This window comes from Lepisma saccharinum, chromosome 3 (assembly GCF_977018435.1).
Source record: "Lepisma saccharinum chromosome 3, izLepSacc3.1, whole genome shotgun sequence".
NCBI classification, from domain to species: Eukaryota; Metazoa; Arthropoda; class Insecta; order Zygentoma; family Lepismatidae; genus Lepisma; species Lepisma saccharinum.
The window spans coordinates 37628510-38057261 of record NC_139231.1 but is presented as its reverse complement, the minus strand read 5'-3'; the positions used below and the strand labels follow the sequence as shown (position 1 = coordinate 38057261).

General features: G+C 39.1%; 1 protein-coding gene across 8 annotated transcripts; it reads right to left on the bottom strand.

Annotated features, from left to right (window-relative positions):
• Nucleotides 1-19891: 19891 nt before the first annotated feature.
• Nucleotides 19892-402626, bottom strand: LOC145984983 (uncharacterized). Of its 8 annotated transcripts, none has more exons than XM_083118457.1 (11): nucleotides 402457-402626; nucleotides 387824-387968; nucleotides 300227-300319; nucleotides 100860-100997; nucleotides 67452-67618; nucleotides 45856-45959; nucleotides 42983-43189; nucleotides 36325-36475; nucleotides 28433-28649; nucleotides 26665-26770; nucleotides 19892-24267 (listed from the first exon to the last, which is right to left on the bottom strand). In XM_083118457.1, exons 1-11 carry the CDS (start codon nucleotides 402536-402538, stop codon nucleotides 24151-24153), a joined length of 1527 nt encoding a protein of 508 aa, XP_082974583.1. In that variant the 5' UTR covers nucleotides 402539-402626; the 3' UTR covers nucleotides 19892-24150. The 8 variants fall into 8 exon arrangements, with proteins under 8 accessions (XP_082974583.1, XP_082974581.1, XP_082974582.1 ...); XM_083118455.1 differs by having other exon boundaries at nucleotides 36235-36475; nucleotides 402457-402624; XM_083118456.1 differs by lacking the exon at nucleotides 402457-402626 and adding an exon at nucleotides 402308-402390 and having other exon boundaries at nucleotides 36235-36475.
• Between the last annotated feature and the right edge of the window lie 26126 nt (nucleotides 402627-428752).

Here is a 428752-nt window from a genome sequence, read left to right as displayed (position 1 = left end):
TCGGCTCCTTCCACCTGAAGTGTTTCCATCTTAAAGAAGAAAACTCTGAATGTGTAGGCAAGTTGTTTTCTATCATATTTATCTTATTTGTCCCATCATCTTTACTTCTAGCTTTCGTTTGGGGTCACCTCTACATTTATATTACACCCTCTTCATTAATCTAATAAACCTTGTAAAATATAAATAATGCAAAGAGAATGCCAAATGAATTCAAATTGAAACACACAGTGCAACACTGGAAGTGAGAAGAGCGTGGTTCACTCCAGCTCACTGGTGATCCTACGTGCGAACTGCGCATGTCCGTTTTGACGAGACTGCCTTCCTGGAGTATCCGACTGCATGTATTTTCGCCATATGTACGCGTCGAGCTTCTGCTAGCCGTCCCATGCTTTTAGCAGGGTAGGGGTTGCCTGGCGGAGGTTCAGCGGAGGCTTTGCACGAAACGGAACTAGAGGGGAGCTGAGTGACTCTGGCCCGCGGTTTCTCCTTCTCACTAAGAGAATTTGGCACTCTACGCTTATGAACATCTCACTTGTTGTTTATTTTGTATATAACTGGGGGTTCACTGAACATTTGCGCTATACAACCAACCGTGCCTGCCTTGTAGATAGGTTTTTCTGGGTTTCATGCAGGCCTCTGTTTGCAAGGGGTATCTTGGGACAAAAACTACTTTGACAAGAGCCACAGAATTTCATATGCAAGATATTTAAATCCTCCTCCGTAGTCGAGCGGGTTAAGGCGTTCACTCGTCTTGAGATCGTTCGCTGCGGGACGGCGTAGGTTCGAATCCGGCTCTGGTCGGAATTTATTCGGCCTACGTATAGGGCCGGTGGCAACCCACCATCGTGAGGAAATTGGGAAGCTCCGAGTGAGTGAGCGTAACCCGATCGAGAAGACCTGCAACGGCTGGGGGCTCGTCGGGCTGATCCCCCAACACTCCAATACTGGTCTAAGATCTCCACGCTACAACAGGTGACGGAGGAACAGTGTGGGAGGGAGACCAGCAGTCGGTAGGTAAGCCAAGGCCCTCACGGGCTGTAGAGCTATGGGTTATTGTTATTATTATTAAAATATATAAAATATAACTAATGTCTGATATATCTTGGCCTAAAAGTTATAAATGAAATTTTGTAAGATTCCTAATGGTTTATACTTGAATACAGTGCTCGAAGTGAGGGGTTATGCAGGGGAATGGTATCACCCTAGTTAGCAATATTTTTGCAATGCCCCCCCCCCCCGCCCCCAAACTGTTTCATTGTCACCATGTTATACCATAAGAGCTAACTCCAAGGCTCAATCAAACATCCTGCCCACCTAACATTTATCATTTCAAGCATTGCTTGAAAATATAATAAAATCATATATATTATAATTATATTATTTATATGATGATGTTAACCATGAGCCTCCACACGTGTAAATTAGAACCTGGGGATAAGAACATTGTGATGCTGCATACAGTTTCAGTATAAATTTTAGGTAAAATTATATCAGATGAATAGTTATAGTTTACCACATTTCAAAATCTATTTCTTTTCTCATTTTGTGGTTCTTTCCAAATGATTTTTACCCAGACAGGGTCCTTTTGCAACTTGAGGCCTGGAGCTGTAACCCCTCCCTTAATTTGAGCCTGTTTGCATTGTACAGTAGGATGCATAAGTATTACCATTACCAAGCAAATTGTCCATCTCCATGATTTACACAATGAGAGCTTAAAAAGTGAGAGAAAATGCCAAGCGAGGATGAGCAAGCCTATAGGGGGCCCTTGTCATGCCTTTTACATACCCAATTATGTGTACATAAAACAATAAATGTAGTAATTTGTCCAGCGCCGCAGAGCAAGTAAGAGAAGAACACCTAAATATTGCAAGGTGAAATGATTTGTTATTTATTTAAGTTGGCTAACATGCAATTGTTTGTGGGATAATAGCACTAATACACATATACATATACATACATACATACATACATACATACATATATATATATATATATATATATATATATATATATATATATATATATATATATATATATATATATATATATATATATGGATAAAAGCAAGGAGGGCCAAAAGGGCTAAGTAAAAATCAAATAAGGTAAAAGGAAACACTCACCGGACAGTAGGAAAATTCAAAATTTTCGCTAATTTATAGCATCATCGGTGTGAGAAGAAACAGAAGACGGAACCGGAAGTTGGGGTCCTGCAGAGTTGCCAGGTCCCCATTGAATATATATATATATACAGGGTGACTGGTAATTAGATGTATTCCCTGAAAGGGGTTAAAGTAGAGACAATTTGCAATAAATTTGACCATATGATACCCCGTCCGAAAATTAGTAGTTTTCGAGATAATCGAGTTTCTATTGTTTTTTCTAAAAATGACAATTTTCCACATAAAAAGATGAATTGAGAAAAAACTGCTCATTGCATGGAACATATTTCAGCGTTTTCTGATATCTAACAAATAAGTGGTTCATTGAAAGAAACGTTTTTTCCAAATAACAATCACATGTAAGTACCGGGTGGGTCTAAACTTACAAGTGATGATAAAAAATTGCACTCTTAGTTTACTTGGCAACGTATTAATAACAAAAATGGTATGACACAAACCGTACAAATTACTTAAATTACTTCCTTGAGTCATCAGCTATCCAACAAGGTACAAATGTTGCTAACATTTACATTTGTGTACAAGAAATAATACTTCATTCATCTTCATGTGTATGTAATCAATGAACAATACAATTAAAGAACATTACACGTCTTGCTCAAAGTGGGCACCTCCGTTACGAATGCAGGCACGTAAGTTTTTACGGACATTTGTTCTCTTAACTCGTGATGTGATGGTAAACTCGCAAGAAGAGCTCAGGGAGAGGATCTTAACAGCTGGTCAACGCGTCAAGGCCACCATCACATCACGAGTTAAGAGACCAAATGACCCGTAAAAACCTGCGTGCCTGCATTCGTAACGGAGGTGCCCACTTTGAGCAAGACGTGTAATGTTCTTTAATTGTATTGTTCATTGATTACATACACATGAAGATGAATGAAGTATTATTTCTTGTACACAAATGTAAATGTTAGCAACATTTGTACCTTGTTGGATAGCTGATGACTCAAGGAAGTAATTTAAGTAATTTGTACGGTTCGTGTCATACCATTTTTGTTATTAATACGTTGCCAAGTAAACTAAGAGTGCATTTTTTTATCATCACTTGTAAATTTAGACCCACCCGGTACTTACATGTGATTGTTATTTGGAAAAAACGTTTCTTTCAATGAACCACTTATTTGTTAGCTATCAGAAAACGCTGAAATATGTACCATGCATTGAGCAGTTTTTCTCAATTCATCTTTTTATGTGGAAAATTGTCATTTTTAGAAAAAAAACAATAGAAACTCGATTATCTCGAAAACTACTAATTTTCGGACGGGGTATCATATGGTCAAATTTATTGCAAATTGTCTCTACTTTAACCCCTTTCAGGGAATACATCTAATTACCAGTCACCCTGTATATATTGTCAGAGCTAGAGGATGCTGAAATCGTGTGAAAATGGACTTCATACCTCCATATGCCGACAAATAGTACTCATAAAGAAGATGCGGGCGGCATGATATCCCCAAAGAAAACACACCTGGGCTAGCGAATGATGCACAAATCGCGTGTGGAAAATGAATGCAGCAGGGATTCCCCACAAGAAGTGAGGGATTCCCGGGAATATGTCCGACATGGAACGCAGGTATCGAATGGGTGTACAAAGGGAAATGACGGAGGTCACAACACATGAAGAACATTTTGCCAGGATGTGTCCGAAAAGCAGGCTGCAGAAGGGGATTCCCCAGAGAAGATGGGACACAGACAACATGTGCAAGAGGTGTATGATGCAGTAGCGAAGCGTGGTCTTAAGAGGAAGGAAAGCAATGCAGTACTCCGAAAAATGGGGGGGGGGCTATAAATTATACAGCCCATTGCCCCAGTTTTTCTAGGAAAGAAAGGACATTTTAAATAATAATAATATATCCATGAACTCCTCTCTCAACGGCCATACTGCTAAGTTCAAAATTCTTGTCACGTTATTGATAATAAAATACTTGCTATTACTTACAGCTTCCCGTACGAAATTTGAAATATCCATGTTTGTTTTCGTAACTTCACAACACACCAAACAAAAGAGAACACTCACTTCAACCACTCGTTCTTCCCACACAAATGGAAAATATTCCGAAAAGCTCAGAAGCTAACAGAAAAGTGATGTCAACCTCGTTGTAAAAATTAATGTTCACGGGGGAGTAAAAGAACTGACTTGAAGCTTAAAATTAATTAAGCTTTCGAATAATAGGTCATTACAATAGGAAGAACATGCGCTGGTTCTTCTTTTTAATAATGTATTATATTAATGAAAATAATATTTCGAGTTGGATAGCATTTATGACTTAACGTTTTTGCTATTTGCAGGTCTCGGGATAGAGTTTCATTGCTTTTTTTTTGTTTTACATACGTTTTATCGAAAAAACATCAGTTTATTGTTTGTATGAAAACTTACGATAAATATAGTGTAAATTATATGGTAGTTGTCAACACTGGCGTGCGTTATAATTTGAGACAAGAGAAGTGTGAAGCGGACAACAGCCAGCTGCGTCGACATTATTGACACATTTTACAAATCTTGAAACTCAAAGTAATGCTTTAAAGTTTATCTACATGGAATTTGGAACAGTTATATTAATTTATTTCAATAATTCTGTGTTTATAATAAAGCAAATATACATCTTCGAGATCATGTTAACACTTATATGTTTTCTGATAGTAGTGTCTGCTTTCTGCTTGGCTCGGGTGTTTTCGAGAAGCCGAAAAGCTCCGAAAAGCAGAGCTTTTATTAGTGGTTTGGGGACCGTACCTTCACCAGCATCTACCCCATAGACAAACTACTAGGAGAGACTTGTTAACTCAATGTTAAAATTTGTGGTCTTAATACGTCACGGGCGAAACTAGCGACACCTATTGGCAGTGCACCCAACTACGTTGCCGATTTGCTTCTCTGTGGGCACGCTAGATGGCAGGCTGTGTAGAGGGGAGGAGGTTGTACCAACAAACATATTTCAAATATTTTCTAAGTTTCTCATTTTTACCTTTTAAATATTCTACTGTTAATATCATCTTCTCTTCAATGAAAGCATGAGCGAAATAACTAATTTTGCAGCTATAGGTTACAATAACAGTGCATTAAACTGCATCCACCCACTGCCGTTGCTAACGAGTCCAAAACAAAGCATCCTCCATACATCACGCTGCACCTTCGACCCTTGTCTATCCACGTCTATTGTCCAACTGGCGGTGACGGCCGTTTCAAATTCAAAGCTGTGCTCATAGACAAACTACTAGGAGAGACTTGTTAACTCAATGTTAAAATTTGTGGTCTTAATACGTCACGGGCGAAACTAGCGACACCTATTGGCAGTGCACCCAACTACGTTGCCGATTTGCTTCTCTGTGGGCACGCTAGATGGCAGGCTGTGTAGAGGGGAGGAGGTTGTACCAACAAACATATTTCAAATATTTTCTAAGTTTCTCATTTTTACCTTTTAAATATTCTACTGTTAATATCATCTTCTCTTCAATGAAAGCATGAGCGAAATAACTAATTTTGCAGCTATAGGTTACAATAACAGTGCATTAAACTGCATCCACCCACTGCCGTTGCTAACGAGTCCAAAACAAAGCATCCTCCATACATCACGCTGCACCTTCGACCCTTGTCTATCCACGTCTATTGTCCAACTGGCGGTGACGGCCGTTTCAAATTCAAAGCTGTGCTCGCGGGGGCTGGCGAACGTTGAATGAGTGTTGCCAACTCTACCCGCAGAAAATGAGCTGAGCACTGGATGACAGAAAAAAATGATTTGTGGAAATAAATATCAATGTGAAGCGCTGTGCAATATAAGCTTCATATTACAAGCAGCAAATACCAAGAATTAGATATAATTCATAATTAATACTAATTAATAAATAATTAGTTCTAAGATGTCGACAGTATTCTTTGGGATCTCAGGACCAGATTTCGAGTTTCTTATTCAAGCAAAGAAGTTCAACACTGTATTACATAATGCACGATGCATAAGACCATGTCGTATCCCGGATGACGTAAAGGTAACTTCGTTGACATGTAATCAAGGTGTGTCGGGTTCGATATTACACTGGTGGAGACTGGAGAGTGTGTTCGAATCTGAAGTTTTTAGATGAGGGAATGTTTGCTCGAGTCGTGAGTTCAGTTGTTGAATGCTCCTATGTTTTCAAATAATAAATTATAAAATAGGACATAGATATAGATATTTCTACCTTGGAGATACCCCGCACATCGTTGTTCATTTCAAGCATTTAATAGTGTGATCCATTTTAACCTGCTGGGCCAGTCCCAACTAGCCTATCTGTGCACAAAACAAACTTAAAATTCAAGACTTCTTCTGGAGATATTCCTGCGAGAACTTTCAAGTAGATGTCCTAAAAACGTTCAATGTAACTAGGATCAGTAAATGTATATTGTGTTTGGTTTCACTGTTAGTTGGCGATGGAGTGACATCTAGCGTAGAACTATGAAATACTTCGCGACTGAGAAGCGCATAACTTGGGTGCACTGCCAATAGATGTCGCTAACATCGCTGACGTCACGAAGACCACAGCTCGCGGCATTAGACTTTCACCCCCGTGATCTACCCTCGCCATATGATACTTGAGAAGCGTTGGTTTCCCTCACAGTGGCTGCAAGCAGAGAGGTTGCTGCTTGCCAACGGGCTGCGGAGAGAGTTTGCGGCCGTAAAATTTCGCGAAATCGAGTGCGATAGAAAATAAATAATGCACTCAACGTTAAGTACATTATATAATATTTTAATAGTGCAAGCAGTGCTTGCTTTGCTTGTACTATATCTTCGCCACTGGGACACACACGTACACAAGTAGTATTCTTTATTGGCTGTGGAAATGACATATGATACATATCACAGACGTTGTTGAAAATGTCCGCCAGCCACATCTACACACAGACGGCATCGGCTTAGCAGGGACGCTCTGGTATGCTCAAATACGTTGGGCATGTCAGTGATCATCCCAGCAGTGACGGTAACTCGAGCAACGAGGTCCTCCACACTTTCCACTGGGGTTTCGTAGACCAGCCTCTTCATTTCGGCCCACAAGAAGAAATCTAGCATTGTGAGGTCGGGTGACCGAGGTGGCCACAGAACAGGTCCACGCCTACCAATCCATCTATCACCGTATGTATTGTTGAGTACAGCTCTGGCTCGGCGGTCAAAATGGGCAGGGGCACCATCATATTGATACCATACATCTTGCCTAATTGCAAGGGGTACATTTTCCAACAGTTCAGGTAGAACTTCCCGTAGGAACACACAATAGTTCCCACCAGACAAAGTATTGGGCAACACGTACGGACCTATCAGGTTGTCCCCGACAATGCCACACCACACATTCACTGCGAACCGTTGCTGAAAATAACGCTCAATGATTGCATGCGGGTTTTGCACATCCCACACGTGACTATTATGGGTATTGAAGACGCCTTCTCTGGTGAATAGTGCCTCGTCGGTCCACAACACTGCATTTGGAAAATTGGGGTTTGCAAGGGTTTGTTGCAAATACCACTGACAAAAATCAAGGTGTAGGGGAAAGTCCGTCGGCTGCAGGTGTTGCACCCTCTGCACTTTGTATGGGTGTATACCCTCATCGTGCAGCACGCATAACACATTGGTATGGTGCGTGTGTCGCACATGGGCAATGGCACGGGTGCTGGTATCTCCCGTATCCTGTCCAACACTTCCTCCTCAAATTGGACACTGCGCACACTGCGCGGTCTGCCACGATCCCACACCTTAGGTCGTACTGATCCAGTTTCACGTAAACGAGCATCCACCTGTTGAAACAGGACATGTGATGTTAGGTGCCGATTTGGAAATCGTTCGCGATACACATGCCTTGCCTGATGGCTGTTTTGGTGTGTCTCACCGTAAACGAGTTGCATATTGGCAAGCTCGTTAGTGGTTTATGTCGCCATTGTCAGGCTCACAAAGGAGCACATGAATACGTACGAAACTAACTTGTGATGTACCGTTCACGACTACAGCACTGAACACTCCACACAGGTGTCCACCCCGTACAGACAACACAGATGGTATGCACTACGTACTTCCTAACGGTCACTTTAGCAATGTGCTCAATTTCACCACACGCCTCAGGATGAACATCTTGCGACAAAACGCGTAACTGACAGGCAGATCGCTAGTCGCATACACTGACGCGTTGTTTGTACGTACGTATACCAGCGATAGCAGGCTGTGACAGGTAGCATCCCGTTGAGCGCCTCTAACGGAGCTTTATGTACTACTACGTCTTCCGTCATAGTATTTGGAGCCGATATCAGTACGTGATGGCCGTGCTCTCACGTGTACGTACGTATTCCATTTCTACGTACAGCCTTGGATACTACTTGTGTACGTGTGTGTCATCATAGTACACCTCTTGCACATGTTGTCTGTGTCCCCTCTTCTCTGGGGAATCCCCTTCTGCAGCCTGCTTTTCTGACACTACCTGGCGAAATGTTCTTCATGTGCTGTGACCTCCGTCATTTCCCTTTGTACACCCATTCGATACCTGCATTCCATGTCGGACATATTCCATGGAATCCCTCAGTTCTTGTGGGGAATCCCTGCTGCATTTATTTTCGACACGCGATTTGTGGATCATTCGCTAGCCCAGGTGTGTTTTCTTTGGGGACATCTATCGTGCCGCATTTTCTTTATGAGTACTATTTGTCGGAGGTGTGAAGTCCATTTTCACAAGATTTCGGTATCCTCTAGCTCTGACACTGTGTGTCATTCGACAAAATTCCATTTACATTTTCGTCTTCATTTCACTTAGCGATTCACCTCCTCTGCGTTGTAAACGGAATTTTGCACCACCCTGTATATATCAGCTTCCGACTGCCCTAGAGGTGTGGAGATCCTCAACCGGTGATGGGGTGACGTGGGGCGATTTCCGAGACAGAGTTATGCTACTCACTCCTAGCTCCCCCAATTTCTTCACGATAGTGGGTTGCCACCAGTCCTATACACAGGCCGAGAATCCAGAGACTGAACCCAGGCACACTCGAACCCATGCAGTCTCGCAGTTTGAGTCCAAAGCACAGCACCTTAGACCGCACGACCACGGAGAAGGACTTACCATAACATATTGTTTCAAACCTATTACTTTTTATAGTAGATGTAGGATTTTATGTGTGGTGCCTCCACTTAATTTAGTTTCATTACCATAAGATAGTTAATTTAGTACTAATTTCATTTTCATTTTCTCATTAATTGTTTCTACAGGGTGTACCAAAAGTCCCAGTACCCCCTCTTTGAATTGTAGACAAACCTGCAAAATGTTATTTTAACAACATGCGTATGATGAGACCAATGGCCACCATTTACTCTGTGTGCACACCACCATTTTCATGGCACAGTATTATTCGCCTCCAGGTGCGACGTGAAATACTCCGTAACTTGGCTGGCGTGAAGGAAGCAAACACACTGCGAACAGCTTCTTGAAGTCCCTCAGTTGTCTGATAACGATTATGGGCGACTTTCTGTTTGATGTGCCCCCATTGCGCATTATCACAAGATGTCAGATTTGGACTTCCGTGTGGCCATTTTAAAGGCGCTGGTAAATTTGGCGATCCTCGTCCAATCCATGGTGGAATGACAAACAGGTGGATGCACGCGCATGGCTCTCAGCCATACGTGAGAGCTCTGACGTCAACATAGTGGCCACAGCCAGGAGAGGGGGTGCTTTTCAGAGGGTGACAAGTGGAGTTTCCGGGTTTGTTCTTTTCTGTAGACCATTGAACTGGGTGTTTCTTTTTTTGTTGTCTTCGTTTCACTTCTAGTGAGAAGAATCTAAGTGCATTGCGAAAGAAAATATGCCTAACTGTGCTATTTACGGCTGTAGCAATCATTACAAAAAGACGAAAGGAACGAATATCAAGTATTTTGGGTTTCCTGTTAAAGAAGAAGAATTTTGTTACGAATGGGCATTGGCTTGCAGGCGAAAGGACAAAATAAACAATTATATATATCTCTCTCTTTATATATATATATATATATATATTTATATATATATATACACACACACACACATATATAATATATATGTGCATGTATTATGTGCTTTCACGTATCACATTTTGCGTTGCTTTTCTGCCTATTTGGGCTGATTGCGGCGATAAAATTTGATCAAGGGACAAACACAAATACTCTTACCCAGTTCAGGATTCGAACCCGGGAACTTCCGTGGCAATATCGCGAGTCAGGAACCCGGCGCCCTCAGTCACCGAAGCGACTCACGTATATGTATATATGCAGTCTTAGGTGTGTATATATTTACGTATATGTATGTATACATTATGGACACATTTTTAAAAACAACTCACCAGAAGTTTTTATAATTTCGTATTACAGACTGAAGTAAAGCACCTTTAACACGATCAAATGAATCATGATCAAGTCCTTGAATTGAACGCTTAAAAGGAAATGATGTCAGAGACAATGCCATTTTTCTCTTGGATCCAAGGTTCGGTCAAAGAATTTCTATTTAGGAATGGTTCTAATTAACGCGCATTTATATCCTCAGTATATTCTAGAACGTTGCGCAGATAAATGATTTATAAATATTGCCAGTAGTTCGACTCCACTTATTGAAGAACATTCCCTCTCGCGCCTTCCAGAGATTAAAAATTACAACGAATCGCTCTACGTGTGGCGATACCTTTGCTGTGCAGCTTCCAAATGCTGACAAGTCTCTACATAGTGCTCAAGTTTGCTGCGACAATACTGAAAGCTCAAGAAAAGTTTACGTGCAATATTATCAACAACAGGGTTATAGAACATTCTCCGTCTTGCCTTGATAAGTATTTCTCCCCTTAAATTATCGTCACATTATTCAAAAAGCAAAAATCCTAGTTTTATCTAATGTAAACAGAAATATTTCCTGAAGGTGTTGGGGGGAGGGGCTCGAGCCCCCTGATTCCCACCTTAGATACGCGCTATTAACAATAACAGGGTTATAGAACATTCTTCGTCTTGCCTCGATAATTGAATCTCCTTAAATTACACTGGGGAACAGTGAAATTGCGGCACAGTGTTTGAGAGCTAATTTAGGGCAATTTCATGCTGCTGAATAATGATATAATAATATATTTCCTGAATTGGCTCTAATTTATGAAATAAATGCAACTAAACCAAAATGGCGGAAACATAAGACATACATATAAATGAACTTCCAACAACAATTTAATATTTCTTTTTGTGATTACAATCATTATTATAAAAATAAATGTATATAGGCCTATGATCATAATAATTAAGAAAATATGTACACAATGAAGTAACAAACTATGTAAAACGTTTTCTATACAATTTCCTGCTGTATTGCTTTTTAGGACAATCCCTCTGTAAGCTCCAACAGTGGTCAGCCATTATGTGGCGATCCCACCGTCCCTGGTACCTTTCTTCCATTATCCTTATATCCTGATGGAACCTTTTTCCCCGTTCTTCACTATAATCACCAAGGTTCTCAGGGAATCTGTCAATGTGGCTATGTAGAAAATGTATCTTCACACTCATATTAGCTCCCAATTTTTCAAAATTTTTCAACATATTTCCAACTATATCGGGGTACTTTTCTGCTCTGTGATTCCCCAAAAAGTTTTTGACGACGGACACAAAGCTCAGCCAGGCCTCAGATTCGATGTAAGACATGTAAGTTGTAAAATTGGCATCATTTATAAGTGTACGAATGTGTGGTGGTCCGTCAAAGATTCCTGCATTCAATTTTACAATACTTAGTCCTGGAAAAGTGTGGCATATATATTTGAAACAATCACCACTTGTATGTAAGGCCTTGACAAACTGTTTTATCAACCCAAGTTTAATATGCAGTTGCAGAAGGATGATTTTGTCCCTATCTATCAGCGGTTCATGAATGATATTATCTTTTCCCACTAATATTTTCCCTTGGGGGCCAAACTTTTATCGTCCAATGCTTTTCTCTAGCACGACTATCCCACAAACATAGGAAACAGGGATACTTTGTGTACCCACTTTGCTGTCCTAGTAAAAAAATCACCATCTTCAAATCCACACACACGAGCCACTTATGTTCAGCATATTCATTTTTTTTTTCTAAAACCATTTTTATGTTTTGGTATTCTTCCTTAAGCTTTGTTGAGTGTCCGATATATTGCCTAGCAATGCTTCATAAGTTGCCTAGCAACAATGTACAAGTAAATAAATAAGTTTCTTAATGGGAATTTCAGGCCATTATCAAATTTTGATATTACAGAGAAAAGCGTAGAGTAATTTTACCTCCTACATTTTCCATGGTGTGTTTATTTTTATAACTGGAGTCAATTCAACTGAACCAATCATACAATTGGCAATCACAGCTGTTTTGTGTGCTGAAACTGTTATTAAACTTTATGCCGCAAAATAAAATCTTTTTTTTGTTCCCCAGTGTTATCGTCACATTATTAAAGAAGACAAGAACCTAATTTTATTTAGTGTAAACTGAAAAATTTCCTTTCCTGGGGAGAGGGGGGGGTGGGGCTCGAGCCACCTGATCCCCACCTTGGATACGCGCTAGTAACAATAACAGGGTTATAGAACATTCTCCGTCTTTTCTCAATAATTATTTCTCTCAAATTATCATCACATTATTCAAGAAGCCTATATCCTAATTTTATGTAGTATAAACAGAAAAAATCCTAAAGGAGGGTCTTGAGCCCCCTGATTTCCACTATTAACAATAACAAGGATACAGAACATTCTCCTTATTGCCTCGATAATTATTTTTCTCCTTAAATTATCGTCACATTATCTTATTTCACACCACAAGAAACCAAAACCCTCATTTTATCTAGTGTAAACCGAAAACTTTCGGGGGGGGGGGGGGGGCTCGAGCTCACTAAGCCCCCTCCTTGGATACGTGCCTGGCTCAGTACACCATGGTTATGGTTATTCCGCGTGTTCTGAAGTTATATTGAGTCTGTAGTTGAAATTTGTTTCACGAAGAACGCTTCACTGTAAAGCGAATGGACTCCCTGTAGTCCTCTCCTGCAACGATGATGACGTCATGCGCCGGAAGGGAGAGTTTTCAGGATCGGCTTGCATCCACCTCTTTAGTCTTTACACCATGCGTCCAATCAGTTTGTCTCTGAACACATCATTGAGGAATTCTCTTAAAATGGCCACCCCGAAATCCAGATCTGACATCTTATGTTACGGAAGTGAAAATGGCGGTGTGCACACAGATCCTCTGGAGTAAATAGTGGTTATTGGTCTGATTTAATGGTGTACCATCCTCTCATCATACGCATGCTGTTAAAAATTGTAGTTTGATACGGGTTACATCTTATGGAGTGTAAATATCAATTTCAAATCTTATGAATCATTTTTCTATGGAAACGCATCAAATATGATAAGTAGAGCCCGGAAGTTCAGGCATTTATTTTCGTTAAAATAGGCAGGCAAAAAGGCATTTATAATGTGGTAAATAGGCACTAAAAATGAAAAAAAGGCAAAATAAACTGAAAAAAGGCACATTTAGAAGTCGCTTACTTTTATCTATAATTTCTGGTAAAATGTTAAAATCTAAATTGGGAAGAGCATTTCAATTTTCTCAGTCTTGATTGCACATAACTACAAGGTGCTTTTTAAGTTCTAAACATTCATAATAGAAAATGATCTTTCTACTTCGACAGAAGTTATTGGAGCATACATATAACAAGCTAATGTAGCTGGACTCATTTTGGTGAGAGCATTTTCACCTTTTAGAATATCACAAATTGTTTTCAATTGTTTCAAGTCCTCATTTGCACTCACTACCCGTTAGCACTTTTCCGCAACAGCTCACATTTTCTCCTGGCACTTCCATCATCTGCTGCATAGATTCCTCGAAGATTTTCATGGATGCTATAATTGTAATTGTCTCTGCCAATGCACCATAATGTGCAAAAGTAAACTTGAATAGCACAGGAGTTTTTTCACTTCACGAATTGAAGCCGCTTCATTTTCTGCAAGAGCATCGATCACCTCACTGATTTTTTGAAGGTTGTTAGCATAATATATAGCTGCTGATATCCAGGTTCCCTATCTCGTCAAGACTGGTTGCTGAGGTAAACTAAGCTCAATCGCAACTTCCTGAAATTTTCGGGTTCGGGAGGGAGATTTCAGAAATATTTTCTTTGTGTTCGAAATCAACCTGTCCACTTCAGCAGTCAATCATGCACAAGAAATGTTAACCGAAAGGCAATATCCTGACTCAGCATGAAATACTTTTTTCTCACACTTTTCTCCTTCAGCAATGTTGAAACATGCGTGAGTTCAATATTACTGAAATAAGGCGAAAATTATTTACATAATAAACGGAAGAAAAATAAATGCCAACAACGTTTTTTGGGAGAAAAATAATTTATATACACATTTTTTTTTAAAAAAACATGTCAAATTTCATTGAAAAAGGCAAAAAAGGCATTATAATTAAAAATAGGCAGTGGTGTCCCAAATAGGCAAAATAGGCAAAATGAAAAGGCTTCCAAAACATTCGAAACAACATAAGAAACGTATATCCGGAAAAAATTTATCAATATATGCAGTAGATAAAAAGAGGCATTTTGCCTAACTTCCGGGCTCTAATGATAAGCAACTGAGAAAAGTTGCTTGCCTTGATGTTCTGTACACACTGTGAAAGTTGTCGGTGTTATCAGGCGGCACTCTAAGAACATAGGTTCAAGAAAATGACAAGTAGAGAAAAGTGAAATGAATACGATTGAAAATCTCCCTATTATGTTCTATTTATTTTCTTATATTTATAATATTACATTGTCTCTGTAGCAGACATTGTCTGTTAAAGTACCTCAGGCACAACCTAATTTTTGACAACTCTTCTGCTATGGAGTGGATTATCCTAATTTTATTCATATATCTTAAGCCATTCTGTGACTGGCAGAAATCAGTATCAGCATAAAAGAAACTGATATTTGGGGTTTGTACGCTTCTGCTCAAAAAGTGGTGGCGATAAGTGGCCCAGAGACCTCGTGCTGCGGAAATGGAGTATGGCGAAGGATGGCCCTTATATCGTTCGGTTTCGTACCATAGTCATTAAAGAAGGTATTTTTCATAATGTAAGGATGATACAACATTTCCCTCTATAAAACTTGATATGAAATATTAATGATGACACTGTAATCCAAGAAGGGATCAAACACATGTATTTCAACAACACACTATTTTGCAAAATGGTTAATGTAACCAGTAGGCAAACATTGTCTGTAGTGATGCAAAAGTATTTCATTTGAAGCAAATAGAGTCCATGGTGGAGTAAGGGACCCATGTTTTAATGTTTTAGCAAGTAGGCCTGCAAAAAATGGATTACAAATTTTTACACAATTCATCAAAGTGTAGATAATATGTAACGATTATTATTTAATTAATTCGATTTTTCTTGCATAACACAACACAATGGTGTTGTTAGATTTTTGTTAGATTCCTTTGTGCGTAAAAATCTTGCATACTGGAAACTAGAGGGAAACATTATGAAGCATGATTTATAAAGGACTTCCTTAATCAGTTCTGCAGAGAATCCCAAAGCTGTTGGTACATATTAATCATCTATTAACATTATTGACCTGTAAATGTAAAGTAGATACAGTCCTGATTAGCGTATTTATGTTAAACTTTATCTTTGTATTATTTGGTAGTCTGAAAGGTCATTATCGAAATAATGTTATTAGATGTTGCTCGAACTTTTTTTGTTCGTTGGAGTTTCAAGATATCATCACTTTCCTGTTACTTATCACTTTTGGAGGATAAGTGCCCCTCTATACACTGCTATATCTGCCAATGCAACACAATATATTAAAAATGTGCCCCCTCTAGGATTGACTTCACCCCCCCCCCTACTAAGAATTCCTGGCTACGGGCCTGGTACTGCTATGTCTTTAGTGTACATGGCCCTTTGCATTTCATGATTAGTAGGGATATTAAAATGTATAGGTTAAAGAGTAATGGACCCAGAATTGAACCTTGAGGGACTCCTCATTCTACGTTTTTGGTTTATGAGAAGTTGTTACATGCAGATGTGTAGAATGACATTAAAAAACTTGTTACATCACATGCCGGCAACACAAAACAAATGAACAGAACAATAAATGACACTTTAAAAGGCCTGCTCGACCTTCGACTAAATTCCGGAGTGTCATCATCAGGGTTGGTCTAGAGCATAGGCGTAGCTTGAACTTTATATTTGGGTGTGCACAAAGAAAAAAAAATGAGGTCTTGTACCTTTTTAATAGCATATTTTGCAACACAATCACTTGGCTCTTTAACTGCACTGATGTTTGTAAAGGAATATAAATTCACTAAATGACAGTGTTGAAAATTTCTGAATATATGTAGTAGAAAAAATCAAATTGCATAGAAATTACACACACACAAAATGTTCATAAATGTTACAAACAAATTCATTAAAATACACGTCATCTATAACAAGAGACGTCTGTCAAAAGGTACAATGTTCTTAAGCTCATCAAAAACTTCATTTACATCAATAGACTAAGCTTTTTCCTGTTCCACAAATAGCAAGAGCAGGGCTTCCAATCTATCCTGCTTCTGAGTTCCTCTTAATTTAGTTTTAACTTGGGTAAGCTTGCAGAAAGCTCTCTCACACGTGCAGCTTGTGACGTGACAGGTATAGAAGAAAAGTGCTGTAGTACAGAGTAGAATGCAGTAAATATCTTCTTTCTCCAATGACATAAAAAATTGAAGAACTATAGACATTCATCTCATCTGCGATAATGCACACGTTTGTACTAACTAATGACATTTTCAACTTCTTACAAACTGCCACTTATTTTCTCTTATTGAAATATCTGTCTTTAATTCTCTTTGATAAAGCAGCCCATTAGGGTGTGCCTAGGCACACCCCGTAGCTACGCCTATGGTCTAGAGGCATAAAGGGAGAAGCAACCTAAGTTCCGATGTCACAAGCAGACACATGGAAACAGACCTTTGAAAGTGTCCTCTATTGTGTTGTTCATTTGTTTTGTGTGGTTTTAGGATATGCAGAACTTTCAATCTATGACAAATGATCAAACAATCATGTCATGTATACCCAACTGTAATCGATTATAACATCCAACAAAATTTTCTGAATTTCCAGTTATTATTGCAGGAACCTATACACTATTCGGATTGATACAATACACGTATGCTATTCATAAGGGATTACAAATGAATCCTCCTTATCATTGATGCTTAAAGTATCTTACAGGCACATTCAAGGAATCCACCAAGTATAGGTAACAGCAGTTCAGCTATGTTGAAGCACACAATATAAATAAAGCTAATAAACAAGTCGATATCTGTACCAAACATGCTAAGTGGATAGAAACTGCCACAGCGATAAGATTACATTACAGATATTTCCTATCTCATGTTGAAAACAAATAATCACTTCTGTTGCATCAATGATGCTTTGTTTGTTTGAGTTAGTGTTTTAAGTCCACTTTATGCACAGTAAGACTAATCGGGACTGGACTTACAGTTTAAAGTGGGATCTGAACCACTATCCCAAATAACCACCACCATTGGGCAAACGTCAGTTTTTACGTTGGAAAAATTGGCTTTATGTTGGTTGGCAAATTGATGCAAACGTTTGCCCAACCATGGAAACATGAGTCAAAATCAGTTTTACAAACAACTTTTTAATGCTAAGACAACTTTTAGGAGAATGCTGAAAATTCTAGTGTGTAAAATAAGTGACATGTAACAGTGTTTCTTTTAAAATATTTCAGTCACAGCGCATACTGGAAATATAATATATTTTTAATGAAAGTAGAAGCTATTTTTAACTTGCAGTCACTTTTCAGTCCTTTGTCAGCCACCATGGATGAAAGATGTGTTGGGAATTGCTTATTGTTTTTCTCTTTTGCTGAAGTAGAACAAGAAGGTGAAACATGGTTAAGAAGGTGGTTAGGCAATGTTATGTGCAGACTAAATTCCATGAAAGGTGGAAAACTAAGTAAATTCTAGAAGGATTTTTGAGCTACCACTTGAAGGTAAGTATGTTGGCCCAACGTTGTAAAACCATACGTTGGCCCAATGTTGTAAAACCATACATTGACCAACCATTTTCAGTATGGTTGGCCCATCATTAGACTATCCACTTTTGGTTACTTGGGATGTGCCTCTATCAGGTATCAAACTCGGGACCCCTTGATTTAGGTCCAGTCCCAATTAACCTTACTGTGCATAAAGTAGACTTAAAACACCAGTCAGTCTAGCATTCTTAAGGGGAAGAATGACAATTTCGCACCAGCAGTGCATTTATTTCAATATTGTCTGAATGGGCAATGCTACTGAAAAAAAATGCCGGTTTTGAAGAAATTATGAATTTCTCCACATGTTGCAAGTGAAAGTGTTTATTATAGTTGATTATTAAGCTAGATATGATGTTTGAAAAATATGATGAATAAGAAACCCATGAATTCCTTATGGGGAATCAACTTCAAGTTATGGCTAATCAAATGGAAGTTCAAGACTTTTCCGACTGTCAATTACTACTTCAGTCTGTCCTTTTCCCATTGATATCTTTTTCTATGCCATCGGAAATTTGATATTCCCAAGAGAACAAGTCAAATAATACTTCCATAAGCTCAATGCATTTCTCCTTGCCTCCTACCGCCAACCTGGCAGTGTTGCCAAACCTAATGCGTATAAAAGAGCTAATTTTCACCATAAATGGAGTAAAAACTTTCAACGAACTAGATTTACGAAACTGTATAAGTGCCTCCTAGGGTAATTTTAGGTGTCAAATGAGTGGGGGTGGAGGTCGGTGTTATTACAGTTATTTTTAAAGTGAGGGCAATTATTTTTAGTTTTTCACCATCTAGATCCAGCAACATCACCCATTTCAATAATCCACCAATGGTCATGATTCATGATGGTTGCGGTAAACGCGGTTTAAAATTACTTACGTGAAATTTAGAAAATTTCGCATTTCCGTGTTGCACAGTTTAATGGCTAAATCCTATTAATTTCAAAGATCCACTGCAAGTCCACTGGATCTTCGAAATTAATAGGATTTAACCATTAAACTGTACAACACGAAAGTGCAAAATTTTCTAAATTTCACGTAAGTAACCAACCACCAATGGTCGTATGAAATAAAACAAAGGATTCCTGGATAACAATATTATGTCCTCTTCACGTCAGTCAAGGCGCTATAAAAGAAAAGTAGCTGGGGTGAAGCAGCAAATATAACAATATCACGTGCAAAATGTATACTTATGGCAAAAATTGGTCTATGTACGCCGAAGCCAGTGATGGTACCACAGTGAGGCAGGGAGGCATGCACCTCAGTTCACAGCCAAACAAGTGCATGAAAGAGACAGACCTGGCTAAAAAAGAGCTTAAGTTGGCAACAGTACTCTAGCCACCACAGAGAGGACAGCCATGTGGAAATTATTCCCTCATGCCCTTAAACTTCAAGGTTTATGACTGCAGGAACACATCTGTCTGTCCCAATTCTGGGCAAGATAAATCCAGTCTTATCCATCCTTACAGATTTCCTTTAGGTCCATCTCAATGTTATTCCTCCATCTTTGTCTTGGCCTTCCTACAGGTCTCTTACCATCAGGTTTCCCAACAAGAATCCTGCAAACTCTTTTTTCCTCTATCATTCGTGCCACATGGCCTGCCAACCTGAATCCATGCCTGACCCGAATAAAGTATATGCTATATGAGGTGAGATCAATAAAAAAATACATTTTTATTCAGAAATTTTTAATATATTTTAAAGATTCAACATTTTTTGGATTGTACATTTTTTTTTTGCAGACTTGGTTCTAGGGTAATTTATTTATTTGATTCAGCCACAGTGTAAGATCCTGTAGGGGGAAAATAAATCTGCAGATATTATTTGCCGTTTAAGGATTTTTAAGACATACTGCTTCAGCTGCACAACCTTTTTCTTGTTTTTAAAAAATAAAGCAGGGTTTGATTTGTTGAACTTCTGTTTGAAAAAATCGCTTTTCCTTTTTTTAAACCATGCACACTGTCATAACACACCAGTTTAGTTTGTAACTCTCATTGGCAGTAATGCTCCAATGACAAATCAAACCCTGCGTAAATGGCACATAAACAGCTACGCTCATGACTTTCACCATATCCTGCATGCTTCGGCCAACAAATATAGCTCATAAGTCACTGATATATGGCAACTCCTTTCAAAACTTAGACGGGGCTAAGCAAGGATTGGTGATAAGGTTACCATAGTATTTACCCTTCCACTTCCCCATAATAAAGCACCATCTTTGTTTGATAACAAACCTCTGAAACAAAAGTAACATAAAATAAACTCTCAATTTTTTTTACAAACGTTACAAAATGAATATCCTACTTTGTACAAAGTGATCCTTTCATGAATCAAATTAATATGCCGTAAATTTACAGTTACAACCAAGCACCATAAGCAAAGTAATAAGAACATAGGAATGTATACTACTCCTTACATACGAGAGCTAATGCTCTTAACTAAGATGTAAATTGTATGGCAAACCTCAGTGACTACGAAGATATACTACACGGATGAAAAATGCTCCTACAATAACACTCTCCGGAAGTTAAGAATAAAACATCATAAAATGAATATGAGAAATGCCTAGATTTCAGTTCTGTCAATGATATTTGCAGAAATTTTAGAAGCATCAAGAATTGAAAGATTTGGAAATTTTCTTATAATATATTTTTATACTGTATAAGATGTGCTGGTAATGAACATCTGTAATCAAACTTGGAACAATTACAGGGAGAACCATATTTTCCATATAGTGCAGAAGATAATAATGTATATCAAATTTTGAAGCTTAGTTGTGTATGCTTTTGGAAAACAAAGAAGTAATAGTTTACAAGTTTTAGTCCAATATATACAATGAAATAATCGGATACGAGAGCCAAAAAATGATTTTATGTGTAGGATATGTACATCAAAATATCAACATCTATGTTACATTTCTCAAACTGCAGCAAGAATTCTAGACATTTCTCAAGCCCTTCGAACAAAATACATCACATCAACACAATCCCCTTTGACTTAATTTATTTGCTGTTTCGATATCTTAATCGGGCATGCCTGTTTACAAGAAATTGGCACAGATTTATCAAGCAATACTTGAAAAGGCACAATTTATGTTTGGCAATTTAACAGATTACACAGGTAGTATACAAGGTATATCTATTGAAAATTCTAATGTTGTCATTTGGTTTATGAATGAGGAAACCTTTCTTCAATATACACAAAAATTTACAGCAAATGCTGGCATTAAATTTTGGATATCGTAAAACATCACAGCTGTTATTCTGTTGAAATAACGAAGCTTTTACCAGTAAACACTATCCTATTGCTCATATTATTAAAAAGGGGATATAGCAGACTGCAGAATTTTTTTTATTTTTTATTTTACAAGTAGTCTTTAAATTTTTTGAAAAAAGTGGTTTTTAGAGGCCTCTTGTTCTACGTGCACAACTGGAATGGTTAGAAGTAAATAACACTTAAAAAAGCATTTTTTTAAAAAAAAATGAGTTCAGTTAGGTGTAAATATGCTTAACACGCTTAAATGAATAACTTGCAACATCTTTAGAAAGATATTTCAAAAATAAAATGAATGTGACACGTATGTTGCAAATAGATACATGCAGTTATTATCAAAATAGAAAGTTGACGATCTTGCATTTCAAAAAACACCTGAGAAAGGCAAAAAGGAAAAAATAACAGCTCATTAGAGGCCCAGTTGCTGCTGGTGTTCAGACTGTAGCAGTGAGCTGCAGTGTTCAGTTCAAAAAACAAGAACGGAAGGCGAATAGACTAACGTTAAAGGGACTGATCTTTTTAAATGTTATAAAATAACAATAGCTATTAAAGCTTAATTGATACATAGATCTAGGACAGGAGCTGATCCTAGAGTTTCATTCTCACAGAAAAGAGTGCTCTGGAAATCTAAACATTTCCACCATCACATGTTATTTCTCTTTTCTGTTTAAGAGGATAGGCAAGAGCTATTAGCATTTCGATTCTTATAATGTATTTCTTTCTATTACTAGTCAACATTCTTAATTCTTTTTATGCGGGCACAAATGGTCATTTTTCAAAAACTGGATATCATTGCAGTAAATTATCAGTGCATCCTGTATGTTATTCATTTATATTTTTGTGTGTGTCTGTGAACTTTATTTTTAACAAAAGGATTCATGCCAAGTAGCTACAAATATGTTTTTTTTACTCAATTTCTACTTTTTCACAAGTGAGTAGTTACACTTTTTATTTTCGTAAATATAGAAAACAGTAGTTGAATTATGACAAATCCAGTAATTTTTTATTCTCATTCTATTGTATTTCCCTCCTCTTTTCACAGAATAACTAAAAAATCTCAAATTTTAACATACTGATTCAGAAACATATTTCTCTTGTAATATAAGTGATGATATCGGACATATCTTGCTTCTACTTGTTAATTATTTAAGACCTTTTGTGCCCAGCGCAAACTGCAATTTGTGCAGTTTTCCTGATATGCAATTCAGTCAGATCATGTACTAAAATAGAGACAATTAGGGAAACATAATTCTGAGCCCTACATATATCTTCACTATTATGTATACTGAAAAAAACTACATAAATAATCTTCCTTTTACACTAGTACCACCATGATCTGAATTACAAAAAGAAACGTACAGAAAAATAAATAACTAACACACCAACAAAACAATTACCTCACACAAAAGTGAAAGAAGAACGAAGGAAATAGTTTTCATGACTCCATCATTCTGTATCTCACTAAACCTACCACTATGGGAGGAAAAGTAGAACATACAATTCGCGTAAAAATATAAAATATAAAATAGTCTCTACATATTAACTGCAACATATATGCAACCCCAAATATTACTACAACTACCTACACTGTGTAGAATTTGTCATGAAATAGTACACTATTTACAACTGCTTTGTATTATTTTTTCTTGTCCATGCCTGTATTCCCACCCGTTTTCCCGGTTTTCAAACCAACCCACCAAATGCTTTGGAACGATAAATTCCCAAACTTGACTTGTTTCTATCGTAGACCAAATGCTTATTAATGTCTTTACTCAGTAATAAAGTTGCCAGTTTCTTTCTTTGTTCCAAGAAATAAACATTTGGTAAATTTTACCCGAGAGGAACTGGTAAAAACGAAGAACTGACAATTAGGCAACTGCAAATTGACCATTTGTGGAGTGTAACTTGGTCCTTCATTTCTACCTGCATTCTCCAGTAAGTCTTACCCCAGCTTTGAAGGCAGTTAACATAACATTTTACAATAAAAAATGACAATATAGTGAACAAACACTTAAAAAATTCATTTGTGGACAAATTACAGTAATTAAAACCTGATCAACATATTATGCTTACTCAAAACACCAGTATTTCCAAACAAAAATTTGTACCTGAAAGTTAGTACCTTGTGAAGATTAAATTTGATGTTGAATTCTTTCTCCCCTTTTTTTAAACAGAACCCTGTTTGTATAGAACGACATGGACAATGCTGCAAACAAAACTTAACCATTTTTAAATATCACAGCCTCTAACTTCTTACTAGTTAAACATCACCTTTTATTTTTTTACATGATACTTCATGTTCAGCCATTGCACTAGACCATCTTTTTGCACTATCTTCCCTCTTAAATAACTGCGTGTAATACTTTGTTCCAAGAATGTTATAGATTACCCCCTGTTGAAGTTTTAACAGTTGAGATGAGATGAATAGGGGCACTCTTAATTTTTTTTTCTGTGAACTTCAAACACGACAGTGTTCCTTTCTTTCAATAATTTGTACTAATACTGCACCAATTTTTTTCTTCATTCCTGGTAGGTATCCAGCATTGCCGAGTAAATTATCAGTACTTCAGTACCCGTACTGGCACTAAAATTATGCTAAAGTTATTTTTTTTCTATGAGACTTTTCCCTCCTTGATGTTTCAGTTGTTTCTCCATAACTGGGTTCCTATCGTTAACTCGCTTTGTCTCTTGGGTGGACCGACTGATGATGATGCTGTTGATGATATCGGTTCGGTCCACCATCATCAGCAACTATGAGCAGGGAGAGTGCTTCCAAAGACTGCCGCACCTGTAAATACAAATATATCATTATGAACAACTAACCCCATAAATGGGAACATCAGTGTTTCATTCTGTGACATAAAAGTGTTTCTTCTCATGAGATTTTTCACCCATTTTTCACTCGGAACCTTAGTTTCATGTCTTAAGATGATGGACAGATGTTGTCTTTATTTAGCAGGCAGGCTTTTACAACCGATCCTTTTCACACATTTGAAAAAATCATAATAAAAATACTAAAATTAAAATATGGTTGGTTACGTAAGGAGTAAATAGACTAAAAAGTATACATACATACACTGGAAACCAAATCAGTAAAATTGTTAGACTTAAAACATGAGGAAATATACTGCACAAAATTTGAGACAAGAAGTGGCAAGGCATGATGACAACTAATATGACCTGTGTATTTTTTACAACACAACAGAAGAGACCAAGATGGAAGATGAATCATGTAATACACAAACAAAATCTCTTTAGTATAGAGAAAGTACAAATATCGCAAATATTGTTTGTTAATATTCTTTTCTTCTTAAAGACACTTCCAATCACTTTTATCTTGACATCAAATAATTTGCTCGCAATTAAATTTTTTTGAATTTTCCTTTTACCCTTTGTTTTAAGATACAATTTATTAAAATTCGTTGCCAATTATAACAGGTAAATGAGGCTCAGTGTAGAGTGTTCTAGAATGCTAAGAAATATTGGCAAAACATTAAACTTTTACTTTTAGTTAACTGGTAAAAAATACTAGCAATCCTCAAAACAATTAAACAGAGCATTAATCTGCCAAAGACATGATTCACTACGTAGATTATGAGTTCTTATTATCGGGCTACAAAATGATATTTTGTGAAACTCGAATTTTCACACTATATTTTGCACAATGAACAGAAAAGAGCCCATATCTGAATTAAAAGAAAATATACGGGATCCAGCAATTAGACCTGATGGTTTTTACTTACAAATAAAAACAAAACACTTTCGTGCAACAAAGTCAATTTAATACATGTTGTACTACATCTCAAAGCATTTTAGGAAAATTGCATGAGTGGCAGTTTCATGCAGTTTTTTGACAAGGACAGTTCAATTTTTGAATAGCACACCTGTGAAGTGCGGCAACTGAATCTGACGGTTTTTAAATGAACACTGAATGAAAGTTGCTCGAGGTAACGACATTCAGCTGTTTGTTATCTTGAAGCATGTCTGTCAGCATGGAACAGTGGATAAGACAACAAAGTGCTTTGTGGTTGAGACATTTTTCATAATGAATGTGTGGTGGCAACCATCAGATTCAGTTGCTGTGCCATAGAGGTGTGCAATTAAAAAATGAAGTGCTGTTGTCAAAAAACAGCATGAAACTGCCACTCATACTATTTTCCTAAAATGTTTTGAGAAGTAATACAACGTGTATTAAACTGACTTGGTTGCACGAAAGTGATTTGTTTCTATTTGTAATTAAAAACCATCAGGTTTAGTTGCTGGACCCTACTTTTGTATTTTCAAGTCGAAATAAAAAAAATAAACTTGAGCTGCAAAGATTTTGCTGCTATATCCCATGCTAATTTCTAAAGCAAAGGATACTTTAAACTATTGTTAAACCAGTATGGGAGAAAAGTTTTGCTACAGTTTGCTACTTTTGACTTATCTAGCTTATTTGTGCACGTGCTCTGCTGTTAATGTATGACCTTGTGGCAACTATAACCTGTACCGAACATGAACATGTGCGAAAAGGGACTCTTGCTGTCATCTGGCCTATAATGTCAATGGTTTAACAGCCTCCTCAGAAGGCTAGTGCAAAGGTAACTGGACTTATGAAATCACTTCATCCTCTGAGAGTACAAGCATCAGACAATGATCATAACTGAAGCAATGAATCTGACAAAGATGACATCAGCAAATCAGATTACTGGGTAAGCTGACATTTATTTACATTGAAAGTGATTTGTTTTCTTGGTATTAAAGCATCTAATGTACATAGATGCATTCTAATGGTAATTTTTCATATTATCATCATCATAATCATTAATTACCTGGAAATATATTCCAGGCTTCAAAGTATCTCGCTTAGCATTACTGTGCTACCAACAAGGATGCATTTAAGGAGGTTACCCCCTCCCTCAAAGACTTACGAAGTCCAAAATTAAATACGTAAAATACTTGTTTACAGTGGTGAGATTGGTTTCCAAAACTGGGGGGCAAGGTGTCAAAACTGGGAGGAGGGACAAGGGGCAAGGACAGTTTACGCTCCCTTGGTAGATAAAGTTTAGCATAGTGTGGGAGGTGTCTTGCAATTATTTCATAGTTATGCACACAGGTAACATAATTTCGGTACAAAATGACAATAAGAACCTTGTGATTACAATTATATTATTTGTAATACTACATTTTGTTAAGTAATTCTTACCTTGGCAATTTGATCTAAATTTGAATTCAGAAACTGTTGAACTTCCACCGCCGACTTGGAATGTAACTGTGTCTGCCATTTTAAGATTTCTTGGTATACTTCACCCCTGAAAGAAAAGGAAAGGGAACTGAGTATTTTGTTTCACAAAAATTTGCACTAATAAGAAAAATAGTTACTTTTACATTTTTACTACTCTCTACATTTAATCACAACAAAGAGGATGATTGGACAAACAATGAAACATTCATCTTCAAACTTTGTAATTTATAACCATATGCAAGGTCTACGAGTGTAAAAAAAGAGAAATGTTTAGTTAGTTTGCCACCAGATGGCTTTGATTTGGAAAAAAGGGCGTGGCTAAGAAATACCGGAGATCGGAGGAAAGCGAGCCTCATGTGGGAACTTCACTTCCCACTGATTAGCTGAGGTTAAAAGCATGTTAAGTTGAGTTCTTTTGAGTGTTAAAAAGGGTCATACTCGGAATGGAACAAAGTACAGGGAGTAGCAGTTTTTGTAGTGGTTTAGTATTTTAAGTTGTTTTATGTAGTGTATTTAGTTGGGTTATATTAGTTAAAACACAGCACTCTTTGTTCTATTCTGAGATATATATTTTGGAGGGAAAATGAATATTATAATTGGATATTAAATTGATATTACTAATTATAATCTCCTTTTGGTTAAATAAAGTATTAGGAAGTCTTAGTTATATAAAGATTTAATTGTATAATTTAATTGTTTCTTGATTATTTATTGAATTTAGATTGGGGTTTATATTCTTATTATTATCATTTATGTAGTCTCAAGCCCTTCAGGTATGATGTTGAATAAACCTCTTTACTATCAAGCCTTTACGTATAATTCCTTAAAACCTACAACTTTACAGCTTAAGCCTTCCACTGCCATTTTTGAGTTATATTTCTGCTAGGTTAATGTACTGGCTTTAGTTGTAAGCCTTGTGTCCTACATTAAAGGGCAATATTTCTTGTGTAAATTATTCTAAAGGACATGCAATAAGAAGCTGGTCATAAATTTTAAATATATTTCATTCAATTTCTGATCTGTATGTACATAACAAATTTAAGACTGACACAAAGACACCTTTACTACTGCTGTGCAAAAGTATACAAGCTTTTCTTCATTTTAGGCTAATCAAAATTTGAACTATCTGATATTCACTAGGGATGGACCATCAATCTGATATAAAATTGCAAATGTTTTTGAAGAACATGAAGAGTCCATTAACCTTTGTAATTATTGACTGGAATAGGTTTTGCCTTTGAAAAAGAAACTGCAAATTTACACATTTACTTTACAAAAATACGGCATATGAGCTACATGTTTATGTCCATAAAAATTTTAACAAAATGGCAGAATTTTGCATGGATCAATAAAATTATCAGTAAATTTACCGATACACTGATATGCCTATGGAGTACCTTAATCTGTCCCTGTATTTAAATCGGTATACAAATACAGAATGGAAATAAAGGGCCGCAAAGGGCTATCAACGTTTCCATGATAAGGTATCCCCCATCATCATCATGAAAGGTAAAAACATTCACTACAACTCAAGATGACTGAACTAATATGATCAATTCTTGCAGAGTTTTAGCGAGTACCTACTTAGCCTTGATAATACTTATGTATGATATCATCTTAATTTAGTATACTAGATTTATACACAAAGGCATATAACCACAATTTTATTGTGAATTAAACCTTGCACCTTAATGGTACGGTACTTATTCTGTTATTCTTGAGTACTCACCCTGAGGTAAGCATTGGATTATCCACCATCTGGTGTTGGATTCTGTTGATGCGATACAGCAGAACAGCAGCCGAGAGGAACAGCAACACAAGCAGAACTGTGGAAGTGAGCAGTAACAGTGTTGGACGTGGCAGATTCAACAAAAGGAGGTAGCCATTACGAATTCGACTGTGGAGACGTTTCATTGGGACGCGGCCATTCAGTTTATTTGTGCAATCTGCAAGAAACAACAAATGTTAAATTTTAATACAATTATCTTGTATACCTTTTCTCTTTTTTTCTTCCATCAATTTATTGTGTTTTGAAGGAAAGGTCCTTCATTTCAAATACAACTAAATGGAAGTGATAAGTTGTTCTTACCTCATTGTGCAAATACTATCTGCTTTTCTGAAGCCAAAAATTTGCAAAATATACACCCATTCTACGCACCTCAGTTTAAAGTGGAATCCAGATCACTAAAATGTTATTTCCCACCATGAATCAAACATAGGACCCTTTAATTACACAACTATCATGCTATCCAGTTAACCCTGTCCATTCACACCACACGATGAGCTACACAAATCATGTTCTTCTCTTCAAAATTCATTTCAATAATAATAGAATACAGAGTGGTCACAAATAATTGAGTATATCTCATATTAAGAAACTAAGGAACCTATCTAACTGTGTTATGTATAAAGTGATTGAACAGTTAAAATAACCGAAAACAATTAAATATGTGCTTTATTTGTGGCATGTGCAGTATGCAGTCAGTATTCATTTTCTCAATGTGCATGCCTTAACATTTTAGGGTTTATTACTTCAATGGCCAATACTATTCATCATTCAGATCCAACAATTAAAGACTACTTGAGTTGTTCTCAAAGATTTGATGTATAATACAATTGGATAATTAAGTTGGTTCTTTTATTATTCGTCACTAAGATTCATACAATCATTTATGACTACAGTGTGGTCACGGTACATGATATGACAAAAAAGACAAAGAGACAAGTTGTATCATGTACAGAAGAAGCAAATAAGTTGGTTGAATTCTAAAAAAACTATTTAACGCACAAATGAATAACCTCAGATTCACAACACTTTACACACGTTACACGTCACCAGATTACCATTGCAGTGTTGTTTCCATTATAAACGGAGTAATTTTTTAGCACTTCACAACTTTTTTGTGTTTTGCAAATATTTAATTTATTTACCTACGATATGACTGACGTTTATATGCATTCAGGTTGATAAAATTATATTTGTATCATTATGATTATTTGCACCTCATGTTGACACCTAGGAAGTAGTATTAAAATTTGGACATAACAATATGCAAGTTTGTTGCTGACATGTTCAAAGATTCCATCTTACATTCTCATAGGTCCACTCCATAGGGGGAACTTCTTGCAGTGGTGCAGTCTCAGGATGTGTATGACAATCTTGTAAGCCTGTTTTCCGAAGAGGAGGAGCAGGTGTCATCCATCCTTTGGCAGTTCTTTTGAGGTCACAAAAAAAATCTACCAGAGTTTTAGTCTTCCACAACCACATTTTAGGACTAAAGGAATAGACTTTGTCTCAAGTGCTGCTAGTGCACACCGACTCCAAGATTTGTTGGCCCAACACAAATTGTGTCCTTCCCTGTATGGAGTAGGCCTAAGAAGCCTGTTACATGTAATATTCCTGTTAGGTACTGTATGTTTCATGTAGGAGGTAAAAATATATAATTTGTCACATCACAACATATTTTTCTGTCAAAAATGCACCAGTTTCACTAACAAGAACATCAGCCAAGACATCAAAAGAAACAACACAAGAACCAGTCATGCAAGCTGTAAATGCAAATAGATATCACACACGCAAGACATTTTGTGACAGTGCATATCAAATTTACAATCTTGCCAACACAATTATATGAAGTTATGAAACAAATTCAGTACCATATATAAAAATGAGAAGTTTTAGCCATGGAATAAAATTTCTTAGCCTTCCAACAAAGTGTAATTTAACAAACAAAACAATTAACAACATATAAATAATATATATATATATACACACAGATATATATATATATATATATATATATATATATATATATATATATATATATATATATATAAAAGGTAAAAGGTGAAGTGTTCCCCTGTGCATAGCACCATGCCATGAAGGCGTATAGGGGGTGTGGGGGTAACGCCCCACACTTTCTTGATCCGGTCGTGAGTGGGGGTGATGTGATCAGCATCACGCCCCTGACCGCCTTTACCCCCCAGGGTTTCCCCCAGGTACCCATGTTATTCGACGCTGGGTGGGCACCGGGGCCGCTTCCACCGTTAGAAAAGTTCCCGGATTTGAACCGGATATATATATATATATATATATATATATATATCTCTTTGTCTGTTTTAGTGAGAGGATTTTGGCACAAGCAGCACACATGGTCAATTCTTTTTGAACTAAATGTGCAGAAACAAATATATTTTGACAAAACTTTCAGTAAACTGTAACAAGCAACATAGGAATTTATAATATTCAGTCAAAACTACTATGTAGTGAATTCAAAACCTCTATATTGTTACAATGCATAATATTGCTTTGTAGACAAGCTTGGACAATAAATTTAGTGATACATTAATGATTATCAATTTGAACCTGACAAATAAAACTGGTAAAAGTGTTCTCCCCAGTGAACCACGAATGGGGGAGGGGTAGCAAAAATACGTGTGTGTAAATCAATGTAGTGATATCCTACATTTTTATTTTTATTTCAATGTAACTCCCCCTCCAAAAAAAAGTAAAGGAGGAGGTTACAAAAAACAACAGCAGGTGCTGGAAAAAATCACAATAAAGAAGTCCTACTTTATTGAATTTATTAGAGAAAACACATACACAGTCACATTTCACAGTTCTGTTTGCCCTTTGTTGTGAATCAGGGACGACTTTCTTGAAAATGTCTCCAGTATCAGACATTAGGGATGGGGCAGATTAATAGAACTATCAATATTAACCAATATAGGCATGCCCATGTATCAGTAAAATAACAACAATGTTACCAATCCGATATAGCCTGTAATTTGTGCACAATTCATACAAAGGTCTACAAGTAAAAACTAAAACCCATTGCAGTCACCTAGTCAGTGCTTGAAGTGAGTGGGGATGCAGATGAATGGAATCCCCCAGCTGGGAAAATTACGCAAAGCATTTCCCAGATGTCCTGTTGTCCCCAGATAAACATACAGCCCCCATCCAGCTACTCTAAGATTCAAAGAAACATCCCCAACCTAGCAATTTCCACTTTGAACACTACCCCAGTTACAAACATTAATTATTAAGAAGGAGCATGGAACATTTGTAATTGTATATCAGACTGATACAACACTCATTATCTGCAATGGTAAACTTTATATTAGTACATTATGGGCATCAAAAAACCATATCGGTCCATCAGCTGCGTGCCCAGGATTTTCAAAAGGTTGGGGGGGGGGTACGGGGGGGTACGTAATTTTTCTTTAGTAGTCAGCTCTCATTTTGACATATTTTCCTGCCTTTGACGTCCTTGTTTTTACGAATGCTGGACCAAAGAGGGAAGGGGGGTCATAACCCTCACCCCCCTCATCATGCCACTGTGGTCCATCCCTACCAGAAACATTCTCACAACTGACACTGATCAATCCACATTGAGTGGAACACATGAAATCAAACACACAGACCCATTTTATTCCCAACCTGCGTATCATCTCTCACATTATGCATGCATTATTGTTTGCCTCTGCATCTTAACACAACAAACCACAATGCAAGCATTTAAGCAATGCAAAAATTAAATAAAAACAAGAACAATAACACTTATTTCAATCAACACATATCCCAATGTTACAAGAGAAAAGATGTTAAGTGCAGCAATCCACAAACTCCCATACAAAAATGCAAATTACTTGAAGAAATATTAAATCGTTGTGGCTGCACAGCTACTTATGCATGTTACATGAATTCTGTACTGCTAAGAAGAAAATTTTTTAAAAAATAAGGTCTGTAGACACAATCACATTCCTACTTTTGTCAATGAGTACTTCTATGTTATTGTAACTGACACTAATTTTGTATATTCAGCATGAATTGGTATTTTTCATAAACATATAAATTGTATAAACAAATAAGAATGGATTCTAAACAGGCACTTTAAAAAAGAACAAAAAACTTTGTAACACCATGAAACAAATTTGTGCCAATAGTAGTTTTGAAAGGAAACAAATTATTGTGTTAACAGAAATGTTTTGAAATGAAAAATGGAAGTAAGAATTTATAGGCAACTGGGATCATAAATCAAAGTTGAATGATGAGTGTACTATATTTAATATATATATATTTGCTTTTCTTACGATTTTTCAGTTAGGGGAAGGCAGGGCAAGCCAGGGTAGCGAGGTAAGATGGGGTACGCATTTTTTTTGCCGAATAAGTGGCGCTATTCAGCGGATGTTCTGGAAACTTCATCAACACATAATATGCTTTGTCTGGACAGTTGCTGGTGTCAGTTTGAAACAGTGTTCCAGTAAGAACGGAACCCTCTGTTGCAATAATTCAGCAAACATTTTGCTGCTGTAGGTTACAATGGGGTTGTTATTCTGAACGCATGCTACATTATCTGTCCAGTATGCTTGTCGGATATCGTAAAGCAGGTAATTTAATTATTTTGAATTCACACATTTCGAGTTACAATCGTGTAACCTGATAATGTGATGTGGGGGCATGATGGGGTGGGGCATAACAGGGTACTACCCCATCTTGCCCCATTCACTGTCTGTTGTAGGGACAAACAAGAAATACAATTATGAAACCCGACATTTGTTTTACAATTGTGTTTATTTGTAACACAATTAATATGAAATTTATAAAACAATAGCAATATAAATGCAGTTACTTGCAGGCTAATTATGAAAACCCTGAATCTTTTGCTTTCCTTTATTGCAGATGGTTCCCAAATACGAACGAAAGACAACCATACAAGAATGAGCAGCGATGTCAATGCAAGAGACTGTAGAAGCAGTTATAGAAGGATCTATGGGCTACTACGTACAAAGCTGCTCGTCAATTCGGTGTTCCTCCGACAACATTGGAGTGCCACATTGCTAAAAAGCGAAAGAATCCTTATTACGTTGTGAAGAAAGTGTTTGGACCTTATCAGTGTGTTTTCAATAAGGAGCAGGAGGCTGAACTAGTGCAATATTTAAAAAGAATGGAAGCGCAGTTATTTGGTCTAACAGTGAAGAACTTTGTGAATGTGCATTTTAATTAGCCGAGTGAAACATCAAGCATCCGTTCAATAAAGTAGACTATTCAGCTGGAAAAGACTGGGTCAAAGGATTTTTGACATGCAATCCTACCTTGTCTGTCAGAAAACCTGAAGCAACAGGAGCAGCACGAGCAATGGGATTTAATAAGGTTGCAGTACAGACATTCTTTGATCTCCTTTCTAAGCAAGTTGATGCTCATAAATTAACTGGTGATAGAATCTACAACATCGACGAAACCGGCATCACTGTAAATCCAAAGGGCCATACCAAAATCATGGCACAAAAGGGACATCGACAAGTTGGCACCGTGGTTTCAGCAGACAAAGGCAAAACCGTGACTGCTGTAATTTGTTCTTCTGCCGCTGGTTCTTACGTACCTCCTCTGCTGATCTTCCCTAGAAAACTAATGCAGCAGAGTTCCACACGGGGCTCCCTCCAGGTGCTACAGCAGAAGTGCATGAAACTGGGTGGATCAACAAGGGACTGACTCTTTATGAGTTGGTTCCGGAAGTTTGTGATATTCACTGGAGCATCAAAGGAAAAACCATTACTCCTCGTATTTGATGGTCATAGGACCCACACAAAGAATTTGGATTTAATAGATTTAGCTCGAGCACATGGAGTTGTTCTGCTGTGTTTACCACCACATTGTTCTCACCACCTTCAGCCTTTGGATGTGTCGTTCATGAAACCATTGAGTATTTATTATGAACATGAAGTTTGCAAATGGTTATGCACAAATACTGGGAGAGTTGTTACCTTGCACCAGATTGCCCCATTATTTGGTGCAGCATTCATCCAATCATTCCACAATGAGCATTGCAGTGAATGGGTTCAGAAAATCTGGACTGTGGTCAGTTGACAGTAATGTGTTTAGTGAAACAGACTTCTTGCCTTCTGCAACAACCGACATTCAGCTCCCTCCCGATGCCTCCACAACAGAAACAGCTGTTTGACTGACTTTGACTTTGACTTTGACATCTCAAGTGCCCGTGCCTGCTGAAGTACCAGCGTCATCCTCCTTTAAAGTTGCAAGTCCCGAAGTCATTGTGCCTATTCCACACATAGATCGAAGAACAAAAGAAGATCTTTAAAATGACGTGGAAAGACAGCTATCCTAACAGAATCACCATACAGAGCAGAACTGAGAGCAGAAGAAATCTATCAATTAACGAAAGCAGCACCTAAGCGGAAGTTAGTCTTTCCAAATCCAAGAAATACAAACAAGGCAGTAAAGATGACAAAGTCCCCATATTCAGCACAGAAAACGCCAAATATTCCTTCTTCATCTTCCTCTTCATGCCTCTACTGTCAGGATTTTTCTGATGAAGGTTGGATCAGGTGTTGCGTTTGTGCATGATAGGTGCATAATTCTTGTGCAGGTGTGTCAAGTGAAGATGAAGACGCTGTTCATGTTTGTGGTTTGTGTGAAACTTAATTGTTTGAGTAAATTTATACAATTTTACAATTAAAACTATGTTTCTATAATTATTCTAACTTAATAATGTTACAATTAAGTAGCATGTAGAGCACACAGTAATGGATGCGGGGTAAGATGGGGCAAAAGCTCCTTTTTTTCAAAATCACAATATATTCCAAATATTAGGCATATCTTTTTAGTTTTCACATTTTTTAAATACTAACAAAGAACCAATAAAACTATTTGTGGCAATAGAAATCATATCTGATTTTATTTTGTACTTCAAACATGTGGTCAAACATTAGTCAACCCATCTTGCCCTGCCTTCACCTATGTCAACGAACATGGACAATTGGGGAAGATAGTATGGACAAAAGTATAGTCGCAAACAGTAATGCCATACTATGATTTTTACAGGTATGGACATTTGTAGGTGTTTTCCAGGGAAATGGAAATAATAATTTTTTTCAAAACACAGCTTTTATTTGAAATTATAATGCTATTATGCTGAGCGCATACAACTACGGTAATTATTGGCACTTTATAATAATTAGCATGGAGATGTGATTCAGTTCAAAATTACTGCATTCCTACAACTGTCAATACCAATATTATTTGTCACTCATTTCATTATACCAATCTGTGACTGAAATGAAATTATATGTGTGAAATATATAATTTTAGGGTCATGTTTATTTCCATAAGGGAGGGGGGAGCATGGCATGATGCCCCTTCTTCTGAATGCCCATGAGTGCGCCAAACCTTTAAAATGATCCTTGTATATAATGAATACTTCAGAACTCTATCAACTCATCATTCAACTTGTATTTGAACTGAAAGAATAATTTTCGAATTTGGAAAATTCCAATTCTGGTACAAATACTTGAACTATCAACGCTTTTAGTATTCCCATATGTAAGGGCAGAATGAAACAAAGTTACCAAAAATATACATTTAAAACAACGTTTCAACATTATGACTTCATTGCACATCAAAAAGCCTTTAGAACAAGACAACACTATTTTCAATTCAGTGAGGTACATACTGACGCGTATGTCAAACTCCACTGTTACTCACACCTGTAACATGCATAAAGTTTAACTTACTTTGAAATATCTGAGCCTGTGCATTGTCTATGTGGTTGTGTACAAACTCAGCAGTAGAGGGCATGCATTGTGCCAGGGTGACATCCTTACTTTCTGAGTGGCTGATGTCCATCGGGGAGTCAATTGGCGTTGGAGGGAGGGAACGCTCGATGGCTGAGTCATTTCCACTGCCGGACATGCTGGAGTCTTCGTCATTCATATTTATATCCCCACTGGCTGAATCATTTTCATCCTTAATTACCTATTTGAAGGAATACAATAACCATACTATTATTATGTTCTTTATTTATGTAGTGTATGCATTTGTATAGTTTCTTTCTGTTAAATTCAGATTAACACACTTTTTGTTGTTACATTTCAGAAGAACATGCACTCACTTCATCACATTTGTTTGTATAAGCATAAATTTAGCAATTTTACAAAATTGTAATGTAATATAAATATATTAATAACTTACATTTTGCGAGTATCTATGTTGCTCCTGCAACGTTTCGGGACGCAACTGCTCCCTTATTCAGGCTGTTCACATTTAGGTAATATATAATTCATAACCATGTCGACCTCTCCATAGGTACAGGATATGGGATTGGTAAAAGGTGTGTGGTTAAATAAAATAAAAAAAAAATCTAAAACCCATTACAGGTGCACGTCATAGTACCATGCTGTCTCCCCGATTAGAAACTGCTCCTTGGAATGTTAAAAATTTAAAACTGTGAATAGCCACGGCCCACGTGTGCTACAATTGTGATACTCCAAAGTTTCCTCGTAGATCGAGGATTTTACCAATCACATATCCTGTACCTATGGAGAGGTCGACGTGGTTATGAATTATATATAACCTAAATGTGAACAGCCTGAAGAAGGGAGCAGTTGCGTCTCGAAACGTCACAGGAGCAACATATATACTCGCAAAACGTAAGTTATTAATACGGTGAGTCACAATTATTCGGACAGATAAGATTTCTGAATATTTACTGACATAGTCGTGATATAATACGATGGTAAATGTTTAATATTTATTTAACAAACAAAACACAATATGAGCACACTGTTAATTATCTTCAATTATGTTTAATATAATATATTAGTAAAATATTTTCATTAAACAAAACAAACATTTTTTGTGGGTTAAACAAAATTATTCGGACACATGGAAGGAGAAACAGGAAAACACGCTTGAAAAGCAACGAACAGAAATGTCAGTATCTGGTAGGCATCCCTTTTATTTTTAACACCTCAGATAAACGATTTGGCATACTTTCTACCAATTTTCTGGTGTACACTGGCGATATGTTGGCCCATTCATGTTGAAGTCTCTCCTTGAGGTCTGCCTTCGAGGTTATAGGTGTTTTCCTCACTTCTTTTTCCAACTTACACCAGACGTTCAAGTCTGGAGACTGCGGTAGAGGATGGAGCACTTTTGGGTAGTTGTACAATAACTATTCTTGTACTATGCGGGAAGTGTGCTTCGGGTCATTATCTTGATAAAACATAAAGTTACAAAGAATGCCCATCATTTCAGGACTAGTCTTTAGATTTGACTTCAGAATGTCAAGGTAACGGTACCTGTCCATTGTCTGTTCGATGAAAGCCAATTTACCAACGCCTTGGGCCGACATGTAGCCCCAAACCATTACGTGACCACCCCCGTGCTTCACTGTTGCTTGCAAATTTTTCCCTCGGAGCTACTCATTTGGTTTACACCACACTGTTACCCTCCCATCTGACTCACAAATATTGAATTTACTCTCATCAGTGAAAATTACCCGATTCCACCATGTCTGATCCTTTCCTAAGTGTTCCTTTCCGAACACCAGTCTTTTTGTCCTGTTTGGCTTACTTACAAATGGCTTTCTCCTGGCTACACGGCCATGATAGTTTGCCCTTCTGAGCACTCTTCGTATAGTTTCAGGATGACTATGCTTTCCACACTCCTCAGCTACCTCAGCACACACCATTGGAGCACTCATCTTTGGGTTTTTTAAAATTTTCCTCACGATTACTGTCTCTTCTCTGGGGGAAAAAAATCTTGGTCTCCCTGTATGACCGTGGGACTCGATCCTGTCTTCATCTTTAAATTGCTTAATAATATCTGCAACTGTACTTTTTTTCATTTCCAACATTGAGGCAATTGCACGGTAAGTTTTACCCTTAGTGTGGTGCCATATTACTAATTGACGTTGTTCAAATTAACTTTCTTTTCCTCTTCGCCAGTTTCTACATAGAAAATGTTCTTATATCACAACTTTGTTAAACAAAACGCGATCGTAATTGCTATAGAAACCTACAGGAAACCAGAGTTAATATATATGAACAGAGTATCAATCAATCCATAAATCGAAATTGTCACTGTATCGCAAACTTACTTTAACATTTACTATGTGTCCGAATAATTTTGTGGCACGGTTTTTGCAACGGTAGGGATTCATCCTTCGTTACATTGTTGCTGATGTTCGTTTTTTTAACTTTTTATCGTCCAATTTTGTGCTAAACATGACATTTTTTAAACGAAAATCAACTTCAATGCTGTACACAGATTTCACTCCCTTCCCGCTCTTAAACGTTAGAAATTTACTGTGTGTCCGAATAATTATGTGACTCACTGTATATTTATATTAAATTTGTGAGTACTTCGCACAGCTTTCATCATGAATAATTGTAATGTAAGAGATGAAAATTATTACTTTGGTTTAAACAATAAAATGCCAAATTATATATGCAAAACATCTACTGACAAGATTAATTGTGCAACTGCTTTCTAAAATATGTTTGAATTGTTAAATTTTACCTAATGTTATGACTGTAATCTTGGTAATGTTTAATGTCTTGACTATGTGAACCTGTGTTCTCCAAAAATGTAACAATAAAAAGTGTGTTACACTGAGTGGAATGTCAGCAAGAATCATGATACAAACTAAGTACAAGTACAAGGGTCGTTCAAGGTTGACCGGGACTTTTATTTCTGCAGAGGAAATAGGTAGCAGAAGAAACACTAAACTATGTCAGTTTTTCAAAGTATTCTCCGTGCGCGCCGAGGCACCGTTGCCATCGTTCTGGCAGCTCCTGAATTCCTTTGGCGTAGAAAGAACTTGGTTGTTGTCGTAGCCACTGGAGGACATCGCTCCGAAGTGCTTCGTCTGTCGTGAATTTCTTCCCTCCCAGATGGTCTTTAAGGGGTGCAAACAAATGATAATCACTGGGGGCTAACTCTGGACTGTAGGGGGGATGGGGCAGAACTTCCCAGCGCATGTCGGCCAGAGTTGTTGTTGTCACATTGGCCGTGTGAGGGCGGGCATTGTCATGGAGAAGAATGACATTTCCAGACAACATCCCAGGTCTTTTCTTGCGAATGGACTTTCGTACAGCACCACTCAACAATGTGGAGTAATACTGGGTATTAATCGTGCTCCCTTTGTCCAGAAAATCCACATGGATAACGCCCTTCATGTCCCAGAAGACACTTGCCATGATCTTTCCAGCGGACGGCTGCGTTTTGCTTTTCTTGGGGGGCGGGGAACCTTTATGCCGCCACTCCATGCTGCGTCTTTTGGTCTCTGGGGTTGAATTGTGCAACCATGTTTCATCACACGTGATGATGGATTGCAACAATTCATCACCTTCTGCTCGAAACCGATTCAGAAGCTGTTCACAGACCGTCCTGTGTGTCCACTTCTGATTGAATGTCAGCTGGCGGGGAACCCACCTTGCACAGATTTTGCGGAAGCGTAAGTGGTCGTGAATGATTGTCTCAACACTCTCGATACTGATATTCACCTTGGCAGCAATATCCCGCACTGTTACTCGCCGGTTCTCAAGAATCATTTGCTCAACACGTGCGATATTCACTGGTGTGACTGCAGTCGGGCGAATGTGTCCATGCGCTTCATTTGTCACCAGCTCCCATCCTTCGCGAAACTGCTCACACCATTCGTACACTCTCGTCCGCGACGTCGTTTGTTCACCATACTGTGCTTGCAATCGTCTGAAAATCTCAGCTGGTTTCACTTTCTCCTTCACGAGAAATTTGATTACACACCGCTGCTCCACAGCCACAGACACACTGCTTGCCGCCATGTTCGCTGCAACTGCTGCGCATGCGCGAAATACGTCATGCCGGGCGCTAGTTACTCGCGAAGGAATACATTACGTCACCCGCACGTTTCATCATGATCCGGCTATTCATCGATTTTTTACGTACGAAAATCCCGGTCAACCTTGAACGACCCTTGTATATGCACAATACTACTTGAAATTACTGTTAAGTTACTATAAAGGTGAATACAAATTCACCGATAAACTCCCAAGTATTGACTTACACCAAAATATTACATTTATAAACTCTATGTTCAGTTAGTGCCAATATATGGGGAATCATTTGAATGTTACAGTACAAAGATTGGTTGATTGATTTTTAAAAATTGAACTTCGTGTTTCTGCCAGTTTGGCAAATTGTGGAGATGAAGTAGATGAACGGACAATAACAAACACACATATGGACAGCACAAAACACATGTCCCATATAGGATTATACTGACCATGGGTTCAGACACCAGAGCCTTGTTAGTCTGCAAAATTAGTCCAGGGTGTACTACATGTACGTGAGGTTGACATTTTGGTACCTTTAGAAATGGAAACACCTTACACCCCACGGTACAAAGAACTGTTCCCTATACACAGACACCTCTTCGGTCAAATGGTCGATTCATGATCACACCATAGAAGGTCCCAGGTCTGAGTTGCGGCCGAGGCATAGATGTTTCTTTGAGTCTCCCTTCATAAATTTCAGATAAACATCATTCACCCTCATTGTAGCAATTATCCAAAAGTTTAAGAAAACTGGCACTAATAAGTTAATAAGAAATAAGAATGTTCCATATCTGCAGCTCAGACCTTGATGCAGTGCCACTAGCACCCAATGTGTAATTCCCTTGGATGAGGAAAACTCAATGGTATCAGGGCAGGGAAAGGGACCATTGGAACGCATGACTTTATGGTTTATCCTTTGTGCTGTTAAATCTTGAAAAATAATGTGATGAAGTGTTACTGTAACATTCATTATTGCTAATAATATTTGGAAATAGGGAAAAGCCCTACAGTGCTGGATATCATGCAGTAGTTGACAAAGCTATTTGTTGCTTCAATGATAAAAACCAGCATTTCACAGAAGTTAGTGCAAGGAGTATATATCATTTCGCTCCTTAATTTGGACATGCCAGTCTGTGTCGAGTGTCATGGGAACTGATTTTCAGACTGATATTTCTTGTTAGAGGTAAGTAGTTAATATAGATTGCAGATGTATGGCACATATAGTTAACAAAAGATTCATTGATTGATTGACTTACTTTATTTTACTTCACTTTTTGTGCAACTTTTGGCTAATTTGCGAAGATGGGGATGAGTGATGATATGATGAAATTGATGAATGGACACTCACAAATATCCATGTCCTGGCCAGGATTCCCCAGGACCCCTGGCATCATAGCGCGATGTGCTAACCACTCTGCCACGGAGGCCATCAAAAGATTCATGATAATATCTTAGGTGTTCAACCTACAAATCAGCATAAATCAGCAAACTAAGTGTAATTGGACAACAAACATGGATCAGGAGCCGAGTACATTAAGTGGTTGACTTTTGATCTCACAACCAAAGTTCCCAGGTTTGAGCCTGTCCTGGCCATGGGTTTTCTTAGCACATGTCTTTTTATCAATTTCATTCATCACTCATCCTCATGATCAGCCAAAAGTGGAACAAATACAAATACAGGTAGGCTACTGGACAATGATTTTTATTTTCTTATAAATCATCAGTGATAGGAAAGGCCAACCTATATAGAAATGAAACTAAGTGATATTGAAAAATTATTTGAGAGGAGGTACATTTGATACAATTTTCCAGCAATTGTTCACTGTTCTTCATAAATTACACAGCCCTGCATTTTTTAAAAAAAGAAAGAAAAATGGATGTTCTCAAATCAATAGGCGCTGGAAGTATTTTGAATACTGATCACGGGAAAGACATCAATTCTTTTCCATCATGTCAGGATTTTTCACAATTTCACAATCAAATTCTCATATTCGCCATTACATTACATCTATTACGTAATGCAACAAAAGAAATTTATTAGGGCTGAGATGAGGGATTTCGAAAATAAAACTTACATAATCAAAGTCCATACAATTTTCATGCCAATGTGTCTTGTGAAGGTAGAAAGTGGATTAAATGCTTACTATTCTATATGCATTTACAGTTCAGAATTGGAGGATTTGTATTGTAGAAAACCAACATTTTACCACCATCTAAACATCTATTGGGAAAATGATGGAACTACACATTTCATTGTGAAATTAAAGCAGTTAATATATTGCAGTTTCCATAAAAAAAACTAGATGTGATGGCTAAAAGTGGATTTCATTTTTGGAATCAGCATGCTGAAATTATTCAGACAACAGTCACCTGCAAGACATTCAAACCCATGCAGACTGATGTTATATATTGAAGTAACAGATTCTTCTGCCCAACTACTATTTCAATTAACTTCTTCTAATTGTAATAAAAAAAATAGTGTCTGGTATTCCCCTAACTGGTTCAGAGATTAGATTCTGACTAATTAGCCCTATTCGTGGTGATTAAAACATCTTTAACATAAACACCACAACTGGGCATACAATATAATCGTAAATCTTATTAGGTGAATTAATTATACACTAGCAGACAACAGTACAATGTTGACAGCTTCCCCCGATACCTTAGGTAATGCTAGAGAGTCTTGTAATGCTGGTCCCTTCAATGCACTTTTCCACACCTGGATCATCAGCCTGTATGTGGAGTCCCGTGACAGGAGAGAGCCGAACACATGCTTCTCTTCGTCAGTTGCTACACCCACAGCATTAGGAATGATCTTGGCAGTTTTTTCTTTGGTGACTTTAAGTACTGAGGTGGTTGGAATAAGTAACTGTAACAAATGAAGGATAAATATCAGTCAGTGCACAAATATATTAATGTTAGTTTTAGAAGGTCCTTATTTTTTCAAAAAGCAGCCAACTTGCAGTTCATCCATGCAACATATTCTGCGACTGTGAATTTAGCTTATATACACAATAAGTTGCTATAAAACTAAAGGAAGCACAGTAACCATTGCTCTTGGAGTTTCAGTAACATGTTACTAATGCAAGTACTGAAAAAGTAACACGTTATTTGAGTTACATTATTACCCAACTCTGGCTAAGAGCTACAAGCAAGGCAAACTGGACTGACATTATTATGGAGGCAAAGACCCTTTATTGGCTGAGAAGCCAGGAGCAGCAAAATTAACAATTTTCACTTAGCAGTACAAAGCATAATATTTTAAAAACAGTATTTTATAACTGATAGAGGGGGAAATAATGAGATTAATACAACTAGTGCTACTGCAACAATTTCCCGTATTGAAATCAAGCTACTGATAGCAGGCCCATAGCCATAATTTTATTTCGGGGCGTATCAGCATGGGCGTAGCCAGAAATATTTGTAGAGGGGGGTTGGGCCATAGACAAATAATAATGGCAACAATAATTATTGTTATTTTACAATAATAACTATTATAAGTTATTAAACAAATAACAATTTCAATCCAAACTTATTGTTAGTATTACATAAATGGAGAGCCCTTGCTACTCGATCCACCGTATTAGTGAATATCTAACACAATTGCTGTCCATTGTTTTTCTTATATTTTGTACAGTTAGTGTACTGAAAATCATAGATATTGTATTTTATTATTAACTTTTACACAATCGTTCAAAGGGTCTCCCCGATGGCGCAGTGGTAGCATCGTCACCTTGTAATCAAGGGATTCCATGTTCGATACCAGGTGGAGGCACATAGCGGTTCGGATTCCACTTTAAACTGTAGGTCCGGTCCCGATTAGCCTTACTGTGCATAAAGTAGACTTGAAACACCAAATCAACAAGAATCGTTCAAAAAAGGCTTTAAAAGTTAGTGGTAAATTTTACTCACACAGTTTATATTCTTTGACCTCTCACAAAGAAAACTAAGTTTTTTTTAAGATGTAGATTCATTTATTCTTTGGATTAAATTGTAGCATATAAAAATATAACTTGGTTCCTCTATTTATTTATTTATCGAACTCAACAGGTACATACCTAATTACAGAGCCCATGTGAAGGATACATAGTGAATACAATTACATATATTTCTGTAATATATATATATATATATATATATACACACACACACACCCACTTAAAATACATTAAAATTATTTCCTATATATATATATATATATATATACACACACACTTGATCACATATTATTTCATTAGGAAATTATGTGTTTAAGCTTAGGTTATTGTGTTAATAGTGGCTTTACTGAGGTCCCTTAGGTTCATAGAAAAGATGTCAATGGTGTTATTCTTGATTAGCAATTTATTGTAACTGGTGCACATTCTCCACAATGGAGATTTCTTTTTAATTTCCGATCTAGCCTTCTTTATAAGAAAAACTTCGTTCTTGAGTCTAGTTTCGACGACGGGATTCGAACATTTATCTGGCAGAGTAGATGTTCAGCATCTACCTCGTTATTTAACAACTTCCACAAGAATACTATTTCCTGTAACGTTCTTCTATGGCACAGCTTTGTAAACCGACTTTCATATATTAGGTTGTCGTAGTGTTCAAATGTGGGGTAAACTTTCTGAAATTTGTATTTTAAAAATCTTAGAAATCGTGATTGGACTCTTTCAATTGCTTCACTGTACTTTGCTGTGTCTGTATTCCATATAACAGATGCATATTCGAGTTTTGGTCTTACATACGAATAATACAAAACTTTTAGTGTCTCTATAGTCTTGAAATCCCTCCCCATTCTAAGAATGAACCCAAGGCTCTTGAACGCTTCACTAATTATTTGTTCTACGTGTTTATTAAAAGTAAGATTTGAATCAAAAATAACCCCTAAATCCTTGACTAAAAAATTTCTTGCTAGAGTATGGTTGTATATTTGATACTGAAATTCAACTGGGTTTTTCTTTCGAGTATATGATACAAAATGGCATTTATTGATATTTAGTGTTAAATCATTGTTTATTGTCCACGTTTCTAAATTTGTAATATCATTTTGAAGTTGAACACTATCATCTTGTTTGCTTATTTTCCTGTAGAATTTCAGGTCATCTGCGAAAAGCAATTTGTGTGAATTTTCAAATGAATCAGGCAAATCGTTAATAAGTAACATGAAAAGAAGTGGCCCAAGGTTAGACCCCTGGGGTACTCCAGAGGTGACTCTTATCTTTGAAGATGTGTGGCCTTTATACGTCACGTACTGAAACTCTTTTTGATGTAATGTAGTTTATACTGTGGATATAACTTTATCTCTAAAAAAAAGTTTCTAATGCACCTGCAATCAATTTAGAATCAAGGAACAAATCAAATTAGGAGATAATCATTTAAGCACATGCAAAGGCTACAAATTCCAGAAAAAACGGGCCAACAGATTACAAACATAACAAAGTTAATATAAATTATGTGTTTCTCATAAAAAATTATAATTAAACATTGCCAGTAGGAAATTCACATTATTGTGTAGTAAAGTTATACAAATCAATAATATATAATACTAACCTTTGTAACGTAACCAAAAACATTGGAATAAAATGCAAAGTAATTTTTGGTGATATAAAGATGTCCCTGAAGAAGAATGTCACCAACAAGGGCACATGAATAATCTGCAAAGAAAAGAAATATTTATGTTAATTTATAATAATTATAATAACACTGTTTCTTTTTCTAGTTTTATATTTATTAAATTGATCCTATATATGAGTCCTTTCTGGCATGGAGTTTACATTTGGTTTTATTGCATTTTGACCCTGATTAGTTGTAACTTTGGAGGGAGGGGAGGGACGAATGCGGTTTCCTCTATGGTTAGATGACAGAATAAGAACAAGATATCATGCACGTGCTTTCTGGGAATCGAATTAAGAGCCTTTGGAAAATTATATGGTTAATCGAACACTCACCGTGTTTGGACACCGACGTGATTGTCATAAAAGTGAATACAAGGATAAATGTATATCATTTTCCAGGACTTGGGTTCACAAGATCCTAGGTTCATATCAAGAACTCGCAGCAATTTTGTCTAAACAGCAGGCGCGGCTCGTGCATTATTTACCCGGGGGTTCACTGAAGTCATGTGACATATATTCAGTTTCCGCAAAATAAACTTCCTTCGCCTAACAAAAGGATGGGGGGCGGGCTTAAAAGATTTGTCCAGAATTTTTTTTATATGGGAGTATAAGGTTTTGTATTAGGGGTGTGCGAATAAATTTAGGGCTGAAACTACAATAAATTGTGCCTTTATGAAAAAAGTTGAGTTTTGTTGGAATGGACGTCCTCAAGTAGGGGCAAGTAATATATTTTTTCCTCAGGAGGAGCAAAAAACACTCCTTCAGTCTGAAGTTACTGCAACGCTTTTATAATAATTACCAAAAATTACTGTGACTGAAATTAAATTATATGCGTGTAATATATAATTTTTGGTTTACATTCAATTTCCATGGGGGGCTGCCCCCTTTTCCCCTTCCGGACGTCCATGCCGACTAATCAGAACTGGTCCTACATTTATTAAAGGGAAATGGCAACTAATGGCATGTGCATACTAGAAATCGAACCTGAGACCCTTTCATTGATACAAGATAGCTTTGTTCAAATTTGGGGCTGGTCGACCAGCACACGCTTTTTTTCAGTGGACAAGGAAGTTCGTTTACGTTCATTACGTGCATTTCTATCGGTCATTTCTTACCTGCGCGGACTGCAACGCCTACACTGCATCATGTGACATAACCTAGGTAAAGTCCATCCCTCGCTTCACTCGCAGCATCACTTAATACTTTCCAACAAGTATCCAAGCACTTCAAAAACTAACAAACTTGAGACGATTGACACCGCGCGACAGCGAGTCACGTCTTCGCGCCATTCTTTCTCTTTCGCGAACCCGAAGTGTTTCCACCTTTAAGGAAAAACCTCTGAATGCATGCACGAACTATTTTGGTAATGTATCTCCTTTATTTTAATTCATCGCATCTAATTCCAGCTTTTATTTGTTTCCACTCATCCATCTCTGCCACAATTTTGCATTTATTCCAAGAAGTTCAGTACAAAAATGATACAAAGAGAATATTGAATATGTAATGTGTGCGCTTCAAACTTGAACCGCACACAGCAACACTGGAAGGGAGGAAGCAGCGAGATCGGAGCCTTGTCCCGCGCCTTCTGCGAGAGAACGAACTGCGCATGACCGTTGGGTTGAACATAGGTTCTGCAAATCTCATCTTCCATGTATTTTGTCCTATACCCTCCTCGAGCTTCTGCTCCCGCACGAAGCTTTCACAATGGCAAGAGCTGTCCTGTGGGGGTTCAACTGAGGGTCTGTATCAGGGTGGCCGAATCGCGGTTTCTTCTTCTCAGCAAAAGAGTTCACCGTATTACGGGCACAAATACATGACTTATTGTGTAGAATTTTTAGCGAAATAATGTGAAAATGTAAAGACATTGTTTATTGTTCATTCTCGAGGTGATTATCGTATATTACTGGGGGTTCACTGATCCTGTGCGCTATAGGGCCAACCGCGCCTGGTAAACAGACAAATGTTATCGAACGAATCTTAACAAATAAACACAGTTTTATTTTAATCCTTCAATGAAGTTCGTTTGTACGATTAATTGAGTGTGTGGTAATGCAAGAATAAGTAACTACTACTTTCATTTGCAACAATACGCTTTCTCAATGAACTTCATTGATAATATCCGCTGAGAAAAAACGTGAATAATTAAAATAAATTAAAAAGACCAGACGTCCTTGGTACTATGGGTCAGCACCTCAGTGGCCTTGGAGGACGTGAAATTTTTCCAGGCGTTGTCAGCTTTAAGAAACCAGTTCTCAAATCAACAATGTGTTATCTTGTTGCAAATGGGATAGTTAAATCTTCGATGGCCAAGGTCAAGAAGCATAGCCGTTAAACGGACGCTGGTTCGTACAAGAGAAACAAGGGAAGACATGGGAAGGGTAAAATTAAGACTACTATCAATTTCATAACTATTAACCCCTGACTTCACGCTTCGATTTTCATGAAACTGAGCGCAGGTAATGTAGAGTCCCAGGCAATAAAAATGGGAAACCTTGATCCTGAAATTCCCGCTTTCATGCAAGATGATGTGTGTGTTGCCTAACTATACGGCGATGAGTCGGGACCTCCGAGATGAGTATACTTTGGCGAAATACACGTACAATATTTGAATGAGCGAGTTGTTCTAAAGAGAGTTCCTGTAAATGTATTTATTTCACAGTAAGAATAATAATTATTATCGCAAATTAAACATAGTTATGTCCTGATCAGTTACAAGTAAATGTATGCGTTTATATGTAATACAACATTTAATTACACGTTAGTAAAACGGCGCGAAATACATTTAAGACTTTGTGTATGGTAATATTAATTACACAGATGCCGAACTTGTAACTACTAATTAAAGGGCTCCGGTGTAAAACATGGTAAGTGACAAAATGCAGGTTTCGAGATATTGAAAGTTGATGTTTAAAAAAAAATCTGATTTACAAATTAAAATAAATTTCTAAATTATTTTCAGAAAATATGATTCACTTGTACGTTTACTATCATACAAATATGATATTTCATCCTAATTATCTTTTTCGGTGGTGCTACATACGATTTGTTTGAGGGTTGCTCAATGAATTGTTGTAGTTACCATGCTTTACATGCAACGATATTATCAAAATGAGTGATCAGATATCGCTTTATTCAAAATAACTTGTGATGTCAGTTCAATAATAATATTTCGACATTAGACTTTTTATAGCAACCATAACAATTTGTAAAAATGAAAGCATTTAATAATAATAATTTTATTCAATAAACAAAAATCTGAGCTACTTGTTGTAACAAGTTTTTGCTTTCCTATGTCTATGACTGAAATGAACACCATTACGAAAGCAGATTTCATCGTTTTATTACGTTAGTATTTAAAAAAAAATAAGTTCTGAATGTTTGTGATTAAAAATAACTTCCTTATATCTATATGGAGATCAATATTCGTAAAAAAAATGTTGATATATGAGCGGTTTTTCAGCTTCACAAGCCTCTCTTGATACAAAAGCTGTGTTACACAGACTATCCAAACTGCATACAATGGAAATATTAGATTTTTGTGATTCAATAAGCAATTTATAAATAAAATAAGGACGGCCTCTTTTTTTCGAAAAATTGAAAATCTAAAAATTATTTTTTTAAAATGAAAAGTGGAAGTACGGAAAATTTTTCGAAAAATGATTATTGTTTTCGAAAAAAGAAATCGTTTTCGATTTTTTTTCTTCGAAAAACCGAAAAACAAAAAATTTCATTTTCGAAAATCTAAAAACATTTTTGTTCGAAAAGGCCATCCCTAGTTTAAATCTCTATCTTCAAGATAACAATTACCGGCCCCCGTGGCGGAGTGGTTAGGAAATGGCGCTACGACGCCAGATGTCCCCGGTTCGAATCCCGGCCTGGATATGGATCTTTTTTTGAGTGCTTATTCATCAATTTCATCATATCATCACTCATCCCCATCTTTGCAAATAACCCAAAAGTGACACAAGACGCGAAGTAAAATAAAGCAAATCAATGAAGACGCAATTATGACCTTGTAACTTTCTGTTGAATTTTTCTTTAACTTGACATGTTTGTAAAGAATGATTTCAAATGTACACAGGGCTTAAGTTTTTAATAGTTTCCACTGATATTTAGCTCTTATAGATTAAAATAGTTATAATTTCGAACCAAGACGACGACATATTTGCAATATCAACAATAAAATAATTTGCTTTCATCAAAGTCACACATATCATAAATACGAAAGTTAATTAAATTACAAATACGTTATTAGGTCCATATTATATAACTTTATTATATTAATATAACTTTTAAAATGCACATTACAGATTTATGAAAGAAATATTTTATAAAAACTAAACTGTTCCAAATAATTGACATGATTCAGATCAAATTACATATTCCTCAAGTGTAATACATTTTGACGTTGCTTGTAAGGCATGGTATCTTAAAGCAGCCTTAAATGCGAATACCCAATTAAAAATCAAACGACTTTCTATGTGACTACAGTTATTTATATCTAGTAGAAGAAAAGTACATATGCGCTTCTCTACTATATAGCAGTTCACATCCAGGTACAAGAGTAAAATTTAATTCGAAACTGCCATAATGAGCACTGCTGCATGTAAACAATGGTATCTACGGTAGATACCACGTTTTACATGAAATAGAATGTACGTGGCCATGCACAGTTTTAATCGCATTTTTGATTGGCAACCTCTTCATTCTCCTCTTAGTCGGTGGTACATATTCCTGGTCATTATGGGAATCATATACACTTTCTAACTCGTTCTCATCGTTGCTGTAGCCTCAATACTCGCGAACTTTCTGAGACACGTTGCAATTCAGTAACAGTCGTTTCGACGCCATCTTTGCTACTTACCATACTTTACATGAAACAACTGGTAGATACCATAACTTCCAACACGTCTAGCTCTGTCATCTGTTGACGAAACGAAACACTTAGAGTCAGTGGCGTAGCACAGTTATATGCGGTCACCCCGCAAATAAAATATCGCCCCCCCCCCCCTCAGTGAAAAAAATTGTCGAGAGTACTATAATGTATATACCATGGAATATGTGCAAAAAGTAGCTACTCCCTCCCCCCTCCACCAACGTACACACAACTATAAGGTTGGATAGTTGAAGTATTTGTCACCTAATAATCTGAATAGGGGCGTAAAAGAAATTAGCTTTTGCCCCAAATACCCGGCGTTCAGTTTTAGTTATCGACTAATGTATCAGTGTGGTAGCTTTTCAATGCAGTGGCGCAGACAGGATCCTTTCTTGGAGTCTGAGAAGCGAATAAGGGAGCTTCATGTGGCCAAATATGTAGCGCATGATATTTTGTATTTTTCGCTTCACATTTGTTAAAAAGACAGATAGGTTAAATGTGTACATATACAGATATTTTTTTTTAAAAAATAATGTTTTGGGGAATTGTTCAAAGGATAGTAGACACTCCTCTTTGGACTTCGAAGTGGGTGGGGCTTTAGTCCCCGTGGTTGCGCTAGTTCAAGTTTTGGGTGTTGAACTAGACCTCTAGATTGTCGGTGTTGATCCAAGGTCCGTTGGAATCTAGATAAAAATTCTCTTGGACTCCCAAGTCTTGAGAGAAAGGTAATTGGGCGCCGATGGGAATGTGTTAATTGAAAATGCGTCACTCAATGAAAAGACGAGCGGAAGGACTTAAGTCCAAAAAGATTGTTGTAACGGAAGTTTAATGTTAAGGGACCTCGATATTATTTATCATAATGTTAAATGCAATTTTCGATATACCACTGAACATATATTTTTTAGACTTTCATATTAAACAACGTCTTTTTAAATAGATCATTACTGGGATGCAGGGAGGTTGTTGCTATACCCTCCCCCCTATTTAAGAAAATTTTCATAAAGCATTCCTTCAGCTAGGATAATTTGCATAAGCATCCCCCACCTACTGCAGTATGTTGATCCAAAAAACTATTCTCTCTCCTATCCCCAATCTCGATCAAGCATACTCTCAGCTAAAAAAAAATACACTTCGAGGACTGTAGATCGTTACAAAATCATATCAAACTGGAAAAGAAGAACTGATTAGACAGAAAATTTCAATGCAAAAGTAAAATGAACTTCACAAAATAGCAGCGGGGGCGGCTGCTACGCCACTGCTTCGAGTACGATTAGACTCCATTTACGATGCACATTGTAACTCCAAAATGTCACTTACCATGTTTTACACCCGACCCCTTCAATTATATTATTTTATTTAATACGAAAAATGTTGATAGATATTCATATATCCGTATTATTGCTCATAAGTTGTCTGAAATTGTGTAGTTCAAAGTTCAAAAGTCACGTCTTAAACATCTAATTTACTATCTAGCCACAGTAGAGGTAAAAAGGTAAAGTGCTCCCCTGTGCTTAGCACCACGCCATGAAGGCGTATAGGGGGTGTGGGGGTAACGCCCCACACTTTCTTGATCCGGTCATGAGTGGGGGTGATGTGATCAGCATCACGCCCCTGACCGCCTTTACCCCCCAGGGTTTCCCCCAGGTACCCATGTTATTCGACGCTGGGTGGGCGCCGGGGCCGCTTCCATCGTTAGAAAAGTTTCCGGATTTGAACCGGCCGGGGATCGAACCCGGGACCTTGAGCATGGTGGTCAGACGCGTTACCGACTGAGCCACCGCGGCCACTACTCCACAGTAGAGGAGTATTCACTTACTTCTTCAAGCTATGTTCCGGATTACAAAAAATTACTATCTTGATGATATACGTACATCACGTGAAAGAATTATAATGTTCGTACATCAATGGAATTTTACGACTACGTTCAATTCTAATAACCTATTTCACAAACACGTTGTGGATAATTTTGTACCTTTGTACTCAGTAATGGATGTTATATTTTCTCTTTGTCGATTATTTCTGTCAAAGAGAGGAAGAAATCTTTATGATTATTGCGATGTAGTTAGCGAACTGCAAAAAAAAGTATACTTGTGTTACCAGCTTTTAAGGTATAATTGGAAATGTAGAACGAAAATCTGTAGACAAGTTGCTAAAGTGAAAATTTACTAGTTTATAAAGAATCTGAATAACGATTCGTTTCGTACACTTGCACAGTCAGTCATTGTGATTTCATGTAACCTATTTGCTGTATTTAAATTTATACTCTGTATAAAAGTAGGAAAGCGAGATTTTATCTCAACCTGTTCTAAATATCCCAAGTACAAGGTGAAAATAAATATGAACTTATATGTCAGCATGGTACGATTTCAATACATGTCCAGGTACAGTTACAAGCAAATTGTCCTTGTTAGGGATGAATGAAATACACGCTGATATTCCTAAAACTTACGCCGTATCCTGAAAAACAACTTCTCTTGATTTTTACCATATCTAGCTTGTCTACCGAAAAGGGATATAATTATAAGGATTTTAGAATACGAATTTCTTCTAACAATATTCTCATGATAGATCATGAGGTTTATTGTGTTCTCCTGCTTTTTGCTTTGGACTTCTTAATTAAAGTAAGTAGCTTGCATTAATATTTCCATTTTCGTAAATCCATTTTCAAAGGCTTTAATTACTGTTAGATCATTTAAGGTTAGTGTTCTTAGCATCCAGGTATTTCGAATAGGTTAGGCTAGTACGTTTGCTGCATTAGTATGTGTACACTTTCTCTCTTTGCTTGATGTAAAATTTTTAATACGAAAAATGATTTCTTCAACCAAACCAGTCAAAAGTGTGCAGCCAAATATTAAAAATGTAGTCAAGTTACACACCGGACTTCAGTTTCCAAAGTTGGAAAGTTTATTTAATACCAAATTCCAATCTTACAAGCTCTTTCCTCAACCTAACTTTTACAAAATCATCTTGCATGCATAAGTTGAAGCGCAAGTGTTTATTCCACAGCAATTCAATAGCAATTATATATTAACGATGATAATTCTTTACGAATTTAGAGTGTCAATGTAATATCAAATTTCATCTCTATCGTATTTTTTGCCCTTGGCAATTTGAAAAATAAAGGTGCATTATGCAGAACGGTAAAGATTGGATTTTACTTTTATCAACATTATTCACGTATTTTGTAATGCCGTATAACATTTGAAATGTTCTTGATGTGAAAGCAACGTTCTGAATGAATACGAAAGGACGATTCAGTCAGAAAAATAAATATTATACTCTTATAATGCACTTTGTTAAATGCTATAAATTGACTATAGTTGACTAGTCCTGTGACGTCACGGAAGCTGGTGTGAGACCCGTATATAAGTATCTCGGAGGCCCCGGATGAGAGCATTTTAATAACAAATTTTCAATGAGAGAAATAGGAAACACACAATGTCTTTCAGAGAAGCGAGTATGTGAGGATGTAGGCGTCCCATTTTCATTTCCGGTGACTACATGTATTATACATTGTTGTAATAGTTATCTAAATGTTTTTCATGCTGATGTACGACGATTCCAATTTTCTCCGCTACAAAACAATAATCAAGTAAGTGGATATCAATTTGGTACTTCTGAAGAAGTCTGATGCAATGGGATCCATGAGTATTACCGTGCAAATTGTCCATCACCATGTTCGTGCGCTTTATTTGACCCAATAAGAGCTTCAAAAATTAAAAGAAATCTGAAAACAAGCTGTTGACAACTTCTGCACCAGCATACATAAAAATCCATCGCTTAAAAACACACAGGATGTAAGAGAAAAATGAATGAAAATAGTCATGGACAATTTGCAGGATAATACTCATGGATCCCACTGTACAGAACATTTAGTTCAGGTAAAATTTTCAAATATGATACCAAAGTATCGAACGAAACCGAGAGTCTCGAACACTAAGTCTCGGTCTCGCGTCGATGTCATTCCTATTCATCATCATCGTCGCGATTAACCAAAATGGTAGAAAAGCGACGTAAAATAGCCAACAATGGAAAAAAAGAATCATCAGTCAGCATAAAAATAAACGCGATTGCACCCATGGTGAGCGAACCCCAAGAGGGAAAGTCGTTAATTCGCCACTGCTATGCTGCTAAATATACAAAAGTTATGCAGGAATATGATTGGGTTTGAGAAAGTTATACTCTCTGACCTACTGCAAAGTCACTGACATTACCATAAAATAGTACTCCGGGGACGGAAGAAATTTCCTGGTAATGATTTCGTGCAACATGACTGCTGTACACGACCAGGTGAAAGAGAGAGCGGTCACATACTACAAAACGACACTTTTCTGCTCAGTTGAGTCGAGTTGTTTCTACTTCCTGTTCCGGGTGAGAGGAGAGGACTAATGATACGTGCCGTGAATATAGGCTACTCTGCTAATCTTAAAGGGTTTTAGCACCTACTGGTCAGTCAAGGCCAGGATTTTTATGACCTAAGAATCATAAAAATGTGTAAAACAAAATTCACAGGACAGCTAACGAAAATATTAATTCCTAATTAATAAATTAGATTTTCTCACATAGCTTATTGCATGAGTTAACTATTTTTTAAACTATTATAACCGAGTGAAAGTCAAAAAAATTGAAGCTACATGCCTATTTCCCTTATCCCAAAAAAGTGATGGCCCATTATCCATGGCCGTATAAGTAGATAGACAAAAAAAATAGCAACTATCATTAGCCCAAAGATATAGACATTCTATGGTAATCATTACTATGCAGATTACAGTTAAGTAATTAGTAGATATTTTCCTAAACATTCTGAATTTGTTTCACTCACGTTAATTCCGTTGTCCCCCAAAATACTATTTTAAAATTCAATTAGTACATAATCTGTTTTCCTTTCATTTTCAAATATGCAAGTTGCTAATATTTATGCACTCATTCCCGAAAAATAATAAGTTAATTATTGTACAGGTACATTTCACATATATCGCGTAACAGTTTACCTAACCGATAATAATTTATTAAAACATTAGATATTTACAAGACAACAAATGGTAGAACAGACAATACTACAATGAAATGAATATGTTTACATTATGAAAAAAGAACTGGAGATGAATAAAACATGTCCAGGTAAAATTTAAATTGTTTTAAGTTAGACATATTGAAACCAATGTCCAATTGAAGATGGTGAGGGTTGGGGGAGAGGGCAGCGACCCTTTCTGAATCTTCTATCCTAGGCTATCGAGAAAAGAAAACTCCTCCATTCTCTTATTTATGTATTATTATGTCTATTATCCACCCCATTTTTTCAGTATTAGAATAAGTTTAGCTACTCCGACATTGTGTGTGTGTGTGTGTGTGTGTGAAATTGTGAAAGAAAATTCTGAAGTTTCTCCTGGTACTAAGTTTTGCTTACAGATATTGGCTTGGTCGTGCTTTTTTTGAGGGAGGAGGGGGTGTTTCTGTTTCATTCACAAGTCTGTTGGCTATAATTATACAAACGGTATTGATGCAAAGTTTATCATAAGAACTACTGGAATATCATGAGACTTATATTTCTTTTGTTACGACAAAGGATTATTTGATGAATAGATTCTCTCGGGCTATCGACCCAGTGAGTTGTGGAAAATATTCCAAGCTTTCGAGAGCTAACGTCACTCTCATCTTCAGAAAATGAATGACGTGACCAGGTGAGTTGTGGAAAATATTCCAAGCTTTCGAGAGCTAACGTCACCCTCATCTTCAGGAAGAAGATGCTCGAAAGCTTGGAATATTTTCCACAACTCACCTGGTCGATAGCCCGAGAGAATCTATTCATCATTCGTCGCCAGGAAAGCTTCAAGTCTTACTTAAAGGATTATTTAATTCTCACTATGAAAAAAGTTCCGGAAAAAAATGGACTGGTGAGTGTACTCAAATTTTACACTTGGTTGATATTGTTATTGCAATGAAATTGTTTTAATGTACTTTCATTCGGTAATTCATAATTCTTTAAAATGTGAAGAAATACAGTTCGGAAGCTTCTCCCTCAACATTATCTGGAATTTGAACCCTAAAATCTCTCTTGAAATAAGATGAAAACAGGCATCAAGAAATAAACCAAAGACGCATTTTATTTTGGAAATGATTGGAATAAGCTCCCTTTCTCACTCAAGTTTCCATATTCACAAAGTTCACTCAGCACAATAAGATCTGGAAGTAGTAGTTTAGTCACCTTTCGCTCCATAGAAAAAGAGCAGGTTTTAAAATGAATAATCTCGTCGACGTTTTAACAACACAAAGTTCTTTCTTTTCTTTGTCACAAAGTTCTTTACATACTTCTTCACAATGAATGAAGTTAGTCTGAAAGGAACTTCTGAACAACTTTTAATTTGTTTCGTAAGCTATTTATCAGATCAAAGAAGCACAATGGAATTTCCTATTTACGACACTCTCATACCTTGTAATACCTTTTATAATTTCTAGTTCACAAGAAATTTTATTAAAGATTCAAATTCAGCGAATTGTATGAAACTTCTTATTCCCAATGAAAAAAGTTGTAAGGAAATTTCTCTGTCAGTCAGTCATAGAATTTACTGCGTCTCTGTGTGTAATTTCTTGCTTTGGAGATTTACAATTCTAAACTGATGTTTTATTTGCCATAATAGTCTTTAAACATTTTATTCACATTCGGTTTCCTAATGCAGTGAAGTATATGTCAATGTGTACATAACTATAATGTTCAAGGTTATTTCTAGCATCCAATCACTCAACAGCGCGAGCACACTTGTGTTATTGGCTACTGCTGTCATGTGCAGGAAAACATCCACAAATCGAGAATCACGTCTACTTCCGTCAAAATTCAATGTTTCAATAGTTCAGCCGGGTTTGGTTTTCCGTCATGCCGAAAGGGAAATTAAACGACATAGTTTGTGGTTCACGTTAAAAATACCACCCAGGCATTTGAACATCGGAAGACTAGGTTTAACCACATTATAATAATTTCCACCTTTGGTTACTTTCAACATTTTCAAATGTCAACTTAAGCCCTTAAGGAGGAATTTTAGAACATCGCCTGGGCTACAATTTGGTAATAATAACTTTAAAATGTAGTGAGGAAGAGGCTCTAAGGGATATAAATCGCCAATATTTTTATACCGCTACCTCCATAAATTGGCAGTTTTGGAAAAAAATTAAAGTACCTGGATACATTATAGGTATTACATTTAGGCGAAATCGGTCAAGTGTTTCATGATGGTGGACGAAATACAAATATTCTGTAAGCATTAATCTAATGGAATTCCAGAGCTTTGTAGAGTTAAAACATTATAGCAATTTTTGGGACTTTGGAGGACTGGTCTGGTATTGTATTTGAGACCCTGTTGAACAGATTGTTCATGCACGGTGTGACCAGTTTAAGGAAAATAACCATCAAATATTCTTAATACCCAATAAATTATTCCAATTTTAAGTTAGATTCGCTTCTACTAAAAACATGCACACATTTCAACGCTAAATTTTCAGAAACATCTGCAATTTAACATGCTGGTGAATAAAATAGCCATCTGATTTAAAAATAAAATGCAAATATCCATACCTTCACTCTACTTCAGCACATGTGTAGAAGAACGTTAACTGAGGAAACACAAGAAAGAGCAAATGCAGTTTTGAATCAGAAGGTGTGCTTGCCAGAGCAACTTTCTTATCACAGCTAATGCACGTACCCTTCAAAACTTATAGAGCATGCAATACGCGAGACGATGAATGCAAGTGTGTTCTTTAATTAAGATAAATCTTTTAAGATCGTTACTTTCTAGTTGTGAAAGTTCCTAACTAAAATTTTCATGTTCAATGTATAGCTAACGTGTTGAAGCATTAAGCAATTGTGATTTGCATCCTGCTGAATAAGTCTTCTTTTACTGCTATGATAATTCAGTTTGCAGAAAGGCGCTCGGACATCTTGCTCGTGCTTTGTAGTCTAGGAAGCTGGTATGTCTTTGGCTTGAATTTAACCTATTTAGATGGGAGTCTTGTATGCTCTGACGTCTATGGATAAAGAATCCAGTTTCGTGCAGTCCTACCTAAGCCAACTTAGAGAGTACAAAACTCGCAAAGAAGCCATGTTATAAACCTTGCATATATAAACAGGTTCCAACGAAGTTCAAGGCTGGGTGTCGCATGCCAGAAGAAAGTTTCATTTTCCACAAGGCATATATTTTTTCATACGCGTCTGTCGTTTATAGTTTTGGGATAACCGTTGCAAAAATCAACCTATTTGCACGCGATACCATCACGTTATTGTGACGTAACTGAGATTTGACAATCCAGTCTATATTGAGGAGGAATGCATAATGGAACTGTTCGTCTTGCTTTGTTCGTGCAATCTGCCGTTTCCTGACATCCTGAAGTGCTATTTTGAAGGACGGCATGACGGGAAGTTTAAAGAAAACTTTTATCAGAAATTTCTCAGGAATAAATCATTGAATGTTTCACAGATGGACTGGAATTATAAAAACAAGTTCATCGATTCATCTCCCACTCTTCTTTAGCCAGTTTTAATAAAATCTCCAATTTGCACCACTACAATTTATTCACTAATGATTTACTCAGGTTTTCAGATAGATCTGTACTGGTAATTTCCTCTCCAGTCATCCATACACTTCGTACTCTGCGTGTTATAGAACCTGTACGTTAGAATACAGCTCACTGATTTTATTTTAGGAAAGAGTCAGTATATCTCAGTTGCCATTTCTGGTGAGTGAGGTGGAGTAGAATTAATGTATTTCGTTAAAATAAAATTATTTATACCTAGGTAGTTGCATTTTAAGCAGAGGAATGATAGTGTAGCAAATTAATGGTTAGACCCTACTTAATTCAGTTATATCTGATGTAATCCATTTCGGGCTATTTTCTGAATGACAATTTCAACAAAAGGTTAACCATAGCAGACATTAAATGAAAGAATGAAACATGGAGAATCGATTGATTGATTGATTTGCTTCATTTTACTTCGCCTTTTGTGTCATTTTTGACTAATGAAACACGAAGAATCAAGAATCCAATTCTGGTGAATAAACCCCATTCATTAAACCAGGATAAAAAAACATCCATATTGAAATATTTGTTTCGAAGGAACTATTGCTGAACTAATTCCTAACGTTTCACATTGAGCACTAAAACATTCATAGTTTCGTCTTCAGTAACGCTCACATACGACCGCGAGGGGCTTTAATTCACGCTCAGATTCAGTAAGTTCTTTCCTTCCGACGTAACCACCACCTTTCCATCAATCGTGTAACACTCGTTATTGCCGAATGGCTATGTTACATCTAAGATTCGTGTTGCTTGTGTATGCACTATACCTATATTGCATTAGGCAAGTTCACACAAGACACTAATCAGCTCAAACAATAACCGCTAGATAGCACAGGTAATGGTTTTGTTTATTTAGTGGATAGGCTTGTTATGTGTGTGTGTGTGTGTGTGTGTGTGTGTGTGTGTGTGTGTGTGTGTGTGTGTGTGTGTGTGTGTGTGTGTATACAGAGGCTGACTGTAACGAAAATACACGTGATAAAAGATACATCGCATCCAAGACTGGGGCCCATACCTGATTACATGGTCCTTGAAAGCGTGGTGAATACTAGACCTCGGATTTTAGGATTTTTACCTATTTTTTCCTTTAAAGGTATATAAGAAATAATAAGTTATGTCAGCGTTTCGTTAAAATACGCAACAACTGATGAAGTTTTATAGTGCCTAAAAAACCTATTTTGCTTGTTAGAACCTATTTTAGGTTTATGTGCTAAATCAAGCCTATTTTGGTTTTCATATATTTTTAAAGTTTTACAGGATTTTTGTGTCACACAGACGGACGCATTTGCTTTATTTGGTAACGAAAAATTCAATGACGAATGTGTTTGAAACATACACTCTGTCGATTTCCCTTTCTCCAAGTCCATCGTGATTTTTCAAAGCTCTAAACAAAGCAAAATGTCTGGTGCCACTGTCACCTGTACAATCCAAAGTGGTCTGATCTGTGTGGTCTTGCTCACTTTCACGTCACTTCGGTGCTTTGTGGCATTCACGCCTTGCAAACTAACATTTCAGCATTGAAGTTTGCACCACTTACTATGTTTATGTTGAAAGATTATTTTCAGCATATAAGATGATCCTCACAGACAAAATTCCGGAATTTGACTGTGGATAACATGAAAAATTATTGTTGCCTAACTATGAGGTGAAGAGTGGATTTTAATAGCAAATTTCCAATGGTAAGTTCTGCCATCGCCGTACGGTTAGGCAACACACATAACGTTATGCAAGATAGTGCGTATTTCAGGATATAGGTGTCCCATTTTCATTGCCGGTGACTAAACCTAATAGGCATTTTTTCAGGAATTTTGAACTATTATAAGTTTTTTTAACCTACTTCAGGATTTTTCGAGCCTAACAAGATTTTTATGACCAATTTTAGTATATTTTTAGAACCTATTTTAGGGTATTCGAACCTATTTTAGGATTTTTAGAGCCTATTTTAGGAACCTAAAGCACACTTTTTAGAACCTAAAAATCCGAGGTCTAGTCATTACACGAAGATGGTTTCGCAGCGGAATCAATACAGGAGTTACATATGTTTGAAAAAGAGCCCTCTTTATGAGCAGAAACTAGTTGGTACTGGTTTACTTAGCATCCGACAGAATGTATGCCATCACAATTTGATTATGAAGCTATTAACACGTACTTTCATTGTTTCCGTAGTTTATACGTTGTCACATATCTCTGCGAAACAACAAAGTTTCATGTAAAGTTGAAGTTAATATGCCTAGGCATGCCTTTTGTTAAAATAATAACGGTAAAAAGCGAAAACTATGGTCAAGATTAATACATAAAAAATAACTACTTACTGATTGCTATACTTTAGAAGTCATCTCTCTTACGAATGACGGCGAAGCTGTTTTCACTTCAACATCTTCAATTCGGTAACTTTTCTTTGACTATTGATATTAATTTCATTAATAACCTTCTTTATACGGATTACATTCTTATGAATCTTTAAACGTCACTACGAGGGATGCTTTGATTGATTGATTTGGTTTATTTTACTTCGCTAATCTCGAAATCGCGAAGATAACATGCTGAAATTGATCAAGGGACACTCTCAAAGGACACCCATGCCCGGATCAGGATTCCAACCAGCGACCCCTGGCGTCGAAGCGCGATGTGCGTTGGTAGGAATGTGAAGGTGTAATTGTTCTCGGGGTTTGCGATTTGCACGTCAACAAACAATTGATCTGACCTGGCGAGAAGCACTCTCGTAACATTTCTCGCACTCGGTTGAATATGATTTTTCATTGTCTGGTGAGATTAGTGTTTTTCGCATAGTCGAAAGTGAGTTGTAAGTGTAACGTTTCGTTCAGAAACACTAAATCTCAAATACAAGATACTAATATTGGCACACCTAGATCCTAAAATACGCACTTTCCTCCATGATACCTAACTCTAAGAAGATGGCAGAACTTGCTTTCGAAAGATTCCTATTGAAGTTCGCCCATCGCCGTATAGTTAGGCAACACATAACATACCGGACGAAAGAGTATTTCAGGATCTACGTGCCTATTTTTTATTGCAGATGGCTGTACTGGATTCTAATTTTTACAATGAATAGCCAGCCATAGGCGGAGACACATTTATGTACACTTTGAGCAATATTACCGAACCTTCCCGTCATGGGGGCCAACAGAGAATTCCTCTGGAATAAGGAAAAATCTTTATTTATTCCTCATGTCTGTTTGTAACTCTCTTATATTTCTCTTTTCTTACATTAACTTTATACATTTCTCATTTATTTTTTCTCTTTTCTATTTTTATTTCTAGCTATGCACCTGATCCAAATGCACACTTTTCGGAAACAGTGTCGTTCTTGTTTCTGCACTACGTGTCTCTAAAAAACGCTCCGGCGTATAAAGCCCAAATCGTCAAGTGCACTTGGCCAAGGACATAAATTTGCACGGGTCAAAATCAGTTGCCCTTGTACATTTCTCAGCGGACCTTACCTGCGCTATATTCCCTAGGGAACATTCTCAAGTAATATCTTCAGGCCATAGTAACTTCTACGTTCCATTTTCATTTTCTTCCACGTTTACCATTAATTGGTAACCATACTAACAAATCCTGTGACATCAAAGCTGAATTTCTACGTCAGCGAAATGTGAATAAAATACAAACACCCAAACCTTCCATGGTTGAAAGAACACACACTTTCAAGATGTGTAGGAACGAACAAGTTTGGAAGCGAACGATTTTATGCTAGCTCGACCTTGTTCTGCATTGTGAACAGTAACAATTAAAGGAAGCAATTAGTAGCTTTTCCTCGTCATTATAGCCTCATTCAAACAATAAAAATAAGCACACTGTACAATACACAACATGTTCCAAGTTTTGAGAAATGCTCGCTCAAGCTTAACAAGTTTTGGAAACATTTGAAGTCTCGCATTTTTAAACACCGTATGAGCTTGTAAAACTGATAATGACGAACAGATAATCTTACGACGACATACCAATTCGTGTCTGTTCAGTTTCAGAACTTCCTTATGTAACACAACGCAATTACTTCTATAAACGTGGATAAAAGAAGAACTCAAAATCGAAACGAAAATTTGAGCTTTCAATCAGATCCAAGAATGCTCAATGTTATTAAATGTGTATTAAGTTTTAAAATGCTTTGTTAGATTCTGTCTTAAAAATCTAAATTATTCAAGTACGAGAACTTGGAACTAAAATTTACTTCTTCGTTGTCTACAAAACGATGCTGATTTTTCATTATGTTCATATATCTTTAATAAACAGTGTGACGGTTCTCAAGATGGGTATTGGTAACGCAGTCGCCTTGTAATCAAGGAGTTCCAAGTCCGATCCCGGTGGAGGCTCATAGTCGTTTTGATCCTGTTTTAATATGTAGGTCCAGTCCTGATTAGCCTATCTGTGCATAAAGTAGACTTAAGCTTTGAATTTTGCCTTTAAACAGCGTGAGGCAGCAGAAATCTGATTTGAATGCAAATATGATTATTATGAGGAGCAATGATGGTCTGGCATGCGAGAGGAATGGTTTCGATTCCCGTGATGTGCATTCTCAGCCAGAAATCCTCATATATGGGTGACCTTGGGAGAGGGGGGGTAAAGGCATCCGTGGCGTGGTACTGATCACACCACCTGCACTATGGCAAGATCGAGTACGTGTGGAGTCTTCCCTCCACACAGTTTTTTCTTATTTTACCTTGCTTTTCTGTCACAATTTCCTAATCACAATGATGAGAATGAAATGGGCGAAACTGATGAAGTGACGATACCCATGCTAAGGACAGGACTCTAACCCGGAACTTTCGGTGGGGAGATCCAAGGTAGACACACCGAGGCTGCAGAAACGGTGCCAGGTTAAGATTGTGTGATATACCAAGGAATAATATAGTGGAGAGGTCGTGAAATGATCGTGCAGATGTCTTACAGACTGTCTGTGCCTGTTCTGACACGCGATGCCCTATGCTCTAGGAAGACAGGGGAAAGACATCTGATGGCGGTGTGACATTTCAAGTCGCGGCCGACATTAAATATTTATGAGAGGAAAAGTACCGCGTAACATCATGAAGGCATAAGTTTCGGATTGAAATTGCAAATAGGGAACGGGCTGCATTTAGTCAAGTGACGGAAAAGTCACATCTCGTACAGGGTGTCTCAAAAGATGCCTCCAAAACCTGCGTTCTATGCCATGTTGGAATTGTAGTGAGAGATAAATATCGTCCAATTTTCTTTTCGGTTTACAAGGTAAGATTCTTGTGGCGTGAAACTTAGTTTTCCTAATTTCTTAAACGTTCATAGCAAATCTACCAAGAACACGCGGGATCTGTAATTCAGTTTTTAAAAATGTTATTCTGATCCTTAAGCGCCTCCCGGATGGCGCAGTGGTAACGTGGTCGCCTTGTTATCAAGGGGTCCAGGGGTTCGATACCCGGTGGAGGCACATAGTGGTTCGGATTCCACTTTAAACTGTAGGTCCAGTCCCGATTAGTCTTACTGTGCATAAAGTGGACTTAAACACCAAATCAATCTAATCCTTAAGCAGTTGATTTAAAGTAATGACGGAAGAGTAGCTGTCAGGATACAAGGTTTGTATTCTGTGGATGCTAAAGGCAATAAGTTTGTTTAAAAAAAATCAATCATGTTACGAGTATTGAGCAACTCGCTTGCGTTTGTGGACGCCAGAGACTGGACCTACAGTTTAAAGTGGGATCCGAACCACTATGTACCTCCACCGGGTATCGAACCCGGGACTTCAGTCCCCTTAGAATTCGAAGAGAACGACACATGAGCGTGTTCAGGTTCTAAACCAGGGCGAGGCGGAAGTCAGGTTAAATAAGTTTTATATGCCCCACCACACTAGTTCAAACAGCATAATGACTAAAGTTACGTTGAAATTAAGTACATCATCTTGTTTCTTGCGAAAGTCTAACCAATTTTGACATGCCACACGGCTACCTTCCATTTAAGAAAATGAAGTTGGGTCTAGCATGGTTAACTTTAAACTAAAAGCCATGTTGGTAATCTTGTTTCTTGCGAAAGTCTAACCAATTTTGACATGCCACACGGCTACCTTCCATTTAAGAAAATGAAGTTGGGTCTAGCATGGTTAACTTTAAACTAACCGCCATGTTGGTAACACACCTTAATAAGAATTCCTTTTTTCCTGCATCATGCATCACGAATGTTTGATTCGTGTTTCCCCATCCGTATTTGTTTCAAACGGGTGTTTCAACACTTATGGACCACCCTGTATTGCAACTCGGGGCATATACTCTGAACGAACAAAATATTTCAGCACATGATATTGATGTTTGAAATACACTAAACAAAGTTGAAGAATTTCACATTTCAAACTTTATACTATTTATTTGAGTATTACTTAACCTCACGGAGAAAACACAATTTATTGATTAGAAATTTACACTGTCGTTAGTCCATATATTTAGTATGTTTTAGTGTACATTTACGGAAATTTTGCATATTTTCATGTTTTTTTTAGGTCATAAAAATCAGATTTATTTAGCGATGAGATTACGGCGAATACATTATTCTGGATTCCTACATTCTGAACGCAATGACGCGACTGCAGTTGAAAAGATTCGTCACGTTACGGCATGGCAATGCACGTCGCAACACTCTCCGAGGCGTCCCCTTTAAAGCAGTTCATCCCTCGCATCTTAACTGCTCTGTGGGTTGCGGGACGCTCCGGGGACCAGACAGAGAACGTGAGGAGAAGGGTAGATGGGGGCGCTGCGATCGACCAGACATCCACTTCGAAGGAGGATCCGACCTCGCTTCGTGCGGTAAGCCTGGGCGATGGACTCGAGAAGAGGAGAACATGGAAAGCCAATTTGTTCTTTACATCTAACCAATTTTCACACGAGGAAGGTATTTTATGAGTTGTTACAGATATTTATCGTTCGTGTTACTTCTCGTGAATTGGAATTGTTGAAAGCTTTTGTTTAAATCTAAAACTGATATCTTCGTTACTTAATTTACTTTGCTTGTTTGAACGGCTAGAGCGAATGTAAATTATTTGACGACGCTGTTAAGTATATCTTCGTGCAAATCATTCCCCCTACGCTCATTTTCCCCTGTATGGAGTCAGTTTCTACAAACTTTCAGCCCGCTTCTCCCAACCTGGAGTCCTTTTCTCCCAACCTGCAGCCCGCTTCTCTCAACCTGGAGTCCTTTTCTCCCCATTTGCAGCCCGCTTCTCCCAACCTGGAGTCCTTTTCTCCCAACCCTGCAGCCAGTTTCTCCCAACATGTAGCCAGTTTTTCTCAACCTGGAGTCCTCTTCTCCCAACCTGGAGCTTATTCATCCACCTTGGGAGCCCATTTATCCCAGCTTGGGATACTTACCACAAAATTAGTGGGCATTTCCTCCAAACCTATTTCCACAGCTTGTAGCCCATTTCCCTTATTTTGCTGCATATTTCTTGCCATTTGGTGCAAATATTTTCCAACTTGGAACCAATTTCCCTCAACTTTGTGTTCATTTTCAACATTACCCTAACGTGGAACTTATTATTTCATCCCTTCAACTTAGCGCTCGTTTTGAGGTATTCTACAAAAGTTAAAACTTCGTGAACAGTTAAACAATACGAGCTGGAAAATGGTCATGTAAACATATGAGAACAAACTAAATTTGCAAGAACAACAAGTACACGCCAGTGCATGATTTGGGAATTCAGATTTTAATACTAACCAACTATAAAGCAAAATAATCTGCAATGCTCTGGAATTCGTCAGTAGGTGACTGGAGCAGCAAGTATCGTCATTCTAAATGTTAGTGACAATGGTTCTGCATAAAGCAATGTTAATTGGATATTATCCATTGTCTAGTGCACCTCTTCTCTCTCTCTCGAAACGTGGAGTCAGAATAAGTATAGATTAAAGCACTAGACAATGGATAATGTCAAACATTGCAGGCTAAGAATCGTCACGTGATCTCCAAGCACTCTCATTGGTCTGGAATCACCTGGCAGAGGTTCACGACCTATCCCAGTGCTTGGATGACACCTGATTCAGCAAACGACAAGCCCTGCCACCTGCGGACGGATTCAAGAACTTCTCTACAGAGTCAAGACCTTGTTGAATGGTACTTACAGTTGAGAACTCTCTCCTCAGCTGCAACCTGCTTGAAATGGCGGTGGAATTTCTTCTGTCTTGCCTTACTGGAACCCGGAGTCACCACGAGGTCAGGCTCTTTGGAGGACCGAACCGAGGCCTGTGTCATCACCGGGGTACTGCTGCTCAGTTGCTTCAACACTTGCCTGGGGAGGAAGGAGAGAAATACGTCAAACTCAGACACGTCTTGCACGCTACATGATCGACAACTCAGGACAAGATGGAAACATCCAAGTTAAAAAGTCTAGGTGCAAAATCTCCAATGAAAAATAAGCCCGATCGGTGGTCAATTTTAAATCTCGCCACCAAGTTCCCGGGTTCGAGTCCCTGGGAAGGTGTGAGTGTTGTTTGTGACTGTTCCTTCATCAATTCCATCTAATTATAACCACTCATCCTCATCGCCGTGATGGCCTAAAAGTGGCAGAAAATCGAGGCCAATTAAAAACTACAAACACACTAGAAAATGTCTAATCTTGCACAAGTTTAAAACAACTGAGGATATACCACCGGCTACCGCGTAGCCAAGTGGTTAGCGCTCTCGCCTTTGGTGCGAGCGGTCCCGGGTGCTATTCCCGGTGGTGGCCCGAAAATTTCGATGTTGACTCAATTTCGTGAGGAGACTTGGGAAGCTGCATGAAAAGAAATAGTGATTTCCGGTCACGAAAGTCAGAAGACAGTAAAGATGGTATCCGATGCGCTGACCACGCTCTGGCAGGCCCTGGGCCCTTCGAGGGCTGTTGCAACACGGAGTTTACTTTAGTTTAGGAAATACCACCTCAGTGAGGTTCTTTCAATACGATTACTATAAAATAAATACTTCAAATCTGGAATTAAAGCATGCTGTAGCAATTGTATTTTCTTTGGGTTATTTTAGTCTCCTTTTTTCTTGGCATAATCATAACGCTGAGGATAAATGATGAAGAGGGGAACAAAACGATACATCTTCGACTTTACCAAGGTTCGAACCAAGCCCTTGCTTTCGTAGTTCGTTACGCTGACCACATCATCACGGAGGCGGGCCCTAGTGAGAAGTATCAAAAGCAATGTTATTGTCTTGTTTGTGTATGTTAAGATCCCACGGTATAACTACACAAGGTTTCCATCCAAGGAATTGTAGAAGTGTGGAGTTTGTGCTCATAGCACTTGTGAGGAGACACACGGTTAAAAGCGACAACAAAACTCCATCCTAAGCAACATCTCTCTCCCACGCATCAACCGCGCCATGTGTAATTTCCAAAGATTCATTACTGTAGGCGTAAAGTCCATTACCCCGAGATGTATTGCCGGATTTAACATAAATGCAATATCAAACCAGTGTTTCAAAGTGTCTATATGCTATGAAAATTCCATCTCAGGCACTCCATTGTGTTACCCTTTGGGCTCCACCCCTCCTCAGTCACGCACAATTATCTCAAAGTTTTTATCAACAAACTGCAGCCTAATTGCTGCCCAAAACACTATTTCGAATTTCTTTTCTAAATATCCGTAAATGTAGTCAAGACAGTGGTTTGAAATTGAATTTGTAGAGCCTGCAACACAGTAAAAACTGATTCGTCTGCCATCTTAAAGTGAATTCACCGATGTCGACAAATGTTTTGCCAGATCACCGACGTGCTATAGGAATTTTAATTCGAAGGCTCTACATTTACGCCAGTTATCGCTGTCACAAAATTTGTGCTCATTTCCCCTCCATATCTCAAAGGCTTTATTACCAAATTGCAGTGCACGTAATTCCCTACATCTCCTACGAGTTTGGTTCCATAAGCTTCAAAAATGTAGTCCCAGAGAGTTTTGAAATTATCAAATATACGTGTTCTCCACCTCTTGATAACTACATATCATATGGCACGGGAATCAGATTCCATTACGAGGGTGACGCCAGGGTAATTTTCTTCAGAAAATACTCTTAAATATCACCCTCGAAAGTAATTTCTGAACAACCTTAACCATTCGAAGAACTCACCTCAACCGCTTTCGCATGATGGCAACCCGACGCTCAGTACCACCTTTTGGAAAACTTTCCAGCCTCGTTTAACTGTCGAAATATCCTGGAAGGGAGTTCGCAAAGGGCCTACCTCTCAGAACACAACGAACAATCTAAGTCAAAATGCTCGGTCTCCCACACTTTGTCTTCTGGCAAATCTATTTATGAATGCTGCACGTTCACATTCATGACAATTTGGTATTGATGTATGCGAGATTTAGGTAGACGATTTTCGACTTAGCAACAGTTAGTACAAACATATCGTCCATTTCAATAACCAAAAAATGGGAATTTTTAAGCTCTTTGGTTATGTAAGGATGAAATTTTACTAACCCCTGCCTCAAAATTGCTATCTTTAACTAAGTACTTAAAAAGTCCATATTTTTTCCTAAAAAACATCTCTATACGGTAAGTTCGGTGACTGAAATATTTTTCCGGCGTACAGTACAGCACTTAAGTCCAGATGGAAGCAAAATGAAACAAAACGTGAACATTTTCGCAAAAATTTCCAACCCTGGTGGAAGAGGTCACTCCGACTTGACACGACAACTCAGAATCGTGGACATGTCTCGTCCAGAAATTTAGATTTCGTATGATCAGAATCTGATCCCACATGTCGAGAGTTCATTCACCGGTCACGACACGAATCTTCAATTCGTGCACATTCGATCGAGGAAAACCTGATGCGAGGTTTTATTTTCTGTATGCGTTGAAGGACTATCTATACACTCACTTAGCCTACGAACGGTACAAACCAGAAATACGTCACCGAGTGAGCCTATTGCAAAAGGGCCATTCCAGGATAGACTGGGAAAACGTACACGTGCTGTCTGGGCTTCCGTGACGTATATCCGGGTACTATCATTCTTACTATTACAGCTGGTGTAGAAAAATGAAACAGGAACATGAACAAAGTCAATAACAATCTGTCTTTTCTGAAAAATAACTACTAGACCACTAATAGGTCTTTGAGCATGTATGAGCTTTAGTGGAATGGGTTTCCTTATAAGATCACCCTGCTTTCTGCCGGCTCGAAGTTCCCAGGTTCAAATCCCGGTGTGGGTGTTCATTGTGAGTGTCCCTTCATAAATTTCAGCGAATCATCATCGATCCTCGTCGCGATTAGCCAAAAATGACAAACGCGAAGATCGATAACAAATACAAATAAATACATTCTATTGTCTATCTTTCTTCCTCTATTTATGTCACTTTCGTCTTGTTTCTCTCTCTCTCCCTCTCTCTCACTCACTATTTCTTCTACTTCTCTACCTAACTCCTTATCTTTCTTCGTTTCTCTTTTTTATTCCTTCCTTTCTTTCTATTTTTCTCTATCTCGCTCACTGCTTCATATGCTTCTTTATCTCCTATCACATTTCTCTCTTTCTCTTCTTATTCTCTCTTTTTCTCTACATTTTCTGTTTCTTCCCTCCTCTCATTGGTCTGTGCGTGGCTTTTGCTCTAGTACACTCGCCTAACATAGTACTGCCATAATTCGCTTCTTTATACAGTCCAAAGTGCCATTCGAACGGCATTACTCGATTGTTTATTAGTAGAATTTCGATTACAAACATTTGTCCCGGGCTGCTTTACATGTTTTGTGTATGTATAAATTACTATTTTATACTGTGGATTGTTTGTTGTGAAAGATATGTGTATGTTCATTGTTTACTGTGCTTATATTATAAATTTACATCTTGAATTATCATCATGGTTGAGTGTAAGACAAGGCACTAGCCTTAATCTCCGCCATATAAAAAAGGAGCTAAATGAATCAATACATCGTGTAGTTATTCTTGAATTGTTCTTAGCGAAAGATAAAACTTTTCTTATTAATTTTACAAAACGTTAACACGCATGAAAATTATGCTGCATAAATTACACAGTACTACTGAATTAGTTGACTGTACAAATGATTCTAAGATTTCATCACCGATTATTTATGCGGGAAAGAGGACGGGGTGAGTTTATTTCACGGTGGATAGAGCGAACCCTCGACCACCCAGGGGGTATATTATATAATTTGCGTTTTTATATTGTTCGAAGAAGTTCCACGTCCTTGTAACTATTAAAAGAGTGACAAGTCTCGTCTCACATCACCTCTACCTGCAATCTAATGCTGTGAACGTGCAGACAAACTTTGACCTTGAAGAAAGAATATAATATAATAAGATATAGCGCCTGATGCCGTGTCCAAATGGCAAAAGAGGATAAGTGATGTAACAGGCCTTACTTCAGCCTCTTCCACTCGCAAAATACAGAAACAGCAGCAAAGATATTACGTAATCAATCTGCAATCAAATTCAATCCGGCCAACGAATACTTATATCGTGTTTCTCTTTCCAAGTTGAAAATGCATTTATAAGATTCCCTTTTTTTATCCAACAATGGGAATTTAGAGGAGGAAGGAAGCATGGGAAATTCCCTCCTCCCTTCTGCTGTCTAAATTGTCATGTTCTCTATTAAATCTTGCAATAAATTAATGGTTTGCAAGGAATTGTTTTGCTCCCTTCGTGCTTGAAAGTACTTTTGTTGACTTGTAATATTAATAATTAGAAAGAATATTGCTGTCAATTATTCTTCCTCTTAAAACCAATTCTGTTAGAAAAAAAATCTTCCTGGGGGTAGTGAGGAGGACTGAATCCTATTCTCATCCCCTGGCGTAGAAACTTGAGCACCGGCCCTGTTAATGTATAAATATGATTGATTCATCGTGCGATTTTAGTGTAACTAAAGCACCGCGTTATTTACATTTGCAGATGATGATATTATCATTATTATTATTAATAATAATAATTCACGTTTAATGTATCCTTTACTTTGAGCACCGTGAAATTTAAATAAATCTGAACATGTGTCCGAGATAAAGGATAATTTTGTGCTTTTTTGTAAAAAAAAAAAAAAAAAAAAAAAAAAGATGCAAGATTATATCCTTGCATCTTTTTTCAAGACGCCAGAGGTCCCGGGTTCGAATCCCGTCCTGGGCATGGGTGTTCTGCGAGCGTCCCTTCATCAATTACGACTCATCCTCATCGCGACTAGCCAAAAATTGCAGAAAAGCGACGCTATCATACCAATACCCTTACACGCTCTGAAAGTGGTCTGGGATATACTGTTCACGATACGTATAGTGCGATGCACAAGTATTCCCAATCAAATTGTCCATCACCATGTATATTCTCTTTCTTTTACGCAAGGAGAGGTTCAAGAATTGAAACAAAATGCCAAACAAGCTGCTGAAACTCTGCACCAGCATGCGTAAAAAAAAGTCCTTAAAAACACGTATGCAAGAGGAAAATCAATGATCATGGACAAATTACCTAGCAATACTTGTGCATTCCACTGTCCTTCAGGAAGCAAGCATTGTTTTTTTTTTATGTGGTAACAAAAATAACTCCTGAAGTTCCAGTCATGGACAAATCGATATGTCATATCTACAGAACTATTAGTGTCTGTGTGTGTTGCTCAGTTATCGCCTTGTTAGCTGCCTGAACCGCAATATTCTATCGTTAAGTGAAGTAAGAAGAGAAGATTCTTTTATTAATCGATTGTTTCTCTTTTCAAATAACAATCTGGCGAAGGTTCAACAAATGCGCAGTTTTACAACAGTGCATCAACACCTGTCGATTCTGTTATGGCGCATTCGACTATCGATCAAAGCCTAGCATGCTGCTACAGCTGAAAATTCAAGGAAAACATCGTGTGTTCCGATGGAAGATTCCAGGCAACATATCACGCGATAATAAATTATTACAGCCAACGTGGGTGTCCGAGAAAGCATATATTTTGGTAAGAAAATATGAAATGTCGAACGAGCGCTTCCGTGTGATAATTATGTGTTTACATAAGCTGGACTTTGTAGCCCTGCGTAACATAAACAACAGATAAGGTTACGGGTCAGCATGCTAAGGGCACATTAAGCGGTTGTGCCAAAACAGTAAAATTGGACATTCTCTGTGTAATGGAAACAGTGTTAATTATAGTGCAAACAAAATGTCTAAAGTGAACAAGCATTCTTCAATGGCGAATCCAGGTACGGATAGTACCGAGGTGACAGCGAGACTATACCTCCGGAGATTTGTCCAGCCGAGAAATACTAGTCTCGTTCGAGATTTAATTACAAAAGAGTGTAAAGTACAGTGGTATCCATGAACATTACCGTGCAAATTGTCCATGACTATTTTCATTGATTTTTCTCTTGCATCCTGTGTGTTTTTAAGCAATGGATGTTTATGTATGCTGGTGCAGAAGTTGTCAACAGCTTGTTTTGAGTTTTCTTTTAATTCTTGAAGCTCTTATTGGGTCAAATAAAGTGCACGAACATGGTGATGGACAATTTGCATGGTAATACTCATGGATCCCATTGTGCATACGCTGGCACAATTATTCGCACTTGAAGTGGAAATTAGGTGGGGGGAAATGTTTATTCGAGCCTTGGGGTAAGCTGGGGGGAATGCTCCTATGTTTAAATTGTTGTTTTAAGTCCACGTTATGCATAGGTAGGCTAATCGAAACTTAACCTATCCAGCTTGAAGTGGGATCCAAAGCACAGTGTAATGTGCTCCACCGGGTATAGAACCCAAGCGGGATGCTCCTATGGTTTAACATGGTGACAATGTTTATGGCTGCAGCAACACAAGCATTCCATCTGTCCCTATCCTGGGAAAGATAAATCCAATCTTTTCCATCCTTACCGATTCCCTTTAGGTCCATCTCAACGTTACCCCCTCCATCTTCGTCTTGGCCTTCCTACAGGTCTCTTACCATCAGGTTTCCCAACAAGAATCCCGTACGCTCTTCTTTTCTCTCCCATTCGTGCCACATAGCCTGCCCACCTAAGTCTCCTTGATTTAATTATTCTAATAATATCTGGACATGAATACTACATATTATGAAGTTCCAAATTATGTAACCTTCTCCACTCACCTGTCTCATCATCCATTTTAGGTCCAAATGTTTTTCTAATGATTTTATTTGCAAATACTCTTAATTTATGTTCCTCTTTAAATGCTAGTGACCAAGTTTTGCTTTGCAAAAAATTTGCTAGCTGGGGGACACCACCTTCCGCATCCCTGCCTCACTTTGAACACTGTTCCCAACATTTTTTTCCTATTTTAACGCGTGTATGATGTCCAAGAGCGTTTTCTCAAATAGAAGCAGCTGAGATTGTGAGATGGGTATAGAAATACAGTATATCTAAATTATGTCCTTCAAAATTTCGAAATAGAATCTAGAGCTGGAAAGGAGGGTTACAGCCTAGTAGAAAAGACAGTACGTCGGACAGGATCCAGAAGAAACAACCTGACATGGGTGAGGAATGGTATAATGGCACGCTGTTTGCGGATGGAATCCAGGGTTAACTTCCACAACAGTTTGGTTTAGAGACAGACTGATGGCACGGTGCAATGCACTCATATATTCAAGAAAAACTATTGTTTTTCAAATGGAATCATCCAAATATGCGTTATTATCCCTAAATTTCTGTAGTAATCAACAATTTCGAGAACGTATATACAACCTTGCCATGCACCAAAGCCTCGGGGTTCTCACGGAGGTCGTCTGTTACGCCTCTGTACTTTGTTGGCTCTCATATCCACAACAATATCAACTTTAAATGAAAACATATGCCACTTGCTGAGTTATACGAGACTTACGCGTATATTTTTTGACAGTTATTTGCACCCGCGCTCATCAGGGTCAACTCGTAAGATACCTTCTTTAGCAAACCCTCGCGTTAGGGGAGTACGTTTGGCAACATAGGATGACCTGCGAGCGACGTTCGGAACCTTGGGACACGAAAATAACCGATGATGGCCGATCGCTGATTCGTTGCTTTGTAGCCAGTTCAGTTCAGAAGGCGCATGCTATGGTTCATGTATCACGTATTTACGTACAGAAAAGATGATATTGTGGAGGCCCCTAAGACTTTCCAACTAAATAAAAATTTAATCGAAAACTAAATGACATTATCATCCCCTTACTTAATTTGTTAGTATAAAAATTACATTATCTTTACAAGATAAAAATTAACTCAATTTCGATAAATCACAAACGTACGGACTAGAAGGAGGAAAGAAAACCGCCTGTGGGTTTTTAAAGCGTACAGAGACTGGCATTGATGCGTTGCCGCAATAAGTAAGCAAAAGTCTTGTAACAATGTCTACTAGGATAAAAACAATGTAGATGCCTTGAGCACAACAATGCGTGAACTTAACAACATCTGATGCGTGCTGCCAAAGTTTGCGTGGACGACCAATCTTTACTATACTTTCTGGGAACGTGAACAATTACGCAATCCATATAGAGAAGAAACCTTCAAAAGCACGAGTTTTGACATACCATTTCCCACGCACTCTCCCGTCCGCACCCGAAGGTCAATACTAGGAAGTATACTGGAAACGCAATTAAATGTGCGGATTTACTTTATGAAACTGGAAGGCATGGAAAATATAATTACCTGTGAATGTAATCTCCCACAGTTAAAATACCTATATTTGTAGGAAGCAGACGTTCAATCAAACTACAGCGTACTATCAGAGCAGATAAACATAGGAAGCATCATAATTAACTAGTATATGATAGGTCATTTACTGAAATGTATCTTTCTATATATAGTAGTTCCTGAAACACCGTCTGGTTTCAGTTGACGTAAGAAGACAAATAGGCTAATTGTGAATATACAAGGTCTGCCCATAAAAAAACCGAAAGAAAACAAGAAATTGCCTTCAAATGACTTTATCACCTTCAGAATAATCACCAGAGGAGGCAATACACTTTGACCAGCGTTTGTACAGGTCTTGGAAACACTGTTGATAGTCATTGACATTAAGTGTTCGCAAAATACGCGTAACATTTAATTTAATGTCCGCGACGTCGTCAAATCTTCGCCCTTTCATAGCCATCTTAAGCTTCGGAAAAAGGAAAAAATCAGCATGGAGGGTGATTGATCACTGTCACTGAATGCTTAGCAAGGTATTGTTGTACAGACAATGCGGTATGAGGCTGAGCATTATCGTGTAACAGAAAACATTGGCCAGAATCACAGAGGCCCTTCCTAACCCGCTTCATCCTGTTTCTGAGTCGACAAAGCACTTCCTTGTAATACCACTGATTGATTGTTTGGTTTTCAGGGACAAATTCATGATGGACCAATCCTTGGGAATCAAAAAAATGCCATCAGCAGCACCTTTGTCTTCGATTTGGACACTCGTGCTTTTTTCTTTACGGACGAGAACTGTCCTTTCCACTGCGCACTCTGTCTTTTTGTTTCGGGGTCATATTGTAAACACCAGGTTTCATCTCCCCCCACGATACACTTTAGGAAGTTGTTGTCCTGGTCCGCAGTTGCCACCAAATTCTCACAGCACTCTTTCCTTTTGTATTTTTCTCGTTCTGTCAAAATGCGAGGCACAAAGCGAACACACACTATCCTCATTTGTAGGTCCGCAGTTAAAATTAACCTACAGCTTTCTTTGTAGATATGAAGCATGTCTGACAGTTGCTGCGTGGTTAAACGTCTATCACCTCTCACCAGTGCCCGAACTTTATCCACATTGTCGTCATTCCTTGACGTTGAAGGGCGTCCTGATCTTGGTTCATCCTCGACACTTTCACGTCCACCTTTGAAACGATTGTACCACTCATACACCTGGGTTCTTGATAATGTTGCATCAACATACACTGCCCATATTAACTGTAACGTCTCTATAAACGATTTACCCAATTTGTAACAAAACTTTATGTTGTAACGTTGTTCCATCTTGGTGCGCGTATTTTATACGCCGCCTGCACAAGACCAGCATCTGACGCACGCTTACCGCGATACCGACTGCCTGTAACAGGTGAAAACATGCACTGACGGGACGTTTCGATTAAGCTCTTTGCAGTGTTGCCAGAATATGGTACCTTTTTATTTGGTTTGGTTCTCTTTTCTTTGACAGTTCGGTTTCTTTATAGGCGGACCTTGTAGATCTCAAGAAGTTCGAAATTCATGCTTCTTTTTGTTCACAAATTTCATATTTGTAGCATGTATAGTTTTGCACATGTAGCAATATAAAAATTCAATGATTAACTTTGGACTATTTTATTGCCGTATGGAAATAATTTACACAATGTTAAACTAGTATTCGCTAGGTCTTCAAGTTCAGAAAATCTTTGGTCTTCACGTTTGTTGGTCTCCAGGATAACGACAGGTCACTTAAGATCGTGTAATGCCTCTCACGGCCAGACAGACGGACCGATGCAGTTTGGGCTATTGGACTATCGTTTGATAGATGTAACAGTCCACCAAATTTCAATTTTTTTATAACTATAATAGTTTCCGAAATATCAGCGCACGGATGAAGGGACATTAGTACCATAAAATTTGTTTTATTGCTTTCTCTACGCATTTAAAAAAATGTGTCACACACTGGTTCAGACTATCAACTGGACAGTTCTGCGATGTCTGAAAACTTGATATTATGCCTAGTCTGGGGCCTCGAGTCAGAGACGTCCAACCTATACTCTGCCCTTCGCTTCACCACGTGACAACACGACGATAAGTACACCAAACCAGATATACCTAACCAACATGCGTAAGTGTGTAATAGCAAGGGGTAATTTTAATATGACAAATAAAGATTGAGTAGGTTAGGCTGAAGTGAGGCCCCCGGAAAAGGCATAATATCAAGTTTTTGGTCAACGTCGACAGAATTGTCCACGATTTCGAAGAAAACCACAACGCACATTGAGCAAAAATATATACTGCAGAAGAGAGTTCCTTCCTAGAATATCCTTCACACTCATATCCACCCACAATTTCTCGCTAAACACATACGTTGTTCGACAAAAATAGAAGGGAGGGGGGTATTTCACGTTTCTCTTCCGGAAACGGCTTCGGTTTAAAAGATTGGATCGAGGGGAATTTCTGGCGAGGGTCCAAGGGTCCTGGGCCATATCCCTCTTCTCTGTCAGAGGGATTTGGACTGAATCCATGGCATTTTAATCCTGGTGTTCTTTAACGTCTGCAAAGCGAGGTGAGTGTTGATATTACATCGTTAAATATCGTGTCTATATTTCACACCAGATAAACGGCTTTAACTTATTACTCGAAACCTAAAACTTAAAGAGAGGGAATTTAGGAAAAAGTACAACAATGGGAAAAAGAGTTCAATGAATACTTCTTAAAATCGAAGTAAACTCAATTCATTGAAATTCTAGACAGTAAACAAATATTAATCGATGGTGTATTTCTTCAAAGTAATAATAATAATCAACACTTATGCAATAATGTGCAATTTTCTTGCTAACGAATCATAAAGTGTATTATGTTTATGCAGGTAATTACTGTTAACAGTGGCTCTGCTGTTACTGTATATCAGTATACTTACTTATTTTCTATGTCGGTTATTTTACGACGCTTTTCTATCTCTTCGGTTAACCGCGATCATGAAGATGAAATGGGTGAAGAGACAAACACAGTAATACAATGTTGCCTTTGACTAGGGTTCGTACCTGGGACCTAGAGCGTGACGCCTACCACTTCGCTGCGGAGGCCGGTGATGGCACAGGCGGTAATCAGGAATATTGTGGGGGTTGGGTCGAAGACATTACATTAATACAATCTTTAATAATTATTATACTAGGAAGTATTAAGAACTATTGTAATTATTATATCTTTGAGGAGACTGTTCTATTCGATCTACCAGTTGGGCGTACATTAACATAACTATCCTTCCTTTCAGATTTAAAATCATAAATACATTGAAATGTAAAATCATTCCAATTCTACGTTATAATTTTACATTCATGCACTGTGGAAAAGTCTCTTATGAATAGGCCGGACCCTGTGGCCGAGTGGTTAGTCGGCCCCTGTGGCGGAGTGGTTAGCACATCGCGCTACGACGCCAGAGTTCCCGAGTTCGAATCCTGGCTCGGACATGGATGTTTGTGTTTGTCTGTCCTGAAAAGTCCTGAAATTGAAATATGAATGAAAATATATGAGTGAATGAAGTGTGATGGGGGAAGGTTCCGCATAGGGGCTTTCCTTTATATTATATAGATATATAAAGTAGTTAGCACATCGCTCTGCGACGCCAAGGGTCCCTGGTTCGAATCCCGCTCGGGCTTGGTTGTTTCTGAATGTCCATTCATCCATTTCATCACTCATCCCCATCTTCACAAATTAGCCAAGAGGCACAACACGCGAAGTAAAATAAACTAAATCAATCAATCTCTTATGGATAAATTCATCATTTCGTTTTTCGAACTAAATAAATTTTCACTCAGTTATTCCCGTAGAATTCTATAAATGGAATGCATCTATCTTTTATCGACAATTGTTAGTATTAAATTATAAGTTGTAGTTGTGTTACATTTAAGGTCATAATTTTGTTTTTATATCTCAGCATAGAAAAAAGTGAATCGCAAGGGTAGAACACTTGTGCCCCCCCCCCTTGCCGATTTTTTTCTAAACACGTCTCTGATAGGACGCCATCAAAGCTATTTGTGAATCTCTCTATTGTTAAAAAAAAGTAAATCCACATCTGCAATAAAAATATTGCTCTGATTCAGTAATAATTTGTTTACTTCATCACAAATTAATTTGCAAAGACTGATTACACCGCCGACAGTGAATGTTTGCATTAGGAGGAGTTAACTTGTATTTCTCTCTTAAGAGAGTAAGTATGTGACACGGAGTGAAGATTTTTTTTAATTGAAAAAATACAAAATATTCACTCATTTTCTTCTATGATTTCGTGTAATGCAAATAATGATAAACCTTATCAATAGATTAATAGTATACAAGAGAAGTTTACAAAGCTATAAACCCCCAATTCGACTGTATAGCTTCGTAATCTGGGACGATTTAGCAATTACATTCTTGTGAGACCATTAACCAAGCATGGAAATAATCTTTATGACGTCCCTGTGACATTTTGGAGTGATTCTCGTGGGGATGCTTTGATTCGCTGAAGTTTGGCTTCAGTCATGATTGTTTCCCGTGAGTCTAAGACTAGTGGCGTCGTCAAAAATTTGTTCGGGGTTGGGAGCTCAAGCGTGAACGAAATATTTTCAGCTGAGGTATATTTTCGTGGCGACTAATGCTAAGATTCTCGCATGCCTCTTGCCCTTTCTTTCTTTCTGCCTGTTGCTCCATCTTCCTTTGTATCTTTCTTCTCCTGTTCCATCATCATTTCTTCTTCCTACATGTCCTTTCTTCTCCTGTTTCATCTATTCTTCTTCGTACATTTTCTTTCTACTTCTGGTTCACTGTCTTCTCCTCTCCCTACATGTTCTTTGTTCTACTGGTTCACTGTCTTTTTTTCTTATTTTCTCTCTACTAGTTTTTCACCATATTTTCTTCGAAATACATTTTCTTTCTTCTTCTGTTACACCATTTTTCTTCTTCCTTCATTTTCTTTCTTCTCCTGTTTCACCATCTTTCATCTTCATCCATTTTCTTTCTTCTTCTGTTTCACCATATTTTCTTCTTTCTACATTTTCTTTCTTCTGTTTCACTATTTTTCTTCTTGCTACATTTTTTCTACTCGTTCCACTATTTCTTCTTCCTACTCCTGTTTCGCTTTTCTATGTTTTCTTTTTTCTTTATTTTCCTCTCCTCTCAATCACTCTCATTTCCGATATTTCCTTTTGTTTCTCAATCCGCTTCACTATTATGTTTCCTTCTCCCTCTTCTTTTTGAGCCTTCTCGACGGCGCAGGGTGATCAGGGGTCCCGGGTTAGATACGCGGTGGATGCACATTTCGGTTCGGATCTCACTTCAAGATGTAGGCCCAGTCCTATCTGTGCATAAAGTGGAGTTAATTGCGCTACATCTGTGTCTCTCCAGTGGCACTGTTGCAGTCCTGTCGATTTGAATTCAAGAGGTTCTGGTGGAGGCACGTTCCACAGTGGTTCGTATTCCTTTTATCCTACTTTAAACTGTAACCCCAACGAAATTAACCTATCCGAGGATAAACTGGACTTCAGAACAAACTTTGACTAATTTTCTATTTAAATATAACCTATTTTGGAAGCTATTAGGGTGGGAAGAGAGCCGGTAGGGACGCCACTGACAAAGATTGACATCTCCGCGTTGCAATTTTTTGTAGCGAAAGAGCAGTCTGCCCGAGCCTTGAAGCGAGTGCCAGAAACGTCTGTCAAGCTCTTAAAAATAGTGCTTCTGGTTTCATTCGTCCTCGTTTCGTGTCGTCTCTGAACTTTTTTTCTAATTAGCTTGATAAGACACCGTTTCTTAATCTGGCATCCATGCCTGTTCTACGGCGCATTCTTCCTGCTTTTTGTTTCGAGTGCTGGTCCTGGACCGGGAATAGGGTGCAGGGCGCACGGTACACGATACAGCAATTCCTTCACATTCAGGAACACTTTTCGCAGAAGGTTATCTGCAGACTGTTCACAGACACAAACCCAAATTAGGTCACAAAAGAGAGATCCGAACCCCTGTGAAATGTTCCCCCATTAAGGATCGAACCAAGGAACCTTCATTAAAGCTCATAGAAGGTGAGAAGAGCCCCGGAAAAAGTCACGAACTAAAGTGGACCGTCATTTGTTTTCTCCTCTCGCTTACCCTTCCCTTGTGCCTGAGTGTCCCCGTGTTGCCACACTAACTCTTCTCCCTCGTTTCGTTGGGGAAAAAAAGCCTAAGGTGGTTGGAGAACAGTAGCAATGTTGATGTGTGAAAGCGTAGGTGCAGTGGAATGGAAAATTACGAACATCGTGCGGCCATTATACATTTTGTGAAAAACAAAGAAATGAATAATTCATATATCATATATTGCGAAACGGATTAGTTTCGTGCAAAAAAAAAAAAAAAATACAGAAGAGATTAACTCTGTGAATTTGTGCGGAAATGTGTAATTTATTATGTAGTTTTTCTTGCATTATGATATTTTGTTACAATTGTTAATAATAGCAATAAAGTAATCAGCGCTACGTGTATATCGTTTCTGGATTCAATGAACGGGCGGATTAAGGGGGAATACAGAGGGGCGATCGCCCCCCCCCCTCTCAGAGACACGCAAAACTAACGATAAATCGTGATAATCAAAATTAACAATAAATCGCTATTTAACAAAATAAAGAATAACAATCGCGCCTCACCCTTGTTAACATGGAAATATTAAGCCATTACTTCTGTAAATATCTTAAAACTAACAATAAACCTTCATGGAACGTAGTGGGCGAGAACTAAGAAGAAAAGATCACCCGTCCCCGCAAGATAAGGACGTTAATCCGCCATTGGTTCAAGGTCCGGCTGCGGCTTAGGGTCACGAGTTCGATTACTAATACAGCAACACAAGAACTGATATGGACATGGAAATGGCATTAGCACAGCTTGCTCTATCGAGTCTCTGTGAAGGACCTCAACGACAGTCTCTTGTAATCTGATACTGGCTGCCGGCTTCTAATTGACAAATGCTGAGCCATAAATTCAAATTTCCGCTCGGTTTCTCGTCCGTTCTTCTCATTTTGGAAAGAGGGAGAAGCGAGGAACGGGGAAAACACATAGGGAAACCCTGAAGTCCTTGAAAACGGATCATCCAAACTTAACCTTGAGCATAAAGGCTAAATCATTGTTACATGCGAAAGCAGCTCGGGCATTACGGAGAATTCTTAGGAAAGAGAAGACGGCAGGAGGAAATGCTCTGAAGTGTCCGCTTGGCAGACGCATGACTCTCATCTACAGTTTACAGCATCTCTCTCTGCTCAAGCACTACCTCCAAAACAGACAACAAAAAGTTGTTCTTTCCGGAATGTCTTCTTCTTATCAAGCTGTATCTTCTGGTGTACCTCAAGGCAGTGTTCTCGGACCTATTCTCTTCATCCTGTACCTTGATGATCTTCCAGAATATCTTTCCGATTCATGCAAGAACCTTCTCTTGTTCGCTGACGATTGCAAAATATATAGTAAAATCTCCAATTTCAGTGACATGACACTTCTGCAAAAGAATTTAGATTCTCTAATAAAGTGGTGTGAATTATGGAACTTAAAACTCAACCCTCAAAAATGTACCATGATGACCTTCTCCTTAAAGAAAAAACACATTCAATACTAAATATTTCATAAGAAATAATTGTGTTCAAAGAGTTGCCGCACAAAAGGACCTGGGCGTCATATTTGACGAGAAACATTCCTTTTCTGAGCACATCTCTACAGTCACAAGGGGTTCAATGCGTATGTTGGGTCTTCTCTATCGTTTCGCGGAAATAAACAACTTGACTGCCCTCGGCACCTTTTACAAATCTTTTGTGTCACCTAAAATTGAATACTGTTCTCCGATCTGGTCTATAGCATGCCCCTCAAATTCAGATAGACTAAATTCCGTCCTAAATTTCTTCCTGGCCATTGTTCGACACCGAATTCCGTCCACAAAACACTTGCAAAAGTCCATCCTCCTGCAAATGTTAAATATTCAAACTCCACAAGAGAGACATAGACAGGCTGACCATATATTTCTACATAAAATAGTGAATGGCAACATCAGAAGTGACCGCCTTCTTCAGGAAATTCACTTTCGTGTGCCTGCCCGCTCAACAAAGAAACACTCAACTTTTTGCTTCTCGGAAGCCGAGATTGTGCCTCATCCAGCGCTCTCTGTTCCATAGACTGCCCAGTGAATATAATAATCTAGGAAGCCAAATAGACATTTTTGAAAATCTGGACCGTTTTAGAAGAAAGTTAGCTAAAAATATGTAAGTCTCTTAACCACATGTATTTTTTTTATGTTATTATTTTTGATGTATTATGTTATTATTTTTTGTCCTTATGTTCTATAAAAACGTTCCAATGTAAAATGGCTAACGCTGTATTTGGAATCTTCTATTAAATAAATGAATAAATAAATAAAATAAAATAACTCCCGATTTTACGTGATCGGACTGTTGGATACTAAAAATGTACGAACTGCAGGCAAAAGTGCGGTGAAGATTTGACAGAAGCACGACAAGATGCACTACAAAAGTTATCAACTCTGAATACTGTGAATAACTGGAAGGATCCTGCAGAAAGCTTTCCTAAGAGGTTCAATGACGAAATGTTTACGTCATCATACATAAAGAAACGCTTTAGGGGAGAATATAAGTGTGAAAGAAGTTGCAGATAAGAAAAATATAAATTTAAGATGCGAGAGAGACAAAGAGAAAGAAAAGCAAAAAGAGAGGCAGACAGAGAAAGGGGGAAAATGCATAACATGAATAAAAGCAAGAGAGGGAGAGAGATATTGGAAGAAATATATATCAGGGAGACAGAAAGATAAGGAAGTGAGACAGAAAGGAAAAGAGATAAAGGAAGGAAGAAGTACAAACGACTGAGAAAATATAGAAACGAGACAGAGAAATTGAAAAGAAAGAGATGAAGATGTGAGGCAAGGGAAAGGTAAGATAAAGACGTAAGGGAGAGAAATGTAGAAGAGAGAGACATGGAAAAATAACAGAAAACCGATAGGATAAGACAAGAAGAGGATAGCGAAAACAAAAGGAAATTTTAGTCACAATTAAAAGAAGAGGAGGAGGAAGCACGAACGAAGATATACTAAGAATGAGAACAGAGGAAGGAAAGTTGGAAAGAGGATAAAGGAAAAGAAAACAAGAGAGAAACCAATAAAAGGGAGAAGGGAAGAATAAATAGACACCCCCCCCCCCTGTAATAGGGATGGTTATAATTGCCCTTGCCGACACGCGGAAGACTGCGAAACTTTGTATTAATGACAAAACATATTTGTACAGTGCTCGTTAGTTATCAAGAGAGACCATTCTCAAAAAAAACTAAGTGTGTCAATGTATAAAGTTCACTTCCTCATTAAATAAATTAACTATTCTGAACTTATTCTCTTGTTTGTTTGGATTTGTTTTCCCTTCGACAACTTTTAATGAATTTACGTGCTGATTGACCGAGGGACAGGCATTACACTGCAATCTCCGATCTTGTGCCTTCATATCAACGTAGGATCCAGTGAATATAACATATCTACGTATCAGCTGACATCTTCCTTCGAGCATACCAAGTTAATCATTTCTCATATACTCTGTCCGGGGAATCTCTGAAGTATGCGAATTAAAACAAGATTGCGTGGAGGGTTAAAACCAACTGCGGTTACCAGCCTTCGCACCAGCGTGTACTGCTTCGCTCTGCCCACTCGATCCAACCCTTCTCTTCCGTTATGCGCGGCCCTGCCCCACAGATTGCGGGGATAGAGTATAAATTTTCTATTCTCTATTATCTCATTCTTTCCTATTAGCTCTTCTAATTAAGAACCATCTGCCGCCGCTGACGAATACTGCAGCCATCGACATACTGGATAGCGGAGTGTTTAGCGTAACGCGCTACGAAATCCTAGGGTCGTATTATGTTTAAGATCTGATTGTCTCGCTGTGTTTGTTCAATTGTTTATTTTACCCTCCTTGCTCCAAAGATATCCGGGACAAAGTATATTGTACCCTTTCCATTCAGCAAGCAGTTCCTTGTTAGCCAGTATCCCCAATCAATCTCTTTTTATCCGCTTTATCAGTTCCGGCATTGCTCAGTTTTCGCGAACACTTTCAACCACTCGCCACACACATTATCGTCATTCTAAAGTATCACCACTTTCCTCTCTGCCTCTCCAAAGGTCACGTCGCCGCTAAGTCTTCTTCTTCCGTCGAGCAAGAGGGGCTACTATTTTGAAGCCCCTCCTCTGGCGCGCGTCCAGCAGGTTGAGTGACGCACGCGTGGCGTGGGTAATTGGGGAGGCCTTAGCAAGACGAAACTTTCGGGTCTTCAGATCAGAAACGTACGAGAAGTCGACACACATTCTCATTCAGAGAGAAAGTGTTATTCAGGTTCGGGACAGGAAATGTTTTCTCCTTCCGGTACCGAAATTTCGAGTTCCCATATCTCTAGTGATATAGACTTGAAATGTATGGGTACACTTTCTCCTTCACTAGCAGGTCAAAATCATAGTACGGGTCACTTAATTTATACGAAAGCTACGAGCTAAGTTTTATTCTTACATCTTTAGTAGGCATATAGTTTCAGATTTTCATCCCCAGCACGGCTGTCGGTACCCTCAGTTGTCTACGTAACAAATCTACTCCATCTGCCGACAAGAAATCGAGAACATTGGGAAAATGAATGCAAATTGTACTGTTACGAAGATATTTCGCGGGAAAGTTAGAACCCCAAATCCCTCCCTCTTGGTACTTTTTACTTTGGTAAAATTAACAAGAAATGGTCAATTAATACAAGACGATGTCTAAAATGATCACGATATGGTCAATTAAGACAGGACGATATCTAAAATTAACAAGAAATAGTCAATTAATACAAGATGTCTAAAAAGATCAAGAAATCGTAAATTAATACAGGACGATGTCAAAAATTAACAAGAAATGGTCAATTAAAAGAAGTAGTTTTCTAAAATGATCAAGAAATCGTCAATTAATACAGGACGATGTAAAAAACAAACAAAAAATCGGCATTTTTTTAAAAAAGAGACATATTCCGTCTTTGGTGTATAAAATAAAAGCGATATCTTAGATATATTTTTTAGAAATATCTCCAAACGATATTTGGGACAATATACCTATAATCAACGAAATGTTAACACGCCAAAACTTGTAACGTCCTATGCCGGCCCTCGTGGCTGAGTGGTTAGCACTTCGCGCTACGACGCACGGGGTCGCGGGTTCGAATCTCGGCTTGGGCATGGATGTTTGTGAGTGTCTATTCATCAATTTCATCATATCATCACTCATCCCCATCTTCGCAATTTAGCCAAAAGTGGCACAAAAAGTGAAGTAAAATAAAGAAAATCAATAAAAATAATTGTAACGTCCTGTGTTAAACAATCCAACAAATTATCAAATATTCAATCACAATCAATTAAACCTTAATATTTCACTGTAAGTTCGTCTATAAGAAAAATAATAATATTTAAGAAATCATGTTGATTGAATAAATTAAATTAGATTAACAATGTACAGTCATCCTAAACAAAAATACACACGTAGAGCCTGAAACTCGCTTCTCTGAATGGCGTTCTGTGTGAAGAAAGAGAAAACGTACACTGGGGATATGCCTTTCAGATTGGCAACACTGAACCCCTTGCACAATAGTGTTCAACTGTCGAAGTATACTTACGTTCTGTGAAAGTCGCACGCCCATTCTTATCGATAAAGTCCTACCAGTAACATCTACAAGTCTGTATCAGAACAGGTGTTGCGATAACTGGAACAAGCAAGTATTCTGTGCCAAAGTTTCCACTAACCAGCTCTACAAACAGACATGGCAAAGCACAACTGGACGGACAGGCAGTAGCGAAAGAGAGATAGGTTCCTTGAGTAAACAGCAGACTCGTTCGCTTACGTCGATGATTTACATATTTCCCTTCGTCAACACAAGCACGTGACCCTTCCACAACGTCTAATGATGCTAAATTCTCAACTCTTTTGCGCGAGGAAAAGGATTCTCAAAATTTTCTTGAAAGACGTGGGGGGAGGGGAGGAGACACACGTAAGCATAACGGTCTGCCTTTGTTATCGAAATTGTACATTGGCGAATGCTACCTCAAGGTCGAATTGCAGATGCAAATTGTTAGTACCGACTTGATAAAGACTTCCAGGATTGGATATTGTAGAAAGAAATATATTTCCACCGAGTTGTTGGAGGGGGCCATGTTGCATAACACATCAATATCTTACAAATATATTTTTATGGATTATTGTGGGGGCAATGTTGCTCCTTCCCTTCCCCTAAGTTCGCCAGTGTTTCCACAACACTTCTTCGCAAGAATTATAATTTTATTGTTTTACGTTGCTTTTCTGGGTAATCGCGACGATGGGGATAAAGTGGTGATTAACGGGATACACTCGAGAACCTCCCACACGGATGCAAGTCTAAAACGATTACTTTTTTTGTGTGTGGAAAAGTGTCGGCTTCAGTGGCGGAGTGGTTAGCGTAGGGTACGAATCCTTGACGTTTGTTTAATTTAATCGTGTTTGTTTTTTCATCTATTTCTCGTCATTCAACCGTATAATTACATCTTGACGGGTGGTTAAAAAAAAAACGTAAAGTACAAAAAAAAGTGCATATGAAGACTTTTGGAGGAAGTATACATAGTGTGCTGCCGTGCATCGCCGATAACTTTCATAGAACGAGCAACCTTTCTTAGGTTTTCTCACTGAGGCATCATTTGCAGGATACGAGTCCTCAAAAACAGCAACTTCTATCTTGTATATATGCAACCAAGCAGCACAGATTTATGGTTGCCATTGTCATTCGGTGCGGGTGGAGAGCCAATGCCCCTTATATGGTTGGTTTTGTATTGCAGTCATTGAGGAACCTTTCTTCCATAATGTTAAGAGTATAGAACATTCCCCTCTATTTTATTTATGTGAAACATTTGTGACCGAACCGAGGCGAAAAGGTCGGGACATGAATTAAAACGAATGAACTGTCCCGACTAAATCAGAACGTCTGATAGCCTTGTATCAATGGTTATAGAACTAAAATAGCCCAATATTGCAGACTGCAGACTTCTAGAGCCTGTCTTTGCCTAGAAACAACCTATTCATTTGTGCAAGGACAAAATAGAAATTCATGCAAAATTTGAAAAACCATCAACGTAATTTTTGTAGGTTTTTATACTTTCAAATTGAATTTTTTTATGGCTCGAGGGGGTGCCATGCCCCCCCCCCCCCTTGGGTACGGGCCTGTCTCAAGCCAATGCTTTATAGAGATATACTGCTCGCATTTCCAGCTGGTGTCTGGGAAACAACGAATCAGCGATCAGTTGAATTCTCTTCGACTTACATCGGGCATTTTCGTGTCACGAGGCACCTGAACGTTGCTGGCGGGAGCAAATAAGTGAGCGCCGGATACACTTCATGTTGCCAAACGTACTGTAAAACGGGGTAGAGAGAGATCAGCGTCGTTAGTAGATAAAAGTTGTACAATTGTACACAAAGCACGGGAAAATAGTACACAAAACACTGTACAAACAAGCTAAAACAACTGACAAAAACACACATACGCTTGGCAACGTGGGAACGGGAGAGTGATGTTACCCCTACAGCTTTACTTCGCAATTGAGGTTGTTGACACATATGGAGGCACACATCCCCGAAGACGATTGTTGGGCAGATGGAGCTATGCAGGTCAGTCGCCAGTAGGGGATGTGATCAGTACAGTAGGTTCGCTCGCTGGCCTGGTAGAAATAAACCAGGGACTTTATGAAAATAATTTAGCTCTACTTACCCCAACGTTAGAGCTTCATAATTTTGCTGCTTCAACCAACAATAGGTATCACATTTCTTTAAAGGTTTCTAAAAACGGTGCTAGGAAACCAATCATCTGAAGCATACTTAAGCTGACATAAGCATCTCGCACTTGATGCGAATGCACTTCAGAGTCAAGTTCGCGCACAAATAGGATATCACCTCAGCTTCGTTTCCGAGAAACCAACTCCGCCCGCCGGGAACTTTGGAAAAGCCACATCAAACAGAAACTAGCTGACATATCCGGCCGTTATCTGTCACGGCCAGGCAAACAGCGTTGTCAGCACTTGCTCCGAGCAGAGGAGGGGATGAGGTGACCTCTCCGACTTGAAAAAGTCCTACAAGAAACGCGCCAAGAGAGATAGAACACGAAATAGCCTCAATTCCTGTTATCTGCTGGGGACAAAAAAAAAAGTCAAAGTAGGGATACTTCTTCCTCGAGATTCTCGTTGCTAGCAAAACCAATAGCGGTGGTGGGTGCAACTACCTGAAGTAGTTCCTTGATAAGAACGATGCCCCTCCCTGCATCTAACCGCCAGTTATTGACATTCCTCGCGGAAGCCTTGTGTAAGTATGCCACAAAGGTCAAACAGGAGATTTACAACCAAGAGAAGAAGAGTAAGGTCCTGCATTTCAAGAGAACCTGACAACCTGAGGGCCTATAGTTAGGAAACCATTTTTTAACGGGAAACAAACCTGCTTATTAACCATCTCGTTTATCCGCTCGTCACAGGTGGCACAAACCATTCGCACCATCGTTTCGAACTACTAGTTTTTAAACATAAATTTCTCAATATTTCCCACAATTCCAGCACATAACCAACACGGGTCTCACTTATCGCACAACACTTGAGCAACCTTGTGTTCTGACGTCACGGGAGAAAACTTTTTAATTTTAGGCTAAATGCCTAAGTTGTTAGGTTAGGCTAGCTAGGTTTAGTTTTATTAGCATAAATAATAATTTTTCACAGTATTTATGCTAATAGAACCAAACCTAACCTCGTAGGCATTCCTCGTCTGACGTCAGAACACAAGGTTGCAAAAGTGTTGTGAAATAACGGAGACACTACCAACACTGACGAGACTAGACTTGGCAGTTTCTCGTCTCGATTTTCAGTCTTCTTCTTGTTTGAGTTTCGTTTGAAGTCCACTTTTATGCACCGTTAGGGTAATCGGGACTGGACCTACAGTTTAAAGTGGGATCCGAATCACTGTGTGCCTTCACCGGGTATCGAAGCCAGGACCCCTTGATTACAAGTCGACGACGTTACCATAACGCCACAGGGGATGCACTCTTCTTGTCTCGAAATCTACACATTATATTACAACCCGCATACACAGTGTGTCACTGCACACATGTACGCAATGTATAGGGTCATTGAGGCATTTATTTAACTTATTGTTTCGACGATACGAATTCTCTCAAAACGGAATTATCCTGAATACATGCAACCATCCAGCACAACTGCCACTAATGGACGGGCTTTCCCATTAATACGAGCAAGATGCGACTTCTCTATAAATAATCAGGTAGATATCCGCCTGGCATGCCTGGATAAATTACATAAAATTAAATTCTGTCTAGGCATCGTTTCAGTTTCACCGAGATAATTATCTCTCGTTCTCCCGTCTCCCTACTATTAAAAAAAAATTCGTGGTCTTGGGGATGGTCTGTCTCAAAACAAGTGGTTTCATAGAAATTCAGTACATTTTTTTTCCAGGGGAGATCCTCCTTCCTGCTCAAGAATAACAGCACTCACTCAATATTATAATGAGCTCTAAAAATTTTGTGACAGCCGTGGTGATCCGGCCGGTGGGTCATAGAGCGGCTCTGGGATTCACCAGGCCTCTTAATCAATGGGTACCTGTGGGATAAAGATGGCTGGAGCATTTTGAATGTGTGGGGGCCTGCCTCCCCCCCTCGCATATGTTTTTAACGGCATGTTGCAATGTGCAGGGGGTAGCTTTACGTACCTTACCGAAAACGTCTTGTATCTCCCTGTGATACACTATGGATGTTACAGCCATTTTCTGCCCACTATAAGACCGAAGTTAATGTTGCAAATTGCAACCGTGCCGGTACACTCACCGGCAATACAAATGGGATACCTAGATCCTGAAATACTCGCTTCCCTGCCTAAATCTACGGCGGTGGTACAAGTTGCCATTGAAAGTCTGTAGAGTTAGGCAACACACACAACATCTGCAAGGGAAGTGAGCATTTCAGGATCTAGGTGTCCCATTTTTATTGCCGGTGAGTGTACCTTTGGTACAAGGATATAGTTCATGGAATAAAGCAATACCACTCAACGTAGCTGTTATATTCAGGCTTAGCTACGTCCAATATATTCATGGGTAAAATACTGTCGTACCGAGAAGAGAAACACCGCGGCCAAGTCGCGAACTAAAGTGGACAGTCATTTGTTTACTTCTCTTGTAGTCACCGCGGACACATGTGCCCCTGTGTTACTCTCCCTCGCTTCGTTGTTGTAAATTTCACCAACGTTAAATATGCGTACGCGGGGTTTCCCCCTTCATGATAAGACAAACGCTTGGTGGCGACGATACGTTGAAGAACGCGACACATTTTGGCAACGCAGGGGCATGATTACACGGCAAGCAGCTAATTGCATCCTCCCGCTCTCTTAGGGTGGACAATTTGATGACAGCGCCAGAGGGTTATTCTCTTATTGGTAGAGCAACAACACCAGAACTACCGTTCACAAATTGCGTGGAGTTTGTTTTTTTAATTAACTTCGTGAAGATTAATCAGCACCGCTCGTTGTCCGAAAACTTCCGAACGTTCTCGACACCGCATTAAATAACCAATTGATTGATTGAATTGCTTTATTTTACTTCGCTTCTTGTGCCACTTTTGGCTAATTTGCGAAGATGAGGATGAGTGATGATATGATGAAATTGATGGACACTCACAAACATCCATGCCCAGGCCAGGATTCGAACCCGGGATCCCTTGCGTCGTAGCGCGATGTGCTAACCACTCTGCCACGGGGGCCGGTCATTAGATAACCAACAATAGCTTTCATGCCTTAATTGCTGGCACTCGATGGGATATGGAATTCGTGACGTATGTTGGACGTACTCTAGCCGGTGCTTAGAGGGAACGTGTTAATGAGGTAGGAAGCATCAAAATAACGAATGAAGAGAATTGGGAAGCATGCATAATTAACTTAGCGGTGAGACGATAACGAAAACATGGCAGTTACGACCATCAATTATAATGAACTTGTCTGTGACGTGCAAGGCGTTGGATAAACTGCACTGCGAATAAAGTCGACTGGTATCGTCCAAACCAAGTTAATTGAAACTCTTCACTCTAATATATTCCTAAGCGAGAGAGTTCAATCTACCATATTCCAAACTGAACCAATCGGAAAAGTTCGAGAATACAACATAATGAAATAATGGGAAAATTAGCCGTTAACACATTGACAAATATCTTGTAAATAAAATCTACATCAACAGATAGTCCTGAGAACGTACAATTGAATATCTGGCGTAAGAAATAACCCGAATTAGCAGCTGAACATCTACAGTAAAAAAACAATTGATCATAGCGTAAAAATTAAAGGGGAACAAACAGTAGGAACAAGAATAAACTGTCTGTTTGAATTATTGTTTGAATTGTGCACCACAGCACATCACATTTATGTTCGGATATTAAAAATATAGTCAATCTAGTGTGGGGGAAGATTGTTAACCAACTTGTATAATGTGTTTGGAATATAGTATAATGAAATAAACAATAGTAACATACGGATTATATAGGTGTTTATAAGTGCTAGAATAATTGTAAGACATCTGCAACGCAACGCAGCGATTCAACTGATCATTCCAGCACAAGATTATCGAAACCATTCGCTCCGATATATTTCAAGGTGAAGAGAATTCAGTGGTTCGACCTAGAAGCTTCTACCCGAAAAATTGAAAAATGTTCACTAGGCGAACATTTACATTGCACTTTACTGACACTGAATAGTAATAACGTGCACAAAAAAACTTAGTTCGAAACTACCACCTTGTTACTTTATTTTAATTTAAAAGTATAACCCTGTACCAGCTAACCGTAGACCAGGCGAACGAGAACAAGTCTCTGCGCAAGTAGTGACGCGAGACGGCTCCACCAATGAACAGTGAGAGAAATGGGATTGCGTAATGGACGACTGGAGTTACCCGCTTTTCCTGCTTTGCTCTGTCAGCGTTGCAAACTTTTGAAAAGGATAATACCGAACGAACATGGCAAACGGACCGTATCTTTGTCTCCAGGTCCGTACGCTTGGTTTAAGAACTTCTTAGGGAAATATTAGGGATAAAACAGCAAGTGATAATTTTGACAAGTACATTTAGCGTACGAACTAAGGTCTGGACCGTACGTCTGTTCATACCATGAAATTTCCGTACATTTATGATCAGGACCGTACGGTTGGCAACACTGCGCTTTCACCACTCGATTTTCCTCCTCCTCTTCTGACGCTTTGCGCGGCCCTGCTCCGCAGTTAGCTGGCGCAGGGTATAGTTAGCAATTTCAATTAGCTAATGCGTTGATATTCTATTACATACGGGCATCCTGTTACAATTTTAAGTTGTTTTAAGTAGTTAGTCTCATATGTATTAGTTGCGATATTGTTCGTGCTTTTTCTGTCTATATTACATCCTTTCTTTTATAATATACATTTAACTTATACGGGATTAGCATATATGTAGTATTATAGATAGGCATTGACGTATTATTTTTGCAATATATAGGACAAAATGTTCTGCAAATACATGTGTATTCTTGCGGCAAACAAGAAATAATATAAATAATAACAAAAACAATACGCCGAATTGCTGTGTATAAGATTTTTAAAATATAAATGGCTGTCTTTCTTTGATGAAATAAGCATTGCACCCCCTGCCCTCCTTCATTCCAGATCCTGGTACTTGCATAACATTAATGACGACCAAAGCTCTTCGTTGCCAACTGCGTTTATTTGAAAGATCCACAGTGACCTTCACTGTCCACACTGACTTAATTCTCTGGCTTCCAAGGGTAGAATAAACTTAGCCTACATTGTCTGCCTATCATTGACCTGTCCCTTTCATGCCGCACGCGAGTTCAGAATAAATATCCAAGACTCCTACAGATATGCAAAACAGACGGTTAAAACTTTTCGTCCTGAAGACGAGACCAACTTTAATTTCAAGTATGAATGCTTGGTCTTTACGACACGGATAGATGATACTAACACCAGATAGGAGACAAGAGGGCAAATATCGCCCGTGCAAGAAAAAGTGGTAATTAAGCATAGAATAAATGTGCTTTACAAAAAACTCGGGTGATACATACTCGTATAAATGTGACTACATCACTATAAAATATTTGTCCTCTTTCTTCCCCAAGTCCCGTAGAGGATTATACTAGGTTCAGAGGCCAGAACCTCGTTAGACTGCAAAATGCAGTCCAGGTGTAGTACGTGGAAGGGTTACACCCGTATGCAAATAACAAAATGAATTAATCTGAAAACAATTAATGTTTTTAATTGCATTAAGGTTTAAATGTTTGTTATCTTTAAATTATTTAATGCATATAATTTGCATATTTCACAAACAAAAAATATTAGCATCTATAGCCTATATGCTTCACAAACAAATAAAGTCAAACTTTGCTACATTTTTAAAGCGTCACACACGTAACACATTCTCGTTCATGCTTTTTATGCATCCAAGGTATGTCATCATATTCAATTCTATTTTCATTTGTTGGCATACAGCACAAAGTAACTTCATAATTCTATGAAATCAGTTCATTATGAATACTTTAATCCAATCTCATATCTCGAACCTTAGACTTTGTGAAATGTCACACGTAACGCTGGAATGCCCCATTAATTAATATCTGCTCTTGAAATTAAGTATTACTAAATAAATTATTGCGTAATCATAAATAATAGTTCGTTTATGTCTAGGCTTGTTGATACATAAAATATGTTTAAACTAGTTGTCAGCCACTGGATCTAATAAAGCCAGGGTTCGGTATTGGTTGGAGGACCGACATTTAGAAACATTGTCTAGACATCCTTCCTCTTTTAGAAAGAGTGGGATAACATAAGGAAACTATTTTCTGGTTGTCATTCTGCTATTTTTACATTGTACTGCTGTTTTTAACGACACAGGATGAGGATGAATAATGATTGACCGGAACAAGACATACGCAACTTAGCACTCGAATCCAAACCCTTCCGTGGTGAGATATCACTTGTGAGAAAATTATCCACTAAAATGAAACGCTTTCACAAAACAAATATATCCTTCCTTAAACAATTTCATGACTAAATGTCAATTGTATATGCATTACATATATAACTAAATGTAGTTAATCATCGAAATATATTGCCAACCTTCGTGGCGGAATAGCTAGCAAAGTGAAGTCCGACTCCAGGAGTTCCTGGTTTGGATTCCGGCCTGGCCATGGGTGTTCTTTTTGAGTGTCCCTTCATCAATTCCATCATAGCAGCAAGGGCGTCCCCAGAGGGGAACCAGGGAGTCTTCCTCGGATATCTGGAAAGGTTTCATATATTTCGAAGGGTGAAATTACAGCGTAAAAATATGGATGAGGGATGCCTTGAAAGACAACAGATTAAGAGCCTATGCAAATTATATTAGTGGTCGAGATTCTTTGAGAATTTTTTTAACCGTGGAAAAGCATCACTCCACGTTTTCTCCAATGTTGCCCCTCTGAGAAAAAAATTCTGCAGGGGCTTTCCATATCACCACTCATCCTCATCTTCGCGATGTGGCAGAAAAGCGAAGTAAAATAAATCAATCAATCAAATTATAATAATGTAACATTACTAGACTTACAGCTTTACATTTGGTTGCTTTTACCCAGCATACATGAATTAGCAAAGTTACTTCAATCAAATTGAGCTTAAAGCCTTGAAATTTGGAGTTTTCGGCTTATACCGCTTTGTAATATCAAAATCCCCACATTATACCACCCATCCTAACCTTCCAATTCAATCTTTGCACGGTATTTACAAATGATATCATCACTTCCCTCCAGTTTAGACCGTAATCTAGAATTACATAGAAAGACGCGTGAATGACGTCAATCATCGCTCCCATTTTTCCCTTGTGGGAAATGGAAGCAGTAGAATCGCTCATGATTGACGTCTCATTGGGAAATCATTGTGCAAACAGGAAAATTATGTGTGGTCGAGCTCTGGAGTATTGGCAGACTCACACTTCTTCGCAACAGGCCAGGAAACTTTCCACTGCTTGCAAGTGCAAGAGATAGTGATTCCGTGTAAGCAACATGGTAAATTTGCGCTGGTTAACCTTGGATATAAACTCTATTTAACATGCAGTGATGTGAGTGTCTTCCTGACACAAACACTACATTTCAAGTATCGGAACCTTTTCGGAACGAGGATTGACAACAGAGCACAATTAATAAAGAAAGTGGTCAAGTCCAATATTCAAATACGATGATTAGTTTTTAATATATATAATTGTTTTCGAAGGTACACGAGACGTTATTCACTTAATTTTAATTAGCTTGAGGTTTTAAAACCAAATCGAACTTGTTGTCAAACTTTGTTTTAAATCCCCTTTATCCTCAGTTGGGCTATTCTTGACCGGACCTACAGTTTAGTGTGGGATTCAGACCACTGTCCCTCCACCGGGGATCGACGCTGGAACCCCTTGGTTAGGAGGCAACAGCGTGACTACCCCATCGGTGAAGTGCTCGAACTGGTGCAGAATAAAAATTATTGGTTACGTCATAATGGTTACTGAGATATTAGTATACCACTACAAGTTTTCTTAGTAACGCTTTTTTCTGTTACGTGCCCTGTTTCGACAATATTAAACCTCTAAAAACTTAATTTTTATCTTGTATGTATGAAACAACGCTGCACATGATCACACACACACAGTTGCCATTGATGGAATAATTTTATGATTACAATAAATAAAAGATAAGGCCCAAGTATTAAATAATACGGGAGTTTAAGTAAATATTTCAATCATCATGTCAGTCTCGGTCTTGTATCAATCTTATAGAGGCCTGTTTCGTTCGAGTATCGACACGTCTTCAAATATTTCGCCTCGTTCTCACCTCGATTATTTAAACGACGTTTCATTCACGGTGTGTCTACATCTGTTCCCTACATTGAAGTCAATCCCCAGAATTAATTGCCACGAAAGCCTCATGATGGGGTAGTCTTTATTTGCAAGACCTTTGCAGACACCGAACATTACATAAAGCGAATCCGCAAACATTTATACACTGTCCCAGATATTGCAAGGACACTTACTCAGGAACCTGCAGCGTTTGAAGAGGATCGGGAAGGCAGACCTTGCAATGGAAACCACTTTATGCGCGGAGGTTGGTGGGAAACGTGCTCTACGATTGGACATGGTATATCATCCAATGACACGGCAAGTGGAACAAATTCCGATTCGTCCTTTTCAGTAAGGCTACCCCATTTCGTATCATTCTCAAATAAGTGACCTTGAACTCTTATGGGAACTGAGATGCGAAGGTCACGAGTTCGATCACTTATGAATTCACATATTTTTTCACTGTTGTACCAATGCCACAGAAACTATTGGAAAGGTACGCATTTTGTCACTTTTCTATTGATAGCGTCTTCCTGAGTACAGCAGTGAACATGCTCCGTCACCGAGGGCGAGGTAGCTTGAGTATGAACAAAAACTTGACTCCAGTCTAGAAGTTGGGAGTTCACAAAGTGTCATAACAATGAAACAATATCTAATTAGACTTGTCCATTGTCACAACAGAAAATTTTCCTCACGTCAACTCTTAGGAGCTCGCACTCCTTCAGCGCTCTCTTTTCCATGTGCTACCTAACCAGTATCAACAGCTCGAACCAATTAGCAATTTTCTTTATCTATCTTCCCTTTTCTGACAATTGGAATTAATTACAGGCAAATTAAGGGTAGAGGGGGCTATTGTCCTTCTAGACATCTAAAACAATATATTGAGAAGCAATAATAGTAATTTTTATTGGGTTTTTACTATATTGAAAATAGCGATTGACCCCCTTCGGTGTCTAAAATTAACCCATTATCTCTTTCTAAGACACCTAATAAACGGTAAAATGTAAAGTTATCCCTTGTTTTTTGAACCCTGCCAGGAAGGCAGAGTGGTATTTGGAAAATATCCAATAGGAGGGAAATTTCAGTAACTTCTTTCGAAGCTAAGGGAGTTTGTATATAGTATGGCTCCCCAGAGATTACAACTTGCAACGAGAAAAAGGGGGTGGCGGCATCCATTACAAATACCAGCCTGGAGGTAGGACCCCATACATTCTTGATCTGGCCATAGGAGGAAGGATGTGACCAGCCTCAATCTCCGGTCGTCTCCCTCCCTCCCCGCCGAGCTACAAGCAGGTACCCATTGCTGACGGCTGGGTGAGTCCCAGAGCCGCTTCATGAGGGGACATTCTCGGAAAAAAAATCCACCAGAGATCGACATAAGGCAATCGTCCTCTCGCTTGACGTCTTAAAGTAAGCCATCATTCTTCCCCTGACAAGTAAAATTAAGTGATTATCTGAAGATGGGGTCAAAACTAACAAGAAACTTTTGATAAACCTACACACACAGCTAAAAAAGGGAGGGCACCGAGCCCTCACGAGAGGAGTTTCTTGATCCGCCACTGAACAGAATGTAATTACATGACTTTTATCGGTACTGTTATCGCCATACATTCTCAACTTGTCTCGCCAGTTTGAAAATGGGTTGCGTAATTTTAATGATATCTTCGAAACTGAGTTTGCTACACTGCCGGAAGCGGACACACCGCTAGGTCAAGAGCGCGAAGAGTCTTACACGTGAATCCTACGGGTGAACAGGATTTTCGTACTTCGACGACGGAACTTAAACGAGAGTTGAACAGGAAGTGGCGAACGTGAACTTTCATTGAAAAGTAGGCACATACTACGAAGACGAACTTTCCGCCTTTCCACACGTCCAAACAAACACCTACCACCATGGATATTCCGGGCAGGGACCAAGAACCGCGTAAAGTTCCAACCTCTGGCAGTCATTCTAAGAAAATACACTAAAAAAAAGGCATAATGGATGCCAAAACACGTGAACATCCCTTTCATGCAGCGAAGCTGCTTCCTCAAGAAACCAGACCACGTTTTCGCGGAAGTTCTTAGTTACAGAACTTACGTAAAATAAGGTGGGGATAATGTGTTTGGAGTTACAGTCCTAATATATCTTGCACGAGATAGTCAACAAAAGCTTGACAGGAACTGACAAAAGAGCTTCAGGACAATGTAAGATGTCCTATCATCTATTCAAGAATGTCTAATAGCGTATAATCTTGTAGGCATAAAAATAAACTTCAGTTAATACAAGAGATGTGAACATTCACTAGCTTGCCCATGTATTTTGTTTCGTAGAAATTATTCTTTCGTCAGCCTTTTCATGTATTCAAGAGTTTCCTTTCTAGGAAAACTGAGGCAATGGGAGCATGTTAGTCTGAATATACTAAAAATGACATTTCCCGATAATTTGGATTGTATTCATGCTTCATAAAATTGAAGGAAATATAACAAGGTGTCAATATCTTCTGCAAAACAACTTCTGAATTCGCGATTAATACGGCAGAAAATGCCAGGAAGAGAAAAATGAAGGACTGTTGGTCACAAACTGAACGACGTTGAATCCGATTTAGCCACTATTGATCGGTTCGATAAACATGAATATATTAAACATAAATTGACAACAGTGAATGTTTTTAGCGTCGCTTTTCCGTCAGACTTGCTCGTTAGCATTAAAGCATTCCCGAAAGAAAATCACAGCTTCCGCCAAGCGCAAAACTGATGAAGGCTGCATCCAGAACGAGGCAACTGTTGATCCAGGGCTGATAAGATTCATTTTATAGGGAGAACACCATCGCTTACTACATTAACTGGAACAGATCGAAAGCTTATTACCTTATGTATTTGCCAACACAGTTGAGTCTCAAAAGCTGAGCAACACGTGAACCAACTGCAACTCAACCATTTTCCAACTGTTGGGTGTTCTGGATTCTACATCAAATATATATATATATATATATATATATACATATATATAAAGTAAGTGTAGATAGAAATGAAATGCTTACCTGTCATGTCGTGAGAAGACGTGGCTGGGGCTCTTGGGGACAGGTGACGTTGGTGGTGACGCTGCTATGAATGGACCGGCCAGCCGGTCGCCGTATGGAGTGGGGGGAGCAGACTTCGGGCTAAGGTTGCTCGACGACCTGTTGGAAGAATAAAAAAAAAATACATGAGTCCCAATATACAATATTATATACAGATTTACAAGTGTAAACATATTATCGAAAGGTAATTTATATTCTTATACTATCCCTTTAGTATGTAACACAAAATAAAGCGTATTAAAATATATCACTTATGTGTGAGTGCATAAAGGTTTTTTTTTTTTTTTCATTCCCGTTCAGTATGTGCCCTGTTTTTACAAACGACAGATAGCCAACTTCCGTGGCGGAGTGTGGGACTCCCCGATGGCGCAGTGGTAGCGTCGTCGCCTTGTAATCAAGGGGTTCCGGGTTCGATACTCGGTGGATGCACACGTGGTTCGAATCGCACTTTAAACTGTAGGTTCAGTCCCGATTAGCCTTACTGTGCATAAAGTGGACTTAAAGCATCAAATCAAACCAAACCAAATCGTGGCGGAGTGGTTTGCACAGCGCGCTACGAAGTCAGGTGTCTCGAGTTCGAATCTCGGTCTGGGCATGGATATTCTTTGTAAATGTTCCTTCATCATATCATCACTCATCCTCATCGTCGCGATTAGCCCAAAGTGACTGAAAAGCGACGCTAAATAATAATAATAATAATAAATCCAATGAAAGAACAAATATGGCAGACCTACTGTTAACAACGGAATCAATTACGTCATGAGTGACAAACCTTAAAACACTAAAAAGCAGTAACACCGAGTCAACTCCATATTTTGTTTAACAGAAATTCCCCACTTTTCTCAAACGCGGGCATTAAACAACGAGCACAACAACACTGTATTTTATTATGCTGTAAAGAGTGTGTTCCCGTTTGAAAGATGCACGCATTTGGGATAGCGGCATGGCGCTGGAATTACATAATTGTTACAAGGAAGGCAGGACAGAGAATTTCTTTTAAAGGCAACATTAGCGTAGGAAAAAGTTAAAACTTTACGATTCTTTCCATATCTGTGTTCTGATTTTGTAAAGTGTCTCTTAGGCATTTGTATTTTTGTTGCTTAGCGTCGCTCTTCTGCCACTTTTGGATAATCGCGACGATCAAACTGAGCGATGATTAGGTGAACTTGATTTAGGGACACACAAAAAGAACACGCATGCCCAGAGCAGGATTCGAATCCGGGAACTTCGGTGGCGAAATTGAAAGCCAACCACTTAACGCGCTTGGTTACCGAGCCGGCGGCGTATTGTTGAGTAGTATGAATAAATATTAACTGATAAATCGACAAGCCTCGTTCATACAGTGTGGCTTTCAAAATTTGACAAAAAATGCCAACGAAGCACAGTCACAAGCATGAACACCAGCGTCTGTACAATTCCATTCCTTAGAAATAAGACAATGTATTAATACAGCGATGGACAATTTGCCTGGTAATATTTATGCATCCAATTGTACTTTTATATTTATGTAATATCTCCAAAAATAGTAATGTTTGTTTTGAGACCGTTTTCTATTGCCTCGGTGGCCGAGTGGTCGACTCACCAAAGGTCCCTTGTTCTGCTCCTGCCCGAGCATGTTTTTTTTCTTTTGCGAGTATCTCTTCATTAATTTCAACTAATCATCGTTCATTCTCAACGTCGCGAAGCCTAAAATTACAGGAAACAGACGTAAAATGTAGTCTTGAGAAGCAGCTGTCAGACAAAGTTTTCGTAAAATATACATCGAATAATGAACATGAAATAAAGTTCTTGGTGCAACCATGTTGACATGCGAGTAGTTACAGTACTGGCCAAAAGAGTGTCAACTTCGTGTTTTTTTCGCATACCTCTTGCCAGTGTTATCCGATGAGGATGAACATCGCATGATATGTTGTTGAGGATGTTTCTGATGTTCAACGCATGTACTTTGGTCGAAGTGTACCATTTTCACCATAATATTAAGGAATTACAAAACCCGCCGAAAAATTACTATTGTACCTATCCATGCTGGTTAATGATTGTAACAATGTGTACCAGACATTTTCCAATTTGTGTTCATCATGACACATTTCTATGTTTTCCGAGTATGGGTACTCGCCGTGGATGAACCAATCTGTCTCCTAACATGCAGAGAGGCATTGCTAACGGACGCGCACAAGGGCGAACACTGCAGGAACTGGCAACACAGTTTAGAATCACTAGAAGTGCAGTATCGAAATTTCTGAAACGGTGGAAGCAACAGGGAGGTGTTGTGAAGGAATCCCATATAGGACGACCCAGGACCACGTCAAGACACGTCGACAGGACCATCCTCCGCATCAGCAGAAGCAACCCCAGACTGACGTCAGCCGACATTGCTCGGGAGCTATCATTCCCAACCACCCCGTCGCCATCTGGAAGGACCATCAGACGTTGTCTCCAAGCGGCCGGTCTCAATAGACGTCGGCCTGTAAGAAACCGCTGATTTCGGCGAAGAATAAGAAGGCCAAACTTGCATGGGCAAAAGCTCATCTGGCGTTGACCAGGAGAGAATGAAAAGTTTTGGTCTGGAGTGATGAATCAAAGTATTGCCTCTTTGGAACATATGGAATAGTGTGGATTAGACATTCTGTCGGCCAGAGATTTGATCCCAAGTTTCAACTTCCCACAGTCAAGCATGGAGGGGGATCTGTGATGGTGTGGGGGTGCATCACTGTCAATGGCGTCGACCCACTATGACGAATCAATGGTATGGTATTATGGACCGTTTCCAGTACGAGGACATACTGGAGAACACAATGAGACCATTTGCTCTCCGAACTCTTGGTCGTAACTTCACCCTCCAACAAGACAACGACCCAAAACACACCTCCAAGCACATCAGCAACTGGTTCCGCCGTCGTCGCGTTAATGTTCTCGAGTGGCCCAGCCAATCCCAATCCGATTGAGCACATGTGGAAGGAGTTGGAGCGTTGTCTGGCAGGGAAGAGAGCACGAAATGTTGATGAGAAGTTTGCTCAGTTGGAGGAGGAATGGAAGAAGATACCAGTCTCTCTTATCCACAACCTTATCGACTCCATGCAGCGTCGTTGCCAAGCCGTTATTGACGCCAAAGGCTTTGCCACAAAGTACTAGATGCTGTTTGTTAATTTTGTGTTGATCAACACCAGTTTTGACCTTTCCCGGTGAACTGAGGTGCAATATTTCTTTATGTTCGATGGTGTGTATTTTATTCTATTTACATAAATTTGTTCTTTTGTAGACCATTTCACAGTTTGCCGAACCACTCGGTTATCAGTCGAATGTAATCCATTTGAAGATGTTTTGGTGCAAATATTGTGTAATTCTCGCAATAAATACCTCAGTTACAATAAAAAAACCAAAAGTTGACACTCTTTTGGCCAGTACTGTATCCTAATATGTTGGGTTCAAGGAGACAATCCATCTATACCATAGCTTTAAAAATTCAATTTGCCTTGTAATCAAGGAGTCCTGTGTTCGATTTCCGATTGAGGTAAATTTCACAGCGGTTCGGATCTGACTTTAAGCTGTATGTACGTACAATTCGGATTAGTCTATATGAACACAAAGTGGGCTTAAAACAAACTCGGGTAAGCAATTATTGAGCCCGGCATTTAGGAAGGTGGTTGATTAGCAGGAGTTACAATTAGGAATGGCCAAATCAGGATAAAATGTTATCCGAATTATCCACATATCCTACATCCGGATTATGCGGATATCCTACATCCGGATTATCCGGATATCCTACACCCGGATTATCCTGATATCCTATATCCGGCTTATCCTGATGTCCTATATCCGGATTATCCACATATCCTACATCCGGATATTCGGATTGTCCGAAATGTGCGATATCCGATGTGTGCATTATTCGGGCAGTTTTATCGTTTGTCCATTTTATGGATTATCTACGTATTTTTTTTATTCGTCATGAATCCGGATTTTCTACAAACCATTCATCAAGTATGTGCTATCCAGATTATCTGTTGCATCTGAAACTGATATCACATAATTTGAAATCCCTTTATCTTTTATGCTGATTTTGTGGCCATTCTTAGTTAAAGCCCCTTTTCTCGAGGATACTCATCAATCGCATATCTGATCTTTCAAAGAAAAAAAAAGGGAATAAAAAGAGAGAGAGGAGAGAGATACACAAGGAATGGAAACGAAAACACAGAACAGATGAAATTGGTCCCAATATTCCACCAATATACATGATAATCCCTCTTCTGACTGACTTACGAGCTGGTGTTTATAATAAAGAGTTATATAACCACAACCATGGTTACAAAACCAGACCGTAACACTTAACGAACCGAAGGACCTTAAAAGACTAATACAAATTAGAGTTCCTTGACATAATAGATCTGTCTTGGACATCATTCAAAGGCCTCCGGACATACAACTTACATAATTGGTTGTAAAAAATCTGTCGCCCGCACTTTCAACTCCCAATCGAGAGAGTAACGTGGTCATTCTCCATGGTCGACAAGTGGATTCCAAGAAAAGTGCTACCTTTCTATGTTGTTGCTGACCTGATTTCTCAACACAAAAGAGCTTCGGGTACTCGGAAAGTGACGGCAATGGAAACCAGTTTCACTTCGGGCGAGTGAAGAGGGCAGAAAAGATAATTTTATGTCATTCAAGAGTACAAGTTATGAAATTTCAAACTTAGCCAGTTTCTGGGGATCCTTAATTCAGTCCCAAATTCAAGCAATAGTCGGAGTTTTATACGTGGTCGCTTCCATCTTCAGTTTAGGATGCTTCTCGCACGATCCTTAATTCAGTCCTGAATTCAAGGTAGAACCAAGGAATCTCAGGATTCTTTCAGCAAAGAGTCTTCAAAAACGTAACTTTGATTCAGTGGTCATTGCATTGTATCAGTCACCTGGGTGGTTAAGCACGGGAGTGGGCTCGAGTCTCGGCTTGGCCATGGGTGCTTCTTTGCGTGTATATGTTCATCAATACCATATAATCACCATTCATCCTCAACGTCACGATTAGTTCAAAGGCATAAAACGACGTAAGATAAGAAAATTAAAAAAAAAGGTACATTTAAATCAATCTATCAGCCTCCAAAAAGAATAAGAGTATTCTATATTCTTTATTTAGTGAGTATTCGGTCTCTTTTAAAAAGAGACGCCTCCCCGATGGCACAGTGGTAGCGCCGTCGCCTTGTAAGGGGTCCCGAGTTCGATACCCGGTGGAGGCACATAGTGGTTCGGATCCCACTTCAAACTGTAGGTCCAGTCCCGATTAGCCTATCTGTGCATAAAGTGGACTTAAAACAACAACTCAACTATTTTAAAAAGACTAGTCGCTGCGTTAAAGATGGACAGCTAAATGAAACTGATGAAAGCGCAGTAGCAGTGAAACACTCATTGCCTTGAGGGGATTCCAACCAGGAACATTCATGTCAAGTTCATAAGGAAAGAAACACCTCCTGAACGTGGTCAGGAACGCCCTCCGAAATATTAAAACCCCGCCAATGTGCTTGAATTGTGCAACCGTTCACCGCCATAATCCCAGGACCTATGCAATGGCGCAGTGGTAACCATGTAATCACAGAACCACGGGTTAGATTCCCGACGGAAGCACAATCGCACATTGGTTCCCATCCCACTTTATTTTACATCGCCCCTCTGTCACTTCTGTCTAATCGCGACGATGAGATGCAGCTGATGAGCGGACACTCATAAATTGAATGATTTATTTTACTCAGTTTCTCTGCCAGTTTTGGCGCAAAACTGAGGTTGAATGGTGATAAGATGAAATACATGAAAGGACAAACACAGATGAACAGCAAACACGACCGCCACAGAGGATTATACTGGACGTGAGTTCAGACGCCAGAGCCTCGTTAGTCTGCAAAGTACAGTCTAGAGTACACTACGTGGAAGGGAGGTTAAAAAGGAAAGCTATGCCCAGGCTGCAACTCGAACCCGGGAACTCGGGCGTTGAGCTCTCACTTTAAACTGTAGGTACTAGTGTTGGGGTCCAGGCGATATCAACTAGATGATATGTCGTCACGAAATTTTGGCGATATATATCGTGTCAGCGCTATATCGACACGATATTTTAGCGATAGGCTATATATATCGTGTCGGCGATATATGGACACGATATTTTAGCGATATATATCGTCACGATATTTTGGCGATATATATCGTGTCAACGATATTTCGACACAATATTTTAGCGACATATATCGTCACGATATTTTGGCGATATATATCGTCACGATATTTTGGCGATATATATCATGTCAGCGATATATCATCACGATATTTTGGCGATATATATCATGTCAGCGATATATCATCACGATATTTTGGCGATATATATCGTGGAGACGATATATCGCCGATATCACGATACGGAAAAGATATCGTATCGTCTGTGAAGATATTTTCTTGACGATATATCGCGATATGAAATTTCCGATATCGTCCATCCCTAGTAGGTACTAACTACTGTACATGTTAACGATTTCGCCATATAATAAAATACTTTTGTTCATTACAGAATCATATCAGAGTAAACCACAATGGCGCCACTCAAGATTTCCCCGTGCGGTTTCCAGTACCACTGAGCCCAATAGGAAAAATCCATCCTGATTTGCAGTGTAGTAGCGGGTTACATAACAAAAACCTCCTCGAGGAAGAGTGGAGTGTTTTCCAGTTACGCAATTCTTTGCTTTCACCCAGAAGCCCTCCTCTCTCCAGGAACACACAACACAGGCTGTGGTTGCCCGCTAGCGGCCACTTTCGAGAATACATGTAAACGCTGATGCAAATGAATTCGACCAGTATGGCCGATAGTGGTTTTTAGTCTGAATGTAATACATGGAAACGAGAGCGGTTGCATTTTTTTTATTACAAAAAATAGTTTTAAGAATCGCCTAGGAAAATCATACACGGGCCTGTCGTCACAACGAAAAATTCTCCACCAGCCCTAAAAAGCACGGATTCTGTGACGCGCAGTTGCATACACAGCGTATATTGATACACTTGTAGGTTTAATTGTATCTTCTGCAAATATGCTGTATAAAGAAACAAGCTGCCGAAGTACTAAGTGTGGTGAGTGTACCTGTACCGGGTATTTGTATTTCTCATATTTTACGCCACTTTTCTACCACTTTTGAACACACACACACCAGGACTCGAACCTGGAATCTTGTACACCGAAGCGGTTTCGTAACTAGGAAAAGTTATTCGCCTTTTAGGCGCTGTGAAAAATAAAGGCTGTTGTGCGGCGACATTCTGTGTGCATCTACAAAAATTACACGAAGTGAAAACAAGCAACGTTAAATCTGGCTCTGTATGACTTACATGAATATGAATAAATAAAGAAGTGTTCTGCATAAAGTCTTGATTAAAAAGCTGTGGAGCGTTCTGACGTACTTTGGCTACACACTTCATGTGTTAAATGAGGGGGAAAGAGTGAAAATATTTTTGTCTTTCCTTTGTTTTGAACATTGTTACGTAAAGACTGAAACAATCGTTAAGAGGTAAGAATAGAAAACCTTGACCCTTTCTCAGTCGGACAGCAAGCAAAAGACGCTTCAAATCTTGTCTCATTCGCGAAGCAGCGACTGTACAAAAGCGCGTCCTCGGAGCTGGAAGTCCCATTAATTATTTATAAAACCTGGAACTTCTAGGTGGACGATCCGGCTGAGAAGAGAAACGTCTACAGGGAGTTTCAAAATGCTCAAACAATAATTTATGAATTTTCGTGACATTTGGGGTCATGTTGCTTGATTGTTTGGTTATGTTGCGTCGCTTTTCTACCACTTATTTTCAATTGCGACAAACACCACAGACGATTAGACTGACTGTGGATGCATGCGACAGACCCTCGTTAGAGCATCCTCAATCCGTTATCCGAACGCTGATTCCTCCATGCGTTATCCCAACGCTGATTCTTAAATCCGTTATCCGAACGCTGATTCCTAAATCCGTTATTCGAACGCTGCTTCCTAAATCCGTTATTCGAACGCTGCTTCCTAAATCTGTTATTCGAACGCTGGTGCCTCCATGCGTTATTCGAACGCTGATTCCTCAATCCGTTATCCGAACGCTGAATCCTCAATCCGTTATCCCAACGCTGATTCCTCCATGCGTTATCCGAACGCAGATTCTTAAATCCGTTATCCGAACGCAGATTCTTAAATCCGTTATCCGAACGCAGATTCCTCAATCCGTTATCCGAACGCAGAATCCTCAATCCGTTATCCGAACGCAGAATCCTCAATCCGTTATCCGAACGCAGAATCCTCCATGCGTTATCCGAACGCAGAATCCTCCATGCGTTATCCGAACGCAGAATCCTCCATGCGTTATCCGAACGCAGAATCCTCCATGCGTTATCCGAACGCTGATTCCTCCATGCGTTATCCGAACGCTGATTCCTCCATGCGTTATCCGAACGCTGATTCCTCCATGCGTTATCCGAACGCTGATTCCTCCATGCGTTATCCGAACGCTGATTCCTCCATGCGTTATCCGAACGCTGATTCCTCCATGCGTTATCCGAACGCTGATTCCTCCATGCGTTATCCGAACGCTGATTCCTCCATGCGTTATCCGAACGCTGATTCCTCCATGCGTCATCCGAACGCTGATTCCTCCATGCGTCATCCGAACGCAATGCGTCATCCGAACGCTGATTCCTAAATCCGTCATCCGAACACTGAATCCTCAATCCGTTATCCCAACGCTGATTCCTAAATCCGTTATCCGAACGCTGATTCCTAAATCCGTCATCCGAACGCTGAATCCTCAATCCGTTATCCCAACGCTGAATCCTCAATCCGTTATCCGAACGCAGAATCCTCAATCCGTTATCCGAACGCTGATTCCTCCATGCGTTATCCCAACGCTGATTCCTCCTTGCGTTATCCGAACGCTGATTCCTCCATGCGTTATCCGAACGCTGATTCCTCCATGCGTTATCCCAACGCTGATTCCTCCATGCGTTATCCGAACGCTGATTCCTCCATGCGTTATCCGAACGCTGATTCCTCCTTGCGTTATCCGAACGCTGATTCCTCCATGCGTTATCCGAACGCTGATTCCTCCATGCGTCATCCGAACGCAATGCGTCATCCGAACGCAATGCGTCATCCGAACGCTGATTCCTAAATCCGTCATCCGAACACTGAATCCTCAATCCGTTATCCCAACGCTGATTCCTAAATCCGTTATCCGAACGCTGATTCCTCCATGCGTTATCCGAACGCTGATTCCTAAATCCGTCATCCGAACGCTGAATCCTCAATCCGTTATCCCAACGCTGAATCCTCAATCCGTTATCCGAACGCTGAATCCTCAATCCGTTATCCGAACGCTGAATCCTCAATCCGTTATCCGAACGCTGAATCCTCAATCCGTTATCCGAACGCAGAATCCTCAATCCGTTATCCGAACGCTGATTCCTCCATGCGTTATCCCAACGCTGATTCCTCCATGCGTTATCCGAACGCTGATTCCTCCATGCGTTATCCGAACGCTGATTCCTCCATGCGTTATCCCAACGCTGATTCCTCCATGCGTTATCCGAACGCTGATTCCTCCATGCGTTATCCGAACGCTGATTCCTCCATGCGTTATCCGAACGCTGATTCCTCCATGCGTTATCCGAACGCTGATTCCTCCATGCGTCATCCGAACGCTGATTCCTAAATCCGTCATCCGAACACTGAATCCTCAATCCGTTATCCCAACGCTGATTCCTAAATCCGTTATCCGAACGCTGATTCCTCCATGCGTTATCCGAACGCTGATTCCTAAATCCGTCATCCGAACGCTGAATCCTCAATCCGTTATCCCAACGCTGATTCCTAAATCCGTTATCCGAACGCTGATTCCTCAATCCGTTATCCGAACGCTGAATCCTCAATCCGTTATCCGAACGCTGAATCCTCAATCCGTTATCCGAACGCTGAATCCTCAATCCGTTATCCGAACGTCGAATACTCTCTCTCTTTCCCGAGTGACCAGTCCTGAATTATTTAAACAAACATCGAATGGGCCGCGGTAACTCAGTTGATAGCATCAGCCTACAACGCGGAAGACCGGGGTTCGAATTCCGATGCAGGTGATCTGGACTAGGATTTCCCTGTTTCTGCACGGCTCCGAGGCCCACCCAGCCTCGTATCAAGGTATAGCTGGGGGCAATCCTGGGAAGTAAACGTGGCCGGGCGTGAAGCTGATCACATCGTCCCAACTATAACCAAGATCAAGAATATGTGGAACTACCTCCATATCACCCCATATGTCTTCATGGCATGTGTGCACAACCGCAGGGGTACCTTTATCTTTTTACCTAACATCGAATCCCTAGTCCGTTACCCGAACGTAGAGTTGTGTACCCGCCTCGCGATCAACAAATCTTGGATTTATACCTCCAAAATATTCGGATTTGCACAACTCCATTGTCAAACATCTGGGATCGAGTCTCAACCATTCATTATCATCGTCGCAATTAATCTTAAGGCAAAAGCATCGACGTTAACTAAGAACACGCTATTCCTATATAACGCTTCGGTCACTGTCGAGTACCCACAAAGCGTAGCGTTTCGTCCAAGTTTCAGAAGAAAGAAAGAACTGTCGCCACGCTTCACTAACCTGCCATTCTTCTTACGAAGCTGTATGGTGATGTACCAGAGGCCACAGGTGAGGGACGTGTTCATGTCCTGTGGTCCAGCGCCATACCCCGGACGACGCACCACACTCGCGACTTCATCACACGACCGCCGAGGCGAACACGAGGAAACTCCCGCTCCGCATCGCGCGCCGGTGGACGTGCAAACACAAACATTGACGTCAAACAGGTAGCATAGCGCCGTCAAGGAACGGCTTTAATTGTCTGGGAAGCCGGCTGAGGACGTGGATGCCCTCAGACACGCGAGAGATTGGCCGCATTGGGAAACAGGTGGCTCCTCCTGCTGTCGAAATTGAGAAACACGTTTCTGCACAAGGTCATGGACAAGGTTTGTGTTCTTCAGCTGATGCTCCTGAATACTCTGGTCGAGAGACGGAGAACTGAACCATCATCTTTTGCTTACACAATTGCTTGTCAACGACGATACCACAAACCAGGGTTGTTAAAGGTCCAGGAACACAAATTCTGATTGGTTCTATTGGGTTCCGCTGCAAGACCGGAATCTTTCTCCTCGCACAATTTAAATTCTGTCAGTTGCGTATTGTTTCTTTGACGAAAGGTTCCTGGACCGTATTTAAATTCATTCGGAAAAAAGGTTCCTGGACCGAATTGAAATACTTTAAACATAAAAGGTTTCTTTAAGGTCCAGAACCCATTTACGCTTACTGATTTTCTCTCCTGTACCGGAATTGGATTTATTTAAAATTCCTGGATTTAACAACCCCGCCACAAACTACCTGGCAACACTGATTATTCTTAGGATGAGCTGGAATGACGGAGGAAGGAAACAAAACGAATCGTCCGAGATCTTAGTCATGGTATTAATATAAGGAAAAGGCTCAAGAGAATGGTAAATCTACGGAAAAAAACCAACATTATTCATTTATAAAATAACCTCACACATAAGCACTGGCGTACGCAGGGAGAAGCTGATGGGGACTACAGCCCTTCCCAAAATTTTGAGAAAAAGAAATATTCAAATGAAAGCAGTAAACAACTCGGGAGACACCAAAATGGTAAATGAAAACCTCCCTTAAATGATACCCGATTTCCATTTCGGTTTTTGAAAAATTTTTGAAACGAAGGTTGAACAAGGTAATTCGAGATATTTTATCACACTATTTATGTGATTTCCACTTGTACAGTTACGGACACTTCTGCGTTGTAATAGTTCCATTGAAAGTCAATGGATTTGTTACAACCCAGAAGTGTCCGTGACTGTACAATTCCAACCCCCTCCGGAAAAGAAAAATTCTGCGTGTGCTACTGTACATAAATCACATTTCGGGAAAGCGTATCTTGTTGGAGTAGCGATGTGAATAACAACAAATTATCATGCGAGAAAAAACAACATCTACACAGAAAAAGACTAATTTGTCTTAATTAACAAAACACGTTTGGTTAAAAATTGAATTCTTTACTAAATCTTGACCAAATTGTGATAAGTCTAAACAAATGTGCACGATTACTGAAATAATTTTGCTTTGGTTAATAATCATTTGTTTGAAGCATATTAAACAAATATTTGGTTAGCAGAAACTATTTCCTGTTTATTCAAAACAAACTTTTTCTCTGTGTGTATTGTTTATATCACTGCTCAATTGAGGGGTTCAGAGCACAAGAGGCGTTACCCCATTCAATGTGGCTACCTGGCAAGTTTTGAGAAAAGCACATTTAAATAACTTCGTTCGAGCACAAGCATTGTGGGTCACTATGATCAAGAATTTGAAACGTACGAGATACTGCCTTCTAGCACTGAAATGTGTTTCATTCCTGTTTTCTTCATTCCACGGCCTCTGCTTTTACCCTAGCTAAGCAATTTCTCTCTTCCAGAAACCTGTTTTCGACACTTTTCAGCAATCTATCTGCGCTCAACTCTACAAGGATATTTGCTGTCGCTCCTATATGAATCTATCTTTCTCCCTGCTAGCTCACCTGCTCAAAATCTACATGGTGCTCCAGTCTTCAATGTAGCAGAATTCAGAGTTTCTTCATGAAGAAAAATAAGCCTAAAAGAATTTTAAAGCATCTACGGCCTTCCGTCTTTTGATGGAGCATACATATATTTACTTTCGCGAGTCCTTGTAATCGTTCCAACTCTACTGTTCACGTCGCCGACAAGCGTGCCATCTGTTGTTTGGAAGAAGAGACATTCTGCAGATTTGTTTTGATAGCTGCGGAGACCAGAAACAACCTTCAATTCGCCCATAACTCGCGGCGAGAAACATTATCTGACAAACAGTGTTTGTTAATTCAACTTAAGACTATGCTTTACCCAAGTGAAGGGGGTGTTGCAGATGGGCAGTCGAGGGTTAACGAACAGAAAGCTTCTGAGAAGCGGCGGGATTGAAACGTCACGGTGAAATCACAAAGGCAGGATCTACGAGAATTCCCTTCCGAGTCAGTCAGGGTTAAGACCTTACTCCAAATTAAAATAAAAGTAGAGTACCGCATTTTACACAAAACAAACCGTCAGATGTTAGGGTTTCGTGAAGTTTATGCACAATCTTGGTCAGGCTCCAAAGTATAAGTGTAATTTTAGCTCCACGAAGCATAATTCTTGAGAAATGTTGTGGAGAAGATAGAAAAGTCTCAGATTGCTACGGTTATACAGGGTGTCTACCAAAATAACATCCAAAATTCTTAAATTTTTCATGACTTCTTGACCATTCTTTCCTTTTTCTTGACCATTTTTCCCTTTTTCTTAACATTTATGTAATGGTCCCCTACTTAGGTATAGTTGGAAATTAAGAAAATATTTAATGAAAAATTCCTACCAGAATGCCAGTTAAAACGAAAACTGAAGCTGTACTTTAACAAGAGATTTAGACTTTCTTTAATTATCAATGCTTGTAAAAAATAATGCTTCAGACTTCAACCTGGATGGGAATGGCCACATTACTTTGTTTGATACTTTTACAAAACCTCACGCATACAAGAATGTAGTTCTTAAGAAACAAAAGTGAACAAACCTTAACCACAACTAAATACAATTTGAGATTTCCAAATATTCAATTTTATCAAATAACAGTACAGGTATTTTACAATATAAATTCACTATACTGTAAAAAATAGCAGAACATCTTGACCACAAGCATAATTTCTTGACTTTTTCTTGACTTACTTGACCTATCTGTGGAAATCTTGACTTTTTCTTCACTTTCTTGACTGGTAGACACCCTGCTATACGGATCTTCACGGATTGAAACAAAAATTACACCCAGCCCCGGGAGACATTAAATGAATGTTGTTTTCCTTCGATTGATTGATTTGGAGTTTTAAATCCACTTTATTCACAGTAAGGCTAATCGAGACTGCACCTACAGTTTAAAGTGGAATCCGAACCACTATGTGTGTTCACTGGGAATCGAACCCGGGACCCTTTGATTAGAAGGCGATGACGCTGCCACTGTGCCATCGGGGAGGTCTTAGTTTTCTTTCGATGTCATGTGTTTGCCTAATTAGAGAAGATGGAGAAGGAGAAAAAAAATACAAGAGAAAGAGTTTGGGAAGGAAGGGAACAGAGACAGAGAGAGAGAGAGAGAGAGAGAGAGAGAGAGAGAGAGAGAGATGAGGGGGAGAAAAGAGTGAAAGATAGATTGGAAGAAGTGAGATTGGTTTGGTATATTTTACTTAGTTTTTCTACCACTTTTGGCTGAAAGCGAAAATGAGAATGAGTGAAGATATGATGAAATTGATGAAAGGACACTTACAAAGAACACCCATGCGAACACGGGATCTCTGGCGTCGTACCCCACTGTGATATGCTCTCTTCCACGGAGGTGGACACATTATTACATACATATACATACATGCAAGGTGGCAGAGAGAGAGAGCGAACGTGATACACGTGCTCAACTTTGCTAAGATGTCTACATTTATCAATTCATCTTCAACGCGAGCTAAATGTCCCCTGGTATCGCCCCTATCCTGTACAGCGTGTGAATGAATGAACATCAGAATGAAACGTTTTGCATTGATCGCAGGTTCCTTGGTCAACTCTCCGATTTTTGGGTAAGGGCGCTCTCCAATGCACGTGTGGACTGCAGAGCGAATAGCGTTACTGTAGCGTTGTAAGAGGAGTGAGCGAGGCAGGATGACTTCGTTCCTGCAGTGGAAAATCGTTCGCCATGTGATTCGTAACGGTGCAGCGTGGCATCGTAAGCATGGCAGAAAAAAAAAAAAACAGGAGTTGGTTCCGTGAAAAAGAGGGCGCCTTCACCTATACCCTGTCCTGGAGACAAAGATACGGCGGTCCGTTTGCCATGTGCGTACGGTATTATCGGTTTCAAAAGTTTGCAACTCTGACAGAGCAAAGCAGAGAAATCGGGTAACTCCAGTCGTCCATTACGCAATCCCGTTTCTCTCACTGTTCATTGGTGGAGTTGTCTCGCGTCACTTTTTACGCAGAGACATGTTCTCGTTCGCCTGGTCTACAGTTAATTGGTACAGGGTATAGTTTGAGGTGGTGGTGTGCAGGCGGGAAGTTCGTACAGCACGTAGCACTGGCCTCAACAAACGCAAACGAGATGCTGAAACAGTTTCGTTTTCGTCTCGAAATATATATGATACAAACAATAGCATGTCTCCGCGCAGACTTTCACACCGTATAGAGGTCACTAAGGCAAATATTTTTTCTCAATAAACTTTTCATGTTTGACTCATCGTTTCGATGCTAAGAACTTTGGAAAAACTTAATATTTTTCATAACTATATGGAACCACGCAGAACAGGCTCACAATTGGCCGAATGGGTTACTTTGTAATTACTACAAAATATCTAAGCTGTTGGGAAAATCACCTAAGACAAAAATGCAATTTTTCAACAGTTTTTTTTAATGTTTATTTTTTCAATAGCAAACATGACAGACATGATGCACTGTTTGGAACATCACTGTTTAGAAACATTACATATGCGCAATATGAAATTATAATTACTTAAAATATTTTCTTTAATTGATTCATTGAAGCTCAAATGAAAGCAACAACAAATCGTCGTAGTTTGTACCTTTTCCCGAACGCCCTAGACATGTGACTTATCTATATATAATCACGTCGACATCTGTCCAAAGAAGTCCCATTCTGATGTAATTGATTTAGGTAATTCTTTCCAATTCGATTATCAAAGTCTCGGACACTTGTTCTCGTTTCGATAAGTCCGCTGTCGTTCTTATCTCGGACTCGGTAGTGGAACGCTTCCAGAGTTTGATCTTCGGCGAGAGGCACAATGCAGGGTGGTTCTGATACCACTTTAAGGTGGATGCCCAGTCCCAGTACAGTTTCAGTCCTCATGGGAACGCCACTTTACTTCAAAGAAAGTTACGAAAGACCAGTTTACCTCTGACAACCACATATCAAGCCCACGTGGAGCCCAGTAAATCGTCCCTTCAAACTTTTCCCAGCAATAGCGTCCATCCAAGAACTGACAGAACTTGTCAAGTCCACGTGGTGTAAATGAAATGTTCCCAATTCAGTTTCTTTATAGATTTCTTAACGTGAGGTTGTGGTTGCGTTATCATTGCTAGGTTGTATTATTGATTGATTTGGTGTTATAAATCCACTTTATGCACAGTAAGGCTAATCGGGACTGGGCCTACAGTTTAAAGTGGGATCCGAACCACTATGCGCCTCGACCAGGTATGATTACAAGGCGACGACGCTACCACTGCGCCATCAGGGAGACTAGGTTGTGGTATTGTGTTGTGCTATTTTTTTATACAATGCGGAGACCTTGGGAGTGTAATGTCGCAGTGATTGAATGTGTAAACACTTCACGTAAAAGGGACAACATCTCTTTTCAGAACAACAGGTGCTGGCTCCAAACCACACACGCGCGTCCGGCCGGCTTCCTCTCGAGTTGTGTCAAAGATACCGAAGTGGCGTTCCAATGAAGACTTAAGCTATTCCATCCTTACATGCATTTCCACAGCTTTTCCTGCAGGATGTCGCCTGCGAAGGTCATGCTTCTGCAAAAGGCTTACCTCAAGCTGCACAGCTGCTAACTCGAAGGAGTCTGACGTCAAAACTCTCTCGGATTTTCCTCCGCAGCTGTTTTTCCTCGGTTGCTCAGAAATTTTATTGAACCAGTCATAACGTTCAATAATGTACACACAATAAAAACGCCTAGTTTGATTGACAACCAAAACAGCTTGGAGTCCACATTTTCTGGCGAACAAAATGCCAATATTTGGACTATGAACTCAAGATATGGCAGTTTGGAAAAGTTTTCAATTTATTAATGGTGGCGTCAGTTATTCCATAGTTACTAAGTGCTGTACAAGGTCAGAGTGCGGGCCGAAGTAACGACGTGGACAAATGCAGTGTAAACAGAGATAATGACATGGGAAATCACTCGGTACGCAAACTACAAGTAGGCGTGCTGCCAGTTTCTTTTTCGATCGGGAGTATATTTTTCATTTCAACTCATCAAAATTACAATGATTGGTTTCTAGAGCTCACGCCAAGAAAACAGTCCAGTCAAGGTGACGCCACCCACCTACAGTGTTGCCAATAAGCAACAATTTCAACCAACAAAATCAACCGCATACGTACAACGAGCGAAGTGTCGACTGAGCAACTTAGAAGTCTGGCAACCCTGGAGGGTCAGGGGTGTGGAGGAGGCAAGGGGAAGCTCCGACCTTGACTGGACTGTTTTTGTGGCGAGAGCTATAGTGAAAGTAGACTCCCCTCAAAGTTACACTGACAAAATAAAGGTGTGAAAACTCATCTTTTGGGGGTGTAGTTTGGCTTGTCACAAACAGGTGTCCCCAAAAGGTGAGTTTCCCTCACACTAGCCTAGGTTGTTTTTCCTCCCGTTGAAGATAAAGGGATGAGTTATCCTCGCTCCACCCTAGGGAGAATATTTGCACCCTAGGGAGTTTATTTCATCCTTTTTGGTACACAGGAGTGAGAATCTACTGATAGTAGGAGTAATAATAATAAAGTCATTATTATTTTATTTTTATTATTGTTGTTGTTGTTGGTACGTTTATCCTGGTACTTACCCCCTCCCCTCCCCGTCAAAAATTCGTCGTTGCAAATGTGGTAATATATTTCTCCGCAATTTTGTCTGACACAAATAATCTGAGTAATTTATTCGGCATAAACGGGGGGGGGGGGGTTCTACCCTTTTGAGGGGGAGTGCGTCATGGGCCTTGGGGGGATGGGCACCCCTGCACTACTGAGGTAGGCCAATTTCTTCATAAAAACGTAATCATCAATATATTTGTATTTGAAAAACGTATCATACCTCTTTTTATACTAGCTTTCAGGGCGAACAATGCTGTCATGTTTTGTCGACATCAGAACAACAAATGGTACACATGCAACAGCGGTTTTCTTTCGTGAAAGAACCATTGTTGTCAACATTCCATTTGCACACTTGATAGTACATGCCCATTTTTTTTACTTCTCCACTCTCCATACTGTGACATAGATAAAGAACCGGAAATGCATAGTTCAACTCTTCCGTTCTTACATAAAAGTGTATTTCCGTCGACGCTTGACCATCACAAAGAAGACAGACATCGCACGAGAGATAAATTAACATTGTCGATAGTCAAAAAAAAAATTCTCGGCAGTAGGACGCATTTCATCCATTAATTGAGCAATTAACCAAATTTTAATACCTTTTAAAAAAGTCTTTATAACATGGAGCAAAACAAAAAAATATTTTTTTTTGTAGATAGGTAATACAATGTAGCATTTTTATCATAATAATTCCATATACTGTGAAGAATACTTATGTATATCACAGCCAGTGGTGGCGATTGGGTTCCAAAACTAGGGGGCCAAAGTGCCAAAACTGTGGGGCAAAGACAGTTTATCTCGTAGATAGTACGAGGGCTAAAGTGGGGGGGGGGGGCAACTGCCCCCCCGCCCGTCCAAATCGCCGCCACTGATTACAGCTAATTATCAAGTAACAATTGGCACTGATAAGAATATTTTTTAAGAAAAGTTTGAAGAAGAGACACTTCCACTTACAATTACATCTCGTAATGCGTTAACATGCTCAGAACAAAAGGCAATCCTTCTTCAGAGGTATGAAGAGAGACAATGAAACCATACTGAATATTGAGTTCCCTTCAGGCGGTGGAGTTATGCAAGCACTAATTCGCTCTAATGACCTGTCAATCAGAGCTTAAGAGTCTACCTCACGGAATGGTACACTGATTTTCCCCAAAACAGGATTCACAGAACAATTATGATCCTTTCATTATATTTCATTATATTTTAATCGAGTCGACTAAACACATTTGATCGGTTAACCGATTAAATCCACAGCCCCAATAATAATGAATGTGTAAAGGCTACCATACACGCATCGGTTTTTATGTTCAGTAATAAGTTTAGGAAACTAATCACAGATGGCAGCACATAAGTAGTTCCTTTGGAATTACCTTAAAAAATGACGTCGAAGCACAATACTTGGACAATTAACGATTTAACTCCATGGCAAAACAGCTACCTGTGGACAAGGTCTGCCAGCCAAGTGACCTTTTATTGGTGACGCGTTGTCAGCGCATGGAGACCCATAGCCACTTTCCTGTCTTTTGAGATCAGAGCTTCTTCTCTTCAAGTAGCTACCCTTACGCACGACGGGAATCGAACTCGGGACCCCTCGAACCAAAGATTGGTGTTGCTAACAGTTTGGATAACACGGAAGGCCTAATAAATAATTTACAAAGGTGAGATATAATATCAAAATGAACGAATAAACCATAATTGATGGGTGCATCAGCACATGTGACTATTTTGCACCCTTTGAACAGAAAACACTTACAGAAGAACGTCCTTTCCTGAAACTTAAAAAGACTGTGTAAAATCCCTTTGAGTGAAGTTAAAAGTGCGCGACTGTCAAAAGGGACTGCACAGCAACTACAAAATACAGTAAAACCTCGTAAATCCGAACCCGATAAGCTGGACTTCGCTTAATCCAGACAGGCAAAAAGCAACCAAAGAAAAAAGCAGCAGAATGCAAGGTTTTTAATGTGGCTAGAAGTCAAAAAGAGAACTTCCCAAAGAAAAGGCAGTCAACCACTGATGAAATTCTGTGTCCCGCAGACTTTGTACTGTACTGTATAGTGTATTTAGGCCTATGCCCTTTAAATACACCATAATAAACGTGTTTTGTTGCTATAAACGGAGTCTTAATGCACTTTCTACTGTTCTTTTAAGTTATTTCAGTTAATCCGGACTTTCGTTAAACCGGTCAACTTACCCCTCCCAATAGTCCGGATTAACGAGGTTTTACTGTACATTAAAAAAAGGTTTAAGGGATTCTAAAAATCACCCCAGAGTTGCGTAATAGGCCCACGCTTCTCAAAAATCTAAAACCATTAGTTGAAACATTGTCATTATCTCCAAACATGGTTGACAAGTAGTTCCGAAGGTGAGAACTTTGTCTGAGTACATTAAAATCTGAATATTCGATAAGTAATATGCCGAATACTTAAAGTAACAGGACAAAACGGAGGGTTCAGGGAATACCTGAATACCATACAAAAATGCATATGTAGGCAAAATAAGCGTTTATCTACACATTGTTCCGGGAATCTCTAGAGCATGAGAACGAATGCGCAAGTAGAACTCAGGAGGGCTCGACCAATGTGCGTGAGAAGGGAAGTGAGTGCATGGAGGGGAGAACGCAACTGCAGCTACCAGCCGTTTGCTCCGCCCACTCGCTTTATTCCAGTCTCTAACGTTTGCTTCACAGATTCCCGACCCAGTGTAGTTGTCTTGTTTTGTCGAATAGGCAGTAGGAAGGGGGGGGGGCGTTCGGATCTGGGACGTTCGTCCCACAGCCCCCTTCTGGCGACGTTACTGAATACGCGACAGAGAAAAATAGGTCTGCTGTATCCAGCCATGCACGCACGAGACTTGCGAAATATATAAATAAGCTTGACACGCACGCAAGTCAGACACGAGAGGACATATTTACATTAATCGAAAGGAGACAGGAGATCAGACAAGTTACGTGAGCACTTTCACGTGCACTTGCGAAAAGGGTAGAGTGCGATTAATTTCGCAACATCTCTGGCTGTTCAGCATTTGCATCTTGGGAGCGAGTCCCAACTCCTGAACCCTCCAATCAACAAGCAAGGCGCTGACGTCATCTCAACATTGGAACAATCGTTAACCCTCTTCTTCACGACCTGCGCTGTTGGTAGGCTCGTTCGCTGTACTCGCGCAGTCAGCTGGAGATGTTACGAAGATAACCGGACTCTACAAACGGCAATTTATTGGCATGAACTAACTTCACTTGAAATACATCTATGGAATGTTGTATATACTAGAAATATACTAATCAAAATAGTGTGTGTCAAGTCTAGTCACCATCGGTATATCGAACCACTGGAATATGACGACACCGGCATCGAACAAAGTTTCCTCTCCTTGATTACAATGCGACAGTTTATTTTTTTTATTTCGGTAACTTTGTAAATCTCGCTATGTCAGGGAATATGAAATGCCATTAATCATTTTGTAAATACACGTACATTTGTACATATTCTAGTATAGTAATTTGCTACAACAATCGTTTTAGCATGTGAAAGGAGATATTTAAAACCCTATGTTCTTTGATGGTGCTTCCATGTTTCCATTACTGTAAACAGTTTCAATAAGTTAAACCATAATGGACTCATTGAATGAATGATGGGTCAAGCACAATGACATACCCATAACCTAACCCAGGATTCAAACTCGAGACCTCTGTCTTCGTTAGGCATTGAGCTAGCCAATCCGTCACAAAATAATTCAGCCTTGTAGACTATATGTACACAATGTTTAGTTTCTTACAATTTTGCCTCGACGCTCCGGAGCAATGCCCCCCACTCCACCTTCTCCTTTTCTGCAGCTGCTAAGCCAAATATCTCATTTGATGATAAGTGTTCATTCATGATTTCATTTTAATAGTTACACATTTGATTACAGTTGTACAAAATATATGAAGATTTTGTGACTTAAAGACACGAAAGCCAATGGTAACAAAGTCTTAAAATATAAATGAGAAGTTCTCTTTATATAAATTTCAGTAATTTGAGTGAGAATATTTTTTTCAGACATAAATAAAAACACTACTTTGTGAACTTGTTAGGTTATTTATTTTGTGCAAGATGAATTGTTTCGGAAAGTGACTTATAATATCTTTAAAAGTTAAGACTGAAACAGTTTTCAGACGGAAGCGAGACTGACTGCATCGTGTAGTCTCGGCACTTTTGTCGCGCATGCGCAGTGGATGTTTTTTATAGACCGGAAGGACCCGTGTCGCTTGTAGCTTGTCACTTCGGTCTGAAAGTTGCCCCACACTGAACTAACAAGCGACACGGGACCCTCCAATCTCTAGAAAAGCATGCAATGCGCTTGGGCTACAAACAGAAGCTAGACGGCGCACGCTATTGAGAAAACGGCCCAGCCAGTCTGATTGACACGCAAGCGACAAAAGGACATGCGCTACAAGGAATGTTCGTCACCGCTTGTCAATAAGGAAGTGAGAGATAATACACGAGGGAAAATAATGCAGAAAATTACAGAGTTAATATAAAGTGGCAATAATACAAACACTAGAATACCAACAGTACTGTTCAGTGGCGGCGATTAGGGGGGGGGGCAACTGCCCCCCACTTTTCGCCACTTTTGCCCATGCACTATGCTAAGTCTTATGTACAAAGTTAAATATACTGTCTTTGCCCCCCCCCCCTCCCGGTTTTGGAACCCAATCGCCGCCACTGGTACTGTTACTTTATGATAAAAGGATATGAAATGTTGCTAAGAGATCCCATGACAACGTAATCCCTACGCTACTGAAAGGTGGACTGTCTTTTAAATCGCTTCAAGTCAATACATAAGCTCCCCAATACGATTAAAATAGCTAACCCAACGCATCTTCCTAATTCCAGCGATTAACTATTAAACTACGACAAATTCCAGGCGACAGTTGTGTGTCTTCTGGCATTTCGCTCCCGTTTCGCGTGTGGGTGGAGTCGTGGCTGCGTACGGGAACATTTCACGCACCTGCGAATCCATTGTTGCAGCAACGAGGGCGATTTCCGTGTAGAATGGGACTCCCGATGCCGCCACGCCCCGTTGCGTGAAATCGTGGAACTAAAAGTGGAACGCGACGCTCCGTGTACTCGCACGGCAACGCTTCCTGGTCCCTTGGGACGACGGCTTTTCAGCTGAAGAACAAATTAAATGCGCAAAACATGTCTATGCAGTGGCTAACGGCCGACGTTACCACTACGCCATCGGGTAGACCCTACAAATATAATGTAAAAGCAGTGGCGAATTAATGAATCACTCGCGGGGGGATGAATATTTTGTAAATGTTGCCTCCTTGGGTCATTAAAATTTCATAGCTATTTTTAAACGTAGTTTCCTGAGGTGATAGATCACCAGATTTTAATCGTTGTTTCCAGGTGATCGCTCTATTTTAGACATCGTCTGGGGTGATCATTTGACTTTAAACCATTCGAATTTAATATAGTTTTAGACCGTCTCAGGAGCGATTACTTAATTTTACACATCCTCTCAGGGATGATCGTTTAATTTTAGACGCCCTCTAAGGGTTGGTCACTTAACCGAAACATTAAATTAGTCATCATCCAGCGGCGATCACTTAATTTTAGATGCCAGAGAGGAAGGATCTAATTTTAGAAAATTGGCGGAGCGATGTTCATTTATTTTTGCGTTGACGATTATTACTTCTAAAATATCCCATGCGAGTCGTTTAAATGTCAAGGAGGTGATAGCTCGCCTTCTTAGTCTCGAGCTCTGTATTCTCTCATTCCCTGTGAAGTCGACATGATCAGACCAATGTTAACTGCATTTATACGAATACACAGAGAGAGATATATATATCTAGTGTAAATCACTGGTGCGCAACTGGCAACACTGATACCACAACCAAGCTGAGAGAAATAACTAATTTGCCCAGAGTGGCGGAGCAGCTGTTTGACCTTGACCCGCCAATTTTAAAGAAACAGGCTCTAGCTCTGGACCCTTTCTGCTACGAAAGAAGTAGGCCAGCACGGTCAACGCCGCCCTGTAACCGTCAGTACCAAGCGGCAAGACCAATTCTTCCTAATCAATCTCAAAGATCGCAGCAATCCTTTCACCAGCGGCAACTGGGCGTGGTTTGAGAATACGAATGCAACAACCCATAATGTGTGGTCGCCGGTCCAAATTATATGCAACGGCGAATGGGGCGGCGAACTCTCGTGCTACAAATCAGAAACATAAAGAAAAGTGTTTTCAAAAACTTGCGCTGAAAATATTAACAACACTTGCAACATCAGACCCACTTTCTCACGATGAAAAGGGCAAAACTGGGGTATCTCAATCAAACCTTAATTGAGCATAAAAGATCAGTACGGAAAGCAATAAAAATCACGGCTGACTAAAGGGGGCACATTGGACAACGCCCCCTTTAAGCCTTATTAAATTAAAGGAGTGCGGGCTTGCAATATTTCACCTTTGCCAATACAAAACACACACTGAAGAGGATTGTAAAATCACCCTTTATACAGTAACACACAGCATTAACTACATACACTATATAGCCAAAAGTCACCGGACACCAAAGTGAACGTGGAAGTAGTCTCACGGTCTGGGGCTGTTATTCCTGGTTTGGGTCCGGGCCATTAGTTTTGGTCAATGGCAACATGAACAGTGGTGCTTATGAGGACATTTTAGACAATAGCATGCTGCCCACGCTGTGGCAACAGTTTGGAATGGCACGATAATGCCCCTCCCCATAAAGCAGGGTCTATTGCATCGTGGTTTGAGGACAATCAGGTGGATGTGCTTAGCTGGCCCGCTCAAAGAACCGACTGGAACCCCACAGAACATCTTTGGGATGAACTAGGCGTTTTGTTGCGTGCCAGACTCACTCACCCATGAACTATTCGCGAGCCTACAGGACGAATGGAAAAATAATCCACCAGGACGTAGTGGAAAGTCTGCCGCGAAGAGTAAATGCTGTAATAATAGCGAAGGGAGGAATTAGTTACCTGGCTGGTGTCTTTGGAATGAACAGCACTGGGTGTCCGGTGACTTTTGGCTATATAGTGTACGTATCTTCATCTGATATTAAAATCAATGTTGTTGAGGTGGGGGGGGGGGGGAGACCAGGTTAACAGGTAAGGTGCAAGAAAAGGGAAGGAGAGACTTTAATTTACGTATAGTCCGTGGCTACGATTCGAGTGCTGCAGGGAGAAGATTTCGCTCGAGCGCCAAACAGTTTGCACGGACGCCGCTAGATAGCGTACGGAATTGAGATCTTTGCTCCAGCTAATAACGCTGGAACAGGCAAAACGAGCAGAATACACTCGGAGGCCCAGTCGTACACGTGTAACCGTAATTTGTCTCTGGTAGTGGGTCCTCAAGTGTGGATCGTGAAGTGAAAGACGCAGTGAGATTGAAACTTAAGTCAACACAGTCATCATCTGTTCAAATGTAGTTTAGCCTATCTTACCAAATACTTGATATATGAAAATGAAATAGATGATTGTGGGCTGAAACAATCAAGGCGGATATACTCGTATGCATGTGTGGTACGATTAAAATAATATTAAAATGTATACGCTCGAGGGTGAGAGACTCACGAGCAGGGGCGCCGACTTGTCAAAATTATTGGGGGGGGCCTCTGATCACTGAAATAAATGAATGACTCACCCCTCCCTTTTTTAAAAATAAAATTACGACTTCGTATAGCAATTTTTAAGCAGCTATTATATTCCTCATGCAAATTAAATGTAACATGAAAAACGTTGAGAAGATATTTCAAAGTCTCTTCATGTCTTTTGTGTATGCTCATTTGTTTTTTAGATAAGAATTAACATTTTTATTGAAAAGTAGGCTACGTATTTACATTAAGAGGCCAACATAACACTTTTATGCCGGCCTCGATAGCCGAGCGTGTTGGGTGGACGACTCAACTCGCTTTGATCCGGAGGTCTCGGGTTCGAGTCCCGGCGAGGGCATGGGTGCGTTTTAACGTCCGCAACAGACTTGTAAAGAAAGGACATGTGACGGGTGCAAATAACCTTAGTGTTGACGTACCCATAAAAATAACGAATATTTACAATATTTAACAGTTTTATTTAATTATTTACATAAATGCTAATATAAATCGTAGGAAAATTAGTATTACTTTTTTTTTCTTGCTACAACATTTTACTTTTTAAATATGATTTTGCAATAATAAAAAAAACACATAGCACGCCGTGCTTTAGCAATAACACCTTTGATCATAGCCGTTCCCGCTTTCGCAATACAGACTTTTCATAAGATTTCCTTGCGTACTTTACTGCAAGCCAGTGTTAAATAAACTCAAAGACTTTAGAATTATTTCCCCTATTCTTTGGACTAGAGGAAGAGATTTCGAGGATGGTTGAGCGGTCTCAGCCCCCCCCCCCCCCCAAAGTTGACGGTCTAGAACATTTCAAATGTGTATTTAAAGTTAAGTTCATGTTACACAATTCAAAGTAAACTTTACAAGAGAAGGAAAATAATACATTAGATCCTCTTAAGCAAAATTATTTGAGGGGCTCTGCTCCCACATCATTAACATTGGGGGGGGGGGGGGGCTCGAGCCCCCCAAGCCCCATGGAGTCTGCGCGTATGCTCACGAGTACGAGCGAGCGAAAGTGGTCTCATGCAGTACTCTACAACATATGTATTGATGGCACAATAGGTGTATATCTGTGGGATACTAAGTTAAACACTTCTTTGGAACAAGGATGCAACGCTTTTCGTCACTGGTACGTCGTCGACGAAAAAAAAATCTTTGTGCAAGAGGTCGCAGATGGTGTGATGTAAACATCCGAAGAGAGTCTCTCAAGACGACTGACGTAAAACTTGATACTGTACATGGCAGGCGCGAGAAGTTACAAACACAGTTACACGGTTTGTCTGGTGTGGGAACGCGTCACAGCGGCAGATGAAAGAGTGGTAGCTGACAAGTAAAAAGAGTGTCTCATGGACATGGAAGGAGGCAAGTATGACGCCACTGTTTGTTATCTGAAAGTTTAATGGCGTGCGAATTAGGATAATTGATGAAGAAACGTCCATGATTATGGGAAAGAGAGAGAGATATATTCCCCCACTAAATTTCATCTAACCAGAAAATTATTCCTACCGCGGATCCATCTCGAGAAGATAATCTTGCATAATCTCGAAACACATTGCCCGACTTGGCTGAATGTTTGTTTAAAGTCAACTTTTAAGCTGAGATTGGCCAATCAGGACTCTCTCTCCAGTTGAGAGTGGAGCCCGGACCAGCATGTAATGCATCTCCGCCAGGATACGAACCCCTGACTCTTTGACCGCAAAGCGACAGTGTTACTGTTACCAGTAGGCCCCATTGGTATTCAAATGCAAGAACAAAGATTTCAGCCTAAAAGCTTTAAATTTGCAACGGTTACCGTAGCTCCCCCTCCCCCACCCCCCACATACACGCAAAGCAGCTCCCATTCTACCCCTCCTCTAAACTACGAAGTAAAATTTCCACAGTTTCATTGGAAAGTTGTAGCCCAAGTGATATCCTAAAATTCCTCTGCTTTAGTTACTATCAGAAGATGTAGTCGACCGAAAATTTCGAAAAATATAAGCACGATATGGTGGGGGAAATCAGTGTCCCCTCCTCCATCTTAAAGTGCATTGATCAATTTCGATGAAATGCAACGCCAAATCAGTCCTTGAAAGTACTACCTGCAAGTCTTCATAACTTGATAGCATGCAAGTTTGTCTTTAAAAAAATCAGGATTGCATATTCGCCAAAAGTGGAGAACACAGATTTAATTAGGCGTCAAATTAAAATCAGGAATAATTTACTTCTAGACTGGAAAAACACAAATTCACTGTGCTAGAGGGGGAAGGGGGCACCACGAAGAGCATATTATATATATATATATATATATATAAACATGGCCACTAGTTAGTAGGGCTCGAAAGTAGAAGTCCCAAGTCTCAAAATGCGACTAAATGTTTTGGTCGCTTGAATTCATTTTACTCCGCTTTTCTGCCAATTTTGACTAATCGCGAATATGAGGATGAATGGCGACGAGATAAAATGAATGAAAGGACAATCACAAACACACAAGGACAGCACGCAACACAAGCCCGACAGCCATTCAGTGACCAACCATACTAGAAAGGCTGACGCCGCCACTCCTATCAGCGAGAATAATAATCTTTTAACAGTGACTTTTTCAAAAGTGTTACCGGTCATCAGACGTTATCATCTCCACCCTACCCCCCTCCCCAAAAAAACAACAACATGCCTTTGATCTGGATTCTTGTTCATTTCGTTCTTCTTTTTTTTTTAATCCGCTCAATGATTTATTTAGCCACAATCACTCCTAGAAAGAACTACCACTCATGAGAGAGTTACTGCGAAAATACAGTGAATAGTAGTCGAGCCTTGTCAACCATCTCTGTTTCTTTGCAAAGAGGTGGAAAGCGGAAGAAGAACCACACATTCGGATCAGTTTGACGTTTCTGCGGTGAGCAGACGACAGAATTCCCCTCCTCCAGAGGTGGAAGGGAAGTCCAGATGTACGTTCTACTGTTGCCAACTTAGTTTTTTGGAGCAAGGTTTGTCCAAATCACGAATCGCTTCAATTACAGTAGAGCGTCGATTATCCGAAGTAATTGGGGGACATGGGTGTTCGGAAAACTGGTTTGTTCGGATTATCGAACTGTACATGTTTATTTGCCAAAAAGAAGTACTGTACAGTAAATTTATTCATAAAAACAGGCATCTCTTTAAGTATTACAAAGTAACGTACAAAGGCAACTTTAGTAGGAATATATAGTATGTGGTACAGTTTATTAAACAAAAATATGTACATATTACATACGCATTTTGCATGAACAATACATACACCGACAGAAGTGTGCTGATTGTTGAAACACAGCGACTGGCGGCTTGGCCGGTCAGCAGCGCCTTATGAAGGCCCCATTAGAAGCAATGTTCCGCCAGCGGTGGCTCAGTGCGGCGACTACTGTGGGAAACTTGGTTTGGGAGTGAGGGGGATGATGGACGGTAGGGTGGGAGAGTAACAGGTGCGAGCGAGTACATAGTTCGGTTAAGCGGTCGTTCGGTTGACCGACGTTCGGATAATCGACGCTCTACTGTACTTATCTTTTCGTCTATTACGTAAACGGTCTCAGTTGTAGTTAAATCCAGCTTTGGCTTTGCAGTCTAGCTCTTGTTGCTTCAGAGAAATAGTATCCCCGTTTTAGGCGGGATTTAGCTCTTTTCTGGAAATAAAATGTGACAACACTTGCTGATCCGGTAGGCCTCAGCGGCAACAGGGCCCCTAAACAGGCAAATCAATAACCCCCTAGCACACTTGCCTCCAAGTCTTTCACCACTGTTCCCTTGCATTGGCGCCCTTCCTCCTGTTGCCTCTTGAGGGTAGCGGAACGGCCTGTCTCTTCGCTTTTATCGGCTGCAGAATAAATGTCCTCTGCAATATATCATACACTCAACTGCAACGCTGCGGTTAACTTATTTAACAATGTTGTTACTTTATTGAGAAAAAAAACTTTTTAATTTATTTACATTTTGCTGTTACCTGCGGTATACAGTGCAATTGTTATTAATTCAGGTGCAATTTGGCTAGTAATTCTTCAATTTGGCAGCTGTGTTCAAGTTTGGCGCCTAGTTTTAATTCAGAAGACAAATGGCGCCATGTGTTAATCGAGTTGGGTGGGCGTCGAGGTAGTGAACCTTAAATTTTGGAGTCCGAAGTACCGCCAACCTCTTCCTACGTTTCAAGGCCACGCTTCGTAAAGGAAAATACAGGAAGATAATATCCTGTGATGTCTTTGCTCACATCCGTGAAGCGTTCGCCGAGTAGGCAGGAAAATTCATTCCTCTGGCGTGAAAGTAGGTGCCGTTAATTTCAGAGTTACAACGGGAAATGCTGACTTAGCTGGGAAAGTGATGAGAGCGCAGACGTGTCTTGGACTACGGTTAACGAAATTAAGTTCGCACTAGCATTTTCAATTCAGAAATTTGGTAAATAAAATTTTAGTTTTTGAAATTCTTTTAAAATTTATAGCCAGTGCTTTTGTTCACCGGAACGTATTGGAAGTGTGTTCCGGTAAGGTTTTAAGTGTAAACTGTGTTATTTGCTCCCATGGAGTCGAAAATGTGCAATGGTAATTTTTAGGCAATGTTATTTCGAAATCAGTCTTGTTTGGAAATGACAGAAATAGATATAGCCCACATCTAACATAATTGATCCTTCAAAATACATGAACACCACTCAGCTATGAGGCACGAAAAAAGAAGAAACACGCGATATGTCAAAAGAATGGAAAACCTTTTAATATCAGTCTTGGCCACTTTTTTTTTGTTAAGTTGAATAGTAAGCTATAATTATTTAACAAAACAATGTTTTGTGTTTTTATACATAAGTGCATAATTATAAGAAACTTTTTTTAATAATTTCTTATCAGCGTAATTTGGAAACTTCTAGCCATATTAACAATATAATAATAATCTAAATAATCAGGTGGAATCCCGCATGGTATGCTTGTGTTTTCTAATAACACAAATCAAATTTTTGTTAACCAAATGCTCGAGAATCTTAAATCGAGTTTGCAGTGGGTTCGTCTAAGTCTTGGTATCGTCTCGAATTTAAATGCGCTCAATATCGATAGTAATTCTGATAATAATAATAATACGAAAGTCAACTCTTGCCCGTGAAGAAAGTGCACTGTTAACGGTGTGAACTACTCCGTTGGATGCAACTTGTGGCAGTGAAGGTTGAGTAAAACATTGTTTCGCTTAACCCTAAAGCAGAACGATGGGTGGCTGTGGGTGAACAAAGCTTCAAGCAATTTTCCCACACTTTTCTCCATTGCGCTTTCTCCAGATTCTCCCAGCGGAAGGATATTGCTTGAATCTACAAACCTTCACTTTCAATGCTCATAACAGTCATTAAATATTGGCGACGACATCTTTTTAACGTGCACGTTGATGTGATTTCTTGAGAAAAGAAAGTTCTATTCTTTTATATTTTTTACTCAGGAGAAAGAGGATGATTACGGAATGATTAATTAATAAATATCACAAGCTGCTAACGCTCAGTAGTGGGTTTTGTGATATAACCAGGACGAGAAAGTATAAACCCCCCCTCAAGCAGATTTGCTTACACTTAAAACAAGCTCAACATGCCCATATGAGCTTTTTGCTTAAGTGTGGAACCCTGTCTAATCCAAGCTTTTTGTAAAAAAGCCCTCGGGAATTTCCCGGGAAAGTATGAACCTCCTCAGATTGATTTGCCTATACTTATAAAAGGCACTTCTGTGAGATTGTTGTCCATAAACTTGTCAAAAATATGCCTCTCTTGATATTTTTTTTGGCCACACTTAAAACTAGGCTACGATACACCCACACCCACCCACACACATACACCCACACACACACACACACACACATACACACACACACATACACACACACACACACATACACACACATACACAGCACAGTGCTGAACCCAGCTGATATTTTTTATTCAGTATAGAGTTTTGAATTGAACCCCAAGAAATTGTATATAAATACCAAAGCCAAAAATATTAAGTGTATACACACATACACACATATACACACATACACAGTACAGTGCTGAACCCAGCTGATATTTTTTATCCAGCATAGAGTTTTGATTTAAACCCCAAGAAATTGTATATAAATACCAAAGCCAAAAATATTAAGTGTATACACACATACACACATACACACACATACACAGTACAGTGCTGAACCCAATTGATATTTTTTATTCAGTATAAAGTTTTGAATTGAAACCCAGGAAATTGTATATAATAAACAACAACAAAAATGCCAAGTCAAAAATATTGTAATCAATGCAATAAAAATATATTTAGCTCTAATTGGGCCAGACACCAAAAGATTTGTAATCCGGACAAATACAGAACTCCCACAAAAATATGCCCCAAATGCAATAGAAAATATAGCATGGAATATTTCACATATAAACATAGAGATACTTGCTCTGCACAGTCATCAACATTGCCCTCACAACCATCTACATCTGGTCTGAAAAGAAAGCATGAAACACCTCTTAATGCCAGAGCAGCAAAGCAGCCACGCTATGAACCCATCCATAGCAGTTTTAATGCCCAACTTAGGGATTACCGGTTTGTATCAGAGCCAAGATGTGGTATTCAGAATTTTTTGAACAGTGTAAATCCTGATCTGCAGGCAATTCTAAATGCACAAAATGGCTCTTATAAGCTGTCTCTCAAATTGTTTATACAATATAAGAAACCAAACGGCACAAAATTTACACAGCCCCACATAACAGAAACTGTACCGGTATATTCAAATGCAAATTTGGACACAATAATAAGGAGGTTGATGGATCAATTGAACATTAAACACTCTGAATTTGCGGCAAAAGAGTCTGGATGGAGCCTATGTGGCTCTCCACACAGGCTCTATGTTAATATTTCTGAATTCAGCCCATTGCAAGGTTCTACATATTTGCCATTACCTGATAATATTAAAAACAAAACAGCTGTGGTTAATATAAAAAATAATGATGAGAAATGCTTTTTGTGGTGTATTTTAGCTGCTTTGTATCCAGTTTCAAGGCATCCTGAGAGAATAACTTATTATAAAGAACATGAACATGATTTTGATGAAGCAATGGAGGGTTTAGAATATCCAATGTCTGTTCAGAATATTGATAAATTTGAAAAAAGGGCTAGGAATATCAATAATAAACAATTATCTATTAATGTATTTATTTGTTCCACTGGCAATTGCCCGATAGAACCTCTCAGAATCAGTACATTTGATGATGATTCTGATATTCCAATTGATCTGCTCTTAATTGAAGGGGATGGCACATATCATTACACTCTGATACATAATCTTGAAGCCTTAGTCAGAACACAACTAGACAAATCTAATACAATATTCAAGTTGTGTAGAAGATGTTTAACTGTGTTTGATGGTAGGAAAATGGTGAATAGTGTTTGTGAACAGAATGCAGAAATTGCTAAAAACAAATTAATTGAGCATCTGAAATACTGTGGGAACCATAAACCTGTTCATATGGTGATGCCTAATCCAAGTGAGAATTGCAAATTCAAAAAGTTTGAAGCCTTGTTGGAACACACAGCATATATTGTCTGGGATTCTGAATCAAATCTCAAATCTCTTGCATCCTGCAATCCAGATCCTGAAGAATCTTCAATTACACCATACCAGCTACATGAACCTTCCAGCTTTTGTTATGTGGTTGTACAGGATGGTGTTGTTACCAAAGAATATTCATACATGGGGCCAGATGCCATCAAAATATTTGCACATAGAATAGAAAATGAGTGTCGTGACATAGCATCTAACATCTTATTAAAATCAAAACCCATGTTGCCTTTAACAGAGAAACAGATTGAGGATTTCAACAATGCAGAAAAATGCCCGGTATGTGATTCTGAATTTTCAGATACAAATATCAAGGTACATCACCATTCTCATACAGATGGTAAATTCTTAATGGCCCTGTGTAATAGATGTAATATTAAGATCAAGAGACCAAGATTTATCCCCATATTTTGCCATGGAGCATCCAATTATGATTTTCATCATCTGATCAGGTACGAGGGGTTTGAGAAGCAGAATTTAAATATTTTAGCTGAAAATGATGAGAAATATATATCTATTAGCAAAACAATTAAAGTTAATGGTGTTCCTATTCACATGAGATTTCTTGATTCTTACAGATTTTTATCTGCTAGCCTGGCCACACTGGCCACTCAATTATCTGATGATCAATTCAAAATCACACGTGCATTGTTTCCAAATCAGGACCTGAAATTAATTAGGCGGAAGGGTGTATATCCATATGATTATGTTTCAGATTTTTCTAAATTTGATGAGTGTTCCCTGCCTCCACAAGAAGAGTTTTACAGCAAAATCAGAGGATCTGGAATTACTGATGACGATTATCACCATGCCCAATTGATGTGGAACAATTTAAAATGCAAGACATTTGGTGATTATCACATGGCTTATTTGAAACTTGATGTAACCCTCTTAGCTGATATAATGCAGACATTCAGAAAATCTTCTATGCAAAATTATGGACTGGACCCAGTGTATTTTTACAGTGCCCCGGGCCTAGCATGGGCTGCAATGTTTTTAAACACTAAAAAGCAATTGGATCTTATCCAAGATCAAGATATGTACCTGTTTATGGAGCAAGGTATAAGAGGGGGGATGGTGCAATGTTCTCAGAGATATGCCAGAGCAAATAACAAATATATTCCCAATTATAATCCAGAATTGCCATCAAATTATATAGTGTATATAGATGCAAACAGCCTCTATGGTCATGCCATGATGCAAAAACTGCCATATGCAGGGCTTGAGTGGGTTAAAAATTTTAATATTGAGGATCTTCAGAAGTTTAATGACCGTGAACATGGCCTAATCTTAGAGGTTGATCTGGCAATTCCAAAAAATTTACACAAGAAATTTTCTGATTTGCCCCCAATTCCCGAGGTTCAGTGCTCACCTGGCTCTAAACAGAAGAAGCTCATGATGACACTGGAGTCAAAACAGGGCTATGTCATACATTACAAGTACCTCCAGTTCCTGATGAAACATGGTGTTCAAGTGATCAAAGTTGGAAAAGTTTTGAGGTTCAAACACTCAGAATGGTTGAAGCCATACATTGATACAAACACGGAGCTTCGAACATCTGCAATGAGCCAATTTGATAAGGCCTTGTTTAAATTGATGGTTAATTCTGTATATGGCAAAACAATTGAAAATGTCAGAAAACATACCGATGTTAAAATAATTACTGACCCCAGTCTGAGCAAAAAATTGGTTGCAAAGCCTAATTTCAATTACAGAAGAATTTATGATGAAGATATGGCACTTTTCAACATGAAAAAAACAAAGATTAAGTTTGATAAACCTATTTATGTAGGGGCTGCAATATTGGATTTGTCCAAATTACATATGTTAACATTGTATTATGATGTGTTCAAACCTTTTTATGGTGATAGAGTAAAACTGATATACATGGACACGGATAGTTTTGTTCTTGATATTCAAACAGAAGATGTTTATCAAGATATGGTACAGCCTGAATTGTTTAAATATTTTGACACCAGTGAATTGCCAGGCCATTTGAATATTCAACCCCACAACAAAAAGGTACCTGGCAAGTTAAAAGATGAGACACTTGGTGATGTTATTGTGGAATTTGCTGGGTTAAGTGCCAAGACGTACAGTTTTAAAACATGTAGTGCTGTTGTCAAAAAAGCCAAGGGCATTGGCAGAGTGACTGTTGAAAAAGAGCTCCAATTTGAAGATTATAAAAATTGCCTCAAATCCCAGAATTTAATCAGAACATCAGAATCCAGAATTCAGAGTGAAGATCACTTATTGACTTCAAATGTTGTAAGAAAAGTGGCTCTGGACCCACATGATGATAAGAGATGCATTTTATCATGTGGCATACATACTTTACCATGGGGTCATTGTGATTTGAAAAATGGCAATCAATGCCCAATTACAGAGCATGATTTGAAATAAATAAACATGCCTATGAACTTATTTGGCTTCAAAAAACAAGGTATTATGGACCTGCCAGCACCACAACCCTCTCCTGATATGCTGTCTAAACTGAGTGGCTTGTTAATTATTCATCTGAACAGCATACTTACAGATATTGATGATGAAACAGGCAAAATATTGTACATATTTAACAATAATTTAAATCATTACCAATTACCTGTAGGTGGGCAGTTGCAATTTATTACAACTCCTGAGGGTGATGTTAAAATTTCAGTAGGGAGAAATATTTACAGAATTAAGCACTCAAACATGATTTCTGGCACTGTTTATACTGTTTCTGCTGGTGACTGCTTATATATTGAGGTCCCTGGATCTTATGACAAGCTTATACCCTTTTTTATAGAATTAAGAATCAGATACTCTATAATAAATAACTACTAAATCAAAAATGCCTAATGATATTTTTGGCCATACAAGACATGAAGATCACAGTGATGAGATTCTGATGCTTGATGTCAGAGTCAAGAAATTAAGAAGTGATTTACAAGCTTTACAAACCACACTCAATGCCAGTCTTCAATTAGAAATTACAAATTTGCAATCACAATGCATGGACCCTCTTCTTAAAATTGATTCTGAACTCAAATTGCTGCTTCAGAAATATACTGACCTGGCTACATTAGATAATTTTCAAAGTTTAGAAGAAGCTGTAGCAGCTCTTCAAGCCAAATTTAAGACCCAGGCCACCAATTCTGAGCAATTGAAACAGCAATTGGAAGAGCAGATAAATAATGTCCAGGCACAGCTCCAAACAATTGTCAAAAGCATAAAATCACAAGAAGATTTTGATCTAGTGATTTCCACTCTAAAAGAACAGATTCAGTCACTCCAAATACCTAATCTAGACCCCTTGAACAATGCCATAGCCGAGGTTAAAGAAAAAATTGAGACACTTGAAAATTTTATGAACAATTTGCCATCTTCTGATGCTTTGAATGCAATAACTCGGAGTGTAGCAAATATTAAGCTGCAACTTGAAACATATGAAGATTTTGGAAAAATTCAAAGTTCCATAACCCATCTTGAAGGTACAATAGCAGCAGTGCAAAGTGATTTGGCAAATGTACTAGAATCCAGATTGCCTGGGATTGTAGATACCCTTGTCAGTGTCCAGCAACAAATCACAAAGCTTGAAAACCTCAACACTGAATCTGAGCTATCTCATTTTCATCACTTGATAGATGATATCCAAACAAAACTTGAAATTTTACAACAATCCACACCCTCTCAGGCAGATATAGCCCTGCTCCAAAATGCTATGCAAAATGTGGCTGATGCTTCTGAATTACACAATGTGAAATTGGCACTTGAATTTTTGCAAAATACAGTATCAAATCTGCCTACATCACAGGAACTTAAAAATATAAAGAGAGCAGTGAATAGGATATTGAAATCAGAAGATATCAAGAATATCCAGGCAGAGATCAAACATCTCACTCAGACAGTGGCCACTCTACCAACCAATCAACATATTAATGAATTGCATGCCCTGTTTGAGGATATCAGAAGACAGGTCCATGATCTTACTGCTCAAAATTCAAAATTGGCAGTTGTTGAAAATTTACAACAAATTGTAGCTAATATCAAGCAACAGCTAGGGACCATGGAATCCAATCAAGCAAATGCTCTGTCTGTTTTTGCCACCCAGCTCCAAGAAATTGTGCAACAATACAAGAGACTTGCTGTGGACATAAAAATCAAGCCAGGCCATGATGATGTTGTTAGAACTATCAATGAGCACCTTGAATCTGTAACAAGCAGATTGCTCACAGCAGAAAAGGAAATAACAGGCATAATCGAGAATCCAAAACATATAGTAATTCTTGAATTGTACAGCATCCCCAACAAAGAATATGATTCTCCATTTACACCAGGTGGCAAAATATATATGCTGTCCCCTGCACAATTTTATTACCAATTTTTTGTTGGGGGCACATTGAGACCAATCAAGATCAAATATTGGCTTCAGCCACAGGCACACCACTACCCTACCTTATCAATAACAAATGCTGATAACAAAGTGAAAATCACCAGTGTAGAATTGGAGGATTTTACAGATCCCAATACATTGGAAACAGCCTATACTGAAGATGATGGCTCTCTGGAATTTAAAATACAGATAGGGGACAAATTATATTTAGAAAATCCTGCAGTATCAGCTGCTGAACACCCCATAGTTGCAATATTCTTGTTTACATATTATGTCTAGACAAATTATTGTTGATGAATTACACAGACAAGCCCGACATAATTATAAGAGACTCCCAGTAGTCACAAAGGGCATAGATGATTTATGGCAGAGCGATTTGATTGAAATGGCAAGTGGACAGTTGAAAAACTTAGACAAAATCAACAAGGGCTACAAGTATCTACTCACTGTTATAGACACATTTTCAAAATTTGCCTGGGCTGTGCCACTCAAATCCAAGACTGGAAAATGTGTTACAGAAGCCCTCAGGACAATCATCAATCAGAGTGGAAGATCCTCGCGCTATTTGCAAACAGATAATGGCAAAGAATTTTATAATTCAGTGTTTCAACAATTTATTAAAAGCCAGGCAATTAAACATTATTCGAGTTACAGTGACCTCAAGGCCTCAATTGTAGAGAGATTCAACAGAACCTTAAAAAATCTTATGTATAAACAATTTACACTGCAGGGTAATTATAAATGGATTAATATTCTTCCAGAACTTCTACATAAATATAACAACTCGGTCCATTCTACAATCAACATGAAACCCTCTGAAGTAACTTCATCTGATGAGCAAAAATTGATCAGCACTGTTTATTATCCTAAATATCAGCCAACAACAAGAAAGGCCAAATACAGGGTGGGTGATCAAGTAAGAATAAGCAAATATAAGCACTTATTCAAGAGAGGCTTTACAAGAAACTGGAGCACTGAATTATTTACAGTGGTTCAAGTTAAACCCGGGACCCTTAACACATATATAATAAAGGATCACCGAGGAGAAATTCTCAAAGGCAGGTTCTATGAACAAGAGCTCAGCAAAACTAAACAGCCTGACACATATCTCATAGAAAAAATCATCCGCAGAAAAGGCAACAAGTTATTTGTCAAATGGCTAGGACTTCCAGAACACAGCTGGATCGATGCAAACAAAATAATAATATGACCACCTGGGATGTTATAAAAAGGCTGCCAGAACCTGAACAACAGAATAAGAGAAATGGAAAATTGCTCCCTGATAATATTAGGTGTCTTATTGTTGGGCCATCTGCTTGTGGTAAAACTACACTAATGGTTGATAATTTTTTATTGGCACCCAACTGGTTAGACTGGAAAAACAGGCACTTGTATATCTTCTCTAAGAGCTTGGAACAATTAAAATATCAGCAGCTGATGAAGCTATATGATGGATTGGATATTGCCACTTTTGAACCAGATGTTAAGCCACTCCATGAATGTCTCGATAATTCTGTTGTTGTGTTTGATGACATTATATTGGATAATCAAAACAAGGTTAGGAATTTCTTTACACAGGGCCGGCACAAAAACATTGATTGCTTCTACCTGGCACAGACTTTTTCAAAAATACCCAAGCAACTGATCCGTGACAACAGCAATTTTATATGTGTGTTTCATCAGGATCATACCAACCTCAAACACATACATGATGAATATGTAGGTGGGGACCTGAGCTACAATGATTTTTCTAAGTTTTGCAGCAAGTGCTGGAACCAGGACAGTTATGGCTTTGTCACAATTGATATGACAAGAACACCCAATAGTGGCAAATATAGAAATAAAATTAACAATTTTCTAGACGTAGAGACGTATATAAATAAACATGAAAAGGCTAATCATTGATGATCTTAAGTTAAGAGATTATCTTGTAAAAAGATTTAAGGGATGGAAATCAGAGAACCGAGGAATTTATGAAAAACACAAACAAACAGAACAGCCTGTAATTGATGCTATTAATAATTTAGGTAAGAATATCAAAACTGTTACAGATCAAAATCAAAACTTGATCACAGAGCTTGTACCTGTAGCTGCTAGGAACATTAGATTATCCAATCACCCCACTGTCCAGTATTCATACACCTAGTCCTATTGCTCCTAGAAGAATTGAGGCTAGTCAGGATCCTATTGAATTGGGTCTTCTTGCTCAAAAATATTTAACCACACCTAAAGACAATAAAGATGAGGTTTTTGGCTTATATGCTGACACAGAGCTTGATGGCAGCATTATTCATAGAATTGGCAATTTCAGAGTAACATTTATGGGAGATGATATAATTGTATATTCAGAATCTCGACTTGGAGAAAAAGGTGCTTTTGTTAAATATGCCGGAACACCTGGATTGTGGGAACTGATGACTAGGAAAAGGCCTGGCAGCTATACAGATCAGGATTATGAGGATTACAAAGAAATATTAATAAAATCAGATGCTCTATACCAGAACAATGATCCCACACAAAAAAGAGTCAAGTCGAGCAGTGGGGCAAAATACAACAATTTAATCAAGCCCATATGGTCACAGATCAAGACTGGCAGTGGAATCAAACAATACAACACCCTGCCTAAAGAATTTGTGTGGGTTGATGATGTCAGGAAACTTGTAGATAGGTTATTGGTGATAGCTGGGGAGGAAAATGCTGGGAACCACAATTTTTACAATGAAAAGGTTGGAATTATGGACATGATAAGCACCAAATTGTCTAATTTTATAGTGAATGACACTAAGGGGATTGGATATCTTATAAAAATTATTAATACTCTACCCCCCAAATTTTGGAATATTTCTGAGGGTCGGGGCCTTGTTAATGACATTATAAACAAGCTGCCATTTGAACTACATATTCCAGGCTATCAGTATTGTGGTCCCGGTACAAAATTGGACCATAGATTAAACAGAGGGGATCCTGGTGTTAATCCCTTAGATGCTGCTTGTAGAGACCATGACATAGCATACAACACACATTCTGATCTTGACAAGAGACATGTTGCAGACAAGAAATTAGAAGAGGCTGCATTTGGCAGATTTGTAAGCAAAAATGCTTCTTTAAGTGAAAAAATAGCAGCATTGGGAACCACCATAGCTATGAGCACCAAACAAAAACTGGGGTGGGGGTTGTGAATATGTATATAATAAACCTACAATAAAGGCCAAGGGTGTTATGTATCAAATACCTTATGCAGGTCTCAAATCTCTTGGGCCTATTAATAATCTTCTAACCAAAAAGCAGCGCAAGAAGAAAAATTCTTGTATTGCCAAGGGTCATGGTATGAAATTGTTACTTAGCACCCCCCAATTAAAAAAATTACAGCAATCAAGAAAAAAATCACATGTGGGGGGATTCATATTTACCATCCCTGCCATCTTAGCTGCTCTCGGGGCTGTTGGGAGCTTGGCTGGGGGATCAGCTGCCATAGCAAAAACAGTAATAGATGCCAAGAAAAATAGGGCAGAATTAGATGAGCAGAAGCGCCATAACCTGGCAATGGAGAAACAAGGCAAAGGTGTTAAGAGAGCCATGAATAAGTTTAAAAAAAACAAGAGCCGCTTACAAACCAAGATATTGAAGCTTTAATCAAGCCACTGGGCATCAAACATTTTAGAGGTGTGTACATGTCTGATTCTTTGCCAGAACAACCACTCAACAAAGAGTGTGGCATTGTTAATTTGGATAAGTACAAAAATCAAGGCACTCACTGGATTTGTTATCTTAAATATTTAAAAGATGAGGCATTTGTGTTTGATTCATTTGGAGGTGTTCCACCTGAAAATTTAATAAAATATCTAAATTCAGCTAATCTTTATTACAATAATGCCCGTGTTCAAAACTTCAAAGATGTTAATTGCGGACATTTGTGCTTATCTGTTCTTAGATATATGTCTCAAATAAATAAACCATCAATTGAAGATTTTCAAAAAGCCTTGTGGTATCTGAAACATCATGGGGGTATTCCATCTCACCAGCCAAAATTCAATATTGAAACTCAAATTACATGATGATATAGTATATCCCAAAACAATAGCTCTCAGAGCATTTTACGGCATGTACTTGATCCCCAATATTACACACCACAACAACAAAATTGCAGTAGGGGATCAAAACATTGTCATTACTCCAGGGCAATATAATCTGTCCACTCTAAATGCTCAATTACCCAGAGGTATAGTGTTAAGTCAAAATTCTGTCACTCACAGAGTAGAAATTGTATCTGCTACAGAAACAGTGAATCTGGGTACTATAGGAGAGCTGTTGGGATTTGAGAACAACACAAAACTTGAACCGGGCATCAAACACACTGCTATGAATATACCCAAATTCTTAGCCATAGAGACTCTGAATATTCACTGTAATGTGGCTGAGGGTATGATCACCAAATCAAATGGCATAGGCACTCACAAACAAACCGGCATCATTGCAACATTCAAACCTAATTCTGAATTTATGGAGCCTATTATCTACAATCCATCCCCAACATTATATTTTCCTGTGTGCCATAATAGAATAGATTACATTGAATTGATGGTCACTAATGAAAAAGAAGAATTAGTTGATTTTGCTGGAGCCACAACAACTGCTATCATAGAAATTAATATTTAAATAAAAATACATACAAGAAAAAATGGAAAATATTGAGAGTTATGAGCTACAATCATTCCCCCCAAACAGGAGGACATTTGCAAATTTAAATCAACCCAACACAGAAATTGAGGTTGATCTTGATGTAGGGGATGGATTTATACACCCCCACAGAGCAGATCTATACATCAAATTTGATGTTGTAAAGCTCGATGGAACAGATTATCCGGCAAATTCAAATATAAGGTTGGTAGATAATTTTGTGCCACATCTATTCTCTGAAATTGAGATCAGAAAGCATGGTGTTGTTATAAACAGATTGGATTATCCCGGCATTACCTCCACAGCTTTGGCCACATTAAAATTATCCAAAACCGAGGCTTCATATTACAAAGTCGGGGGATTTGAAGCTGGTGATAAGATATTATCTAAGAACCACACAGTGCTGTTCCCCATGCGCCTATTGCCAGGATTCTTCTCAGATTACAAAGATATTATGTGGAAGGGTGGGTTAAGAATCACATTTAGAAGAGCTGCAAATGATAACAATGCTTTGATGAGGTACAGTGCAATAAACCCTACAGGAGAAGCTCTGCCCAATACCCTACCTGATGCAGGCAAATGAATTATTCAGACTATGGAGTTAAGAATCCCTGTTGTTGAATATGAGGCCAGTTATGCTCTTAAATACAAAGCTGATATAATAAAAAATCCACAGGTTCCTCTGCAATTTTATACATATCAATGTGTACAGAAGCCCGCAACTGGTACATATTATGAGTTTGATGCTACAAATTCATTCTCCAGCATACAATATGACATGCCTGATTTTGTGGTAGTACTGTTTCAGACTGGAAGACACAACAATCAGGAAAAAAATTCAAGTAAATTTGATAACTGCAACATCAAGAACATATATCTTAAAAATGGCAGAAATGAGGTCTTTCCCAGAGAAAATTACAATTTAGACATGTCCAAGGATGATTTCCTTAAATTATATGAGGCTTTTACGGCTTTCAAGAGGGTCACTACAGGCAATACTGAGATGTATTACACACCAGATGAATTCAAAGCACAGAGACCCATGTTTGTAATTAACACTTCAAAAAGGAAACAGGTTGTGGTGAATGACAGAACAAATATTAAAATTATCTGTGAATTCCATGAGGCATTACCTGATAATACTATATGTAGTGTTATTCTCATAGGTGAAAAATCATATGTTTATGATGTAAGAAATGAGAGAGTCACGGAGCAATTCTAGAATTGCTCTGCATATTACATTGTTTTAATATACAATTTGAACCTAGTATCCAATTGAACTTAAACTGGAAGTAAATATGTGTGTGTATGTATGTATATAGGTGTATCGTAGCCTAGTTTTAAGTGTGGCCAAAAAAAATATCAAGAGAGGCATATTTTTGACAAGTTTATGGACAACAATCTCACAGAAGTGCCTTTTATAAGTATAGGCAAATCAATCTGAGGAGGTTCATACTTTCCCGGGAAATTCCCGAGGGCTTTTTTACAAAAAGCTTGGATTAGACAGGGTTCCACACTTAAGCAAAAAGCTCATATGGGCATGTTGAGCTTGTTTTAAGTGTAGCCAAATCTGCTTGAGGGGGGTTCATACTTTCTCGTCCTGGTTATATCACAAAACCCACTACTACGCTCAATTAACCTAACATAACAGAAGCTCGATTAATAAACTGCAAACCAACTCACGGCTGCTGACAATACTCGTATGCTCATATCACGTTTATATATACGAGGGATGAATGGAAAATAATGCCTCTGACTATAACTCATCAACAGATGGCAGCACTGAGCTACAAGCGTTCACTTTTTCCTTTACATCTCTACCTTTTTAGCATTGTGTGAGAAGCCATTCTATATACTAATCGACTCTTCTATGGCGGCTGACATTGAGAGCTAGTCTTTCAATAGTCTTCGAGGGTGTTTGCGCAGGTGTGGCAATCGCAGTTGCGAAGACACCATTCTAGGGATATTGGTTCTCCTGTAGCTACGTTGCCAAGCGTTATTCTGCCATTACTTGTTGCACAAAATATTAAACCACGGTCCTACGACCCCTACTTTCCCCCGCGATCACTGGGGTTCATTACTAACAAGACTTCACCAACCTTCGCGTTTACAACCTCGGGAGGGGGAAACCAATGCGCTCTCGATAAGTTTGGGTACGTAGCATGTATCGCTTGCTTTTAGAGATAGAACCGAGAACACCACCAACCACTTCGAGTCGCGACAGTCCTTGTGTCCGATACTCTGGGTCTTGTTCGAGCCAAATTTACTTTACTGTGTGCAGGGACGTCGTTAGGGGGGGCCTGGGGGGGCTTTGGCCCCGGCAGTTGTAACTCTGGCCCCCGCAAACAAAATTTTGATCGATTAAAAATTATCCTAAATTAATACTACATATTATTTTCTGGTAAATTTGTAGCAGAGTTGGAAACACTGTTCCGAAGAAAATCTTCGGAAGCAAATGTAGGACAGCAAAATTCCACCCTTTCCTTGCTTACCAGATTATAACCAAGGTCATAAAATCTGCCTGCTTAGAGGTTATTACCCTTGCCCTAAGTTCCTGGAAACCAGAGATCCGACCCTTTTGTTGCAAATGACCCTTCCAATACAGATGGAATCAAAGACTCCGCCGTGGCCGAGCGGTCAACAGTAGGTGGTCGAGCGACATAGGCTATGGAGAGAGTTCTCCAGTACTGGCATTGTTCCGAGATTTAAAATTGCTCTATGCTTCAGCTTCAGAGCCACAGATTAGCTTTGTGTTCTTGCTTGCGAGGAAGGTCTGCTATCGGGTTCCTACGGTCACTGTGTATTTGTTCGTGTGTGGGAAGAGTTCTAGCGTTGTTGTGCATTTCCATCTTGAATGGATAAATTTATCAAAACCGGATATTTTAAAACTATCTCAAAACATGTGGAAGATGACGGCAATGAAGAGGGTGTTGGTCCAAGTTCTGACGTTCGAAAGTTAGACAAAACAAGTGAATGTACTAATGTGAAAACAATTACTGATCTTGGGGTAGATAATCCTAGGCAACCACTTTTGCAAAACTATCCAAATACTACGTTCGGAAAGCGAAAGCGGTCATTTCAAAAACACTGGTTTGCATCTGCGCCGTAGCTAGAATATAGTGTGGAACTTGACGCACGCTTTTGTTTTCCATGCCGTAAATTTGGCACAGATTCAGGATATGCAGAACCAAATTTCAGGAAAATAGGGATGCGCAACTGGAAGAAAGCATGTGAAAAAATCAAGGAACAGAAAGGAACGTCATACCATCTAAAATGCATGGAACTGTTGGCGAATTACAAAGTGAGTAGCAATTAGTTTTGTAAAACAATTATATATCTATCTATCTGTCTGTGTGTGTGTCTGTGTGTGTGTGTGTGTGTGTGTGTGTGTGTGTGTGTGTGTGTGTGTGTGTGTGTGTGCGCGCGCATGTTCGTAGATTAAATTTAAAAAATGAAATATGTGTATGTCTGTATCCAGTGTTCAAATTGAAAAAATGCTGAGGGAAAAATTTCACAGCTTCCCTATTCTAATTTTGAGAATTGTACCTGATAGAAAGCCAACTGCGTTGGGCAGAAATTTCTCTAGGGGAAGGATTTCAAGAATCCCGTATCTAAAACATACGGACTGATTTATATAAATTTCTTGGGTTCAAAGTAAATAACACAAATTTTCCAATTAGTGTACAAGGTTTCAGTAATCACTGATCTCGTCTCAGTGGACTTTTATTTAATATCAGAATTATTTTTCTTAGAGGAAGGCAAATTAATCAGGAAATATTTTCTCATTAAATATATATTGTAATTTGCAAACCTACAACAGTATTAATTTTAATGTAAAATTTAGTTCAGAAACTGACAATATATATGTTGATATTAATGTAACATTTACTTGAAATTGAAAGAAATGATTGCGTCAAATTCTGAGCAATGGCAAAATATGATCTAGAATATACTTATGAGGGTAAATTCTTTACATGGTCAGGAGTTAAATTAAAAACTCCCCCCCCCCATTTTAATTTGAACACTGGATGTACTTTGATTTTCGTCAAAGATATGGAACGGTGATACATGAAATTAATGAATGGACAGTAACAAAAGACACGCCTGCCTGTCCAGGGGAGGACATCGTGTAGTGGTAATGTCGTCACCATATAATTCCATATATATCCTTGGTTCGATATCTAGTGGACGCACATAGTGGTTCGGATCAAACTTTAAACTGTACGTCCAGTCCCGATTGGCCTCCTATTTGTGCATGAAGAGGACATAGAACATTTGGGGACAAAATCGTAATTCGGGAGCTAACGTGCTCAGCCACTGAGGCGGCTAAAATTCAATAGGTTTCCATTTTGGCTATTTTACCTTTTTTCCTACCTCGTAGGTTAATTTTTACGACAAGTCGATGTGGATTGATGAATGATGGACGGATGGAAAAGTGATGGGAGCATAGACAAACAGAATGAGTCACCAATGGCTGGTGGAGGTTTGAACATGGGATCTCTGATTTCGTAGCCCTTTACGCTTACCACTCCGCCACGAACACTGGAATAAATTAAATAAGTAATGCCATGGTTTAGAATGAATGTCGGAGAGACTGGAAGCCGAGATAATAACTTGTACACTAATGCATTGTTGGCATTGCTAGCAGATGTTAACGGTCTACCGATACCTCGCAGAACGGAGAAATAATTTTTACCTATATTTGCATTGTTTTAAAAAATATATACAGCACTGACGAACGAAGGAACAAAGCTAATCTCCACTGTCTAGAGCAGGGGTTCCCAAACATTTTCGTTTCACGGCGCCCTTCGTGTTTCAAGATTTTTCCACAGCGCCTACGTCATGAATGTAGGCCTATCTAGTACTTGCCTTGATTGACTGAATTGATGTTTTAAGTCCATGCATAGTAAGGCTAATTGGGACTGGACCTACAGTTTAAAGTTGGATCCGAACCACTATGTGACTCCACCGGGTAACGAACCCGGGACCCCTTAATTACAAGGTGGCGAACTCTAACACTACGCCACCGGGGAGGCCCTATCTAACACTTGTAACGCTCTGTTAGTGTGCTTTAAAATTCAGAAACATTTTTTATGTAACAAGTACAAAATAAGAACATGTATTTGGAACAATCATATCGATGACTGAATTTCATTGAAAATATTGGAACATCACGCGGCGGCCCCGTAAGCCTACCAGGGCGCCGCGGCGCACACTTTGGGAACCACTGGTCTAGAGATTACAATTTCTGTAAAACTGAGTCCTAGGTTTGAATCCTGAAGGAGATATTATTTTCTTTCATTATTACAATAACTTGTCATCGTAATCAAAAATAGTTTAAAGTCCATTTTATGCTCAAATATATTAATTGGAACTGGATTTATAATGTCAATTGGACTCCGACCCATTGTGTAATGTGCCTCCATCGGGACTTGATCCTGGCACTCTTTGGTTATAAGGGAACGTGGTAAACCACACCTGGGAGGCCCGCCGTGGTGAACGTGTCGTTATAAGAAATATGCAATATAAGGAAAAAATGTGAATTTATTCTTGAGAATGTTAAAAAACAACAAGAAAAACCAGAATATTTGAGTCGCTAATAATATTCTGCATATTACATATAATTGTGATGGCCGTTTGCGAGTTTCCCTTCATTAATTGCCATTCATAATCGTAAACATTGCGATTAACTAAAAGTAACAAAAAAGCGGTACAAAATTTGAAAAATAAAATATACATAGAATAAAAGTAAATGGCAATTAATGAAGGAAAACTCACAAATGAACTGAAAAGAAAGGTAATAACAAGTTGATATTCACTACCTACTTTTGGGCTTTTTGAAGTTGTCATTTTTGGCGCCAATTTACCTGTCTATTTAGCATGGTTTGTGGCTATTATAAACGCGCTCCCTACTGATAACACGAACTGAGACAGAAATAAACAAAGTGTGACAATACCTAAGTCAGTGTCTTCATGACACTTGTACAAACCACCAACGTCGTTTTGCGATAATGCAGGGTGCAAGTTTAGAGGTGCACAATTTTCGAAAGAAAAGTGGCACGCGTCCAGTTTTTCCTATTACATCTCGAGGCATTGGTGTACACATGGGGGAGCTGATGAGGCTACAACTCTCCCGAAACTTTGAGAAAAACAAAATTTTGAAATGAAATCTGTAAAGAGCTCGGGGGAAAAAAACAAATTGGTAAGTGCAACCCCCACACCCCCTAAAATGACCCTAGATACCATTTCTCTCTTTGAACAACTTTAAAAAGGAATCCCAAAAGTGGTAATTACCAAATATTTTATATTGTCTCTCTCCACCTCCCCTCCGAAAGAAAATCCTGCGTACGTTTGTGGCTGGAGGGGAGTTACAAATCACTCGCGTAATGTAAAGTGCTGCTTGCGATGGAATACTGCTAGAATTTAAATTTGAAAATAATTTCAATGTTAAAGGCGTCATCATTATTACTATTATTAATATGATTTTGTAACGTCCTATTATTGTTATCATTACGTCCCTGCCTAAATTCGCAGCCAGAAATACGATTGATTGATTGAGTTATTGTTTAAAGTCCACTTTATGCACAGTAAGGCTAATGGGGACTGGACCTACAGTTTAAAGTTGGGTCCGAACCACTATGTGCCTCCACCGGGTATCGAACCCGGGACCCCTTAATTACAAGGCAACGACGCTACCACTACGCCATCGAGGAGGCCCAGAAATACGAATAAAACGCGATCTTCTATCTTCAGGAAAGCAACGTCTTGACAAGGCACAAGGCGGTCCTAAGACCAGCACAAAGCTTGAATGGAGACAATACAACAAGCTTGTTCAACAAATGTTGGCGCGAAGGTTGCGGACAACCAAAGGGCACTGCGTCCCAAATACTCTCTGAACTGCCTGTCATAAAATATTCCTGCGAGAGTACAGTCGTCACCTGTCGAACCTGACAAATTGCAAGGAGCGGTCTTTCTTGCTTTAAGGGAACAAGGGAAAGATGGAGAAGATAAAGGGAAGGAAATGACAATCAAATGGTAGAGAAGACTTATCCCTGGGTTGTACCCCTGCTGTTTGAGAGCACAGTTTCTGAAAGGCAACACGCAAATATGGTTAAATTTTCCCTTCCCCAGTAAATCTTTGTTTCCGATTCATTTTGTTCATTCTGCTAGATTTTGCTTCTATCCAGGGTGCCAAGTACCAGAACGGTCCAATGACCTCGGTGCCCTCGAGCAAGGAATAACTTGAGTGAGGAGGCAGGAGGGCTTTGGGGAAGGGAGACGGGGCAGATGCAAGAGGACGAAGAAAATGTAGCAGTTTACTTACATGATGACTCGTGAAAGTAAAATTGTTATTGCTTGCTTGAAAGAATGAAAGATATGAAATTAGTAATATTTTTCTAGATTGCTTCGCTCTCAATATAAGCGTTTCTAATTGATTGATTGATTGATTTAAAAATTGTTTGGGTGCGTCGGCACTGAAGGCCATTTTGCACCCTTCAATGTATACGGGGAAGTAGCCCCTTATCTAAAATTCTGACTAAAATCATAAAAAGGGGTGTAAATAGCCCCTTGGGAAAACATTAAAAGTGCAAGGTTGTAAAAAGACCTGAACGAGACAAACACAACACATTAAAAAGTCAGAGTAAACTAAAAACCTCCTTACAGACGGTGGAAGAGTCCAGCTCTTCGCAAAAAACTAAAAACATGTGATAAAATACTGCTGTCATCACCCAAGAGGGATGACAAACAGCCGGAAAGGTTAAAAGTCTGCCGGAGGTAAGCAAGATCGACACATTCAACGAGAATGTGTCGGATGCTTAAAATAACATTACAAGTACGACACAACGGAGGGTCCAGCCCTTGCAGTAGGTGACCATGCGTGAGACGGCTGTGTCCTATACGCAGGCGGGTAAGAATAACGTCTTCTCGCCGAGAGGGACGAGACGAGGAACGCCAAACACCTATGGTGGGCTTAAGAGCGTGAAGCTTGTTCCCCGTTTCCACATCCCACTCGGTCTGCCAAGTGTCAAGAAGGCGAGAACGGAACACATTCTGTAGGTCGCTAGCTGGCAAAAGGTGGACGAGAACGTCGCCATCTGCATCAGCAGACTTGGCGGCAGCATCAGCTGCTTCGTTCCCCTGGATGCCCACGTGGCTAGGGACCCAACAGAAGTGTACATCTGTGCTGGCAGATAAGGACACAAGCCGTCTGAATATGCGTTGCGCTACCGGATGCCGGGAATACGGCGAATCCAGAGACTGCAACACGCTGGTCGAATCACAGCACACAAGGACTTTCTTCAGACCATTGACGTCTGCAAAGTCCAGTGCCTTTAGAATGGCGTACAACTCTGCCGTATAGATGGAACAGGCAGGATGTAGCAAGTAACTGGAACTTTGAGAGTCTAGGACGAAGGCGCAACCAACTGATTCGAATGTCTTGGACCCATCCGTGTAAAACACATTAAAATTGGGGTGCTTCGCACGAAGTTCTAAAAACCGTTGCTGGTATACAACCATTGGTGTCTCTGACTTTGGAAGAGCAGTCAGAGAAAAATCGATGGAAGGTGCAGGAAACTCCCAGGTAGGGAGAGGCGAAATGAGTGGAGAGACGCCAGGAAGATCACTGTCAACACCAAGTGCTGACAGGATCTCGTCTGCACGAACACCAAATGGTCTAGTGACACTAGGGTGGAGCCGATACCTTGCCAGCCTACCCTCGTCTGAGATGGTGTGGAATGAAGGATGTGAAGGCATCGAGCGAAGATGGAGGAAGTAGTTAACTGCTAGCCGCTGTCTTCGCAGAGACAGCGACGGCTCAGATGCCTCTACATACAAACTGGCGACTGGACTGGTCCGAAAGGCACCAGTGCACACACGTATACCAGCATGGTGGACGGTGTCTAAGATGCGAAGTCTAGATGGGCGAGCAGAAGAATACACAACACATCCATAATCTAGCTTCGACCTGATGAGTGCACGGTAAAGACGAAGCAATACCGTCCTATCAGCACCCCAAGAAGTATGAGATAAAACGCGTAAAAGGTTGAGAACTCGAAGACAAGAGGACTTTAACTGGCGAAGGTGAGGTAGCCATGTTAATTTCTTATCGAAAATGAGGCCCAGGAAGCGGACCTCATTCACGAAACACAGGGGAGACTTCCCCATGTACAGGTCAGGATCTAAATGACATGTACGCTGACGACAAAAGTGAACACACACGGATTTCTCGGATGAGAAGGTGAAACCTGTTTGGGAGGACCACTCAACCAAACGGTTTATCGTCAGTTGGAGTTGACGAGAAGCTGACGCGAGATTCCGTGAGCGACAAAAGATCGTGAGGTCGTCGACATAGAGGAGGCCATGTACAGGGGAAAGAATGTTTGCCATAACACTGTTTACTGCTATGGCAAACAGAGTCACACTAAGTACGCTGCCCTGCGGGACACCGTTCTCTTGTTCGTGAAGATCCGAAAAGGAGTTCCCAACACGTACGCGGAAAAAGCGATCTGATAAAAAATTTTCAATAAAGTACGCCATATGGCCACGTACGCCCCAAGAATGGAGCTGCTTTAGGATGCCAAAGCGCCACGTTGTGTCATATGCTTTTTGGAGGTCAAAGAAAACTGCAACTAAATGTTCCTTGTTGAGGAATGCATCCTGAATATGTGTTTCCAGCTGAACCAGATGGTCCAGTGTGGAACGGTTGGAGCGAAAACCACATTGAAAATTACTTATCAATGAGTTTTCCTCCAAAAACCAGGTGAGACGCTTGTTGATCATGCGTTCCATCAACTTGCACACACAGCTAGTTAAGGCAATAGGCCTATAACTCGAGGCTGCGGTGCGTTGTTTACCTGGTTTCAGGATGGGAACAATAATAGCTTCTTTCCAGGAAGTGGGGAAAGAGTCCTCCAACCAAAGCCTGTTGAATACCGCCAAAAGGAAATGTTTGGCTCCAATGGGCAGATGACGAAGCATCTCGTAGTGGATCTTGTCCACTCCAGGAGCTGTATTCTTAGAATCTCGAAGCGCCTGATCGAACTCCCGTTCAGTGAATGGAGAGTTGTATGGCTCGGTGTTATGACTTCGAAAAACTAGAGTGCGTCGTTCCTGACGGTCCTTCTCACGGCGGAAACGTGGTTCATAATTTTCAGAGCTAGACGCATCAGAAAACTGCGTGGCCAAGATATTAGCTATGTCTCCGGAATCAGTGTACAACGTCCCATCGTGCTCCAGAGCGCTCAGAGGAGTAGATGCACCCCCCTGGATGCGACGTACTTTGGTCCAAACGGCTTTCGACGAAGCCTGCTTCGTCAGAGAAGACACGTATTGGACCCAGCACGCCTTCTTACTGGCTCTGATGAGCCGACGGGCACGGGCACGTTTAATGCGGAACTGCTCGAGGTTTGCGGCAGTGTGGTTCCTATTAAATCGATCGAGAGCATGATTGCGGTCCTTGATGGCTGCACCGATCTCCGCAGTCCACCATGGGACTGGGCGTCGCCTCGCAGGTCCACTGGGATGTGGAATGGAGGTGCGTGCAGCATCATGCACTCCTGACACAAAGATGTCTAAGGCGTCGATTGGTGGTAAAGTCGACGCAAGATCGACTTCAAGGTCCACTGCACGCTCGAAGGCACCCCAGTCGGCCCGACTGAGATTCCAGTGAGGGTGTTGTTCACGTGATTGCTGAAGATGTTCGAAGGTAAGAATGAGAGGGAAGTGATCACTCCCACAGAGATCAGGGTGAACGCTCCAAGATGTGGTAGGAGCAAGGCTGGGACTGCAGAAGGACAAGTCCAACGCAGAGTGTGTGCCTGAGGAAGGACTGAAATATGTGGGAGTCCCATCATTCAGCAACGTTAAACCTGATGCCTCACGGAATTGATCTATAATTTGACCCCGGGGCTCTGTACGAACGGAGCCCCACAGAAGATGGTAGGAATTAAAGTCGCCCAAAAGAACTACAGGAGACGGAAGTTGCTCGAATATAGAAAGGAGGTCGTCAAGAGAGAATCGCTCCTCCCTTGTGATGTAGACACTGCAAATGGATATTGGCTGTGGTAGATGGACCCGCACGGCGACAGCTTGGAGGGGGGTGGTGAGAAAGATTGGTGTTGAGTGGATGTTATCTCGAACACCGATTGCAACACCACCGTGTGCACGACGACCCTCAGGAAGCTTGTCGGTGCGGTAAAGCGTGTATCCGTTTATAATCATCGATTCATTTGGACGAAAATGTGTCTCTTGGAGACATATGATGGCAGGGTCAAATTCAGATATTAGAATTTGCAGTTCCTCGAGATGTGTACGGAAACCGTTAAGGTTCCATTGGAGACAATAAGCCATAGCTGGAGGTATGGGTGTTACCTTTTAAGGCGTACTTTATTTCTAGGCCCTGTCACCTTGATAAATTCTTCATCCGCGGCTTCGTCCTGTATCATGTCCTCGGGTAAGGACACAGAGGGCGAAGGGGATGAAGAAGGTTTAGTGGGGGCAGGTGCTTTGAGCGCCCGCCGGGCAGCCTTCAGCTGCGCCTTAAGTTTCAGGGTGGTGGCTGCCACCCTGACGGGAGAGCTAGTAGACTTCAGAAAATATTCTTTGCTATGCACCTGCTTGAACTTCCTCTCTGTGGAGCGAGGAGTGGTTGCTGGTTTCCTCGAAGCAGGGCGGGCTACTACGGGAATCGTTGGTGTTTGAGTTGACACGTCGCTGGTTTGTACACCCACACTGCGGCGGGTAAGAGCAGCTGCAGCAACTGTAGCGAATGGCACAGGTAAAGTGGTGCGTATACTTTCACGGAGACGTTGTTTTGCTTCGCCAGCAGAGATTTTCTCTATAACGACCAACTCTCTGATTTTCTTCTCTTGTTGGAAAGAGGGGCAGTCACGATGCCAGACTGGGTGCTCGCCTTGGCAGTTAATGCATTTGGGACCTGAAGAACAAGGTTCGGTCCCATGATCAGGCTTACTACACTTACCACAAAGGGCGGTAGTGGCCTTGCAGGAAGGCTGAGTGTGCCCAAAGTGCTGGCATTTGAAACATCGCATCGGGTTAGGGATGTATGGCCGGACTTTAAGTCTCAAATATCCAGCCCGAACAATATCTGGGAGAGTGGTCGTTTGGAACGTTAGTATAATCGAAGCAGTTGGCACAAGTTCTCCGGATTTTCGTGTCTTGATTCGCTGCACTGCGGTGACATGTTGGTCTGAGAGTGCTTCAAGGATCTCTTCCTCCTCAGCATTTAGCAGATCCCAGTGGTGAATCACACCTTTACTACTGTTAAGTTGACGATGGGGTTCAACATTAACAGTGAAGTGGCCCAAAGATCGTAACGTTTCTAATAAGTAACAAATTATAATTGTTATCCCAAAAAACTGTGTATGTGTGTGTGCGTGTATGTAATATGTTTTGTTAATGATGACATACTGGATACCAAATAATGTAAAAAGTAAAGTGCTCCCCTGTGCTTTTCACCACGCCATGTAGGCGTATAGAGAGTGTGGAGTTTGGGCTCCATACTTTCTTGATCACGGCCGAAGGTGGCCGCCTTTACCCGCCAGAGTTCCCTCCATGTACCCACTTTATACGACGCTGGGTGGGCGCCTGTGCCGCTTGAACAGATGGGAAAAAATCCCGGTTCACCTCGTCCGGGGATCGAACCCGGGTCTTTCTCATGGTAGTCAGACGCCCTAACTATTGAGTTCTAGGACACCAAATAATGACAAACTATATGCGGGAGTGCTCTGAAAATACTAAATAGTTAAAATCTGAAAATGTGTTGTGCTTATTGATACATAGAAATTATTCTCAGTTGTAATTAATAATGGTAATTATGAAAATATTTCGTTGTGGAATTGTATTACAATTAAAGAACAGGTATAACAGTTTTTTCAGTGATTTTATAGTAAAAACAGTATGCTATTCAGCGCAGCTTTGTGTTTGTGTGAATTCACTGAAAACCGCAAAAGTAGCTTCTCTACGCCTAGCTGTATCTTTTCTTCGTGTTATTATTGCTGGAGCCAGAAGTGTGTTTTTTTTTTGCATGTCTCAGCCGAGAGGAATTTTCAAAAACATCTCTCCTCTGAAAGTGCTAAGCAGATTTCGTAAATTCTGAAAATTGAATATGTGTAAGATTTCATCTGTAGGTTTGTTTGTTTGATTTGTTGTCTTCACTTTATGCACAGAAAGGCTAATCAGGACTGGACCTACAGTTTAAAGTGGGATCCGAACCACTGTGCCATTATCTCCACCGGATATTGAACCCGGGACCCATATTACAAGGCGACGACCTTACCACTACACCATCGGCGAGGCCCTTTCACCTGTAGGTTTGGAAGAATCCTCATGATGGTTGCATTTGTAGCTGTGTTGAAAATAAATGTAGTAGTTTTGTCTTTCCGGAAACTTAATATCAAATATCTTGACAGACAATAATGTAATCCACAGGAGGATTCTCCAGAATAGCTAAATAGGAAAAATCCTGCACAGAATAATTTATCAGATGTCAAGAAATCAGCTTAGCACTTCCACAGTAGTTTCGATAAAAAAGAAGAAGTTGTCATTGAGACAGGCAAAAAGTAAAATACATTAAGAAAACTGTAAAGTAATAGTTTAATAGTAGTACTTTCATAAATTGATTTGCTTCCTGAAAATTCTTGAACTCTAATGTTTATTTGACCTCCAGTATTCACATATACGTATATTATATACACTTCGTAGTAGTTTTATATACCAATGCACTATATATGTAGCAATATTATAATGTAATATAATGTACATATAAAACATTATATATATATGTATGTATGTGTGTGTGTGTGTATCACACAGAGTTGTTTAACTTTACTGTCTGGTAATATTTGCATAGGAACAAATTTTAGATTTGGCCCCCCCGAACTGATCAACCTAGCTACGTCCCTGACTGTGTGTGTATGTTACAACGCTGTGTCTGTTGTTTTTTACACTGTAGCCACAACCAAGACTTGACACGTATCGTCTCGATGCTGCCCCTACTTGCTTCGTCCAGCGAACAGCATTTGGCACCTTGTCGCACGAAAATAAACGATATGAGCCGAATTAAACCGAAGCGATCGTGATCAGTCACTCACCAATCGCCAGATCAAAAAAGCGTCCAGTATAGAAACCAGGAACGTGATGATATAAGCCACTGCCACCCATGTGACTCTTGTAGCATGTTTATGATATAGATTGGAGTAGTGTGAATCGTAAGGCGGGAGAAAATCAAATGTACGAAGAAAAGGCAGATAAAAAATAAAGCGGGGGTGCATGAGAGACTGTGAGAACATAAAAAATATGGTACGCACATTCTTGCGAGATGTTAATTCAGGCAGGAATATAACTTTTCGGCGATCAGTCATAATTTTATACGAGGTCATCAACCTTTTTCACGTGTGTCGTCTGTTACTTATCCACGCTAGCAAATGCTAATGGAGAAGCAGAAAGTTGTGGAAGGCTGTGTGTGGATTTTCTTATTTCGCGTCGCTTTTATTCCCGTTCACGCTAATTGCGACCACGAGGAAAGGTGAAACTGATAATAGTACATTCATACCCATGCCCAGGCCTCGAACTCTGAAGGATCGCGAAATCGTGAGTCGACCACTCAACGTGCTAGATCGTCAAGGCGGCAAGAATGTAAATTGGTTAATGTACAGTCACCGGCATTAAAAATAGGACACATATATCCCTGCATGGCGTTATGTGTGTTGCCTAACTCTACGGCGGTGAGTGGATTTTATTAGCAAATATTCACTGGCAACTTCTACCATCACCTGGCAGGTATCTAGGTGATCCATTTCTATTGCCGGTGACTGTACAGTCTTAGAAAAAAATACCTGGGCCACGGGACGTAGACTTTTGTAACGTCTTAAAGCCTGTTGTTTATGCAACCCAAATAACAAAATATTCGCTTAAGTTTGCCTGGTGATTCTGAGTTCTCGGGAAGGATTGAGCTTTGATAGCATGAGTCACATCACTCGTGCCCCAGCCACAACAAACAGCTGGGTGCTACGATGCCTCCAGAAGAAAATTTCAGGAACTGGTTTCTTGACAAGAGCTACTCGTAAGGAAATACTATTCTTTCAAGTGATATTAGAGTCATTGTCAAGAAGGTTCGCTGAAATGATGGTTCTCATCACAGACCACATGCCACACGTTAATTGTTTAAGTCCAGTTCATGCACTGGACCTACAGATTAAAATGGGATCCGAACCAAATGCCTCTCTATTTGGTATTGAATTCGGAAGCCTTTCATTACATGGCGAAGACGTTACCACTACGACATCAGAGAGGCAATGGAACCCCTTGAGAAAGAGATAAGCGAAAATTGCTACGTGACAAACCATATTTGCCCGTAAATTTTAAAAATAAGACAATATTTTGTACTGACAGTTTCGAACCGTGGGAGAGGCATATATTTTTTTGTACCATCGTCCATTTCACGAGTTTATAATTCTTCCTCACCGACACGATTAACGCGAGTGGTAGAAGAAAAGCGAAGTAAAATAACTGAAACAGAAATAAAAGGAAAAAGCGAAATAAATTTTATTCATAATATTCTGCAGTCACTTGAGTTGTATTCACGGGATGCTATCTTTAAAGAAAGCCGTGGTCTCTTCCTTGTCTTTTTCGCTTCCTTTGTGCTCTTGCTTCCCCCTGTCACGATTGGTCTAAAACTAATTAATGCGACGTTAATTAAACAATCCAAACAACGAAACAATGCACAATCAACTGCACAAAACAACATTCCAAATGTTTTCGAATCGGAAAACAATTGAGATGCTGTAAAATGACTTAAGATGCAGTAATAAAGTAGGAATTCGGTACCGTATAGAATTTAATCGGTAGAGATGTTCGATTTGATTGGATGTTTGTTATTTAGATTTGCTATTCTTTCACTTTTGGCAAATAGCGACGATGAAGATGAGTGATGCTATGATGAAATTGATGAAGGGACACTTACCAAGGACACCCACGCCCAAGTCGAGATTCTAACCAGGGACCCATGGCATCGTAGCGCGCTGTGCTAACCACTCCTCCATGGAGTGGACATTATACCATATTTTGTGTGCTCAATTGGGATCAATCAATGGAATGAATAGGCATATTATATGATTAATAAATTCATATCATAATACCACGTCATATTATTCGGTACGAAGTAACATCAGAGACATTCAATCTTGCATTTTTGCCTTTCAACTAATTCTTTGAATTCAGGTTAATCACAACAATAAGATAAATTATGAAGCAAATGATAGTTAATGTGGGATATTATTACGAATTACCTGACAGAAACAACATTAAGCAGGTTCGGTGGTCAAGCTCATTAAGTGATTGACATTCGATATCGTCGCCAAAGTTTCCGGGTTTGAGTACCGTCCTTGTCGGGGGTGTTTGACTATTTCGTCATCAATTTCATGTAATGGTCACTCGTCCTTATCGTCGCGATCATCGAACAGGGAATAAAAATTATAAAAATAAATACGATGGTTGTTGAGTTGGTGTTTTTTAAGTCCACTTTATGCACAGTAAGGCTAATCGGGACTGGACCTACAGTTTCAAGTGGGATCCGAACCACTTGTGCCTCCACCAGGTATCGAACCCGGGACCCCTTGATTACAAGGCGACGACGCTACCACTGCGCCATCGGGGAGGCCCTAATAAATACGATGGAAGAGTACTTATTTAATCTCTCACGAAATCTCCTACAAAACCGGAATATATAAAATACATGTATATTCATTCACATACATTTTCGATTTCTTTATTTAACTAATCGAGACCGAGAACGGGAGAGCAATTTTCAATTCGACAAACCGAGAGACGGAGACACTATCAAGTCTCGTTTCTTCTTGGCACCTCCGTAATCGAGTTGTTCTGTTTGTCATTGGCTTTGTATTGGCAATTATTGTCATTATTCTTCCCCTGCAGGTGAACCATAACGATGAATTATGATGAAATGAAGCAGATAAAAGGGCAAGAACATGAAAGTCATGCCTGTTCGGACTCCAACCCAGAACCTTATGTAACGAGATTTGAAATTCTGGAGAAGGCGTCCGTGTTTCGCTTGGTTTTCTCTTTCCTCTACTTCTCTTATATTATCATACATGTATAATAAAAATGGATCTGATACGATATGTTGCGATTCATAATTGTGCTGGTTAGATGCTACAGATGTGAACTCCAACCTGCAATATATTATTCCCTTTTGTTTCGTATCTGGTTGAACATGAAATTTTCTTACACTGTGACAATTTCTTTCTTAGTTTTGATTTGGTTCACAGATATGCTAATCTGGACTCGACCTTCAGTTTAAAATGGGATACTAACCACTATGTGCATCCACCGTGTATCAAACCCGGGATCCACTGATTACAAGACGACGACGTTATCACTACGCCATCGAGGAGGCCCCATGACAAAATGTTATTCACTCGATCTCTACCATAATTTATTTCAGGATTTACATTTTCGTTTTCTTCTTCTTTTTTCCTTTTGTTAACTACTCTTATACAACTCTTTTTGCGTCTTCGAATTTCTTCTTGTTTCAGGAAAAAATAATACATGCAGGCTGTATAAAAATCCCCCGTTCAAATAGATAAAACGTTCACTCTCGAGAAGTAATTTACATGTTTATCACTAACGTAACCATTAGGAAGGAAACTATTGAAATGTTAACTGATATAACTGCAGATGAAACAATACTTACAGCCACTAACGAAATATCTATTCTCGTGTAGCCTCACAGACAACAAGTATCTGGTGAGTCATTCGCTCTTGCTGACTACGGGCGAAGGTCACTGAACCAAAGGGTGGTGGCAAGCAAGCATGCGTCTGCTCTACCAAAGACGAGGTCACGTGTTCCTGTTATCAATGGCGTACGAAATAAGGAGGAACACAGCTATCTGACGTATGTTTTGGTCCTGTCATTGCACGTAGAACACTTTATCGTCGTGGCCTTGAAGTTCCCTCAGGGCACTCCTACGTAAATGATTCTCAGCTAGAAGGATATCTTCCCCATTGAGTGGAGGAAAAGTGGGTGCGTATAGAGGTTCTTCAACTTTCGTATTCTTTTTCATTTCAGAACCCGTGCTGTATCGTCGACTTAATTCAATCTATCCGATGTAGGTTTTAGGTTCTGTTTCTGTTCGGTTATTTCACATTGTCTTCCTGCTTATGTTATTCGCGACGAAGGTTCTGGATTCGATAATCTGGACAATAACGGGATTGTGTTGGTTGCTTGATTTGGTGTCTTAAGTCCACTTTATGTCCTGTTAGGCTAATCGTGAATGGACCTATAGTTTAAAGGGGGATCCGAACCACTATGTTCCTCCACTGAGTATCGAACCCGGGATCCCTTAATTACAAGGCGCCCACGATCCCACTGCGCCATCGGGGATTGTGTTCGAAACGAATGAATCAAATTTGAGTGATATGATATGCAACCATTGGAAGACTATTGAAAGAAAAGCTATGGGAACCTGCCAGTTTTTCTACTGCAGACAGGAAACCATAAACATGGAAGAGAAGCTTATATTCTATGAAACTTGACGCTATGTGCTCGAATACTGGCTAAATATAATCCATAGAGGCATAGCAACGTTAAACAACCTCTTATATGATGCATATAGGTTTAAAAAGGTCGAAATACAAAGATTGTGTGCGCCTCACTGATGGCGTAGTGGTAAGGCCTTGTAATCAAAGGGTCTGGGGTACGATACCAGGTGATCGCACATAGTGGTTCGGATCCCACTTTACACTGTATGCACTTCAGATTAGTCTATCTGTGCCGGTGACTCAGTGGGTAACGCGTCTGACTACCATGCTATAGGCCCCGGGTTCGATTCCCGGCCGGTTAAAGCCCGGGAACTTTTCTAACGTTGGAAGTGGCCCCAGCGGTCACCCAGCGTCGATTGACATGGGTACCTGGGGGAAACCCTGGGGGTAAAGGCGGTCAGGGGCGTGATGCTGATCACATCACCACCACTCACGAACGAATCAAGAAAGTGTGGGGCGGCGTGATGCTGATCACATCACCCCCACTCACGAACGAATCAAGAAAGTGTGGGGCGTTACCCCCACACCCCCTATACGCCTTCATGGCGTAGCGCCAAGCACAGGTGAGAACTTTACCTTTTTTTTTTTGCATAAAGTGGACTTACAACAAAATTGAAACTTGCGATAAAGATTATGATAAGGTATTAAAGAATTGGGTCTAACACATCTTTTTATTGTTTACCAATGACATTGTTAACTAATATTCTTAATTTCAGTTTCAAGATGAAATCGGCTACGAAATAAAAGGAGTGGGTTCATATTTCTGTTACGAAATTCCGCTTTTGTAGTAGACCTGTGCCAAACTAAGTTGTGACAATAAACAAATCTGAGACACTTTCAAAGTATTAAATTGCTATCTACGTATTTGGGAAAAATCTTTCAATATAATACTTTTTTTGGACGCGTCAAATCATAATATTTATTCCTCTTTTAGCAGCTTTAAGAAACCTGATTTTTTTGGGGGGGGGGTTACAAATGCCCTTTCTGCTCCCGTCAATTTACGCCTATGACAAACAGGAATTCAAAGTAAAAGACTGTCCCGACTAAATCGGGAGACACGTCTGATAGATTTACAATTGGGAAAATCATAATTAAGCGTGTAGTTGAAAACAACCTATTTTCATATATTGCATGCAGCTCTACTTTTTCTGCAATGTGGATCAAGAACTGGGGACGTGGAGAAGCACAACACTCCACGTAACCAATAGTCACGTGACCCTCTTTGCTTTCCTGTCATGTTGACCTTCGCGTGGAACACATTTCTCGGTGTTAAGACAGGCAAAATCACCCGATCATCGAAGGGTGCAATATGTGTTGCCTACCCTCCTGCATTACTTGCTCCTATTAAAGCCTTATGGGGAAGAACTTTTTTCCATGACTGTACAATTGTACATTGTTATCTAAGTTTCGTATCCCCTCACAGTTTACCGAGTTCTAGGCTGAGTAAATTGTAGACCACGTACAAAACATATCCCCACTCTGCATGCGCATGCGCGCAATATATTTCTGTGTTTCGCGCATGACGTCATAAGTTAGTTTCGCCCTAAGCAGCTCATAATAGCGTAAAGGAAGAACCGGTGCGTAATCATTAGAGCTTTCCTTCCTTACGGTAGACAAGAAAAGATAAAAACCGCCCAGGTTGAAACAGAAGGAACTTATCAGTATGCTGTAGCAGTGTACGGAACTACGACAAACTAACCACTACACCACAGACGTCGGATGATTTCTTTGCCCCCAAGAACCGTTGCGTTGACACTCCAATCTCCGAGTCCGGATATTGCAGTGTAGATCCAACCGTCAGGCGTGTCGAAAACATAAAGGGAAAGGGGAGGAGGGGGCGACCTATTTTGGGGCCCCAAAAAACGGGAGAAAGAGCAATTATGATCTTAGCAGATGCAGGGCACGAAGGCGACGGAGAGGATCCGTCGTAAGCATGCAAGGAGCTCTTCGTGCATCAAAAAAAGCTCCCGTCGATATTTACGACCCGCAAATGTCAAACGTCACAGAGAACGGGGCTAAAATGTAATTAGCACTCTTTCCATCAAATATTCGCAGGGGATGGCGAGAGGCGTTGGGGATGGAATTTCAAAGCAGGGTTGCCATCTGGAGGGAAATTTCTCGCGGTGAAGGGAAATTTGGAACTAAAGTATTTCGCTTCAAAATTAAAATTCGAAAGCTAATAATTTTATTTCTAAACATTTCTCAGTGCACAATTTGTATATATATTTTTTAAAAGCAGGTGAAAGTTTCTTATAAACAAAGTGAAAAGATGTGTAAAAGGGAAAAAATACACAAGGGAGAAAATAAATAGGGGAAAATTTACAGAGAAGAGCAAAATTACACGAGTAAGGGAAAAATTACACAAGTAAGGGAAACGGTCTTATGTCGGTCCCAAAGGGCAAGTCTTGGCCTCATTTTCAGTGTTAATACACATAGTACAAACAACATATATTGAGTGTCAAGGATCAAGCTTCTGTAGCATAATGCGAAATACGTTTGTAAAACTTACATTTATCTGTTTGACACATCATTTCGACCCTCGGAAATTTAATTTTATCCTGAATGTATGCAACCCAGCTAAGCAGGTTCACTTCTATCTAGAAAGAATAAGATGGATAAAGCCCGTCTGCGTCAGTCGCGCCCCATGACGCAAATTCGCATGCGCTAACTGGAAGAGTCCACTGCCAAAAAAAAAAAAATAGGGGCGACCGCTGCAAGTGGAACGAAGGCGGGAAAGCAGGCTCAGTGAAAATCGTCTTCTGCTGAAACAACATTCAAGCTTCGCACATGGTAACGTCGCTGGAAAGAGTTGTAAAGCCATCAAAGCGGGCGATAATAAACAAAACAAACATAGTTCATTTCAAACCTACAGCGTCCTTCAGCTCATGTTTATACCACCTTCCCCTTTCGCATGTATAGACTCGTGCTATCTAGTATTGTATTTCGACAACAGTATCGCTTGGTATGTCTGAATTAGGGATGGCCAGATCCGGATCCATCCGTTTGACCATCCCACATGAGCGCTTCTTTGGAAAGAAAGAATGTGTTTATAACATATTGTTACCTGCTAATATACATATATACGAGTATATAGTGCGTGTGCGCGATTTGTAATTAATACACTTACAAGGGAGGTTATCTAAGTGCCCCCTCCGATTTGCATGAAACTTGGCAGGTGTATAGAGGGGCCCAAAGGAAGAAATACGTGTTACTTTTGTTTCGGCTAAAAAAACTGTTCTAGGGGGCAACCCCCCTCAAATGTTAAGATAAGGACAAATTGATATGGGGATCTGAACCCTGTGTCCCCCTCCGATTTCCATGAAACTTGGCAGGTGTATAGAGGGGCCCAAAGAAAGACATACGTGTTTTTTTGTTTCAGCTAAAAAAACTGTTTTAGGGGGCAAAACCCCGCTCAAATGTCAAAATGAGGACAAATTGAAGTGGGGATTTTACCCCTGTGTCCCTCTCTGATTTTCATGAAACTTGGCAGGTGTATAAAGGGGCCCAAAGGAAGACATACGTGTTTTTTTTCTTGCTAAAAAAACTGTTTTAGGGGGCAAAACCCGCCTCAAATGTCAAGATGAGGACAAATTGACGTGGGGATCTGACCCCTGTGTCCCCCTCCGATTTTCATGAAATTTGGCCGGTGTAGGCTATAGAGGGACCCTATGCACCCTGTTTCTTCCTATGCCATATTTACGTGGTTTCGGGGTCAGATCCCCACTTCAGTTTCTCCTCATCTTAACATTGAGCGTGGGGTGGTTGCCTCCTAAAACAGTTTTTTAGCTGAAACACAAAAACATGTACTTGTTCCTTTGGGCCCCTCTATACACCTGCCAAGTTTCATGCAAATCGGAGGGGGACACTTAGATAACCTCTCTTGTTAGTCTTATACTTTGTAATTATATAACACTGCATATATTATAATGTTTTATTTTAATTTTTAAAACTGTAACAGTAGAATAATTGTATAATTTTTGTATAACATTTCTATCTTGTTAAATGTGTTAAAGGTTTCATCCTGGAATGGAATGTCTCACATTTATGTGTGTTTCCATTTCCAATACATTCGAATGGATACATATTCGTTTCAATGGAATTTACACAATCACCTCTGACATTTTATGTTAAACAAGTAAGATTATTTTTGTGCATGAGTGTGTTAGCCGATGAGTAGCAAATTATTTTAGGAACAACACTTGAAAAAAAAATCTTGTAGGACTAACAAATGAAAAATGTCTTTGTAATCGAAGATCATAATACCTTTTAAGGTGTGGTTGTAACGAGTGCACTCACGGCCCCCGAAATGACGTGTCAATCATACCCCGGCACGGGGCCAAACGTCGTTATGTGTACGGGAGACCGGTCGTGACTCTCGGTCCAGGTTTTCAAGTTCGGTACTGAGACGGTCGTTTATTGTCATAGTATTGCGAGGCGGAGATTAATACCTTGAAATGTTACACTGTTTTGTTTACCTTTGATATGTAGATTCGAACAATCATAAAACACTAATAGCATAATATCTGGTACCTGAAAAACGTCAAATAACAACACTGACGAACGGTAAAAAAGTGAATATATATTGTAACAACAAAAAATATTGCAATCAACAACTGTTTACAAAACCTCCTCACTCTCACAACATTCACGCTATCTCTCTTTCACACACATGAGGTATTTTTACATGTGAAGTATGGATACAAATCATGGATCTCATTAACATATCATTCCTTTTAATTTTTAAACCTTTATGTGAATTTAGGGCATTTGTCTGCCAGCTCCTGTGCTCTTTTAAATTAACTTAAGTGCCAGCCCTCGGAAAGCGGTTAACTAAGACAATTGGGTCGGCGTGGTTAAATCTTTCGTTCGAATGAACGTATGCATCGAGTCGCAAGCTCGACATTATACAAGTTTCCCGGACGGGGGCATTACACACAAGCCTCTCTCGTCCCATGAGAACAACTACTCAATTACATAATGATGCAAAAACTTAATTGGCTCCAGCTGCCGGAATACACTAATCAATCGTCGGCGCGAGCAAAAATTACCTTAAAAACCACTATGCAACAAATAATACTATTTCACGCACACGACCTTGCAATAAAAACAACTACGCTTTCCACAATTAAAAGGGACTCACCAGTCAACTATCGACAAATTAAATGGCGCGACGGGGCGGTCGGTTACACAAGAAATGGAGCACACTTTGACAATTTACACTAAATATTAAAGAAATGAAATGGAGCTTCTAACGCTGAATGCAGACAATTAAATTAGCACATCTGAACCTGAAATAACTCTTTTTTATAACAATACCAAAAATTATCAGACGCGGGGTTAGGTTTAGGTTTTTCCTGAGTAACTTTGCGAATAAGTGAGACTTCGGCGTTAACTGTACGGTGTTGATACTGACGACGCACGTTTACATTGACATGAGACCCTCTGAAGTATACTGTACCAGACTCTGCTACATGGCGTGGTCCTTCATCTCTCCTGGACGCGGGACTTGCACACGGTTCCTTTGTGGCGAAATTGTCCTCCGAGGTCGATCGCGACGAAGAATAATTGCGACGATCTGTTATACTTGCACCTCCTTAGTACTTCGGGCTTTCCTCTTGTCACTAGCGTCGGGTGTACGTGGTCACGCGCCGGTCGGGATATCTCTAGTGTCGGGCCTCGATTTCGGCGTCGTTCTGGAAGCGTCGTTCTGGAGTCGTCCTTCAATCTCTCCCCCTGGCTTCGATCGGCGTCGTTCTGCAATCATCTCTCTCTCTGGAAACGTCCTTCGGGCTTTGGTTGGGACGTCGGTCTGAAAGCGTCCTTCGGGCTTTGGTTGGGACGTCGGTCTGAAAGCGTCCTTCGGGCTTTGGGCAGTGTTTGGTTTTGGTGTCGTCTTTGGCGTTGGCTGACTGGCTTCATCGGAAGATGGCGATGCATCGTTGCGGGGTCAGGGGAAGCGACGGCCCCTCCTTCTCTATCTTCTTTAGCCCTCCATCCTTATGTAGTCCACGCTTGGCAAAAACAAATCACCGCGTAATCTTCACCAAAATAAGGCGCACACTGGTAACTCTATCTGCAATTCGCTCACGGTACGTAAGGAAACAAAGTTCACGGACACAAAGCAATGATCACGCGAGAGTGTAGCGCGGAGATGCTCTCTCTATGAAATCCGGGTAAAAACTGTCTCTGGGATGGTAGCACCACGTATTTAAGAGAGAGATTCAAAATCGTCCGTTGGGAATGACGCTAAGGTGGCTTCGCTTCCCTTTCTGAGGGGGTGGAAATGACCTCTCTCCATTGTCTTGAAACGCGGTCAAGTGCGCGTCGTCGATCCTTGCAAGCTTGAGCTCCAGCTGGTTTTTCCTGGTCATCCGTGAACATGGGCTCGACCGCCCGCTGACTTGAAGCCCGGTCTTGACGAAAAAATTCCTTTCGTATCTCCGTGTCGGTGCAAATATGTCATGTCCTAAGCCGAAAAGACAGTTCCGCTGTCACTCAAGAAAAACCCTTCTCCCAACTCCCCACGTGTGGCTCGGATACAAGTTTATCCACAAAATAAGATACCTTACACTTTTATATCTGAACATAACCTGAATCAATAAACAAAAATAATTTATATCGAACTGCGTTATACATGTCACTAGATACCGTGACATGGTGATATTATAATGGGATTGAGATACGAGACTATCAGGATTTTCGGCAAACGGATATCCTACACTTTAGCAGCGCCTCGAACGAGACAGCCTCGGGAACAAGTCCCGTCTCGTCTTGACTGTTTGTTATTTAGCTTCGTCTGCAACTTTTGGTTGTCTCAACAATGAGGATGAGTGACGATACAATGAAACTGACAAAGGGACACTCACAAATAATCCAGTTCGGAATTCGAACCCCGGGCATCTGACATCGTAGCGGGCTATGATTTCCACTCTGACACAGATGTCGGTTTTTCTAGATTCTTAAAAATACGCCTCTGTTTCGATAACACCGGCCTCCGTGGCGGAGTGGTTAGCGTTAAGCGAAACAAATCCAGAGGTCCTAGGTTTGAACACTGGTCAGGCATATTGTGTTTCTCGTATCATCTATTTAATCATTTCACCACATCCTCATCGTCGTGATTAATCAGAGGTAAAAAAATGGCGTATAAAACAAATATAATGGTCTCGCTACCATGGTCCAAATGTTTGATTGATTTGTTGTTTTAACTCCCACTTTACGCACAGACTAATCGGGACTGGACCTACAGTTTGGAGTGGGATCCGAATTACTATGTGCCTTGATTACAAGGCGACAACGTTAATACTATACCATCGGGAAGGTATGGTCTAAAATGTGGATGAGAAAAAAAAACTATCGGGAAATGAATTAATACCGGTGGCCCTATCTTCCTGAATCACAGACAACCACCATTCGTACAAAAATCAGGACACAATTCCACAGTATTTTTAACAAGCCTGTGGGGCGATGACCCTCAGGAACAACGCAGATGAAAATGAAGGGAGTGGTCACAAAAAACAAGAGCAAAGAGACCGCCATAAGTGAGTTTGGCTGCAGATTCTACCCGCACTCTTGGAGCCACGTAATCAGATCACCATGAGGGATACCTGCGGGACATCACGATTGTTTTTATCTTCTCTCTGGGCGGAAGCGCCAACATAACTTTCCGGTCTGCTTTTTAATATCTTTACTCCCTGCGGGATTAGAGTTTGAAAAGGGGGGAGCTCTAACGCGAAGTTACTGTGCAAAGCTCAATGAACTTCGCAAACACGAGAAGTTTTTTTTTCATTCTACTTGTAAAAGCCATTGTTATTGCAGAGAAAAGGAGTATACAGTTATGCGGGAAATCCGCCTACACGTCATACAACACCGTAAGAACGGGTACAACGAGGAAAAAGGCTTCTTTTTTAAGAATCAGCAAGAACAATCAAGAGAAACATTTTTAGATTCCAATGCATCTTCGAAACAGACGCTTATAGTGAAATACGAACCACTTAATGCAGTGTTCGAAATGGGCCGGAGCGGACCGAAACGGCATTCCGGTTTGTGATGTGTGAAACATTTCGGTTCCGATTCGTTTTTTGTTGTTGTTGTTGTTGTTGTTTTTAAATATTTTACTATTTTTTTATGTTCAGTGTGAACTAAATTTTAATATTAATTATTATTATGTGTAATACAGCGCGTCACTTCACAAAAAGAAAAGCAACACTATGTTAACGAAAGTAAAGCATTCCGTCTCGCGAAAATTTCAATTTCGAACCCTGGCTTAATGAAATATGCCTCCACCAGGGATCGAATCCGGTATCACTTCATTACAAAGCAATAGTCTTACAGCTAGATAACCGGTGTGGGGCGCTTAATTTTAATACAGGTACGTATTTCTACTTCTTAGCATTTAAGAAGTAAGTAGTTTGTTTGTCTATTCCGGCTCTGATATTTTCAACGGAAAGGATACGTATAATTATGATACGAATGAGAGAACATAGCTAACACCCATATTGCCGGTACTCGAATGAGGAACTAACAAACATAATTAAACTTGACTGTTCTTTAGATGTTGAACGTCCTCCAATTTATAAAACATCCTTTTTCGCACCTGTTAAATATATTCCTAAAAATATTGATTCGATTTATAAGGGCTAATAATTACAAACACACATGTATATACCTCCAACCAAATAACAATCTTACAGCCGCTGTATACATCCACCTAACAGGTGGACAGCAGAGTATAATGTCAATTTAGTAGTAAGTTTGGCGACTCATGATTGGCCAAATGGGAATTTTATAATGGAAAATATTATGTAAGAAAACTTCTAGTCGAAATGCGTCTACCGTACAATAAAAATCTGGGGGCTACAACGGTCGCTGAGGTCAGTAACGCCATCCCTGCCACTGAGACGCCGGAAACGGGTCTGTGCAAGTTTCAAACGGGATATGTCTGCAAATGCAAGGGTTCTGGACGTCCAAGTGTGTCGAAGGAAAGTGTTTGGGAAGAATTGGACCACCAGAGAGATGTGTGCGTGTCACGAAAGGTCCTCATATTGAACATTTATAAGGTACACTGTGTTAACTTATTGAGTCATTGTCTTTGTACCCCACATATAAGGAAAATTAAACGACTATGAAATCTCGATAAACATTTTGCGACACGCCGATTTTAAAGGTGAGGGAGAGATGTTCAAAGTGTGTAAAAACCAATACAGCATATAAGTATACTCAGTGGCGGCGATTGGGTGTCAAAACTGGGGGGGGGGGACTCATGGGACATAGCCGCCACTGCTTTTATGCCTATAATCAGAAGGTTTTGTGGCACTCATGTTTATAGTCAGCATTATTTTGCCGTTTATACCTAGATTTCCTTTCGTGTGCATTCCTGTACTCAGAATTCCTTCTGCACTCATTCCAATACAGATAACCACTGTAATCACAAATACTTACGTATCTTCCATGAAGCACGGCATGGTAAGAGTCTACTTTCTGAATAACTTAACACCCAGGATCGAAATGTTTCCACACAGCACACGATGATACACTCACAAGCAGATACCCGATAAACGGTGTTTGATTTCAGCTCGAAATGCTGAAGAAATTATCCGGACACAAAAATCACCATCTTGTTGATCTCTTGAATTCAATCCTTCTTGAATGCACGCGACCAAGGACGTAAGCATACCCGAACAAATCTACCATTGCATAACGTAAACCGCCGTAAACAATGCGATCTGGTTGGAAAGAAAGGAGGAAACTTAAGCTGGTCCACGCGATTATGTAATTGCAACAACTTTCTCAATGGATAACACGTAACATAAATGAAGTACTAACGTCTGGAGGGCAGTAAACCTGGACTTGCATCAGGACGATCTGTCGTGGAACGTCTCGGGTTTGAATCGTAGGTGGTGAATGAAAGCCAGATATCGTACATCTTCAACCTCAGTTTTGGTTCTTTTCAACTCTCTCTATTGGTAAGGTGACCAACCAGTAGTGTTGGGCGATTAGTGTTGCCCACGGGATGAGACGGGACAGGGTTTTAAAAATTCGAGACGAGACGAGATTGACCATGTGTCATAAGACAAACGAATATTTTCGAGACGAGACAGCATTTCCAGGAGACTCCACGAGACGAGACAGGCCAAAGTCTCGTCTCGTGGGCAACACTATGGGCGATATATAGTCTTAGACAATAAATATATCGCGGAATTGATAAAACATCGTCCAGGCGATATCAACTGGTAGGGATGGCCGATATCGAAAATTTGATATCGTGATATATCGTCACAGACGATACGGTATGATATATTTTTTTCCGTATCGTGATATCAGCGATATATCGTCTCCACGATATATATAGTCAACATATCGTGACGATATTTTTCAATATCGCGATATTTATCAACTAGACGATATATCGTCACGATATACATACATACATATATATATATATATATATATATATATATATATATATATATATATACATACATACATATATATATATATATATATATATATATATATCGTGTCGGCAATATATCGTCACGATATTGTGGCGATATATAGACTATATCGTCTCGCCGATATATCGTCACGATATGTTGACGATATACAGGGTCATCCGTTTGGGATGTCAGAAAAGTAAAACGCTATTAACTAGAAACTATGAACATTTATTGGTTGTAAACGGTACAGCCATGTGTAGGAGAGTCGGGAGTTTATGTCACAGCACATTAGCACTCAACATGTCCACCATCGCGTTGTGGTGTAACGACCATCTTCACTCCACTCTGTATCAACACTGAACAATGAGCGCGCGCGTACCGCCTCTATACATGCCATCTGCTGATTGCACTATGAACTACTGCTGCGTTGTCTCGCGGAAGTCGTTGTTGCAAACTCCCATCTTTGCCATGTACATTACCGCAAATTGCATCGATACATATACATTAACATAAAAGCTACAGCGTTATACTTTTTTGACATCCCAAACGGATGACCCTGTATATTGTGGAGACGATATATCGCCGATATCACGATACGGAAAAACCATCATACCGTATCGTCTGCGACGATATATCGCGATATCAAATTTCCGATATCGTCCATCCCTAGTGACCAGACGTCCAGTATTAGCCGGGGCAGCCCCCCCCCCTTTATTTAGTCTCTGTCCCGATTTTTCTTGAAGGTTAACGGGACGTCAAAATGTCCCCTTTCTGTGCCCATAGTAATTCATACCAGACTATAGGGTGGTTTATATTAAAATATTGGTTTCATCTCTCTTTACCTGGAACTAATGCTCCCCACTATTTAGTAAATGAATAGTTTCTGGACAACTGACAAGAACGCTCTTTCAGAACCAACTTCGAAAGGTATGTTGATTAATAACGTGAATTTTAATCTCACGTACGTAAACTTTTACAAAATGTTATTTGAAAAGAAGGATGTACTGAAGAAGATCCATTCATCGGCAAAATATCAATCAATACTTCTAATTCTAAAGAACTGCTTGGTTGGAGCGCAGTGCATAGAACCATACTATGTACATTTTTCACACAGTAGCTATTTATGTATTTATTTTAGTTTTCAAACATAAGTATTTGTGACGAAACAGTTTTTATATTAAAATATGTACATTTTGCCCTCCCGGATTTTCTTCAGAAAAATATGAAAAATGTCCCGTTTTGTTGTTTTAAAAAACTGGTCTTATCTATTCGGTGTCTTTCTGTGCTTTCTAAATGCGAAATCCCCTGTTCGGTGCATTTCCAAGTGCATATTAACTTCTTTTAGTGCATTTCAAGTGCTTATTATATCTTTTTACAGTTTCTATACCGTAAAATGTCGACTGGAGAAATTACGGTCGAAGACCGTTAATTTACGTTGCCATCGAAGCACCGTAAAAAATGATCACCACTTTTCAAAGTATTAACGTTCATTAGTTAGTTAACCCAATTAGTGTAATTTTAATTATTAGTTTTTTATTTTTAAAAAAATATATATTTATGGTGCACTCATCTGCATATAATTATCTACCTTTATTAATTGCAAAACAAAAGGTCGTGTCCCGTTTTTGCAAATTAACTGTTAATTAGAATGTAAGTGCAATTTCCCTCTGTTTGGTGCAATTTAAGTTCCTACTACCCTTTTGTGATCGTTTGTCAGTGCCTGTCCCTCACGTTCAATGCATTTCCACCAGCCTCCGTGGTGGAGTGGCAATCATAGCGCGCTACGACGCCAGGGGTCCCGGGTTCGAATCCTGGAGTGGGCATGAGTGTTCTTTGTGAGAGTCGCTTTAACAATTTCATCGCATCATCACTCATTCTTATATTCGCGAATGGACAAAAGTGGCAGAAATTGGAAAGTCAAATAAACTAAATCAATCAATCAAACCAAGTGCATAACATAACCCTCTTTCCAGATCACTTTTAAGTGTCTTATAGATCATTTCTACAAGAGTTAAAATAATACTATACTTTTAACACTCTCTCTCGGGTTAAATTTAGATTGAGGACACCCCAACATACTCATCTCCTAGCTTTTTAATGTACATCATGCATTGATCAATTCGAACAAGTTAATCTACAGAGTGACAACAAACGCTCATTCCATACGCCGAAACTATAAACACTCCATGTGCTGTGTTTTATCAGAAAACAAGCATGTGGAAGTACAGGCGTTCCGTGGCAAGTAGACAGAATAAGCATTGGCTTTTGCGCAGGTCACGAAACGTATACGGCTAACTGAAAAGTCAGTCCTAGGGAATGGACTCTGTGGTCACCCTGTGTAACATAACAATACGGCGAAATATAAAGGGAAAGTGAGGCTTTCTGAAAGGAGTGTGTTGGCTCAAAGAGATACGAAATTAGGTGACTGGCTTCGTTGAGAATCTACCACACTGCTCTGGTCAACTTCCAAGCTAAAGCCGATAAAATTAACGCATTCACAAGGAGGCGTTCGCGAAGGAGCCATTCATGAGTGCCAAGACCTGGGAAAGAAATGCAGGTGAATAGGCGAGGAAGATTCATAGTTGCCAACTGAGCTTTTTTACAACTAAATCTAGTTACTTTCCACGCACGATGAGAAATATTTGCAATTCTTGCCAGCTTTCCGAGCGATCCATCGCAAACTTTGCGCGTCGATAAACACCAGCTGGTCTCCCCGATAGCGTAATGGCTAATGTTATTGCCTTCTAATCATGAGATCCTTAGTTTGGTTCCCGGTGAAGGTACACGACACAGTAGTCTCGAATCGCCCTCTTTCCTTCTTACGTGCTCTCACTCATTCAACTCATTCCATTAAATGATTGATTGAATTAGCTTATTTCCGGTCGCTTTTCTTCCACTTTTGGCTAATCGGGACGATGAGGATGATAAGATGAAATTGATGAAAGGACTCACAAAGAATGCCAATGCCCAGGCCAGGATTCAAACCCGGGACCCTTGGCGTTGTAGAGCGCTGTGCTAACCACTCCACCACGGAGGTTTGCTTTTATCCATTCGGAAATCTTACTCGTAATTATACCAATAGTGTATATTCCAGGTTAGTTAGGAATGCCTCCCCGATAGCATACAGGCGTAACGTCGTCACCGTGTAATCAATGGGTCCGGGTTCGATACCTGGTGGAGGCACATAGTGGCTTACAAAAGAAAACTCGAAAATTTGCACAATTTTGTTAATTTCAGCAAGATGAATATAGTGTTTCAGTAGTTGGAAGCCGAATTTTTTAGAAGTTTGCAACCTGTCTGCCGTTGCCAATGCAACGTGGCTTCCTTGAAGACGCCGAGAACGAGGAAAATGAATGTGTGTAACCGTTTACACACGTGTCATAGTGAGATTAGTCTTGGACTCAAGATACTCCACTGATCTGTACGTCATTCATACGAATTACAACAGTATTCCCACAAGGAGTCTATCCCTTACATCTAGTGTAAATGGAAAATAGTAACATATTTCTATTCAAAACCATGCAATTTACATAAATGGTATGAGCCAGAAAATTTTTCCCTCAAATTTTATTTTTGGAAATTTCTTAAAATTTCTTAGTGACATTTCAGTTAGGTGGGTTTGATACACTGTCTAAACGTGGGAGCATTATCAGTAGACCGAGCACTGTCCCAGTGGCAATTTCTTCCTCCTGAACAACCGTCCATTCATTCCCTATTTCCTTTTGTTTATCAACTTAGTTCTTTCCCGACCAACACTGTCCTTGAGAAGGCCAGGAATGACCGGAACAGTTACGTCATACAATTTGTTGATCAGTTCGCTTTCATGTCAGAATTCAGTGTACACAGTCTCGAATGGGAAAACTTTAAGCTTTCAATATATAGTCCAACTAGAAGTGTCAACATGGAAGAAAACGTTGTCTTCACTCAGTAATCCACGTGCAAATGCATCCAAGAGGGAATCCGAGAAGATTTGCAAGAATAATGTGGGCACTTGGAAGAGAGCTCTGAAGGAGAGAGGTGGGAACATAAAATAGAGCTCTGCAGGGGAGAGGTAGGCACATAGAATAGAGCTCTGCAGGAGAGAGTAGGGCACATAGAATAGAGCTCTGCAGGAGAGAGGTAGGCACATAAAATAGAGCTCTGGAGGGGAGAGGTAGGCACATAGAATAGAGTTCTAAAGGGCAGAGGTAGGCACATAGAATAGAGTTCTAAAGGGCAGAGGTAGGCCCTTAGAAGAGGGTTCTGCAGGAGGAAAGGGAGCGATTACAGTAGAGCTCTGCAGGGGAAAGGTAGGCGCTTAGAAGAGGGTTCTGTAGGTGGAAAGGGAGCGATTACAATAGAGCTCTGCAGGAGAGAGGTAGGCGCTTAGAAGACGGTTCTGCAGGAGGAAAGGGAGCTATTACAACAGAGTTCTGCAGGGGAGAGGAAGGCTCTTAGAAGAGGGTTCTGAAGGAGGAAAGGGGCAGCTTCTTTACCAATCAATTGGTGATTGTTGTTGTATATTAAATAATGGTGGGCGAGCTCTTGCTATTGCTTCTCAGGTGATAAATACTAAAGCAAGTGCCTGGAGAAGGTGCATTAAAGGGAAGCAAATACTTATAACAGTGCCCTGCATGAGAGAAGTGTGCACTTTGATTAGGGGTCTGCAGGGGAGACGAGAGATCCCTGCAATCAGAATATACGAGCTTGGAAGGAGTACTGTAGGAGGAAAGCGAGCGATTAGAAGAGAGATCTGCAAGGAGGGGTGCGTGTAGGCGCGTAGAAGAGGGTTCTGCAGGAGGGAAGCAGGCGTTTTGAGATGATCTACTGAAAGAAAGCCGATACTTAGAAGAGAGCTCTGCAGAACAGAGGCAGGAACTTCGAACAGAACTGTTTCTGCAGGAGGATAGCAAAAGTCACTTGGAGAAGTTTCTAAAAGGACAGCAGACACATAAAAGTGGCGAGTGGGGAAACATTGCAGAAGGGAAGCTGCCATTTAGATGAAGGTTCTACATGATCAAAGGCGTGCCCAAGGAGGGGTTGGTGGGGTCATAACCCCATTTGGCCCAGTATTTCTTAAAAAGAACGTCAAAGACAGGAAAAGATGGCAAAATGAGGGCCCACTACTACAAAAAAGTATACGTAAGCCCACACTTTCGAAAATCCTGGGCAGTTCACTTAATGTTTAGCCTGAGGTTTCGGTTGGTAGACACTAGCCAGTGTCCGGAAAGCTGGGAAAAGGAACGTAACACTTTTCCACACTTGTAACAGCAGCCAACCGCTTTTAAGAAATCTCATGTGAAGAATCAGCAATAAGCACCACCTATGGGCCTTTCCTCCAAGCTCCCACTTACTTATTTGGCATCCTTCCATTCCTCTTGTCAAACCATGCCCTGCACTTGTTCGTTTCTAACCAGCCAATGGTACGCAGAGCCGTTACAGTCTCCGCGCTCAAAAAAAACAACAACCTAGGATTGTTTGCTTCCTGTTCCCAGCGGCAAGAGGTAAGAGTCTGGTTCAAGGATATAAAATAAAGTTCTTGCACGTTCGGTGAAAAAAAAGACAAGGGGGGGAAAAAAAGGAAAGCGCTGGCTACAGACGGAAAAACTAATCACGTGACTCGTGCCCTATAAGGACCGAACGTGTTTTTTTTTTTTTTTTTTTTTTTTTTTTTTTTTTTTTTTTTTTTTTTTTTTTTACTGCTCCACAAACACGATCTCTGTGGCACTGGCAGGAACAGTGGCGTTCCAAGTATTTGTGTCCCTCGCCAGGAGTGTCTGGGAGGTGAAGAATGGGTAAAAGGTCCAAAGGGAAAGTGTACCGCAGGATTTCGTGCGAGGAATTTGTCCATTACGGCACGACATCCTATCCACTTCCGATTTACGCAACATGGCATGTCCAGTAGTTTCTTAAGGAGGAAGGTGGATATGACCCTTTTTTAAGTAGTTAATTCTCTAGTTTCAATTTAATTCATTCATCTGCTTTTTGGAAAGTCAAGGAGGCGAGATTATCACATTTCGTGAAGGATAATGCTTCAATCTTTACATACCGAAGAAAGGGAACCCTTCCCTTTCATTGAAATGGGCACTTACAATAAGTCTATACGAAGGCTTTAGGTTCTTAAGAGTTCTGCAGAACGGAGATGGGTACTTAGAGAGTTCCGCAGGAGGGCAGTGAGTACTTAGAAAAATTCTGAAGTGATGACGAAGGCACATACGTGAGCTCGGTAAGATGGAAGGCGGTACTTAGAAGAGTTCTGCAGAAAGGACATAGGCACGTAGACAACATCTGCAGGAGGAGGAGGAGGCAGACACTTAGAAGAGATCTGCAGAAGAGAAAGGGGCACTAAAGAGCTCTGCATAGGGGAGGTAGCGCTTAGAAGCGCTCTGTTGAAGGGCGGTAGACACTAAGAACAGCCTATGTGTTGCTGAACGTGTGCTCATCTCAACAGACTTCTCGGGAGATATCTTTCATTCCTAGAAACGTTGAAACATATTTCGAAAATAGATCCAACTAAAATTCCTCTAGAAGAATCTTCGTGCCGATTGAACTCGCTATTGCCCAGCTATTTGCATACAGCCTAGTGTCTAAAACAAATATCTAGACAGCAACAACTGAAATCCACACACTACCTAGGAGAAATTTTAAACACACCTGAAGTTTTACAAGAAGAATCAATACGAGGGAAGGCAATTCTGAAGAAGACTGTGCCAATAATTCTTGCACACAAGGACATTTCGAATCGATGATATTTAACTCAATGGTAAATAACTGAAAACCCTCGCTCACACCATTTGAAAAGAGCCTGATATTATCTGCACTAATTCTTCACGAAAGCGAAATATCAACCCCACCTGCCCCTAAGTAAGGGCACTAATCTCCACGTGGCTGTTATCCCTCAAAGGTTTCTCCCTTCCCCAGTTCACTCACTCATCTGACCATATCAGAACGACTGTTGGCATTGGACTATGGCACCGGGACAAAAAACAAGAACACCTTGAATGGCAAACCTGGTTGAGTTTGAACTGGCATAGTTGTACACTATGAATCGTGTTTTCTTATTAACAGGCAGTCTATTCATTCCACATTTATTCTTTTTCACCTAAATTAGTATTTATTAACCGAAAAACCAGTGTTGCCAACAATTTTTACAGCAATGCCCTTAAAATGCACAAAGTCACTATGCCATGCAAAATTTTAGCGTTTGCCGTAAATGTTTTGAGTTCATAATCCTTTTAGAAAAAAAATCGGTCTATGCTGCTTCCAAATTGATTTATGTTTTCTAAAACCGCTTTGGCGTGTGCAATTTAGCGAGTCGAAAATATTTTAATGAAAGCCTCATCACTGGCATTGTGTTTTATTGTCCTTGGGTTTTCTTTGCCATTCAATGTCGGATACGTGAACGTCACGAATAGCAAAACATAGCAATAATTAATTAAAAAAAGAAAACTTCATCAATCTTTTTCAAAATTTTCTGAACGTTCGTCAAGAACATCTAAATATTGACAGTGGACATTTTAACGGCATTTAAGGAACTGTAAGACTGGATAAAATACCAATAATTGTTCTCATGGCCGAAGTTGACCGTTATAGTGGCTGCTTACATGTACTTGCAACACGTGACGGATTTGCGAGCGTCATCTATGAACTATTTCGCTAGGACAAATGGGAGGAGCGATGTTTCACGTTTGAATTACTACACTTCTCTTTGTATTTTCTTCTCTGCTTTCGAAATATGAAAAGTACATAATATAATACAATGGATTTTATATTAATATTTCGACCATTACTACCTTCCATTGATGATATATTGTTGTTTTTTTTGCTCTAATAACAACACAACTAAAATCACATTATAATCAATTACGCTGCTCCACACCTACTTCCTTTTTTTTTAAAAAAAAATCCAATAACGGCCAATAAACAATGTGACATCATCTCCCATCAACAAGTACCCTAATTGACCAACGTGTATGTATCTTAATTAGATTTGCGCGTAGATCTAGCAACATGGCAACCATGACAACGGTGCTGCCATCTGTTATCGAAAAGTTACTACAAAATTGCCTTTAGCACAGCCTTAAGTTCATAGTTTTGTGATGCTAGCTAGCCAAGGTTGACAAAGAACAGGGAGGTAAAAAAGTACGTGTGCTTCCCTTCGCGTTGATGGCGATAGGTTTTGCAAACATTAAGCGTACTGGTCATTTTCCAGAAGGTCTTTTCAGTCATAGAAAGCTGCTACTGCTGAATTGTACGCGAGGAGCTGAGCAGAAATCGTTGCGTAAGATGTGCAATGGCAAGTATGTACCAAGTGACAAGACAAGAATGATGCTTCTTGCCTCGGTTGCGACCGCGTGACTGCACGTTTTCGCAACAACATAAACAGACGTAAAGATAGAACGTGCATTAAAAAAGGTACACCTCCTTGAAAACACGTTCGGATATTACCGGAGAGAGGAATAAACTCGGAAGCCGAATACCGGCCATAACTGTGGTCACACGTCGCTGAGACTCCAAGGTAATTATGCAAATAAAAATGTGCAAGGGGTCACAATCGAGCGTGCAGTTTTGTTTTTCGGTTAACATTTGTAAGGAAAAGTATGTTCTGACCGAGTTTTCGTAATTCTTCGTGATGTTGCACGGAATTATGTAGTTGCTACGTGTAATAAAGATAAACAAGTGAAGTGGTCCTCTGTTCATTGCACCGTATCATGAAGGCATCTAGCGTCACACTTACTCGATCTCGGCCGCAGTGAAGATGTGATCAGTACCATGCTCTGGCCGCCGACTCGAGGAGCCGCGCATGCAGCGACAATGCCGGAATGTGGGAAGATCACCTACCCCAAGAATCGACAGGAGATAGGGCATTGTTGTCTATAACCAGAAGACATCAATGTTCTATTCAGTGACGGCGCCAGCCAGAAATAAATGGGGGGCTACAGATTTCGGAGTCAAATTCTCGGGGGGGGCTCACTATGACGGTTAAAAGGTATTTACTTAATACTTTACTACGGTATAATTTTACCAGTGACATATTTTACAGTCAGACGCAAAGATAAATCACTGAGATGTTGCATTATGTTCCATCACATACAAAAGTACTTTTAAAATAAAATACAATAATTATATTATTGTTTTCTTTTCCTAATCCATTATTGAGTGGAATATCATCACAGACTTACTATTCATATGAACAGACAAAATACACCATAAAAACTACACTCATATCAACTCGCTGGATATACGTAGCTACAAATACTACATGTAACATTATTTCTATGTAAAAAATGTGAGTACTTTTTGGATAAAATGAGAAAATGGACCACAGCAAGAAACTACGCTAACATACATCTGTTTTTATGAGCAGCTACAACCTTGTTTAAATCCAAAGATATTGCAAGCTCTTCAAAGGGCAGTCAGTATAGGTATAGCACTCAACCTCTCGTTGCTAATTAGATTAAGAAGGCAACACTTGATTTGCAGGCTTTGATGGAGGCATGCACATTTCAATAACACAAAGCTTATGAAGTTTGTAAAAGGCAATTTTGAATATTTCAACAATTGCAAGTAGCTAATGAAGGATCTTTATTTTGAGTTCCTTTCTGCCTCATAGTGTACCATGACTCTAAACTTTCCAAATCACAACAGTAGGGAGCTGCAAAAGATTGTAGATCTTCGTGCTTCAGAAAATCGGCACTTACTTAATAAAGTAAGTATCAAATGAACAAGACCACCCTTGAATAGAAAGTGTGTTATTGATACAAATTCAGCTCCAATAGGAGACAAAATACATCGACATAAAAGCAATGAATATAGTTGCAACTCTTGCATTACCGCAAATAACTGCTGAAGATCATAATTTTATTTCAGTATAGATTATGCATAAAAACTTATCAAAATTGGATCAATAGTTTTAGCTACACGGAATCAAATTTGGCTTCTACGTGTATGTACAGTCACTCTCAACTCTCTGGATAAAGTATAAATACTACATGTAACACTATTTCTATGTGAAGAGTGTGGATTTTTTTGCTGAAATGAGAAAATTAATCACAGCACGAGATAAGCATATTTTTATGAGCAACTGTAATATACAAGCATAAAGGCTGATCAGAATTGCATGAATAGTTTCCGATGTGCTTCAAAGATTGATTCTTCTCTATGAAATCGTAATTGGCCACTGTGACGGTTCAGCATAAATTATTGTCTAGCATCACTAATGATAATTAATTAATATAGCTAGAGACCTAGGACTGCGAGCAATAAAATTGCCCAAGCGTGCTGATTTTCGCACCGTATTGCAATGATTAATTGATTGGATTTGTATTAAGGTCCACTATATGCACTGCGGCTAATTGGAACGAGAGCTACAGCTTCTAGTGGAATTCGAAGCACTTAATGAAATGTTACCCCCACCGGGTATTGGGACCGGGACCGATTTTATCGGTAGACTATCGAGGATCGGAACCAAATTTTATTATTTCCATTATTTCATATTATTTAAGACTTAGGTACTTTATGTACTTTTTGATTCTTTCACATCGTATTTCTCCGTCTCGAATATTTGCAGAAATATAAATATACGAAACCAATGAAAGAACATCGCTAACACTCATGTAATTGTCGGTACTCGAATGAGAAACTAACAAACAGAAAATAAACATAACACTTCTTTAGATTTTGAACGCCATCCTACTTATAAAAAATAATTTATCACATCACTAACAGCTATTCCGAAATATAGTGATACGATTTACAGATGCTAACACACATTTAGCTGTATATGCCAACAATCAAAGAACCATCTCACAGCCACTGAATACGTCTACCTACCGAAAGTTTGGCGACTCATGAGTGGCCAATTACTTAATAGTATCGAATGATCAGTGACTACTGTTATCCAGGCATATCTGCAGCTGCTCTCCCCCCTTGATTTTAGAACACATTGTAACAAAGTACCCTTTTGATCTAACCGAACTAGAAAATGTACTTTAACATTGTACTTGCCCCAATACAATGGAAGTTTTAAATGGAAAATGTAAACTTCTAATTTTTAAGTTTTTGGCCGAAATGCGTGCACAGTACTATAAAAATCTAGGGGGTACAGGGGGACTGAGACCTGTTTTGGGGCACATCAGCCCCCATAGTCCCCTTGTAGCGCCGTCCCTGGTTCCATTACCTGTCGATTCCTTTGGGTGATATATAGGGCGTTCGCGGTGGTGTTGTGATAACGTCGTCACCTTTTAATCAAGGGGTTCCGGTTCGAAAGCCGGTGGAGACACAGTGGTTTGGATACCATTTTAAACTGTAGGTCCCGTCCCGATTAATATACTTGTGTATAAAGTGGATTTATAAACTCATACAATACACGCACGCACCCATATACATACATAAGGCATTCTTCAACTCTATACACATATGAAGTGTTACACTATTGATTACTCACAGTACATGCCCTTTACTGCCATCTAGTGTATTGCCTCTCACACCACCATTATTAAATGTAGACGACCTTTTGACTTACCTACAAAAGAAGAAAAACAATGAGCATAATTTGATCATTCTTAATTATCTAGTTGGGTTACAATTAAGAAACATAATACTCTTATCTAACCAAACATAAAAGTGCATACTGGCTTGATTCTGATTCATGCATTAAGATAAACATACACCAATTGCCATGATACATTGAACCTATTTCCCGTTACCGTTAGAAGTGTATAGAGCTCTCGCGTTGCCAAATAGTTGTGGCTCTTGCCTAGTGGCAGCTCCAGAATTTCGGTGAGCACAGCACAGTGATGAAATTATGGAAACTGCTTGGAAACAATGGCAGCGGACGTCGTTTCGAAAGCCTGAAGACAGCGGCGATGGGACTCACGTTACCCAATGAAGAAGGCGCTAAGCAGGCCCTGGCCCTCGAAGGTGTGGTGTACCAGGAGTTTAGTTTTAGTTATATACAGTGCCGTAGTCCAGAAATTTTCACAGGCCTATACAATGTTTCGTGAAACTTTAGGTAGGGATCATGTCTTCATTACCTTTGGATTAGGTTTCCATTAATATTTGGCTGATTAACTTCTAGAAAACATGTCATTGATGTAGAATAGCAATACCCATACTTGGCATAAAAGAGGTTTATCGAAGGTATTCTTTAAATAGAAAATTACGAAACAAGTATTTTAAGTTAATTTTATTTATTTTTATTTATCGGCTTTAGTACATGGCGAAGTTAAGGCTATAATTAATGCATTTTCTTACACTTAAGGGGAGGAGGTACAGTTACGCACTGATTGTGTATTTATTTCAATATCTCCCGAATGGGCACTGCTACTAACAAAAACTGTGTGTATAAAGAGTAGGGAATTTCTCTCCACGGTGCAAGTGGAAGCGTTTTTTTATGTTGATTAAACTGGACACGATATTTGAAAAATATGATGAATAAGAATTTCGGAATCCCATAAATTACTTATGGGGAATCAACTTCAACATCAAGTTACGGCTAATCAAATGGAAGTTTCGACTTTTCCGCTTGTCAACCACATGTTCAAACCGCCCTCTTTCCGTTGATATCATTTTCTATTCCATCCGAAGTTTGATATTCCCAAGAGAACAAATTAAATAATACTCCCCATAAGCCCAATGCATTTATCCTTGCCTCCTACGGCCATCCTGGCAGTGTTGCCAAACCTGATGCGCATAAAAGAGCTAAATTTCACCTTAAATGGAGTTAAAACAAACTCTAAATTGATGACAATTTATTCTTAGTTTTCACCATCTAGATCCGGCGGCATCACCCATCTCATGGTCGTATGAAATCGAAAATAAAGGATTCCCTGATAACAATATCATGCCAATTTCACGTCAACACGGTGCTACGGCTGCTGCCTATTCGCGCACTCGCACGTGCACACCCAAATAAATGTGCAATGTAATTGATTTTTATTATATTTATTCATTGAAAGCCATTTCTTCAAAACAGCAAATGTTCCCGGGCCACACCACCTTTCATTTACTTCCCTACGTCACCTTCTATCTGAGTAACTCACGAGTAATGGGCATGAACCAGCAGGAACACAATTCGGAAGTGCACACAGCTGCACATCGAAATGCCGCTGTGCTCGACGGTGGGTAGAGGAACTAGAAAGGCTCTTATGGCTTGGATCAAGGGCTTTCGGACTCGCTTCGCACAAGGAATTGTGACATAGTAGCTATGCACATGCGCTGTTCTCTCTTCGTCATGTAGTGTTGCAATCTTTCCAACTCCTTGCCGTGTGAAGGAGTAGAGACCAACCCATGCATCATTGCAAATTGAGGGATTTTTTTCTCAGCAAGGGAAATTTTGATCTCTCTCAGCTCACGCGGTTCTGAGCAAAGCATTGAAATCCGAATGGGGGGAGGGCGGGAAAGGAAGGGAAAAAGGCGTGGCGTGTAGTGACGAGCGTATTCAACCATGCAAAGGCCAGAGTGGAATACGTTGATACAGGTGCTGGAAAAATAGTCTATAAAATGTTAGTGGTTTAAATTAAAAACAATCACAAATTAAAAACAATCACAATGTCGTAGGAATTGGTGCATTTAAACGCTCTGACTTGCATTTGGAAGTTCAACGAAAATTTCAAATAATCAGAGTATAATCTTGTATTTTTGTCACAGAGCAGTCAATCCAATTCTTTATTCAGTGCATACGAGAATCTGTAACTTGTACTATTATGTCACTGATTTGAGATAATTTTTGTAAAGGTGCTGGCATGAATTAGTTGCATTTGATTAGGGTCTCGAGGATCCTCAATACAATGACTAAAGTGAATAAGTACATTAAAAATGGTAATTAACTTAAGTGTAAGATGAAATGTTTATGTGGCATTAAACTTGGGTTTCTGATGGGGCATATTAACATTGAAGAAAGATAATGTACATTATAAAAACACGGCAATTACAAAAAATTGGGTCATTATTATTATCCCTTACAAACCATACCAGTTTATCGGTATAGCGTTGTGAGTGATTTTGTCAGGTCGTCGAATGCTGAATTTTCTACAGGTCACGAAAGAGACCAAACAACACATCTTTTCTCGTGATCGATTAAAAATGTCACTAGGGTATTTCGATTTTGTAATAAACTTTACTTTTTTTAAATTTTCATGAAACATAACTCTGTTATTGTCTATTATCAGGCAAATGTGTGTCATAACATGGTGGCCGCGGTGGCTCAGTCGGTAACGCTTCTGACTACCATGCTCAAGGTCCCAGTACTTTTCTAACGTTGGAAGCGGCTCCGGCGCTCACCCAGCGTCGAATGACATGGGTACCTGGAGGAAACCCTGGGGGTAAAGACGGTCAGGAGCGTGATGCTGATCACATCACCCCGATCACGACCGGATCAAGAAAGTGTGGGGCGTTACCCCTATACGCGTTCATGGCGTGGTGCTAAGCACAGGGGAGAACTTTTATGTGTGTCATAACTTGGATTGCAAATGCGATTAGCAGAAAGGGCAGGAATAATTCAGTGGGAATAACGAAACTTCTTCTGGACGCGAGGCCAAGTGCACACCCATAAACCCAGACCACGAGCCGCCACTGGCTGGGGATATAAGAGGGGATGGGGCAACACCATATTACGTCACGTGCAAAATGTATAATCATGGCAAAAGTTGGTCTATGTGGGGTGGAACCAGTGATAGTATCATAGTGGGGCACGGGGGCAGGCGCCCCAGTTCACAGCCAAATGAGTGCACTAAAGAGCCAGATCTGGCTCCTAGAGAGCTAAGTTGGCAACACTGCCACGGGGGAAGAGCCCAGTGGAGACTGTCCCGCATGCCTTTAACCATTTGCTTACGCCTGTTATCAAATAAAGTATAAAAGAAAGAAAATAATTATAAAGAATACAACAAAGAGTATATCGTTTATAATAATGATTGCATTTTAACATAAAAGCTACAGTAATCGAAAGTGAAAGGTACGCGCCATTGATTAAGGATAACCAGACGGTATACGGCGTGCAGCTCTGGTTATATATTTGTGTCGAAAGAAAATTAATTACTAATTTGGAGTCGACTGATGTCAACTATTTGTAGACTATGAATACTGCTTTTTTGCAGTTTACCAGCTTACTGAAACCTCAACAAGTGTATAAATACGTACAATATCAAAAAATATTAAAATATGGCAATAAGCCAAAAAGTGCTTAAAATACAAAATAGAAAATCAAGAAGAATGAGCACATCACCTTCGGAGGTCTATCTATCACCAACTAAAATGACTACCTTTGATGCATTCGCCTGGGACGAGGTAGGAAAACACTTATGTTTAGAGCGACAACATGCAATTGACAAAACACTGCTACATCCCGAGATGATCTTTTACTTTGTCCTTTCGACTCCCAATGTCAGTGGCTTCAATCGGTGACCTCTTCTATCATTGCAGACGTTGAAGTCCGTCGACTCCAATATCCTGGTGTTGTGTTCAAGCCGCTGCTTCCTATCCGAGATAAGGGGCCAAAGATCAAGGAACTTTTAGCGCGGGGAATGCCAAAAATCAGCAACTTTCTTGCAAGAAGGGCAAGATTCTTCTCCTGGGTTTATCGATGAGTAACATCCACGTTTCACGTCGCGTGTCAAAAGGTTACCAATCTGTTTGAGGGGATTTTCATTTAAATCTAGCAGCGACAGTGTTTTGGCACGAAAATTGTTGATCCTCAAGTATTATCAAAGATGTTTGGCACAGAGTATTTTGTTTATTCCTAAGAATCCGGAAGAGCTATCTCGGTATTTACGATTTGCACATTCACAACAAAGTGTAACGAAGAAACTCGCGAAACATTCATCATTCATCGCTAAAATATTGGCCAATAAAGCTTGTGATAGTGATTTATCGTCTAAGGTAGCTCTAGTGTTCCAATATGTAATACCAAGCAAGGATAGTACGGAGAGCCAGACGGTCTTCGAGACTTGCTGAGACGAGACCGAGGACGAGACAAGACTTAGTATCCGAAACTCTTGATCTCGCTTGCAAGTTCGATCAGTTCAAGTAAGGTGGCACGATTTGTAGGGTTGAACAGTTGGGAGTATGTGCCACATTGTGTGAGCAGGATTGAACGATAGTTGAAAACCAAAATTATGCCGAACTTTCCAGGCTCGAAACCCGTGCTGGGCATGGGCGTTCTTAGTGGATTGTACCTACATTACTATCATGTAATCACCACTCATCTTCAAAGTCGCGAACAGCCGAAAGTGCCAGAAAAAGTGACGTAAAATAACAAACATACAAACCAAAATTGCATTACCATGGATGGGACAATTCAGACAAACCAAACCGATATGCACCTAACTATTTATAACTTAGTCATATGCAATGCTCGAAGCGAAAGGGGGGGGGGGGTGAGCAAATTTTTCAAAAGCATTCCCCAGTTGTCTCACTGTCAGCATGTTAAGCCATAGGAGCATCCCCGAACTAAGCCCAAGGTTTGACCAAACATCCCCCCAGCTAATATTTCCCACTTCGGGCCCAGGGCATACGCATATCATAATGGCAAATGGTAATCCATTAATGGCAACCGTGTGAACTTGTGCGGCGTAGCTGCATACGTTCAGGATCAAATTAAGTTTTTCGAGGGTTTGTAGCGTCGAGACGAGGAGTCCAACAGAAAAAAAACGTTATCAAGAAAGGCTGTTTACCTTAATGACCTCTACACGCTGGAATAAAATCCCTAAATAAAAATTAAATATTAAAGTATAATATGGAAACACTACCCAGACAATTGAAGACAAAAACAAACTAAAATGTGTGTGTTCATTCCAGACCGAGAACAGGACAAGGATATGCAACTCGAAACGCGACCGAGTAGGGGGCCAAACTTACCCAATGCATACACACAAAACGTGACTGCCAAGTTTTGTCCTCATCTCAATATAATCAAACGTTAAGTTTGTTCAAGCTCATTTCGACACGGATTAGTATTCAATTGCCCCCTGGTAGGCTTAGAGCATATACCCGCAACTGAACACTACAGCGTTTCCTGTCAAGATCTGTTCCGTTAACTTGGTCATGATTAAGTCAGCTGATATAGAGTTACGCAACGTAAATAAGGTCATATAACACCCAACATCTGGTAGGAGCAGAAGAGGCTTGCCGGGTCTCCCTTGTTGGAGAAAGTGGCCTACTTGCATTCAGCACAGGAGAAGGGGAGGGGGATCATTCAAGCAGGAAAAGGACACTGCCAGATTACCGCCACGAAACAAGACACGAGAAAGTACAATACCAACATCAGCCTCATCACTCTTCATATTTTCGACTTCTAAACTTCACCGGCATCTCAAAGATAGTAACTGAATTTCTTTATTCATTATGTGATACCTTGGTGAGTGCACACAAAGGTATGGCTCATTTTATAGTGAATGATTAATACGATGCTACAGTGTAGCCCTAACAAATCGCGTCTCAGCTAGGTTCATTTTGCGTGGCTTTTCTGCCCCTTTAACTTGGTCGCGACGACGAGGATGCGTGATGATTAGACCTCGGATTTGAGGTTTTTAACCTATTTTTTTTCCTTTACAATAATAAGAGATGTTAGAGTTTCGTTAAAAAACGCAACAACTGATGAAGTTTTATAATGCCTATACAACCTATTTTGCTTGTTAAACCTATTTTAGGTTTATGCGCATAAATCAAGCCTTTTTTTTAGATTTTTATATATTTTTAAAATTTTACAGGACTTCTATGTCACTCAAGAGGCATTTGCTTTGTTTCGTCAAGAAAATATTCAATGACGAACGTGTTTGAAAGGTACTCTCTGTCGATTTATCTTCCTCAAAGTCCTTTAGATTTTTAAAAGCTCTAAACAAAGCAAAATGTCGGGTGCCACTGTCACCTGTACAATCCAAAGTGGTCTGATCTGTGTGGTCTTGCTTACTTTCGCGTCACTTTGGTGCTTTGTGGCATTCACGTCACGCAAACTAACATTTCAGCATTGAAGTTTGCACCACTGACTATGTTTATGTTGAAAGATTATTTTCAGCATATAAGATGATCCTCACAGACAAAATTCCGGAGTTTGACTGTGGATAACATGAAAAAAAGATTGTTGCCTAACTATACGGAGAAGAGTGGATTCTAATAGCAAATTTCCTATGGTACGTTCTGCCGTCACCATAGGGTTAGGCAACACACATAACGTTATGCAAGATATTGCGTATTTCAGGATATAGGTGTACCATTTTGATTGCCGGTGAATATACATAACCAGCATTTCTCAGGAATGTTGAACCATTTTAAGTTTTCTTGAACCTACTCAGTTTAGCCTAACTTAAGATTTTTAGGACCTATTTTAGGAACCTAAAGCACACTTTTAGAACCTAAAAATCCGAGGTCTAGTGATTAGTCGAATTTGAAATGGGAAAAACACAATAGAACGTTCGCTCTCTTTACAGATCGGGACTCCAACCATTGGCGGCGCCAGAAAAATAAAGGGTCGGGAGGAAGGGGAATATTTTCTAGGCGAGGAGACTGTTACACATAATATACGATGCAAAAATGCCTATTTGGGATAAACGTGCATTTGTTTTTCCGGTTTTACTTTTTAACTAAAACAGGAATGCGACGCTGAATAACAGAAATGCAAAATTCAGAACTGTGATTCGACATTTTCGATTCTGCTCTTTTGGATAAGCGTCAGAAAATCTTACAAACTTCAAAAAAGATATAAAAATGAAGGTATTTGAAGATAAAAAATATATATAGTTTTAAAAACTTCTTAGTAGCATTCATTCCTAACACAAACAATTTTCCACCTGCACAAAAAGTGCAACAATCAGCAGAGAAAACAAAACATTTTATAAGACTTCGAACGATGCTCTGCGATTATAAGTTGTAACAATTAAAACAAACGTTCATAGTGTGTGTGTGTGTGTGTGTGTACATAGTCATGATATATATACGAGGGCACAAGATGATGCACAAGATGGCAACACTGCGTAGTAAACTAAGCAATTAAGAGTAAAAGTTAAGCCAGTTGGAAGTTCATAATAGTGTCTGCAGGTGCCTCTGTTGAAGACCAAAGATCGCGCATCAAAATTGCAGGTTTACGTGGCAAAAACCCAACAGAAATTCATAGTGCTTTGCGTGAAGTTTGTGGTGAGCAAACAGTGGACCGTAGACTTTGAAGCAGAGTTGAAGTTTCAGTCAAACGAGTGGAGAAATCCATCATCCCAACGACCAAATTTCGACAAGCACAAGCAAAGGTGAAGCATGTCCATGATCACCAATGAATCATCCTGGCTGATGAAGTATCATATGGAACTAGAGCTCTCGCCACGAAAACAGTCCAGTCAAGGTCACGCCACGCACCTACAGTGTTGCCAATAAAGCAACAGATGAAACCAACCGCACACGTACAAAGCGCGAAGTGTCGAGTGAGCAGATTAGAAGTAGTGTGGCAATCCTGGAGGGTCAGGGGTGTGGAGGAGGCAAGGGGAAGCTCCGACCTTGACTGGACTGTTTTCGTGGCGAGAGATACAGTGCAACTGCAGGATATTATCATGTCTGGATCCAGAAATTATGCAGAAAAATGCACAAAAACTAACCTCGCTTGCTCCGGGATGCTCCACCCCTTTTGCACGCCCGCACTTGGGGAAGGTTGTGACCGATTTGCTAGTATTGACTCACCTGCCATACAGTCCAGACATGAGTCCACCAGACTTCGACTTATATCCCAAGTTGAAATACCCCATGCGCAATAGACAACGTCTTTTCCTTCTTGGAAAATAGTACCTAGTCATCTGCGGACTGAAGAACGGTGGTGCCCCAACTGGCACAGAAAATCTTCTGAGACGTTAGGACACGGTTATTGAGAAGCAGAAGGATTACACTGAAGGATTGTATGTTGTAAGGAGATACCGTCTAACATACAATAAACATGTCGGGGAAAAAAAAACAGTGTGCATTATTTATGAAATTGCCCTCGTATAGTATATACACTATATATAATACACGTAAATACAGGAATCTGTAAAATGCATGTGTATGGTTCATTTGACCTACGTTCTAACATACTGAGAGATTGGCAACCCGTGCAAAGGTAAAAAGATTTTATCCAATGTTTGGGATTTTCGGAACCAGAATATGTCACACATTTCAAAGGTTACAACGCTTCCTCACAAGAATTCACAGCATTTCGAAGGTGAATACTCACTCAAATATGACACACCTCCTTGGAATTCTAAAGAAATTACCGAACCATGCACCAAATGTTGGCACTGCAACGTTCAAACAGCATTTCTCAAAAGGTCAACGACTCGATTCGTTACGAATGTTTTCAAACAATCCCGCATTGTAACCACCCCGTTGAACGTTAGAAGGCGGAATAGGCACGCTTGTGTTTGACAGCCATAAACAACATTCTTCTCCCGTTTCCAAACACGCCGCTGTTCATCTAGAGTCGGAAGGTCCTGAGAATTGGGAATTTGAGGAAAACCACAAGAAAGAGCTGTGGAACATCAACAGAATCTGTGTCGCCTACGACGCAAACATCCTCACATGTTTTAAGCAAAAAAAAAAAGTGGCGTACCCGTGAGGGACAGTTATGGTTTCTTTTGGTTTTGCTAGCCAGTGCTATATGTAACCATATTTTATTGATCTGATGTTCTATATATACGCACGCTCGTATTATGTACATTGACGCCAACTTAAATGAAGCCATGGGGCTTGAATCCCACCCAAAACTTGTTACCATGACATTACTTGGTACAGCCTGCAGCCTCTGTGGCTGTGGTTAGTGCAGCGTTCTAATGCCAGTGGACCTAGGTTAGAACCCTGGCTAAAGACGTCTCTACACGATTCAACTGTCTTTGAAAAATAGAGTTCTAAAAGAGCCGGGATTCGAACCCGGGACCCCTGGCGCCATAGCGCGATGTGTTATCCACTCCGACAAGTGGGCCGGCGAATTGTGTGTTTGAAAACGAGTATGTGTATACGTAGTTCTAATCTACAAGTAATATAATAAATTCTAATTCTAATATAATAAATTCAATGTTTCTAAAATGTATGGATACTTAAGAGTTTTAAATAGGTTTTAAAAACCGTACAATTCAGGAACAGATAAGGCCTCACTGGGTCACCAAAACTACCGCGAAAGGGATTAAGCGAGAAAGTGAATCTTTCGCGGTTAATCCGTTTCGCGGTTGTTCCTTTCGCGCTTATTCCAGTTTTCAATTTTGGTTTCGCGATTAATCCATTTCGCGGTTCTTCCTTTCGCGCTTATTCCGTTCGCGTTTAATCAGTTTCGCTCTTCTTTCTTTCGCGTTTAATCCTGTGGTACGTTTCGCGGTTATTTCACCGCCCCCTTCACTCCCATCCTTTTGCACTCATTTTTGATATCCTTATAAAGCTTTTCCACAGCACGGATCAATGCGGTAATACCACAACCTACTATTACAGGTACACGGTGGTTTTGATTTTCGGATGGGGATTTAATGTAGGCAAAAGAAACTCTGCGTTTTACTTCTAAAAACAAGATTCTTTGTACGACAGCATCTTGCGTGTGTCAATTTTCATACGAGGTACACGGGTACAATTTGGATCAAAGGTTGTAGAGGGTATGGGTCAAAGCCCCAAACAATGCACCCTTCCTCCACCACAGTCTTATATCCATTGTAGCTTTCTCTTCATAGAATAGAAGTAAGTAGCATTCTGTGCTTGGATACTTTATTTTGATATTATATATTTCAACACCAGGTGCTGTGATTGGTCTGCCTTGAAAGGCTTTGTTTCGAACCGAACCGTTCATAGATAGGAATTCTTGAACGTTAACTTGGATACACGATGAAAATACCACGTGCTCTGACGTCACTTCCTTCAAGCATGCAATTCAATGTGTTGTTCGAGGTTCATTTAATCGTGTACGGGCGGATTAAGGCATGGACGTTCAGCAATTAAACATTTATTGACAATGGTTTCGCTATTAACCTGAGTGATTGCTTGAATTATTTTACTTCGCGTTTCTGCCACTTTTGGCTAATTGCGAAGATGAGAATTAATGGTGTTAAGATGAAATAGATGAATGGAGAATAACCTATTTCTATTCAGCTAAAGGGATAGAAAAGCGACACCAAATACAAATACAGCCATTTACTAAAATTCTAAAATGCTCTATATCAGGGCTAAACGAAAGGAATCGTATGTCTCCTTCCCTCTCCGAGAGCCAGCATGCTAATTAATACTGTCCCATGCGCCTTGTTCATTTGTTTTGACTTCTCCGCCCACGTGGTAGTTTGCAGACTGGCCGTGGGACGCTTGTGGGCGCTGCGCAAGTGCGTGTCTCGCACGTTTCCCAGTCTGGATGTCCCTCACCACCTGGATCAAGTTCTCCGGGTTCTATTGTAAGCGGGTCAGGTCGGGTAACGGGTTAACCATATATTACGCTCCAAGCTGTGCCCGTCTCGTCAGAAAAAGAAAAAAAAATGAAGCGGAACCATATTCCCTTTGGGCCTCCGGCGCAAAAGAAGTTTGTATCCGGCGCAGCCGCCCGCCACTTGACAATCAAATGGTAGGCATCGTGAAAAGCACCGCAGGCTAACATGGCGCTGGCGACAAGAACCATTCAAGAACGCAGCGATCACCGCGCACTCGTGGCGTAATTTTTTCACAAAGCCCCATTTCAATTATTGTGTGTGCCTCCCCGATGGCACAGTGGTAGCGTCGTCGCCTTGTAATCAAGGGGACCCGGGTTCGATACCCGGTGGAGGCACACAGTGGTTCGAATCCATCTTTAAACTGTAGGATCAGTCCCGATTAGCCTTACTGTGCATAAAGTTAACACCAAATCAATCAATCAATTAATTAATTAATTTTTCTGCGGAATTTTTGAACAAAATTGTGTGCGTAAACATGTTGTAAGGGTTGCTTTGTATCCGGGGCGGTTTACGGGGTGGACAGAGGGGGCAATTCCCCTCAGGGACAGTTAACGCATCAATAAATAAGGACTACCCGCCTGATCGAAATATTTAAAACCTACAATACATTTTGGCCTAACAAAAACCGGCCCCGTGGCGGAGTGGTTAGCACATCACACTACGACGACAAGGGTCCAGGATTCGAATCCGGGCCTGGGCATGGATGTTTGTGAGTGTCCATTCATCAATTTCATCTCTCATCCCCATCTTCGCAAATTTGCCTAAAGTGGAGTAAAATAAAGCAAATCAATCAATCGCGTAACAAAAGATGCATATGATCCTTCCTGGGCGTTTAAATTTATGTGATATCCCTCCCCCAAACACCAAAATGTCAATAAATCGTCAGTTCACATTTCAATGTGAGGTTAATATACTCGCTTTATACAGCAACACCGTTGCAAAAGTTTCTACCGGAGATGATTCACCCTGGGAATCAAACCCAGGTGTACTGCGTAGCAGTCTGACGCCGAACTGAGAACGACCGAGTCTCTAGATGACATTGGAGAGGAGTACAGCGATCAAATAGTTACTCTGAGTTTTTTGACGAAGCTTGGAAAATATTACCAATTTATTTTTGTCGTGACGTTTGAAGAACAGAAGTTTTTTTAAATTCACTTTACGCACAGATACAGTAGTTCAGTCGGGACTGGGTCCACAGTTAAAATCGGGATCCGAATCATGACAAGCTTTTCATTATGCAGATCCATCCTTTTATACATAGATATATTCCCCCAAATTCCCGGCAATTCTACGCTACGCCTGGCAAAGGCATGGTACCAATGAAACTCGCACATTTCACAATGTGTTAGATATTAATTTTGCAACATGTGCAAAAAAAAGTAAAGGTAAAGTGTTCCCCTGTGCTTAGCACCACGCCATGAAGGCGTATAGGGGGTGTGGGGCTAACGCCCCACACTTTCTTGATCCGGTCGTGAGTAGGGGTGATGTGATCAGCACCACGCCCCTGACCGCCTTTACCCCCCAGGGTTTCCCCCAGGTACCCATGTTGTTCGACGCTGGGTGGGCGCCGGGGCCGCTTCCAACGTTAGAAAAGTTCCCGGATTTGAACCGGCCGGGGATCGAACCCGGGACCTTGAACATGGTAGTCAGACGCGTTGGTTGCAATAAAAGGAAATGTGGCGACAATGCACTTTTGACATGTGCCTGATTTGAGTTTGACAGCAAATTGTGTGTTCAGCACTGTTCAACGGTTACAATATTATCATCATCTTCAGCAGATTTTTTAATTTATTCTTATATTTATTTATATATATATATATATATATATATATATATATATATATATATATATATATATATATATATAATATGGCGGCGTATGAATGACCACATCTAGTGGAGCCGCCCAGATTGTCAGACATTAGAGCAGTGTTTCTCACTGCATCAATTATACCGGGTCGCGAGGTGTTCTCCAGAAAACATCTTTTCTCAAACCATTAATATATAATTAGTAATGTACTTACCGCTTTTGCGAGCATGATTAATAATAGTCATTGATTTCTCAATTTGTATTAATTTGAATATTTCGGTGTTCAAAATGCAACATGTCAATGAAAACCAGCTTACGAAATTTATTTAATGCTGGGGGCTTGAGGAAACTACAAAATTTCATTATATCCACTTGTCAACAAGCCTAGACATCATCGAACTACAATGCGATCCATTGAAGTGTAGACCGTCGCGTCGGTGTTTGCGCTATCGGCAAAGTGCCTCGCTTGCCGATAGCGTAAAAAAATACTGACACGGCGATCTATACTTAGATGGATCGCTCTGACTATTCACGATTATGCCATAATTTATTTATTAACATTTCATTCAAGGATACAAATTATCTAATGTATACAGTATAAAAAAATAGATTTTTTACCGTTAGATGTAATATGGCCAGAAATTTTGAAAATCAATAAATTCGGCGGTGATTACCATTGTACTCTTGCTATTTTATTTGTCCCAGAGGCCGCTCCCATAGTCGTGTTTATGGCCTATCCCGGATACGCTGTCGGAAGGAAATGGCTAATCAAGCCGTATTTACAATTTTCTCGCGAAACGTTGCGAAACATCATATTTTAGCAGAATCCTGACGTATACCATACCAATGTTACTGAACAGCTTAACTTAGTTTGAACTTATATCCCTCTCTTGTAATGGAAATTTCAGCTTGACACGTTGCAGGTAAGGAAAATGCTTAAGCGGACGGCAAGGCATAACTTCTGGTGATTTTTTCTGTGACGTCCTCTCATTTCTGACTTACGTATGGTACTAGGAAAAGGCTACAGTAACGTGTTGGGAAGGAGGGCTTGGGCCCAGCTTTCCTTGTAAAAACGCAAGAAAATAATAGGACTCCTAAGAGAAGGAGCACCCCCTTTACGAGATTGCAGCTTACGCCACTGTAAGGCAAGATTTTTATTTTGGTCTCTTTACGCTTCTTTCTCCTTGTCTTGTAACGCAGCGACGACGGATGATCAACTGACTACATGTAATTCTAACTTCATTTTTTTCCAACAAGCAAAGACGAGATATTTAGAAACGCACAGCCCTGGTGCGAGAGTAATCGATCCACGATATATCGTCACCGAATATTCCAGGTTCAAGTCCCCGTCTGGGCATCAACCTTTGTCACTTCAATATCATCCAACCATCATTCATCGTCGTCGTCGCGATCAAGCAAAAGTTGAAGAAAAGCGACTTAATATATTTATAATATCATACATTCTTTGAGTCCAATATAACGCTTTTGCAGCAAATGTGGGTAGGGTTCAAACCATTTCTATCTTTGTTTGGAATTGTACTGAGACGAGCTAAATATGTAGCAGAATAAATAACACATAGGGCATGTCACCGTACAATGTTTCACAGTGTATAGAGATCATTAAGGAAAACAACTTTTCTGGTATAGTTTATTCTGTTTGACGCCTCTAACGCTACAAATCCTCAAAAATCGAATTTTTTTTCAGAATATAAATAAATACACATGCAACCAAACAGCACAGGTTCAAAATTGTAGATCAGATAATCAGGTCAGAATGTCTTAGGAACCCCTGTAGTAAAGGAAATTTGGTTTAGGTAAATTGTTCAATTATCGTACCAAAGTCTCGAACGTGACCGAGAGTATTCGCGATTAAAATTAACCGATATGCCATCTGCCGGGATTTTCAGGAAGTACTCTAAGTAGGATACGTTGTGTTGAAGTCGTTTAAAGCATGGTGAATATGCGAGAAAGTAAGGTCTACTGTTCAGGGTTTACGAGTCTGCTTACTTTATTTATCGAGAGATAAATATATATTTCCATGAAAGTAAAGTTTTAAATTGTACTTTATAAATAAAGCTTTTTTTTTTCCGAAAAATCATGAAGCGTCTTAACCAATGCGTCCATGTATTACCGGTGTTACGTATGTGTGAAATTTGGAACAGGTGCAAGTCGATTAAGAGGGAAGATGAATATAGTTTGAGAATGAATTAATGTCAAATGTAACCAGAAAAAAATAGATATGCTAATGTTACTGTTTCATTCAGTACGATGTCCTTTTTCAGTGAGTAGAGTCTGGTCATGAAATCGTGAATATTATTATTAAACCAGCCTTTCTCTTTCGAGAAAGAACTGCAACGATATGTTCGCAATTTTCTCCTGACCCAGCTTTTCAAGTACAGGTCAATTTCAATTCCTTTATTTTCAAATAATTTCCGAGAACCCCAGTTACATGACGTGCAGATGATACAGCACTGCTTTGGACAACCAGTGCGTATACATAGTTTCGTCTGCATTTTCCGTGTTATTTTTGCCTATCATAATTAAATGCTTCGTTCTCAGTACAGCTTCACGTTTGTTAGAGTACCTGGAATTCACATCGCATTCGCAATATTTAAAAAGAATGCGTAATTTAAACGTTTTCTACCATACCAGTCATGACAACACGCTGCTCTTTTGTACTACTGCTGAATGTAAACAAAGATCTATCCTACTTAGAGCGGCCATATTGGAAGCGACACTAGCGCTCAGGTGGTAATTTTAATCGCGAATAGGACAGTAAGTCTCGGTCTTGTCTCGATTTCAAGAAGGGCGCCTCGGTATCATCGTTAATTTTGGTTATTTTACGTCGCTTTTCTATCTGTTCGCTTAATCGCGACGGTGAGAATGGTAATCATGAACAAATTAAACGGATGATGGGAGAAATACAATCACACTTCAATACTTGGACTACAGCGCCTTGAATACGTAGTGTGGAAAACGGGACAGTTCTGCAATCTCAGAACGAGGGGTTAGGGACAGCATTAGCACCTTAAATACTGCTATTGCTTACAGCACCAAACCTGACCTGCCTAACCTATCCACGTATGCATATAATAGGTTAAATAAACAAAATATAACTTGCCAAACCTATTTACATGCTTATTTATGCTATTATCTGCCTACGTGGATAGGTTAGGGAGGCCAGGTTTGGTGCTGTTAGCATGGATTTACCAAGGTGCTAATTAAATGCTGTCCCTAGCCGCTCGTCTTTCAGGCGGTTCCTCTGAATTATGATCCGCTAGAGGCGCTGGTGTCGCTTTCGCCACGTGGTATTCGTCTGCTTATAATGGAAGTAAATGGGAGTTTTCGTTGCAACGTCCGATTCTTTCACATGAAGCATTTCTATGAATGTCATAATTGATATGATATTTGGTACAGTGGATGTGGAGATATTAACGGGCATTCTAGACAGTCGCCCACGTCCTGTTATCGTGACTTTCATTAATAATACAGGAGAATATATGCGCGTGGAATGCTCTTGGTAACTTGCATATGAATTAGGTTCATTATTATTATTATTATTATTATTATCATCATCATCATCATAATTTCTCTTAAAGAAATACACACTGAAGCATTTGTATTTTTGATAATTACTGTCTCTTTTCTTCCGCTTGAAACTAATCGCGGCGATTATGATAAAACTGATGATTGCATGAAACGACAAAGAAAAACCATAAAACTCCCTTAGTGACATCGACATGAGTGTAAGAAAACTTTCAAACCAATGGAACAAGCGACACGGGATGTTCACACTGATGTGACTAGTGACACAGACACTTCCAGACTGTAAAATAGTATTCAATGCGCATGAGGGTCCAAACAGCAAACAGTTCAGCAAGCGACACGTTCATATATCGTATTCGCGTGCTGGTTGATACTTCGGTCAGAAAGCTCCTTAAAGGAAGGGTACTCAGACTACCGAAGCGACGCGCCACAGGGGGAGTTCCCAACGAAGTTACAAGCGGCATGATGCCTTCAGTCTATTAGAAAGCGTTTTCTGCTAATTGTGTGAACAACAGATCTAGGCGACGCGATAAGCGGCACTTGTTGCTTTGTCGCTTGCGTGTCGTTCAAACTGAGATATTTCCTCAATAGCTTGCAACGTGTTGCCGTGGTTTGTTGTTCGCGCATGCAATGAGTGTCTTGCTTTAGGGAGATTGCGCACCAAAGCGACAAGCGGCACGCAACACTTATCGCTTGAGAATTTCACCAACCGAACGCTGGCCAGTGCTGCCCGTCATTACGCTACGGTGTGAAACATTGCTCTTCAATGGCTAGTTTCGAAGCGACATGTGTCGCGTGTCGTTTCGGTCTGAAAGATGGCTTGGACCGAAGGACCCGGGTCGCTTTGATGTGTAATCCCTGTTATCGCGCGTGCCGCTTTGGTCTAAAACTTCCTTGAGGAAACACTGCAATCAGAGCTTGCGTCCCTACTGTTTGAAAGGCTGCATTGATTACCGACTGCTCGCTTCCAAGCGACAATTGTGGTTTGTCGCCTTGGTATGAAATATCTCTCAGGATACTATTTATATTCTAATAACATAGAAAAAAACTCTAGTACACAATCCAACATCTGACGTCCGGAATCACATTGCGATGTTTCTTATGCAATTTATTTATTTTATTTCCAAATTAATGCCATTTCGTGACTGCAAATCACTCTACAGATATAACTGTTTCCATCAATTCACTTACCGCCTTTCGAGACAAACAAATTTACACAATATATTCCAAAAATTAACTAAGTCGCATTACTTTCATAAGAAAATTAGTTGCGATAATGATCGCACTGCCATTATGTTGTCATCCGTCTCGGAAACCAGTTTCTTGGCTCGTTTTCCACACTACATATTCAAGGCGCTGTACTTTGACTAAGGTCCGAACCAGGGACCTCCTGTTGTTTCCAGTCCACCCTCTTCATAAGGTATTGTAATCTGTTAAATTGTATCATTTTCGACTTACATACTGTGTAATTTTCTTTTCATTATTAATAATTCAGTGTAAAATGGCCACTGTGTGTTGTATCTGGAAATTTATAAAAATTAAATCAACCACACTATCAAAATCTAATTGTTCCTATTGCTTCGCCCTTCTTATACCCTATATATGCTCACTCAATATTGTAAATTAATTAATTTTCGGAATGTTGTAAATAAGAATGTGAAGCAACAGGTTGCTAGAAACACTCTTTCTCAGTGCTCAGATAAAATGTGGAAACTCTTTGTCCATTGGTTCCCTAGATAACCGTGACTAAATATTAACCGTAAGCTTACATGAAGAAAATTTCGAAAATTTCGAAACCTTGACAGGGGTATAAGATACCCTTAAACAATTTAATTACAACGAAAAGGCCTGTTTTGTACCTTCTAGCTTGCATTAAACAAAGGAGTTCTTCTATTGTGCCATCCGACAATGTTTTAACAACAGAAAATAGGTCAAGTGCAGAATCCTCTCATTCCAACGACAGAGAGCAAAGGATTATGGGATTCCAGCTGCAAACCCAGACACTTGATAAGAAAAGAACATTCTCCAGAAGCGCGAAGTGTACAATCACAAATACTCTAGTGATGCCACGGTGTGTGCATAGGCACCCCTTGCCGTGCTTTGTCTCTACCTATCAGGAAGATCTTATCTTGAATGCTGAAAATGTGGAAGCGTCAGGAAACGCTCAATCTGCGACGGCTTTCTTGGAATCGAGAGAGAGCGTTTAGTCTGCGAACTGCTCTTCTGTAACAAAAGGTTTCGGGTTTGTGGTTTCGTCCTTGACCTTCGTCACGAATAAAGAAAAGGCCGATCTCTGCTCTATTTGTTCATTTTCACTACAACACAAGCAGGTGTTTTTTTTTACATAAATTCGCCCGGAAATCAATTCTTGTTCTTATTTCCTGTTTCGTCTGATCTATTTGTATTGTATTTGTTTCGATATCATACAAAAATCTCGTCCGAAATGTCGGACACAAATTCTCTTTTCGTCTCGGTTCGGTACCATCCCTCGTACCAGACTTGTTAAAAGTCCAGGAACCCATAAATTCTAATGGGTTGTATTGAGTTCCGCAACAGGACCGGAATCTTTTTCTCGCACAATTTAAATTCGGTCCAAGTTGCGTATTGTTTTATTTGAAAAACGTTCATGGACTGTATTTAAATTAATCTGGAAAAAAAGGTTCCTGGACCGTATTTAAATTTATCCGAAAAAAAGGTTCCTGGACCTTATTGTAATACTTTACAAATAAAAAGGTTATTTACGGTCCAGAACCCATTTACATTGCTGATTTTCTCTCCTGGACCGGAATTGAATTTATTTAAAATTACCGGATCTTTAACAATACAGCCTGGTATATTTGGAGAGCTGCTTCAGCTGTAACTTCCACGGAAGAAAGAACTATGTCCATGGACACAGACTAGAAATTATGAATGTAAATTCCTTAGAAAAAAACATTTTTCATCTATTTTCCAACTTCACACACTGTTTACATTCTCTACCAGTTTTGAAATGGCCTTTCTTGGCAAATTGAACACATTTGTGCAACAGAATTTATTCCAGCGTTAAAAAAAGTGTGGAATAATGTTTTGTGGGAATATAAAGTAGTGCAATCGGCATGTTACCGAGAACAGTGACGGTATCAGAAAAAAATGATGAGCATGAGCGATAATATAAAGATGATAAACGGACAATCACAAAGACCATGCATACGTAGGCTTGGATTCGATCCCGGAACCCTTGGCATCGTTGCGAGCTATGCTAACCACTTCGCCACGGGGGTCGGCCAGAAAAAAATGATTGATTGAGTTTATTTTACTTCTCGTTTTGTGCCTCTTGGCTAATTTGCGAAGATGGGGATGAGTCATGAAATTGATGAATGGACATTCACAAACAACCAAGCCCGAGCGGGATTCGAACCCGGAACCCTTGGTGTCGCAGCGCGATGTCAGAAGAAAATGACTGGGAAGGTAAAGAGCAGGAATGATTGCTGGGAAGCAGTCACATTTAGAATACATCCAAATACTACACAACAAATTAAATAACTTTTAGCTATATTTTATTGCCTGCTGAGAGGGGGAGGTTGTAGAGAACACAGACCGGTCAGCCCCTTTTAAAAATCGAAACGAGTACAATAGTACACCCTTCCAGACTTATCGTGACAAGACTAGTGTACGAGACTTTGGTAAACTGGACAACATAATTTGAAAACTAAAATTGCCTCAGTGTGACACTTGTTCGTATTTACATTGTTGATACTTAAAACTCGCTTCTCTGCCACTTTTTGTTAATCGCCACAATAAGAATGAGTGATGTCCGGATGAAGTTGATGCCCATGCGAAGATTCGAACCCCGGAACTTCGGGGACGAAATCGAAACACGCTAGTTTCCGAGGCGGCAATACCTATTCAGGCACAAAAAGCGCATATCTATCAGTTTATTCATAGAGGTGTCATATCAATATCGCATTTGCAAAGTACAATATTTAGTGGTGTTTATAAACCGAGAGAAGACCGAGAAAGACACGAGACCGACTGGCTTTCATGTAACAAACAGGCAAATATCTATACTTTACACGTCAGAAAAGTTATCTTGCAGTGCTGTTCCCTATCTCAGGCGTTCTAGGAACGGCACCTAGACAGGGAGGAAATCAATGCGGCAGGCAAGTCAGCAACAAGGAAAAACTCTTTTACAAAAAACAGGGTGTCCGGGCTAGAAGTATACAAAAATATATGCTTATAAAGAAAGAACTATATATACACACATTTTATGTTGTTGGTAAATGCTCAATCGATAGAAAATCTCCCCGAGATTTGATCGTCACCATTTCAAGGTCAGCACAGAGTCGTATAGGTCGCGCATGCGCACAAATGTTCAACGTGACGCGCTCTGGCAAGTCGAGCAGCGTACCCCTGACGAAAGATGTCGTGTGTGTCCACATGTCGACTGTCAACCGTACGCTGCTCGACTTGCCAGAGCTCGTCACATTGAACATTTGTGCGCATGCGCGACGTATATGACTATGCCGACCTTGCAATGCTGATGATCAAATCTCGGCGACATTTTCTATCGATTAAGCATTTACCCAACAACATAAAATGTGTGTATATATAGTTCTTTCTTTATAAGCATATTTTTTTGTATACCTCTGGCACGGACACCCTGTATATGGTTTAGGAAACTACATATATCCGGAAAACTAAGCGCGGACTACTCCAGTTGAGCTTTTCCTCATAATTATATTTTCAAAAGCGTCACGTGATACTATTTCAGAGTAAGGTGCCGCAACTTAGTCACAGCAATAAAAATGGCACACCTAGATCCTGAAATCCTAGCTTCCCTGCAAGGCGTTATGTATGTTGCCTAACTCTACGGTGGTTGTAGAAGTTGCCATTGGAAATTTTCTATTAAAATAAATTTCTCGCCGTAGAGTTAGTCAACACAGATAGCGCCTTGCAGGCAAGCGAATATTTCAGGATCTAGGTGTTCCACTTTTATTGCCAGTGACTGTACTTTGCTAGTGCGTGTGATTGGAAGTTAGACATCGCAGCATGCACGTAGGTACATATTTTTGTAAAGGAAAATCACGCCTCTCAAATTGTTATACAGTAAAACCTGTTTATCCCGGAACATGATTGTTCCGATCAAAATTTTCCGTCTTAACAGTTTTCCTTCTTATTCAGGGTTGACTTTAAATACGAGCGCTGCAGGAAATAATGGAAAGACAGATTTACATTTCGCATTACTTATAATGTAGAGTACTGATGCATGTACGTGCATTAATAAAAATGTATACAGTCGCATTAAGCATAGCAGAGATTACAATTGTGTAACTACACAAATGTTGGTACACTTTTTACAGTATTGTAAGAACGTACAGTACGTACTTATGTATATTTTCGAACCCAGGACCCCTGGCGTCGTAGCACGATGTGCATAGACGGAAAGAGAAAGATTGAAAGATGGAATAAGAGAGGAAGAAAGGTTGAGATAAAAGTGAAGAAACAAAGAGAGATAACAAGAAAAATAGAAAGATGACGAAAGAACAGAGGAGAAATAGACAAAGAAAGGTGGAGAAAGAGGGTAAGTGATGAAAGAAAGAAAACGGAATCGTAACAGCTATGAGTATTGTAGCGCATTCTTTCATATCAACAATGTTACCGATAAGCGAGTGGCAACAGAGGCGTGTTTCACTTACATTGTCTTCTTGAGAGCGAAAGAAGTAAGGAAGAAATTTCAGTCTTACTGAGAATAAAAACATCTCCCTGGTCTTTAAATGGTGTTCCGTTTCCGCCTTTAAGCAGGTCATTTTCAGGTATACATAATCGGTCCGTTCTGGGGTCTCTTTTTTTCGTATTTACAGGTTTCCTTCTTATAGAGGTTCCGGGATATGCAGTTTTTACTGTATAGTGATAAATAATGAAATGTATTATTATTACAGCAATCTTGTGAAAATTTTATTAATTAATCAACATAGAACTATTTTCTTACATTCTATCCGGCCCCCGTGGCGGACTGGTTAACACATCGCGCTACGACGCCAGGGGTCCCGGGTTCGAATCCTGGTTTTGACATGGATGTTTCTGATTGTCCCATTCATCAATTTCATCGTATCATCACTCATCTCCATCTTCGCAATTAGCCAAAAGTGGCAGAAGAGAGAAGTAAAATAAAGCAAATCAATAAATTAATCTTACATTCTAATCTCATTAGCGGAGTAGCTAATGCAATGTGGAAATATCAAGTTTCAATCGATCTTCTGCTCAGGCCTCCCCAATGACGCAGTGATGGCGTCGTTGCCTTGTAAATCTTTAGGTTCGATACCCGGTGGAAGCACACAGTGACTTCCCATTTTAAACTCTTAGTCCAGTCCCGATTAGCCTTTCTGTGCATAAAGACTCAAACTTCAGCATTTTCGCACTAGGTTCAGCCACCAATTTCATTGATTTCTGGGGGGGGGGGGGAATGTTTGTCTAGGGAATATAGAAACAACGTTCTTCACCATCTCGAAATAGGTGTCGCTTCACCAATTTCATCAAAAGCGAGGCAAAATATTACTCTTGCACCTGTTATGAGAGAAAAACGAAGTCCTTGAAAATTCAGTCCTTTTTCCCCGATAGGCGGAAGGTTGGCAACTGATGCACTCTACCGTTATGCATAAAATATACATTGTTATGCGGGAGAGCCGGGTTCAGTTCGCGGCGCAGACGATCTCAGGAGGGGATTTTTCTGAGAGCAGCCATTCACAAATCTGCTTTGCAGGTGAAGATCACATCGCTTTAGGTGTAGCGAAGATCGAAAATGTGACAATCGGAATCCCATGTGCATTCATGGAACTGAACTGTGCAATGCATAGTAGAAGGAACCATATTAATCCATTCAAAATCAGAATATAGATGGACATTTCTACACAGAAAACCAAATTTATCAAAATTATAGCTAGCCGATCTCCGTGGCGGAGTAGTTATAACCAGGGAACGGAACTTTAGGTAAATAAATGTTTCTTCTGCGATAAGATAGACCCCCTCGTTTTTGCCAAAATTCTGACCATAGCCTTATATGTCAACACACCAAATTTTATTTTACATAAAAACACATATTTTCCAGTTTTCCGTATGTAAATACATATTTCGCGAATTCTCATTTTAAATACATAAAATCGCTCATTTACTTTAGCTACCTCGAAATCCTCGAAGGAAAAATGTTTATTCTCCCCACCTCTTTCATATCGAGAGTGTTAGGTTTGTTTTGTCTTTGAGCACGCTCGCTGGCAGACTTCTGGCGCCTCCGCCTACGATCCTATTGGGGGAAAATATTACCCCCACTGGATCTAACCCTCAAGTGCTAATGTCTAAATGTACAGAAATTTTTGGGAAAAATCAAGGTTTTCAAACTTTGTGCCAAATTGCACGTGTTTTGGAAGGTGAAGTGGAGGAAGAGGAAGCTTTGGAAAACTTCAGCGTTAGTGACATTTTGTGCTTCAAATATGCAAGAATTGTTTCTTGTGACGTGGAGCGATCTTACTCACAATATAAGATGCTTTTTAGGGATAATCGTCACAGATTTACAATGGAGAATTTGGAAAAACTATGGTGATCCACTGCAACTCTTCCAAGAAATAGCTCACTAAGAGGTAAGTATTTAGAAACTGATTTCAGGAGTTTAAAATGCATGTAATATTTTGTTTTTGTTACCAATTTTTTTTTTTATTTTTGTCACATATTTTCCTGTTTTATCACATATTTTCAACATTTATAACACATAAAAAATAAATATTTCTGAGTTTTTTAGCACATCAAGTTCCGTTCCCTAGTTATAACACTACGCCACATGGGGCCTCGGGTTCGAATCCCGTAATGAGCTTTTTGAGTGTCCCTTCATAAATTTCATATCACTCATCCTCATCGTCGCGATTAGTCAAAAGTGGCAGAAGAGCGACGCTAAATAACAAATCAAATCAAAACTATAACCACAATTTCTCATACAGCAAACCCAACAGATTTATTTTTTGAATAAGGAAGACATTGGAAAAAGGTTGATAACATAAAGACTTTAAAAACAACAATCACCTTCCTCGTTGCAATAACAACATTGTATGCTGCCCATAACGATATTTACTTTCGTTCCGGCTTCTGTAGGGTAACATGCCAGGCTGGGCTACGTTCGGGTCCTGAGCATATCACGAATACATTTCGAGTCTATTCAGTTCATCATTCATCCTCATCTTTGAGATCACCCCTAAATCAGAGTCTGACTACACACCACGAAGAATTTCGAGAAACAAGATCTCAAAACTATAATTATTGCCCTTATAACATCAGGTTTTGCTGAATAAATTGTATACTGTCACGTTTCAAAGGTCGTTTTGAATCTACTGTTATGCACAGATGAACTAACAAGACACTGAATCTAGATGTTGATCCACTATTTTTCATCACGGTTGGTACAAGTTCGTATTTAGGAGTAGGAAGTGTAAATTTAGTCAAAATAACCATAAAATTAAGTGGTTGTTGAGGAAATTGTAAGGGGGGGGGGGGGGATAAACTGTTTGAATTACAGTTTAAACTATATTCAACAACTGAAAGGTGGCACTCCACGGGAATCGAACACAGGCGCCTTGATTACCGGCTAATATTGTTAGCGACTCCACTATTGGAGTGCGACCAGTAAATATACTCCCTCCTCCCCTTTAGCTGTCTTGTATGTTCAGGTTCGCCAACGTGTGAGGTATGTTAAGTTTGTATTCTTGATTTTCGGCACAGGTGAAAGCGGGACTAGATTTTGCAAACCACGAAACTCCTTGGAGAAAGTGACAATCGCCTAAAATCTCGGTTTAACCATTCGACAATGGACAAGAATTAAAAAACCATGACCCCTTGTACTTACTTTTTCTTAAGTTTCTTCTCATCTTTGTCGAACCCTTGCACGAAACACAGCATCACTGCAAAAAGGAAATGTAGTTCCTATAAGGGAAACAGGACCCTCTTCTCATCTTTGCTGTAGATCACACATGGCACACATTGACGTATCACACGCATCAATGGTCACTTTAGTCCCGCAGCCGAGTTCACTAGCATTCATTGACCACAACAATCAGCTGATCTCTGCTCCGTTCGAAGTGGCCGAACACAATCTCATCGGTCAAAACACTGCGACACGCGTAAGGTCTCATCTGGAAGAATGGCGTCAGCGCCACTGGCGAATTGCGGCACGGTGCGGAACTACATGGCGAAAGCGACAGAGGAGGGGAAGTTTTAGAAGGTTCCATTTCACGCCCGTGGAGGGGAAGCCGGCGTTTTAAACCGGCTGACAGGGGTTAACGATCGACAAAGCGGGAAATGTTGTCAACGAAGCAGAATATCTTCAAAGGAGCAAAGAATTCGCATTGGAATCGCACGATACGGTAGACTGTTTGGAAGGGTGAAATGAAGATGTCGCCATTTGAGCTTAAACGTGTGTCTTTTATTGACAGGCGAAGAATCAACCGATTCGGAAGGTTGGGTTGCTTTTACGCGTGCCACGGCATAAGGAAGGGGAGGGGGTTCACAGTTACATGAGCAGACGACCCAAAGGGAAAAGCCCTGATCACTCAACTGAATCACTTCCTCGCCGTTCTCCCATATTTTTAAAGGCGATTAATCAGCATGTTTGTAAGGAAAATCTTTCAATAACGGCTAAGAAAATCAACTACCCATATCTAAGAACAGGCCTGTACGCGGATTTTTTGAGGGGGGCAGATCCGAAATGCGTTGGATTGATTAAGTTATTCTACGTTGTTTTTCTGCCATCTTGACTAATTGCGACGATGAGGATGAGTGATAAGATAAAATTGATCAAGGCTACACCCAGCCCGGATTAGAACCCGGGACCCATGGGGTCGTAGCGCGCTGTGCTAACCACTCCGCCACAGTGGTCGGTGAAATGATGTTGGAGTATTAGATGTGACTACCAATGCTATGGTAGCATTGCAGCTAGAGCTAAGCGTACACCCAACGGCAAAAGTAATAGTAGGTGAACTGCCCATTACTATTTTCATTCAGTCAGTTTCCCACAGTCTGATGATGATCATGGGTTGAAATTAAAACGCCACTAAGCAGATGTCAGCATTTGCTCGTATCAACAGAATTCCAACAACACAAGGTGTGGAGTAAAAAAAGAATAAATAAATATAGTGATGGACAGTTTGCCTATTATCATCTTTGTCGTTGGCTGTATGTACAATTGTAGATTTGCTATGCTATGGCCCAAAGTAACAGAAAAAAAAATATTCATCGATAGAGATCCCCCACCCCCAATGGTTACATAACTAAAATTACTCAATGTTGCAGACTTCTGGAGCCCCTCACTCCACAAACAACCCATTCGTTTATACCAGGACAAAATCCAAATTCTTGCATAATCTGAAATATCGTCAATGTTAATTTCGTAGATTTTTAAGGTTCACGTTATAATAATACAGAGTTCGAGGGGGCCCCCATAGCCCCTTCCTGGGTACTGGAACTATTCGAGTTAGAAGGATAAAACCTACTTGATTATCAAGTAATAGGGTGTCTTACCACAAATTATGTCAACTGAACATACCTGGCTTCCACAGTTATTATGAATGTTATTTGTAATTGTATTATTGAGACACGTTTTCCCGCCACTTTGGGATGATCCGCGACGATGAGGATGACTGATGATTTGATAAAACTGGTGAAGGGACAATCGCACAAAACACCAATGCCCAGACAGAAACTCGAACCCGGGAATTTCGAAAGTCGGAGAGACTCATTGTTAAAACAAGTACAGTACAACCACTATACAAAAACTGCTAACGCAGCCACCTTGTAATGGAGGTATCTCAGATTTGATTTTCGATGAAGCAGGGGTCTATCCAGAATTTTCCATCTGGAGAGGGGGTTGTACGAATTGGATCCCACTTTGAACTGGAGACCAGTCTCGATTACTTTATCAGGACACAAGGTGAACCTAACACAAAGTTTGCAAAACTTTTTTCACCCCCAAAAAACTTGCGGTATAGCATAGTGTGGCCGCAGTTAATATGTAGAAAATGCTACATTGTATTTTCAAAGTTACATCCTACGATATGTTTATTCTGGTCTTATACATCTCGTACTCGTATTCATTGCCAGCCCCGCCAAAAATAATTTCGAATCCGCCTATGTATAGGTGTGTTTCACCTACGTCACAAACTGTTGCATTGTGGGATCGAGCAGCCATGATTGAGGCCGGTTCTTGTAAACATACGGAATTCAAGCCGGCGGGCGGGCGGGAGGTTTCAACCTTGTTTACGATGGTACTGTGTAGTTTTCAGTTGTTTAACAGAAATTCACGTTTATCCTCGAATTTTCCGAGAACAGAAGGTGCGCTTTAGGGCACGGGACTCGATAATAGTTGATCAGAAGATACCACCGCGTGGTCTGGTTGGCGAAAGTAAATCGTGCCAACATTAATGAACAAAGCGAACATTACAGAGTATGCTGTGAACATTTACTATCAGGTAAGTTCATATGCCACCTTTGTCTGTGGCATATGCTTAATCATACCTGCAATAGTGTTTCCTTGTTTTTTGGTAGAAAGGTGCTGATACTTACGACAAGGTTGACGTTAAAATGATAATCTTCAAAGTTTAATTCATCTTGATAATTGTACGTTTGTACATTGTTATGTACTATATTTCGTTCGTTAACACGAATTGTTATTAATTGCTATTCGATCCATGAGAAAAGGTGCCGCTAGTAGACTTTGCATACTGTCAGAATAAAAAACCGATATCAAAGTGTCCCAAATCGATTGATCGGTTTGGTTTTTACTTCGCTTTTATGCCAGTTTTGGCTAATCGTGAAGACGAGGCTGAGTGATGATATGTTGAAACTCGCAAAGAACACCCATGCTCAGGCTGGGAGTCGAACCCGGGACTCCTGGCATCATAGCGCGCTGCGTTAACCACTCTGCCACGGAGGCCGGTATATCCGAAATTGTTAAAGTAAGGAGTGAAATTACTGTTTTCGACCACCTCAACATTTTAAATTACAGTGCTTCAACAAACCTTAAGAGGAAATAGAGACGATAATGGCGGAGCCTTTGAATTTACAGTTAATCTTTACTGGATGTAAATGTTTCAAGCAGAATCCTAACCAGTAATAAATGCAAAAACAAATTAATTCCAGGTAGCTGGGTCAAGTAGATCAACACACGTTAACTACAGTTGGGCAAAGGTTTAGGCCCCTTTTCATTTCGTTATTGCCCAGTTCATATGGATCTACACCTCAAAACTTCACTATTTCTCCATATCTTTTTCTGTCGATTGCGCAAAGAGTTTGAACATATGAAAAATTACCGCTATTCTCAGATGACGCGACTGTCATCAATTTTATGCAATGCTACAGACATTTTACGCTACTAACAAACGTACAGTTGGCGCAGGTGTAACGAACGCTACGTGGTGGGTACTTCCTTGCAGACAAGCAACTTCGCCGCAAACATGGCGGCGGTACGAATCCTGATGTCACATGAAACCCACCTATAATGTATCAACATAATTTCTTCTGTTTCCCTTTATTTCTTCCCACTTTTATCTATTCTTCCTTCCTCTTCTTCTTCTCTTCCTCTGCTTCTATTTCTTTCTCTTCCTCTGCTTCTGTTTCTTTCTCTTCCTCTGCTTCTATTTCTTTCTCTTCCTCTGCTTCTGTTTCTTTCGCTTCCTCTGCTTCTGTTTCTTTCGCTTCCTCTGCTTCTATTTCTTTCTCTTCCTCTGCTTCTATTTCTTTCTCTTCCTCTGCTTCTATTTCTTTCTCTTCCTCTGCTTCTGTTTCTTTCTCTTCCTCTGCTTCTATTTCTTTCTCTTCCTCTGCTTCTATTTCTTTCCCTTCCTCTGTTTCTATTTCTTTCTCTTCCTCTGCTTCTATTTCTTTCTCTTCCTCTGCTTCTATTTGTTTCCCTCTGTCTCTCTTTCTTTCTCAGCCTCTGCCTCTCTTCCTGTACTCTAAATTATTCTGAACGTTTCTCACATATGCTATTAGGGTGAGCAAAAAAGGATGGGGATAACATTATTTACATCCTCAACCACCTGGTGCTAGAGTGGTGACACGAGTTTGCTTCTTCATACAGCATGATTGTTGCAGCTACAGTTCGACAGACATTATTCGATTGTTTTTAAGTAGAATTTTCTATTACATCCTGTAATTTGTTTTTCATTCTTCAACGTGAAAGTGAAAACTTTTCTAATAAATTTTACAAAATGTCAAAATTGTGCTGTATCAATTATTCCATTGGTTGACTGTACGTGTCAAACAGGCAGTGTCAATATTTCGGGATGTGATCCTAGCACACAAATCAAGGTCTACTATAAATACCAGTAATAATGATTTTTACATATATTCTATCCCGAGAAGCTACCAGCCGTTAGCAGCAGTGTGTACTTCTTCGTTTCGACCACTCGCTTTCTTCCTGTCCCGCCTATCTCTGGAGCAAGGCCGCGCATAGCGGCAGAGAATGGGGGAAATCGAGTGACTCGAGCGAATTAATACACGCTGCTGCGAGCCGGGTAATTGCAGTCAATTTCCCCTCTCATGTGTTCATTGGTGGAGCCGTCTCGCGTCACTACTTGCGCAGAGACTTGTTTTCGTTCGCTTACTCCAGAGATAGATGGGACAGAGTATACCTTTATGCGCAGTTTTGCTCCCCAGATTCCCGGGACAGAGTATAGGTAGATGAAAAGATGGTATAAGAATAGACATATAATAGCACTCTTCATTCATTTCTAGTTAAGACCACAACATTGGTCAGCTGATCTATACAAAAGAGATCATTGTCAAATAAAGTAGAAACAATGAGAATAACCAAAAGGTTGTTAATTTGAGCTGATGAACAATTATTATTATTAATCACTATTTTTCGTACACATTTTCAATACAAAACCGATCCATCCCAATAGAAACCTTACCTTCTTGAAATTTCTGCAGTAATAAGTAAAAAAATCCTACATCGTACATCACCAACAATTGATTGCTTGTTTTAGCTTTGACAACTCTTTTGGAGAAGGGTCCTGAACCCTTGGACTTCTCTATAAATACTTCCTTTGATAGTCTTTGCCAAACACCGCCAATGCAGTGATCAATATTTCTAGATAATTAGCAAAATATCGGTAGAAACTGGCGCCTTATCTGGCTACGCCAGTGCTCTGTACCACTACAGATAAACATACTACTTATATAAGCAGATATTGAACTCTGACAGCAAACAGATGTATTGGAATTGTCCGCCGAGTGACGCCACTCGCAGTTTTTGCTTTTACTTCTGTAGCAAACTATTTGCAAGCGTTCACGTTGATTTCCCCATAACACTCAAAAAGTGCAAGTGGTGCCTCTCCACGGACAATTCCAGAACTTCTTGCTGACAGTAATTCATAGTGCAGAAGGTTTGCTGACTGAGTTCAATATCTGCTTATAATTCGTATATCTGTGGTACCACCAATAAAACTACAATTTGATTTCCGAAAAAACAGGATGCATGAGCAAAAGTGAACGAGAATATTAGTGATAGTCAGTTAGCATGGTAAATAGTTATGCACTACAGAGGCTACATATGTGCAAGTACTCTTACTTCGATTTCCTCTTTCTCTGTATCTTGAATGTTTAAACAAGGAATTTAGAGAGAGGTCAAAGGACTTCGCAGAATGAAAGACAAACTGGTGCTTAGTTTTCGGATTCAAAGGAAAAGTAAAAAAGCAGCTGCTACTGGTAAAAGTTCCATTAAAGTTTCTCAGTATTCTAAACCGCCATCAACGGGGAAAAGTCAACAGAAAAGGGTCTATTTTTCAACGGCAAATTACTTTCTTACCAAAAATATCTAGAGACAAAAAGGAGATGGGGAACTGTGATGATAATAATAGCAATTTACGTTCACGGTCTAGAACCGACATTTTAACCGAGACCAATCATGCCCAAAAAAGACAAGAAGCTTCTCAAAACTCTCAATAGATGGAAGCACTTCCGAGCGAAGCTTTAACCTTTGAAACTTCAATTGTCGAAGTTGTCTTATCGACGTTGACCAGAACAGGAAATAGAGACGTAGTAACTACAGAATTGAGATATATACAGACAAGAAGAAAGAAAGAAGAGAAAGGAAAAGTAAACGTTAAGATCAATGTCAGAACGGAAACTAGATTGCAGTACCAGGGAACATGCTCGAGATGGCAGCAGCATCGTCGGCCGGAAAAGGAGTGCAGTGAATTTCCAACTTGAAATGTTCCTTAAATGGTCCACTTTTTTCCCGTCGTAAAATTCGCTTCTTACGGGTGCATCGACCTCACTAAGATAATGGCTTTAATCCAAACTTTTTATACACAGAGTGGTTCTTGGCTGGAAAAATAGGCACCCAGAAAGTTTATATAGTTTTTACTATACAGAGTGTTCCAAAAGTAGAATAAGAACTAAATTTCCAAAAATCGTAAGAATTATGCGCATGATGTTTTATGCATTACAAAATCTTGTCTGTCAAGATACTTTTCAATAGTCTTATTTGCTGTGCAGTGCTGGTCAAAAACATCTAGAAATTCCAAAATTCTATCAGTAACGTGTTACAAATTAAGATCATACTTACTTTTCGTAACTATTAGTGTTATTTTTCCTTGTTATATCTAACAACTTTTCTCTGGTGTTATATTTTTATTAGCCGACCCCCGTGGCGGAGTGGTTAGCTTATCGCGGTATGACGACAGGGGTCCCGGGTTTGAATCCTGGCATGGTCATGGACGTTTGCGAGTGTCCATTCATCAATTTCATCATATCATCACTCATCACCACCTTCGCAAATTAGCCAACAGTGGCACAAGAAGCGAAGTAAAATTATTAGTTTCTTCCGCATATTGCTTACCGCACTATTATAGAAGTAGCAACTCCAATATCCAATGTACGCAGTCGGGCGATTCTTTGGGTTCGTTTCTTCATTAATTTCATCTAAGCATTATGTAGTCACATGCAATATTGGAGAAATGAGTAATATGCATTAGGTCCGAGTACGTCACGTTTTTATTATAACTATATAATAGAATAGTCACAATATAAACACAGTGTAAACATAAGAAGAATTTGAGTCATGGATTGCTGATTGCAATGGAATTTTTTAAGCGAATCCTCCATGTTGCACGCCCTTCAGTATTATTTAAATTTAGATCACAGGTCGCCAAGCTAAGAAAACTAAGACAGATGGCAGCACCGAGTTATCTCAAAGTAGGAATTTTGTAATAAAAATAAGAGGGAACCTTGAAATGGGAAATATTAAAAGGAACTGATATATAACATAAGTAATAAACAGCAGACTCTACCAGACAATGCTTTCCTTGGGTTCACTTCTCAACACTGATTCACGCTTAAAGCACATCGTTCCATATGTACAGAGATTCTTTTTGTCTGTTTACTGTTAGGTATTAAATGCATTTAAAGAAAGTATCATACACTTTGGCTCACGGTACATGTAAAGAGAAAGAGAAACAGGAAAAGTGGAAGGGGTGTAGCGCCTCACACAGTCACTGGATTTGATAATACCACTGTTGCCCAGGTTTCAAAATACACTGCTTTTCGGAGACTGTGCAGCGAAATTTAACTCCTTGAGTGGAAAAAGAACCGAAGTAGTTTCCACTGTAGTGGCAGTGTTGCCATCTGCGATCTCTTGGACTCAGATGTGGCTCTTTTACACTTGTACTTAGTTCCTGAAATCACAAAATTCCTCAAAGAGCTTTTTTAACTGCACAAGGAAAAAAATATTGCTCCTAATGTAGCTTTTTGAATGCAGACATGGCATAAGCAATACTGGAAAATTTTGTATGAGAGAGATGACACCATTCATACAGTCTAGATTTGGCGCCTTGAATTTTTCATCCGTTTCTTACTTTGAAAGAAAGAGCATTTGGCGGTGAACAGAGATAGGTTTCTAATATTTAACTTCAACAACAGGGATAGGATTTAGAAATCCTATACAATTAGAGAATAACTCAATCGGTCTGGAGATCACGTTCAAAAGTAGATTACACCTGTACTCCATAATGTAAACCACATGAGCAGAAATACCGACCATGGTTATTAGAGTATGAGGCATGCGATTTTTTTTCTGGTCCACTAACGCATTTTAAGGAGACCTTATTTCCCCCGAAAAGTATACAGTTATGAAAAAGAAACAGGGAAGTAGGAGGGAGTTCCCAAGTTCCCATGAATTCTCCTTACTTCCCTCTTTAGTCACTATCATTGTCATGGCATGAAATAAACTTTCGTATATCCTCTTTCCTAGGTACCTGTTACCTGCATCTACTGACAAAATTCTGGACAAATAGTGTTGCCAACCGATATTATAAGTCACTAAAATGTCACTTGTTCATTTGGCCCATAAAATCGTTATTTCCGAAGCCATCAAGTGCTGTCCACGACCATAGATTAGCACAAAACTGCCAATTATGACATAAATTGCGATAAATTATTCTCTCTAGATATTGAAATTCTGAAATTAACATCACTCTTCCTCAAGTTATTAATTAGTATCTTGAATTTCCTGTATGGAATGAACTGGCAACCAATGTATGTATCACAAGGTATCTCAACAGATGAGACTTCATAATGTGCAAACCCTGTGTGGATATCTCTCCTAGCGTTCACGTTATAAGCGACCGAAGTTGGGTTTGCGTAACTTTTGAAACGTCCTGTATTTGAGAGGGTGGGGGTTATTACATTAAACCAACTAGTGAGGTTCGAGTTTCGTTTTCGGAAACAGGTGGCGTGGCAAAATCTGCAAGCTACACCAATGAGATTAATGCAAAGGACAGTTATTTCCTCGTAGATAACGACCTTGAAAAGCAATTTCCTTCAAATAAGCGGAAGACAAGGACAGGCAAACAAATGAACAAAAGTACCGCTGTGACAACATGTTCTCTTGTACGACTCGTGTGGACGTAATATTGACCGGCGAGAGGAGAAATCGAACAAGGTAAACACATACTGCAAGGGCGTGATGAAATTGTCCGAACAGTGTTGTTGCGAATTAGTGGATATCCGGATATCGATCTGGTAGGGGAAGGTGCTAAACCTACCTACCGAGAGGGTCTTGCAAATATCGAGACGAGGAGAGCCTTCGAGACGATATCGAGAACGTGAGACTTCTGTAAATTGTTCGATGCTTCAGTATGATGTTGAAAAATAAATCTGAACCAAATTTACCAAAAACACTATGGCAGCGGTTCTAAAACTTTTTTTTTTCTCATTGTACCCTTTAGTCGAAACTAAGCGTCTAAGGACACCCACCATAGGTTTTCTCCGAATAGTGGGTTTTGGGAAATTTTTTTGGCTGCCTGATTGGTGGGGCGTTTTTGATATGTTGGAGGCGTGTGTCTGCATTAGAGCAGGGCTGTATGTGAAACCATGGTAAACAAATAAGCATTAGAATCGTACGTTTATTTTTTTATGGGATGTTCCTACGTTTACTATCGTTATGATTAGTTACAAAAATACAAAAATGTGAAAAACGTGTGCTAAGAAGTATATAAAATAATTTCAGAGTTATTGAAAAACGTAAAGAACAAAAATAAGTTTGTAAACAAACTCCCAAGCACAATTTTGGAATTTTTATTGTAAAGCCTCAGAGTTTCTAGTGAGAAGGATGTGCCTGCATAGCCTGACAAGAGTTTCTTCATGTCTGGTTGTGCACTTCAAACTTTTAAGTCAAGATTCAGCTCCAAATTTAGTCTATTTCGGTACTTGCTTTTTACAATGTGCGTGCACTTAAGTGCATCAAGGCCAGCAGTGTTGGCTCATAGCATTACAGTTACAAAATTGCTTGTTATAGACTTATCGCCTGCATTATTGCATCATGATTTATAAACTTCACCAACAATATACCTAGTTATATACACTTTACAAATGTTTGTGGGTTTTTCAGTTGATGAACGAAATGATATTTGAAATCGTCAATAGATTTGCTGAATTAATCTCCAAGAGTGAGTATGAACTTTATAGTTCCAACCAAAGGACTCTTACCCCACCTAAGGCCTCAACACCAGACTTGGAGGATACCTGTGTTAGGCGAAGCTCGAGACCAAAACCAAAAAGATATAGTGAAGTGATGTAAAAGAGAAAGAAGAGGAACTGAAGTTTTATGAAGAAGGTCCAACGTCCATAAACAGAAGACGGTATTATATTACATCTCTAAGGGATCGTGGGAGACCCTCATGATCCTAAGCTCCCTAGCTTTGGGGGACAAGTAAAACTTGTCCGAAACCTGTGATAGTGCAAAATGAGATGTAATCCTATCTGAACTTATAAGGATACACCACACAAAGGATTCAGTGTTGAGTGAGTATATTTAGTGAAAGGAGAAGAAGCCATAAGAAGATATTGAGTAGGACTGAATACCCATTGAATGTGGAGAGTGACCAAGGATCTTATCCAAGATGAGAAGAATGTAACTGGGATCATCTCATCTCTGATACAAGACAAAGAAGAAGATGCCAGGTCTCAACTCCAGTTCCAATTCTGCGGTAAGAAGAAACTAAGGAACATCCATAAGGACTGTCTCACTAAAATAATCTCGCTTCATCTAAAAGCGATTCTCACATAAATACTTCTTACTCAATGTAGCTACATTGTGAAAATCATATCTACATTAATACTTGTATTGTACACAAGTTAACCTGCTGGTTTCAGAAAATTCGTGGTCTAAGGACCTTAAAACATATAAGTATATTCTCTCTTTTTTTCTTCTTTTACTTTATTATAGTATATCTTATTCTTTTTATATATTTTTTTATGTTATTCTTGCATTTTATAATTTTAAATTGTATGTCATGTATATCATTTATTATTATCAAGGATATCTCCTTAAGTTCTCATGTCTGTATAGAAACACACCTGGGTTACTGAACCTCTCCTCAATCCTCAGTACATCCTTATCCTCTCCAGGGCACGACCGCTCCCAGCTAAAACTGCAAACAAGAACTGCAGGCTACGGGAACTACGCTGGGAGAGAAGGTGTATTTGAGTGCGAGGTGAGAGGTAGTTGGAGGACCTCGTCCCCTGTGCCCTTTCCTGATGAATGAAATGGGTAGATATTTCGAGTATTTTTTTTTCAAAACCATGAAACAAAAATAAAGAATTGCAGTGACAAAATCAGCCTTATTTTCCTGTCGAGTGTCAAAGCTATGTAGTCTGAAACAATGAAGTCTGCTTTACACACCTGCAGCAAAAATGTTGTCGTCGTGAAGGTATTCTCGACATTTTCCTTACGAGCTGATCGCGTACCCTCTTCAAGTCATTCATGTACCCCTGTAGGTTCGCGTACCACAGTTTGAGAACGACTGCACTATGGTATTTCATCAGACATACCAAGTGGGTATCCTCCTGACTTTATACGTTAAGACATAGGCGCCAGCAGAAATGTTGTCCTTGCATTGACATCATGTTTGCTTGTCACATTAAAAAATAAGTATTAAGGGAGATAGGAAAAGAGAGATATGATAGAAATGGTAGAGAATGAGAAAAAGGAAGAGAATGAAAGAACCAGACAAAGAGAGAGAAAAGGAAAGACAAGAGAAAAACATGTGAGAGACAAAGAAAGAGAAATAAAGAAGTGAGGCATAGGCGCACACATAGGGAAGAGTTGGGGTGTAAGGAGTGCTGCTTCCACGTAGTGCACCCAACAGTCAACCTCACTTCCACGTAGTACACCCTGGACTGCAGACTAACGAGGCTCTGGCGACTGGTTTGTTTGTGTTGTCCTGTGTTTTGTCCTTATTCGTGCTGAGTGCTCCTTTACAGCCTCAGCTTTTAACGAAAGTCAGAAGATTTTAATATTTTATGATTTTAGTTATGCAACGTTAGAGTTGTTATGTGTAACGATAAGGGGCTGGACCCCGTATAATGTGACGGGTTCAAAATAGCCTTAGTGCTGACGCACCCAAAATTTTAAATTCAAATCAAATCAAATAGGGAAGAGTTGCCGAAATTGGACCGTTGCTTAAGTTGGACCGCCTTTGTTTTTGCCTATAGACGAGTATTTGAAACAGGTGAGTTGGCACTACTGGTTGGTGTCAGTGCCATGTACAAATGACTGAATGGTCAGTCAACTAGAGACGTTCGACGAAGTAGGAGTGCTGTTATTGTGTTTCCATTGTTCGTGTTGCAATTATTGTGCTTCGGATCTTAAGCTCTTGTGTAGACTAGGGGTAAGTAATCAAATGTCCTGTAGTATATTATAAAAGTGTCATTCATTAACCACTAACTACATGTGGTAAAACTATGGTTTAGTTACGTATGTTCGTGTAGCGCCATATTTTTATTAACGGGGTATAATTGGTTAAGTTGGACCACCACGTGTTTCCAAAATTGGGCCGGGGAAAGTATGGGCTGTGGACAGAGATGGAATTGCAAATGCCTATAGCAGCATACAATAATGCCGATTATGGCTTGAACGAGTGTAGTAGAAGGTATGGTTTGTTTGGTTTTACATCTGACCGAATATTCAACGTGGATGAGTCAGGTTTCACCACAGTCCAGAAACGTCCACAAAAAATTGTAGGAAAGAAAGGAAAATCACAGGTAGGTGCTGTTACAAGCGGCGAACGTCGAGGAAATACCACAATGGTGTGTGCAGCGAGTGCTGCAGGTGTCTAGATACCGTCGACATACACACATAGCCTACATGCCTTTTGTGAGCGGTCCAACCTAAGCAACCTATGGTCCAAGTTAGGAAACCAGTTGCCTATAATGGACCGATGTCACTACTTTCGTTTATGTACCCTATTATATTGGTTCCTGCATTTTTTGTTAAAATACATATATGAAGTGAAAGCTAATAGTTTGTGCTTCTCATACCTAGAATTTCGTTCTTTTTCTGTGTCTTGTTTTTGATGCAGAAGCAAAATAGTATCAACTGGTCCAATTTCGGCAACTCTCCCCTATACTTACATGCACCATACAGAGACACTCCGAGGACGGATGAAAAAAAGAGAAGCGAGGTAAACATATAGATGCAGCAGAGATACAGAGAAAGCAAGAGAAACAAGAGAAAGAGAATTGAAAAAACAAGAAAGAGAGATAGAATAGAGAACGAGAGAGAGAGAATAAGAAATAGAGGTACGAGAGAGAGAGCGAAGGCAAATACAGAATAAAGACAGGCAGAAAGAGAGAAAGGGATGAATATAAGAAGATGGATAGTGCAACAGTAAAGGAGGACCAGACAGCAAATGGGAGGGAAAACATCATATAAGGAAATGATCACGAAGGGACGAAGTAAACATGAACAAAAATGTACTAAAACTGAGCAAAGAAGATTGAAAGCAAAAGAAAATATAAGGAAAGAAATAGACAAAAGAGTTACAAATAAAAGGGATGGATTAAGGAGAAGCAGGCGATTTTTTCTTATTCGAAAAGGGGTCAAGCGACCGTCTTTGTACCTTCCCTGACCTGAGGGTGTTCAGGGTCATATATTTTGTTTGAAGTAATTGCAAATCAATACATGAGTTAGCCTGTGATGCATGACTGCATATATATATTCTGGGTAAGTGCGTCGAAACAGGCGTCAAACAGAGTGACGTTATTATAAAAAGTTGTTCCCCTTCATGACCTCTCTACGCTGTGAAAGTTTGTGCGTTGACACGCTGAGACGCAAGACAGCTTGAAATTTCTGTATAAACTCCAGTGTCGAAGTCGATGGAAAATTCAAATCTCAACTGACAATTGCCACACAACTTGGTTTTTCAACCGTCTCCTTAGTAACGATTTTAACAACAACGTCATTGCTGTTCATGCGACATACATCTGTCATTTTGCATTGCTTCACAATTCTTTGCAACTTTTATTGAATCACAGAGCGTAATTCTGTGTTCGAATCAAAATAAATTGAGGCGTTTACAGTTGACCTTGTATTTTATAGAGTTGCAGGGACATAATTATGGGCTTCATCTCACTTCACCCAAGCCCCCTCAAGACTGGGCTCACATCTCTCGCAAAATGAAGACCTACATAAAGACCCTGGAGAAAATAAATCTCTATAATGCATGCTTTCACGTTCCACAACTTGACCTTGAAATTTCAGCTATTAGTGTTTTTCTGCTCCTACAACCATGAATTTCACAATTCTAATATTATTTGTTCCTGATCCAACGCAATTAGTTTTGTAATTGTAACTGCTCTCGTTGGAGACAAATGTTCAAGAGAGACGAACTGGCGCCATAGAAGCCAAGGCAGCCATTTTGTTTGTAATGAAAGCAAATGGCGGCCTTACTGGATTCGAAGTCTTATATGTTGGAAACTCGTAGGTGGCAGCACCTTACACGACAGTACATAAATTAACCACAACTGAATATTTGAATAGTTAAAGGATGAAACAAATCATGACGAAATGCTTTTTCAATGGCCTGACGCCCTTAAAAATTCTACGCTAAACCCTCTACTAGGATAAGAACCTTGAGGCATCCTCGATGGCGTAGTGGTAACGTCGTCGCCTTGTAATCAAGGGGGTCCCGTCTTCGATAACCGGTGGAGGCACAAGTTGTTCGGATCCAACTTAAAACTGTAGGTCCAGTCCCGATTAGCATTCCTGTGCATAAAGTACTTAAAACAAAATCTCTAGGGACCTTGAAGGAAATTACCAGGGCTTGGCATTGATCACACCACCTTCGGTTCACAGACTTGATCTATGACGTGGGAAGCCATAGTTTATAGTTAACGTTTAAAACACAGTTCCATTTATTCTGTTTGGAAGACTTAATTTTGCATGCTATGTTTGAAACTTCAATGTTGTTCAAGCAGCAGACGGTTCTCACAGAATCTGGTTCCCGTATCCGTTCCACTTGCAGTCGTCACACCTAATTTACCTGTGAACTCGTCCATTTAGCGCATGCGCACTTGCGCCAGCCTCGGCTAACGCAGATGGGCTGTGTGCAATTCTGTCACATGACCAGTTTGATCAGGCTACAAAACCCAGGGTTCCAAGCTCGAATTAATGAAAATGAATGGAAGAGGAACAAAGGCAATGAATGCATTGGCGGATTTAGCTGGAGGGGCACGGCCTCTCCCAAAAGGAATCACTAAGTACAGGGTTATTGAAAATAACTGTAGGGGTTTCAATATTGTTTCTTTCTGTTCATGTCAGGAAACTTACGGGATTTATAACCAAAACCACGGTCCAAGTATTCTTTCGGAATAGGCAGTGTCCTGTTGTTACGCAATTAGACGATAGGAGGTAGGTTTTTCGAGATGGCAGGTCACGGCTCTGACAAGGCGTGTTTTGTTCTTGAGAAACAAATTCTATATGAATGAACCTTCTCCCCTAGGTCTTCCTCGCTGCGGCAGCTGCCGAACACTGTTTCCAACTTCGCTCTTTTGGAGCCAGATCTGGCTCTTTCGTGCACTCTTTGGCTGTGAACTGTGGCACCCGCCCCCTGCCCCACTATCCCACTATGATGCCACCACTGGCTCCGGCCCACAAACACCAACTTTTGCCATGAGTGTGCATTTTGCACGTGGCGTGATATTGTTATATTAGCTGCGCCACTTGCCCCCTCTTACCTTCCCAGCTACTTTTTTTATAGCGCCTTGGCTAAGGTGAAGATGACAATATTGTTATCCGGGAATCCTTTATTTTCGATTTCATATGAGCATCAGTGGATTATTAAAATCGGTGATGCCGCCAAATCTAGGCGGTGAACATTAAGAATAAATTGCAGTCACTTTAAAGCTAACGGTAATAGCAGCGTCCACACCCCTCCGACACCTAAAATTACCCTAGGGGGCACTTTATGCAGCCTTCGTTAATCTAGCTCCTTTAAAGTCACCTTCAGCTCTATTAATGGTGAAATTTAGCTCTTTTATGCACATCAGGTTTGGCAACACTGCCAGGATGGCCGTAGGAGGCAAGGAGAAATGCATTAGGCTTATGGGACTGTCTGTACCGACTGAACATATACGCTGATCTACGCCAGACCTGATCTGCCTCATCTGTGCACGCCGGACTTGGTTATTAAATGTTTTTCATCATCAGTATTCTGTGTAATAGTTTCCAAAAATCCATACCGTCCTTCGTGACGAGATATCTAGCATTTATGTCATAATGTAAGTTGTTGTGTTAACTCTATTATCTTATTCGTGAATTATACACTTTTTTTGTGTCCGTACTCCAGTCGTATTCTTTCCTCCATTTCCTGGATTACCGAAGAACAGAAAGAACCCAAACTTAACAGGGACCATTCTTTTATTCGTTCTCTCGGGAATATCAAACATCCAATGATGTAGAAAAGTACATGAACGGAAAGAGGACACGTTGAACTATGTAATAGTAGCAGGAAAAGTCGAAACTCCCATTTGATTAGCCGGAAGCTGAAGTTGATTTCCCATAAGGAATACATGGGATTCTTTAAATACTTATTAATCAACTTGAAAAACTGTTTCCACTTGCAACATGGAGAGAAATTCACTCTCTCTTGCATACTAAACCCCTTTTTTAAAAAAGCCGTGCCCAATACAACGATATTAAAAGAAATGCACAACTGGTGCGTAATTGTCCCTCTTTGCCTTAACCAGAATATGGATTCGTAATGTTTTTCGCCACGTATGTATTGTTGCATCTATTTCATTACTTACCAGGTGGAGGAACATAGTGGTTCAGATCCCACTTTAAACTGTAGGTCCAGTCCCGATTAGCCTATCAGTGCATAAAGTAGACTAAAAACACCAACTTGATCAATCAAAATTCATCACTTCAGTGCTCCTCGTCATCGTCACGATTAATATACAGAGGAAGCCTATTATATATATATATATATATATATATATATATATATATATGTGTGTATATATATATATATATATATATATATATATATATATATATACACACACACACACACACACACACACACACACATTTACAAATACCACTCTGTTGGAAAGTGTCCACCGTGTAGCAGAGATACAAGAGAATGGTTCGAAAGGTCTGCTGGGAAACGTTCTACATTCCTGCCTTATGCGGCTCATTCATCCTAATAATTCTGCAAGCCTGCTCGCTCCAAAAAACAGTTTCCTTGTCGCATAACGTCTAAAAGGCCTAAAGCGCAGTGTTTTTAAGTTGTTTTTTTATTTCCGGGGGAAGGTCTCCGGACCCCTTATACACTAGGGGATATTCAATACCTGAGGGTTTTTGAATATCGCCTAGTTTATAATATCATATGCTTCTCCCAGAGTCTGGCCCCCCAAAGCAAAAGCTCAAACTCCGCCCATGTGCAACAGTTTATTGGTGAGTAGAAGCGCCATCTCTCTGTGTTGGAGTTAGTATGAAAAGTAAGCTTGGGGTCGGTAACACAAACACGTGCATGTTATATCTACCGTATATAGGCATTAGTACAGCACTGACATATATGAGGTATTTTTTTTTTTCAAATTTAAATCTGAGTATTTTATCATGCATACAGATAGATAATTTAAAATTGTTGCAGGGAGTGGATTTCGCTCGAGCGTCTAATAGTTCACACGGACGACGCTAGATAGCGTACGGAATTAGGAGCTTCTTCGTTCGAGCGAATAACGCTCCAACAGGCAAAACGAGCGGTAAACACTCGAAACCCAGTAGGACACACATAACTATCATCTCTCTGTGATAGTAATCGTCCTAAAAATATGGATCGTGAAGTGATCGAGGCAGTGAAATTTAAACTTAAGTGAACATAGTCATCATCTCCATGTTAAAATGTTAGTTTAGTCTACCTTACCAATACACAGTGATATATGAAAACGAAATAGATCATTGTGGGCTGAAGCTATACGAAGGCCGATATTTTACATGTATCTATGATTATTGTCACATTAAAATCATATTCCATTGTGTACGCTCGAGCAAGGTGAATTGATTTAAATTAGGTTAATTTAAATCGAGATTATAATCACTTTAAATAAATAGAATAATGTACATAAGGATTTTGTAGATGTCAGAAACACTTTTGTTGGTGAAATTACATCAGCTCGTAATCATTTAATGATGATTATTAGTCTCTAAGAAAGAAAAATAAAGGAAATAACATACATGTACTGATGGTGTGAAAATCATACGAAGGGAAATGTAAACACATTTATCTTGATTTAAAATTCAATAATTTTTATGGGTAAAAATAGCAAACATTTTGTGTAGAAAAGTATACAAAATACTAATCATGTTAAACCATAAAGAGTGTCATTATTATTAAACTGCAAAAAAACATGGCAGCTGATATTTTTGAAACTTCCATAAAAAGATTCTCCAAAATTCATCTACAAAGACTATAAAAATATTGAAGTTAATATTTTAAGTTACACTTATGGAGCAGATCCAGAAGGATATCATCACTGGATGAAAAGTTACTGAAAATTATTATAGTTTCATTAACACACTCAACAACTATTTCCATAGTAGGTACAGCATCAGAAACAGATAAATGTTTATTTACATATATTTTTTTTAATTGCTTTAATCAAACTGTTCAAATATTTTACAGGACAGTCCGTGCCTCACTACGATACCATCACTGGTTCAGCCCACATAGACCAACTTTTGCCATGATTATACATTTTGCACGTGACGTGATATTGTTATATTGGCTGCTTCGCCCCATCCCCTCTTATATCCCCAGCTACTTTTATTTATAGCACCGTGTTTACATGAAATTGGCATAATATTGTTATAAGCGAATCCTTTACGACCATGAGATGAGTGATGCCGCCGGATCTAGATGGTGAAAACTAAGAATAAATTGTCATCAATTTAGAGTTAAACATTACTCTAGGAAGTACTTCGTAAATCTAGCTCCTTGAAAGTCAGTTTTAACTCCATTTTAAGGTGAAATTCAGCTCTTTATACGCACCAGGTTTGGCAGCACTGCCAGGAGGCAAGGAGAAATGCATTGGGCATATGGGAGTATTTTTTGATTTGATATCTTGGGAATATCAAACTTCCGATGGAACAGAAAATTATATCAACGGAAAGAGGGCAGTTTGAAGAAGTGATTGCCCAGCAGAAAAGTCGAAACTCCCATTTGATTAGCCGTAACTTGATGTTGAAGGTGATTTTTTAAAGGTCGTATCTAGCTTAATAATCAACTTTGAAAAACGCTTCGACGTGCCACATGTGGAGAAATTCATACTCTCTTGTACCCCCCCAAATTTTGCTTCAGTAGCATTGTCCATTCCGACGATATTCAAATAAATGCACACATTGTGCGTAACTGTATCTCCTCGCCTTAAATTTAAAAAAAATTGGTACCAGTTCGTTATATCGGACACACATTAAAATCGGATATTTTGTGTTTCGCATGGTTCGTACTTACCAATTGTGTATTGCGGAACATAGTTCAAGGTGCCATCATGCTTTTTACACGAAAACAAACACAAATTTTCACAGAGAGTAGTTTTTGTTATTCCTTTTTTCGCTTCCCTAACACACAATATGGTGGACACAGGTTGACTACCGTTGTGGGTATGCAATGTTTCAAACGTTCTTCACCGAAAAATACCTACTATCGTGTTCGTCACGTGTGCAAATTGTACATTATGCACGAGTAGCTGACGGATAGCCCCACGAACCATTTCCGATAAGGTTAGGTTAGGTTAGGTTTGGCAAGCATAGTTTTAAAAAAAAGTGGTTGGAAACACTGACAGGGGGCTACGTCATCAAACGTATGGAGCTTCCGGTTCACGTAGGAAAGCAATGGCAATTGTGCGTCGGTGAGATATTTCTCTTGCAAAATACATGATTTGCCAGTCAAATAGATTCCACGATGAAAGAAAATACCTCGACGAACGTTAGGAACCTTAGGGAAACTCATTCCCGTAAGTAGTTTCTTGTGTAAAAATGAAGAAATGTGTCTCCGATATACCGAACTCTTACCAAAAAAATCAACAAAAATTATTTTTTTAAAATTAAACTCATATAATTTTAATCCACCCTGCGCTAGAGGGTGCGAGACCCAAACGAGTACGAGCAGACGAAAGTGGTCCCATACAGTGTTCTAGTGTGCACCACAAATATCTGTATTTTAAAAATCAAACATTAAATTTACATTAATCAGGTTAACTATGGAACAGCCGTTAATACTTTAAAGACAGTCATGGTAATAGTTTTGTTGATAAAGGGACACTGAAAGAAATATCAAAAGCCAGGACTCGAATCTCGAACTTTCCATGTCAAGAACAAAGTAAAATATCACAAAACTAAAATTATTACGCCATTGATAAAAGCTGATGATGTAAAGTGGATATTCTCACACGGACGGAGAAGAGAGAGACACATCTCCATAGAGCAGGGGTGGCCAACGCGTCGACCGGCAAGTTGCGAGAGGTAGCCCGCGGTGCTCTGTTATATTATACAGATTTTATTATGCATAGTCACACAACATTTTATTACTTGCCTCTGTATTTTCAACTGTTGTATCAGGAAAAGAGCTTTGTTGCAACAGTTAATGTCTTTTTTTGTTGAATCACATAATAATATGCAAGTCATATGGCATATGACTTGCAACATAATAAACTCATTAGCGGAATGCAGTGCCAAGTGTCTGGAAACAAGTGAACTGACTGCTGAAAAGTACAAAATAGTTGTCTATTTTTTTACTCATGCTCAGCAACAAGTGAAGTACTTTTGTTAAAATGAGTGTTTATGAAAGAATATAATTGTAGTAATTATGTTTATGTAAAAAAATAAGTTTTTTACCTTCTCATTAAAAGGATGAAAAGATGCTGATGAACTGGGGAGATACAGCCTAAAACAGGTGCCAGGCCCACAGTACTGAAGCCAAAACTTATTTAATAAATAAATAAGTAAATACATAAAATAAAATAAAAATCAATGTCAATTTTATGGTATTGGCCCTTTGCTTCCTTTTTTAGGCTCTCGTTGTTAGGTCTAATAAGATAAGAAGACCGCCAGTGATTCTTGAAATGTGAATTAGCCCTCAAACGAAAAAAGGTTGGCCCCCGCTGCCATAGAGGATTGCACTGGTTGTGATCCAAGCGGCACAGCCTCGTTTGTCTGCAAGCATACCGTTTCAACGGTGTCGAAGAGAGGTCGTTTGAATTCACCTGAATCATTTTATCTTAATTTTTATATATCCGTATATTGTTACTCACGAGCTACATCACGGGCTTCCCATATGGCGCAGTGGTAACGTCATTGCCTTGCAATCGAGTAGTACCGGCTTGGATACCCGGTGGAGGCACATCGTGGATCAGTCCCCACTTTTGTATAGTAAAAACTCAAAACGAACGAACTATATTACGGGAAACGTTCAACCAATGCATTTTTAAGCAACGTGAAAGAAAATCAAGTCAAACCTGTTGGTTTCTTGGCAGTCATTTTCAGTCCAGAGCGGTGGCGGCGACCGACTGAAGTCCTCGGTGGCTGTCAGTGCGTAACAATCCTCTCCCCACGGCACAGCCACTTTGTGTCTGGTCCCTTGCACTGCCTCACGTGGATGGGACGCAAATCTTCGCGATTTCCCGTTTAATTTGCCTGTCAGTGTTGCCAGACGCAGTCACAATACGGTATATTCAGAAAAAAGAAATGTTTCGAGTTGTGTCCCCCAAAGTATGAAGGCATCATGGGTAACCGCAGAAAAATTTGAAGAGAGAAGTCGAAGCTTTTAAAAATGTGTTATAAATATATATATTAAAAACTATGTGATGTGATGTTTATGGCGATTTTGATATGGACATGGATATAGGAGAGAGAGAGACCAATAAGGAGGAATATAGTGGTAGAAAGGATATATATATAATTATATATATATATATATATATATATATATATATATATAAAGGAGAATGAAATAGAGGAAAGAAAAACAAAGATATAATGTAGTGAAAGAAACAATAAAAAAAGAGAGTAAGCAAGAAGAAATAGATTTTAATGTATAGGGAGGAAGGGAAAGTGTAGCGAAAGAAAGAAGTAGATAAGAAAGGAATGCAAATATAAGAAACAAAATAACAAATGTTTCCATATTCCAATGCGAGGTGGGTGTAAGTAACCCCCCCCTGACCCAACCTTGCGAGCGCTCATGGTCAGGTTTCCTACCTCTTTCAGTTTAATCGTGAAAATGAGAATTAGTGATGGATGGAACATGACCCAAGGGTTTTGGCTTTGCACCGTGTTATAACCGTTAGACTGTGGAGGCCGGTCCTGAACAAGAGGTTGTGCCTTACATTGTGATCAAGCAAATTGTCCACTTAATTTTCTCTCACATTTTGCATGATTTCATTTTGATTTTTTCTTATTATGACCTCATCAGCACATCGGCTATTATTGCCCGTCACGCAATACAGGGAAGAGCCACTGAACTGAAACAAAATTGAGGATAGGTTCCTAAGGAAAGAAAATATACCTATAAAAACTTACTCAATTTTTGAAACTAATTAATTCATTAACCAAAACTACACTCTCTGAGGATAAAATCTCCATACCGTAGATGAAAGCTGAGGTTGTTCAGGATACAGAAGGACAAATACAAGACAACGCACAGCCTTACAGAGGATTACACTGGCCGAAGGTCAAGACGCCAGAGCCTCATTGGCCTGCAAGAAGCAATGAGTGCGACCTAGTTTGCGGGCGTTTTGTTACACAAGTCATCTCTACAAGGAGGTCGCTTCAAAATATGCTTCAAATTGCCTAAATTGTGGTATATGATCTTCCAAGCTTCCACCAATGGTGAATCATAATATATTTCTTTCACAACCATAAAATATAATCTTTGAAAGTCACACAGAACAAAAGCGTTCCATATTCCCATGGGCTTTATCAGATACTTGGAGAATGTTCACCCTCTCCGCTTCATCTCAGTCGTGGACCCAAGTTGTCCACCAAACACTTTTCTGACTACACTTTATCACAATCTTAAATGCGATTATAAAATAAATTTGGAGTTACTTCCATTATTTAGCAAAAAGGGTTTAGCGGCCATTTTGTAACCAATATGGCGATCATTTCGGCAAATTTTTCGATCCTGAATTTTAAATCAAAACTTTCCCTTACAATTCCCATTGAAAACGACTCAACTTATCTAAAATAAGATATTTTTATAAATGACCCAAATTTGGGGCTTTAGTCCACCCTCCTTCCTCCTTTCTAGTCGCGGATCCGAGATGGTCACCATCATGTTTCTCTTTCTACACAACGAATAAAATGACACCAGCTACTACACTATATCACAAAATTACACACGGAACCCCAAAAGTAATTATATATATATACTATTAATATAAACTATATTAATATCACAAATATCTATAATAAGAAAACTGATCTCTCTTTGCGTGAAGCACATCGTAAATAGATTTTGACGTTTGACGTTTTCAAGCACTTTGCGTCATGTTTACATTATTAAGGGACTAGATTGGCACGTATATTTTTACATATGCATGTCCCTTTAAGAATTTGAGAGGGAGGTGAAGGTCACTTGCCCCCCTCCCCCCACTGTTTTACGTTTGAATACATCAAAATTTCTAACGAGACCAAACCAAGACGAAACCGAAACGTTGTTCGTCTCGGTACCATCCCTAAGAGCTAGTGTCCGTACCCCTCACCGTTGATACCGTTCCAGCATACACCGAAGCAAACTAAAGTGCAATCTTACTTTTTCAAACGACATTTTTCTTAAAGCTACTGGCAACCCTTGCCTCTGATCAACTTTGGCGAGGAGTTAATGGAAACATCCTCTGGGCTCGCTCCCCTTTCTCCCCTCCTGGATGCACGCCCCCTCGCTCCCCCCTGCAACACCTCGCAGTCTGGATGCAGCGGGATTAATCACACAACAACCATTATCCACTTCAAAAGCGAGGGGAGGGAGCCATAGGATCCAGCGTATCACGTTTCATGCCGAGCATTCCAGCAGCCACCTCCGCAGCTTGGTCACCAACTGCATCCACCGGAATGATGCAGAAATGAAACATTACTATAGTCAGCGACGCCGAACAAGGCGTTTGTTATAATTTGCGGTGTTGCCAAACCGGTTTTTGTTTGTTTTAGGTTCATTTGCTCGAATAGGCTAAATGGAATAGGCTAAATGGAACATAACCCCTTGATTATAAGGCGACGAAGTTACCACTGCATCACTAGCGCCATTGCACATACTCACAAGTGCACTACAATGTATAGTGTTACTTTGAAGTCCTCTCTGTAATGTACTCCTACTTTTGCTTCCTCTTCGTGTTGCTGTCCTCCTATATACAGTGTACTCTTTTTAATTAGAACTTTGATAATTCGAATTATTCGACAATTCGAACAGAAGTTTATTACCCTTGAAATTCATATTGAAACCAATGTTAACAATTCATATGTAATTCGAATTTCCTATCCTTTATTTGGATAAAGCAGCTATCCAGAGACAGCTGTGAGACGTCTCTTTATCTGTCAGTTGTAATTAGTCAGGGTACGTTGTTCCCAATGAATCTTAAGCAAACGTTAGTGATGACTTGTTTCACGCAATAAATGAAATTGAAGATCGTGAGTGCAAAAACAAACAAAATTACGAACTTCTTTAATTGAGAACAGATAACTAATGTTACACTTGTATGTGTAATTACTCTTGTGAGAGGATTTGTCTTTGGGTTGCACTATAGGGTTACAAAATACGGCAATTTTTTTGCGTAAGCTCCACTGCATGTTTTGTTTATGCTGTAGTACAGTATTATTATTATTATTTCGGATTATCCGAAATTCGAATTAACAAATACATTCATTATTATAAAAAAATAACGAAACAAAACTACTGTACTACAGCATAAACAAATATATATGACGTCAGGCGTGCTCCGATTGGTGCTAGCGGATAGAACTCGAGTGTTCAAGAGCGAACCTAGAAGTCTTGTCCACTCGAGTTCTATGTAGCACGGCGTACCCATAAAAAGCTCGAATACACTTCACGTAATGGGTCTTTTGGTAAAGAAGGGCCAAGTTAGTGTCACCCATATTTCATAGTCCTTGCACGCTCACACACGCCATAAAGTTATTGTTAATGAGTTCGTTAGGTATAATTGGTAAAACTGCTGAAATTGATGATGTCATAGGTTTGTTTGTGTATTAAGGTTAAAGCATGTAAATGCACAATTGAACTGTGTAGAATGGTTTAAAGGGACTTTGTTATACCTAGGTATTTAATAGATTTTGCAAACTTTGTTAACATCAGACAATGCATAAACTTCAGGTAAAAATAATTATCTGTTTAATTGAAAGAAATGCTGGTAGTAATTGTAATATCTTAATAATGAATATCCTCAAGGCGCATATGACACTCTCTGGGACGATTCCACTGCTTGGTCACATCAGCCTCGATTCCGAGCGGGAGTGTGTCCTTTAAGGAATAGAACCTACAACAGATGTGTCATTTTATTACAAATCCGATGGAGTTGTTGCTTAGCGCACCGGATTTATAGTACTATGGAGGAGAGAGGCGATTTGAATGGCCCTTACAGAAGTGTGTTCCCTGCACGTTGCGGTAGGTGGACGGGCCAGCCAATCAGACGAGCACATTCTTGAAATTTGACCGCCCTATTTTACCATTGGCGCCTGAAAGTAACCTCGGCCCTTCTATAGACCTGTCTGCCCCCTATCGCTCTAATTCACACGACTTCCTCCCCCATTTCATCAACAAATGAACGGAGCCATTATCGGGAAAGGGCATTGATCCTGTTCCAAATTTCCAGACGTGAAAAGATTAAGACGCAATTTCGGCCATCCTAGCGTATAGGGAAAGATTGATGGCTTCCCAAGGGAGATATTAAAGAGGGATTTTAGGGACTTGTCGATACAAGATATTACCGTCGAGAGAAGAGGCAAAAAGTAGGAAGCGTGGAATTACGAGCCTTATGCCGAGAGTAACGATAAGGTGTCCTCGTTCCAGCATCCTAGGAATTCCTAGAATGTCCTGTGATGAATAATGCACGGTACATCCAGGATGTCGATATTCAAAGAACATCAAATATTGCATTCGTGAGAGCGATTTTCTTTATTAATAACGCCTTAATTACAAGCCCGGTTTTCTCTAAACAAAAGTACAAATTGACAGAGAAACTGGGATTAAAAAAGGAAACGCACCACTGAACTGCTTTATAACTTTTTCATTTTCTTGATTATTCGCCTTCTTTGTAATTATCTCGTTTCATTATCGGCTATTTAGGTCGTAATCCTTTTCAAGAGACAGAGTAACGCGTGACCGTTTAAAAATTAGCCACGGTTTCCCCCGTAACTTTTACGGTTAGAACTCCCAGTTTGAACACCGTAAGATTTATTTCCCTACAAACGGAACTTCAATAGCTTCCGGATATGAATTTCAGTATAAATGGTTTCAGTGAAGTTGAGTAATACAAGTTTCAAACCACTTGGCATCAGAAGAAGTGTGCAGCAGGTGTATTCTGTCACAAAAGAAGTGATGTAAGTGAGGTGACAAAAATAAATTTTATAAAGAATATGGAGGACAGAATCAAGAAAATATGCACGAAAGAATGTGAAAAAGAAGGCAAAATAAATAGCCTATGGAAACAGCTGGAAAAGAAGGGCTACGAGAAGGAAGATAGACTGGATATAAACAGAAGAAGGAAGAAAAGTGGCAGGGGAGAATTGGAAGAGAAAGAAAAAGAGAGGAGGTTTGGAATAAAGAATATGGGGAAGACCACAGAAAAGATATGCAAAGTGCTTAGGAAAGCGGGCATTAAAACTTACAGGAAGGGAGGGAGAAGCATCTTAAGAATAGCGAAGAATGCAAACAAGAAAAAGGAAAACAGGGAAGAGGAAGGGATTATCTACGAAGTGAAATGTAAAGAATGTCAGAGTGTGTACATAGGAGAAACGAAAAAGAGGCTGAAAGACAGGTTGAAACAACATAGGGATGATGTACGACTTAAGAGAGAGAGAAATGCGATATTTAAACACACGAGAGAAACAGGACATGACAGAGTGGGATGAGGCTAAGCAGATAGGAAGGGAGAAGAGAATACTAGTGAGAAAATGGAAGGAAATAGAGAAGAAAGGTGAAGACACAATGAACTGGAATAGGGGACTGAAGATAAACAAAGAATAGAAGAAGGTGTTAGAAAGAGTGGAAAGGACAAGAGAGACAGAGGAGAGAAGAAGGAAGAAGAATGAAGGAAAAATGAGCGTGAGATTAAGAGTCCAACCACATTCCAGATGAAAGAAAATGTTTAGCTTTTCAGGTGAAAGTACAGTTGTCAAGGGAAAGCCACCTGCTAGAATGTTCCAGAACAACTTTCTAATAGTCTGGAGGGGAGTAATGTTTGTGTATATATATCGTCCTGTTTTGTACCTTGTTACATTTGTACTTGGTGCAGAGGCTGAAGACGACCTTGCTAGAAGGTTGAAACGTTACGTTTAGTTTATGTTTTATAATAAAATAAATTTCTGCCTTGGTCAGCATATTGAGTTTTTCATATCATGGAAACAAGGCTTAATGGTGTTATAACCACTCAGACATGGAGGCCAGCTATAGGTACAATAAAACCTCGTTAATACGGACTTCGCTTAATCCGGACATTCATAAAAAAAGCAGAATGCAAGGTTTAAATGTGGCTAGAAGTCAACAAGAGAACTTCCCAAAGAAAAGGCAGTCAACCACTGATGAAATTCTGTTTCCCGCAGACTTTGTACTGTACTGTATAGTGCATTTAGGCCTATGCCCTTTAAATACACCATAATAAAAGTTTTGTTGCTATAAACGGAGTTTTAATGCACTTTTACTGTTGTTTTAGGTTATTTAAGTTAATCGGGACTTTCGTTAAACCGGTCAACATATCCCGCCATTAGACCGGATTAACGAGGTTTTACTGTATTTTGATATTTGGAGTATTTCTATAACTTCGGTATATTTGGCATGTCTCGCCTTGCGAACATGTTCTTTTGTTATTATAATTACATGTAAAAATGAAAAATTACAGCAAAAAGCTGTGGTTGAAGATCATCCCATAATACTGCGAGGGAACACAGACGTTTTCAAATTGCGCTTGTTAATAATGGTAGCAATGTAGACCTATATATTGTTTTGTAACAAGTATAGCTTTCTGCTTTAGGGCGGATGCCCACTCAGTGGCATATTTGTGATTTCATTTAGGGTGGTAGTTTTTTTTTTGGGGGGGGTGCAAATTTGTATAGGGCTACATCTTACCACTCAGTAAACTAAACTATTGCGTTGTGGTTCTAAGTGCCTATAACATTGGTTCTAACCCAGGTTATTAAATCTTAGGTATAAAACATTTACACGTAATTTAGGAGAAACATTTAGTATACGACTTCTAAGAAAACCCAAACTCATTCACAAAAAAGAACTATCGAACTAGTAGCTCCGAAAACTTGACCTAATTTCTATTGACAAGTTTAAACTTAACGTTTATTTACAAATGAATAAGTGAGACATGGCCGAAATCTTATCCTTTGCGCAAAACCCATGTCAGTAAACATCGTCCGCTTTAAACCGAAACCCTGTATACAAAATTCAATGTCTGGGATGTTCTATGCAAACTCTTTGCCAATTGTACGGTAACCTTCAATAAAACATCTAAATCTTTTCAGTATCAGGTTCGGCAACGCCGTAGAGTTAGGCAGCACACACAACGTATTGCAGCGAAGAGAGTATTTAGGTGTCCTCTTTCATTGATTCATTGATGGTGACTGTACATGCGTATTTGCGCTGAGGCCTTAAATTTCATGCTGTTGACTGAAAGCAACAGCAAAAACCAGATGCGGCATCAACGAACGCTTGGCCACACATGCATCCTGACGCGCAAGCTCGTAATTCGAAACCTCAATTCCCTCCCAAGTGCCTACAATTTCCATTATTCCTCTTATGACACACCCCGCCTCACTACAGAGACCTTCTGCAACATCCTCATCCGTGCATCGCAGCATCCACGCTGGACAGTTTCCAAGGCGACGCGCAACCATCTCTTCTTCATGGGACTCCCCGGCGCCGTAGACAAGACCTTCGCGACGCAATGGCCTTTCTTTCCGTCCGACACGTCATCATGCGTCATTCACGGGGGATTCCCAGCCGGAGGGGCTTTCCCTTTAAGTTCTGTGAAGTGTGTCCTGAAAGAGTCCTTGTTTTTTCATGGACCAACGAACTATAATTTTCAAGTTTATTTTATGTGATCATACTGGTTGAAAAATTTCCAGTGGCGGCCGGGGTTTTCAGTGATTTATTTTGAAGCATCGTGATATTACATATATAGCATTCACATGTGGGGTTGAGCAGATACACATGCCATCACAAATAATATATGCAGTTATAATATGAGGTACGAACAACACTATTTTACATTGTAAATTCATGCATTATTGTGACTGACTTCTTTTTTATATTTCTGCTCACAGTTGTAGATTAAAATCGTGGACTAATTATGCTTCCAATTTCTTTACACCACCCTGAGTTCATATTAGATTCGCAACACACTGAAACATTCCCCAAAATTTAGCTTCCTATGTTTTGAATAAAGCCCCTTGTCACAGATCACACTGTACAGACAGCTGTATCCCATTTCAGCGATCGTGGCAGCGACACTAGCGCCACAGCGGTAATTAAAATCACGAATCCGCAACAGTTTGGCCACCATGATACAAAATATCCGGTTAGATCATTCATCCTCATCATCACTATTATTCGAAGATGTAGAAAAGCGACTTAATATAAACAAAATAGAAATATAAGCTTATACCTAGAGCAGTGTAAATTAGAACTAGCAGTAAACAAAATACAAATATAATCTCATACCTAAAGCAGTGTAAATAGAAAGTAGTAGTAAAAAAAATATGAATATGAAACTAGAACCTTAAGTAATTGGTACTAATATTGGTATTTGTCATTGAATTTCCCTTTTCGCTTAAATTTCTGTCCAAATTTCCCTCCAAAAGGGATATTTCTCTTCATGTGGCAACAAAGCCACGCTCTCGTGTAGTTTCGGGTGTCTTCGTATAGTTCCGGCATTCTTTGTAAACAGGAAAATGCTATAGCGGGCCCTATCCGAATGCTCCACACTGCCAGACACGACGGTTCGGAGCGCCACAGTGGGAGAAAAGAAAACATTACACAAAATAAAACGAACACACCGGTTCATTTACAACTATCAACAATAAGAAGCATTTGTGGTGCCCACATGAAAATGCTGCCATATCTACATTTAATACTAAACTTGCTCCTGTAAATTATATCCCCGATTTCTCATGCATGTTGATAAACATTTTAGGGATAACAACGATGTGCACAATGGGGAAAAGTGAACATGAAAGATATTCAAGAGAGTCTGGTGGATTCTCATCAGTGACATGTTCTTTCTCATCTGTCAAGCTGTGTAAACGCTGCTTTTGTTTCATATCTCGTGGAAATAGTGCTTCATATGTTGATAAAAAGGAAGGATTATTTTCCGTTATCAAAGTGTGCAGGTGTCCGTCTGATAAAGTCAACAGACCCTCAGGGTCAAGTTTAAGTGCTGGCCTGTCCACATTACAGAACTAAAAACTGGACTAGGGAATAAACAGGTCTTGATTTTAAAAACGCAGAACTAGTAATAATTAGGGTTTAGAGAACATTAAAGGTTCAATGTGTTTTGAAATTAAGCTTTGCAACGTGTTTCTCGCGAAATTTTATTGTGATGCATCACATGACGAGATTTCCACTAATGAAAATGAAATTCACTCAGGATGACCGACATGTTATGTGATGTTTCAGTTGTGTTTCCTTATTTATTTGTTTTAGATAAAAACCCTCGCTTCCGTGTAGTATACCTTGGACTGCATCGTTGTAGACTAAGGAGGCAACAGCGCCTGGACCCATAGCAAGTATAATCGTCTGAGGTTCTTGTGTTATGCCAGCACTTATGGATTAACCTGTACTAGATTCAAGAAATACATACACATTTTGCAATAAATAATTACAATGGAATCATTCCCAGTTTCAAATATCGGGGTAACTTGTCAGAAAAGTTCTATTTATATTTTTAGTTATCTTATGTAAATTCTCTGCTTCTGGCAATAAAATTAAAGTCTGGCTAGGCTTGCATTGTTGCCAATAATCGCCGTTTCCGCACAGGGTGTGGGAACGTCGCCGTGCAGTGTTGCCTAGTCCAAGCGTCAACTCTTCCTCTAAAGGAGAATAGACCATTGCTATCCATGCTCATCCCAACAAAAGTAAAGGTAAAGATATCTTCTGTAGAGAGAGACCATCAATTTTCGTATACCTCGAAGTTGGCAGTGATATGGCAACAAGGCGAATTCTTCCACCGAGTGTGTGTTAATGGTTTCGAAAAGTACTGGAATGTGGCCAATAACTTAAGAAAATCATCTGGCAAACTCTAAACTATAAGAACCAGGACACAATAAACTTTACACATACACGCAACTCAGGCTGTTGCAGTAAAAAACCAACAAAACTTCTACAGCATTTAGAGGTTATAAAGAAGAGCAACTACTTTTCTTAGTAATATTTCGCTCGTTGAAGTCTTATATTTGGTCGCTACGGGCCCTGAAAAACATTTTTCATTCGGAGATTCATTGTTGCCACTGACACGTATATTTTCTGTCGGCAAACATAGATTTTCTGCACGGATAGACTGTATAAGCATCCAATGCAGGGGGCAACCTTCCAGAGAACGAATGCCTCTGAACAAAACGTACGTCTCTTCTTTAATGTATGTACAGTGTACATAAAAGGAGGATATGCAGGATGTATGATTCAAGAGACGGGGGTTAAACATTGCGACTTCACCCTGCCAGTGTCTCCTGCCATGATAATGTTTCTATAGTATCAAACGTTTTAGAAAAAGTTTTCCGATAGAGCGCTCAAGGAGTAAAACGTTGCTAGGTAAAGTCTACAAGACCTCAATACGCCGTGAATACTTGTGAGTGTTGTTCGGAGACACACTGGCCAGGGGCCTTCAAATATTTCAAGTACTTCAAGATATTGTTGTCCCATTTTTATTTAGGGCGACTGTTCATGCAGATAGAGATCCATTAAAAACACGAACCACACAGAGAGCCAGGTGAAGTTCGTTAGGACACATTACTTTTTAGCCACCCTGCAGCTGGGCTACATGAACGCCACGTGCTTGGTCCGAATTCAGGCCATGCACTGTCCAAGGGACGCGACCGCACTTGTTTCGCTCTCAACACGATGTCCGTCTGATGGACTTCAATTGATTCGAATTGATGCTATGGACTCTTAACCAGTTTAAAGCCATGCTCTTAACTCTCTGCACGCTTATGTACCTTTAACCTCTCCCCTGGGTCAGTGTTGCCATTTGCAGGCAATTTTCTCCAACAGAACGAGAATTCAGGATATTTATTAGATGAAAACAAAGGAAAAAATTATATTGAAAAAATATGTAAAAAAAATATTGAAGTTATATTTGAAGATACAAGCCGTAAATATCAAGTTTAAGTTTGTCCGAAATATGAAACGTATTTCATATGTGGCATTTGGTAAACCAAAAAACAGTTGACCATAGAATTGGTCCCCTCCTCTGGGCCAGTGTTGCCATTTGCAAGCAATTTTCCCCAACAGCACGAGAGTTCAGGATATTTATTAGATGAAAACAAACGAGAAACGTATATTAAAAAATATGTAAAAAAAATGGAATTATATTTGAAAATACAAGCCGTAAATGTCAAGTTTTAGTTTTCCGAAATATGAAACATATTTCATGTGTGGTATTTGGAAAACTAAAAAAAATAGCCGACCATAAAGTTGGACTACCAAAGTCCGCAGTTCGTTCTCTGGTGTTTTTCAAACATGAACGTAATGCGATAGAAATAATAGTAACATTATTTTGAAATCAAAATTGGGGCGGTAAAGTTCCTAGTTGACGCATCGAATATGTAGTAATATCATAACTAAGGCTCGATCCCCACCAGTCACAAAAGAAATGTGTTCACGTTAAGAAAAGTTGTAATTCGTATATTTGACGCAAAGATATCAGTACTCCGGAAGATGGTCGTTATCTTCATTGGTTTATGACAGATAAATGTATGTTAGTGCAACCCTGAATCTGTGCTGCGTTGTTGCATACACAAAGGTTGATACGAGGACTAACAACATCGAAAACAAACCCCAACGAGCGAAATATTGCGAGAAGTTCGTATTGTTGCCTTCAACACGCTGTGATATTCTCTCTTAAGCGTTACGAGCATTTAAAATTCATCCTGTGCGTATGAAACCCAACAAATCATGGCACCGTCCTAACTTCCAGCAGTGGGTGGTACGGTTGCCACTAGCGTCCATTGTTACAGTCGCTAAACAAATGAAGACACTGACAATGAGACCTTTCATGGTTCTGCTTATCATTAAAAAAAACTTTTTTCTTCATGATCTCTACCACCACACCGTCTGGTGAAGTTATTTTTCTCCACGCTGTATATTACATACAGAGTGTTGCAATAAAAATATAACGGAAAGTATCCAGAACAAAATGTTCAACTACCTTTTTGTAACACCCTGTATAATATGTTAAAATTGTATGTTCTGCATTCTGCATAGTACGTACATTCTTCGAGAAAGCAATGGAATCTATTTTTTCCCCTTTCACACAAGAAATCCTTTAAAATATTGGTACGAGAGAAAGGCATATTTATAGTTCTGTTATGCCCTTATGCTTACTCACAAGCATTAGTATGCCAAGTACATGCGTGACGTTCCATAAAGATAAGGGGGCTTCGGTGCAATTCAAGGGTATGGTACTTAATCCTTCACACAGAGAGAATCAGTGAGAAGACAGAAGGACAGAGGACTGCCTTTTCCCTAGATCTACAGGGTGTCTCAAAAGTAATAGCGCAAACTGACACAGGTGAAAGTACACGATAATAGAAGCAAAAAGTCTCAGTAAACATGGGTCCGCAAACGAGCAGTTTTCCAGATAATTGCGAATGTGTGGTTACAAGCCGCCACTGACTTCATTGTCATAATGTCATAAGAAGAAGAAACTAACTTCATAACGCTACAACGTTATATTGCTGATTTTTACGAATGGAAAAAACAACCTCCGTGGTGGCATGGTTAGCACAGCGACAGCAGTACGACACCGAGCGGTGACGGGTTGGGGATGGGGTTCTTCGTCAATGTCGCTTCATCATTATCATCATATCATTCATCCTCATCTTCGCGATAAGAAAATGTGGCAGAAAAACGAAGTAAAGCAAACTAAATTAATCAAATCAATGACTGGAAAAGTTATTTTGAAAAAATAAATAATAATAATCAGCAACTTCGCTAGAAAAAGATACTATATCCAACAACATGTCAAAATAAATAAATCATTGTCACATCTCCTCTGAAAAATAATAAAACAACGCAAAGCGTTTCTTCATGTCATGAGGTAAAGCAATAAAGTATCCCCCCTAAAACACTGCTTCAGTTTGAAGTTAGCGTGTTACTCCAACCAGTCTTACTACAATTATCAGTCCTTTTTAATAATTAACGCATACTATGACTCAAATATGTATGTACACAGACACGCACAACTATATATATATATTATACATACATACGCGAGCGCGCATACATATATTACGAAATGTTCAACGTAGTGTATCTCTACATGGTGCTAACGTAATTAAGTTATAAAGTAGTAGTAAACATAACTACATAACGGAAATTAGGAACTGATTGTTTTTTCCTGAATTCTTAGATTTGTTCACGGAATTAGAAGATGAAATATGCTTAAAAATAAATGGCATTATTAATACAGATCGATAAGTTCGCAACTGGCAAATAAATCTAACACAAGAAGTTCATTTTCAATATCTTTTATGTGGTCTTCTATGCTGTCGCAGTGGTAATATATTCGTATTGCAATCACGGTATCCCAGGTTCGATATTGGGAGGTACATAGTGGTTCGGACCACACTTTAAACTATAAAGGCCCAGCCCGATTGGAATATGTGCATAAAGTGAACTTAAAGTAAAAACTAGATTTCCAACCACCAGTTCAAAAGGCGCCTGGTATAGAAACCCTACACTGGCCAGTTACGGAGTAAAAATTGGACCACCATGTACAGCCAACGACAGTGCAAGATCGAAAACCGTAAGAAACATTCGCCGTGAATTACTATTATAAAATGCATACCCTTATTCACCCACCCACATAATCGTCCACTGACAAAAATCAAGTTTCCAAGTGGCTAATGTGTTCTCCAAACAAATGTACTTCACCGGCGCACAGGGTGTTTCCGGGCTGATGATACAAACTTTCAGGGATGATGGAGAAGGGCACATGTATCAATTTGAGATAAGGAAGCCTGGTCCGGAAACGACTTAGTCGAAAGTTATAAGCGAAAATCGGTGTATGAAGATGTAATACTTTTATTACCTACACAAGTTTCACAATCTGCTACATTCACAACAGTTGTTAAAAGTGGCGTCCCCCAGCTTTACTGCAGGCATGACATCGTCGCACAAAGTTCTGGCGTACCCGTTGCAACAACCCCGGGGTCGTTTAAACAATGTCGCAGGCAGGTAGAATTCTTGCCAGGAGATCTTGTACAGTCTCGAAGGTGTCTCATACACAAGACTTTTCACATGACCCCACAAGAAAAAATCAAGTGTGGTCAGATCAGGTGACCGAGCTGGCCATGGAACGTCTGACGCAGGTGTTCACGAACAGTACGTTCAAAGTGAGCTGGGGCTCCATCATGTTAGAACCACATACGTTGACGAGGATCAAGTAGGATATGTTCCAACAACGCGGGAAGTATGTCTCGCAGAAACACAAGGTACACTGGTGCAGTTAAGCGGGGAGGAAGAAGATACTAGCCCGCCCACAGGTTCACTTCAAATCTGTGTTGATGGCTCGTCACAACTGTAGCGTGGGGATTCTCACCGGCCCATACATGACTGTTGCGATTATTCAGTACTACGTCTCTGGTGAAACAGGCTTCATCCGAGAAAAGAACATACACAGGAAAGTTAGGATCGACCATAGTAGGGTGTAGCTGCTGTTCCCGTATATTTTCCACACAGTACTGTGCAACTGATTGGGTGATGATTGAAGGCTCCTCATCCACACGTGCAATCACTGCTTCTTCCAATTCGGGAGTCCGTACGTATCGTTGTTCTCCTCGGTCCTGGTATTGTGGTTCCACATGCCCGGTTTCCCTTATCCGTTGGAACAGTCTTGGAAATATGGTGTGGGTCGGATGTCTCCTACGTGGCTACTTGGCCCGATACAACCTTTCGGCTTTCCTACTGTTTCCATTTGCTTGTCCGTTCACGAAAATCATGTCCGCTACCGTGTTCTTCATTTCACTACGGCTGATCGACTGTTACACTTCAACTTGTAAACAGACTGTAAGTTTCATCGGGACTGACCATGTCTGAGACTAACACATCACGTCATCTGCAGTGTAGTAGTGGAGTTTCCCGTCCCCACTCCTCATGATTGTGTACGAGACAGTCTTTTGTACGAGACACCTGCTGTAGACTGAAGAGGATCTCCTGGCAAGAATTCTACCTGCCTGCGACATTGTTTAAACGACCCCGGGGTTGTTGCAACGGGTACGCCAGAACTTTGTGCGACGATGTCATGCCTGCAGTAAAGTTGGGGGACGCCACTTTTAACGACTGTTGTGAATGTAGCAGATTGTGAAACTTGTGTAGGTAATAAAAGTATTACATCTTCATACACCGATTTTCGCTTATAACTTTCGACTAAGTCGTTTCCGGACCAAGCTTCCTTATCTCAAATTGATACATGTGCCCTTCACCATCATCCCTGAAAGTTTGTATCATCAGCCCGGAAACACCCTGTGTGTGTGTGTGTGTGTGTGTGTGTGTGTGTGTGTGTGTGTGTATATATATATATCGTAATGATAAACTATGTGGAAGTAAACAATACACTACACAGCTGAAAAATAAAACTGGGAATTCAATATATTTCCTAAATCCACAGCTTTGTTCTTCGATTAAAACTTCTCAGTTTTTTACCGAGCAGCAGAGTTCATGTTCATACAAGCAAACATCGCCAACTTCTAATCACGTTGGCCTCAGGTTCGATTCCGTGAACATAATTTTCATTGATTCCGGTTCCACTAAACTGTCTGAACATAATGGGGAATCGAGTCTAACCTTGCTAGCTTTGGTGTCCATATGTACAAGTATGTACGTGCAATTTCGGTGTTGGTCAATTGAGGAGTTACTTGAAGAGAAGAAGTAACGGGCTCTAGCCTCGACAACCAGAAAACAGCGGCGATGGGATCCGATGCGCTGACCACGCGTCGCCCAACGAAATGGTACTTACCTCCAGAAGACTGTTGTGTCAAAGTACGTGTGTATATTCTCTGCGATTATGAAACAAAACAATGTATATGCAATACACACAATCTTATATCTGCAGATGAGAGTAATTATTTAGCAAATACGAATGCTGTATGACAACTGCAAGCACATATGTGTGTGTGTGTAATATAAATGATTGGGTCAGGTCCGTATCCAGAATTTTTTTGAGGGGGGCCAAGCCCGAACCTTGGTTATATATATATATATATATATATATATATATATAAATTAATAATATTAATTGATTATTTAATTATTGACATATTTCCTGACAATTATATATATGAATATTATTAATTAATTAATTAATTTTATATATATTTATAAACACACAAACAAATTAATTTGCTACATTTATAAACTAGCAAATTAATTCCTTTAACACCTGGTTCAAAATGTCAAGAAATTAGAAGATAGGTGAAATGTTTTTAACAAGTGTTTGATATTATTTAATTATTGCTTTTTATTAAAAATTATAATTAAATGTTCATACTTTTATTGTGTTATGTTTTTATAATGGTGTAAATCTATTAATGTTCTCTCTAAAGGAAAGATTTACTCATCAGAGTTGTAGCTAGAAAGTTCAGCACCCAGGACGAGAATGATTTACGTACCTCCTGCACCCCCTTACCTAGATGTAGTTGGCATACTTAGACATTGTAGAAATCTTATGTACTTACTCTTTTCCGTTGAATCCGATTAAAAGAAAACTTAGCATTTAAGAAATGTGGCTAATAAAAGTACAGTCGGTTGTGCATCCCACACAATCATTATTGAAGCAGTGTGTGTTATTTTTTACATCTGCAAAATCGATTGCAAATTAAAGACAACTAGGTGGAGGGACAAAAAATGAGAAACTTTAAGAAGATATTAGTTTCCTATTAAATTAACATGTAAGTTATCCCCGTCGAAAGGAGGTGAGAAATGGAGGAGAAATGTCAGGTCGGTCTAATTTCTATGTTCTAGGTGTCTTCGCACCTACGGGTGCAAATTTGATATAATTTTAAAATCTTATCTATGACTGTAGAAGTACGTTTTTGCCCCATCATTTACCTGCCCTAGAGAGAGAGAGAGAGAGAGAGAGAGCGAGCAAGAGATATATGCACATTCACACACAGGCTGACATCATTCTTTGTTATTTCTTCTTTGTATGTTTATGATGTTATTCTTAGTAAAGTATGTTTGAAGTCCAAACGAATTGCTTATCTTTGTTGTTATAACACAAACTTTTACCCTCGGAAAACTTTAATGGGGAATTTTTTTTAATAGAACAAAATCGTTGGTGGGAAGGTGGGAGATCCCCCTTCCGCCATGGAAATTCGTACCCTGCATGTGATGACCAACGCTATGGAAATATCCTTATAATGAAGAACATGTCTGAATGTGAATTAATCACAAGAAGAGGACATTTTCTCGTCAAGACTGCAGTCCGAAAAAGTCAAAACTGGGAGTAAATATGGTGAACTGTCCCGAACGAATTGGAACATTTATTAGCTTCGCATAAATGGTTAAAAAAATAAAATTACTTAATATAGTAGACTGCAGACTTCTGGAGTATCCCTCTCTTCAGAGACAACCCATGTATTTATACAAGAAGAAAATCTATATTCTCGCAAATCTTTATTATTAAATTATCCATGTTATTTTTGTAGGTTTGCATCAAAATATTTCATAGCTCGAGTGGGGGTGGTGGCCCCCCTGCCCCTCCCCCCTGGGCACGGGCCTGGATTTGGTGGTAATAGTGACAAAGCCTAGGTCAATACATTTTCCAGTATTTGTTTGGAACTCTCTGGAGAGTGGCAAAATACTGAACATTTCTTAACAAACAAATAACAGCCCATACAACTCACCGAAACATTCCTCCTCCATTCAAAACCAGAAACAGATGGCCAATCATTACAGACAAGGAACGTAGGAACGCCCCTCCGTCAATCCAGGTAATGAATGAACTGTCACCTCATTGTGTCGAGTTGCCAATTTGCAATAAAAGAATTGTCAATATTGTTCCCTATTGTAGCGTCAATCATTCCTCTATCACGTCCTCCCCCATTTTTTTTTTTGCATTTAGGGAGGCGAATCCCACGTTTATTTGACCTGGAGATGTGAGAGAGTGGGAGAAGGTTGATGTTCGATCAATTATTCCAGAGCGTGTCTTATCGGTCGATAATAACTGCCGTATTTCCTGTGCACACACCGATTTTCTCTTTGCAGTGTTTAATCAAGCTTTAAGTCGCCCGAAAAGGCTTATACAGGGTGTCTTAAAAGCTGCGCAACCTTAATTTTGATCGCTCATCCTCATCTTCGCAATTAGCCAAAAGTGGCAGAAAAGCAACTTAAATTAAACCAAATCAATCTATCAGCTGTACGTATCTTAATCCCCTACAGTGGATATATATATATTTTTTTTGAATAGTTTTAAGACCTTACGTGGATACACGGGCCGTTAGTATAATTAAGATACGCATTTTCTCTTCAATTACAACCATATTTTTTTTTCACTTTCCGGACTTGGCTTTTAGATCATTTTTTAGTATTTTTATCGTCTTTGTTGCATTTTTATCATTTATGAGGTTTATTTTTGCTTCTTTCCTGTTGTTTCGTGAATTTCACATGCATTTGCTAACATAACTAACGTATTTAAATTTTCTAACATGGTGTACGCTATTGATTGAAAATATGGTCAATGCAAAAGCACTGTATTTTATTTTACTGAAATCTAAATAATTGATTGTGGTAAATTTATTTTTCCTCCAGGAAACTTAAAATACTTTGAGATTCCCTTGCTGGTCACTTTTATCGCTTTAATCTGTGGTTTTCATGTAATATTAGTCAACATTATATATAATCTGCACCTGAAACATAACTGTATTTTCAGATGATGACCGACTACTGTATCGGGCAATGCCCACTCTGGAAGGAGGTGAATGACTTACAGAAAAACCTTGCAGTGAATTTTTTATGTACCCTTGAAGTAAAAATAAAGGAAACTTCATTAGCACTAAATTGCTATTTTCCCTTTGCCTTGGTAGTTTAAATCCCCAAACAACGGGTTTTATCCAATTATTCAACTTCTGTCTTGTAATTTATGAAAAATCAAGCTTTCAAGCAAGAATTATTTTTAGGTAATAAAAAAAATTAGATAATTTTTAAAAATAACTTCAAGGTCATTCTTGAAAGCAACTTCAAGGTCATTCTTGAAAGCAACTTCAAGGTCATTCTTGAAAGCAACTTCAAGGTCATTCTTGAAAGCAACTTCAAGGTCATTCTTGAAAGCAACTTCAAGGTCATTCTTGAAAGCAACTTCAAGGTCATGTTTAAAAATGAGATTTTTAGGTCAGCAACTTCCGAGTTCTACTCGTAATATAAGGTTCCACAAACGCAGCTGTGTTGAGCGACAGAGATCTATCGAATTCACTATATTCCTACGCGCAAGATCCATGCGCAGCTGTCATTCGAACAACCAATGAGATTTCTCAGAAACCACGTGTATTTATTTACATAGACTTCGTTCTTACAACGGACAGAATTTAGAGAGTGGAGAACGAGACATACTTTTGGAACTTGGGACGAGACTTCACCAAGTCTCGCCTCGTCTTTGCACCATCCCAACGTGTTCGAATCTTAAGCTTTACGAAAAATAAAGGGTGGGTGTTAAGTCAAGTTGAAACTTTTTCCGAGTATTTGACTTTGCATAAGCACCCTATTTTATTGCGTAATCTTTCCAAGTTCTTTTGCATTTTTATAGTCGCTACCATTTAAATACGAAAAGAAGCCTTGGTTGCAGGCATGAGGGTATTATGCAAGCGAACTCATAAAATGCATTACGAATGAAGAAAGAAAGAAGATTAATCAGATGTCCACTACGTTCCCCTCTTTTCCATTTCCGAGAGAGAGAATGAATAATGCATGGAGAAAAGAAGTGCGAGGGGAGGGGAGGGTGGACGAGAATAGATTTCGTGGTGACAGGAAAAAGACCTCTTCAAGGCGTACACCCACCTGTTAGCCATGTCGCACCTAGTAACTGTCGGGCTTCGAATCGATAAGAACAAGTTGCGAAGCTAGGCAACGTGGTAAACTAATGAGAAATAGTTGGAGCAACACTTTCGGCACCTGTCTCCTTAATTACTGGGTCATTATTATGTTCCTCCGTATGCATTGTATTTGTCGAAATATGTAGTAAATTACGTATATTAGTGTATTGTACCTAGAATTTGTGGGCTCCACGTTCGAATCCTGGGTGAGTCATTGTCGTTCTATAATGCTTATTTATTCACATATTCCATCAATTCATCCTCACTGTCGCGACTAACGCAGGGGGCAGGGAAGAGACGTGAAATAACTAACCAACACCCTGTGCATCGCACCGTGCAGTGTCCATGTATAAGGGACGTGGAGTCCGCACAGCCTCCCCATGGACACGGAAGGGGGACAAGAGGTGTCCACCACCCCCTCTCCTGGAAAATGAATGTCCACCTAAAAAGTATATATTGCACATATAATTTCATTCACAGTCATTTATGTTAGTTATTATAAGGGCGTTGAAGGGACATGACGATTTCAGACTGAAGCAGTGTTTTTCTAGGGGGCATCACTCTTACGGGAAAACATATGTCTCCTTTGCCCCCTCTGGAAAAAAAATACTTTCCTTGCCCCTCCTAGAAAAAAAAATCATGCGGACGTCCATGCCCATCTCGGTCATACGCGATGTGATCAGCACCACGCTTCAGAAGTTCTCTGGGTTGTTCCCATGTACACATTGCTTAGAGGCTGGGCACAGAGCTGCTTTATACACGTTTCATCCTCATCTTCGAGATTAGTCAAAAATGGCAGAAAGCAAAGTAAAATAAACCAAATTAATCAATCAATCACTTGTTACTTGTTATCACCCACTCCAGTAATCGGATGCGGTTCAACTTTAATACACCGTTAGAAGTTACCGTTATATTTAAAAACTTTACCGTTAAAATTTAACAGTCTGCCTGTTAATTTACACGGGACATAATCGCTTTTTATTTAAAACTAAGCATTTTATCATTCCTAAAGTTTGATAATGGTTGTAAATCACAGTTAATATACAAGGATCGTTCAATGTTGACCGGGACATTTGGGCACAAAAAAGTGGTGAATAGCTGGAGAACGTGCCGGAAAATGTACCTTCATCCTTCGTAAGTATTGCACGTTCGCCTCGATGTAGTTTGCGCATGCGCAGCAGTGTTAGTAAAAAATGGCTGCAAGTCGTGTGTCTGTATCTGTGGGACAGCAATGTCCAATCAAATTCCTTGTTAAGGAGAAGGATAATTCAGCTGAAATTTTGAGAAGATTGCAAGCATAGTATGGGGAACAAATGGTCACGATCAAAAAGTGTACGAATGATGTCAACAGCTGGCGAAGAACAATAATTAGTGAGGAGTGAACCGCATGGACCCCGTTCGTCAGGGACATTGAGGTGTTATTCATGTAGATTTTATGGAAAAGGATCTGAATTAATGCCCATTGCTGTACGTAATGCCATTTGCAGTGCCGAATCTACAGATCTTGTCCCCCCGGAAAATATTACCAAAGGGCCGCTTACCTTCACACACCCATTATATATATATATATATATATATATATATATATATATATATATGAAATGTGTGTATGTGTATGTAATTCTTGATCTCATGTTGACAAAGTCACATACAAGGGCCTACAGGGTGATTCAAAAGTCCCTTAACAGCCCCTATAAAAAGTAAAGGAGTTAGGCTGGGTACAATTGGTCATGATAGAAAAACAGGTTAGGCATAGGGGAAACCACATTGGTGTGTTCCAAGCGGACGACCACCATATTGTTGGACGCCATATTGAATTCAACTCAAAACTTAACTTCTGTCGATTTCTTCAGATATTGGTGGGAGGGGGGGAGGGACAAAGCTAAGTAAAGCATACTTTACATAATACTTTACATGTAAATTTTGACTGAGAATTTGATTACCATATTCGGTTGATAATACTTATTTCTACAATCCTTTATAGGAGTTTAATATCTTCACACATACTTACATAGAAAAGTAAGTTCCAAGATAAAATTTTCATCCAGGCGACGTCGGTTTTTGTCACCCAACTGTCTACTTTGTCACCCCCCGCATCAACTTTCTACCCTGATCCCACTACTTTCCACCTTCGGCCAATAAAAAACATAATCGTGTTGTATATTTATGATTTTAACAACGATAAATAATAGCCTTGTTTTTTCAATGCCTTACTGTCAAAGAACGCGTATATTGTAGGTTGATATCAAAATAACAGTAGTCTCTTAGTTTAAATTGCTACATGATATTGAAATATACATTTGTCATTGAGAAGTAATTTCAATTAATTTTTCTCTACACAAATCCAATTCTTTATAAAACAAATATCCACATTTATGTAATCAGAAATAAGGATTTGGTTCTACTAAACCGGGACGCCCCGGTCTGGCGCCGTCGAGGTCAGTGGTTGGGTCATCCGGGCCTCAAGCCGCCCACTTACACCCCCACACGTAAGGGTTTGAACGTTGGTTAAGCATTGGTATAAATATGTAACACTGGAACTTTCAGTCACATCAATGCAGTATGAAGTAACACATACATGTTTACAGGTACATGTAAAAAAATACTAATCCTGATTATATAAAACAGTGACATATTGAAAACAGAATATTTTCAACTACTGCTTGACTTTCCAAAGGGAAACAAAGGCGCCTATTTTGCAATGGACTGGCTCATTCAAAAGCATGAAGACTACTGTATTACCATACTTCTTCCTCTATTCTCGCACATACTCATTCATAATATACCATCCGTTTTCCTTAATTCATTGTCGGTTTGAAAAAGGAAATACTGAAATAGTAAACGCAGAAGAACAAGAAAGACACTCAAACTCAATGATACTCCCACATTATTGATTCTGCCCATTTCAGAGCAGAATCATTTTCCACCTGTTGTGTGCAAAGTTTCTGTGTGAAAAAGTTATGTAATATGTTAAAAGTTATGCATTGGGTCCCTATAGGGGGGAGGGGAACGAGAACTGAAGGCCCCCCCCGTTTTCGGGGCCGTGGTGATGTGATATATGACACTGTCTTCTCAAACCTTGAAAATGATACATTTGTTACAATCATGCAGTCATATACTTTTTCTTGATTAAAGATAGGTTCAAGAAACCTTCACTACTGCATTTCTCCTGAAATTCTAGCCTGATTTAATTCTAGTCTGACTGCCACGTGGGAAATCCAGGGTGGGTGATCAAAGGTCGGAATTTTTCCAGCTTTGTCCCCGAAAAAAGCGGCTCTAGGGCCCACCCAGACTCAAATCAAATGGTACCGTGTGTGGGGGGTAAAAGGGGCCGCAGCGTGGTGCTGATCACATACATCACCTCCAAGATGGCCGAGATCGAAAATATGCGAGGCCCACATACCCTAAATCTGCCGTCATGGCAAGGTGATATATGCACTGCGACTTTTAACTTTACCTTTACATATTATATTCGTTTCTGTACCCCTGAGTAACTAAGTTCATTTTTTACATACGTGACATACCCCCCCCCCCCCCCAACTCGCACTGCGGGGTTTTGCGGCTTGTAGATCCGGCACTGGCCATTCGTGAGAAAAGACCGGGAACGTTGTCTGAAAATATTATTCTTCACCATGACAATGTCAGGCCTCACACGGTTAATTTGACAGCAACAACTCTCGCCGAAATAAACTGGGTGGTCTGGTTCCATGTCCTTACACTCCGGACTTGGGCCTCAGTGATTATCAGATTTTTTTTGATTTTTTTAGCTAAAAGAGCATATGGGAGGGAAGAACTTGAAGAAAGATGAAACACCGACAAAAGAAGATGTCGTGCAGTGGTTACGACAGAAATCAACTTCCATCTACGCCAAATGGATTATGGAGCTGACAAACGATGGAAGAGGTGCCTGGATTCTCAGGAGGAATGCTTTGAAAGACTTGCCTAGTTTGTTGCTTGTAGGACTATTCAATTTTTTTCTTGAAATTAAAGTCCCGGTCAATCTTGAACGACCCTTATATTTTTAAAACAATCATAAAATTACATTAATTATATTAACACATTAATAACGGTCATGCTAATTTCTACGGTAGTTGTATGACAGCGAAAATTGACGGTCTTAAACCTTCATGTTATTCAGTAAACGTTTTACAGCGTAGTTAGGCCCTCATAGACAAAAAACATATGTATTTTACTTATGTTCTGCCTATCTAATCACAATGATAATGTTACTTTTGGTTAGGAAGAACAATACAAGCTTTGTCATTCATTTGTCTCATCTCAGTGAAATCTCTTCTCTGTTGGTAACGTAATGCGATCCAAACCATTGATTTATTTTTGTAACCTTTATAAGAGGACTTAACAGATATTACTTAATGTATTACGTCCTAGTTAGCAAGTGCTATCGTTACACTAATTATTCAAACAATGGAAAAATATTAAATAGATAAGATGTAGGCTGATAAATCCTTTTCTGACATGCTTGATAACAAATAGCACACCTGGTACCGATAACATTCTTTCTTTGCTTTTGAACCTTTAGTATTTACCAACATTAGATAATTCAATGAATTGTTGTCATAATTGTTGTGTTACTTATTTATTCGCTTTGCTATTATTATTTCATAAAGCAGTTTAACGTCTTATGTTAGCTCTGGATTAGTTCTTACACACTCACGCACGTGATCTTTGTTCTAAAGATAGCCTTGAAGATTTAATGTAAAATAAGTTGTTGCATTTGCTGTTGGGACGTGGGATTCTGATATTAAGAAGTGGCAAGAGTTCGCTGGTAAAAAGTTGTCCATTCATGATCCTGAAAAGAAGTGTTAAATCTGAGAGTTGACGGCGAAGAGAAAGGTCATGAATTTGTAGAGTGGATAGAATTTCGTGTTTGGAGAAGTTTGCAAGGGTTGGACATCTGTGTTTGACTATTCTGACGAAAAACTTACAACTTTGTCTGTTTTCTTTATATTGCTTTCACATGCTATTGACCAAATACAGTTTGCTATCAAAAATGACACCAAGATCCTTGTGCTGTCGTACGAACGGAATAACCTGGTTGCATAATTTGTAGGATGGCGCTGTGCTATTGGATTTTAGGGTAAACCTTATGACAACAGATTTTTCCGGATTTAATTTGAGATTCCAATCTTGACACCAGCGGTCAATGTGTTTGAGATTGTCTTGGATATAACATGTGTCTTAAAGTGAGGTAATGTCTTACTTTCAGCCATATTTGCCATTAACTTCGTCACCTTGGAATCAAAGGGTCCCAGGTTCTACACCCGGTGGAGGCACATTACACAGTGGTTCGGATCCCACTTTGAACTGTAGATCCAGTCTAGATTAGCCATCTGTACATAAAGTGAACTTAACAACAAAATTAATTCATATTAGTCATGTCTTTGGGATTACCCAAATAATTTTTGGCTTCATTTTCCATTGATATGGAATGCTGCCGAATAATGTTAATAATGGAGGATATATTCATATGTATGTATGATGTTTGTCAGTAAACAAACTTTGCTGCAATATTGATGCAAATTATGGGTTACATCTGCCAACATCACACACACACACTTATATATATATATATATATATATATATATATATATATATATATATATATATATATATAAAAGAGAGATATAGATATAGATATTTGTCTTCTCTTAAGCCTTGTTAATAAAACAAATTAAGTTATATTGAGTGTAGTTGTATGACTACTTCATATTGTTTTCTACTTGTGTTTAAAAGTGTTTTCAAACGTTTAAAAGTGATTTTTACTAATTACAAGAATGATGAAGTTTGGAGTTTAAGTCCACTTTATTCACAAGTAGGCAAATCGGAACTTAACCTACAATTTTATCTGGGATCCGCATCATTATGTGCCTCCGTGGGTTTTCGAACCCGGGATCTCTTGATTACAAGGCGACGACGATACTACTACGCCAGGACAACTATAAGAATATGGTTCTGTTCCAAGTACAGGTCACTGAGCTGTAAAACAAATAAAATATACTGGAACGAGAAAACTCTTGAGTTTGCTATGTTTCAGATGGATGTTTCCAGATTTGAGTGACGTAACGGAAGATACGTGTTATTAATTAACATGTTACATTTTCCAATATTTGCGTAAGTATCGCGTAACCAAAATTATCTTTGTTAACGTAACGGTAACAGTGTCCACACTTTTTTTTTATAGTGAAGGGCAAGCAAAGTGGTGCTGCTTTTCAAAATAAAGATGGCTTGACTTCACTTTGCTATTCAATCTATTTCTGGGAGAAATTTATACTAGATTTACTTATTATCAGCTCTTCTAATGATTAATTCAAGAAATTGCCTTTGAAATGAGGTTACATACACATATGAAGTATGTAATTGTTTCTCTGACATGCCGCTCTCCTTCCATTTTCTAAAGTAACGATAAATTTATTGGTTACGCCGCGGTGTTGTACTGTTAAGTATTATACACCATCTTGCAATTCTAAATGTAACTTGCTTTATTTGATAATGTTAGTATGTAGAGGTATAACATAATTATGCAGTGGGGTTCCCAGAATATTTTTCATGGGAAGAAGGATCAAAATTGAATAGTTGTGTCCTTAAGTTGAGTATGATGACGTCATGTTTACGTGTCGTCTTAAGACCCCTGAAAGTAGGCGGGTGTAGGCGTGCTTTCTTCGGGGGTTCTCCCCTTTATTTTTTTGTCGTCTTAAGAAAGAAATGATCTAAGGAGGAGAGAGAGTAAGAAGTAGTGTAAAAGAAGTAACAGATTGAATCAATGATTTGTTTTATTTTACATCGCTTTTCTACCGCTTTTGCCTAATCGCGAAGATGAAGATGAAAGGAAATTGGTGAAGAGACAATCAGAAACACACTGACATAACACAACATGTAAAAGGAGTGAGGCGGAGAGATATATTCAGAGAATAACGATGAAAATTAGACAGAAGACGGGAGAGGAAACCTAGAAAAAGAAATTATCAAGAAGAAAGTAACATGGAGAAGAAAGTTTAGAATAATTAAAAACTAGTATTTGGTAACCAAACCTTTGTTTAAATAAGTGATCAACAAATGACTGTCCACCAGTGTCAAATTCTTAGTAATCGTAGATGTTTATTTAGAGTTAACCAAAGATGCATTTTTTAATTCAAACATTTTTTTCCGCGGAAGGAGAAAGTAAATGTAATTAGGCAAGTTTTTCGCATTTCGAGGGCGGGAGGAATGATGCACGTTCATGCACTTATGCATGTAAGACCCAAAGCTGATTTATATATAGCTAGAAATGAAGCATTAGCAGAAGAAAGGAACAACATATTATTATGTTCTTGTTCCTTGTTTTGGAGAAACCATGACATAAATTAAATATATAAACCATAATATTAAAAATCTCACTGTGCCGACTTCCATAAATATGAAAACGTGGGAAGAAATAAGAGATTGTGAAAACGTTTCCGAAAAGTTCCTGAAAAAAATTACAGCTTAGAAGATTAACGCGAATATTCGTGTGGTTTGCATTCGCTGTTGTCTAGATATTCGCAGTGGTTTTCCGGTTACATAAGTCCATTTTCCACCATATAGCCTATATATCCAGACAACAACAAAACCAAGTCACGCGAAAATACACCTGAATGCTCTGGATGGAATTCTAAACACATGTAATTTTTCAGAATTTTTGAATATCGTGGCTGCTTTTTTTTTAAAGGGGAGGAATTTTCGAAAACTGCTTGGCTGGCGTGGGCCAAATGTCGTGTGAGCTTACTCAACGTGAGACAGAAATGCAGTTAGGCGAATGATTATAATGTGTCTTACCTGATAATTGGAAACACTTCCGTCGCTTTATTCTCTTGGTTTTCTTTCCTTGTACTGCTTTAATGTCCTTTGTGATGACAGCTAATGCAAGCGATTTCGCCGACAAAATACTATTTTACAAAAACACAGCCAAACCAACTGTCTCCCAAAATGGTGAGAACTTTAATATATAATTAATTCACATGTTTTACATTAGTGGTTGGAATAGGTTAACTCCTGAACTCGAAGCAAGGATCAATGGAATGCGAGCACTATCCCAACAACTAGGCCTACTTCAATGATTTTAATGTAATCACACTGTCATTGGAGAGTTGCTACTAGCGACAGGTTGACCTTGAAGGTAATTATACGCTAATGCACACAACGGTGATGTGTTGTCAGACACTGCTGAATGGACTTGAAACCTAACCCCTAATCCAATTAGCCCGCAGTCATTCATTATCCCACACCGCCCGGAAAGATACGACGTTACTACAATAATATTACAGAATTGGCCAGAAATGGTTTTGACTTTCCCAGTTCTTCGGGATACATTACTAGCAAATCTGTTATCAAATCAAAGTACTGCAGACACTTGTATTTTGCAGCCTCTTCGCTGCATGCGCCCATCAGATGATGCTGGATTTGGTTTGTTATTTAGCGTCGCGTTTCTTCCAATTTTGCTAATCGCGACGATGAGGATGAGTAATATGATAAAATTGATGAAGGGATACTTACAAAGAACACACATGCCTAGGCCGGGATTTGAACCCAGAACACCGGTCAGCAATTGAGATGATGGCATGCATTGTGATATAAATGAGAGGATAACTACAAGCATCCCCTCTATTCGAAACTGCAGGTAGGACCACTGATTTCAGAGAGAGAGTTATGTTCGTCAAATTCACAGACATCAAGATTTTGATATGGTGAAGCTGAGATTTCATACCTTTAAAACTGGCTTAGCAACTTGCTTACAATTGTGGAGGCCAACAACCAGCGTTTCACACTATATATCTAATGGCCGCGTGCACCAACGCCGATTATTTCGAAGTTCAGATGAACTACATCAATTTTAATCCACTCTAAATGAACTTGATTTAAAGATTTGCATTGCACCAACGAAAGACAATGTTCAGGAGATTCCGTTCAACTGATCCGAGATTAATTTGTAAGGTTATACCTGATTGGTTGGCTAAAACAAATGACAATCAAGAACCCCATAGAGTAATGTGATGTGCTAAAGTATCAACATGTAGGAGAAGAAGATAATTCGGGCTGCAAACTTCTCTGAATTTGGGAGATGTACTAATAAACCTTGTCAATATGTACAAGGATGTAGTGGTGTAAAAAAATAATTACATTAAAAAGGAACTGACGGCACAACACAAAAGGAAAAGGGGAAAGCATGGAACCTTCTTCTATGGGACTTTAATGCCTTACGAAATGCATTCGATTTTGAGAGAACAGTGTACGCTGAACCTCGCTCGCTCAAATAAAGATATATTATTATTATTTCTATTATTACTGTACTGTGGTAAGTATTTGAATTTTTCATTTCTTAATTCTTATATATTTATTATATTGTCGTGTCAATAGCCATTAACATGTATTTTCGTAAATTTATACAATCATATTTCCAACACCATGTAGCAATATCGTAAACATTGCTGTGTTCTAATTTACCTTGCACGTAATATATGACATTTATATGTGTTTTGTGTTCTGGGATAGAAAGTACAGTATTTATAAACATTACGACTTTGCACCACAGAACCACAAATTATTATTATTATTTTGGCAGTTTTTAGTTTACATATTTCTCGAATTATCAGCATTGCACATCCACATCTCTAGCGTTTGCACGCCCTCGATATCACTTTCCGCTCTTTTTATATTAAAAAACAACTGCCTGCAGTCGAAGCGTCAGTATCGTGAACCAGGATCAAACACCAAAACGGTCGCGAATGGCCGATGAGAAGATAAACTCGTTTTGATGTTCCTAGACCGCGATCAAGTGTTGAACCGTCTCCGTGCAATGGAATTTTCCAGTGATCCTTTCCCGATCCGAGTTTAAAATTTGATCTTCGCTCGTGCACACGGCCATAAGTCAGGAGTGGGGTAGCCGCTTGCATGGACAGGCAAAAACTATAGATGGTTTATTATTAAAACACTAATGCTGTTCTTGTACGCGCACGTTCAGCTCTAGCTTTGCCTCACTACACGTGTGCAATAGTCTGTGACGCATGACGTTTCATACGAAACTCCTCCCACTCACAGCTTTCAGTTCTTCTACGCATGCGCAGGCCTTCCACCTACTGCGCCTGCGCAGAAGGCCACAGTATTGTGCAATGTTCACCGCATTAGACTTCTGCAAGCAGCGGAGGCCCGACGAACAGCGTCACGAGAAGGTAAAGAAATATTACGCACCGAGTGACTAAAACGTGACTTATGGAAGAACACATATTGCAGTCACGTATAGCACGTACTGCGCAAGCTGGTTAAGCTTAAAAATACATCCAGTTGTGCGGAGACAGGTCGTGCAATCAAATGTATTGCGTGCTGGGACCGAAAACTGCAGGGAAAGTAGGGCGGACGAGGGGGAGGAGCAGTCTAAAAATTACTCGGAACTTTCACGTGGTAAAGATCCTTATCGCTCCCATCAAGCAATTGAAGCGGTCACGGATATGTTGAGGAATTAACGACTCTGCAAGCAAAATATATTGACGAAATGATAAGGGGGCGTTTCTACCGGAAGAAGCATTCGTATTGGTGGAATTATACCTACAGAGTTCACTCTACTTATGTATCCAATACAAAGGTCAGATGTTAGGATGCGTTAGTCTATTAGCAAGATTACAAAAAACAGATTTTACTCTCAACGTGGAGCACTTATGAACGTATTTTGATTAAATATGGGAGAATAATCAACCAGGCAAGAACAAGATAAGATAATTTATCGGATACATTGAATAGAGTATCCGTCCGTGTCAAGGCCTGGTACCTTAGAGACTGCTAGAGCTATAAATATGAAACTTAGTAGACTGATAGGTCTATCAAATAAGAACCCAGTGCAATGTAAATCATCTTGGTGGACCTGGTCGTGAGAGGCAATAATCGATGTTGCTAATTATGCTTCCTTTCGATATATCGAAAACTGACAAATCTAAAATCTTCAGAATTTGAAGAACAATGCAATTCAGTTTATTTTGATGGATCTGCAAATTTGTCTTTAGCGGTGAAATAATCGAAATCCTAGAAGCTTAGAATATTTAAGGCGCGACATTTTTGTACTTTTAAAGCTCTACACATGAAATTTGACGAGTTCAGAAATTTACAATGGTGATATGCATGTGCGTATAAAACAGGCTATGCTAAGACGTCTTATTGCCACGCATGAGACCCGACTTTGATTTCCCGGGGACGGAAGCGGTTGATTGCAGAGAAACTTTTTTTTCTCAAAAAATATCCCAGCATGAAGCGACTCTAACTTCATCTCCGGGTGGGTACCAGAGAGCACCACAGCGAGCGCAAAGGCGGATGGAGCGTGGTGCTGATCACATCACACAAACAATCTCCATGAATAGCGAGTGCGCCATTGTTGAGGATGAGTGATGAATGAGCTACGCTATCCAGGTTCGATCCCAGTTCCCTACAGGAACGAAACGTGGTGGAGCCGCCGGGCAATCGTCTTACTGGCTCGTACTGTCCAAAGCTCACTGACCCCTCACCCCCAGTTCTTCCACTTATTTATTGCAATCGAATTTGCCTAAGCAATACAGTCAGTAACCTGTAGCTTCTTCCTTGATTACACCTGTTTACATGTTTACACCGTTGGTGACGCGGTAAGGTTAGGTAATGTCTAACAAGGCATTCCTTAGATATTTCCTGATTGGAATACAACGGCTGGTATCTGAGTTTTGGAGCTTTTTCATACTGATATTTTCCATTTAGGTATTTATGGATTGTTACGAAATGGTCGAGATTGTTTATGTGTGGAGTCCTTACCTCTACATCCCTAGCCAGCCCCTGTGGCGGAGTAGTTAGCACATCGCGCTACGACGCCAGGGGTTCCGGGTTCGAATCCCGGCCTGGGCATGGATGTTTGTGAGTGTTTATTCATCAATTTCATCATGCCATCACTCATCTCCAAATTCGCAAATTAGCCAAAAGTGGCACAAAAAGCGAAGTAAAATAAAGCAAATCAATCAATCAATCTACATCCCTCATATGTCTACATGACATATTGCTATGAGCAAGGAAAAGCTTCACCTCGTGAACTTCTCTATTTGCATGTTTTTGTTTAACAAAATCGAAACTAATCCATGCATCGATTACCCAAAACCTATTACAAGCATGTTGTAATATTGACACAGCAGTCTGTCCATTGGAGTCAATGAATAAAAATTAACCTTTGGTTGAGGATAGTACCGAGACAGAAAAACTGTGCCGTTCTCGGTCTCGTGTATGGAAGTAAGAGATACAAAAATGTAAAGAGGAACTTAATAAAATTGTTAAAAAACTTGTTTTTATACAATATATAACGCGTACAACGTGAACTTTGATTTAAACGAGATTTTCAGATTCCTTACATTCTAATTCTACTACAAGTCTTGGACGAGATGAGACTCTAGCACAGTAAGTCTTAGTCTCATCTATGGGCGTCGCTAGAAATGGGGTGGGGGGCAGGCCATCGTCAAAACTTTCATATAATAACAATAATGCTTATTGTTGTTATAATTATACTTTTTATCCAATAAAACGCAAATTTTATCCAAAATTAATATTATTATTTTTAGTAGTATTATATCCTCGGCAAGAGATTTTCTACTCAAAACACTAGATGAGTAAATCCTACACAATCGTTTTTTAAAATTATTTTTTACTTTTCATACAGTTACTGTACTAACATACATAGTTAGCCTATTCTATTTTGTTATTAACTTTTACACACCTCGCCCAAGAGAATTATTTCATAATTAAGGGAATTGCTTACTTACATTGTGTGGCCTCTCAAATAAAACAACTTTTTGGAATTTTGAAAACTGTGGAACCATTTTCTTTTTGGGTGTAATTGTAGGATATTAAAATATAGCCTGGTTCCTGTACGTTACAATAAAATTTTTCAACCTTATGCAGTTCTTACTCTGTTTATTTTGCAACAAATATTAACTGAAGTGAAAAAGCCTTTCACCCCCTCCCCCCCCCCCCGCTAACGACAACATGGTCTCATCTCTTTATCTCTATTTTGAGTATTCTTTATATCGCTAATACATAGTTACCAAATTTGATTCTATAGTAAAGGATAAAATGTAGAATCTAGTGTATATGCAAAACAAATCAACAAAGTTTTGTTTGTGATCATAGGACATTACAATTTTTGAGATTAATCGGAAAAGAAACATAATATATAAATAAAATACAATAAATATAGCGAAATAGAAAATGCTTAGCCAAAAAATGTTAATGAAATTGCTATTTATTCAATTATGTTTCATCAACAAATATTTCATGTTTCTGCACGAAAAATACCAAAGGAGGTACGCTTATTTTCTCTAATGTTTATTAACTTAAGAATTGCGTAGTTTCCAAAATCGTGGCGTTGTAAGCGTAATGCACTAGGAAGACAGATTCCAGGTTAGTACCATGATCAGGTACTGTTGTGTGTCATTTCATAGATTCATCTCTCGCTCTCATCGCCGCGATTGATACAAGAGGTACAAACGTGACTCAAAATGACGAAAATAGAAACAGAAATGTAGTTGCTAAAAGTGGAGACTTGATAGATTGAGTTAACAGCGAAACGAGTTGCATTTTGCCACCAACGATAGCTGATTTCGAACATTTTTTCAAAACAAATTTGTTTTCTAGATTTGAAACACGACCGAGAGAAAAATGTAACTCAAGAGAGTGACGAAGACGAGAACGAGACAGGCGTATTACCTAGAGACGAGAACGTCTCCAATGTTTAAATTCATTACAACCTACTGACATGCGCACACACACCTTGTACAGTCAAAAGAAAAATACTCTTGTTATTGAATCATTAAAAGACAGTCTAAAGTTAATATACAAGGTCCGCCCATAAAGAAACCGAACTGTCAAAAAAAAAAAGAACCACCACAAATAAAAAGGTACCGTATTCTTACAACACTGCAAAGAGCTATTTCTAAACTTCCCGTCAGTGCATGTTTCAACCTGTTACAGGCAGTCGGTATCGGGGCAAGCGTGCGTCAGATGCAGGTCGTGTGCAGGCGGCGTACAAAATAGACGCACCAAGAGGAACAACGTTACAGCATAATGTTTTGTTACAAATTGGGTACATCGATTACAGAAAGTTACAGATGATAAGGGCAGTGTATGGTGATGCAGCACTCAGGTGTATGACTGATACAATCGTTTCAAAGGTGGACGTGAAAGTGTCGAGAATGAATCAAGATCAGGACGCCCTTTAACGTCAAGGAATGACAACAATGTGGAGAAAGTTAGTGCACTAGTGAGAGGTGATAGACCATGAATTTGTCCCTGAAAACCAATCAATCAAAGAGTGGTATTACAAGGAAGTGCTTGGTCGACTCAGAAACAGGATGAAGCGGTTTAGGAAGGACCTCTGTGATTCTGGTTGAATGGTTTCTTTTACACGATAATGCTCGGCATCATACCGCATTGTCTGTACAACAATACCTTGTTAAGCATTCAGTGACAGTAATCAATCACCCTCCATATTCTCCGGACTTATCGCCTGCTGTTTTTTGCCTTTTTCCCAAGCTTAAGATGACTATGAAAGGGCAAAGATTTGACGACACCGTGGACATTAAAATAAATGTTACGTGTATTTTGCGAACCCAAGACCTGTACAAACGGTGGTCAAAGTGGATTTCCTCCTCTGGTGATTATTTTAAAGGTGATAAAGTCATTTGAAGGTAATTACTTGTTTTCTTTCCTAAAAAAAGGTTCTTTTTTATGAGTGAACCTTGTACATTAGTTATACTCCTTTTGGCAGACAAGTCATATATATTTGTAAAAAATAAGTGGCATCACACGATGGGAGGTGGTTTTTGGGATAGGATGTAAACTGTTGGAATTTCAACGTGTTCTCAATGAGTGCATAACAGTGACTATTTCTACTGACTGTACACACGCTACAACCAGTACAAGCACGCCGAAGCGACAACAGAGCATCCACACTTACCCCTCGAAGGTCTTGGCTTTCCGCAGACGCCGGCCAGTCCCCTGCCCAACATGGGATGGCCGACAAGGCTGGCTCCCGCCGCCCGTCTTTCCTGGACACATATGCAACACGAACTACATGGATGCTACGTGCCGATTCACCCGCTTGTGTACAAACATTGCTGCCAAGACAGAAGGGTAGGAAAATCCGAGCTTCCACTGCGCCTGCCCAGGCGGCGCGCGGGTCAATATCGGGCGCGTGACCTTCAATTGTTTCGCATGGCGTATGTTTTTTGTTTCTTTACTCGTACACACTCAAGGTTATCAGTTATTTCCAAATCTCTCTGTCAGACAGCGGGGCGGAAGGGGGAGGACATAATTTCATTAATGAGTTTGGAACAAGAGCAGAACGTTCCACTAAAAATAATAATTGATCTAGAAGGCTGGTTCTTTGAATGCCAAGCTGGAATTCATTGTGCCAAATAGCATGGCAAACTGTACACAACTACAGGGTCAAGGAAGTGAAATCTGTATTAAAGTTCTGTTACGTGTCACTGCAGCAAAATTGGACAAGTGTCTAGACTAGAGCAGTGTTTCTCAACCACCAGACCGCGTTCCGGTACCGCGCCGCGAGAGGTTCTTCTGAAACAGTTTCTCTCAACGCAATTTCATTAAAATAAATTATATAGTTCTCATATTCCGAGTATAATAATATAGTCATCGATTTCCCAAATTGCCGTGATTGGAATGTTACGGTGTTACATGTCAATGAAAATCAGTACTTACAACAATAATTTAATGATATTGGGTCGAGCCGTCTCGTTGCGGAGTGGTTAGCAGAGCGTGCTAGGACGTCAGGGGTCCCGGGTTCGAATTTCGGACTGGGCATGGGTATTATTCTTTGGGAATGTCCCTTCATTCACATGGAATTCATGAAATGTATCATCCTCATCGTCACGATTAGCCAGAAGTCGTGAAAAGAATTAAATCACAAATCTATCATTACATCCAGTGGAGGACAACTAATTGAAACTAATCTTATGTTGTCAAAATGCTCAAAGACAATGGAACTGCGAATTTCTCTCTACCATTATCTCAACTTATTTATTAATATTTCATTTCAAGGATGCATGTAAATTTTTTTGTGTAAAGTTTAAAAATTAGTGTTTTACGAGTAAAATTGTTGGGATTGAGGCAACAGCATAAAAAAAGAAACATTTACCGAGCCCCAGTCTCATAAAGGTTGAGAAGCACTGGACTAATACATACAAATAATTATTCACTTCTGCGTAACCTCTTGGGTTAATCGCAACGAAGAGGATGGATGATGAAGTGATGAAATGAGTGATGGGACAAACAGTATGATACATCCACAATTTACCAAGATTCGAACCTGTGGACTCTGGCTTCATAGCGCGTACAATGACTACTTCGCCGCAAAGGCCGACGAGACGATGAAATGATAAAATGTATTATAGATAGGACAAACGACATGAATATATGAAATAAACATACTTGATATGATAATATAGGAAGCTAAGATGGAATGGTTGATTGATTGATTTAGTTTATTTTACTTCGCGTTTTGTGCCTCTTGGCTAATTTGCGAAGATGGGGATGAGTGATGAAATGATGAAATTGATGAATGGACATTCACAAACAACCAAGCCCGACCGGGATTCGAACCCGGGACCCTTGGCGTCGCAAGATGGAATGGGTTAGTGTAGGACGTGATCATGTACAGTTGTGTTAATCAAACTTTAATATATAAAATGCCGGTATCATAGCTGAGCATTTTATTAATCCGAGACTTGCAAGCTGCAGGCAACACTCTTAAAGTAGATGAAACGGAATTTGAGATGTAAAGACACCTGGAACTTTCCATTTAATTAACACTCGGCTCAAGCCACGTAGAACCCAAATTACAATTTGTTTACAATTTTGCATCTGTCGTCGCTTTCCTGACAATTTTGGCTAATTGCGATGATGAGGATTTTAAATGACAGGAGTAGAAAAATAAAGGGAGATCGATCGCCATGGCGTCTGAATTTTAAAATTCAGTTCTAAAAAATATATATTCTTTAGGGCTGAGCCGATACCGATGTATCGGTATCGAAAAGTATCGGTTGGACGTCATCTACAGATACCAGCCGATACTTTTTCGGCATATTGGACTTTCACAGGGTCCGCAAAAATGCAGCGCGACACTATTGCGGAGTCTAATTATCTTGGAAAATATGCAAAATTCAAACTTTATTTTGCACCAATTTTGCATAACAAATTGTATTTTGTGATGACATAACATCTATTTTAATATTCTGATGTAATTCTTGAATATTCTGAAGCAAATTTATTGGTAAATTGATGCATATAATTGGAGAAGAATATTTACACACACACACACACACACACACATATATTTGTTAATATTTTGAACAAATTTTAATTTTTGCAATTTTCAAGTATCAGTATCAGTCGGAATCGGTAAGAGTATCGACATCGGTATCGGTTCAAAGTGGTATCGGCTAGGCCCTTTTTTTAATTTTAATATTTCGAGTTCGCTTATGAAAATTTACAATTTTGATTACAATTTTGCATACCATGTAAATATATGTAGTCCTTGCGATTGCATTTTTGTACCATTCATACATCGTGATACGGTGCTAGAATCGAAATTAAACTTTAGAAGTCAACTTTATACTTAGATGGGGGTAACTGAACAGGATGGGATCTACAGTTTAAAGTGATATCTGAACCACTATGGGTCCCCGCCCGGAGAATAGAAGTCTGGAGTCCATGTTTACAATGCAGCAGCTGTAACAATGGATGGAGAATGGTCATTACGATTTTCTAATATGGCGGCTTTAACACAGCTTCGATTCTTAGTAGACCTTCAGTTTGTTCATTGGGAAGGAAAGTTTCGTACAACATTCCTGCCGGTGCCTATTTTTTTTTTTTTTCCATTTCACTTTTCTTAAAATTTGCACTATTATACAAACACGAATCTCTACTCTACCATCAAGCACTGAATAAACCAATGCATAGCTACATTGAAAGGAAGGAAAAGTCAGTAGTAATAGAGTTTTGAACTCTACTTCTCGCACGGGAATGCAAGTTGTCCTTGCACGAATAATAGCGTGATTACCGGTACAAATGCACAACAAAGAAAACAATAACACAGCAACGTTGTGCTTGTTTATTCCACTATGAACACGCGAAAACCAATTTCCTGCTTGTATTAATGTTTCGAACAAGTATGGCCATTGCTGACTAGCGCTATCATCAATTATCCACTGATAACAGGGATTGACTATTTGTTGTTCAATACTCAGATGTTTCCTTTCGATAACCAATTGAAGAAGAGTACAGGGTAGCCATGTTGGAACAATGGTTCGATACCTTGTTTCCTGGACTGCGGGATTGGGAGAAGGGGTTCTGTGGAATGGACACCTCTGTCACCAGAGCTCAATCCCATGGGCTTTGCCATATGGGTTGTATGCTGTAAAAATCCGAGACCTAGATCACCTCCGGGAAAGGATAACCACTGCAACAACTACTCTATGTTCACGTTTTGAAGAGAACTTTAAGAAAACACGTGGGCACATTCGAGGAAATGTGTTGAGGCTATTAGCAGACATGTGGAGCACGTTTGCATTGATAAAATTTGGTCTCCCATTAGTTCCATACTTTATGGACACCCTGTACATACACGTAAATATTTATCCTATACAACAAAACTTAAATAAATAAAATATAATACAAACGCAATATTCTTTCATAAACCTTTTGAATCGCCCGCTCCGCGCGACAGTACATCCAATGAAACGAACCGTGGAATAAACAGTAGCGTCACTAGCGACAGCGGGAAAAGAAGGAACTAATCGAAGACTGCGAAGAGATTCAAAAAGCATAATGGAAGACAAACATCTTCGTGGCAGCGTAATAATTGATGATACCGAGATTCGGTCTTGCAGCAACCTCCTCCCAAGGCAGACGCTTTAAATTGTTGCACCGCTCGCGGCGTCCAAGGTCTGAGGCGCCATATTTCGCCGGCGAACATGATTCACTGGGGGCTCGAGTAACCCAACGGATTAACAATGGCCAAGAACGAAACCAGCCTCTTTCTTTCTGGGAAGAGAACTTCTCGCATTAGTGTCCGGAATGGAGAAGATTTATCTTTGACGCCGCTAACTTACCCCTCCGCCTCCCCAACATGAAGTTTCCGTGAACCCTGGCTGGATTAGAAGTTATCGATATGGGAAAAAAGGGTTCTTTTTTGTTTTCAGTGAAAAGGAGGTACTTCGTGACGTCATTTATTCTATGTACAGTGGCCGGCAATAAAAATGACAGATCCTGAAATACTCGTTTACCTGCATAGCTTTTTGTGGGTTGCATAACTCTACGGCAAGATTCCTGCTGAAGACTTTCTATTGAAGATCGTTTATCGCCTTAAAGTCATGCAACACACGAGACATACAGGGCAGTATTTCTGGATCAACGTGTGTATTTTTATTCTGGGTGACTGTACAGTAACGCTTATACATAACTTCTTGTACTGAATCACAGTAGAGTAAGTTTCCAAAAAAAGTAAAGAGCCACGAGTTACTTCCCTTCGAAAAGTAAAGTGTTATTGTTACTAAATTCTAAAAAGTCACTAACATTTTTCTTTATCCTGAAAGTAACACCTCTCATGACAGAGGCGGCTCATAATTTTGCCTTGCAATCAAGGAAGTTCTGGGTTCGATTTTCAGTGAAGGCAAACTGATAACGTCGTCGCATTGGAGGCACATTGTACGGTATTTCGAATCCCACTTTAAACTGTATATCGAGTCCCGATTAGCCTGACTGTACATAAAAACAAAAACCCCAACAAACAAAGCTCACTGCTTTGGACTTCACTTTAAACTGTAGGTCAAGTCCCGATTAGCCTATCTGTGATTAAAGTGAACTTAAATTATGTTCTCACAGAATATAGACAGATGATACATTTCAACTGCACAATATAGACATAACTACATCCCTCCCCACAAAAGATACACGTACGTATTTTGCACCATCGTTAGTTATGATGCTAGTGGTTTATAAGGAAAGCAAGGCCATCATTCTTCACCTGTGAGAAATCTGCTATTGTTGTCGACGTCCAGCTTTAAATTTAGGAAAATAAAGTAACGATCGTTACTTTTATAAGTAGTAACGTGTTGTTGTGTCAGTTACTGACAATTTCGGTAACGTGAAGGAATTAAGGAAAAAGTAACGCATTGCCTGTGATATTTTCCTCCCAAAATATCCTTAAAAATAAACAATCAAATTTGAACAAAATAAATTGATTTTTGCAATCCGAATTAACGCCACGATGCTTACAAATTCCTAATTAAAGTTTAAATATTTTTCCACATTACCGAAACCGCATTACTACTACTGGTTCTATAGATTAATGCACTTTCAAACATAAGTAAATAACAAACTGTCAAATGAAATCGGCAGTGTTCGGTAATTCTCGGGCTACCACTTTGCACAACAGAAGCGCCATCACGTGATCTGCCAAATCTGACCGGAATACTATTAAACACCCTGGCAATGGCCAAGCAAAGGTATAATCATAAAAATAAGACGAAATATCCACAGCTTACCTTGCAAATAATGAGTCCACAGGCAGGGACAATCTTCTAAGTTTCCACGTCCTAATTTTTGGCCTCTCCATTTCACAAGTAGGCTGGCGATTGTCAACATGCAAACGGAGAACAGTGTCTCAAGTTATCTTCCTACTTGATAACGCTAAATAGATAACTCTGCTCTTCCCGCTACTTTGTAAGTTAACACAGGTGCTTGTATAGAAACGGCTAAAAGAAGATATGGAAGGCAAGATAAAAACTGAGACGCTTCCACGAGATTTGCAAACTTATATCTGCTTGCAAGGACAATCTGCTTGTAAATTGTGCATGTAACATTGTTTTTATGACAACGGTGATATATGGCTTGTTGGTGCACTGTGGAATGTTTAAACAAGAGCATTATTTTTTGATTTCATACTCACCCGGCATTTCTCGGTTGTATTAATTTGAATCAGGCTTGCACTAGTCATTGTTGTGGTGAGAGCTTCACGCCTGCACGCTGCAACTCAAGGTCAGAGAAGTCGCCCTTGCGTTGAAGGGGCGGAACCCCCTCCTGTTTCTTGTGCTGTGATGAAAATGCAACACTGTACCGTTTCACATCGAGATTTCCAACGAACGCGACCGACTAAGGCTCATGTATCGCTCACTCCTTCCTTCCCGACCCTCATACAAAGCTACAGTACCGCTGTTCGCTCTGCAGTCCACACATGCATACAAGGGCGCTCTTTCACAAACACGATGGGTTGCCCAGTCCTGAGCGCCTGAATTCGAGCCATCACCAAGTTCGTCGAACGCTTGGGCTTATCAAGTGTATTTCAGCGTCATGAATCGACAAGAAATTTTGCAACGAGGTTTTCACAATTAGTGGATTTTTATAGTGACTAGTATAATATTCATTCTTTTGGATACCCAGAGTGGATGATTATCAGATTATAGTGCATGCGCGCACTCTTACTCTTGGTGAAAGAGTACAACCACTGCGCAATTGGCCTCCACCGGGATAGAACCCACTTGATTACAAGACCAAAGTCAAACAAAGTTTAATGATTTTATTTTATTTAGCGTCGCTTTTCTACCACATTGTCTAATCGCGACAATGTGGATGAGCGATGGAACTGATGAAGGAATACTATCAGAGAGTACCTATGCCAAGACCAGGATTCGAACCCGAGACCATCTGGCGTCCTAGCGTGCCGTGGTAACCATTTCGCCACGGCGGTCGGCTCCAAAGTTTATGTTTACAGTTTAAAGTGGGATACGAACCACTATACCATGTGGCTCGGGAGGGTATTGAACCTTGAACTCCTTGCGAGGCCAAAGCAGAGCAGAGAATTTTTCAAAAAATTATTTTATACCCACATGGTCCAATTGGGACTTGGCTTACAGTTTGAAAAACCCCTGTGTTGGGTATATACCGAGGATCGAATCCAGGACACGTTGATTTCAAGCTGAGAGCTTTAGGCAGCACGGTATAAATGTCGACACCCATGATGACCACTTTTAGAACACGTTGGAAACAGTAGTATGACTGGCAAATACAGGCTGCCCCCCAAAAAAGGTACTGTTTACTTAAAACTCTGTTACATTTCTTTGGTGCCACCCTATACTTCTTGCGGCTGATATTGAAGCAAAGGTCAAAGATGATGATGCCTTTGAAAACCGAGACGACGAGCCTACCGACTGTCAAGCACCGTTAACTTCATAGCGCCATCCTACATCCCAGGATCATAACGAACGCTCATTTACACATGCACACACACACGTGGCCAATTTCGTCTTGCGAGAACCAACAACTTGAATGGGTTCCACGAAAGAGATGATCTTCCTCTCCCAGTTTCCATGAACTCCAGACTCCGCAACATGGTCGTTATCTTCCCACACAGTGCTGGAACGATGAAGAGAGATTCCATGTTTCCATTATGCTCGCATCTTCAGCTTGAAGATCGCTACACAAAGTGCAGGCGATAAGCTATATCAGGTATCTCGGAAAAGGTCTTTATAGCGAATATGGGCGGTAGGCCAAAGTTTGGTTCGACATTTTCTTTAACGGTTTCTGCATAACGCTCAATGGGGGGTCGCTTTACAAAGTTTAGTAACCTTTAATCTCTCTTGTTTGCAGAGAAAGTGTGGAAAATTGGGGGAAAAAAAATCATTGCTAAGTAAAAGCGAATCGTCCACTAATGCTGCGATTACCCAGAGCGCTGTGCTATGTTCGATATATACTCTACGTTTGCTACACAGGGTGGCCACAGAGAAAGCTATGTTTTGTACGAAACTCGTCAGTTCTGTTAATGTACTCTGGGATAATAGTGACGACGCCGACGATGATTTTCTTACGTTACTTTTGATGTGTAACGAAAGTGGGTACGCGACGTCGAATTGAAAATAACCAAGTTTGGTGAATTTTCATCATTTGATAGAACAGTTACGTGAAGATGAAGCCAAATTTAAAGACAATTTTCGAGTAAATAAGAATCAGTTATCATCGTCTATCACTACAAGCATGAATACTATTTCCCTTCTTCAATTGCCTACTCAAGGAATGCCACTTTTGTAGCGTTGGATTCTAGCAAACGCACGTTGTAGCTACTACTGGGGGAAAAGTACTGGTAGCCGAGATGTCACCTGAGCGCGAGTCTACTGCATAGGCTCGTTCACGGCGACGGTTTAAAAAAAATGCAAAAATCAATCACTTCGGGACTGCACAATGATCATTTCGTTCGAGCGCCAAATAGTTCGTACAGATGACGCTAGATAGCGTACGAAATCGAAAGCTTCTTTGATCGCGCGAACAACGCTCGAACAGGCAAAACGATCGGTATACACTCGAAGCCCAGTAGTACACATATAACCGTATTTTTCCAGTGGTAGCGAGTCCTCACATATGGATCTTGAGGTGAAGGACGCAGTGAAATTGAAACTTAGTGATCATCTCCGTGTTAAAGTGAAGTTTGGTCTATCGTACCAATACAGTGATATATGAAAGTGAAATAGATGATTCTGGGCTGAAACTGCCAGGACGGATATTTTACATACGAGTCATTCCATGCCAAATCAACACAGATATGTGCAATTTTTAACGTGACCATCTCCGATTTTCATGAAATTTGGGGAGTTGAAACTATGCATAGAACTTAGTAACTATGAAAATTTTTAGTCTCGTGCGTCTTGTAATTGTTAAATTATTCAAGGTCAAAGTTTGCAGAAATTTCCTTTTTTGAGCACGCTTAGCTATACTAAATGTGCTGTAACTCCGCCACTATTTTGCCTAGGAAGCTCAAATAAAGCTTATTGTACAGGGAATTGAATAAGCTTTTCAGTGATATATAACAAGCCCACCTTTGGATAAAAATATAATTTTGTCACGTGACCTTGACTTTTGACCTTGAATATCTCAAAACATGTCATCACCAAAAATCGTGAAAAAAATATATTTGGTCCCTCATACCATACTATAAAACATACCAAAAAATCATTCTGGGACTGCAATGGGATCAGAAGATACAAAATAATATGTGTAACTATGTGACTGATAAAAGCCCCATTACATGAACTATAACGAGTCAAAAGTCCCTTAACACCCCCTACAAAATGTGAAGGAGTTATCCTGGGTATAATTGGTCATAAAATAAATAAGTTAGGCACAGGGAGATCCCTAGCCGTGTGTGTCAAGCGCAGGTCTGGCAAATTGTTGACCGCCATATTGAATTCAACGCAAACATTTCAAAGGAAAGGTGGTGATGTGATATATCAAATGAGGCTAGAATTTCACGAGAAATGAAGTGACGAAGGTTTATCCAACATATATTTAACCAGTAAGAATTTATTACTGCATGCTTGTAACCATTTTCTCCTTTTCGAGGTGTTAAAAACAAAGCATTGGAATGCTCCTAACGTGTTAGGAACTCATCGAGATCACGCTGACATCTTGGGAGAGAAAGAAGTATACGCACCATTGCATATGATTTTAATCAGCTACATTCACCAAATAGTTGAATAGTGAAGAATATTGGGAAAAGTATCTCAAACAATTACGTGACACTTCCTTTGGAATGAAACATTCTTCAGTGACGAGGCAAATTTTTATGTTCACGGTGAAGTTAATAAAAGTAATATGCAATACCTGTGATTTTCTCAGTCGAATGGTTGTTGCTGGTAAGATGTATGGCGAACGGAAATGGTTGGTCCATATTCAACAACGGAACCTTAAATGGTGAGGGCTTCTTGGATTTGTTAAGTGAACAGGTTTTTTCACCCTTGCTTACGGAATATGGCACTTTTCGAGAGTTTTGAAACAGGACAGAGTGTGACCACACTATGTGGACATTTTCGCAATTTCTTCATGGTAATTTTCTAGGTAGATTGATGGGCACACGGGGATTTATTAAAAGGCCTGCACATTCCCCAGATCTAACATCTTAGGAGGACTTTTACCTTCAGAAACATTTGAAGAGAATAGTGCATGCACTAAAAGTCCCTGATATTGACCATCTGAGAGAAGGCATAGTTGCTGCTTGCGATGTTGTTGCACAATGCACATGCTACATTACGAAATGTTCTATGCGAGTGTGAGAGACGTCAACGAGTGTGCTCACAGGAACATTGACAACATTATAATGTGCATATATCGTAAGTGAAAGATATGTGTATAACTTTTTGCTGGCGTAAGATACGTTGGAAAATCCTTCGTCACTTCATTTCTCGTGAAATTCTAGCCTCATTTGATATATCACATCACCCCCTTTCCTTTAAAATGTTTGCGTTGAATTCAATATGGCGGTCAACAATATGCCGGACCTGCGCTTGACAGACACGGCTACGGATCTCCCTGTGCCTAACCTATTTCTTTCATGACCAATTATACCCAGGATAACTCCTTCACATTTTGTAGGGGTGTTAAGGGACATTTGACTCGTTATAGTTCATGTAATGGGGCTTTTATCAGTCACATAGTTACACATATTATTTTGTATCTTCTGATCCCATTGCAGTCCCAGAATGATTTTTTGGTATGTTTTATAGTATGGTACGAGGGACCAAATATATTTTTTTCACGATTTTTGGTGATGACATGTTTTGAGATATTCAAGGTCAAAAGTCAAGGTCACGTGACAAAGTTATATTTTTATCCAAAGGTATGCTTGTTATATATCACTGGAAATCTTGTTCAATTCCCTGTACAATAAGCTTTATTTGAGCTTTCTAGGCAAAATAGCGGCGGAGTTACAGCAGATTTAGTATAGCTAAGCGGGCTCAAAAAGGGCAATTTATGCTAACTTTGACCTTGTATAATTTAACAATTACAAGACGCACGAAACTAAAAATTTTTATACTTACTAAGTTCCATGCATAGTTTCAACTCCCCAAATTTCATGAAAATCGGAGATGGTCAGGTCAAAGGCTGTGTTTATTTCGCATGGAATGACAAATACATGTGTCTACGATCATTGTCACAGTAAAATGACGAAGGAGTACGAACGAACGAAAGTGGTTCAATGCAGTACTCTAGTGGCGAACATAGTGTACGCAACTGTGTGGCCAGTCACACTGTCAGTAATGGGAGCTAGCTTTATTTGCTCCACTCAGCGTGCTTGGTCGCAACTCAAGGGAGCTTTCACACCGAAGTTACAAGCTACACGGGCCCTTCAGTGTATAAGAAAGCATTCACCGCGCAGGCCGAAGAACAGACCGAAGCAAGACGATGCACACAATTGAAAAGAAGGCCCATTCCGAGCGACATGTGCAGCTCTGCGTGTCGCTTTGGTTCGAAAGGTTCCATTTATTTCTGAAGGTTCGTTTCTAAGACACATATGCCGCTTGTCGCTTCGGTCTAAATGCTCCCTAAGACGGGCCGAACCGCGCAGCCAATAATAAATGCAATATGTTTCTTATGAAATAAAATAGTGAAACGCCGAAATGTTCGGAAGCGGCCTGTGAAATTTCCATGACAAAAGTCTAGAGCTTTTGTGATTAAGATAACTCTGCGTTTGCCACATATGGAAAAGCAAGGTGAGTAAAGTGCAAAATCGCTGGTTCCTGTATACGATGTGACAACGTTCACCATGCAGCGTTGCCTAGTTCAAGCGTCAATACTCCCTCCAAAGTAAAAGGGACCACTAATCTTCCAAACATACATCGATAATCGATATTGATACAATGTGTGTTTCACGTATACAGGGTGATTCAAAAATGACTTTGCAAATTTGAAAGCATATATAAATTTATTCAGGTAACTTACAGAGTGTGTTGAGGTGCCATTGCAAAGCAAAACACATCAAGTTTGTCATACAACATTCACGTGGGGTCGATGTGTCTACCATTTGTACATCCCACCTGAAGTCGATTTCATTCCAGACTTTCAAAAAAACCCGATCTTTAATGAAACCCCACAAGAAAATATCTAGCCGGGTGAAATCTGGGGAGCGAGATGACCATGCAATTAGATCTGCACGAACAATTCACCTACCTGGGAATCGGGTATCAAGAAAAACTCGGACTTGTATGTGATAGTGAGGTGGTGCCCCATCTTGCTGATAGTAAAGGCGTCCATCTTGGTTATCCTCGTCGAACTGAGGAATTAGAACTCCGTACGAAACTTACGTTGCACTGGAGATCACGTCTCGTGAAACCAAAACACACAGCGAGTACGTTCCGCACCAGTAAAAGAGCCATTTTCAAGAACATTGCTGGCAGCGCTACTGGTGGGTGAGTTCGGTACTAATGACGTGAGTCTCAAACTTGATGGGTTTTGCTTTGCAATGGCACCTCAATTGACTAAGTTATCTGAATAAATTTCTATATGTTTTCACAATTGTAAAGTCCTTCTTGAATCACCCTGTATTACAAAAAACAAATGGAAAAGGTTGAACATACATTGTTGGAAAGTTCCGAACAAATCCAGTTACGAGTAGATATGACAACATCGCAGCCGCATAATTCGAAGCACCGAGTAAAGAAAGTAGTTGAAATGAGAATTTGGTCTATAGCTAAGTTTGGCAAATAGGCGACGGAAACTTTAGGAGGCTCAGACAGGAGAAGATTAGGCTTGGTTTGTCACTTTCCAGAACAATAAAATGGAGTTCTCTCGAAAACTTTCAAAAGTTGTATTTCATTTTCCCTCTCGTGATTTATGAATGGCGGTAAATGACTGCTTCATATTTTCCAGGTTGCATGTATCTGATGTTGCAATTGCGTTGGCGTTACAACGTCAACGGAAGTTTCTTCATTCTGCAAGAATATTGATTGTCAGTGTCGGGCACTTCTCTCGTGGGAATGACTTTTTTTCCTTTTAGTCGTCGCTCGCTAGTTTCGTCTAAGATTTATTGCTCGTTTTGGAAGTCAGCTCTGGGGGTGTGTTATCCCTTAATTTCAGATGTCAGGAAGGCATATTAAGTGGACACCCATGGCATATTGACTTTCTCTTGCCTGAATTTTCAGCTTAGCAAGTATAGACAAGGCACGTCCACTCGCAATAACACATATTGTCCATTAATTGTAGTATCAACAGCTGAGAGAGAACTGATTGGATTTTGCATATACACAAGCTATGTTTGCTTCCAACGGTACTAAATTTACTGTGTCTTCATAGTAAAAGAGCTATGGTTCTCCCCACGCACCACCTCCTCTTCACTTCGAGCAGTGATATGATCGTAAGAGACGTAATGGTTTCTGTTTAAAATTTCTCCCTATTTTCAATGATTTAACATTCTGCGCAAAAGGGAGGGGGAAGGGTTAAAACATGTCAGACCCCCACCTCCTAGGTACGCCTTTGTCTAATAATGTCATATTTTAAGTAAATGAATGTGCGAGAAGAAAAAACACACACAAGATGCATGAAAGTACATGTTAATATCTGATGTAGCTAATTGTATGTATAAAATATTAATTTACAATAGTAAGTTACACCAAACACTTGGTTCTTAAATTTGTTAAGCAGATCTGAAACCCGCGCAAAAATATCATAAGAACATGTAATTTAATATGTAAAAAGTAAAATTTTGTCTAGCAATGCAATTATAAGACATGAGAAAACGACACAAGAGAAACGTAGAATAATCCATGACGGCAAACTTTACTGTGACGTAATAGTGAAGTTTAAGTATATGCCCGCAGTCAACATGCCTTCACAAATACCTACATGTAAGGAGTGCTCGAAGTGAGGGGAATACGGGGGATGGTATCCCCCAGCCAGAAAACTTTTCGCAAAGCATCCCCCCCCCCCCTAGTTGTCTCATTATCACCATGTTAAACCGTAGGAGCATTCCTCCAGCAAACTCAAAGACCCGACCAAAGATAATATTTTCCACCTGCCGGCCTCCGTGGCGGAGTGATTAGCACAGCGCTACGAAGCCAGGGGTCCCGGGTTCGAATCCCGGCCTGGGCATGGATGTTCTTTGCGAGTGTCCCTTCATCAATTCCATCATATCATCACTCATCCTCGCCATTAGCCAAAAGTGACAGAAATGCGAAGTGAAATAAACCAAATCAATCAATATTTTTTCATCTAATTCACGGCAACGAAGTAACACATTCCAAGGACAGAAAATCTATGTTTTTCGGAGTTACCACCCACGGTTATTGTAGCGATTAAAATAGAAGAAAAATAGATAATCAAAGGACAGGAGTGAAAGAAAGTAAGAAAATAGAAGAGAAGGAATGTAAGAAAATAGAAGAGAAGGAAAGTAAGAAAAAAGAAGAGAAGGAAAGTAAGAAAATAGAAGAGAAGGAAAGTAAGAAAAATAAAAGAAGGTAAGTAAGAAAAAAGAAGAGAAGGAAAATAAGAAAATAGAAGAAAAGAAAGACAAAGAAGAGAAGGAAAGTAAAGGAAAGTAAATAAGAGGAACAAAGTAAGAAAAAAGAAGACAAAGAAAGTAAGAAAGAAGAGAAAAACCGACAGAAAGAGAAAACGAAAGAACGGGAAGGGACAGAGGGGGAGAAAAAGAAAAATAAGAGAAACGAAGAGTAAATGACAAAGAGGGTGAGACAAATAAAAACAGCAGAGAGGAGTAAATGATTGATTGAATTCGTGTTTTAAGTCCACTTTATGCACAGTAAGGCTAATCGGGACTGGACCTACAGTTTAAAGTGGGATCCGAACCACTATGTGCCTCCACCGGGTATCGAACCCGGGACCCCTTGATCACAAGGCGACGACCAGAGAGGAGTAAAGAAAGAGGAGAAGGAGAAAAGAAAAGAGAGATGTCAGAGCGAGAGAGAGAGAGAGAGAGAGAGAGAGAGAGAGAGAGAGAGAGAGATTAGATATGAGATAGAGATATGAGATGAAACTGGTAGGGAATTGATCCAAGCGATAGAAGTCTTGATACTTTAATCCCGCTGCACAAGTTTTAATCTAAATAGACAATACTTAACATCGTGTATTCGCATGTACCTAGACAATACTGCAAAATCTACATATGCTCACATTGTGGCGTTGACATTTGAGTTGAGTCATTAGAAAGAAAACGAACACATGAAATTGATCATGGCATGAAAAATACAACAAAGAGAGCGATTTGAATGGTGCAATAACGGCGTTAGAACTTTTCCAAGGTCAGTGAATTACCACACGGTGAAGATTGAAGCAATTCTGGGTGAAATAATAGTATTTTTGCAATTTAATAGAAGGGAGGGGGCCTTGAAAACTGGGATTTTTCGCATTTAACCACGAGGCGTTTCAACTGCCGAGGTTGACCATCTTGAGGTTCAGGCCACAGCGCTCAGTCAAGACGTCATCATCTGGAGGCGATCGTCTTAACGCTGTAAACTCCTTGTCATAATTTTACCGTAGATAATTAAGGTATATTTATTTCTCTTATGAAGTTAAATTTTGACATTTACTCTCCCGACGAATATAGTTAGAAGAAAAATTTATAATATTGAATATTTACACCAACATTTTCATTCAGGAAGTCACTATGGCGACCACAAAAATTCCTACCATAGCACAAAGAAAGAGTTGAAAACAGTTAGAAACTTCCTGGCAGAAAAATTTAAACATTTTATGTCTTTGAAAAATATAATCGGGAATATTGGTCAGCTACAGTAAAACTCGTAACCGCTTTTGTATGAACTTTTGTATGTAAAATAAATTGATTAAATAAAACAAAAAACATGTTAGGTTGACCGTAACTTTCCAAGTTACCTAATCAATTAAATTGTCTTTAAGATTACCCAAAATTAATCAACCAGATTTTGCAGATATTCTGTGTAGCTATACAATCTCAATACAAAACCTTAATTTCTATATTCTTGCAGCAAAAGCGAAAGAAATTGGTACAAGGGCAATGTTACATTTCTGTGATAAAGACTAAATCTAAATCATTTGTCACATTGTAATTTCGATCCTATTGACTTTATTGAACGAAAGATAATAAACAAATTGAATCTTTTCATTGTCGTTAGTAAGATCTGTGACAATAACTTAAGAGTTTCATTGAAAAAAAAAAAGCAGATTAATATTTCCATTTTAACGTTCACTTGGGAAATAAACATTTGGAATATTTCCTTACACTGTTTTTTACATTCTGTTAAAAAAATCGTGAAGAATGTTAATAAATTATGAAACAAGAAACATTATCACTGATTTAATAATCAAAGTTACGAACATTGAAGCTTCACAAAGACAAAAAATAAAAAGCAGTTCATATGAAACAGTTTTAAAAATTTAATACATTTGTAGTTCATATTAACATAGCTAGGTAACAAAATGCTTTCTGTGTGAAACATTTGTATTTGAAACATAAGTAATACTCCCTCTGTCCCATAATTATTGTCCGGTACACCTTTGTTTGTTGTCCCATAATAATTGTCCGATATTCAAACTGTGACATTGGTGTATACAGAAGAAGAAAATGAAACACGGGAATGAGTCATACAACTTTATAACTCAAGGATCAGTACAAATTGGCCGATCAAGTATCCAAAAGAACCTAAATAAAAAGTAATCAATCCAGGATCAATACAAAGTGACCAAGAAGTTCGACAAAATAAAACATCAAAACGAAAGATATTGTTGGTCCAGGAAGGTTGTCATTCCCTCAACGAGCTAGATCTAGTGCTGCTCTAGCCTCGTCGTAAATGTTTCGAGGACACTCCAAGCGAGATGGCAGGACGTTTCGTCGGTTCAAGTGTGCTTTTTGCATATGGGGAATCCTGTAGTTGTCCCCACCTTTGGAGGCGCATAATTTCAATGAGACAGGACTGCAAAGTGAAAACGATGTTGTTGAGTTTGTCGCGTGTCAGATCATAGAAAGATTTTTCAACTGCGGCGATCAGCTCATCAATAGTTTGTGGAGCTGCCTGATGCTGGAGAGACTGAATTGCCCGGAAGTACCCCAGATCTAAAACATTCATGTCCGGACTGTTTGGCGGTTGGCATTGGAGATCCAAAGTGATTCCACTGGTCGCTGCAGCATCCATCCAGGCGCGGTCATTGGGAACGATATGCGGACGCGCATTGTCCTGCTGAACGGACACTTGGATTCTCCCTGCGCGCAGTCCACGAGGCCATTGTGCATCTATTGCTGGGATTAACTTGTTGATGAGCATGTCCCGATAAACATCTTTGGTAACAGTTAATGGTTTGGTGACCATTCTTCACTACTCCAGTCGTACTGTTTTCAAAGAAAAAATCGTACACTGCTTGTCGTTTACTGTCCGTGAGGTTCTTGCTACCCCTGTCGCGGGTTGTGTTTTCATGGCTGTTCTTCTCACACGTACTCACTGAAGGAGTGCTCTACTAACGATTTGCAGCGTGCCTTGGTAGACAAGATGCCATACAGTGCCACACCGGTGTGTTGCAACACAACGCCTCCTTTTGGTAATCGTCTGGGCGGTATTTCTTGCTCGTTGTGATAAGGTCACGTTGTTCCTCTTCACAATCTTGAAGACTGATGTACTGTGCCTCTCCTCATCCATGTGCTTTCCATCTGCCTCTTCGTCTGCAATTCCTGTACTACCATTTTGGCATACCGGACTATAATTATGGGACAGAGGGAGTATATTCTTGGATAGTTTTACACACGAATATTTCATCGAAGTTCTTGTTACACATCGCACCTTTGTATTTGAATGTACAACATATCTTCCATTAGCCTCCGATTAGCATAAAGAAGCATAAAGCGGGATAAAATAAGAATAAATGTACACATGTATCAACTTTGCCCCGTTGTATAGCTTTCTTTCATTAAGCACATTTTAAAACTGAAAATTTATGTAAATAATATGAATAATTTATCGAATGCTTGCATAAAATTTACACTAACAAATTGCTTTGGTAGACGTAATATTAACTAACGTTTGTAATTCAGGGTAAATTATTTGATATTTCTAAAAAAAATGTTGACATGTTGTCCACATTTACGAGTAGCCTATATTTGATGCCTATTCCGGACACATGAAATGTTTACATCATGAACTATTACTCTTATTTATTTTTTAGTATAAAACATTTGTTACTTAACTTGTATCTTTTCGTAGTGACTGAATCACATGGAATTGCCCTAAAAATTTCTCATTTTTAACAACATCTTGAAGAAATGTGAATGTTACTCTTACCTTTTTCATTGTAATTGCCTCTGCAATTGAGTACACAAGACTTATACACCATACCTCTTCCACATTTAAGTATATTTACACGTCATGTAAACTCGATTACAGTTCTTAAATTTGCATTACAATTCCATATTCACTGAAAAGGTCCAACATTGATTCCGAAGAAGCAAATCAAACATGGCGGCTATCTCGCCTCCAGTTGATGACTCTTAGTCACGTGACCGGAGCAAGCCATGAGGCTTTCAGATTGAGAAGGTAATGAGCAAACCCGCGTATTATTACGCTCCGACCATGGGAAAGAGAGGTTCTCGGTTCGATCTTGTGAGCTCTAATTTCGGTGTTGGTCCAGCATCAAGGGGACAATTAGGGAGCTTCTTGCAAAGAAGTAATGAGCTCCGGCGCAGAGATCCAGATAATAGCGGCGATGGAACTCTATGTGTTAGCCATACGTCACCCAATAAAAATCTTCTCAGTCCTTGGCAATCAAAGGAGTTTAGTATAGTTTCAAATAAATACAACTTTACTTTCGAAAATTGTTATCGGCGAAAATAAATGTTTACAACAAATGAAAATAATTTAATGATTTGTTGAATTTACTTAACTTAAACAAACCTTGGTCACGTCTCGAAAATACTTCTGTACAATCATGACGAGATCGAGAATTACTTAGTGTTTGCTCTACTCTCGGTCTGATTAGAGACTTATGGGATATTTGGAAACCTTACCTGAACGAAATTTACTATACTATACTAAGCGGACATCTATCTAGATAAATGTCTGCTCATTCCTCGCGAACAGTATGAACTACGATTCAGTGTGATGCCTAGAAATTACTGTGTAAGTCATAAGAAGTATATGAGTGAAAGGATACATTAAAGAAAACAATTTTAACATATATATATATATATATATACTATTTACACCTCCAGCTTTATTTTTTACTACAACATAATATTTTCAAAGCCGCATGACGTCAACTACTAATTATTATATTTCACATTAATTGTGCACGAACTGTCGCACATCATCTAGTCTATGTTATACCTACTACGAATCAGTGAAACAACGTCTCCTCATAATTTTTGCAACTTGTATACAATGGCTACAGGACCAAAAGTTCATCAAAAGAAATGTTGTATTTTACATTCTTGCGATGTTCTTGTTGAGAGATCCAAGATCGGCGCTTTCATCTTTAAAAGGGTGTAAACCCTTTAGTCCCAATATTCCATGTTCCTTGAACGGATGGAGAATAAGTGTAAATCTACTTATAACCTCATAAGGTAGATTACATGAAGCAACGATTGTCAGTTGTTCTACATTCACTCGTCGCGTTACTGATGATTACATGTCTGCCTATGTGGGTAGTGTCGGAAGTGCAAGGAAGAAGATAGTTGCAAACTGTATACAATGCTTGCAGGATGCACTATTCCTCCAGAGGAAACCTTTACTCTGATGTTCCCGATGCATTGACTTGTACGTCTCAGCATTCCATGTTCCTTGAACGGATGGAGGAAACCATATTTCAACCCACAGCCTCAATAGGGTACGATACAATGATGGCCAGTCCTTCAACATCTACTCATCTTGTCACTGCCGGTTTGATGGTTTTGTCTACGACTGGCGTGGGTGTTGTGCCTTAAGTACCAGGAAGAAAACAAGTTCAAACTGTATTTAAAGCATGCAGGATGCCCAATTTCTTCAGAGGAAACGTTTTTACTCCTTATTCTGATGTTCCCGATGCATTGACTTGTACGTCTCAGCATTCCATGTTCCTTGAAGGGATGCAGGAAACCGTATTTCAACCTTCAGCCTCAACAGGGTACGATACAATGATGGTCAGTCCTTTTACATCCACTCATCTTGTCGATGACGATTTGATGGTTTTGTCTATGACTAGCGTGGGTGTTGTGCCTTAAGTACCAGGAAGAAAACAAGCGCAAACTGTGTACAGCTTGCAGGGTGCACAATTCCTTGAGAAAAAACTTTTTTACTTCTTACTCTGATGTTCCCGACGCCTTGACTTATTAGTTGCAGAATTCTTGTCTTGAACGGATGGAGGAAACAGAATCTACCCTTAGCCCTCATAGGATAGATTAGCACGAAACAACAATGCTTGGTCCTTCTACATCCGCTCGTTTTGTCGCTGGCGTTTAGATGGGTTTTGTGTATGACTGGCGTGGGAAGAAAACAAGTGCAAAATGTATACAAAGCTTGCAGAATGCACAATTTCTCTCAAGGAAACATTTCTTCTTTATAACCTGATGTTCCCGATGCTATGACTTATTAGCCCCAGCATTCTGTGCGTCGTGAATGGATGGAGGAAGCAGTAATTCTACCCCTAGCCCTCATAAGGTAGATTACCATGAACCAACGATGCTCATTCCTTCAACATCCACTCGTCTCGTCGCTGGAGATCACGCCTTAGCGATTAGATGGTTTGCCATTGCTTGGCATGAATATTGCTTCATATGTTGCAGGAACAAAACTGTTGCAAACTGACTGTATACAATGGTTATAGGATTAACAGTTTCTCCTGAGGAAACATCAAACTTGTCCTTGGTTTGCTTGGTGACTTTCATCCTATACATCTTCGTACCAGCATTCTGTGGCAACGGATGAATCGTAACACTTCCCATAGCCTCAATAGGGTGATCATGTTGAATCAATCGTGCTTTCTCCATCAACATCCGATCATCTCGTCGCTGGTGTTGACGCCTCGCCTATTAGATATCTCTCCTGCAATTGGCTGGTGTTTTGGCGGTTCATATTGTCCATTATCATCAACTTAAATTTTCCATATTTCCTACTTGTCTTGATAAAGCTCATTCAAAGTCTTTTAGCTTTTACAAGTTGAATGTCACTACACTCTACTTAGAAAGTCGATACAATAATTTTTGTTCTACTTTTTTTTAAGCTAGGAGGTATGACTGTTTTTAACTAGAGGGACCCACAGGCTGCGCAGCAGCACTTGCGCAGACACTGCACCAAGCGGGAACGTACCGTTGGCTTCTTGATCTCTCTTCTGGCTTTTGCTCCCGCAACAATTTCCCGATAGGGATGTTTCAGCTCGTCTTTAACGTTACCCTTCATTTGTGCAAGCATTCGTTGTACTCGCTTCTTCATGTGTCTCCGTTGAGCTGGATATGCGCCCTGCTGCTGTTTCACTTCAGTTCCGAGAGCTTCTTGCAATTTTTCAATTGCTCTTTGCAACGTCCCACCTACACACAATTACAACACTCTAAACACTTCAATTAGGAGGACGGCAAAAGTCTACCCATAAGTGCTAACTTCCTTAATTCAATCGGCGGACACAGAATATAGATAACCCAGGGCTTGCTGGGTAAAACGTGAACAACACCTTTTTATATATATATATATACACAAGGGTTGAACAAATCGTTTATATAATACCGATGCCGCGATGGGAGAACGTAGCGTGATATGTAGGGGTGCGATTGGAGTCGCCACGCGGCATCGGAGCATGCAGGGGACGCGCATGCGCAGGAGAGAGCAGAGGCTCCGATACAGAGCGCCGTCCAAGTGACGCGGCAGTGCGTGTTCGGACAGGATGGCGTTAACATTGGCAAATTCGACTGTTGAGGAGCAGCGAGGCGTTATCCGTTTTCTGACAGCGGAAGGTGTTAAACCGGCCGATATTCATCGCCGGATGGTGAACGTTTACGGAGAAGACGAACGACCGGGGCTGCTCACGGAGGGTGTGGTTCTGCTCCATGATAACGCACGTCCACACGTCTCCAGGGTCACACACGCGGAACTTGCCAGGTTCAAGTGGGAGCAGCTAGACCATCCGCCATACAGTCCGGACTTATCCCCCTGTGACTTCCATGTGTTTGGTCCCCTGAAAAGGCATCTCAAGGGAAAGCGCTTCACCTCGGACGATGAACTCAAGGACGCTGTGAAGGACTGGGTCGCGTCACGGCCAAAGGAATTCTGGGAAAAAGGAATCATTCGGCTCGTTCATCAATGGGATCAATGTGCTCAGGCCTATGGAGGATACTTTGAATAAAGTATTCATTTACACCGACAGTGTCGTTTTGTACCTTTTCATTTGATCAACCCTTGTATATATGTTTATTATAAACTTATCCTAAGAAAGTCTGTTAGCACAGTAGTCTTTAACCTTTATCACTTACGTGCATTTACATTTACTCTACACGTGCATTCACCACTTCTGGACTCAAAGGGGGACAGGGACCATTCAATTTATTCCTCGCAGTGAGGCGCCAGGGGGGGAATATAGGGACCTAATTTTATTTTGGGTGCTGTTTGCGGCCGACGTCACGGGCTCCCCTGTAAGAGAAAGTAGAAATTGCGCGGTACCCCCAACCACAGCTGGGAACTGGCCGTAGCCAGCCGGCACCTCCGACAAGCGGGCGATGGGTAAAGGATTAAAGGATGCCGCGACACCCCCGGCGTTAGCTAGGAATCGACAAGCCGACCGGTGTCTCCTGTACAAGGGCGGAAGCTTAGGAAGGAGGTCCTGGTGCTCCCAGACAAGCCGGGCAGGTAGGGCGTGGCACCTATCAGCCGAAGCGATTAGACCGGGTAGTAAGGTTGCTGCTAGACTCTTCTTCTTCTTTCTTCCTCCTTCCTTCCTTCTGGGATGGCTGCTAGGCTTCTGGCTGGATGGCCGGTTTTTCCCAGGATGTTTGCCAGTTGACATCCGGGAGCCAACTGAGCTCCGTTTTTTTTTTCTGGATTTGACGTCAGGATTTGTGTATCCCAGCATATTGTTTATTTAACATTAACTGGAATCGACAATAATTTACAATACTGTTACAATAATTACTTTTGTTTACATCAATATTTTACAAAAACTAACGCAACTGTCGCGTTAGTACAATATACAATGTTCGCAGAAATTCCCCAAAATCTACTCACTACTACATATATATGAACATTCACAATCACAAGCATGACATTAACTTGATTGTCATTTCATTTATCTGGTTTATATAAACAGTCATGGACGGGGAAGTGAAACCCTCTCTACTCTGGGTTTTATTTGACCTATAGCTTGCACTAATGGGTTTGGATGCATCGTAATCCGCCTCCACAGGTTATCCCGGACAAAATGTAGTAAACCTTCAATCCTTGGCTGGTCCATGTCTTCGTGGAATTATTGTATACGTGTCGCTAACGGGTAATGTCCAATGTATTTGAGTGCTCTGTTTTGTACATATTGCAATTTCTGTAAATGTGTTTTAGCGGCCTGTAACCATGTACGGCCGGCATATGATAATATAGGTCTAATCATCATTTGATACAGATGGAGTCTTGTTTCAATTGACAACGCTGGTGATCTTAGTAGAGGCATGAGGTATCCTGTTCTTTGTTTTGCCCTTCTTGCCACCTCATCTAGATGTGGGCCAAAAGTCAGTCTTGTATCAAGGCTTAGTCCTAGGTACTTTATCTTATTGACCGTAGGGACTGGCGTCTGGAATACTTGGAGTTTGATTTTCTCCCTAGCTCCACTCGATGCAAAAACTATGGTGTTGCTTTTTGTTGGATTTATTTTTATTTTCCATTTCTGAGTCCATTTTATTAATTCTGGCACATACTTGTTAAATCGTTTTTCGCAAGTGGACAGTAATTTTGCATGTACTAACAATGCAGTATCATCTGCATATGTCGCTAGTAATCCTTCTTTCGGATATGGAATATCTGCCGTATATAATGAGTATAACGTAGGGGAAAGGACAGAGCCTTGAGGCACCCCTGCTTCAATAGATCTGGAAGTAGATTTCTGCCCTTGCACAGTTACTATAAACTTTGTTTTGCAGATAATTCATCATAACTTTTAAGTAGCACTGAGGTAGCGGAAGTTGTTGTAATTTGAGCATTAGTCCACCGTGCCATACTATCAAATTCTTGCTGCACGTCCAGAAATAGACCAGCGACACGATGCTTTCTGTTGTTATGAACAGCAATATAGTCAACGACTCTGACAAGTTGTTCGGTAGTACCGTGATTTTTCCGAAAGCCAAATTGGTGGTTTGGTATTAGCTGATGTTCGTCTATAATAACTGTGAGACGCTGGCACAACACCCTTTCGAAAAGCTTACTAACATGAGATAATAGACTTATAGGCCTATAGTTTGTCTTCTCGTGCGGATTCTTTCCCATTTTTGGAATAGCTATTATCTTTGCCATTTTCCATTGTGTTGGAAAATAGCCCAGTCGTATAATGTTAGTAAAAAGTTTGGCAAGATACAAAAACCCTTTCTTGTGAGATTCTGAAGTGCTGCAGGTGGAATACCATCTAGACCAGGTACTGCTTTCGGTTTTAGCTTTTTTGCCAGCCTTTGGACTTCACGAGGTGTTACGTGTGGAGCATCAAGAATCGATGAAAGTTGTAGAAGTTGGTCGGATATATTTTGAACCTCTTGCTCTGTTTCTTGATCATTAAGTTCTGCATTAAGTTTGAAATGCGTTTGGAATTGGTCTGCAAGAGTTTCCGCTATTTCCTGAGGATTCACTATAGGTCCTTCTGGAGAATTTAAGGAATTCAACGTTGGCTTATTATCTCTTGCATTGAGAGTGCGCGCTAACTTCCAAAATTGCCTATCTTGTGGTTCCAGTTTTCGTAGACGTTCATCCCATTGGGAGGTCCGCTCTCTTACTAGGAAATTATGTAATTCTTTGGCAAGCAACCTCCACTCGTAAAGATGGTGGGGTGATTGAGTTCTATACCAGCGACGTCGGGCCCATCGTGTCAAACAAAGTAAAATTTCCAGTACTGGAGAAGTGTTTGGCGTAGGTAAAGTAGACATGGTAATCGTTGTTCGGTTCCAAGATGTTTTAATAACCTCTGTAAAGTTGTTTACTGCTTCATCGATCTCCTCAGCCGTATTCATTGATTGATGGAGGTTCAGTCTCATATGTGATTGCCGGCGAAAAGCATTCCAATCTGTTTTGGGTTCCTGTAGTGCCTGGAACCTATGATAGTAGATGCCCTGGACAATAGCTGCGATAGCAGGGAGATGATCCGAGGTAAGAGCGTCTTCAACATGTGGTGCAGTACTAATGCCTACTCCTTTGTTCAAAAGTACGTCTAAGACATCAGGTGTTCCTCTACCCCTAGGGTAGAAAGTAGGGTCCAGTGGAGCAGATATAGAAAATTCAGTATCTGGCAGCGCTTGCAGTAGAATATTTTCAGACGGGTTAGATATTCTGGAATGCTATATAGGATGCTTGACATTAAGATCGCCTCCAACAATTACGTTGGATCCCAGCGTGTCCAATTGTAGTACGTCTTGATAATTCAGCACTGTAGCTGGAGACCGATACTCTGCAACTAATATCAGATCTTCTGAAGTAGTATGCATCTTAATTGCAATTGCCTCAATTGATGTAAATGTGGGTAGTGCTATTCTTGCCGCGTTGATTCCTTGTCTTGTTAATATGAGAAGTCCGCCTTTCCTTTGTTGGAGTCGGTCTTCACGGAAAATTCTATAACGAGAGATGGTCCATTTCATATGTGGTTTTTAGGTGAGTCTCGTTAATTAGTGCAATATCTATATTTTTATTGCAAAGTAGATGAGTGATTTCAGGTGTCTGATTTGCTATGCCATCAGCATTGTATATCAGCAAATTGATATGTTGAAGCAAATTATGTCGACTAAAAACAGTCATCAGATTGCATTTCCATCAGTATTTGTATTTTGATTGGTATTATAAACATTCCCGAGGTTGCTTCGGAGATCTTTTGTAGTCCTCGGGATACATGTTGCCAATCTTGGTAAAGCTCCATGTATTAGCCAGAACCAGGAGTATTTGCAGACCTTGGCCAGCTTGCCCAGTATTTGTTGTAGGTTGGTGACGTTGTCCCATTCGAGACTGTGGGTCAGCTCTGTAGGCATAAGATGTATAACGTGCTGCTTCACTGGGCCTGATAGATGTTGAAGCTGGAGCTGGAGCTGAAGCTGCTGGAGCTGTAGTGGTGGTTCTGACAGGTTGACTGGCACTTATCATCTGAGGTTTTCTCTGTTGTTGATCTATTACAGTGAAGATCCGACAGCCTCTAAAGTTTGCGGGATGTTCTCCCTCACAGTTCGCACATGTGGGGGGATCATCCCTCTTCTTCTGACATTTATATGCTTCATGTGGTTTACCACATTTAACACAGCGTGGTATGGTAAAACATTGTTGCTGGGTGTGGCCTAGACGTTGGCATTGTATGACTGTTGCGGGCAGATATTCTACGACCTCAATTCTATAGATGTTAATACTTTCCAAATCGTAGATCGTTGATGCTGCTGGTGATCTCTTGAGAGTAATCAGTAATAGTGGTATGTTCTTCCTTCCGGGACCTTTTGGGTTACGCTGGCTCATTTGGTGAACAGTCATAACTTCAAATCCATAATCAATGAGCTCCGACATGATGAACTTCGTATCTAGATCTATAGGAAGATGTCGAATGACAACCCGAAGTGGACGATTTTGAAGATTGGGAGCTATGGCGAATCTTTCTCTGTTTGTTTGAAGATATGTTTTCAATGGAAACGTATACTATCCATTGTGTAACGCACCCTTGGGTTAATCTTGGTAGTTTCGATAGTTTTCATGACAAAATTATGAGGTGCCGGTTGATGATAGACATAGATCAACGGCTCTCTGGTAGGTTTTGGTGTGGAAACTGAAGGTATTTCGTTTTCTCCCTCTGTTTGAATCTGCATATTTTCAAGTGGTAATTCCAGTTGGTCTGATGTGAAAGCATCCAGTACTGGCCGGAACTGTCTTTCTTGGAGGTACGAGTTGAAACCCATCGGGATCAACGGTCTTGTTTTGTGTGGATTGCATATAACGTTCTCTTCTATCCGTTGGCTTCATAAATAACTTTTCGGAAGATCTGGAATATACTCGTCGTGGTGGGCGCATTTTCCCCTCCTTGCGATTTGGAGATGGCTCCCGTGTGAGCGGATACTCTTCTCTCTTCATTTACAACAGAATCTGATGTGTAACCGTACTCCGATGCAGTGCCCTGAGGTTCCCGGTTGTCGATATTGTGCATTTCAGAATCGCTAAGGCGTTCTGTATCTATCATTGGTTGCCTCGATAGCCTATCAGAGGGAGGAATTGGGAACACGAATTGTCCCCCCTGAATGGTTGAGCTCGTTGGCCTATCGGATGATTGGGTTGTTGAACGTCTTCCATTATTTCCCTGGACGGGGTCGAGTAGGTTGAAGTTCCTCACTGACATCGCGCGAACACGTGTCTATGCAGCGGCGATCTCGACGTTCGATGGTCTGGAGCTTTGTTGGGCACCGTGAGGTTTCCACTCCAGGTCCCTTCGGACAGAGGTGAGTTCAGGTCTCGCTGCGCTGGGTTTTATACTCGCGGTGGCGCATGGGTGGTGAAAATTTTAACTACAAGTACGCGTTGCTAACTCATTTTTTTTTACATATTGCAAACTTAGTACTGAGAAATATCAAGGTTTTGACATTGAGAAATTACTAGTGGGAAAATCACTAGATGCACGTGACAATATAAACTGTGTGCATTCAGACAATACAATTAATAATGAGCCTCGCAGGACTCTGCTATTCTAAACAACACGTTGAACAGTGTAAATGACAATAATTGATAGCATTAAAAGAATATAGCGACCACGCAGGTTTCTAATAATGAGTGAAGCTAGTAAACGTAGAGGTGGAACCGTTAACGTTTACAGAAAACATTTGAACTAAAAGCATACGCGTCGCAGGGACATTCCGCTTAACTCTTTCATCCGAATAAAAATAATATAGCGACCACGCAAGATCTAATAATAATTGAATGGCGACCAAGCAGGGTCGTTACATATTGCTTCCAGGCCGCTCTCGAATTCCTTTAAATCTTTAGAACATTCACTTTTCAGCGCACGTTCCATTCGCTCATTACCTAGCTTTCTTTGCAGTGCTCTGGTCGTTTTCCTTATACTTTCTTGGAGGCTCTCCAATGCTTCCTGTACGAAATCTACTTCGAACGGATTCACGTCTCTTTCAACACCAGTCTTCACTTTTAGTTTCACTTGTTCTGCCTCTTTGTCCACTGGTAGAAAAACTTCGCCGGGTTGTAGTTGCTGTTGACGAGCGGAAACTTTCAAAAGCTCCTCACGGGAATTGCTGTCTGTAGAAGCTTGTAACTGTTGAACGTTGTTATGCGTTAATTGTGATATATATATATATATATATATATATATATATATATATATATATATATATATATATATATATATATATATATATATATATATATATATATATATATATGTATGTATGTTTGTCGTACCCGAGACTCTGGTGCCTAGCTTCCTCCACGGAACACAAATCCGCCTGGCGCTGTGGTAAAGCTTGTTGTGAAAAATCTTTTGAAACCTGCGCAGGGAGAGGGTTGTCTGCTGAAATAAATAATGGCTGAACTACTTGTTTGTCTCCTACTTGTGGTTCAACTAGCTTTTCGCTGACCTCGGGAGTCTGGAATCTGGCGCTGTGGCACCTACCTTCCTCTACAGGACACAAAGCCTCGTATTTATGTGATAACTCTTGTTTGGAAAAATCGTTGGAAACCTCCGCAAGGGGAGGATTGTCTGTAGGTGCGACATCTAATAGCTCCTTACCTTCGTTCTCCGCCAATTGTGTATCAAATTTTAGTCCGCTTCCATTAAAATACACCAATGAGGATGCATTTTTGCTTGCTGGCGTTGACCACTAATAAGTACAAAGAAAGAAGTAAATGTGGCTTCTCTTTCAGATCAGTATCAATAGCTTGCCTGTAGTATTCAATAATAATGGGTCTCTCTTCCATACTTAATAGTATGCGCTCATGACGACATGGTTTTGTTAAATCATAACGTAAATGACTCTCCAACACACACACACACACAAATGATTTGGTCGAATTAACAAAACACGTTTCGTTAAGCTATTTGTAACCGTGAACAAAAAAATAGTCCCATTTACAGTTGGAAATTTTGAACAAATTCTTTGGTAACTAAGCACATGTACTAGATTACTAAAGAGCATTTAGTACTGTTGAATAATCATTCGTTGTCACCTGTTTGAACAAATGTTTGGTTGCCAGAAACTCTTTTTTGGTTCCTCCAAACTTTTCCCTCTGTGAAGAGTTAAAAATATTTTCGGTTGAAAATTGTTTTTTGTAAAAGGGGTGCTGAAGGGGGGTGTGGAAGAAAATCATTGCCGTCTCCTGGCGCCGCCTCTGCTCATAACCTAATTCTGGGGCATTTTATTGCCAGTGCGTAGTTGGAGCTCGGTTGGTTCATCGAACTCTCCAGCCTAACTATTGCCTATTTCTGGGGGAGCAGGAAGAGGTTTTGTAAGTCCTTGCCTTGACTCATCTCACCCAACAGGTCGATAGGTGCCAGGGCTTGCCCTGACTTGATACCTTCCTGGAGATGAGGCCTGATCGAAAAGGTTTTATATATAAAAAAAATCGGGCATTTTTATCACCGACTACGATGGGTTAACATCTCAAATATTCAGCTCCCATTATGGGAGGGTTCAAGAACTTAGTTTTCATTCTCAAACTAACTTAGAAACTTAGTTATTCTGACGCATGTGTATGTTTGACCTGTGGACAAGCTAACATGTCACCATGCGGAGAATAAGTTAATTCAAGATTGCTTTCACATTTGTGATAATTCAGTTTGATTTCTTCGAAACTTGTACGTAATATATTTTCAGTTTTGCATAAAGCACAGGACCTAATGTTGTTCTGCCGTATGAGTAGGTACGCCCTGTAGGCATGCTAACATTCCATCATACGGAAGAATAAGTTCAGATTATTTCATCTTCATAATTATTCATAATTTTATTCTTTATTGATATCTGGCATGGTTATGTTCGTCCTGTGACAATACTAACATGTTGCCATACCCGATATCAAGTAGTCTCTAATATTCTTCAAATTATTGCCGTTTTTATATTTCTCTATATTTTTGAACAATCTTGAACTCAGGCCATATTGTCCAATTAGTTTGGAACAACTCAAATATTAAATCGGAGTCAGTTCTCAAAACCTCCGCCAGTCAGGTCAAAATTATACATCATTATATCAGGTAGGGTTCAGAAAGTTCCAAGCAAGCGTCTGCTCGTTTCTATACAACGAATATGTCACCTTAATCCATGTTCACTAAATGTAATATGAAGTGCACAGTTTTCATTGTACGAGGAAAAATGGTTCAGCACTTGGATCTTTGGAAAGCTGCAACGAACCCATGTAAATTTCTGAAAGAATCTCAAATTAAAAACCATCTTCAGAAAAAGAATTGCCCTAAAGGGGAAGAGTAACAATTTCGCACCATTTGTGGATGTATTTCAATATCGGAATGGAATGCCACTGAAAAAAAATACCTTGACTAAACAAGAGAGTATGAATTTCTCTCCATGTTGCAAGTGGATGCGGTTTTATAACGTAATTATTAAGCTAGACACGATGTTTGTGCTATTTAGCGTCGCTTTTCTGCTACTTTTGACTAATCACGACGATGAGGATGAGTGATATGATGAAATTGATGAAGGAATGCTCACAAAGAACACCCACGTGCAGTCTCTGGTTCAAACACGTGACCTCTGGCATCTTAGCACGCTGTGATTAACACTCCGCCACGTAACTAACTAACTAACTAACTAACTAACTAACTCTCTAGCATTCTTAAACCCGAAGGTTCATGGCTGCAGCAACACAGGCCTTCCATCTGTCCCTATCTTCAGTAAGATCTATATACTCTTTTCCATCCCTACCGATTTCCCTTAGGTCCATCTCAACGTTGTCACTCCATCTTCGTCTTGGCCTTCCTACAGGTCTCTTACCATCAGATTTCCCAACAAGAATCCTGTAAACTCCTCTTTCCTCACCCATTCGTGCCACATGGCCTGCCCACCTAAGTCTTCTTGATTTAATTATTCTAATAATATCTGGACATGAATACAAATTATGTAGTTCTAAATTATGTAACCTTCTCCACTCACCTGTCTCCTCATCCCTTTTAGGTCCAAATATTTTCCTAAGGATCTTATTTTCAAATACTCTCAATTTATTTTCCTCTTTCAATGTAAGGGACCAAGTTTCACACCCATATAATACTACAGGCAAAATGACTGTTTTGTATATTTTAACTTTTAGTTTCTTAGATATTAAACGAGAAGACAAAAGTTTATGAAGAGAGAAGTAACATGCATTTCCTGAATTAAGCCTACTTTTTATTTCCTCTTTAATATAATTTCCATTTGTTAATATTACTCCTAAGTATTTGAATTTGGAAACTGTTTCAAACGAGTTGTTATCAATAATTAGATTTTGATTATTACCTAACACTTGGTTTCGGCCTGTAAGCATATATTTAGTTTTCTCTTTGTTAACTTCCAAAATCTCTCTTTAGCAGTTTTGAAAAATATTTTAGCATTATTCTTAATTGTATTTATATCATCCCCTAATAAGTCTACATCATCTGCATATGCTAACAACTGAGTCATACCATTTAATTTTAGTCCTCCTTTAGTTTTTTTTACCTCCCTAACAGCATATTCTAATTCAAAATTAAAGAGAAATGGAGATAATGCACCACGTAGGTTGGGGAAAAGGAGAGAAGAAGAGAACTAGGAAAATATAGGAAGGTAGAGAAACAGAGGAAGATAGGAAAGGGAGAAGAAAAAGGAGTGTGGTCAGCACCACGTGGTCGTCTTCACCACCACCACCGCTCCAAGGTATCCATTTATGGGTGAGTCCCAGAGCCGCTTTGTGTGGGGACAAGGAGACTGGAAAATTTCCAACCTTAGATCAACCACCCGGGTCTCCCGCGTGGCAATCAGGCGCCTTGCCAACAAGACCTCTGCGGCTTCATCATTAGTAGCAGTTCGCATACATTTTCGCAGGCACTGCGAACGAAAAGCTGTATAATCGTAATCTAATCCTTATCTTTATGTAAGTTCTGTGGAAATAAATCAATTTCATATTGTGCAACAGTACTACAAGTATTTTGCTTATTAATTTTTTTATTTGGCAAATCTTTCTGGGGGAGCAAACCCCCTTAACCCTCTCTAAATACATGCTTGCTCGTGACATTGACAGACACTTGTTTGATTTATTTTATTTTACTTCGCGTTTTGTGCCTCTTGGCTAATTTGCGAAGATGGGGATGAGGGATGAAATGATTAAATTGATGAATGGAATCACAAACAACCAAGCCCGAGCGGGATTCGAACCCGGGACCCCTAGCGTTGCAGCGCGATGAGCTAGCCACTCGGCCACAGGGTCCGGCGACAGACAGTTAAGTACTTCTGATTAATAACTAGAATTTAAGATACATAAATTGTTGGGTGGCACCCAGACAAATGGATTTGTCAATTTATTCCGGTCTGAACTAGCGACTAGATCAATACACTGAAACTGCATGTGGTAAATGTCGATATTTATCGATTGTTTGCAATCAAAAAGCACTAACTTTCTACTCCACGAAAGCATGTATATACGTCTATGGAAACACCATGAAAACAAATTACTTGGATGTTCGTTTTGAAAGAGAAAACACAACGAATAAAGTTGGAACTTGTGTGCGTCTACACGTGTTGGGTAACGTAAAAGCGATTGTCTTAAAATTATACTTTATAATGGTCCCTATCGTCCTCAACAGAATTATTATCGTCACATTTCAAACTGTTGCACTATTTACCTAACGTAGTTATCCTCACTTTCCCTAATCGATTTACTTCAAAAGGTTGTATTTGCTTGTTTACATCAGCACCTAGCAACCACAAATAGCGAAACTCTTTACTTTGCAGTAAACTGGATGGTTTCGCGTAGGCAGTGAATTTCAGTGACGGAATTGTGGCACAGCAAGATCGGCCAATGGAAAGATGGTAACGGAATTGCGTGGGCGGCGGGACATTCTGAAGTCCTACAATCTTCCCCTGCTATTTTAAAAGTTGTTTACACAAGCGATATTTCATATTTATGTTCCTTTTGTGTGAGATTGATCGAAGGGTGTGACTGCACAGACATTCATAGTGTATAGAGGTCATTAAGACATTAACTTTTTTAACGCTTTCTTGTTTGATGCCTCACTTCGACCATACAAGCTCTCAAAAACGGCATTTTATCCTGAATATGTATGCAACCACGCAGCACAGGCTCACAATTGCAAATAATGTATTGATTATGCAATTACTGTAAACAAAATATACGAAATATCTATAAATAACTAGGCATTTGCCTTTTGGTTGTTGATGAGCGCTCTCTCCATGGGCGTCTGTAGGTCAGTCGACCCCTCCTCGCCCCGCCCTGGAAATTGGCATTTTTCATTTCAAGTTGCAAAAAAGCAGGAAGTTTGTTCTTTTTATTGGTATGAACAGAAATAAAGTTCACTTGGTTAGTATTCGAACAGAGTAATCAATGTAAAATATAAATCACATCGAAAAAAATAGTGAAAAATACAGGAACCAGATTATTTTTTCATGTTCTACCATTAAATTCAAAGAATAAATGGTTCCACACTTTTCAGAATTCGAAAAATTCTAATTTTGGATGAGGTCAGACAATATAAACTTTGTGAGTATTTTTTTCTAACTTCGAAAGTCCTTTCTTGAACGACACTTGCAAAAGTTAATAACAAAATACAATAACTGTGCATTTCAGTATAGTAACTATGAAATGTAAAAGTATTAATGGAAAATAGTTGTGCTGGATATTCACTCTGCTTGTGGATCGAATAGCATGATAATAATAAACAACAATAATATTAATTTCTATCGTAGGACAGGTGCTTTTATGCAAATGTTAGTGACCTTAAGTAGAGAGAAGCTAGATAATGAATATATGCTGTTTTATCTCTATTCCTGCATCAACTTTTTATCTGTTCATGCAATAACAATAATTATATTATTAAGTGATCTATTTTCATATTAATATTTTAAATATACATTAATCTTATTAACATATCAATTATAAACTTCATTATTATTATTATTATTATTATTATTATTATTATGTGAGACAATTGGTTCGGACCCCTCCCGAAATATACGTGGCTGGTCACGAGCTACTAGCACAAGGAAGATGGAATTGGGTGAGGTTAACAGGTAGTAACTACTCATTAAATCTTCGCCAATTCAGAGATATCCAAAGAGTTATTGGGCCTCCCCGATGGCGCAGTCGTCGCCTTGTAATCAAGGGGTCCCGGGTTCGATACCCTGTGGAGGCACATAGTGGTTCGGATTCCACTTTAAATTGTAGGTCCAGTCCCGATTAGCCTTACTGTGCACAAAGTGGACTTAAAACATCAACTCAAGAGAAACCAAACCAAAAAGTTTTTCTCATCCAGGGATAGCACCGACTGAGACAGTAGGAGTCTAAGCACAGTGTCGTCGCGTCTCGTGAATGAAGAAGCATGTCTTGCTCCCGGTCTCGTCTTGAAAAGTCTCGAAAGGTCTGGCTACGTTCTCGATTTTTTAAAATTATCGTTGAGGGTGGTAGTCGTAGTCTCGTCTCGAACTTCGAGACGAGATTTATAGAAGTATGTAAAAATCGAGACGAGGTGAGACGTAGTGTCGCAGTATTTGCAAAATTTAATAGTAAATAAATGGCAACTGTGAACGTTGAAACGTATACTCTGTCCCCACTATCTCTGGAGCAAGGCCGCGCACGGCGGCAGAGAATAGGAGGGGGAGGAAGAAATATAGTGGGCAAAGTGAAGCAGTAACTGCAGTTGCTTCCCCTTCTATGCAATCCCATTCCCTCTCGTGAGTTCATTGGTGGAGCCGTCTCGCATCACTACTTGCGCAGAGACTTGTTTTCGTATGGTTGAATATGTTCAGGGTTGTAAATCCGTTCTCGAGAGTTGAAAATTGATTGTCAACTGTTACCTCTTTGTTTGCGCACGCAGCTGCTATTTGCAACACCGCGGACGGGAGGTGAGAAAGCAAGTGTGCAGACCGAAGCAGTGCGCGCTGCTGCAAACAGATGGTAGTTGCAGCCGCGTTTTACCTCCACGCATTCACCATCTCATTGGTCGAGTAGTCTCGACTCAATAAATGCGCAGAGGACTTGTTCTCGTCGCTTGCTACACAGACATCTGGAACAGAGTGTAGCTGTTCTCCCCGGCTGTTCTGTACAGCTAAACGCACAATAAATGAGGGAATAAAAATGTTGTCGTCGAAATCATGGTACTCACCCATTTAGCAGCGACTGATCGAGGACCGATATATCGTCATCTTCGTTGTCGTCACTCGAAGGAGGGTCTTCGATCACCAACGGGGCTCTCGGCCTGTAACAGAAGAAAATGCATTTGAGATTTATCACTTGGTGAAAGGACTTATTCATATAAGGATTTCCAACAGGAATACATACACCTTCTTTCAAACACAAAGAAAAAGTCGTATAAAATTGGTTTTGTACGAGCTCATTCTTGTGTGCTCATACTGGGGCCCCAATCTTAACACTTCTAGCAAATTATTTCTTGCCTCTATATTAATCTCTACGCAAGACATTTGGGAGAATTATCGGGTAAATTTCAGCATACACTGTTAATTGTACACCCAACGGCAAAAGAAATAGTAGGATAATTGTCACAATTTTCATTCAGTTTGTTTTCCACAATGTGATGATCATGAAATAAAAACGTCAATAATATTTGCTTCGAATCAACAGATTTCCATTCCTTTAAACAACACAGAATGTAGATTAAAAATAATGAAATTATCGATGGACAATTTGCCTATTATGCCGTTGGCTGTACATTATCTACTGTCTAGCCCGTCTATTGCTTTCACCTATAACACTACGTTCGGAGAGAGCATCGCCTCTTTCTTTGCCGGTGACGGAGACCGAACCTACGACTGACCTGGCCTTTTACTACAAATCCGTGAGGTATCCAACTACTACACGAAGTCCCTTGTAATTTTACATTAGCTTTTGTTCTATTTAACATATTTTTCGGAGGAAAGGGAAAACATATTTGACCTTTATGTCTTCAAATATTGCCTCAACCTTCTCAGATAATAGAAATAGTAACTGAAGTGGTGATACAGAATTTGGATGGAACGCCTTGGAGTAGATGGTTAGCGACCAGGATTCGTAGCAAAATCATCACACGTCAGTCTAGGTTCGATCTCCGCTACCAGCAAAAAAAAATTGTGAAAAAGAAGAGGTGTTTTCTCAAAACGTAATGATAGAATAGACAAGGGATGATCTAAATTAACATTTCTGATTCTTCAGATTACTTCGAAATGGTTGCTCAAATACGACCTCCACTTTCACTCCCATTTTTCTTGTGGGAATAGGTTGATTGATATGCTTTATTTTACTTCGCTTTGTTGACACTTTTGGCTAATTTCCAAAGATGGGTATGCGTGATGATATGATGAATTTGATGAATGGACACTCAAACATCCATGCCCAGGCCAGGATTCGAACACGGGACCCCTGGCGTCGTAGAGCGATGTGCTAACCACTCCGCCACGGAGGCCGGCTTGTAGGAATAGGTAAAGTTTTCAATTGGACCCTAGATCTCGTCTCAGTGATTGTAGGTAGATTAAATCAGAAAATTATTGTCGGTAGTCATAATAATACCGAATAAAAAAGGAACACTACTATTATGAGATAAATTTTTTAAAAAAATGGCTTCTTGGCTGATTATGATGTCGATGTCGCCTTTGTACCACGCCTACTTGCGTCAATGCTTGGTAACTTTCACATACGTAGTTAAAACCGAACACCCAAAAGAATGGAAAAGTACTTTATGTCACATCATACCATTTTTATGTCTATAGGTTTCATAAATTTTTAGAAATTAACAGTACCAGGTTTTCTGTCAAGGACAGATCGACGAATCAATACTTCTTATCACACTAAGCTAGTATTCGCAAAGTCTTTAATTCCAAAAAAAAAAAACATCTTTACGATTCTAGTAGTTTCAGAGTAATAAGAGAGTGGCGCTGTTTTTTTTGTTTTTTTTGCCACTCGGGAAAAGCAGTTTAAACTGTTCCCTTTTTCTTGCCACTCACGATACAGACTCAAATTGTTCATTTTTGCAAGATTTCCTCTGCTGGGAGATCATCTGAAACATTTAATTTTCAGACGAAACCATTTTGGAGAAAAGTTAACTTATATGACTGCTGTACCAAGATTGTAAATTTGGAATACTTGTTTCGCACTTATGCAATTAAGAATTTAGCTAACCATTCTACGATGTTTAAGAAAGTTCCTTAGCTCATTCTGTTCGTCGTAAGGGATTGGCTATGCAAATATATTACGTTGGAGTTTCGACTTCTACCTGATTTCGTGTTGGTGGTCAGTGTAACGTGCTGCGAAGCTAGATATTTCCTGTTCCAACCCTGGTCACAACATGTGTTTTCCTATCATGAATTTCAGCTGTTCTTCATCCATCGCCGCGTTTAAGCCGAGAGGTAGAAAAGCTTACATCGACTTTCAATTGGTGCATAGTATTTTGATGAAACCAATAGCTACAGTGTTGACTGTTGTTTTTTTATTAAGGAAAATCACTCCAAAATACTGTACTTATTGTCGCCAACAAACAAAACCTACCATCGTCCCCGAAAAAAGCTATTATTATTACAAGACTTCGAAAAGCGCACTTTGGGAAAGTTGTACACAATGTTAATGTAATCTTGCTTATCTATCGAAAGAACTATCAAGATCATTTGCCAAGGTCATGCAAGGGGAAAAATCGTCCCAAGCCTTGTAACAGGTCTGCATTTTAGATTAGACGAGTGTCCGTCGCGTGCTAAACGGCCTCCAGCTGTCCCGCTATTTTAACCGCACGAATTCCGGGTTTCATTGATCCGAATAACCCACAATTTTACCTTGTTGTTATTGGACACGCACACTAACCAAAATATAGGATAATATCTTTATTTCCGACTGCAGGGCTAGAGCAAATTCGTTTCATGATTTCAAACGAGAGGTTCGTAAATATTTACGTCCGTACTTCAAAGGAACTGAGGTGAATTATACAGGGTGATTCAAAAGTCTCTAATGAATTATTTTCAGGATGGAATAAAAGAAACTTGTTTTCCAGCAAGATGGTGCACCACCTCATTTAGCCAGAATCGTTCGGGACTACATCACTGACACCTTTTCGACAGATGGATCGGCCGTGGCTCACCAAGACCTTCGCCGGTTCACTCTCAGACCTGACTCTCCTAGACTTTTTTGTCTGGAGTTGCATTAAGTCTAGAATGTACCAAGTAAAGATCAACACCATAGAGCAACTGGCACAGCGAATATCTGCAGCAACAGGGGAGATCATGCCAGCTATGTCGGAGCATGTGTTCTGGTCTACCCAAGAGAGGTGGGTGTCATGCCTAGACTTACCATTCCACCACATTGAAATGTACTGAGTGTGTGTTCTATTCTAGAGGACTTTCAGCAGTACTGTAAATTCTGTCAATAAAATGCTTTTGTATTAAAATGTAGACTTTTGTTTTCAGCCATATAGGAAAATGGGTACAGGGGTACATTACTTCACCACCAAAGTCCTAAACCCTACGGTCGTTTTGTCCATGCACGAGCTTTCTTTTCCACTCGAAAAATATATTCCCACTGATCAATTCAAAATTTCCTTTCGTCCTTTGTGTCCTGTACCTTTGTATTTACAAGTGGGCCTCTTTGTTGCTAATGTCTTTAGTCTTTGTGGTTTTCACCATTTAATTCTTTAGCAATTAGTTTATGCTCCATATGAGCCTGGGAGTGTGGTTTTTCCATATGCAGCTTTCCTATTTGCATATGCCATTCTACGATCAATCCCAAATAAATTAGGAGGGATAATAACACTAGTAATATCCATTACAATATCCATTATTTTTAATTCTACAAAAATGGCAAATGTGGCCGGAGGGTGGTGATTATAACCACCACAAAATGGCCGACATGCATGCAGGATGTATGGGGCTGTAGCTCCATATGTCTTCATGACGTAGTGCAATGTGCACGGGGTAATTTTACCTCTAACATTCTTTTCTTACCTACGATCCTGCATATGCCATACCCTGAGCGCCCACTATGGCGGAAGCAAGGCGAAGCGCAGGAGTGGTCGAGCTTACACTTAATTATATGCATTTTCCACAACGCCTGTCGCTTCGCTCGCGGGCACCCAGCTATAGTGTTTTGTTAATGGAAAGATATGTATATTTCGCAAATTTCATAAACATTTTTACGTTTGGTAATTTTCACATACTGAAAACGTAACGTAACGCTTAAAAGAATGAAAGAGTACTTGATGTCACTCATAACCATTTTTATATCTTTCGGTTTCATAGTGGCGTGTTTTCTGTACCGGACAGACAGACGGATCAATACTTTTTATCGCACTAATCTAGGTTCGCAAAGTATTTCATTCCAAAAAATTGATCTTCACTGTTCCAGTAGTTTCAGACAAAAAAGGGAGGGTCACTTGCCACATTTCTTGCCACTCAGAAAACCGATTCAAACTGTTTCATTTCCTTGCCACTCAGAAAACCGATTCAAACTGTTCGATTCTTGCCACTCAGCAAACCGATTCAAACTGTTCGATCCTTGCCACTCAGCAAACCGATTCAAACTGTTCGATCCTTGCCACTCAGCAAACCGATTCAAACTGTTCGATCCTTGCCACTCAGCAAACCGATTCAAACTGATCGATCCTTGCCACCCAGCAAACCGATTCAAACTCATCGATTCTTGCCACCCACCAAACCGATTCAAACTCATCGATTCTTGCCACCCAGCAAACCGATTCAAACTGATCGATTCTTGCCACCCATCAAACCGATTCAAACTGATCGATTCTTGCCACCCAGCAAACAGATTCAAACTGATCGATTCTTGCCACCCAGCAAACCGATTCAAACTGTTCGATTCTTGCCACCCAGCAAACCGATTCAAACTGTTCGATTCTTGCCATCCAGCAAACAGATTCAAATTGTTCCATATCCTTACCACTCACGATACCAGCTAAAATTCTTCTCTACCCCACCGATTTCCTCTGCCAGGAGGTCCTCTCAAACATTAAGTTTCTAAATACCTCTAACCATTTTAATAAAAAAAAAATACAGTATTCTACGGCATTATATCATAGTATTTGGAATTAACCAAAACTGGCAGAAAAGAGACAAAGTGCATAGGATTTTGATGAAACCAATAGCTGACCCATCTTGTCTGTTTCTTTTTTTTTCATTTTATATAAAGAAAAATCGCTGCAAATTATTGCACTTATCGTTGCTAATAAACATCACCTATCACAGTCTCCGAATAAAGCTATTATTATTACACGGCTTTCAAAAGCGCTCTTTGGGAAAGTTGTACACAATGTTAACATGGTAATCTTGCTTATCTATCGAATGAACTAACAATCCTCCATGTGCATGTGTAATGGAAGGATATATATTTCGCAAATTTTATAAAGATTCCTAGAAGGGAGGAGATGAATATATACTCAAAGTGTTGATCCTCCTTCGTCTCAATCTGCCTCCTGTGTACAAGATTTCCCTAATTCAGAAATTATGCTACGCGATTCCCATGTAGTACCTTGCTTGTTCCCTCCGAACGGCACATATTGGTTATAGAACTTTTATTATTTCAAATCTATACACGTGCACAATTTACAATCCGGATAATAATTGTGCAGGGTTGCCTTTACACAGGATGAATAGAAAAACGCAAGACGTAGTAGGTGGGTCTATCCAGGATATTAAAAAAAGAGAGAGTTGACGTTTATAATGTATTAGAACTTTAACAGTATGAACTTAATTTCTTACACAAATACACCCCCCCCCATACATATATGTACATGTTAACGTTCATTGAACTATCCTTGGAAAGCCTTTAATTAGATAAAAATGCACTCCAGCTTGGCTATGTTAGTCAATACGCCGCGAATGCTGCATATTTCAATTTCAAATAATGTTTTGTAGTAAAGGAAGCCATGTAAGTTCATTCAAGCATGTATCAATGTTCGAAGTGGAAATTATAGCTGGAAGGATGCCTGGTTGAGTTTGGAGATGGATGGGTGAGGGAGGTGCTTCTATGGAACCAAATAGTTACCCATTAGGTTCAAGTGGGAGGGTGCTTATGCAAATGATCCTAGCTTAGGAGATGCATTACGCACAATATAATCCCCCCGGCGTCTCCCTTCCCCCATACACACACACTTCGAGCACTGATCTACATTCTAATTCTGGTGAATGCTACGCTAGACAAGAGAAAAATTTCTTCGCAATCTCGGTTAAATTGTTTTCCTATATTTTGAGCCAAGCTATGTATGATATATACGTGTGTATCGAGTCCTTAGCAAATTCCATATCCGCCTATCAGGGCAAAATGAAACAAACTGACCCAGTCTTACGAGTGGCAAGACAAAGGAACAATTTGAACAGGCTTCCTGAGTGGCAATGCAAAGGAACAATTTGAACAGGCTTCCTGAGTGGCAAGACAAAGGAATAATCTGAACCGGCTTCCTGAGTGGCAAGACAAAGGAACAATTTGAACAGGCTTCCTGAGTGGAAAGACAAAGGAACAATTTGAACAGGCTTCCTGAGTGGAAAGACAAAGGAACAATTTGAACAGGATTCCTGAGTGGAAAGACAAAGGAACAATTTGAACAGGCTTCCTGAGTGGCAATGCAAAGGAACAATTTGAACAGGCTTCCTGAGTGGCAATGCAAAGGAACAATTTGAACAGGTTTTCCTGAGCGGCAATGCAAAGGAACAATTTGAACAGGCTTCCTGAGTGGCAAGACAAAGGAAAAATTTAACAGGCTTCCTGAGTGGCAAGACAAAGGAACAATTTCAACCAGTTTCCCGAGTGGCAAGTGCAATTCTCCAAATTTCGTCAGTAACTCGCAAACTACTAGAGGCACAAAGATAGAATTTGAGAGATGAAGAATCCATCGAAAACTAGCTTAATGCAACGAACATTATCACGTTCAGCCAATCTTCGTATGAGGGGCGACGACAATAGAAATCAAGTGACGCATCAATATCTAAGAAAATATTAAAACTTTAGAGATGAAATTTTGTGGAATGAAAGACACAATGCGAAATGAGACAAGAATCATCTTGGTTGGACTCTGCCAGTGAGAACAATAAAATCGGAACTATGAGACTTATGGAGTCCCTTCGCGACCATTTACAGTTTCATTTAATGTATGAAGATATTTTTAATCATATAATGTGTTCCTTTCATCTATAAAGTGAGCAAAGGTATTCAAAATTCATAATGAAAACCTCACAATTGATGATTCATGTTGTTCCTTACCTGACTTTAGTTTATGCCCTTCCATAAATAGCTACCAGAGACCTCTCAAAAACATTTGTCTTTGTCAATACCTTCAACTACTATTATAGTATCTGTAGTTTTGTGGAATTGGCTGGCATGGACGCACACAACTGACAAATTCCTCACGACATTCGAACATCAATTGTGCTTCTGCAACTATACCACTGGTCACGAAATGAGACTCCTGGGCAAGAATGCGCTGGTGTCACGTATGGGAAAGACAGACAGTAAAAGCTAAGAACCATTAGTTCCTGAACACGATGTGGCAACGTTCACCATGAAGCGGTGCCTAATCCAAGGGTTAATCCTCTTTCCCGCCAAAATGAAACAGGCCGTTGTTATCCCTGATCTTTCTAACAAATATTGATACTTCATTTGTGCCACGCACATTACAAAGACAGACTACAGAACTTGAACATGCATTGTCACAAACCTCAGAACAAATCCACATACGAGCAGGTAGGTCGGCACTATGTGACAACAGAGCAATTTATACCAGACGCCTTATTTCGTTGCACCGAACCTAGGTCCTTTTAACTTAACAGAAATACACAAAAATTTTAGCTGGCGCTGACATCTGATGTTGCAAATCGAGAAATTTTCAATATATGAATTTTCATGAGGCTAATACTTTGTCGTTGATTCTTAATTAGATAAATTGTATTGTACTGTAGTTCTTTTCTGGAATGTAGATTCTAATGTAATAGAAGGGGGGATTAAACGTGACGATAACTCCACATAACAAAACAATGTGGTGCAAGCAGAGCTAAACCAACGTGGATATGTCCATGCCAACTTGCAAATGTACAGGGTGGTGCAAAAGTAGATTGGCAGTCACTCTTTTGTATTTTACAGGTTGGTGATTCGTAATGGTGGGCAACCTGACAGTCCGAGACAGAAAGTGCATCCTGAATAATTACTGGAAATATGAAAATGCAGAAACAATGCGCCAGAAGTGGAGAGAAACCTTCTACACTATAAGAAATATTACTGTCTACCTACTTTTGCACCACCCTGTACAGTCGGTTTTATGTGTTGGGGAGGCTCATGGGGGAAGCAGCGCGTCTAATAGCTCTCTCATTTTGCAGTCGTTTTACCAGACTACACATGCGCAAAATCGACACACTCCCCACACCCAACGAGGCGACGAAAAGATGTAGAAGTTCATGCATTTAACAGGAGCAGCATTCGGTCAGTTCCCCACGGTGAAATTCATATGAAGAAGCATGTGAGAAACTCATTACGTGTAAAACCACCTTAACATTATGATTTGCATAATGCACACGTTCCCGTGCTCTGGCTACGCCAATGTACCCTAATCATGCTGACCAGCTATTGGTGGTGGAGCCAGAGAAACATACGGATATATATATAGTAAAATTACTACACATGAACGTGCGAAAAATAACGCATGCGCAATGCAAGTGCTGCGAGGTGTGGATCTGAAAGCTACATCATCACAACACAGACCAGTACAATGAACATCAAAAGTAGAAGAAAAGTTTCTAACGTACTACCGCAATTCAAAGTGACGTGCGTGAGGTGCAGGTACGCTAACGTGTCGCCTAGTGCCTTCCCTAAACACTGAACTAGAGATAGAGGAAACAAAAGAACGGCTATCATGCGTACACTCTACCTTGACATAGCCAGAGCTCTCGACAACCCAGCAAACTATGTTACTTTCCGGTTACAATGGGGCCTAGGTGGAGAGATAAGAGAATTGTTATAAATAACAGATAAAAGCTACTGACAACCGGTTTACCACTACTTCCACATCAACAACAACGTATCTACCATTTAAAAACGACTGCATGCACAACAGTATTTATTTCTACCTACAACCAACCATCAACCTACGCCTTCAAGCTGTCATACCGGCGCGGGTGTTCTTTCCAGAGCGGGATATCCTTTACAGCTTTGGTCGCACGCAGCTATAGGCTGTGTAACCTTAATTTATGGATGAAGAGAGGTGATTGGCCCTGTGGGATGTGCCTCTCATACGTCACTGCAGACGCACGGAACAGCCAATCAGACGTCGATACCTCTTCTTTCATAATATAGGGGCCACAAATAACGCCAGCTATTCCAGAGTCAAGGTATCTTCCGGCATCCATTCAAAGCGCAGAAGGGTTACGTTAACAAAATCCTGTTTCCCTGCTGGCTGCTTCGGGGAGGAGGGATTTTAATGTTGGCGCTTCTTGCCCAAGTAGTAGGCCTAATTGGCTGTTTGACCAAAAGTAAACGCGGCAACAGTAAGTCACTGCCAGAAAGGCGAAACCGCGCCGAGAGTTAGCCTGGCTTGTCTTTAGGCTATAAGTTGAAATTATTGCTGGTACGTCCGGTCTGCTCGTAGTGATCATACATTGGCAAGAACGCTGAAACAGCACGTGTTTTGTTTTGTTCTCTGCCAACTAGAGCTATTTCCTTTGCAAGGAGACTTAAACCTCATACCGTCTGCATTGTCTATTGTCGGTTGTCCTTGGGAGCTATTTTTATTTGCCAACCGTCATCGAGAGAGTGTCTGCTACAGGAGATACAATGTAAATTGCAAAGCAGGCTACTCGTAACTACAACTCGTGCCTTGTAGCAACGTTGCCAAGTGTAATAATACCTCTTCCTTCTTGCAGTGAAGGTCCTTCGGCCGCTAATTTCCCCCGTGCTCTTGCGGGGTACACTCGTAACAAGACACTTCGGTAACCCTCGCGTTTACGACTGCACAAGGGAGGAAACCCTATCTTATAATAGGGATGGCAACATGGGGTGTATCCGGCTCGAGATTCAAATTGGGAGCGAAGGTGACCGATGACGGCCGCATAATAAACCATACGCTGACTGGTTGTGAAGTATAATTACCATATTCACAACGAGAGGTAAGGGATATATATTTCAGATTGTGAGTGGCAAAGAATTCACCCTCGGAATGCTTAAAAGACATTATACAGAGTTCTTAATCAGCATTGGTCAGTGTGCGGATCGCAATACACAAGTCCACCCATGAAGTGACACAAAATCTCGAACAATGGAGACAAAGATAGTATTCCAAAGTGTTAAAAGAAAAACTTACCCAGCGTGAATCATACACATGAAAACCTACAGAAAAAGAGTACTTATTTAAAATATACAATTGTTGTTAGGCGAGGCATATCTCGCCCTTGAAATTCAAGACATGATTGAAAACTCGGAAGACTCCATTGAAATGAGACAGAATATTAGCACTCTCGAGTCTCATCTGGTTCGGATTTAGCACAGAACCTGAGCGAATTAAGGCGTCCGGGCAGAAATGCTCTGGTGTCACATTATATAGGAGAGGCAAAACGAGCAAAGGGAGGAATCGCTGGTTGCACACACACACAATGTGGCAACGCTGCACGTGCAGCGTTGCCTAGCCCAAGCGTTAACCCTCACTCCAAAGGGAAATAGACCGTTGGCATCACCGTTCTTTCCAACAATATCAAAGTGTGTATCATATATATTATAGGCACTGCAGATATTACCGTAAATCTCCCAACAAATTAATTGAAATATAAATGTAATCATGTGTGCTTGGAGCGATGTGGCAACGCCGCAAATGCGTGAGTTCGTGCCTGCTGCTTTGCTATGTAACATACTCAGCCAACCTGACATAATGGCAGTTTTTATTTTTTTATATAAATATTTTATATGTGATGTAAAAGAAGGTGTTAGTTTGATATAATAACTCTATAGTTATTTTTTTCTTTTCGTATTTAAACTCAAGACGAGATCAAAAAAAGTTTACGAGACAAAACGATTCAATCCTCGTTACTACTACTACCACCTAGAACGCTCTAGGGCCTCCCCGATGGCGCAGTGGTAGCGTCGTCGCCTTGTAATCAAGGGGTCCCGGGTTCGATACCCGGTGGAGGCACAAGTGGTTCGGATCCCACTTTAAACTGTAGGTCCAGTCCCAATTAGCCTTACTGTGCATAAAGTGGACTTAAAACAACAAATCAACCAAATCAACCAACTAGAACGCTCTATTTCAACATTTCTCTAATCGAGCACAGACTAGAAAGTGAGACGGTAGCAAATATGATCCATATATTCTTCTTTATAGATGGTCAGTGGTTAATGATTCGTATTGAATTGTATTGAACTTTTACCCATTGTACCTGGTTTTGATTCCGACGTTTGATGACATAACTACTTTTCCTCAGACATTTCGGAAATCAGATCTGTCTCTGCTTTTAGAATAGGTTAGTGTGGTTAAGGGAGAATTCACACCGAAGAAACACGCAACACGCGACACGAGTGTTTCACACCGAAGGGACAAGGTGCACGCGGCAAGCGACACTTGGTTTCTTTGTTCAGTGTGCATGATGGTACCGATATAATTGCATTAATCAGTTTATTAGTCACCCGAAAATAACGTAACAAGAGACATTGTTACATGTAAACCGCGTTGTAAAATTTGTGCAAGTTATTGAAACTTGGGAGAGGCATGTTGTGCACGAGAAAACTGAGAAATAATATGCACTGAACTCAAACTGTATACGCTAGACTTTTCAGCCTGAATAAAGCGAATACCTAAACACTAGAGAAATGGTTCTCAACCTTCTTGAGACCATGTCACGGTATTCTTTTTAAGTCAATGCCCTTAGCCGAAGAATTTTCCTCGTAAACATTTACAGTATTGAAGATTTTATGCATGAATTAACATGTACCTATGAAATTAAATATTGATAAATAAATTCTAGAATAATCATAATAGTAATAATAGTTTGATTACGTTTTGAATTTGAATATATGAATTTGAATTTAAAATTTTGGGTGCGTCAGCACTTGGGCTAATTTGCACCCGTCACTTTATACGGGGTCCAGCCTCTTACCATAACTAAACGAACATAACTGTCATTTCGTGTCGTAACTAAAATATTAAAATAATAAAATTTTCTGACTGGTTAAAAGCTGAGGCTGTTAAGAGGCACTCAGCACACATAAGGACAAAACACAGGACGACACAGAATTATACTGGTCATGGGACCAGTCGCCAGAGCCTCGTTAGTTTGAAGTCCAGGGTGTACTACGTGGAAGTGAGGTTGACTATTGAGTGTACTATGTGGAAGGAGCACCCCCTTACATTACTGGTTTGATTACGTGTGTAGGATTGTTGACATATATAAAAATATGGAAGACAAAGTGGTAACGTCGTCTCCATGTAATTAAGTGATCCCGGGTTCGATAACCGGGGAGGCACCGGGCAGATCCAGTTCTGATTAGTCTATTTGTGCATAAAATGGACTTAAAAAACGAAAACTCAAAACTTAAATATGATATTGGGATTATGTTAGTTGTCAACCAGTTTCAGTAGAACATTTCGGTGCTCAGTATAGTTGATACAAGGGCACGGTATCGGGTCGCGGCCCGGCGGTTGAAAAACAATGCACTAGAGTACTTTACCATGTTGACTAATATATTTTGGACTAAAGTGCCTCCATAAGCTGACTTTTTCAAATAAAAGCAGTCAGGTAAATGGCCAAAACATGGCCTCTTTTCACGATGTTGAAGGCAAATTACAGCCGATAACTGCATCAAAAAACTTGATAAAGCGAAAAAAACGTTGTGTTTAAATCTTAAAACAATGTTAAAACATTGTACATATCGATATTTTATTATATGAAGAAATTAGAGGTTCAAATATAATGCCGGTTGGGCTCTCTTCTAGAGTCTAAATACAGCTCGTTGGAATGAAGCATTCGCTGCGCATGCGGGAACAACAAACTGAAGCAACACGATGCACGGTATTGAGAAAACTGCACAGTCCGAGAGGCATGTAAGCGACACGCGACACGTGCATCTTGCCGTGTCTCTTCGGTTCGAAAGGTTGCATTGATTACTGAGTGTTGGCTTCCAAGCGACACGTGTTTCGTGTTGCGTGTTTCTTCGGTGTGAATTCTCCCTAAGAAAAACATTGTTTGGACTTACACTTGAGTTATAAGTTGACAAAAAAAACTCAATACCTCCCTTCCATGTATAGTGATATTAATGCACACCGACAATGCATCTTTACTTACATCTAAATAATAATATTAGAGAAAAGGAGGAGGTTATGCAATAGGTAGGGGTATATGGAATACCCCTATAATTGTTCTGCTGTGTGCTTCACTCTTGTGCTGGCCGTATATACTACATCGTTGATGAAGGCTTATAACGTCAGTGTATGGCGTTGTGCTGATAATTGTTTGTGTGTTGCTGTCCTGGGCCGAAAGGTGTTTTGCATGTTCGAGGAAGTTTTACAGGTATGTTTTTCTAATTGGATAATATGAAACACATAGCAAATTAGTGTAACAACATGGTATAGCGTGTAGGTATGGAATGTTAAAGTTTGAGAAGAAAAGTAATTTTCGCTGTTGTATCAAGTCATTTCGTGATAGACGCTAAAAATTAAAAATGGACGTGGGAAGGGGTTATGGAATACTTAAGCTTACCAAAACTACAACTAAATACTTTCAAAGTAAAAAGACCACACAGGTAGTAGAAGTCATTAGTTCCACTAGTTCTAGTGATTCAGATCAAATAGAACTTCAAGACTCTAGTGATGATGAAACCGTTCCTGTGGACCTCCAACCTGGCAATGAGGACGCAACCTGTATCTTCTGCGACCGCAAATTTTTCGAGGACGTTAGAGGGAAAACTTGGGTAAAATGTGTTATGTGCCACATGTGGGCTCATGAAGTTTGTTCACGCTGTGAAACAAACCTTTACATTTGCGATTTCTGCAAATTAGCCTATAGTGACAATTGCAGTAAATAGTATTCGATATACCCCTCCTATTCCATAACCCCCGTCGTTTTTGCCTTGTTCGTTTTTTTGTAGAACTTCTTGATACTATATAATAAACAGCATTATATTACCTGTGTTGTCATATAAGAATTATGTCTTGCATAAATACTCATGAAATTATTACCATATACAAAATTGTATTCCATAACCCCTCCTTTCCTCTAATTATTATAACACAACAAATTATTGGACGGTCTCGAGCTCCACGAGCACGTTGGCGCCACTGGTCCGTCATGACTGCATAGCATGGGTGGTTTAAAGGGTAAGGTCAGAAGGGGCGAGACTTACAAAAGTAACAATACCTAGTCAAATAGACCAGAGTAAATTACAATCAAACACCCCACCCCTCCATCCTTTTAGACGTCTAAAATTATTAAGCGATCGTCCTAAAACGTCTAAAACATGCATCGTAAAATAACACGAGAAAATTTCAGACTCGACCTTGACGTCAAAAATTAAGCTACCAATATCGATAAATCTAAAACTTATATATAAAGCGACAATGAGAATAAGAGTATAAAGGTGATATTCCTCTCTACAAACTCTACAGAGGGGATCACTCCCCTTTGACCTCTAAGAGCACGAACACGCAGCTTGACTAAAATTAAGCGACCTCTTACCACTAAAACACTAGCCACAAATTTTCAATTAACATTAGAAAAAGGCGCCAGCACTAGACGTCTAAAATTAAGTGGTCACCCTTAGAAATGACTTCTAAAACTAACGATGAACATTTAATGAACATAGTGGACGGTAGTTAGAGAAAGGAGTTATCCTCGGCGAGAGGTCGGTAATCCACCACTACTGCATGATCATAATAACCTACTGTGACCGCAGAGACAAATCTAGTCTCCGAAATGTCGGAATCAAAAACAGGTAGATTAAAAGTTCCCGAAACATCTGAATCCAAAACAAGTATTGGTTAAAACTCCACAAATCGTCTGAACCCAAAACAGGTACATTAGTTCAAAGTTCATGAAACGTCGGAATGAAAAACCAGGTAGCTAAAAGGTAAAGTTTCCCGTGCATATAGCACCGTGCTATGATGGCACATTTAGGGGATGTGGGTATAGGGCCCCACACACTCGATCTATGCCATTTTGGAGGTGGTGTGATCAGCATCACGCTCCGGCCGCCTTTACCGTCCCCCTCCCCTCCTCAGGTACCCATTGATTTGAGGCTGGGTGAGCCCGGAGCAGCTTTATTCGGGGACAAGTCCGGAAAAATTCCGATCCTAGATCACCCATCCCTGGAATCGAGCCCGCGTGGTAGTCAGACTCGAAAAACAGGTACAGTTGTTAAAAGTTCCTGAAACGTCGGATCAGAAACAGAGTGGTTAAAAGATTCCGAAAAGTCAGAATCAAAAACAGTAAGGAATAAAAAAACATGTACAGTGATTATAAAGCAAATACACTTCAACATGTTCTATACAAGTCCTTTACTTTTACAAAGCTAAAGTAAAGATTAGTCCGACAAAAAAGAAACACAAAAAAGAATAAATACTTGCCTCAGTATCGGAGTAGAAATAGAAAATTTTCTTCTCTCCATAACGTTCACAGTATCACTACTAAGATGCAGTAACTATCACATCCTGAAGCCTTCATTATCTATCGCTTCTTCAAATATAGCAACCATATCAACCAATAATCTCGTCGTGTGGATTTTGTTGATCTTTTTTTTAGGAAATCGCTTGATTACTACAGAAAGCGATAAGTGGCGTTCCAAGTGTTATCTAATAATGTGATGGATCAGACGAACAGTTTCACATGTGCTCAAGGATATGTTGTGTCTTGCACCAGGGCTATATTAACTGGTGCGCTTGTTTTTTTAAGATTTAATGAGAACATGTTTTATATTTAATTGACTTTAATGTTCCATATTTTAACTAGGAATCTGAATTTTAATTGTATTTTCTTCTCAAAATCTATGTTATCTTGTTCTGCAATTTGGTGTTTTTTCTGCAGTTTAGTGCAAATATATATTTTTAAAAATTACCTATAGTCCGAGACTCTTGATCGTGTTCGAGACTTTGGTTATTATAAGACTTACATAAACCAAATTTACTTTACGTACTGTACTATGCGGTTACTTCATTCATACCAAGTGCATTATGGGCCTCATTTTTATATCGAGTGCGTAGTCCATCCATTAGTGTCAATTGTGAACCTGTGCTGCGTAATTGTAAATACATTCAAGGATAAAAGTTTGGCCTTTTGAGAGCTCGTATAGCATTGAAACCACGTGTGAAACACAAAAAAGTTTAAGAAAAGTTGTTTGATTTAATGAACTCTATATTATGGTGTTAAAGCTAGTGTTCTGCTCTTATTTTGATACGAGAATAAGAAGGTGAACTGTTAAGTATAAGCAAGAGAAAGATCAAAATCAGTTCACTACTGTCTTTTGCAAATGTGGTTACACAAATCCTACCTAAACTTTGATAAACGAAGCTTCGCTGGGAAGATCATCTATTTGAAATCTTTCATGTCACATGTGCATTTATGCTGTTGATTTCATAAGCATGCAACCATTGCAAAAGCTCCATGTCCCCTTCACAGCAGGTAAACCCTGCCACTGATAATGGTCCTTTCTAGATTATAAACTTATCTTCGAGATATACATCCTGTCATTTGTCAAAATTATGTAACAATGTATTGCTGCAATATTTCAGCTGGCAACCTTCAGTTTAATGAAGTGATTTTAATTATCTGCGTTGATATTTTATCTTAAAAGAAGGGAAACATAGCCACGCATGAGTTGTAATTATGTTTGGGACAGTGGCGGCGATTAGGTGCCAAAAGTGAAGGCAAGAACAGTTTACTTTCTCTTGGTAGACAAGGCTTAACATTAAGAAACCATAGTGCGGGAACAAAAATTGACAAAAAATGGGACAAAGGGGTAACTGCCCCCACTCCCCACCTAATTGCTGCTAATGCTTGGGAATATAAATATTTTGTAATATTGTTGTCTTAATGCCTAGATTTTCACTGGAAAAAATCATTTTTTAAGCTGTTTGCCCATCAGAGAAAACAAGTCTGAAGATTTTCGAATCCATTCTTCAAATTTCACATGGTGTGATTGTTGTAAGACAAATTTCGAGCCATAATAATTAACCCCTTACTTTGATAAGGCTGCTTTGAAAAGTGCTAATTATACAAATACGATGCGTGTTTGTAGGTTAAATTATTTATAAAATTTAAAATATATATATATATATATATATATATATAATATATATATATATATATATATATATATATATATATATACACACACACACACACACACACACACACACACACACACACACGCTACCGTACAGCACTGAGACAAGAAAAACTTTCATATTTAAATTTGAATATTTTAGTTATAGGCACCATAAATATATTAACACTGAAACATTAAAATTATATTGGTTTTGTTAACTTTGCAATGGACGTTAACACTTTAAAAACGGTCTCGGTCGAATATCAGCGAATGTTAACGTCTTAGAGCGTCATTTCTCCAGTATATTGCTACATTTTGCATATAATATTTTATTTTTGCTAGTGTATGAATGTGTTTAACATTACAAGTAGTTACCGATGCTATTTTTACTTTCATTTTAGCCATAGTACAGAGAAGTAACGAAGTGAATGCGCCTGCGCTCACGAAAACAAAAACAGTTGGCACCTTGGTTTTGTAAATTAACAGACAGGCTTAAATTTTAACGACAGAATGTTGCAAATTTTATTATGACTTCTAGTAGAGTACGTTGATTCGGCTATTAATTTATGCAGAAAATGGATTCACTTTGTGCATCGAGGAGGCCCTGCGAGTCAAAAATATAGCGGACGAAATCAAATCCATTCAGAGACGAGACTGAACCGCGCTTGTAATTTGCACTTGGGATGCGAAGGAACAAAATCTGGTAATTTTTCAATTTCCCCTCGCCCTGGCCTGCTCTCATGCATACGTAAGGAGACCTGCGTTGCAGGATAGGGAAGGAAATCTTGCGGTCCGCTCTGATCTGCAGTGCGATGAAATTCGCACCTGGTTGCGGACTCCGCCGGAGAAACCCTTGGGATTTTTATTTATTGCCTTTTTCCACCTCTCCTCAACCCACTAGTGGATATCCCCAGCCTAGGTTCTGCGGAGCGATGGAGTAGGGTAAAGTACGCACGAAATGTATTTTTATACGTGAGCCAATTAAAATCTCTCGCGTGCGAGCGTCGACAGCACGAACATTTTCCAAAGTTTCGTTAGGCCGTCCGTGTGCGATCATATTTTGCAATCTTCTTTTTTGTTGTTGTTTTTATCTAGTGTTGATTCTCTGCTACGTTTCGCTAATCGCGACTATGAGGAATGATAATTAGATTAAATTGATCAGTGTTCGGAAAGTTACTTTTTAAAGTAATTGCGTTACAGTTATAGTTACTTGGTTAAAAAAGTAACTTAGCTACAGTTACAATAACTAGGGTGACCAGACGTTCTCTTTTATCCGGACATGTCCTCCTTTTTAGGTGTCTGTCCGGTGTCCGGGCGGATTTCTTAGAAATCGGTAAATGTCCTCCTTTTTTGGAAAGAGTATAGCATTGACTGTGCTGTATCAAGAATGTTTCCACGCATAACGATTATCATATCACTTGCGGGCGAGTTAAGTATTCTGGGAGTTGAACACGACCATTTTCCCAACTGAGTCATTAGTGGGGGTGTGCGAGATCCAGAAAAGCCGATATCGAGAGCGGCAAAAAGAATTTCTCGTCCCGATCCAGACTTCGGGGAATGATTTCCAGACTTTTCAGGATACAGCGCAGTCAGGAACTTTCAACTGGTTATTTAAAAGTGGTTAATTCTTGATGTTTTCTGCATTGTAAGTGTCTTGACAGTTTTCGAAAATTGCAATAATAATAATAATAATAATAATAAAGAGTGGGGTAAAATTCGTGATTTCCACACCGTCGGGAAATTTTTAAACATTTCCCGTCCAGAAAATTTCCCGGCTTGTTCCGGAAATCGCGATTCTCTCCCGTCCCGACCAAAAAAAGTTCTGTTCCGCACACTCCTAGTCATTAGCAGGGTTGTTAATGTTAAAGGTCCAGGAATTTTAAATAAATTCAATTCCGGTCCCGGAGAGAAAATCAGCAAGAGTAAATGGGTTCTGGACCGTAGAGAACCTTTTTATCTGTGAAGTATTTCAATTTGGTCCAGGAACCTTTTTTCTGAATGGATTTAAATACGGTCCATAACCTTTATTCTCAATTAATTTAAATACAGTCTAGGAACATTTTTTCCGGAACAATTTAAATGCTATCCAGGAATCTTTCTTCTGAATTAATTTAATTCGGTCCAGGAACCTTTTATTTCCGAATCAGTTTAAATAGGATCCAAGTTCCGTATTGAAATGAAATAATACGCAACTTGGATCGAATATTAAATTGTGCGAGAAAAAATAAGGTTCCGGCTCTATTGAAGAATATAATAGAATATATGGGTTCTTGGACCTCCAACAACCTGCTTCTCATTACGGACCTGACGGAAAAAAATATCCACTTTTGACCGTAAAAGACTAATCCAGGTGCTGGCTGTCTCGAGAATCTAAGGAACAAGGACTTTCATAACGGTAGAAATGGGCAAAACGCAAACGCTACAATCATGTTATCCCTCTCCATGTAATCTGAGCATATCATTTTCGATTGATTGATATGGTTTATTTTTATTCGTTTTTGTGCCTCTTTTGGCTAATCGCAAAGATGAGGATGAGCGATGATATGATGATTTTGATGAAGGGGCACTCGCAAAGCACACTCGTGCTCAGGTTGGGATTCGAACCCGGGACCTCTGGCGTTGTGGTGCGGTGTGCTGACCACTCCGACACATTGGTCGGCCAGTTCACTTCAGAGTCAAATATACGCGATACAGAAGCATGAAGTGAGCATTTTGATTATTATTAAGCCACATTTACTTTCATGAAATAACGATCTTGCAAGAAAATATCCAGCTTTTAGAGGATGGAAGAAACGAATATGAGGTAAAGTGTAAGGTGGCTGTCACTTTCCCCTGCTGTTAGAGTGCAAAAATGTTCGTAGCATTAAAATCATATTTCCTGACACAATCTAAACTACCTAAAATTTAAATTCCCTTTTTGGAAATAGGTTAAAGTGAAGTGCTTGTAACATTCGCATTCAAATATCCAAGAATTGGGGGGGGGGGGGGGAAGTAAAATTCTGTGTTTCAAACTATAGATATTCTTAGTTATGATTGTCATGTTAAACAATAGATTAGGAGATTGCTTTTGTTGCTTAAAAGTAGGAGGAATTTATTGAAAAAATCAACAGAATTATCTGTGAGTAAAGGTTGGTAGTTTGTTTATATTGATTAAATAATTAGTAATGGCAAAATGTGTTTCCATTTTTTGCGTTGTCCTCTTTTTTTATGACTTTGTCCTCCTTTTTCACCATGCTCTGTCCTCTTTTTTGAATCTATGTGTCTGGTCACCCTAACAATAACTCACTTTAAAAAGTAATTCAGTTACAGTTACTGGTAGTTGAAAATTAACTAAGTTACTTTTACTTTCTGCAGGGTCGGGCCTCCCCGATCGTGTCGTCGCCTTGTAATCAAGTAGGTCTGGGTTCGATACTCGGTGGAGGCACATAGTGGTTCAGATCTCACTTTAAACTGTAGATCCAATCCCGATTAGCCTATCTGTGCATAAAGTTTACTTAAAAAATATCTATCTGCTGGAAATTGTCTTGCAAACAAAGTATAAATTGTAAATTTGTTAACAATCACTTATTAATTGTAATAAAATAAATATATGAAGGCCTACATGTGTTTTGCGTGTTTCTGATATATAATATAAAGTCTTAATACATTGATGTGATGGAACAATGTGTCAGATTTGCTTGAATGATAACACAGGGGCACAATTTTTTTATCATTTTCTGTTGCATTTGATTTTCCAACTGTTTCTATGTAATTTTTCAACGCTGATTTCAAATATGAAAGCGGTTTTCCCGTGCATGCTATAGTTATCATGCAATTTGAAACTTTTACTTTTGCGAAAAATGACACCCATTGGTATTTACACTGCGGATAAGTGGACAACGACGCTTAGATTTACTCTAACCATACACCAAAACACCATTGATTGATTCATTGAGTGTGTTTTAAGTCCGCTTTATGTGTAGAAAGACTAATCGGGACTGGACCTGCTGTTTAAAGTGGGATCCGACCACTTATGTGCGTTCACTTATTGCCTTCCGTCTATATGTTGGCATATATGTTATTTTCTTTTAAAAAAGCCTTAAATTCATACTCATATTTTACTATATTGAGTACATGTTTAATACTCCAAAATGTGCTTTTATCTTGCCGCATTTTCAAACTGTAATGCATGTTGTGATGGATGCACTTACATGTGTTTGTGAATGAATTTTGTATATCTTCGCGAAGATGGTATCCATGATGGCATCCAACTTTAAAATCTTTAACTGAATTTTTAAAAATGGATATAAAGGTGAAAACTTAAAAAGATTGAATTGAAAAAAACTCGAGCTTACAGAGAAAAAAAAATAACCTCAGATTTGAAATCAGCACACCCAAATTATGTTAGAACATGTGCTGGTATCAATGCAACAAAAATTTTGTTCCCAGTGTAATTTTGCTTTACTCTATATATGCATAGACTAAACGCTTTATCTCATTAAACAATTTATTATTTCTATCTCGACTACCGCATTCCAAATAAATGCCGAAATCCACCCAAAAAACTGAATTCTATGAAGGATAAATGTTCTAAATTTAGCCTACAACAAAGCTTAGCTTCCTTGCCTTGGGCGATTCCACTAAAGTCCTTTCACCGTCACTCAAGAGAGGAAGAGTTGGAACAAATTCAAAACTTCAAGTGTATAAGTGTCACTATTAACAGCAACGGGAACTATATGAATTAAATGCTAGAATGAAATAAACTAGAAAAATAAATTTTATGAAGGTTTAGAATATAGCTTACATATCAACGATACCATATGGAATTAATTTCTGAATACCCAACTGAAAAACCTCCATGGTGTGCCAACCGGGTTTTCCATTTGGTGACGAATGGTCAGAGCATCGAGTCCCGTCGCCAGTCTGACTTTCGAGACCAGAGCCTCCTACTTTTTCTTATCAAGTAACTCCCCAATTGTCCTCACGAAGCTCGCGCTACGACGCCAGGGGTCCCGGGTTCGAATCCCGGCCTGGGCATGGATGTTTGTGGGTGTCCATTCATCAATTTAATCATATCATCACTCATCCACATCTTCGCGATGAGCCAAAAGTGGCACGGGAAGCGAAGTAAAATTAATCAAGTCCTCACGAAGCAGGGTCAAAAACGAAATTTCAGGATTCGAACCAGGGACGAAAGCGCTAACCACTTGGCTACACAGGAGCCCACCCAAAGGAAAGCAGAGACAAAATTTACAAACGGTTTAAATGAAATGTCTGACAAAATTAATTGGAAAGGCAAGACGAGACAAAATCAGGAATTAAACGGTTTGACTAACGTTAAGACAAAACAATACCAAGTGGGCCTCTGCTTTGGTAGTTTTAATGAGAAGATTCTTTCCTACTCTCTCTCTCTCTCTCTACCTCTCACTTATTCACTACCTTCCTCTCTCTTTCTTTCCCTTCCTCTATATCAAACTCTCGTTCTCTCTTTTCTCTTCCTTTTTCCCTCAATTTCTTCAGTTTTCTATTTTTCTGTCTCTCTCGCTCTAACATCCTCTTTATATTTCTTAGATTATTTCTCTCTCTTTCTCTCTCCTCGCTCGCTTCCTGCTTCTTACTGCTTGCACTCTCTCTCTCTCTACACACAGACACACAAACAAAATCAGTGTTCCAATTGAAGAAGGGCAAAGCAAAGCAAAAACCTCGTTTACATTTTCTTTCCCAACTTCTACAGGGAGGTTATTTCAGTCGTTCACCGCCATCGTGTCGGCCGGTCGGCGCCGCCTTCATGCAACAGGTCCCGGCAAATTGCGTTAGAGGAAGTCCGTAACAGAAACAGCTTGTTTTGTAATGTTTCCACTTTTCACAATTACAGTTACAATTACAATTGAATAAGCACGTACCTTGTCGCAAGGATGCTGGAAAAGGTGTCCTCCCAAATACAAATATTTCTGGCACCTTATTTCTGACATCTAATCTTAGATTAGACATTGCTACTTTATCGTCAGTTGACAGAAAGGGAAGACAGCATCCCGGCGCATAAAGCGAACCGAAACCGTAAAATGATATTTAAAATTAATAATAGTGATCACTAGAGCCCGGATTTATATGCGAAATGCATGTTTCATGTAACATGCAAAAACTTATGGAAAATGTTTTTTTCTTTCCGACGAACTTCTAAAGAGTCTTTTGAGACACATTTGATAGCGCATATAAGTGCATATTTTGAGTGAATTTTGTTGTGCATGCATATTTCTTAAACTTTGCAGTATAAGGCATATTTCGAATTTTATTGCTACATACTAGCATATTTCATAGTCTATCAAGAGAACATAGCGTTGATTTTGTCGCCCACAATTGTTGGTAAATTCACTTTCGACTGCACGGCGATAACCGAATGGCGAACATACCATGTACAATATACACTATAATTTTTAAAGTTTTTTTCGGGATTTTATGTACCGCTTTTTAAACAACAGCGATCTAGCGCTTTCTGATGCTTTTACAACTGTCAACTAGCGCGAAGCCTTTCTCGCGACTTGGCAACTATGTGGAAAGGATTTCTGCTGTCAGTATCAAAGGAGTTCAAGAATGTTGTGTTCTGTTAAACATTCCACCTGAAAAATCAAGTAAGGCTGTATTGTTGCGTAAATACGTACAAGAATTTGGAAGTAGTGTATTTACAGAAGATGGGTCACTTTTGTTCTGTGTGGTGTGCGAAAAAAGAGTTTCAGCAGAGAAGAAATTTCAAGTTACTCTACATGTAAATACAGCAAGACACAGGGAAGCCCTTCAGAGAAGATCGCGCAGTAAACAACAACTGCTTACTATCCCGTCCACTAATTTAACATCTGAATGCACAGTAAGCGATACATTCTATGTAGATCTGTGTCCTGCCTTTGTGAGGGCTAATATTCCTTTGTGGAAACTGAGCAATGCCCATCTACGAGGTTTCCTTGAAAAGTATACGGGAAAGAAGGTGCCAGATGAATCAACGCTACGTGTAAACTAATGGTCTGTTTGTTTTAATGAGGTCATGGGAGAAATTCGGGAAGCGTTGAAGCACGAGAAAATATGGGTGTCTATCGATGAGACTATTGACGCGGCAGGACGTTGTGTTTGCAATGCTGTTGTTGGTGCAATGAAGGCGACTGGTAAACCCTACTTACTGAATATCGAGGTGTTTGAGAAAGTGAATCATTTCACAATTGCCAAATTCTTTAACGATTCGTTAACTTTGTTGTGGCCAGATCACATCCAGTATGACAATGTGTTACTGTTTGTTACTGACGCGGTTCCGTACATTGTCAAAGCAGCAGCTGGTTTGAAAGTGTTGTATCCTAAATAAAGCCCCTATCACACGGAACTGGATTTCTATTTGGAATGCTCTAGTTGACGCTGGACTGGCTACCCATTTGCTAGTTTTCGCCTCACACGGTACTTGTTATACCGTACTTGTCGATACTCTTTCGTTCCCGTAATGGCGGCCGCGCGAGATGTAAACAACGTATCACTTCACACTTTTAAAATACGATAACTATCCAACCGAGAGGAATATCGCATCGCATTAAATGGTTTTAGGTAGAGAAGAACGGCGCTGATAAAATACGTACTTTACAACGTTTACTATACACGTATGGAAGAATATTTTAGCTTTTTCAATTGTAAACATGCCTTTCGTGTTGTATGCACTCGGAAGCCACAGACAAAAAAAGGCTACTTCACAAACTCACAGAATATCTTCACATGGCCAAACTTTGCTCGGATTGGCTGTTCCACAGAATCTAGTCGAAGAAGTTAGTAGCAATTAGAACATGTCCTATTCCTCAAAACCAGTCAAGCAGTCAGCCAGGCGGCCATGATTACTACCCAGAAAGTCAGTTCATCGCCAACTAGGGCATTCCAACTAGAAATCCAGTTCCGTGTGATAGGGGCTTTAGTCCATCTGACTTGTCTTGCACACTGTCTTCATCGCGTAGCAGAAATAATCAGATACCAATACCCGGAAGTAGACGCACTTGTATCAAATGTAAATAAAGTATTTGTGAAAGCTCCTTCGCGAGTACGTCTCTCTCACGAAGTGGCGAAAAATGTTCCGTTACCGACGCAACCGGTATTAACATGATGGGACTCGTGGCTAGAAGCTGTATCGTATTATGCAGAAAATTTCAATGAAGTGAGGGCAGTCATAGACTAACTAAAACCAGAAGATGCAGCCGCTCTTTGTGTGTCACAGAAATGTTTCTCTAGAAGTGGCATTGAGAACGAAATTAAGTACATACACAACCACTTCTCGAGTATACCTGCAATTATTACACAGTTAGAGTCCCGTAATAATCCTTTGCAGCATTCACTGTCCTTGTTGGGCGAAGTATCGCAAACTTTGTCCAGTGAAACTCACGGTGTTGCCAAAATAGCGTCAGATAAACTTCCCCAAGTATTAGACAAAAATTCCGGGTACAGATCAATCTGTGACATTGCAAATGACTGAATGATGAAAATGTGGACTTGGAAGAGGACCTAACACAGGAGGAAGTTTGATGTTTCTCACATGCGCCACTGACTTCTGCTGATGTAGAAAGGAACTTCTCGATCTACAAAATGTTTCTCACTGATAAACGCAGAGGGTTTACAGAAGAAAACCTAAGGAAGACGTTCATTGCAACAGAGGTCATTAAGGTAAGATCTTTGGAAAAAAAAATTGTATATTGTTCATGCATATCTTAGTGCATATTTTTGGTATTTTTTTAAGGTAAGATGTTTGAAAAACAAAATTAATTGTATATTGTTCATGCATATCTTAGTGCATATTTTTGATATTTTTCGTGCATATTTGCATGCATATTTTGCTGTTTGTTTGTGCATGGAAATCCGGGCTCTAGTGATCACTAACCTGGTGTGTTATAAGATATATTGAAAATGACCTCCTTCAACAGCAATACAACACGTTTCTTAGGTTCAAGAGATCCTGTCTCTCGTAATTGCCTGACCACTTTTCTGCAAGAGTTCGTTTTCACGTAATTATCGTACATAAAAACTCGATGTTCAAGACTATATTTGTTTAGCGGAATAACTAATGAATGAATAACAATTAACACACAATAAAGCACTAGCACACCAACTCAATAACACAGTATAAAAAAGACGCGTACTGATAAACGCAAACAGAAGTGAGCATGAGGGTACGTTACACTCACGACGTCTGGTAGCCGACAGTGTTGCTAACCATTTTCCGGCAATGTCCCTACAGACATAGTAAAAATCTCCCTACAACTGACCAAATGTCCCTACGCCAAGTAAAGCGTCTAAAAAAACAACACCTCATTAGCATGCAAAACAGAAGAGAAAATATACACATTTACTTACCAAATCTTTCTGCTCGGTGCTCCACAATTAATGAAGGAGCGAATTTACAATACAGGACCCCTCCCCGATTTTTGTAATATTTCGCATACTCACTAATTGAGGTCTCCTAATCACGAATTTGAAGTTAAAATTTGTGGGTCACCTGTAGAAATAGCAAAATAAGTGAATTTGAGTGGTCCGTGATCGGCACGATTGCTCATTACTTACCGGAAGATTTTGTGTTTCCAATACTTAAAAAATGAAATATACATTCCTGATATTGCTACGACCCCAAATTTGAACTATGTTTGCCTATCCTATCCTATCCTAACCTAACCTAATCTTACCGTGAATGGTTCGTGGGGTTATCCGTCAATGGCTTGTGGGGCTACCCGTGCTTGGTTTTTCGACCCCAAATTTTAATTATGTTTGCCTTGCCTAACCTAACTTAACCTAACCTTACCGAGAATGGTCAGTGGGGCTATCCGTGAATGGTTTTGCGCTAATTGTGATTACGAACCGATAAAAAAATCGTATTCATCATCGAAGACACCATTTTCGTATCCTGCAATTTTACGATCGATGCACTGTTGCCAAGCTTACCTGTAATCAAATCAGTCCACATTCCACATGTTCTTCTACATCGTGATTGTCACTGTCACATGTAATCCCCTTCTTTAGGCAATATACCGAAATCCATAAGTTTATTAATTACCCCACGAAATCCTCCTGCACACTCCACCTAAAATTCTGTACAACATTAACAACTTTTTTACTGTTCTCTTCCGCCATTCTTACACGATCCATGCTCTCCAAGTATGAAATCAACAGTGTGGCAACGCTGTAGACAGCGTAACTAATTGCGAACGTCAATTGTTCATATCAACAAATATGGCTACCATACTTGTATACGGAGAATCATTGCGAGAATTGAAATGCTTATTTTACAACTTCTACACGTTAATGAACAATTTTTTCACCTCACCCCAACATGTTAACTTGAGATAAATCATCACGACTAATTATTTCGTGAGTATAAGACGTAGCATAGAAATTACAGAAGGGTCCGGTATTGTAAATTTTTGCCTTAATGAATAATAGGGGTGTGCGGGACAAAATGTTTTGGGTCGGGACGGGATTTTTTTTTAAATCCCGACATTCGCAACGGGAAAAATTTGCAATTTCCCGACCAAGTCGGGAAATTTTCGAAATTTCCCGGAGCTCAGGAAATCTCGAATTCTACACGTCATTTTCACTTTAAGTGATTGTTTTTGCATTTCTAGAATAAAAACTTACAATTTATGATAAGTTCCAGAAACTTACAATGAAGAAAACGTCGAGAATTAACGACTTTTTAAAGTGACCATTCGGTATTTCCCGACTGCTTGGGATCCCGAAAAGTCGGGAAGTCATTTCCCGAAGTCGGGATCGAGAAGGGAATTTTCTTTTCCCGATCCCGGTCCCGACTTTTCGGGATCCCGCACACCCCTATTGAATAACGTTGAGTCATTTACTGTTATTTGAAGTCATACATGCTGCTGCTGTGAAGAGATAGATGTTGGTTGGTGATGCTGTATTTCCTGAAGTCTTTAACAATTCTGGTCCCATTTTATTTCTCTTTTTTGTTTTTGTATCAGTTAGGTAACATTGAAAATATTCTTTCAGTTTCCGCGTTAGAATGTGGCAATGTTAGCACTATTTTCGCGAGAGTGGAAATGTTTTCAAAAAATAACTTGCCTTGAAAGTTCTCGGTAACCGATAACATGTTCCAAAATTCTGATGGAGACTTGTTGGTTAGTTGTTTTTTCTCTTCCTCACTAAAGTATCCAGATAAACTAATCCATTCATTCCAAACCGAGCACGAAGAAAGTGCAGCTGACTGGCGAGTAAGCTTTGCACCTTTGCGCAATAAAAAGTTATTTTCCAAGATTGAAAAAAGTCCCTACGTTTTCCTTCATTTGGCAAAATCTACGCGGGCGAAATATAGTGAAAAGTCCCTAAGGTTGGTATCACTGCCGACACTGTCTCATTCGTGCAGTATGAAGCGCCGTCTCGCGGCTGACAACTCCCCCGATAAGCTGCCGGTGCTCTCGCGACAACTGAGGATAAAGTAGCGATGTCTAATCTAAGATTAGATGTCAGAAATAAGGTGCCAGAAATATTTGTATTTGGGAGGACACCTTTTCCAGCATCCTTGCGACAAGGTACGTGCTTATTCAATTGTAATTGTAACTGTAATTGTGAAAAGTGGAAACATTACAAAACAAGCTGTTTCTGTTACGGACTTCCTCTAACGCAATTTGCCGGGACCTGTTGCATGAAGGCGGCGCCGACCGGCCGACACGATGGCGGTGAACGACTGAAATAACCTCCCTGTACATGTCCAATTTAGTTCCCAAACAGGAAAAATCCCTGCAACCTTCTATATTTACTATCATTTTTTTATTATTTGTCTTTTAATTTCACTTTTCACAAATAAATCAGTCTAAATTAACCGTAAATATAGGGTAAAGGTTGGTATTATCGTGACATAGGCAATATCGTGATAGTTTTGTACTGACGTATCCTGGTCAACACGTGTGTTTCTGCCTGGCGAAATTTTGCTCACTTACTGGCAGGACCTTTACGAAACACGTACGAACGACAGGCAGTTTCTCGCACGCGAGGTTATTTCTTGATACGTCAATACAAAACTATCACGATATTACCTATATCACGATATTACCAACCTTTACCCTACACATCAAATTCAGTAATTTGCAGACTTGTCTTGCAAAGCAAACTTTCGGTATAAACCATATCCAGTTTATAACCGAAATCATTGGTGAGTGCCATGAACATTGCGTTGGTTTGTACTGTATTATTGTTATTTAGCGTCGCTTTTCTGCCACTTTTGGCTAATCGCGATAATGAGGATGAGCGATATGATGAAATTGATGAAAAAAAGCATGCCTAGACCTTTCACAGCACACGGCTCCCCCATCCCTGTTCTGCTGAATTTTTCTTCCAAATGGCCAAGGGCATCTGCAGGGGGGACGATGGGCATTGCCCCCCCCTCTTTGATTTCAAATTTTATACAAATAAAAATAAATTTCGTAAAATGTTCTTGCTCGTTTCGTTCCCTCTTTTCATGCAGTCTCATCAAGTTCAGAGCCGTAGCTAGGGGGCGATGGGAGTCGGCCCAGGGAGCCGAACGATCTAAATGAAAAAAGTTGTAAAATAGAGAATCCAATGGCACCCCGTGAAATTATTTGAATATTAAATCAATATTGTCTTCAGTTTACAAAAATTTGGATCTAAAAATTTTCTTTCGAGCGAAGCAAGCAACATGATTTTTTTCTGTAATGCATTGTAAGTTATCAGAGAGAGAGAAATAAGACCAAATATGTACTTCAGACTGTTGTTGCTAAACAGTTTTATCTTAAATGCATGAACGATTGTTTGGAGGAAAAGGAGCGCGTACATTTCAGAGAACTTATATCATTTTTGCTGTCGGTTTGTTATGAAGTGGATGAATTGATTACGTAATGTATTTAAATAATATATGTTATATATATGTATGTATTAAAGAAACTTTGGATGTGAATACGTACACAATTTAGTGTTAACATGTTGCATATGTGTAAAACATATGTGTACATGGAAGTTATAATGTCATGTACAAAAATAATTATATTCGGAATGCATTTATCATGCATTTTCTGCCTTTCAAAAATACAGTTCTTGTCCTTGCTTCTCCATTATTAGCTAATGTGAAACAACTTGGAACAAACTATTTTAAATATTTTTTCAACACAAATGCTTTAGCACCGACTTCCTACCCCTTTTATTGCTTGATTTACGATTTACGTCTTTGATACTACTAATATTATTACTATATTATTATTATTGGCACGTTTATTCTAGTACTTGCCACCCCCACCCCGCGACAAGATTTAAGGTTACGCCTCTGTACTATTGCTTCATAACAGATTAAAGAAACGCTCCGTTCTATGCGAGTTTTCAAATGGAACGAACAAAAAGTTGAGGAGATAACAAGCCAATTAATATGAACGATCGACACAGGTGTTGAAGATCAGTTCTGGGCTTGATCTTTGAGACCTTTGCTTGCATCTTATCTACCCAATTCTGCTTTATCTAGTTACCCGTAGAAACGAGAAGAAGAGATTTTATCGTCAGACCTGAACGAACACCTGTTTCGCGGGGGAAAAAAAAGCGCAAGGCAGAAATTAGTAAAGTCCTTTGGAACTCTGTGCGCAGAGATTATGGGCACTTTCCTCATAAGCCCTCGGATTTTCTGATTATTAGTTGCATCGTGCAGTGTTACCATATGGCAAAAAAAAAAAAGAAGTTCAATTTCGGTTATTTTTAAGTCACTTTTCTAGCTATTGGTTTAATCGAGATTCGGTTTATTTTACTTCGCTTTTCAGCCACTTTTGGCTAATCGCTAATATGAGGATGAGTGATGATATGATGCCGAGGCTGGGGTTCGAACCAGATACCTCTGGCGTCGTAGCGTACTGTGCTAACCATTCTGCCACGGAGGTCGGCATTAATCGATACGACGCGGATGAATAGAAGATGGGTCAATCACAAATGTACATCCATGCCTTATTGTAACGACACTTTCAGTTATCTGTCATCGTCGAAATTTTTATCGGAACACAATACCACTATTCACCATCTACCTTAAGATCGAAGTTAATGTAAACAAAACCACGTGATTTATGAGGAATAGTCCCATTTCTATGTGTTAGTCTGGTGATATTTTGCCCATGGATATGCTTGGTCGTAGTTGTACAGTTTGTAATACGAGGCGTATTCGTAAAGTAAGTACCGTTTGCAAATATTGCCGCTGTAGCGCTGCAGTCGCGACCGTGTGAGTTCTCGCTGACGTCCTTCATATGTTAGTAAGCCACAGGCAGTCGTGGGAGTAGGTCATGCTTTTCCTTCGTAGGTTTATGAAGGTTTGAAATGTTCAAGAAAATCAATCAGCCCGCCAACTGTGAAGTCCGGTCTATGATTAGTTTTCTCGATGCAAGAAACCTGTAGACATCCACCGTCAACAGTGAGAGGTCTATATTTTTGATGTTTAAAGAAGGTCGTGAGACAGTTCACGATGAGCCAAGGAGCGGTCGGCCATCTGTTGTGACCGAGAATTTGGTGCGTGCGATCGACGCGGAAATTCGTGAAAACAGACGCTTCACAATACCGTCGCTTTCCATGGAATTTCCACAAATTTCAAGAAAACAGTCCTCTACGAAATTGTGACAGATCGCCTGGATATCGGAAATTGTGGTCAGCGTTTCGACGAGGATGATGACGTCGAAGCAGGAGTGCATGGATGGCTTTCATCACAGGCGGGAACGTTCTATGACGATGGGATACAAAAACCAGTGCCACGCTATGACAAATGCTTGAAAAATGGTGGAAACTACGTAGAAAAGTAGAATGCAATGCAAATAAAAAAGGTACAAAACTATTTTACTTTATTTCTTACACCCTTTCGGTACTTACTTTCCGAATACGCCTCGTATGAGGTCCTCCTCTTCAACAATTCGTATGGCCTTATCACATGCATTATATTCTCACGCGCAAAATTCCTGCACGGCTTCCATTGGAATAGCCAATAGGATTCCTCGCAAGTCTCGTATATTTGTTTATATTCACTGCATCCTTACAGTGAACAGAGAATGGTAGATTGTTTACTTTTTAAAAAAATCACCTCTGAAAATTAACTTTTTTCTTAGATAAGTATGCACGGGAAAGTATTTCGTATTAAATTATGTCAGGTGGAAGATGTTTACAGGAATTATTCTAAAAACATGAATTGTGTTCCAAGATGTGCTGATTAGAATAATTCTTATTTCAGTGTTCTAAGTTTTATAGTTCCAGAGACTTGCGTGAAGGACTGCAAAAGAAACATTACTAAGCTTCATGATGGAAACATGGCCGCTACAGCCGTTTGCAGCAGCGAGCACTGCTTTGCTCCGTTCACTCGCTTCCTCCCCTTCTCTATCGTTATGCGCGGCGTTGCACCACAGATTCCCGTAACGAAACGTAGATGAAATCACATACAAAAATTACAAATTTCAAAAATGGTCGAGCGACCAGTGCAACCAAAATGTTACTTTTTTTCGCAAGTTATTCGCATAATTACAGTAGTATATATACCAATCCCTGGTATGTTACACAAATCCTGTTTACGACACTGTCACATTACATAACCAAGATCAAACTCGGCGAATTAAGATTTAAGCCAAAGTGACAAAACTAGTACGTGGACATTGCATCAACAGTTCTTAAATGTGCCATTGATTAATTTTCTACAGTTTCTTGCATGGTATTACAGAAACCAGATATAATACACAAACAATACAAATATGTCTTCCAGTTTTCGTGTTATTGACAATCAAATTTTGCAATTAGACAATTCGAGGATTACCCTGTACTCTCGAGTTACAGAGCACGTAGTTCGACCAACTGCCACCAGATGGCTATTCGCCTCTTGTTCGGCCTCCTAGCGGCATTTTGTGGAACTTCGTGCAAATGGCTCGCGGTTCTCGTGAGAGAATTGCATGCCGTAATCTCTTCAGTCGCGAATCCATCGAGCGTGATAGCTGAACGTGTTGATCTCGCAACGGTAGATGCAATAATGCCATAGCGGCAGGTGGCAGAGGCCCGGTTTGAATTGGAACTGACAGCTAGCTGAAAGAGAGCTTCCCGAGATGATTGTGAACGTCTATTGAACTTTTCAATCGAAGACGATATGCTCATCAGTCGTTCCCAAGGGGTCGGCGCTTTTCTCGGTTCATTTCGCACAGGCTCGTGAATGAAGCTTCTGTCGTTCTCGGTCTATCATAGTGCACCACTATCGACCTGGGCACCAAAAGTCTCAGGTCCGAGTCCCGGCTTTGACGTTGGTGCTCCTTTGTGAAAGTGACTTCATCGTTCATTCTCCTAGTCACAATTATCCACAAGTGAAATAAGAACGACGCAAAATTTAAAAAGTACAAATATTCTCGGTCTCGTTCTCGTCTCAACCGCGTTTCGAGTCTTGCCCTGAAGAAATATATACAAAAATGTGAATAACACGTTTATATTATTGCTAAATATCCAAACCGCCACTGTTTTAAGTTATGTGCCTTCAAAGCCCTTACAATAATTAAAAAAATACTGTAGCTGAAATGAAATTATGTATGTGAAATACATTTTTAGGTTGACATTGATAATTTTCCAGGGGGTGTCCCCGTCTTGTATCTCTTCCGGACGCCCATGAACTATGAGAATCAAATAAATCGATTTTTGCTTCCCAAACTTATCACAAATGTGAATATTACAGGAAATAGTACTCTTACGTTAATTAATAAATAATGAATTTTGATTTGATTTTATTTCTATTTTTTTACGTAACATTTCTTCCACTTTTGACTAATCGCGATGATAAAAATTACAAACAACACCCATGCAGGGATTCAAACCAGAGACCCCTCACGTAGTAGCGCTCTGTGCTAAACACTACGCCACGAAGTCAGCTGTTAAATAATGAAATAGGGGCAACTTAATTTTCAAATTCCGTCAACGGGAAGTAAGCGGAAAAATTTAATTAGTTTTCTTAATATGACTAGATCGGACATACAAAAGAAATCTTGTTTATAGAAAATGTGCAGGAGTTATAATAAATTTCTAATAAAGACGATACTGTGTTAATGGACTCCAATTAAATACGTACATGTTGAGTTCAATAAAATAATAATAATTAACGCAAATTACGGTGACTGGAATAAAATTTACGTGTGAGAAATAAACTATGATTTTAGGCTGAGATTAATTTTCCGGGGTTTGAGGCTACCCAGAGGCCATTATATTTTAGCGTTAGTGGACTTTTCAACGAAGCGAAATTCTAAACAGTAAGCGTGATGTAGTTTTTATTTTACAGACGCCCATCTCATTCTCATCTCGAAGGGTCTGCACCCGTTCTCTCATTGATACGTGGAAAAATAAAACGTCGGTAGAGCCAACGACAGGTATTTGACTCACGTTTGGTTGTTAATTTTTGGCACTTTTGACACACATCCCGTTGATTCGAGAGTACTTACTGGAATCTCCCACTAGAATATTTTTCGAAGATCAAATGCTTGGGAAGTATATGCACGTGATGAAATTTAATTCATGTGGTTTTCTATTATTCAAATATTTTGGTTATTTAACTTCTATTTTCTGCAACTTTTAGCTAAGCGCGACGATGATGAGTGATGATATGATGAAATTGATGGACACTCAACAAAATCACATGCACAGTTCTGGATCCGAACCGGAGACCACTGACGTCGCAGCACGCTGTGATAACCACTTCCTCGCGGATGCCTGATAGTAATGTACCTTTATCTCCTCCAAATATAAGGTTTTCCTTCCACATATACCGATTTACATTGGGTTCCGGAAATAGATGGTAACTTGGTAACCTTTCGCATTCAAAAGAAAAGTTTGTAAGTCACGTCATGCGTATATTTTATTTTATTCCTCCATATAATCTATGTGCGCAGTAGTTTTGGAGGGTTGAGAACAGTTTCACCTTTTCATTTGAAGACAAACAATGTAATACCAGGGTCACTATTTATATTTTGAGCCTAACAGTGAAAAAACAGGAATATGGCATTGAAAACTGCTTTATTGTTTTTCGAAGTATTCTCCTTTATGGTCAATACACTTTTGCATTCGTTCGAACCATTTGTCAAAGCAGTTTTTCCAATCTTCTTGAGACACCTCCATAATATGGTTTTTGAACGCATCAACGGCGTCTTCCGCCGACGAAAATCGTTGTCCACGAAATTTATTCTTGACATTCGGGAACAAGAAGAAGTCATTGGGTGCCAAATCAGGACTGTACGGCGGATGACCCATCAATTCGATTTTTAGACTGTTCATAAAGTCGGTTGTTAGACGAGATGTGCGACAGCTGGCATTGTCTTGATGAAGAATGATCCGACGGCGTTTGTTTGTTTTCCGTATTTGACCGAAGACCTCTGGCAAACAAATTGTTGTGTACCGTTCAGAGTTGACCGTTCTACGTTCCTCTAAAGGCACAGTTGCCACATGACCAGTTTTCCCGAAAAAACAGGCGACCATTTGTTTCGATGTGCTTCGAGCGCGAACAACTTTTGTTGGATTGGGTTCATCTTGAAACACCCATACAGTCGACTGCTGTTTACGTTCCGGCTCATATTCATATGTCCATGATTCGTCACCTGTTACAATCTTATATACGTCTTTTGAAGCACCACGATTGTATTTATTGAGCATTTGTTTGCACCAATTGACGCGAGCGTCTTTTTGAGTTTTTGTCAAATTGTGTGGGATCCAACGAGAACATACCTTTCTCACAGTAATGATGATCAGTGATCATGTAATATTTTATATATGCTGGTGGAACTAATGCCTATGGTTGCCTCAATCTCACAGTATGTCACATGACGATCTTGCAGTATTAGGTTTTGCACAGCATCAATATTTTCTTGAACAACAACTGATTTTGGACGACCTTCGCGAATCTCGTCGGTGAGCGAATGGCGGCCGCGATTAAATTCGTTATACCAGCGTTTCACAGTGGCAAGGGATGGGGCTTCATCGCCAAATGTGGAAGTACGTTGATCGATGCACTCTTGTCTTGATAATCCACGTCGAAAATCGTAAAAAATCATCGCACGAAAATGTTCACGAGTTAATTCCATTTTATTGTTGTCGCGCAATCTCCAAAGCAACATAAACAACACAAATGAAGCTATTGACAAAACATTTGAAGTACGTTATGGTCAATAATGCCAGACGATTCCGTGCAAACGTCAAATCGCGCCTAACTTCAATCAGTGTTGCCAAGGCTCAAAATATAAATAGTGACCCTCGTAGACTAAAAATTTTCCATAATTTACAATCTAAATTTGCACTTGTCCTCTAATATTCCTGATTTAGGTATAGTTTTTTCTCATTTGTTTTTGAATCTTGTCATACAGTTTTCTGCTTTTTATAATTTTTGAATGATTTCATTTATATCAGATATCTTCTCTACCACTTTTGGCTAATCGCGAAGATGAGGTTGAATGGTGATAAGTTGAAATTGATGAAAAGATAATCACAAACGCACATGGACTGCACGCGACACAAGCGCTACAGAGGATTATACTAACGAGTCCAGACACTAAAGTCTCGTTAGTCTGCAATTATGCAGTCCAGTTTGGTAGACGGTTGTGATATGTTCTATTCCTTCTTGTACTAGAGCTAACCTGGTAATGTAAGGTTTTAGAACATGTTTGTTCTACTGCACTGTACAAATTTGAATGAGGAAATGACAGTCTAAGATTGTCAATCTATGCTGCCATCCAACTATCGTAAAAAGAATACCATTATAATAACGGTCATTATAAAGTTAATATAATTTAATGATTCAATTTTTAAAAATATATTTATTGTGAATGCAACCGCAATTTATAATTACCTTTTCTATGTCTGTGTATGAGAAAATTATTCAACTTTAAATCAAACACGGTTGCAAATTAAGTAGCAAATTTAAAAATAACTTTTAACAGCTTCGTCTGGTAATATACATTTCTGCATGCCATGTCGTTTCATAATGTATAATGAGGTAGAGTTAATATATTGTATTTTCTAAACAAAATTTCCTACAATGCTCTATTTTTACCTGTTAAAATCCTAACTACATGCACGAAAGTGCTTCAAGCCATGACCTTTTATCCTCTTTTGCCGAAAGTTGCTGGTTGCAGCTTCAAATCGAGACTAAACATAGCAACTCTGGATCTGCCACAAATGCGCAATTGGACAGAGATCAGGAAAGTGAGGCAAAGGAAAGCAGAATGGCACAGCTGTTGCTGCTATCCCATTCTGCACTGCAATGTCCATTGTGGGATCCGAGATCACTGGCAGGAATCCAATAAAAACCCGATCTCCTGGTAATCTTTACCATGAGCTTTTCTAAAACCTTGTGTGCTGCTGTTCGATGTCTTGATCTTGGCAGACTCTTCCGACACAGTTGACTACCATTCCGCTTGACAACACACCAGAACGTGGCTGTTGCTACGGACTTATTGAAAATCACGAAAATTCCTACAACTTACAAATTTCCACAACTTTCGATCCCGTCAACAAAGTTCCCGGGTTCGAGTCTCGGCCTCGCCATTTTTCGTGTGCGTCCCTTCATCAATTTAATCTAATCATCCTCATTATCATCGCAATTGGTCAAAAGTGGCAAGATCAAATACTAACAAAATACAAACAAGAACCACACGAGTCCCTGTACCGCTTAGTCACCTGATTACAAGACTGCAGTGTAAGGCATTCAGCTATCAAACCAATTGCCAAGTCTCGAATGGTCTAGCCTCGTTCTCCTGTCGATTTTTAAACAATAGTCTCGTCTCCAGTAGAAGCCCTACGCAAAACTATTGAAGTAAGAAAGAAAATTGTGAAGTACTGTATTAAAAGTTGGCTCACACGAGGCTAGATCTCCTGCTGGATTTGCCACTTGGACTTTGACTAGTGGTGGTGTACTTTCTCGCCTGCTAGTTTCCGCATCACACGACACCCGTTACCATACTTGTTGGTAGACTTTTGTTTCTGCAAGGCATTGCGTAGAGCAGACAAGTTAAAGAGATGGACAAGCAATTTTAAGAAGAACGTAGGAGAATAGTTACTACACTGTTATTTTCCTTACAGTTACCGAAATTAAAGGTTTAAGACACACGTTAGAAAGAAAATATGGTAATCATGGTGTGTTACTCATGCTTTCGAACGATCTCGGGTCTTTATACAATAAAGAGATTCGCAAGCTTCATTCATAGAAATATATATATATATATATATATATATATATATATATATATATATATATATATATATACTGTTCACCAAAATATGTCAAACATTTAATACATTGGTAATAATAAAAGATTTTCATCGTCGGCTAATTACACCTGTTGTGTACAAATCTCATTTCTATGGATAAATTCCCAAATATTAATGAACACAAGTGCACCTCATTTCTTGCTACTCTTTTTTTCATCGAGCAGCGAAGAAAAACAACTAAACCCCGAATCCCATGGAACTGGGTTTGCAGTACTTATTTTCCAGTTGCACTTGGGCGCTAGTTGTGTGGAATTGCTCATTTGTTAGTTTTCGCGTCACATGTTACCGTACTTGTCTTTATGCTTTTGTTCCCACAAGGCATTGCGCAGAGCAGACAAGCTAAAAAGATGGACGAGCGATTTGAAGAATGTTGTGGGAAATAGCTACTGCTGTTACTAAAAATTTAATGAAAAGAATTAAAATAAAAGTATTAATATGGACCAGAAATTGGCTCGAAAGAGTATGGCAATCAAAGTGTTCTCAACAAGCTTTATAATGAACTCTATGAAATTCGCAGGATTCATTCACAAAAATATACATTTTGTTAAACTAAATATGTCAAACATTCAATACACTGGATTTTCATTATCGACTAATCAGATTTGTCGTGTACAAATCTCATGGCTTTGGATAAATTCCTAAATATTAATGAACCCGAATGCACAGCACATTATCTCTGTTCTTTTCTTTCATCGAACAGCGAGCAAAAACGAACACCATTCGGAAAGCCACAGACAAGAAACACTCTTTCCAAACTCACAGAATCTTTTAATATGACCAAACTTCGCTCTGATTGGCTGTACTACAGAATCCAGCAGAGGGCAGCCAGTTGCAATGAGAACACGGGCTAATCGTCAAAACCAGTCAGGCTACCATCATTTCCGGCCAGGTAGCTAGTCCAGCGCCAACTAGGGCACTCCTACTGGAAACCTAGTTCCGTGTGATAGGGCCTTAACACTCGGAAACCAAATTCCCCGCAGAAACGCTTTTCCTTGCCAAAGTCACAGATTATCTTCACATGATCAAACTCTCCCTCTGATTGACTGTTACCACAGCATTTAGCAGAGGAGCCAGTTGCAATTAGAACACGGTCTAGCCACCAAAACCAATCAAGCAGCCATCATTTCTAGTCAGGTACCGAGTCTAGCGCCAAATAGAACATTCCTACTGAAAATAAAGTTCCCCGTGTGATTCGGACTTAAGGTTCCTTTCTTCCTAACTCACGAAAGAGAAATAGACATTTAGAAGTTTGAAAAAGAAAAAGTTAACTTCTTGTGTTCCGTGCAAGTGTTCGCCAAGAATCCGGTCCATGAGCGGAGATATCCTGAGTCACGAATATCGTGCAGAAGAGGTCGATTGAAAGCGCTCCAGAAGTGGAGATATCCTCCAACCCTCGCGTGGAAGGAGGCAAATGAGTGGCCATTCCCGGACGCTCAAGTGCTTGGCCTTGGAGCTAGAAGCGACCTATCTCCTGAAATGAGTGATTGGGAAGCTGAGCAGCTGCGGAGATAATGCACGAATGATAGTCTACTTGGGGATCTTATTATTCACTTCCTAATTCGCTGAAAATAGATGCTCGTTATTACTAATAAGCAAGAATGCTTTTTTACTAAGCAACTGAAATCTTGGGATGTGTAGTGCAGGGATTTATTCAAAATTTTCAATTTGGGGAGTGTAAGTAAGGTAAAGTAAAGTTCCTCGTGCATCTAGCACCGTGCCATGAAGGGTATGTGGGGGTAGGGCCCCACATATTCTCGATCTTGGCCATTTTAGATGTGATCAGCACCACGCTCCGTCCGCCTTTACCACCCAGTTTTTCCCCCAGAGGCTGAGTGGCTGAGTGACCCCCAGAACCACTTTATGCGGGGACAGGACCGGAAAAATTCCGGCCTTAAAACAGTTTCCGTGCCTTGTATATATACATATATATATATATATATATATATATATATATATATATACACACACACACACACACACTATGTATTAATAAAGTTTAATATGGCACACACGTGTATGCATATTTCGAATGAATATTAATAACAATATATGATTTAACCTATATTAGATCACTTAGATAACTATACCCATACACAAACTTAGACCCTCAAAAGCATGAGCATATCTACGCCCCTGTGTAAAGGTTAGCTGTGGCCTCAAAATGACCATGAATTTGGTCTGCTGTTGCACATATTTTGAGAGGTAGTGAGAAGATGTTGGACAATGCTTTATGTCCAGCTTTGGGCTAATCTGAACAACTATTCATTGTTCTTCCACTGGGAATCGAACCCGGGATCCCTTGATTACAAGGCAAGGCACTACGCGATTGCGAGGCTCTATAGTGTTGGAGATGCGTTGAGTTAATCATTGGTGTACGAGTATGTCGTGTATGCCCACGCAGAGGTTAAATGATCACACGATGATACAAAATAACAACGATTTAAAACTCAACTTACAATAACCATTTCTAAGATTGATGAACCCACAATCTCTAAATCAATAACTTTACAAACAATTGAATATCGATTCAGATATTACGCACACTTAACAGTGTAGTTAAAAGATAAAAAATTAAAAGGGGGATGAATATATCCCCTTGTGTATTGCACAGCTGCATGAATGCATCATATGCCGGGTTCGAATCCTGGCCTGGGCATGGTAAGTCTTTGTGAGTGTCCCTTCATCAGTTTCATCCTCAAATCATCAGTTTAATATCATAATTTATCCTCATCGTCGCGATTAGCAAAAAGTGGCAGAAAGGAGACGCTAAATAAAAATTAAATCCTCCCCTCCAGGGTTGCCTCAGGTTTGATTTTAGGCTGAGTGAACCCCTGAGCCCCTTTATGTGTATTACCTGACGTCACACATACCGAGAATTGAACCCGGGTCTCGCACGTGACAATTAAGCGACTACCGACTGGAGCAGCGCTGCTTCCAACCACTCTGTTAATTAACACTAAAACAAAATTAGTTTATATTTGTGTGTTGACTTTTCTACTTCTTTTATTTTAACCACGACGATGATGTGTAGATTTAATGATAAAGAAATATAATGACTGGGACTTGAGACCAAAAACCTTCCGAGGTGATATCTCATAACTAGAGCCTGGATTTGTATGTAATTACATATTCTATTCCTTTCTACTCGTAGATGCTTACCTTGAACAGGAAAATATCAACGAATTGTCTTGATTGATTTGGTGTTTTAAGTCCACTTTATGCACAGTAAGGCTAATCGGGACTGGACGTACAGTTTAAAGTGGGATCCGAACCACTATGTCCCTCCACCGGGTATCGAAACCGCGACCCATTGATTACAAGGCGACGACGTCAACGAATTATGTAACCGACACGATTTTGCATACGTTTTATGTTACATATTTTTACATATTTGCCAAGATATTACATACTTTACATTTTTGCTCATTTACTTTACATAAAACAACATATTTCGGTATTTTTTTTCTATCATCCTTTTTTCCCTTTATTTTTGATCTCTGAAACATGGTCTAGAAAATTTGTAGCTGACGTGATGTCATATTTTCTAATCAATTAGATGGATAATGCTTACGGTCACCTAAAATGGCCTGCCAAGACAGGCTGAAGACCAAACAAATACGGGAACTGTTTTTTATCGAAAGATGCTGGAGTAACCTTTCTCGCTACATATTTTCGTTTCGTTTTTAGGTTTAGGTTAAGCACCTAGAAACTTGGCATCAGTAAACAGGAAAGCTACTTTCCTGTACGTAGCGAATTACACAATATGTTCCCTTGTACAAGAAGTGTACATGTAGCTATGTATTTTCATTTGATTTTTCTTTCTGTAGACGGTCTTTTTTTTTTTACAATTTGTTTCGAAAGTTACAAAGAGCTCTGCCTCAGTGCAGTGGGAAATTTCTTAAATATGTAAACGTTGCTTCGCTTTTTTGAGTTTAAAAATTGGATACAAATTTTAATTTGAACAACTTATGTCCTTAAAATTATGTTGAATATGTTCAAATAAAATAAATACTTACAGAATTCTTGAAATTTCTTGGATACTCGATTATTATTAATATAACATATTCTTTGATACTACATATTTAGCTACATATCCTTTCATAATACATATTTAGATACATATTTTTTCATTATTGTTACACATTTATGTACATATTTTGTACTTCTATATTACATAAATATCCGGGGCCTACTAAGCACCCTCAGCAACTCGGTAGCGAAAGATGCTTTCTTACAAGAATAACCCTTATACCAATCGGGTATGAGTTCACAAAGTTTCGCTCCTCCCCCGTACCTGAACAGCACATGCGTAAGATATCTCCTCCAAAACTACATACATATTCATTTTTGTCACATAAATCATTTTCTCAGCTTTCATTTTCACTACAACTGTATTGATTTATTTTCTGTTCGTCCACCTGTGCTACGTTAATTCAGACAGAGTTAGAATATTCCGTTTGAAAGTTATTAATTAAGTGAGAGTAATGTTTCCGATGCAATGTACCCTTTGATACTTCTAAATGCGCACATACATAAAATGTCCGTGTGGAACGTGAAGTGGAACACACTCATTTTTATCAGAAGAAACTTGAAATGGAACCTAACCGGAAGCAGTGGTGTTTTTCTTTTTAAGTAATTTCAATCCTTGTGAATATCTCTCTTCCATCAAAATCTGTCCTTTGAAACTTGCATTATCATCACGTAATGCTAGTAAACAATCTCTAATCACGACATGCCTGAACAAAAATAGCAGAGGTTGGAAATACATTTTTCAAGGTCGCTCTCGCTTATTTATGGCAGGCCGTACAGAGTTATGCAAGCATTTTAGCTGGCATTTGTAATATACTGCAATGTAAATACGATTAAAGTGCATTCAAATGTAACATGAACGAAAGAAACAATCCTCCATGATTCAATACTGAATATTAAACGCTTCTTAATTGTTAAAAGTTACCCTGGAATTTATAATATTTTACCCTTAAAATTTAGCAGTGTGCCCGTTGATTTACAAATAATAACAACAGTTCTTGTACTTAAATTTGAATCTTTTAATCATGCATGACGACAGAGAAAAGATTACAAATTCCAGTCGCATGCATCATAAATATTTCTTTAAAGACTCAATCATTCAATTAACATTCATTAGGTTAACCATATAATGGCCGCTAATAGGCAAAAACGTAATTTTTTTGTGGCCTTAAGACTGTAGTTTTTCTAGTCTACAATTTTACAGTATCTGTATTTCTGAGTGAGTTTTAAGTCAACTTTATGCACAGATAGGCTAATCGGGACTGGACCTATGTGCTTTTTCCGGGTATCAAAATCAGGACCCCTTGCTTACCACTACGACGACCACTCGGGGAGACCTATTTCTGAGTGGAGGTGATTAAAAGACCTTACATTTCAATGCTGTAAAATATTGTTATTATTCTTAGAAAATTCTTCATTTTACACTCTAAATGCAGTAGAATAGTTACTCAATACCATGTTTTAAAATTGCCAATAAGCAAAAGCTGGAAAAAAGTACCCGTCTATGTCCGTCCGTCTGTCAACTATCAGTATCTCAGAAACTACTAGAGCTGTTGGTGAACTAATAGACCAACCAAAAAGTAGCTCAGTTCATCCGCCTGCAGTGGCGCAACCAGAGGGGGAAAAGGGGACTTCTCCCCTTCCCCAACCTTGGACGGAAATCGATTCTGGTGAGGCAAACATTGACGGTCAAGGGCACCTGCAAGGGGCACAGAGAGGCAATTGCCCCCTCTATTTCAAATTGTATGCAAATAAAAATACATTTCGTAAAATTTTCTTGCTCGCTTCGCTCCCAATCCCTTTTCCTTACAAGGGAGGTTATCTAAGTGTCCCCCTCCGATTTCCATGAAACTTTGCAGGTGTATAGAGGGGCCCAAAGAAAGAAATACGTGTTTTTTTGTTTCGGCTAAAAAACTGTTTTAGGGGACAAAACCTCCCATCAAATGTCAAGATGAGGACAAATTGAAGTGGGGATCTGACCCCTGTGTCCCCCTCCGATTTCCATGAAACTTGGAAGGTGTATAGAGGGGCCCAAAGGAAGAAATACGTATTTTTTTTTTTGTTTCTGCTAAAAAACTGTTTTAGGGGGCAAAACCTTCCCTCTAATGTCAAGATGAGGACAAATAATTGAAGTGGGGATCTGACCCCTGTGTCCCCCTCAGATTTACATGAAACTTGGAAGGTGTATAGAGGGGCCCAAAGGAAGAAATACGTGTTTTTTGTTTTGGCTAAAAAAAAAACTGGCAGATACACAAGTGGAGCATTTGATATATGAAGTACATGTCACTGGGAAACACAGCTATCACCGACGAGACGAAGAAAGGCAAATATGCCACGCGAGAGCATACAATGTGACAAAATGCGTTACATAACACACGATACATGCTTGACACAAATCATGTGCAACGCACCCACCATGACGTATCACCTATGGGCAGTCTGTCAGGAGATACCTCACAAGCAGAGGAAATAAGAGTAAGGAAACGTGAAATGGTGCCAGGAGGCCACAGTTAAACACAATTATCAGGTGTGCTGTAGTGGGATGGTATGTACGATAAGACATCATGAATCCAAATTCCGTATATGTGACCCCATATATAAAGGCTCACAGAAGAAAATAAAGACAATCGTTCTGTATGTATGAATGTAGTAAATGTGGTCACACTTTTAATACAGGCATATAATGCCAGTAGCCCATCTCCTTTAACAGTAGAGGAGGCATATGTCGCAGACATTGTGAAGGACGTCAATGAAAGATGTACCGAAGATCCCGTTGAATTTGCTACTTCCTTGGACTTTGACCAGCAAGACGATACGTATGCACACACTTTGGAAGATACAGATGATGACACGGAAGAAGACTATACCGACGATTGTTCACCACATACTGTATCCATTGGATATAAACGACGAGCAGTTGACTTTTGGAGGAGTGGACAGAAACGACATTTGTCTCTGACCACCGTGCAAAATCAGTATAAGAAGGTTACCTCAACACGGCAACTACGAAGATGGGAAAAGCAAGTACGTGCAGGAGGAACACGGAAAGAAAAGCTGTGTCAGGTTTCCAAATACGTTTTAGAAAACTTTAGTGATGCCGTGCAAGCACAGGTTCCAATTCATCATATTGATATTCGGGGATGGGCTCTGCAAGCTAAAGCTGAATTGGACGTTCCTCGGTTTACAGCGTCAGGGTTTTGGCTTTGGAAATTCAAGAAAGCACATCACATCGTTTCCCGGAAGGTCACCAAATTCATTTACACGCACATCTGCTGGCAAGGGGGAACATGTTCAGAACGAACGTGACGGCTTTGTGGATACTGTTAAATCATGTATTGCACAGTACTCTGTCGGAAATGTGTTTAACTCTGATCAAAGTGGTTTTAATTTAGAAATACACAGTGGTCGCACCCTAGCTATTAAGGAAACGAAGAAAGTGGAAACTATCGTGCAATCTGTTGCATCCACAACACACAGCTACACCATTCAACCAATTATTTCGGCCGCGGGAGAGGTGATGTCTCCTCTCCTCGTTTTTCTGAAGGAACCTGAAGGTATCTTTGGACCCTATGTCAACCGAACACTGTTCCGTCCAGCAAATGTGTTCATTGCAGCCTCTACATCGGGGAAATTGACAACAAATCACTTTAAGACTTGGCTCAAGGAGGTGTACTTCCCAAACACAGGTGATTTCGGTGCTCTGCTATTGGATTCGTGGAGTGGACATAGTGATATTGTTATGCGAGAGGTGACACCACGGGACAAAAACATTACTCTGTTGACAATACCTAAAGGATTGACTGGCACTCTCCAACCATTAGATGTGTATGGATTTAGGATTTGGAAAAATTTCGTGCGACTGTTTTCCGATCTTGTCCTGTTACTACACAGTGACATTCATCTCCACCTACGCAATAACATTATCAAACTACAATCACTCACACATAACCAGTTGTCCTCACCCAGGTTTCGACACGTCTTCCAATACGCACGGTATAAGAGTGGGTATCTTCCCGAAAGACCACCTCCATTTGAGAATCCGGTGGCATTCTGTTTTGGTGGTGACAGTAATCCGATATGTGATGTTTGTGGTGCAGTGCAGTAATCAGATGTGCATGGTGTAACCGAACATTATGGTTAAATCATTTTCTTTTAGGAGTACCATGACTGTGACGAGTATGTACATTGATACCGTGGAAGCAACAACGGGGCGGTTTTCAATGTGATGCATGGGTGCTTGTCTTTACTTTGTGTTGGCAGATCAGTTACCATAACGTTGTTTCGTGTTACTTTCTGATGGTACTAAATGTTTTATCCATGCTGTGTATTCACCTATGGAACTATCCTCTTGTGTCCTTGGCTATGGATATCACCTATATGATATCTAGTTCATGCTTGATAGGGTTATGGTTCCCGTGTGCGGCTATTTTGATGCTCCGTTACCCTGCTCTGGTCCGTCTATTGTTATGCCCATCCCTATCCGGGAACAACTGTGTCTATGAATTCGGCATATCTCTACAATTGCACTGCCTTTGGTACCGACAATCCTACAGTTCTGTGCTGTGTGTGTTCCAATTATATGAGCGTGTTCTTCCCATGCCAGATTTACGTGGTTTCGGGGTCAGATCCCCACTTCAATTTGTCCTCATCTTGACATTTGAGGGGGGGGGGGGGGGTTGCCCCCTAAAACAGTGTTTTAGCCGAAACAAAAAAAACACGTATTTCTTCCTTTGGGCACCTCTATACACCTGCCAAGTTTCATGGAAATCGGAGGGGGACACGGGCCAGATCCCCACTTTAATTTGTCCTCATCTTGACATTTGATGGGAGGTTTTGCCCCCTAAAACAGTTTTTAGCCGAAACAAAAAAAAATAGGTATTTCTTCCTTTGGGCCCCTCTATACACGTGCCAAGTTTCATGGAAATCGGAGGGGCACACTTAGAAAACCTCCCTTGTTAGTCTTATCAAGTTCAGAGCCGAAGCTATGGAACGGCGGGAGTCGGGCCTCGGCGCTGGCCTATCTAAATGAAGAAAATTGTAAAGAAGAAGAAAATGCCATGGCGCCCCGTGAAATTATTTGCGTCACGTTAAATCAATATTGTTTTCAGTTTGCAAAAAAATTGAATGAAAAAATTTTCTTTCTCGCTTCGATCGCAGTCTATGATTTTCTGTAATGCATTGTATATTACCAGAGAGAGAAGTAAGACTTGTTTTAATTGATTTAGTTTTAAATGCATAAACAATTGTTTTGAGGAAGAGGAGCGTGCGCATTTGAGAGACAATTTATATCATTTTTGTTGTTTGTTTATTATGAGGTGGATAAATTGATTATGTAATGCATTTAAATAATACTACGTGTTGTACTATGTGATAAAGAAGGTTTGAATATGTACACAATTTAGTGTTTGCATGTTACACATTTATTTTTCGTCGCTCCATGTTACATGTGTAAAATATATGTTGTGTGTGAAAGTTGTACATGTTATGTGAAAAAAAAAAATATTCAGAATGCATTTATCATCCATTTTCTATCTTTCAAAAATACAGTTTGTGTGCTTGTTTTCCTTTATTAGTTAGTTAATGTGAAATTGAACGTTTTAAAAATATTTCAAATCATCTGATCCAACCAAATGTCTTAGCACCGACTTCTACCCCCTTTTTGTGTAATTTACAAGGATGATAACGTCTTTGATACTACCACTACCATTAATAATAATAATAATAATTATTATTATTATAGCACTAATAACAATAACAATTATGTTAATATTATTGTTGCTATTATTATTATTGGTACGTTTATCTTGGTACTTGGCCCGCAGACAAAAAATCGTTGTTGCACCGCTGTCCGTCTGTGTATTGGGAGGTCAACAATTGATGCATATTTTCACGTTGCGATATGTTTCAAATCATTGGAACTTTAAATACCAAATTCGGTAAGTTGGAAGTTAAAAGAAATCCAAATTGATGTGATATTTTATATTCTCAATTAGCAGTTTCATTACATTATTCTAGTCAACAATCGAACTAGTCAATTCATGTCAATTACTCTGAAACCACTACAGGTGAAACAAACACTCAGTGGACCTAATACAAACCTACGCGTCTATGGTAGTCAAACTATCCATGGTCGACAACCACCATTCCCTAAGTTTGAATTATTGTTTTAAGTCCACATTATGCGTAGTAAGGCTAATCGGGACTATAATAATAAAAAGGGGGAACCACCTAAAGAAGCCCGCCTCCACCCGTATACATTCAGACGGTATACGCTTATGTCCTGGTGCCTTTAAACAATAAACCAGGACGTTATTTCCTCAGAATTTCGGTTCCCCCATTTATTATGTACGAATTTATTTTATTTTTGGTTTTACAATTTACATTAAAAAATAATAAACTTACAGCTATAAATACTTTGGTTGTTCTGGTTTCCAAAGTTTCCAAAACAATCAAGGTTTACGTATTGTAAATTGTTAGAGATAAATGAGTAAGTAATGTTAAAAGATTAGTATCGAGAAGTTGGAAAAAGGGTGAGTAATGTTAGTAGGGATAGGATGTAGTAAGATATTATACCTGTATGTTGACCAATTATTCATTCGGTTAAACAGATCAATGATTGGTTTACAGATTATCAGGGTGGATTATAGGATTGGTTTATAAAAAGAAGATATGTATGGAATGAGAAGGTGTTGCTTAAGGTATGGATAGCAGGGACTGGAAGGAGAATCGTCAGCCCTTGAAAAGAGGGTCTCCGTAGAAAATATATGAAATTGATGATTGGTTTAGCTACTGTATGTAGTGTGGGTAAGATCCAACTATATGCACAGACAAGCTAATCGGGACTGGACCTTCAGTTTAAAGTGGGATCCGAACCACTATGTGCTTCCACCGGGACCCTTTGATTACAAGGCAACCACGCTACCACTCCGCCATCGGGCCCTTGGTTTCAAGCCGACAATGTTACCACTAGACCATCGGGGAGGCTCTCATATCCCTAAGTAATGAAAATATAAATATGATATTTGTCTGTGAAAATTTGATAAAACATTAGTTGTCTCGGTTTAGCTCTTGGAACGAAAAATCTTGCAATGATGAGTGTAGATTTTTCCTTTCTAAAACCATTTTTCTTTAAATTTATTAATATCACTGTCTTTTAGCCAGGAAAACAAATACATAAAATATTATTAAGCATCTCTTGACAATGAAGTCTAAGTGTTGCCATCGAGTGCACTGTGATAGCATTTGGAAAACACTTAGCTATATCCCGAACAAGTTTAGTTAAAAATGGAAATATTTATTTATTCTCCGACCGCAGAAGACGAGGCTAGCTCGGGAGGACGAGACTAAACGCTATAGGGGAGGTAGGTAAAAACATGCAAGAAACAACGCCGTTGGTTATAAATCAGTATTTCGTTGCACATGTTCGTTCGTTTGTTTATTATCGCTCGCTTTGTCGCGTTTGTGATTTGCCATGACATCACAAACCTGCTCCCCTGTCTCAAAAGGGCGCCGATAGTATACACCCTTGCTGCAAGTATAGCCCAGTGTATATACTATTATTTCCAACTAACACATGTAAATTTTACGTGACTCTTTGGCAATGAAATTACACTCTAAATATATCAAGCTTGTATTTTTTGACGAAAGATTGCAGTACAATGTTATTTTTTTTTTGTTGGTTTGAAGCATCATTAAAAAAACTAGAAAGTTGATCATTATTCTACAAACTTTTATACAAAGTTTTTGAGTTCTAAAGGATATGAGAAACATACTAGTGTATAATTAAGTGCATGATAATAATAATTTACAGCTTGAATCCAACTCTTATGAACTAGAGTCTCCTCCACGAATTCATAAGAAAAGTTGCAATATGTCTAAGGTTAAGGGCTAATTAGTGTTTCTGCCATGGAGATTTTTCTGAACTTATCTTATTCCAGCGTAACCTATAGCTTATGCAATACTAACCTTGCCGATCTGTAAACATTTACTCGTCTCAAAAAAAAAAAAAACTGTTTAAAGTTATCCCTACTCGAAATGCGAAACTGTTACTTCTAAAGACTGCAAACTAATATTGAAGCAGGGAATAAATTATAACAACGACCCTCAACCGTACCTAAACCGTAGTGTAGTCCTGTTACCATATGCTGCTTGTCCATTCAGTGTTGATCGCATGCATTGGGTCCGTCCATTCAAAGACCTATTTTGTGCTGATGTTACGAAATCTAAAGCAGCAGTAGCGTAAACAGGATGATTTGCCAAGATTCCTGCCACGTATACTAGAAGAGTGTTCCTAAAATGTCTGACATTGCAGTGTTTGTTGGTAGCAGTGGCGTAGCAAGGGGTGGGCGTAGTGGGCGACCCTCGCGCTTAAAGGGGCCTTGCGTCCCTAACGGTTAACACGAAAAATATAATAAATGGAAGTGAGAGAAAACATGCAAAAGGCTAATTTTTGTGGACAATAAAATTAAAACATTTGTTTTTTCTAGTTTTAAATTCTAGTAAAACATTATGATTTGAATGAATCAGGGGCGTAACATACAGCAGGAGAACCGAAATATTTTCGCAACACTACTGCAGTTTGAACGAAAAAGTCGGGGCAGGGATTAAAAAGAATGGACTGTCCCAACTAAATCTGGATGTCTTGAAGCCTTGCATCAATGGTTATAAAACAAAAATTACTCAATATTGCAGACTGCAGACTTGAAACCATTCATATATACAAGGACGAAATCGAAATTTTTGCACAATCTGAAAAATCGTCAATGTTATTTTCCTATGGTTTTATATCTTCACATTATGTATTATTTTATAGTTCGAGGGGGAATCATGGCCCCATGTCACTTCCGCTGGGTACGGGTCAGTCCTACAGCTTCTGATTTCATCTTCCTCAAACCAGAGAAAGACACTTTTAGGGAGAGTGAAATTATTACATATAATTTTCGTCAGCAATTTATTATCATTACTTAAATATGATAAATTGCTGACGTATCCATGTATCGAATCAAATTGAGATTTCAAATTTTAAGAACGGATGGGGGCCTCCTCACATTCTAATCTTGCCCAGGGCCTCGCGATATGTTGCTACGCCACTGTTTGGTAGTAACAAGTTACTTACCGCAGTAACGGTTGTGCTTGAACCTCTCGATGATGATGTCTTCGAGCTTCGATGGAGGCACATAGTGGTTCGGATCCCACTTGAAACTGTAGGTCCAGTTTCAATTAGCCTATCTGAGCATAAGGAAGGCTTAAAATAAACTTCCTTGTACATTTCAACAACAATGAACAAAATTATTTGTTTGAGATATAGTAATAAAATTTTAATCGTCGTTATACACATACATTTGTTTTGAGTAAATATGTATACCATGGCTGGCGCTAGTCATTTTGCCGCCCTGGGCGATGGTAGCAGATGCCGCTCCCTTTCGAAAGTGGAAACAATCGTGTTTCAGACATGATTGACCGAAGATAGTATTTTATTAGCCTTAATTTCCAAAAAAAAAACTGTGTTCCCTACTTGCCACGCTTACCGACAAAGTTAATAAATTCGAAGTTCTACACTCACATTAGGTGCAAAATCATGACCCTTTATCAATTTATGGTCTTCTTTGGTATAATTCTTTTATTATAGCCGAAAACACTTTTAGTTCATCTTTTAATTCAGTAGCCTTCATATGTTAACATTCCGTAAGTTTTCTACACCTTTCAGACAAAAGATCCGATTCGAACAAGTGTTCACGGGTTACCAGCCAGGTTAAATTGGAGTTGGCTTCCAACGTTTCGAGGGCATACATTGCTCTCATCTTCAGGGAATGATCTCTGTTCGAATCACGTCGCCAGGAAAGCTACAATTCCTATAAAATATCAAATGGCATGTCTTTATGCTTACTAATATCATAAAAGAAATTGAAAATGATGTTTAAGCTGCTCAAATGTTTCTCTTAGAGCTAAAATAATCGTCTAGGATCTAGTAATACAAATCAACTTTGTACCGTTTTTGTGGATCTTCAACAGTTTCATAATATTGAAAGTGCTTCTTCTTTCGATTTCGGTCCTGTACAATGTTGCCTATCTTTGGATCGTCTATATCTAAATTCGATGCCAATTCTTTCTCACCAACTGGAACTCGCAGGTCGCCGGCCCCCGATACCTCCACGAGTGGAGAGAGGGAGGCCCTGCCAAGTTGCCAAGTGGCGTCTAAGAAATCATCTAACAGCATCTAACACATCATAGATTAATGTTTTGAAGACATTTGCTCATTACATTGCGTGGTGTTAAAAAGTCATACCAGATAACTGGTGAGCAAAGGAATGTAAAGCTACACAACTGGTTTGCAATACTCTGAGCCTCATTTGGAACCATTTGGACAGTTTTTTGTCGCCCATTATTTGAAGGAGCGCATCATAGACCTCTCCCACTTGATATCTCAACGGAGTTAAGGCATCGAATCTCCTTTCCCACCTTGTGGCACTCAGTGGTTTTAAAGTGAGACTACTGATATTTTCCTTCAAAACTGTGGGTTGACAAATATTAACTTCCAAGTTATATAATATAATACGAAACTTTCAAGTTTTCAATAGTCTTATTTTTTTCTTCTCTTCAAATTTTGCCGCCCTGAAAATTTTGTGCTCTGGGCAGTGGCACGGTTCAAACCCCCCTTCCGCTCGCCCTGATGTATACAGTCATGCAATTATCTCTATGTTTTCTTACTTAAACATATGAGGTTTGATTGACTGATTTGTTTGATTTTACTTCGCTTTTATACCACTTTGGGCTAATCGCGAATATTGCGATGAAAAGTGATGAGATAAAATTGGTGAAAGTAAATCACAAGCACACATGGACAGGACAACAAAAGCATCACAGAGTCCAGTCGCCAGTGTCTCGTTAGTCTGCAAGAATGTAGTCCAGGGTGTACGACGTGCAATAGAGGATATGAGGTTTGAAGACACGGGTGAATTTAAGATAACCATCCATACAGAAAAGAACAGCCCACTTGCAATTCATACATACAACGTGTATTACAAGCTATACCATAAGCTAAAATAAAATTACTGTAACTAAGTTACATTTTTAAAAAAGTGTATCTGTAACGGAGTTACTTTTGAACAAAGTAACTAATTCAGTTACTGTCAAAAAGTAACTTTCTAAAAACTGTCACGTTGCACAATGTTCCGGTTTCTGCTTACAAATGACTAGAATTTGCGTACAAGCGTTCACGACAATGAAGAACAAATGTATGTATCTTTTGATCGCGACACGTTAACGTGGTCACTAGAAAGAGGACGCACCTAGTGACTTCCCTTAGCACGCAACTAGTAACCTAGTCCCTCATTCTCTCCCATGCTCTCAATTAACTGTTCTTATTTCGTAATACAACCTGAGTCAGTTGCGACATAAGTCCTTCTCAACTGTCTTCCTCATAGCAACCACACCTCACCTATATTTTGCCATATATTCATATTTCTAGCTTTTCATGAGAGAAACTAGGTCAAAAGGAATGGGTTGTGACCTCCACAAATCCTCCCCTGGGCACGCCATAATTCAGAATGCAACAGCGCAGGTGAAATTTACTTCCTTGGTATGATTAAAACATTATTAATGTTATAAAGAACAGTTGTCTGTGCTATATGGCGGTTATATTACCACTTTCACATATTACGCAAAACTGCAATGTCATAAGGTGAACCAAAGTACAGGCAGGTAAGTAAGAAGTGAAAATACCTCGATTTGAAACGAAACAAAAACCTATCTGCTCAATATGAACTCACAACTGCATTGTGATATTTCCATTCTCCGTGTGGTATGGATTACGACGACTTTGAAGAACTGCGTAACATTATTATTATTATTATTATGATTATTCCTTAAAGAAGTTCATTATGATAAGTTAGTATTCAAGAGATACATCTCTAAACGTTTAAAATTATTATTAAATTAAAGCCGCGTTTACACCAAATGTCACCAAAAAACGTTATTAACTTTTTGTTACCAACACGGTTAACAACAGATGTTGGCAACAAATGTTGGTAACCAGAACATTAGTTTGACTTTGTTTTGGTTAATAACTTTTGTTAACATTTTGGCTGCATGACCTCAGTTGGCTGCAAGATGCCGACTGTGGAGGTAGTTGTACTCTATGTAGCAGCATGTGTCATTTTGGCGCAACAGAGAAGACCAAGAAAATTCTGGGTGAGAACTTCACTGCAGGTAAGTGACCTGTTGGTTTTTGTCTTTAAATTGTGGATAAGTTTGGTCCCAAAGGACAGACTTCTCGCGGAACAATTCAACTAAGTTCAGCACTTGATCCTCTGACCACTCCAATGAACTCAAAAGATTTTCCATGATAAATAAATTACAAAACAACACACACTTCGCACGAGACGATGCTCTCGCACTGACTGGCTGTCACTGGCTAGATGGTGGCGGGAGGGGAATCGGGGAAAATGTTGCTAACATCGAAAAGGTTCTGTTAGCATGTGTTGCTAATATTCTTTGATCTTTACCGACTTCTTGTGGATAACAAAATTTCTGTTGCCAACACGGAAAATCTGTTGCTAACATGATATGTTGATAACAAATTCACAAGCGTTTTTCGAAATGTTACCTACATTTGTTGGTAACATGTGCTAGCAACCCTGGTATAAACGCGGCTTAAGGTATGTATTTTGTGCTATGTCGTAGCCGCTGAATGCAGAGATCCAATCGAAATAGTAGTTAGGTTATGGATCTACCTAGTTGTAGCATCCCAGGAGAGTAGCTTGAGTTAAGTGGAGTTACGCTCTTTGAGATAATATAATAATATCTGAACCTCGCACTGCAGTTATTTGGATTCTTTATAGTTTCACTAGAAAACATAGGTTTACAATATGAACAACCATGATGATCAGCACTACAATTTAAATCAATAAGACCTAGAAAGACCGTTATACCATAATAACAGAATGGACTACAACATTCAATAAGTCATTAGTGATGCGAAGAAAGTGAACGATATTCAACAACAGTTTGGATCATATATAATAGTAATAATACCTGAACTCGGCAACTTTGGCTAGAAATCGCAAACGCGGTGTGAGCCAAAAAAAAAAAAAAAAAAGAAGATGCTCTTTGAGGTTCTGGGACGGAGATATTTCTTGAAGCATTGAGTGTTATTATACGTCTAATAAATTTTCTGCAAAAGCCCTAGAGTCACATACTAAAACAGAATTGTTGAAAAGTTGGCAGAAACAATGGACAATTACAGGGAATACTAATGGGAAAAAATACTATTCAATTCAACCACTTATACCTAAAGACCCTTGGTATCAAGATATAAATCTTTCAAGAAATTCTTTAACAAGACTTCTTAGATGTCGGCTAAATTACACCCTAGCCCCTAAAGAATTTTACACTAGGAAGATTGTTCAATCCCCAATCTGTCAGTGTGGTTCAACTGAAGGAACACCTGATCATATTATATTTTAATGTCGTCTTAATGTAACTACGCGTGAGTATTTCTTAAAAGAGATCTAAAAGAAGCAGGATATAATGAGGTATATGCCTTGTCAACACTTTCGAGGAACCCGACTAAGAAAATAATATATGGACTTACCAACTATATTGTAAGATAAAATATTGTATTATAAAATTATGGAATTGTAAAATTATGAAATGTAAAACAAATGTAACTGGTGCATAGCTGTAAAGCTACAACCAAATATACATTTATATATATAAAAAAATACTTCTAATAACCTTGGGTGATACCACGATTGTTATTGTAGTGTCGGAACAACTTATTTAAGTTCTGTATTACGCAGTGTACAAGAGAAAGTGGAATGAATAGAAAAGTGAACGTACTTAGTTTCTTTCTGAACCTGTAGAGGATTCATCGCAAATTCTGTGTGCACTTACTATTCTAGGGAAACTAATATGGGTTGTTAATTGTGACATGGTTAAAGGTTAAATAAAAGTAACGTCACACATGTAAATCAGTGCTTATGTCGGTGAACAAAGGAATAGACAATACCTCATTCTCAGGCGCAGTCTTCTAGGTCAAACGAAGCCTCACAACAGTTCATAACTCCTCCTAACACCACCGGCAACATGGAAGCCTCAGCAGAAAAGATACACGAAGTAGAAAGCCATACCTTCTCACTATTGATTTCGCCGATTCTAATTTAACGAATTGCCTCGTTCTAGATAACATCTCCAATGATTGGCTGCTTCTCTTTGCTGTTGGTGAAGCTCACCTTCCAAAATTAAACCTGACAATAATTTCACTTCTCTTACCTTTGCTCCACACTCCTGCACATTGGGGGGAATGTGGAGATTGGGCTCCACCCATTCCAATCTCGGCCATTTGTGGAGGTGATGTGATCAGCACAACGCTCCGGCCACCTTTATTCCTCATCTACTAATTTATTAGAGGTTGGGTGAACCCCAGATCCGCCTTATGCAGGGACATTGCAGGAAAAATGTCCACCTGAAATCAGGATCGGGAATCGAACCCGGGTCTCCTGCCTGGCAGTCAGATTCCGAACCGATATAGGTAGTTTTATTTTAAGGAATCTACTAAGCGGTAGTTTCCCTTGTTATTCTCTTTATCTTCTTTCTCAACAATTTTCCTCAATTTCCTATTTCGTATGAGGGCAAACGTAAACATCCATGTCTTATCCGGGACCCCTGCTGTCGTAGCAATTTATGATAACCAGTACAGCACAGAGATCGACATCGACTGGACCATCTCGGCTTTTGATTTAGATATATTACGTGCAGCTTTTTCCAAAACCAAATCCTGGATACTGATTCTAAAGTACATATATAGCCATGGGCGTATCCAGATAGTCCCCCCCCCTCTTCTGAATATTTCTTTACGAATTTGCTCCATGATATTGTACGAGTTGTTGTACAGTCACGAACACTTCGGGTTTGACTGATGGCATTGACTTTCAATGGAATTGTTAGAACCCAGAAATGCCCATGAGTGTACATGAATTATACACGCGTGCTCGGGCGTGGTTTGAGAAATTGGAAGATTGATGGATTAAAATTAAAATTGTAGGTGCGACAGGACTTAGGCTATTTCACCCATCACATTATACGGGGACCAGTCCCCTACCATAAATAAAATCAACACGTGTCTCTGAGGATTAAAATCTCCTTACTTAGTTAAAACTTGAGGCTGTAAAGAGGCAGTCAACACATATATGAACAAAAAACAGGACAAGGCACATCCCTTTACTGGCCGTAGGCCCAGACGCCATAGCCTCGTTCGCCTGCAAAACTGCAGTCATCGGTGTGTACTACGTGGAAGTGAGGTTGACAGTAGGTGCCTTCAAGACACCTCCCAAATTGGAAGGAAAATAGAAGAAATCAAACATAGGGGAGAGTTGCACAGTACAGGACAGGTTCAAACCGGCGTGAGCCAGGTTGGTTTCTATCTTTTAATGTTTAAAATGTTTTAGCTCACAGTGCCAGACCGTCGTCGCCTTGAAATCAAGGGATCCCGGGTTCGATACCCGGTAGAGGCACATAGTGGTTCGGATCCCACTTTAAACTGTAGGTCCAGTCCCGTTTAGCCTCACTGTGCATAAAGTGGTCTTAAAATACCAACTCAATCAATCAGTCTGAATCCCCGCTAGATTTTATACACGTACAGCAATGAAAATTTAAGGCACGTCTGTATGGGGCTACTGGTAAGTTTGTAGCAATCGAGGTCACAGATTACGTCACACCAGGCCATTGTATTGCGGCTTCTGCACGTTGTATGAAGAAAGTGAATAACGGAAGATAATTTGCAGCAGAACAATATTTCCTTAAGTGAGAGTTTCATGAATTGTAATAGGTATTTATTAATATATGATTAAGTAAGATCGAAAACCATTAACAAGATTTGTTATCGTTTTAACTGTGCGTCGTCTGTGAGCGAATTTCGTTAACATGTGTATGTAGTGTAGTACCGGACAGTAGGTCTGCTCCCAGTACCGGACAGAATAAAGTAAATACCATTCGTCTTTGACTTGTGTAATTGGACGGTTGTTTTTCAGTTGCAATATCACATCATGAATGTAAAATAAAAATGGAAGTAGAATGAAGAAGACATGAAAATTGCGATAGAGAAAATGGGGACAAATGTATTGTCGATTAGTAACACGTGAACTTCCTGACTGTTAATATCTACCTGAGGTTCCTGCAGAATCTGACGCCTGGACGGTCCACAGTGTATATTTCAGATCATCTTCAACTTGAAAGAGATGATTCTCTTAATGATGGACACTCATCTCCTGTGCGATAGATCTACTTCATATACACACATCACCTCAGTCGCCTCACGGACGAACTCAAACACTCCATCAACCTCTTCCAACGTGCAAAATGTCATCAATGAAATTTCTCCACTTTCATCCGATTCTAAGAGAAGGCTGACTAAAAGGAAAACACGGTTTGAAACAAGTGAAATTTTGACGTCAAGCCTCTACAAGACAAGACTTGAAATGAAAGTAACCAAGGCCAAACACAAGAAAGCAAATTCTGAAACGAGGAGAACCCACAGAGATGCAAAGAGTGAAGAAAATGGGAAAAACACCCAAGTGACAAAATAGCTAAAGTTTTCTCACTCAAGACAAAGAAAAGGCAGCAATAGAACAACAGGTCTTAAGTGGTGTTCAACGGGTACTACAGTAACATAGTGATGAAAACGCTGCTAGTACAAATCAAACTACATGCACATGCACCATTTGCCAAGAGGCTTTTGATGAAGACTGGCTTCAGTGTTAAGTTTAACGGGTAGGCCTATGTTGTGACTATTGCCAGGAGTGATTTTATAAGAAAACGTAATATGCCTACTTTTTATGTTTCTTAATCTTGATAATGATGACTTCATGTTTGCTGACCGGTACGGGGAGCCTGTTTTTTAAATCTGTCAATTTTCACTTGATTTACAACCACTTATTTTTGTCACTTCCCTTGCGTCTTAATATTTGTGTTCATGATAGATAATAAATAATTTGTGTATCTATCGTTTGGCCATTATTCTTTTTTTCAATAAACAACATAGTGTCTGAAAAATATTTTACACATCTTAGGTGTCCGGTACTGTGTTATCTTCCCCTACGTAGTTCCACTGGGGCGTGGGAACAAAACTCTTTTCAATGGAGGGCAGGGAACATATACTTCCAAGCTGTGCCAATGCGTTATTTTGAACTATTTGAAAACAGAAATTATATTCATTTTACTTTCCAACGTAAAAAAGGCAATGAAAATTTTCTGCACTCGTTTTCCGGGGGACGTTGAAAGAGCCCCCTGCCCCATCTGGATACCTCCATGCTACTGGATCTCCTGCAAAGTTTCTTTCTACATACGCCCTTGTATACAACGGTGCTTTTCATTTCCACAGACCACTGCTTGCGTAGCTCTGTCACAGGGGAATTCTCCCGGCCACGTCAATTAGCTAAATGAACAGCCCTGGAGGGAAGAAATATCACGCTCTTACATTAAAAAAAAAGCCACGAGCCTTGTTAGGGAAAACTGGAAAATGGCGAGAAACATTAAAAAATGATACTGCGAGATCTCATATACAGGAAAGTTTACCTCAACTTTGCAAGTTGCATGACATTTATCTGTCCACCTATTTTCTTCAACTTCTCCCCCTTCCTTTCAACCTAGAGACAGGATTCGACTGGATAACAAATTGCTCATGGTACGTGGAGGTACGAGCCTTTGCTAGTGACACAAAGTAATTTCTTTCTGCACATTTTTCTAGGACAATGTCAGAAAAAAAATTAAACAGAAGGTCACTTCCGTCCATTTCAACTATAAATATCACAGAAGCTACAAGGGATAAAAACACAGATATGTAAAATATTACGACTTTAATTATCGAGTTCAGATATAGACAATTTGGTACAATTGATGGTGAACGCTTCGTAATTACACTTAAGGAACAAGTAATTTGATCTGAATCATATCAATTATTTGGAACTGCCTTTTATAGGAATGAAATACGTTTCCTCGTATTTTGCTTGAATGTTCCCGAGTAGAATTTCCTGCTAATGTAAAAACTTTCTCAGTTCATATGTATCATATAAAAGTTAATATATCTATATATTATATATATATCTATATATTATATATATATATATCTATATATTATATATATATATATATATATTGACGAGGCAATACATTTGATTATACATATAATCCTTAATTAATTGATATTTCGTCCATACGCGTAGTAACCGTATCTTCATAATATAGCTATGGCAATACTGAAATATAATAAACTTTTTGATATTACTTGAGATGTCCAAAAGTTATTGATACTTAATTTTTCCGACTTTGTCCCTTCATAAAGCTGCTCTGGAGTTTACTCAGTTCTAATCAGACACACACGTTACTTGAAGGGCTCGGGTGTAAAACATGGTAAGCGACATTTTGGTCATTTTGGAGTTACAATGTGCATCGTGTAGTCCATCGTAAATGGAGTCTAATCGTACTCGAAGTGTTTCGTTTCGTCAACAGATGACAGAGCTAGACGTGTTGAAAGTTATGGTATCTACTAGTTGTGTCATGTAAAGCATGGTAAGTAGCAAAGATGTCTGTGAAACTGCTGTACTGAATTGCAACGTGTCTCAGAAAGTTCGCGAGTATTGAAGCAACAGCAAAGATGAGAACGAGTTAGAAAGTGTATATGATTCCCATAATGAGCCGGAATATGTACCACCGACTAAGAATGAGGAGAATGAAGAGGTTGCCAATCAAAAATGCGACTAAAACTGTGCATGGCCACGTACATTCTATTTCATGTAAAACGTGGTATCTACTGTAGATACCATTGGTAACATGCAGCAGTGCTCATAATGGCAGTTTCGAATTAAATTTTACTCTCGTACCTGCATGTGAACTGCGATCTAGTAGAGAAGCACATACTTTTCTTCTACTAGATATAAATAACTGTAGTCACATAGAAATTCGTTTGATTTTTAATTGGGTATGCGCATTTAAGGCTGCTTTAAGATGTATTACACTTAAGGAATAAGTAATTTGATATGAATCATATCAATTATTTGGAACAGTTTAGTTTTTTATGAAATATTTCTTTCATAAATCTGTAATGCGCATTTTAGAAGTTATAATATTTTTATGGTGGACCTAATAACGTATTTGTAATTTAATTAACTTTCGTATTTATGATATGTGTGAGATTAATGAAAGCAAATTATTTTATTGTTGATATTGCAAATATGTCTTCTTCTTGGTTCCAAATTATAACTATTTTAATCCATAGGAGCTAAATAGCAATTAAAACTATTAAAATCTTAAGCCCTGTGTACATTTGAAATCATTCTTTACAAACATGTCAAGTTAAAGAAAAATACAACAGAAAGTCACAAGGTCATAATTGTGTCTTCATTGATTTGCTTTATTTTACTTCGCTTTTTGTGTCACTTTTGGCTTATTTGCGAATATGGAGATGAGTGATGATATGATGAAATTGATGAATAAGCACTCAAAAACATCCATGCCCAGGCCGGGATTCGAACCCGGGATCCCTGGTGTCGTAGCCCGATTTCCTAACCATTCCGCCACGGGGCCGGTAATTCTTATCTTGAAGATAGAGATTTAAACTAGGGATGGCCTTTTCGAAAAAGTGTGTTTCGATTTTCGAAAATGAAATTTTTCGATTTTTCGTTTTATAACATAGGACTATATGCAAGGCTGGAAATGGACTGGAGCGGACCGGAACGCCGTTCCGGTTCTTGAATATCCGGAACCTTTTTGTTCAGTCTCGTCACCACTGGCGTACGCAGGATATTATTTCAGAAGGAGCTGAAATTGTAATGGTGGATATTACATAGCTACGTTCTGTGGGGGGCGGCGAAATACACAACAAAACATTTCATAATTAACATTTTTAACCTTCATTTTAAAAGTTGTTCAAAGACAGATATGGTATCGGGTGTCATTTTGAGGGGGTGTTGCATTGGTTTTTCCAGAGTTATTTACATCGCTGGTAGATATCGTAGACAATATAAGTAAAGGAATAGACGAAAATAAAGTTACACTTTTAGTCTTGTTGGACTATTCAAGAGCATTTGAGTCGATCAATCATGAATTGCTATTGGCCAAACTGTATCACTATGGCGTTACCAGAAAAGCATTAAATTGGTTTCGATCATATCTCGGCAACAGAAAACAACGTGTGAAAAGTCACATACTCTAAATGGTTAGTTGTTCAACAAGGCGTCCCTCAAGGAAGTATATTGGGTCCAATACTATACATGATTTACGTAACTGATTTCGACCATGCTGTCCAATATTGCCACTACCATCAGTATGCTGACGATTCGCAAATCTATATTCAGTGTAATTCAGAAAACTATGATAATGCGATGACCAAACTTCAATTCGATCTTGATGCTATAACAAATTGGTCCCTTCAATGAAATCCATCAAAAGCTTGCTTCATGATCATAGCAACTCATTGTACCCTTAAAAAAAACTTTATTTATTTATTTATTTATTTGAGAAATCCTGAATACAGAGAAAATCCATTTTATATCAGGATATCAACAGCGAGAAAATTAGAACTTAACAAATGAGAAGCACGCACACATATGTCACAAGAATAATACAATAAAAATAATAAAAATTAAACAATAATAATAAAACAATAGCAAGGGTATAACAAATATTAATTTCTCTTCAGCTGCTTGATGCACGCATTTCTGAAAGCCTGCTTAGATAGATGGAAGCCTGGAGGATCAACTAGTGTATTGTATCTTGTTTGTAGCCTATAGAGAAATGACCTTTGTTCTAGGGATAGCCTTGAGGCTTTTGTGTAAAAGAAGTTGTTGCATTTGCTGTTGGTACGTGGGATCCGGATGTGAAGATGTGGCAAGAGTTCGTTAGTGAAAAGTTGTCCATTCATGATTTTGAAAAGAAATGTTAGATCTGAAACTTGACGGCGAAGGGACGGATCGTGAATTTGAAGAGTGGATAGAATTTCATGTTTGGAAAAGTTTGCAAGGGCTGGGCATCTATGTTTGACTATTCTGATAAAGAAATTTACCACTTTGTTTGTTCTCTTTATATTGCTATCACAGGCCATTGACCAAATACAGGAACCATATTCAAGAATAGGTACGACGCACGATGTAAAGTAGGTTTTGAGGGCAGAAACATGTGTGATGTCTGTAAATCTGTAAATTAGCCCAAGGGTTTTCATGGCTCTCGAAGTTACGTAATCTATGTGGTGGATGAAAGTGAGTTTGCTGTCGAAAATGACTCCAAGATCTTTGTGCTGTTGTACGAACGGGATGATTTTGTTGCATAATCTATAGGATGGTGCTGTAAAATTGGATTTGAGGGTAAACCTCATAAAAACGGATTTTTCGGGATTTATTTTCAGATTCCAGTCTTGGCACCAGCGTTCAATGTGTGTGAGATTGTCTTGCACGGAACAAGTGTCTTCAACTGAAGCGATGTTTCTAAATAACTTACAGTCATCAGCATACAATAAAATTGAGCATTCTGGAGAAATATATTCATGAATATCGTCCATGAAAAGAGTGAAACACAGGGGCCCTAGAGAACTTCCTTGAGGCACACCGGAAGCTACAGGGAGCCATGACGAAGAGCAACCAGATATGATAACCCTTTGCTTTCTATTATACAAGTAAGATGAGAGTAATTTAAGAAGAGGTCCGTGAATGTTGAATCTGTTTGAAAGTTTATGGATGAGTTTTGTATGAGGGACAGAGTCAAACGCTTTAGAAAAATCTAAGTAAACGACATCCATGTCTTGCTTGGCACTCAGGCAGTTAACCGCGTTGGTGAGCAAACAAGCAAGGTTTGTGTCACATGAAGCATGAGGAAGAAAACCGTGTTGAGTGGGAGAGAGGAACGGAGTAGCATGCGCAAGGATACGATTGGAAATTATTTTTTCGGCTAGTAGTGCAAGTGCAGGAAGTAAGGAAATCGGACGATAAGAAGTAACGTGAGTTTTGTTTCCGTGTTTGAGTATAGGAACTATATTTGCTTGCTTCCATGCAAGAGGAAATACACCCTCGGAAAAACATTTGTTAAAGATTATGCTGATTGGTTTCGATAGAATATGGGCTAATCGTTGTAGAAATATGCCAGGGATATCATTAGGAGCGTTAGCTTTAGAACATGAAAGAGATTTTAATAATTCGTGGACTTCATTGCAGTTAGTTGAGATTTGAGAGAGTGTGTATGGAGTGATGGGCTTGACTTCAGGCAGTGCAGTAGCGGTATTATTTGTAAAGTTGCTGTGAAAATACGAGTTAAAAAGTGATGTGCGCTCCTTCTTTGTAGCAGACTTACCGTTCCAGGAGACTTGAACGGGAATACGGTCGTGTTGTCGGCGTGAGTTAATTAGCTTCCAGAACATTTTGGGGTTTTTAGCAGCACTTTCAGTCACAGTTTGAATGTAATTATTATAGTCTCTTTGCATTAAGTTTTTGCTATGTTTTCTTAATTGAGTAAAAGTGTTCCGTGTATGAACGTTTGGAACTTGTTTCCACAGGATCCACGCATTCTTTTTGTTCTTTAGCGTAAGTTTCGTCTCTTCACTATACCACGATGGGAATCGGGATGTTTTTGTTTTCCTTAGGGGCACGTGATCTTTAATTATGGCTTGCACACAGTCCACAAGGAAATCCACTGCTTCTTCCGCTGGGAGGGGGTCCATCATTGTCCACGGTACAAGGCTGGTGACAAGAGAAAGCTGCTCCCAGTTGACTCTTTTCCAGTTGTAGACAGGTCTGGAGGAGGGGGAGGGCCTGGGGGCTTTTCCAGGGACTCGAATTTCGGCATGGATGGGGGTGTGGTCCGAGGCGATGAATTGCTCACCGGGAGTGGCCTTGACCTTTGTGTATGAAGACAGCAACAGGTCGAGAGTTTCTGTGCGTCTTGTGGGGAAGTCTACAAACTGATGAAGTCCAATCGCTTTGATATAATGATCAAAAAACCACCTGTCATCATTGTCTGTGCATAGGCCAGAGTTCGACGATGACCATTTTATGTGAAGGTTGAAATCGCCCATAAGAATGATGTCAGTTTCCTTCATAGCATTCAGCACAGAATCTAATAATGTTGACAAGGTTGCAGTTCCAGATTTTGGGGGTCTATAAAAACAGCCGATTAAAAGTTTTTGTGAGCCTATATTTACCTGAGTCCATATTAATTCGCATGACGTTTCCAGATCCAGACGTCTGATGCAGGGCCACTTGTTGTTTAGCAGTAACATTACTCCGCCTCCACGTGAACCTCTATCGTTGCGGAATACCTGAAAGTCCTTCAGGGGTATTTCACTATCGCCGATCGTTTCATTAAACCACACTTCACTGAAACCAATCACGTCGTATTCGTGAAATTCACTGCAGAACATTTCCAAAGTCGATAACTTTTTGGTTAGACTTTGCACATTTTGGTAGTATATACGGAAACCACATTGTTCACGGGAAACCGCCTGGGGACTTCATAATAACGCGCATTCTCCTCCAACTCTCGGCAGTATACCGCTAAGCGAAGTGGATACAAGCAAAAACTTGGGGATTGTGTTCGATAGACACATAAATTGGGAGGCACAAGTCGAATTTATTGTTAACAACTGTACGGGGAAACTTAAATATATGTATCATACATACTCTAAACGCTAATGTTAAAGGTCGCCTTATGCAAGCACTAATCCTATCCACATTAGACTAATGCACTCCAGTATACAGTAATATCTCCCAGGGCCTAAACTATAAACTTCAAAAAAATTAGAACCGTTGTATACGTTTCATATTTAACCTAAACAGAAAGGAAAAATGTATCACCCTATTTAACCCGGGAGAGGTCGCGCCCATTTCGCAACTTAATGCGGTCGCGGTGGGTCACTGTGACCCGCAAATATAAACTTTGCTATTTTTAACATGTAAATATTTTTCTTTGCTTTGTTCTTCGGATATTATTTTTTTAACCTATTTGACAAATTAATAAATATAAATATATATATATATATATATAAATTTATATTTCCTGATTTTTTATTTCTAATGTTATTTGGAATTACATATTGAATAAATGCAACATTTCTGTGATTGTCTCAAGTAATCACTAGAGAGCTTTAGAAAAAAACAAAGAATTACAATTTTTTGAATAGTAATACAATAAGTAAAGATGTACAGTACATTTTCATGTGAAACACCTTATACTTTGTTTCTTTCCAAACAGTCATCACAGGTGATTTTTCCATGTTTCCCGCAGATAGGCACCTGACAAAGCGGGCAACATTGCGAAGTCTTATTGCCAGTTCTAGGACATTTTACACATCTTTTTCTTTTACTTGAAGTTCCTTGTTCCTGGTCATCACTAGGAGATGATTGAACATGGTCTTTCAAAAGTTCGAGGATGTCAGTTCTCAGTTTTCTGCTGAGATTTGGAATTTCCAGACAAGACATTATCTCTGTTTTCTTCTTCCCTGTCAACGTCACTTCCAATATCGCTCTCGTCACTCTAACTCTTGGCCTTCTTCGTCTTCTGACACCACTTCGTTCATCATACGACGAATTCAATCTATAGCTTTTGGATCCATCACACCGAAATTCAAACAATGCCACGCTACTGCGGTGGCTCAGTCGGTAACGCGTCTGACTACCATGCTCAAGGTCCCGGGTTCGATCCCCGGCCGGTTCAAATCCGGGAACTTTTCTAACGGTGGAAGCGGCCCCGGCGCCTACCCAGCGTCGAAAAACATGGGTACCTGGGGGAAACCCTGGGGGGTAAAGGCGGTCAGGGGCGTGATGCTGATCACATCACCCCCACTCACGACCGAATCTAGAAAGTGTGGGGCGTTACCCCTACACCCCCTATACGCCTTCATGGCGTGGTGCTATGTACAGGGGAACACTTTACCTTTTTTTACCTTTTGCCACGCTACTGCAACAAACTGAACGTTGACTATTTGCGCAAACGTTAAGGGTCGCTGCGGGTCACTGTGACCCGTACACACCCTTTCCTGCCGACGACACCTGAACGCAAACTAAAGATCGTCTGCAGGGGGTTAAAGGACAACAGATGGTAGGAAGCTACTAAAAGCACCAATCGCTAATTGCGGACCCTAACGGAATTGCAAAGAAAGAAAGCTTAGGTGCGGGTCATGGTGACCCGCGCGACCTCTCCCGGGTTAAAGAAACTTTCTTGGTTCAACATTAACAATAGAAGAAAATATTTAATACTCACATTGATGCACAAAATTCTTAAGAGTGGCTCCCCAAAATACTTATCCGATAAGATCTGTTCTCGTAGAACATCAGCCGAACATAATCACAATCTAAAAATCCCCAAACATAAAACAGCCACATAAATTATAACAAGTTCTTCATTGTTACAAGGATCAGGGAATGGAATAAACTGTCTGCATCATTGACTAACATTATTTGCCATCAAAGTGTTAAGAAAAATCTAAAGAACTTACTATTGTCCCAAGAACTACATGAACCTTCATGTTAACAATTGCACCTGCACTTATACATCATACAATGCATACCTACCCCCCCCCCCCACAATGAACTACCGAAGACTTATTACTTTTCTTTACTCCCCAGTATATATACTAATCTATTCAATGTATTATTTTATCATTGTATAATCTTTATATTATCTTTATTGTATTATCATGATCATTATGTGTTTTTTCTCTTTGTTTTTATTCATTTATTGTATCTCTGACAAGAGTTGGTTGGAAGGAAGGCCCATGAGGCCGAAACACACCTGCTTAATTAAAGATCATTCTATTCTATTTGAAAGTTTTGTCGGGAGGGGCTGTAGCCCCTTCAGCTCCTCTCTTGCGTAGCTCGTCACAAATGGCAATGGACCGTTCCGGTTCGTTTGTTAATATGAATATAGATTTTACATATTTCACTACATTTTGCTTTTTCTTGTGAACTAAATTACTGATCTTTAATAGTACATATTTTAGCATTAATATAAGCTTTCCCTCTGCGTGGATGATATCTGTCTGCCCGCGATCTTTGTTGGGATTCTGAACCTGACGCATCAATTGTTAGCCAAGCGGTCAACAAAGAGAAGAGCGCCCAGATGCAGAGAACTGTTTATGATCAACGCCGAGGAGGCAAAGCTGCCGGGAACGAAACAGGAAAGATGACGGAGAAAGCCAGGAGGGAAGCCAGGGAACTCTGGAAGGAGGAAAGGAAGCAGGAGAAGCTTCGGGAGAAGGAGAGGGCACAGCAACAACCAGGCCCTTCACCCAGAGGAATGGATAGTACCACCAATACACAACCCAGGGAAGAACCATTCAGCCCAGATGCTCCAATGGAGAAAAGGGTTCATCTGACGAAGAAGACGAGAATAACGAACCATTCATCCACCCCAAAAAGCCAATACGTGCTAGATCACCACAAACTACTAAACCCATAGACATATCAAACACATACCAAGCGTTCTCAGACAATGACGAAGAGACGATACATCAACTGACAAACCACCAGCTGTTTATATATATATAACGCAGACACAAGCCATTAACTTGTCACTTCTGTGACAAAGTCAATAGGTGACCAACAATTTTTAATCCGAATGTTGCATGACGGAATGAAGATCCAAGTCACTACCAAAACAGCCTATGGTAAGCTCATCAAGCACTGCAAAGACCATTCTCTCAGTTATACTACAGACAAAGCTAGACGGGAACGGCCCGTCAAAGTAGTACTAAGACAACTACCAATGGACTTGTCGACTTAGGAAATTCAGACAGAACTATCTCAACGTTATCGGGTCAAACAGGTCCAGCAGATGAAGAAGAGGGACCACAAAACGCATGCCAAGACACCAATGCCCCTGTACCTAGTTACACTGCACAGAGGAGAAGCTACACGGGAAATATACAATCAAGAAAACCTCATGAACTTCAAGATGAAAGTGGTGCCCTACAGGTCTCCAGGAATACTTCAATGCCACAAATGACAAAGGAACGGTCATTCCCAGAGCCAATGCATGACCCAGCCAAGATACGTGAAGTGTGCAGCTAACCATCTCACTTCAGAATGCCAAAAGAAGGACCGGAGACTCCCTGCAAAATGCTGCAAATGTGGAGTTGATCAGCCTGCCAACTACAGGGGCTGCAAAATGTTCCAATCAGTTCAACAGACGAAGCCAAAAATTAATGCCAAACCAGATGAAAGAAAAGAAGAAGACAAACAGCTGCCAGCTCAATCAGCTCAACCACACCAAGAGAAGACACCAATAAGGACCAATCCTCAGAACTACAGTAAAATACTCCGGACACCAAGCAAGGAACAAGAAGAGAGAAACGAAACCATCAAATGGCTCTTGACAATACTTCAAGACGAAAGAATTATGACTTTCGTCAAAAAAGTCAAAGACAAGCTTCAACAGACAAAAACAATACAGACAAAGTATCAACAATCCTACAAGCCCTAATTGTCTTCATCACCGAAGAAGAATTCTACAGATATCCATAGACAACTCATACATACAAAGAAACTGATATCGCAAAGACGGCCCTTTCTAGGACCAAAACCCAAGACGGTCCTATTAGGACCAGCACTTCGATTCCACTGGGAATCACCAACTCAGACCGAACTCCGACAGTCGCAGGGGTAACATGATGTCCAATCACAGCAGTACGCCACTACCAAAACCAGCAAATCAGATCGATGTAAAGGAAACTTCACTTCTCTTCGAAACTTCAAGAAAATTCATTCATTCATTCTGCGTGGAGATGCATTGTCGCTGCGAGGGAACTTAGCAGAATACGTATGATGACGTCTACGTTGCCCTCATCTTTTGTGCCTCATGGATTCGATGGTTCTGACAGAGGTATCCTTCTGCACAAGATTTTTGCACAAATTTAGGCTCTCTTTTCATGGTAACTAATTTTTCTTTAATACTTTTGTAGTTAATATTTTCTATGACTAACATAACGTAATAAACTGGGCATCCAAAATCAAAACTCAAATCAAATCGTTCTTGTGGCATGATACTAAACTGAGCAGATACATTGTTGACGTTCTAAAGAATAAATCCATTCCTTGATCATATGAAAAATAACAATATAGAAATATATTTCACTTGTGCAAATCTATTCTTCTAGTAAACGTTATTAGTACAAAGTTTGAAGGATATGAACATTGAATTTAAAAAAAAATCCAGGTTGGGCGAGTTGACTCCATTCACGATTTCAGTCTGTTTAAATTTTAAAAAGGGAAGAAAATTCCAGAAGACTCGTGTCCAATGTATTTTATACTATTTGATATTCATGTAAATATTTTAATATGAACTATGATTGTAATACAGCGCGTCATTTCATAAGTCGATCTCGTCGCTGTAGTAGCCAAAGAAGGTAAAGCGTTCCGCTTCGTGAAAACTTCTATTTCGAGCCCTGCCGATTTGAAAATAGTTTGAGAGTCTGAACTTTTTCAATAATATCCAATGGATAACACATGATATAGCAAAGAACTAAGTGTTTTAATTTCCGCTAATGTGGTATCGTAGAATGAAATGAATAAGTATTATTACAAAGCTAATTGTCCATCCCCATGTTTATTGTCTTTGTTTTATGCAATGAGAGATTCAAGAATTACAACAAAACATCAAACAAGCTACTGGCTTGTATCAGCAGACGTGAAAATCTATTTCTTAGAAACACGTAGGGTGCAAGAGAAAAATGAATGAAAATAGTCATGGACAATTTGCCGAGCAATACTTGTGCACCCACTGTACGTACAATCAACCCCAAAGATGACAGTAGGCAAATTCTCCCCCGCTATTTTCTTTACATTTTCTTCTTTTTTTTATGTGCTTTTAGGGAATGGAATTGTGCTGGATCAGAGGTTATCCTATGGTTATTAATGCTTTTGTTTCAATTCTTGAACCCCACGTTGCCGAGAACAGTATGAGTGAACATGGTGATGGAGAATTTACCTACTATTAGCTATATTTGCAATTGGCTATATTCAATCAGACAATTATAATGAAGGTGTGCCTCTATGAACGGTCAGTTATAATTAAGGCTCGGAATAGCCAAATTATACAAAATATATACATAAATATGTAGAATAAACCAATGAAACATGTAAAAATATATGTACGTATAATAAGCACTCAAAGAATCTTGACTTCTGCGCTGATTGTCGTGGCTTAACAAGATTAAGTGAAAGTATGGCAAGTGGCCTGTAGCAACAAGGTAAAAATTACGAAATATTTAGAGAAATTATACGTTGAATGTTTATCCCACAAATATATCTGTATTACTCATTGAAAACTAGAGAAATGGCACAAATACTACACTTTATGTAAAAGTATGCACACTAAATTGAAAATATGTAATGAAACTAAAAAAATATCAACATTAAATTCACGCATAGATTTCCTAACAGTGGCGGCGATTAGAGGGGAGGCAGTTGCCCCCGCTTTTTGCCAATTTTGCTCCCGCACTATGCTAAACCTTATCTATCTACCAAGGGAAAGTAACCTGTCTTCCCCCCCCCCCTTCCTTCAGTTTTGGCACCTAGTTTACCCCGGTTTTGGAAACCAATCGCCGCCACTGATTCCTAACATTACAATCCGCAGATATTTGTCATTTTTGCTTATGAAGGGGAAAGTATGTAACAGCATTGAAAATACGAGCCCCAAGACAAAACACCTTTGATAGCTACCTCAGGATCTATGCTAGAACTCTGAACATTTAATTATCTTGGTTCATTAAAAAAAATGTGTACGCTAGCATTTGATATGTATTCATCCCTGAGCATAGTAAGAACAAGTCTCCGAAACGCTAGAACAAAACTACAACAGTGGTTGCAGAGTACTTGCATCTTTATCTGTGGTACTTGTATGTTTGCTTAAGCGAAAATACAACATTGCTAATGAACAACACTATCTACTTTTTCTCAGTTGTTGGTTATTTGGTGTCCCCTATATTCAGGCACCTAAGACCCAATCAGGGGTTACCCATTCACCTATATCAAGACACGGGTCACGTGATATAAATTAATTACTGACTCTCTAGATGATACTAGACTTTCGCATCCACTATATTTAATTTATCTGTTCTGTTAAAACAGGAAAGATGTAAAAAGAACATTTGGTAGTATCATCAGTAACTCTAAGCAGTACATCATGTCTTTAGCCTTCAATGGTGTAATTGTTTTTCAGTACTGTCACACCAATGTCATCCTGCGAAAAAGTTCAACTTTTTCATTTAACTCTGTAGTTACATGAACTTTCACTAATTTTGAGATGATGCTTTCTTATAGAAGGAATGAAAGAACAAAACATTTTTTTTTTGTAGAGAAAGAGCATGTCTTTGCAATGATGTTCAACATCAAAAGCTTTTGGTTCAATCATACCCACATGATAAATTCAGATTTTCGTAACCTAGTTTTCCCACCACAAAAATTAGGCTACAAGTCCATTATTAGACTTTTTATAGGCATTTGTAAATTTTTTGAGTACTGATGTATTTTTTTCTGAAATCCTCATTATTTCATTGAACTTTGAGTAAATTTTCAAAGAGATCTGATCTTAGTTAAGGACTAAAGACATAAAATGTAAGCAAGGGTATCTTGTGTCGAGGGTCTCCAAGAGTGACAAACAACACTGATTTGATGACATTTCAAAGTGCTGTAAAATGAAAGTCGTTTGAGATAGAGTGAAAAAAAATAAGGGGGTTTCTTTCAACCAAAGGAAGGGTAGGGTGTATACCAAATTTCATCAAAATCGGAGTTGGTGGGTGACATGACCTCGTTGAAATGGCGTGGAATGACTGACTACTTAAATAACCAGAGTCGAAAAGTAAAAAAAATCGGAATGACAAATGAAGTAAACACCGTCTGAACATAACCTTGATGAAAACTGATTCTGGAACGGACATATTACCTCACGGTACCCCAGATGAAGATGGGTCCAATTATTGTTGGACGGTTGCTTGGCAACAGAACTTTCGTTCCATATATAGCTCGACTCGTAGGCACACTTCTAAAGTCACTTAATGATTGTTTTTGCAGATTCGTGTGTCTAGGTGCATGTTATTCCACACCTGGGCTCAAAATATTTATTCAATATATTTTAACATACCTACACGGTTAGCCTGTACCTGAAGGTCTAACTCAACGCAGTGATCATGTTACTTTGAGAGATTGATTACCCGGTACACAGCAACAAGGATTAATATCAAGCAGAAAGTACCCATAACTCACCTACAAGACGCAGAAACATGAGTCAGAAAAAGGAGGGCAGTATCAAATTTTGAAGTATTAAGAAAAGCAACGGTGAGACTACAAAGTGCTCAAAATCCAATACGTTAAAATCACCAAATACCCAAGTAAATGAGGAGAGGCCCCTTGAAATTACAAGATACTCAAAACCAAATTGGCTTGAAATTCTAAAATACCGAAGTACGAGAGGAAAAACACTGATCTCTAAATCCAATAAATTTAAATTATACAAGCACTAAAGTAAGTAAAGGAAAAGATATCATGAAATTATAAGGTACTCCAAATCCAACAGCTTTTAAATTCCCAAATACCCAAGCGAAAAAAAAAGAACATGAGATTATGTGGTGGTCAAACGAAATAGTTTCAAATTCTCAACTAGCCAAGTATGTGAGTAAGAATACTCCATTATATTACAAGGTGCTCTAAATCAAATAGTTTCAAATTCACAAAATACCCTAGTAATTGAGAAAAATGGACACTGAGATTATAACGTAATCCAAGCCTAAGAGCTTTCAAATCCCCAAATACATACCAAAGACCCAATTGAGAAAAAGACTCTTTGAAATTGTAAGGTGCTCTAAATCCAATAGTTTCAAACTCCAAAATTCCCTAATTGAGAAAAATTAACACCATTAGATTAGAAGGTAATTCAAGCCCTAGAGGTTTCAAATTCCCAAACTACAGAAGCAAGTAAGTAATAAAGGCACCATGAGGTTATAAGTTACTTTAAACTCAATGGATTTGGGGAGTTAGTAGACATTATTACACTGTAAGTTGCTCCAAACTAAACATTACTAAATATAATAAACATATACCCGTACAGGGTCAACGAAGTTAGTAATAAAGCCTGTTTTACACAGCATATATTGATAGACTTGTAAGCTGAATTGTATATTCTGCAAATATGGTGTATAAATAAAACAAAAACTGCCGGAGTACTAATTGAGGTGAGTGTACATACCATATATAGAAATTGTCTGTGGCAAAAACTTCGTTGCCTTCTTATTTAGAGTCCTACAACCTCCCACCTCGTTGAATTTGGCTACCTCTGCAAAGGTCAGAGCCTCAAGGTCATGAACAAGGTTCGATTGGAGAACGAAGTAGAGAACGTAATTTGGCACCTCCATTTCCCAGTTTCCGTGTGATAAGCCGCGACTCCGAACGGCCGCAATTTACAGTCTGATGGAATGATAAAACTTCTCCGCTTCCCATGCTAATTTATTTTAATGTTGTGTGGCTTATGCGCTTACGGAAAGCGGAATTAGCTTCCAGGAAAAGGAAACTCGCTACTTCACGACGTTCGACTGGCTCGAGATCAACGTCATCCGGACCGAAAGAAAATTAAGTTCGTTAATGACTCTTGCGGGGCCAATAAGATAATGTACACAACTCTCGAGTCTTGGTCTCTGACTTTGAAATTATTTATAATGCAAAAAGGTTCTCCCAACTTCCTTCATATTCAAAGTCCTTCTTCTCCTCAAGTCTAAATACCAGGAATTTTACAGTTATATTAGTTTTGGACAAATGTTTTATTTTATGTGTAAATTCCTTTCGTCACGTTTTGACGAAAATAAGGCGTTCAGTTAAGAAACAGGGCTCGTATTTTTGTCATCTACATAAAGTCTATGGAGTAAACGGTTTTCTACCCAGCTCTGTAGATTACAGAAACTATCTGGAAAAGAGGGGGTATGAAATCTCTTGAAAGGGTACTTTTGTCGCTGATGGTGAAGTCCATGAAATTTTAAAACCCTCAAGTTTTACAGACAAAAGCCTGTGCCTAAATAGAATTAAACCATAGTTCTATCATAACACATACAATAGTCATTATCTGAGGTAATCAGATACCATTCATGGACACTCACTGCATCATTTTCAATTAATTTTGAATTTGTACACCACACATTTCTCTAGTGAAACGCTTGGGAAAATCACACGATGAAAAATCATGAAAATAACATATAAAGTTCTCAGTGCAGACCACAAAAAAATGAAATATCCCTATTTCTTTCAATTTAGTTGACTTTATTATTGAGCGAAGTTCAGCTAATGCTGGTCTATTATCCAATCCCAAAAAAGTACAACAAATAAGTACAGAAGAGTTTACTACATAAATTAAATAACAAAAGGTTATAAAATAGGGTAAAACATAAACGGAACGACATATGTATAGAATATGTAAACAGTAAAAAAGGTAAAGCTATTCCTGTGCATTGTACCGTGCCTATACCACCCATTCACGATCTTAGCCATAGTGGAGTTGTGATCTGCACCACGTTCCGACCGCCAATATCCCCCAGGGTTGCATCCAGGTAGCTATTGAGACACCGGATGAGCCCCAGAGCCACCCTTTGCAGGGACACTGTCGGAAAAATTCCCACCTGATATCACCCATCCCGGAAATAGAACCTGGGTTTCCCGCGTGACAGACACCCCATCGATTGGACCACCTCAGCTGTGTGTGTGTGTGTATATATATATATATATATATATATATATATATATATATATATATAATATCGCTTGCAATTAAACGAAAAGTTATTAGATTAGGTAAAATAAATTTGTTCAAGAGAAGTAAACAATTTCAATTAAGCCGCAGTAAAATTCATCATAACCACATGGATATACTGTATCATGAGTTTGTACTTTTGCAATTTTACTTCATTTGGAATTGACTTCCAAATTTATGGTGCAGCTTAGGGTACAAGAGGCATCGTGATAGGTCAATCACATACAGAAAAGAAACGGACAAGTTTATTATAGTGTAGTTCAACACTTTTGCCTTCAAATGTGAGGTATGTGAAAATCTAGAACTACAAGACGTACACTTAAAAATAATACATTACTGAAAACGAAGAAGCCTATTAAAAATGTATTGCAAATTCTTACAAAAAATTTAAAATTGCACATGCTATTGATTGGTATATAGATGTTATGATATAAAATTTTATAAGTTAAAAGTGTAAATTCATGCTATCATCTTATGTAAACAAGTTAGAATTATGCTGTAAATATTCATTGGGTAGAATTTAAAATGTTCACTGTGATGGGAATAATGATAATAAATTGATAATGTAACTTTCTTCCTACTTACTTAAGCATATATGCAACATGTGATACACAAGGAATCGAGACCGTTATATTATATATTAATATCTCGAATTTTTCTGATCTTGAATCCAGCTGGGAATTTTTTGTTATAGGCCGCGTACTTGGGCGAAGCTGAGTTTCCGCAAAGAGGCATATTCAGTCTGGGAGCACTTCTGGTGGATTGTATGAATGCGTTCCACTGATATGGCAAAATCTTGCCTGTTACCTTTGCCTGGGTTACCTGTATTTATTATATTCTCATTAGAATATAATTTTATTAGTCAATTTTCGTACACGCTTTCCACGTTTTAATACGAGGGCATATCGAAAAGTCTTTGTCCCAATTTTTTTCCAGCCGAAATTATAAACATGCAGAAAATCAAAATATAGAAATTGTTCTATGTACCTTGCACTATTTTTCCACATAGTCACCACAGCGGTTCAGGCATTTCTCCCATCGCACCACTAGTTTGGAGATGTCGCTGTTGTAGAATTCGGCCTGTTGATCGTGGAACCACCGCCGGGCAGCGGTCTTCGCTTCGTCGTCGCAAATGAACCTCTGTTCTGCCAGGAACGTCTTCAGTGGACCGAACACGTGGACTATCACTGGGGGCGAAGTCTGGACTATACGGTGCATGCTCCAGAATCTCCCATTCGAATGACTGAAGTCTGTCGATGGTCCTGTTTGCCACATGACGCCTGGCGTTACGTGGAGGATAACCACATTTTCCACATCGAGAATCCCTTGGTGCTTTTTCCTGATGGCAGCTCGCAGACGTGAGAGTGTGCCACAACAGCTGTCAGCGTTGATGGTGTCACCTCGTGGCATGAAATCCGCACACTTCTCAAAATGAGACACCTGTCCTCATACGTCGGCTGCATTTTCCTATGGATCTCGATGGGCGTTCGTCCCTAACACTTCGCTGCATATACGACGTGGAGAGTACTACAGCCGTCTTTGCAAACTGACAGCAGCGGCGTGCCGCGGAGCAGCCGAGAGTTAACCCTGGACCGTTCCAAGAAAAACCTATTGCATTGGATGTACATCTCGGTTTTTCAATCACAGTAATATTTAGGCTGAAAAAATAGGGGCGAAGACTTTTCGATTTGCCCTCGTAATTAGTTTTTGATGTACGATCTACTGTTTAAGAGCTACGGTTTACAACCCCGAAGTACGTTCTCTACGGATTTGACTGTATACGATTTACGACACAGAAAGAGAACAGTGTTTCCAACTCCAAGTGGTTCCAAGGTCAGGCCATAAAATAAAAATACTGCAAACAATCAATACAAGCAGAAAGGGGAGTATTCCAACATCTTACGTCAAGGGTAACGCTCCTTGAATAAAATACACGTGCGTGTTCTTGAGACGAAGGAGGAAAAAAATGAATCTTATTAATCAGTGAAACGGACGCACGCGATTGGTGGGGATTTCCGCAACAATAATTATTTGGTAAGCCACCATTTATTTCACCCCTCCCCCTTCTTCGTCCGAGCCTTGTCTGTTTCCGGATATAGCCCCAGTCACCAAAGGGAGAGTAAATGCTGTAAATCTCTGCTAAGGGTCATTTTTCTGTGTTAACTACATGGGAGGAGCGCTCTTCTGTTACATAAAATATTACCCTAGACCTTTTAATTCCCGTGATCTGCAGTACGTCTAATTAAGGCAGATAGGTCAGTTAATAAAAGACATTGGGTCTGCTCACTGATTTTACGTCACTTTCTACTTCTCTAGGTTAATCGCAACGATGAGGATGAATGATGAATTGAACAGATTACAATCGGAAAGAAATAACCGTGCCTTACCCGTTATACCATCGTGGCCAGCAGGTAGACCCCTAAGAAAAATTGGCATATGTGAAAATTGCGGTGCATAAAATTGGGGCGCACATGGCAACAGACTTTTGGAGGGTGCTCTCACACAAAATTTCGAACAATATTTACGAAAGCAAAATTTGTAGTTTGGATCGTGATTAGACGACGGATTCTCATAAAAAGTGCAAGACAGGACTCGAACCCGGAACATTCAGTGGCAAGACCACTCAACGCGTTCAAACACCGAGGAGGCTTACGAGAATAAATACTGTGACAAAGAAAATATTTGACATAAGTAAATAAAAGAAATGAAGGGCTTCCAGCACTGATAGGCCTATTAATTTTGTAAAATACTAATTGATATGTTAATTGACAGTCCGTCAATCAACTCAAATTTCATTGTAGTTTCACTGCAACTTTGTACAGATACAGCTTTCATTGTAATTTAGTATTCTCCTTTGACGACCGCGAATTCCTGAATACATATGATATAGTCCGTCTGCATTAGTCGCGACCATCGACGCAAGTGCGCATGCGTTAACTGGAGGAGTCCACTGACAATATGGGGATGGTGGCTGTAAGGTGAAAGCAGGCAGGGAAGCAGATTCAATGAGAACCTTGTTTGCTCGACTTCGTGTTTGTTATACCTTGTAACAGACATCACAAATCACAAACATAAACAAAAAGCTAGCAAGAATAAAGAAACGAACGCACAAACAATATGCAGAACTGGTCTGAAAACCGCGCATGTTTCTACATACTTCCCCATTTGCGTTTGGACTCATTCACTTCGGCTAGGTGCGCCTTCGCCAGTCGAGCAATAATATAGAAGGTGTGGTAGTTAACTTTCAGATCAAGTTGGATTGATTTAAATCAGGTTGATTTAAATCGAGATTTAAATCGGGTGATTTAAAAAAAATAATCACTGATTTAAATTACTTTAAAGAAATAATTTATAGGATGATGTACATATGGACTTTGTACATATAAAAATCACTTTTGGTGAAAGTATATTAATCTCATAATCATTTAATGGTGTTTATTAGGCTCTAAGATAGGAAAATAAAGGAAATATATGTACTGATGGTGTGAAGCTCATACGAAAGGAAACGTAAAAACATTTATCTTGATTTAAAATTCAATAATTTTTCTAGGCAAAAGTAGCAAATATTTTGTGTAGCTCGTACTAATCATGTTAAACAATAAATAGTGTCATTATCATTAAACTAAATAAACATGGCAGCTGATATTTTTTAAACTATCATTACAAAATCTCCAAAATTCAGCTACAAAGACTATACAAATATTTAAGTTAATATTTTTAGTTACAATTATAGAGTACATCCAGAATGTTTTATTATCACTGGAAGAAAAGTTACTGAAATTATTATTAGTTTCATTAGCACACTCAACAAACATTTCCATAGTAGGTACAGTATCAGCAACAGAAAAATGTATATTTACGTATATTTTTTATTTGGTTTAATCAAACTGTTCAAATATTTTACAGGGCCGTTTACTAGAAAAAGCCTTTATATAACAAATATATATCTATGTGCATGGTGCCAAAAATCAAACAAGCAATTTTAAGCGTTTTTTTAAAATTTAAAAATCGATTTACAAATCAACAAAAATGTTTTTTTTAAAAAAAATAAGAATCATGATTTCTATCCACCCTGTTTCAGAGTGAAAACGTCACAGACTGGGCGTTCTTGTTGAGTTTCGAGAGAATATAGGAAGTCTGTGAGTAAATTCACTAGATATAGCTAGCTGCTGCTGCTGCTGCTGTTGTTGTTGTTTTCCTGGCAGCATTTTCTCAAGTCTCTAGTTTCATAGATAATTTTGTCATCATCTGTGTGTTAACCAATTTCAAAATATATGGCACCATCTCATTATACCTAAATGCTAATAGGTCTTCTCTATGACGTTGTGGTAATGTCGTTTCCTTGTAATCAAAGAGACCGGACTTGATAATCGGCGGATGGACATTGCACAGTGGTTAGGATCCCACTTTAAACTGTAGGTCCAGTCCCGATAATTACAAGGCGGCTCTGAATTAGTGTTGCCCACGGGACGAGACGGGACAGGCTTTTAAAAATTTGAGACGAGACGAGATTGATCATGTATCCCGAGACAAACGAATATTTTCGAGACGAGACAGCATTTCACAGCATTTCCACGAGACGAGACAGGCCAAAGTCTCGTCTCGTGAGCAACACTACTCTGAATGGTGTAATCACTTCTTTAAAGCATGTAACCAGGCAAGTAACATGCTTTTTGCCTTAGCAATAGAAACTTGCACCTTTAGAAATGCACTACTCGTACTTTACAAAGATTAAAAAGGACAAACCTACCCCTGCACATTTCCGCAAGTCATGGAGACGGGGAAGGGGGTGGGGTAGAGGCTGCACCCATTCACGATCTCGACCATTGTGAAGGTGATGTGATCAGCACCACTCTCCGGTTACCTTTACCATCAGGATTGACCGCAGGTAGCAGTTTTAGTAGAGGCTAGGTGAACCCCAGAGCCGCCTTATGCAAAATTTCCACCTGATATCACCTGCCCCGGGAATCGAACCCGGCCACTCTGCATGACAGTCAAGACTCCCTACTAACTAGAACACCTCGGCCTCATGTACTTTAATGATAAAAATATGTAATTACTTTATTCTTGTAAAGTTAAATACAAAACGGCAGAATGTTTCACTAAATTACGGTTCATTCATCAAAGTATTGAATCGATGAAAGTATACCGATTCCCTTATTGATCTTTCCCATCAATATTAATAATAACAATAGTTGTCACTATTGCGAAATAACTGTTAGTGCATAATCACCGAACGAAATATGAAAATTCTCCTCTAGTGGTAACATATTCTGTTAGATTAACGGAACTGTCTGTTCAAATGATATTTTCACAGTTGTTCGTTCCTTTTCCTATTTTGGAAATTCCTCTGACCAGGAAGAACTCGTCGATCATATCGCGAGAACTAGTGGTTGGGAGGAGGGAGGATTTCCCTCCTGAGTCACGTTTGATATAAATGACGGCTCCTCAGCATACAATTTGCACGAAGTGGCGATTTGAAAACTAAATCTTGTGGCATCAAATTCGCTAACAGAATAATGTAAGCTATAGTATTTCATTAATTATAAGCATTAATGTTTCTTTAACGTTTTAGGTTTTAAAGGCACTGAAATATAAAAATATTTTTTTCCTCCCAGAATATGCTGGAAGTGGAAATTATTGCGGGTTAACGAGGCTGTGGCGGGTAATATTACCTTACTTTTCTTAACCTTCAATCATTTCGCTCTTGTCTTTGTTATTTTCTTCTGTAACCCATTCGACCATTCTGTTTTTGTTTTTTTAAGCTATGAATTTCACCTCGGTAAGTTCCGGGTTCGATTCCCGACCTGGGCATGGCAATTTCATCCTCATCGTCGCGATTAGCAAGTATAAGTATAAGAAAAGTGAAGCGAAATAAACAAAAATACAAATTTTAACGATATTGCTCAGATTTAAACATGTTTGTTGTACCCTGTAATGACAAACATATCTTCAAAGGGCATGCATATTATCATTATCATAAGCTTATCCAGGAATTTCTAAATGGGGCAGGCCAACTACTGAAAATACATATGGAAAGCAAGTTCATAGGCTTATCTTGGTAAGAGCAAGGAGAGGCACTTGTTCTCCCTGAAATTTACCAGTTAAGTGTACCTTTGTTAACCATATAACTCCAAAACAATATTTCATTGATGTTCCCATTCCAGCCAGCACAAGATTTCAACCCCTCCAGACGCTCAACAATCGTAAATTAGATCATCGTATAGATGATCTGCTCTAAATTTGGTTATTTAGTGAAAAATATTATGCAATAAATATTCCAATTCCAGCCTCCGACATTCACATATATTAATAACTCTGGTCTAGATGATTTTTTTAATAGATCGTCACAAGGATTCTATCTACATTTTGGCTCCGATATCCAGTCTTAAATATTAACGAGTGTTTATTCCTTCTCTTGCCCCCTTTGGGGTGAGACACTTCTGTTTCGACAGTTCTTTAAGCAGGCTACCATGTAAATGCCATGTTCGCAGAATTATCTTGTGAATTTCTGATTCCAGTCGGTGTTGAGTAATAAAGTAAGAACTTACCCCCTCCCTTCCCTCCTTCGGAAGGGATAGTCTACTTCGGTCTTGGTGGTTTTTAATTAGCATATTACATGGATACTCCGTCCAAATTTGAGTGTCACAGGAAAACCATATTCTAGTAGTATTCAATTCCAGTAAGAAATCGAGGGCCTCCCCGATGGCGCAGTGGTAAAGGTCCCAGGTTCGATACCCGGTGGAGGCACATAGTGGTTCGGGTCCCACTTTAAACTGTAGGTCCAGTACAGATTAGCCTTACTGTGCATAAAGTGGACTTGAAACACCAAATCAATCAATCAGTAAGAAATCTACATAGTACATGCCCTGTGTAAAATGTAGCTCTGGTATTCAGCCGCTAATATTTTTATATATGGTTCGACTCCAGCGTACGCTCAGTGGGGGTGGCGATTAGGGGAGGCACTTCCCCTCCCACTTTTGCTCCCGCACTATGCCAAACTTTATCTACCAAGAGAAAATAAATTGTGCTTGTCCCCCCCCTTCCCAAGTTTTGGCACCCAATCGCCGCCACTGCGTACACTAATTATCGAAAATTTACCGCCTCCCACACCCCCTCTAAGAGCCGCGTTGGTCTAGTCGGTAGGGGGTCCGACTGTCACGGGGGAGACAGGGGTACGGTTCCCGGGGTGTGTGATCAAAGGTCGGAATTTTTCCGTCGTTCTCCTTTCATAAAGCGGCTCTGGGGCTCACCCAGTCTCAATTCAATCGGTTCCTGGGGGGAGTAAAGACTGCCGGAGCGTGGTGCTGATTACATCACGTCCAACATGGCCGAGATAAAGAATATGTGGGGCCCTACCCCCACATCCCCTAAATGTGCATTCATGGCACGGTGCTATATGTATGGGGAACTTTAACTTACCTTACCACCCTCCTCTGAGGAGGAGATCGACTAGGGATTTTCCATTTTTCTTTAAAAAAAATAGGGTTCAATATACCTAGGTAGATATTTCACGCTGGTATCCGAATATGAACTAATAATTGTGTATTCGTATTTGTGTTACTACCTCGCCTTTCTGCCACTTTTGGCTAATCGCGACGGTACGATGACTGGATGAACATTCACGAAGAACTCGAACCCGGGAAAGACACTGACATACAACCGCCTCCCCCCCCCCTCACACATAAAAACACATTCATCCAAAGTGGTTACATTTTTAAATCCCAGGGCACTTTCTTGTAAAATATGTTCGTTAATCATGCAATATTTATGCTGAGACAAGAAAATCGATCTGTACTTCGAGAAGTGTTTCGTTGTGATAAAATGTGGGGTAACGAAAGGTTTTGCATGTCACATCGTAGTTAGTGTGTAGATTAGTATATTGAATTTTCATCAACGTAGCCTATGCTCGATATCAGCCGAAGTCAAAGAATTGAGTACCATAGATTAACGTGTATTTTATCGAAGAAAAAAAAAACAATATACGTATTTGATATTTTCACCCTTATGCCTAGTATGCCTTGCATGTAGGATTGATTGATTGATTTGGTATTATAAGTCCACTTTATGAGCAGTAAGACTAATCGGGATTAGATCTACAGTTTAAAGTGAGATCCGATCCACTATGTCCTTGCATGTAACGAACTGCATAAAATGGCTGTGAACAGTGCAGTATTTCGGAATTCCAGTATCTTCTTTCAAAGCATCAGGATATTACATAAATTACACGTGTTTAAATCCTCTATCAATATCAATAATTTGCGACCACCAGAAAGGCGGGGGGGGGGGGAGTGGAGTGCAAAATCCTCACTCTGGCTGCGAGGAGAGAAAAGTATACTCTAGCCACGATGTTACACTCCCCATCTGTCTGTAATTCCATCCATTATTGTAAATATTTTACAGAATATCATTATAAGTTTGAATCGCGCACAATGTAAAAACTGTCCATATTACATGAATGTATATCTCAACATAAGAAACACATATCATAGAGCATTAGCAGCCTCTGTGGCGTAATGGGATCTGGGTAAGACACACGTCAGGTCCTAGAGCTTCATTACTTCATCCTTCATCATCATCTTCGCGATTAATAAAAGTAAAGTAAAAAAAAAGTAAAGTGCTCCCCTGTGCATAGCACCACGCCATGAAGGCGTATAGGGGGTGTGGGGGTAACGCCCCACACTTTCTTGATCCGGTCATGAGTGGGGGTGATGTGATCAGCATCACGCCCCTGACCGCCTTTACCCCCCAGGGTTTCCCCCAGGTACCCATGTTATTCGACGCTGGGTCTCGAGAGAAAATGAAGATATATTACACAAGCTGTGAACAAGAGACAGAATACTAATACAAGAAACCTGTCTCTCCGTTCACGTCATATCACATGACAACGCGGAACGGCACGATCCTGTATCATCGCAACATTTGCCTGGAGTGCGAAAAATCTCGGTGGAATCTCCACACTTTGTAAGGAGAACCTAAAGTTACTGTAATAGTAACGCTAAAAGTTCGCCAATCAATTTTATCACCACGACAAACAATCTCGGAACATTTTTAACTCGAGTTTTAAGTGAATCAGTATCACTGGAACGTTACTCGTGTATAGTACGTTGTTCAGCGTGCAGAACCGATCAATGAACACTTTGTAAGAAAATCGTTCCACATCAAGGAAGTTCAGATCTCGGAGATGGTCAGCTAGCGAATCCATAGCGGATGCTGTGGCGTGTAGACTCACCCCAGGAGGAAAATGTTGGGGAAGACTGAAGTAGGTCAAGGACAAAATGAGCACACTGATTTTATAATAGAAGTAGACTTCTTAGCAGAACCTAGATAGTTTACTTACTAATACTCAGTACTGTTACTCGACACGTACTTGTAGTATTGGATCTAAGAACGTTACGGGTTTCCGCTGCAGTAAGATTTCAGGATATAGCGTTTCCTGAAATTTCGTGGCAAGTTCAGTTTATGCACAGATAGAATAACCGGGACTGGGTATGCAGTTAAAAGTAAGATTTCAAGCATAAAGTAAGATTTCAGGGTACGACACTGGCCAAATTTCGTGTCAAATCCAGATAGGCTAATAGGGACTGGGTATGCAGTTAAAATTGGGTCTGGGTCACTAACACACTGAGATTTGAGCCAGAGACTCTCTGATTCTTGATTCGAGCCAAGACCTGTATGTCTCTCGTCGTGTTTGTTCTTCGATCTTTATTATCTTTCAATCCTCATCGTCGTGATTAATGTACGAGGTAGAAAATAGCCAAAATACGAAATACGAGTACACGGTGATGATAATCATTAACAATATGTGAAGTACGTAACGTTTACCAAGTCGAGAGAGAGCTTGGAAGAGATGACGCAGTGATAGAGTCGTGAAAACGCAGGTGAAACATACGAAAGTAGCATACACAACGTGCCCGATAGCCTGGTCCAGTACAGGGCCGAGGTGCCCTTGCACGCATAAGCCCTCGCTCCGACGCGTCGCAAGGTCTGGTTCGGGAAAAGGTCACGGCATTTCGGCACCGAACAATGAGGAAATTAACAATATCTACTCACCTGATTTCACGGCGACGTCTGTTGCTGTAGGAAGTTCATTTTGGCTGGCCTAGCAAGGCTCCCCGTGCAATCACCATGTCGCTACGGTCGAGCAGCCCTGCTCTCACCCTCGAATATCGATCCAGCTTCACGGCTTGCACAGAAAGGCTCCTCGCAGAAGAGGGGGGAGGGGTTACCCCACTTTAACTTTACTTAACATAACTCTCCCCGCCTACTTCTTTACTCACAGGTTGCTCGTGGCAATAGTAAAGTCTGTTTATGCCTAAAAACACGACACACAATCTGTGAAACCCAATTGTTTTTGCTGGATTTGTACGGGAAAACGTTTGTGCGCATCTAGCGCATTGACATCCTGCGTTCCTAGAAATGCAATTGTTTCATTATGGGATTTGTATGAGGAAATATGTGCAAATACATATTCATTCTATGTTCATAGAATCATGTTCGTTTCGCAATGGGTTATGTTGTGGGATATGCATAAGGAAACATATGTGCGTGTGCATATTCTGTATTTCTAGAAACAGTTCTCTCGTTGCTGGATTTGTATGTAGAAACATTTTGTGCACACGCATACTGTGTCAAAAAAAAAAGATTTGTCTCGTTATGGGATATGTTGTGGGGGTATGTATAAGGAAATACGAGCGCGTATGTAAATGCTAGAAACATGTTTGTTTCGCTATGGGATTTATTTCGGGATTTGTATGAAGATAGGTATTTGTGCACACATATACTGCGTCTCTGGAAGGAAACACATCTGTTACGCTCTGGGGTTCGTTGCGCATAGATATTCTTTACCTCAGTAAATATATTTGTCTCAGCTCAGGAACAAGGGTTTTGTACGTACGAATCACAAAAGGGTATCGATTTTTTTGTATGCGAAAACACGTAAGAAACATATTTGCGTATACCAGTCAGGAAATCAAATTCCGTAGCGTAATTTTTCCTTCAGTTTGTTGTATTTAACTATCACGTGAGAATTCTAAAGACATCACATTATTGTTGTTGTTGTTGATTGATTGATTGAGTTGGCGTTTTAAGTCCACTTTATGTACAGTAAGGCTAATCGGGACTAGACCTACAGTTTAAAGTGGGATCTGAACCTCTATGTCCCTCCACCGAGTATCGAACCCGGAACCTTTTGATTACAAGGCGACGACGTTACCACTGCGCCTTCGGGGAGGTTGTTGTTGTTATTATTAATATTAAAACTTGCAAGGGGTTGCATATAGAGCTGTGATATTAAAATGATTGTTTTTTTTAATCTTGTATACGGTATGGAAATACATGTGGTAGAAGAGCCTTGGCACCGAAGATCCTATACAATTCCTGGTTGAATTAAAATTTTCACGTGACTTTTCAACCAATTATAATTATTTTTTATTCATTCTCATTGTTACTCAAGGGTACTCACCGCTTCCTTGGTGGAAGTTCGAATAGCCTCTGCGCCAAAAAGTTCCCCACCTTCTTTTCGCATGACGTCACTGCCGGACAACCACATGGCGGGGGAGTCCTCGACTTTCCGAGGTTCAACTTGCTCCATTCGACATCCGCGTCCACTGCAAAGGGAGAAAATTAATATTTGCTACTACATCAAAAAATAAACTTTTATATAAACATGGGTAAAGTAAGGGATTGGGGGAGCTGGTTCCCAATATTTCAAAATGCCCCTGTTTAGATTTCATCTACAGCAATGAAGTGAATGCGAATGTTTGTTCCCTTTCTCTGATATGGCTTAATCTGCCACAAAAGTATTACAGACATCTAAACAAAGATTCACTTGAAAGTTCTAGAAGGAGTCACGGGAACGTGCAGAATGTTTTATGTCAATATATCTAACTTAGACACATGCTTAAGTAATCATAAGAAGGAAGTGCTTACTACTGCCGTGCGAGAAACTTAACTGAGGAGGCCTTCACAGGCTCACACTTCTTTCTATCACTAAATTTCAAGAAACTATTTTGTTATTGAATCACTGCTTCCTTTGTTGTTTATATAGGTGTAGTTATACATTAATTATAATAGTTACAAAATTTATCACCATTACCAACCAATTCTACAATATTTTAGACATGAATGTCATGTCGGAACACGCAACTCCGATTGGGGCGGGTTGATAGCATGTGTATTTTGCCCATATTTACGTTACCTTTGGACTTTTTGAACAAAAGTAATACAGAAATATTGGGAACACATTAGGGAACAATGTAATTTATTTTCAATGTTTCTATATAAATATTAAAAGTTGAAAAATAATATTTAAAAAGAGGTGGTGGGTCTGACAGCTTCCCCTCGGGTAAACTAGGGTTAAGGAAAATAGAAGAGATGAAAGAATTGATTGATTGATTGATTTAGTTTATTTTACTTCGCGTTTTGTGCCGCTTGGCTAATTTGCGAAGATGGGGATGAGTGATGAAATGATGAAATTGATGAATGGACATTCACAAACAACCAAGCCCGACCGGGATTCGAACCCGGGACCCTTGGCGTCGCAGCGCGATGTGCTAACCACTCGGCCACAGGGTCGGGCAAGAGATGAAAGAAGCGATTGAGAATGTGAGAAAGGGAGAGAATGAAAGAGCCAGACAAAGAGAGAAAAATAAAGAAGGGAGACAACACAGAGCGAGACAGATAAGAAATATTGATTGATTTAGCTTATTTTACTTCGCTTTTCTACCACTTTTGGCTAATCGTGAAGACGAGGATGAGTAGGGATTCGAACCCGGGTCCCCTACAGTGGCGTCGCCAGAAATTTTTCTTAAGGTTGGCTCAAGGGTGGATAAAATATCTTTAGGTGGGCTCTGGTTCGGTCGTCATGGTCAGTGCCGGCGCTGGGAATTTTTCAAGGTGGAGCGACGTTCATGAACGTTGTGCTATACTGGAGCATTCTTGTTCATGGCTCAAATTCAATAATGAAATTATTACAAATATTTTGTATGCAATTTTTATTAGTGTTAAAAGCTCGGCACATAAATTTCTGTATTTTGTGCAAAAAAAAATTAATAGAAATATAAAGCGAAATAATAAGCTTTAATCGGTTAAAGAAAATCTTCTCTATATTTTTACAAGACAAACGAAGCTTGTAAACGTAATAATGGAAAAATTAGATTAAACTGATAACATTTAATATTTAATTTACCAAAACTAATTTATTCACAGTTACAGGAATACTAAAAAAGAATTCTGGAATAACTATTTTGAACAAATTTATTCAATAATTTTTCCTATTTTTGTACGTTTACTCATTGTTTTTACAAGTGTTAAAAGTTTAATTTGATCGTTTTGGCGCACGTAATCAATTTTTCTCACGATAATGAAAGGAGACCAACATAATGTAGAATCTAGAAACGTTCTTCACTTTTGAAGTCAATTGTTAAGGCCGTTTTGTGTGCTTTAGTCCTATAATAATAATAATTTACTAGCTTTTTCCTCTGCGTTATCTAAATAATAAATATCATGTACTCATTCTATTTGGGTGGGCAGACGGATGGGCTCAGACTATTTTAAAGTGGGTTATAGCCCACCCTCGCCCACCCGGTGCCGACGCCCTTGGTCTCGTTGCGCGCTGTGATAATAATCGATACACCATGTAGCCCAGTCAATAAAGGTTTCATGTCGGGAATATTCCATAAAAGCTGAATTTTGGTCAGTTGTTAGAACACTACTAGCAGTGCAAAATCCCAAAAGTCCCTGCCCCTCCTCGCCGCGCTTACCTCCCCTCCAGCGACCTTCCCCCCGAACATCAATTTCGCAGACTCTCAGTTATTGACCTATATCTCCGTGACCAATCATCGTAGGCAGGTAATCTTTTTTAGTCTTAATCCTCATTAGATGGGCTACAAAAAGGGTTCTGTTTAATTTTTCGATAATGTTGATGGTTTTGCCGTAATTTAAAAAATAATCTTCAAAAAGTGAATTTTTTCCAGTACTTTCTGAAGTTTTTGCCATGTAACTTTTGAACAAATGAAATGACAAAAAATTGTTTCCAATAAAAGTTGTAGCCTAATTAATGAGCTTTAAAACTATATCAGTTTTAATATATATTAATGAAAGATGCGTCATAAAATGTGTCTCCAAATGGAGGACAGCCAGCACCAAAAAAGTGTGTCTTTATCACAGTTTGGCGGTTAAGTCCGGAATCGTTGACTTTTCGATAAAAGCATGAGACTTGGTAGAATCAATTGTTATACCACTTAAGACATGTTCAGTTTAGTAGCCAATCGCAATCTGCGTGCTGATGGCCGCCATCTTGAAAAGAGTCCGCCATATTGGATATTTTTGATTTGATATATCTCGGGAACGGTGGCACCTGTCAACTTCAGGATTTTTCAGAAATGCTCCAAATAGTGTAAACTTTCATAATATATCAATAAATCTATTTTTGAAAAATAAAGATAGTGGTCTTGTAGAAAAACTCACTATAATACTTTATGTGAATAACTCAGAGATAAAAGTCTTAATAATTCTCTAACCATACAGCAGTATTGTACAGGGTGTACCAAAAGTTCAATTACCCCCCCTTTGAATTGTATACAAACCTGCAAAATGTTATTTTAACAGCATGCGTATGATGAGAGGATGCTATACCATTAAATCAGACCAATGACCACCATTTACTCCAGATGATCTGTGTGCAAACCGCCATTTTCATGGCAAAGTATTATTCGCCTCCAGGTGCAATGTGAAATCCTCCGTAACATGGCTGGCGTGAGGGAAGCAAACGCACTGTGAACAGCTTCTTGAAGTTCCCAAGTTGTCTGATAACGATTATGGGCGACTTTCTGTTTGATGTGTGCCCATAGCGCATTATCACAAGATGTCAGATTTGGACTTTAGGGTGGCCATTTTAGAGGTGCTGGTAAATTTGGCGATCCTCGTCCAATCCATTTGTCTCTGAACACATCATTGAGATATTCTCTTAAAATGGCCACCTGAAATCCAGATCCGACATCTTATGTTACGGAGGATTTCACATCGCACCTGGAGGCGAATAATACTGTGCCATGAAAATGGCGGTGTGCACACAGATACATTGGAGTAAATGGTGTTCATTGGTCTGATTTAATGGTATATCATCCTCTCATCATACGCATGCTGTTAAAATAACATTTTGTAGGTTTGTCTTCAATTCAAAGGAGGGCGGGTAATGGGACTTTTGGTACATCCTGTATATTTGGTAACGTTACGAAATGTTTGTTAGAAGACTTCAGATGAACTGAACCCTTTTTTGTATTTATAAATTTACCATAAATAACATTTTTTAGAGAAAGTCAATTTATGTATATCCCAATTTGATTTCTGAAAGTAGAAGTAATTGAAATTCTATTAAATTGTTTTATTATTTGAAAGAAAGCATTCATTGTAATTGGTGATATGAAAATACTGACATTTGTTTTACAAAATATTTTGTAATGAATTTCTCATTACATCCGTTCCATTTTTGATCAGGTTTTAAATTCAAATCCTTCACATTTGGATAATATAATTCAGGCAAGATTTCCCATTCAACACCAAACACCTATACGCTATCTATACATTAGAATAAGTGCCATAGTCGGGCATAATCTATGGGTGCAGGCCACTAGCGCATGTGAAAGTGTGCGCTCGTGGTATATGAAAGATGCCACGAGTGCACAACATCCAATGCTGCGTTGCTACATCTATGATTGTGTAATGGCTGACCTGTGTAGAGGATCATTTAATTACATAAAAAGTCAAATATCAGAAAGAATTACAAATGTTTATTATATCATGAATTCAATGAATGACTTCGTTTGTACTCGTAAAACGATGAAAATACTGGGATGTGGCAAATAAAACTGATTAGGTTGGCAAAAACAGTTGACACAACGTGGCAACATCGCCATGGATTTTGTGCGCTCGTGGTATACATTTTTAACCACAAGCGCACGCAGCCTTTTGTTTGTGCGCTCTCCGCCTACGGTCTAATCTATAAAACAGGCTGTACTTGAAGAAATACTGCACTTTCGACTAAAAAGAAGACATTTTGCAGACACGTAGGGCCATTGGCGGATTTAGCGAAAGAGAGACGAGACTGCTTTGCTCCGCCCATTCGCTTTCTCCCCTTCTCTACAGTAATGCTTGCCTTGCTCCACAGTTTCCAGAGACAGGGCTAACGAAGCAAGGTAGAGAAGCTATAAATATGGGAACATTCTGGCACAAGCGAAGGGGAACATTTTCGTCTACTGCGAGTACGAGGGGAGGAAACAAATTAGTGTCCACTTTAGTTCGCCAGTTGGCGCGGCCTTTTCCTTTTTTTTTCTTTTTTTTTTTAAAAAAAAAGTTATGTATGGACAAGGCGTGCACCAGTCTGGAAATCCTGGAAAAGTCAGGGAATTTCTTTTTGGTGGAAAAATCTTTGAAATGTGACTGAAATTAACTGTTTTTCTGGTAAAATCAACATTTTTTTTTGTTAAGTAGGGTTTCTAACAAAGAAGAAGGTACAAGCACAAAATTTTCAATTTGTTCTGGACAAACTATTCTTCAATGGGGTATGCTCAGTATTACCGGTAGTTGCAGTATGCACATTAAAAAAAAAACTAGAAAAATGGGTCACGTTTTGAACTCTCTTGAAGCAGCAAATTACTACAGTAGGTGGTTATTGACTTTCACCACTTTATTGTTGCAATTTTAAGTTGTGTTTGGTTGGTATGAGGATTATATTACTAAATTTTACTATAAATTATAGCATCATTTATGCTATAAATGTTATGATTTTTTTAATAAAAAGAATTATTTGTTTACCATTAGTCAACATATTAAAGTTTATCCCTTATTGCACTATCCAACAGTCAAGTTCTACACAGTTTCCCTTATTACTTTTAACGTGTGAAGTGAATATTCTAAAAACTTGGTTACGTGGGATTCCAATACATGAATAGCTCTAATGACAAGGTCTGCAAAATTTTGGTTCTCTGTCTGGAAAACCTGAAGTCAGGGAATTTCGTTTTAACAAAACTGGTTCTAATCTGTGCTTTTTCCCTTTATTTTTTAGATAAACTAGAATCTACGTACGACTTCATGAGGATCGAAATATCCTAGGTAAACTTGATACATCATGATGGCACAAACAGGCACAAGAGGACAACGTGGAGCCAACTTCAGCAGAACTTATTCATCGACACTTCTGAAGATTGTATAAATTGTCGCCGGTTGTACTAATGCGTAAATTCAATATTTGTAAATAATTATTCAATTTTTATTTAGCTGAACTTTCTTTTTTCCACTTCAGAAATTTGGAATTATTTATCCCAGACAAAGTACATTCAAATCTGGATGTAGTGAACTCTACTGTAGTGAACATTCGGCTATAGTGAACCTACATCATTCGTATCGACCCAACTTTGTTTGTAGGAAACCTCAACTTTGATTTTAGTGAACCTAAAATTTGCTACCTTTATTTGGTGCAAGGTGCATGAATCTTAATCTTAAACCTCAGCTAGAATATCTACAGGGTAGGGTTCTTTGTAGACAACGAAACCAGACAGGATGCCTTCCAATGGAGACGTTTAAACGAATATATTATATAAACAAGGATACATGGAAATAGAATATTTACATGATGAGCTACTTTTAACTATAATTCTCATCTACAGTCAAGTTTTATCTCGATATGTTTTTTATTACTTCTTTTCTTCAATTTGTATATTCTTCTCTCTGGACTTCCTTCTTGTCTTATCTGTGAACTTCCCTCTGGATTTCCATTTATTTATGTTTTTTTGACGATTTAATGAATTCCTCTATCCAGCTTTCTCCCTTAAGCTTTGGGAATATACTAACCTCCTCCCTTGCGGCTGCGATTGGAACGCGCCAACACTAACTGGGTACTTGGTGCAAACGGTTGACACGCGCATCCAAGTAAGTGCTACCGGTTGAAACGTGCAACCAAAAGTGCTGTGGGGTGTCGATTGGAACGCGCCGCCATTGGTGTAAATCAATCATACAGATTCAATATCTATTCAAAGATACAAACTTGTATCACTGCTTTGACTTCTTTCATTTCCATATTAACTTACATATGATCACGGATTTAATTTATCGCGTATATACATTAATTTATTTCTTTTATATGTATTCTTTATCTTCTTATAGTAGATTCTATTGTTTTTCATCTTTCCAGTTTGCTTTGTTCTTATTTATAAAGTTATTCACATATATTATGCTAATTCTTAGTCTTGCACGCCTGGTGCTGCCATCTCTATTCCTCTTTGGCAAACTATTTACATGACTTGGTCCTATTGGGTACGTAACAAATTGATATGTCCATGAAAATTTATCATTATCATTGATACCATCATAAGTATGGCACAATACTTCAAAACAATCTTATAGTAACTCGAACACTTGTTTTTGCTTTGATAGCACGCAAAGGGACCAGTAGCGGTGATTGGGTGCCAAAATTGGGACGGAGGAGGAAAGTACAATTTACTTTCTCATGGTAGACAAGGATTAGCAATATGAGGGCATACTGTAGGGGCAAATGTGGAAGAAAGTGGGGTGTAAGAAGTAACCTTTTTCGAAGCACAGTCAAGGAGGACCATCTACCAGAGGAAACACTTATTAAACTCCGGTTTCATAGATTTGGCTGTAAGGAAGAGGTTCTTGAAGGTATTCGCCTGGGGCACGGAACTATATGGATGAAAAACAGTAGCTGAAGCTTAAAGTGCTACAAACCTTCGAAACGTGGTAATACAGTAGATGTTGAAGATGAAATGGATAGACAGAGTAACAAACGAAGATGTTTGGAGAAGTGCACATAGGTAATGTATAGAATGGATTGCGAAGACTCCAGAGAAGTTGCAGGCTGATGGGCCATAGCTTGAAGCATGAAGGAATACTGGAAACTGTAATTGAAGGAAGAATAGAAGGATAAACCACATTGCAGGTCCAGAATTAAGTATAAAAACAAATCGATGTAGATGCGAATTGCGAAAGCTAGAGAGAAATGAAGACATAAGCCAAAGACAGGAACAGGTGAGGAAGTGCAATAATATGAGAACAAGATATAAACAAGTTCCAGATCCAATTTCTGTAAATACGAAACAATGAATAAGTAAGAGAAGATAATATATGAAGTGAGCAGGAGTAAAATTTTTCGAATAAAAAATTGGTTGAGCAAACCAATCTCAGGGTTGAACACACAAGATTAAAAATTATGTATTAGTGCTCTAGGCATCAAGATTAGTGCACATCTCTTGGTATGGTCGTGGGTTCAGATTCTGCCTTGAGGATCTCTGTAATTTGGTATTTTCCTTCCGAAAATACACTACTTCTGGTCTCCTTTTTGCATTTCACGCTACTTTTTGAGCCAATTGAAGATTGTTAAATAGTTGATTTCATCCACATTTCTGAGGATGGAATACAAACTAATTGAAAGTTGTTTATCTTAATGATGTTTTTTATAAAGTCCATTTTTGAGAGGACGACTGGCCCTTTCACTCACCCCTTTTTACCATCGCTAAGCATATACGTAACGCAATTTTTTAAAAATATTTCTCCATCATTCAAGCGTTAGGTCACCAAGGTATTGTGGGTATCTGAAAGTCGATATTCCTAATAGCTACTCGTATAAATAGCCTTAGCGGTATAGATACGGCAAAAAAAAATGAAACTCTCTCGTCCTGTACAAAAATAAACGCTAAATTATTGAACAATAAGGAAATAGCAAATCGACTTATTGGTTATGTAAAATCCTCCGAGAACCAAGTTAATATAAGTATATTAACATGCCAACTTCTGAATTTGCCTCGTACGGTTTTCCAATTTCCAGACAATTCTTGTAACCACAAGGAAATGTTCCTTTCGTCTCTCGTTAAGCTCTTAAATAATAGATTCCTCCTTGGACATTGTATGAAGGTTAACAATTGATAGGAAGACATGTCAAATGAAATAAGTCCGACCTGAATATGACAAATGAATCGATGTTTCAGAAATTGAAGTTGACAAGTTGACCTTCGCGAAGACAAGGCTGTTGAGACGTGACATTCGATATAGGACAGGTCAGTTTCTTGGATTTCAGAATAAGGATTGCGAATATCCGGATTTCATAATTACGGATATATATATTCTGAAGATCGATTAATCCGGATTATGCGAATATCTATGGCGTAGTGCGTCGTCGCCTTGGAATCAAGGGGTCCGGAATTCGACACCTGGTGGAGGCACAAAGTGGCGGCGCAGGTCCTACTTTGAACTGTAGGTCCAGTCTCAATTAGCCTTCCTGAGCATAAAGGGGCTTTAAAAACAAATCAAACAAACTTCAGAATTTACGGATATCCGCAGAGTGCTTTGAGGAAATGATGCCATACAGTAGCCTACTACATTCAGGTGTAAATATGAAATACATATTTTCTGGAGGAGATAAAGTACATATTATTATTATTATTATTATTGACACTAATTATACAAAACATTAAAATACTGAAATGTTAAATGACTCATTAATTTATTCACACAAATATAATTCCCGAACTGATTTCTATTTCTTCACGAAATATTATTGCATTTTGCAGGACGTGTCAGTCATTAACTCGTTCTGTAATATTTTTAGAGACAATATTCAAATTAACAGTGCCTATAGATTTATAGAGTGGATTTGTGTGTGTGTGTGTTTTCTCATGCGCGTTTCCGAAAATGCTCTCGTGTCATTCCGGGTGTTTTCGTGTAGTTCTGGCATCCTCTGTGGAGGTAAACAAAAATCCACAATGCACGGCGGTTCGAAGCGATGTGCCGCGCTACATGGGCTCTGAAAGACGCATGAAATGTTTCACACAACGGTTCGGAGCGTCATAGTGGGCGACAAGCTTAATCCGACATTGAATTCAGAAGGGAGCAAAACTTTGTGTTTTTGTGTGCACATGCTTGTGTGCAGGGTGCGAAATCACTGGAGATTGGTGGAGATTAAATAAATTATATTATGAAATACATAGCTATACAATATATTATATCGAGTGTCCCTCATTTAAAATTCGATTGCAAATTGATGATTTTAATATACTATTGATACTATGAGCATGAACAATGATTTGTGTGACTAAGGGAGGAGGGGGAAAATTAAGAGACATTCATTAAGAAGATAATAGTTTCCTATATAAAAATTCACATCTGTAAACGATATTACGTACTTCATTAACATATTTATATACGTAGTTTACTGTAGCTGACGAAAGACAATGAGAAAAGAAGAAATAACAATTCGGACTAATTTCTGTGTTCCAGGTATTGCTGAGTTCGGCGTACTTAGAGATGAGGCTGTTTGTTGTCAGTTCTTTGTGAATGTTTTCGTTATTGTTCCAGTAAAAGTATATTCGACTCCAAAAACTAATTGTTTAAGTTTATTGTTAGAACAAAAACTCTCTCCTCCCCGCAAAAGTTTGGTGGTGGGGAAATTTCATGACAAGATTGTTGGGGGAATTCCCCCCTGTCCCCCCCCGGGATTTCACACCCTGCTTGTATGTGACGGAGAGAGAGGGGGGAGTGGAAGATGTCTGGCCACCTCCCGCTGATGACTACATGGGACCCTGCCAGTGTAAACAGCAATTGACAGACAAACCTTGCATTATCCTACTTTAGCAATTTTACAACCCTGCTGGTGCTACGGACACAAGCTGCTCCTTATGCTTGTAGTGAACTGATTCCAGGCAATGTGTAGGCCACATCTGGAATTGCAGCAATTGGTAGTCTTCAGCACATAGATTCCGAGGTACAAGTTTAGCAGTAAGAAAACTTGAGCTATAAAATTTAACCGTGGGTTGCAACAGAGGCTCGCAAAATGCTTTCATTTTACTTTTGCCGCGTCGGTGGCTAAGTATATTCAGCGTCAACTCATGTTTTCACCATCCCACGTTTCAGGTTTGTATTGTCCTATTTCACATTATTTTCCAGCCTCACTAAGATAATATAGGCTAGGATGAAAGTTAGATGGAGTTAATGAAAGAACACTCACATAGGAATTCTCAAGTCCGAGGTCTCGAACCCGGAACCTGAGGTAGCTTTTGTACAGTCAATGGCAATAGAAGTGTGACACCTAAAACGTGAAATACCCACTTCCTCAGCGGCAATAGCTAATCTTCCTATTTAAGTTTGCTTATCGCCGTAGGGTTAGGCAACACACACATCGCATTTTAGGAATTGGGTGTCAATTATGTTTATTGTCGGTGACTGTACGTCTGGGGTCGTGGCGGCAATGAATTCATTGATTGAGTTAGGTTACTTTTTGTCGCATTTCTCCTACTTTTGGCTACTCGCGACGATATGGGTGAATGGTGATAAGATGAAACTGGTGAAAGGGCAGCACACGACACAAGCCTCACGGAATATTATATTGGCCACAATTCCACACGCCAAAGCCTCGCTAGTCTGCAAACTACAGTCCAGGGTGTATACTACGTAGGAGTGCGTTTAACATTAGGGTGTCCGTAGAATGGGACACTCCATGAGGATACATGATAAAATGATGACAGGACGATCAAAATGATGCTACATCCACGCATTATGGGACAATAACAATACCTTTCCAGTGCTTGGACCTGAATTCTATGCCTTCGAAGCGCATTACGCCGTCTAGGTGGCAGAGCGCCTTTCGATCTGGCCATCGTCGAGCCTCCGCATTCGAGTCCCTGTTCTGGACATGGGTACTATTAATGATTAGCTCTTCCTCAATGTCATCTAAAAACCACTCATTTTCATCGTCGCGATTGGCTGAAAGTGGCAGAAAAACCAATGCTAAATAATCATAATAGAAATGCAAAATACGTATCGCATTATTCTTACCAGTCCGTCACAATGGGCGTATAACGTACTGGTTCGAGTCCCAGTGTATGCATGGATGTTTTCTGTAAAATGTCCTTTCACCAATATCATCTCATCGCCACGATAAGCTTAAGTTAAACACAAACCATATGACCACATTTTTCTGAGGAGCCTGTGGTTGGAAGTAACGAGTTACTTTTTCTCTTTCAAATAACGCTAGTTACTTTTTGAAATAAGTAGCTGTAGCTCCAGTTACTTTTCAAGTAAGGCGTAACGAAAATAACAGTTACCTTTCGGTAATGAGCGACATTATGAACTGATGGAAAAATAGAAATTGTTATATTTTCATCTGAGTGTTACCTTACCGTGAAGTAGAACAGCCCGCGAGCTTCGAGCAAGTGAATATAGCACCCAACTAAACATTGCACAACAGCAGCTATAATTTTACGTCATTAGGTTAGGAGTGTTAGGTTTCGAGTTGATAGAATTTCAGACGTGTTGTTTCGCTATTTTACTGTTCATACAAACAGTTTTTACTAATAAAAATTGGCGAAAGTATTCAGAGATGGTAGATTTTTACTTTGCGATACTTGGCGATCCAATATCTCCGTTATTTATGTTTCCCGCATCGCTAGATCATATTACGTAAAACAGAAATCTGTCGATTAAAAAAATCATCATAATTCTCGAGGGGTACAGCAGTGGGTTAAAGGCTCTGAAGTTTTCTTAAAGCATCAGCACGGCTATGATAATTTGCAAAATCACCCCCCTCCCCAACACACACACACCAACTGCACTGTCTCCATGCTAATCCATAGAAGCATCCCAAGCTACAGACTTTCACCTCAAACACAGTGTAAAAGTTAGTCGTTACATAGGTTAATGTAACCTTGTCCCTCTGTACCCCCGCTGAAAGATGAAAAAGTTCGCATTGTTTACGAAGATTATGTTGCTTGCGAACTTTTTATGTTGTTTTTAGAGATATAAGTACCTCAGGCTGAAGCAGCATAGACCGAAAGCTATGCGCAAGTAAATACAGCACTCAAAAAGACAATCGAAAACACCAGACGGGACGGTGCCTACCGCTGCATAAAAAAAAATAATGGCAAAAACCAATAAATTTACAATGAATATTAACGAATTAGGAGTGTTAGGTTTGACGGTTTGAAGTAACTTCGAGTTCCAAAAGTTTATCTTAGTTTAAGAATGCTAAGTTTGGTGGCGTTATCATATGCACACGGTTTTTCGCTATCTGATGGTGCATTCAACATTTCGTGAATAAAAACCTGCGAAAAACTCTGGATTGGAGGTTTTGTATTTCCCAGAACCATAATTTTGGAAAAAATATCTAGGTTATTTGCGAATTGCATAAATTGCACGCTCTGAAAAACATTATAACATAAAACATCGACATCTATAAATTTAAAAACAATTCGACATAATTCTCGAGAGGGTAAGTCGGCCAAGAAACTAGCTGTTAAGATTTCAAAATGGGTAAGTTATTTATAAAAGATAACGTGTTGTTACCGTTGCGTTGCTTCATGCAAACTATTACTTTGTGTTGTCGACTTGTAATCAAGAGGTCCCGGGTTCGATACCCCGTGGAAGCCCATAGTGCTTCGGATCCCACTTTAAATTGTAGGCCAAGTCGCGATTAGCTGTGCATAAAGTGAACAAAAACAACAACAAACTATTACTTCGTCAAACAATAAGGAGAAGTAGACTTATTGTCTGTAATGAATGTTTCCTGGCACTAGTGCATATCACAGGGTTATCGCCGTCCGTGAAAATTTTGTGCTCTACAGCGAAATATTTACAGAAACAAAAGCAGCCATTTTTGTAGATTTTGGGGTGTTGAATTCGAAAATGACATTAACTGTTGTTGATTGCGTCATGTTTGTTTTCATGTTATGCAAGCGGGGCGTAACTGAACCCAAATCCACAAACGTTGTATCGTAGCTATACGATATATGCAAGAACCTTGTTTTTCGCAATCGTGATGACATCGAAGCACCTTGTCAGTGGCGCACGAAAGGGGTATAAAACTAACATGCACCTCAAATTTACTTTCACAATCATTTCTAGTATTCTTCTAAATTCTGTTTTACAACTTGCCACAGGGGTACATTATACCCCGCTAAATTTTTGGAAGGGGGTACAATATCCTCTATGTCCTTGGATTCAAATTGTACCCCTTGTACTCCCCTTACAATAATTTGACACGCAGAGGTTGCTGTTGAAAAATCATTAAAAGTTTCCTCTGTCTGCATCAGGTTATCTTCCTATCCAAAAGAATTCAATCCACGTAAACCCATTGTACTGCATAGTGATAATAGCCGTAACTTCGGAAAACCTTTTTAGGTAAGAACTGTTTAAATCTAGTGCAAAACAATGGAAAAAAGATACAATTCAATTTAAACAATGCAATAAGATATAACTCAATTTAACAAAGTCAAGCCTCAAGCCGATGTTACTTTTAAGTGAGTGGGATGGGAGGTATACACATTTCTAAAGTAGTAACCAATCAGGAGTTAATAAATCTGCTTCAGGAGAGTATACAATTCATGTGCACTTTGAGATTTTTCTAGTGGAATTTTCAAAAACCGAATACTTCCAGTATAAAACATCATATTTTATTCAAACTAAATTTTAATTCAATTGCGGAATTGTACCAGTTTATAAATTTTTCACCCATGTGAATCTAATTCGCTCGATAACATATTGGTAAAAGGAATATTCTATGCATACAGCTGTCACAGTGATAGTACAGTGCAGCTGTTGTTTTCAGTACTCAACCATCTTCCAACACACTTTATCGAAGTTTTGGTTCTACCCGGAAATAAATCCTTGCAACACCCTTGTTTTTACAGTGTAACTTTACTGTACACAAGTTGAAAACAACACAACAAAGCATGCTTCGTCTTGGGAAACAAATTCTCGTGAATTAATCAAGATAACGCAAAGTAACAAGCAGCGATACAATTACTATGATAATTTCAGTAACGTGTTACTAACGCAAAACTATCACGTTACCAGAGTGACTGCTGTAACCACATTAACTTTCGACTAAACAGCAACTTAGTTACACTTAAAAACTAAGTTTCCAAAACACTGATTTTTAACTAACCAAGGTGAAGAACTTCCATCATATGGGTCTGTAACACCACGTGTTCAGCCGAACCGATACGATGTCCATTTCACTATGCAGTCCGCGTCAGTCACAACGTATCTACTACCTTGCTCTCCCAGACCTGTCAAAACCACCTGCCTACATACCTGCAATATCTCCAAGCTCGTAGATCCCAAAGTCCGAATTGGCCCGCCTCAACATATGCATGGGCACTTGTAGAGTTGCCATTTTCCACCACCACTGATAACGACTTCGCAATGACCAAACTCACGCATACGCACTGCCTTTCCGCGTGTCGATGCTGTTCGGGCTGTTTGGCCACGGATACCTGTGCTCTGGGTGTTGGGCTACTTCCAATTCGGATCCCGTTCTGCCTGGACCTTTACGTTTCTGCTCGACCCAAAAATAACGCCATGCCTCTCGCGCTGACACAATTAGAAAAATAAGTGTGACACAAAACATCTTCTTTATTCCTTGGAAGTTAATGACAGATCGTAATGCTTCGCGAAACAAGAAAAGATTGTTTTACCCTACCTACCACATACACACACACACACACACACGTACGGATAATCAGTGGCGTAGCAACATATCGCGAGGCCCTGGGCGGGATTAGAATCTGAGGTCCCCATCGGTTTTCTAAATTTGAAATCTCAATGTGAATCGATACAAAATATTCAGGGGTTAGTCAGCAATTTATCATATTTAAATAATAATAAATTACTGACGAGAATGATATTTAATAATTTTACTCACCCTAAAAATGTCTTTATCTGTTTTCTGGGAGCTGAAATTTGAAGCTGTAAGCCAGGCCCGTGCCCAAGGGAGGGGCTATGGAAGCGATGAGAGAACTGTGAAATATTACAATGTAAAGATATAAAAAAAAAGACTACGAAAATAATATTCACAATTTTTCAGATTGTGCAAGAATTTCGATTTCGTGCTTGCATATATAAATGGGATGTTTGGGGACATAGGCAGGCTCCAGAAGTCTGCAGTCTGCAGCATTGAGTAATTTTTGTTTCATAATCATTGATGCATTTTTTGTTAACTCACATTTAACATGTTCTTCATGTTCATAATCATTGCTAACACGTACCGGTATCATTTAATTTATAAATGTATTATTTTCTAACCATATAATTATCGTGGCTGAGGTATAAGAATTTAAAAAAATGAAAACATTGTTAAATTGCGGAACACTTTATTATTCGAATACTTCTGAATATAAACAATAAACACCAAGCCGTACGCCATGTGACAACCTTTGTCTGTAAGGGAATGTGTTCCTGATTGTCGGATCGAAGGTTGGGTCCATCGGTGAGTTGGTTTGTTTTCGTTACTTGCTACGCCCTTGGGTGTATGTTAAGGTAAGGCTCCACGTTATGGGCGCCACTATGCTACGCCCTTTGGGGGTACGTACTTAAAATAAACATACCACGGCTACAGATATATCTTAATCTCAGGGGATAGGTTCTTTTTTCGAGAATTCCAAATAAGACAGCGTTTTATAGCCAAGAGGATATAGTTAAATGCGGATCTATATTCTGAAAACTATACACAATACAGAGAAAATATATAGTGAAGCTTGTATATACATTGAAATATATATTTATTGCTGATTCCAAATTTACGTCGGTTATATTCTTCTTGAAAGGAAATCTTCTTCTTCTTTCTTCTTGTAATTTCTGGTAAAAGGCTTCTTCTTCCTTCCTATCTTTGATTTGGGAAAGGCTTTTCTTCCTTCTATTTTTGGAAAAGGCTTCTGCTTCTTTTTATTTGGGAAAGACTTCTTCTTCTTTCTATTTTTGGAAAAGACTTCTTCTTCTTTTCTTCTTTCTATTTTTGGAGAAGGCTTATTCTTCTTTTCTTTCTTCTAATTTTCGAAAAGGTTTCTTCTTCTGTCTCCTTTTGAAAAAGACTTCTTCTTTTCTTCCTTCTATTTTGGAAAAGACTTATTCTTCTTTCTATTTAGGAAAAGGCTTTTTCTTCTTTTATTTCTTCTAATTTATTGTCTTTCCTTTTAAAGCGTAATCTTATTTATTACATATATGCGCTCGCTTTCCCCGCTTCTTTGGCATACGATACAAGCTATACTTATATAAAGAGTAGGGTTGACTAAACTGACAGTAGCACCACCTCCTATGTAACGACCAAAAGGGGAATAGCCCAGGATCGCTAACAGCAAGCGCTGCCCATGGCCCAGTGCGTCTAATAAGAAGCGCAACCATAAGTGCTTCGGGGCGTCTAATTTGACACAGCGCCACCGAGAGACGGACAAATACAAAAGCTGACGATGTTCTCCTCGTCAGAAAATCAAAAAGGAGAGAGATACATTTCTGAATTCATTTGCTCACTTATTAACTTTCCTAATTGTTTCATATACGAGCATATTCTTATTTATCTTAATTTGCTATTAACAACACATTTTATTCACTCCTTCTATATTTTTTATATTCTTCCTTTATATATTTTTCATTTACTATAATATATATAATCGCTCTTCTCCGCTCCTTGTTTCTACAATGAACTCTGCTCTTCTTTACATGGCGTGCTGCCATCTATCGTCGCTCTCGGGAAACATTTCTTCCTTGCGTTTTTCATTGTGTCGTCGGAACTGGCACGTGACATACTTTGGACCATAACATTGCAACTCTACAATTGTACAGCCAATAGCAAGGATGATAATAGGAAAATTATTCATCATCATTTTTATTCTATTTTTACTCTACATCTTGTGTTGTTCTAAGGGATGAAATTCTTTTGATGAGAAGCTAATGTTGACATCTGCTTAGTGGCGTTTTTATTTCAATACATTATAATCACACTATGCAAAACAGACCGAATGAAAGTAGAAATGGCCAATGGGTATATTACTTTGCCGTTGGGTGTACACTTGGCACTAGCTGCAATACTACCATTACTAGGACTCGGAAGTTGAAGACCTATAAATTGCCAAAAAAAGACCTATAAAAATACGTAAAAATATAAAAAAGGACCTAAAAACGGAAAAAAGGACGTATAAATGTGATCCAAATTAATTAATAACTTCAGTTTTAGTTACATATTTAATGAATATGCGCGGCACCTTCTTATCTGACTTGAGATCTTTGCAGGCGCGTGCTGTCTGGTCTTATACACCGTGCTGAAAGCTTCAAAACAAGAGGAAGTTGCCACTTACAGCGCGACCTTCCAGACAAGTTATGGTTAAATTGTACCGTACCTGCTTAAGTCGTCCAAAAATGTTTTTCTCTCGTTTCAGGGATCGGTTTAAATATATTTATTTCTCTCTTTTTTTTATTTCTTTACTACAGAAAGGATGTTTAAGAGGTGATGAACTGATGATGATTCGAATTGAGAATGGGCAGTAAGAACGTAGTCGAAAGAAGGTGAAGTTGCAAAAAAAAGCCGTTAAGACCTAACAAAAGGCTAAAAAAGGACCAATAAGCCAAAAAACGCCGAAAAAGGCATAAAAGGACAAATAAAACCCACCTTTTTCTGGCCTACAATGACCCAAAATGAACATATATTATGTTGGGTCTCGTCTTCGGACACTAGGAAAGGAAAGGATTTTTCCTCAACTTCCGAGCCCTAACCATAACATTGGTGGTCACATCCAATACTCCAAGGGCCTCCCCGATGGTGCAGTGGTAGCGTCGTCGCCTTGGAATCCATGGGTCCCGCGTTCGATACCCGGCGGAGGCACATAGTGGTTCGGATCCCACTTTAAACTATGGATACGGTCCCGATTAGCCTTACTGTGCATAAAGTGGAGTTAGAACATCAAAGCATTTCGCCGACCATCGTGATTGAGTGATTATCACAGCGCGCTACGACGCCATGAGTTCCGGGTTCGATTCCCGGGCTGGGCATGGGTGCTTTTTGTGAGTGTTCCTGTATAATTTCATCATATCATCACTCATCCTCATCGACGAGAATAGCCAAAAGTGTCAGAAAATCTACGTAAAATAACCTAACTCCCTGAATCCAACAGAATTTCTTATCTTCCATTGTCTCATTTTTTCGGATCTGCCCCCCCCCCCCCCTTTAAGAAAGTCCTGTGTACGGGACTGATGTAGGAAGGAATGAAACAACGCAAGCATTTAAATGCCTCACACTTGCTTCGTGGCAGTTGGAAGTGCTTTATTGTTAACTTATTAAAATCCGGGGTGCAGGGTTAAGGGAAATAAGAAAATACAAGGCAAAGTGTTTTCTAATCAATAAAAGAATAAATGGTAAAAATGTCCAAGTAAGATATCATGAGGTTTTTCGCAAATGTTTCACGTGAGAATACGACGATATATTTTGCTCTTTTCGGGCCCTCTTAGAGGACCCCGCCTGCCTGTATGTTACGCCCCTGATTTTACGTATTCATTCAATTTATAACGTTTAACTAGAATTCTAAACCAGATAAAAACAGAATGTTTTAATTTTATTGATTAGTTTTTTTCCACATTGTCTTCTCCTCATTACATTCTCCGTGTCAATGCCTGGGACGCGAGGCTCACTTTTGGCACGAGCCCCCGGGTGATGGCCCACTTCGCCCACCCCTTGCTACGCCACTACGGATAATACCGAGACGAGACCGAGAATGAAGCTGTACCGTCATGGGAGCGTGCAGAAAGTTTTCTAAAGTAGTAAAAAAATAATGAAGTGACTTAGTCGCGACCATATGCACTGACTAGACGAATCCAGTTGCAAAATTTCATCGCCATGATTGCGAGCCTGCTAGGTAAACAAACGCCGCCTAGCGTTGGAACAGAGCGAGTAAAACGCGATCCTTAATCGCGTAATGATCGGGTTGCTGAAATAAAAGCTCTCGCATATTATTTAGTTCTCTGAAAATGGATATAGGCCTACACCTTTTCTGCATATAAACGACTATCAAAACTGGATTTGAGAGAACTCAAAGAATTGTTGACAAGAAGGGGCTTTCTAGCTTGCGAGAATACACCCTGCTGACCTTAATGAATAGACCTCTGGTTTTAGGTTTTTAATCTATTTTTTCCCCTTTGCAGGTAAATAAGAAGTTACGTCAGCGTTTCCTTAAATAACGCAACTGATGAATTTTTTAGTGCCCAAAATAACCTAGGCTGTGTCCGAAAGGTACGAAGTACGGACTTGAAGTATGGTCTTCACGGAAGTGACGTCACCTAATACGGTTCGAAAGCTCCAAGGACGCCAAGCACACAATCAATCGAGACCATAGCTCGGAGTTCAGATCGTTGCACGCTTGGTCACGTGATTTCCGTACTCGTTGATCATTGGTTTGAAATCAAGGAAGTAGAAAGCCAGCAACACAGGTTTTAGGTTAGCAAGTTGTTGGTTGAAGTTCTTTTAATGTGTGGAAATGAATGTAACATTTGAAAATGCTATGTGATTTCTATGATGAGAAACAAGTGTTTAGAACGCGGGGAAAACAACAAGTCCTCAGTTTTATCTACTGGTCGTATTTGCCGCTGCAGTCTAAGTGCAATTCGAAAGACTTTCACTTCCAGTCCACGACTTCAAGACCGCACAGCAAGACCATACTCGGATGCTCACTTCAAGTACGGTCTTGCACCTTTTGGACACGGCCCTAGTTTGCTTGTTAGAACCTGTTTTAGGTTCATGCGCCTAAGGCTTAGCGCGCATTAGGGATTAAAAATCACTCGTTAAGCAACTTTCTTATCACCGGAATAGAACGTAAGCCTTGGTATCGGAATGGGGGCACTGACATCAAGGTGATTTAAAAAGTTACCGCATGTCCCATTTTCAAGGTAACGGAATTGTTACCGGTAAAAATGAAAAACACGGAAAGTATTCCGCTTGTGTAAGTATCTCCTAAGTTTGAAACTCTTGCGCATAGAGACAGCACTATGTTTGTGCTTTGTCGTTCAGAGCACAAAGTCAGTAGGTCTATTCACGTAAATTCTGAACAAATAACACCGGCGTACTTTCACATTGCATCGTGTCACATCGCTGGGTGAGTAAATGCGGCTGGATCGTAGTACTGATCCACTAAGTCGGAGGTCCAGAATGTGTGAAGACCTAACTGCATACCCTAAGGTACTTTCATACGAAACATTTTTTCAGGAGGACGGGACAAACAACACTTTTTCCGTTGTTTGCCCACTCAACCCATCTAAAGTAATTAGTACGCTAACATTAAAAAACAAGAATATTAGTTATAAATATAATATCTAATTACATTTTAGGTAACAACATAAAAATAAATAAGAACTTACGTTGTGGAAAAAAAACTGTATTCACGAAAATGTCATGTGCTTTGTTAATTTCTTGCCCATCTATCTCTTAACTTCTTGTCTGTTGGAAAACTGTGCAATGCAAATGACATGTTTGCAGTTTTGTGCCTTGCAGCCGCAAACCGAACAGTACTTCCTTGAATTTGGTTATGTGCTACATGAAGTCCTCGTTTCTTCATTATATGCCATGTTTGTTTACATCAAAATTGGTGGGCAGACAGATCGGCGTATTCTATCAAAATGACAACCCAGAAGACAATCTATATCGCTATAGTTTGTGTGTGTGTGTAATTATATCAATCTTCAGATCTAATTAACTTCCAAACTATAAATAGAGCAACATCCCTTAAAACAACAGAAAAAACTTCGAAATAAAATAACCCGCCAAGATAAGTCTTGATCTTGATCTTGAACCTGGTTTTCTTTACGGCATTGTCGCTGTTTCTCCGAAAACGTCCATTCATGTTTACCAAAGAGCGTGTACGCTCTTTGATGTTTACCATAGACAGATGTTTACCAATCACCTTCTGCAAGATTGCGATATCAGACAATTGACGGTGGCACCGTAGGGCGTCAGTATGTGCTTACACGAAGATGGGAAGCTTTTTTGTTGAGGTCATAAAGCAAAAATCATACATAGATAATCAATTTAGGAGTTTGCGTTCGGAACAGAATTTTATTTTGTAGGGACGGGAAATGTTAAACATTTCCCGACGCTGTGGAAATCTCGAATTCCACACGTCAATTTCCCTTAAGTGGCTGTTTTTTTGTATTTCTGGAATGAATATTAACAATTTCCGAGAAGTGTCAGACACTTACAAAACAGGAAACATCGAGAATTGATCACTTTTTAAAATGACCATTCGGTATTTCCCGACTGTTCCAGAAAACCATTTCCCGAAGTTGGAATTGGGACGGCAATTTCTTTCTCTCGATTACGATCCCGACTTTTCAGGATCCCGCACACCCCTCATCATACACAATAATATATAACGATATGTATAATACAATGTAATTAAATAACTTTTGATGGGCAATTGTTCTCCCATTGAAATACATGCTGAATGTGCTCTGCTATTACATTAAATTGCAAGTTTAATTTCATCTTAACCTCAGAAATATCTCTGAACATGATAGTTGAATAATCAGTTGCTACGTCGTCCCCGGCTAGGAGTACGAGTACTCTTGTACACCCAGGGTCTTACTGGGTTTAAGTAACAGTCTTAATATCACAATATTAACGTTTTATTAACAGTAATTGATTTAACTAGCAACTAGTTAACAACACACGTTTAAAAGACACTACCACGAAGATACTTAGTTTACACAAACCTTACAGAGGCCAATCATTTAATTAAATTCCAGCTCTGCTATTTCCAGCAGATTATAAGCCGCAAAATAGTCACATTATTATCACAAAATAACTTGCAATCACACGAACTTAGACTTACATTAAAGTTATCTTTCATATTTTTTCACATAACCAAAAAGCCAGCAAAATCTCAATCTTTTTCATACATACCAACTCGCTTATTTTTGCGGAGTTGCCAACATGTGTGATAACACTAGATATGACAATACAGGCCATCCTACACGGTGTCGTGTCGTTTGTGCCGAGTCATTTGCGCCAAGGGTTCTTGTCGGTTCATTTCCGCCGTGACATATGTCAAGACCTTCCTTGTCTGGTTTTCCCACAATCCAGAGTGTCATCACCGCCGCGCACACGTGTGTTTTTGGGCACATGGTGCATAGTGCATAAAGTGGACTTAAAAATCAAAGGTGTGTTTATGACGTTGCACAGCTGTGTTTACACTGAAAAGTTAAACCTATCCAGAGAGTCAAATATGACTTTTATTTAGGCTAGTTATTTCAAAAGACGTTACACAGGATTACTTGTATCAATTTTATTCCACAATACAAAAACATAAATCAGCATCAGCCTATCAACTATTAATCATTTATCGTTAATCGTCAAAAAAACATTGTAAATACAGTATTGTTAAAATATTGCAAGCAGTCTACAAGTACTACGTAAATGTACACTTTGGAAGCAACATAAATGTGCAGTCTATTACACTTAATTATTAAACACAACATAAAATCGTCAAAAACATTACAAATACAGTGTCATTTTTTTGCAAACATTATATAAGTAATAGCTACGTATATGTACCTATATATATATTTATTTATTTATTTATTTATTTATTTCCTTCAACAGAGAAATTTTCTCCTTTTACAGAAGGTAGCCAATAAAAATACAAATAAAAATAGAAATACATAAACAAGAGAAACACATAATATAATACAGTGAGACATAAGACAGGTAGAACACATACACAAATATAATGTAATATAAATTACTAAACTATACTATAGAATCATATAACACTCAATAACACTCAATTAGCAATTTAGAAGCGCTTCACCCAATATAATTTATGTTATAAACACTTGTCTTAATATTTTTTTGTACTCATTGATTGAGATACTAAAATCAAGATTAGACTGCAATATAGATATTTTGTTGTATGCAAAGGACATTCTAAATAATGGCGAATTCTTGAATCTTTCTGTTTTAGGAATATCATAAGACATCAATTGCCGCAGCCTTAAGCCACATTTCTTTCCATTGAAACATATCTTTTGGAGAAAAGTAGGGTTATCTATGATGCCAGTCATTGTTTTGTACAGAAATATTTGTTGTGTTATTTCCCTTCTATTAATAAGACTTTCATAATTAAACTCATTAAGTAGGTCATTGTATGATAAGTTATTATAGTATGATGGTACATTATACTTTTTGTAATACAAATATCTTAAAAATCGTTTTTGAATTCTTTCAATTACCAACTCCTGGGATTTATAATATGTAAACCAAACATTAGAACCATATTCAAGCTTACTTCTAACTAATGCATTATACAAGAGAGAAATACTGTCTACATTAGTTAGATTCCTCGTATTTCTTATAAGAAAACCTAATGATCTAAATGCGGTACACCTGACTTCACAATATATTCAAACGACTTCGATTGTCTATAGGTTACATATTGTTTTCGACCATTAAGATATGAGGCCATGAGAGCCAGAAAATCACTAGTCAACCCGAAACTTGAAAGTTTGTGTAATAAAATATTGTGATTAATTGAATCAAAAGCCTTAGCAAAATCAAGATAGATCGTATGTATAGGTAATCGATTTTGAAATGCTGCATGAACATCTTGCACTAAATTAATTAAATTTGTTGTTGTTGACCTTCCAGGAATGAAACCATGTTGATTTTCATTTGTGTAACATTTACTGTGATTCCAGATTCTTGTGTACAATACTTGCTCTAATATTTTGGCGGGCGCACAGAGAATTACTACAGGTCTATAATTTTCTATTTTACAGTTGTCTCCTGACTTAAAAATTGGGCAAACCCGAGTTGTTTTCCAGATATTCGGAAAAGTTTGATATTTTAGAACTAAATTGTATATAAAACAGAGTGGCTTCTTTAGTATCTCTGCACATGCCTTTAATAAATAGGGTGGAATTTTATCAGGACCACTAGCTCTCTTAGGTTTCAATTTCTTTACAGCATCAAAATATTCTTTATCAGTAATTATATGATTTGATATAGAATATGATACATTCATTTTAACATCATCATGAATATCATATGAGCTTATACCTTTCGCATATACAGATTTGAAAAAAGACGCAAAACTATTTGCTACACTTTGACTTGTTTCCAATTTTCTATTTTCAAAAACCATAGTCTGTTTAGTACAGTTATATCTCCCTCTTTTATTTTGTATAAAGTTCCAGAAAGATCTTGTATTATTTTTAATATTTTCTTCGGTTTCTTTAACATACCTAGAATAAGCCCTTCGTACCATTGTTTTAACTATTTTTCTTGTTTCTTTATATAACATGTTATTTTCTTCAATGCATTTCATGGATTTCCCAGTGTCTTTCATACATTTCCTATAATACTCTTTTAATTTTAATGTTTCTATAATCTATTTTGTAAACCAACAGGGATATTTATTATTCCTGTAAAATTTTCTTTTTGGTATAGTTAAGTAAAATACAAAATTTATTCTATCATAAAATAAATTAATAGCTGTTTCCACATCCTTTAATTTATATAGAGAATTCCAATCTGTATCGCGCAGCATTTCATACAATTTTGGGAAATTAGCCTTACAAAAATTATAATCCAATACCACTTCATTTTTTGTATTATTTCCTCTTTTTCTTAGATTTAATTTCATAATTAGAGCTGGATGGTGTAGATCTTCTTTAACAAGGGGTAGATCCTCTTTACTTACTACCATAGTACTATCATCATTAGTTAGTACTAAATCTAATGTTCTATTGTTAACATTTCGAACATCATTAATAGAGTGTAAGGAGTACAAATTCAAAAAATTTTCTAATGCTCTATAACAAGGCCCCCCTTTTTGAAGTTCGTATGAAGAATCAATTATTAATGGGAGATTGAAATCCCCAGCAATTATTACATTACTACCTTGCAATTCTTCGTTATTTTCAAAGAAATCGTAAAATGCTGTGTATTGATCAATACCACTGTTTGGTGTGAAATATACGGTAACTATATAATAAACTACATTTTTTAGATTTACTTTGACACATAAAGAATCAAAATTATCGTGCAGAATAATATTCTTAGACATAATATTTTGCTTAATTGCTATAAGTACTCCACCACCTCTATTCCTATCTAACCTATCATGACGATAAATTCTATAATTATCAGTAAATAACTCATTGCTATATACACCTTTATGTAGCCAAGTTTCAGTAATAATAATTATATCATATTCATTTGCAATGTTATTTACATAGAATTGTTGTATCTTTGTGTTGAGCCCCCTTACATTTTGATAGTAAATTGTGACATTCTCAGAATTCGCCATTACATTAACTTCTCCCGTCTTCAATTGTTTTCAGTAATATTATATTTTGATCATCTTGATTTTTCTTTAGTTTGATATTCCCTGCATAATCAACCCATAAATAAGCATAGTTCTTAGCATTTCTAATTTGTCTGGCCTGACTGAATATACGCTTTCTGTAGGGAGTTAAAGATTGATTAATATACACCATGTCATTACTTGAGTAACCCAAGTGAGAAGTATTTAAATTTCTTTTTACTTTTCTCTTCTGAATAAACATATCTTTATAGACACAATATTTCGATACACTTGCACAAGAACGATACAAACGTTATTTGAATTCTTTCCACGCGTTGTTTCTATCATTTCCAGATTCTCAGCCATCTTGTCGTCTCTCTCAAGTCTCAGTTTTACATAAATACTAATTTCCCAATGTAGATACCTCATATATACTTTCATCTTACATTCATTTACCAATCACCTTCCTTTTCAATCGAAGATAAACACAGCTGCAGCTGGGCAACATCATAAACATACATGCGCGCGGCGGTAATGACACTCCGGATTGTGGGAAAACCCATCAAGGAAGGTCATGACATATGTCACGGCGGAAATGAACCGATAAGAAGCCTCGGCGCAAGCGACACGGACTCATCCTATACTTGTAATACACTTACAGAACATGTACATAAATTAAACAAATAAACAATAAATCTTTTGCTACGACGTAACTTGGGTCGTTGCACAGTGCTGCAAAACTAAGATTTAAAAAAAAAAAACAGAAAAGGTATCGAAACTCAAAAAATCCTTAACATTTGCACAGCACCTTTATTTACATCACTTGCAATTTTCACAATTTGAGTGCTTTGTGAATCCGGTAAAGAATAATACACAGTGACGTGCACTGAGGAGTAGCTAGTCTAGCAGAGATAGATCAATCAATCTCACATCTCCAATTAATTTCAAATCACACTATTTATTGTCTTGTTAAAGCCACAGTTCATATGCAACACTTCTTTTTTCACGCGCTTCTCGTCCCTCGGTGCGATCCGCGGGCAAATCTGGCCTAGCTCGCTCTTCCTCCGCCTCACTAGTTCCAGGTATAAAAACGGCCACCCGAAGGACTGGGGAGATTTCTGCCTCTACCTCCCTTGCCCCTCGTTCCTCGCTGCAATGGTTGAAAGCCCGTGCTTTCAGGTTCCCCAGTCTATCTCCTATAGGACAGATAGGGGATTGGTTTCCCTTCGTAATTCCTCTAAAGAACTTACGGGGAAATTATCTGCAGTACTTATGTTCTCTGTATTTACACCACAAATTTTTACACGTTGTACAATATGTATGTATAATGTGGGATATAGTATTATTATTTATGAAATGGAAACGTGTTATGTGCAGACAATAATGTTATGCTTTCTTTCTTTCTTTTTTTTCAAATATGGAATATATAATGATTAAATTACAAATATTTGCTCAGGCTCTCTCTCGCTCTCGTTTTAGTAGTGTTTTATTTAAATGTTCTAATCTCTTGGCCTGTAAGGATGTATTTACTTGAGCAAGAACGCGCGTTCATATTGTTGTTGGTTTGGTTTATTTTACTTCGCTTTTCTGCCACATTTGGTTATCGCGAAAATGAGAATGAGTGATGATGAAGAAATTGATGAAGGGACCTCATATGAACAATCCAGGCCGGGATTCGAACTCGTGATGAGCGCGCATTCTTGTTCCTATGTGATGTACTCTGCAGTGAATAATTAAATAATTTGGAATAAAAATGTATCTCAGAACTCGAAAAGCCAAATAAATATTATTGAAGAAACTACAAAAAAGTGTGTTTTGTTATCTGTTTTGTTTCTGTGCATAAAGTGGACTTAAAACACCAAATCAATCAACCGTGGGGGAGTGGTTATCACAGCGCGCTAGGACACCAGGAGCAGGCACGTATCTAGAAATATGTTTGGGGGGGGGGTCCGAACCTAGTGTCTCAGGAATAATAATAATGTTTAATTTAAAATAATTATATTAAATCAAATTAATACTAATTATAATTACAATACATAAATTAATATTATATTATTATTACACGAATAGGTAAAAATACTATATGAGAATAGAGATATAAGAGTGCATATTCATTACGTAGCTTCCATGTATTTAAGATCGGAATAATTTACATAAAAAACAAGTGCTCTGGCAAATGAAATTAATGTCAAATAGATGAATAATTGAATATTTATCGAACAACAAAAATGATTTTACATGTACTTGGAGAAAAGTAAGTTTCTGATTGTTTTATGCATATTATTTTAAGTAGTAGTGTACATAAATCTTCTTTGTAATGTCATTCAAAGCCGTAAGATCCCAATATAATCCTTGCCTTGTAAAAAGTTCAGAGGAAATGAATAACCATCCGGAAGGGGGGTAAGGGGGGTCGTGGCCCCTCTGGAAAATGATTCAACCCAAAAATTATATATTTAACACATATAATTTCATTTCAGGCACAATAATATGTGTTAATTATTGCACGAACATGATAAATTCAAATTTAAGCAATGTTTTTTCAGGGAACAACATTATTATTGTGGAAAATTTGCCTTCTTTGCCAGAAACCAGAAAAAAAGCATAAAGCGTAGCGTAAAAATGTTTGTATTATCGACCCGTGGCAGCTAGAAACGACCCAATTGTAATTGAGGACTAAAAGTGGTAAACGTTGTAAGTGCCAGAAGAGAAAGTGTTGGGAAATCGCATCGTTCCGCACACCAGACCGTAAGAACGTTCACACTAGTGGCCTCTCCTTTGAACTACTTAGAGGGCTAACAGCCACTTTTCACGTTTACCACATTATAAAGCATGGCACATTGCACAGTTTAACGTGGAAAACGGTGTTTGGATTATTTTGGCACCTACAGCTTTTACCAATTCTAGTCTTCAATTTTCGGAAACCTATGACGACGCTACATAATCTTAAAGCTTTACTACACCCATTTTTATTGTCGATTTACACGAGAAATTCTTACCTTCGTTGAAAATAACGTTTGAATAGCCATCTCATCGCACTCCAAACTAAAGCATAGGGCAACAAAATTACGAACGAAATTCTTAAGGGGATACAACCGGGGCCTTCGAGATGCGTATACTTCGTGTATACTCTGTATATGGGACAAACCATCTTAGAGAAGGTGATGATACGGGCCGCAATCTGATGACGTCAAAGGACTGATGACGTCAAAAGATTAGTAGTGTGTTTTGGCGAAATACATGTATTTGAATGAGAGATTTGTACGATAAAAAGTTCCTGTAAATCTATTCATTTCATAGTAAGAACAATAATTGTTATCGCAAATTAAATATAGTTGTATCCTGATCAGTTACAAGTAAATTTATGCGTTTGTATGTAGTACAACATTTAGTTAGATGTTAGTAAAAAAAAGTCTGTGTTCAATCAGTGCGATGTGTACGACATTTAGGAATTTGTGAACACAGCTGAATGGTAATATTAATTACATGAATTCCGACTTTGTAACTATTATATTACTTTATTTGACACGAAAAAATGTTGATTGCTATTTATATGTCCATTTCATTGTTCATACGTTGTCTGAAATTGTGCAGTTTAAAGTGCAAGAATCACGTCTTTAACAGCAAAACACTTACTTCTTCATGCAATGTTCCAGTTTACAAGAATTATGTGCTTGATATACATGACGTGACAGAAATACAATGTACACCAATAGAATTTTACGACTTTGTTAAATTTTATTAGCATATTTCACAAATATATTGTGGATAAGTTTGTATCTTTGTACTCGGTAATGGATGTTATATTTTCGCTTTGTCGATTATTTCTGTAGAAAATAGGAAGATCTTTGTGATTATTGCGATGTAGTTAACAAAGTAATTATATAATGTAGTTAACAAAGTAATTATATAAGAACGTGTACTTGTGTCACCAACATTTAAGGTATTTGGAAATGTAGAGAAGTTGCTAAAGTGAAAATTTACTATGTAGAGAATAACGATTATTACATTTGCATAGTCAGACATTGTGATTTCATGTAACGCATTTCATTGATTTACATTTAACATTATGCTCTGTGGAAAAGTAGGAGAGCGAGATATTATCTCAACCTGTTCTAAATATCACATGCACAAGAGGAAAATATAATAATCAACTTATATGTCAGCTAATATTTGCAAGACACGATTTCAAATTGTCGTTATTAGGGATGAATGAAACACGCTGATATATATTAAAACTTACGCCTTATCCTGAAAAATAACTTGTCTAACTTGTATCTTGGTTTCTGCCATTATCTAGCATGCTTACCAAAAAGGAATATAATTATAAGGACTTTAGAATACGATATTCTTTTAACAATAATCTCCTGATAGAGCATGAGATTTATTGCATTATCTTGCTTTTTGCTTTGGGCTTCTTCATTAAAGTAAGTTGCTTGCATTGCATGTTGCATTAATATTCTCAACAAGTTTCATTTTCCGTGTGATCGAAAATCCCTTTTCATAGGCTTGAATTACTGTTAGGTTATTTAAGATTGGTATTCTTAGCATTTAGGTATTGCGAATAGGTTAGGCTAGACGGTTGTTGCATTACCATTTGTACACTTTCTCCCTTTGCTTGCATGTTAAGAGTTTGATGCGAAAAATGATCTTTAAAAAAATGTAACCTACAACCAACCCACGGGAACTTGTGCATCCAAATATTTACCAGATTTCTAGAAAATTAAACATTTATCAAATTAGACACGGGAATTGAGTTTCAAAAGTTGGAAAGCTTATTTAATATGAAATTCTAATCTTACAAGTTCTTTCCTCAACCATCTGTACGTAAACTTTTACAAAATTATGTTGCATACATAACTTGCACAGTAAGTTCTCATTCCACAGCAATTTAATAGCAATTACATATTAACGACGATAATTCTTTACGAACTTAGCCTATAGTAAGTTCCAAATGTAGGATTAAATTTTATCTATATCGCCTTTTTTCCATTGGTAATTTGAAAAATAAAGGTAGTTTATGCAGAACGGTAAAGATTGGATTTTACTTTATCAATATTATTTACGTATTTTCCAATGTCATATAACATTTGAAACGTTCCTCAGGTGAAAGCAACGTTCTGAACAAATAAGGGAGGACTATTCAGTGGTAGCGTCGTCGCCTTGTAATCAAGGGGTCCCGGGTTCGATACCCGGTGGAGCCACATAGTGGTTCGGATCCCACTTTAAACTGTAGGTCCAGTCCAAATTAGCCTTACTGTGCATAAAGTGGATTTAAAACACCATCTCAAGAGAGGACTATTCACTCAGAAAACTAAATATTATGGCAGTGTCTGCTGCCACGTTATTTTTCTGCTGTAACCTCAAAAGAGACATACGCGTGGCAGCAGACTCGGTCTTTGTTTTATCGTGATTTCATCATGCTATGTATGCAATTACGTCTGTAAGACATACTGTGAAGTTTTAGCGATTACTTACACATAAATGTTTTAAGATTAGGTCCCTTAGCATTCTTCTAACAATAAATCTAAATGCTCTCGTAGTTAGGTTAGGTTCTGTTAGCATTAAAAAAATATCGCTAAATGCTTTCTAAAAAGAAAGGTTCTAAATTACCTGTACATTCATTCCCCTAGTCATAAATTTGTATTTTTCTCGTCTTTATCTGTTCTTAAGATTTGTAACACCCTCTTAGCAGACGAATTACGTGGCAAGAGAAAATTTGACGCTTATTCTTACTGCTGACACGCGCGTAGCAGCAGACTCGGCCTATAAGTATCTCTCGGAGGCCCCGTTACAACAGGGGTGGCGCTGCCACCTGAAAATTTTGGCAATGTACACTGTACAGCCCGATTTGAAATAAGTTTCCAGACAGCCTGGGTCTGGTCCGTAGCTAGAGGGGGGAAGGAGGGGCAAGTGCCCTCCCTGAGAGCCTGCCTTGCCCCCCCTGTGAAAAATACAGAACATATTCCTACCTGGAATTCTCACTAATCTTTACAATTATATTCTGTATTACTCTAGCAACATAACAAAGACATTTATTGATTTTGTGATATATGAAGGTGGATTCCGCATAATGTCGTATCAGGATTGGGGGGAAAGAATTTCCTTCCAGTTTCAGACTTCGGGGAATGATTTCGCAATTTTCAGTAGATATATAGAACAGTTGTGACATTTTGAGTAGTCTTGTATTAAAGGTGCCTAATGTGTTTGGATGTTTTTCTTGGATGTGTTGCTATCAAGTTTGAACTGCATATTTTTTTGTTTCCGAAATCTACCTTTTGGTAATAGCGATTCATGTGATAGAGAGAGGAAGTGGATATTTGATTTTTGTTACTTAGCGTTGCTTTTCTGCTACATCTAGCTAATCGTGACAATGAGTGATGAAGTGAAATTGATGAAGAGACTCTCACAAACAGTGTTGCAACCACGGGGGGCAGGGACATTGTCCCCCCATCCCAATCTTGGAGGGAAGTCCAATCTAGGGGGCAAACATTGAAGTAAAGAAACATGACTAGCAGAATCTAAGAATAGCAGGACAAATGGATACTCAAGATGGAATTAGTTTTCAAGTGTTTCTTGCACTTTTCTTCCAGACGGCTAAAGGCACTTGCAGGGGGCACAGAGGGCCAATTGCACCTTCGATTTCAAATTTTATGCAAATAATAGTACATTTCGCGAAATATCTGCTATTCTCATAGTCTAAGTTCAGAGCCATAGCTAGGGGGCGGCGGAAGTCAGCCTTGGGAGCCAAAACGATCTAAATTAGAAAAATGTTAAAGAGAATGCCATGGCGTCCGTGATATTATTTGCGCCCTATTAAATAAATATTGTTTTCAGTTTGCAAATATTTGGATCTAACGATTTTCCTGCTTGCTTCGATCCCAATATGATTCTTTTCTGTAATGCATTCTAAATTACCCGAGAGAGAAGGAAGTCCAGATAACTATACAGTATACACTTCAGATTGTTGCTACTTAAATGCATGAACAATTGTTTTGAGAAAAAGGAGCGCCCACATTTGAGAGAAAATTTGGCGGAGGAATTGATCATGTAGCCTAATGTATTTAAATAATATATATATTAAAGAAACTTTGAATACGTACACAATTTAGCATTAACATGTTGCTTATGTATTTTCTTATTTTACGTTGCTCCATGTTGCATATGTGTAAAATATATGTTGTACGTACATGGAAGTTATACGTGTCATATGTACAAAAAGAATAATGTTCGTCATGCATATTCTGTCTTTCAAAAATACAGTTTGTATGCTTGTTTTCCATTACTAGCTAATATGAAATTGAACGTGTTGGAAAAATATTTTAAATCATTTGTTCAAACACAAATGCTTTAGCACCGACTTCTACCCCCTTTTGTATGATTTACGATGATAATAACGTTTTTTAATGCTACTATTATTACTACCACTACCACCACTATAGTACTGTTATTATTATTGGCACTTTTGTCTTGGTACTTGACTCCAGATAAAAATTTGTGGTTTCGCCTCTGCCCACAAAGAACACTCATGCCCAGGCTTGAACCTGAAACCCCTGGCATCGTAGTGTATTATGTAACCATCGCAATATGCAGTTCGGCTAGTGAAAAATGTAGGACGCAGCTTACTGTCTCAAATTATTATCAAACACGATAAAATGTGATAGTGTTTCACATTTATTATTTCGGTTAGAAAGCGATAAAATTTGTAGTTTGATACGGGTTACAATAAGCATCTTATGGAGTGTAAATGCGTATCAATTTCAAATCTTATGAACCATTTCTCTATGCAAACGCTTCAAATGTGATAAGCAACATAGGTGTGTGTTATGATATCCATTTTATAAAGGAAAAGTTAAGTTTTAACCCTTACTGTTTGTATGATATCGTTTCCATAGCATGTTATATATTGCTCTCAGAATTTTTTACGGCAGTAAAAATTAATGCCATTTGCAACTGCGACGTTATCAATGGGATTGCATACATTAAGGACAGAAGATGCCATATTTCGATTGCTTGTAACATCGAAAGTAGAATTGAAAAGTAAATAGTGACTGAGAAGAATTGCTTGCCTTGATGTCCTGTACACACTGTGAAAGTTGTCTGTGTTATCAGGCGGCACCCTATGAATATAGGTTCAAGAAAATGACAAGTAGAAAAAAGCTGCAGTGAAATAAATACGATGGAATTGGTGTTTTAAGTCCACTTTATGCACAGTAAGGCTAATCGGGACTGGACCTACAGTTTTAAAGTGAAATCCGAACCACTATGTACCTCCACCGGGTATCGAACCCGGGACCCCTTGATTACAAGGCAACGACGCTACCACTGCGCCATCGGGGAGGCCCTAAATACGATTGAAAATCTCTCAAATTATAATCTATTGACATTGTGTCTGTTGTAGACGTTGTCTGTTAAAGTACATCAGGCACAACCTAATTTTTTGACAAATTATTATGTCAACTCTTCTGCAAAGGAGTGGATTCTCCTAATTTTATTCATTCTATCTTAAGCCATTCTGTGACTGGCAGAAATCAGTATCAGCATAAAAAAACCTGATGTTTGGGGTTTGCACGCGTCTGCTCAAAATGTGGTGGCGGTAAGCGGCCCAGAGACCTCGTGTCGCGGAAATGGGGTAAGACGAAGGAGGTCTCTTATATCGTTCGGTTTCGTACCGTAGTCATTAAGGAAGGTATTTTTCATAATGTAAAGAGGATACAACATTTCCCTCTATAAAACGTGATATGAAATATTAATGATGACACTGTAATCCAAGAAGTCATTGATCAATCAAGGGATTCCTATTTGATTGTCGGGTGTCAAACACATGTATTTCAACAACACAATATTTTGCAAAATGGTTAACGTAACCAGTAGGCAAACTTTGTCTGTAGTGATGCAAGAGTCTTTTATTTGAAGCAAATAGAATCGTGGTGGAGTAAGAGACCTATGTTTCAATGTTTTAGCAAGTAGACCTACAACAAATGTATTACACATTTTTACACAATTCATCAAAGTGTAGATAATATGTAACCATTATTATTTAATTAATTCGATTTTTCTTGCATAACACAACACAATGGTGTTGTTGGATTCTCGTTAGATTCCTTTGTGCGTAAAAATCTTGCATACTGGAAACTAGAGGGAAACAATATGAAGCACGATTTATAAATGACTTCCTCAATCAGTTCTGCGGAGAAGCCCGAAGCTGTTGGTACAGTGGGATCCATGAGTATTACCGTGCAAATTGTCTATGACTATTTTCATTAATTTTTATCTTACATCCTATGTGTTTTTAAGCGATGGATTTTTATGTATGCTGGTAAAGAAGTTGTCAACAGCTTGTTTTGAGTTTTCTTTTAAGTCTTGAAGCTGATATTGGGTCAAATAAAGTGCACGAACATGGTGATGGACAATTTGCAAGGTAATATTCATGGATCCCACTGTACACATTAATCGTCTATTAGGAGGATAGCCCAATCTGTCAGTGTGGTGCAACTGAAGGAACACCTGATCACATTATATTTGAATGTCGCCTTAATGTAACTACGCGTGATTATTTCTTAAGAGATCTAAAAGAAGCAGGATATAATGGCGCATACGCCTTGTCAGCACTTTTGAAGAACCCAACGAAGAAAATAATATATGTACTTAAAAACTATATTGTGAGAGAAAATATTATATTATAAAATTATAAAATTGTAAAATTATGAAATTGTAAAATTATGAAATTGTAAAATTATGAAATTGTAAAATTATAAAATTGTAAAATTATGAAATTGTAAAATTATAAAATGTAAAACAAATGTAACTGGTGCATAGCAGCAAAGCTACAACCAAATATACATTTATAAAAAAAAAAAAAAAAAAAAAAGCCTGTGGTTGATGGAAACTGAGCTGTTTGTGTAATATTGTGGTAATATTAATAGTTGTTATTTCAGTGAGTACTGTTTATAAAGAGAGAATTTTGTGACTGGAATTGAGTTAAACCCATATACTTATTTAATTTGAAGTTTATAACTACGGTAAAAAGAAATATACTCATTAATGTGATTTGCGTAAGGCAGTTCTTGTTAACGTCATGGCGGATGCCATAGGTTATATGGAACTTAATAATCAAGTAGAAATTATAACGAACTTGGTAGAAGACAATGAAATGGTTATAGAAGATAACATTATAGAAGAAACATCTAGAAAACAAGCTAAAAGAGTCAGATCTCCTGAAGATGATCAAGTTCCAGCAAAAGCGGTAAGGATGGGCAGGTTACATAATAGACATAAAGTAAACACATTTGGAGAAGGTCGAAGAGAAAATAATGTAGACAAGTGTAAAACGTATTATGATACACATAATGGACCATATTTAGTAATAATGACTAGTACAAAAGGTGCAGAAAAGAAATTTAACTCTATGAAAATAGGAAATGAATTGCGAAAGAAAGATATAAGGGTCAGATATATCCAACCAAGTGGTTTATATAGAGCAAAGATTTATTTTTACACCAGGAATGAAGCTAACAATTTCATGAAAAATATGCATTTTCATAAAGAAAGTAATATTGATGTGTTCATCCTAGAATCCTTATTGGTGAAGGAAGGATTGATATATGGTGTGCCCACTGAATTTGAAGAGGAGGAAATTAAGGAAAGTATTGAAGACCCGACAGTAATATCAGTGGAAAGAATGAAAAAGAGAATTCGAAAAGATGATGGTTCATATTATTTTGTTCCTACTAAGCTAATATCAATCACGTTTAGATATCAAGAAATGCCTAAACAGATTATAGTGGTTAGTCACATTTTCGATGTTACCCTAAAGTTAGAAATGTGATGCAATGTAAGAAATGTTACAGAGTCGCACATTCAGCAGCCACATGCAAGGATAAAGCTAAGTGTGCTAGATGTGGAAGAGAGGAACATGAAAATTGTAATGAAACTCCGAAGTGTTTAAATTGCGGAGGAGAACATGTTGCTACTGATAAGTCTCATGTGTAAAATGGGAAATGGAAAGAGAAATCATGAGATTTATGGCATATGATAATTTATCCCGGCAAGAAGCAAGAGAGAAAGTAATAACAGGTAATGTTCCAAGCAATTATGTTGTTCAAGGCATCTCATATGCTGATCAAATAAAAAACCATATAAACAAAAGTCAAGTAAGTGAAATTAACACAAGAAAGACTGGTGTTGTAGGAAATAGCATAACAATACAAAACAGATTTGAAGCCTTAAGTGATTGGGGTGAAAGAAAATCAGATACAAACTTGGAAAATGTTTCATGGAAAAGAGTTCCTCCAGAAGATCATAGAGACTATTCCAAATTTGAAAATAAATTTGGAAAAAAATTCAGACTAAATTCCTATTCACAAACAAAGAATTATAATGGAAATTCCCAAGGAGAATCAAGTAAAGGTTCTCTAAAGAAATTACAAAATAATCAAAAACAATTAAATGGAAAGTCTACAGGAACTGTAATTAAGACAAGGAATAATGAGGAAGGTGTGGATAGTACAAATAGAAGCATGCAGGAGGTGAACATCGGAATCTACAACAATGAAGAACAGAAAAAAATCGTGTACTTTCCTCACATAACATCTCAGAAAGATCTTATGTATAATTTGTTACAATTAATGGCGAAACTTATGACGACATTAACTAAAAATTCTGACTTATTAAGCATAAAAGAAATACTAACAGAATGCTCACAAATAAATGGCCAGGTGCAGAAAATTATTGAGGATTTGGAAATTTTTGGAGAGACACCTTAGGGTGTGGAAGAAAAAATAATGGAAAACATTCGTGGGGGTACACTGGAATGTAAGATCACTGAAAGCAAGAAAGCAAAATCTGGTGAAATTAATAGATGAATATAGACCTGAACTTTTATGTTTATCGGAAATCTCTGTGAACCCATCAAACATAAATTATTTTAAAGTAAATCATTATCACATAATTTATGAAAAGATTAAAGATGATAGTAAAGGAGTTGCAATTATGATTCATGAAAGCATTCCATTTGATTTGATTGATTTAGTTTATTTTACTTCGCGTTTTGTGCCTCTTGGCTAATTTGCGAAGATGGGGATGAGTGATGAAATGATTAAATTGATGAATGGACATTCACAAACAACCAAGCCCGACCGGGATTCGAACCCGGAACCCTTGGCGTCGCAGCGCGATGTGCTAACCACTCGGCCACAGGGTCGGGCGCATTCCATTTGAACCTATATCTTTTGATTATACATTGTCTATATACGACACATACAAAATTGAAGTCGTAGGAATTAAAATTGCTTTTATGAATCAAAAAGTTAGTATTATATCTATATGTATTCGTACAGGTGCAGAGTCACAGAAATTAACGACAAATACATTATCGCAAATGTTTCAATGCATAGAAAAGCCTTTTATTATAGCAGGGGATTTCAATTGCCATCACACAATATGGGGAGATCAGGATGAAGACAAGTTGGGGAAAGTCTTAGTAGAATGTATGGATTTGTACAACTTTAATGTAATTAATGACGGGTCTGCTACGAGCTACGTATATAGGAAGATTAGGTACTCGGCCAACAGCTATAGATTTAACGTTAATGTCAGATGATATATGTGGTCAATTTCAGTGGGAAACAGACAGTGATCAAAGAACCAGTGACCATTATCCATGTTTCTTTTATACTGATACTAATTCAGTGAGATCTTTCACTATTCCGCTCAGAAAATGGAAAGTTAACGAAGCTGATTGGAATAAATATTCTAAATTACTTACAATCTTATTTAGAAATTCAGATTTAAATAATATTGATAAGAGTACATATGATTATTTTGTAGATTCTGTTAGTATTGTTATGGACAGATCATGTACAAGGGCAAAAGAGGAAGTTGTAAAAAAGTATCCAATAGTACACTGGTGGAATAAAGATTGCCAAAATTTTAAAATACAGAGAATTGAAGCTACTAAAGTTTATAAAACAATACCAAATCAGGAAACTTGGATTAATTATAAGAAAGCAATAGCGCAGGCCAAGAAAAGTTATATCAGTGCAAAAAGACAATCGTGGGCAAAGTATTGTGAAGACATAAATAACAAAGAGTGTATCAGTACCGTGTGGGCTAAATTTAAATCAATCCGCAAACCACATACCCCTCGATTAATACCACTCAAAGAAACCTGGAAAGATGAATTTATTATGTAATAATAAACACGAACCTGCAGATGCCCCTGATGAAATTTTCTCTTTCAGTCCTAAAGATAGACATTCACAAGGATTATACACCAATATCATGATCGATGAAATAAGAGACATAATAATTAGAGCCAAAGACACAACTCCAGGAAAAGATGGTAAAACATTCTCGATGATTCAAAATTTACCGGAATGTGGTATAATATATCTTTGTAACATCTACAATTATATAATGAATTCAGGAAATGTTCCACAATCGTGGTTCACTCAAATGATTTTACCAATATTGAAACCTGGCAAAAGTCCACATAAAGGAGAATCTTATAGACCGATAGCTTTGTCTTCAGTACTGGGGAAAATTTTTGAAAAATTAATTCTAAAGAGAATAAGTTGGCATATAGAGGGGCAGGAATTATTTTCAAGGCTTCAAGTTTGATTTAGGAAGGGTATGGGGTGTACAGATGCCTTGGCAATGTTATCATCAAAAATTTATGATACAATGAAAAGGAAAAGTAGTCTTATTGATGCTTTCTTAGATATTAAAGGGGCATATGATAATGTAAATATAAATAAATTATTAAACATTCTACAAAATCTGAAAATACCTTATATGCATCTAAAAATAATTTGGAATCTATTAAAAAATCGTTGTTTATATTTTTACTTTCACAATAAAGTTGAGGGTCCTAGATGGATAACAAGGGGACTTCCACAGGGAAGCCCTTTAAGTCCTTTACTTTTTAATATATATTTAATGGATGTTCAAAGAATATGTCCTGAGCCATTTGGATTTATACAATATGCAGATGATTTATGTATATATGAGAGTGTCAAGCAAGTAGATAAAGGAGTCACCAACATCGAAGCGAAAATACTAGAGATAAAGAAATTTCTTGAGGATAGGTCTATGAATATATCGTCAGAAAAATCAAAGTTGATTATATTTAGTAAAAAAGGAGCTCCGAAAAATGTGGATCAATACACAAAAAAAGCTACACATTCCCATAGAAAATTCAGTAAAATATTCAGGCGTTATATTTCATACTAAATTAACATGGAAACCTCATGTAAAAATGTTAGTGAAAAAGGCAGAAGTAATTTACAATGTATTTCATTCTATGGTTACAACAAAATGGGGAAGTCATCCTAGTACCATGATGAATTTTTACAAAAACTATTACAAACCAACAATAGAATACGGGATTATAGTCTTTAATACAGTTTCGGAACGTGTATTTCGACCTTTGGAAGTAATACAGAGGAAAGTTCTACGAAAGTGTCTAGGACTGATGTATACATGGAAGCATGCGAATGGAACTTAAGTTATAGGAAAAGAGAAATGTCTATTAAATATCTGTTAAAAACAATGTCAGAAGTTAATCATCCGTTTAACGACATTCTATTCGACTTGGTTGAATTATATGATACAGGCAAAATTAATAACTGCGAAGATATAGGATGGGTGCAATTATATAATGAGTTCTATGAGGATCATCAAAAATTATTGAAAGTAAGGAGTAAATCCATATATACTCTAGTTTTTCCGTTTGTGAATATAGTGATATATATTTTCCTGAACAATATACAAAATATGATTACATGGAAAGATGGAAAGATGATTACTTTATATATACAGACGGTTCAAAAAGTAGTCAAAATGTAGGATGTGCTGTTTATGATGTACAGAAGAAGGAATCAATTATGATACATTTACCGGAAGATTTTTCCATTTTTACAGCTGAAGCTTATGCAATTTACCAAGCACTAATTTATACATATAAATTGCAAGAAAAAAATATATTAATATTAACGGATTCCAAAAGTGTATTATATTCAATTCAGTCCAATTATGATTTATTATTTAAATGCTCCCCATACATTATAAACTGTGTAAAAACTTTGCAAAATTTAAGGAGCAGGGGAAAGATAATCCATTTAACCTGGGTTAAAGCACATTGCCAAAATTTAGGAAATGATATGGCAGATTTGTATGCAAACCAAGCTAGGGTAATTCAACCTGTTCTGGAGCTGAAAACCTGGTACACAGACCTTCTTCCGAGGGCGAAGAAAAAGTTGAAGGAAAACTGGACG

Bases quoted from the DNA above. Each gene is read 5' to 3' on its own strand.
- LOC145984983 (XM_083118455.1), bottom strand. From the start codon at position 402,538: ATGGCAACTCTACAAGTGCCCATGCATATGTTGAGGCGGGCCAATTCG. The intron at 28,650-36,234 runs GTAAGTTAAACT...TGTTTCTTGCAG, and splicing joins ACAGGCTCAGATATTTCAAA to ATTGCACAAATAAACTGAAT. The intron at 24,268-26,664 runs GTAAGAATTACT...TTGTATTTACAG, and splicing joins ATTTAGATCAAATTGCCAAG to GTGCGGCAGTCTTTGGAAGC.